The sequence below is a fragment of the Acanthochromis polyacanthus genome, chromosome 15 (genome assembly GCF_021347895.1).
Source record: "Acanthochromis polyacanthus isolate Apoly-LR-REF ecotype Palm Island chromosome 15, KAUST_Apoly_ChrSc, whole genome shotgun sequence".
Taxonomy (NCBI): domain Eukaryota; kingdom Metazoa; phylum Chordata; class Actinopteri; family Pomacentridae; genus Acanthochromis; species Acanthochromis polyacanthus.
The window spans coordinates 15571218-16147933 of NC_067127.1; the positions used below are offsets into that span (position 1 = coordinate 15571218).

A 576716-nucleotide genomic window follows, 5' to 3' on the forward strand; every position below is an offset into this window, starting at 1 on the left:
AGCAGTGGCGGGTTTTATCCAGGCCTCTGATGGAACGTGTTGGGAGTGAGTCTCAAAGGAGACCGACACAATGGTGACCTGAATGTCACTGGCATCTTTCAGCTGCGCTCATTTGTGAGTGTCTGTCTGCCAGCCAGAGAAAAGTCTCTGCCCTCTAGAAGAATGAGTTTGTCACACAGTGTCATTTTTAAATTGGGCTCCATTTCTCCCTGCCCACCCCTGCTCAGTTTTGGACCTCACATGAGCTTCATTAGCATTTGCAGGAACTGCGAGACATTTACCACCATGGATTGTGACAGATTTCACAAGCTCAATTTTACTGTTGCCCTGGGGGGGAAGAGGCAGTGCTCACCATCTGTTGATTGTGAATATACCCAGCGCTTCCATAAGAGGCTGCCTTTCTGCCATAGCAAACAGTCCAATGACAATTCTAGTATACACACAAGAACTGGAAATACACTTGAATTAGGATTTGATTTACCTGGAAACTGAGGCAAAAGAGACTAAAAGCTTTTCTTGAATATGCCAACATACATTATAAACTTATTTCACGTCAAAGTTAGTTTGAAAGTTTGTATTTTAAAATATTGTCAGTATCACACTTTTATCTTCAGAATAACTTCAGTGTTTATTCTGCTGCCTTGACTTTTGGGTTAAAAAGTTTTTTTTTACTCCGCGTCAGTGCTTTATCTGATAATAATATAAGTCTGGAAAACTGGCAGGCGAGTGAAAACATTTGATTTCTGTAAAATGCCTGCGTGTATAGTGGCAGTATTGAAGGCGTTCTGCTGTAGACTGATTATAGGGGGAAACATCACAATCTGCTGGATACATAAATGACCAAGCTTGGGCATCACTGTACTGATTATGGATGAACGGCAGAGATAGTTTTGAGCTCGTCTGATTTGGTGACGTGAAGATCTTTGAATCATTTCTTGAATGAATCCAGAGAGATGGAAAACAGCGCAGAAATGTATAGGAGTTTGGGAAGGGAATAAAGAAAGAGGAAAGAATTGAGATAATTGAGAACTGTTCTTTATACGTGAGCTCTGACTAAGTTTGGTTAAGATATTCAGCCGTGTTTTACTTTGCTTGGGGGTCCAGCTCTGTTGGAAAGCCACCTCAGTTCGTTTTAAAAACTCACATAAAAAGATTGTTTCCGTGACACCCACCACTAATTAGCTTTTAACTTAAGGATTTGCCTGTGTGGCTGCTTTTTTCTGTATTTCTTTTATTCATAAATTGAATGTTCAGTGTACAAGCTAACACCTTGAAAAAAAAAAAAGCAGCCCTGTTCATACTTTTGCTGCTGGCACTGCAGTCTTTTGAGACCTGAAATATTTCTGATTATGTTCTAACAAAAGGAGATAGAGGTGCCATGCAGCAGGTCGCACAGACGAGGAACTGCTCGGAGAGGCTGTGCTTTTACATAATTTTCTTAAGACTCACATAAAAGTTGGAGAAAGAGATGGAACTTCAAATATTCATGAGGAGTGCTTAAGTTAAAAGCTTTGCACACATTCCACAAAATAAACTTGTAAAGGAGTTAAAGACGGCACATTCTGTAAATAAGAGACATAAAATGTTTTGGTTCACTGAATTATATGGGTTTAAAATGATCATAAAATGCATTGAATTGTTAATGCGTTCCATTTCTTTTTGCAGGATTTGCCTTTTTTGTGGTCGGTACCAGCCGTAATGTGCTTTGTAGTTGTGTGCCCTTCAGTAAAGCTTGATCCCCTGACAGAGGTTTATCGGTCTCCAGTCAAAAAAGTCAGCTCATTGTAAACATGCTGAAGGATTAGTGAACGATAAGAATGGCTGACAGTCGGATGGTGCAGCTATTTGTATATGCACATCATGTCAGCATCTTTCATTTAGAAAGATAGCAGGCTTCTATTGTAGCAGCAGCTGGGTTTCAAATTCTCACTTCATTATGAAGCAAATGATTGTGCCGTTGCCATGTTAATGCCGATTCAATCTGGGCTCCAGTCAGTGGAGCACACTTAGATTAGTAAATTGTCCATAAGAATAGTCTGAGGTGTCCTTTTTGTCGCTTCCATTTAGAGGCTTCTTCAACTCTCATGGGTTCAATTGTTACATCTGATGGTGGGAGCTTGTAGTTAGTACAGGGCATGCTCACAGTATGTGGTGATGTCATATCAAGTACCATTTGGCTTTTTGATCCTCACGTTCGGCTGGTTCAGTTCCAAATGTACACTGAGAAACTACATTCTTCATGTAATAATGAGAGATTCACTAATTTGATTTACAAAACTGTACTGATCTGATCTTAAAGTCACAAAGTGGCTGACTTACTGCTGATGGAAAGGAAAGGGCAATGAGGAATCACAGCAGATTTTTGCTAAATTATGTACATGAATTGCATTTTTTCACTAGTATAGTAGAAAGAAGTATTATTTCTGAATCAGTAACCAACCAGCAAACTACAAGCACACTGTCATGGGTTATACTGGCCTATAATTGAAACAAATATTAAGGTCATAAATTGGCAAAGGAGATGGGTAAGCTACTTAACTGAGAATCCACCTTAATTAGATGTAATGTATCCAAATTCAATACACTATATAAAAAATACTCATTCTAATTTAGCTTGACAAAATTTCTCTTGATGCTGATTCTTTGCTCTAGCATCAACCTCCATCACTGTTCAGGTAAGCTTTTGTACCAAAACAGAATCGGAGTGACTTCTGAAGGCCTCAAATCCAAGAGACTAAAGCAATCATTTAGAATTGCAATTGATCAACACCTCCATCAAAGCTGTGCTGAGATAGCATTGTCATTTGTGCAGTACGACTGGGAACAAATCTAACTCACTGCAGCTGTAAAAGTAAATGATTATCACCTTGCGGTGCAACAAATTAGCGCATTCTGAAACAATCGTTTGCACTAACTGAAGCTGGCACTGGCAGATGAAGTGCCATGGCGGTGATGACTGCTGTCACCAACGCTTTCTTTCCTCTGGGGTTTGACAAACATGATATTTACGACAAGCCCTCTGACAAACAGGACAAGGCTGTTTTCCAAACCTGCTGCATTTTACTTTTATGGGAAGGAGGTGAGAGCGGTGACAGAAGGAGTGGGTCCAGACTGCTGATGCTGGCGTTGTGAGCTCCTTCTCCACACCTACTATTTCGAGGCTTCCAGCTTCCAGTATGCTGCCATTAATCAAGCTCCAGAAGTTAAGTGTTACTGGAGGCATTGCTGTGTTATAAATTGCTTGGGAAAGGCATAATTAGTTCGCAACAAATCTATTTTACAGTCATACTGTATTCAGATGGGGCTGCATTTTCCTCCAAATGTTTTTCTGCAGGGATAATGATCACTGCTTTGGACCTGAAGTATTGCTGGCTCACCTGATGATGGCGAGGGCAAAGAAATCTACTTCTGGACAAAGAGAACAGCACATGGTTGACCATCCTGCATCTCTTTGGCTGCCTCGTGTGTTCAAACGAGCGCATCGTGTAGAACAGGAAGGACGTTCACACCCAGTGAATCCCACTTGGCAGGATGCTGTAGGGAAGCATGTCCCAGCTCTCTGCAGTGTCATAAAGTCACATTCAATTGACTCTTAGCCAACAAAAGCAATTTTCTCTGGGTCACAGAGACAGAGTTTCTTGATAACCTTCTGATTCCTTTTTCTAACTTGACAAGCTATGCCCAGCTTTTTGTAAAGTTTTAGTATTTCCATGTAGGTTCACTGAGGTCTGTGTTCCACATTTCATCCGAGTTGTCTGTTCAGCCTGCAGCAAAAAGAGGAAGCGTTCGCTCATTATTCCCCATGTCTTTAGCCCATCCCCAGGACCTTAACCCAGACAGTGACTATTTCCATGTAATTGGTGCTGATGTTGCTGCTGTTGCCATTTAGTATTTTTGATACGGCACCACTTTCTGAATGGGGAGGAACAGGGGTGCAAAGTGTCCCTCACTACAGGCGGCAAATTACTCCTCAGAACTCCACTAACACCCCTGTACAGCACAGAGCTGCCGTAAAGGCAAAACAATTTGTCCAACATGAATAGGCTCCCCGGAGACTGTCTTAAGTGTTAAATGACCTGGGTGAACCCAATACTAATCCACGGCTGGGAATTATTCAGGCTTGGATGGCTAACACTTATACCCTCTGCGCAGCCATTTGAAGGCTGTTTATGCAAATTCAAGGTGATCTGATTTTTCTCATGGCTTAGTTTACTGTCTCCCTCAGCCCCCTGGAGATTCCTTGCAGTCACTCCTATTGCTCTAACTCCTCTCTGCCTAACCACACATATCACTTGGAGTGGGTGTGAGAAATACATTGAGAAGAAAGGTGCATATAATTAAGCTTCTCGAGTCGTAGTTTAAAATTTTCAGATTTATTGACATTTTAAAAATCCCAACGAAAATGTCAAACTGCTGCAGGATACAGACATAACAAGAAAGTCCGAGGACTGTTTTGCGTATTCCCTTAGTGTGTATTTTACACACACACACAAAAAGTGCTGACAGATTTGTGCACAGAGGCATCAAACCTGAGACCTTAAGCTATAAGAAAATATTAAGAATACAGATGTTTTTTTTTTTTTTGTCTTGCTGACAGCTATAAAGCTTCTTTGAGGGAATGCGGTATACTATGTGTTGAGCATCATGCATACAGTAGGGGGCAGCAGTGAGCCATGAGTGTCATCTTTGACTTGCTACCTTTCCTTCCTTCCTTCCTTCCTTCCTTCCTTCTTTCCTCTCTTCTCTCATAAACAGGATTGTGGTCTGCCCTCCAGACATCTGCTTGGTTGTAAAGGGAACAAATAAATAAAAACAAAGGCCTATGAATGACGCTCCAAGAATTTATGTTCCATGCACACATATATTCCCTTTCAATATTATAATCCTTATTGGTACATTTATTGTTTGTGTCAGCGTTTATGCTTTAAGTGTAGCTGTGTTGTTGTGTTATGTATTTGTAAAAACGAAGAGAGGAAGGGAAAGGAGAGGAACTCGGGGAAAGTTGGTGCCGAGTGAGGATGGAGTGAAGTTAGGAAAGAAACTGCGGCGTGACAGCCAGTCACTGTACAATACAGAGAACAGATCATTAATTAATGCTGCCGAGAGTGTGAAGTGAATCGATTCGCCCCCTGAGCACGACACGCACTAGCACCCCCATCTAACAGGCATGGTGGGGGGTAGCAGGGGTAGAGGAGGTGGTGATGGTGAGGGAATCCACACTCCCCTTGTCAGTTCACCTCCATTTTAATCACGTCTAATTGTTTCCAATGGCACGCGGTAAATAACCTGCATACAGAAGTGCATTACATTCATACACGCCGGTTCTTCTCATCAGATCCCTTTCTAGTTTTTCATGTGTGTTTTGTTTCGCCTCATTCTTTCACTGCCTCAGCCGGGGGCCTTGATTAAAGTAGTTGTTTCTCGAGTGTTGTGCTTCTGTTTTTGTGCATTCACTGAGCCTGTGTTATCAGGGCAGGGGTTTGTGTGTGTGTTCCTGTCAGGGGGTGACAGCTGGCTCTTTCTGCCCCCTGTCACAAAGAGGCTGTGACGACTGGAGTGTGACCAGCCTCTCGCCCGCCTGCCCGCTTTACACCCCCCTCCTCCACCCCTGCAGCCTGGCCTGCCCTGCTACTTTGCTTGGGGCCTCCTCTCTCTCCCTCTCTTTAGATCCACACTGCATATGGGTCTGGTCAGCCATGGAAACCTGCTCAGCCCAATTAGAAGCAGCCGCCAGCTGGGCTTCCCCTCCATTCTTCCATCCCTCCTCTCTGGCCCTGCCACGTCCCCTCTCTGTTCCTCTCCAGCGGCTTCACGCTCCAGCATCCCACAATCAGAGCCTCTCTCATGCCTGTAATCATGCTAAGCTGATGGGCACACTGTCCGTGGCTCGTGGATGGAAAGCAGCGATTTGTGACGCATCTCCTCTCCGTGGACGCCACGCACATCCACGACCGTTCCCATCCACACATAGCAAGACGGACAGATGCACACATGCACGCCATGGCGAGGCGTCCACAGTCTCCCCTGCCAGATGCCATGTTTTGTGTCTGGCCTCACCAGCTGCTTTGGAGCGAATGGTCGGAGAAAATAAAGCAGTGTGTTATTGAGTTCATATCTCAGTGGCTTGACATAAGTGAGGATGGCTCTGCTCAACTCTCACTCCCTCAAAGCACATTTCTAGCTTTTATAGACAGGCAGCTGAAACAATTAGGTATCACTCAAAGTGTTTGAAGCTATCAGGGCCTCACTAGTAACTCTGTAACAGGGGTGTTGACTATTTCAATATGTATTGCTTGCATTATTGAAATCGTTTTGCATTCTGGCTTCATAGTCACTCGCTTAGCATTTATAATCACTCATGGGATGTGATGTGAAAAAAGTCTTTTAGTAAATAGTGACAGTGCAAAGTCATTTTGAGTTTTCAGCAAGTAAAAAAAAATAGTGATTTGAAGTAATTTTCTCTCTCTAATGGGTTTTAGTTAATTTCATCTGACTCACCTGCAGTTCAGGGACTTGCGTAGACATAAGCTTTTATAATATGCAAAGCAGAGTTACTCGTGAGAATTTCCATATCATATGAAAAGGAAGGTACTTGCTTACAAACAGAATGTCAAAGCCCGCCCCAGACGTTTGACTCCACGTTATTACTGCTGAAACAAACAGAATCATTATGGATACCAGATAGAAACAGGTTGTAATTGTGGCAGATAATCATTTTGAAGGTAAATGCACTGTAGCTTCAATTATTACACATGAAGCTGGTCGCTAGTCAGGCCAAACACATTCTACACACACACACACACACACAACCATTATCTTCTCTTGTGCCAGCATATTTCTTTTATATCTACAATAGCAGCACATTTTCTAACTTACTTGTTCCACTTAGAAAAGTTTTGATTCACTATTATGCTATGAGAGGCTCTAAACTGTGTGGACTTTGTAAAGGTTACTCCTCAAAATGGCTTCACTTTTCTATCTTTGCTATTTCTCTGCTGCCTTCCCTCATATTTCACTTTGTGGTCATCAATCACTGATATAGGCCTGATTGCACATGAAGTGGCTCAATCCCATTTTGAGGTGTGACAGGGGCCTATTTTGCGCTGGTGGCAGTGATGGCTGCGTGTCAGAGCTCGTGACAGGATGCTCTCCGCCCCCGTCTCCTGAGGTTTGGGAGTTTGAGGGGCCCCGGCCCCTTTTGTCCTCCCTTTTGTAGATGGTCTCCGACACGGCTTGTTTTAGGCAGAGGCAAAGGCAGTAATTGATTTCTCTCTCGTCTCTGATTCCGGCAGTAGCTCTCGGGCGCTGGCTGCATCTCTCCTCCGAGAAACAGATGAATAAAAAGACAGAGCGTGAAGTTTATAGCCAGCAGTCACAGCGCTGACAGATGGTCAAACCTCACGTTATCAGGCCCTGATAGAAGTCCGGAATGTGGTGGTTAGCTTCTGAATTGGCTTCTGAAAGGATCGGTCATATATATTAGAGCAGAGAGTATTGAGCCGTGAAGAGCTAGAAAGATGGGAGATATCGAGGTGCACAGATGCTGAAGGTGAGAGGGACCCAAGCTTATATCTGACAGGCTACATTAATAGATTGGTGAACTGATAGATGCACAACGGAACGGTGCGATGAATAAACCGATTCAGCACCAGAAATTGAATTTCATTCCTTTTTGCGAGGGAAAGTGGGTAAAGTTGTTGCTGTGTTGTAATGTGTTTGAGATTCATCTGAGTGCATTGCACAGAAATGCTTTTTTTTTTTTTTAACTCTGGCACATGAACCATGGTGTTATTGCTTGTTGACTGGCTCAGTCTAATGATTATAAGCTGAAGGAATATGAATGCAAGCCTTTGCAAAGATAATATCCACAGAGTCAGCAGAGCATTCATCATAACTGTAACCTTGTGTCTTCCTGTTAGCAAGACTGACTTAATCAATTGCAAAAGTTGTCAGCTGTGACAAGAAGCGTTTAGCCTGGTGACGAGAGAGACGGGTGGCATGGACTGTCTGCACACACTCTAGCCTCCCTCCATTAATGTCAGTGTCTGTTCCAATCCAGACAGCTCAACGCAGACATGCTCCAAAACTTTGTTAGCCAAGGTTGTTGCATCTTTTATTTATTCTCTGGACTCGAGAATAAATGAGCCAATTAACAGTGAATGAGAAAACCTCCCTGTATGTTGCAGCGTGAGGTGTTTTATGAGTTGATGCATGCAGAGAAACTGTGACATTCTGTGGCAGAGAAGTCTAAAAAGTGTCATTTGGCATAATTTTATTCATCTCTATCAGCTCATTTGAATTGTTAGCACCTCTCCAGCAGGCAACTTGACAATGACGCTAAATGAATCATATTTATTAATGGAGTTCATAATGCTATGTATTATCAAAATGAATCAACACCAGTGTTAAGCGCTCTGAATTGTTTCCCCATTACTGTCATAGTAAACACGAGTTAAAATTCTCAGTTTTAATGAATTGTGAAGAATACATTATGAGTTATTCAGCTTAATGAGAAAGAGGGTCATAAAGAGGACAAAGCAGAGGACTAATGGCAGTTAAAAAAGGAAGGGAACACTGACAAATCTCCTGACTTGTTGTCTTTTACCCTCCGCCCTACCCAGCAGTACCTTGGAGGGATGACTAGCAGCTCTATGTGTAACCGAGCACTCTTCACCGCAGAATGATTGGTTGTGAAATGGCACATTTAAATTGCATGCTGTGCTGTAGTGATTTTTCTGCCTACCTTGATGCCTATTTTGTTATGGAAATTCATGACACATTAACATAACCAGCAGGAGTTCGGAACAGAAAATAATGAATCCTGGTGAGAAGAAACGGCGGCCTCCACCCTTATCTGTGAATTAATAAATACTCATACAGTATGGAAGGGTTGCACCATGTACATATGCTCACCACACTGGATGGCCTTCTCATTGTTAACTTCCCTGAGAACTGAGTGTAATGGCAGCCATGCGAAAGAAAAAGGTGGTTTGCAGGCAGTGAATTCTAAAAGGAACATGTCACCTTAACCACCTAATGGTGTGATATCTCTATTCTGCCTTTCATACCAGGCAAATTGGCACATAGTTTAAAGCAAAAGGAGCACCTGTATCTCCCAGGGTTATTTGGAGAACACTGGCTCACCTGTAAAATGTTAGCACTGCATCATTACAGCTGTTTTTCTTTCTTTTTTTGTCTCATGCTATAAAATATGTGATTTTTACATCAACCCATTAGAACTTAACCTTTTCATGCATTTTCTCACCTAAAGGACCTGAGATAAATCGGACACAGTGATCCGAGTGACCCGTTCACTTCTGCCCTTTCTTTAGCCGAACTCCATTCACCTGATTTTAAATGCGTTCACGGCCTTACTTACAACAGGCTGTTGCTACGGCAACACTTCTCAGATGCACTGGAGATGCCCCAAAGGCTCCGTCAGCGCTGACAGGCAGGATGTTGCAATGCAAAATCAATCAAGCTTATCTGTTTTTTTCAGGAAGATGTGCTCTCAAATTCGTTGGGAAAATGATTAAATAAATGTAACCCTTTGTCAACAATAACAACAACAAGGACAGCAAACCTTCCAGTGGGTTTTACACAGCACGACATCCAGGAATCTATGTTGACTGTTGAATTTCAGGAGAATTTTTGGGAACAGTAATGAGTGATGGTGACCAAGAAATTTCCTCTGTTGGTTAAAATAATCACACAAGCAAAGGCTGCTGCCAGAATTAATTTGAATAGCTCTTATGACAGGGACTCTTCTTGTTCATTAGTGTTGAGTTGCCTGTCTGCAACAAAGCATCTCCTATTCACGTCAAAACTTTGAGACTAATTTCACCTCGTCACTCCGCTGAGAGCCGTGCAGCACAGAATACTGCATTAATGCAGAATGCACAACCCCGACGATTCTGCAAGCACAAATATCAGTCATGCAATCTATTAAATGCTCTTTATACAGCACTTTTCAAACAAATCAAATGCAGTTCGAAGTGCTTCACAAGCGATTCACAAAGTATAGGATGGTAAAAAATAGATTCACAGACTGCTAAAATAAAACAGTGGAATAAGACAAAGTATTTGATGGGTAGTTTAGATCAGTGGTTCTCAACCCTGTTCCTCAGGACCCCATGTCCTGCATGTTTTAGATGCTTCCTGCTCCAACACACCTGATTCAAATGATCAGCTCGTTATCAAGCCTCTGCAGAAGCCTGATAACGAGCTGATCATTTGAGTCAGGTGTGTTGGAGCAGGAAGCATCTAAAACATGCAGGACATGGGGTCCTGAGGAACAGGGTTGAGAACCACTGGTTTAGATGATAAAAGATGAATAAAAAGGTAGGAGAATCAATAAAGATAAAATTGCAAAATAAATGTGCACTGCAACAAATTTTCCTGAAAGATGACAGCGGATTACTGGCAGCTGTGATCATCAGTATTCTAGTGTATTTTTTTGTTAGTAATTTACTTAAACAGTTAATCACTATAATTGATGACATCGTTTTAGAACAGAATGAGGCTTAATGTTGAACACTGTATCTACATTTTCCGATAATGTACTGTATTTATATTGTATTGGCACAATAATTGACATTAACTATAGTTAATTGCTCATTCCATTTTCTGCTATTAAAATGTATAAACCACAAAATACAATATGTCCTCTAATCTTTACTATCTGGAAATGAGCTCTATTAACTCTGTTTAACATATCAAACAATGAAGGATAAAACACAAGGCAAGTTACATTTTTTTATGGATCGGTAAGATTTATTCAAAGACAATGTATGACTGATTGTAGTCCAGGAAATGTTTTTCAGAAACCAAGTAAAAATTATTTGAAAAATGAAATAAAAGTAAAAGTGACCTATCTCAAGGCTTCCGTGTAAAGTTAGCTGCTAAATCCAGCTGCTACAATAAAACATGCTTTGTGAACACTTGTCGGAAAACTTACTGCTGAATTCACACAGTCAGTTTTTATAGTAGTCAGCTGTTAATGATCCATTTTTTTGTTTTTGTCTTCAAGAAAGTGTCAGATTTTCAATTCTAACTGTATTTTGGAAAAATAGGGAACTCCTGTATTTTTACATTTATTCCCATAAATGTGCATTACGTAGAATAATATTAAAAATGATTAAAACAGAATAAGCATAAATATTAAAACCATATGTTATAAAACACCTAATAAAAGCCAGCCTGAATAGATGGATTCTGTGTTTTCATCTCCTCTCACATAGTCTGAAAAGCTGCTGCAGTGGCTCAGAGTGTTAAAAGCAGCATCACCAAAAAAAAGATCTTTGTTCTGCTGTGTGGAACGGCTAAAAAGAGGAACTGGAGGATCAGAAGGGTATTCCTGGTTTGTAGACCAATAACATTTCACAGAGGTAGTTTGGTTCAGGGGCATGCAGTGCTTTACAAATTTATTAAAGAATTTTAACTAGCTGCCTCTCTCTTGAATTTAAAGCTTTTACTGAAGTCCAAAAACGACTAAATGTGTAATGACTGCACGAGACCATGAATCACTGATGCTCCCAATCCCATCCATAGTTTAAGTGGTGATCAGATTGATACAGTCTGGCATTATAAATATATAGGAAATTTGATTTGCAGATAGTCCTGCTAAACCCATGTACATCATAGATAGATAGATAGATAGATAGATAGATAGATAGATAGATAGATAGATAGATAGATAGATAGATAGATAGATAGATAGATAGATAGATAGGTAGGTAGGTAGATGTAAGTCAAGAAATGAAAGATTCAGTTTGATTCTTCTACTGCAACAGAGCCTGTGTCTCCTAAGAAAGCAGCAAACATCATTATACAACCCAGCACAGTGTCCACTCTGGGTTATGGAGATGTGCTGGATACTCATGCTGCCATCAGCACCCTTCAACCTGTGGATGCCCTCTACTACAGCAGCCTGCGCTTCATTACTGCAGACTCCCTCCACTGTGAGTTTCTGTCGACTCCACTGGCAGCTAGAAGGCATCAGCATACTAATAACTTCATTTATACCTCGTTGCTTTCTAAACTGTTAAGATATCGAACATTTTAGCTGAGCTCAGAGCTCATCATCATGATGGCAGATCAGGGCAGATCCAAAATAAATTTTAGTGGGGGCCACCGAAAAATTGTAAGAAAAAATGAAAGCTGCTACCAACCTCTTGCTTCTACAAAGTATTTTTCATGTTTTTTTTTTTTTTTTGGCTCTTTAACCCATTGGGAAAGCTGTATATGACCTTTTCATTTTGAACTGTTAACATTCAAATTATGATGGACTTGTTTCCTTGTTTATGTGAATTACAACATCATCAGCTGCAGTATCTGCCTGTTATGTAAAACTAATAAGCTCAACGACAGAATCCTGAGGGCAGTTAAGTGACAAATATTGTGCAAGAACAGCACTATATATACAACCCTGTCAATTTCCACTTCTTAGAATGTTTACTGACAATTATCACACCTAAAATAAGAAATAATATTCTGTACTTTTAGCAACTAGTTCTCAACTGTAAACCAGAAACATCATAGGGTTCTGTATGCTAATCAGTCTAAATCAAAATGAGTACTACCCAATACACAGTAAATAACAACAATCTGTACCCTTGATCTGTAGTAAAATAATCTTAAATGTTCTGTGAAGCAATGTAAATTTTAAAATAAAATACAGTAAGTAGCACTCTATACATTTAATACTAAACCTGGGAATAATAATAAACAGAAAAAATACTCTATATTCTTAAATCAAATACAATAAAATACAAGAAGCAACACTCTGTACATTTAACAATAAACCTGAGAACAATAATAAACCGTAGCAATATTCCATATTCTTCAGTCATTTATTAGTGCACAGCTCAGCAAACATCATGGTGTTCTGCATAGAAATCACAAAAAGCTGCTCTCAATAATCTTTCACAGTGAGCAGATGTTCTTGTGTTGCAGGTCCATGGTCCAGATGTGGCCATCGAACAGGCTGGGGGGTCTGGCACCGTGTACTTCTTAGAGCACCTCCTCTTTTTACATTCTTCATATGGGATAGAACTAAAGTAACGTTGGTTTAGCACGTCCATCAAAGGCCTGTAGGTGTGAAGCAGGAAAACCTCCACAATGAGGATGTGAGTCTCCTTCTCCTCCTTGTGGTCGGACTTCGGGGCAATCTCTGTGTCCAGGGTGTTATTAACGCCATGAGACTTCTCAAACTTCACCAGGTTCTCCAGCCACGCGTAGATCTGACTCATCATGGCGTCCATGTCCAGAGCAGTGATGACATCGTACTGCTTAAAGCCATCTTCACCAACTTCAATCTGATCTTGGGGCTTGAAGAAGTCATCCTGATGGACCATGCAGCAGTTGGGCAGGTTCTTGATCAGGCGGTTGGTGAGGGTGGTTTTCCCTCCATTGGTTACGCCGCCGATGCCGATGATGTACTTCATGTTCTCGGACTGGTCAAAGCTCGGAAAAAGGGTCAAAAGTGTCAAAAGCGTCAACAAAAACCAGGTCAGGAGTTATTAGACGTGGAAGAAAGCTGAAAAAGAGAAGGTTGCAGCAGGAAACGTCAACTACTGCAGTCCTCCATGGGACTTGAGTTTAGTGAGTAAGGTAAGAGCAGAAAGGGAGCTGCCACTCGGACGCGGTTCTTCCACCGAGAGAGGACCTCTTTCTGCTGTTGCTGCTACACATGCTGCCCTAGTTGGGATTTTAGGTGGAATATTCCTTTAAACCAGCCCCTCAGGTCTCTTTGAGGATTTTGGATGGAATACTTGGTTAAACCAACATTTTAGATGCATGTCCAGGGATTTTTGGTGGAATATTCTTTTAAGGTGGATGTGGGGAAGGTAGGGGACACCCTGGACAGGTCGCCAGTCTGTCATAGGGCTACATATACCGACAAACAATCACACTCACATTCACACCTACGGGCAATTTAGAGTAACCAATTAACCTCAGCATATTTTTGGACTATGGGAGGAAGCCGGACGGTATTTAACTGTCATTGTGAATTTTGTAACTACAGCACCAGTTTTTTTTTTTTTACTTACTTGGGTAAAACAACTGCAGTAATTTTTGTTCATTGCTCAGGAAATGAGGTCTGACGACTGCTCAGATTTAGGTGAGAACAAAAAGCAGATGCCCACATCAGAGCAGGACTGTAGAAATACCGACAAGATGTGCCTGTAGTGGTCGTGTGTTTTGTGTCACATTAGAGTTATCTGGATTCAACCTCTAAGTTCTGTAAGACCCACTAGAGAGTGAAGCCTTGTATTACTGAATAAAATGATACAGCTCCATATTTTCGCTGCCGTTCACTGATCACAGGTGAAACCCCTCAGTCAAACTGCTCTCCTGCACTACCTGCTGCTGATGACTGGATGAGTGGAAGAGGAGTGGTGTTGCTGCTGCCCTTTTTCAGATATGAATGCGCATAAATCAGAGCTTTGGGGGCAGAGATTCGGAGTTTGGACAGCTCTTCCTGTGAGAATAAATTTTGTTAAAATTCAGGCACCCCCCAGCTGATGTGGTTCCATGTGTTTCAGCATGGAGGCAGCCAACATGGCTGACACTGTGGAAATGTACTTATTTTCTTTATGCTTGGATAGATACGTTTCATCACAGGAGTGCAAAGGGAGGCATTAAAGAGTTTTTTTTCTCTCCTGAATAATTGATAAACGTTTCTCAAGTGGTACCTTACCTAAACTGCTGGCATATTTTTCAATAATATATCATCACAGTGTGGCAGAGGGCCAGAAAGAACCGCTGGGAAGGTATAGTTTTCAGACTTGAAATGTAACACACGATTAAGCACCCATTAGCTAAATGCAGATAGTCTTTTGGGGGGGGGGCTAAAGCCTACTGCGGCAGACGCTGGGCCAGAAGTGTGGTACACAACGGACGGGATCATACCAGTTCACTGCAGGGCAAACACAAAGAGACTGACAACGACTCACATGTACGCTCACAACTCTGCAAATCTGTCTCCACAAAATGATGTTTCTATATAACTAAACTGCATTCTCACTAAAATTTCGCCAGAAATTGTAATTGTTCAAATCACAAACAAATTGTAAATCAAGTCGTCTTTCCCATGTATTTTAGTATATATAGCATGCAATCATGCACTGTAAAGCATCATAAGTGAAATATACTCATTTGTTTGTTTACTTAATGCTAATGTATATCATTTCTGATCTTTAAATGTGTATTTTTTTAACTTTCAAAGCATGAGTTCTCATGCCTTGTGACATTCTGACTTAAAATGATGAGTTGAACAAATGAACAGTTGAGAGTTCACTCAACTCATTCAATTAAGCTTAAAGCAAAACTAGTACATAAACAGACTTCCCCAGATTTATTGCTACACAGCTTCCCAGAGACTCTTCTTTCAGAGATGGTGGAAACTTGCCATGTGTCTTTGTTAAATTAAGTTGCGGTTGTGTCTTTTCATAATAAAGGCTAGTATTGAATTCAGTCTCTGCACTATAGACTTACAATTTATCTCAATGTAACTGGGAGCAGCCTCACAGACTGTCTTTGTACTGACCCTGGTAAAGAAAAATGACCTGAACGGCCGAGGCTGTAAGTTCTCAAAGTTAAACAAATAAAAAAATTCTTTAAACTTCGGAAATGTAAAATGAAAGCAAGCCTGTCTGTCTGACTAGTTGACTCAACCTAATATTATACGATTATTGAACTTCTTGTCTCAAATTTAGTTAATTAACCTCAGGTAGTTTTACACTTTCACAAGTTATCAGACAGCTTAAACCTGATTTTACAACTTAAGTGCAATTCATTCATATTTTTAAAGTAGAAGTAGAAATTAAATTTCTAAGCTAAAATGACTTAAAATAATTCAGTGTGGGTTGGGACTCTTCACCATGGCAACCAAGAAAATGGAGGAAAAGCTTTAAATATGTAGTCAAAAGGTATATTTTGAGGTAAACAGTGCTATTTTTGGAAACCTAACCAGCTAATTTTGGTACCTAAACCTCACCAAGCTCCTACTTGTTGTGTTTACCAATTGTGTTAGTGATATTTTACTGAAACTTAACCAAAATATTCTGGTGTCTAAACCTCACCAAAGAGTAAATGATGCTTGAAAACTAGAATAAAGTCTTAGTATAATGTTCACACCCTGATCTTCTATGTAGTCTAAATGTTGTCTTGTAACAACTTTTGCCTCCATCTTCCCCTTCTACCTCATTATGCTCTTTGAAATTGAAAGTCTTTCTTGCGGTGTCATAGGCGAGGAAATATGTTTGTTCCAAACCTAAATTACTTTTCTTTCAAAACTTTAATGAGAAACCAATATCGTTGTTTAAGGACATCATTTTGTGGAGACGGAGTTGAATTTAGAAGCAGTAATTAACCCACCATGCATGTCTTTGGACTGTGGGAAGAAGCCAGAGGACTTTTAGAAAACAAACACAAAGAGAACATCCAAACTCCTCGTAGAAAGGCAACAACCAACCAGTAGCTTCAAATCTAAACTTTAGAATTCTGAGGCGACACAATTAGAAAGTTTGGATCAAGCATCAGTTGACGATACACCTCAGTAAAGGGTCAGTATTTGCATTTCCACCTGATAAGTTACAGTGCTGAATAACACCAATTACATAAATACCTATTCCTTTTAGTATTTTTTAAAAACTATTTGCATGTATAAATGACATCTGGCTTTATGCAGATGGGGAAATTGAAAAACACTTTTACATTTGACTCCAGCTTCCCCACTGCTCTGCTATTTGAAAGAATTTTAAAATCCTGTTTAGCATTTGCGGTTAGTTGACTTCATATTAGACGACCACAGCGAAAAGCAGCAGGGCTCCGTGAGCAACTCCGCTCTCTCCTCACCTTCACTTGCGACTTGTTGATCTTTAAATGCTGATTCATTCCAGCAGTCCCCGGAACCTCAAGATCCAGGTGACATTTTGCTTTGATGAGCTTCGAAAACATCTGCATAATCAAGCTGCTCACAGAGTTACAGCTAAATAAGGCTAATGCATTTATTAATGTCCAGTTTAATCACTGAGCATTTTAGAGCTGGAGCTTTTCATTTTCCTTCATTAGGCTTTCTGGATGTTTTTCTCCTGTTGAAAAGACAACATGGAAACATTCTAATGACTTCTGAAGTAAATTTGCAAACAAGGGGAGCAACATTCATCTTTGCTCTCCCAACTGCTCACTGTTTATCGGTGCTCTATACAGAAATGTTATCATTTAAATCTCATCTCAATTATATCCCTCCCAAAAAGGGCATCTTGCACACAAACAAATTGCTTGCATTTATATAGATGAAATCCAAATGGAAGGCTGTTTCCGTACATAAAAGCTTTGACCTATTGGATAATGAGGACAATTCACAGTAGCCAGTTTAACTGAGGTTTATTAACAGACATTGCTGATGGGTCTCCAGTCAAACACAAGGCTTTATACTGGTCCCGGCTGATTTTTGCCAGTCTTAGTGGGAAACAGGTAGAGCCATAAAGCAGCAAAATAAGTTTACTGCAACACATATTAGTTTCATAACCCATTGAATTTTCCTATTTTACACTTAACTTAGCAATGTTTTGTTTGGAAACAGCAGCGAAATTAATTCAGGTGTGGATGCCGCTCTTGTGAATTATCACCGAGTTGTTATTCTGAGCAAGTTGATGGGGGGAAAAAAATCATCAGCGTAATGATCTTCTCAGCCCTAATTTACTGTTCAGCAAAAGAGTTTATTGTATGTTCAGAACACAGCAGTTTCATCTGTGTTATAACTACAATAATGACGAGAATTTGCCATATCACCTGAATAAACATATTATCAAGTTGATAATTAGAGCAACAACAGAGAGCGGGAGAGATGGAATTAGTTTATTAATCCTCTTTCTCTTTTGTTCTCTTGTCATGAGGGGCCATCAGCATGAGACAAACATGCTTTTTTAGTCCGACAGCAAATGTAATCTGCATAACCGTCTTGTGCTGGTGGAATTTAATCGACGTATTCTCACTTGTTCAAAGCAAACTAGCGACGCTGCAAGTCAATTTCCTTTCAACATTTCAGTGGCTCTCGCTGCCTTTGAAGACAGGCATCCATAATGAATGGCATCAATTTTCATCCCAATTAGAGTGTTTATCTCGGCTTAGTTCACCTATAGTGTTGCCTTTGCCTCTTGTGGGGGCGATGAATTTTCATGAAGGACAAACACTGTACTTCAGATAAAAACAGCTTATCTAGCGCTGGGATTTAAAGCTTTAGAGCTGGAATTATTTTTCTCCAATTTGTGCTGTGCTAACAGACAGTGTGGTGCATGGGCTGCTGTGGAAGGAAGTGGGTGGAGTTAGCAGGAGGATAATAGTGGGGGGAAAAGGAGCTGAAAAAAAGGCGAGGGAACAAGGTAATGCATGTTTATATAAGAAGAGGTCCTCTGAGCTTTCATTTAGAAAATGGAATAAAGGGAGCGCGTCACATCAGTCCACAGCTGCTTGACAAGACTTGTCAGATGCAGATGAAAACACATCTCATACATGTGTCAGTCAAACGTCCTGTCATGTATTTACAGTTTACTCTAATGTGAAGATACAGATACAGTACCTGCCAGGATATTAGGGGGCAATTTCAACCTCACAGCTCTGATGAAAAAGCAGAAAATCCAACACTGTTACATGTTAAAATAGGACAGCAGCCTGTTTTTTTTTAGCGTTTAAGTGTTTTGTATGCCAAGGAGCTGGTGCATAGCAGCAAGCCTGTGCAATGAAGCCATTTCCCCCGACATTACCTACCACTCAAGTTCAGGGAACCCTCGGCTCTGACATGCAACATTTAAATGAAGCCATTAAAATTTAAACAGACTCCATTCCAGGGACAATCAGTCCTGACATCTGCTTGGCATGCGACAAGTTAATGGAACGCAAACATGGTAGCTGAAGCGATGGGAAACTTGTTTTTCTTTGGCTTTTCACATCAACAGATGAGAAACCTGTTGTTGATGCTATTTTTTTTGTGAATACGTTTTTCAAAAATGATAAGGCTTGAAAATAAACAACTGTTTCAGCAGAATGATATTTAAAACATTTTGTTGCCATTTTTGATGGATGCTGCTCAGCTGAAAAAGCTGATGATATTGTGACATTTGTTTCTATTGTAAAGAGAAGTCTTGGGGCATCAAGAGGCCTGTACTGTGAAGCAGGATTTGGCATTTTCAGGGTTAGGACAGTAATTAATTTCTTACCAGGTTACATCTTCATGGTAACCTATGCTGTATATCTAACCTCCTCCTATGCAGGTTATATTCAATATAAAAGATAAAAGCAATGCAGACTGACCAAGGTTTCTCCGAAAATGACGTCGTCATTCGTAGAAGCTGAGCTTGGTGCACAAATGAGTGATCTTTTAGGAGGGAAAGAGTTTTTAGAAACCGTCTGAACCATTTTCCGTACTTGATGAGCATAAATATGACAGATATAGATTCTCTATGGATTTCTGCTGAATGCAAGAAATGTAAAGCCATTCCATTCTTCTATAGGCCTCTGTACAGGAAAAATAATCCCAAATCAGAGACTGATTAAAGCTCTAAAGCCTTGTACTTGTTATAAGATTTGCAGTAAGCCTACTTACTGGTTTGAATGGTGTTTTTAAATCTGATTTTTAATGTGCTTTCAAGACCATTTAACACCTTCAGGGCTGCAGCTGGAAAAAATAAGGCTAAAATTATCTTACTTGCCATAAGAATAACCTTCGTCTAAGCAGCACATTCATTGGAATAGACAACCGTATGCTAATTATAGTAGTCAGATCTACTCCTGCCTTAATGATGGGGCAGTGGTATTAATACGCCTGCTAACTTACACATTTTCCTGTTTTTTTAATTTAACCCCCCTCCTTCTTGCTTTAGCTGCAGAAGCTGTATTGCTTTTAGTCTGTATTATATTTATATATTCCCTATATTGGTTTAGGGTTGTAGTTTGTTGCAGCTCTAAACTTGTTGGCTGCGAACACACTCATAGGTAGACTTAAATTAGATTAACTCTGGACTGACTCAGTAACCATCTTAGTGTGACTGTGGTTCTTCAAATGTGTTAAGCCCAATAACAAAGCTAAATGTCTTGGGTATGTTAAACTTGTTTTGTGGGACTGGTCTTTAGTAGTCTTAGGGTGAAGACAAGAACCCAACCAATTTATCGGATTGCCTATTTTAACAGCTGATCTAGGCCTATCGCAGATAGATGGAAATCAGCATTTAAAAAAAAAAAAAAAAAGTTGCCATCTGGATTCAACTAAACAAATAGTTAAGAACCTTCCATTGGATAATTACTGCAGTGATGAATATGTTTCAGCTGGAAATATATATTATATTTACAGACCATATTTACTGTATATATGCTGTAACAAATACATAAAATTGATATAAAATTTTAATCAGAATTGGAGCCAAAAATGTTATATTGGTTGCATCCTAATAAATGCATCATGGAAGCTGCAGGAATCAGGTTTTGACAAAGAAAAAGAATGAATGCAGCAAAAATAACAACTCAGAAGATATTTACAATTGAAATCAAGACTCTTCACACACTTTCATGCACCAGCTGTGTTTATAATTATACAAACACAGCTGGATGAAAATTTCAAACTAATAGCAAACTAGTGCAATGTGCTCTGAGTGAGAGAGTTGCTATTATTTTTAATTCTAGTTCAGGAGTTAGTTGACCTCACTCTGATGAAGTTTTCTCACCTCCTGCTCGCTGCAGCAGTCTGCGCTGCCCTCATCTCTGCAGAAGTCATCTCATCTAAATTGTGTGTCTTGCCTCGTTTTCATTCCGTTTTCCGCATGGATTACAGTGTAAATTAGCAAAGCAAACTCTTTTTGATGAATGTCCATTTCAGTTTGGGAGAGGAACATGCAAGGATTTGTGTCCTTGTGGGATTTTGGCAGTTGCCTAGCAAAGCAGCTGTAATTACATCCTACATATTGCCCAGCTTGTAGCGTCAATATTTACAACAGATGTGCTCCTTTACTGGATGTAAAGACCAAAAAAACCTGCACTTTGAACAGTTTTAACAGGATTTGGCTCGTCTCCAGTTGTCGTTTTCCATTTTTATTCTGTTTGTTGGTTGTCGAATGTGAAGGCAAACTGAGTTTTTGTGTTTTAGCACTGCCACCAGGGAAACCAGAGTCATCACTTTTCAAGTTGTGTACAGTAGCTGTAATGAGTGATAGTTGAAATATATACAGTGGTTTTGTGACATGCAGCAGTTCAACCCATGAAGTGTGACTTTACGGATTATGAACACAAGCAAACATTTACCAAAGATCTGAAAAGCAGTTAAGGAAGCGTTTTCGTTTCAGATAAGAGAGGTGATTTATTAGAGAGGTTCTGCTCTGGAGAGCCGCTGAGTCTTTGATAACAAACTTGTGAGGTCTCCAGCCATTAGTGGGTGTCTCAGAGGGGGAGGAGGGCTGTGGGGTTAGAGGGTCTGCTAGATATCTTGTCTCATTTGATACAAGAGAGAGCCTGAGGGCCAGAGAGTGAGCATGCTGGAGATCACAGGACAGACTAATTGTTTCTGTATACCCAGAGACACACGACTGATCGCTCTGTTACAGTTGTTCAATTTCACACATAACTGAGGGGAAATCGACTGCACTGGCTGCTATTAGAATGAAATAAAACATTAGCTGCAGTGATAACAAAAGTAAAAACAACACACACACAACATTAAAAGCTGACACATGGCTTCCGCCTTAAACTTTATTAGTTGTTTCTGTTATAGTTTAGCAAAGCAAACATCAAAGTATGAAGGCATCGTTTCATAGAACTGTAATTCATCTGATCTTTAGTATGGCACCACTGAAAATAATTAATGATTCATACCGACATTTAAAAGAAACCCAAACCATTTTTTTAAAAGTTAACTGAGGAAAAACTAAGAAATGATTAACAACAGGTATTAGCCATTACATGGTGTACTTAAAAATACAAATCATCTGCGAGCAATGCACAACCAAGAATTCCTACTTGGACCACCTCCTCAGGTCTGTGACTGTGATTTTGTAGTTTGATATGAAATAAGGCAGATTCCTTTAATACAATTATAGACAATCTGGTAAGGAGACAAGCGAAAGCGAAGAGGACTGTAATTCCTGTTTATGTCTGTGAAGTTCAAAGCAATTTTCCTGCATGCACTGGAAATGCCAAAGAAAACAATGGGGGGAAAAAAGAACTAATTGATTTGTTAAAAGACACTCACATCTTGGTTTGTGGTCACGGGCGTTGATGAACAGTTTCCTGGTAAAACGAGTTAAGCTGCAGTTATGGCAGTGGCGGAGATGAGAGGATATCAGTGATGTTCGCAGATGAAAGGCCTGGGAGTGGCACATCGCCTAACAGACCACACTCTGAATCAAGGTATTGGCTGATTTGACTAAATAATGGAGCTCGAGCTGCAACCGTGTGTGAGGAGACATGGCAGGTGTCAGTGTGTCACACCCCAAAGAGTCTTACAAATGCAGGGTGTTATGTCAGATATCCCATTGTTTAATGTTGCTATGACTGTTATTAGTGTCGTTGTTTGAGTTGCACAAACTAAAGGATGGTTGATGTTAAGCATCATCCAGCCTGGAGTGTCAACATGCAGGAGCTGTGGCGGTTGTCCTCTGACAGCTTCACCATGCTCTCACAGTGGGTTTATCAAATAAAGAGACTTGAACCTGGTTTATCTCATTGCACCCAGCTGGCAAAATGATGTATGACTCTAACACACAGTGAGGTATGGCTCATCTTTTCTGGTTGATATGTTCAAGTCCTATAGTTAGGTTTTGTACATACATACATATACATACAGTACATACATACTTCAGGGATGAATTGTTTCTTAACAAAGAGGGAGGGAGGCTAAGTAGAGTTGGGAATGTGAGCATCTTGAGTGAGTAACTGGTTGTCCTGGGCCAGTGTCAGAGCCCATACTGACATGGGCCAGTCTGACACCAGAGTGGTTGGCCTTCGCACAGTTTGCTGGCTGTCAGATGAGGTTGATTGTCTTCCCCTCAGCTGGTCATTCTTTCTTCTCAACAGTGTCTGGATAGAAAACAGATGTGAGACATGAGAATACTGTCGCACAAAACAGCATTTTTTTTTCTCCACATGACAGGGTGTCTTTACACAGCTTGAAATTTGTGTCTGCAGTAGTGCACATGCTCTGTAGTGCTCCAAATGTCCACCAAGCGAACTCCAAGTTGACTAGACAGTGGTATAAAAACAAATATGCAAAGCTCGAGGTTGCAGTCGAATACTCTTTCATTTAGGAGAAGGAAGATTTCTAACTGGGCAAACTGACTTGCAAGTATCTAGGTGACAGCCATGAAAACAGCTGGACAAAATCTAATAAAATACTAACAAAGCTTCTTCCTTGCCTCCTTTCTTATTTGCTTTAGCACAGGACACACTGATCCATCCTTTAAGGAGAGAAAATAGATGATGTGCCACAATTCATAAGGCAGCAACATTCAAAGCGATGCACCATCAATGGCAGACTCACAACAAGAACATGGGTCATTGCATAATTACACAGCATTCTATAAATGCAGTTGGATTCTTTCAGCACCATGGCTGTCTTTTTCTAAGCCCTTAGAGATTGTCCTTCACATCTTTTCATGACCTGCTGGTTAAAAGTCATTGCACCAACAAAAATGAGAGGGATGAGGGTGTGCTGCTTTTTTTTTTTTTTTTTTTTTTTTAGTATTTTCTGACATTTTATAAATGAATCATGAATTGGCTGACTAAGTAATTCCAAGATTAATCAACAATACCATATTCTTCTCTAAAGCCTTACCAGTAGCAATGGTTAAATGTAAAATGATTACTGGCTCTGGAAAAGGCCACCAGGACATTAAATTATAGATTGTCTTGTGTACAGTAGCATGCGGGTAGCACTATTTGCTATTTATCAGTAATGCTTTTTTGGTGGATACCAACACCACATACTGGGAACTGAATGTCATGAGACATGATGGGCTGGTTATTTGCCAAAAGTGTCATCTCCTACGAAGGATCCTGTGCAAGCATACATACACCATTGAAACCACAGACAGGTGAAGTGAAGCAGTGGTCTCCTGCAGCAGGACAATGTGCCTCACTACTCCACAAAAAACAGCTCAGGAATGGGTCAAGGAACATGACCAAGAGCCCAAGTCCTTGAATCCTTAGATTACTGGTCTGATTGAGCATTTGTGAGATGCACCAGAACAAGTACAATCCACTGAAGACAACCCACAAGATTCAAAAGATTCTTTGCTAACGTCTCAATGCCGGACACCACAGGACACCTCCAAAGGTCCTGTCTTTAAACCCTGATGGGACAAAGCAGTTTTAGCGGCACAAGAGGGACCTACATGATATTAGTTAGGTGGTTTTAATGATGTGGCTGCTTGGAGAAAATTAAATGAAATCTATACTGCCCATATGTAAATGCCAATAAAAACCAACGATGTGCAACAAATCAAATTTGGTCTAAATTCAATCTGTGATATTCAAGACTGTGTTCGACAGACAGGTGGATAAACAGAAACTAAGGCTGAGCCGATTTCTCGGTTCTCGTTTCAGTGTGAATAGCAACATGAAGATAAAACGACCGATCGACTTTGTTCAGAAAACAGGGCAGTTTTTTGTGTGATTCTCCAATATCATATGTTTTGATACTGTACTCTGTCTAATTTTAACAGCACACTATGTGCTAAGCACCTCTCTTATACACCATCCCACCCTGATCCACACGGTTGTTTGACAACAAGCTTTTTCTTCTTTGGCACTTTTCTTTGGCATTGTTTAAGCTCTCTCCTTTCAACACCAACCCGTTTGTCTTTGCCAAGTTATTTCATATGCTGCTAGCCTGTCCTATTTATTCAACCCTGACAATCTGTTCATAGCAGTTGCTTAATGAATTTTTTCTACCTGGAAACTCTACGATGCCCAAATCTGAATCCCATTTTTTGGCTCAACAACTCCACAGGCACAAAACAAGTGCCGTGATAGAAATTCAGCGCACTCTCCATAGATGTCTACATTCCAATTACATGCCATCTTATTACCCTAAATCTCAAAGGAGCCCTGAGAATAACAACAGTGTGGTATCCTTATCACATATGATTTATTGGCATGATTATTGCCCCTACAGTCTGTGTTGGCTGGTGGCTGTGTTAAAATAATACACATTGCACACTTGATTTATTAAATGTCTGATAGTTGAGTTTGCAGGTAATTCATCACACTCAATCTCCAAAGACGCGCTGACACACGTATATACCAAAATATCAGGGTTATAGTTGCAGACCTAAAATGGGTAGAGAGGGTTTACAAATGCATTTGGCCCTCCAGGAGCACGTACAAACTGCCTGCCTGCCGCCTCCCCCTATAGAGACAAGGAGATGCAGACAGACAAGGGGGGGGGAAACGGAGACAAGGAGGGTGAAACTGGGTAACACTTGGCTGCACAGCGCTGAGGATTCTCTGAAAGAAGTGAATTTTAATTCAGCAGCTGTGGCCACTAATAAGAACCTACTCATAAATAGAGATGCGTGTGAGATAAGTGGGTGAGTGCTTCCTCCGTGCCCTTACCTTTGGACTGAATGCTGTCAGTTAGAACTGAATCAGGTTCCTCTGAGCTCTCGACATGATCTTTCATCTCCTCTAGACAAGAGAAGAAAAGTAGAGAAGAGAAAGGAAGAGGGGAAATAAGATTGTAAGAGGCAATGGGAATGTGTTGTCCCTCATCCTGCGCAGAAAACGTCACTTTAAACAACCTCTTCTTTGCCAAGCTTTCGAGTCAAGCTGAGCAGGTTTTTAGCTACAATACAGACAACAAGCACTGTCTGAGAGCAGGATTTAAGCTGATGGGAGCATCTCAGTATCTAATAGTAGTCTTTCTGTTAAAACTTTAAGAATATACATTGCAGTACTGACTTCTGAAGCTGACTAGAGCTGCATACCTCTGAAATTTAAGTGCATCTAATATTTAAGCAGAACACTCTGTGACATGCTATGAATGTAGCTGAGTGAGCTGCACAGGCAGAGAAGGATGAGTTGGATGAATGATGATGAAGAAATGGAGGGAGGATGTGTGTAACTGACAGCAGGGTGGAGTGTGTTTAGCAGCAGGACTTCAGTGATGCGTTACAGCCCCCAGAAAGAGTAGTTCATGGGGAGAAACATGATCTTCACTCACCTCCATTGCTGGTGCCAGTGTCGTTGACCTCAGAGTCATCTGTAATGAGGAGCACATATAGACAGACATGTTACTCACCAAGATGTGGATGATAAAAGGCTTAGGTATTAGTGAAAGTAATCATTCTGCTTCTTCTTCAAAGTTAACTCTTAGCAGTAGTAGCAGTCGCAGTGATGAAATGACTTTACGCTCCAAAACGCAGATCATCCTCAGACCAGTCAGAGAATTTCAGAGCAGCTTCATATTCATGGCCTTAAATTTCCATTTGTCCTGATGCTTAATCTCGCATGCCTAGAATTTCAGCACCTTCCTAAAGAGTTGTACTTCGAAAAAGAAAAGAAAAAGAAGAACAAAACAAGTGCGAGAAGGGAGAGAGATGCATGCAAAATTAATTACAGACTGTCATCCCCGTAAGGCAGCCTGAGACCCCCCCTCCCCCACACATCCTTCCCCCCTACTCACATCCTTCTCCCTCTTTATCCCCCTTGTTACCTCTGTAGTCACACAACTCCTTCTTCGTCACTCCCCGAGCAAACCTTCACACTTCCCACTTTGCAGCAACAATCATCCAAACAAAGCACACCATGAAAATAACTGCACTCCCCAGGCAGTCCCGTGATAATGTAAACAAATACAACTGCTTTGGCGTGATAGAAGAGCGCATAGGATCCAAAGCGGTGCCAATGTTCCGTGTGTTTACAGCAACAAGTCTGCGGTCAAGGTTGTGCAATCTCTTAGAGGAGAGCCGGTTCCTCAGTTGTAACTGCGAGTTTGAATACACGTGTCAGGTTTGCCAAGGCTCTGAAACAACGTATGAAAGCTTGTGCACCCTGTAATACCTTTGCTTCTCTGCTAATTTGACCTGGAGGTTGCCGACTATGAAGGACATGTATTACACTATTTTTTCGGAATAAAAGTGATTTAATCTGTTGCAACGTTTTGGAATGAATTTCTCTGCTCGTAGACACCGCTGGGACTCAACGACTGCTAAAAAGCAGGAAGGATGAAGCAACAGTCACACCCCACTTTTAAATTTTGATCTGAAGCATGGGACTGTCCAGCGGGCAAACAACACTATGTTTCTTTTAATATTTATAGCTAGGATCTTATTTTCATAGTTTTGGTAAAATATATGGTTACAGTTATATCACAAATAACAGCACTGTACTCGGCAACATGACAACAAACCTACCGCATACTACACTTGGTTAACCTGAGCATGCTAACAGCTTTGTTTACCTCCAAATTAGAACTGATTTAAATAACTTTGCTTGACTCGTCGAGCATCTGTGTTTTTTGTCTCACTGTTAAAGCAATGCCATTGTGTTCTCAGGTCACTTCAAATACAGTGTTACCATCACCAACAAAAATAGCCACAAGAAAATGAACCAAGAATTAAAATCCCTTAATTATGCATTAATGTCTTCTTATACATGAATCAAAGAAGCAGATTTACCTCCAGACTCACCATAACAGAATAAATTGACAGGAAGCATGTGCATACACACTGTATCACATCTGTACATGAAGAAGCCTTATGGCATCTATAGTAATGTCATGAATTATGCAAACACATGAAAAGATACGCCATTCATTAACACGTTTCCCCATAATCACTTTATGCATATTAAAGCTAATGGCGGGAAACGTGAGATGTGCCTGATGTCGGACCAGAGCCTCCACAATATAAGCTAACGTAGTATCGGTGTGGAGCAGCAGGAGCTCACTGAAGCTCTGGCCTCATTCCAGATGCTCCTTTCTTCCTCTCTCCCAGGTAATAACAACAGTCTTTGTGCTAAGGTAGCATCGTCTTCATCTAATACCCAGCACTGATTAAAACAAAGCAAAAAGTACAGAATTTCAATGGACTGTGGGTCCAGCCGCCCTCTGCCTGCCCGAAACTCAGGGGAAACAGCAATGCTAGTTTGTCTCGCTCTCTAATTTGACTCCTGTGAGCTGACAGTGGAGGGACTATCATTTAGGGGAGGATCTGAGTGTGCTGTGGTAAACACATAAACAAGATGGGGGGGGGGGACTGAGAGGAAAACGGGCCTCTGTCAAGGTTCTGGTGAAGGAGAGGCACAGTCCACAGAGGGCAGATAAGAAAAAGTGAAGAAAAACCGTGATTGAATTGACTCCCTCAGCAGGAAACTGGACAGCTTTAACCAATGCTTCTTAAAGCTGGGACCGAGGAACTGAGCGGTCCTTCACCGTGTCTCCTAGTCTGCATTCTGGTATGTTACTTGCCAGTGCGCATGGTGACAGAATATACATATTAGCAAATGCAATAGAATGAGACCAGGGCAACATACTAGCTACTATATGCATAAATACAACTTAATATGTCTATATATCTATCTATATTTTAGGGGGCAGTGGTCTTCCCCAGCAGCATATTGTGCCCTGACACACAGCCAGACTGCTCAGAAACTGTCAGAGCTACATGGCAAAAAACCCAGGGCCTGGCCTACAAATTTTACACTTCCCAATCCAATCACATGTCCGCATGTACTGGAACAGGCCTGATCCACGAAGATCCCACCCGTACCCCCAGGACTCAAATGATCTGCTGCCAATATCCCAGTGTCAGACACCACAGGACTCCCCCAGAGGTTCCATGTCCATTTGGTGGCACGGAGGGACCGACACAATATTAGGAAGATGGTTTTAATATTGCGGTTGATCGATGTATACACACACACATACGCTTGCATAAACTCAGCAAAGGTGAATGGTAATGAGACTTTCAAAGGAATATTTGATCTGATTCCACATATTTGAACCGTAACCAATTTATCTTTCATTATCTGTCATGATACCATCGGGTTTTGGCGAAGAGAAAGAGAGAGAGATCAAGACAGATTAATTTTCGAGTGAGCAGAGGTCACCCAAAAGATCAAAAACATCTAAAATCTTTGCCAAGCATTTTTTGTCACTTCAGCCTTTCAGAAGTTCAGTAAAAACATCCTGAGGAGAAATCTCACTGAAACAGAGGATGAAAAAATGCGCATGTGCCCACATTTTCACACTTAAGAGACGGCAGAGGAAGGAAGAGAGTTGGGCATAAGTCACCCTTGAATGCAGACAAGCAGAAAATTACATCCCCCCACCTTGCATTCATTTATTAGACAAGAGGTAGTTAGCGTTTTGTTGGTCAGCATTAGTGTGCTGCAACACAATATTCAGACATGATAGAAAGTGAGTTTGAACTGGACAGCGACGCTAAGGTAAAGTTTCAAGGCATCGCATGAATAAATGACACATGTCCCATTAGCTGTTCCTTTCCCTCATTAGTTCTCATCATCGTCCAAATGCGTTTTGTCATGATCTCCAGCAGTTCTGCTTTCACTTCACTTTTAATGGTCTTGTCATTCCAGCTCAGTCAGCCCACAAGGGAGGCAGTCCCTGTGGGTCACCCACACAGCAACATGGGAACCGTCTCTGCTTAATGTTCCAGACAGGAGCCTTGGGCAGAACAGGAGGTTCCCTTTGTCTCCCAGCCACAGGACATCTCACTGTCTTTTATTCCACTTCTCTTCCTGAGCAGTGGAAGTACAAAAAAAAAAAAAAAAAAAAATCGATGGAGGTGTGGAGGTGTCTGTTCCCTACAGTGTCAGTTCCCCAGGAGAATTTCCTCTGTTCATTTGATCCCCAAACCGTAGCGTGGCAGACTGGACTGTTGAGTCCAAACAGGTCTTAGAAGGTTTGATCCCAGACAGATCACACAGGTGTCCAGCTGCTCCCACTCGAACAATGAACATAACCTATCACAACCTCAGTCTGCTGAAAACCATCAGCACCCTATTTTTTTCAATAGTTATCTTCTTTATAGGACCTTCTGTTAAAGGTCTACTAGAGGACACCAAAATCAAATACACTTCAGTGGAAAAACTCGCGAAATGAATGTCTTTCACTGAGGGCATAAAGAATTTCTATTTTGCTTGGATTTATTTTTTGTTTTTGTGTTGCTTTCATGAAGCCGTTGAAGAGCTACTGCTTGTTCAGTAGCATTTCACCTTTAGAGAATAAGGTTTAAAAATGTCAAGGTCTGTAGCAGTGTTTAGCAAATACCCATTCCTTTCAGGAGATGAGAGGAAGATTAAAGTCAGAATGCAAACTGGGTGGTCTATGAGGGCCTAGTCTGTACTGGCCCATGTATATTAAACAAGTATCAAAGAGCCTCTCATTGAACTTTGCTTGCACTAATAGCTTTGGGTCTGATATGTCTACTGCAAAGATAATTAAAGACATCTTTGCTACAGCAAAACAAGAGCGGGTGGACCTCAACAAGTACCCAACCAAAAGAACTAATGAGCTGGTAAATGTGGAAAGCAGCCTATTTTCATATGTTAATGTTAAGTTTGTAGAGCAGGCTTGTGGAAATAGCTTAGCCGCATGAGCTGCCACTCTCAAAACAGTAAAAAAAAGAGAATTTTGTGAGGAAGAGGGGGGGTCAGCATTTGATAGCTGGAGTTTTCTTTCTACGAGATGGAACGCTGTCTGACAATCTGAACCAATTAAAGAGCACTGAGCTGTGACCTGCGGGTTAGAGAGATGAAAACAAGCCTGTTCAGTAAACACTGTGACCGCCCCTCTCTACTTCTATCCTCCCGAAAAGCCAAGAGTCTTCATTAATATTCTGGCTTTCTTCTCCCTAAGAAAAGGCCAAGGGGTTGTGGACACTAAGCAGCATTGTGCTCCCCTGTGGGTTTGGGTAACCTTGCGGTGGTGGTTGTGGCGGGGCAGCTCTGAGTTGGGTCAGGGTCCTCTAAACAGACTGAAAAGGCCCAAGCTCATTACACAGGCTAGGGCCATGCTTGACAAGACGAGAAAACACAAAGTACTCTGAATGAGTGAAAAGAGAACAGGACACCATCTGCTTTGGGGTTAAGCTACTACTCACAGAAAACTGAAGATGATTAGAAGGCACTGAGCGATGGCAGCATAAAATGGAGGTAAAGCTTGACAGCATATGCTGCAAAAAAAATGAAGGGAAAATGACCACTGGCTAACCTTTTGATAAGGCACAGAGTTGGGGAAAAATGAGGAAAGCCTGTAAAATGTTGTCTTCACGGGCAATTTCTCCCACTCTTAATCTCTCTTTTTAGTCTTTTTCTACCCCATACTTTGGCCAAGGTAGTGTGAGACAGTCACTGTGGTCTGTCAGAAGACAAAAGAGGAGATTAAAAAAAAAAGAGGCAGAACCATGAGATACACAGAGATGAAAGGCGCAAGTGAATAACTGATTAAGTGAAGAAGTGAGAGAGGAGAGACAACACAAAAATAGACATGGAAGGGAAAAATGCAAAAGAGGCCTCCCCCTGTGTGACCTACATACCTGCTAAACCTGCTGTCAGTGGTGGCCTGCTCCTCTCTCATCACTCACTGAATTACTTTACATAATCTTTAGACTCTCTGTGCGCTGCTAGAGGGCCTGCTGCATGAAGCTGCCCGCTGCTGTTTTCAATACCTATTGTGGTTTACTATATCAAGGCACAGACAGCCTTGCAGAGGAGCAGTGAATCTGGCGCTTGGCGTTCTGGCTGACCCCCGTGATACATTAAAATGAGACGCACTACAACTGAAGGAGGTGTAGAAGCAGCGTGTTTGTAGAGGAGGAGCTTGGATGTTTGAGAGGTGCCGAGAACATTGCTCAGGACGGCGCTGCTGTTATGCATTGATTTGCAGTTATTAAGCGATGCCTCTTTTGGGCAGTGCAAGGTTTTCCACAGTAGATCATGGATTGGATTGATCAATGTAATCACAGTGCTTGTCTAGACTGCAATGAAACCAGGAGCAGTTGTTTATCATTGAAAGGTCAGCAAGGGAGCAGCTTGATTGGTTGGTTTCAGCAGAAGCATCATGTACAAGTGACTGATAGAGATAGAGTTATGGAGAATGAAGATGTTGCATCAGACTTTATGCATTATTTCCATGGTTTCACCTTTTAGCTGATCCATCCATACATCCATCCATCCAATAATATAATATGTGATCAATTAACGTATCCATAATAACTGAATACAGTTTTTGATTAATGGGTTAACTGTCTGGTCTGTAAATTAACAGTAAAGGCAGCTAGTGCAAAACCCAAAGATATTTTATGATTGTATAATATACGATTGCCAATACAGTAGATCGATATCATGGTAAATATATAACATCAAATAATGTAGAGAGGCAACTAATGACTAGTCTTATGGTTAATAAATTTGTCAGATATTTTTTTCAGTTCATTATTTGGCCAATAAGAACTGTAGAAACTGTGAAGGGTGTTGTACTGCTGTGGCCTAGTTGGTTAAAATGTGTGTTCAGTAAACAGGAGATCAGGGGTTGCAGTCTACATAACTTCTATGTCTAAACTATCCCCTTTGCTGTTGTAATAATGCAATTTTCCCTACTGTGGGATTAATAAAGGCTTATCATATTGTATTGAGTCACCGTACGTTCTGAGCTCAAGCGGATGCCATGAAATGTCTTGTTTTGACTAAAAAAAGCACCCCCAAAACCCCAATTCCATCTACTACACACACACACACACACACACACACACACACACACACACACACACACACACACACACACACACACACACACACACACACACACACACACACATATATACACACACACACACTTTTTTTTTTTTTTTTTTTTAGAATTTTCATACTTGAAAAGCTGGAGTCAGAAAAACAATTTGTCAGTAATATTTTGTCTAATCAATTCATCAACTAAACATTGCAGCTCCATTTTCATCATGCATGGTGTCTTATTGCCTCATTACATTCTGAGTGAATTTGTAAGATAAGAGAAAATGGTCAATATCTGAGAAATACTAGGGAGTCAGGTGCCCACTGACATTTACAATCCTGAGGGTTAAACACTTAAAATCACAACTGTCAGGTGTGAGTCTCAGAGAATTGTTTTCAGTTTCTTGCCTTGGTTTACTTCCGTTTCTTACTGAAGTAGTTCTACCATCAAATCTTCCTCAGTACCTCCAGGAGACAGGCAACCCATGCAGAGATCACTCATCACACAGACAGTGCCTATTCTTTCCATGTGTGTTTCTACAGAACTTATGTGTGTGTGTCACTGTGACTAAAATATGTTCCAGACTTTTCAAAAACACATTTGTTGCATCTGTGCCGCCTGACAAATTCTCTCTCTGCTCAGAGTTGATTCATTTGCCATTTTTGTGAAGCAAACAGTGGGTGGAGACAGGATAAGAGAAGTGATCAAAAGAGGAGCTTCAAAGCAGAACAAAAAAAAACGGTGTCCCCTGTAGCCTGTTAGATGAATCCCTGTCTCTTTGAAGCAGGCTACTGGGCCAGAGGTGACCAACATAATGGACACTGTGCGCATCGGCCTACTCTCCATCTTCAGCTGACCAGAGTCACATGTTTCTCATCAAGAGGAAGACATTACAAAATGATGGAGGGTGCCATCTGGTTCAAGATATTAATCATGCAAGAGTGTTTAAACAAACAAAAGAACTGCCTACATTTCCGCTGTCAGATACTGGAGTCAGTAACTTTGTGAGTCATCATGGCAACAACAAGCCCGTCCCATCCATGTTCATCCCTTTTTAGTGCCCAGTGAAAACAGCTGTTTCTGCTACCTGCAGTTTTCCCCCTATTTGGTTGTGCTGTGTTCACTTTCCAACATAAGTGCTGACATTGTCTTGTTTTTTGCGTGTGGTTTGTTTATTTCCTTGTGTGTTCTCTTCAGTCCATTGAGCTCTCAGTGTGACAGTAAGATGGTTGCTTCCTCAGTGTTGACCACAAAGGGAGAAAGGAGTTACTTTGTGCAGTTCCAAAGCTGAAACTGCAGGGCTAACTAATTTAAGCCAGTTGAATATGAATACTAATGGTCATTTTAAATTTTCATTTATTTTATACTTGAGAGTCCTACAATGGAGCAATGCTGAAATTTGTCTTATTTGTTTTTTTGTTTTTTTTTAGCTGACAAAAAGGTTCATGCATTCCTTTTATTTTTCCTGCTGTATTAAAAAAGTATAACAAAATGTGACCCCAAAACCATGACACAGTGAATTTTGTGCACATCCACACTGCTAAGTCCAAGAGACTAACAGACTCTGAAAAATATTCCTTATTTCGCCAAAGAAAGAAGCTTGTTTGGTACCAAGTGACCTTAATTTAACAAAGCAAGTCAAAAGAAGGAGTCAAATGGAGTTTAAGAAAGAGGAGGAAAGCCAAATGGAATTTAGCAATAAAAGCTACATTAACAAGGATAATGATAAGACTGTGGGTATCCGCTCATGGCACTGAGGCACAAAGCCTCAGTGTGGCAGTGACTGGTGTAGCTGCTGTTACAGAACTTTCACAGTCAGAAGAAGCAATAAAATACAAGCATAGCCTAATGTCTTCAACCAGTGGCAGCCTGCTCCCTCAAGAGCTACACAGTGCTACAACATACAATGTTATGTCAAAAGTTAATTGTGTGCTGACAACTCTTAGCCACAGGAAAGACCGCATTGCTCTCCAGAATTAGATTTACATCACCAGTATCCCATTGCTCACAAAAGACCAAGACAAAAGGGCACAAAACAGCCAATTAAGTATAGCTTGAAATCATTTTTGCTATTGCAGACAAGGGAACATAAATGCAAAGTGCACTTATGCAACAACAAATTCTGAGTTGAATATACCAATGACTTCTGGGATAAATTATTCAAGCTGCAAAAAAGGAAGAGGGACAAAAAAAATCCCTTTTGATTTGCAAAGGATTACTGAGAAATTCCACTCTTTGTACTTGATGTTTTAAGATAAAAAAGCAGCCATACAGAGTGACTGTGCTGTGATACTTTTGCGTATACCTACACATTGTCAGTGGCAAGTGTTCTGGCTTTCAGAAAAGCCATTTGTGTGGGCTTGCTGTTCTGTTACACTCAAGTTGTTACTCGGAGGAAGTAAAATACATAGAAATCAATAATATCCCCCAAATAACCCTCACAAACAAGAGAATAACGTCAATTCTCAAGACAGTTGTTAGAAGGGGATTTTTGAAGCATTTTTTTTATTGTTTGTGGATCCTACAGGGAAGAGAGGTGAACGCATGATGTGTGTATGGTTGGGAACCATATGGCACTTGTGGATGCAGCTGGGTTTTCTGCTCAGAAACTCCCATACAGCGAGCTGTGAGCGGCTGTGGCAAAGCTACAGTGCTAAATAAAGCGGTCACGGCGATGTATGTGCAGCATGTCATGACCAACAGGGTACATCAAAAAGCACTTGGGAGCCAGAAATTTAAAAAAAACGAAGGCAATCAAGTCAAACCAAACAAAGGAAAATTCAGGGAGTGAAGATGGAGTGGAGTTTAGTTGAGTTGTTGTGATGTTTCTAACACCACAGGTCTGAGGAGAGGAAAGGAAACAAAGAAAAATCAAGGGAAAGAGGAGCAGGGGGGGGATGTCAGCTCTGCGCTCATGTAATAGTGCCTTGTCTCTGCTGTGTTGAGACTGAGATTTTTGTGATGGCCTGCTGGGTCTGTCTCTTCATCTCCCCTGCAGGGTCCCTCCTGCCTGGCTTTAGTATGCCATTATAGTCTGTCCCGTACTCGTCTGTCTGCTGTGCATCCAGCCATCTCTCTAAAGTATTCTCAGTAACATTCTTCCATAGTCAAGGAATTGCTTTCACCCAATGGTCAGCCTCTACTAAAGTCCAGCTTTATCAAAGGCAAGAAAATATAAGGAGCACTTCCACACTGAAGCTTCTGGTTTTGTTTTTAGGCAAGAATTGAGCGAACTCAAAGTAACACTGCTGGTCACACTTAAAACGGCTGTAAAATAGGAAATATTATCACAGAATAGTCACAAACCTCAGTCAGATGTGTGTCTATGCATTGTAGAAAATGCAAATGCTTTACAGGGGAAACTTGCTTAAAAGTTGATGGGGAAGAAAGATGAGCTGCTGTTTACTCAGTGGCATTGAGTCTGTGCAGCCATTAAATCTTACCTTTGGAGCTCAGACAATAGCTATCGACTCCTGTAGGAGAATCACACTCCATGAAGGAAAAACAATTTCTGTTCACAACTCAGATTTATTTATTCCTTGCTTTAGGCAAAGACAGTCTTATTTTAATTTATGGGTGTTCCATGGGCTCACTGAAGCGGGTGCCCACTCACACAAGTCACCAACACAAGACTTGCTGAGCAGATATTCCAAACACAATAACAATATAGCTCCCATTTTCATTTTAAAGTATGTTATGAATATTCATAAATATAGGCTGCTTCAATTCAGGGAGCCTTGTAACATCCTCACTATCAGCCAGAGAATCTTATTGCCATTGCAGAGGGTTATCTAACACACACAATTCGTATAGTGGAGCTTGCAGCCGGATTTAAAGTAGAAAATCTCCCCTCTGCCTTCCTCCTTACATGCCTTTATTTAACGAGGATTTTCTAGAGAGCAAAACCCACAGATTATATTGGATATATATTGTTTGGATTAAGGCTTTTGGTTGCTTGCAATATCAAACAAAAAACATCTATGGAGTTAAGAAGCGCAGGACTAAATGCATATTTACATGAGCAGACCTGCAAAGTAAACAACAGATGGTAATTTGAACTGATAAGACATTTGCAAGTGACCTGTTCAGTAGATCCTAGATCTTTAAGGGAGTGTGTGTGGAGTGAATAAATTATTACACTAACAAGTTATAATGATGGTGGCAGTGAAAATGAATAAAACACAAAGCTGTTTTATTTAGCTTGGTATTATTTAGTGTGACAGAGCTGCAACTGAGATACTTAGCTGTGATACACACTTTCATATGTGCCATACCGAGCTATGTGAGAGCAGCAGGGTGTCAACAGACTGACAAATGGGAGCATGTGGATATAAACGTGCAAACGCAAAGCAAGGCTGCTGTTTCAGGAAATGGTAGAGGCATATCTGTCTTTACACATCCTGCAACGTGTAATCACTACTGTGTACAGTGTGACCTGTTCATCATGAGGTTAATCAGTGAGGTCTCCTGCTTGGATAACGTTCAAATAACGACAACGTACCAAACTGGTAATTTTCAAATACAATACATCCACAACAGCAGGTGGTGTCTACCAGATTTGATGTCAGCTAAAGTCCTGTGAATCAATTAACATGACTAAACAATTAATCGATCATCTAGAAAACAGTCCCCAACAAGAGCCAAGAATTTCTCTCTGAATTGCTCTTCCTTGAACTTCTATTTAGGAGGATCAGATTTATGTTTCATTTTGGCCACCGTTAACAAGTTGGCAATGATGGCTCATTTCTAAAATGGTGATGTCTGAGATGACTCTGTCACCTTGACACAGGAGAGGAAATATAATCAGAGATGTATTTTTAAATGAGTGAATCCTTTCCTGGGGAAACTAAGCAACATAAACGATGCAATATTTGTCCATTGATCTATAAGATTTTGTTTTAGGTGCATGCATTTGTTTCATAAATGCCTTTATGTCATGATTTCTCATTAATTGTGCCCGTAAATAGCTTGACTGTGAAATAAAACAATGTCAGTAACATTAAAAAAATGGTGTAAGATAAAACCTGGAGGCTTACAATGACACCAAACACACATATTCATCCTCTGACTCACATGTGTGTGCACTTAGATAACAACCTCACAGTCCTCTGTGCTCAAATTGTTTGCTTCATTATTCAATCCACCTATCATTATGAGCCATTTTATTACTCCTTTCAATGAAGCACCTCTATGGCCATGAGCAGGCGGCCTGATTACAGTTATTATTTTTAATAAAAGGTATTGGCTCTGAAATCATTTGGTCTTGTCCTGTGAATAGCTAGTTACGCATGGCTAAGCCAGGGTGCGTTGGCCTGCATGAGATTCAATATCTGAGACAGTTTGGGTCTGCACTCTGTCTAAGGCTCTGCTCCTCTACACAAAATGCAATCTGCCTGCAATCAGGAGTGACACCACTGTTTACAGCCTGACTCTGCCACCACACAGCACACGGTCCATGGTGTGACCGAGACAGTGACAGACAGTGTGGCAGCTCTGGCAAAACACACAGGCTGGAGAGAAGCTTTCCAGGGAAGGAAAGCCTGTAGTGCTTGGAGGATATATTCAAACGGCTTTTCACAGAGGATGGAGAAGGGTATCTCAGATGGATCTATCTGGAATGTCCACTCTCACCCTAAATTAATTGAATGTCAGTCAAAGAGAAAGTGAAATGGAGGTAGGAGAAGGACTCAGACCTTTGTGTTAGTAAAGTGGTGAGAGAGAGGTGGCTAGGGGTTCACAATTCTACCCTTAAATTCTCCGGAGAGTACACTTAATAAGTGAGAAGCCACTGAAAAATGGGGATAAATAAAGACAGACATCCAACGTGGTCAGAAACATAAAGTGGGGCTACACCGAAAGAGATGTCACAACACAATGGTTTGTTCCTTAGAGCTCGTGAAACAAGTCATTGGTTTCATTGGGGTCACTCTCTCTCGACCTTGCTATGTGAAGTGCCTTGAGATGACTTGTGTTGTGAAGTGGCACCGCATAAATAAAACAAAACTGAGCTGAAGTGAAAATTAATTAAGGCCAGATGTATGGAAATCTAGCTTGAAGAGATTTGATTTGACCACATTGAAACGGACTACCTTATTAGATAGATTCTTCTTGGAAATAACATTTTTTTTTCCATTTAAGTCCTTTAGGGAGTTTGATATTGTTGGTTGTTTGCATTAAGAAAATTCTTAATGCAAACAACCAACAATATCAAACTCCCTTTCTCAACACTTTACGACACTTCGACCCTGTCTGTATCACTGTGCCCCTAGCCATTTGTTCCTACAGGAAAGTAAAATCCTTTATAACAGGTCACAAATATATAGTTAAAAAATGACAAGTAATTCTGTAAAGCAGCTAAATACTCTAGCTTTCAATACATTTTACTGAGCAGGCGTATATAGCGAATTTATTGAGGATTATTATCATCAGTAGATTAAGACATATTTGTTGCTCCAGTGAGTATTTACAACAGCAGGGTGGTGGATGTGGGAATAACTCTAAACAAATAGTTCCTGTGTTAATATAAGTCAGTGCAATGGCTTGGCTCATTGCTATCATTGCAATATCCTGTATCAGTTGTGTGCTAGCAACTCATTATGCTAAGCTATCTATTGTACAAATCTGATGCATCAAAGAGCAGTTCCACACCAGACTTCAACAGGAATAACATCAGAGCAACACCAGCCTGTTTGGGTGAAATGGCACAAGTCTCCTACAGTTTGTCATAGATTTATATAAGAATTATTAGACTGCGTGCAGTACGTCTGAAATAACTAAGACAGAAATATCTCACCTTCAACAAGCAAAGCAAACAAAATCTACAGAGAAAAGAACAATGCCTTCTTCGCTTAGCTACAATGGAAATTAATTTTAGAATCTGAAATGATTTGCCGTTCTCAGCATCTCCATCATAGCTTTATAAGATGTGTGAAGCCGCCTGAGGCTCCCGGTAAACCCTTGTTCCTCATGTACAGAGCGATGCTACATGGGTGATGAAGTAGATCTCAGATAGGCAGAGATGGATCCCAAAGGAAAACTAGTGTTACTAATACCAGACAACAAAAACAACGCCGGCCGTACTAATTCAATACACATGTATACAAATACATCAAACTGAACAAGAAAATCACATTGATAGAAAGTCAGTCATTCAGACCCTCAATCATCTTTAATCAAATCACATCCAATCAGATCCGAGCAAATCGAATCTTACCTTCCATCTCCACAGTGGACTTTGCTGTGTCGTCATCTTCCATCTTTGCAGGAGGCTGCTCCTCATCTGCTGGAAAAAGAAGCAAAGTTGGGATGTTTGTTTCACTACATTTGCACTGCATCAGTGTCTTTGTTGACAAGTGACTGCCACAATATTCCTGCAAAAAGAGCATGACCTCCCTCTTCATCAGTCAAATCAGCTTTGTTAAAATGTACATGTGCTATGGACTGTGAGGCTCCAGAGATAGAATACTGTGTCCATGTCCAATCTGTAATGCTGCCCACAGTCTGAGCCCCAAGTTTGCCACACTTGGATCAGCTTATTCTTTGCCGGTGGATAACATTTACATAATACAAAGAGAACTAGAAATAATAATAACAAGAAAAAAACAGAGCAGGACATCCTTACAGTGTTTCATCTTCCAGCCATGTGCTGTAATTTTAGACTGCGGGCAAATCAAGGAATGTAAACATCTGTGTTTCTATTTTGCTATGCTGCCATTATTTCAGTTGGACAGACTTATTCATACCTGTCTGCCTCTGTGCCCTGTGGATATTTGGCCATGTACAGTGAGAGAATAAAATGAAACACAAGGAAAGAACACAATCACCGGAATCATTTTCAGTTCTGTAACGATTTTTGTGTCTGACAGCCTGCATTGCTCAGAGGTTTTGATGCAAAAAGATAACAAAAACACACCGCCAAACTGCCCCTATGTACATACCTTTGTCTTCATCTTTCTCGTTGTTAATGCCTTTTTCCTCACTGTTGTCTTTATTGTTGTCACTGCCTGTATCTTCACCTTTGTCTTGGTTTTCATTTTCATCTTCACACTGTTCTTGAGTCGGCTCCTCGTTGGCTATATTTTCGTCTGAAGGCACACAAAATAAAAGGGAATACATTTTGAAGAATTAAATTAGGCATAGGGAGTCAAAGCCTTCACATTAAATCCTGTAACACGTGGCAGAAAACAAGCCCATACTTCATTACTGCTGACAGAACAGGTTGCTCTTTTTCAGTTTGAATGGAGGTTGACAGAAAAGAAGGAAAAATTGTCAGAAACTTTAAAAAAAGGAGCAAAATTTCATGAAGAAAATGCATGCTTTATGCTGTATAAGCTAGTTCAAATGTAAGTCTGCTTGACAATAATTGTTATAATCGTTGGGGGTATAAAGGTCTCACTAGGTGGTGCTTGGCTTTTGGTACAGAGTGGTTACCAAACTTCGAAAGGGATGTCAGTCTCATTGATAAAATATATATAGCATTCATAGTTTGAGAACAAAATATAAGGACAAAAGAAGGTACATAGTGCAAAATGTGAAGGAAATGAGTACTTGCTGTAGATAAACAGGCTAATATTGGTTCATGCACAAAAATTACATTTTACAAAATAACCAAGAGCAAATAATTGAACAACATATTGATCAGTGGCATCTGGTTTTCCTTTGCAATACAAACACACAATCAAGAATGATGTAAGTGCTGCGTTTTTGGCTGAATTATCCTGCAGGTGCTGTTTTAAACTGTATATCCTTGTTCTTCCTAGCCCTAACTCTCTGTTTATGTCTCATGAGAAAGTAATTACATATCTCAGGTCTTGGATAGCATCCCAGGGCAGCATTTGCCATAACTCACTCATAGAATATCTACAAAATTCATGTTCAGAGAGGCTCTATCTGTCAAATTGTTGTGAATGGGATGGGATTTGAATAAAACAAAAACAGAGGAGAGGAGAGGCGAGGCGCTGCTCGCTGCCAGTATGCAAATGCAGAATCTTAATTATACAGCAGCAGCACAGAGGATATTCAGAAAAGAGAAATGGTTGTGGCTCAGCGTTAATGGTCGCCCCTTTGTACCCCCCCCCCCCCACACACACACACGCACGCACGCACACACCCTCAGTTCACTAAAGGCACTCACTTCGCTGTCAGCACCACAAAATGCATCAGAGTTTTGGGATCTGTTATACAGAAGCATTTACAGTTTTGTATACTAGTTATTCCTCTGCTGCTAACAAGACTGCTCAGGATGGATCTCTAATCAAACTCTGAAGTGAAAACCAGACCAAGTAGCTGCACGTCGGTCAGCTCCAACATTTCCCATCTGCTCTAGAGATAAGAGCGAGACCACTGTGTGCTTCTTCCTTCTCAGTCAGTGATGGGTAGGGTGGTGGCAATCTACACAGTGACAACATGTAATCACACACCCGCTCATGCTGCAGCCTTGACTTGTGACTGTACCTGGGTTTTGACTTGCCATCTCCACATCTTCATTTACCCCAGCATCTGGAAACAGAAGAGGAATTTAAAAGAGTGGAAAACATTTGAGTTCAGTGCTAGTGCCCGGAGTTGAATGGAGTTGGCTTTCGATATCACCTCAAACAGCCTTTCATTCCATCTCTTTGTGTAGCATTGTCTTTGTACTGCACTATGAGAGCAATGGAACCACAAAGACATGCATAAATTAAGTGACAAAAAAGAAGGGAAAAAGAATGTCACTTCTAAAGCCATACATAATTGAGGGATTTCTTTGTTCCAAGCGTGTGTGATAAGAGAACTTTTTTTTTTTGTTAGACTGGTGGCACACAGGATGGAAAGACAGAACCGAAGCGAATAGAAAATTCAATTTTTGATGACAAATGACATCAAGAAGCAATGGTTGAGCTGAGAGGCTTGGAACATAGAGGTACAATACCGTTGTCAGGTTCCTCTTCATCACCCGTTTCCTCTTTACCTGGAGAGGGAGGGAGGAGAATCATCAGCTAAATACAAACATGCATTTGAATAATGCCAGTCATTAATTTAAAAAAAACAAAGCAAACACCCATGATCACTGATCAACTGTTCATCTTCCCCAGGCAAATGAGAGAACAGGCATCACATTTTAAAACAACTTTATGTCTAGCTCCTGCTTCAGTTCACTTTCATTTACTCAATTTTAATTTCTCTCTCTCTCTCATATATATATATATATATATATATATATATACACACACACACACACGTTCATACTATATATAAAAAATACATACATTGATACTTATACTTTAACACAGATCATCATCAGGGGTCATGAGGGCATTTTCAGAATCTCAGCGGTCTAATGTATGCTCGAAAAGCAGAATTTAACGTTGAAATTAATTTGATAAAACTAATCCTTCCGTCATATCTGTTAATCCCACCCTCCTCAGCCCCTTTCTTGCTTTCACACATTCTTATACACACAGGCACACACATAAACCAATGACATTTGGGACAAATTGAGTAAATGAAAGCCATGACACCAATAAGAGAACATGCTTTACAATGGCTATTGTGCAGCTTCTATAATTGCTTTTTTAACAAGCTGCAGAGAGAAACCATTTTTTCATATCATGCAATTTTGCCCTGCACTCAGAACAATAAAAATGCCAGCCTCTATTAAAAGGGAAAAAGGCCAGTTCTACCAGTGCTGCATGTTTGTCTCAAGTACCTCTGTCCATCACGCAGAATACTGGTGACACACAGTAGATGGCAACCCTTTCTATTAATGATGACTGGCATTTGGAGATACAGTCACAGACAGAGGGGGGCTGAAAAGAATACCTCATTGGGGAAAAACAGCTTAAGAGGAATGCTCCACTAGCCTTGAGGTCACACAAAACCTTTCTTCTGTGTTTAAAAAATCATGCATGGCTATTGTATCTGTCTAAAGTGATGCCAAACAACAATATATCAGATATGACAAAAGACTGAATGTAATTTCCTCTTTGTTATTTGATCATTTGTATTTGGCTTATTCAATGAAACAGTATTCACTTTGTGATAAAGGATGCTGTGGCACAGACAGTGAATAAACCCACAATACACACACCAACCCAAAACAGAAGCATCAGAGTTGGGCAGATGTGATTTATAACGTCTCCAAGTTTAGATCAATTAGAGCAACGTCTCTCCGGAAAGTAAAAGCCCAACTAGCAGATCCCGGCTGCTGCTCAGTCATGTGCTACAAACAGCAGGTGGCAGCATTGTCACGGCTTTCTTACACAATATTCATTCTCTGAAACTGTCATCACTGAGAATCAGGGTCTGACATACTTCACACAGAAGGGTCCAGCAAACACCTCAAGACTTTTAGTGTCACTACTCCCATGAATTTCACTTGGAGAAATATGGTGGGAAAAAGGAAATTGCAGGCACTCGCCTGCCCTCGTGTTGACTGAGCAACAGCACCGTGGTGTTTTTCTGAATAAAATGCTTGTCTCACACACACTTATATGATTTATTTATGTCAACATCAGATTCAGGGGTACAGTATTACAAGGACATAAACAATTTAGAAGCTGATATGCAACCATCCTGGTGTGTCCTAGTTGCATGACTGTTGAGTAAACATCAACTGCAGATGATACTTTCTTGGAAGTAAAAGTAGCATTTCATATTCAGAAACGCATACACCCACACAGACACGCACATACTCACGCGCACACACACACGCACACAAGGCGTTATCTCTCCCCCAGCCCTGTCTGCTATTCCTTTTATTAAAGCCAACTGGAGCAAAGGACAGAAAAAGATAAAAAAGAAAAAAGAAAAAAGAGGGGAACCTGAAAAATTCATGAGACATGTGTAAAGGAAAAAGGGCTGTGAGATGACCAACAGCAATCATTCAAAGACCTTTTGCATGTGAAATGTGCGCAACCAAAGTGCAAGTGCGTTTATGAGCAATGCTTGACAGGCTGCCGCGGTGTAAAAGATGGCATCCCGCTGAGAGGCTCACTGTCTGTCCACACATAGCGTTATTAATCTGCATGTCCATCCACGCTCCATGCCATCTCTCACCGTCTCCCGCTCTCTTCCTCGGGCTTTTCCCAGAAAGCTCAAGCATGCCAGGCAAACAGACCCAGCCAGGCATTGATTTCTGGCTTAATGTTCACATTTTACTGTGCCCTGTGACATCCACTAATCTCCCTAATACCAATCTGATATCAAATAATAGACACTGTGGGACTGCTTGCCAACTCAGGTGTGCTCTGAAGAGGTTATATTCCACCTTGGACCTCAGTGCCAGCGCTCGCCTCAGTATCTCACCCGCCCTTCCCCTCGCTCTCTTTTTCTTTGTATAGCTTGGAGCATTTGCATGCTGTGCTTCTGTTTCATGTGGATTACATCACAGCACAGCTCATCACACACACAAACACACATAGAGTTAATCTGTGACCCTATTTTTCAAATACACTTAGTTTATTTGTAGATGATGAGGGAACATGTGTTGACTGCTTTTCAACAGGAAATGTTGTTTATCAAATGTAAACAACTCTCCTGTTCATCATCAGACCTGTTGGTCCAAAATAATATAATATAATATAATATAATATAATATAATATAATATAATATAATATAATATAATATAATATAATATAATATAATATAAGAAGCACTTTAAAATTGCCTTGTTTTGTGAATGGGAAACATTTATCAGACATTTATCAGACAGCAAGTGCATAGAAAATCTCACATCAAGAAAAAGCATAGTGAAACATTTAAAAAACAGAATAAAACAAGTGTCACATAAAAATAATATTTTGATGTTGTCTGATGTTCAAAAGAAGATAAAGAAGCTGCTGTGTTGTTTGAATTTTTAGTTGTACCACATAATATGTGCTCTGTTATACAGCAGGGTGTTTGTGCTAATTGTGTGCTTTTTACAGTTTTCTTACTTCAGTACACTGAGGATGAAGCAGCCTTTTACTTGTGGGATGACAAAACAACTGTAAGTGTTGCAGTTATTATATGTGAGGCAGAGGAGCCCTATAATTACCTTCAGTCCACTAACCAGTGTATTTGTCATGAAAAATCAGTGGAGAAGACCTTAATGCTTTCTCTTCATTGGTACTGTGGCTAAAAGCCCCTGATGCCTGACCCATGGACTGGGGAGAGTAAATCCCCTGAGGAGTATGATGGATGTGATAGATCACACTGAGGCATATTGACAGACACACTTCACCAGTTCTGCTGCAGACTGTAATTTATTCCAAAATGTGCTTCACACATTGACTATATCAAATAGAAAGACCAAGATGGAATATAGTGTGTTTTTGCAGAAAGAAGATCTTACATCGATGTTCAGAGGTGGTATGAGACTCTCAAGCGCCTTGTAATGTCTGTCTCACATAGCTGGCAGTGTTTTTGCAGCTCGCTTTTCCTCTGCTCTGTGCTATCTTGACATCTGAGTGTTTTCTATGATTAATCCTTCCTATGTGCTACATCGAACCAGACCTAACCTTTACAGTGCAAGCAGCACAAAATCATTTCATTCCCTTCCTGTGAGAGAGGTTGTCTCAAGGACTGACTGTTCCCATGCTAGAAAGCTGTGCCAAGGCCTTTTGTGAATGGATTAGTTACTATTAAGCTGTGGGGCCTGATAAATTAGGATTTATAAAGATTATTACAAAATACTTATGCCCTTCTAATGCTGGTGATTGAATTTGTGAATCATACTGAATTACTGTTGTGGATTATGGAAAGGTATGTTGAATAGGCAGAAGAAATGACTTATTGCGCTTTGTTTGACAGCACAGAATGTATTGACGCCCTTGAAGTGACTGCGCTATCTAGTCCAGCCTCTCACAATCAGTAAGAGGAACTGTTTCCCTAAAGAAAACAAGCATGACTGCTATCTTCAAAAATTCCCCGCAACCTTAAGGCTTGAAGACAAATTGATGGTGTACAATTTTAATTGCCTACTAACACCCTCCAGTGTAAGAATCTAATTATCTTTGGTCCATCGTATCGGAGAAGCCTATAATTGTTTCAATATTACACATCCAAAGGGGCTGAAACTGCAGAATAGCCAGATAATGGCTTCTTAAACAAGTTTGCCTCTAAGAAAACATTCTTTTAAAAAAGACCAAGCTTCATCTTGTATTCATTTCCCCAAAGAGGAACTTGGCATCAGAGAGCAAGAGATTACTGACCAAGAAAACACTTCATTACTTCATACCCACAAAACAATTTTTTCTGTAAACACATGTCAATGCAAAATGTTGCCTCTCCCGCTAATGCTGCTTGGCATTTTGAAAAGAAGCAGTCATAATTAGAATACAAGAAACACTGCATGCATGCAGAGACGCACAGTCAGACACAGACACACCTCTGTTGCGGTCGTCTTTTTCTTCCTTGGTTGTGGATTTCGTAGATGACGGTGTGTTATCTGTAAACAAATAAAAATAAACAGTAAATCAGTGATGTGAGACTGATGCTGGGGGATGCAAAGGGCATACCATGTTGTCAATGCAAACTGTTAAATGAGCTGTTGTGAGTAAAGATTACTTTTGATAAATCCATCCTAGCAGTGATGATTTCAACATTCTGTCTCGGCTGACTACTCTACAGAAGCCTGTGGGAGAGCTCTATGGCTCTTATGCCGTTTTGTTTTATACCTGCCCGACAAAAAAATGACTCCAGTGGGAGAGAAGGGAAGAATGTGAGGGTTTGAGACCAATTCCAGACCACAGTCTGGGACAAAAGCACCATTCCATGTGGGAATGGCAGCCATTCGAACCTTTGAATGGAGTCCAGGCTGACTGATTCAAACTCTGGCACATGGAGCAGAATAAAAGGCCAGTCCTTGGCACTGGCGCAGAAAACCATCAAACAGGGCCAAACTGGACTAGGGTAGGGCTGGCATGATGATACAACAGAGCTAGGAATTATCAGGGGTTGTTTCAGTTGGCTAGATGTGGTCTGATGCTATGCTATTATACAGTATGCAGTGAAAAAGCTGTTGAGCAACACAATAGAAAACAATAGCAGTTGGTCTGACCTAACTCTCCAACGCAGTGCCTCTCAGCCAAATCTTTATGATGTAGCCATTACGTGCACATTGTTTCACTCTGGAATATCACATTTTACAGTGCACTTATAAAACAGCCCTTTTATGTTCACCCAAAATGGAATCTCATTGAAAACACAGATGCGTGTAATTGGCAAATCATGGAGGTGACTTTGGGAGGAAAAACATTTTGATAGCACCCTGGATTCTACATCTACTGTAATCGGAACGCTTCCTTCGACAGACAGTAAAACTAACATTGTTCTCTGCTCAGTTGGTTGCATGTGTACTATGACCGTATCAGACGACCTAGCAGTTTGACGTGGAAACTCTGTGTGCGAGTTCTTTGGTAGTAAAAAAAAAAAAAATTCATGTTCCAAGACCTACTGTACAATGGCTAAAACTGCCACAGGCAGGACATTTTATGAAACTTTTCTTAAAAGCAGAATATTTTGTCCGCCAGTGAGGACAAAAAAAATGCTGCTAAACTCTTTTGGATCTATTGTTTCGGCTATTCGAACAATATCCACAGTTCCATGAGTCTTTCTTTTCGTGCCATTGCTTATTCAGGACATCAGTGAACAGACAAATGTCAATAGTTTATCTTGATAAGCAGTATGTGGGAGTTTCAGGCCGTGTGCCAAGATGGTGTGGTGATAAAAGCATTATGCACCGACAGTTGTGTTTGTGTTATCGCCTGGCGCACACTGCGGAGGGATGTTGCTCTGCTGTTTCTTTGTCACTTGCTTTAGGTGGTTTGAAGGCATTGTGCCCGTAAGCCGGATGAAAAGAATGGTGTTGGGAATTAGCTGCAGATATAAGCTCTTGTAACGTAATGTACCTGACATGAAGTATTTTTAACTGCAATGAGTCAGGCCTGGGATTCAACTTGTCACCAAACGAATAAACATTCAATTTCATGTGCTGCATAAAACCTCGCAAATCACTGTCATGAGCGGAAGCTACACCATTCACTCACCCTCTGTGTGCTTTAATGGAGGTGTTAAGGTGAAAAGGCAACCATGAAATATTCTGTCACTCACCTCCCTTCAGCTGCTCCTCTGTAACCTCCATGTCATTGTCTGGCAAAGAGGGAAAACGACAGTGTGTCAAAAAATGCTGTTTTATAATGTAAAATACAACGAGTCATCACACCTTGATCATAATGTTAGAGCACTGTGTTTTGATGCTGCTCTGGCTGCCTAAACCAAACAATGGAACCAGAAATTGCAGTTTCCTCAGAATGTGACTGAAATATGATCACATTCGCATGTCCAAAAGCTTGCTGAAAGCTGAGGCTCTTTCACCTCCTCCTTCCTCATCACACCAGCTGCCATGCTCTGAAATTTTACCAACAACCCTTAACAACCTCCCTCAATTCCCCCACCAGACGGCCTTGGATCTAGAGAGTTATTACACCAAATGACTGAGTATGTGGGTTTGTATTTAGGGGGGGTCACATTCATGAGACATTCTTTTTCAATTAAATCTATACCGGTAGTCTCAGCATAAATGACACAAAAACTCCAATTTCCTCAAATTACAAAGACTGCAGGCTGCCATGGACAACTGCGCCTTAAAAAAAAACAACCCTTTGATTTTCTCCTCTTTTCTCTTCTTTAAGTCTATTGTGCAAAACAGACTGAATGAACGAGAGGTGTTTCTGGGTGGATGAGTTGAGTTGCACAGTGGGAGAGGAGAAGAAGGCTTCGGATGGTGCTTTAGGAGGAACTGCAGAGGGAGACATGGGGAGAGAGGAACTGTGGATGCCTGCTCACAGCTCCTGGATCCACATACAAACACAGACTCATACACACTGAGATCTAGCCTCAAGATGATTCAAATGCTTTGTGTCATGCCAGTATAGATACTTTTTTTATGTGCACAGTTCGTAGTGTGGAATACACAGTGTTTGCAAGGGCACAGATATGACTGTATACGTGTGTATGGCTGTGCATGGGTCTGTGAAATGATTGCACCGTGGTTAACAAGCAAAAGCAAGTGTTAGCTTTGATGAAAGGCTGTTGTCATCTATTCTGTAGAAGTGTAACCATCAGAGCTCCCTGTGGATCCAGCGACAGGCTTTTCTTTTGTATAACACTGAATAAAAGGGTACAGTGCATTAATCTAACCCTGCTTGGGGAAACAAAGGAAGGCCCACTGATACAGTCCAACAACAGAGCAAGAATGGAAACATGGAGTGTCTGTGCTACTGCCACATACTGTTAGATTATTATCACGGCTCCAAACTGTGACTCCTTCAAGAATAACAGTATATGACAACTTCGCATTGCTCCTGTTTTCTTTCTAGGACATAGGTGGAGGTTACACTTACAATGGATTCATATATGACGGCATAACATGAAAACTCATGAGAAACTATCAGCTGTTCAACAGTTTGGGAAATAAGCTCATTCATGTATCCAAGAACTAGAAAGCAGGATTTAATTCTGCTCTTATATCATAGCGTTAAATAGAAAACTACTGCCAGGAGATGTCAAGGATAACATAAAGACGGGAAAAATGGAGCTACCAAGTTCTTACCGAAGGTAAAAACATCCACATAATTCCACTGATGTAAAATTCACTAGTTAAGCCTCACGGTCACAACAAGACTTAAACCAACCAAAACTCCCTGTTACATTTTGGTTTTTGTATAAATAGAAACAGTAATAAAAAAACTGATGACTTTTTAGAAAGTCCTTTTTATAAACTCCTAAAAAACAGCCCTTCATGCTTAAAAATAACTTAAATGTAACGCTACACTGTTAATTGCTTTAAAATGTGGCGACCTATGAAGTCACCGCTCTCCCAACTCATCAGTGCTGAAACACACCAGCTCACCAATAACTCTGCGTAAATGCAATATTTCACACTACAAAATAGCAAATTGTAATACTGGAGTTACTGTGTCATGCATATTTGAAAAGGAATCTGATTCTACAGAAGACTAATGATATGGAAGTTGACAGGATTGGTTCCTTATGCTCATGATGTATGAAACCTCGGAGGATCGGATCCGTATTCTTGAGTCTTTGGCACGCGGCAGTTTCAAAGGGAAAATACTCAGCTGTGGTGTCTTCTAACATGTAAAACACACCATACGGATTTGTTGACAATTTAAAATAAACTTTTGACAGAGCCTGGCTGTTTGTTACTGCATCATGCTAAGCAAAGCTAACCGTCTTCTGGCTCCAGCTTAATCTTTTAAGAGACAGACACGAGAGTGATATCGATCCTCTCATCTAAGTCTTGGAAAGTAGTATTGACCTTTTGATTAAGTTCTTGACAAGAAAGTGAAAGAGCTATTTCTTTAGGTTACATTTTTGCTACTGGAATAGCTTGTTAGAAATGTTAGGACACAGTCAGATTTGAATTTCAAACTGAACTGTACTAAAGCCAAGCAAGTTTCGACCTTCTAAATTATTAAAAGTAACCATGTCTAGCCAAAACCGAACATGGTGATAAGCAGGTCGTCGGGATATGTATTTGCACATTTTGTACGTGTCTGATTTATGCACAGACGTGAATATTTTCACATATGATGAGCTAAAGCGGAATCCTCATATCTGCCAAAGCTGACTGAGAGACTCTGTGTGCTTTTTCTGACAATCACATCACTAACACACCATGGTCTCCTCATTTCCCTGCCCCAAGGGATAGCCTTGTGAAACCAACACAGACTTCATTTTCACCCCTCACAGGGTTCCCGTAGCCCTTCACATCCTCTGTCAACAAATTACATGTGTGTGATAAAAGCCTTTGCATACCACAGCTTCCACTTCTTCCAAAGCGGTGGCTGTGGGGGTTGAGGGGATGCTTTTGTAATGGACATTTTGGGGGTAGGCGTGTGTGTGTGGGTTGAGGGGCTGGGAGTATGGAGTGTATTAAGTGCCATGTAAATAAATGTCAATTGGAAAGTCAGTGAAACAGTTGGAGAGAATGCAGCAGCCTCTGCAGATCTGTGGGCTGTGTTAATATTGTCAGCACCGTGGCTGATTGAGGAGAAGAGGAGATGGAGCCCAGCTTGTGGGCAGCCACCCGGATCATATTAGTGGAGGAGTGTACCCAGAATCAATTTCAACATGCTTTTACTCTCTACAACCACAGCTGCCTGACTGCTTCCATGCTCGCAAATAATACGTGCCAAGGCAAGCATGGGGTCAATCACGGCAATCGGAATATGTAATAGAATCATGTTATATGATTAATTGCATTGATTGAGCTCTTGTGTTAATCAATTAATGGTTATATTTTATTTCTCTAAAAATACAACCGCGTACAAACCCTGCTGGTCCTCTAAACCAGACAGCAAGACTGTCCCAGCGCTTTTGAGATGTGTACAGTGTGGGGCTTTTCAAATAATGAATAGGTCATTATATCAGTGGTTATTAGCTCAGTTGTCGAAGTGGGTAATGGATGGAAAATGGTGTTACAGAGGCATAAGCTAGTTGCTGTGTGCATTAGCTTGTTTGCTTATTTGCATATTTCAGTATTTGTGTATTAGAGAGGCCTCTTTGACAGAACTTATGGCTCTAAATACATGAAGTGCTCCTTGAGCTGGTGCTCCATAAAAGACCTTTGTCTGTTTGTGAGAGCGCCATCGTAACTCAGCTAAAAGCTCCTCCACTGGTAAGTTTTCTCAAACATTGGGCACACACCAGTGCAAAGCAAAATCTGGAGTCATTTGTTCTAGTCAAAATTCGATAGCTGACGTGGTGCAGCTTCCTGTTTTATATGTATACGCATGTGTGCCGTGGTTGATGTCCCTATATGCAGGTGTGTGTGAGTATTTTTGTCAGCACAGGCTATTTTTCAGTTCCCTCCTTCTGCAGAGAAGTAACCATATTTTGGCTCTCCCGTAGTGACAGCTTGTGGAAATGCACATTGTAATAAAGCAATTTCCTGTATGCAAATGTCCTGTTTACACATTCCTGCTCCAGTCATTGTCACTTGACAGATTGCTTGAATATGAGGAAAGCAGCTATACGATGAAAAATGAGAGTAGTAAGACTTCAATAAAAAATCTATTGTACCTGCTCTAAGCTGTAGACATGCTTGAAACTGATGTCAGAGGAAAGATCCAGAGTTTCACATGACCACACACACATACAAATTACAGAAAGTTCAAGACTAATATCCACAGCAGCTTTATAGCAGCATCCTGATAAAGAAGGCGACGCAGAAGCTCCTCTTTGGTAAAATGAGGAAGAATGATAGAAAGTGGACGAATGAGGTAATGGGAATGTGGCTTGGAAACAAGGAGAGGCACAAGTGAAAATAACTGAGGAGAGGGAGAGAGAAAAGGGAGGGGATATGTAACAGAGGCTTATTGAATGTGAGAGGATGTTGCAGGAGACAGAATGGTCTCAAGGCTCTGTGTGATGCATTCAGTGTTACCGCAAGATCTACCCGACTGTCTATCTCTAGCAGTGAAGATGATGAGATGTTCTGAAAGTGCTGGAGCACACCTGCAGAGCTAATTCACAGCCTCTGATTCACTACTGCCATTCTGTGCAGGCTAAATGCAAGTCTTTTCACACTACGGGGTTGTGCATTACCTACATGGTGCAATCATACCAATCAGCATTTCTTTCTTTACAGCGCACCTTTCCACTACTGTTTGAAATCCATCTATGTAGTTTATGCAGCCTGGCTAGATAAAACACTCCCTTTCATAAGTGTGTAGTCTACATTCACACTATAAGTAATCATGTCTTCTTTCAGTTTTTCCTTATGGAACAACTTAAAGAGCTTTTGTTTGTTTTCAGAGAGAATGTGGAAAATACTTTGAATGTGAAAGACGAGAACAGGTGTAGGTGAGCATGGTGGGAAGATGCCTGCCTCAGACCAGACACGACCCTGAATGGGAATGTCACATGTATTTAGACATTTGGTCAATAAGAGAATTAATATCCCTTCAAGCCCACACATACACAGCACAGCAATAGAGGTGGGCCTGACCTCAGGGGTCAAAGAACATGTCACAAGCCAGACACTGATGAGAAAAGCACTGGCATCATGGCGCATGCAAGAGTAGCTTTCTGAAAACCACCCAACATTTAATCAAAACTGACCTCTGCCTCCCTCATTACTAGCTCATTGCATCTTTGTAAACAATAGCTTTTAGAAGAATTATCTTCCAATAATGTAACTCTCAGAACTTTTCTGATTGCCCTTTGTGACACAGACACATACACACTCACAGCCTGTCATTTTGTTTTTTCCCTGTTCCCAGTCATGGAGCGATACAGGGTATTTATCCACTGACAGCACTTTTAAATGGCGAGAGTGATAACTGGAGAACAACAGCTCCAGATTCTCATCTCAAAGCACTAATATGATGAGACGGGTGCTGGGTGCATGGGGGCAGGCAGTATAATTAAGGTCTCTCCTCAGAATGTAATCTTTCAAGGAAGAGCCTGGGCGGGGAGCAGGAGAGATGACGGGAGTGCAGGGAGAACAAAACACTCTCCATCTGGGAGCAGCGAGATGAAGGCCTGAGAGCCGGTATTCCATTGGGGAGGTGAGGAGGGAAAAGTGAGGTAAATGGGAGGTAATGCTAGGCTGGCGAAGCCAGCCAGCCTCTTTCAGCTCCCCAGCTATTCAACTCAATCCTCTATGGAGCCCCCATCAGAGCTGGTGACTGCTCCTGGTCCCCGAAAAAAGATGATGGCATGAAAGGGGGGAGGGAATTGAAAGAGGGACAGAAAAGAGAGTGGGAGTAGAAGATAATGGATGTTTGTTTATTTCACACACAGAATTGAGGAGCAGTAACCAAGGATGATTAGTGGTTGCTATGCATCCCTGAATTTTTTTAGTTCTTGCAGCAGACATTCACTATCGTGGGCTATTGTTTCAGTTAATCAAATCTGACATTAAAGTTTCCTATGAATATCAAGAATTATGAACTTTCTGATACTTTCTGATACACAAGTATTTCAGTACTATGAAGGCAACATGTACAGAACCTGACACTTGTTTTACACACTGTCAGCATAAATTCTCACTGTTAATCTTCCCAGTGGTTCTGTGGGTGAATTAAATTTGTTTACACTGGAAGGTGTCATCCAAGCCTGACACATCCGTATATTACTGCTTCCAGCAACAAAGTATCTCTTGCTGCAGATGTTTTCTAGAATACATGGGGTAGCAAAGCTATCTAGCTGTATACAGATGGTCAGCTAGGTAAGTAGTCACATTAACTATGACATAAATCTTGGAAAGGAGGTATTGCAAAAGTCAGTGTGATAATCATTGATCAATTCAACTCAAAACAGCAACAGGAAGCAGAACAAATGCAGTGAATAGTAGTGATTGCTGTCCAGTCAGTTTGCAGTAAACACACATACCTTGAAACATGACAGCCATTTTCTTCTTGTAGATGGCAAAATCAGTCTCGAGGAAGACACAGAAAATGACCCGTGTGATCTGCACAGGAAGAAAAGAGATGGAAAAGCAATTAGTGAGAATGCTTACTGCAAAAAGGTCCCTTTTGTGAATTACATGGCAGAAAAAATGAGCACATGGTGGTGCAGTAGTTGGCGCTGTCACTCCACAGCAACAGGGTTTTGTGTTGGAGCCTGCTGGTCGACTAAGACCTTTCTATGTGGGGCTTGCATGTTTTTATGGGTCTTATGTAAGGATTTTTTTTTAGTGTGCGTTGGTCATTTAGTGTTAGCCTTGTGATGAACTTGTGACCTATCCAGGTACATGCTGCCTCTCACCTAATGTCAGCAATGCCCAGCCCCACAAAATCATTAATAAGATAAGGAAGGTCCAACTAAGGCAGGAAAACAAACTGGACAAATTTAGATCTGATGATAGCACCCAGAGAGAACTTTAAGAAAATATTACAGCACATTACAACACAACAGACATTATGAAATGGGTGCTTTAGTTAAAGCATGCACTTCTGTGTTAAATAAAATGAAAGGACAAAACTAAAGATAAGCAATGGAAAACTTGAAAATTACAAAAGAAAGTGGAAAATTCTTATTTTTACAAAAATAATTATTCTTATCCTACTATTAAAGATTCTAACACTAAATCAACGTTGAATACAACACAATATGAATACATTTGATATTGAAATCTGAAATGTCATAAAGACACAATTGTTGAAGTCAAAAACCTTTAATACAAAACAATAAAATGACTTGTTTACTGTTTCAATGTCAATACAGAGAATGGAATTTGAACACAGTACTGTGAGGATGCTTCCTAAAATAAAGCCAATAACAGTTTCATTGACCAATGAACTTGACAAAAATATTATCAAATCAATATTTGCAGCACCAGCTCTCCTACACTTCTACACTGCACAGTTTGTCAAGTTATTTGTCAGGCAGGTTATTCCAAGTATCTTGGAGAACTTGCCAGAGGATTTAGGCTGTTTCAGTTGCTTCTGTCTCTTTATGTTGTTCATATCAGGGCTCTCTTAAGCCACACCATCTGCTGCAGAACTTGTGTTCCTCTCACTAAAGATAGTTGTCTATAATTTGGCTGAATGTTTGGGGTTGTTGTCAAGTTGCAGAATGACTTTGGAATCAATCAGTTGTCTCCCTCATGAAGTTGCATGATGGATAAGAGTCTAAACATGTACAATGCCAAAAACATTTTCACTGTGTACTTTTGTTTTTGAAGTAAGACAGTCATAAAATGATTGGAAAGAGGTCACTGTTAGTCAATTGTGAATAAGAGGACTACCTTTGGTTCAATTAAACATTGATATAAAGCCATCCACTTACCCTACCAAACTTGCCAGACTGTGATAATGTGTCTAAAAAGAGCCACACACAGAACTCATGCAGGACCGCAGAGAAAGAGGTCACCTCTTCCCATTTCACCCTTCTCCAGTGGAGTCTTAGATGTGCAGGCATCAGTCACAGTCACAGAGATGCATTACACACCACAGCAGCAGATAATCGCTTGACTGAATAATGGCAATTTTACACAACAGCCATAATGGCAGCTACCCGCCTGCCATTCTCCTCCATGCGGGACGGTGATGTTCTGGGGGAATAAAGGGAGCTCATAGCTTTAGCCCCTATTCCTAACTCTGGCCAACACAAGAATCCGATTCAAAGAGGCACCCTTCTGGTGCTCATACAGACATACATCTATTAATAGTTTATGATCAGTGCTTTGGAGTAAATGTTAGGCGCTGTATCCAGGAAAGCAACATTTTATTTTGCTCAATGTCTTGGGGGGGGCATGTTCATAAAATGTAGACACCCTGTCAACCCCTCAACCCTGACAGAAAGTAAAAGAAAGCCTTAAGTCCCCTTTGAAGTCATGGGCTTGCTGACAAACAGAAAAAGCGATAATACGCCAAGATAGTGCGTACCACTGGGTGTTGGAAGACCACAGGACAGCGGCTCCCCAGGAATTTCCATCACTCTTTTGTGGCACGCCATTCTAAAACTGACTGCCCACTGTGAAACAGGATGAATCACGAATTCATTCTTTGCATCACACAGAAAAGCACATTTGCACACACACAGATACCACCGATAATGATTGTCCTATGCTGTATTTATTGTGGTAAAGCAAGGGGAAATAATCCTCCCGAAGCGCCATTCGGCTAAAACCAAAAAAATACATATAAAATTTTAGTAACCATGTCATGTATGCTCTTCCCAGTTCTCTCTCCCTCAATCTCTTTGTCTAGTTTCTGTTACACCATGTCCACATTCTGCACAAGGCTCAGGCAAGTTCTTTTATTCCTCAGATCAGAAACACATTGTATGGTCTTTGACAGATATCAGCCAGACCAGGATGCCAAATGAAACCAGCAACACCAGAGAAGAACATTGACATTCTGCCTGTATCTAAACAAACAGTGTTGGCCAAGAATTCGCAATAGTGTAAAACGAATCAAATCCAACAGAGAAGGTGATCTGTGCCTTTTGCTTTGTAGAACTAAATTCCACCACACTTTAAAACGACAATCCTTTCAAAGCCAACCTGAGACAGCTTATCTCCTGTATGCACACATACCATACTGTTTAGTCATAGGAAAAAAAGTTGAAAAGTTGGAAAGGATATTCCCAAATACCAGGGTGAATTAAGATCATATGCACCAGATGTTATTATTTTTACTTTTAAAGATTATTTTTGTGAGAATTTTATGTTTTTATTAGACAGTAACTGGAAAAATGGAGAGTGGAATGATCTGCAGGAAATAGTCAGACGAGCTAAGAATCAAATTGCGGTTCAGGGCATTTGCACCCATGTGTGATGTGCCCCAGTGCCTGGTATGTTTAATCATATACACGTTAAAACTCATCATTCACATCATATGAATTAGCAACCACACACACACAGAAATGATGATGCACATAATGGCATAACACTATGAGTGTTATTATTTTGCATGGTGGAAAACATACATTGGTACAACAGGAAAAAAAACAGACTCTTCTGGCCAATTAGAGTGAAAGTGAGCATGATTTAAATGAGCACTGAAGAGCAGAAAATGTTACTAAATACTTCATTTTAGATTTTCAATTTTAGATTTTGGGCCCAATATTTTCTTCCGAGGCTGGGAGGTGTGTGTGTGTGTGTGTGTGTGTGTGTGTGCGCTGAGTGTGCACCCTGCAGTTGCCAAGGTTGAAAAAGTTAATGGAAGACTAATTAGAAAGCTGGGATCACTGCATGCTAACCTGCCCAGTCATTACTCATCCCTGATTGGAGGGCCTCTGTCAAAGGGTGAGCATAAAATGATTGGGTGCCCTGGTTGCATAGATGAGGGATGGCTGTATTGACAGAAATATATTCTGGACAGTAAGATACAGGACTGTCTAGGGGGGCTGACCTCTCGCTCTCTGAGCTGTACTTAGTGGAGATCCAACCAGCAAAGGAAAACCTAAGAACTCGATGGACTTTCATAATAAAAAGAACCTAAAATGTACAAACGGCATCATTTGGACATTATGCAAGAGCTAAACATGATGATTTTCAGAAGACACTTTGCAATCTTTTAATTTAATTTAGAAGAAATCAAAATTAGATTTTGAAAAACTTTTTAATCATTTTCACATCCCTGATGAGTTCAACAAAATATATGAAAATATGGGAAGAAGTTGAGACACTGTTGTGTTGCAATATGGTGATGATGGCACATTATAATTTCTATGACACAAGAAAATACATTATTTACAGTGAAGACACTTTTTGTCAACACTAATGCTGGACTGTGAAATACATATTTCATTACATAAAGATCTCATTTAAATTATTTTATATAAATCACCTGCAGAACACGTTGTTCGTCTCGGCTAATCAATTCAAAAGCGATGGCTGCTGTAGTTGTGTTCTGAATATATGATAAGATGAGACTAATTAAAATGATAATGTGCATGACACATAAAATGCAGAGAAACAAGATTTGGGAGTGGGCCGCTCTGTCAGTCTGTAGCAGATGCATGTGTCACCGTGCTAATGAGCAACATGAAACAATATGAAGTTCTCCTTTATTCACATCTCCTGTTTCATGGAAATCTGTATATGATTTTTAATCTGTGTGTATCTGTGGCTCATCATTCTGGTGCAGGGCTCACCAGGTGCCCCAGACTCCTACTGGCTGGCTAACAGATGAGCTGTCATAGCTGGCCACCCATGCCCATAATTACATTGGGGGCAGTGCCAGCAGAATCTGACGTGCAGACTCCAAACACGTACTTTTGCTACTTGCATTTCCTTCTTGATTCTGTCACAAACAATAATAGGGACAGGTTGCCCTAGCATGTCTGCTCCAGCTGGAGCCCGAACCCAAGGGAGATCTGTGTCCTGTGCTGCCTCGTTACCAAGGCACTGTCTGATGTAGAGTCCTGAATGGTTGCATCCAGATGGACAACAGTGACAGGAGTCTGATAGACTGCACTATTATCAGCTGAAATAATTCTTTCATTCACTTTAGTTGTTCATGTTCTAGTAGGCTGTAGTAAGTGAACACCTGCAGGCACTTGATGGAAAACACATCACAATGTCTACACATAATGATCTGTATATATCATAAATAGAGAGTAAATATGTGTATACTATGTCTGTTTTGTTTATGATTCACTCATCTCTGACATGACATATGTCACATATGAGTATTGTGTCTGTGATCGTACATTGTTAGTACATGTCATTGTTCAAAAGAGATTGAATAATTCCAGCAAATTATTCCTGAGACAGAAATATCTCCCCATAAAACACAGCCTTCTAGCTGCATCATCAAAGCCATAATCAGTGAGCACTCGTCTCCTTTGTTGTCAAAAGCGCTGGATTGGATAGAGGGTTCACTCTGTGGCAGGTGGACCATATCCAAGCTTTATTACTGACGTAATTACACACAGCTGCGCCCTCCTTACCAATAGCACACAGAGCCTGCAGCTTGGAATAGTGCAGGAAAACGCAGCTTGGGTCTGACATCTATAGTCAGAGCTGTGTAAACAGCTCAGCCACATATAAACATTCCTGGATCCTTCATGACCGTGAAAGCACAACTCCTCAGCTCACCTTCTGCTGCTTAAAATCTGCTCGTCATTGTGACATCCCTCGTGTCTTCTCCTTTTACCAAAAGTAGAGATTAGGTTGGTGGCAGGGCTGACAGCCAGGCACTGGCACTGGCTCAGGTGAAGCTGTGAGCGGCCCTCCATTTGACTTTGATTGACCTCTCCAACGAATGCTCCGGCTCCACCTGCAGCAAGCTGGTGAATTATCATTTCAAAGAAGTGCCCAGAAAAGGTTATCCCTTTGAACAAAACGCCTCTATCCATACATCAAAGGACGAGCCTGACATTGGGCTTTGAGAAGGCCTGGTTACGACCAAAGCTCGGAAGAAATGCTGACCTAAAATTCTTACTTCTCAAAGCCCGTCGACATTAGATGCCCACTATATCACGATAAGGGCAATAGCTTCATATTGAAATACAGACCACAGATTTTGATAAATGCTTATGTACACAATTATGCATGAGGGCTCAGCACAGTGTGACTAAACAGAAGTGATAACATTCTGGTAAGCTGCCTGGCTATTTCATCAGTGTAAAACATCACCACGCTGCTTCTCAGGCCGTATGCAGAGCAGAATATAAAACATTTTGACAGGAAAATGCTGTCTTGCTAGATTTGGAAAATTCCATAAGATAATATATCAGCAATTTGTATGTTAATTCAACAAATGCTGCATGTGCCTCACATATTTTACACATTAGAGCTGAACAAATAGTTCCTACTGTATATTCAGGCTTCACTACTGCATGGCGCTGTAGACGAAAATTGGAGTACAGCATGCTTGAGGCATCTCGCATTTTAGCTCACATTTTCAAAAATTGTTCTCTCAAACCGAAAGAGACAGCATTTGACTTTCACAGGCTTTGAGCCGTTCCTGCCAACTCCTGCTGCCAGCAGCAGAAGCGCTGTGCTATCTGATTTTTTTTTATTTAAAGGGCACACACAATTTCAGTAGGAAAACCTCACAATTCACCCTGTGTATTTTATTTTATATTACTTTAATATATAGTCTTTCAGGAAGCGAAGGGCAGGCTCTATGGATTTTAAATTTCTCAATATGTTTTGTCAATAAGAACAACAAACACAACAGCTAAGATGTTCTAAAGTGGCTGTTTAAGTTCAACTTTGTCTGATGTGAAGAAAAAAAAGTCAATAATTCAGACAGGAACACTGAGTGACATTGCCTTGCTCCAACTAAATGTTTAGTAGTATGAAACCAGTGGCAGTAATGAAAATCCTTCCTGACCAACAAGAGGACTTGTAATTACCTTGGAGAGAATCTAAGGAAAAGTCAATCCCACCAGAGCTTTCCAGTTCACAATACTGCAACATAGCTTTGGCATGTGAGTGATGGTGTAATGGGCTCCACTGATAAATTTGTCAATTAATATGGATGGTCAAATAATTATAATGATGGAATACTTATATTGAGTCTATAGGGAATAGAGGGAGTGTGAAGGAGAAGGATTGGGTCATTTTCTAATCATAAAGATGAGAGGTAGTGCAGCTGCGGATGAGGTCAGAGGGGAATGATGAAGGAAGGACTAATATGAGGCCTGTATCTATGATCCATGGCTGCATTGTAATGATCTGACCTCTGGACAGCCACCAGCCTATAACAACCTCTGCTGATGAGGCATGAGTGTCTAAAAGAAGGTGGAGAGAGTGCTACCGTGAAAACTTGATAAAATGTACAAGAAATTTATGAGGTCCAACTTAGAGCTGAAGTTAAAAAAAAAAAGATTCAGTCTATTTTTCGCCTTGTGTTGAGTCAGAAAAAAACTCTTCTTTTTTTATGTCTCTGCGAGTATTTCAAAACCACAAATGAATTGAATGCAGAGCTTAATAAACACATCCTTCAACATCTCAATTAGTAGATGTCTGTAGCGTGAAAAACAAATTCTTTAAAAAGTCCACAAATATCAGAGCTCAGTTTCTACAGAAATGAAGTGTTTTATTTAATGCTGCTGCTTGTTTGAATAGACATCCAGTACCTGAGGTTTGCTGCTGTCAACTTTTAGCTCCCTTCAAACTGCATGAAGAGACAAGAGAAAGTCACTGAAGTTTGTCTGGCTCTTGTTAAAGGTATTCTGCGGAGTTTTCAACTCGCATAATTCTGTTTACGTTCAACTTTTCTCATCAAAAATGCATTGTTTGTCTCCACAAGGGGAGAGCATGTTGAATGCATTTCCTCCCTCATGAGTCTGTCATTTGAATGTTCTGAAGGTCCTTTTCTGTTCTTTTATTGGTTCGTTGACAAGTTTTACTGCCCACTAACTGTTACTATACATTATGTGCACGTCACCACATGCAAGCAACGTGGTGGCCCCCTCATCAACACGTTGCTCCAAGTGCTACTGGTGGTCTAGACCTTTACACACTCAAAGTAGAACTTTTCAGAAACTGAAAACAGTTTTGAAAAGTAAATGTATCTTGTATTTTAAAAATAAACTCTTGTCAGAGCCGTAGGCATACATACATATATACCACTGCCTCACAATATTTTTTCACTTGCTCGTATCTCTTCTTTATGTGAGTTCAACCTTCCCGATGAGCTCCTTTAAAGCAGTGACTAACCTTTCACATTTTTGCTGTGCTTCAAATTCCCATATTGATCACCAACTGGCAATATTAGATGTTAAATTGAATGACTGCTTGAGTCAGGATCGAGTCTTCCCATCAGCTCTCCAGGATCATGCAGGGGTCATGTTGCTTAGTTGTCAAATCCACTAATATTTTCATTTCCCCTTTACTATTTAGTCAATACATGCTCATGCTCTGGGAAGAGGCCAGTAACAGCCAACTCAGTCCTCTCTGAGGGAGGTTGCTGTGTGCGGCCAAGTACAGACATCCTGTAAACCTGTTACCCAGCTCATGTTGATGAAGCCATAATACAGTGTGTTTCTTGTCGGATAGAGGCAGTTTTCACACAACAAGGGCAAAGCATTGTAGGTCCAGAAGCAGTGGCTATAGGGAAAACACAGTGTTAAACAAATGAAATCCACTGATGCGCACTAAGAAAAACAACAAAATCTCCTTTCTGTTACTCAGATAAATCATTTTGGATACCATTCCTCAAGTGTATGCAGGGTTTGCAGTAGTCAGTGTGTGGCTCCGAGTGATTGTTTGGCATGTCCGGCTTCTCCTTTTCAGCTGCATGTTTGCCCTGTCTGGGCCTGACTAGTTCTAGGGGGGTTTCCTTGGAGGAAATATGTGGTGTGATCCAGCCAGGTCCTCTCCACTTTGAGTACTATACAAAAGCTGCCAGATGAATGGGAATCCAATCACAGCTCCCCAAGGCAAAATTCCCTGAACTGCATACAAGTTTGGATTTGGCTGCCATGAACTTTACATAAAGACCACGGGGGCCACAATGAGGCACGGAGGACGCACTGGCAATCTGTAATTTATCTAACAAACCTATCTCCATTTCTTCAGGAGAACGGATGTACTAAAGGCACTAACAGACTGTGCCTTCATTCTGTGCATCCTTGTTAACCATCCTCTGTAGCCTTGTAAAACAGTCAGTGCTTGAACATGATGATGCAGATGAGAGAGTGTGTGGGCTGTACTATCCTTCGCTACATGGAAATGCTAATAATTTTTTCAGTCCTCTAAGGTTTTACCCACACGTGAAGTTTTTTTTTTTTTCCTGTGGCTCTTAATGCCACGAGGTCAAAAGGAACACTCATTAGAAAGCACTCGGCTTCACACACACTTTCTTCCAGTCAAAGCTATTACCCCCGTGTTACTTTCATAACAGAGTCCATACAAGATGCCAACACAATGTTCAGGCAGAAATATGAATATTATTTTCATTTTGTTCCTACATATCCAGTGTCTGCATTAGAGCTGGCTGAACTCTCAAAGAAAAGGTTCATTAAAGCACTTTTTGCTCTAACATCCATCCAACGACACAGTCTGAGTAGTACTCAATACTCGGTTATTTAATCTCAACTTTGGAAATGGGCTTATTTTTTTTCCGTCTGCCATTTGTCACCCAATTAGAGCCAAGCTTAAAATCTAAACTCTCTCATTATATTCTTCAAATCATCCTATGATGTTGTCTCACAGGGTATGACAAAAAAGGATGAAGAAATACCTGTGATATTTAAAGGAAAAATGTAAATGAACACGTGCTGCGATGAAAAACGGATCCTTTTCACATTTAAATGCCACAATAGCCACTGTGAGGGAGATTTATACACTGCTGAACAGAACATGGGATGAGTGTAACGGAAATTTAAAAAAAAACTGAGAGCAGTACCATATGGCCGTGTGGGCGACATCAAACGGGAAAGAAAAGTCTGAGAGCAGAGGTGCTGTTTGACATAACATACAAAGTGGAATGAAGATCTGATCTGGACTTTGTCAGATGCATGGAGCAAATTTACAACCTCTCATTCAACGTGAATTTGTGGAGAGCATATTTCGATACAGTGACAGCCTGGCAGAAGGTGAAATGCTTATTGAGGGGGCAGTAGATCAGGATTACCACAAAAGTAGAGAAAATGGTTAAACATTACGAGACACATAAATCACTAATGAATAGAGACAACATGAGAGAATATTTGCTGGAGAGTTGAGCATGTTAAAAGGCAGTTAACACTACTCAGCTGGAAAGTAAATGCAGCAAAGTAATGTCAAAGTAGACACATATGTTGATGTTTGGTTGTAAATAAGATCCAGTTCTCACAGAAAGAGCAGTCACAGTCTGTGATTAAACTAAAAATTTCTGGTTTTGCTTTCCTCTGCGTTGCTGTAATTGGCAGCAGCAGACTGATAGGAGGTGCCTGAAGGTGTTTGCTCGAGAGATGGGAGGCTGATTAGATATTGTACATGTAAGTGGCTCACAAGGTTTATAGCAGGTTAATCAACTAAAGCAGAGTTAAACCAAGGAGATTTGTGCAAATGACTGTCACCCACTGATGCCGTTCTGTTTTCGATGAAAAACAGCTGTGTTATAGTGGATCTAGTCACTCAAAGGCCCAGTTACGGGCTGTTATATTATGACACAATGGTTACCTTTACAGCTGGCCTTAACACGCACATCCCACATCTGGATATCTGGACTCCATTAATAGTAAATCTGAGATAAAAACGAGTCTATCGTAGCATAAACCATGAAATCTGATATATCTTTTCCTCACATAAATTGCTAAAGGCAGATTACATCTTAGCACTGCAGTATGTCTGAACATTAGCCTCAGTTATTGTTTAAGAAGTGCCCTGCTTTAACAATGTATTTTGATTGTCTGAAGACAAGAAACCTCTGTGAGGGAAGATAATGTGGATTTAAGTAACTGAACAAATGAACACATATGACATTTTGTCCTTATATCAGTCGGTCAGTTTCTGTCTGACTTGCTTGATTTACATGGGAAAGAATAACTGCACTTGAGTTTTTGACATTTATTGTTATGTGTGGTTGCAATGTGCGACTAGCTCAGGAACACACATCTCATTCTGAATCTGATTTGCAGCTTCCTTGCTCAATACAATTATTCTCTGATTGCAATTTTGGTGCCAATACAGGTGCAACAAAGATCAAAAATGTAACTTGGGGAAGTTCATCTAGATCAGAATTAGGTTTTGTAGGAAGAAGACTTCTAATTATTTGAGCCCTGTTAAGCAAGCAGTTTCATTATGAGAGAACCATTTGTTAAAAGTTCAGAGTGCTGTCAAGCTGTATTCCTAACAACTCATAAAAGAAGATGAAAAGCTTTTAAAAGCTGCTGAGAACAATGTGAACAAAACATTAATAAGAACAAAACATCCTGTTGAACTACCTAACCTTAAATTCAGAGGACTTTAAGACAAAATGCAATAAAAAGGCAGTCTTAAAACTAATTTTTGAATAAATCTGGAGAGGTTTTGTCATCATCTACAGCCTCACAGAGTCACAACAGTGCAGTAGGAGGAGGGAGAAAAGGTAATTCTCCCCCGTCTCCCGGATTTGCATGATTTCCCTTAGAGAGTAATATATCTATATTAGCGTCAGTGTCCTTATGCACGTTTGCATGCTGTGCAGCACCTCAGGGCTGACCAACATATTTTTAACACACAAGACCACTTAGGAAAAAGACAAGGTTCTTTTTGCATTTGTGTGAATGAATATATCTGATCCCATGTTTACAAATATAGACTATATAATAATGTATATATATATATATATATATATATATATATATATATATATACATACATATATAAATAGCACCTTTGGTTACCGAATAATAATAGACAGTGTACATATAACACCTAAATACTGTATGTAAATGTGCATCCAGGTTTGTGATACTAATTCAACAGAAAAAAATGCGACACAATTCAGTCTGACTGATCAGAGCGTTTGTAAATGCTGATTGTTACTAAAATAGGTAGCACTGTGCCTTTCAAACACCAATCCACAACAAATGCAGCAGTCAAAAGACCCCTTGAGTAATAATAAAATTGCTAAAGTGGGTCTAATTAGCATGGTTCATGGAAGAAAGCTCTGTGCTCAACTCTTGAATATAAATCAAACCATTTCACTTGTTGGCTGATCAAATAAAAGCCTCTAAAATGTAAATAAATCCAATGACTTCTTGACTTAAGTGGGATACCTGTGGGCTAATATGAAATAAATAAACAGTGAAATGTGAGCAGCTGTATATCCGCACTGACAATATTAATCAGTACTGTTAGACTCAACATCTTTTTGCCATGTTGGGAGTTAAAAGAGGTCATGCTAAAGAGACATGATTGCCTTACACTGTGAATTCAATTACAGCAAGGTACTTTTTATCTAAAGAGAAAGAGCTGTGGAGCAGAAGATGTTTTATTTCTTTGTAGCAAACAATTTAGCTCAAGGCATTGAGCTAGTCTGTGTCACGCATGATGGACGTTCACACAACATGGCTCAACTGACTAGTGTTTCCCACCTTCCTAACTCTCCTCCAGCTTTTTCCAACTATCCCAGGGAAGTCTCTAATCGATAGAGTGCCTGTTTTTGGTCTTGCTGTCGCTTAGAAAATCAATGACCTCCCCATTTCTAGTTAACTGTTTTCCACACTGTCTCTTGTAATCTTCCCTGAACTTGAGTGGAACCGAAGCGAGAGCTAGTTGTCTTGGGGCCTCATACCTCAGTTACTATCCACAAGAGATGGGCGACACTCTGTTAATGCAACAACTGTGCAACTGTGTATCATAGGGCACAGAGTGCTGCTATAATTAATTATGCTAATCCAACATCACTTTATATGTGCACTTAGAAAAAGACAAACAAGGATAAGTAGGAGAAGAAAACACACTGCAGAAAGGGTATGATGAATGAGCAGACTCACTAAGTGACTAATACCAGGGGATAACAGAGAGTATTTCCCTCCTATTGCTAATACTTTAATAAACAAGGACGTCCACTGCTTCCAAAGTAATACATCCAGTCTAGGTGCTAATTAATGTTCCTGATAAATACAGACCGTTAAGGAAGTGTCGAGGGACTAATTAGATCAATGCAAGAAGACTCACTAAGCATGCAGTGATATCACATGGGACTACGGAGTAAAGAGGGAGAGCACCCACTCTGTCATGTGGCTAAGACCCAGCTGGTTCAGTCTGAAGGAAATCCTCCCTGCTCCATCAAGAGGAAACCAGGGGCTAACATAATACCTCGAGATCCAGAGGTAACAACCAGCGGATAAACTAGGAACAAAATAATGAAATGTGATTCGTCCTTTCGTGGCAAATGGCCACTTAAAACAGCATCTGAGCTGTAAAGACCGGCAGGGACAAAGCCGTTGAGGGAGGGAACAAAAAATGTCAGGACGGTGTGTTGGGAGAGACCAGCCTCCAGTAAGCCCGTCTTAACCACACCTCTAACCAGGTCCAGGTGGACTCTCTCACTTTCTCATCATCGCCAATATCCTCAGAAGTGGGTCATCCCAGTACCACAGAGGGTAAAAACTCTTGAGATACTGAATGTAAGGCAATCGGCAAAGTGGCTGCTTTGTTTCATGATGTAAAACGGCATTGGCAAAGACTGCTAAAGCGAATCTTTATACTCCAGACATCTCGAGGAGGACATGAAGGAATAAATCCCACACTGACCCTGTGACCTCTGGAAGCACACTCCTATATTGCCATTCTGCATGCCTGTGCTTTGACCTTTTCAAATCCCTCTTTAAAGGTTGCGTGTTCCTGTGTCTGTGGGCTGCGCGGGCTCTGCAGGGAAGTCGGCCGAATGAGCGCACGTTGCCTCTCCACGGAGTGACCTACAAAGCTATTGTATTAAAAGAACCATATTTATCACCGCTCTCCACACCACTCTGTTCTACCTGCTGCACGGAGAACACAACCCTTCCTCAAACTCAAGTGCTCCTCCACTCAGCACTTTGAAAAGCTTTTTAGGCACGATTGGTTAGAGGGATCTCGGAAAGGGAAGCGTATCGCTTGGCTGCACTGAGAGGTGAAAATGGTATTCAGGAGCCACTGAAAGTTTAATCAGTCTGTGATATGTCTGCGCTTGGACGTATGAAACGCAAGGCTGGGCGAAGGCCAAGACTGGTCACTGATTACAATGGGGCCGAGTCAGTTTATTTGAACTCTCACTGGTCCCTCATACTTAAATTAATAATTATCTCTGATATTAAGGAATATAACTCTAGATTCTCTGCTGCCAGCATATATCTACTGGGTGTATTCTATTATGACAGACATACTACATCAAAATTGTGTGATCTAGTACAAATACCACCTCTTTACTCTAGAAATACATGTGCTAAAGACGTACTGATGGAGTGTTGACAGCAAGGTTGTTCAAGCCAGACAGAAAATGTAGGTATAAAATGCTGTTACCATGAGTGTCTAAACTGAGAGCTTGATATTTAAGCCTCCAGTTTGCTTAAATAATGCTAAGAAAATGGCAGATGATAAATGGCTCCAGAAAAGGATGGAAATCAGAGACAACAATGAATTAGGAAACAAGAGGACTAGAACAGTGTTAAACTGTAATTGAGTATATTTACTTCAATACTGCTCTTAATATGTATCTTAAATGGTTCTTCAGAAGGCTCTCTCTATGGGATAGTCCTTCATGTGCTTTATGTGGCCCTTTCAAATAGTAAAGGCTCTTCACAGTAATTGGAGTTATTTGGTTTGGTGCTTAAAATGAAAATCAACTAACAATTATTACCTCCGCCAGGAGGTTATGTAATCACCGGAGTTTGTTTGTCTGTCCGTCTGTGACCTTAATCAATTATCAAGTCCTATTATCATAATAGAACCAAGCGGATCCACAAAGAACTAGCTTGAAAATGGTTCTGTAAAGTCCTTATTTCTGACAAAATGCTTAGGATTGTCATTTATGCTGCTTGAAAGCCATTTTTAATGGTTATTTAAGGCACCGTTGCATGTTGTTTAAAGAGCCCTTTAACTAAAAGGCCCTTCGTGGAACTAAAAATATTATAAGTCATCGGTTCAAAGAATCTTTTTTGTTTTCAGTTAGCGTTTTTATTTTTGTTTAAATTTAATCCTTTACTCGTGTCTTTTCTTTTCCTGATGCTTTATGCTTCTACTTCAGTAAAGCATTCTACATTTAACTTCAATACAGTTATCTAACACTGAGTTATTAGCTACTCCAGCAATTAAGATTTTTGCAAACAAAACATATGGAGAGCTTATAAATTCAGATTTTTTGTTGTTAAACAGCTTCAACAGCTTATATAAGTACGGCTGGAACAATTAGTTAATTTACGAGTTAGTTGACGGACAGAAAATTAATTTGCATCCGTTTTGCAAATTGCCATCTTTTGTGGAATATTATTTCTTGGTTCCAGCTTCACAAATGTGTAATTTTAATGTATTTCTAATAATTCTGAAGTTTGAATTGTTGGTTGGACAAAACAAGCATTGTGAAAGTGTCACACTGGGCTCTTAATTTTGATGACAAAGCAAACAATTAATCAAATAATGAAGAAATTAATTTAGATTACTCCAACTGCAACTATGGAGATAATCAGTAGTTACAGTTGGATACAAAAAAAAAGCTCAAAATGAGCTCAACTCAAGTACAGTAACTACAATGGTAAAATTCTGTTTTTATATTGATGCATGAAAAACAACAATCTACTGACAGAAAATATAATAGTACAACAGCCACAGGGTACATTTTTATGCCCTGAATACTTTTCATACATTTCAAAATGCAGGACTTGAACAGAGTATTTTTACAGTACAGTATCAGTACTTTCACTTAGGTAAAGGATCTGAATACTTTCACCCTAACTGGACTAAATTATCTCTCTCATGTGTCTGGTGATCATTCCAAGTAGCACCTCTACTGTCAGCCCCCCAGGCCAATTTCCTGGTGTGCTGTGAAAAATGGTTGCCTGCCAGTTTTGGTTCCACTGCAACAGAGCCTGTGTCCACTTTCCTACATCCCTTCAAAAAACAGAAATCTACATAATCAAATCACACAAAATAACCGTTTTTATGCTAAAGTTGACCACAGAAACGCTATACCACATTCGGCGGTTCCGATTTAGCAACAAAACAAAACAATTAGCTGGAAACAGTCTGTACCAAAAGTAAAAAAAAGCCCAAGGCAAACAGAGCCACCAGTTCCCTATAATTCCTCCAATAATCTAATTAAGATACTTACTGGAAACATGGCAAGCTAATGAGAGGGCTATGACACATTTGTACTCCACACACTCTCTCGCTTTATCTTCGTGTGCTGGGGAAATGGAATTATTTCCACAAATGCATCTCCAGTCTGATACCCTTTCTCTCCTGGAATGGTTTTGTTTTGCTCGCCCTATCTCGTCTGCTCATCTCCACTTCAATCTTATTGTTAATTCTTGCAAGACGGAGACACAATGTAATTCCGTTTTAATGATTAAAAATAGAGGTTTCTAGAAAACTTAAGTAGGTTAAATAAACAGTGGAACTCTGACAGCCAAAAAGTAACGGCAGCATAGTTCTTTATCAGATATATATAGCTCAGAGTAACAGTGGTGTTCTGTGATATGCATCTCTCCACAGGGATGTGGTTGTGGCTCTGTACTGACATAGAGTGCATCAACGTCCTACTGCTTTACAAACTAAACGTACAGAGGTGCATGTTGACAATCGTGCACTCACAGTGGAAACATGCTGTCCTGTGTGCTGAAACTAAATCTTTAATTCATGTGCAGTCTCTGTGTTGGGTTGTCGCTTTGTTTTGGCCGATGGCCAGAGCTTTTGATATGGAGGTGCGAGATGGTCGGGTGGGGTAAAATACATTAAAAAAATCAGTGCAGATGGCAGGATGTGAGAGTTTCAACTACAGACTTTACATCCTGCTTTGGGGTGCCCCAGGTCGGCAGGGTCAACAGACAGATTTGCCGCTGCAGCCCATGCTGCGCACACAGGAAGAGAGCAGGTCACTCTTTTATCACTAAGACATATTGAAAAAGCAGCTGAGAAGAGATCACAGCAGCACAGGGGGAACGCAGACCCGAGAGGTATATCTCTCCTGCTTTCACTTACCCAGATAAGGCGCCAAGTCTGACAGCACTTTCATTTCTGCCACTTGCTTATTTCATTTGATTGAGCTTTAATGGCTTTTTGTGGATAACATCCCTTTGTTTTTCCACTGTATTTTTTCTAATTATGATTCACCATGACATATTGAAATCCTCTTGTTTTTGTAGTGCGAGTCTATTGAAAAATGAAACTGAGTTTTTGTGAACAAGAGGGCAGTCATCAGGAAGGAATTTAATTTCTCATTGATCTTCAAAACTACAATCACAATGTCTTATTCTTCCTCTGTGCTGCTCAGCAGAGATTCAGCAATCTTTGTTTCACATGCTTACAAGTAAAACTGCTAACAAAACAAAGAAAGCTGACAAAGAAGTGGGTGAGGTGGTGCAATAGCAGGGCAAAAGTGACCTCTAACATGTTATATATAACACACATTGTGGGGAGCTGCATGAGTTGTCTGAACATTGAGGGAGAAAGAATCCTATGTTATTACCTTGAGAATGCATTAGTATTGAGGCAGTACATAGAATGATAACACAAATTTACATTTTTTTGCTCATTGAAATTCATCTTTCCTCAATGGTATGCTATAATTGGCGTGGTTTAGTAATTGTGGCAACTGTATGAATATGAATGAACAAAACTACCATAGGATATACTATATTTCAAATCAGCAGACACATCTATCTTTCAGCACACCCCAATTAAATCTGACATTCTGTATAAGGCAGCTTTAAGCAGTCAGTGTGTGTTTATGAATATGTATTCCTTTACGGTGTCAATTAGGCATTGGATAAACGTCCATGATATGCTTTTCACGAGCTTAAGTGTAGTCAAACTAATTCTAATTAGCTGGTTTATATGAGAGGCTCAGATTCAGCATAAAGGGCTGTTGATGTCCCATCGGCACAAGGCCAGAGCCCATATGTGAGACTGTGTATGTTTTGTGGAATAATAAATCGTCTCACATGTTTTACACTTTGGAGTTGTTCAGCTTTAGCGCTTAGCGGACTGGCTTGCCAACATTCCCGAGAGAAAAATCACACATCTGTAACACATTTAGAAAGTCGATGGTTGATGTACTTTGGACAGTGTCGTTAAAACATCCCAGGTTATGGCCTGTTATAAGAATGCCCAGCTATCCAGGTGTCAGGAGACATTTACTGGACTCCCAGAGGCTTTGTGAGGGAAAAGAGGATTTGGAAGTTTCATGAAGAGACAAAAAAATTGGGCATGAAAACCTCTCCACCTAAAACTGCAGGAAAGCTTCCAGAATAAGGATTAGGGTTCAACTTCCATCTGTGTGACGGACAGACGAGTACTTAGCACAGAATTATAATCCGTTAAAAGCTAATAAAAGCACCATCATGCTGTTTCAGCATGAGGTGAGCCAGGCTGGGGCTGATGCTGGCTCTTTCCCTCTGATTGGCTGTTGGCTGATGAGAGGTAGACATCATATCTACAGCACCAGTCCCCACAACAGCCTCAGGCTTAAGGAGTCAGAGGTCAGACCCGGGATCACATCAATCACACATCCACTGTGAATCCTACATGGTCTAATTTGGTAACTAATTTATCTGGGATGGGCTGCAACCTCATATCAGTTCATGGATGTTACACGGGTCTTTATTGCTCTGTTGAGGAGAGAGCAACTCCCATGTGTCTGCTTCTGCAACTCACTGCAGTGGGCACAAGATCAAAATGGTACTTCTTTTTGAAGTTTCTCGACAATCTGAAGGAAAAAAAAACCCTAACAAGCTGAAATTCCAACCATATGCGCAGAGCACTGATAAATAAAACTGTCAGTGCTTGTCTGAATTTGGGCATGTGCTGCTGCAGGACAACCAGAAGTGTCACCACTTTCATCTGCTTGGACATGAGTACATCAGGGAACTCATTAGGAACTAGTCTTTCAAATCAAAAACTTCCAGTTATCCAGTCAGGAAAACATCTGTATGATACCTATCCCTGAGCACCACCGCTGCCCCACCCCAAAACCCAGGTTAGTAGGTTAATTAGTATCCATGACAGTCATCTCACATGTGTGACGTAGTGACATCTGACATAATGTCTGACTATAATGATCTATATTTTCCTGCTCTTTACGGAAATTAACTAAACTTTCTGCCTGCATAATTCAAAAGAGAATAGCAAAAACAGTACTGAGGAGAAATGTTTTCTCTTAGATCACTGTATGTGTCTCTACAGCCTTTAGCAGAGACGAATTGAGGCTGCATTGGGAACAAAACTACAAAACATCTCCACAACCATGAATAATGCTGAAAGGTAAAAGGAAATGAGACATCTTATCGCTGTACTCCAGTGAAGGCGAAGAGAGGGCTACAATGAGTCAAAGGTTTGAGATGCATTTAGAACGTGCCAAATATAAATTTGTTTTATTATCAGTTTTTGTCTGAAGCTATATAAACCTATCACAAATGTTATGCCTTTATCTCTACTGTTTGGATGTACATGTGAGCTCAGAGGATGAAAATATTTATTCTCTTGCAAGCAATGGATAATAGGTTATACCCTTGAACCAATGGGCATTCAGGAGGAGTACAAAAGAACACACTGGAGATGAATCAGTACTGATGATAGCATGGGCTGGATGCAGTGAATCAGCCTGGGTCCAGGCTTTGTGACCTGTCACATTCAGACATAAACCAGTGACTCCAAAGATTAAGGGGAGATTCTGGCTCTGCCTCTGCTTTCGGCCTGTAACTAAAAAGTTGTCCTTCAGATCCCTCTTGAATGCCACGAATCACAAACTGGTTCCTTGAGAGATGGCCGCGAGCGCAGTCCTTAGAAGTGGATTGTGGGGGAAACCTGACGTAAATATGTGCAGCTGGCAGCTCATGTGGTTTTGTTCATTTCGGCTTGACTCGCAAGACCTGTGCTGAGAGGTACAGTATGGATTTCTATGAAAATAACCGAGCCAAACAGTTTTTTTGAACCGAGTTTGAAAATTAACCTCTTGAAAAGTGCCTTCGCCATATGAAAAGCCATTAAACGGTCTCTATATGAACTCTCATAAGTGCTCTTGCACAAAATGAAGTGACAGAAAAGGCGCAGTGTGTCACCACATAAAATTCGAATAATTACTACCAATGTTTGCTTTCTGAATGTAGTAGTCCATCCTGTGATGGGCTATACTGCATGTGCAAATCTACCACATAAAGACTCCGAGTGTCATTCTCGACATCCCACTGTCAACATTTATTGTAGAGTATAAAAGACTGTTGCAATAGAAAAGAATAAATGCCTTTTTCTTCATGGAACCTGAATCCATGGTCTCTCCAGGTTAAAGAAACTGTGCCATTTTAAAAATAACAAATACAGACACGGGGCCTACAGGGACTCAAAGCTTTTACTGTAAACTGTAACAGCCATTACAGGGATATCACACTGCTGAAAGATACTTTCAAATAAGATATGAGACATGGTTTCTCAAGTGTGTTACCTCATAACCTTTCAATTATATATCCTCATAACATTTCGACTTTTATTGTCAGATACGATGTTGATAAATGTCACAAACTGCAGTGAACATAATGGCTGCAGTCGCTCAGGCTCTGCCGAAACAACAGAACACCCCAGCAAGATGAGTGTGTGTCAGAGCAGCAGTGAACTGAAACACTGCTACATGCATTTTACAATCCCCAGTTTAAATCCACATTTCTTTTAATTACCACAAGTCTGTTTCCCTCAATATAAATTATGCATAGGGCAAATGCTGTCTAGTTCACACTAGTTTGACTCCTTAAATGCCTGTTTTCCATCAGATTCCAGTCTGGGATAGTGGGTGTGGAGATGAACTCTAATGAGAAAGACACTCTTACAGCCAGGCTATTCCATCCACTTTATGCTTTTGAAATTACATTAACCTTTTTAGACACAATTTTCTGAGGATTTTGAAGGCGGCTAAGTATTGCATCACTAATTGACTGCTTAGCAGAGGAAATGTGGTGGAAAATGACAAGATTATTAGATACAGAGTGAGAATGTAATGGAGTGCCAAAGAAAGGGCTCGCTGATAACACCTTCAAAAATGCCAACAAGTAACAGGAAAGCTGCACTTGAAGGCCTCCTGCAGGAGGGGAAAAAACAAACTTTTCATGAACATATGTTCACAGACACTCAGACAAGGGCAAAGTTACAAACGCACACCAACACAAGCTAAGTCTCGTTTTGCATTAAAATGTGAACAACGATGGTATCTGAGAGACTCAGCAGAATCTGCACTCGCACAGGCCCTTTATGTTGCTCCTACCTTAAACATGTTTAATTCAATAAAAGCTTGATACTATTTTAATAAGAGGAAAGGCTTGCGGCTTAAATAACTTTGTTTTTCTTCCACAGAGCACCCCATATCACATTTCTCAATTTCAGGCTTTTCTCTCCCCACTGTGCCCTGCAGGAACACTTGTATGTTTCAGCCAGTGTTCAGTAGGCTGCATGGGTTCACCCCTCTAACTCTTACCACATGTGAACTGACTGGAGCCGAGCCGCACGCCAGATAAAGCTTCTGAAAAACACTGCTGAGCTTATCTCCCCTGTTCAATTTTCTCAATTATTACTAAATAAAAGATCAATCCATAAAGAATTACTGACATGCTGTATGACGGACTTGACACAGTACACTCTCAAGACTTTGAAGCAAAATTTAAATGAATTTAGATCAAGTATTGATAACAATTAGGTTTGGGGGAATTGAGGTGACTGATATACAGAGGGCATGTGAAAGTATCGCAGTAGATGTAGGAAAGATGTTTTCATCTTCTCTCACAAAGGAACCCATGAAAATCTGCTGCACTGTGTGACTCCTGTCAGACAGACGCAAGATCTAGACACTTAATATGAATTATTTACGAATAAATTAATTGTTTTTGTCTGAGAGAGAAGCTGTGCTAAACTGCTGCACATTCAGTGCTATACTTTTCTATTTTTGTTTGCTATAAATCAAACATAATGTGAGAAAGATTTACTGGTCATGTTCTGGCTCAAAGGCCCTTCTGCTCGCTTTATATTCACTAAATCCAGCCTTATTTCTTCTCATATAACATTAGAGAGGCTGCCCAAATATTGCACAATAAAACAACGACAAATGAGTGTAATTACAAGTGCTCACAACTCCAGGCTTACTGTTTTACATGGTACACTGCACAAAAACAGGGAGCAACGGTTATTACACAGTATAAACACTGCTGCAAGTGTACAGTGGTTTGAACATAAAAAGGAAGCACTAATTCTGAAATGGGCCATGAAATACTGTAGATTATTGCTGGTCACAGAGAGGAGTTAATCGGCTCGCCAAATGAATGATGAAGAGAGCTGAAGAGAGGACACCCCCTCGCTCTTCCCATTATCCGGTGACGTGCAGAGAGGCTACCTGGTGTGAACACACAGACTTCATGCCTGAGCAGTGGGCAGCGGCTCACGCTGGGCGCCCTGCACACATCAGATAATTGGTAGAGCACCGCCACATGAAGCTGTGTGCCAAGGGGACGGCGTGCAGAGAAAAACACACAACTTCAGCAGATGGTTTGTCTGATGAACAAACAACATGCGGGCAGAGATGGAACAGTTAGAAAGAATCGAGTTTCCTCACAATATAAGAAAAGCGGTAGTCAGAGAGGAAGAGTAAATATGTTTTTTTTTGCGTGTACACATCCTGACTGACATGCAATACATCAAAAGTGGAAAGATCTAACGCTGACTGACAGCAGATTCGTTCATTATCACACAGCACTGGTTTCTATCAGTATTGCCGAACAATCCCAGGTGTCAGAAAATCAAAAGACAGTTGAGCAGGCATGCAGGGAAGTGAAATTCAAATATGTCACAGTAATAACAAAACACTATATATTGGGCTTTTGACGATACAATAAACAAGCACACTGAGCAAAACAGAGTGTGGAGACTGCAATCATAGCAAAAAGGATATCATTACAGTCTTTCAGTCGCTTTATTTCTCAGTATGGGTCAGAAGAAACAAACTAACAGAGCTGAATCAATGTGACAGGGTTAATGACTGTTTCTCTCTCCTAAACTCTGGCTGTGGAGCAGCTGGGCCTCGGGGACCCCAGGTGACAGTTAGACTTTCTGTCATATCCGCCCAGTCACACACCATTTCTTCACCTCACTTCACGGCCACGACGCCATGACGCCTCCTCCCCTGACACCAGCGCTCAACCACAGCGGCTCGACTCCTCACCTGGAGGCCTCGCAGGACCTCAGCATGCCTAAATCAAAAGCTGCTTGATTTTTCACACCCACATCACTTTGTTGATGGATAAGCAATCAGGCCTGGCTAAACTAGCACTCACAATTTCTTGGTTTGTTTAATCCTAATTACGTGCCAGATGGGTGAGGCTTGACGCGCAGCACGATAATACGAAAAGCACACGGGAAACTTTGGACTCATAATTCTCGTGTGTATTTGAAAGATAATTTAGGATTTCTTTGGCTTTCTAAACTGTACATGCACGTATTCAAGCGGTAAAACTGAACAAAGTCATTCATTCATATGTATTTGAATTTTTATTCTTTCTGTTCCATTTAAAAAAAACTCATGTAATATTATTACACACCTTTCCTACAATGTTGCATTTTTATTCTTGAAAATCATCACAGCATTTAAATAGTCTTACTGATTTCAATTATAGTCGTGAATTACTCTGTTTAACTAGTTGAAATGCAAAAATTGTGCTTATTTCTTACGATGAATTTTATTCCACACTATCTTTAAAGCACATCTATTTGAGTATGCCACCTCTGCGTTTCACTGCACACCATGAAAATGCGATTATGTGACTCATTGTTGAATCCTGAATCTTTCAAGTCATCATAGCATCTGAATATTCTCACTGTTTTCAATATAGGGCATGCTGTACAATTATGTGTTTAAGTAGATGAAATGCATAAGCTACGTTTAGGAGGTTTTAATGTTCATTTCATTTTACATTTTTGACAGCATATCAGAAGAAATATCTGTGGCTATAGCTGGAGAGAAATTAAGGATTATGTTCAAACGTATTCCACAATAGTGAAAAAAAAAATACATGAGTAATTCTGGCCCCACATACGAATACATGAATATTCAGCTCGAAAGGAAAAGTGTCTTGTAATGCCAATTTTTAAATCAGCATTTTTAAAATCCTTGTTATCTTACTTGGAAATGTTCCTCTACAAACTGTCACTCTGTGTGTGTTCATAAAATCGTGATGAAATACAGGAAGGCTTGAGACGGTGTGTCCGTGTGCTTTCGAGCGGTTCTTGATGTATGTGCATGACATGAGGAACAAAGCGTAAGTTGGTTAGTGAGTGAATCGGCTCCATGTGAGGGTGTTTGAGCACATTTTGGAAAAGTTGCTGATTTAGTGCAAAAGGCCATCTGTGCCATTTTCACTGACCTTCATGGCGATGTGTGAGTGTGACACCAAGTGTTTCCCCCTGTAGGATCATTGTGCTTTTATATAGTGTGTGTGTGTGTGTGTGTCTGTGTCTGTGTCTGTGTGTATATATTTGTATGTGAGAGACACAAAGGATCAACACACTGTCATGTGAGGCTTTGAGTGTACACAATTCACAGTGATACGTTTCATTGTAGATTTCTGGATTTTCTGTTTGTAGGCTGTGATCTTCACTCTGCTTTGTACAAGAGGCCAATAGCCACCACAAATAAACTGACTATATGTTGAAATTTACTGTTGAGTGGACCACATACAAGAAATGCTCCTAAGGATGGTTTCCTTCCTCCTAGGAAATGGTCTAGTGTCCCCCTCACAGGGAGTACGACCTCCTGATTTACTCCTTTTTGCCCTGGTCACAGCACTTTGTCAATACAGCTTCCACTATTCAGGAACACATCAACTCCCAAGGACAGTCCACAGGCCTGGTTGGTCAGCCTGAACAAAATCCAAACAAATAACCTTCCCCGCTGTCACCGATTTACAACTCTCTGACAGGACTGCCGCCAGAGGATGACAACAGTAGGGATAAATCATCCCTACCTTTTCCTCCTCACCTTTGAATTGGAGAAGCGGTGGGGAAAACGTCATTTCACAGAGTGGCAACAAGAAGAAATCAGCCAGAATTTTCCTTAAAATGTTGAACACCTGCCAGTCGGAGATGTTGTCCTGGTAATACCGCGGGAGAGACTAAACATAAGACATTAGTAGGCAGAGCAACTCTTGCAGATGTGACCAAGTTGTCCCACTTTCTACCACATGCTCCACAGAGTTTGTTCTGCCTGAGGAGCCTGTTTCTCTTTGCTGCTTCCCTTCTGAGGGTGAGGGCAGCGCCGCCCACTAGTATGGGTCGTCCAGGAGATGACGGGCAGAGTGGTTCCCAGCTGGACTCCTGCTGCTGAAGGGGCTGTCATCATTGCCATGTTGCCCTGGGCACCAAGTTGGTCCCTTGATCACTGTGGTAAAAGCTCATCTGTAGCTGTACTGGGGCCAAAGAGGCTACTGAAGCCTAACTGCTAACATGGAAACAGGCCAAAGAAGACTGAGTTTAAGTGGCATAAGCCAGTAAGAAAAAGAGATATTTATACATCTGTGTCTCATACCCTGCATAACGTTCACAGTATATTACTCTAAATGGGTGCCTGCAGCATATATCACGTATTAAAAGAATCAGCATATGCCATCTATTGGTACATAGGCAGACCTACAAACTCTACAGTCATGAAAAAGATGTCTGGAGGTATTGTTAAATGTAATACACATGAGAGGCCTTTAGAAGCATTTAGGAGTTAGAATACAATGAAAAAACATCTTATTTTGATAAACAAATTGATTTTATTACATTTCAGTTAGTTTAACCATTATATTCAGTCAACTACAATAATTTAATTTTCTAAATTATACTTGTTTAAAATTGTATACTAAGGATTCATGTTAAAAGAAGAATAAAAATGTAGGGTCTGTACTGTTAAAGAAGTCAAACACAGAACACCCACTGCAGGACACCTCAATTACAACTGAGACATTTCTAATTTTACAACGGATAATCTGTTTTTTCCACTGTTACTACTGTGGTTACATTCTGTGTTCACTCCTATTTGAAACAGTGCATGCATGCCAGGTGTGACTGTGTTCACAGATGCAAATTGGAGCGTACTGCTGCCAGCCCATGATTGGTTAACCAGCTGCCAGCCTGCAGGTGATTGGCCCCCGGACTGATGACGGCCGAATAAACTGAGGGCCAAGATGGCGCCACTGTGGCACGGTGGGGAATCTGGCCATCTGCCCTATCTCCCAACTGGCCTCAGTGGCATCCTGGCTTTGTACCTGCAGCTCTGTCAGATGATGGATTTTTGGTTACTTAGAGGAGTTTGTAGGGGTAGACAGACATTTTTGTTTAACTGTTTTCTCCTATTTTAGTTGTTAGGATAGTATGCTATTGTAGTTGATTTGTTACATTTAGTTGGGTTGTCTTTGTTCTCTTTCTGCTACAGTTGATTTGAATTGGTGTGTGCGAAACCAATGAGTAAATGCACCTTGTGTACACTTTATGCAGTGGACAGCGTTTATTTTGCAGGGTTTTCTTATATTTCTCATAATACACTCAAGCAGGACCATTTTAAATGACATCATTTCCAACTATGTCTAACTCTGGCAGCTGGGCGCAGTGAGATTAGGGCAGGTTATGTCCTTCAGTGACAATACCTGCTCCATTCACAGCATAAACCAAAAGTTATAGTAAAAACTGCATCAGTTGGTTACTTTATAGTTCAGTAATGCAAATAATTGACAGCTAGGGCAAACAGGACCAGCACCATCCAGTGCATTTGTAGACAGAAGTGTAGAGAATGTGGACTTGTAATCACAGCATTGCATATTTCACACGATTTTTCTCTTAAAGTTTAGAACCTGGTCATAATGCTGGTTTTTCACTTCTAAACCTGACCTGCCTGAACCCATGACATTTTCTATAAAGCTTACCTGAACTCACCTGAGCCTGCTTGATCACAGGATCCGCAGGTTATGGGTTATCCCACACAGCTCTACTGCTTAGGATGCAGGTAATCAAACTTGACTCACAGCAAACTCTTGCACGGCACGAACAATCATTTCTCGCATAATTCACCTCAGCCTAAGCAAACAAAAGGCCACACACAACTTCTAAACAACACCAGTCCAAACACGACAAGAGTAACAATGTATGTTAATGTTTGCTATGAAAATAAAAGCTTAGTACTGACCACACAAAGATGAAGGAGTCTATGGGCAAAACCCTACCATGCAATTATTAAAAACTCTATGGTGATTGTCAGACGAAGGCGCTTATTTTGCAGGTATAATAGCGCTGTAAGTTACATAGAGAAATACTGAAATATAAATAGTGCCACATTACGAAACAAATCACTAAAATATTTCTTGAAGGATTTTATTAGGACTGAAAAACAGCTTAATGGATATTTAGAAAAAAATGGCAAAATTGAACAACATACACACATCTATGCTCTGTGTGCTTCCTAGAATATTAGCTTGAACTGGAGACATTGCTTGCTTGTAAATGTCTTGTAACCGTGGAGAGTTGGAAAATGGCTGCCCTGGGTCAACTCCAGTGACAGTGAAATACAGCGAGAGTTACATAACAGTTTTCTGTGAGCATCTTATTCTTCTCATTGTTTCTAATATTTTTATATTTTATATAACCAGAATGAACTCTAAGCAATGATTCTATTATGCTTTTGGCAGTAAAACTAGCTTTGTTTTATAATGTAGTTGGAGTTGGTAGTTGAGGTTGAGATTACAAGGGATCATTTCTTTGTAGTGGAACACTGGGTTTTGTTGTCTCTAGTGATCCATACTCTTTTCCTCCTAAAAACAATTTGCGTAACAACTTACTCTTGGAAAGATGGTGGGAAAAAAAATTCCTTAGATGCCTCCACCAGTGACATTTTCTGGTCAAGGGAAACTCAGCAATCTTCAACACTTTACCAGCCATTTAAGACAGAATTCATCCCAATGTGTTGGGTTTATCTGCTTTTCGCTGTATTTCTCCAAAATGCCATCAAGGGCCATTTGTATTGGTGCATGTTTTCTGGCTGTTAAAATTTCCTGTCCATCTAGATGGAAAAAGAAAAAAACAACTGTATCCTGTCAGCTACTGTAGATGAGATTTGTCTGTTCTATATCAGACTTTCTGTAGCTATAAAAGGGGGCAGGAGAAGATGTCGTCTGTCACTATCTCTGATATTGCTGTGATTAAGTAGTTCTTGTGGCTCTGATACAGTTATCAGCAGTAATGCTGGAAGCTGGCTGAACAGGCACTCCAGCTCAGGGAGGAGTGTACTGGTTGATGGAGTAGCTCGGCTCTTGAGGCTCTTGAATTGACATTACATTACCACCCAGTGCCAGGGCACAGAGTGGCAAACAGGAAAACAACAACAGAGCAAAATTAGTCGCTTTGGTCAAGTCGCAGTGAGCGAAAGGCGAAACTTTGGGAATAAAATGACATTCACGGGAAAAAGCATTTGCTGTGATGAAGGCAGGGGATGATATTTCAAAGCACATTCGTCACTCTTGACATTCAACTGAGTGACTGAATTTTATATGCATTCCATTTTGCCCAGTTTCCCACTTGATTAAATAAACTGAAGGTGGAATGAAAATCAGGCTCTATCTTTTTGTCAAAGCAGTTGTGTAAAAATGAAATAATTGTGAGGACATGTCTACAGGCATGCTCTGTGTAATTTCAAAGAGAACTAAATGCATAATCTCATAAAAGCATGTATAAGAGATGCAGCAATGAAATGTAGTGTATGCTGTTTTCTCAAACAGGGCTTAACACACTTCATGACTTGGCAGGAAAACATGACTGGAAATCCAATTCTTCACACAGTATGCTGTCGCGCTCACTTCAAATTGGTGTATTTTTAATCACTGATGTACAAATACTGCATTCACAACTGCTATCGAGGGATCTTGACTAACAGCAAACACTGTGTTGGGGCAAACAGTGCTGATTTTAGATGTCGACAAAAGTCTGTGAGTAGTGTGTGTTTAGCATGCTGATTTTTAGTTTCTGCACTCAACAGCAGTATGACTGTGAGGGTGGTTTGAAAGAAGCTCAGAGGCTGGATGAGGTGAGTAGGATGTGCACTGTTTAGAGAGCAAGAAGCTTTTACCCAGCACTTGGTCTGGTGAGAAATTTGTTTAGTTTGTAATTTTTGTTTTGCATTTCCAGCTGTATTCTCCATACTAACAGCATTCAGCGAGCATTATACTGCACTCTGTCCTAGAATTTGCACAAGTAACAGTAAAGGACAAGACAAGAGCAGTCCTGTAGGTTCTGCTGTCAAGCCAGCCATCTTCTCTTTATCACAAGCTCACCTGTGTCTTGGACAGTTTAATCCATCCAGCTCTGTGTGGCTTTCCACAGTGACATTCGATTAGCGGCCCAATTAGAAACAGCATCGCTTTAAGGGATTTTTCTCTCTTCCCCTCCTCAATGTCACAGTGAGAGACCAAGACATAGACTGAGGAAGTTCAAGGCTAGTGAAAAGGCAGTAAGTAACAATGAGGCCAAAGTGAAATTGGGTCAACAGTAGATTAATACAGTGGTGTCCTCATTAAGAATCTATCATGTCGCGTTTTCATGTAAACCTGGAAAAATATTTTCAGAAAGCTAAGACATACCAATATTCCACAGTAGCCCTGCTCACGAATGAATCCAAAATACATGGCAGGAACATTAAGGTGTATGTAGGAGACAAAAAAGAGAGAGAGTGATACTGCAGTGTATAAAACCCATAGAGAAACACACTAGTGAGGGTCTTGGGTCTTTTGCCTACAATGGACATCCGCATTGCAATGACCCAACCTGGACCTCTGAGGAGTATCATTTCAATCTTCCAAAACATGTTGTACTCTCTGGTTTATATCTTATCTTCAGGCATAATGACCTCAAACAAACCTCAGAGCTTCGTAACAACTACTTGAAGACCAAAGAAGTCCTTCCTTCACTGTCCCCTGACCTCACTGCATTTGAACATTTATGGAGACACTCGAAGACTCCGAAGGCCAAACATTCCTGACATAAGAATATTGGAACATTGACGTATAAAAAAAAAAACAAAAAACACAAGGGTTATCAGGTTTCTGACAAACTAGTGGAGTCCATGGAGCTTTCAGTCATGCTGTCATTAAAGCAACAGTATTTTTTTTCCAACCTGAAGGCTAGTTTAGGAGAAAATTGGCAAATGAAGCATTGGCAGATGTTCAGTCCTTGGAGAGTCTATGCAGAGATGCCTCCACTCAAACACAGAAGAAGCCGATAACACATTATTGATGAAAGACATCTGCCTTCACCCGTTTCTTCTGACAGTTGTATAGATTTTCTTCAATGAGGGGTTAATGCTTATGCTGGCTGGATCCTCGCCTTTTAACAATGCAATTAGTAAAACAAAGGTAGCAACAAATCACTTTCACTGGCACTAATAGATTTCTAGTCATTGTAATTATGATTGTCAATTGTGAGTTACATCAAGGAGGGCACTCCGCTTTGGCTCCGGTATTAATTTACCGGTAGTCACTTTGAGTGGGGAAACATGGTGATGGAAAAAAAGGACCAACCTGAGATCACTCTTTTGTATGCACACAACCACGCAAACACACACATCCTTGCACACACATACACACCTCCTGATTGGTTCAGTTTCTCACCAAATTTGCAGGGATGTGATTTGGCATATGTTCCTGCTATGGCCAGGCGTGTGAACAGGTGGAGCAAAGGATGGTGTGAATAGCTACATACATAGCATAGAGACAGCACCTTCTGTCACAATCTTGGGTCTGACTTGGGACTGATCAGCCACAGGGCCACCGCTGACTTCAAGGGTCATGTTGCTGAGAAGCTGGGATTGGTTAATCACACTGCTTTCAGTGACAGATTGAGCTCCAAGGGTTCCATCTTCCGTCACTGCTTTGTCTTTGAGCACTGCTGAGCACTGAGAGCTGGTAATATCATGCTAATGCAGTGATTCAAGTGGAAAAGAAAGGTTGGTAAATGCATTTCCTTTCCTTTGATTGTTTTCTTTTGGAAGAAAGACATAAGTAACAAAACAACTGCCCTTTGCAGTTTAACTTTGTTTTTACTTTTAAATGGGCTCTAAATGAGCAGGTGGATGATGTGAAAAAACAGAAATGAAAGCAGTGCTGAGGGCAGGAGAGCCATGAGTACTCTCTCTCCCACAACCAGCCTTTCAGTGACACGGTGAAGGAGTTGTAGGAAGCAGAGGAACTGATCTTTTCCTTCAGTAGCCATCTCTAATTGTCTAGCAGACCGGAGAAGGCCTTGGTGGAGGCTCTGCATGGGGAGCCTCCTGTGCACCGTGGGAGAGCACCTTGGGCCTTCATGGAGTGACAAGAGCTAACACACACTTATGCAGCATGCTCTGAATAATGCAAATCATGTCAGCCCTCACACAGCTCCACCTAACAAGACTCTGGTGGTTTCACACAGCATCGTCTGTAACAGTGACAAATCCCAGCGTGATGCAAATTAAAACAGTGTATGAGATTATTTTCACGATAGTGTCCCACCTCCACGGAATTATTAACCAATAAATTTAGCTTAAGAGAAATGGCTCCAAGCTACTACACTGATATTCTTGGTGAGACACCTGTTAATAGGATTGCTAGTCTAATAGCCAACATTACCACGCATTTTTGGATATTCCATCAGACATATGTGACATCCTCATTTGAGTTCACAAACACAGACACACACGCTTAAGCCCATGCACACATATTTCATGCATTTTTCGGCTGGTCCCAGAGTCCCACCAGCAAGTCCAGCACAATGTCTGTGGTCTTGGTCACTCCTGAGGTCTGGGCCCCCAGTCCTCATTCATCACAGCTGCTTCTGTCTGCAGCTCTGGATCACAGCAGGGCTTTTTTTTCCTGCAGACTCTGCATTTAAAGTTGCCCACAGGGAGGGGAGGCAGTGATGGACGCACCAGTCAGGGCATCTGTAGCAAACACACTGCAAGCCATCCAGTCAGAGTTAGTCTCCCTGACAGCACAACTCTGACGAACGCATAATGCACATCTGGCTAGAGTCAGCGACAGAGAGAGCAGTGCCAGTGGGGCCAGTCGCACTCTTACCCTGACATTGATATAAGTTTTCCACAAAGTGTGTTCCTGCTAGGAAAAAAGATTGGCTTGGCCAAAGACTGTCAAGTAAATATCGAGGATTTAATCTTGTTCAGCTACCTTTAAAACAACACCTTGCCATAAATTCTTAGCGATGACAGATATGTCCAAAAATATTCTATTATACTCCTGAGTGTGAGGCTGGCTTGTTTCAAAAACATACACGCCGGTTGTGGGTGATAGGTAAACATAACAAGATGATGTATTGTGTTGGACAGTAATTCTAGTTCCTCTCCATCTCCCCTTGGGGCAAATGGGAAGTCTCAGCCTCACTGCTGTGACTCACCCAAGGCCATTTTTACACCTCGACACCTTGGCCTGATGAGACAATCCATGCATGATAATTAGGTGTGACTCAACAAGCTGCAGGGACACTGCTAAGTAAGCGTGGTGCTTTCGCATGCATGTTGGTGTGTCTGTGTTGATGTGTCTGTCATTACTCAATTCCCATTTAGCTGGTCGCCAATATCTTTGACCCCTGAAATAGCCATAGCAATGACAAACTGGGTGGTGCTGGTGTTATTAAAGTATGAAAAAGGCAGTGTTCGAATCTAATTATTGGTCTAATGCATTAGATGTGATCACACAGGCTCTTCAGTGATGAGGAAATCATCTCCCGTAAGACTCCACACTGATAATTACAATAACATTAACCTTTGCCTTGTTAATTCAGGCCCTCATAGTAATTCATCTCAGGTCACGGACCTCTTAAAACATTTCTTCACCCGAGTTTTGCATGGTGGCGAAAACATTGATGTGCTCGGGACAGAAATGAAGCTGGAACAGGCGTGCACTGCTCCTTTAAACTGAATAAATGAAGAGTGCTGTATTTGCTGTCTGCTGGAGCATAATTCCTTGTTGCCCTGTCAACTGCGGATGAGTGCATGTGCTCGCACGTGTGAAAAGAGTTTTGAGTTAGGACAGGTTTCAAACCGACACAATAATTAGAATACCTCAATGGCAAGGAAAATGACTCATTAATCCATTCAAGTCTCGCACTTAATGACTGTCTTTCCGCACTCATGTTGTGTTATTTTGATGCCTCTAATGATGTGTGTGTTGTGAGCAGAGAGAATTTGCCACTTTCAAACACACACACAGAGACAAACACTGCCTCCTGCGCCTTCTCCCTTGCCACACAATCAATCTCAAACGAGCTGCAATAACAACTACCAAAAATTAATATGGATACCACAGACAGTAAACACTTGATAAGGGAGACACACAAGTATATACACACAAACGCGCACACCAGGGGAGATACAGATCTCACAATAGACTCTGTGAACACTGGAGGTTTCAAAGGTTCCAGGTTTCATGAGCAGAAAAATCAATTGCTTTTCTCTTCATTACAAGGTTAACTTTCACACAAAAATATGACAGTATCAAATTAGAGTTTTAAAAATTTCAGAAGTATGCCGCCTGTGTTTGTAGCTTTGCTATAAAATGTCTAACACCAACCTGTTGGTCAGCGTACATTGATTTTCACACATGGAAGCTGAAAATGAGGCTGTTGCTTCAAATGGTGTCAAGTACCCTAACTGAAAAGGCCTATAATTTCATATGAGAAAAATACACTGAAATAAGCTGGCATTTGAAAGCTGGAACATATAGCATGGCAAAGTGTCTTATTATCCATTAGACAGGCAGGAAATTCTAGGCTTGAAACAGTGGGAAAAAGATGCACTTGTCAAAATAATCAGTCACATTTGGGATTGACACAACGGCACGATTTGGCATGTGGGGTTATTACTTGCCAATCACACTTGGCTGCTTGGCGGGTTTCGTTCATTCTTCACTGCACTGCACAATCTTCCATCTCGAAACCCATGATGTGAGCTCTGCTGCCAACCCGAATACATTTGGTCTTTCAAGAAATATCATCATTTTGATATCATCACAGTAGCATTTCTTGTCCGTTCACACGTGTTCCTGCTGTATTTGAGCCCTAATATGTCAGTGTCTGAAAGATGGCTAAAGCTGATGAACAGTTTATCTTGCATGTTATCCAGTGGCAAGAAATGAAAAAGTTCAGAGCTGTGACTGAGATGTTTTTCGTTTCTTAAAGATACAGTACATAAGTATTGTTTTGGTTTGGAATATGCACACATAGTTTGTCTTACTTTTATTTATAAATATTCTTTGGAACTGATAAATTCAATCCACAATTTTGTCCCGCAGGTCACAGACATGTGAAGCTCAGCTGATGAGGTAAATTTATTGTAATTACTACAGACAAAAGAGGGACCAAAACATAGTTAACACTAATAATATTTACCATTATTGAGCTGTGGCTTGGTAAACAGGGAAACCCCTTGAAACTCCCAGAAAATTACTGACGTGATGCATAACAGAATACTATTTAATATGGAAATGGACGGAAAAAACAGAGCATTAACATAAAAAAGTAATCACATTAACATTTGAAATTCACATTAAGTCTTAATCAGTGATGATTGTTTGATCTCTTGATAATAAGGTAAATGGATTCTGAGTGCATTTGTGTATGTGGGCATATGCATATTTTATTACTTTGTGTTTGTATCAAAAATTAAAAAAAATGATGCATCCTTGGATATTAAGACTTGATATGCATATAGCACAATATGCCCTCTGACTTTCCCTGATTTGCATCTAGATAGCTTTAATTATGAATAAAAGTCAAGTTACCCGATTGGATGGGATAGTGGAGAATCGATTGGGAAGCGTGCATAATGACAAAGGGCACAGCACCGCTTTCTATCAGCTTGAAGACCATGTCAGGGGCAAAGCAAATAAGCACTCCAGTCCACCACACGCCGGAACACTGTATGCACGATTATTTTTAAACATTTGTAGCAATTTAAGGCCTTGTCGAATGTAGATCATCAGAAATAATTTTTGAATCAACAAATAAATTCTCCGGTTTAATGCGGTCTCAAGTCATTTTACTCATGAAAAATAAGGAAAATAATCAATTCCTGCCTTAAAATAGTTCAAATGTCACTCTATACTGCTATGACCTATGCTGATAAAAACTGTAAAACTACTCTACATGACACATTGGTAAGTTGCAAAACTGGAGTAATTCAGCCATACATGTTTGATCCTGACCAATAACACAGAAAGTTCCAAATTGCAAGTTGAACAGACTGATTTCCTAAATTTGTTACATTTGAATCCTCCAGTAGTCAAATCTGTCATTAGTACATTGCAGTTTCAAGGTAGAAATAATGAGTCGTGGTGTTGACTACTTATTTTGATCATAGTATGTCTTCTAGCAAATAAAAAAAGGTAGGTATAGAAATAAAAATAAGGTAAAGAAAATACTTGATTTTCCCTGGAGGTTTTTTTTTAATGCACTATTAGTTGGAAAAAATATTATTGAAGTACAATATACAGATTGAATGTAGTTAAAAATCCTGTTGTATTGCAGTAATGCACATTTCTTAGGTTTCACAGCCTTTCAAAAGGTGCTTAGCTATTTACCACTTTTATCACTTTGTGTATCAATTCAACAAGACTGAGACTGTTTTGTGCACATACACAATTGAAGACATTTTTGTTGGAGAGTTACCATAGCTTATATTGTTACACAGACTTCACATTGTGAATGCAAGCAGATGTGCATTGCGTTATCAAAAATAGCTTCTGCAAGTTCAAGAGGTGAGAACACTGACTTAAGTCACCACCTGGACTGTGTCATATTATAAAAGCACACAGCCTTTATGTTCATAAAACACCTACTTAATTATTGAGCCTTAAAACATAAGCGAGCAGCTGTGTGTCCCTGATTGTGCTGGAAGAGCCGTTTGAATCACCCAAAGTCTTTTGAAGTTTGCCATACTTATCTATACAAATCAGAGCAGAGAATCAAACATGTTCAATGTACACTGAAACAACAACAAACAAAAATTTCCCACACAGGCCGTCCGGTGAGACAAGAGTTGAATGAATAAAACAAAGAGTATGTTTAGCCTCTGTAGTGCAGATGGCGGGCTGTAGTGTGCTGGCCCACACAGCAGCACACAACTCCACATACAAACAGAGGTCGGCTTGCTGAGAGTGACTAGTACAGTCAACTGAAAAGATAGAGTCGGACATCACTGCTGAACACACACTGCAAAAACTCAAAATCTTACCAAGTCTATTTGTCTTATTTTTAGTCGAAATGTCTCATCCCACTAGCCTAGCCGCGCTAGACCCAGGTCTAAAGACACAAGGGTCTAGGAACTCTCGACAGGGAGGGAGGCGGGCTCAAAGGTTGTCTTTCAAATCACTCTGCAGCAATTGGGTAGGTATACAACCAATCAGCGCAACGAATAGGCTGACGTAGTTCGTAGAGGATGTGGTAGTTCGGTGAAGCCTTATTTATACAGTCAATGGGTGAAGCTCAAGTATATTACAGACAAGTTAACAGAAAGATTATTCAGAGTCGGTGCTAATGGAGCTCAACAACTGTTGTCGTTTTTGTTGTCGACCCTGGCAGAGAATTAAATTCGTTGCCGTGGGTTGTCTAGCACGGCTAGGCTATCATCCCACTTGATTTAAGATAAATTCTCTAAACTAGTGATATTTCAGCAAGATGGAAGGACTTGTTTTAAGACAATGCATCTTAAATATCTTGTTCAGTCAATCTTGAAATTATCTTGTTTTGAGTTGAATTTTACAAGAAAACTCAAAATAAGTTAAACCCTGGTGTCGTCCTTCAGGGCAAAATTGACCCGTTTTAAAGTTTGAATGTAGAAAAAAAAATAATGTTCACATTGAAACTTCTGATGTTCACAATTTCAACATTTTTGGGAAATTTTTGAACATTTTTTGGTGGAAAAAAGAAATGTTAAAAATGTTTTTATGTGAATGTTCTTAAAGAAAATATTAGAAGTTTCATTGATATATATGTAAACACTAGATATTTTGGGAAGATTTTTACTCATTTTTTGAAAATATTTACAAGAATTTTCTTGCCAAATTTGGAGGATTTTTTTTTAAATAAAACTTTTGAAGGAAACTTTTAAGGAATTATTGGAGTTTTCTTCCTGAAGGTTTTGTAAATTTTCAGAAATTTGGGGATTTTTTTTGCTGATGTTTTGGATTTTTTTCAGACAAAGAAACAATAATTTTTGGTGCCTGTAAATGAAGACAGCAGGAGTGTTAACACATTGCAAATTAGGTGGTTACATGAAAGCAAAAATGTGTTTTTAAGTGAAAAACTGCAATTTTTTTGCATGTCTGGCTTATTTTAAGACACCTGACTTGACAATCCTGGTAAAATAAAGCTTAAAATAAGTTTTCCCAGCTAATTTTAAGATCTTATTATTCAAAAATCATATCTTATTTCAAGAAATCTTACCAAGCTGTTTTTCACTTATTTCAGGGTAAAAGTTCCTTGAAATAATTCTTTTTTCTTGTTTTGAGAGGGGTATTTTTTCCAGTGCAACCCTGAATTCAGCACGTTATCAGTGAATAAATGCCTGCATCGTCAGCACTCATAGTACAGACCTCTTCTTCATTTCTCCTAATAAAGTATTACAACACTTTCATCTTACTGTCATTCAATAAAAACAGCCAGTCCTTTATCTTCCTGTACCTTCATGGTATCCATCTAATCATATCTATATGACACACTATTCTTATCAACTCTGTTACACTGAAGTCGACATTCAGCTGGAGTTTCTCTCAGAGATGATTCATAACACCATCTCCAGAACTGACAATCTTCTAGTAACAACATTATAATGATGCAAACAGCTTGACACAGACGACTCCGAGGTTATACCTCCTCTCACAGGCAAGAGAAAGTTTATAGAGTTTTCTTAACGCTGTATTTATTTTTCTGTCGTGGCTGCAGGCTTTTTGACCTCCCGGGCACGCTGGGCATCTCTCATGTGATATTTCTCCATTTCTAACAGCATCAATGCAAGGGCCTGATTGTACTTTGATTGTTTCCAGCCCACTTCACGAGCATATGGTGTGCCTGCCAGTCCTGGTGGACTGAATCAGGACATAATGGGTTCATTAAAAATCGCCAAGACTGCTGGCATTGGGAGGAATGATTAGTGAGATAAGCAGGGGATATGAACTTAATGGAACAAGAGGTGGCTCACCAAGATGAAAAGCCTTTTCCACATCACTGCCATTTTCCCTCCAATTCAGCAAATCACTTAATTGAAATTCTTTTAATTTTCTTTTTAATTTTCTCCTCAAAATCCCTCCTGGAACTGCAACCCCAAGACGAAGAGTAGGCTGAGGTATAGCTGCGAGGCGAAATGTATTACTCTTAAGTCATTCAGTGTGTCTGCTTTTGTGACACGATTATTGGTGGACTATGAAGCAGTTTTAACAAATCATATAGTGTGTTTGAAATATTAGACTTTGAAACCCGTATCAGGAGGTAATTACTGTTTTAACAAGCGTACAAATTATTTATTGTGACAGGAAAGTACCAACAAAATAAATTATTGCAATTTTACTGTTTGTGTCCTTGCTGTAAAGTCGAGCATTGGAAGAAAACAAAATTAAAAAGCATATTTTTGAATCAGTTTGAAATATCCCCTGCTGGTCCACAGAGCCTTTACTAAATTCAAGGGCACAGACTGAAACATTAGTTCCCAGTAGCTGAACACTCATAATACAACCATAAAATTCCGACATCAAACATGTCAAGAACCTGCTAAGAGCCAGATTTCATGGCAATAGAGACGGGGAAATCGGAGGTTGGCTGCTGCCAGTCAAAAATGGGTGTGAGGGCTTTGTAGTGTGATACCCTGTCAAGAGCTGAGCAGTCTCTGTGGTTTGTAGCACGGGTCTTCAGAGAGGCTGCACAGAGGATGAGAGACATAAATAAGTCTCCTCTGTCAGGCGAAACCACAAAGCTGTCAGCTGCAGCCCTCTCAGGCCTACAATACAAGGCCCAGCATGCACTCAGAGAAAGAAATACACAATTTGTTTGCATGACTCAAACTGATGCTGCGCTTGCTTGGACCAATTTAGAATCGACTCCTATTGCAAAAGGATGAATCAATGAACGCCATGTAATGTAATACAGCAGGATCCTGCTCTGTTGTGTGTGAACACGCATACGCACACAAACATGCACATAAATATGCATACTGTACATGCAGACACAGGCCATACTTCAGCCCAGAATTGACAGGCATCCTTGTTAGCTGCATTATAAAGACATCATTTCCCTGATAAAGCTATACTATGAACACTCTGTCAGCAGCATGTTTAGACAACAGTACATCTAAAGTCTCAGTAATGATGTGACAGGCTAAATGTGGTTCTGGTACAAGCCCTGGCTGGCTGATGAAGGGACCGAGGATGAATTGGGTCTTATCAGGTCATGTTGAGAAACCTCAAATGGCAAAAAAGCTCAAAGCCTTCCAGAGATCTTTCTCAATCTCTCTGTCAGATGGGGGATACAAAGTGCCAGTGCTAAAGCTACCTGGTGCTCATACTTTAATGTCATTCCGTTTGTCTTGAAAGCGGCAGACACAAAGTGGGTAATTATTTTGCAGTTTGTAGCATTTTTTTTTTTAAACAAGGCTTCTGTAAATTGTTTCTCTACAGTCTGGAGCCAGCGTTATATAAACGGTGAGTTATGAAAACATCCGAGGATATCAGATGCAAAGTGGATATGTCAGAGATGGAGAGAACTCTTCAAAACACAGTGTTTGGAGAGCGAAGCGAGTTCAAGTGTACTCTGCATGTTCTGAAGGTCATCGCTCAGACAGTCTGTCTATCTTCATTACATCCAGGCTTGTTTTATGATATACAGGACAGCATATCAGACCTAGAGCTTGGCTGTGGATGTGAGAGGCTAGCTGACAGCTTATTTAATAACTGTTAGGCTTTGAAGTACAGCACAGGCAGCATTCAGACTCCCCGCCTGAAGCTAACCCAAGCTAAACCTCCTACACTGTTTCATCAGTTTGCATCAAGAAGCCATTAGATGCTCACAAAACACAGCACAGGTGTTGACAGGAGTCTTCACTACACTTCAGTAACAATATTAGACATGGACATATGGCTGATTACACCTCAGACTCTACAGAAAGTCAGTCACAACATAATGCAGCAATGATAACAGCAGGTGTAAATTATCAACAGACTAAATGCTGAAAGTTTTTTTTACCTGCTGACTATGGGTAATACAGGCATTTCTAATTAATATTAATTTAAATCTGCATTATAATTTATATTATTATCTATATACCCAATATAGCATATGATCCAATTTGGCTCCATTTATTTGAACTGCCTTTGTTACGATGGAGCTGTTTTTTCTAAAGCTTGTTATTCTGCTCGAAGCACAGTATTAGTTCATTTTCCAACAGCTCAACAACTCAGCAAAACAAATGATCACAGAATATGTTTCCTACCTTGCTCCTTGGGCTACTCTTTAACAGAGATGAAAAGCACTTTTAAAAACACTCTTTAAAGAAGTAGTATTTATGGCGATGGTCATAATTAAAAATAAAATCATACAGCACTGCTGATACAAAGTATCTTTAGGAAATCTAACGGGACTTATGTAAATGGTTTCAAACATCATTAAAAGCTTCACCAGTGAAATTAATGGAATATATTTACTTCAGAGACAGCATTTTTCACAAAGGTTGTGATTTCTCATAAAGGGAGTAATCACATAAATGTCTTTAATGCAGCTGAGTGGAATTAAACTAATTTACATTTTATTTTTGTGACATTTCAAAAGCTGATGACAATTTGAAAAAAAGTGGCTTTGTGCCATTTTGCATTAATGCCTCCTAGCAACGAGGAAAAGGCAATTGACATTCAACTTATGACATGAACTTTCTGGGTTTTACGAGTAAGGACAAATATCCGACAGAAAACTCTGGCATGAAAGTGCTGAAAAATCCCAGAGCCAGACAGACATATGAGATAATCAATAGAGTTCCCATTGGAGAATGAATGTCTGCAGTATAACCTCATTCTTTGAGAAAATCTTGTCTGCTCAGTTTGAGGTTTGCCCTCTTCAGATGAGAAAGCAGAATTACTGCGCATCAAAGGCAGAAAGTAGTACCAGATTTGCCAGAATACTTTAGCTCTGTATCCTTCAGATTAGATTTGATGTCCATCAAAGCTCTTATGAAAAACTCTATCTGTGGTGTTCACATTACAGAGTGAGAGTGCTTTTTATCCCTTAACTGTGAACAAATCTAATCCGATGACTTCATGAAGGGGTACATTTTCATTTTAGCAGTCAGGAGAGACTGTTAACAGTGATTAAAAAACAGGTGCAAATCCCATTGGTTTATTCCAGTTGTAGAAACACGCTCACACTGGACACCAGATTTATAAAATGCCGAAGCTCAAAGATGGAACCGGGGGAAAAGATTGAAGGAGCCTCTGATAAGCAGCTCAACAGTATGTTTTCATATACTTAACTCTACCCCACTCCAGTCCAACTTTTGTTCAGCCGAGAGGAAGTAATAAAAGCAGAAGACAAGTAAAAACCTCATAGCAGCACTGCTTTAGCTATGCTGGTTGAGCAGGGACAGACTTTGGTGTACTGTCAAAGTTCAGCACATAAATAGTAATTCAGTGCTCCAGGCGAGGAGAACACGGGAGTGTACTGGGGACCACTCTACAGGACGACAGCTTCTTAACGGGCTCCTCTGAATAAAAAATAGGAAACACAGAATACAGAGTGATAGGAAAAGCTGGGTGCATCAGCTGTTCTCTTTAATATAACTGGGATAAGGAGGGAAAAACCTTTGTCGGCCTATTAAATCTGAAAGAGGACTTTAGGCAGTTACAAATCGAAGAACCTTGCGCCCTGAACGGCAGTGTGCCTGCATCGAGAAAGCAGGTGAGAGTATAGTTTTTATGCAGGCCTTTTTATTGATTTAAAATTGAAATGCAGTTTATTACCCCATTAAGATGCTTCATACTGAAACCTAGACTTAACAGCGATAATACAATATAGCTATAGCTTACAGTTACTTCAAGAAATGAAAGGAGCAGCTTTATACTCTTCAATACATTTCTAATATTGTAATACTCAAATTTGGTTCGGTTCACACTGATTAGGTCGCAGCGTGGGGAAACACAACAATATAGAATCAACCAGTGCAAACAACTGAAGTATACAACATTACTGAGGAGCAGAGAGGCAATATCAGAGATTGCCCTGAGAGAGTGTAATGGAAAAGGACTTGTTCTGTCACAGCCTCTCATGGTGATAGAATGCCACATGCTCCCTCCTGACAGTGTGATATTGGCTTGGCACGAGCTTGATGAATGTATCAGCCATAAGTCAGACAAACCCCTTCCCTTCGTGAAACAGCACCTTCTAAGATGTTTATGCCAGGGTACAGAGACAGACAATGTGTAATAGGAATGGGACCTTTGTCTGAAATAGGGTTATGGAAAGTGGGCAGGCCCAATTCCAATCCAAGCTATTATTCCAAATGGAATGTTATTACTCTTTGAGGCTAGATGCATGGCTGCTTGGAAATGAGACGGGCATTTGGCTGGGGTGACTTTGCAGTACCCCTCGCGAAAATGAACGGCAACTTGCCGGCGCTTGGTAGTGGCAGAAGGTGAAGGAAAAGAAAAGGAGGGGAAGGATGGGTGAAGAGAGAATGAGGGGCAACCTTTCCCTGGGCAGGTGATGACCCAGCCCAGACCACCTGGCTTCCTGCCAGGGTCAAGCAATTAAAGCTGCCCTCCTCTGATTACTTTAGACAGCCTGAGGATACAGCGGGCCAGCAGATACTGTGCAGTCCGGGAACGTTGCACAAGGTAAAGAGGAGACAGCTCTGACGAAGGTTCAAGCTTGGGTCGCATTGTTAACATACACAGCCCTTATAAACATCACAAAAAATAAGCCGCTTTGCTTAATTATTTCTGCATTTGCATAGTAATGTGGCATAAACAGACTTGGTTGTCTCGAGGCCTTGTCACCCCTGCCCACAGCTTCACCAAATCTCCCTTCCTGCGCTTAATGTTACAATTCACAGTGATGAAAGGTTCTAAACACATTTAGTACAGCTTACGTTGGGCTGTAAGGATCTGGTTGGCTTTTTTGCAGTTTCCTTTAGCACCTCAGATAAGGTGTGAAGTTAGGACAAAAAGAACAGCCAGTAGAGGTGCTACACATTGAATCTATTTCTATCCAAATTCTGGTTCTACAGCCTTCACACAGCTTGTGTCTCCTGCTCTCTCCATCACCCCCTGCACCATCCTTTACCACGTAGCTGACCTCAGTGCCCAGACTTATCTCTGCAACCCTGTTGAGTTACAACATGTACCACACCTACTGTGCGAGCCTTGCTGGCTGAGCCCCACAGAGACAGATGCCCTTGTCAATCAGCACAGTGAAGATCATAAGTAATGTAAAAGGTAACAGTCAAACAATGACATAATTTAGAGACCTAATATTCAGACGGGAGGTGAAGGCTTTGGTTTACCATAATTATACGTAGTAATTATGGACACTGACCTGAAGCTTTTATCATCTCTCCTCTGCAGCTCAACAGAAAGCTCAGTCAGAAAAGGTAAACTGCATGGGGATTAGCTCCTCACAACTCAGCATGACTCAAACTAAACCACCGGTTCAACCTTTAACACGATTTTGAAAAGCATTCACACCCTTTTCCGGTTCACAGAATCAATGGAGTCTTACTGGAAATATGAACATTTAAGTCTCATCTTGAGCAGCCTTCTGCAAACTGTTGGTTTTTACAGGATTTTAATATCGGGTATTGAATGGAATATCAGAGAAACACAAGTGACTAACATTGAGACAAAATTTCTGTGTGGCCAACCTGATAATTCTCATCCATGTTCAAAACTCATGCAGATTTAAAACTCAAGGACTTGACGGGAACATGTGTGACATGACATATGCAAACATTAGACCATCTTTCACCCCTTTAACTATGGCAGCCCTTACTTCTGAATACAACCTTGGGCAAAAAAGTCCCCGGATCAAGTAATTTATGCTTAGAAATAAAACATTGACTTTCAAATGCTCCACCGCCTGAAGCCAGGCTTTGAGGCTGATTTGATCCCCCTTTGAGATGGTGAGAGATATGGCCCATTCCCCCTAATCACATGCCAGAGACTGTGCAATCACATAGCAACAGCCAAAGTAATCACTGCGGTGGTCTCCACCTTTCTCCCTGAACTGAGCCTCAACCCTACAACATCGGTAACGCTGGGAAGTTCTGCATATGTGCTCCTCATACAGAAACAGACACACAACAGTTGTGCTGTGCAGTATTCAAATTGAAAGCATGTTTGTTGATGGGCTGGTGGATAATAACCAACTGTGAATGACGGAAGAGCAGTGACCTCATGTAGCTACAAATATTTCAAGAAGGTTGAACATTTTTTGGATTTCTACCTTTCAGTGAGTGAACACTAAACTTGAAAACTTGAAATGTTAAATGGTGGATGCAACCAATCGTCTGCTTCATTTTTGAGATATTTTTTCAAGCAGCAAATAAAATGACTTGTGTTCTGTTTGTGGAACATCACACACTGGTAGGGACACACGAAAGTATGTGAATCTGATGAGTACAGATACTTAAACTGCAGCAAACTCCTTGACAGGCTTGTTCACTACACAACAATCATCCTCCTCTATCTGGTGATTTAGTAATCATGCTGCATACTGTGTAAATGGAAGGTGTGTCTAACCTGTGCTGCAACAAAATTTGCTTAATAACTATTTGTCCTGCAGATGCCAGAACATTTTCAACTGTTGTTGTGGCTTCTTGCAGAATATCAAAGACAAAATGTTATTACACTACAATACTGAGATATACAGTCTACCATTAATTTCAAACCTTCAAGTTTGTTAAATTATTTATCATTATTAAAAAGTTTTTCCAGTTGAAACATTAATAACTAAATTTTAATTTGTTTGATAAAGGATTTTTTTATATTATATTTTTATATGTAACTTAGAGGAGTCTGATTGGATACTGGTTTGCAGATAAAATACAATGTGATTGGGAAAACCAAATTATTATTATTTTACAAGCGATACACTTGACTACTTCACTGTACATATCCACTTCACAAACAAGTGTGTACAGTTTTCTTTTGCAGTACCAGTAAGTACTTCATTACAGTGGCAATGCTAACCAAGGTTATTTGTGTGTCCCAGACTTTATGGCTTAATATCAGCACAAGTGAAAAAGAGGACAGTGCAGTGGTCATAATGTTCTTCATCTGTTTCTGCAGGACATAGATAGACTACATAATTAATGTCTGTGATGAGTGTTCTTGTGACAGCACAGCGGAGGTTTTTTTTTGTATGTGTGTGTGTGTGTTGTCTGAACTTGTGACAGTCCGAACACGAGCTTGCTGGGTCGTGTACTTACAAGAGCATACACCAAACAGCGTGAACACACACACATACACACACACTGACAAAACATCTCCGCAGTAAAGGTCTCCATGCTTCAGCGTGGGGTACCGCAGTGTAAAATTGTGTTCAAACAGAGTGAATGAGCTAGCTGGAGTTTGATGAGTCTCCTGTCCTCTTCTAAACCAATAGCTCGACCCACTCTTGCTTTATCACGGTGTGCCAGCCTACTGCTATCTGTGCTACACTAAATCAATTAGCATGTCATTAAGATAGCTTGTTCCAGCACAGTAAGCATGGAGTGGGACTACAGTATCTACAGGAACAGAGAGAGCTGAACTCAGAGGGCATCATATCTTTGTGTCCATGTGTCAGAATGCGGTGGGCTGTGTTTATTGGTGGGCTCCGGGCATGTGTACAAGAGTACCTGCGTATGAGAGACAGCAGTTCCTTACAACTATACAACTAAACATCAAGGTCTTTCTCACCATGAATAAAGTGTTTAACATTGCTCTAAACTAATGCCAGAAATTTGTATTACCCAACAAAGTGTTTGGTATTTGTCAGCTAGTTCTGTAATCCTCAATAACACCCATAGCGATTACATTCAAAGCTTTATTTTAGTGCTCTACCTTGTTATCACAAACAACTTTTCAATTACCCCCCGAGAACGATGTAATCAATTCTGCGAGAAGAGTTTTATTTATTCTGTTATTAATTCTTTTCATTCTAAGTAACAGAACATGAACAGAGCATTCAATATTAATCTTCCTCAGAGCAGAAGACTCACAGACAGCTTAAATCAGAGAATAAGGTGATCATTCGACAATTACCAGGAGTAAAGCAACACCTTGGTCTTTGGACATAGATAGAGACGATAGGCTTAATCCCCATTCGAGCAGAAAGGATTTCTCTCTGAAGGCAAGAGCTCAATCGGACCATTCAGATAAACACTGAAAATACTGTAGCATTTGATGCTTGTGATAAACTTTTCTTTATCTGTGACAGCATGAGCACTTAATCAAAACTGCTTTTCCCTCCAAGGATAACATAACAGAGCTAAAAGTTGCACGCTTAAGAAACCACTTTCACTAGTGTCAATTCAAGAACTGGATCAATCATCTTAAATCTATTTAAACATTGAAACTAGTAGTATTTAACTACACCAACCTGAGGTCAAGGGAATCAAAGAGCACACATCATATTATCCAGAGTGAGCCAGATAATAAAATCGTCACATCATAAAAGCCATAAAAACCCCATTCTACTGCCTTGGGCCAAATGGCTGCCACTAATGTATTAGACTACATGGCATGAATTAGCACTGGTGCCAGAAAAGTAATTCTCTGGGCGAGAAAACTAAGAAGGCATTCATACACTCTCTCTAAAGCACCTCCACTGCCAAATATGCAGGTGTTTGACTGAAAGGCTGAAGAGAGAATACAATTCTCTTAGGTCAAATTATGCATCTAGATCCACATAAGACAGTATAGGATGTGGATGCAGAGTCGAGTGTTTAGTCATACTCTAGTCTCCTGATCGGTCCATGTCTTCCTCATGCTCTCAGTCACAGCAAACAATTCAAAAGGGCTAGACACTGACTTCAAAAGACCAGTTCTGGCTTTGAACACCATGCCAGTTGCACAAACCATCAGTGGCACATCACCATCCTTAAGGCATGCGCACAGCAAATTTGTGCCCCTCTTGACTACAGATGCAACACTTGGCAAAGACTTTCCACTGGATACTAGACAATAAAAACACCATGAAGAGGCAATGCAGCAAGAGAGAGCTGAAGTACTGCCCCACTTAGTGGTAGATTCTGTTCCAGTAGCTTTTAGTTCTCAAAGTATTTTCCTGTGGAGGGCTTCTTTCATCACTCTCAGTCGAACTCACTGGAGGTTTCAGTCCATAGCCTCATTTCATTTGAAACCTGCCACTGTACGGATTTAGTTGAGGTAAACTACACACGTTTTGGTCGGCTTGATTTTTAAAATCTCTATATACTATTTGTAAGAGAGGAAATATACACCAATCACTCAACAATAAAACCATTGACATTTAAAGTTAATAACATTCATCAACTCATCAAACAGCAGTGACTTCTAAAAGTTGATGTGTGAGAATTAGTATAAGTAGACAAGTGTAAGGACTTGAGTGACTTTGACAAGGGTCAAATTATGATGCATAGAAGACTGGGGCAGAGCATCTCCAAAACAGGAGGTCTTTTGGATTGTTCTCAGTGGTTAGTAGACAGGCGAGCAGCTACTAAAAGTTGTCAAAGGAAGGACAACAAGTGAACACATGACAGGGTCATGGGTGTCCGAGGCTCAGTGATTTGCATTTGGAGTGGAGGCTACCCGTGTAGTCCTACTGTTGCAGAAATTACAAAAAAAAACAAAAAAACGCAAAGATGGTTTTGATAGAAAGGTTTCACAAAACACAGTGCAGCTTGTTGTGTATGGGACTGTGAAGCTGCAGATGTCAGTAGGATGCCCTGTGGGAAGAAGGGTAGTTGGCAGAGGTAGTGTGATGCTCTGGGTGATGTTCTGCTGGGACACCTGTCCTTCGGTGCTGGAATTCATATGAATGTTACTTTGACACGTACCATCAACCAAGCATTGTTGCAGACCACGTACACACCGTCACGCCTGCAGTATTCCCTGATGACAGTGGTCTCCTCCAGCAGCATAATGCCCCCTACCATTAGAGGGGGGCTATAATTCTAAAAAATGACGGGAATGAATTCAAATTAACCACATATCCATAAAAACTACATTTTTCAAAATTATTTTGCATTTAGAGTTGGCTTCCCTTGGCTACTGGCACATATGTGAAAACCGCAGATTCGCGCATTTTTGCCTTAATAACACACTGGGAGTTTATCATCAAGGTCATGTAGACCATTATGTGGCCAAACTGAATACATGCATTCAATTACTTATTTGACTGGTGAAGGTCTACAAGATTTAAAGGAAAACTTACCACTTGATTGACCATTAACAATACCAGGTTACCGTTTGACCTTTCCCAAAACCACAATTCTCCAAGTATAATGTTTGCATTGATGTAAGTCACATATGACTGTGTTTAACCACATTTTCTTAACATTTTGTCGATACAATGAACAAGTTGCCATATTTTTTTTGTCTCCAGGCAGGTCACACTGTGAACATCATATTAGCTTTGCAGCATCATTGATATTGACATTAACCACGTTGACATACCAAAAGAAGCAGTCACTTAGGGTAGGGTAATTCAACCTGAAATCTTTACTCTTTACACTTTTTTGAAAAGGTGATTTGCATTATTTCATATCATTCCTTCTTTGAGATTTTTGTTAGATTTTCAAGTAATTTAATACCATGGAGAGTAAAAGCACCAGAAAAGATCTGAGAAGCAGAGGCAATGTCGATGACACTAATATTTCAGAAGTTTTTCCGCTGGTTGAAAAGTTTAAAAAGGAGAAGTTGCCTACGTACAAGGAAGTCATAGGGTTAGTGAGGAACAAGGCTCAGAAAAAACATATGATGAAGCTATTTCTGATGTATCCTCTATTCTCTTGGAACACTGGGTTTCGAGAAACATATATACAGTTTCCAGGCCAATGATCAAAACGAAACTGAAGGCAGAAGTCACAGAGTTTCGTAACATCAGCAAAACTCACAAAAGCAAGCAGGGTGAGACATGGAAGAAGCGCTTTCAGAATCTTAAGGCCAAACAAGACAAATTCTTTGATATATTCTGTGAAAATGAGCATCAGAGGGCTAAACTTGAGGAGAAATATGGAATCCCAATGCTTGAAGAAGACTATCAGTACCTCCAGTCAATGAGAACTGATGGCTCAGCAAGATGTCAGGCAAAGGTTGACAAAAAATGGCATAATCAGCAAGAAAAGAAAAAAGAAAGTGAGGCTCTTTATGTTAAACGGCAGTATGGTGAGAAGTCCTTTGCTGCTGTATCCTCTTCAGAAATTACACTGACTGATGAATCAAGTGAAGAGGATGCATCCACAATAGACCCTGCAGATCCTGAGTATAACCCTGACAGTCCTAAGAAGGAAGCTAATCTGCTGCATGTTGAGAACAGAAAATTCAGTATTTTGAATAGACTGAAGGACCAAGGCGGACCATTCACGGCAGCTGAACATGTTGATGAGTATCTTCAGAATACAGCAGATGACCTAAAGAGGAAGACCAAGAGAATGAAAGATGAAGTTACATATGCCAGAGATACCTCAGTATCACTACCCACAACAAGCCCTGTCTTCAGGATGTTCAACACTGAAGGTCGAAAGTGGAAGATGTTGACTCCTGAACAGTTTGGTGACAATCTTAAGGTTCTATTAGGCAAGACCAAGGACAGATCTACAGTGACACTGTCAGACTTTTGTTTGTCCCTGGAGCAACTTCCCTCTTGTTCGATCAAATAGCTGAATGAGAATAGCCTTACATGTGTCAGACATACAAGGATGCATATTGAATATTTCTGCAAAATAACGATGTAGTCATGTATTTCATAAAATGCCAGTAGCCACAAGAAGCCAAATCACAGAGAGTAATAACATTTAGATAGCTTCTTTATGTACAATAAAGGTTTATTTAAACTCATTCCAGGGTGTTTTTCCTCCAAAAAGGCATTTATAGCCCCCCTCTACTACCATACTGTAAAAACTGTTCAGAATGGTTTGAGGAACAGGACAAAGAGTTCACAACGTTGACTTGGCCTTCAAATTCAGCAGATTTGAATCCCATCGAGCATCTGCAGGATGATCTGGAATAATAAGTTTGATCCATGGAGGCCCCACCTTGCAACTACAGGAAGGATCTAACTGCTAAAGTCTTGCTGCCTGATGCCACAGGGTGCCTTCAGAGGTCTGCAGAGTCCAGGCTTTGACAAGGTAGAGCTGTTTTAGCGGCATGACAAGAGCTAGTGATTAGGCTGGTCATTTTTATGTTATGGTTAATCAATGTATAAATGTACAAAAGAAAGGAAATTAAATCTGTACAAGAAAATAACACTACTAATAGGGAAATAAATGAAAGGAATGAAGAAACTTCTGGTCATTAACAGACTGAGTAACAGTCACCAGGACCAAGTTATTATCTATAAGCAACATAGAATGTAGATTAATACAATGTTGAATACAATAAAAAGAAACTGGTATCTCTTTAGATAATGGTTTATTTTATAGCAAAAAATTCAAATGTGAATATTTTCTTGTTCAACTATAAATCTTTAAATGCTGGTCTACAAAAGCAGGACTTTGAATATGTCAGCTTCAGGAAATTGTGACTGGAATTTTGTTGTACTTTTTTTTGTTACAGAAAATAACTGATTGATTGACTTATTGATGATTAGGTCCAATAATAAAATACACATGTTGAACTGTTTAAAGTAGTTTGTCCTTTGTACCGCTACAGGTCCCAGATTTAATGTATGTTTTTCTGAGCTCAAAGGTCTGATGATTCTAAGTACCTTACATGTAGGTGAGTGCAATGCAACACACAAAAAGGAATTGTCAATATGCACCATGGAAAATTATTTGCTATGAAATTAACCCTCATCAGTACACCTGAAAAAAAACCTATTAATCCGTACACTTGGGTTCCAGCTGGACCCCGGTAGTATTTCATCTGTTCCGCGTTTCTGTACCTGTCCATATCCTCTCAATATATATTTTCCTAAAACATGTGTCGTCTCTAGATACAAATATGAAAGAAACAATGAAATTACTATTGATGATTACTGATGTGTATTGCTTACAATATTAGTATAATAATTCCTGAATTGAAATGAAACAGTGCAACTGAGACTGAAAAATCCAACTTACAAATAAAACAATTTGACAAGTTATATACACCTGCAGTTTGCATGGACCTCAGGTGTCCTGATGAGGATTAAATTGCTATCAAAATAAATCTGCACATGTTTTACACTTTAAACATGTTGTACACAAATAAAAAATAAAATAACAGTTTTACCTTCATTCTAATGATAAAGTGTTCCAATTTTGCTGTTCATTACAGAATGATGTGTCACTTTAACATGCATCCTGCTTCAGCCTTTTTGAAAGACCAATAAAATAAACCTTGCACTGAAATGACACTGTCTGGATGAAACTAATGGAACAGGCTTAAAAAGGGGGCGGTCTTTTTGCAACCTCTCAAGCAATTCATCATAATTTCAACCACCATGTATAGTAGGGGATAAACAAGCAGCACATATGTGGTCACAGTGCACAAAAATGAAATCCACATTTTCTGAAGAGGAACCACACAATAAAGTCATTGTAACGGTAGCCATCCATCTTATTCAGCTGAATGACAATAAATGCCTCAATGCTGTCATGTTATAGCTCCATCTGCCAAAATGCAGACAGCCTCCTAAACTGATATCCACTCACATAGAAAAACACAATCATACAAAGCATACAAAAATGGCATTTATTCCTAATAGTCACTTGACATTTGTCACAAACTCTCCAGCATTGGCTTGGGATGGAATTTATTATCAGGTGTCTTAAATGACAAATGCTACTAAGGTAAACAGATCATTGACAGAAAAGGAAACGGGATGTAAACACCTGTTTGGGGAGCATCATTGGCACAGTGGAGTGCTTAATGCTAAAGCCCAAACCAGAGTGATGTTGAAAGGTGAAATCTCTACACATCAATTTTGTCCTGAGCAGCCCAGTGCAGCAGAGCTTATTACAGACTCTCAATCTGTCTCAAGTGCTCAGACTGTGTCAGTAATGCTGGGCTGCTGGGCCCTCGAAACGCTTCATTAAAAAGCTTGGCCATCCAGAGCACATCCGTGGCAGCCAAATAAAGTGTCAGACCACATTTTTCATCTGCAGATTAAACCTATGTAAGCCTGAATTAAACCAAATTAGATCTGAAAATGAGAAATAAACCAAAGCCAGATGAGCGGAGAGCCATGTGTGCCGTGAGCAGGAGGAAACTGCTCCAGTGCCATATGGAGAACTGGTTGTGTTGTGTTGTCACTGCCTCCGTATCTGCAACCCCTTATGCATTTTTGAAGAGATTAGAGCCTTCTGGTCTGTTGTTTATACATACCCACATATTCTATTTCATTTATTCGTGAGGAGGATACACGGAAGCAGAGGCTGACCTCCCTTATTCTTTCATCTATTGTGATCTGAAGGATCATTCATGCACTCTAGTCTCTCTAGATTAAAGGATCTGTTCTTCCTGACCATAGCAAGGCTGTTTATTCTTCCACAATGGAAGTCTAGGTGCTTTTAAGAGTGAATTTCATGCTGGCATTGGGGCCCTTTGTGTGCTGGCGAGTGTATCAGGGCTACACTGTGCTGGCCTGGGAGATAAACTTACTGCTAATCAATCACACACCAACGTGTTTTTTCCGTTCTCTCGTCCTGTATTGCACACACGTTACACACACAAAGCATTTTGCTATTGGATGTAAGAGTATCCTCTGACCTCAGACCCTCTTGTGTGCACATTTCAATCAGCGGGCAATTACAGACAAACGGCTGTGCGGGGGACTACACCTTGATAGATTCAAATGTATCTCAAATGGATAACACACGTACACATACAGAGCCAGACGTGCACAGACGATGCTATCATGTGTGTTTGTGGAGAGGGTTGCAATGGGGGGACTGTGGCCTGTACTCCGACACCCTCCATATGTTAGATCCTCAGCCAGCCCATTGTGCTAACATCCAGCCATAATAGCACAATATCTTCCCCAAAGCAGGGTCCTTACCATGGCCTTCAAATGACTCGTCTCTATGGACGCCCACAACACAGGCTCCTTGGGGCTGAATGCACAGAGCTGAAGGTGAGTGAGCAGAGCAATCTAACCCTATTGTTCCGTGCATGACAAACTGGGCTTCAAACCTCTCATTCTCAGTGCATCTTTGCAAAGCTGTGCTCAATCTGTGTTATGTGCAACTGTAGAAAGGCAGATCTTTTGAAATACCACATGCTGCATCTCATCACCTTGTGATTGTCTTTGGAGAGTGAGAAAATGAAAAAACTCCAATGTGAAGGAAAAGAAACAACTTGAACAATACTGTACACTTAGGGCTTCTATTCAGAAAGTCTTTATAAATTCTTAGGCTCTGTGCAGTAAACAACTGTCGGCTTATAATTTTTTCATGGGTTGACATAGAAAAACACAGTCATGTCAGCTATCAATCATGTTGACAGTGTCAATCGAATAAAACTGCAATGATAAATTATATTTTGAAACATATCTGACAAAGCCAGGAGTATTCATTTTAACATTTAATGTGCGAAAAATGCTAACAGAGCAAACACTGGAGGCATCGTGCCGTTCCTCCAGGCATTATTAAATTCCATTAGACGCTTGTTTGAATTCTACTTGAATTTTCTGTTCAATCTGGTTAAAGCTAAACTGACATAATTACTTAAAAGGGATATTTTAACATCATGTATTAAAATCTGTTTTGGGATGCACCAAGAGAAACAAAGCACTAAGCAATGGCTAATGAACTGAAGATTGGAGGGAAGACCTCCTGCTCCAGTGTATGTTATCCTGTGGTTTGACTGGAACACTTTCCAATGTAACAAAAATACTGCTGTGCTTCTGGGTAGAATGTATCACTTTATTCTCTCTGATCTTGTTAAAAGCTTATCACTCTTGGTTTAGTTAGAGTTGATGATCCATTGCTTGTGCTGGTGGAGCTTTGCCAAACAGTGTTCGGGGAAGCCTCCACAGATGTCTGCCCCTCTCCATGAATTGTAAAATTTTTCACTTGATCCCCCCACACCAGATATGTTTATCATTCGATGCATCACAAAATAATGCGTTCAGAGCGACAGTGCAGTCTCTGCACAGCAACAGCAACCTCAGATGTTGAACCACACAGCTACAAAAGTCAGCCTAGCACATTAGCTTGTTATTTACAGACGGCAATAAGCTATATGAAACCTTCTCCATGCCAGAGAGTTGATGGATTCCCCAGCTACATGCTACAGGGATCATCGGGCAGAGAACAAGCGCTGCAAACATAGCACATTAATAGCAAAGTAATCTAACTGTATCATTTGGCTGCCTGTTCGCAACATCCATAACACCCAGCTGAGGGACGCTGTAGCACATCAAGCTGTGAGCTTTATAAAACACCTCAATCCACAGTGACAGATAAAAACAGCACACAGTAAACACAGATGACCTTCGAAGGCTACCATCACTTACTGACGCAAAAACTGATAAATGTTCTGTAACGCCTTAAACAGCCTCCTGACAACCAGACAAAATTCTATCATCGTGAGCCGAAAAAAAAGTCATGATGGATAGAACAGTGCTGCTATAAAAGCCTCATGTAACTAACTCATAATTGCTTGCTTTACAGTTTGTTCAAGCTTTAATTTAGTCATCACAACAGTTTGTCATGGAGTTTGACCCTCTTAATTAGTGGTAACACACTACAAGATAATACCATATAAAGGTGTTGACACAGTGGGTGAAGAACAAACAATTTCCCAACTTTGACAGCTTCAGAGTTGCTCGATAATCAGTTCTAATCTGACTTCAAGGCGATGCAGCACAGAAACTAGTAGGAAACGATAGCTCTGTCAACTAGCACATCAGGGTTTGTTTTTCTCACTGTCTGCAGAAAAGTGATCTCTGTGCTGAAGATCTGCAGAATGTAGCTCTTCAAAGAAAGTGGTTTTGAAATGAAAATATTCACATTAATGTCAGTTTCCTCTAGTTGAGTCTAAAATATTGTGTTTTCCAGTGGTCACTTCAAATGATGATTATTTTACCTAATAGATAAAATTGAAGATGATCATCTGGCTGTTAGATTACGTCCTTGTGGTTGTCGGATAAAATGATTATGTTTGTGTGTGTTTTCCACCAAATATGCTGTGGTAAACCGGCAGTTTTGATCATGAATGACTGGATAGTTAAGACTTCAGTCCTTGGAAGTCATAATTATAATTTATCTAATACAAAAAACAATTTTAGATAATTTCATCTTACGTGTTTATGTTCTTCTGGGTTTAATAGCTCTCACCAGAATAGACCAATTAAACAGTCAACAGACCATTTAAGGCCTGATTAGTGTCCGACTGCTTTATAATTTGATATGCATGCAGACCACAAACTAAATGGTTGATCAAGCAAGGCAGGTGGATAAGATGTCTGTCTGATGGTGAGATGCATGACAATTAGGGTTTTGTGCTTCTGCTGTGGTCTAATCATCTCTGCTCAAAGCAAATCAACAAAAGCACAAAATAGATTGTGCCTTCACACATGGATAAGTGGTTTCAGATTGACAGCTTTCTGTTTTGAACATGCATTATGCTGGCATGTCCTACCTTATCAGGATTCTCTTCGATCCAGCTTTTTACCGTGTTCAGAGCAATGTCAGCTGCAGGCTCATTGGGAAAGCCTAGAGAGAAAGAACACGGTCAATACCACTTGTATCCAACATGCAAATGCCAGAGGGAGACAAAAACAGACAAGCAAACAGACAGACTAACTGATATCTCCACAGGTAACAGCATTTCTACTAAATCAATGGAAAGCTGCTTGTCTCTGGTAGATGAGACCAGCTGTCTGATAAACTGCCGTAGACGTGTGTTGCCAGATGCATAGTAATGTGAAAACACAAAGAGACATATTTCAGGGGCAAGTGTGTATACATGGTACATATATATGTTTTTGTGTAAATATGCACTACTGTTCAAAAGTTTGGAGTCACTTAGAAATGTCCTTTTTAAAAAAAAAAAAAAGAAAAGGAGTTGCAGCAATGACTGTTCTCGCTGGAAATTGCTGATCTTCAATGGAATATCTACATAGGGGTACAGAGACCCATTTCCAGCAACCATCACCCGTGTTCTAATGCTGCATTGTGCTAGCTAATCATGTTGAAACGCACACACACGTACACACACACATATATTTGTACATATATGCAAACACACACACACACACACACACACATTTGTACATATTATACACACACACACACATATATATTTGTACATATACGCACACACACTCACATCTGTTTCACACCTTAACTCATTACCACCTCAAGCAGAAATGCTTAATGTTTTGTTTTTATTAGGAAACTACACTTAGATGTGTGATTATTCACACTAACCTACTGCATTTTATCAGCTTGCCAGATTGAATTTGCAGTGAAGTTAAAATAGCAAAAAATCAGTCTGACAAACCACCATACAAGTCACAGCAGTGATGCCAGCACTGGAACCCTAACAATGTGTTAAACACAATGTACTGATGGAAAATGAAAAACTGTGATTTGATTAACTTTTTAATGAGGCCAGCTAAGAGACAGTCTTGCCAGACGTTAGATTGCAGATGTTTCCCTTCTCCTGCTATCTACATGTTACAGTTTGAAATACCCTTCACAAAATTTTAAATTTTGTAAGACATTTTTTACCCAGTGAATTAGCCATTTCAGTTAAATTAATACTCTGTTCCAACAAACATTCCTCCCTGCCGCTATTTTGAAGTAACACAGTTGCTACATCCTTTACTTGATTTCATTGGTTTCTGGATTGGTTTAAAGAAAAACAAACAAGCCAGAGATTTTTTCCCTCTGTTGCATAATAATTATAAAGCACAGATAGACCATTTAGTGCTGTAGAATAATCTGGTTATGCAAAACTATCTCAGGAAAATCTCTGCTGGATGCTGATCTCATAATCATTTGCTTCCACTGTAGAGAACTTTCCATGACCAAAAAAGACACTTACAGTGACTGACTGACTTTTGAGGCCAGCCTAACTAACAGCTGAAGAGTATGCCATGAGCAAAAGCGCTGACAACCTGTTACAGAGTTGCATTTCAGCTCTCTTCATTTCAAAGTAATTATAGTTTGGTTTTCGGTGGCTTTCACAATACTTGACACAAACACTTTACTCTGAAGCCTCTGCACAAGCCCTCAAGGTAGTTAGAAGTCGCCCTGCGAGTTCAACCTTAACGCCGTGTGCCCTATGCAAAGTGAAGAGCAGAAGCCAACAAACAAACATGGCCTATTTTCTCAGTCACGATGACCCAGTTCAGGATTTAAAACTAGACTCTCATCCATTTTCTAACCCCTGACCTCCACAAGGGACCACAGGTTGCGGCAGACAGTCTCTTCTTCTAACCACAGAGGTCAAGACCTCAATTTCAACACACATCTACCGATACAAGGGCCACGCCACAATTGCAACCTGTTGGTTATTGCATGGGTCACATTTTCAAATATTTTCCTTTCCTGGGTCATTGCCACAGCTATAACATTCTATGACCTATGAAACAGCCTTACAAGTACCGCAACGACCTCTATCCTTTAAATCGGATGTAAAGAAAAATGAAAAGCCACGCAGCTTTAAACCTACATTTCCTGAATTCTTTCATCTCTCACTCAGACCACCTGCTGTCAAAGCCTCGCTATAACTATGCTCTAAATGCTCCACAGCCACCTGCCTTGACAGTCAAGATATACTGTATCTAGTGTTATGCCCCTCACATTCACCTATCTGACTACAGTTGATGTCTCTCTCTTTCTGTTTTTCTTCTCCTCCCCTTTCTCAGCTTGACAGGGGTTATAGTGAGGAGAGAAGAGAGGCTGAGGTGCTGCTGAGCCCTGGCTGAGCTCCTGTTCAAGCTCAGGGTGAAGCAAGATGTGAGCTGCATACCAGCCAGCAGTGGCAGTCTGTCTGCTCCTATGCCTGAGTTAGACAGCGTCTGCAGACAGTGTTCACGGCTCCTGTCCTTCAGAAGCTGTCCCATTAGCTGTGTGCTCAGAATCTAATCCAGAATGCCAAATTGCTCTGCAGGTCACCTGATTCCTCCGGTCTCCCAAGCACACTTAACCTTTACAATGATATCACTTTTTCTGCTGATGTTTCCTTTTTGAATAGCTGTTTCCACACCTATGCAGGTGTATCGACACTCCGACTCGCACATCAAGTAACATAGGCAAACAGATGTGCAGAAGACGAGAAAGCTGAGGAAAACAGATCCCATGAGATTGGACCTGCTGTTTAGAAGGAGCACACATGAAGAGAGTGGCAGAGAAGTAAGCGCACAAACAAATGAAACAAGTAAATTGTTAGAGATATGAGGACCTGCCTCTGTGCCCTCAGAGAAACATCAGATTTCCAGCTAAAAACAGGTTTATGTCATAATAGAAAATTCTGGTCACCATAAGTGAGTGGATAGCACTGAGTACATTTAATCTATTCAGAGTGAAGTTCCTACAAATGCCCTATTGATTTGAGAGCTAGACCTATTAATCATAGCAGAGCTGAAAAAGGAGAAAGAGAGAGAGAGAGAGAGAGGTGAAAAGAGGTGATCTAGAGACGGAAGAAAAGGTAACAGGAAAATAGAATGATAGACAAACAATGCTGGAAAAGAGTTGACAGAGTCAGACGGAAAGCTGGAAAAAGGTGTTAGAGCAGTTGGGGGCAGCTTGGCAGAAGAACCCTGCTTGACAGTAACATCAATGGCACAAGGTCAACAGCAGCGGTTTGAGTGCATCAGCAGCTCTCTCACATCATTTGTCTCCTCCACAGTATCCACCACTTTTAACTTTCCTCACCTCCTCCCTCTTCGCCTCTCTGCCCCTGTCAGCTTGCCCCAGTATGTTTATATTGTGAACAGATATAATAAAACACTCCCCGCCCTCAGTTCCACCACCCCGCTTGGCTCCCAGAGCTGTTGACACAATCCACTTTCTAAATGATGTTCAGAACAGGATTGAGTGAGTTGACTCTTTTATATGCTCAAGTACACACAAAATGAAGAAGTTCAGTGTTTTATTTCAAAATCTTCTCAAAACCGCCTTCTTATTCTTTGCCATTACAATGATTTTCCATGTGTGGAGGGTTCGGTAAAAGCCAATCCGTCAGCTCGTGGGGAGCTGGCATCAGGCACAGTGATGGTGGGCCCTCCAGGGTCCCTGCACTGCTTGGCTCGGCGCTCTCTGGGAATATGGCCGGCTCAGAGAGATTTGTCTTAGTGAGCTGCACTGATGGGATATGTGCAGCGCAGCGCCACTGATGAGGGCTCAGGTGGTGCAGTGTTATTTCTGCTGAAGGCTCCTCTACTTCATCACCAGGCAGAGCATCCAGAGGGGAGGAGGGTGGGTGGGGGAACTACGGCACATGCCATACGGACAAAGGTGTACAGTGGCACAATCATTACATAACATTTGCATAGCACAGCCAACAATGTTGACGTCAATAACAGGTACAGGTTCAGTACCCACAACAAACTGGAAATGGGGTCGGAGAGAAGCAAGTTAGATAATCAGTGAATCCGACCGCAGAGGACTGCAAGGCACGTCTTTTCAGCTAGTGTCCATTCAATCATTTCATCCCTTTGACTAATTTTAAGCCAAATTAAAAAGCATCATTAAATTATATGAGAGAGATGACTTGATTTAATTTCCTTTAAAAGATACATTTTCATCCATGTCCAGTGAGCTACGCCAAAGGAAAGATTCATCTTGAAACAGAATTCACATATTTTATTCCTATGATCTTGGGCATGTAGGCCGTTGTTAATATGAAGAAAAAAGGACCCGCTCTAATCTCTGATGCAACCAAGAGACAGGGTCTCTGCCCATCTATTAGTCGTATGCAAAACCACCTTTATTAACACTTGCACCAGACTCCAGGTGACTAGAAAGATGGTTTTATGTCTTTTATACAAAACTGAAAATCAGAGAAAAGCCACTGTGTTGGATATCAAAGCTCTAAGTTACTCGTTCTTAATGAAAAACGTTTGCATTCTACACCACAGACAACTCTGCCTTGACTCTGTGAAAGTTCGAGGGAGAAGTTCATGTTCAAAAATATCCACTGAACTGTAACATAGGGAAAAAAATATAAATGTGTACTCTGCCTTAGGGGAAATTTTGGCTTCAAGAACAAGCGAGCCCATTGCTCTGACTTTTGCCAGCATGGCAGCTCTTTCATATCCTAAATTTATTTTAACTTAACTTTCAGAGTCAACTTTCACAAAAAAAAACAAAAAAAACTTGTGTAGCTAAGGTGTTTTTCTGTGGTAGAAAGAAGCTGCATAACCTGAGAAAGTGAGCAAAAGGATGTCAACAAGTCGAATACATGCCTGTGCTGTGATACATTCTCATTCTTTATTTGCAAATATATGGGTAGGCTGTAGGCACATACTGCAGACACCAGTTTTATTTCTCCTGAGTGGGCTTATACTGCGAGGAGAACACCACAGCCTGCTGTTATTTCAGGCCTTTGTAATTTCCAGTCCTCCTTTTTCTTCCCGTTTGTGCACACAGTCTACAGATTTTCTGTGAGGGTATGTGGCCTGAGATTGATAAGCATATATGACTGAATTCTTCAAAAATATACAGCACAGCTTTTCTACCCTTGAGGCAGAAATTATGTTGTTAGCCCTATTCTCTTTCTCCACAGTTGTAGTTGGTCAGATTCATATCTCAGCACTCACTGTTCATTTTGATGAGCTGTGTACCTTGAAGCAGCACATAGCCTGAGGCTGTGGTAAGTGGCACTGGTGAATTCACTACAGGCGTTGAAATGGCAGTAAACATACTATCTGCCTGAGGAAAAAAAAAACAAATTGAAAAATATTCTAATGTTGACAATGCTAATGTGTACCTGCTTTTGAAAGGTCAACAACGATTTAGTTTCACAAGTTTTCCGATGCATCCTGCTTTTTCATAGCCATTGTTTACAATTTATTTCAAGTATTTTATAGGAAATTCTTCATTTGAAGCTTTTTTGTTGTTGTTTTTAAATAAAAATATCACCAGGGCATCAATCTTCACTCTGTTTTCACAGACAGACAGGGTGGAATCATTTAAGCACAATATAATGAAATGTAGATTAGATGGTTGTGGTTAAATTGGGCAGCAGGAGGAAACCATTAAGTGCAGCACAGTCGAGGGCTGCTCTAGTTGAGGGCAGAAGTGCTGTGTGTTCATCTGTAAAGCGAAGGGGAAACAGGGTTGTCACCCCATCAGGGCCCAGAGGAGAGGTGAGGTGACCCGGGGTGGAGGACAGAGTAGCGCCCCAGGACTCTAGACGCCAAAGCATGGGTGTCAAATGGCCCGGAGCTGCTCCTACACCAACGCTGGGAACACGACAGCAGGGCTGTGACCATGACCGACTTTGCAGCCCACAGAAGGAGACAGAGACAAAGAGGGATGGGAGGGTGCTATGTGAGGAAGAGAGGCTGAAAAAGAGGTGAGAAGACAGAGAGCAGTCTCCATGGCACAACAGATGATGACCTTCCTTGGAAACATTCCATATAGGTGATACCATGCTTTGTCCTACATGCTAAAATTAACACCTGACATTTTCCCTTATAAAAACATTCTGAGGAGTGTATGATATGCAAAACTTTAATGCTCAACCAAGTTTTGCAAAGGCCTAAATCTATTGTCCTGTGGGTGGGAAGTATTTTTACATTTGGCTTATCATCCATGAAAATGGTAGCGCACGGCTAGTGTTGAGTACAATGCACGCTGTGTGACTCAGTTAAATGGGCTATGAAGCTCCTGTTCCCTCTGAGCACACACTCTGCTGCCCACTGGTACAGCATATTGCTCCTATGTACCTTGAAATACCTAACCCAGCTGCACTGAGCTCCATGTAGTAAACCCTAGGTTTTAAGAGAAGGGGGGAACTCGCCCTGGCCATCTCTGGCAAGCTAGCAGCAAGTCATCGCTGTTGAGAGATAAGGTGCCATGAACGTCTCCAACCTTCTTAATCCCAACAGGGATGAAGAGAGCCAGCGCAAGATGCTGGTGAGAGGAAAAAAATCTTAGCGGCTTGACACCTTTGATCTGGACAGTACAGCAGAATGGCAGCGTGGACATACCAGTAGAGCTTGGGTGGATTACATCCGCATATCTCCCACAGCCACCAGTCAGTGCTAAAACTCCTTTGTCAACAATCCTCAGATCTGTCACAGAGACAGATGAGCCAAAGGTGGAGGGTTAGCAGTAAACAGGGAGTTATTTGTCCAGAGAGGAGCAGCAGCTTGGCTGTGTTGAGCACCTCTGATTGTTTTGATAGGATTATAAATGCATGTGTGTGATGGCATCTGTCAGGCAAATAGTAGCTGTAATGTTCATGTCCTTGCTTTCATATTGTGCCAGCGAGCCCTCTGCTCCATGCACAGATTGATCTTAGCAGATGTCTTCTAATCTGTGCACCCCTTTACAAGGCTGTTGGAAAGTGCACTTTTAGCATCGGGTAAGATGTGATCATCACAAGGCTAAATTGTCCACAATGCATTTTAAAATGGGATTTTGATGTATATGGCTTTGCTTATGTGTTTACCTACAAGAAATATGTCTGAGGGAGAAAAAGGGACAACAAGAGACAAGTGAATGTATGAGAAGAGAAAGGGAAGGGGTACAAAAAGAGCAAATGACCTCTCTAAGTTGAGGCAGTTGGACTCTTGGCACTGATCCTATGAGACATTGAGAGGTGTCTCCTCCTTGGAAGGAATAATCCATTTAAACCCGGGTAGCATGGCTGTGATTGATGTGCAAACAGGAGCAGCACTTAATAACCTCTATCATGCTGGGTGACCTCGTGGCCCACGGTGGGCACCAGTTTGTTTATGGGTGGTACCTCCGACACACAATCGGTGCAGAAATTCTGTTGTGGCTAATGGGCCGGACTGAGGGATTGGACTGTCAGCGCAGTGTGAGCCCTCATTTTTCTTTCCAAGCGTCTAAGGTACCCCCTGCGCACCCCTACTACACCCAACCTCCCTGTTCTGCCATCATCTGTCAGTGGTGACTGAGTCTTCTGGAATATGGAGGCGTGAGAGTGAGTGTCAATTAGCATTAGCTTTCCTGACAAATCTGTTTTTCTCTGCACAAAAGCATTGGATAACTTGTTCCTGATTCCTCTCTGTCACAATGTTGGGGCCACAGGATTTGTTTTCTTGCAGCAATTCAAGTGTGGAAATGGGTCAAGCACATGTGCATACATACAGCAGTTGACAGCATGACCATGTACACATATACAAAGCGATAGCTATCGCAATGTGTATTCTACAGAGACAGAGAGAGATAAAAGAAAAGAACACACACAGGCAGACAGAAAGAAACAGGAAGATGTGACTTTCACACTAAATGGCTTAAATGCTGAAATGGAAGCTGACCTTAAAGGTTATCTAAAATGTACATAAAATGTCAAAACTCTTGACAAGAGAGCAAGGCCCCTTTCAGAATATGGCAGTACTCAGGGGGCGCAGGGAGGAGTCATAGAGAACAACATCACAGCATCATACTGTACTGTAGCTCCTTTGAAAGTCCCTCCTCTATTTGCCCTCTGCTGTGTGAAGATCTTTAGTCTTAATCAGCTGTATTGTTCTGTGGAGATGCAGTTATGGGAAGCGCTAAGCTGTTTATTTATTGAACAGGCTGTTTAATTCTTCCCCTCCACTGCATGCTTGGCTCTGCACAGACTATCCCTTTGATGTGAGGGGGCTCTAGTGGAGCGGTATGACGGGCTCCCATCGGCAATGCAGCACACAGTACCACAGTGAGTGGCAATAAGTTGTGTCCTCGTCAGCAGCAGCAGCAGCAGCAGCAGCGTACAGTACAAACGTGCATGAATTCAGGTTGCCTTTGTGTCAAAACAATCGAGCTTTTCCATTCCATAAATCCATTTTTGGAAAAATAGACCTGGGTGTAGCCAATAGCGGATTTTTTTTTTTTTTTTGTGAAATTTCTTTAATTCAGCTTGTAAAAATGTCAAGTAACTGGAAATAACTCTTTTAAAAGCAACACTTTGGAATTTTGCTCCATCCATCATTTGGTTTAATTAAGGGAATCTGTTGCAACACTCGAGTGAGATTACATCTATTGGCCCTCTCATCATTAACACTTCAGTAATAGCCATTTTTAGATGCGTGCATAGGTGGCAGAAAACAGACAATATTGCATAGATAGACGGTGAGAGGATGATGAGGAGCTGTTGTGCAATAAAGTGTGTGAATTGCAAAAGTGATGGGTGGAAAATGTCCAATATCCCACAAGGGAAATGTTCTATCCAGTGCACAGTACATAATTGTAAACATCTTGTGATTTATAAGCAGACTTTACTACACACACTGGTAGTAAAGTGTGTGTAGAAGTATATGCAAAACTGTGTATCAGGGTGCTTTGCCTCTTGGATTATGTCATATCTAAGCATGTGTCTATCTCTGTGCAGGGAGCTCTCAGCAGGGTTAACCTGCCAGAGTCTGTCAGGCTCTATAATCAGTGCTTTGAGTGTAGTATTTCATCGTGTGACTTAGTGACAGCTGCCAGTTAGTTATAGTCTCGGGTTGATAAAGGAGGAAGAGTGATGGCTTTGGTTGGAAAATTGCATCACATTGTTGCGACTTTTCAAAGAGAAAAACAGTCACACAAGGGCATACGGTAGTGAGTGTGTGTGTGAGCAATGAGGTTCTTTTGATGTTCCCCAGTGGCTGATAGATGTGTTATTTTTTCCATTCTGTATAGACTGTTACAAATCAAAAAACAACAAAAAAATAAAATGTAATCTATATATAACGGACCATACACTATATGAAATTGTACACCACACATCTGGCATATAGCTGATTTCATATATGGTATCAGTATTGAAGTTTACAAACAAGTTTAGGAGATTGCATGTTCCTATTCAAGGTCTGGGGTTATGTTATCAATCAATACCTTCTTTCACTAGATAGCCTTCCTATACTTCATCCTAGAGGGAAGAAAAGTGCAAGATTGCTTTTCCAGAATATGTCTACAGGTTTCTTCATATTGTGTTGTTCAGTGAAACACGTTCACACACTCTCTTTTACACTCTACACTTTCTAAGAAGGCACATATTTGAGTGCTAAAGCTATCTGTGGTTGAAACGCACAGCAAACCACCAATCAGATGCTCAACTGTCACTGATTTTCACCTATAATTTATAAATACATTTAGGTTTTTCTTCGTAATGGGCAGTGAGCGTGTAGTTGCATCAGTGACAGTAGATGTGGCGGTATTTTCCAGCAACAAGGAGCAACGCAACTCACTTAGGAAAAGCTGTGTGCCATGTGTGACACTTATAAAAACCAAATAAGAATCTGTGGGTTGCTGACACTTCACTTACAGTTTGCAAATCAGCTCCAAATGTCTGCATTTAAAAAGCCCAGCATCAGGTCTTAATAAGTGTATTCAAATAGCTCGGCTGTCACCACGCTCATTTACACCATCAATGTTAGAAAGTACTTTGCTAAATGAAAAACAGGCAGTGATGTAAAATTTTGCAGCCACGAAATTAAGTTGCAGGAGGCTTGGAACAAAACCGCAACACATTACAGAGGTGTCTATCAGGATATCATAAATACAATGTGTGAGGCCAACCTTAAGTAAAACAGTATCTTAAGAACAGAAAATACAGCTTTGGCTCTGGAAGATTCAATCCTTTGGTTTTGTATTCCTTTGCCTTTGAAGCCATAAAGATTTGGTGCTTAAGAAATCAGTTTTAAATTTGTTTTATACTGGGCACAGGAGCATTGTCATTTTTGTGCATGCATACATATTGAAACATCTTGAGGGAACAGTGTTTGCACTACTGGCACCACCAGGTCTTGTAAAATGGTCTTAATTTTGACTGATATGATTCTAGAGAGTGATCAGAAGCACCTAACATCTCTCATGAAGGGACTGTCTAAACAACTACAGATCCATGATAATGAATTATTGGCTTATACAGGCTTTTAATGGCAAAGCACTGTGGTGCCCAAAACAAGCATACAGGTCATTTGAAATTATGCACAAGTTTATCAGGGCTGTGACTGCTTTTATAAAGCTACACTGCTGCTGACTAATAGTCAGTTAGAGACAATAGAAATTAGCATGTTAATTAATCCTTACACATTTGGCCCCTGCTGCAATTATTAGAGTTGCATGCAAATTCAGAGAATTGCACAAACTAGATGGAGCATGCTGAGAAAAAGAAACACTTCTCATTCGAGGCAGTTCAGATGTTCTGTACACTCTGGGAAACTACAGATTTTCCTGCATCTAACATTTGCCTTCAAATCTACAAAACCTAATTATATCAACAACTTTGGCATCTGACTTTGTTTAAGTGTAATGAGCACGCTTGGTTTCTACCAGCGATGCCTTGCAGCATATTCAGCTTGGTCCGTTGAGGGCAAAGAGGCAACGTTCAGGGTTTAAATTTTGTTCACCTACGAGGTTATGTCTCGGTGCAACATATATAAAATGAACTTCTTGGTATGTTGAGTATTTTTATCTTTGTATATAATTTCTACCCTTGTTTCACAATTTCAAATAATACATCCACTCCAAAGATGCCTGCATTATGAACCAAGGAATGTGTGGAGATGCAAAACATGTAGTTAGGATAAAAAGCAAAAAAAAAAAAAAAAAAAAATACAAAGAGAAAGAGAATAAAAAAAGACAGGAGAAACAAAACTTACCATAGATGCCTGTGGATATACATGGGAAGGCCTGTGGGGAAAAAGAGAAACAACAATCAAAGCCTGATGAGACAATAGAAAAGTAACTCCTGTTGGAATGTGTAAAGTGTGCCAGTGAGTTTTTCTTTTCATTAAAAAACCCCCAACACATTCTACATGAATTTCTATTTAACAAACTGTAATTAGAAAAAAATCTTGAGCTGAAAAATGTAAACATCATCAACTAATACTGAGCGATTGCATAACATCTTCATTTAACTGCATCCACTGGAGGACACCTATTGTTTACCTTGGTTTGTTTGTTGTTTACATCTACCGCTTCACTTGTTCATTCCCAAGAGGAGCAATTTACAGCACCATTTGCCCAAATCCTTGCAATGCTAATGTGGACTCGTATTGTGAGCCATAATCGAGCGCTCATGCACAATACATAAAAACAAATACACACTTATAGAGTGCACTGTTCTTCCAAAAACAGACCTATTAAATTCACCCCGGACTTGAACACTCCTATTTACACACATGCTTATTGGATTATCATCATCACACTGCTGTGTTAAAGACATTGCTGGACAAAATTCCTGCATGGGCTGCTGCACCAGTGAACTAGACTGCCTATTAGTGCTTGATGTCCATAACAGCAGTGGTGTGCTTATGTTGCCTGAGGGAAAGGTGGATTGGACTCATGAATTAATAACCTCCATCAGATGAATATCTAAATGAGGCCGACTGATGGAGTCTGTTGCCAGACATACGCACACATTCTGTTCCACTGATGTGTGTGGAACTTACTCGCTGCCAGTCCACACATCACATTTTGTGCCAGCCTGCTGATCTGTCTTTAATTTAAGGCGTTTAGATGGCAAGATAAGGTAGCTAAACAGATAGATGGGCAGATTTTATCCTGTGTGAAGTTGATGCAAACTGCCAACAGTGACTCAGCTGTGTTTCAGCAACAATGAGGACATCACAGCAAGAGGTTTTTCAGTGCATGATGATAAAACTAACCACAAAATCACAGTCATTGCTGCCACATTTAGATCAATAGCAGTAATCAATAAAATCCCACCTAAGACCGAAGCAAAGGAACACACAAAAACAGAACAGACAAGCAGAGGATCAGAAAAAAAGTTAAATATACATATTTCCATGAGGTAAAGAATTTTAAAAAAACAACAACATATATTTATGAATGTCATTTCCAAAAAGATTATAAAAAGTAACCACCTTGTAATAGTTCTTGCTTTGTAGCACTTTGCAGCAGACATATTATTCAAACATGGCTTTATAGCTGAAAATAGTTCCATTATTCTTTACTTCTGTGAGCTAATATATTATGATACATAGGCCTCGCTGTAAGCCTCCCTATTTCACATTCATCTTTTTAAGTATATTAATAAACAGTAAAGAGAAGAGGATTTTTTTCAAAGGTCCCACTTGTCCTCAAAACAAGCTGAATATGTGCTTTAGTCCCTGCATTCATCAAAAGGCGTGGCCACAACATTAATATAATAATGTTGACAAATGAAAAAAAAAAGGAAAACGTTTCCACTCGCAGCTCAGGTAACTGGATGAATATAGAACAACAAAACACCAGAAAGATTCATCAAAGAATAACAGCCATATGTCAAATTCTCCCACTGCCAAAACTAAACCCAACAGTTTGTTTTTCCACACAATGACCCTGTCAAGTTGTATTTAGAAACATGCTGTTGCTAGCAAGCATGCCAAGATCACTTCATTTAGAAAACCACAATTAATAGATCTGAAAGAGAATGGCAGCAAATACACGTCTCTGTGTGTGACGATTACATAAACACACAGTCGGGGCTCTAATCTTTGAGCCTTTTCAACTAAGAGGAAGCATAATTCACATAGAAAATAACTAATTAAAAAACAGTTCAAATATGCATCATTTCTTTCTTTAAAGCATCACAACCTCTGACCCTTGCTTTGAAATGCAGCAGTCCGTTTGTCCTTGATTTAAGTGAAGGGGAATGAGTCTCCGTTTGCATTCTTATTTACCAGTTTTCAGGTTCCGCCTGTCAAGGTAAATCTTTGTTCTGAGGGGTGATTTAAATCTTTTACCGTAGCTTTGACCTTTCCAGATGACTGTCTGGGTCTGACACAAACCACAGATGATGAGGCGTGGAAAAGCATGGCCGTTTTTAGCCCTGTGCCAAGCTCAGATCATGGCATATACAGGGTCATATTGAGATTAGAGGTGCAAAATAGTAAAATACTATATAAATGAATCATATTGGAAAAACATGTACTTTAAATAAGTGTGTATAAAAAGGTGTATTTATTAGAAGCATCCCGGCATTTTGATCAATGAAAATTCTAATCTGAAAAATGATGCCAGTTATACATTTGGCAAGAGTTCATATAAATAAGAATCAATGTTATTACGGCAGGATGAATAAATTTTAAGCATCGTAAGCATGAGGATAAAGTCAAACTAATTTAGTCTTCAGATAAGATGAGCAATATTTTCTAACAATGTCTTCAGCCAACCGCAGCTGCCAAACTGATCTCCAGCCAGAAGCCTTGTTATCGTCTCTCAGCTGAAAGGCCACAATGTCAGTTCACTTCAACTTGAACTTCTGCTCTGACGGAAACTAAATCTGAACACATCACAGGCTGTGGCAATGACAAACCATCAGCATAATCAATTAAAATCCTTTTTATTAGTTCCCTGGCTGATACATTAAAGAGTATTGATCTTGCTTGTGTGAAAATGCATCAGGTAATCACTTAATGGGTTGCTGTCAAGATCTGACACTGCTCTGACACGTGCACTTAGTTTTTTTTTAAAGGACATTTATTGCGAAAAGTGAAGGGAAGCAGACATTACTGGGCATAAGTTTTAGGCATTTCGGATTCTTATCCATCACTCGGTACTATCAGGGAGGCGTCCAATCCAAGTCCAAGGCAGTCTCAAGACCATTCGGCTACCTGACAGCGAACCCAAACATGCAGTCAGAGGCACAAAGAACTATCTTTGGTGACAGGAAGAACAAGGAGCCCTGCAACAGATGGCGTTGCCCCCATGGAGCCATCACTGAGTCAGTCTAGGATTATGTGACGAGACAGAAGCAAGCAAAGCAGCCTGAATCCACAGAAGAACTGTGGAAAGTTCTCCAAGATGCTTTGGAACAACCTACCTGTCAAGTAGCGAGAAAAACTGTATGTCAAGTAGCTAGTAAACTGTATGCAAGCATTCTGAGTAAAATATGAGCTGCTAAAAGCACAGGGAGGTCAAGTCAGGTATTGATTGATTTAGATTTAATTTGGAAACTATCTGTAACTTTCCCAGTGTATAGGTGGGAAAGGGGAGATCTACTCTACCTGTTCATTGCACTGATTCTTGCATTTCTTTTTACATTCCACATGCAGAGCAGATGAGTGTCAGTCTGCTGCTATATCACATATAGCTGTGGTGTTTTTACAGATGTAAAACAAATAACGGCAGGTGTCATATGATTTTTGAGGCCAGAATATAAGCAAAGAACAAACTGAACGCGAGTACGCTGTAAGAATAGTAAAGCATAACCTATTTTGCTTCTCCTTTCCTATCAACGCTGGGCCACCAGTGATGCTATACTGCACACACACCTTTGCATCTGCTTACGTTGTATGAGGTCTAGTGTTAATTAGGACAGTCAGCGGTGTATATGCAGTCATGACCTACGATTCCTTGTTTAGGTTATTATTTCTATCTCTGGCTGCTCATTAGAAGTGAGTCAGCATGTGCGCCTGCAGACCGGCACGAGGCTACGCCTGACATGTTGGCTTGTTGCTGATTTTCTTTGCTTAGAAAGTGTTCAGAAATTGGTCACCAGGGAAATTATTCTGTTGCTGGGGCTCCTCCCTAATCTATCACATCACGATAAAGTGGAGCACCTTTCCTCTCAGCATCTCTACACAGTTATTCACCTCACAATGCATTAGACACAGCACTGAGCGGCTACAGTTTTTATTGTTTGGATAAATTACACTTGTGGTACATTAATGATGGTGTTAATTATAAATCATATGTACTTAATGTAATATTTGCAGGATTCGGATTTTAATTTTTAAAACTGACACCGCAGCTTATTAAAACAATGATTTATTAAGTGCTAAATGTGACTAGAGTTTACAAAAGACAGTGCTCATAAAACTAAGTCACTGTTATTCCACTGCGAGCATGATCGCCTGCAGCTTTCAGTCATTTGTTAAGCAGCAGGAAGTGGCACAGTAAAGATGGCTCAACCTGTGGCAAAATGCGGCTGTCCTGCAGTAGCTACCACGTTCCCATGCTGCAGGCACTGCAGAGTAGCCGACAGCAGACAGGTTAAGGGACAGAAAGCCTTACATGGGCACAGTGACTGCAGGATCCTGCCGGGGGAGTACCTCGTCTTGGCTGGCTGAGTAAATAGCACTGGACCCAGGGTGCTGCCCCCGTAGGTTGAAGCCTCCTAGCCTGTTTGCAGATGGAAGCTATGCTTATAAATCACAGCAGCATGGGGAGACCTTGTGCAAATATGACCACAAGTATGTTATTATTCACAAGTGTTGCCACTGTGTGGGCTCACATCAAACGATCTGTACATGTACATCTCTGTTGACTGCTGTAATTCTTTGAGCATGTGGGTCATGCAGGCTCTCTTGAAATCAGCTGCCTGCTGTTGCCGGGAAGTACACGTCATGGTTACAGATCAGGATATTCAAATATGACACATTAACACCATTTTATTCTGCATAAGACCACAGTCCATATTCTAATGTGAGCACTGATTGTTTGAGTGTCATTATGCTAAATGGAGGATGGAGAAATGCAGAGGGTAGGAAACCTGGCACCTAATGGCCCGAGTCCCACCATCCGTTTTCATATCTACCGTGATTAAGTATTACTATTATCACAATAATATCTGTCCATTAAGGACTCAGCATCACTGACTGCGCAGGGAGTAACTCACTGGCCATGATACCCGGCTTAAAACAGCTTATGTAGTTTAAGCTGTTTGCATGCACCTTTGCTGCTCTAAGATGGAGAATCGTTGTCATTATGAATAAACAGAATATCCCTGTCCTCCTTTACAGTCCCGCCAGCAATAAAATATGAAATGTGCTGCCACAAAGTATTTTTTTCTCCCTATGCAACAGTAGGTAATGTCTAATAAAAAGGAGAAAAATGACAATACAGACTACAGAAATTGCAAGTAATGTTTATCACAATGTTTTTATTGATATCAACATGTATCCATTTTGCTATGCAAGCGCGAATCTGTAGAGGCAAAGGAAACAAACAGTGAAGCACCAAAGTACAGCCTAATCCTGGTCTTTTGTGTACAGTTATTGTAACCTAAGCATAATCTTAAATATGCCTGCTTAAATCAAATGTATGAAGTAAACAGGGTCTGAATTCCTTCTGTCACTGACAACGGCAGTGGGTACGAAAGACACATAACATATGTAAAAAAAAAAAAGCTTGACTGGTATTTCAAATATAGTTGATTGTGTGTGTGTTTTTATTTCTAAATCTAAGCACTCTCTGCCATCTTCATTTTCCTCTGTTACAGTGTAATGTTAAAAGCTGTAGGTTATTTGGGCAAGCAGAATGTACTCCAGACATAAGGGAGATGGTGGGCATAAAGGGCTTCGAAAATTCACAAGTGAGCCCTTAAGATTTTGTAAAGCTACAGTGGGACAATCTTGAGCCGTTGCTGACTTTACTAAACACAAATTTGCAAGTCCACAAGGGCACACAATGAGACTGGATCAACGATAGATAGTAGCTGGACATAATTAATTCTCTTTGGATATAATGAACCCCTGGGTTCTCTATGATTGCTGTCATCAGTTCCTTAGCGCTGATCCCATCTGCAAGTGCAATGGATGCAGTGCCACAGGGGAAGAAAGGCAAGCTGCAGCATGTCCGTCTGCCAAACGACAATGACAGTGGTGAGATGAATGGGCAGAAAAAAGGTGTAAATGCTGCAGCCTGTGGATAGCGCAGAGCAGTGGAGCAAATACAAGCAGATATTGAACTGATGGCTGCTTGACTCATTGGTCCATGACCAGCGGTACGGCTGATCAAGGACAGTTCACCCTGAAGCCCAAAGCTACACTGCACAGGTGCGCTAAAAAGGTTTTTTAATTTGGTAATGCGTTGAGAATTACAAAGCAACTTTTAAAAAATGTATAGTGACAACTTAATAATATTCAGAAATATAAACAAACAATTTCTAAACGGTCCACTTCTACTAGGAATTTATTCTTTTTTATGATGCATATCACTGTGACTTCCTACAGAGACCCACTGGTGACACTGACTCTGTCAATGTTAAGAGAAACATTTAGAGAATCACAAAAGCGACATTCTTTGAACTGAGAGCAAACGCAAGCAGACGGCTGCTCACATTTATGCATGAAGACTTCTGCTCGATATCAGCTGGAGTTGTATCACTGACCAATGAGTAACATACAAAGACAAAAGAACGAACTTCACTACAGTGAGACAAACTGACTGACCTCTACATGGCCCACACATGATTGACAGAATCCAAATGAGTAGGTGCAGAACATGTCAGGTAAACTCAATAACAAAATATATTCCTGCTACCACAACACACTGTACCACTCATTTGTACAGCTGGAGGCAGACTTCTTGTCCAATATTTTTCTGTTTTTGTAAATGTATCTTATTGATTACATTAGCATGCGTGTAGTGGATGAAATCAAAACTCCTCTGCAGGCTGATGTGGAATTCTGTTGAGTGGAAAGAGCCTCAGAGTGACAGTTGGAGTAAAAGACCTGTGGCTTTGTTGTCTGATCAAGAACCATCACGAAATACAGTAAATTCTTAAAGAGCTGCTGGGGCCTATGTTTACTGAAATGACAACCAAGACTCAGGCTGTTATTAGAAGTGGAGCAGATGTCCCCTGCTTTATATTCTGTGACATTTTTGTCAAAAACCTCCCTTGTTTTGATCTGTCTCTGTCTCTTTTGATTCACACATCAATCAATAACAGTATTTTTTTGCTAAAAACAGCAAGAAAGTGTAAAGTAATGCACAGTTCTTGTTGTGCTAGTGAAAATAATGCTGAAAAATAGCATATTATATTGAGCTAACCACATGAGCCACTACAGTATCAGTATTCATATCAACTCTAGCAAACCACAGCCTCTGGTATTATTTGAATACGGGTTTTTATTTGACAGTTTACGATATTCCTTTAAAGCCTTGAACTTTACTTTGATTACAGTCCTCATTGTGACATCATTGTAATGATCCTATGATTTTTTTTAGCGGATTTATCACAAGAGCCATGACATTATAAACTGTAGGAGGCATTTTGATTGAATCCTGAGATGGAAGCAAAGAATGCAGTAAATCAAAGAACATGTATCTGTGGCAATTCTGCACAAAATGTTTGATTTGAATATTTGAACCTCAACACTCAGCAATGTAGAAGACATCCTTCAGTGTGCCTTAGGTTGCCTAAAGCCTGTGATTATTCCAATGAGTGCTTAAGGAATGTGGAGCCTGTGTGCATGGTGTGTAGCATTAGAAATCATTTGCATACTGGGGGCCTAAATTACAGGTGGTCATAAAGAACATGATCAAAGCATAGAATAGGAGGATTCTGTCTGAATCTATCAAGCCGTTGTTTCGCAGGGTATCTTAAAGTGAGAAAGCTTCTGAAATGCTGAAGATAAAACAGAGCAAAAGAGACAAGCTGAGCCATATATCCCTCTATGGAAGGTAAAAAGCAGGGCGTAAGTGGATTTTCAAATATCCATACCCCATGTCAAACTGTCTCAGTAGAGATTAGCAGCATATGGAGCTGGAAGGTTAGAATTATCAGTAATCCAAAAATATAGCTCATGATTTGTACCATGAGAAGCAAAGACTCCAAAGTGGCTGATCTAAACGAACAGTAAAATAATAATTAGGGAATATTTTTCAAGAGACATTACTTTAATTCCTATTCATAAATCAACTTCAATGGCACATTTAATCAGAGAACGGGAAAAAGAGGTTTCTGGTCTTGCAATGTGAAAGCCAGCCTATGGTACCCTTCCAACGTAAGGCCACTAATTAAACATTTTTTACTTTCAAGGCGCCCTTCAACATTTCAAAAGCACTATATCAAAGAGGCTTCAAAGTCAAAACCCCACTCTGAATTTTGAGTTGACAGAACAGCAAACGTATGAAGACAAGTCACTTGCTGTATGCCCCCTGTCTTTGTGACAGAACCAGTGTGAGACTAAAATCATGTCTGCTGCATAATGCATACTAATGACTGCCAGTGCAAAGCATGGCACGGCCAAATTCAGGCTGTGGTGCAGCTTCACTAGCATCCCTAAAATAACCACGTTAATTTGAACAGAGTTAGTAAGCAAACACCCTATGCATCTAAAGGGAAAACAATCCTTGATGATTTAAATCGACCTTTATGTTGTTGCCATGCATCATTTAAAGTATTAAAGGTTTATCATGGAGCTACAGTGTGTGGTAAGCAGCATGCTAATGGTGTGGCACTATGTGTACTAGGCTGAGAGCTATTGTGCTTTGGTTTAAATACAGAAAGGGCAATGACATGTGGTCAGCAGGGTGGCTGGGATTAATATAGTGGATGTGAAAACAGACATTATCTCCATCTGAAAAACAGCGAGGGAATCCGTCATCGGAGGATATGCCTCGCTGACATCAGGAGTTTAGGTACAAACACACAAATCCCAACAGATAACTCCTTCCAGGCTTGAGGCTATTCCCACAGTTTCAACTGTATATAGCATTTTAAGAATGACTGATTGTACAGCGACGAAGTCATATTTTGTCAACAAAAACAACTGCTCAAAAGATGGAAACACAGATAGATGTTTCATCCTTGTAGATATTTTCCTGTAGATAAAATGCTAAATTTGTTTATGCAAAATGATCTTGAGGAAATATTCAAAGTTACAAACTTAACAGCTAATTAAGAGACTCTATGATTTATTTGTCTTGGGCTACTCTATTTAGTGTCTAATTATATAAAATGGAAAAGCTAAGTAAAATATTACCCAGATGAATATAGATGGGGGATCTGCATAGAGTCATAACAGATGATAAAATAGGCCATAACCACATTCCCCAAAGCAATACATACAGAGTAAAAACTAACATTCGTTAGGAGATCCAACCTCATTAACTGCAAATCGAATGGAGCGCTCCGTGCTGGCGTAGCGGTGACCCCTTGGAAGCATGGTAAGTACATAATTATTATTGAATCATTGGGACACATTTTCCAATTAGAAGAGTGAATGTTTGTCTTTTTCCTGTATACTGTAAGGCAAAACATACAGTACACCACTGGGCAAGTCTGTTGCTTGTGATTTCTTCATCGGCCTTGTGTTTTAGAAATAATTACTCTAAGACTTGAAGCCAGGGATGTTTTTTGTCAGCAGGGAATATAAAGGACTTAATGAACTGTCTTTGTTAACAGAGGCTCAGGGTGCTCCGTGATTGCCTGCATCACACTCTGTTCTGCAACACTTGATGATCGCTTTCCTATTTGCGCAACTACATAGCCTGCGTGAACTCCGGTGATGCAATGTTGTGGGGGAATAAAAGGCAGGCTGCAGCATGTTTGTGAGCCAAGGTAGACTGGAGTGAGATGAATGGGCATGAGAAAAAATGCAGCAAGGCAGACAGATACGTATACCCTGGATAATTGGAAGGATTTTTTTAACTTCTGTTGGAGGCCAGCTATTTCCCTTCGCTGCCAGTGTTTGTGCTTGGGTAGGCTAAACACGTGACTGATCTACCTCTGTACAGAATGTGCAGGGATGAAATTGATATTGATCTTCTTCTGTAGTGCTCGATAAATCAGCAAAAAAAATCCCAAAATGTCAAAGTTTACTTTATAATATGAATAAATCGTTCTATAGATTTTAGATATTACAATGTGTTGAAATATGTAGGGGCTTGAATTTTCAGAGTACAGCACAAAAATTGTAGATTTTGGTTTATACTTGATCACATGGTGAATGTTAAATTTAATTAGCTCCTTTGGGACCTAATTTCTAAACTGTATACAGATTTCCATATCATAAAGCAGCCACATGCAGTTAAGGAATCTATGAATATGTCAGTGCTTTGATTCAAATAAAACCTGTATCCATGTAGTCCAAGGAAAAACCAGGCCCCAGCAGCCTGTGTTCACTTTAAAGCTCCCCACAACATAAAGCCATAAATCTAAGCTTGCCCAGAGGTAAGAGCAACCACCACTAATTAACAGTAGCGGGATGAGGGGTCAAGGCCTGTGTCGTATTAGCGTGAGAAAACACTATTTTTCAATTTACAGTATATACTGGTCTGGTGCGCTTTAAGTAATAAAGCTTGCACCATCATGGGCATGAATACAAATGCATTTTCTCCACTGTACACTAAAGAATGCATGTGTCTAAAATATGTTTATTCCAGCTGACTTTCAAATGAGATGACTAAATTGTCCTTATAGAACTGCCACTTTAGATATGATGGTTGCCTCAGGGAATGTCTATGAAACAAGATCGCTGATCCAAACTAAAGTTCAATTTAGGCACACGGCACAGAATCAGTTTTCAATGAATACGTCGAGCCCTAAAAAGGACTTTGGTCCAAGGACACAGTAAGCTCAGAGGAGGTCAGCTCTCCCTCTGTGCAGACCTGTGGGCCGTACGCTCACACTTTGATCTGAGCTCTGATGATGGTGTGGCAGGCACAGACTCAGGAGTGGAAGGATTAGGGACAGGAGGGACACGCAGAGTGACAGCTTCCTTTGTATTCGCTTTATCCTCATTTTGGGCATAACGGCAGACAGCATGCAAACCAATGGCTTCTCTAAGGTGTTTCTTTTTTTGGCAATAAAATCCTCAACTCTTAAAAGAGAGATCAAAGGCAAAGTAGGCTCATTGATAACTGTATAATTGCTCACTTTGAGAGAACAGGCGTTGTGCTGAGATGGGTGCGTGGTTCAAACTGCAAGCTATTAGTCATGCTGTCAGCTCATTTCCATATGTGTTTTATTGTCTCATGAGCAAAGGCTACTGCACCTACTCACATTTATTGCACTCATGGTAGATCTAATGATATTCACACCTACGGCAAAAAACAAAGGGCCTTGTATCTCATTGTCTTTATATAAAAAGGCTCTTGAAAGGTGACAAGAATACACATTTCAGTTTTATGTGTCTTCTTTTTTGATGAGCCTTTTGCGCGACGCTAGTCTGGAAACATATGAAGCTACATAAAAGCACAGCTGTCTCAGAAGTGATTACTATTACGCACTGAATATGAACTCCAAAATGTTTCTTTATATTTAAGATGACATGGATTATTGCAAGAAAAAAGACTTGTTTACAAATAGCGTGCCCATGTGGATTTTTTTCCCAGTCGCAGCAGTGTTGACATGTACTGGGCTTTAGCAACTTTGTAGTCCGTTATTAAACTAATAAATGAAATTAAACTGCATTTGTTTGAAATGCTTGGTTACCTATGGTTGAGAAATTTTAATCTGCATATGGCAGAGGAGTTAGCTGTGTGGGCTTTTGCCTTTAATTCGTCACTGTCAATGTTAGCTTTAAGCCCCACAATCCAATGGTAGCATAATGTAACACCATCTTATATTATCCATCGTCCAGTGTTGCTTTTTGTTGTGTGTTGATAGTGTTAGCAAAATATAAATAAAATAACATCCAACCATACCAGGTTTCCTATTTCACACTCTCCTTGAAATTAAATTGAAATTCCCAATTGATGCCACAGAAGATATACTACTGTACTGTTCGCTGCTAAATTTCTGGTACAAAACATATCAGTATTACTATTTGTTTTCAGTACAGAATTTTGCATTAGCAGGTGAGGGATTTCACTATATAAATATTCAAATTTCCGGGACTACAGCATCTCTAAGGTGGTGATCTTGCCCTCTAACACTTTGCTCCTAATCTACCCTGTTACCCAGGACACACACACACACACTGGGAGATCGGATATAAACACCGCATGAAAGTGATTGCTGGGGGATGAGCTGAGGTGAGAGAGACTTCCAGGGACTCATCCAACTGTCCCCACATTTTCACTCATCTGAAAACACACACACGCCAAGCCCAGCAGCAGCCACCTGAACATCGCAGAGTCTTCTTGCCAACCACCAGGGAAGCACATAATATACGCGCCTTGTCACGTTGCAAACTTCCTTTATTCATGGCAGGTACAGGGATATTGGGGATCAACAGATGTGAAAGCATTGGTAGCAGTGCTCCCGAAGGCTTGTTGCCATCTTCAAGTAGTCCTGTCACTTTTACACTACGGTGCAGAATGGATATAAAGTATGAGGCTATAAAAGCAGTGTTTTGAAACATCGGGGCGTTAGTGGATTTATTGAGTGTAAAAGCCTTGTAAAGGATTGCCTGTTCAAAGTATCTACCTTTAAATCCCAAAAGGGATTTATTTCACCAAGCATCCAGGCCTAATCAAAATCTCCCCTGAGACACTTGCTGGTTACAAGTCAGATTCCTTCGAACAAGGACGGGATTGCACAGAAAATATACACTGACATACATTCGGCATCGCAAATATACAGAGAGATAGGGAGGAGTGAGGGTCTATTGTGTGAGTGCATGAGGCGGTGGTCATCATTAAGGTGCTTAATAGACCATGTCGCCTGTAGGACCTGACGGGCACGCTGGGCAGAGTGGAGGATCCAGAGTGAGGGTCACCTTCATGTAGAGACAGCTCTGTCATACCGGGGCCATGAAGGGAGCCACTCTGCCACAGTGGCCCTGGCCCAGACAATACATGTCTATGGTCACCCATGCAGAACAACAAATCCCCCACCTTCACATACTCTAACGAAAAATAACAACACTGTACGGACGAGACTAGAATGTGCTTCCAAGTCACTGCACGAAGTAGAAAACATGAACCAGATAGCATCTATGATCTATTATCTCAGTACAATTATCAATAATGCCAAGAATATGATGGATCGTACCCTACATCATTATCTTACTATACTGACAGTCAATAGAAATTTTGAGGTAGAAATGTACGCAGAATTCTACTTGTAGGGGGGGGTTGTAATTATTCATTGTGTATTTACTGATGATCTAGTGCCCTGGTAGTTGAGATAATGATGAGTTGTCATTTTGTCATGATTCATTGCACATGGGTTGGTCACTTTGCAAAAGTGAACCAAATACACACCAAGCAATACTCAGTATCTGCACAATTTGAGAATGGGTTTTGAAGGCCTATATAAAGGCCCAAAAAAGGCCACCATTGTTAGTCCAGTGAACAGCATCATGCCGCGTCTATCACATGAACAACGTCTCCGGGCACTGGGTATGGTGGAGGCCGGTTTGAGCTACAGTGATGTATCCAGGCGTATGGGCTGTTCCCAACCCACAATCAGAAGCCTGGTCCAAAGCATGCGCCCACAGATTGCTGCCTGCATCGAAGCAAATGGAGGCCATACTCGGTATTGACTGTTGTGACTTTGTGTTTGGCAGGTGCCGTTTTCTTTTGTGAAACTCTTTATTTTGAAATCATTCTTGAAACTTTAGATTTTTGTTTCTGTATGCCAATATGCTAAACAAATGATTCATATGAAGAAAATCCAGTTTCGGGCTTCAAAATAAAAATTATGTTGAAAAATATGGTCTCAAAGTTTTTAATGACTGTCAGCATACATTTCTACATGTACCTTTCCACCCAACAAACATAGAAGCAGTAACCAAAAACAGCAGTCTATTTTTACTTACTTGCACACTTCCACAGAGAAAATTTGAACAATTAGTGAAAATGATGGAAAACCACTGTAAATTTACGCTGGAGAAAGCAGAACTAACGAAAAGAGCTGTGCATGGCCTTCCTTCCACTATGTGTTCATATGAGATTTTTAAGCTAAATGCAGTGAAATGCCAGAGCTGAATTGGGAAAGTGGTGCTATCTCAGTCTGAGCGCAGGTGCATCATAAAATGAGAAGGGATGAGGAGGGACAAAAGCCCACCAACATCCCAAACGACAGAAAGAGGGGACATGCCACTCAAGGTCATGGTGAAATGCAGCAGCTTTGGCACTGTGGATTGATTGGGAGTACAAGGAGCAGCTGGCTGAAAGGAAAACCAGAAGGTGACTGAAGGAATTGCCATGAGGCTATCTGTGAATTATGACACCATTCAGCCAGCTCTATCTCCCATTCAGACCAAGTGCTGCTTTGAGGTGCTGCTGTCACATGCCGTTTGCCTGTAGAGTGATATCTGATTTCCATGTAAGCTAATACTTAGCTGTCATCGTATACAATCTGGTCAGAAACTAGATTTGTGGCTGCGGTTTGATTTGAACTATATGGATACTTTTCCCCCCCACAAATGGCCAGAGGATAATACAGCTAATTACAGTTTTCTAAATGTGGAGTTCATCATGAATATTGATAAAGAATTAATTAGTTGCTAAAACGGGAAAAACCATTTTCTCTGCACCAAATACATCACATGTTTTGGAGCAAAAATGTACTGCATCACTTCATAGGAAGGACGATTCATATTCTGCTACAGTGAATAACATAACCAAACAACTCTGGTTAATTCTTATTTTTGTCAAAAGGAAAAAAAAATAGACTGGAGCCCGTTGTGGGATCACTATAATTTACCTTAATCAATAATTAAATACGAGCACAAAACAGCTCAGACGAGCTTGATTGGTACTTAGTGTGGACCATGATTACACCTGTGTAAGAGACCATCATGTAGGTCATCATTATTATGTCTGACCGAGCTCTGTGCCAAAAACACATACACATTTCCTTTTGACTCAGCCTCCTATTGGAAATCCAAGGACTCAAGCAGGACAGGACTCAGGTGGGAAGCTAATAATTTCTTATTGAGGAATCTGAAGCCATGACGGTCCTGATTAAGCCGAAGCGATCTGCTGTATATTTTTAGCTCGAATCGCTTCTCTCCAATTTCATAATAGGGCCTCTTCAATGCATCGCTGAGTAGAAAATACTGTAGTGCGCTCATTCTTTTAATTGCTCAATGACTTTGCTGTGCTGACTCTAGATGAAAAGAAAACTTCCTGTAAGGGAAATTGTCAGATGAAGTGCTTTCTCAATATCCCAATTGATTGCCGTCCTTTGTGTTCACTGCTCTGCAGATCAAAAAGTGCATTCCATCCACTACGTCTTCCTCCGTGCAACAAATACTGCACGTGCATAAAATCACACAAGAACACAACAGCCTGACAGGCATAATGTGGTTGTAATGAGCTGCATTTCAGAGACACGTCGGTCTTTTACCCCTGAGAAATTTAATCTTTTGTGACATTTGCTTTGCGGCATTTCTAGACACACCTAAAAATGATTTTATTATGTTGTTCCATGTTCACCTATTCATGCTCTTTGCTCTCCTATGAGGAGGCTAAGACCTTAACGATAGAGAGCCTGAGATTTTTATTCCATGCATATCATCATTACCAGAGGTTTATGGATGTGACATTAGATATTAAGCTGAGTGAGATTTGGAGGTTATCTGGCATTCCAAGCTGTGAGCAAAAAGTCAAACCATGAAACAGGATTCACCCCTGTATTCGCTCTGGCAGGCACTTCATTCAGCGTGTGGCATGGTGACTAAATCTTTGGAGTTTCTAGATTCATCTGCATGTGAAATGAAAAAGGTGGGTATAAGTATACTAATAGCTGATTTAAATTTAAATCTGTTCTGTGGTTCTGACAGTTGCGGCATCATTCATAAAAGGCAAGTGTGACATTTACGATATTAAGGTCACTGGTTGACAATGAAAGAAATGTTTAATCTTCTAAATTACTCCATGAAATGATTACTTCAGTAGGCCTGCTTCATAATGATTTAATGCTAACATGTCGTATAATTTTTAATTAACTTGGAAGAGGAGAGAATGTGGAAGGTGGGAGTGTAACTCAAGGACTAGCCACACATTTAAAATCAGGTGTCCAATATTCAGCTGCTAAATGCTTTCTCTATCACAAATGAAATCACAAAAATAATAATAAAATACTTGCCCTCATAGAAATGGCCTGTCGCAGATCGTTCAGGAAAATGTTAAGTGCTGGGTCAACGACAAGACCAGTTTCTTTTTTTTTTTCCTTCAGATATTACTAACCAGCAAGATAATATTGGAAAGCAAATTTGAATTCTCCATTCAAACATAAATGTCACTGCCAAGAGACAGGTTAAAAAAAAAAAAACATTTGCTGGAGCAGAAAAAAGTATTTCACACCTCTTTGGCAATCTCCAGGATCAAAGCAATACAATTCTGCAGTGTTAGACCCAATATATCTCTCTCATAAACCTGTGCATGGTGCAGCATTGCCTCCTGAATTGCTGAGTAGGACCAAATTGAGCCAGTTTAACATTGCGAGTCAATCAGCTCAGGCCAGGCACAGTGCATCAGCCCTCGTTAGCTGTGACCTTGAGAGATAATAATGGCACTAAACTGGATATATGTGTGGGGTAATAGCGCTGTGATTAACAAAATATGTAGGGAAGCATAAACATTGGCATGTCTGCCCATGCACACAATCATTCACCAGTGGGAAGGCTGCTGCGGGTTTGATAATAAAACAACGAGTGGAGCAAGATGTGTAAATTGTGTACATTTGTGAATAAGTCTTAGCAAATTTGCATTCAGTCTCATAGCTCTACCGACGTTCTCATAAATATGCATAACTATAGGCTGGCCAATTGGTCAGCACAACATATACTGCTAAAACTGTCGTCAAATCTAACAATGCTGATCATAAAATGTGCCAAGCAGATGGGGAGTATATGCATTCTGGATGCAAGAGCTACAAACATTCCCAGAGCTGCCAATACCTGTCAGCTCTCTGCCTTAAGCTTTCTCTTTGATAAAACACATGGGGACCAATGCATTAACAAAACACAGGGAAGAGTTGTGCTCAGTATGTTTTAGGGTTTAAGGTATAAGTATATTTTAAGGTTAGAAAAAGGTTTACTAGGACAAATCTGAAAAAAAAAACACATGCAGCGAGAAATTGTAAATAATCTCAGAGCAGAGACGAAAAATAGCTTTGTGGTGTTGACATTCAAGTCCCAGTATGTTACTCAAGAAGATGTAAGTTAGAAAAAAGCAAAGAAAAAAGGAGACAAATTAGGTTAGAAAGAACAAAGTATTATACACAAGTTTAAAAAGATTGAAAGGCACCATCTCTATTCCAAAGAGGAACTAAAAGAATCAAAGGGGTGGCTTTGTTATCCTTCTTCTTTCTTAGTTTTTTTTAACACCAAATATTTTTTTTCATTGACAAAGAAATGTGTGAAACAACTATTGGTATTGGTAGTGTGTAGCACTTAATATCTAAAATGAAAAGCTCATAGAGTTGTTGCCTTGCATGCTGATTAGGAAAAAAGTGGAGCCTTTGGACACAGTGGTACAGTTAGCAAACCCTTTAGCACTCTGACAGAACACTATTTTGTAAAACATGGTAATGCAATACACTCTGCTGTATCCTCAGGTTAGGTACAATACACACTATGACTACATATTCAGTGCAAAAGATACAAATAACCAGATAAATAACTGCTGAGTGGAATCCATCTTAATCGGAGATGCTATCTGATTTCTTTCCTTGAAAACAAGTCATGTGTAGCAAGAAAGAATGTCCCCCATGTGGCAAACCACGATGAAGAGACCTTGTACTCCGACCAAACACATCTGTAAGACCGGGGACTATGATTGAAGGATAATTGGGTGCAAGCTTGTTGAAATGGAACCCTGTGATAGACCAGGAAATTCCAGTTTCATGGACACAGCCCTGGCAAGGTCGACACTGGGTTCAACAACTAGTTTCATAAAAGCCACAAATGAAAAGCCAACGAGAGACAGCTCTGAGGCCAAGTAACTAGATTCAACAAAAGAGAGAAACCGGGATTCACACCTGTGCTGGAGCTAATAACACGATTATTGCAGACAGATCACAATGACTGCTTGCTGTCTCGTATTGTAGAAGATGCATTATAAAAGAGAAGGTACTTTCAGTGCCTTACCAGGTTGAATAAAGGTAATAATTATTTTCTTGATGGTAAACGTCTTAAGCAATAAGAGGAACACGCAGATTCAGCTTTCTCATCATATTAACTCAGTAATAATTAAAATATCCATCTCTGAGTGTTAAATTGAAAATGTTACCATGCATATCACAATTGCAGAATGATGTGTAGCAAAGATTTCTGGACCAGTGGAGGTCGAAGATGAGCTGATGATTTGTATGTGATGAGACACAAAGGGTTTCCCCTGGTTATTCATTTATCTGCTCTGTTTGGATAGTCTCACCCACTGGCATAATCTGAAAAGGACCACAAGGATGACCGGACTAACCAGAAAAACATGACATGTTACCTTAGGGATATTGCTGTATTGGTAATGAGATGACTGGGAGTATGATAGCTAACACACACACACACACACACACACACACACACACACACACACACACACACACACACACACACACACACACACACACACACACACACACACACACACACACACACACACACACACACACACACACACACACACACACACACACACACTCTTGGCTGGACTGATTCTGCATGGCAATTAACCATAATGATGTAAACATGGACTCATTCCACTGACTTTGCTGCCGATGAACAGCAATCTGTTACAGTATCTATGAGATTGCTCAATTGAAGAGCAACTGTCAGGGTAAGAGAGAAGCTTCATTTGCATGTACAATAATATATTGCACATCCTCCTTCCATGCTCAGTTCCTTTGATCAAAGTAGATGCGTTTATCAGGTGCTGGAGGAAATGTTTGGTGACACTTGTGTTTCAGACTCAAGCACAACTCTAAACAGATGGGAGCCCACTAGAGGAAAAACAGGCTTTCAACAAGGGCCAGATAATATTTCTTGAAGTTTTGTACGTATCAGTTTACTTGAGGAGACTTCAAAGCAAACAAAATGCCACCGTCCACGCACTGTCTGTTGTTGAGTTTTTCTCTTGTCAGAAACAATGTGATTCAAAAGTCGCCTCCCTCAGGCAAATAACTTGGGACTTAATTTGAAAATCAGCATTTTTCTAAATGACTCATTCCAACACTGCACTTTAGCTGAATGAAATGTTTCTAATCAGAATTAATTGTCACTAACTATTCTTTCCCTGGGTTGGTCCCTGAGCTCGTCGCCTGTTTAAATCCTCTGCATTCACAGCGAGTCAAATCAGAGGTAAGAACTGAGTCACTTTTTCATTCCCGTTGTGAAGCGGGGACAAAGACAGACAGAAATGCCTTTTGTTCTCCTGCATTGCCCGCATTCTTCAGGTATGTTTAATTAATGCATGCTTATTGTGGTGTTCTTGTCTCTTGGCGTCTGGCAGGAACGACATCTGTTTAATCAACAACTTCCACTGACAGTACCTCAGTTGGGTGCAAGCTGTCGCTTCTATTCTCAGATGGTACCGCAGAGGGATATGAGGCTCATAGAAATTCAGGAGACTCCTCACAGCCAGGTACAGCAGTAGAGTGAAAGATGAAGTGAAACCTAGTTTGAGTGCGGAGCCAGTCTTATACTGCTTGACTGTGCTTTAGTACCTAAATTATTTGAAGAGCCTTTATTATTGTCAGTGCACACAGAGTGGAGCTTCTGTCATTTTCTACATAGAACAGACAGAGATGGATGCTTGGTAGACAGAGCAGCCTTTTCAGGAGACAGACTACAGTCTTTCAGATGATTGCTATAGGCTTCCTGTGCTTGTAATCAAGACACTAGCATGTTCACATCAGCCCACTCCACATAGACACTTTGGAGATTACCTCCTCAATCCCCATCAACTGTGATTACTCCTCTCAAGGTGTGTAGAAACGTCACATTTTACATATCCTAATATTTCATCTCACATAAAACTGTAGTTTCCGTGGAGTGACGAGAATGACAAGGTAAAACGATGTGGCAGGACTCTCCCTTTTCACCTACACCTACAGATCCTCCTCTTGCTGTGGTTGCCTCCTTCTGAATTAGGTCGCTGAGGTAATTGGGGTTCCACTGGTCATTAACTTAGACTGGGTGGCAGACCACCACAACCACTATCAGTATAATTGGATCTAATTGGCCCTGCGTTGCCAATGATTTGGATCAGACAAATAGAAATGACTAATTTAAGTGGCGGCGTGACCTTTTGAAAGCTTCAGTCTAATTAACCTTTGTCGATGCATGCAGGTATTGTACTGTATGTGGAAAAGGGCCATGAGCAATCATTGGTCACAGAGAGGCCTGAAGTCTAATCACACATTGCAGCTAATTGGTGGATGACATCCTGTGAAATCCTTTGCAACATGCAGATTGTTTTTGTCTTCACTCTTAAGTGTTCTGCACTAGACGTGACATATGGCAAACATCTCAGCATTATATTGTATATTATTTTAAAGCTGTCTTTCAAACAACAAGTTAGTCATCAGCAAAGTTTAGTTTAACGTGAACCATTTGAAGAGCATCAAGCATCAGTTGTTGCTGTCCGCTGCAAAGCTTTTTGTTCACACGGTGATTTTTCCCCATCTGTCTAACAACCTGGTTACAAGCAGGTGTGACGACACTCAAATCTGTGTACGCAGTCTGTGAACAAATCCTTAAAGGGATAGTTGAGTTTTTTTGGGGGGGCTTGTATGAACAGGACTACAAAATCTGCTAGAGGTAAACGGGTGCTGCAGTTTAGAAAGCCAGCCTTTAGTCAATCTACTTTCTCAGGTAAAAATTAGAAATTCGAACAGACATTAGAGACTCAGGAAGCTTTGCAGTGCTGCAGACCAGGCTCCAGATTTTGCTAAAGGCAGCACAGAAGTGTCACCGCCAATGTCTGCTTTGTGTTTTTTACACTCTGATTCCATTTTTTCACCTCACACTACATATTGTGTTGTTTTATTTAGCGTAATTGTTGTGTGGCTGTTTCTGTCTACCTGCACAGGGACAAAAGATGTAAAATAACTACTACCTAACTCTGGTGCAATTACTTTTAATTGTGCCCTGTCCCTGCAAAGATAAACAGTAAAATAAATAAACAATGCTGGAGATCTTCGGTTAGACTAACACTTTGACCAACACAGCTAGAACACTTACAAAACAACATGAGGAACCAAAGGAAATACAAAAAGGAAACCATGATGTCCAGGCAGATCCGAATAAAAAATCTCAACTGGAAAAGCTAAATTAAAACAAAAACAAAAAAACTACCTGCTGATGTAGAAAATCGCAATCATAAAAATGATTGCAAATATTTTCAGTTTACATGTGATGCAAAAAAAGCTAAGTTATAGTATCATCTCTTGTTTTCACAGCTTTAAGCCTTAATAGTCCTCTAGGAAGTATGGGGCTTTATCTTTATAAAGCACAGACGCATGTTGCAAAGCGTAGTAGTCAAAGATTTATGGAAGCACAGCACAGACTGATAAAAACAAGTTTTTGGTAGAGTCTTGGAAGTAGATAAACAAAAATACTTGATCTGTGGGGAGAACATTACCGTAAACTCTGACGAAATGCAACACTGACTGATATGGCTACAAAAACCAACTGCACAGTACAAGCAGATCAGCAGTAAACCTCTCTTTCTCTTATCCCAATTAATGGCACAGTTTACTTTGCTATGATCACAAGCCAAGTGTGTGCACAATCAAGTCCCCGTACTTCTCTCAGCCATTAAATAATTAAATCCAGAGTTGCTTGCACTCCCGGACAATAATTTACGAGAAACGGGAGAGAAGCAGATAGAGGAAAAGTTTGTGCACGATCTGTTCGGTGCGCAAATGAAAATTAATTAATCACTTGGGGAGTCGGCGCACCAAAATGGAATAGGACGGAGTACAAAGTCATTAAGTTTGATATGGTAGTATTTGGAAACATAAATAATGACAAAGACCCACCAGTGCACTTAAATACAGCAGTAAAAAACACATTTTCAAATATCACAAGTGACCTACATTAATAAAAATGGAACAGTAAAAGTTATTTACAACATGTTTTATATTATGCTTGAGAACAGAGGAGATGCTTTTAAAATTGGCGGTCAAAAAAGATGTACGAGGAAGTTAAAATCAAGTTGCCAGCCAAACCCCAGAGTCTTGCTTATTATAAAGACACCTTAGGGCCTTGGTCCCTTTTGCCTTTGATACAGTGCTTGTTTGCCCCTGTCATGTCAAACACATTATCTAGTAGGGGCTATCAGCTGTCATCTTTAGGCACGATGTACATGCTGATCTGTGTCACTATGAGATATTGTTTGTGGGAATGCATTTGGGGAGCGCTGTTGGGCAAAATGAATGAAAGCTAATGCTCCTAGCAGCCTTGGAATAAGCCCACAGAGAAGGGTGGCTAATCCTATCATTCTACACCATTCATCTGCAATCCACTTGGCTTTCAGCATTTTTCTCAACGGGCAATTTGTGGCTTCCCTGCTGGATCTCCTCGAAGCCAGTGTGTTATGACTACAAAACACTTCCAGGGCCGCCTGGGAGTCAGAGAGGAGGCCACTAAATACAGTCTGTGACCCTGTCACTGTCCACACTGGCAACTGCCAACATGCTGTGTGCTGCCAGAAATAGCTTAATGACAAATACTTTCAGAAAGCATCACATTGTGGCCCGTCAAAGTCAAATTACAAACCAAAAAGAGGCTCAGTTGGCCACAAGCTCATTAGTCAACAAGTAAAATGCTCACTCTATCTTAAATATCTTTGAGAGAACAATCCTAGTTTTGATGTCTCAACAGAACAATTCCCTAACAGTCCAAATGAAACAATAATGAGGCTTTAAGTAAACATGGCTATTTTTTTCCTCCAAAGGTCACAATATAAGGGCTGCTTAATTCACTCTGTAAAATGTAACAAAGTCTAAGGCTGAATGGCTTCCAGATGGTGGCGTCCCCCTCCACACAGTCTGTCTCTTTCTGCCCGACAGATGCTGTGTTTGCTTCCAGGGAAGAATCTGAGCAGCCTTCCATGACTAACCAAGACAGGGGACCTGCATTAACCGTCTCTTCAGTGCCATGTACAGTATGGCTCTGTGGAGAGGAGGTCCCCCAGGGTCCGACTGTACACTGATACAGTACACACATACTCCAGTTACTTAAAAAAAATGCACATACACACAGGTAAATGATTTCTCTTTTACCTGAGAATAGAAGCTGATCTCTAACCCTTCAGTTAGACGATAATGTGATTGGTAGAGATCAATTAACGGTTAAAAATCTGCACATCTAATGCATACATTGCAACAAAAATCTACACAACCAAATTGGAGAACATTTTATTTTTGTTTTCTTCTAGAAATCGATGCAAAAAAAAAAAAGTAGTACTGCTAAGACACGAGTTTCCTATTTAATATGTCTCGGCTCAAGCAACTATTGACTGCCTGCTCGGGCATCTTCACTCTTATTGACCTGCTAGATAGCATTATTATTACAACTTCATCTAGAATCAATCTACCAAAAATCCATATTTCTAGCTATAATTTCTCTTTGGCTCTTCACCTGAGCCTACTCTGGAAGCAAACAACACACTGTAGTGTAACAAGCACTGAGCAGAGGAGGGGGCTGTTTGACAATGTGCTGCTCATAAGCCCAGAGCTGCAACCCTACTCACAGGCTGCACAGCTCCCATGGCTCCCCTGTGTGATGTTGCAGAGCCCAGCCGGCAGTGCTGGCATCCTGGCTGTGGGCTGTGGTCAGTCAGAGCCCAGGGAGCTGTGACAGCCTGCTGCTCTTTCAGCCGCAGCAAAAAAAGAGGGGAAAAAGGCACTGAAGCATAAGAGTCCTCTCGGCAGTAAAGAAAAGAGCAAAGACTGTTGCAACAGCACGGGCACTTTCACATGTGCCCCAGGAAGATGCACGAAAAAGACATGGTATACGTATGCACATCGGCACGAATAGACGCTATCACTGTCCAGCATGCATTGCAGCCAAATGATTTGGAAAACACAATTCAACAGCCCATCCAGAGATCTGATACTCATCCAGAGACTAAGTCAGAGTGAGGGTGTTAAAGTGTGTACCATTCCAGAAAGCTTTCAGTTCCAGTGTGTGGGTTAAACGGCAGGTATCTTGGCTCAGGTTTACTGTAATTTTTCATTTGAAGGCCATCCCTAAGTAAGTCCTAGTAGTGCATCCTACACTTACAGTTTGCCCTGTGGACCGGGTATAAATAAAATGGGCACATCTACTGTTACATTTCAGCAAATATTAGGTCGATAAAGTACCCAGCATGAGTTAAAACCCTTGAGACTTAAAAAAAACTACTAAAATACAGAGTAAAGGTGTTTTCTCCCCTTATTCCACTATTAATTCCTAACACTGTAAGCATTACTAAATAATTAAGTCATTTTTTGGACAGTCAAAACAGTACATTAAGTCAAATTCACTCAATTATCTCTCAGTGCTAAAAAAAAAGCCAAATGTGAGTAATTTTTATTCATAGTAACTAAACATATTAATAACGGTAAGAATACTACCTAGAAACAACCCGTTAAACGAGTCAGGAATTGCCTGAGGTTACCTAAAAGTCACACTTTCGATCTTCTACATCCCAGTAGAGCTGTAAATCAGTGCAACATCACTCAGGGACAGGAAAAACTCCAGTATCTAATGTCTGACTTTTGGGAATACTAGTAAATGTTCAGTCATAAACACTGAGCTGCCCTAAGGAAAATGAAATGCATTTTCAGTCCTGAAATTCAGTGGTACAGCGTAGGGCAAACTTCTCTGTCTTGACATGCTATACATGCACACAAAGATTTTGATATGACGACTGCGGTACCCACAATGTTTTGTAGCCTAAAGGGTGGCTTTGAGCTCTAAGAAACAGGGATTAACTACCAATCTCTACTTCTTTTTAATCTTTCATGCTCAAGTTTATTTAGTGTTAGGCTTTGTTTTGACTCCTATTCCTCAGTAATGCCCTGGAATCCCCATTAGGGAGCCAGCCGTCTAGGATTCCCAATTGTAGCCCCCCTCCTGTACCCGCTTTGTAGACACACTTGGCGGGGTGCCTGTCTTCAGTGGGGTCGCTAGTTTCTCTTACACCGCAAAGCTCGTAGTGGAACCCTTTCAGATGAGTCAAAATGGGCTTAGTGCTGATCAGTTAACCAAAAACTTGGACTCACTGTGCACGGCACCACAGAACTGCAAGACTGTCTTTTAACAAAGAATTAGCACAGAACCCTTAGAGCTTCTCTGTAAGTATGTCTTGCATATCAAGGCAGGCTAAAGTAAAACTAAATCAAGGCCACATCCTTGCTGGAAGAAAGAAACAGCTATTTCCTTTTTGGTTTTGGTTAAAAAAAAAAGGCTTGCTGTTGTCCTTGCAGCAAGGAGAGACGAAATGGACTGCAGCTAAGATAATGTAATGACTAGGCTCATCCTACAAGGCCAGTCAATCACAGAGCACCACTGTTTTCATGGAAGGCCTGCTCAACACAGAGCAGCTGTATAAATACATTAGACCAAATCCAGCCTGCTCCCAGTAAAAAGAGAAACCCTGTTTCTTAAAAATATATGGATTATTGGATAAATAAATCAAGACATAGGGCTAAACTAAATAAATCTCTGGAATGTGCCAGTAACAAAGCCAGGATTGGGTCATTTGTGGATGAAAACACACAAGTTGGTGGTGTGTTCCTGCACAGAGGCCTGAGGGCTCAGTGCTTCAGTGTAGGTGCTTCCTCTGATCAGGAGGCCTTGAGCAGAACAGACTAAATTATTCTATTGTGTAATATTCTAATGTAATGTCATGCTTGTGGCTCATCATATCTTCGATGATGTAACTGTTATTAAGGAAGTTTCAAGATGAGTAGGCATGCTGCTGATTTTGATACAACTTCGAAACACCGTAACCACTTCAGACATTCGGCTTCACAAGTCATTTAATTGCTACCTAGATGTGTCTGTTGCACTCACAATAAGTCATCAGCAGAGCAGGAATTTGTTACAATTATCTTTAATGAAACTGGCACTCAACTATGTCTCCTCTCTCTGTTGGTAAGTACTTCCATTGATTGGCCTCTGATGAGGCTGCAGGTCAATAAGTTGGCACAGAAAATGTGATTTGTGGCTATTCGGTGTGATACTAATTTGTTTACCCTCTGTGGGCAGGGCAAATCCATATATCACATGGACCAGCCTGAAACATAAGTTGCACGGCTGGCTAGAAGCTAAGATAGTGTGTGAATGATCAGCTGCCAGCTGTGGATTGTGTGGGCATTGTTTCATCTAAAGCCCCCTACAGCCACATTCACTGAACCTCTTGTTTTTCCAGCATTTTAATAACCCGTTAAGCTTCAGTGTTCCGCCCGCGGAACACTTTGAGATCTGCATAAGCATTTCCTTAAATGTCTGAAGCTGCAAACGCGATTATACAAACACTATACACCGATGGAAAGCTTAGATTCTCATGAATCTGCCTGTATAAACCACTTTCAGATGTGATTATCACAGCGGGTAATATAAACACATTTGTCCGACAAACAACGAATATCCATCAGTTCTCTGTACACGGCTTTAACGTACACAGCGCGACTCACATTTGAGGGTTCATTATTACACACAGATGAAAATATTCCACAAAAAACGGCCATAATCCAACCTTGGACATCCAGACGAAACAAGCCAGTAAAATATTTTGTCCAGAACATGTCTTAAAGTCGGTATATAATCCACGAATAGGTCGTTTTCGAGGAAATGCACCTCGCGATGTGCGTCCAATATTCCCTGTATTTCTCGTCATATTTTTATTTACAAATAAAATATTAGCGATTTTTTGTACTGAAAATGGCTGGAATTGACTGCACCTTATAGGGCTATAGAAGAAAAATTCCTCTTGAAGAGGTGGCACAGACAAATGCTTGAATCAAAACATTGAAAAACTAGTCTTTGGAGCAAGACATTTAATTTCTTGGGGGGAGAAAAAAAATCACAAATCTATGTCAAATCCTTTGGAGAATTTAGGAAAGGGCAGTTTTCTAACCTGAAAGTGGCTTCTCAAACAAAAGAATAACAGCACAATAATTCACAGTTGCAATGCAGAGAGGTGTACACAAAGGCTTGCCTTTCATTTAATCGCGAGCCAAAGTGGTCTACATGAAAAGCCTTCATTTGACAAACATGAAACATTACCATTTTGTTGTGTTCTCTGTTGCTTTTGTTTAAATAAAGAAGATTAAGGCTTTTCAGAACTGTATCTAAAATGAAAGATGCTAAATCCTTTTGTTGCTGTACCTTTTCCAAATTTCCAAAATTTTCAAACAGCTTCTCTCACTGAAGGCTTTCTCACTGTCAAACAAAAAATACCAAAGCCCATAATTTCTGTCTTTCAAACTGCACAGAACAGAGAGAACTTTCTCCTCAGATGACAGAGCCAGGTACTGTACTGTACTCACCACAGTGCTCAAGCCATTCTCCTTCATCAGCCTGAGGGAGTTCTGGTAGCAGGAGGTGAGGTCATTGGTCTCGGTAGGGCCCACATGACCTCTGGCCACCGGGCCCACGGTGTGGATCACATCTGTCGAAACGGGACAAAACACAAAGCTCATTTAAGCACGGCCTACTTTTCGCAAGGATAAATGCTTTGCACTGATTGCATTAGTGATAAGCATAGCGCTGTAAACTTTTTTGCTTTCTGCCACAAGCAGTGGAGCACAAGTTTTTTTTTTTTTTTTAAATCTGCAACACCATCATCAAATACAAAAACGGTTAGAGTTTGTCCTCACAACGAGACAATGAGGATGACAAGAGTAACCCACTGCCTGAAATGAATGCATTTATTCAGTAAATGAAACGGCAGCTTAGATAGAAAATCAATTACAAGATTCTTTTATGCCATCTACTCAAATATTCATATCTCTCCCTGTACTCTCTTTCCCTTCGCATAGTAATGTCTTTACCTGTCAATCACTGGTCTCCTCGTCTGGCCTGGCCAGACTGAGGAATGCAACGTCTTAATTGAATCACAGGAGTGATGACAGGAAAATAAGAGAATCAAAGCAATGACAGAAACATTATCTTGAGCATTCTGCCCGGTTACCCTTCCCCTTCTCAGTGTAGGACAGGGCAGGTCAACATCAATATACAAGCAGTAACTCTGCATCTGCTGTGACGCATTCCACAGAGGTTCACCACAGATGTTGTGTTTAATAAGTACAAGGATTTCAATGACAAAGGGAAAAAAAAAGCAATCTCACTAAACACAACTTCTCTTTGTATAGAAAATGTACATGATAATTCCTCAAAAAGGTCATCAGGCTTGGGGTGCACTATTCTGCAATGGTGAACTGTAATTTCTTGAAGCCATGATTCATGAATATTTTCTGTATATTTGAAAGCAGACTGTCTCGGAGTACTTACAAAATAGTCATTTTTCTTCATCCAGCAGTAACTGCTTGGTAAACCTTAACACACGTTGCATTAAATTTAGATCAACTACGACCCCTACATTTGCAATTTAATGCATCAAGTCCCCATTTCAGTGCAGTGAAATATTAAAATCTGTTCAAGAATTGAGAATTCAGACCTGGTTCAGGTGAGGACATGGAGGAAAAACAGCAGACTATGTTTTAAAATCCCCAGTGCTCCTATATGTCGCTTTTATATCCCACAGCTTACTTAAAATAAAAAACATTTAGCCTCACTTTCCCACTGAATAAATGTAAGCTTTATTACTACTTCACTTGACCATTAATCACGTATAGATTAAATTTAGTTCTCATTTGTGCGTCTAGTTGCTTAATAGGTCAGCATGATAAAATGCAGAGGCTGCTATAATCAAGTGGCTCTCGCTGGTGCTGCTGAAGGGGAAAGATTTTAGGTTTGAGGGAGTTGAGGGGAAACAAAGGTCTGGGTGATCCCCAGCTAAACTGATGCTGGGTTGTAATGAGAATGGAGCTGTCTGAAGAATTGTCTTTTTCCAGCATAGCGGGCTGAAAATTGCACGGCACAAAGCGGTTATAAGGGGACACGTGGCAAGTTGTTTTTCGTGCATAATTCATGAAATTCTTCACTACAAGAACGGCAACATGCCAATTAGAGTGCGAGTAAGCGCCAAATACCCGACTACTGGTGAATTCATGAAAATTTAAACAGTTCTTATCTCACCAGTACGGATGTCTCCACTCGTATCCTCAACACTTCCACATCAAATAAATATTTATATAGCTGTGTTTCTGTAAGGTGAAAGACACATTTCACTTTGTAACTAAGGAGGGATATTACAGGAGGAGCGGTTTTTGCAGTAGAGATCCAGAACACCCCTGCAGGTGCTTGAGTATCTCAGTAAACTTAAACACAAATGACCTCTCCAGCCTTGGTTGAGCAGGAATAGAGATATTTGTTTTGCTCTGAGGGAAAATTGCAATCATTACTTAGATCCATCAAAATGCACACACTGACAGAACTGACAGACACACTAAAACGCAGTTCTCAATAATTGAGTCTGGACAATAATAACAATATTATTATTATTAATAACAACAACAACAACAACAGGCATAGCGCTCTACCTGTGGACAGTTTAATCTTAAATATTCTGTTGCCAAAAAAGATAGGACTCCCTGTAAGCTTATGAAAATGCTTTTTTTTTTTAAATTAAGTGTTTTAAAACTGGAGAACCAATTAATTATGACAACAGTGTTTTCAGTACCTAAATTACACAAAGATGCTCTTTGCAACAGTTTGAAAAGCTCTGACAGATAATTATTAACATTCATCATCATTGTTCTTTGTCTCCTGGTGAAAGTCTCAGCTTTTATTGCTTATTATTAGCTGACACGCACATTGCCGCGCATCAGTGTTTTTCCTTGGTGAGAACTTCACAACTGCAAATGTATACTACGGTCTCTGTGCAACTTTTGTACAGGACTTCAATAAATCTCTATCTTAGCGGGGTTGAAAAGATTATTAGCGGTCCTCCATCACCTCAGGGGGTTGGGATGGATTGCAGTAATGATAACGGATGCAGAAATCATCAAGAGACATTCCCCGAATGAAATACATTAAAGGATTGCTCTTATTTAGCATGTTTAAAGGAAATTAATCAGAAAAGTTTAAATTCTTCAAACCAACAATACTCTGTAGTCCTGAGCTTTAAAAAAATGCTTTAAAATATGCCAGTGACTTTGTGAAAAAAAAATCCTTTCATTTCAGAATAAACCTGTAAAGACACAGAACAAACTACTCGGGTTAAAGAACGAGAAGCAGGCAGCACTGCTCTGCTCTGAGCATGCAAAGTAAGTCATTAAGGAATTTAACAGAACTCTTCTTTATCGCACGTAGCACAAAATCCTCGCTTCACACACCTTCAAGACCCTTGCCCTGCCAATTTCACCAGTAGTTAATGAGCTTCCATTCCCAGCAATGCTTTCTTTTTAAAGGACAAATATGGATTGGATTTGTTCACTGTGGTCTCTGCTTGGAAGCACACGGTCAATAACAAAGTTTAACCAACCAAGACTGATGATGTCATTCAAACTGCACGTTCATTCTCAATGAAAATATACAAGTTCCAACATATATATATATAAGCAAACAATAATCCCAAGTGTTTGTTGTTCATCATAAAGCTTAAGGATGATTAAGATGCTAAAGTCTAAGGACCAAAATAAAATAACTACAGCGACTGGTACTATTTTTTGAGCTGTAATCATGCTCTAAAAGTTCTCTAAATTATTGTTGTGTGCCTCACATCATGAATAAGACATGAACAATTTATTTGAAGCTTTATCCTTTTTGTTACTATGACTACTCAGTCTAGAAAGGTTGGCTACAAATTGCCTGCATATTAACTTTGGTCTGGTTTGGTTTAACTTGGTTAGTTGAGTAAATGTGTCTCAGTGTATGTGTTACACTGCCTGTTCTACCTCTAATGTAACCCGTTCCCACATCAGTTCTTGGAAGTCCATCCATCCATCCATCCATTCTCTATACACCGCTTTATCCTCACTAGGGTCGTGGGGGGTGCTGGAGCCTATCCCAGCTGACTCGGGCGAAGGCAGGGGACACCCTGGACAGGTCGCCAGTCTGTCACAGGGTTACATATACAGACAGACAATCACACTCGCATTCACACCTACGGGCAATTTAGAGTAATCAATTAACCTCAACATATTTTTGGACTGTGGGAGGAAGCCGGAGTGCCCGGAGAAAACCCACACATGCACAAGGAGAACATGCAAACTCCATGCAGAAAGATCCCAGGCCGGGATTTGTACCGGGGATCCAGGGTTCTCGCCAGCGCATTTCAGCGTAACGAGCCGTTACGTTGTCAGTTTAAAAGATTACGCTGTGATTAGGGCCGCTACGCTGTTATTTTGACAGATAACGCCATGTGCGCTTGTTTTTATCGACTGGGTGCCTATCTAGGTTAATTTATGTCTCCCCACCTCAGCTGTACTTTCCTGTTGATTGACCCGTTCCCGTCTAAAATTAAGAGTTGTTTCCAATCTCGGGGTTACAATTAGCATGTCTCGGTTGTTTCCGTGATGCCATGTATGGTGAATAGTGACCTAAATCATGTGCATACGTGTGCGCATGCGCGTGCGGGAGGACCTGCCGTTACGCTGTAAAAAAAATCCTGGTGAGAACCCTGGGATCTTCTTGCTGCAAGGCGAAAGTGCTAACCACTACTCCACTGTGCAGCCCCTTCTTGGAAGTCAATTTAGAAAAAAAAAAAAGAAAAAAGTTAAACAAAACTGTAAAATGAGGAAACACGTAGCAAGCTGGAGACTCAATATGAAACTGTTGTTTTCGCCCTTTTTGTATGGAACTACTGTGCCAAGAAATTATTTGGTTCCATTTACTCAAATTCTATTCAAGCAAAAACAGCTGCTGTTGGTGTTTCTGCTGTTGTTTGGGCTCAATCAACCATTAAAAACATCACAACAAAAAGCACTGTTAAATGTAACCATATTATACACTTTTTTTTAAAGCATACAGCCCTTGTCTGAATACCCTCAGGACCAGAGTGTGTGACTTATATTTTCCTTTGATGGGGAGTGTCATGTTTCTGAAACAGAAAGACACCCTGGAGAATAGAGCAGCGAGTATAAAGGTAAAGATGCTCATAAATGTTTACTCATTGGACAGTGAGTGCAATAGTAACAAGACATTGGACATGCTAGACTGTTCACAGACTGTTGCTATCCAAACCCTAAAACAGCAAACTACTGATCCACTGTTATACATTTCAAGAAGTAATCATAGCCACTGGTGACAGCAAGTGTGAATTCATGGCAATATTTAACATCACTGCAGTTTCATACATTATGCCCACTGTTTTGACCGGAATTTTCTGAAAAAGTGTGAAAAAATGAATGAGTACAGTGTAGAGAATTGCATAGTTGATGTCTGCTATTTAATTGATAGAGCTAATCCAGTTCACAGTCCTGAATTACAGTAGAAAGATCCCTAGAGCCAGCTTGCTTTCTACTAAATCTGGACGGACTAAAGCATGTGTAAACTGATTTTTATTGGATCTGTGAAGCCTCATTGGTGAATCAGGAGCCAACCGTTTCAGTGAAGATGCACCAAAGCAAGCAGATCTGTTGCTCCGGAAAAACAATTAGTGATAATTTGCACCCGCCCTGCTTTTAAAGTAATGCTGCTGATTTGTTCAGGCTGGAGTTGAAGACAGCATGTTCACAACCATGTTCCAGAATGACACACAGTATAGAAATAAATTATATATAATATCATAGGAACCGTTCAAAGGAAAGTGTAGTGCAGTCTATATTTTCATAATGTAGTCGTTCACATTTCAAATGTCAAATATATACTTTGACATTTTCCTGCAAGTTTCACAGTGTACATTGCAGCCAATTGTGTAGGGAAATATTAATACAAAATGGAGACTGAACATGGACACATTTTTTCATGGTAAGATTCTCAGAGCAGGAGCAACAACGTACAGAAAAAAAAAAATCCCGATCAAGACATCCTTTGTGGTGAGTGATTTCCAGGCTGGACGTGATGGACCGGACACAAGCTGACCCTTTAACACACCAACTGTAGAGCATGTGTGAGAACATCTTAGACAAGCCTACTAAAATATTCCTCTGCTCTGGGAGAGCTGAGGAATAACTACCAAGGGGACATGCTCACTTCAAAGATGCCACTTTCTTAGCAACTAAAAAATCTTTTGAAATATCTAGACTTCATTTAGAAGAGAAGCGCTGTGGTATTTCAGAGACTAGGGACTAGCACTTCACAGTCTAATCAATCTTTCATTTTTACTTGTCTGTACTGACTTTGAGACTGTGCTACCGTTGCTCATAATAACAATTCCAAAAAGCTGAAAAGACCGAGCACGTTTACTGTAGTATAACTACTCCTGAATGATCCCATTCTTGATGAAAATCCAAGTAGAAGAATATCAATATCAACACTGATGGCACCATATATGTGGATATGGGAGCGTGATTTGTATCTATTGTAATTCACAAGCAGCAGACCATAATCACACCACTTTGTGCTGCCCATGGCAATTATCTTTCACACTTAAGAATCAACAAAGAACATAATGACTTTGAGTCTATTACGAAATTCAGCCAAACCTGAATTTCGATTCAGTCACAATTTTTAGGGATTGAGCCAAATCTTGCATAGAGAGTTAACTGCAGTCGTACTACTTTGCATGAGGCTTGTTCCATGACTGATGCTGAAAACCAGCAACTGCATTTTAAGGATCTTGATTCCACTGTGTTGGTTTAACTTTTTTTTTTTTAAAGTCGAGAGGTTGCTCAATCTTTAGTGCAAATGAGTATAATTCCAGTTATAATGCCAAATCCTTCAATTTACTCATTTACATTAAAACATTTAATTGCAGCTGGTTCTGGTATCAAATTCTGGGATTTCTTCTTCTTAGGAGAAATCGAGTAGAAGATGCTTCGTGCAACCACTGCCGGAGTCCTTTTATAAGACTTGACTGAGAAAAAGTTTACAGTAATGCTTCAGAGCAAATTGAAGAAAACGATCAATAAAGTAACAAGGAAATCTCTTGTTCGGGTGCCATTAATATTGAATTTTTGTGTGTGTGCATTTCCCCCCCAAAAAACATAAACAAAACCAGAAAAAGGAAGCAGAAGAAGACATACTGGCTCTGCAATGAGCTATACAGGGAAGAAATACGTTGTTGTTCTCTACAGTTTGAAATCCGTGAAGAATACTTCACTTCAGGCCTTACCGTAATCAGTCAAAACATTTGCTTTCCCTTTAAAAAATGGAATGTGTGATTCTGGAGACAGATTTGAGATACTCATCTGGTTAAAATATTTAAATAGCTGCCAGATTTAGTGTCCCTTTGGCTCAAACTGCCCCCTTTCCCCCTGTTCATTGCAGGGACACTCTGAAATCAAGCTATGTGGTTTGAGACAAGCCTCTTTGTTTTCCATTTACATTTAGAAGCAGAGTAGTGGTCATTATATTAATAGCAGTAGTAGCAGTAGTAGTAAGCAAACTCGTATGGATGCTGCGTACAACAGTGAGCTCTATAATTTCACACTCATTGCAAACCCATCAAAATAAAACATCAATCCTTTAACTTTCTTGCTTGTTCTTTCATGCTTGTTTTAATTAAAGACTGCTTTCACATGACAGCAAATAAGTGCCAGTCATTGTTAACAGAGACAACTCATCTATCTTTTGTCAATCACAAAGCCGTCTTTGCGGAGCGCTCAATAGCCCATGAAAGAAAAAAAAAACTGAGAGGTAGCATCTCACTTGAAAGGCTTCTCTAGCATTTCCCATTCCTCCACGTCTCCACGTAACACACTGTCAGCCTGACAGAGTGCTACATGTATAGGCATGTTAGCAGGCTACTGTAGTGTATTTAAAAAGATATATGTGAGGTTGTGCTTGAGTGTTACACAAAGAGATAAAAAATGCGTGTGAAATTCACTACTCATCAGAATCACCTATAATACAGTAGAAGACATCAAAGAGGCGCATAGGCTAGGACTTACAGCTGAACTGGAGTGCTGGGGGGAATGTCTGGGTCTTCGCTGGAGGAGTGTGGGTGTTAACAGTTTGTGTATGTTTGGGGAGGGGTTGTGCACCTGACAGGGTCAAACTCTGCAAGTTAACACGCCTTCCTGAGGGCTCAGTGGTAATAGATTTCAACAATAATGAGGTGAGTGTATATTTGTATTTCTCATCTCCAGCATACCTCTGAGTGCAGTGTTTATAAGTGCTGAGGCAAACAGCAATCATTCAGATAGTACTTGTCCAGAAAAACATAAACTCACTCCTTCGTAGAACAGCATATACTGTATACAGTAGATTGTTGGCCATTGCCACTCACACTCTATTTCCATAATACCCACAAGAGTGCCCACATTTTCAGAAATTAAGTGTATTTTGGCATGATTGCTCGCCTAGACCCTCTCAGCATGCACACAGCTGTTCCCATGTTGGTCGCTAAGGATTACTAAATGAAGTGTGTACACCCACTCGGACATGGAACTGGTGTTGTCATGGTGACAGAGAGTGCAGAGTGATCCCCTAACACTCGCTGGAGCTCCACTATAAAAAGAGGGGGCTTTTTGCAGACCTGGAATCATGTGCGGCATACTGAGCAGATACAGTTGTTAGTGCATTAATATTCCCTTCTTTAAAAATGGATTAGGGGTGTCTTAGTGATTATTCATACGCTTGGCTTTCAAAGAGCTTTTCCATTGTGAGTGTCACTGAGGTTCTGTCACACTTAAACAGGCTAAGGGGTAAAGAGCAAGAAGGGGAGCAGCTCCAAAAGGATGATGACAGACCGTCATGCACACATGCAATATCAAAGGAATGTTTTTCCTCTACGTGACCAATAATTATTTAATGCAAGGGCTCAGGCAGAACAAAAATAGCTAAAATTTCACTGACATGTTTCATGCAGAGGTCTTGCTGTACATAAAATGGGTTATTTTTGTGATGCTGAGGCCCCACTGGTGACATTTTTTCGCTGTGAGAGTAGGTGACCCTTTGAGTGACATTTTCATGAAGCTTTGATCACCACTTGTCAATCATAACAGCCGCCACTAACTTACAATGAAATGTTTCAATCTTCCAGAGTCTCTCTGCAGACATGCACATCCACACATCCACACGAGCGTAAAGTACAGTACAACACAGCCTACACTGCCTTCAAATGTCAAGAAGCTCTTCGAGTAAAAGAAAAGACCACTTAAATGGAAAGCCATCTCTCAGCCTGCTGGCACACACTTTTACTGCTTTACTGTACTGAAAAGAAGGTGAGGTGTGTGTGTGTGTGTGTGTGTGTGTGTGTGTGTGTGTGTGTGTGTGTGTGTGTGTGTGTGTGTGTGTGTGAGTATGCATTGGCCACATACTGAAGGACACAGGGGCTGCGATGATTGTTTTGCTGTACACATGCTGTAGGAACTGCCCTGCTACTGTCTACAGGGACGATGAGCCCAGAGTAAAGACAGAGGGAGAAAGTCACTGAGCAGCACTGCCAGCTGTTTCCACCGCTCTGGGCTTTCTATAACATTCCCCTAAGCTTGAATGAGCTGCCAGGTGACACTGCTCTCGACAGCTTGCTGCTTGCTCTTCTTCCAGTTTTCCAAAGCATTATCTAAATGTTAATAGGAGAGCAGTTTTGCCATGTGTGAGACCAGACTGGGGATGTACTAGACAAGGCATGCTCCTACGATTTGGAGGGCTACACTGAGAAAATGCAGCTTGATATGCAGCCATGTACACAGAGATGTTCAAACATAATTTGAGTCTCAAAAATAAGAGAAAAATATAGAGATGCATTCTTCGTTTCAAAGAAAAAAAAACACACAAAACACATTATTTATACACTCATTTTGCCTATTGTGAGGATAGAATGATGCATATTATGTCAATTAATCAAAGCTTTTGTTGATTGAATTGGGCAAAGAAATCTGTAGTATACCATTTTATGCATGTCGTTACATCAACTATAGAATCTCAGTTACAGTTCAGCATGTCTCACTTTGTTTAAAGTGTCTCTGAAGGTGGTAAATGCATGTATGGTGCATTGAAACCCAGAACCAGCATGCAGTGACACTGTTGTGTCTCAGAAGAAGCTGCCCCGCTGAGTAACATTTACTCCATCCATGTTGTGAGGAAAATATCACTTGATTTTCCTATATCACACAGACCTGCTTAGAAACACCTTTGAAAGATGCTGTTAATGAATCAAATGGGGCTGTAAAGTGCAGGCAGGCTGCCCAAATTTGGATTCAACAGACAGACGTAATCTATACAATCCCCTGCAGCAGGGACCTACAATATTTATTGTTCACTTGGTGGTTCCCTTGCTGCAAGGTGCCCTGCTACAGCAGAGCATTAAAGGCAACCTGCTTTTAAAGCAGAGTTTGTTTTGTATTAAACAAAACCACATACAGCTACAGCGCAGCCTTTCATCTTTGCTGCTGAACACTACACTGTGATGTTGTTACCTTATTTCAGCTGCATCCCATATTTTCTCTGATTACGGCACCAAACAGCCGGGGCAGTACATCATAATTCTACGGGGGTCTGTGCAAGCAGGTCCTTGAGCTGGTGAGTCGAGCTTCATGAATCTTTAAATGTCAGTAAGATTTACAAACAGACACACACACATACACACAGACACACACACACAGATATAGATACACACAGTTGTGGAAGCGCAGCTGCAGGAAGAGTGAGAGTGATGTGGCCTTCACAGATGCTATTACCCGTCATTTCAATTAAGACATGTGTGCCCAGTATGGATTTGATGGAGAAAGACGCCGCTGGTGGAGAGAGCGCTCTCATTCTGGCAACATGTGCCACACGCTCTCCAAATTATCCTAATGACAGTAATTACAAAGTCACATTCAAGTCTGTGTGTTGGGTAAGTAAGGGTTTGGAAATGGGAGTAAATATTATTCTGCAGCACAACACACACGTCACCCTCAACAACAGACGTGGTACCAGTGAACAATCAAGCTGCAAGTTCAGGTATTTGTTTGGTATTTAGAGTGTTGCTCTAATTTTGAATTCTCCAGTTCCCGTGTGCTAATTCACATTTATTTTCCCCATGAACCAGTGTATAACATAAATATGAATGTGTATATGTGTAAAATGTCTCAGTAAAAGCTGAAGTCATGTATGATGAATGCAGGGTAATAAAGTCTCTTTCCTTTTTAGTGTTTTGACACCAACTTCACACACGTTCAAACCAGAAAACATCTCCAGGACATTGTACCAGTGAAACTGCACTAATGTTTTTCTATGACAAATGAGTTTTATAAAAATCTGTTTTTGCTGGTTTTCTAACAAGCAATGAAAGGCTTAAGTTATCTTATGGGGCATCATTCTGTGCCATAAAGCTGAAAAGGAGCACCATTTATTTATGTGCGCCTGAATGCTTGTCTAGTTGGTTTGAAAACAACTAAAAATGACCCAGTGCATTTTGCTAATGACAAGATTGTTTGTTTGGGCATATAAAAAAATAAATGGAGCTGAAAATTAAAATGGTCCACCAGCCTCTGTTGTTTTTGTTGTGCTTTCAACTTTGTCAGCTTTAATGCTTCGATTTGCTTCTTAAAAACTCCCAATAAAGTGTGTTGTTTTATATTACAGCCCAAAGCAAATAAATATTTTTGATAATCAGATGATAACTTTTGACCCTCTGCTTTTTCAAATGAATGATGAACTCCACAATCTTGGCAAATGTAGACCTAAGTGCGGTCCTGAAGCATCAAGAAGGAGGATAGTTTTTTATTTATTTGTTGTTGTTTTTTTGCGTTCTCTTATTTTCGGAGTTCAAAGTAATATGATAATGCCACAAGGCCTTTGAAAATCTTGTTATTACATATCAAAAAATTGTCAGACAGTTGCTAACATGCTGACATTCACAAGGCTGCAATAAGGAGAAACTGCAGGGGGCTGCAACATCTCATGCTGAAAGAGCTGCTCTTTCCCCGGAGCCGGATTGAGGCCTGTCTCCATGTGAATGTGAAATGGTTGTTTAATCTGTCCATGTTCTCAGAGGTATTTCTGCATCTTCTCTGTATAAATAGCCACACGTTCCCTACTTATTAGGTTGTTGTGATTCAACAGAGAAAGAAGAAGGGCTGAGCAGAAGAACTTGCTGGTCTGCTGGAGTAAGTGCATTTTGTCAAGTGTGTCCTTTCCACAATTTAAAAAGAAAGAAAGTACAGGTAAGATCAGACAAAATGGAAGAAGTGGGCAGTGACCTTTGGGGGAAAGTTTTGAGTAACATCGAGGTCAGCCCCTTTCTTACTTCCTGCACTATAGGCTTCTCTCAGTCAAAGGCTCCACCAAATAGACAGCCCACTTATCAACCCCTTTCACATCCGGGGTGCCACTCATTACTCATGTATTCATAGCCTTTGCAGTTTAATTACAAGACTAATCACAACAAACTATCTCCTTCACTACTGAACCAGCAGCCTGAGTAATGTGGGCCTGAGGGATTCGCTGCAGCTAATCAGTTCAACGTTTGCTGTTTTCTCCAAGATTACCACCGCAGCTACACGGTATTCGATTCTGTGTATTATCTAATTTTGATTAACAATGTCATGACACATTAAGAAAAGCAAAACCATTCGTGCATTTTCTCTGTGTTGTAAGTAGAAAGAAAGTCTGAACAAGTTGCTGCTGGTTTAATTGTCAACATTCATTTTCGTAATGTAAGAACATTTTCAGGAAATAGTAAAAAGCCTGAAGAATGCAAACATGGCGAGACAACATAAAAACTCTACACCAGGGGGGTCAAACATGCGGCCCACGGGCCAAAACCGGCCCTCCTGATGGTTCAGTCCGGCCCTCAAAGTGTAAAAATTCCAGAGAAGACCTTAACTGTAGATTGTAAATTAGTAAAAGTATAAATTTAAAATCATTTCTAGACCATGACAAGTTGTTTTGATCATAAAGTAAAATACTAGTTTGCTCATTGTTCTTTTGTCATTTTGTGCCTCATTTTTGTAACATTTTGTCTTGTTTTTGTTGTTTTGTTTCTTGTTTTTGTCGTTTTGTGTTTCCTTTTTGTATCGCTTGCGTTTGTCTATTGTCATTTTGTGTCTTACTTTGTTGTTTTGTGTATCGTTTTTGCGGTTTTGTGTTTTTTTTTGTCATTTTTGTCTCTGTCATTTCAGCATTATTTATCTGATTTGTGTTGTTTTGATCAAAGTAAAATAATGGATCATTCAGTTCCAGATAGCTGTGACTAAATGTTTTGTTCCTTTGTAGACACTCTATGATCTGGATGCTGTAATGTGTAAATGATAAACTGAGGCATAATGTTGTTGAAATTTAACTTATTTTTCTTCAGAAATTTCAGGTTGTTCATAATGTTTTGTAAAAAGATCATTTGTTAAATATGAACATTTTCAGAATGTACTTTTTGGTACCAAAAACAGGAAAATTTTTTAGTTATGGCTATTTATAAGTTACTATGCTCCATTAAGCCCGCTTGAGATCAAATTGGGCTGAATGCGGCCCTGAATTAAAACGAGTTTGACATCCCTGCTCTACACTGACATGAGATCCTCTTGAAGGAGATTGGCTCAGCTAACCAGTAAGCCAACATGCCAGTCCACCACAACAACAGCATTCAGAAAAAAAAACCTCACATCGTTTTCTGCATCAACCTGCAGAAACTTTGCTTGTTCAGACTATGACCTCCCAGAAATGGCAGCCAGCCAGCGGGTCCCAAAAGTAGGCTCCTCCATGCACTCCCACCCAGTCGGTTGACCTACGACAGCATCAAAACTTGCCCATCACTGTGATGCAACACTGACAACTTCTGCGAGAGAACCCCACTGAAATAAATAGAGGTCATTCCCAGACTTGTCACTTCTCTGAACCCTCCTCAGCTCCCCCACTCCAAACACCCACAGAGACATTTTCAGGGCCCCATGTGGAAGATGCAGAACTGTGACCAAACTCCTCCAGGGAGCAGCTACCTAGCAGTGGTACACCTGCCACATAATATTTCAAAGGACAGAGAACACACATACGCAGCGTACTGAACGCCTTGCTGTGAAACAAAACCGAAAGCTATAAGAAACATGCTGTTATGGGAATACATTACTCATAGTGTAACACATGGCCACGTACTGCAGCGTAGATCAAACATGTTGGAATACAGTTGAAGCTACCACACAGTAAGCACACGTGCACTGGTGGTTTGGATAGATGGTACAGTAAAACCTCATTAGGTGCCAGGTTGGAGCCTGGCCAGGCGCTGTTTCTTTTTCATTTCTCCTTCCTCTTTGTGCTTTTCTGTTTGCTTGTATCAATCTCTCCTTCTCTCTTGCCTCCAATTCTTCCCAAATCGCCCTGTCTGTCTCTCAGCAGTGTTGCAAATGAAATATGTCGAACTGCTGAATTTAGCAAAGGTTTATGTCGAGAAAACGCAAGGTCATGCGTAGCATCAGTGGGCTCCCCACCTGCTTTACTGCAATCCATTTGCTGTGTGTATTTATCACGGATGCAGCCATTTCTGCACTGAGGGCTGTGCCACACTGTGCATACGCTCACTATTTTACCCCCGACAGAAATGCCTCACCAGGGAGAAGCCTTTAGTAGAGCACATATAAACTCTCGCCTTTTAGTGGCATGGGAAATGCTGAAATGCATACATTTATGGGGCCTCTTTCTGAGCGCTATACTAAACTCAAGAGTTTGACCTTGCCACAGCTTTGCACAGGCTTTATTTGAAATCGCTGAACTGACTGTTTTAAACAATGGATAATTAATGGTCTTTATCCCATTCCTAGGAGTGCTTTAGATATCTGGTCATGTCAACACACACAGTGGATGAGCAAATGCAAAAAAAATGCAGCTTTTATACAATACAAAAAGGGAGTTTGGGTGGAAGGTTTAGATGTAGAAGTGATACATTCACTTGAGTAGTCTCGTCTTTGGTTAAAAGAAATGGAGCAGCAACTTGTTGGACTTCCATGCGCTCCAGTCTGCGACCATTAGATAAGAAAAGCAAACAGGAGATAACAGAGTGGTGCTCGATCTCTCAGCAAGCCTGCATCAATGCTGCTAATGCATTGTGCACTTTAAGCTCACTTTAAGGTGAGCTTTGATGACACAGGCAGCTGGGTGATGTTTCCATATGTTCAACAAACATGAGAGGCCCCATATAGCTGGGTCACACACAAGTATTCTGAGCACTGTTGGCCTCAGTGCGGCAGCATGATGGACGGGAGCATATCCCAGTTTCCTCCCCCAGTCCCCATAATTCATAGCAGTCCTGCCTTTTGCACAACCGTCTGTTGTTCTTCAGAGTATTTTGGCAATCAGAGCCACATGCGGCAAGAGCATTTATCTTACTTTCACAAAAATGTGTACTTAATGAGATAATTTGGGCTACTATGGTAGATTGGCAGGACAGAAAAGTTTCAATGTGTGGTCCAGGTCCAGCTCAGGAGTATGGGAACTACTTGCGCAATAAATGGTACAAGCTGCCTGCTTTAACTGATGCATTCACTAGATATGAAGAGAAATCCATGCTAGATACAAGACACAGACTAAGGGGATGTTTTTACCTCCAAGTTTCACAAGGTGAGCTGTGCAATCAGTCATCAGTTTCACCCCAGCTAAGAGGAATCATTTAGCCCACAGCCTTTTTGCACACAAGCAGGTCTCCCTCTCTGCCAGATCCAGCAGATGCCTACTACTGCCATATTGACCTTTAAAATATGCCTCACCATCTGATTTCCTTTTTAAGCCCAACATAAGAAGTTACCAAAAGAGAGAGGTAGGGAGAAATGAAAAAGGGAGAAAAACTGAGATGCATAAAAATCACAAAATAATCTGGATTCTGCAGTTAGGCATGACAGCTGCTGCTCTTCTCATCCAAAGAGAATCAATTCAGATTCATGTTATCCAAAACTTTTCCTTCCAAATAATACCATAGCAGTTTCTAAAAACCTTTTTCTTCCAGGTATCTGAGAACAGTCGAACAAACACTGTTTTCCATTTAAGTATGTCTGGACAGTCAGACCGCGTGCAACAGAAGCCTTGTAAAAGCTGAGAGGATTCTTTTTTAGTAGAGAGGCAAAAAATAAAAACAACCTCTTAAATCCACCCCACAGCAGCTAAAAACACACAGACACATCAGCCAGATAGCACTTCTTCAAAGTAAACCCGCTCAGGATATGAAATGAAATGATGAAGAGCAGGTGAAAAACATTGCACACATCAGTGCTGCCGCTCAGGCAGAGCTGAAAATAGTTCTCCACACCTGACTGAGGAGACAGAGAGAGTCTAAAGGATGGACAGCGATTCAAGGTTGCTGTCGGTGTGCCTGTACACTTCAGGATAAATGATAGAAACAGATGAATTTTACACTCCAAAGCCCCACAGCTGACAATTATATAACTCAGTAAGGTGAGGCTAAGATGATGCAAGTAGTAAGGTAAGCACACATTTATAACTTCATTAAACTATAAGAGTTACTGGCAGCTAAAATTGTCTGAGGGAATTCTAGAGCAGAGGCAACTGAAGTTCTCTCTGTCTATAAGATATATTTTGGGTTTCCACTGCCCACCACTCATTGCCTTGCTCTACCATGTTATATTCATCTGGAATAGCACAAATTAAACATTCTTGTTTCTATGAATGATGATGATACACTGTGACAAGCATTAAAGGGTAGCTCAGTGTTTTTCTTTACTCTGCCTTCAAAGAAATGCAGATTCTGTCGAAAAGACCCAGCCCACATATTTCACTGGAATACTGTAGAGGGTGGCCTGAGGCACCTTGACAGGAAGACATACTATGAGCAACACAGTATTGCCTTTCAAAATAAAAAAATGCACAAATAATAAAGATAAATCTGCAGGTTTGAGGCAGCCGTCTTTGTTCAGTAGTGAAGCAGCTGCAAAGTCAAGAGCTATTTCCTATTTCTTTAGATGCAGTTATGTATTTCAAGCATCACACCAATAATAAAGCAGATGTGTCAATCAAGACAATATTACAGGAGAGTGTCTACCTGCTTAACATTAACTGCAATGATATACCCTTCACTGATTACCATGTTGTCATAGAAACAGTGGCCACAGCAATCAGTCTGTCAACGTATGGCCGAGAATGGGATTCGTATCTCATGTAGGTTGGAAAACAATACAGCGTAATCATTCATTTAGAACTCTATGTAGCTGCAAAGATGCAATTGTGTATGCATAATTGTGCACATTGTACATTAATATGAGTTGTATGGTATGTTTACTTGCAGGCTGAGCAAGAGCATAATTTGTATTGTTATGCAGCATTTTATAAAGTATACAATAACAAATGAGGAACTACGGCCCTATGAGAATCTAATCTTATTGGTTGTTTACAAAGTGCTGCTCCTCTGAGACTTTTGATCAAAGACTACTTCTTCTGCACTGGCAGTGACATGTGTAAACAGTGAGGGCTGCAGTGTGTGTGTGTGTGTGTGTGTGTGTGTGTGTGTGTGTGTGTGTGTGTGTGTGTGTGTGTGTGTGTGTGTGTGTGTGTGTGCGTGCGCGGATGTTTGTGCATGTGCCTTTCTGGAAAATAAAAGACTGGAGGCAGGGGCCTCCTCCCATGTTGAGACTTGGATGAAAATTTTCTGTGAATACAGCAAAAACCGCGTGACAGCGTGCTTAATTATTTTTGGCTGTAGCAGGTCCTTCCTCAGCCTGGTGGTGCCCAGCGGTGTCTGCCTCTCAGGGGGCAGAGACGTGCCGCCATCTGGGGGTGTGTCTACATCGGCCTTGTTAGCACAAACCTAACTACAGACTTGTGAAATTACCTCTGAGACATCTTCAAAATACACACAGATTTGTGGCTATGGTAAATACATTGCCCTTATTGCAGTTCTCATAAATAAACAGGTAACATACCATTTTCACCTTGCAGTATTTGCAGTGGAGAAGAAAATGGAAAGGTAACCTCAGTGGACATGAAAATGAAATATGAGAGTGTGAAATGGGGGTAAATGCGCTTGCTAGTGTTTTCTTTAAGCATCTGCTAAGGTGGGGTGTGACATTGCTGAGGTAGGCTACTGGAAGGGCACAATGTCTCCCGGATGACTTAAGGAAGAAGTTTCTCTCACTTGCCCATTGCTCTCCACGCATTTGGAAAAGACCAGTGGGGAATAATATATTTCTGCACACCTCCAAAAATGTATCTCAGGACAAAAAAATGTTTGTTTTCTTAAGTCTGCCTGTACTGGAAGTTTGAGTCTCAAATGAGCAAAAGAGAAAACAAGAGGTTACTTTAGGTTTTCTTGCCATACAATAAGCAACCCCCTTCCTCTGCCTCTACCCTCCCACTGTGCTAAGAGAAGAAGCAGGTTGCCTGATGATGTCAGGCACCCAACACTGACCTGGGAAATAAATCCTTTAACAGGTGGCCAGCATAGAGGGGAAGGGCTAAATCAGCAGCACACCTTCCTGCAGCCGGCAAGGCTAGCTGTTTTATGTGCCTTAATTACAGAGTCCTCCAAAACCATCACCTCCATCCCGTCTTCCCCTGCAACCCACTGCCCTTCATTCACCCTCTGACTCCAAGGAACAACACACAGACACAAACGTAATCAAGCACACGCAAGCTTTCCACCATCTATGCAATCTTTTCCCTTCAAATGTCAGGCGTTGGGTTAACACACTGTAACATGGAGATATGAAAGAGCTGCTGGCAGCTACAGGGAATATGCAACAAACTGAGATTTCACAGCTAAGAGAATGGCATGTTGTGACATCTATTCCTATGTGCCTCTGTTCATTGATAATTTTTGGAATGATACTACCAGTTTTTGGCCCTTGACACCGCAACGAGATCAGCCATGTGTAGTTTTGTCAGTCTCTGTAGCTAAGCAACTGAGCATTACAGTGAAAGAGACCAGCGCTTGCGGCGGTTGCTAGGGAACTGCTAGAGAGTGTTACCACTTGTGAACGGCGCTTCGATAGATCAGCCTCTAATGGTTCAGGTCTGATGGAGCTTCACCTAGAAGGAGATGAGGGATTGGCAAGTAGGCAGCATCCTCCATCTCACCAGCTATACCATATGTCACAGCCGACAAGTCTCCAGACTCCCACGCATCAGCACACATAACAACCAGATGAAAATAATGGCAGGTTTTTCCTCAGTAGGAAACCATTTGCATAGAAGTAGAGACTGAATAATTGAGAGGTGTGGGAGAGAGCAGGGTGGCTCAATTGGGAAGAAGGGATGTATGCCTGCCAGCCAAATCCATTAGCCAGGCCTTGCTTGGCTGAGGCAGGCAGCTGATGGGAAGGCTCTGTTATCGGACACTAAAGGACACTAGGGCTGGCCATCACCACGCCTGCCCTCTCTACTCTTTGCCGCAGGGGGAGAAAGAGAGAAAGGAAGACAGAGAGGGGAAGGAAATGAGGCAAAATGACACAGACAAAACGAGAAATTGAGGGAGAGACCAATGAGGTTCAATAACAGAAAGACTGAGGAGGTGTTGCCCTATTACAGCTTTATAATTGGCCTGCAAGGACGGTCAAATGAGAGGCTACTTATCGCACATTGCAGTTGCACAAGAATACTTGTCCATCTCTATAGCCAAAGCCCATTTAAAAGAGCATTAGGACAAATGAGGCGTTGAAAAAGAGGACACCATCTCTCTATTTAAGCTGGGATTTAAAAAAAAAGAAGTGTTAGACAATTGTATCTCATGAAAAAAGTAGATTTGTTGGATCCTTCTGGGAGTCTGGTTGTCCCACAGAATATCTCCATAGGACCAGCCCAGAGTTACCTTCACAGAGAACTTATCTGCAGCACCAAATCTGCTACAGTACAAACAATCAAGTCTAAAGGTAAAGGATCTTTTTTAAATTATTTTGGGATATATAAACAAAATTAATTTGATGTATCGTTCATTAAACAGCAGTCAAGCAATTATCAAATTTCATTTGCAGCAGTGAAGGTAAACACAGCACAAGGTAAAACGTACATAATTAATTTGTGGTGGCAGCATTAAAAGTTTACTTGGAACTTGTGTTAAAATAATTAATCTAAACGGGGTATAAGATTTAGTGAAGATTATGTTCTCATGATGATACATTTTCAGCTTGCATAAAGCATTCTTTTACATTCAAACATTATCTTTTTAATGGTTGTTTCTATATATGGGTGACAATACGGACAAGAACGTTAGTAGCACAACTTATTCTTATTATTCAAGGTGAGAAGAAGATGGACAAAAAACAAACTGTCTACTGCAGCATGCACAAGTAGGTATTTTTTGCAAGAACATTATTTATAACAACTGTATAAATCCACTGTACAATAAAAGATCTGCCGCCAAAATCTTCCTTTGTCGTCCTTCACTTTGTAGTGGTCAGAAGTCAGCTGTAAAAATGTCTAACTAGAGGCTATTAAAATTTTGATGGTCTAGTTTCAAACCAGGAACAAGGCCTAGAAAAAGTTAACAGCCAATATTTGACTACAGAGAATGGAGCAACTTCCAAAGAATCCCCACTAATTCTAACATCTCTTTTCATTTCTTTCCTCACATTTGCCATTTCAGTGTGTCTCCGTTAGCAGTTTACACTTAGTATCTCCGCGTGAAAGAAAAACACATTGCTGCAGTGATGCATTGCCAGTCAGATTTATGCAGCACAGTCTGGTGATCCTGGAGAGGGAGACATCCAAACAAAGAGAAGGAGAGGAGCACTATCCGAAGACTGAAGCAGCTTGTACTGAATCCAGTACAGCATAGCAAAGTCCTGGCTTTGAGTAAACACAGACGGAGACAACTCAAAATAATGAGCCTCAAACAATATTCACTGACCAGTCATTTCAATATAATGAATTTATTTAGGGGCCCTGGTTTATTCTTTGCTACTGCTACAAAATGAAATTAAAGAAAACAAAAACAGAAACCATTCATATTCTGCAACAGCCACAAGGTTGGTGTATAAAAGATGTCTCGCCATCTGCCTTTTGAGCAGAACAACGGGAGGGCAAAAGAGAGAGACAGCGCCATAGAACACAGCAAACAATTGTCATTTGAGCCCCGAGTTTCAATGCCCCTTATCATGACAGAAGTACACGATAGCTTACAAACGGAGAATAAGAGGGGACAGCCACAGGGTCTGCTTTAAGAGGATACAGCTGCATGTGTTTACAAAGCTCACATCTCCCACACCTCTCTCTCTCCAACTCCTCTCTCAGACACACACTGAAAATCAAGCATGAACAGATATGCACAATTAAATTAGCTCCGAGCTCTGTTTAACCGCATCTGCCAAACAAACGACATAAAAAGGCACGACCCATAAAATTTCAACTTTCGGTTTTCCTGTCCTCATAAGTTCACTGAATGCAAAATTAGGTTGAAGGACATGCTACCCTTTAATGTTAAGAACAGAAGCATGTGAGTGTTAATAGAGGGTATTCGTCATTGGTAAATCATTCACTGTGAATACTCGCATAATCTTTCGGTGCAATTTGGTGGATGGCTTCAGCTAATGTGCTTTACTACACTAAGTGCGCAAATGCTTACCATGAATGGGAGCCATCAGGAATCAAACTGATAAGTCTTAGTGCCAACACTGAGCTCTACCCATTCAGCTGCAGCACACATGAAAAACATGCAGCCACTTACACCACAGAAAGTCTGAAATTAAAAGTTGTGTGTCTCTGAACAAACCCTGTAAGATTTGAAAAAAAAAAAGCTGCAATTTCAGCCTTTTTGAATGCTTTAACACCATTTTGCTGCTCTCAGAACAAGCAGGTCTGGAAATCTCAGTCCACATTAAAATAGGCCTTTTGCAAGAATAAATAGCAGCTATCACATACTAGTGGCACTGCATTTCAATGAGCTTGTTATAGTGCTACAGGAAGTGCATCCTTGCAATGAGTCAAAGCCTCATTTGCATGTTTTCATATTTAATTCTGGACAGCAGAGGCAGGTCTTGATTCGGCCTAATGTGACGCCTGACATTGCCTGAGCCCTGTAATTATTTTCCTGACCTGCCCAACAATCATCTTTCCTCCAGTTAATTGCTAACATAAACAAATCCTCAGGTGGTCCAAGTTTGCAGGGAGTGTTTTTCATGCGTAGCAGCAGTCTCACGGCAGCGACGACAACTGTCAAATTCTCCTGCGACTCATCACAAATCGTTCCATCGCTGCTTTATGAAGGGCTAAATTATAGTTCCTCCCAAACAGAATGATTGAAAGACTGATTGATGATTGTTAGAAATTTCATGGCAAATGTATAATGCATCCCAGGCATAAATGTAAAAAAGTGTTCAGAAAAAGAAAAAAAAAAACTATTAAGTTCAGAATGAATAATTAATATAATTCGAACTCGCATTATTAAGCTTACTCAGCTATGAAAGCCATTGTTGCTGACTGTCCAATATTTCAAAAGGCTTAGGAAAGAGGTAAATGTCTTTTTTTCCTTGGATATGGCGCTATGTTCTGCTCAGATATCAGCACAGTGGCACTTTTATTGTGGTTCTTTTGTGTCTTGTCTGTGTGTGCTTAATGTGTGGTGTGTTGTCGCTGTGAGTGAATATTTAATGAAGCCATGGCAAGCTCTCAACTGCTGTTCATCTGGGCAAGGAGTCAGCGGAAAAACTCTCTCTCTGGTTCTGCCATCTGTTGGAATCAATAAGGGGGCTTGAAACCCCCAGCCTCCATTCAGGGCTGCAGCATGTTGACGATTAAAGGTAACCCCTCTCTCTGTTCCTGCAAGTCCTGCTCACCACCAGCAAGGTTAAATGGCAGGTGCTGAAAGAAGTATATTATACCCTGCACAGTAATGCTAATCCCTCAATTAAATTACAGCTCCTAAGCAGACAGGCCTTTCCTGGCGCTGCAGCTCCGAAAGCAAAGCCCTGTGACATGTTTGAGCACTACAGTCCGCACTTCATGCTGCGGCTTTGGATGGATTTATGGAGGGAATGATACTCTGCAGAAAGACAACAGTACACAATGTGTTTGTGCAGCGTAACTAGACATTAAAAGCTTTGGGATGTGTTTGTTTAGCATGGCAGAAGCATTATGAAGCCTTCAAACAACAGGAACACTCAAAAATCCTCTTTGTCCTGTTTGCTTTCGTCTGATGTTTACAGTATGCGGCTGTCATGACTGCTCAGTACCAATATGTGTCTGCAGCAGATGGGAAAAGACTGAAGCAATGTCCCTCTTCTTCAGCCCAGAGGGGTGCTCCTCCTCTAATGGGGAAAAATAAGGTTGTTTAATTGTAGTTTATTTCGGAGCCTGATTGCTTTTATTGAGCTCCATTATTCTTGTTAATGAGCCTGTAATGCGAATGCTGATAATGTGAGAGCAAGTCTTTTTCTCGCAATGTGAGATCCTAACATTTTCTGGCCACTAAATCCTTGACTAGTTTTGTTCCAAGCCGGGCATCTGTTTGCTGCTCCCTGCATCGTTGTCATTGACCTAGCAATCAGTCAGGAGTGAAACTTTATGTGCCACGGTTAACATTTCTTACCTGGAAACTGCCCCAGATGGAATGGAAAGCACAGAAGTGCTCTGGAAGGAAGGCATAAAGATAAATTATACTGGACACTCTCAAAAGATGTGTCACAGAAATTCACATGAATATACTTTATAGCGAAGGATGTTTACTTCTCTGGGAGAGCTTATTGAGGAATGTTGGGATGGATATTTATTCAAGAGGCTATTTTTTTCAGTGGTTTTCTCCCAGATACACAAAAACTGTGCACAGAAACATTAATATCATGAACAATCTCTTGTGGAAGAGAGGAACAACATTTTGACTGCTATTTAGTATTGGGAAACTAGACTGACATTAAATTGGGCTATGCAGTGACAAGTGTGCTAAAATGTCATTGGCATTTGGAACAGGGAGAAAGCATTAGCATTACACAAAGAGTGCATTATGAGTGAATAATGCACTGTGCTACCAGTTTGGACATGCAGCAAAGTGAATGTCAAAACTCATTGGAACCCACATTCTTCAGCTCATAGTGCTGCAGATCATGCTTAAACAAGGGTACAAGGAATCCTATCTTCTACCCATTCCTTCATTATGATAACCACAGAAACAGCACCAGAGGAGGGAGACGCCGGTGCCAGGAATGTAGATATAGATGGTAGCAGATAGTCAGCATGACAGCGACTCACTCACCACGGGTCACAGAAGGACTGGAGCCTTTGTCAACATGTGAAAGGCAGGAGAACATCCTGAACGCCACGTGGCAAGCTCACAGACAAAATGTACACCCAACTCTGGATACTTTGCAGTTTTCAATTCACCTGACCCAAATGTCTGAGGATTATGAGATAAAGGCGCTCAAAATGAAAAATAAAAAATCCACATCAAAAGGACACTGATGTCTGAAGTTCCAAAGCGGGGACCTTGCAGCTGTGATTGCCAATAGACACAGAAACCCTGATACACATCACACAAGGTCTGATGTTTACATCATCCCTACTGCCAAAAAATCAAAATCTTTACAACTAAACTGCATTTTCAATCATGTTTTGAGGAAGCTTAGTTTTTTCTGGATTAGGGTTTTTTGGTGGCATATATACAGTATTTTTCAACTGCTGGTCTCTTTTAGCCAACTAAGCATATATAACATGGGATGGGACTTAATATCCAACCTTCTATGCTACCTTTCTGTACGACTAAACTGCATTGTAATTTATGTTTTTAAAGAAATGTATTTTCTTAAGACATGGACTTAGTAGGAGACGTTTGGAGGCAGAAGTCAGCAACAGGATTTTCACCAACAATTCGCTTCCTGTATGGGATTACATTCTGACACTTAGATTTTATTTTCATTTACTAAGTGGTTATGTTTAGAAAAATAGCCTTTTCACAACATATATGAAGCATCTCTATCTTTTTCTGGGTTTTCAGAGAGATGACTTCTGCCCCACCTATGTAAAATTGGTTTAAAAGGAGTAACAGGAAAGCACTTGAAATGTATTACCTCAAATTACATGAAAACCTAACTGAAAATGTAGTTTAGTTGTAATGGAATATATTTTTCTCACAAACTCCAGTAGGCAAAGGAATGTGCCCGTCTTCAGAGAAAAGTGCTTTGAGGATAACTAATGACTGCAAATCTATAGAACAATAATAACAGTTGGCAGCATTTGATCCTTGTAACACTTGTCTGAGAACAAAGTTACACTTATTCATGCAGCTCAGAGATGCAACGTTTGCCACACTATCTCACACTAAACACAGCTATGTGCTTGGTGGAATTCAGGGCAAAACAGTGGATCATATCATTGGACAGTTACTTAGGAAAACTGCCAACTGATAATGGCTCTGTAATGTAATGACAGCCCTATCAGGGCAGTTATTTCACAGACTCATGAGAACACAGTTTGCTTCAAAAAAGACCCAATTCCATTCTCTGAATAAGCCATTAAACAGGCTTCAGGCTGTCAGACCTATCAAGCTTAAATCCACAAAATTATAATGATTAACTTGTCCTTGTAAAATACCACAGAACACGTAGGGCTAATACTACACTGATGCATTTAAAGTGAAGGAAGATAAATGAAAGACAGAGAATAACAAACTAAAATAATTACTAAACTATTTTAAATCTTACCACTTCCTCTCACGCACACCAAATCTTTTTATGTAGTTTCTGATCAGCTATTACTACTACCAAGAGTGCACAATAACACCCTTACAGACACACTCTGAGCCTGCAAAAAGGAGGCACTTTCCTTTGTGCGGAGGCCTCTATGACTTCTGAGAAAATGTAATAGCTGATATTATCTCACATTGCCTCAGTAGCAAGAAATAATGGGGTCCTCTCCATTAAAGCCCATATCGACATGCTACCGCATTTCTTGTTAATGTATGTTTTAGAAACACATGAGAGGACAAAAAGTAATCAGTGCCACCGTATGGAAAAGTTCTAAATTTGAGCCGTTTTTGTTTTTTTTCTTCTTCGGATGTTGCGTCTGCTTTGTTATCTGCTCTTCCTGTGAACTAGACTGTATTCATTTTCACAGAGGGGTTATCAGGGATGACATGCTGTGTACTTGTGTTGACAGAACAGGGGGTTGTTGCTCTGCATGAGGCCAGCTGGGTACGGCCATGCCCAGGCTGACTGCTTCTAGGCCCAGGAGAGGAAAAAAAAACTTTTCTTTTGCTCTTTCTCGTCCGTTTCTTCGCTCCCCGTTTCTCGACTGTACATGTTTAATGAGCTGGCATCTTTTCTTTCAGTTTCTATCGGCCCCCTGCACTCCATCATTTTTCCTCCATGCCCGCACTCACTTTCTCCCTTTCTCTTTTTCTTCTTCATCCAATGCTCGTCCTGTTGGCATGCACAAAGCTCCAGAAGGGATTGAGGAACAGTACCATCCTTTGCTACCAAGAAACGCACACAGTACTTCATATTCTTGGTGCTAACATTCCCTGTCCCATATTCTGTGCCAAGGGGTTGAGGTATGCAAGAAGAAAAAGAAGAAAAAACCCACATCTGAGCAGAACTCACAATGGAGAGAATAAAAGCTTAAGAAATTTGACGATAATCATAAAAACTGGCATATCTTGGATTTCAATTAAAGTACAATAATAGTCCTAATCTGAACCTACCATCACTTTTTGTAGCATAAAAACCAAAATTAATACTTTGTGTTGGAGAATTGTAAGACGGATGGAGAGAAAGGCATTAAATAAGAAAAGCCTATCTCTCCTGGACGATTGGGCTTTTCCATTTCGCTACTTGCTGTCAAAAGCAACACTCCATAAAACAGGACAAATGAGATTCCATGAATAGATGAATGGTTTCTTCATACATGTTCAATCTAAATCTATCATTAATGAGTTAATTTGTCAGGGGGATAGGATAAAGCTTCATCACACTGACCACAATGACTCCATTTCTTTGACAGGGAGAGAGGACTTCGGGGACGGCTGGCTCACTGCCACTTCATGAGTCTAAGAAGGTTCAGCATCTTCAGCGTCTAAGAACCGCATATGTAGCACTTTGGAGAGACATGCTGACACGAGAACTGCAAACCTTATGCAGTAATTAACAACATCCTTCTTCCTCTGCACTGACAAAAAGCAGAGATGTCCAGGTCACATGACACCCTCATTCCTGACCTCAGTGAAATGACGGCCTGTGTGCCATAATATGCCAACTACAATCAGCTCTACAGGTAATTAAATCAAAATATCAAATGATTCACTCATATAAGTCATATCTAAATTTGCTAAAGAGCACTTTTAATGAATAAGTTTCTTGAAAAGATCATAGCATATGACTTAAAATGCACAATATCGCATAGTATGTTACCTGGAGGAGGCCAATGTGTTCCAACAGGCTGCTGCTGTCTGAGAAGGCCTTGGACAGTGATTTATGGGTCAGCGGAGCATGTGTTAATGGACTGGGCCTATGGAACATATCCATCCCAGGTATGAAGGCCCATAGCGGGGATGGATATGCTCCATGGCACCATCTCAGCGCAGCACAACACATTATGACAGTGACTGACAGCATTTCGGATGTATACAAACACCGGGCCTAATGTCAGCCTCTGTTAAAGAATGAATAGGCCACTGGTGACGCACTCCACAAACAGACACATTACTACAGCACAGCAGGACAATAGGGATCACGACAGGTGAGAAAGGTTACAAACAGCATGTGTGTTTGTACCGTTTTGTTCCAAAAACAGACACAGCAACTGTGACAAAATGATTAATCGTGCAACATTTAAACTTTCACTTAAAAAAGCTAGCAGGAGGCTTGATAAATATTAATATAATTTTGAGTCAAATACAGAAGGTATAGACTGATTGCTTCACGCGATGCTACACCCCTGCTAACCCCCTAACCACCTACTGGCTGGAATAAATCTGGGGAGCTGCAAAAACGGGGAGGAATGAAAAGCCAAAAAATGTAAAGGGCAGCAGAAGTGAGCAGTATGAGACAGTGGCTAGTTAATGATCCAAAGATGCTAAAATAACTGCCAGTAAGTGTCACTAGCAAAGCAAAACACATTGACTATGTAGAATATGAATGATTTGAAATGGAGGTTGGCTTCCTGACGAAATCAGGAGGAATTTAAAGGGTATTCAAACATTGGTTGGAAGGTTTGCAAAGATATTTAGTATGCCATCATTTGCACAGCTCTGACAGCTTAGCAGTGTTGTGCGTGTTCTTTCCATCCAGATGCACAGATAAAGATCCAGAGATTTATGTGATTGCTACTTGACTGCTATAATCTCATATGCAGATGGGTTATTATGGAAAAAAAATGCAAGGTATTAGGAGATTAGTTTGGTTCTAAAAAAGAATACGAAAATGAACACTTATTAATGAGGCAGCATGAGTGCAATTATTATACTCAGTACAAAGAACATTCATTAATTTTCACTCTTTCACTTATGCTGTTTAAACTCATGATCAACTGCCTTCACTTTTACATTATGTATGATCAACTTCAATGCCTAAAATGGGAAAATCTTGAAACGGAGTTGATTTAGAAATTTGAAACAGAATTTATTTTGACTCTCTAACTCAGTGAAAATGAGCAAAGCTGGACCTGAAATTATGACACTGTTTGTGCCCGCTGTGTTGGTGGTTGCTGTGCAACTGTTTTTTTCACAAATACAAAAAAAGTTACATCTTTTTGGTCACCTTGTCCTGCAGCTCTCTTCTAGTCAGAAAGTTTCTGGCATAATCATTGTTGCTCAATAATTAACATAAATAATGTTAGAATAAAACACAGTACACAATGACAATAAATATGCAGCTAAAGCAGACGGGTGAAGATGTTTTAAAAGACTTAAAGTTAGGATTCTTTTTCTATTAAATCAGAGCCAAGAATGGAAGACAAAACAAACACACAAAGAAAAAGAACTTAATTGCAAGTAATTACTCCCTTTTAAATACCACATAAATTGCACAGTGTGGAATTCCAAAGGGAGTCTGAAATCATTTAGCTATCAGTTTAACAAGCAAATAACATGCCTCTGTGGAAAACAAAATGAGAATGAACTCTGCGAGAAGATATTTGAATTCATCACACCCCCACTGTAGTGCACTGCAACGTCCTCAACGCTTTATTACCGACTTAGCTGCAAACTCTCTCAAACTGTGCAACAGCCGAATAATTACTATGTTTTATCAAGGCATAAACAGGTTTGAAGAAAGTTGAGCACCAGACTGCAATGGCTCAGCAGCACTGGCCATGTGTGTCTGACAGAATGCTTCCGTTAATCTGAATCTTGTAAACACCGTTAAAACATCAGGGCTCATAAAACATTTTTATGAAGTAAAGAGGCAACTTTACGGGTTTTGTGCAATGGCTCCTAAAATGTACGCTGTTCCTGTTGCTGCATTCTGGATCAGAACAAGTGACAGAAAAAGACTGAATCCACCTTCAGTCGTGACTGTGTAAAGGAGCTCTGTATCTCAAAACCGGCCCGGACATCTTGACACTAAATATCCATAAGGTTTAGATGCTGTTCACTGTGAACCAGTTTTACACAGCATCTCCACACACTACATTTTCTATATATCTCCACAAGAGTATGCCAGGTAGTGCAGAGGGTCACTGTTTACACTTAACCAGTGCTGTTACAGGCACTCTGAAGGAGTTCAATATCCATTCCAGATCCATTTGGCCATTTGGCGACTGTCCTTTACTGCATATTTCCTTCCTCCCTTTCCCCTATACAGTAGCATCCTAATCAGATTGGTCAAAAATGGCCCCAATTTCAGGGACTATATAAATAAATAAAGCGGAGAAAATCACTTATACTGTATTTTTGAGCCAACATTCATCATTGTCAGCAGGCATATACAGTTCATATGCCCCTAACACGTCCCATTTCCCCACCAGCAGCCATCTCGCGTTTGATAGTACAGCACACTTGCTCATTTATAGAAGAGCCTGTCAGTTTTGTGCTATTTACTAATGTAAATGTCCCCTGGATGAAGTCATTCCCAGGCATACCCTTGCTGTGACAGGAAAACAGGCAAGCGCAGTCATTTTGAGTCATATTTGTGTCCATGCTGCATAGATTTGAATACTTACTCTGCAAAAGTTGTTGAAGGTTATAGTGACCTCCAGACAATGTATGTTAGAGTGCTTTCCTTTCCTCATGAGGAAAAAACACTGTCACAAAGTTCAAGAGGAGCAGGCAATGGCAGACTAAATGGCAGATAAGTTGGCAGAAATCCAAGAAGCCCAAAGTCTCTTTAAAGAGTATGAAACAGTCAGTGTAAAGTCTAGCATTTCATTCATTCCTAATCTAATAAGCCGAGTTGGAGGAAATATTGTGTTGCCTTATGGGTTTCAGACTCTGCAGACTGGAAATTGTACTATATACACAAACTATAAAAAACATTAGCTCAACAACAGCAGTCTAATGGTTTACATACATAAACTGAGCACCTATCCAGCAGCATAAAGCACGCAGAGGAAGAAGTGACTGTTGATGTGAGTAGCTGAGGTTACCACCCAAATCCCCACAGAGAGGTCTTTCCTTTTGTTTACAGTGAAATTCTCTAAAAGCCATCATATCTTCTGGGCTCCTATTGAGTTACAGCACAAATGAATTACTGGTCATTTAGTGTGGCAAACAGCAGCATCTTTTAAAGCTGGGGGGATCTCAGGACTGAGCCGGAGAGAAATGCCACTGCTGAGATCCATTTCCAGCTACGTAGGAGGGGAACTAAACAGTCTTCTTCCCCTCTCTACAGCTCTTTCAATTTATCCTCTGTTTGAATGTTCACTGTGGCCTGCCCACTTGTTTCTGAAGCTGATAATCGGCTCAGGAAAATTAGCTTATCTACATTTAGCATTCAGGAAGACAGAGGAGTCTAGTAAACATAAATAAATAAAATCCTCCGCTGTACAATAGTGTGTTCGTTTGTTTGTGTTTATGTGTCAGAGAAACACAGAGATAGCATAGTTTTCTGTGCATATATTATAGCAAATAGGAAGGGGAGAGGCTCCAAAGGCATTTTTTTTTAATGTTCAGGATTTATAAATTGCATGACTGACATTCATTCATCTGTATGTGGAAAGAGCAATGTCCCAAGGGCAGGAAAGCCCTGTTTGGTTTCAAGTGATCAGTGAGCGACGGCTGTTTATTCTGGCAGTACTTCAACATCAGTACGCCTCCCTGTCAGTCAAAGTTCTGACGCCATGAAGGAAAGATCAGCTCTCTGTCGGGCCTCTGCAGGTAAATTACCGAGAGGGCAGGGAGCTACCTGACCGTACACAAACTCATAAAAGCCTCTTGTTAGTGACCTATGCAGTTAAAGCTGCAAGCACTATTTAGGAAACATGTTTCCTTCAGTTTGATTGGCAGGGTGCGAGAGGACGCCACAGGCACATATTGTACAGTACAATGAATCCCATTTCAACATTACAGCTTTCAGCATCTGGTTTCAACCTGTGGCAGAAAACTCTTTGAGCCACACTTGCACTGTTCTGTATAATGCGTGGGAGGCATAGCGTCATACCTTATTTGAGTTTATAGAGCTCATCCATTAGTTTTTCCACCCGGAGAGCAGGGAGCTCACATGCCTTCATGCAAAGTTTTTCACTAGAAAGCGGGTGTCACATCACATTCAGGATGAACGAGCATTTGACAAAGAGGCCGGTGGTGCCGGCATAAGGAAAGGCAACACCGTAGACACTGTAACCTCCCCGGGCCAAATCACCATCACATACAGAGACAGACCCAAGCTGTCAAAACTAATAAGATGCTTTCATGACAACAAACAATATCAGGCCAGCCCTCTTTTTAAAAAGGCTACAAAGCTGACAGATAGGGGAGAATGGCAAAATGAAGGATTTCCATGTTCGCTGTTATCTTAATTTTTACAGGCAGCTCTGTAGTGACATAGAGTGGTTAAAATTATGTTGACCATACCTATCAAGTATCTACTACATAAATCCCTCATGATGGCTAATGCACAAAATCCATTTAGGCAATTTCCACACCAGGCTGATGATTTCCACTGACATAATAACAGCCAATAATCCCTGATGAGCTCTTAAACAAACACAGTTTTATGTTGCCAGGCAAATTGCCACCTCTGCAAAGGGCTAACTGACATCACTAAGCAGAGTCACTAAGTGTTTGACTGAAATTAATTCTGCCTTGGTAGGTACAGTAGGAGTCATTAATGCACTTAACTTTCACCCTGGACCTCGTATCTGCAACGTCCCCCTAAAAAGGACTGCCCCAGTGAGGTCAAGACACTACAAAATAACAGCTCCACTGGTGTTTTATGAATCCTGCTGAGAAGTGCCATTAAATTGTAGTTGACAGCAGGTAAGTGTAAGAGGTGAGCCTTGAGGGGCTATTACCTCACCTGTGGGTGATATCTCAATAAGAAGCTTGTCCTACACAATAGGAAAGGTTACATTAGAGACCTATACAGCTTTTTGAAATGTACTAAGACTTGTGAAGTGCAGATCATTTTCATTTCAAGAGAGATCAAGGTAAGAGCACATCTTCAAATGTTTAATATAGAAATTAGTTTAAACAATTTTCTTAACTGATAGTCAGCAGCCATATCAAACAGGAATCAATTAATCTAAAACAAAATGAACTCAGTGGAAACCATTCCATGTCAAGGTAACACTGCGCTGAATGTAGTTAAATGATATAAGCTGCTTTACTAGCATAGACAATGAGTTCTTAATGATGCTATCGTAGTAGACGTCAGCTCACCAACAACCCATGAGTGCTGGCTGGGAACCATTAAGCGTCACAGGACGCTTTCTCATGGTGGCACTTTACTATCTACACTCACAGAATGCTCTTTGCCTGTCAACATTTTCCTGTACTCTGAATGACTACCTCCTAAGGTCGCTACAGCGTTAACCACTAAGAAGCCCCACCTGGAGGTACAACCAGGTACTACAGCTAATGCACCGCATTTTCTGGCATGCATGCTCTTTGTTATCGGTTAACATAATCTCATTCAGTTCAATCCATTATGAAGGGCAAATAATCAATTATACGCTGTGAGCTTTCCAATAGCTCCAGATTAAACAATTACACACACACATCTTCAGGACAGAACCATCTTATATCCCCTTATGGTACTATTTGATTTGTGGGAATACGTTTGTGGTAAAATGGCTCAAACATCCAGTCAGTTTAAAATATACAGTATGGGAACCCATCAAAAGTTGGAAACTGTGAGTTGACATTTTACCAAATCTATTTTATTTGCATTTTGTCCTCGTGTTTTTTTCCTCTGGAAAATGCCATTCACAGTGCTTTTTTGATTGAAAAATATGTCTTCACTAGCAGTAAATGTGCATATCTTCTACTGATTAAATTGCCTTGCAGTGCATTGTGTCCAAATCACAAGTTTGTCTCACAAGGACTCTGGGTTCTGGGATCATTTTTGCTTGAATCGTTGTACCTTCACATTCTAATACCACTCAAAAAAGTGAGATTTTTCAGATAAAACATTTTGAAGAGCTGCATTGTACACTGAACCATTGCACTTTTTAAAATAATCTATTCAGGAGGGTTTTTGAGCACAATCCAGTCTAACAATAGTTTTACAGTATAATACCTAATCAATAGCTACATTCATGATAGAAAACGGTGTACTCAGAACAGAGAAAAACAGAGATTGCATTACATGTTATTCCATTCATGACTGCGAATCAATAGATGTGTAATGGTTACACTCAGATTGGTGCAGTTTTTTTTTATTTACAAGTCCTTTGAATTGACAGAAATGTGTTTCAAGCAAAGCAGATGACAGTATGAAGACGGGGGAAGAGCTCCTGACAGTGTTAAGGCGAGGTTGATCTGTGTAAAGACTGACATGAGGCACTGAAGCTCCAGACTTGGCTGATTTGATCCTTCACCTTGGACCAAAGCTTTAGACCCCAGTATGGTTGCTTAAATCCTGACTCAGTCGTCTGTTTCAGCATTTTTTCCCTCTATGACACAGGCGTGCCTGAATGCCTGCATAATCAGTCTTCAAATCTGATGACGATAACAGGAGTTAAAGAATGTATTGTGAATGGAAAAAAGCACAAAAACCATCTGACCTGCCTGCATGTGCTAGAACTCCAAAGACTTCTTGTCCAATCACATTGTCCAGCCTTTCCTGTGTTTGAGATGAGACACCACAGAAACACTTCCTGCCATACTTGGAATGTAACATTTATATATAGAATTTATAAGTATCCATGTTTTCTACTTAAGAGATTGTGTGGAATTTCTTTAAAGCAGAACAGGAACTGGTATTACAAATAAAAGCGTGAGTCTATTCACATTTAATTTAAAAGAACAATTTAAGCAATTTGAGGTTATTTGCCTGCACGCACCAATTACAGCAAGATGTGTGTTATGCATCATAGAATGAAAACCCATTACAGGTATGAAAAAAAATGCAGTTCAAAATAGAGCCACTTTAAACGAGTAAAACGTTGATTTCCTTATTGAAGTGAGCACTTGGGCAGTTAGGACACATTTGACAGTCATTTGTTACCTCAGCCGTTACCAAGCAGACAATAAAATCCACCACAAGCTGCTGTGTGGGGTTTGCGTTTTAAAGACACACTAGAGCCTCTTTTTTTAAACCACTGCAATTTATAGGCTCCTCACAGAAATGGGGATGGACAAACTGATGTCAATCCCTATAACAGCAGATAGTGATGCTTCAAAAGCTGGAGAGAACATATGATATAGATACTGTCTAATATATGCAGCAAAGACAGCTGGGGCACATTTTGGCCAAAAAAAAAAACAAAAAAACCACATCAAAGTCATCTTCTAGTCTGCATGCTGTACAAGAATAAAAGTGGGAACCAGATGAGTCCCAAAAGGGAAAAAATCCTGTCCCTTGTTGGATTCTTAACATTCCAGAAACTATCTCTAATTAGTCACAAGGCTGCTCCCAGAGAGCTGATGAGAAATATTTGCATTTGATTATTTTGGCATGAAAATTAGTGGCAGGAAGAGGAAAAGAGAAGCCTCTTGGGCAGGACTTTTTCAAGACATCACTAAGAGTCCTCTTATTCTTCCTGTCATCATTTTTATTGTTTTTGGAATGAATCCTGGTTTCTCAGGCCAAACTAGCACAACACCTTCCAGTGAATAGAAAGTGCAGATGTGAGTCCTGACTAAGGAATTTTTGACACCCCTTCTTCTAAATCCAAAAGTTATGAGAAGGAAAAAAAACAAGATTATATTGTCTGCATCCCTTTAAAACCACTCTAAGACGCTGTCGGATTGAATATCATTAAACCTTTTTATTTCTTTTCATTTCACTTTTCCACTGTCGACAGCTAGTTGTCATAAACCGCCACCAAACCCCCATGAGGCCCCCTAGTGCAGTCAGACGAAGTACAAAGCAATAATATCTGCTGATTAAAGCTCTAATGCATTCTGCTGCATGGGGCTGGGCCCTGCATCATTAATGAAGAGCAGATATTATATCCTGTTTACAGGGAGCAGGCAGGCAGCTCATATTAAGCATTAGCGCTCCCTTTGCACTACTTCCACCCACACACTGATAGGGCAGCGTGCCACTGGCTCAGGATCGACCTGCAGACTTTAGCTAACAGCAGGCTGTGGAAGGTGGACCAAGAATGACGCATACTAAGAAGGCTGTATTCCAGAGGCGGCATCATGGCATCAGTGTGTAAATGCTGCCAGGCAATATTTCTGTGTCTGTGTGTGCATATGTCTATATATTTTTTGTATTGACAGTTAGAGGGGTCACCCAGAAGGTTATGTAGTTTAGCTGAGGTCTGGAGTCCCCTCTTGTCTTATTTCCTTCATCATTTGCGTCTCAGTTCCTCTTTTTCCCACTTTCTCTGTCTCTCTTGGCATTGGCCCAGTGGCTGTAGGGCCAAGTGGTCAGTCTCTGAGGAGGGACACCCGCTTGCATGATGTTTGGGACAAACACTGCAACAGCGTTTCCTCTGCTCTACCCATCTGTTGGTTTTGGCCCACTCCTCTGGACACAGCACAGATCTGGCCAGGGCTTTAGCAACATGCTTGTGCAGCGGCCAGACCACTTTACACAGGACTTTTCTGTAAGTACGGTCGGTACAGTGGAACAGTTAAAACACTGAGAAAAGGTCATTCCCACAATATTTACAACCATTACCTCTATTTTTGACATTTCCCCAGAGAGCCGCGCATCCTGATGCTCATTGGCAATAACATGAATGAGGACAAATGTACAAGTAAGGACATTTAGTTTGAAGTATACATAGAATGGGAAAAAAAAGGCTAATAATCTATAAATGCTAGTGTAAGCTCTTGCACAATCCTTTGTATCACTGTTATTAGTCCCATTGGCAATCATTTTGAGAACTGGGAGCACCATTGTGTTGGTAACTGATTATATACAGTGAGTTAATCATTATTGGATACTCTAATTGGGTTATCTTCCAAGAACACAAAAGGACTATTATTCATCAGGAGCACTCCCATGTAAACACTGTTTATTTTTCTCTGATTTGCGCTTCCCCTAAGCCTTTCTTACCTCCTGAGCCACGACACTGTCACATCAACATAGTCAAAGTCAAGCAAACAGTGACAATGAAATCATGAGACAAATCATTTGAGTCATCTGCATATAAAACAGCAGCAAGCCCAAGAGCACTCTGTGCTATGACAATCTAATTACAAACTTCACCGGAGCAGAAAGAGGAGAGGGGAGAGGAGGAGAGGAGATTTCAAACAGCATACCCTCCCACCTCCATGCAATTGCATTACTTTAAATGCCTGGCCTTTAATTTATCTGTATCTCCTAGTGCAGGTAATTTTGAGTGCAGAGAAGGGAATCATATAGACACTCAATCGATCAAAAGGAGCCACAAGGAGGCAACAGGAGTGATTGCTTCATCCTACTAAAGACAGCTAGAGGATATCAGTTGTTCCTCAACCTACCTTCATTTAAAATGAAAATCATAGGGATAGCAAAGAAACAGTGCACCTAAAGGCAGTTTAGAACAGACAGAGCTGATTAGGTCAGATGAATGACCCATGTGAATAAGAAAAGAACAGACAGGGAATTGGAAAAAAAAAAGTAGAGAAAAGAGGAAGCCAAAACAGATGGATTTTAGGGAATGTGTGAACCATATTGATATAAGAGCAGAAACTGAGGATTTTAGCTTTTCAATTTTTACTATACAGGTCATTTCCAGGACACGGTCAGATAAGTGCACTGAATGATGATCCACATTCCTGCCACAATTTGCTCCAAAACCCTCTGAAAATTGGCACCAGATGCCCGAGGGAGAAAATACAAATCCCCAAATTAGCTATTTAAGTACCATCTACTCCTCAGTCCCTCATCTAGCCTCAGAGTCCACTGCGATAAGCATTAAATTCATAACAGATGGAAAAGTGCTCACATGCTTTACCATTTATTTCCAATAGTTTCATGTTACCTGAAACTAAATTTGGTTGTAAATAGTCACTTAGTTTCTGTGGGCACTGATTTCTGTCTCACACTGGCAACAATATTCAACAGAAAGAAAAAGAATAAGATCTGGTTTGGGAAATTATTAAGCAATTATTAAGCAACTTAAAAGTTGTTAAATGAAGAAGGACAGAGAGATTACAAAATGTTATTTTTTGTAAAAGCCATTGCTGAGGTCGTTGAATCTTACCTGGCTTTGAAGATATTACACCCACCGACCATGCTTGTTACTGTAGTAGCAGATTAAACTCAGAAGCCTTCTCATTTACTGTTATGTGTGGTTTTTTAATTTCCTGCTGTAAATTAATCTAAAGAAAGACAAATCTAGTGTTGAATCAACTGTACAAGAAGGGGAATTGCATGATTTTTGTTTAACACATAGGAACAGAAACCATACCAAGTGGACAGTGTAAGCTACCCCTCAGCTCTGGCTGAGGGCAAGCTTTGTTTTCCCTAGGATGTAGTTGTACGCTTTGGAATGGATTAGGACAACGTGATTCAAGCTCTACAGTAGAGCTCTGAGGCATCTTTTCTCAAGAGTGTGGTCCCACAGCTGAGGAGAGGTAGATACTGTTGCCCGTGATAAAGCATGGTTGGTGGGCACACATTGTGAACTGGATTAGGCCTTCTGGCCACAAGGATATTCTCTGGAGGTCAGGATGAGAGAATCATTGCCACAGAAATATGAGTCTAAACTGTGAAACACCGATACTGGATGTTTTACACCTTCCAAAGAAATTTCTGAAGGTGGTGATAAGAAAGTTAATCAGTGATGATTTCAAATCAGGATGCTGCCTGCTTTTTAGGCTTTGAAACAGATGTAAGCGCCTCAACCACCAATTAACACAGATGCTCTATTTTAAAGTCTTGACTTTGTCAAACAGTATAGGTGACTGTTCACAGCTACTGGTATTTGCATCTGTTTAATGACAACATGCTAAAACAGATCAGATTGAAGCATTTTTGTTACACTTATTGTGTATGGATAAAAAGAAAAATTGCGATGGAAACCTCCCCTCGAGAATCTGGTTCGTGGTGACATAAAAACATCACATCATTTCTGCAGATTTGTCAAGCCGAACATGCATGCTGCAACCCTTCATTTACTTTTGCCATTTATTTAGATCTGTTGGTTGAGAAGGCCACTCAACTCATTGTCATGGTAAATAAACTGGTTGTTGTGTGTATGAGGCATTATCATAATGCAAGTAGCCATAAGAGAATGGGTAACTGTGACCATGTGGTGGATACACATGGTCAGCAACACATAGGTTTTCAGACTATCATTTGATCTGTATAGAACAATTAAACCATCAGTAGCACTTTGGATCCATGGATCCATGCTGATGATGCTAAATTCTGTCTCTACTAACTTTGATCCTCAGTAGAATGGAGATTCATCAGAGCAGGGCCGCATTACTCCAGTCTTCTATTGCCCAGTTTTGGGGAGTCTGAGCCCACTTCAGTCTCAGATCTGTTTCTTGGCTAACATGAGTGGAACCCAACATGGTCCTTTGCTGTTGTTAGCCATCCACCTAAGTTTGGACGTGTTGGGCTTTCTGAGATGTTTTCTGCTCAGCACAGTTGTAAAGAGGGGTTATTTCAGTTACTCTAGCCTTTTCTGGTCAGCTCCAACCAGTCTGGACAATCTCCTCTGACCTCTCTCATCAATAAAGCATTTCTGTCCAGAGAAATGCCACTCACTGAATGTTTTTTTTTGTTTTTTTGCCCCCAGAAACGCTGTTTGTGTGTGAAAATCCCGGAGGATCCGTAGTTTCAGAAAATACTCAGACCGGGCCTGCCAGGCACCAACATTCATGCTTCTGCCCATTTCAATGAGTTCATACTTTTCTATATTTCAAAGTTTGATGGGAACATTAACTGTATCATAACCTTTATCTGTATGATTATAAGATCATTAGTGTTTATTATCTTTCTATGCATTTATGCAATTTAGTTCATTTTATATATATTTTCTATTATTGCCTTATCTTGGCATTCTGAATTTTTGACTTGTCCTTCCTCCAGTGTTGCCTCACTACATTTATTGTATGATATTGTTTCCTCAGCCCTTGTTTTTATTGAGTCCCTTTGTTTTATTTGTTTGTTCTGAGAAACAAACTATGTGAGGGTATAAAGTCATGTGCTGTTTGGGCTGTATGGAGGGAAAAGTTTATTGTTAATAGATCCATGCAGAGCAACTGCCATAACAGGACTTAACCAAGCACTGCAGGACAATACAAAAGTGTGCTGCTGCTGTTTCCACTTACTGTACAGTGGAAAAGCTGACTACTTAACACTATTCATCTGGTAAGTCCCACACAATTGCTATCTTAATTGGATATCAAGCGCTTGATAGATCATCCATTTAATAATGTGAGGGACGTTGATAAGAGATGAACTTGCCTGGCATTAAAATAGTGAAATGACGATAGGACACGTAGAGACATTCACTTCACATAATTCATTCAAGAATACTATTAACAGGATTTTTTTAAAAGCTAAAATGTCAAAGAAAATCAAAAAAACAAATTTTACACTCAATCAATGGCTCTTCCCTTTATCGTGTCAGTCAAACGGAAAAAGCAGCACATGTGCTACCAGTGGTTGGGCTAAATCTGTTCTTTCTAATGACCATGCAGGCAGCAGCTCAAGAGATGCAAGCCCTGTCCGTTCCTGGGAGAGATAGCGAAACGCCAGAGGTAATTAACAGCAGCGGAGGTGCTGAAGGGCTGCATGACATCCAGAACCAGATAGTATGTTCCTCTCCTCTGTCTTTTGTTAATTAGTAGCATTAAACTAATCCTAGCCTCATCCTTTCTTTTCCACCATCAAAGTCCACCAGGCTAATGCAGCGGCACAGTGAAGCAGAGCAGACTAAAATGTGGAACCGTAACAATACCAATTTGCCACAGCTCTGAACACTGCAGCATTTCCTAAATATATGTGTTTGCGCTCGTCTCCTTTTTTTGTGGCTGATGCTTTGATAGTGTCCTATGTGTGAGCCTGAGTGCTGCAGGGTAGAGGTTTGGAGTGAAATAAAAGAGATCATAGGGAGCTGGAGCTTGCTACATAGGTGTGTCTGTATCAGCAGCGGTGTTGTTATACCCCTGCCTGTGGCGCGATGCTGAAGACTGCAATGTGATTTATTAGCCTGCACAGATAGAGGCAAGAGAGCATGGGAATAACAGATGCCACTAATGTAGAATATAGCTGTCTAATAATAGCCTTCAAAGACCTCCTGAAACACCGTTCACAAACGAACGTCTTTAATAAACCTGTACATCTGAAGCAATTACTACCACTTTACATCAAAATTAGATGCAGCATACAAAAGGTGCTAAACATCATTTAGTTTGTAATTACTTATCTCTCATAATGATGCTGCAAAGGTAAACATTTAAAATCTCACTTCAGCCTCACCCTGTCAGTCATGCCAACAGTCAGTGAAGTCAGGCATGAATCGGAAAATTTTGATTCTGTTGCAATCAAATCATTGTGCGAGTTTGTTCCTGTAAGAAATAATTTGAAGTCTAGGCATCTCTGGCAAGTATAGAAGTATGCAGCCTGTCCACAGCCCCAGCATCGCCTTCAGAATCTATCAATGTATGCAGGAACCATGACCCTTTACTCCCCGACCAGTTAAATTATTTACAGTTGCTCTGCCCCTGACAAACCTCATACTGTCCTCTCCTCCCGACACAAAGGTATTCAGCCACTCAGCTGAATATAAACCACCACAGTGTCCATGCTAGTATGCTAGCTGTAGAGTATCATTCAGACACGCACAATTTTATTGACAGTAACTAAATTCTAAATCAAAGTGCATACTTGCTGCTGGTCCAAATCCATATATATATTTTTTTCCACTAGCAGATGAGAGAGACGAGAGTGGTTTCGGGATGAAAAGTGAACTTGCGCTGACCACAAAGAGAGTGAACTTGCACTTGCCTCAACAAAGATAAAGGATGGTTGAAAAAACAGGGGAAATCACTCCCTTATCTTTTCCCAACCTCTGTGTTTTATGCTTTGAATCCGACTTCAAAGCAATGTGGGGCTGAAAGTCACCCTGTTGAGTGGGTGGGAAGGCTTTTACTTTCTTTGTTGGTAACACTGCAGTACACTGCACACCTGTTAGAACGAGACAAAAATGCTAATCAGAGAGAGCAGTTTGGTTTGCAATATGTAATTTAACAAACTGGCAGGAGCACAAATATGTGTAAATATGAGCAAAACACCGTAGAATTAAATGGATGATGTGACATTCCCTGGATGTTGACAGCAGCATGTATGTAGAGCCTAATGTACCTGTCAAAGTGTCATTGTTCTTGTCATGCATCATACTTACAGTGTTGAAGACTTTTCAGAGCACTGCATTTCTTTATTACATCTGAAAACTAATCAATCCCTATTTGACACAAACGTCATTGATGATCTGTTACTGATCCAGAAGCTGTGACTACCCAAACAAGACTTATTTTTCCAAAAAGAATAAGGAAAAAAAACAGCTACTTTATCAACCAAAGCTCTTCTGACACTGCACTTTACAGACACGCATGAGTTTGGGTGTTTCATGTCACTGTCAAACCACAATGTTTTCTTTATTGATTTCGCTGTCTGATCTCATCACAGCCAGAAACGACGGGAGCAGGGGACACATTAAAAAGAAAACATCAGAAAAAGTAATGTAATACTGGAAGTGTTGAGGCTCAACAGAAGCAATTCTGTTAGTGTCTAGAGTTGGATGATTGCTTTATAAAGCTCTCTTATCCATGGCAGGTCTGTCAGTATGTTAATGAAAGTGCTCCAGCAGTTGGAGGCTGGTGGCTGGGCATCTGGCTGGGAAGCAGCTTCCCTTGGGGACTCACATCCCTCTATCAGGAGATGTGTGTGGAGGACTGGGAGGGGGGCCTGTTTGTGAGCTCCAGTGGGTGCCAGAAAGATCACAGTGACCTGCTTTGAGGAGACAATGCCACTGACAGAGCTCCTGAAGCCAAATAAGACTCTTCAATCAGCGGACTGCTGGCGATGTCATTACTATCACCAGTCTTCCATTTTCTCAAAAGAAAAACCACATCAAAAGTGCATCTTGTATGTGCCTCGCAGGAAGCATAGGAGTCCTCTGATGAAACACACTCTGTTAGGCAGACTGACTGCAGACTACGAGTGAAATTGACCTTGGGAAGAAAATGAAGGATTTCTACATGATCCTTCATGATTAAAGAAAAACAAGGCGAATGCAAATGCTTCTGTCGAGCTGAAATATAGTGATGGAGCTACATTTAGAAATCCAAATTTTTACCAAACATGTTTTTTTGTCTGTGTCTCCTGCTTGCTTGTTATCTGTTTAGTCTGAAATAAAAGGGTGAATTTGATTGTGCAAAAGTTGTGTAGAAATGAAATAGGTTTACAACATACAGCAAGAGTTTATTTAGGATTTAGGATATTCAGCTAATAGTTTTCTTTTCTTGTCTTCCATGTCTTATTATTCTGTCTATCAGCTTTTAAATATAAGAATTCAGACTATCTTAAAAAAAAAACATCAGAATTGAAATTTTTCTTGACATAAGAGAGTGAGTTAACTTTACTATTATATAAGCAAATGAGAGCTGGTATCATAAATAAAATTTATATATACATTCAAAAAATAGTGCTTTCTTTAACAAGAATAAACAATATAAGAAGCCTTGGGACAGTTCAGCGATTCAAATATTAAATAAAACGTTATATCTGGACTACAAGGCTCAATTATTTCACACAGGTTTTTGAGAAAACTTACAGTAATTGAAAGCTTTTGATCCGACAGCCAAACCGCAAACTCACGAATGACAGTAAGTATGCAGTGCTGTAAGCAAGATCTGCATTTGCATTTAGGAAATATTCTAAATTCAGTACAGTACAAAAAGGAAGTAAAACAAAGCATTTGCTAAGTTGTTTTTCTCTACTATATATTCTTCCTGCACACAAGTTGGCATTTTATGTGGCTGCGAGCTTCTTCCCCATCTTACTCCACTCTATCAAGAAATATGATTAATATGTTGGGCCAGAACCAAGGTCCATAGCACAGGCAGATAATTGAGTTCTAATCTTCACACTGTGGTGATATCATTAACCAACTCACCCCTACAGCTCCATAAAGAGGCAGAAACCAATTGACAGTTCGGTGGGCATAGGTGCAAAAGCCACATTAAAATGAGACCTGGGAAAAGCAGGTTTCATAAGGCTATGGCTGAATCGATAAAGGCTATTAGGTCAACTCCTAAGGCACATCTGACAGAATTCAGGTCCAGGATGGACTAAAAAGGGTAAAAAATGTCAAGTTAATTATTCAGAGTTCAACTTTGGATTAAATAATAGACATCTATATTATTTGTTGTTGCATTGCCACAGTGCTACCTATTTATTGCAAAAAAAGTCTCTCCTCATTCTCTTTGTCTATAGAAATAATATGCTAAGAGCCCATTGAGACCATGTAAATGTGTACATAGTGCTGTTAAATTGTAATATTTTTTATGCAAGCTGGGTAGAACAACAGTGGGGAAAAGATGTTATATAGACACAATAGGGTTTTTTTTAGAAGGGCCATCCTCTCATAGCTCAAAATATTTCCTTTTTTCATTTCCATCATGTGCATTTTAGACACAATATTCTATTCTGTAACACTGCTCATCGTTTACACTATTTATAAATCCTGTCTAATAATGTATTCTGATCACATGTGCTCCTACAATCAGCTGTCTCATCTCACACCTCATTCCTTGGTGTCTCATCATCATCAGGTGATTTGTTTCACCAAGGGGTATGAGATTGACAACTTCCGTAATGTGTTGACAGCACTGGCAAACCACATAATAGGCAGCCAGCACTGAAACATCTTCAGTGACAATCACTAAGACTTCTGATGCATCATGCACTTTATTCATTAATTTTTCTATCCTACAGCACAGAAAAAACGCATTTAGATAGTCAAGACAACACAATACCACAATAGATAATGTCTAAGCATGCGAGATGTTGTGATATTTAACGACTGAATATAGCACATGGGCTAATTTTACATGGCTCGCAAACTCATAAAACATCTTTAAATATTTTTTTATTTTAAAGACAGATTTAAATCTAATCTGTAATCCCAACCAGTCCTCAGGCAACTTATTGTGCCTTAGGCTACTTAAAGAATGCCTCAGGATCAAGTGAACACACAAGCAGACACTTCCAGCATCAAAAAACTAGATTAGAGGATTACAAAACATGTTTTAAATTCAGCTGAACGTGCTTTGCCCTTGGTTTAAGACATTAAGTTGACACATGGTGCTCATAAACATTCATGCCGTTAGGTTGCTTCTAAACGGGGCCAGGTGTTCATTGTGAAACTTGTCAAACTACCTTTTAAACAGAACAGGAACTTCAATTAAGTGTCCACACCACTTAATGAAGTGCTGATGTGAAACAGAACAGTGTCCAGAAACATAATGAAGTCATTAATGCTAATTTATACAAGTCTAACATTTGAGCCCTTTGTTTTATTTGTGAGAAGCCAGAAACATCCTATGGGTTCATTATGATCTGGAGAGCTTCCGCTAGTTGTGTGTTGGACATGGGGGGTCAGGACAGGCATGCAATCAGCCAAGTGCCTCATCTAGCGTATGCAGAGCCCTTCCCTGTTCTATGCTAATGTCATCTCGGTGGGCAGAAATGAGAAAAGTAGTGATGCAAGATAATTACCAGGGCACACCCAGGACAGGTGGTGGCTAAACTGTGGTGGATTTAGCATTTTGAATTCCTCATTCTCATTAGGCCTGTACTATTCCTCAGTCAGGAAGCCAAACTTTGTGGCAGTAGGCACTAAATCTTCCCAGAGAGCCTCAGAGGTATGGCAGATCCCAAATGCCTTCAGAACATGCTAATGGTCGCGGCTATAACAAAGGAGTCACAAACAAACCTGGTGTTTACCAGCAGTCAAGGTCAGCTTGCAGGTTATCAGTAGTTCTCAATGGCAGACTCATTTCTCAGTGCTATCCCTGTACACAGTTTCAAAAAGGTCAGTCATTAACGCATGCCATAAGAACAGAACAGCTCTGAAGTGTCCTTTCTTCTGTTGGGTAAAGACCTATTTATGTCACATGCAGCAGTGAAGGTCCTAAAAGGTAAAGCACACCAATGAAAGCGCCACTATTTAAGTAGCTTCTTAGGGGGTTTAATTTTGCACTGTCCAAGTTGAACCAGGCTGGCATGATGCGGCTTCATGATTCATGACCCAGCTAATGTTTTGTCAAAGCGCTAATTGTCGCTTATCACTGGAACGACGTGGGAACAATGGGTGGCCATTGCGCCAAGGCAGAAACACTCCCTTTGGGTCGAGGTTTAGTTTCTATAATGATTCACTATTAGCTGCCTGACTATACCATTGAGTTATACTGTTTAGCTCAATAGGAACTGTCTGGGGCTGCAGGCAAAATGGTCTGTCACGGGTAGAGAGCGCTTTCGTTTCTGCCTTGAAACAAATGGAATTCACACTCCACCTGCGGGGATGTTGGTGAAAGGTGTGAATGGGCATTGAAGAACAGCCAAGGACAGGACGAGAAACTATGGAGCGAGCCAATTAGACGTGGCTCTGCAGGGAAGCTCGCACTCTCTCCTTTGCACGAGAAATGCAATATTGACACCACATGGCATTCCATATTGTAGGCTATATTCAAAATAGCATTCCTATACCATCAAAGAAAATGATACGCCTGCAGAGTCGGGGAAAAAACGAAGCAGTGAGCTTTTAATGATGGACACAGAACTGTCAGTGGCTGAGGCGAACTGAGGTGAAAAGCAGGAGCAGCAGATCATTTTCTCACCATTATGCATTACCAGCAGCAGTGGACATTTGTTTCTGGTGCCAAGCAAGTCCTTTTGTGAGAACACAGTCCTAACATCCAGAGCCAATATAAAGACTACAGTGCAGTAGGCAAAACAGCTTTTGTAAGGTTTTAATCATAATAATACTTGCATGCCTGCCATTCTCTAAATCCCAGCTTGTCCCTTTTGGGTGACAGAAAAAATTGAACTCTTTCCAGTTTGCAATGAGAATTAAACAAAATAATTTCAACATTGCTGACGTGCCTTACTCTGACCATCAAATGCCATTAAATATAATTGAATGTGGGCTACAGAGAGGCAAACCAATGCAAGAGAAGAAGCGAAAAGGAAAGGGACGACTGAAGAGGTAGGCAGGAGAAAATTCATGTCACAGAGCAAATGCAATGGATGAATTTAAGCTGTCAAGAAATGGAGGTATTGTCAGCTAAGATGGTTAAAAGCCAGACACTCTCAAAATCCTGACACTAAGATGCTGTCAAGCAGCCTGCTGGAATAAGAGTGACAGTGATGTGAAACAAAGAATTCTCGCCTGCTCTTGCCTGTTAAGTAGTACAAACCCTCCGTAGAGGAAAGCAGTACTTCATTCAGCCATGGGAACATAAATATAATTAGCATGACAACATTGTGGAACTTCAGAATGCTCAAAATGTAGGTACAAAACTATCTGCATGATGCCATTTTAAGATCTGAACAGAAGAAAAAAAACACAAAAAAAAGAGCACATGAAAACACCTAACCTATATGCACTATATAGGAAAAATCTAAACCTCATTAAGGCTGGTGAAATCAGAAAAAAAAATTCCATCATATACAGTATCAATGCAGTCTGTCTCTTGGCAACAGCAGATTAAAATGTTTCGTGTTACTGCCAGCATTCCATATGCTAAATCTAAGAATCAAACTTGTATTATTCTTGTTGCAAGAAAAAGAAAGTCAGTTGTTATATTTTGTATTTTCTAGCATTTAATTAAGACATATTGTGTGAAATATAAAACAAAACAAAAACATGTCAGTTTGAGCTGATTATATTGTGATTAAGCTCCTTTTGTTTAACTGTGCTGTAAAATATGTCATCTTCACGACTCTGAATGGATGCTTTTGTAAATAGCTGAAAACAGACAAAAAATAAAGAATGGTCATACAAAGCACTGGAGGTGCTGGAGAAAAAGGCCTCTGTTCATTCAATATATACATTGATGTTTTAAAGAACAGAAACAAGAAAACTTGCTCAAGGCAATAAAACTGAGTTCTATCCATTGCAAGGTAAATAAAAAAGATATTGAGCTGGAGCTTGGAAATTCAATGTGCTCCTGCAATCTGGAATAATTTGCAGAACAATCTAAAACTTGACCCATTTCTGTCCTTTGGGCAATTCATAATTTGATCTTATTTTACTTCAGCTGCCTTTGTTTTTGCTGATTCATTTGGTTTTAAAGCTTAAATCCTGTAATTAACATTTTCATTATTTTACTGTCTTTTGCCTTTTAATATTCTATTGCTGTCAAAGTTTCTTATTTGTGTGCTGACATCTTTAATTTACTTACTCAACTACATTGTAAGTGTGGCCTTCATACCTCAGTGTATTCTGAGTTTAAATAGAAGAATGAATATTAATAATAGCCATGATCATTAGAGGATTCTAATGCGCGATTTCTAGTATTGCGTTAGTGTTGCAATATGCATCGCCTGACTTCCTAAACACTGCAGCACTCCAAGTTTCTAATGCAATGGAATGATTCAGTTTAATCCTATATGGTGAATATTTAAAATTTATTTAAGTAATGTTTACGAGCTGGTAGTTTGAATAATGAACTGCTATATGTGGTAAATAGTGGAAGCCTTTGGATGCAGCTCAGGATTTAGATTTTATTCATCATCTTCTACTCACATTTTGTTTTGCTTGATGGAACGCATGCATCATTACTGCAGCCTCCATGTTGACCTGTATATAGTATCCAAGGCTCTGTACACAGACTTCAGAGACAACTGGGTTGACACTCCAGGGCCTTTCCACTGTCACTGTGCTGCTACACAGAGATGTGTATGTGACTTGTAGGGTAGGTTTGATACTGCTGGCTACAAATCCCCCCCCTCTCATCATTAGGCCTCGCTGTCTGCTTCCCCTTTGGGCCCCAGGATCCTGACTGGGCTCCTCTGTGACAAACTCAAATCTGAGGGACAGTCGGGGTATTGCTTCAGGACACAGAAAACAGGTCACAGGAAGAGGCAAACGACAACACCGTCATGTACTTGACACATCGCTAAGCAGTAAAACCTACACAAATGCACTCAAAAAAAAGGGGGGGGGGGGGGGGGGGGGGTTTACACCAAATGAAGCAGAACTCAGACAACATGCTGCACATACAGCATATCAAATCACCTCTTTCCAATACAGCTAGAAGCACGACAGAGTGACGGGCTCATACAGCAACGATCCAGCCGGGAGGAAAGTCTTCTTTCAGGGCACATTGAGTCTTGTTGCTGTGCTGAATTAGGACATTAAGAAATAACTGTGTTGCTGTGTGCAGATGTGAAGAGTCCTGTGTTGTTTCTTTCTTCTGGTAATTGCACAGCTTGAGTCCTCTTGCCCTCCCCCCTCTCCAGGATTATTGTTGAATACACACTCAATCCCCTCTCTGCCCATGTATCTTGTTGCGTGTTACGTCCAATTGCAAATGGAATTACCCAGCTCTTTCATTGTGTGCACAGCTTTTCTTTTCTCCACATGCCTAAACCATATGCTGGTCCAACAGAGAGCATTAAAAAGTGTACCCCCTGGTCCAATAAAGTCCTTGGCCCAGAGGGCACTTAAGTATATTTACCTTTAATCATGTCTAAGTAAAGAGAACGCTCACATGTGAATTACTGATAACAAAGCTTCCTTGTTGAGTAAGTGGAAGACTCAACAATAATAGGCACATCAAAGAAACTGGTTCAGCTCTATCGATATAAACACTTCAAAACAGTGCCATTAATGTAATCTGTTTTCACTAGACAGTATCTACTTATATTCCATTTCCGCCCTCATATTTAACATTTGAACGCTCTGACTTACACATGACATGGAGAAGGGATTCAGGTCCCAGCAGACGTTCAGCTACAGCAAAACGGTTACACCATATCCGGAACCCAAGAGGAAAACCACAAAGGGGACACATTCAAATTATTTCTGTGCTAAACCAACTTTATACGGTCGATGCATGACATTGCTGTTGATTTGATTTTGCTCAGCCATGTCCAAATATGCTCTATGGCTATGACTCGGGAAGGACCTTTAGCAATATATTCAAGGTCCACCGTGTTTTCATTAACATGTGACTCCTTATGGAATCCAATGGTCAATAAAACAAAATGAATGACTTTAAGCCAGCACCCCTCTACTCATTACAGAGGCCACCAAGATGGATTTGACATTTCCAATACGCTGAGTGATTCCAGAAAAAGATTGCATTGATTGAGGCCAGGACACTCCACTGAGACAAAATATTAATTTTTCTAATAGCATTGTGTTTTTGCAAGAGAAGCTGCAAGCAGGTGGAAAGAAAAGAAAGCCCACATACGCATATGAATAAGCTCAATATTACTGCTTCAATTTGTCAACATAAGGTGTTGGAAACACTATTTTTGCTTTATACTACAAAGATAATACATATTACACAGGCAAATAGAGAAAATGACCATCTTATTCTTTCTCAGCGCAGACATACCTAATAACACATTACATCACATATCTGCAACTACAAATTAACAAAATGATAACCCTCTCAAGCTGTAGTCCAAAAGCCACAATTGCCCAGCTGGCACTCAGAGTCAATATCTACACATGATGAACGCGATTTGTGAGAGACCTCATAAATCTTAGGCAGTCCTCTGCAAAAGGCAAGAATGCAGTCATTCAAAGGTTGGATTCCACACTGTGGATCTCTCCTTTGCTAAGCAACACATAAAAACGTCAGCGACACATAAATGGTATTACAGTTAAAAACAGCTATTTGCATGGTTAGCCTGACTAGGAGATTAAATAATAACAAGCTTTTCCATTAAAGCCAGCCATATAAATTGACAGAGCATTAGCTCATACTGACAAGTCTATCCTCCTTTGTCTGACAGCAGTCAATCACCCGCATTCAACCCTTTTACTTAAGAGCATTTTCGGCTTTCCTCAAAGGGCCTCTGCAACTGTCACATGGCTACAATGCTGCTTCAAAGATGCTCTTGGTGTCCACATTGATGCTTCTTTTAAGCAAAGGCAGTTGGTCTCCATCAGTCACACATATGTTGTTTGTAATGACGTCTTTGTAATGCTGGTTAGTGCTGAGTGCCGTGGTCAGCAGGGTCCCACAGGGTTAGCAATGGGAGGTCGATTGTTTCCTGTTCTGTCTAAACTGAGCCAGAGGAAAGTGGGATGTACAAATTAGCGAATCAATAGAAAACATGACCACAGCTGAGCTGATAACACAATAGGTTATCCTTCATCTTCATTGTTTAGCAGGATACAAGTGAAAGTAATATTAACTAAACTTTTTCAACTTCCAACTGCTGTTCTTTTTGCCATTCTGTCATCTGTCGTATTCAGCAAAAAAAAAGAAATCCACAGATTTAAAGTCACAATGCAGAGGAGGGACATTATGTGGAAGACCACATGCAGTATAATGAATACAGTTGGAGTCACCATAGGAGGTATAGCTAAGGATATGTAGCATGACCAAATGGCCTGACTCACCGCTGATTGATACGAGGAAGGAGAGAATGATAAGCCACAGAGAGACAGCAGCTGAGGAAGATGTCCTCTGTCATCAGTTACACTAGATTAAGAACTTTCACGCCAATGTAGCAACAAAGAGCAATCTGTGGATCTTCATGGCACTGCTCCACTATATTGTAGTGAAAGCCCATCTGTTCCAGGGGGCTCACTACTGCTATACATCACTACTTTCCAAGAGCATCACAGTGGGATCAGCACTAGGGTTAAATGGAGAGCATGAAACCAATGCTGCTGCTCTAAAAAACTAAATGATAAGGTCAGCTACCATTCTGAGTTCATTTCTGGTTGTTACACAAAATAAGGTAATATGCACTGACTGACAAACAGAAATAGGAAAAAAAAAAAAAATTCCATCTCTGAAATAAGCAATTACAGCCATGAAAGAAATGTCCATATCAGGGATTGTGCTGTGAATACACTGCTAACCATGGACAGCAACAACTATAACTCATTAGATTTTAACATTTTAGATGTATCTAAATTAGTAATTTTACTAAATACAACATGATGCATCATATTGCAGTAGAAGGGTTAGAAATGTGTGAACACGTTCCTAAAATGATCACAGTTCTGACCTTAACATGTACAAAAACACAATAATACAAATACTGCATGTACTTGTTCCTACAGCACAAATCTGTAGAAACAAAGCAGCATTGGTTAAAATTCATTACATTTCTAGGGCATTTTTTCATAGTATTTTGTCTCAGCTAGCTGACTATGCTGAGGAACAGGAAATATAGAAAAGTGAGAGCAGAATGACATATGCCAAAAGTTCATGGCCTGATTTGAACTCTTCAACTCACAGTTCCATGGTATACACCTCCAGCCGCAAAGCAAACGCTATGTCCCAGATTCATAACATATGACAGATGGAGTAAATCATTCTTTAATACACATATAAAAATATTAAATTACACATATTCTAGCTCCGCTCCATAATGAGAGTATTTCCAAAGTTTTATCGCCAAAGTCAGACAACACTGAAAAATAGCTCTTTTCTAACATATTTTCAATCAAATCCTGGCATGAAAAATTATAGAGTTGTTGCTTTTTTTTTTTTTACCAAAAGAGAATGAGCAACAATGAAATAAGCACACATAAGCAATATGAAATCATGGCCTATTAGTGCAAATTGTAGTGATTTGTCAGGAATGCAACAATCAAGCAGATTCAGTGTATTCCTACATACTTAACTGCTCATTTTCTGTTACAATCGCAATTAAGCGTACAAATGGGAAAAAATGTAGGCAGCTAAAATTTATTTATTTAAGATGCAAATTTGCACTTCAAATGCTGCAAACTTTACGGACCGGGCTACACTCACAATGATGTCCATCAGTGGTACACGTGCAACAGATCAGATGGAGGGTTTTTCTAGCTGCTGGTCACAGTGGACAAAACATAAGACTCATGCTGCTGGATGTAAATGACGTCTGTGAAAACACTGACTGTGGGAGGTTAGAAGAAGTGCATCTTACTGCTGATGTAATGGCGCTGTAACTGCAATTGCTTTGATAACAGAGCAAAATTCCTCCTGGCAACATATACACAATGCAGGTGAGTCAGTGTGAACAGAAAACATGCACAGAAGGCTATTTTTTATCATTGACAAAAGCTGTCATTTGTGGATTCACAGAAGGTTATATCTACAAATGATGTCTGCAAATCTATCAAACCAGAACTTAGTTTGAGAGACAGAGTTGACAAAGTATTGATTAGTTCACCTTGGTAACGCTTTGAATGCAATTTTGAAGAAAAAAGGAAAGGAAAAAAGGAGGATGTGTGTATTTGGGTTCAAAGCCTCATGGGTCTGTGTTGTGTTTATAACGTTGGACAAGGAAATGCAATTAAGTTGGCCAAGACAGTGCATTAGCTGTCCACTATATTTCTGTGTAGACATGTGAATTCAGCAAGAACTGAATATTGTTTCTGAGTTTATAGCAACCAAGTCACAACAAAGAAGTGATTGAGCTTTTCCTATTCATAACACGAGTATGCATTATTCATACGTACACTTTTAAAATTTCAAGTGCAAAATCATTATTATAGTGCTATTCAAACCTTTGAATGACAAAGTTAAAACTGCAATTAGAGAAATTTTAGCTTTTACCTACATAATCATTTTTATTTCATGAGCTACTAATTGACTCCCTCATATTGTCTGTCTTCCGGCATGCTAATCCTTAGGAGAGATGAGCACAGATGCATGAATCACCACGGTCTGCTATTGATCCTTGCTTCTCATTGAAAAAGAACTTAATGAACATTCACCAAAGCGTCACACAATGCATCAGCGTGTTCCAGCAGATAAGTGTTCTTGTGGATTGACAAGAGGAAAAATAGGAGGCAGGTGGACACCAGAGTCCAGTCGGGGCGGGATTCATAGATTTATCGATCCCATCTTCAGATAAGAGATGCGAGAATAATGATGCTCTGAACGCTTGAGCTGGGATGGCCCAAATCCTGAGAGGCAGCAAGAGGAGGGAGTTCGGGACCGAGCTAGAAGTTGAAAAGCCAATTTGTGGACTCATCTCCTGATGCCAGGACGTCATTTGTATCGAACGCTGTTGACGTCCACTGAGACCCTATACAGGCTCTCAAAGAATGACTGCATCTTGTGCGGAGATATGTAAAGCCCTCTGCACAATGCAAGCATTCATTACCAAGTGAAAGGGGAACTTAAATTGATGACCTTTACAACCACACAAGTGCAACTTCCCCAAGGAATACCTAAAAATAAAGATAGAATGAAAAAATAAGCATCTTTACCTAACTACTTCACAGCACTTGGCTCTCCCCAGTTCCAGCCCTAAAGGCCAGGAGAGTTATCCTCTGTTCCCTCTAAAGTACACTTTGTCCCAGTTTCCTCACCAGATGGGCACACTTTTTAACTACTGAGGCTTCTTTACAATGATTATCATGGGCACAGCAAAAATGAGTGCAAAGGAAGTTTGCTGTATCCTCTCTCTCTCTCTCCCTCTCTTTGTAAATTTCAAAAGGTGGGAAACAGAGATTAGAGGATATGGGTGGCTTCCACTATTACCTGATGACAGTAGTTATTAGGTCAAGATAAAAGATGGTGGCTACATCAAGTCAAACACTTTTTTTTAAGTTCAAAGGGATCTTGATATGGTTGTAATGAGAGCTTTTCAGATCCCACATCTAGCTCACAGTATAAAGCTTCATTGGTCACGATGAACCAACTGATTCGTCAAACGGTTGGCATTGATCTCCTCATTCTGTAATGCTTGTGAAGGTGACATTCACCAGTGGTCAGTCATATTTCACCAAAAAAGGACATGTGTCATTAACTAAAACAACATGATTAGAATGCTGCAATAATCCATCCTATACTGTGCACATTTGCAAAGAATCTATATCTCATTTGCTGTGATGTGCCCTTTGTCTTTGTGTGCGGCGGAGTCGTCCAAAGGTCATCTGGTGCAAAGCAGAGGGAACATAAGGAAATCATCAATGGTGATCAATAAAGTGTAACTCCTGTGGGTGGATTGGTTGTCATATTCAAATAGCAGTAATCAAATCAAACAGTCAGGCATTTATCCTCTGAAACCTTCACGGTGCCTATTTGTAGACTCCGACTGTTCTTGTCAATGTGTCTTTGCAGAGTCACTGAGGAGGATTTTTGTACATTCACTGGCATATCAAAAACTGCTACTCAGAACCCGTAATATCTGCTTTTGTTTCACACTTATTTTTCAATTACTTCACGTCTAGAGCGTGCAGCTAAATAAAACAACAAATGCATCTCTTTCTGAATGATTATGAAAAAGTGTGCAGAAACAGACAATTAATATCCTTCAGGAAATGAGGACTTTTGTGGGTGTGAGTCTGCATTCAAAGTTCACTGACTGGCCTTCTTGCAGAGCCTGCTGGTAAGGGCTCATCACTTTTCAATTACCAAGGGGTATTACTTTGCATTGGATCGTTTTATTCTTGTGATGTGCCTGCCTGTGTGCAAAGCCTTTTCTTTAAAGAGAACAAGCTAGGCGACAGAATTTGAAGACATGCTTGAAATGGGCTAACCACAGTAGAGCGGCACACACAGCCGCTCTATGTGGAGTACGCAGGGGGGCGATATCTAAGCTCAACAGTAAACACCGGCATCTCCGCACTAAACCGTCAACATCTTCTCTGGTAGGGCAGATCAAAGGCGCATGCACTCGCAAACTCTTATCGACACACAAAAGCACTAGTGCTGCACTGTGGAGAACTAGGCTGTTAAGGGGATTGCTGCTTTTCAGAAGCAAGTGTTTTGAGAGAGGAAAAGAAATCCAAATAATTTTCAATACAAACATGTGGCTGTTTGAGATATCAGAAGGCGAGAAACGGCTCGCATTACGTTTGCCTTCCCTCTCCTCATGAACGCACAAAGGTGAAAGGATACTTTGCTTCCTCGACCAAACTCCACCGTTGAGCACCTGAACTGAGTGAATGCTGACAGCTGATGTTAGCATATAAACAACGCGGACGCTACGCTCTGATTTCCTATGAAACTACAGAAACGCTCTGGTTTGTGTACACTGTAAGTACTACACAATCAAATTTAGCTGCAAGCAATGAGCGAATGACATGACAGTTTGAACTGCCCACGTTAAAAGAGAACAAAAGACTGCTTGGATTGTTTTCCTGCTTGGACAAGATGTTACAGGACAAGTTTAGGATCTACTAGCTCAGAGGATTGCAGGTAAACAGGCATCAATACTAAAACATTATTGCTGATATTTGCCCATGTTTATGGTCACCAAAAAACAATATTTTTGAATAATTGCAACAAAGCGGCTACATGAATTTTGTGAACTTGATACAATTTCAGCTCCCATCATTTGGATCTTTCAAGATACTGTATGTCCCGACATAACAGTGACTTTGACATGGTCAACACATGAAATATATTCCAATATGCATATTTCTGTTTATTGCAACAAACCCTAGTAGTCAAATGATTTTGTCAATCAGTTTTTTATTTTGGACAACCTCAGAAAGAGGTGCAGCTGAATTTGGTGTTTCTACATGATGCCAAGATATTGTATAATTTAACTTCATGGTTGGCGACTTTGCCTCCAATTCACTGGACTGTAATGGTCAAGCGGATTTCAAAATTATTAACAACTTGCAAAATTTTTTGAGGCTTCATCTGGAGATCATCTGACTAATTTTGGTGAAGCTGGGGAAAATTTGTGAACCCTTAGTTAAAATCAACATGCTGGTTCGACCAATTAGGCAGACATCACAATTTGACTTGGTCGAAGAACCTCCGACGGTTTTAGCAGAAATAAACATTATTTGTTGAAGGCAAACATATCGAGAGTTATGAGACAAAATGCATTTTTGCGTACCATAGCAGACTGTAGTGGTAATTTTTTTTTTTGCTTACCAGTATTTGGGGCTCAAATTTGTGTAGCAAGTCCCATTTTTTAGGATCAAGATTTTTCAAAAATTAAAGAAAAAATCCAGATGAGAATTTTTGTGAGGCTTGGTCCGAGAATACAGTGAAAGACTGGAAAAAAACTGAAGACATTTTTGGTATAATATAATAATATAAATTTCCAATATGGTGGAAATTTATATCATAGGGTGCTTTGAACTCATCTCGATACAAGGAAGAGAATTAGGCATAAGGTTCAAACAATGCATGCACTGTCTACTTTGACATATTGATGGTGTTTGAGTGCTCAAAGGAGAGGGATGATACTTGAGAAGATGTGGGGACTGTCTTCAAGCACTGTGCCAGTTTTGGCAATGGCAGAAGTAAGGATAAGAAGTAGATGCATAATAAAGGTACAAACACAATTTGTGTTCATGCAGCTTCACAGCTTGTCCTCCCCAAAAAAATCACTGTGATATTAACGTTCCTTCAAATGTCCTCCAGTGGAAATTTTGTCTAAGCACAGGCATTAGTGTAACACCAAATTACAAGAACAAATACATAAATTTCCCACTTTTCAGCAGCTGAAGAATTAGGCTCTTTTCTTTTAACAGTCTCAGAGAGAGTCCAAGTATCCATTTTGTTATTAACTCTGGAGACTGCTGCTTTTGGCACACAGAGCCTTCATCTGGATAGTGTCACCCCAAGGATCCCATTCCTATTTTAATTGACTGTCACTCATAGCATGCGGTCAACAGTAACACTTGGATTTTGCAGATTCTTTTATAATATTCTTGACAACAAATCAATAAACACGAGCCTGAGCAGTAGGAGATATTTCCTGTCATTAACTGCAGCTGTCAATCTGTCTCTTTTTAGAAATCGGCCGTGTGCATGATTCATCCCGCTGGCAGTGACAATAAGGCACAGTTCATTGTAGGATCTTCAGTCTAAATCAATCAACATGCAATAAATAAAAATACATTTAGGGTTACTAAAACAGGTCAAAATTAGTTTATGTCACATATTTTATTCGATGAAACATATTTTCATTCTACTTCACAGACTGTTATGAAGAACCGTCACAATGCTATAAAAGCTAAAATCTTCTGGACTTGTCTAGCTGAAGTATCAATGAAAATAAAATTTGCATTCAACATAAAAATAGCCTCTGGGGCACAAGTAATCAGAAAACTGACGTTGTTCAGGAACAATTACACCTGAAACTCAAGAATAGACAGAAATAACTCTCCTTGCCTGATATTCTGCTATAATAGGTTTCAAACACTAAAATCTGCCAAGCGTTGCATCAGGTTAGATGCCAAGAAGCCTCCCAGCACACAGACATGTACACAACTACACACTCCACTGTCACAGATTCAGCACATTGTCTTAATATCTGTTTTCCTCCACAGTGTGATGGACAAGAACCACTCAGATGATCAAATAAATACCTTCTGGCTGTTTTCCTCTAATGACAAGCTGTTACTAATGCTAACTATGGTTCCTCCCTTTTTGTGCAAAGCTGCTGTGTGCAAAGCAGTAGCAGTATAAAGAAAATGTCCACAGGCACCCTATGTCAGCCGGCTGACCTACTTTATTCTCTTTAAGGTCTCGCAGCTCCCTCAAGAAGCGCTCCACAACAAAGACACCATTTTGTCTTCATTAGATCGAGAAAATGTCATCGCATTGAGTTTGCCTGCAAATTATATTAGCGTTGTTTACAATGTATTTACGGCCTTAACTCCAATTCAACTACAGAAATAAACAAATCAGGAGTGATGAAACAAGCTTTAAGTAAGAAGAATTACCATCTCTGAAACAAAGGTGATGTTGGGCACAGGACATTCTAGACATCTAATTGGAATAGTCTGCTACTAACAAAGAAGGTGAGCCCTATGAGATGTTTCCACTGACACTCTGTATCCCTCTGTTGGTCCCCATCCCCATTAACATTCACACCGTGCAGCTGCAGCTTTTAATCATTAATACTTTTCAAATTAAATACAATTACAAACCATGATCAATGATGGAGTTTTAATTACTGCTAATAACTGACCATCTGCCTGAGGGGCAAGGGGTAGGAAGGAGGTAACAAGATGCCCCCGAACAGTGCACCCAAAATGTTAAGCAGAGCCATGAAATGCCTGCGTTAATTAAAAAGTCACATTAAACTGACCCACCCTTGCCATGGGGCTAAAGCAGTGTTAGAATGGTAATCCTGAGCCATAGACTGAAGAACATCCCTGAGCCCTAGTGATTACCAATGCCAAGACTACATATAAAGTCCTCTATAAACAATACTAGGTGATTTATTCTGTTTTGTTAATACAGGCAATGAATGTTTTATTTGTATATACGTTTTATCTGTTTGTCTTTTTCATGGTTGCTCTGTGGTCAAAGTATCACATATCACTGTGAAAGAACTTCTGACAAACACGCCAAAGCTAGTCTTGCTCTGATGACATTGCTTCTGCACTCTGACCTCTCTGAGGGCTGCTGTCATTTTTCTGTAAAGTTAGCATCTTCTATAGTTGTCTGGGAAATGTTACAGCATGTATTTGTCTGCGGCTGAAAGCTGTGTAGTGCCACCCCCCTGGATATTTGATGTGCAAGTCTGTGTTCTGTATACCTACAGTCTGTCAAGCTTAGGCTCACATAAAAAAATACTGGCATAAATAGTTGAGATTCATCAAAAAAGCAAATGAAAACTTCATAAAATTGATCTTTGGATTGACCACCCTTTGCCTCAAAACAGTGCCAAGTGTTAAACTGTCAGAAAAATGATTTCTCTCAATTGTTCTTAGCAGGGCTCTCCAGTTCTTCAAAAGTGCCATCACCAACTGAAGGGATGCCTTTCCACTGTACTTTTTTCTACTAAAGGCTTTTGATTTTGATTGTCGGATGGCAGCTTAGTGTAGCCTGGGTGAAAATAGGGCACCTAACTATATTAATGTCTTAAAAAGTTAAAAATCATCATGTAAAAACCTGTTAAGCTAAATGCAATTGAGGTAGCCAAGACATTAAAACGGTTGATGTCTGTGAAGGTTCTCAGTCATCCAGGTCATCTTAAGGTGAAGGGTTTAGTTCAGGCAACTGGACTTATTCTTGTGATCTTGAAGATGTTTCGCCTCTCATCCGAGAGGCTTCTTCAGTTCTAAAACTAGTTTGGAGAGTCCCAGGTATTTAACCATTAGAGGTGGGGCTCAGGCTGATGGCTATTGATTAATCTTAAGATTATTTTCTCAGTTTAATCATTTGGTCTATGCTGTGAGAAAAGTTGTTTTGTTTTTTGTTTTTAAAAAAAAAAAAAAAAAACAACAGTTTTTAGCAGTAATATTTTGCACCATTTCATAGTTTCTACATCTGTTGTTAAATGACAGAGAATAACGGAAAAAAAATTTCACATTAACCCTACAAAAACAGGCTAAAACTATGAATGACGTCCACATCTAATATCTGTATTTCTTTACAAATTTTATTTTGTTCTTTTACAATGTTAGAATGTAAAATTACACAATTTTGTTACTGTATTTAAATCTATATAATGAAAAGTGTCATTATTTCACACAGAATTGCTGTTATTTTAGGATTTTTGCAGTTTTAGAATGCTACACTATTCTGGTTTTTAATGTATTTTCTCTAATACACTTGCTGCCAGATTTTCTTCGTTTTTATAGATTTTTTGAACATCAGAAAACGGTGAGAAAAGCCCATCACAATTTCCCAAATCCCAAGCTGGCGTCTAGTAATATTTTATTCTGTCTGACCAACAGATCAGAATGAAAACTATTAAATGTAATATACTAAAACAGACCCAGCGATGCCCTGAAATCTTACATTGGATCTATTTTGCTTAAAAATGACTTACATAATCAAACCCTAATATCAAAACAGAAAAAGGGCTGTCCACAAAGAAGTGAAACACTATTTCTGGTGTCTAAAAGAGACATTTTTTGATGGTTCTTTGAGGTATTTTAAAGAACCAGTTGGAGAAATGGCCCCTCTATGGCATCACTGCAAAGAACCAGTTTTGGTTTCTGTTAGCAACTTTATTTTTGTCAGCGCAGGTACACTAGTGCACAGTTTTGGACAGTGCTTGGCAGGTAGGTTGTTCAGCATCTGGGAGAATTTGTCACAGTTCTGCTGTGAATTTAGGCTGTCTCAGTTCCTTGTGTCTCTTTATATAACACCAGACTGACTTCATGACGTTAAGGGGGCTACACCGTCATCCACATTGCTGAAGATGGCTGCACACGGAGTCGTATGAATTTGTGTTGCCGAGGCATTACACTCGATTGTAAACCAGAGTGTAATTGAAAGCAAACCTCTCTTTCGGCTTCCGCCGTCATCAAGGCCACATGCTAAGTGGGAGACTGTTGGGCTAAATCTGTAGCTGTGTGCTATAATTACTTTGTCTAAACACTACTGCAACAACCACAACAACCATCTGCACAAACACTTTGGACCAGTTCACAAGGCCAGAGCCGAGGGAGTCATAATGATGTTGTTTACTTCAACTCTTTCTCTGACTGTTGCTCATTTATGCTTCTTTCCCAGTCCTCCTTGCATACACAGTCATTCCCTTTTACATTTTCCCCTTTTATTTTCAAACATTCAAGTGGAAGACAGCGACTACGGCTCCATCAAGATAGCAGGGGGCTGAAGCAGCAGGGGACATGCTAGAGGGTACGTTGCTGAAACATGTCTTAACGACTGAGGCCAGATTGGGCTCGGGGGTGGGGGTGGGGGGTGGGTGGCTGCTCTTTGAAAGCCTCCACAGTGTCTGGAGATGTGGTCCTCACAGCTGTGGAGCTTGTTATCTACGGAAAAAGCACAACTCAGATGGGGCTACACTGGCTTTCTCTACACCCACGCACACTTCTGCTTGAATGGGCTCTGTTCATCCTCCCTTGTCACTTACACTAGAAAAATGGGGATTAATCCACATTAAAAATAAGGCTCTAATTCTCTAAATAAGGCTTTAATTCAGAAGGTGCCAAATTAACATCACCTTTGATTTCATTTTTTTAAAATTCAATAATTTGAATGATTTTAATTATTTGATCACGAGTGAAAGCTTGAAATGTTTGCTTGATATTAGTAGCTATTCTTTTGAACTCATTCAACTCCAACTGCTTTAAAGGGCTTTAAAGTATAATGATTCCACGGTAATGAATTACAGATGACACTGGTAAACACCATGAATTTTGTGTGACTTACTCTGTCAGGTTATTTGCACTCGCAGCCCGAGTGCATTCAAATATGCCAGGAAAATGGTTTTGCGATGATGATGATGCTGATGAGGATAATAAATTCTCGAGTGAATATGCAGGCCGTGGCATTTAGTGTGCCGCGTACTATTTTTTCCAAATTTATCTTGCGCTTACATATTTGGGGATGCTACTTTTCATTCTTCATTCTTCTGTACAAAGGATTGAAAATGAATGACGGCGATGATCATGTGATAGTGCTGACCTGGCACAAATGACGGCGTATGTCAGCGTCAGCAATTTTGACAATTCTTTCACAGATAATTGTCTTTCTGTCCATCAAACAAATGACTGTCGCAGACTAGGAAATCTAGGACACCTCCTGAGGCACGAATCCTCTCGCACACAATACGCAGACATTTATCCCTTCGCCACCTTCACATTGAAATATGGCTTCAGAGACAAATATACACACCTGGAGGTCCCATTCATGACTTACAAAATCACACATCGCTGAGGTGATATTTTTAGACCCCTGCTCCTCTGCTTGGCCATACACAGGGATTTCTGAGTGATTGCCTATCTAAATAATGCAAAATGTATTCTCCTGTGCACCCGAGAGGCCCCAGATGCAAAATGACTTGGATGACAGGGAACAGCTGATAAGATGTTTTGCCACAAAAGTCTTTTCTTGTCCCCCCCCCCCCCCCCCCCCCCCCCCCCATTGTGTCTTAGTGGTCTCTGAGTGAGGTACTCAGATCTATGCTTTCCCTAGAAACAGAAGAGAAAAAAGCTGCCTATTGAATATTCAGCCAACAGCCAGGGTGTGGAACTAATACTCCGCTTTTCTCTATTTGTTGTATTACATTCCTGTAACTTTTTCCAATCTCTGGGTAGCAAAAATGTCTCAAGGAAAAATACAAACTCTTCACAAGAAATTAAAAGAGGAGGTCTATGTTAACATAATTCTAAACTGTGTTTACTTTAAGTATATTTTAATTAATAGACACAAAAAAGCTGATTTGGATTCACAACACAGCCATTTAAAAATAAAAAAAATCCTTTATTATCCATGTGAGGGACAAACGCATCAGAAAAAGCAAGTTAAGGCTTTAAAAAAAGAGGATTAAAAAGCTTTATCTATACAGGCGGTAAACAGGCTGGAGATTGGTAACACTGCCAGTAAAATAAAAATAAAAAAGCAGCGCTCTGAATCCAAATCCTCATTTGTTTGTTTTGAATAATGAAAAGATCCTGACTGTAGCTGTTGCATGAATCAAAGAGAAGATTTCCATTTGTGATTAAAAGCAGGATATTATGCATGCTTCGAATTTCTGAATAACTTTCGAAGGACATGAGATTATGGAGATGCAACAATGAAAGTGCTTTGTTTCTGAATGGAGCTTTTATCAAAGATGATCCTCTTATTACAATGCACAGGTATTTGACTGCTGCATGACATTTAGCCCCAAGATTTAAACTACTGCAAGGATCAAAACAAAAATGATTGATTTTATCATTTACATGGGATATTGAATTGCACAGTGGTGATGACTTGATACACACAGTATATTTCGTTGACTGGCATTTTATTCTACTCTAGAATGTAGTGGTTGTGAGTCTCAGTTGGATACTATAGTTTGCACTATATGACATGTATACTTCTGTTCAGTATGTATTTCAATTTATATTACTGGCATACAGAGGATGTTGTAGGATGAAGCTGTATTGAGAGACATCTGAGTGGCACTCTGAAATAAGCTGCAAGCTGACAGCAGTTAATGAATCTTTAATGTTTCTGCTTAGTTGTCAGAGAAAAACAAAATGGCTTCACTTATACTCCTGATGCTAAAGCTGGAATACCGAGTGCCTCTCTCTGCAGGACGCTGTGCCGAGGGTGCCAAAAAATGATGTCCAAGCTAACCATCTTGCTCTATTCACACTGAGTCCAAGCTACCAACTGCAGACTTGCCTGAAATTCCTGCAGGACACTGAGAGCACACAACCAATATGCCTTCTGGCTGAACTGGTTTGCTTCACTGCTCAAGTCCTTATTAATAATTACGTGATGACAGCGCTGAGCAGAAAATGAAAGTTTGCTGGATAGAGTTCCGGCTTAAATTGCACTAAGTTAAATAAACCACAACAAGAAATTACTTTCATGGCATAACCTCTATTAGCATTTACATAATTTCACAGGTCACATGCAAAGTAAACAGGGAGGTAGAAGCGAGTATAGTAACACAATCAGGACTGCAGATTACGTGCTTTCAACAGAAATGTAGCTCAAAGGAAAACCTGAGCATTCTTCTGATATTTTCCCCAGAGGGGCCAGGCCTGGTTTGCAGGAGGAACATTTCACCAGGGACTCGGGGAAGGATTAGGTTCGGCCATGAGGGGAAGTGAAGTGAGACTCTGTCTCTGAGCTGCCACAAACAATGTAGTGTGACATGACAGACTTGATGCTATGCACGCCTAACCTGAGTGTCCATTACGTCCACACACAAGGTTGTCAGGAAATATAGTATCTAAAAACAAACCATTTCATGACTGGCTGAAAAACTTATCATATTTCCAAACTATGCATATGATTAGATACATACTGTTTTACAGGCTTTAAAGCAGCTTAAACCACGTGCATGTATCAAGTAAAGACATAGAAACATTTGTCTATTTTGCATATAAAGAGACGTTTTGAAAGGTATGCAAATGCACTCAAGTGACATATGTCATTTACAATTTCCACTCACAATGACTTAATGCAGCCTTCCTCTATATTATATTTTTGCATTCCTGAAAGCAGCACATTAGTCTCTCTCTCTTGGGAGGAACTGTTGATGGTAAAGTGAATATATCTGTGCAACTCTGATTTTCATGCATACTTTGATAGGGGATTATGTAGCAGGAAATGCTCCAGAAATGTTGGAATAATGAATTTCAATGAAATGTGCATAGAATAAAACAAAGGTGAAAAAAAAGTAGAAATTCTTCATTATTAAGTGAAACCATAAAGTGGTTGCATTAAAGATTCCTTCATAGAGAGTTACGTAGCTGGATTGATGTGCTCTTAAAGTGTTGGTTCAATTAAGTTTGTTTTTCAGTCATTAGCACAGTGTAAAGACTGATCACATCAGCTTACAGGCGTGTTGTGATTACAGTTTACTGCAATTATTGAAAACATGGAGCTGAATTCAACAAACTGGAAACAGCGTAGACAACAGTCGTGTGACACAAAAATACAACTATCTTGTTCATACCATAGACTGTATATATAATGGACGTAGCATCTGGCTCCAGAATTGAAGCCAACCCGGAAGTCTCAAAAACTTGCAATATCACGCCGTCCGCTAGGGTTGGCTCCAAAAAGCTTTTTTCTCCATAGACCCCAATTCATTTTGGGAAAAAATAAAATTTGATAGACTGATGTTCTGCAGCTCAGGATTTTTTCCCCGTTAGTTTTCATGTTCAAAATGAGAGATCAGGTGGCCGATCTTAAAATAAATCAATACTGAATTTTAAATAAATCGTTAAAGTTGGTGGAGCCAGGGGGCGTGGCTATACTTGATAGACAGCAACAGAAGCCTCTGCGGTAAAATGTGGGCAGGATAAGAGAGTCCTCAGCCAATCCTGCCCCTAGTTGCTCTCCGGTCCAGTCTGTTTGATGACGCTTTTTACATCACTGGCTCCAAAAAATCCAAAACGGCGACCAGGAAATAGCAAAATCTGGGCTTCATTTTCTCGGCGTTAAAACCAACGGGTGACGTCACGGTTAGTTTACGCCTGGTTCATACCTTAACATTCTGTGGTAGTAATTATTGCTTTTACACTCCCTTCCAATTTACTGCTTATTCAAATTGCATTATAATTTGTATACAGCATGTGCACACCTTCTTTTGCTCTTCTAGGTGTTAAAACCGTAGAGATTTCAACCAACTCCATTTAAAGAACATCACTGACTTCACTTCATTTTTTAAGTATAATTTAGCAACAATTTCTCTAAAGAAAAACAATCCAACAATGAATTTGTTATCTGTATTGTCGTACCCTGATATTGTGTTATATACTCTTCTACATTAATGCTATATAGTGAAGCTGCTAATTATCTTCTGCAGCCACAGCAACATGTCAGACTTCCTGATGTTTCCATGTAACACACAATGGATGTGTCTGCACACAGCAGTAATGCTAGATCATTTATTTATGTGTGTTTCTTCTCCATCAGCTCAGAGCTTTGATCAATACCGTGGATAATGCCATGTGAACTGCTGGGTTGCAAATAAGAGTATAATTATAAAAAAGCACTCAAAGCTCTTTTGTTTCATTACCTTTTACTTAAGAAAAAGAAGCGAAGGTGCTTATTTTTGGTTTCTGGCCAAGTGGCTAGAGTGTAAACAGGATAATCCATTGTGAGGCACGTGTTTAGGGATTAAATAATACACTCAAAGATGCAATACCGTGGAACACCTTCACACTGGGTGTTTTTTTGCCTCTGCATTCAATGTAAACCTTGCTGTGGATTATCCCTTTCTGAAAGCAGTGATGCACATCCAAACTTAAGTCTGACCATGACCAACAGACAAATGATGTAAAAAATCCAATGTATTGCTACAGTGTCTGGATTGGAACTGCAAAATATCTCGTTCCAGCATCGACAGTGTGACGTATGCATAGTCATATCGCAAGAAATGCAATGAGAAGTAAAGCGAAATAACTAATGCGTCATGCAACTCCTCTTTTGCAGCTTGATACAAAAGATAAGGTTTATTTTTTACTTTCTTTACAATAAATTTGTTCACAGTCAGGCTCCACATGTACACATAAAAATGTGTGATGAACAGGACAGAAAAACTGAAAAGGGAGATGTGGTTAAAAAGAAAAGAAATGCAGCATGAAAATGTTTTAACTACAGAAATGATGAAGTTGACCAAAAACAGGTACTCTGTCTGCAGTGTTTTGTAATTGCTGCTGCTAACATGAGGCAAAATCAGTTCCGAATGCCATTCAAAGCAAAAAAAAAAAAAAAGTTAAAAAATACATATTTGATGTCCTTGCTACCAAATAAGAGCTTTTTTTTTTTTTTTTTTTTTTAAAAGCTTTCTAAGAAACAATTTTTTGGATACGCTCCTCTCCAAAATCATCCACAATATATTCTAGAATGACCAAAATTTCTCAAAATAGAGTTATTGAAGTCATCTGGTTAAAATTCCAACCAGTGATTTAAGCCTTTACATGCATGCCAGCCAGAGAGACGGGAACTAAGGACAAACTGAAAATGTCAAAGGGAGGTTTGTGCATGTTATGTCTATGGAACACGGTGAATCTCTCCGATAGCCCGGCAAACACAACATGCTAATGCCCCAAGCATACAGAGAGGGACACGTGTGTCGGAGAATAAAAAATCTGGGAGCTACAATGTAAAACAACACAACTGCACGTGGTTATGGGCATGCTAACAATGGAGAGACATGAAAGATAAAGCACAAAGTGATTAAAATTCTGTGGAAATATAAATATCAAAAGCTGAGCTGTCAGAACAGGCTGCGGCTGCCTACTGACGAAAAAAAAAGTAAGGCCATGCTGGCAATAGTTGACAACCCTGGTAGAGCTTCACATTTGGACGTGTGGAAAAGGAGGCAGTGTGTGTGTGTGTGTGTGTGTGTGTGTGTGTGTGTGTGTGTGTGTGTGTGTGTGTGTGTGTGTGTAGTGGGGGTGCTTTGTGCTGTCAAAGCTGTGGAAGCCTGGAATGAAAAAAGCATATAACCACTGCCAGCAGATAATGTCACTCAGTCTTTGTGTTTAGGAACGGGTGTTTCTGTGCTGGATAAAATATATGAATGTGGTGGATAAAACCGCTGCAGTGTTGAGTAAAGGAACACTGTCCACCACTGCCCATTATGTGTCCTTTACATAATGAACAGAAACAATGCAACCAGTCACTGCTGTGCACTGTCCATTAGATGTATGTTTAGCAGAGAAAACATTGCTTTCTCTCATCGTTCCTTTAATTTATATACTTCAAAGAGCTACCTATAGTACCCATCATGAAGCCCCTCTTAATGCATCCACAATACTGTGCATTAGAAAATATGGTGATCAGGATGTCTCACTGACCAGCTTCAACTGAAAATGTATTATCAGAGATATAATTTTACAGCAAGACCCAGGTCAGTCCACATTTCTAAGCTTTGATTCAGTCTTGGTTTTATTTGACACAGAGGACAATATAATACCAAAGAAAGTTCAAAGGAAAACATCTACATGAAGAAGAATTTATAGCAGCTACTTCCTAGCAGAAAGGTAATGACCCAAACCTTATTGTATTCAAAGTCACAGCTAGAGAAGCGAATCGTGGAAATAAGCAACATACAGCAGATGTTCTTCCATATGCTGATGAAACCGTTTAAACCAGTGACACTTGATGTTTGCTACAAATTCAACTTAGTACATTAGCAATTTGAATAACAGATAAACATTAGATCATTTGAAGTATATTACATTAAATTACTATTCTATGGCCAGCCAAACAAAATTCAAAGTATTAAATGCAGCGCATGAGCTGTAGTCTGAATGTTGTTGGAATCATGTAAGTGAGTCCTGCTGCTTCTCAACGTTAGCAGCTGCTGACAAACATTCAGCTTCTGGCATGTGTTAGCGTTTGAGAATCCTAGCTTAGTCTCATATAGCTAGCTAAACCAAACCGCCACTTGACAGCTGTTTTACAACTTCATGTTGCAGATTTCATCAACACGACTACTACAGTTAGGAACTGGACAGCAGGGAGGTGCAACAACATCTCATTAAACAGTAAGAGGTACCACAGCAAATCTAAAATACATTTTCAGACAATGACTGTCCACTGTTCTCTGCCTTGTTGGTTAACGTATTGTTATCAATTAATATTCTCAGTTATTAATTGCAATTATTCATTTAGCAATTAATCATTAACATCCTTTGTCACAACCATCTGGTACTGAAACATTTGATTTATTTAATTTCAATTGAACATAGTCTGTGCACAACCCTACTCACACTGAATATGACGTGGGTAACGCATGGCACAGAAAACACCAAGCTGTTGTCCAGAGAATTTTAGGATATTCAACAAACCTACAAAACTACACGCACATATAAATGAATAAAGATAAGATATGCTTTAATTAAAATAAAAAAAAAGATCTTCCACTGAACTGAAATGACACAATAGGTGATATTTCTGCTAACACTCAGTGGTGGAAGTCATTTTTAAAGTTGGTTTAAAGTTTTTTGGTTCATTTCTTGATTTAAAGTTTGCTTCCATTTTAATTAAAGTACAAAAAACAACAACAATACAGAACTTAAATTTCTGGAGTAGGATCTAATAAGTTTCATGCTTCGAAGACAGAAGGTGTTAGCATATGAAAGTTAGTTAACTGAGACTGTGATGCTTTATACACATCAGCAACAGTTTGATGCTCTAAAAATACAATATATAACTCTAACAGCATAACTTCATTTCACGCAGCCAATGTGCAATCAACTACTTTAAAGCAATAAAAAAATAAGTATTAATTGGAAACATACTTTGAATATAAATTAACCTCCAGAATGGACCTATTAGTGTAATGGGGAAGCATTATTATTCTAATATTCTATTTTTTTACAGTCGCAATGGTCATCTCTGCGGTGGACCGTGTCAGCTACATAAATAGACACATGACAGCATTCATTCATTAACCATCCTGCAGCGTACCACGTGCCCTGGCCCTCTATTTATCATAAATGCTATGTGTGTATGTGGGTGAACACCACCGACACACTAGGGTGCCAAATGAAAAAGCAATCGTGCAGGTGCTACCCTAAATGCAACTTTCCATGTATTTAACTGCAAGGATCGCTCACAGAGAGGATTCCCATCACCCAAGTAAAACAGAAAACGAGTGCTGAGAACGTAATTGAGCTGCCATGTACGCTTATCATCACTGTCAAAACACAAACAGGTGCCCCAAGTACCAAAGAGATGGCCATTTCTTCCCTTCTTTATGAAAATTAATCGTTTCACAGCCATAGTAAATGACATGCCACATTTGTTTATGGGCTTAGAGTGAATTGATAGTGAAGAAAACAGGTACAGAGAGGAGGGAGGGAAGCTGCTGACCCCTGCTAGTTGCACACTGCATTTGCATTCATTAGCTCAATCAGGGAGCCTTCCGAACGCTCTCCATCATAAATGATAGATGACTGAGGTGGCTGAATAGCCACTGAGATCACTGAGATTCACAGAATAGATATATTTTACTGATATAAATTATTCATGTGACTTTCACGCTGGAAAAACAACATTTGATTGGTTCTTAAGGAGTAGCTGGGATAAAGATTATGCAAATGTTGATCACCCATAATTGAGCATAATTGCATTGCATATGTTTGTGAAGCTCTTAACAGTCATTACTTCCCCCTCAAAATTTGTTCAGGCACACAAGAGGGGTGACTCATTCACAGGCACCTGTTCGAGTGACAAGAGAGAGGAGTAGCGTAAATGGAGGGGATGACTTCTTTGTCCAGGTCTCTCCTGGAAGTAGTTGCCAGGTTAAACTCGATGAAGGGAAAAAAAAATACAGCAGAGAGAGGATGTGAAATGTTATTGTAGAGTTTTGGTGGGTTTGTGGGGAAACAATAGGGATCATGAATGTTTCAGAAGACTGTAATTGGTGCTCTTTGATGTGCTGTCGTTGCTCTGTCCTCTCTGTCGACTGTCAGCCCCTTGCCCAAGGCTCTCTGACAGAAGTGGGCTCCAGTCAGGCTGTGAAGTTCAACACAGGCACAACAGTGTGACAGCAACTCAATTACTATGATACCAGCCATAATCAACAGGGCTGCAGGGAATATCGGCATCTGTTCAGCAAAGGCGGACAAGGCATTCCTGTCAATGCAGAATATCCCAAACAGGTTAGAGTGATAACACCACATGTTTGAGCTATATGGCTCATTCAGAATGGTTTAAGAGGCAGGAACTACACATAACTGGATGATATTATTGTAAAGAAATATACAAGAATGTTGCTGAAATGTCACACTTATGGAAAAATTGACTATGGATGGTTATTGTTCGCTCACCGACCAGAGAAGCACGCTCGACCAAGAAGAACACAACAATGATACCACCAGTCTCTTACTTGCTTCGGCCTCACTGCCTCAGTTACAGTGTAATCAATAGTCTTAATATAGAACTAAACAATGACAATAAGCCTGGGCTGTTGAATCCCACAGCACAAAGGGAGAGACATGGCCTGAGGTGCCAAAACACTGAATAAAAACACAGCACCAATCAATCTCTGTGCTTCCAATTCAGACGTGGCTGGCTATCCCTACTGGACTAATGCTTGTATATGTGAGCACAAGAATGAGATAAGAGCTTACAAGGTCATATATTTAACATTTAGCAAAGTCACATACTTTATGTTTCAGCTAGACACACAAGTAAAATGAGAACATAAGCTTCATATGGTTAATTCTTATGTACAAAAAAGAAATAAAAATCAAATCATTGAGTTTTCCACACAATGGAACATTTCTCCTATTGAAAATGCTAATAAGCCATTCTTTGAAGTGTCCTTATTTGCATTACAAACACTGCATCCAAACTCTCAGGAAAAAGAGTGAGGAAGCAAAAGAGAAGCCCAGCGTTCTGTTCATCATCTATCAGAGATGTTCAGCCGTCTCAAGCAGTGTTTGCCAAGGACTGCGACGCAAGATACCTGTTATAAAAACGCTGCACTACAGTAAGCTTTCACCTTTCCATTCAGTGCCACATTCAGCGCCGGTTCTGATCATGAGAAGACACATCCCCTTAAGAATATGTTTCTGTGGTTCTACAAAAGATAAGAGCAATCCCAACAGAGCAACCATACATATTCAAAAAAAAAAAAGAAATCCTTGTTCTGCTGGCTTTGGTGAGCCGTGTAGTGCATCCATGAGATGTCTCAACCTCACAGAATCATGGGGAGTTCACAAAACAATCACTGTTTTACAATATGTTTAGCGCACTGTGAACAAGAATGTCTTCAGAATCATAGAAACAAGGCAAGGTAGGTTGAAAAAGAGGGGTCCCAAGATAAAATGAATTGAAACTGCTGCCTAACTAGGCTATCTACAAGCCTGAGGAGATGTATGATTTTATCATTAGGGTATGCTGGATACATCTGATATACATAGCCCGTCTGCTGTGATGTAGCAGTGCTTTTGTAGTGAGAAATGTGAGATAGAAAAAAAAAAAAAAAGAATAAAAGAAATGCAGGTTTCATGCCACAGCGGGTCTGTGATGAAAAGCCTTTTAAAATCAAATACATGCTCATGCTATGTTCCCTTGAATGGACGAGGCATAATCAAAACACCTCTTTCAAACAAACTGACAAGGCTTGCAGACGCACTGCTGCTTTACTAACTTTTGAGCAAAACAAATTGTCGATCAAAAAATCATCATAAATAGGAAAACAGCAAAAATATGGCATATAATTCATGCAATCCCATTATGAGATGTCTAATCAGAAAAAAAAGTATGATGTAGCATAACATTTACAGCCCATTGCCTGCTTAGATGAATGATGGACCAGATGCATGGAAAATTAGAGGAATAGAGTGATTTTTCTGTAATACCGTGTGGATTTGTGCAACAGCGTGTAATAATGTTATGAGGGAGCAGCACATTCAAAGTACAATGTCTTCTTTTTGCCAAAACATTTCAGCCAAAATTAATGTGTGAGATTTGAATGCAACACATTTTGATGATTCTTTTTCTTTCCAGCATCCATCCTCTGTACCACAGACAACCTGTTAAGTATTTACAATGGCGCAGCTGTTTTTGTTGAATGGGGAAAAGATTCTGAGTTATCATGTCCTTATGAAAGAGTTCCACTCACTTTCTGGAGTGTTCAGCCATAAAACTGAAAAATGATCGGGCTGGAGGGGCTCACATTCTCGTCTAATCAGAGATGAAGACATAACATGTTTTAGGCTGTGCGGAGAGGTCAACTCCGACCACCTGTCACAGTCAAGCAAGTGGCTAATGAAAGTTCAAATAAATTCACCTTATCTGTCTGCAAAAGGATCCACATAAAAATCAGACAGGTAACTGAGATGTGATGTTAGCATTTAAAAATATGCTTAAGGACAAATAGAATAAAGATTCCCTTGCAGAATAATAAATGCTCGGTGTCGGCTTCACAATGACAGAAGCTGTCAGATCATTGTGACACAGAAGCACCCTTAAAATTGTCAGAAGTACACTTGTATTCTTGAAGACACATTCAGTGGAGTCATACTTGTTTGGATGTTGAATGGCCTTTTTTTTTAAAATTTTTTTATACAGGCTTTCTCTAAAGTGCTCGTACTGAGGACTTTCTCATGCATTGATAATCCAATGGCCCTTCAATGATTCAGTGAGCAGTGTGGGGAGAGGCATCCAAGAGCTCAAGTTCTCTGGGCCTTTTAAAAATTTCAGTAAAACTAAAACAGGATTTGGAGCAGCAAGAGGCCTGTTCAGACGCTTACATTCTTCACCTCATCAACATGATCTCTCCTCAAGTGTCACCGTTTGTGACCCCAATCAAGTTACCGGAGAGGGAGCAAAACACAGACCTCATGGTGGGAGATGTCCGTTTACCTACTGCTGAGTATGTGTACAGTATCAGACATGCAGTAATTATAAGAAAAAGTCAGGATTGTTGGTTGAAAAGATGGTTACATAACATTTTTCAAGAGATAAAAATCAAGAGATAATTTAATAAATCATGATCCACAGTGCTTCCTGACAGCCACAGACATCCAGTGTGGTTCATCTTTTGATCATTCTGTCAACTCTTTCAAACTTGCTGTGCTTGATTGATAGACCATGTAACTGCAGTGGACATATCAGGGTTCAAATACTTCTTCATCGCTTAATTTAGTACCAAATGCCGCCTTTGAAAGAAAAAAAAACACTGGTGCTGATTAAAGGGCTCCTGATAAATGAACTTCAATTAATTGGCGGTTTTATGAGATTGCCTATTTTTCTAAATGGGGTAAGTTTCATATGGTTTCAGATGCCAGGACTGTTTCTGTAATGTAATTGAGTGGCAATAGTTTGAGAGTATTTTCCTTTCCTTTGAGTGGGACAGATTGTCCTGAGACACATTATTGTTCACAGAGAAGCCACCCGCTTTTGCAAGGGAAAAAAGCACAAAAAAATGAAAACTGATCAGAAGGGTTCCATTGTAGGACATTTTGTATTCCGCTGCTAAAATAATGGAAGCAGAGGACCAATTAATCAGGCACTTGTTTACCATTCTCAAGGCTCTCCGTGTTCATTAGTCTGCCGAAGCTGCGCTCTATGGGGCTGGAGACATCCACAGGAGAGGAGATCCATCTACACGCCGCGGGTGACATCCAGAGATTTACGAGCCAGTGCGTGCCACACGCCACATTTCCCATCCCCATAAGACAATAAACACTTCATTATGATTTCAAATTGCTCCTTTTGTTTCTGGTAACGAACAGCAGCGGCGGCATTACTTAAAAGCAAACTGAGCCTCTGTAACGCCCTCAACACCACTGTCCAGGCACCAGATACGAGATCTCTAACTATGATGGACAGGATGTATATTCATGACGAACTTCACATGAACAGCTGGCGGGAAAATCCAGCAAAGCAGCAGAATGCATGATTTATGGAAGAAATCAGTACACATGGCACTATTCAAGCATTGTTCAGTTCTGTGAATAAGACATGAACCATAATAACTATTAAAACATGTAGAGTGAATAAAAAGAATATTCATGAAGTGACCAAAAATGCGGAGGGAAAAACATCAGATCTTTAGAAATCGAAACAATTGCAGGGAGAAGCATGTAATGAATAAAGAGCGCAATGAATCGTGCAGGGCTTAAATGGATGTTCCTTTTCTTGAGAGCAGACGAGAAAATGCTCTTTTCTTGTCAGCAGGCCAGCTGCATTGATGATCATTTTCCACAGCCCATTTCCCCACTTAGTCATCTGAACAGCACAAAAGAGCAGCAGAAGGTGTGAATTATCAAAGAGGAGTAAAGAAGTGCGGTGAGACAGGGACAGTCAGAACAGCTAGCCCGTACTTAACTAAGGCTTCCTGTTTGTCTTGCAGAACAGAACATTTTCCTCCGACTAAATAGAGTTCAGTATGGGCTAAAGTCTGTGTGTGAATAATGAATAATTCAGGTTGGAGGTGAGTGGGATCAGTTCCTAGTATGCAGGGGAGATTAGCCACTGGTGGCCCCTGACAGATGGAGGCCTTACAGCCCGACGCAGCACAGGCCCGAGAGAATATCAGGTGTCACCTCATTACACACTTCACAGACTTTTTTAACTTCCAATGTTTCCCTCTCTGATTGGGATAACCAGGGCGAGTCCAGCACAACTTATAAACATTGCTCTTGCAGAACATATCATAGAAAAAATGCTTTGGTTGAATATACTAGTATTGTTAAATCTTTTTTTTTTTTTTCAAGAAACACATTCACATTTTCCTTTTATTTGAAAAGTTTTGGTAATTTAGTTTCCCTACAAAGGTACAGTACATCTAACAAAAAGTAAAGCCAATATATAAATATGGATTTTTATTGGTCTAACGTTCTTTTGATCATCTGCTCCATTTTCATGAGCTGCAGTGAATACAGAAGTAGTGAGAAGGGCTTGACTTTTTTATCTGTTGTTAAATGGGACGCTTTTTTAACTAAAAACAGTGGGTGGAAATAAAAAGGGAGCAATTTACTCAACAGCAACGAGTGGCCAATGTAGAAAATATAATATTTAGAGAGAAAACCAAGGTCTCTGTTTCTCATCAACTCACATCCCATGGTCAGCTGGACTGATGACATGCTCATCGGTAAATCATATTTTCATGTTCACAGTGATAAGAACATGGACAATAAACATTGTTAAAGCCTGCCTGAAATGCGATTAACAAGACAAATCCTTTAGTTTGTGCGTGCCATGCAAGCGTGGGAACATTTAACCAATCATGATAAAGTATTGTTCTGTTTGGGTATTTGTGTGCAATTTGTTCAGTGTAAGCATGTTCAAAATAATTTATCTGATTTCTTTATTCAGTGTGCACAGGCTGCTTAGTGTTTGAGGTCTATGTTAGCAGAAACACAAGGAACTGGTAGCCAATATACACACTTAAGTATTTGTTTAAAGCAATTAATACAACCACTGCAGTTCTCACACCATGGTGATTCCTGCCTGGCTTTTTGTTTTTAATATTTATTTATCCATTCATCATCTACATTGTCCTGGATAAAGACGAAGAGTAGAGCCTATTTCATCAAACTCTGGGCAAAAGGCTGGTTACACCCTGGACAGGTCACCGGTTCATTACAGGAGACCATGCATGCTCATAGTCTTTATCAAATATGAACTGGTTAAATGTATATTAAATAGTACTGAGCTTGTAAACTGTCTTTCTGAGCCTAAAATCCTTTTTAGTGCATAGTTCGAACAAGATTTGTTTTTACCTGGTAATACACTAAGAAAGAACAAAATGAAATGGATTTATAGATTGTCACAGATTAGTTTGGGAAAAGTAACTAACATTATACAGAAATCATTTCATTCCTGTATATATTGTACATATTGTTATAATTATCATTACTGTACATATGGTTAATGCTGCTTTGAAAGACATTGCTGTTGTAACACTGGAAATTTCCCCTGATGTGGGGAATAATAAAGGATTCTCTTATCTTATGTCTTATTATGAAATGCATAATTTTTTTCAAATCACAGCCAGGTGATCCTCTATTTTGCCATCATTACCATTTATGCAATCAGAATTTTACAGCTCAGTTCTATGCAAATGTAAATGATGAGCTGTACATTGACATTGTGGATGTGTATTGGAGCAAAGCTAAGACAAAGCTTTACTGCTGTACTGTCAACACTTTTAGCAGGACGACAAAAGCCAGACAATAAAACCCAGACAAAGCATTGGGATTTAACTACAACATTGCAGGCCTTTTTTGTCTGCAGACTACTATGTCTGCTTTGGTATTGAAATATTTATTCGAAAGCTACACTGAGGCACAACTTGAATAAAAACTTTTGTACATTTTTATTTGGACGTCTACTGGAGTTTCGGATTCTCAGAAACAGACAAAGGTAACAGCCTCTGACATTTTCATTTTTATGTCAGGTTTTAAAAAAATCAAAAGCAGTGCCAGTCAGTCTTTATTCTTGCCTGGTAATTGATGCCATAAATTGGTAACGGACCAATTAAATGTCACTTGTGCTTCCACATTAATTGTTTCTGTGAGACAAGAACTACAGAGTGATCCACAGCTAAAGTGATGGGCTGCTTGTATTAAACCAAGAGACTGGATGTGCTACAAGTGAGAATTACCTCGCCTTGGCAGAATAACATCTCCTGGTGAGACACCCTGGGGGGGCTCCAGCTAAAGTGAAAAGGACATTCTGCTTTTTGTTTTCATCTTATCAGTAGAAATGGGACATATCTCAAGCGCACATAAAATGCATTAGGATAGAAAAATGTCTGATCTGGCAGAAAACTGAATCCAATCCTTTGATTGTGGTTTAGTAACACCCCTTCAAACTTTCAGTGGTCATTATGGGGCCAGCTTTAACGACACTGATAATAAGATGACAGAAAGCAAACCCATTTATTTCCAAGGTCAAACAGACAGAGAAAAAAAAAAACAAAGCTATATCTCCATGTTCAAAGATACACAACATGTGTGCATACACTTGTGCATAGTCACATTATTTTGTGGCCACACTATGTATGCAATGAAAAGTTTCCATAGTGTGTAATTTCATAACGTTAACTTGCAATGGAAGAAATATTGCACCTCCCCAGCATCAGGACTACTTCAGATTGTATTTCAGGTTTCCATCAAGTGCTGGCAGGTCTACAGTCTGGCTGTGACATGGAAAGACAATGCTGATGTGAAATCAGGTCACGTGTGCAGCCTCACCTCCACATGAAGTAGTAATACCCTCAGAAGCTGTGGTAGGTAACAGTACTAGAACACACTGAAAACAAAAAGGCATAGAGGACACCTAAAGTGATATGGTGGGTATCAAAATGTGATTCAAATTAGCACAGTATGGTGTATTATACTTTACATCTGACATAAACACGTCTTCACATTCAGAAAAAGAAGGAGAGAACAGGGAGCAAGCAAAGGAAAACTCCATACACAGAAAACTAGAATTTCGATTACCTCTTATGCACATTATAGAGATGAAATAAGACCAGCTATAGCATCAATAGACTTCTTAGTATGTGACAAATATTGTCAAATCATCTGCTTAGTTGCACAAACACAGTGAGAGCTGCTTTTCTTTCCCAGTTCCACTGGAAACAAGCTACTTCAACAACTTATCAGGCCACCAACGGTGCTTAATTGCACCAGGTTTTTCCATTCCGGCTTCTGTTTGTGTTTTATTTCTCCCAACTTTTCTAATGGCAAGTGAAACAGCCCAAATCAATGTACCATCTAACATGGTTTTAAGTTGGTTGATAAAACAACAACAAAAAAAAGTGGTGGGTTTGATGTTTTGCTGGGTGTGTTAGGGTTAGAAAGAAAGAGACATTAAAGGAAAAAGTTTGATCGTAATAGGACTGATGTTAAGAATTAGCTTGGTTTAAATAATTAAAGGGTACAACAAGGACAGAAGACCTCAAATGCACTCTGAAATTCATTAAGCATTCTGCAATAAATGTGGCATTCATCAGAGCCATATTATAAAACTAATAGAAATCCTTTCATGAGTCTTATCTTAAGGAAGCCAGTGAAAGATACACATGAGGAAAGGGAAGGAAAAAAAATGGCGTTTATCACCAGGCATTTGCAATTCTCTCTGGGGACCTTCTGATGAACTGTAACTGACCTCAAAACAATGACAGCGGGGAGGCAGGAAACAATATGGCTCCCGTGTTTACCTGTCTGTCGGGGTTTTTTTTGCCGTGTCAAGCAATCAGCTACAACCAGAGGCCTGACTGACAAAAGCCCTGCAGGGTGGAGGGGAGAGGAGGGCAGGGCTGAGCGATGGATGCCCTATCCATCATGGCGGCCCTTGCTGGTGGGCTAAGGAGCCGACATGTGGTAGTGAGGGAGAGGTGGTCAGCAAGAAGTCAGCACTCTTTGACTACTCCAGATCCATCATCCCGACAAGAACAGCCCAGAATCTGTCTATGCGGTGACAGCAGGCAGAATGGCTTCTTCCACTCCGGGCAAAGAGCAATGTGCTGACCAGGAGAAAAAAGGTTGTAAAGTGGCCAGTCAAGATGATAACATTTAGAGGATTTGGGGGAATCAACACTATCACAAAGAGGGTTTTGGAGCAACACAGAAAGAGGACGGCGGCTTAGGAGATATGGGTCAAAGAACCTAAATAGTAAACCACAAAAAGCGATTATGTTGTTGTGCAGAAATGGGAAAACCACAAATGAAAAAATAAATAACTTAAATTAGAGGTGTTGATTCAGTTAAAGCAATTCTAATTACAGTTTACAGTATAGGACATGTTATAGAATCAAATAATGCAACACTCCAATAACAGAAAGTGAAGAAGTAAAACAAAACAACAAAAACAAAAAAACAGTACAATATAGGTTAAGAGAACCGTGTCGGTCTACAGATGTACTCACTGCGGAAAGTTGGAAAAGAGAGGCAGAGGAAACGTGGGAGATAAGGTTCACATGCATGAGAGAGTTCACAGTGGGTATCAACCTCCTGCAGATCTGAAGAATTAGAGTCACAGCGAAAAATCAGCAGGAACTCGAATGCTGATCTCACTGTATAATACATTACCGCAGTAAAAGAAAAAAAAAAGTTTGTTGTTGCCAATTCAGGTGGAGTGTCACAACTCCAGTCACACTGTTGTCATACTACAGATCAGCACAGAAACAGTCCAACAGCCCAAGGTGCCATTTTACAAACCCACTGCAGTGGTGGAGCTAAAAAACCTCTTAGGACACTTAACAGTTGTTAAAAGTTGTTAGCCATCTTTATATCCTTATTTGTCAGGTGCACTGTCTTGTCATCAGCTATTTTCAGAGTAATCTGCAAGTGTCGAATCTCTGCATCTCTGCCCTACAGCGCTTTGGAAGAGCACTCCGTCTTTTAAACTGCGCTGCCTTTCGGGCTGTGGAGGTGGATATGTTCCCCAACATGCAGGGAATGCTAAACACACCAAGACTCTAAGGTCAAGTTGCACAGAACATCCATTAGGACATGAGCTAGTTAAACCCTGACACTCCAGTCCTCAGCCATGAACTCCTCTAGAGGGTGCTTGTGCTCAGACTAGTTTAGGACAGCTCCACACATTGTTCGGGTGAGAACCTGGGAAGGGAAAAATAGCTATATTGGATCTGAGTTTTATAGGAGCAGTCACATAAAGCAAACATAGTTGGGTTCTTTTTATTATCCAACCCAAGTGATACAAATAATCTATTACTGAGATGACTGTGTTGCTAAAAATGTCACCGTCTAAGACTAACACTGGAGTCGGCTCATTACTGAGCAAGCTGCTTGCACAGACAGGTATTGTATTGGCAATCCTCTTCTGCACAAGAACAGAGACCATAGAGAATACAAACCTAATTGCATCACTCCAACATGACAAGAGGCAGATATAGAAGCCTGCAGTCACACAGCTCATCACAGGAGAAAGGGACATGACGCAAGGGGATCTAGCATTCACGAACAGGGATTACCTTATGTTCTGTCACTATGGAGTGATAGCAGGAGAGATGTGCTTTCATTTGGCAGCGCGGTGAGCAGGCGAGGATGAGACAGCCACTGGGATGCAGCTTGTGTTTTGCAGACACAGATACAGGTCGTACACTGCACACTTTGACAAAATGAATCACAAAAAAAACACACCCCCAAACACACCTGTATCCAATACAGAACAATATGGCTCGATGCCAGGTTCACAAATTCAGCGTAAATAATGCATGTTGTTTCACACACCCACATGCACACAGCACATACAAAGTGCACTAAGCCTGAGAACAAAAAACACAAAGAAGAGGAAGCTTCTGGAAAAGCTATTTGATGAAAGCGGGTGAGAGCAGGCTGAGGGAATGTCACGTGAAAATGTTAGTCATGTCGTCCTGTTTAATTTTCACATGAATCACACTGGGAAACACACAGTGGAGCTGGGTGCATGTGAATGTGTGTGTGTTTTTTTCCAAGCGTGTGTAATCTGAGCCACAGTATTAGTCTAATCTAAATCAGCAGATCCAATCATGCTGCAGGTATCATTTAGCAATGAGGGCATTGTGTCTTTCCAATGTGCAATCTTTGTTGATTGAAGCACTATAATAAGCAGGTACCAAGTTGCTCACATATCCTTCAAACCAACTCCCAATACTGTTTCAAGTAAAAAGCCACAGATAAGCTGGGGCTGTTTTTTACTCCTGAACAAAAGATTAGTTGCTTTGCACAACAGAGATGAGTCACATCAGGCGATCATTAACAATTAAGGCAGAGACGGTCTCTGCCGGTCGTTTCTGACAGAACAACGCAGAATAACTTTACTTCTTGTTAACACATCACAGTGTCTGGCAGTTGCGCTGGATTCACAGAAAGGGGTTTTCATTGCATCCCGCTTTAATATTATTTGCGTTGTGAAAGCATACATGGGCATCAGGACAAAAGAGCAGAGAAAGTGCAATATTTCTACATAAATTCCCAGATTTTAGACTGAAGTGTTAGTGAACTACACTAACATATTTCAAAAGGAAAGAAAACTAATTTAAAAAAAGAAAGGCAATTTCAACTTGGTGGTAAACTTAGCTGGTCCATTAGTAAATAAACAATTACTTAGCTAAATACACCAGTTGCTGCAGCAGAGATAACTAAATTATGGTTAAGTTTCAATAAAATCTGTGTTTTGTTTGGGACTGAGCTCTGTGTCATTTTTTTCCCGTTGGTACAAACTGCTGGGTCACATGTTAATTTCCTGGATAGGAGCTGCCAAAATGGAGATTAGCACAAAGCATACAGTACTTTATAGTATTAGTTCATAACATGGAGTTAGTTATTGTCTTCTTAAGCAAGAATTGTAGCCTTTTGTTCTCTTTTTTAATAAGCGACTTACACAAAGAAGAAAACCTCAGGCGAAACCTGAAAATAAATGAGCTGGCGCCCACTAATTGAGCAGTAATCATGATGTGCCGTTTGTTTCTGTTGAGGAAACATCATTTGCTGATAAACATTTTTCTAATCACAGCTGCTGCAGGCACTGCTTCCCTGTTTAGTGCCAAGGTGACCTGAACAAAACACGAAATAATGTGACATGAAATAGGGACACTGCCAGGAGCAAAATGGCCTGTCACGCTTCCTCAATATGAGGAAACGATGAGTGCTATTTTGCAAATAAATCTCACACCACTACTATTAAAAAGGTGGAAAACAATCAATAGCTTTCCCACAATGCATTTGCGTCATTGCTAACTAGAAACTTGTCTGTGAATAGATGACCGAGCAGATGCAAACTGTTTCCCGTTGTGGTGATTATGAGGTGAGCACATCTCATAAAACTTGTCTTGACAACCTAATTGATCACAGCAGGGAGCATAATAAATGCTTTACACAAACTGAGAAGTATATCAAGGGACCTTTGCATCATAGCTTAATTTAATTACAAAGCGTAATCAAATTAGACCTGAAAAGTAACTCGTCTTATTACAATCTCTCACCTCTTACTTTTGGCCATGCAAGTTTTCTAATGAAGTTACACTTTTCAAAGAGTCCCTGTGGGTCAAAATAAACTCGACTCCTCAAAAAGCAAGCTGAGTTTACCAATTAAGTGTAAAACAGATTGCCAAACTGGCAAAGGTAGTAACAATTACAGACAGCTTTTTGTTTTTCCTACATTTAGTACTTCACAGAGCGCTCTGCTGCGCAGGGTCTCAGTGCAACCAGTCCACAGTCAGATCTAGTGCTGCACGACACACTGATACTAGAAACATTTTGTAAAACCCTTTAGTTGAAAATCACACTATTCCCAATTTTATTAGTATCGATACTTAGTAAACATAAGTAAACAAGTAAACATATTATCCATAAAACAGAAAATGGCTTTATGTCACTTACAGCTGACAGTCAGGGTGAGATCACGGACACCACAAGGCCTGTTTATAAAAGATGTCTTACTTGCACAGACTGAGGAAGATAACATCTCACCCTGTGAAAGCATTTTGCCAACCAAAATTCTGACTTGTTCAAGAGTCAAAGAGCAAAAGGTTAGCAAACGGGATAATTACCTCATGTCCTTTCCCTTAACTGTAAGTCAAACGAGCGTGATTTCCTTTATGACAAAAAAAAAAAGTGGATGAAGCTGTTAAGGGCAAGGACAACTGTTGAATTTGGCTTTATCAGTTTAACTAATTTAGCAATGTGGCAATCATCTCTATATTTACATTGGTAATATTACTAAAACTACTGCAAGCTGCTAAAAAAACTTTCCACACTCTCATTTTCTGTGGTTCCGGTATCAGTAGTAAGGAGTTTAAGCATCAAATCTAGGAGCTGAAGTCATAATTTTGGTTATTGTGAAAAAACCAGTCAGCTGCATTCACCTGCTGTGTGTACAAAATCGACTAACGCGTACGAACCAAATCAAAAGCTGGTTAGAACGGTCTGATTGCAGCTTGCAGCGTGATTGAGGGACTGAAGTTATTTATCACAGGAGGAATGGGGTTCAACAGCAAATACACAACTGATTCAAGCTGCCAATATCCAGCTTTATGACAATATTTTACCAGACATTATATGCACAGGCTAAAATTTACCGTTACGTCGCAGTTTGTCCTCTATGTGTGCGCTAATAAACACAAAATGCCTGTCGTGAGCCTGAGGAGCAGAGCTAATAGTAACCAAGCCAGCTGGAAAGTTGACTTTTATTCGTCGTTTGCTTTGACTTAACCACCACAGTGATAAAATAGACAGTGGGAGAGCAGACAATTACTAAATATAGTTTCCAAAACAACTTCACATTAGAATGAGTTGTAGTCAGTGAGCTGTTGCTGCCAGTGCCCCTGATGATGAAGGCGTTCTGAGGACATCGTTGTAAACATACTGTTCTGCAACAGAGAAGAAGTCCGAGACAAAAAATGAGGGCGACTTCAATCTTCGAGTATGGAGACGCCTAGAAAAACGAAGAGGAGACATGCACACATACAGACAGACTCCGTCCTTTATGGTTTATTCATTGTGAGCAAAAAGGAGATTATTGGACAGATTTCTGTCAATATAAGCAAGAAGAAAAGCCAATCAGAACTCAGTCATCAGGCTTCTCAGTGATCTGGGCCTTCATTCCCAGGCTCTGTGCAGCCGTTGGTAGAAACCAAATGAGAAATGTTATTAAGTGGGTCTCATCATGAAGTGATGCCATTCTCTCTCTCTCTCTCTCTCTGTTCCATTCACACAAGCTCGGCACCCACAGACACACACACACACACTGCCAGACATCCATAGACTTTACTGCCCCTAACAGGATGCACTTCGACAGACAGTAATGAAAGTGTCTCATCCGCAATTCCAATCAAAAACTCATCAATCACAACTTGCATCTAAAAAAGCCTCACGCGCTCCCCGGCTCTTGGTTAGAAAGGTGGAGGGACGGAGCAAATCTGAGATAAATTTAATCATGTGTTATCAAAAACAAACAGGCTGCCAGGATAAAGACAGAGCTCCACAGAACAACTGCACTTTACTCAACCTTATCACTGGAATGAAGCTGTTTAGGTGAGAGCAGATCATTGGATGAAGAGGTCTTAAATGAAATGATCACATGAATCCCATATTTCTGTATTTCGATTGAAGAAAAAGCTTTCAGTTCAAGTTTATTTTCAGTGTTAAAGTGCGGAACAAAGTGATAAAAAGTGCACTGATGAAATTCACTCATAAAGACCAACACTGTGCAGGGAAGAAAGAAAACACAAGAAGCTCATGCCAAAACAAACAAACAAAATTAAATTAACCCACATTAAAGTGACAAGCTAAGGCTGCAGTATTAAATTTAGAAAACTAAACATGCAAACAGTACAGAGGAAAAAGAAAACACATGAGCTTGGATGCTCTCAGTAGAGTCTCCAGTTGGCCTCTCACAAGTCATTCCCCAGCTAATGACTAATTGTACTGATCTATCAAAATAAAAGCCAAAACAAGAATAAGTGTAATAAATGTGACATAAATAGCCCAATTAAAGGCAGCAATATTATGTGTGTTGCTCTTAAACATTCTGTCTTGATTTTACAAGAAACAAATGTGAGACATATGCTGCCACAAAGAAAGTTGTGCATACTGACAGCAGTTCGCTTTTCACTTTACACCAGCATGAAGAAGGCACTCATGTACAACTAGAAAAGTATTTACTGGCACCTTAACTATGAATCGCAAATTGTACAGACAGATTCCAGACGATGCTGTGTGAATGATGTAGATTTATCTGGAAGAAGGCCAGAATATTTAGTTGTTGAGAAAGCAGTTCTCCCTGATCAGAGCTACTTTTGCTCAAAGTGGCTATTACACCAATTACCATCTGAAAAGCTGCGATCTGAAGGAGATTGGAGGCAAACCCAAGCAAAGGTCTGCAATAATGGTTTAGACAAGAGCACTGTATGACTCTCTTTCTGCCTCTCTTATTCTCAACTTGTGAAAACACCTATCTTGGACAGCATTTTCTCCATTTCGACTTCTCCTCTTTTATAAAATAAGTTTTAAAAAAACAAGACAACAGTAAAAGGGGAATTGAAAAGACCACTCACCCACTCACACTGTGCAGTAGAGAGAGGATAATGTGTTTTGCTTTGAAACCTCAGAAGCGAGAAACAAACATAATCCATAAGTAACACCATTATTCCACGCTGTACCCTAGAAGTCTGAAGCCAAGTAACGTCTACAGAGAGTGAAGAATTATTACACAAGAACCCCTGCTGGTGAAGATCAAAGTTCGTCCGCTAAATCTGGGGCAATACCGGACACATCCGGAATCATTATTAATCAGACCACTAAAGTTTGAGGTGCTCGTTCTTTTCAGTGTGATTAGACACATTTTTGAGTTTGAGAATGTTTCTGTATGGCAATGCATAGACTGATAATAGGAAATTCAATGAAATGTATTGTAGCACTGAGAGAAGAAACAGCAGTTTTACAGTGGAAGAGCCACATTTTCCAAGACTGTACAGTGCACATCAGGTCAGGTGCATGTTCATTGTTTTCTCCAGCCTTTACCTGGCTGTGCCCTGGGGATTAGTCCCCACGGGGTTAGACTGTCGAGGCAGAGCTCTGCTGTAACATCCTGAGGTGTCTGAGGGAGAACGTTTGTCACCAACAGCCTGAACTGTGGCTTGATGGCATGTGAGTGCGGCAATGTGCTGAGCGCCCGGTCACACTGTGGTGATTACGCACAGGGCTTTTTGGCGAAAGTAACACAATTGTTGTTCTCTGCGACTTCTACCTTCTCCCCAAATTAAAATTTAACTTGAAAGGTTGCTATTTAACACATTTTAGGAACTTTGGCGCCGAGTGCAAATGATGCCTGACATGTTCGCATAACAGGGCTTTCAGGGAGTTTTACAAGTGTTGCAGAAACACTGTGAGCTCTGCACATGGAGACTACTTCGACAGGCACAGTGGTCAAATTTAAATCAGTTATGATTACTTGGAGAACTGAATTACAAATCGTAAAGATAGACAAACACTCTGATCTGTAGGTTTTTTGAACAGTGATTCTGAAGCTCAGTGTGGAGCCATCTTAGCAATGCTCAACTTCTTATAACTTAAGGCTAATATAAAAATGATCAAAGACCCATAGTCTTGAGGGTAGTTGAAGTTGGCCATGCAAATATATCTGGGCCAGGAGCCAATCATGGGACCTACCTGTAGCCACGCCTTTAATTATGCATAACTTCAAGCTACAATACAATTTAAACAAGTGAGTTCTCCAGTGATTCATTCCCTCTGCAGTTGTCATCAACAGGTAAACTAGTGATAGAGACTGAAATCTTTTTTGTACCGGGCTGTAAACATGTTTTTTTTTCTGCTATAAAAAAATATGCATTTTAACATCAGGGTCAATGGGGATTGACCCCCTTTTGGAGCCAGCCTCAAGTGGACGTTTGAGGAATTGCAGGTATTGGGACCGACATGATGGCTTCATTTTCCAGCCTTGGAGGTTGTCACTTGTCAAATGTGCAAAAGTTTAAACAAGTCTAAGACCCACGCAGTCAAAGCCGAACAACAGATCGCCCTTGACAGATGCAGGATGCCTTCCTCCTCCTCAAGTGTTTTTGATTGAGTGCCTTTTATTTTGTGATTTATCTTCTGATGGGAAATAAACGCGCTAAAATTCTTTGGATAAATGCTTATATATTGTATTGTATTTGTATTTATTATTTCATTTCAGGCAAGTATATACAATAGAATTGCATTTTATGCATACAGATATAGTTATTTCCATACAGCAGCTACAAAGCTACAGTAGGTATTACATACAGTAGGATCTGATGCCTGAAAGGGAGTGGGAGGAAGAAAACTTATTTAATCCCACCCCCGTCCCCTTTACTTAAATTCTAATTTTTCACTTCCTATAAATAAAGACAAGGAATTCAAAATAAACTAGTTATCTATAAACATAAGTTATTCATTAAATAGGCAATGCATGACAAGTATTGAAACTTAGTGAGATTAACCATAGATAATAGCAACAACAGTTAAATAGCAACAACAGTTTCATACCAACGATGGTAAGGAATTATACATACCAAAAGGTATGGCACAGGATTTAGAGTAGTAATTGTATGAATAATGCATACATAAGCATACATACATGCATACATCTACATATCCATATATACACACATGTATGTCAACAATGGACAATATACCAACGACAGTAAGGAAACAACAAGACACACTTGATAATACAGGTAAAGAATCAAGACCCTTTTTCAATATACTGTGACCAGACTTTATGTTTATATTGTCGTTTAAAACTATGAATACCTTGGCATTGCTTGTACTGAATTTCCAGGCTATTCCACAGCTTCACTCCACATACAGACACACAAAACCGTTTACGAGTGTTTTTAGCATTTGGTATGATAAAGTTTCCAAATCCTCTTAAATTATGAGCTGCTTCTTTTATTCGGAAAAACTGTTGTACGTTTTGTGGCAAAAAAATTGTTGAATGCTTTGTATAAGATTAATAATGTATTGTATATTACAAGATCTTTAAATTTTAGCAACTTTGATTGGATAAAAAGGTTGTGGGTATGTTCAAGAAAACCAGCCTTATGAATGATCCGTACAGCTCTTTTCTGTAATATGACTAAAGGATGTATTGTGCACTGGTAAGTGTTCCCCCACACCTCCACACAATATGTGAGGTATGGGAGTACAAGAGCGCAATACAGGGTACGTAGAGCATTCGCATCAAGACATCGTTTCACTTTATTTATTATATAGAGGCATTTGGAAATTTTTGTTTTTATTTGTCGGATGTGAGCTTTCCAAGATAGCTTGTTATCAATTATAACACCGAGGAATTTATTTTCACAAACATATTCGATCTCAATACCATCAATATTTATCCGCAACTCTGAGTTTGCTGAAAGGTTTCCGAAGGTCATCACTTTAGTTTTATTTACATTTAGAGATAATTTATTTATATTCATCCATCTTTTAATTTCATTGAGTTCCCTATTCAAAGTACGGACTAGCTCATTATAATCATTACTGCTATAGAATATGTTTGTGTCGTCAGCAAAAAGAATTAGTTTTAGTGATTGAGAAACATTGAAGATATCATTTATATACAAGTTGAACAGTTTTGGTCCTAAAACGGACCCCTGGGGGACACCGCAAACAATGTCAAGGTGTTCAGATTGACACTGTCCGATTTTTACGTATTGTACCCTTCCTATTAAGTAACTTTTAATCCAGTGCCCGGCTACACCTCGGATTCCATATAATTCCAGTTTCTTTGATAGGATATCATGATTGATTGTATCAAAAGCTTTCTTGAGGTCGATAAAGACTCCAACTGCAATTTTTTTCTGATCTAGTGCATTGGTTATTTCTTCAGTGGCTTCTATCAGTGCCATTGTAGTGGTTCTGTTGGTTCTAAAACCATACTGACCTTCATTTATTAATTTATGTTTATTAAGGAACACTTCAAGGTGAGATGCAAAGAGTTTTTCAAGGATTTTTGAAAATTGTGGTAAAATGGAGATGGGCCTGTAATTTGTGTAGCTGTGTTCGTCATCATTTTTAAATATCGGGACTACTTTTGCAATTTTCATTTTGTCCGGAAAACAGCCCAACTGAAAAGATAAATTATAAATATAAGTCAACGGTTTTGCGATATTCAGAATTACTTTTTTCACTAAAAACATGTCAATGTTGTCACAATCAGTTGAAAACTTACTTTTGCATTTTAGGACAATATTTATCACTTCCTGCTCATCTGTTGCTGAGAAAAATAATGACAACGGATTGTGTTTTATAAGGTTAGATTCAATGGTACCATGGTTTTGGATTCTGGCAGCCAACTCAGGGCCGAAATTCACAAAAAATTTATTGAAACCATTTGCAATATTTGCCATATTGCGAGTTTCACCGTTTTTAATCAACAAAGTAATCTGGATATGTTGACTTAGAAGAGTCTTTTTTAATTAAGCTATTGAGAACATTCCAGGTTTCTTTCATATTGCTTCTATTTTAATTTAATTTTTTCTTGTAATATAATTCTTTGCTTTTTCTTATAATGTCAGTTAATTTATTCCTGTACATCTTATATTTGTGTTCCGCTTCATTCGTTTTTGATTTAATAAATAGTTTATATAGATTATTTTTCTTTTTACAAGCATTAATTATTCCTTTTGTAAGCCAAGGTCTTTGATTATATTTTGCTCTTATGCAAAATTCTTTTTTTGGGCAGTATTTATCATACAAAGAAAGAAATATGTCTAAAAATTTACCGTATGCACTGTCCACATGCTGTTCATTGTAGACTGCGCTCCAGTCCTGATGTGCTAGACTACCGTTAAGGTTATTGATCGAGTCCTCACTTCTCGTTCGTTTAGCAATGATTTCCGTAGGATGGTTTATGTTGATAAATTCACAGGCGTACAGAGTAAAAACTGGTAAGTGATCAGAAATAAACAGGCCACTAGTTGTATTATTTGGTAATATATTGGTGAAGATATTGTCAATAATTGTGGCACTCTGAGATGTTATTCTACTTGTTTTAGTTATTGTTGGATGTAAAGACAAACTGTACATGGTGTCCATGAAGTTCTCAACATTAGTTTGTTTAGTTGGATTTAAAAGGTCTATGTTGAAATCTCCGCAAATGAACAGTGTTTTTTATAGGCTACAGCTTATCCTTTATTGTGAGGATGATTGATTGTGTCCATTGCAAAGAAAGTTAAAATCATTGTTACACTAAATGCTTTGTTTCTGTGCTTTATTTAATCAGAATTATCTTGTTTCTAAATTGTAATTTATTCAATGATAAACAATTTAATCCTACAAATCCAGAAATAATCCCTGTTTTTTAAATTTGTTTTTTATAACTACATCCAATATTTTGAGTTAAAATACACAAGACACAATATCATCTATATTTCATTGAATTTTTTTCCTCACACATCAGTTTTCAGGGGTTTCCATAATGTAGGCCTATTAAGGCTGCAAGGTTTAAGTCACGTTTCTCTGTTAAACCCTTGAACCACAAGAATGCAGAAATTCCATTACAGAAGATGTTAAAGCAGGAGGACAGTGGGAGGAGAGGGATGACATCTGGTACTACCACTCGTGAGAGATAAGGTCAGCGGCAGAAATACCCGCACAGAGTCTCTCGGGATGACCAGAGAAACATTCAAATCCTCAAATCTCAAATAAACACCTCTCTAGGGGAGTGTGTATATTTTCCTTTTTTCCATCTCATTGCATTTAGTACGCCTCCACCCATGGTTATTATTCACTGCTCATTATCACTGCTCTGATTAATAAGAGCAATTTCAGGGTCCCCTGGTATTAGAGGGGGAAGAAAAGAGTGGTGTGTTTTCTGTTATAAACACACAGCGAGTGTGCTACTTAGAATAGAAAAAAGGAGGGAAACCAGCAGGTGATATTTGCCTAAGCTCCTTATCCAAGCGCCTACAGCTTAAGAGGGCAAGGATTTCACAATAATTTCTCAATAAATAAAATATATCTCAGTGGTCAGGGGTTGCTCAAGACCAACTTGTACAACTGTAGCAATACAGTCAACCAGATATTTTGCTCAGGTACAAGATGCTTCTCAGGATGGCCACATTTAGTTACATGGCTCAAGAGTATCTTTTTTTTTTTTTTGGACCACTTTTGGAGATGCAGGAACAAAAATGTATAAATAGATGCACCACTGTGCTAATCAGCTAAGTAAACAGAAACAAGAGTCCATCATTACTTTAAGAACTGAAGGTCAGTCAGTGCAAAAAATTACAAAAATTTTGAATGCATCCCCAAGCGCTATGACCAAACTGGCTCACATGAGGACTGGCCAAAAAAGGAAGACCAAGAGTCACCTCTGCTGCTGAGGATAAGTTCATCTGAGTCACCATACATATATATATATATATATATATATATATACATACACACACATATATATAAACTTTAGGTTTTCAAATATTAACTACTAGAGGGGAAAGACATAGCGTTCCCGTTTGTGAGAAAGTGGGTATAAGAGGGTGAGAAAGGCAGTGCGACTGTGCAGCTACAATCTCTCAACAATCAGGTTCTAACAACATAACAGCACCCACTATGCTCTGCAGGCAGACCTGTTATCATTGATGGTCAGTGTGGTCAATGCACTCTAACACTGTCACCTTCACATAGTCTTGTGGCGGCAATAAAAAGAGCTGTCGAAAGCTCCCAAAGCTGCCAAAGCAACCCCAAAATTCTGATGAGCGGGCCAGTTCAGGTCAGCAGTCAGCAGCAGATGATGCCACAATTTTTTTCTTTTAAAAAGCTGAAAGCTATTCTTCCCAACAGGAGTGGCAAACATGGTTTATGCGGCTGTGGGCTACATACTGCTGTAAATGTGCTCAAATAGTCGTGTGGAGAGTGATTTTCTGATCTGACCAACACAAAGTATGAATCAAGGCACAGCACTAGCTCTGGTCACCAAAAGACACACAAAAGACTGCAGAAGTTGTGATCTTATTCCAAAGCCTCTGATCAGTAATACAGAGGAAAAAAACGATGTGTTGCACTGATTGTTTACTTAAATTGTGTTCCTTAATCCAAGTTGGTGCACTGGAGCCTTGCTTGGCTTTAATTTCTGTCTTACACTAGCTTTTAATAAAAAATATCCACCGGTTTCTTGATGAAGATCTTAGTTCTTTTGTCTCATGGGCTATTTTCTTGTACCTCAGTGCAGACCATTGGTTAAAATGGCATGAATTAAAGAAGCCGAGGCACATAAGATATCCAGAGACAAAGATCAAGTGAAATAGTGATGAAAGCATCACGGAGATGCAGAACTCCTCTACATGCCCCTCACAGACCTTTGTGTTTCAAAGACACTGAAGCAATTCGTTTTCTCCACAGCCTCATTCTCATAGCTTGATGTAGCGACAAAAGCAGCAATGCTCATGCTGCCCTTGTTTAAGGGAGCATTTGATTTTTCTTATAGGCATTTGTGAGGTGTAAAAAGAAAACTTGCTGTGAAGTCACCTTCAAAGAAATGCCCCAGTGCCAAGGAATTACAAAGCTAAAATAGTTTCTCGGGGAGGAGGCAGCGATTCTATTATTCTTTAAAATGCAGCGCAATGGCTTTTATGAGAGTGTGGAAAAGCCATTTGAGAAGCAGGTCAGGGGAGTGAGCGGCTTGGCCCTGAGCACATTGTGTCTTATCCCTCTCCATTTCCACCACCTTGTCCCTGAATAATGGGCAGACCTCGTCACTGCCCCCGGAGGCTAATGGCTTCTCATGGAGGAGAAATCAACACAGAATACCTCCATGGGTAATCCGCCTCTTTAACCAGCAACGTGCCAGGTGTCCAGTCTGTGTTCAAAATAGCATCAAGAAATATACAATTCCACCCCTGTGGGATATTACCCAGTGCCCTAACACGCTATGTGAATGCTGCTGATGAAAATGGACAATCGTCTAGTATGAATATAGCTAAATGGAGGGGTAGCTTCTCCTACTGAAGAAGGTAGCCTCCTGAGTTGAAATTTTTGATCGGATATTTGGCAGGAAGTGAAACATGAAGTTTTACATGAAGACAAATGAGGACAGACAGCTGACTGAAAACTCAGTATTGTGAAAAATACGCAGCTGGCTGAATAGATTGTTTTCCATTTGACCCTTTTGCAATATCGTAAAGTCGCTTGTTAATTAAGAACGAGTGCTGCATCATGACATCATTCGGTTTTGGCTGCACTCATTGGTCAGCTGTAATCAGCACTATAGTTTTTGACAATGGAGGTGGAAGAAAAGTCCGACTTCAGTTTAAAAATTTCCAAAGAGCCAAAGCTTCAGAAGTCTGGAAGTACTTCAAATGATCACAGAACAAATAAGTGGTTTAAGCGTAAACTGTGCAGAGCTTCAGCAGCATATCACAGCAGTGCACGATGGACAAGCACCTAAAGAAAAAGCATACAGGAGCTATTCAGCATGGAAGCACTTCACAACTGTTTGCTTCTCTCTGACACTCATGTGCTCATGTATGCATCCTTAATACAACTGGTTTCATTTACATATTTTTCTGTTTCTGTTGTCAGACAACAAAGTATGGAATAGTTACATCCAACCTGCTGCTCTGCACTGCTACAATCCTGATTTTATAACCGCAAAGTCATGCAATAAATTCAGGAGAAAAGGACTTACTTTAGCTGCTCCGTGCTTGGAAAATATCCATCGTGACAATGCTACACTTTTTTTTAATACCAAACTTTTTCATTTTGTTAAGGGGTTACATAGAAACTTTGACTTTTTGCTGTTTTTGCACTACTGACAGAAACTATTTATCTTTATCATGTTAGAGGAGCGAGTTAAATCCTGCAGTTTTTCATTTGAAGAGGTTAACCAGTGTTTATTCATTATATTGATGTATCTGTAAAACAGTGGATAGACAACCCGGTCTCACGGGGATTCGTGAAACTGTCACGTAAGTTTTAGTTTCGGTTTCGTGTGCACCAACACGATTTCGTCATGTTTTTCGTGCCGCTCACCACGAAATGTTTTTCGCTGTGGTAATCACATCTGAAAGTGGTTTATACCGGCGGATTCATGACGATCTAAGCTGTCCATCGGCGTATACTGCTTGTGTGATTGCGTTTGCGGCCGCCGGACATTCTTGAAATTCCTATGCAAATTGGTAAGTGTACCACCGGCTTATGGTTAGGATTATGGTTAGGGTTATGGTTAGGGTTATGTTTAGGGACGATGTCATGCAAAATATAGCGTTGGATTCGCCACGGTTTTACATTAAAAATATAATATACACATTCTTTTGAAATACGTTCTGAGTGGCACGAAAAGTCCGCCGTTTAAAATACATTGGTGCGCATTTCGTGGTGAGCGGCACGAAAAACATGACGAAATCGTGTTGGTGCGCACGAAACCGAAACTAAAACTTACGTGACAGTTTCACGAATCCCCGTGAGATCGGGCTGGGATAGATTGATCAATAAAAAAATAGTTATTACGAGCAGCTTTAAAGAACATAGATCTGAAGCACTCATACTTAGACACATGTTAGAACCTCTAGGAAATGCAGTAGAATATAGAAAAGCACATGGGCCCCACATCTATATTGTGTAGTTAATATACAGACAGATATGTATCAGTGCGGAAACTCACAAATAACTATAACTAATAATAACAAGACTGCTTCAGGCGGATTCCAGATGATGAAATATTGAATGACTTTATACAACTTTAGGTGAAACTTGTTGGTGGAATTATGTCTGAATGTGTGTGTACCTGCCAAGGCAGCATAATTATTCCGACAACAGCTTCTCTTCAAATTTATAATTTAACATTTAAACTACAATGATTTTGTTAAGGCCACAGCAACCACTTGAGGTAAAATATTTAATTTCAGGGATTAATGAAAGGTCAACACCATCTCATTAACAGTTGATAAATATCAAATGCAATCAACACAGAAGAAACAGACACACACCTCCAGTGCTCTTCTGTGACTGAACACAGACTTTGCTGCACAAATTTCACATTATTCCACATGGAGCGACGCTTTGACAGCATATACTGAGATACTGGCATCATAGTTTCACAAGCTACGAGTATCATTTAAAAGATAAAGAGCATACAAGATAGAACAACTGGAATAATTAGTAGTAATATGTACTGCATGTACTAATATGTAACTGCAGTGATCAGTCTGACCAGCTAAAGTGGAGAATTGGAGGAAGTCACAGATCAGACAGTATCCCATTAATTTCACTTCAAAAGTGCTTCAAATGTGTAATCTAGCCATCCACGATGTGTCAGTCCAGATAAAGCAATCTGTTATTACATGAAGGAAACCTTTTTTGTTGTCTGTGACAGATGAAGAAGTTCTACCTTGAGTCGATGCGACATTAGAAAGAGAAAGCAAATTGTAAAGGGTCAAAGAGCATCCGTTCCTTGGCATGAATGGCGAGTTGACTCTTTTAATGAATAAATGAACGGGGTCTGGTCAAAAGAATATATTATTCACACTTCAAACTCCAATTCTGCTTACAAATGTTTCACTAATGGAGGTAATTGAAAAACAATACATCAGTGATGAGCCTTTGAAAGAGGAGAAGTTAAAAAAATTGTAATCCAAAAGCACACACACATACACACACCATCTAAATGAATAAACCCTTAGAACAACATTCATCCTGGGGCAATGATAAACTAAGGGTAAAATGGATGTGTTGAGTCGGAGACACTAAACAGCTAATTTTGTTGTCACCTAAACACACACCCACTGATATTGGCTGATATGTGGGTGGCCACTCCATCTCTCCAGGGGCATATAATCCTATAGCTGAGGTCAATTTCACACTCTTGCCTGCTCTAATGTCGGCTAACACATACAAATATACACGCGTGTGTGTGTGTGTGTGTGTGTGTGTGTGTGTGTGTGTGTGTGTGTGTGTGTGTGTGTGTGTGTGTGTGTGTGTGTGTGTGTGTGTGTGTGTGTGTGTGTGTGTGTGCGCACGCATGGAGGGAGCGCACACCCACATAGCACGCTCACTGGCTTGAGGCAAAACAGGTGGGTTTAATGCCAGAATCTCATCTTTCACAAAGACCGCACAAGGAGTCTGGCAGTGATATTGCTTTCATATAATTCTATCGATAACACAATAAAAGTGAACGGAAATGAAATAAAAGTTCTAGAGAAGTGCTTTGACCAGCAATAATGTTGATCTCCATTCACTAGGTTTACTAAAGGAGGTAATGTTGTCACTGCTAAATACGTGACAAGCTGTGGACCAGTGGGACTATTTCACCTTGGAAAGATTTCTCCACAGCGGCTGCTGGCCAGCATGTCCACCTGGATGATATTACAAGTAAAATCTTTTTAAAATAGCCATACTGGGAATCGATTTGTGCTTTTATTTTCTCTTACTTTAAGTGAGACACTTTAAGTACTCATTAAAAACGTATCTGAAATTAGTCTTGCTGGGTGGAAAAACATTGACGCGTTCGCGGCAGGCACTATCCTGGCACAGTGCTTACAGCAACATTAATACATCAAAATACCTGATGAGCAACATACAAAGACTGCTACAGTTTTCTCTGTGTTTTTAAGGTCTCAATTACTTTTCTCGTTAAATCAGGATCATTATAATGCATTACTGAGGCACCAGAATTGTAGAAACAACTCGAATATTTTACCACCTGATTCGTTGCATTTACTTCATACTGAGGTGCCTGGAAATTAACAATTTGGACTGTACATACACACAATACTCCAACGCTATTACATGCAGTGTACATATGTTTATATGAATTATTTCTTCTCTTAGGCAAAAAAAAAAAAAAAAAAAAGGTAAGATCTGTCCGAATGAGGTACATAATGGGGCCCTGGTGCATTTCACATCAGTAGAGTCATTGAAATGACATGGCTTGTCAGAGACTAGACATCATCTTACATCAAAGTGTCTGGTTGCTAAGGAACCATCTGTTTCATAATGTACTCGGCTGAATTGGAATTATAAAGCTGCCTGAATCTGGGCACTCAGCTTTAAATATTTCAGGTGTGAATCAAAAATAATGCATTGATGTTTTGTCAAGTGCAACAATTAAATTAAAACAAGAAAATTGATTGTGAGCGTGCAACTGTGATAGATTTTTTTTTAAAATTAATTTTCTTAATAATAAGTGATTAAATAATCAATGTCTTTTTATTTTCTGGTACTTTCCATACAGCAGATGCTTCATGTGGAATGGTTTACTGAGAGGAACAATCTCAGCTGCTGTTGTTCATCCAAATGATGCACGTTAAGCTTTGCTAGTGTTGGCTGTACAAACTTTATACAAGTGTGTTTACATTTCAGTTCTATGTACAATGCAAACATGTATTGTACACGTTCAAGTGACAAGAGACAATGAAGTGTTGAATTTCAATGAGCATTGCAGGAGGAGGTACAGTAATCATACACTGACACTTAGAGCCCAGCTATTATGAAGGTTCTCCTCTGGATCAGACAAAACGCTGAAACATTAGGTGTCCTACATTTCCTCTGTCTCGGAGTCCGTCCAAGTAGCTATACACAATGAGGCTGCTGTTTATTTCTCAAGACATCGATATAAATACCTCTAGGACCTTCTTCAAGCACAAATGTCTGACCATCCCCTCAGATCTTTTCATGTGATCTCCTCCTCATCCCACACACCACAATCAGAACCACAGGCACTCCACTCACCAGCTGCTTCTTTGCTCCTTTCCAATCTGCATTTAGCCATTGTGCTTTTATAATCTTTTCTTACTCGAGAGTATTGACATGCCTTGACTGTATCTTTCATCCCACTACCTGCCCAGAATCTGTACTTTCAGATTTTCTGTGAAGGGGAAATAGCAGTGATGGCAACAAGTAGCAGTAAAATTCTACTGCTGATTGTATCTTGGAGTAGAATCATTTAGAGAATGAGACAGAATTCACTTAGGACACGTCATAATGTGAGGCAATATGAAAACAACAACTATGACTGGCTTTAATTATGGTGTAGGCCAATAAGAAATAAGGCAAAGAGACCAACAAACATATTTGCTGTTGCATGAGATTTTACAGGATTTAAAAGGTTAGCTAGTAAAAAAAAAAAAACACGATTTTAACCTTTAAAGGATATTGTGTGTTGGTTTGTCAATCATTATGAAAATGGCTGATTACATCTTCACTCACGTGTGCAAAGATACACAACTTAATGTATCTGTCATCCTGTTGCATGGACAGTAATGCTAGTGTACCACGAAGCTTTAATACACTGTTCAATTCGAATCATGGTAGTGGGTTTGATTTAATTTATCCTGATAATCATGCAAACATTTTGGTTTTTGTTTACTGTTCCCATGAACTTACATGCCATTTTGAAGACTTAATAATTACTGTGTATCGTTTAGTGAAATTTCAATTTTCTGCAACTCTTCCCCGGTTACTGGTCTGCTGAAAATGCTAATGAAGTCATTACTTGCAGTCCGGCAGAAACAATGTTTCAGGGATGATGAATTCAACAATGTCTTTTCTTGTAGTGAGACTTGAGATGACTTCTGAAGCCCAGAAACACTGCCAAGGGTCAAGTGTTCATCGAAGTTCAAATTTACCATTTCATTTCACACAGCAGAGCGAGCAGCTGAAAAGTCCCAGGGCTTTGTCTGAATCAGGGGTTGTAAAAGTTTTTGTGCTTGGTTTTAATTGCAGCTTTTGAAAGACAGTCTGGCAGTTATTGGCTTATAGTAATTTCCAATACAATTCTCACAGCTTTGTTTCAAGAGTTTTTTTTTTTTTTTTTTTTTTTAACATTCAATTGATCTCTGAATAGCATTCATTTCAATTTCATCTCATTCTCTCATGGCATTAAATCATTCGCTCCTCTCATTCTAAATGAATTCCATTATATATCCACCCACGCATCATGAGAACATTCAAAGTAAGATGTATACAGTCTGAGATGTTTTCATGTCACTTGCATTTTCAAATTCTATATACTTTCAGTCTGAGTGTCAGAATAAAGTAACCTTTCAGAGTAACTAACACTGTATGTGAATCATTTCACAATTACGCTAAATTGATCAGACATTTATGAGATTCTGAAATGCTCACCATGTGTTTGTTACAAGCCTAAAATAAATAAATAAACACGGAAGTCACGATAAGATTGGCAGAAGTGGTAACCGGAGATGAAAAGGTGCTATAACCCCCCATCATGACATCCTACTACGATCAAACAGAATTCTGAAGTAGCAAAAGCTTTGTCCTCACACTGTTTGCATTTAACCTTCAAGTTTCTAACCTGCTTTTTACAAAACGGGTTGATCACCCCACTATTTCATCACTGTTACCCCAGAAAACACACAAGTCATATTCGTCACTCAATATGCGTGTGTGTGTGTTTCTGTGGTGAGAAAGGGGAGCTGAGGAGGAGTATCCAATGACAGATTTGTGACCACACTACAGCTGCTGAACAACCGTCACCATCACACAAGCACACCAACAGGACTCCAACCAGAAGACACTGATGAAAGGCAAAATAAAAATATGGAAAGGGAATCTTTGCTTGCTGTATATTCTACCAACCTTCAAAAACTATCCACTCAACCTAAGGCTATCATAGTTATACAGCCCTCTGCAGTTCACTTTAGTTTTTCAGAATCTTTACACTCACTCTTGATTTGTTCCCAGCACATCAAAAATGGTGGGAAAATATAGTATATTCAAGTACAGAATGTGTAAAATATATATTTTGTGCATTTTTCCTATTGTCAGTAGTGAGAAAATAAAGATAAGACAGGGAGGTGGTAGCACAGTAGTGGCAGTGTCTCTGTCTAAGGTCTTTTGGACTTTGGAGCTTAGAGAACCATTACCCAGTCCTTGTCCATCCTCTGAGGCTCTGAGAGTTGACCAGGCACACTGGGGTGACAGAATCAGGGGAAAAATGAGAAAAATAATTGGAAGGTCAGATTTGATAATGGCCACTCCAGTAAAAAACAAGCTCTTAATTGGTATAAGGGCTGTGTGGTGAGTTTTCAAGGTAAAATGTAAAAGCACTCATTATCCTTTCCTTCTCGCAGAGGCTGACACAAGCCATGAGCCGTGACACAAGGCTTTCTGGCTTTTTGTCGGACCTGAGCTCCACTCTAACGAGTCACCGAACAACAAGCATGTTGCACAGGTATATCTGAGGTGAGAAGTAAAGCTGTCTTTGAGAATGGAAGGTGTCAAAGTAATTACATCTCCTTTTTTTATGTTCTGTTTTTGTTTCTTTTGCTTTGTAAGTAACAAGTTGAAATGTCACCTTCTTGAGTTAACTTTTCTCTTCTGTTCAAGTCATCAGGTTGCAGCGTGAGTACATGGCTCTATAGGAGGATTGAGAACATGAAGCTCTCTTTCTCTCTGACTGTGAATCCCACTAAAGCCCTAGAATCACCTGTGAGAGCTGGGGAACTTTGGGAGCCATAGTGAGTGTTGCGCAGCAGAATGAGTGTCACCCTGCAGGACGAGTCCTTTCATCAAGCTTCCCTCTTACCCTGACCCTGCCATCTGGGAAAACAGATGATACTAATGAGGGATGGCTTCTTGTCTCCTGGCACCAAACGCACACACTGCTTCCATTGTGCTACACTGTCCCTGCTGCCCCCCGGGAGTCACAGACACTGCTCATTACGCAAACACACTCACAGTGATGGACAAAGACAGGTAAGCACTGACAAGGGACTGTTTAACGGCGCAGTAATAGTAGTCGGTGCTTCATTGTGAACCAAGAGGCATCCAAAAACTTCCAACAAGTTATATTGCCCACAATGGCGGGGAAGACTTTTCTGCTTTTTTGTAAATCATATTCAAAGAAAAAAAACTTGACAGTGATGGTCAACAGGTGTTGGGTAGGCAGTGGGGGGTTACTTGGCTTTGGATTGTTTCTGTAGAAACTGGAAAGGAGCGACCTCTCTGAGGTGCGAGGGTCAGACAAGGCTAATTAGTCTGCAGCGGCCCCTCAAATTTCTGCCCCGGGATATTAATGAAGTGATCCATAGGAAAGCAGCTGCTCGCCACACAACCCCACCGCGCTCCCCTTCCCCACCTCAACATCTCACCGCAACCTCCATTCCCCTCCTAGCCCTCCTGCTGCTCTGCAACTCTACCTAGGAAGGGCAACGCTGTGCCAGGGAGGAAGCCCATACTACTCCCCCTGAGAGCGTGACAGCTCCCGATCGATGGTCCTGGAGCAGAAGGTGGATGAGCCGAGGGGTGGGGTGTGCAGCTGTGCGTGTGTCGCTATGCCAGGAGAGGGTGACAACAGCCTGGCTTTGTGTCCTACATCAACAGAAAAATAATGTTTCCACTAGAGTGAGCACAATGGTTTGAGAAATGGTTGTCTTGTCTCCATATCTTATCTATTTCTGCCTTCCTATGGTGTGTCTGGGCTTTCCTGTCAGGAGTAACTAGTGAGGTAAAGCTTATTAGAGTCTTCAATCTACTCAAAAGCTTCCGTCACAGGCAGGATGTTTTCCTGTCTTTTCTTCCATGTACACTTATTCCATGCAGTAAATGTCACACATAGTAACATGTGTGCCTTTCACATATGAAAAATCTGGCTAGAGACCAAATATCACAGAGAATGTTTGGAGACAAAAAGCAATATAAAAAATATGCCCCACTTTACAATTCATACAACATGCTGCCTCAAATTCAAAAGTGACAAACCTTTTGAGACAGAATAAACAGACTGACAGTGAGTTTAATTTTGAAAAATTCACACCTATCAGCTCTTGCTCGCATCAACCCCCCATATATCAGTGAGTGAGAATCAGAAGACAAGGCTCTGATCTGAGCATCCCACAGAACAACGTGAAAAGAGGAGAAAAGGATTCTTTCATTTTTCATGAAGTACGTGCAATGTGGAAAATGTCTGCAATTAAAAGTTACTTTTTAAGCTTTCTGAACCCAACTTGCTAGAATGAACACAAATAAAATATGGCCATACTTTTTTTTTACCTTTCATTCAGAATTTTTAAAAATGCTGACTTTTTGGTTGAAGCAGCCATTTCTAGCCCATCTCAGCATGGCACTCTTTCACTCTGGATCCTCTCTGTTAGCAGATTGAAGTGGTTCTTGGATAGTGCAATACAACACTTTTGCCCAGAGTTGAGCCTCTCAGGCAGCACTTCCTCACAGGCTCTAAGCTGCCTCAACAAGCCAAGAGCTTTGGAGTCAGAGTTTATGGAGAGGTTTAATTCAGGGCAATAAGGTCTCTAACATGCCAGTAGAATGGCAGCCACAAAGACCCAATAGGCAAAATGGGCAGTTGGCATGACACACACTACTAACATCTTATCCATTTTAACATTAATGCATTGCATTAGTGCAATTTATTTGCCTTATTATTATTATTATTATTATTATATTTTGTCTTAACTGCTGCTATGGAAAATAGAAATTGACTATTTTTTGACAGTTCACAATTCTTGCATGTTTCAAACCACCAGGAGCGATTTAATATAGGACAAAACATGAATTTGAATCCTTTATTTTCATAATCACTGATGTCTGTTGATGTCGGCACACAAGAAAAATTGAATTTTTCCACTTAAACATATGTCCTTGAATGAAGTACAGGGGGGTTAATATCCCCTCTATGGAGTTTTACCCTACAGGCAAATGCAGAGAGAGCATTCAGCTCTCTCAGGCTGAGGTCTTCAGAGATGCATTTAGCAGAGTGAAATCTCAGTCTTCTTACGGCTCTGACAGCTTATTCTGCGCACATCCAGTGTGACTGCAGGGGGACAAGAGACAGAGCTGAAGGCCAGTAGGCCACTGTGCATGAGAACACCTCAGCAATTGAAGGTGAGTTGTTGTGAGGGGTCACTGTATGAATACTGAATGAGTCACATGGGTCCACAAGCACTGAATCAATGAGTCTTTCCCGATCGTAATGATGGAAATAAAAAATGGATAAGCAAAGAGACCTATAATTCAGCTGGGAAAAACGACAACCTTAAAATTCAAAAGCTGTGAAAAAATGTTTTAAAAGTAGTACAGATGGTGTTGGCACTCTTGGGCGCTCATGCAGACAGCATAAACATGAATTTTTCCTACGTCTCATGTGTCATAACAAAACGTCTTGTCAGTAGACAGTGGTGGATAAGGCTGCTACTGTGAGCAATATGAGATTCCTTTGATGATCTGCTGAGCTCCAATCTGTGGGTAAACAATTGCCACTGGCATCTAGTAATGACACATTTTACAGATGTCATGTACTGCCTGCCCAGAAGCACCTCTATTACAGCTGGGTGTCAAAAATGTGACCCCTTCTCTCTTTCATCTTCACACCTCTTAATGAACACACACACACACACACACTTTCCCCGACCCTTTTCCTCTTGATTGACTTTTACCTTTACTCTGCCTCTGTACTCAAGCGTGATGGAAGCAGTGGTCAAATCCCCGATGGCAGAGTTAACCCTTAGCTGGCTCTGATTCCCTAGTAAACAATGCTGTGTCCGTGATTCATGAGTAATTGAACACTATTGATTTGAGGGTGTGGGGGTGACAATAATGAGGTCACATATTAGGCGACAGCAAACACAAGCTGTGAAGATCGGGCACCTCTCAATGACACACACACACACGTAAACACACACACACTCAAGAAGAAATCTTTTCGGCTACATGCTCCATGATAGCACAGCTATCCACTGTCTTTGGCAGCACTTGCTTTTGCTCTCCTTATCTGCCTTGCTGTCAATACAGACAACCCTCTGCTCCACTGGGGGCATGAGGCGGTATTGACATTCAGCTCAAACCCACAGCTCTGAGTGGAGTCCAGGGTGTTGCACATGAATTATGCATGCCTTGACGCCAGGGTGCTGAGCAACACCAGTGCCATCATAATTGAAACAATTGAAAAGACAATACCAGATGGGTCAATAATTAGACAGCAGGAGGGGGAAACTTGATCCGGACGCTCCCCTGCTTGCCCTGCCAACCTAACCACCACGCACATGGAGGGGACCTTTACAGACACGTCCTGGTCCCCTTCGGTGCACAGCCACGTGCTGTGTGACATGCTGAACAGTGTGTGTAAGTCTGTGCTTATTTGGAAAGGATATTGCAAACTTTCACAGGGAGATCACTTCTCAGCCAATGCTGCAGTAGCAGTGGCTCATTCCCAATTAAAAATTCAACATGTTATGTTTGGACTTTTAAAAGTTTTCTAGAAGTGCTGGATAAGTAAACTTTGTGGATCAGTAGCGACTGCCAGAAACAGTGCTTGTGTATTGTTTGTCAAAACACTGTCGCCTTGGATTAGCTCTCTGACGTTATTCATTGGTGTCTCTTGGTGTGTGGAAAACAGAGGCCGGTGACTGATCCTTCCCTCCAGCTCTGCACTTTCATAAATCCATACTGAGGGCTCCCAGCAGATCCATTACCCTCACTGGTCTCCTGGCCAGAGCAACAATTCAAGGTGATCACCATAAAACTACTTGCCACAAAGCCATTTCTCACCTTGCAATGCCTTTAAAACAACCTGGGAAACAGAGGCTGTGTGATACACCTCAGGCCAACATATGTCATGAACACTTATAAGAAAACATGCCCTGCTTTACTGCGGTCAATAGTCAGTTCAAAGTTGTTAAAAAATAAAACTTAGATATATGCAGTTACATGTTTAATTGCTGTAGGCAGAGAAGAAATTTTCTCTATTTTCCTAATTTTCCCTCGACTGTTTTTAAGTGTGATTAAACAGCTTACATAATGCCACGATCTGTTAGATTTTATAACCAGCAATATTCATTTATTTTAAATACTTAATGTGAAAATGTGATATTACACATTTACACATTTTAGTCATAACCCTTCATCATGTGTCATTATTTTTCCCGTGCTGTGTTCTGTTAAGGTGCCGAGCTAAATCACCATAGGGAAGAAATGCTTAATTTCGCTGAAAACCGAGCTACTTCAAGACCAAAGGCTGTCCAGATGTAAAACTATTTTTATTTTATTTTAGTGCAGTGTGAACACAGGGTCAGGGAAATAAAAAAAAAATAAGAAATTCAAACAGCCTCGGGCCATAAAATCTACACACAGGTATACAAACTTTAATTTCCTGGGAACATATTGATTGAGAGAACACTTAAACCGGCAGAAATCTGGGAAGCCCCCAACACCATAATGTTATCAGAAAGAAGTTTTATTTTCCTTTTTATGGAGTCTCATTTCCGTATTTTTCAAAAGTGGTGCCCCTGAAGGAACACATAGGCTCCTGTGTATTGGTCCTGTTCCCCATTAGGGTTTATAGAGAGCCATATGCACTTTTATGGGAAGGTTAATGGTTTCTAAGGACCGCAGCGCAGTTCTAAATCCACAGCATTAAACCCATGAATAGCAACCAGGGATATACATACAGGACACGTGACTATATTTAAGAATGAAGTGGCATGTACAGCTCTCATGTCCCCATCCTCTCGTATCTTCAGCAGAAGCATGTAAAGTGAAGGAAAAAGACGACAAAACCTGTCAGCGTTTACAATCTTAAAAGCCTAATGAGCGGAAGTAACCATAGCTATTTTGTGAAAAGAACATCAAAGACCAGGGAGCAACTATTTAGGCAGGCTGTATTCATGCATAATTAGCTGTGAAAATGGCACTACAGGAGTCTGCTGCTCCGTGTTCTTAATTAGTTTTTATCCTTAGTCTTGGATGAGAGGTAAACAAAGCCATCAGATTAAAACTTTGCTTTTCTTCTCCAGACAACAGCGCTGTCAACAGTGCAGACATGCAAGTGTTACCCATAAACTGTGCACTATTGTCCCTGAGGAATGAGTGGCAGTGTTCTGTATTGGTCTTAGTCACAGTAGCAAGAAGCCTGAAGGCCTGCTTAACTCCACAATGCTGTTGTTTCAGCAAGACAGTCAATCTTTAAAATAGAGCATATAATTAATTTTGAATACAGACAGCTAGATATAGAGGGGGCTCAGTGTTCGATAAAAAACAAAACAAAAAACAAAAGGCTAAAAAGAAAATGTATTTCTTTTTTTAGGCACTGAGTGGCTGCCTCACTCTGCATCCACCTTCACTGAATATGCTGCACTTTGCTACCACTTTGGTTTAAATGTCAGCCTCTGGTGTGTCGTCACATCACGCATCAGAAGCCGCTTCTGAGAGACTTCTCTTTTGATCGATTTAAGATCAATTTGCTGTGGGACTCCTGTGAGACTATAAATAGCAGCAAAATGTCATGTGTCAAATAATATATTTTAAGGTCAAAGTGCACAGATTTTTTTTTTTTACACCGTTTGACAACCAACTCCACACACAACAGAATATCATTTGGTGACATGTACAATAAACAGACAAGTAAGTATTTTGCATCTGTTCAGGCTGGGAAATTATAATTTAACCATATTTATTTTGTCATTTCACTTTGGCAAGCTTATATACTATTCCCCACTTGGTTATCATAGATTGACACAAATACATGCAATTGTCAGTAGAATGGGGCACCTCTGTTCAGAGAAGACGATTCCACAAAATCCTTCCCTTGATGATGCAAACATGAGTGGTAACCAGAAAGACACATTTCAGTCATCCCCTGAACAAAAGTAAAAGCGGTGAGAACTCTGATTTTCTCAGACACTAATTAAAGGATGGACAGACTGCTGGTATATTTTTCTGCTTTTTTTTTTTTCTCAAACTTGGATTACAGAAATCAAATGTGGCTTTACTTTTAAGATTTCAGGACAGTGAAGGTAAAAATCACATGAAAAATCAGTAAACTGGCCCTTTAGTCTGATGAGGTAACACGACACAGTAGCTGAAACTATTTTTGAATTTTGTGCTACTGTGCTATGAGCAAATACATTCAGCAGTAAAGCAAATTTTCAAAACGCCGCAGACTTTGGCAGCTTTTGCACCTCAGTCATGCTTCTGCTCTCCGTGTGTGTAAATGTGCCGTCAGAGGGTGACGAGCCCTTTATACCGACAGCCTTCATTAAGCCAGGCTTACTTGTGGACAGATGGGAGCTGCGTGTGATGGGGAGGCAGGACTGCATTAGAGCTGCTGCCACATTCCACTTCAAACCTGACCTTCCAGTGGTCCCACTTCATCTGCCACCCACAAGCCCCCTCCTGATGCATCACTGTCATCCTGGGGCTCCGGCTCGCCATGATGCCCCCCTATCTCCGTGAAACAACCGGCCCACCGCACAGGATGTGGCTGCTCCTGCACACCATTACTCTAAAGGCCTCTCACCTCCTATCTTCGACCATTTTTTTGGGAGAGACCACCAAACTTTCTTTCTGCTAGTGTTTACCCAATCAGTCACGATGCCCCTCTCCCCACTTCTAGTTTCCTGGTGATGAATGACCGTTGGCCGTCTCACTGACAGCTAGGCAGCTGATGCCACATAATTACAGTATCACCGTTTAGGCAAAATTACCAAATTACTTCAGTCCTCAAGAGGCCTAGAAGACTGACAGGCTAGCCAACAAAGGAAACACAAATATCTGAAAAGCGAGGGACACAGAAGAGCACTTGGGCTGTTACAGATGAGCAGTGAAATTAGGTTTGTTCTGTTTCTTAAGAGTGCACCCATTACATCCAAAAAGAAGCCAGAGAACGAGTTGATTAGTCTGGAGAAGAAGACAGTTTTTCGCTCATAAATAATTCTTGAAAACAGCTGGACTCTCCTTGATATCTGATCATTAATTCATCTCGGAATTCTGGAGAGTATAATCACAAACAGCTTAAAATTTCACCCTAACAGCAAGGTCTGACCATTATCTTTTATGTATCAAAGGTTTATTATTATTCTAAAAAGAAAAAGGTTTCTTGAAAAATGCTTCACCTTTCCTTGATTTAATTCTTTCTTTGATTCACAATTTTAATAATAAAGATTAAAGATTACAATTCCCTTCAGCCACTATTACAACTAAAAGTAAAACTTTTATATTTACAACTATACCTACTTAATACCACAATAAATGACAGGCTGAGTGACTGAGGGACCAGACAACAACACTGAAACAGTCAAGCCTGTCTGAGAAGCCATGTGTTAGGACCCCATCTGGTAAATGGAGTGTGCATGAAGAGATGAAGTGACATTTATGATGTGAGCGCTAACAGTGAGCAGGAAAGAAGATGTTGACTTAGCACTGTGTGTGTGGTTGGGACTGTGGTGGCCACCAGGGTTGAATTAAGCCCCACCAATTTATCTGCTACAACAAAGGATCTCTGTCACTCTAGCCTTGAATCCAAAATGAAAAAAACAACTTGTAGCAGTCACACCGCGTCTATTTGATCCATTATACTGAGATGAAGTACAGTCTGTTCAGCCGTCTGCCAATTTCGCCATTGCATTTGTGAGAAGCAAGGCTAACAATGTTAAGATTACTTGCTAACTGCTGTTGTATAAAAATCTCACAAAATGTGTTTTTTATGCTTTATCTTTGAAAGATCAGTGCTTCTGTTGGCTGAGAAAATACAATGATCCCTTTAACATAAACTAATGTGCATAATGCACATTCCTGCACACTGAAAGTTGTTCCACTACATTTTTTGATTTATAAACCCTTGACTACACCTGCTGCTCATTTGACTTTTAACTGCTTCTTCTTTGTCTTATAACACTTTCTACCTACTGACTGGCAACAGGATTTCACAATCTATACGTTACTGTTTTGCACTACAACACAAGTTAAATTCACTGTATGTGAAAACCTACTTGGCAATAAAACCTTTCTGATTGTGATTCACTAATGCTGCAGAACACATTAAACGCATTAACACAATGAACTCCAGGCCTGAAGCAAAACAACATCTTGAACAAAGCAGCTTCTTAACCAGACTAAATCCTCTCTTGTAAACAGCAAGTTGTACCCAAATTAGCAAATTATGGGCTGTCCGATGGCCTTCTGAAAGTGTCAGCCCCACTGCATGTGACTGGGCAGAGACTACTTTGATAAACATGCTTGGCAGAATGATAATGTTCTAGGGGGTAATTTAATCAGAATGAGCTGTACGTCACTTACTAATAGTGGGTACTTTGCTGTGATTTATCTGTGTTTGCTGAGTGGAAAGAGACGGAACAGACGGCCTGGTCGCCCAGATTAAATAGGGCATGGGAAAGATTCCTCACACTATCAGGGAGAAAAATTTATCACAGGCAGATGATTAGTATTATTAGCACAGGTGCAGTTACAGTAAACACCAGAGACTCCCATTTTGTACTGAACGGGAACAGCAGATAAAGAAGGAGGTGAACTGAACTGGGGTCCGTCTCCCAAAGGTGTTTTGTCTAACTATGGTCCTCCAAGTTTCACTAGAGTTTGCAGCAATAATACTGTTTCTGAAAAATCCGATGCAAACATTCAAAGCTGCTGTCCCAACATTTGTTACCACAACAGCTGTGATTCTGCTCATTTGTGCCTGTGTGTAGCTGTCATGCTTATAAAATTAGCACTGCCGCTGAGTTATTCAACCTCGTCATCAGGCTGATGTCACTTTACTGTGGGAATATTTGAGAAATAGGGAAAGCAGAAGAATTTTTTATTTTTTTTAAAAAAGCACTTGTCCTGGTAATTACTCCTTTAGTTCACGAGTTATTACAACAAAGAATTATGATACTGAGATAACTCTAATATTTGACAGTCTGCTGCTCAACAAAATTAGAAAAATGAAGCAGAAAAAATGTGATGATATAAAGCCTGGTGATAGCTTTATGCATCACTTCCTATGAGGGGACTTGAATTGATTGATTACACCGATAACCTTCTTTTAAGCCAAGTAAGACCTGCAAATGTAACCCAGAGACTACTTTTGCAAAAACAAAGCTATAAAAAATGTAGCATTCATATACTGTCACATAAATATACACAATTTAAACCTGTTTAAATTAGAGCATATAGTATGGACAAGATATACGATATGCAACCTAAACATCTACTCTGTCCAACTGACTGCTGGAACTGCTTTGCTGCAAACTACAGCAGAACCAGTTTACAGTCTCATATGCATGTCTAGGCTGAGATTTCTAAGGTTCTTGAAGAGAACACATCCTTGGTTGCAATAACATCATTACTACAGACACAGTATGGATTCAATGGAGGCAAGAGGCCACAAGGAAGAAAATACATAAATAAATGGCAGAACTGTGTGTTGTATCCAGCAAAGTGCACACTGGAGAAGTGTGGAGAAGTAGCCGGTCATTGTCGATACAGAACAGCAGCTGAATGAACTAAACCAGTTAGCATCCAGTCGTAGATAAGAGAGCAATCAAAGGTCTGGCAGCGTCTCAATGCTGCATGGATAAGGTTGTGTCTCCACACTATCACAGCGGGACGGCTGGATGCAACACTCCAAAGGCTGAAATCTAAAACCTTACAACTGATAACTTTGAATAGTGGCTCCATTTAAATCCCAGTGAAGAGAGTTGCTGATCAAAAATTATCTCTGCTCAATGAGATTAGACACATTTCAGAGATAAAAAACACAGTATTCATACAGTACATGCTTGTGCCATACAAATTAAAGTAATTTGCCTCATACATGTAAGGTTGAAACTCAAGAAACTAATTTTCACACTTAATTAACAGAGATTCAAACAGAACAAGGTCACTGTTATGACAGCAACACGATGAAACAAAATGCTGGCCCTTCTTTCTAGTATCCAAATAAGATTCATTATTTAAAGCATATATTTAGAGCTCAAGGAGAGAAGAAAAACAATAAACAGCGCAAATGTTTTGAACTGTCAATCTGAAGTAGTCCCAGGGAGGAAAACAAAACTGGGTAAAAGATTTCAGATGGAATTGAGGAGTGAAAACACCCAATCTCTAGCTTGAAGTTCCTACGGGACATTAACTTTCTCGAGCAGGCCTCTAGTTTGAACCCTAAATACCTTTTAGGTCCGCTGTGACAGCTCGGGCTAAAATGGGCAAGTGCAGATTAACCTGCGAGGTCTTTGCTAAACGTAGTTAGTGTGGATTTGTGGACCAGCATAATAATGATAAGACTGATCAGACTTCTCTTATGCAGAGCTCAGTCATTGCACGTCAGCTGTGGCACAACAGACATTAGAACTCAAACACAAATCAGTCATTTACATTTTACTTGTGGGAAAACAAATGATTGTTGCGTTTAAAGGTCATTTTTCCTGAATGTATTCCAATTTTGCTTGCTGAACTTTTGTCAGCAGGCTATTTAAGTCATTCTGTATTAACGGGGAGTTATTTATTGGTGATTTTTTTATTTAAAAAAACAAAGTTCAGTGTAAGATCACAGCCGTGTCATGGATTGTGTTGATTCTTTCTCCTTCTTTCTGGGAAAATGCTTGATGTCGTGACGTCATCTATGAACTGTGAACATCCTTTGTGTCCACCATTCTTTTTAGTTCAATGTCCTCTAAAGCCTGGGCTCAAAATAAACATGAGATATAAGACCATATAGACAGCATCTCCTGCTCTTGGAAAAAGCACCTGAGCTGGCAAAGGCATCACACTGTGCAATTGCAGCAACCAGTCAATGAAAACAGTCATTCATTGTAGCTCATCAGGTGGGACTTATAATGATGTCGTTTTGGACCACTGCATATCTTCTTAAGATGCAGCACTATCTTCATGCTTTACAAGCTGTAAAGAAATGGTCTATAAGTAAAATAATACCAACATATGTGCCAAGAATAAGATCAGAGACACAATTTAAAGAACAGCAGCAGCCGAAGAGGGATATATAACTGCAGGTGAGCAAGTCCCATCTAAATTTACCATTTGGTCACTTTGTAGGGATAGCACACATCCTCCAGTAGTATAGTCATAAATATGTGACTAAGCTTGTTACACTTGATATCGTATTTTCATTTGATCATTAATCTATGAACAGATGAGTAACTTGTCTAACATGAGGGCAAATAGACAATTTCCTTGTCAGATTGATGTAGCGGACATTTTTTTTCTTTTTTTTTGGAGTCTTTCCGCTATGGTAGGTGGGTAATTACTGTCATTGATTAATAATCCTGGGCCAGCCCCATAATAATCAGTCCCACATGTGCTTGGCCCTCTTAAAGGAAAGGCTCATTTGCCACTGGGATTCACAGCCTAAACTGCTTAGTGGGATGTAATGGAGAGCAATTTTCTTGTCTTGAGAGAAGAAGAAAAAAAAATAAAAAGGCTGAGATGGGGTGGGTTAGCCCGGTCATTTTCCATTGCCTCAGCACATCAAATCTCCAAACAAGGACAACTCTGATTTCAGATCAACTGCTTTCCCCTCTGTGGGTAGTAAGTAGTTTTCCAGGACACAAGGAAGCATTTTATTGCTTTACCAATTATTTGGAGTATTAGAGTTAAATTGTAGTTTCTCAATTTCTTCCAAAAATAACTAATTTGACCAGCTTACTCCTTGTTGACTATAATACAATGCAATTCATGGATGATATTTCATAAATAACACTTAAGACCAGAAAAACGCTCTAAGATCAAGAGAAAGGGCTAAGTTCATAGTCTGAGGGGTAGCTTATTTCTACGCATTGTTGGCAAAGTCAGAGGATGACTTCTGGAGATACAGTACAAAGCCGAGTCTAAATCCCTAAAAACTTAATTAAAAGCAAAGTGATTTACAGTTTGTTCGGCATCGTTCTGGGTTTAGACTTACTTATTTCCAATTATGTGTAGTGGAATGGATTCCAGACAGGGGGGTCCCCAAAGAAGAGCGCAATCCTCTGAGAGATTTATGTGTTTATGGGAAATTATGAAAAGCAGCCTAATGCTCAGGCAAAACTAGGAAGAAAATGCCTACGCTGGAAATAGTGGGCTTTGCCAAGATGTAAACGGTTAACGGTCCATCTGTCTGTGTTCTTCTCACTCTTGGAAGAGTAGATGAGCCACCATCTGCAGATATGCGTCAGCAGAAGCAGTTTTGCATGCAATGAAAATGTGAGTGTGTAGAGGCTTGCAAACCCATATGCAATCAATTTTGTAAAAACAAAATATCGTCTATGTTGTTGGCAGCGTACAAATGTATTTACAAAGTGAAAGTTACACTAATTATGTGGAAAAAATCAGTGTGTGTGTTCACTTGTGCTGGCTGGAAATGTAGTCCTGGCTGGTCCACATGGTATTTGCCATTTCACTGTCTGATTATATTGTTTGACAGTATAAAAGTCTTGTCTTTGACAGCCTACAGAAATGTCTATGTGAAAGTGCTAACGTCACCAAATGTGCCCACTAATAGTTTTTCAGTAGTCTGACTCTTGACACATGAGATAATGAGATGTAAAATGTAACTCAAACAATTCTCAGTGTAGCTCTTCATTTACATTGTGATTTTAACAGCTCTGCTCTTGTCAGAGTATAAAATTTTAAATAATGGTCTATCTGTCCCTGAATGGCAAACAATGTTTATCACATAAGACAATTAAACTTAATTTTCCAAACCTTTTTCTTAATTTATTATAAATCATTTGATTTTTGGTATACTGCACAGAAAATGAAAAATAAAATTCAAGAACTTTTACTTGGAGTTCATGATTCATTATCTCTACTTGCTGAAGTTAATATTTCATGACACAAATATTAAAATGTTAATCATTTCAATCCTTTATCTGCAGCCACGGTAGGGGCCATTAACATGATATGAACTTTCAATTAATCTAATGCACACTGTTTTTTCACTGTAAGCTTTTATCCTTTCTTGCTACGCCTACATGTGACATCCAAGAATTTAGGGAAATTCAAAAATGTGAAAATTGTCTGTTATCTTGTTTGTTTACTTTGTTGGTGAGGGGGTGGACAGACTATTATTTGCGATTTTCATGCACTGAATAGATAGTTGTTTGCAGTCACGGCAGCTTTATAATGTGTGTGTGTGTAGGTGGAACAAATAAGTCAGAGACAGAAATTAATGCAAAAATAACAAAATCCTGACGGTGGATAGACTTTGGGAACAAGTGAGATCTCTTGTCAGAGCTGAGCGCTCACAAGGAAAAAGTCAAGCGGCTGTCAGTTTGAGAGCGCAGACGAGAGACAACGCAGATGATGACAGTGATCAGAGTTGGAAGATGATACTGGCTGGGAGTAAAGATATCTCTATGAAGCACATCACGTTCAAAAATGAGCTGACTGTTCCTGGTAAAGAAGTACACAATCTATAACGACTTATCAGCATTGAGAAGGAGGTTCGCCCAGAGATAATTACAATAACAGTGCCCAATGGCAGCGTGATTGCTCCCAGGTGACATTGCAGGTTATTAAATTGTCATGGTGCACCCTGTTTTGGAGCTGCACACACTTGAACTGGCTGCCCACAAGACTGACTCACAGTTTATCTGCTCCATTTGTTTGACATCTTTACGACATACCGTATTAACACAACCTAATTTCATCGGAGCCTCAATGTCTTCTCTTGGCTGTCTCACGGAAATCCTTCAGGGTTAGGTTAGGACTGCTGGGACGTTTGTCTCGACCGAATTACACCAAGTGACATTTCTTCCATCCTATCATGTTTTCCATTTCAAGTTTGCAAGGGAAGAAGATTGTGACAAAGTTTAAAAAGTGACACGTGTATTAGGGACAATTACAAAAAGAGATTAGCTTGGAAATGTGTACTATAAAAGTTGTTCACTTCTGTGATGAGGTGACACATACACAAACACGCAGAACAAATTTTCATAGACTTGATTACAAACACACACATCAAGTTCATGATAGAGATTAAAAAAAAACAAAGAAAACAGTACAGTGCCACTTCTGATCATTTATCGCGTGGCAGTAAGAGCCATGTGATCCGTTAACAAAATAAATCAGGGATGAAAAATCAATCAAATTAAGCAACTAATAGCTCCCTTAATGTCTTTGTGTGCAGATGACACTCCCATCCAGCCGTACAAGAAGCACCAATCATATTAATTATCTCCCAAATAACATCTCCCTATTTATTACAAATGATTTTTTAAAACTAATAAATTATGATAGAAATGTTTTTATTTTGGACTTTAAAAGCATCCCACTCTATTCGTAGATTGGACGCTAACGACCCCAATCATTATATGCAGATCTACAAGTGTGTATTCAGGGGAAGTGAAGTGTGAGCAAGTGTGTAGATTTGGAGTTTCACTGGAAAAATGTGAACGCAGAGACTATGACCTCAGTTCAAAATATGATACATAGGCACATATGTATCCTTTGTCATATCCAGAACTATGCAAAAACAAAACATTTTTCAGTCATTACCACTGATTTTCTGCATTACTGCACTGCCACAGCAGTCCGCCAGCTGGGTCAGGAGCCTTGGCTTTTAAAAACTGAAGCTATTTTATAAAAACAATATAGATTAATGCAAGGTAGTACAATGTTAAAACACACTAATGTTTACCACTAAATCTTAATGTTTGCTAACTGTCAGGTGAGCTCTCAATGGCAGCAGTTTTGATTAGAGAATATTCCTGCAATGTGTGCACTGGTGCAGGAACAAACAAAAAAAAGTGATATTAATTACTGGTACTCACATCTTGCAGGGAGATCGTAGCCGGAGGTGATCTTGGCTTTGCCAGTTTCACAGCCATTTAGTGACTGACACTCATCATACAGACAGGACCCAGCCGCTTTGTGTATGCAGCCATCAACTGAAAAACACACACATATACAAAGAGAGGTGAGGCTTACCTGAGGCGAAACATGCAAAACAACCTACCAGTTGGGAAAATTAGCAGTTTGTGTGCTTTATCATGTGAAAACAAACAACCAACAACAAGCTGTAAATGATGTTCGAGGGGTTGATTCTGGTTACCGAACGTCTTCAAATTATCCCCCAGCTCTGTGTCTCCTCTCTGTGGGGACACTGGGTCTGCTATAGTGTGCTGTGCCTGTTGCTGGTAAATATTGACAAGCTCAGAAATGAAATTAGCTGGGCTAGGATCTAATAACGCCTCCGCACACAGTGAAAATGAGACTGTTCTTCCTGTAATCCCTCTCCTCTGTCAACAGCAATATACAGTCAGATCATTAACTGTATTTTCTGCCCTGTGGTGGGAATCTGTCCGGTTCTCCGTGGTGAGCCTGTTATGATGTGGATCTGTGTTCTGATTCTGTCGCGCTCCCTGTTGATGTGTGTGTCCTGGTTTTATGGAGACCCCGGCCCCCCGCCCCCCTAAGGTTTTAATTTTACCAGGTTAAGGCCACGATACACTTGATTGATGGCACGTCTTACACAAGAAGGCAGAGAGATAGAAATCCACATTATCCGTCTCTGAAAGCCTGACATCCTTCCAAGAGCATGTTATCAATCACACTGAAACATCATAAAATCCTCCTCAAGTTGTCCTGTAAAAATCCTCACAAGCCATTAGAGGATAAGGGAGCCGGGAGGAGGAACAGTAGCAGTTGGACAAACAGACTTTTTTTTTTTTTTTAGATTTGTCTTTGACCAATAGGTGAGACGAGCCTGCGAGACTAACTTTATCTATTAAAGCTGAAATGGTTAAGATAGCCTGAAGGAAAACCAGTGTTTACATATTCTTCTGATATTCTGATAAAATACAAAATGTGACTCTTATCACAATCTTCATCGGAAATGTAATAATTATTCACATATAGAGACGGGGAAAAAAGTGTAAAAAAGGCAGCAGATTAGTTATACACTATCTTCAAAAATGTGTTTTGCGTCACATCGTCAACACAGACAAAAGGTCTTTTGATGAGGGATGGTCCTTTTCTGAGCTCCTTTCAGTTTCTCAGGGATGAGTCAACGACAACAGCTGGGAGGAAGATTTTCAGGCTCTATCAATCATCTTTAATGGACTGAGGGACAGGCAGTTGACAGAGACGAATCCTGATGGCTTTTCAAAAAAGTAACATGAGTCTGACAGTGATGTGGATATGAGGAGGGATCGCTGTGGTGACAATGAAAGCTACTTAACACAACAGAGAGCGGATGTAGTGCCGGCTGTAGGCTTGGCATTTTTATACTATCCACTGTGCAAACAAGATTGTCCATGATCATCAGCCACACTTATTTGCATCACAATTGCTTCTTAGCATCTCTCAGCTATGAAATGCTAAATGAAAAAAGGCCAAACTGTCTGTGTGTGTGCTACTGGATAAATCATCTAAATGCAGCAGTTTTTTCTTCACAATGTGTTATGAACCATAAAATAAGAATACCGCAGGACTAAACGAAAGTGTGTACAAAGTCCTATAATTAATCCATGGTGTAAACTGTGAGGTGTTTTGTATAGATATTTAATGTAATATTTTGGGGAAGAGTACTACATTGGGTTGACTGGCTCTATGACAATTTAACCTCTAAACCAGACCAAGACCATTTCAAATGTACAAAAACTGGTACATTGAAGACTCACATGACTTCTACAACACAGATGGAAACTTTTACTATTTTAAAGGGGCTAATTACTGAGAGGTCCTTAGGAATTTTATTGGTTGATTGTTGACTCATTCGCTTGCAAAGTGTGCCAACTGGAGTGAGTGTTTTGACAAAGCTGGCATTCAGATGCACTAATGACGAGCACGTACAATGTAAAATAATCTGTTACTTCGAAAAAACACCCTGCTACAATCTGAGATCAGGCAGGACAGAGAGTTCAAGAGCAGGAAAATATCCTCAATGCTTCTCAGGAACAGGTGCAAAGTAAACTATGTTTTTTATGGTCATATAAAGCCAGCCAGGTTAGCAAAATGTAATACTGTTCTAGAGTTGACAGCGTTCCCATAGGAGTCCATCCTCTGCAGACACTCCTCTCACCATGACCGAGCAGGGCTGATCTCTTACCTATAAGCACCTTAGGAACCTAGCGAGCAATGCATATGGGGTTCTGTCTTTTTTATCTCAAGAGCTGAGGAATGAGATTGTAGATAATAGTTGCGGCTTCCATTTCATTTCTCCTGTTCGTGGTTGCGTAAGCTACTTTTTCTGATGCTACCGAGTGTGACACTATGCATCCAGTGCCAGCGAGGCCCTAAAAGCCTGGAAATTTGTTCACAGTGCCTGGAAATAGAGAAGATGCTGAACTGATCTGGCTGATTGCCAGAATCTTGGATGGTAAAGCTACAGATTGAATTTAACTTCTTTACTTAGACCACTTCACAGAATGGAAGCAGATGCATTGTGGGTAATATGCATATATATTTCTGTATGTCTGAGAAAAGAGATAATACAGAGGAGTAGGAAAGAAAAAAGACAGAGGGAGGTTTCAAAATGTTCTTTGTAATTTCAAATTCAATTGCAGAGCGAATTGTGGGGCAATCAAAACTTGACTGTGAATACATTTTTCTGAGTCCATTATTTAGGCAACTAAAAGCAGATCTGAGTTCCCATAAGTGGAAATATGACCCACATGCAATTTGGCCATCAATTTATTTTCTCATTTAAGTGGGATCTCAGCATTATTCCCTGGAGATTTCTACATTATGGATGCCTGCAACATCACAAAGGCAGCCTCAGATTCTCATTAACTAAGAATGGCATTTACATTCACTTCAGAAAGGAGGACAAGTCAGTTCACTCTCCCGTTGTTCACAATGAAACATTAAGGCTTTGATAACCACAAACAAACATTGTTCTTTCACTTTTTCTTTGGAAGGTTTGTTAGTCATTTGTGATTATATGAATAATTTCATTAAACAGGTAAACAGTATTCACCTGCCGTGTTGCAACTACACAGTCAAGCCTCAGTGGAAGCCAGTTCAATGAGTTTAATGGAGTTTTGTCATCATTCATAGCCCCATGTGTTCAAGTAGTCTCATAAGGTCTCCTGAAAAACAACATTATGCCTGTGTCCCTGTTTCATTATACTTAGATGAAGTAATCATATTCAAATGCTGAAATAAAGGAAAAAAAAATCACATCATCCAGATGATGCACCTGCATCACAGCACTAAAAGGCGATCAAAGCGACCCCTCACTCTCTTGTCCAAGCTTTCAGGATGAATCACATGTCAAGCAGACGGCCAAAGACGAACATGTGCTCCACTATGAGATGCGCAATCGGTGGTGCAGACTGCTATATTTCAACTCCTATTAAGACTTCTTTATAGAGGACATTTCATTTAACAGGCTTAATATTCAGGCGGCAGCATCTGCTTCTGTCAACCCCACTACTGGGCTTCCTCAGCCTCTGCTGAAAAATATAACAGTTAATACCTCATCTATCTCTCCTCGCAGCCTGCCACTGCTTTAGGCTGGGCCTATGTGGGACAAAACATTTATTCATCTTCTCTGAGTGCCTTGCTCAGAGAAAGCTTCCCAGAGCAGCCACTCCAGCAAGTCCGCACAGCTAATGAAGATAACTTTGAGCAGTGGCTGGACGGCATCCCTCTGAACTCATAATGGGAACAAGGAGAGAGCAAGAGACAGAGGGAGAGACATATTGAGGGAGACAAAGGAGATGAGTGTGTGCGTGTATGAGTGTGTGTGTCAGTCTAGAGCAGTTTGAATTAGTTACTCAGCTGTAACCTTGGCTCCTGCCATTGTTGAAGACACCTCTGCCTCGTCCTCTCAAGGCTCCGTTCCCACATGCATTAAGGGACTCAGCAAAGCTCTGCTTACTCTCCCCGGGCTTCTCCCAGGCAGCCCGAAAACCAAGGGCTTTCAATCGCTCCCTCAGACACAATGAATACCTGCTCTGCTCTCATTACAATACCCTGCTTTTCAGAAATAGTGTCAGCAGCAATTTTCTCTCCTAATTATTTTCCACTCCTCTGAGGGTTAGGTTCAGGACTGGAGCCAGAGGAGGCAGCACAGGGTGTGCAGGAGGGAGGGGTGTGAGCTGGATTCTACCTGGCATGATACAGAGAAGTCTGAATATCAGTCCATAATCTAACAGAGGGGAATAGTCATACATATAATAGTTGACCTAAACGTTAACCTATGTGACTGTGTGGCCAATGACAACTCTTCATGGGGACAGGTCACACAATGGCAGCCAAAACATTTATCAATTCCCTCTCACACTCAGAGTTGCTGTTTCCACAAGAAACCAAACATATTCTTGAAACTATTGAGCCATATATCGCCTCTCACCTATTTTTTTGTAGTATCCATGGCAACAACATATTTCCTCTCTCCTTAGAGCACTTTCAGAGCTGAACACCGATCAAAGCCCCACCACAATTCCACCTCTGTGATTTACGACACCATTTTCTACTCAACTAATTCCACTGAAGGAGATAATGACATGGATTAGTTGCTAATCAAGTGCCAATCAGAGATCTGGCTGTACTAAATGTCAGGTGGAATATGTTCAAGCCATTGTGGTTACTCCCTTATGATGCTGGATTATGTGTCCTAATCACAGTAATTTTGGATGCAACAGGAGCCAGAGCTCACTCTCCACTGTAACCAAGTTCCCAGGAAAGGGATAATAATCTCCATTTTACCTATAATACCCAGGTAAACAGGGGATTTGGGCTAATAGTGTGCCAGGCAGATAGTCACAGATGTTACTCTCGGATGGGATATAAAATACCTCAGGCTTACTTGACTCACAATTCCCCTGACACGGCAATGTAAGCAGGAGCCAGAGTGAATGACACAAGAGGTAGGACACTGGAAACCTTTCTCTAATTACTGTTAACATTTAGCCAGAGTTGAAGTACATTTCAGCAAAAATTAGATGCATTTTATTCGAAATAGTGTAACTTAAATATTAGGTTGCAGTTTCAGCATTAACTATTATAACATGCCGTGGGTCATATTAAAAAACAAAGCAGTTTGAGGCTAATTTAGGAGTTTGACCATGAGCAGGCATAAAGTAGTGAAAAAGAAGCCTTCACGGAGTTCTCTTTAGCAAGGCAATGCATGTTTAGCTGTTCAGTGAAGCAGTATAGTAGCAAACTGTAGAGCTGAGGGTGTGTTAATGTGCTTCACACTGAGCAGCAAGCAGATCTAGCCTGAAGAAAGAAAGTGTTCTTGAAATGAAAATGAAAATACAGAACTATTTCATGACAAGCTTTCAAAAGTGACAGCAATTAACGTACCTATAATAAACACTGCAATGTTCCCAGTACAGACCGATATTGTAGCAATACCACAATTCATGGCCAGCTTCATGTCACAACCTGTTCTTTTTCCAGTCTTACTATTAATGCTTCTTATAGCATACTGTATGTATATTAGACTAACACAGACAGATTTACAGTAATTGGATAAAAGCGGAGCTTCTGGCAACATTCACAGCACTTTTCCACCTTCTGCTGACACTGTAATTCTTGGATTTCATTCAGTGTAGCACAACACAGACACACTTGTTAGTTTGAAAATGATTTACAAGATACTTGTTTTTGAAATATTTCTACCATTCATAAGGATAATGGTCAGTGAAGCTATATTAATGTAGTCTATTCCTGACTGGAGAACTCTACTCAAAACTGCTTTTAAAAACAAATGTGGATCTGAGGAGCGGGAGCTGGTCGTGTTAGAGAACACAATCTTCACACTGTTATTCCAGGGCTGTATAGGAATGCCAGGTTAGGTTACCACAGATCATGTGACACTGTCGTCGGAAATCTGGGAGTCTGACAGCTGCGGACGACTCGGTGCCAAACCCCAGCCGTGCTGAACTCCCTGGGACAATGGTGACGGCCACGGCCCTCACATTTAAAGATGTTGTTTTAACTCCTCTGCCTTGATTGTCAGACACTCTCCGTCTCAGCAAGCGGAGTCGCTCTGTCCCCAATACGCTGAAATACGGCATCTGCATTCTGTACATGGCACAACTGCTGCTTATTCTTCTTAACTCAGACAGGTTGGGGACACTTTATTTGCGTAGTTCAATGCAAGGAGTCTCTAGTAGTATAGCTGTCAAATATTTTTTTTTTCTATTCTATTTAATAAACTTGACCCTATTTTGAATCATAAATCCACTCCTTAAATGAGCTCACACATCAACTATCTACAGACACAGTAATGAGTATCACTTTAAACTCTGCAGACATTTGAGTGACAATTGTATTGAGCTGATAGGACATGCAGTATCAACAAAGGATTATTCAAATTAGGTGTAACAATCTGCCCAGTGTGGTTTCCAGGTCTCTTTTGTAGTTTGAATTCCTCGGTTATAATTATTTGCATTTCCTCACAGCACAAGTAAACTGTTAGACATCCACATGGAAACGCATGCATGACGTTCTCTGCAATAAACTTAAGAGATATTGATGCTTAGTGAAAACGACTGGCTCAATATCTGTGGTCACAGACATGGCCAGCAAAAGGGTGCCGGCAAATCATCAAAGTACCGTCTTTCAGGATATCATACACGTCATTTGGAGTCAGAGTAGGCAATCGCAAATCCCAAATTGTGAACACATCTGCTTACACAGTGGCATCCTGATTGACAGAACTCCATAATTTGTGTTATCCACTCCCGTCTAAGAATCAAAACATTTTATTTCTGGGTGTAAGGTGCACTAATAATCACAGGTAAACAAAACTTCCTTTTACAGCTTTCTCTTCCTCCTTCAATATCACACTCATTTTTCACCTTTGACTCCACATCCACTCTCTTATTACAAGCAAGCGCTCTGTCAGTATAGCTATTATCTCCTTGTCTCCTAGGTTAGATTACCTTTGGCACCTAAGCTTTACTATTACTGCTGCAGAGAAGAGATGGAGTGATGGAGAGTGTCGGTGGACTGTGTGATACGAGAATCTCAGATCTTTCTCATCAAAAAAAAAAAACAAATTTTAGGTGTCATGTGTCTGTATAAGTTGCATGTCTGTGTTTATTTGCTTGGTAAGTAACCTTAGTCATGAAAGCTGATGTAAATGTGGCATTATATCACAAACGATTCATTTGTTATGCCCACTTTACCCTGTAGAGATTGCAAGGAGCTGGAGCCAGCTGACTGACACCTATAACAAATTTACTAGTCAGTTTACTATGCATGTTTTGGTCTTTGGAAGAAATCTGTAGCACCTAGACAGGAACAGTGTGAACATGAGAAATCTCAGAACACCAACATGCCAGATTATTACACCACAATGTAAGTAGTTCATCTATTCATGACTTGCACGTCATAACTGTCTGTAGGTTCAAATGTTCATACAAGCAAACACGTTTCCAGTGGTTCTTTTGGGTTCCTGGGAGGAATCAAAGCATTTCTGCACAATTTGAAACACCATTTACAAGAACAACATGACATGCATCTAATTCCTCGCTGTAAGGGATTCTGGCATCAAAGAGTTCTCATAGCGGGTGCTTTCCAAAGCTGTACATCTGTGGTACAAAGGTAGTCACCACGTAACCCACCATCAGGAAGCATCCCTTGTCAATAAGCTTGCCACTGATCTCAGGGGGTAGGCGCAAACTCAGCTCACAGAAAAGACAAAATAAAATATGCTTTTTCGTATTCAAGCATATTCCCACTGCTGACCATTAAGGGCTCCCTTGGACCACATCAAGAGTCAAAACCAGATGTGAATTATTGATTATATACAACATATTCTTACTTAGCATTAATGGGAACCTACAAGTACCATCACTACAGTGTCAGCAAGTCTTCAGTGTTTTCATTGAGTTTTCAGAATTATATTAAAGATATGAACCTGTATCAGTCACTAAACACACGGCCAGTTCTCCTTACACAAAGGACTATCTGGAATCAATAGAACACACACACATATTTTCCTCCAGACATAATTAAATGTCGCCTCCTTTAGAAATTGCCCTCTTTGAAAAGTTAGGCTAATAAGGGACACACTGATGTTGAGAAAACATGGCTAGAAAACACAGCCCCTGTGCAGGTCCTGGCCAATTTCATCATAAATTACTTCCCTGCACAAAGTTCATCTTTTGAGTTACCCAAGAGACCCTGCCGCATGAAGGTAAATGATGGCTTTTCTAAGAACAACCTGGCTAGAGGTGAGAGTTGGAACAGGAGCACTTTGTTCAACGTATACAGTGCTGTGAGAAGCAACAGCAGCAGACAGGACTAGACAAATGCATGTAATTATTGAGCAATCTGAATCGCAAGCTTTAAGTCTGGTGAGGATGGAAAACAAGCATGGCTGCTGCTTCAGATTCTTGGATCTTCAGGCCAAACTCTCTAGCAAGTCTGTAATTGCGGAAATGAAGAAAGATGGAGCCATTCAAGGAAAGGCCACTGCTTTGAATTAAAATGCATGAACAGCTGTTGCTATTATGCATGGTTCTCTGGGTTTGCTGGTGCAAGGCACTTCTTCAGCAAAGCCTACAGTCATGTACAATACATTAACATTTGTAAAGTCGCACATGAGGCAATGCCACAACCACAGAGAGCTATGGAATCGAAAGGTCATCAGTTTTGTAAGCGCTGATCATTAACTGTGCTTTATTTTACCTGCAAAAACATAAGGTGTGGATATTCCAAATTCCTGTTCAAGTACCTAATAAATTCCTGTTCAAGCACCTAATAAAAGGCTATGAAAACAGACTACTGACAGGGAATATCAAGGTTTATATAAGGAAATGGGATATGAAATCTATTTATTTTTACTTTGGCTTTCAATGATTTATGCTCTTGGCTTCTTCACCCTAAAGATTAGTCAAAATTGCCTACAGCATTAAAATCTAAGTTTATAATAGCTGCTCTCCTCACTCCAGTGTATCAACAACTTACTTTCTTACCATAAACAGTGGATGTTAGCAAATTAGATTTCATGTAATGTGCATCACAATCAGTAGGCTTGGACAATGCTACCACAGCTCTAAAGACAAAGCTTTACTATTTCGTATATGATCATTATTGATTATTAACTATTTTTATGATTCCCAGGATAAATTATTAGATTTCCCGATGTCACAGTAACAGAAGGCATATCTGTTAGGTTCTTGCTGAACTGTGAACTGCCTTTGGTAGTAGCCAACATACAGACAGGTGACAAATGAAAGGAAAGATCTGAACCCTTGACCCCTACTATGAGGGGATCCCAGGGCTCTGTTATCCTGTGGGGGGGGGGGGGGGGGGGGGGGGGCATTTTGCTGGTAAATGAGTCCACTTTTCCCTTAAGCAGGAAGGGTCACTGCAAATCAATACAAAGTTGCTCTGAGCGATTACTTTATACTTTGATGAAGACATTTCTATCTTGATGGGGGTGGTCTCTTCCAGGATAATGTCCTCGTCCGTGAGGCCACAAGGGTTCACTGAATGGTTTGATGAGTATGAAAATGATGCGAGTCATATTACTAACTCCACAGTCACTGGATCTTAACTTGGTTTAACACCTATGGGAGATGTTGGATAGATGCGTTAGACGAAGGTCATAACACCAGAATGAGGGAATATCTTTTGGAAAGGTGGTGTTTATCCCTCCTGTAGACTTCCACAGACTTGGAGAATCAAAGACAAAGTGCATTGAAGTGCACTGTTCTGGTTGCATGTGTTGGCCGTACTAAGACTGTTGTTGCTGTGGGGTTTTTTTGCTTCAATTGTAGTCTGTGGGGAGTAACTATGTAACTGCGTTTATGTCCATTTTCAGTGAATATAACAAAAAAATTGAAAAGTTGGAAAACAAACCTTAAACTATTTCAAAAAAAGACAATGCTTGCGCAATGGACTTCAACTGAATGAATCATATTGTACATGAAGCACGTGGAATTATTGTCTATTCAAATTTTTGCTCCACCGAAAAGAGGAAAATACAAGCAGACAAAAACACCAGACCAGTGTGGAGCACTGAGGGAACTGTAATTACCTCAAACTATTACTTAAAATTTAAAGGTTTTTATTATTATTCAAATTTTAACATTTAAGGTTTGACAGGTTCCGTATTAATTAACATCATTTTGTTTAGTTTATTCTTCTGCAACAGTCTGATGGGAAAATTATAGCTTTTCATGCCTTTGCACCGATTCCAAATATTCACAGGGTGGACAGAAACGTGCATCAATTTACAATGTGTTTTGTCTCTAAACACTTGGTTCAAGTTAATGCTACATTTGATGGAAATCTAAAATTTTGCTACCGCTACAGTGGAGGTGATTTTATTCTCCTATCACCTCTTGCTGCAGCTCAAACCAGTCTGACAGAAAATGTACACCTGTTTATGTCAGCGTGATGGGTCAGTTGGCTGCCTTCACTGAATTCCTCAACTGATGAGATACGTGAAGCTCAAGAATTTATTGTGACAAGACGCAGCAAAGCCAGGGTGATATAACTGTGTGTGATAAGAGCTCATGCCAGAGCTATCTTAATTGGAGAGGAGTGCAATTTGATTTCATGCTCCTGCCAAGTTATACAACTCAGCCTTATCAAGGATATTCATTTTACAGATGAAAAACAGACACTTTGAATACATAAAATAACACAAAAGAATAAAAGTAATAAAAAAAGTACTAAATTTGATACACTGTGTGCTCACCACAACAGATTAACAGTATGCCTTTTCGCATTTATTTAGTTGTTCTGCATAGCCCTGAACTTAAATATCGTTTCATCTGCAAAGCAAGTGGAGAACAAGTTGGACATGTTTTACAAACGCTAAATTAATGTGGGTATTTCATCATTAGCACTGTGATCCGTGATGTCTGCCTGAAGAGAAAGAAAGCCCAAAAGAATTAAGGTTAAGACTCAAAATCAATGTAAGAGATAAGTGTTTTTATTTCTTGAAAGAAAAAGGTCTCAAGATTATGGGATGATTATCCATTTCCATTATGGTGAAACTGTAAACAAGATTATTACAAGGAAAATGAAAAAAGAGATTGCTGGTGGATATAAAATGATTATTTGTCTTTCCATGAGCTTCAAGTAAAGGTATACAGGAGTGGGAGGATTTGTGCTCTTCGCAGAATTACATGTTGACTTCAAGGGTAAGTCTACAACGACTGTAATTAAAGTTTAATTTAAAACATTAACTTCTCAAGCGTTACTCAACAATTAAACTAATTGCTTGGCCATTAAAGGCTAAAACTAAATGTGAGACTCTTTCAAAAAGACAATGAAAGCCCTTGTCAAAAAGACCCCCAGTGGGCTGGGTGCTATAAAATCATTACCTCCTGTAAGTCAAAGTAAGCAAACAAAAGGGAAACAGGCCACAGGGCCGCAAGCATGTGATAGCCAGTGTGGATTCCTCTCCAGTGATTTATCTGACGGGGCCCTGACAACTTTCTTGCAGATCCCAAAGTGTGCTTCTATTAATTGAGCCTGTGTCAGCGCAGGGGAGATTAACGTCCGCAGCTGCCTACTGAAACGTCTTCCCTTGGCCCAGCTGTGAGACACAAATCAAAGGCCTCGGCAACTGAGAACGAGCCGGCAACAGACAGAGGCCCACCTCCATACAAACACAAAGTTCAGCACTAATGTCCTGCCATACGATTAATAGTTTGGTAAATATTCCTGGTTATAACGCCTCAGAGTGGTTGTTTTCATTCATTTTTATACATTAGTACAGTGCAGAAATTTTTATACATTTTGACACTTAACTCATGATTCAGATTAATCTGAGTGATACAAGAAAATATTGCTTTGCTTCAACAACCACACTTCAGTCGCACAGCTCTCTTTCCCTACGGGTCTAAATACATCAATTTTTGGCACAACCTATTCATCGACTTTACTTACAAACATGCCTGTGATTTGCCTCTTGACTCCCTGTTCCTTCATAAATGATCTTGCTGAGCTTCTCTTCCCGGGCTCTGCTGCAGTAAAAAGCCTTGAGCAGACCTCTGGGTTCTCTCGCAGCTCCCACAGATCCTTAGTTAAGGCTCGTCATACTAACATTGCCTCGACTTGTAAAAACCCTGTGTGGTCTTATGATTTAACTAGTGGCCATGGCCTGGCTCCATCATGTGAGGCATCTCGCTGGCCAGAGCCAAGGATTAACAGAAATGGGGCTTTTATAATTATACCGTCATGATTCCAGGCCTATCTGCTGGTCCTTTTAATTAAGCAGATAATTTTTCTCAGGGGAAGACCAGCTTTAACATACTTACCGGCTATTTCAAAAGTGGCCTTTTCTCAGAACCGTGGCACAAAATCTTCGGAATCAAAAGTATTATTTTTGTTATGACTTCATAAATAAAATCATATTTGCGAATACGCCAGCACTGCGTGTGATAGAACAAAACGGTGGGGGTATGCTAATGAGACTGCTGAAGCGTTTTCCTGCCCCCTCACCCCACAACCACAGTGATGACTGTAAAAGCTGCCTATCACTGAAGGATGGAGATGAATCTTAGAGGGTAATAGGGTCTCTGTCACTCGCACTTTTGTGAGTGACAGTGACAAGTCTAATAATGAGAGGGATGCCTGGTCACCCTTCCATTCAACCATTTCACTGAAGAGACCCATCACTGCTATCCGGTGGGCAGTCACGCACCCATGCGGCACCCACCTTACTCTAGAGAGGTTTTATAATTCAAATGGAACACTATAATGGCCTCTACAGTGACAGCATTCAGATAGCTGCTTGTTCACAGCTTGGCTTACTGCCCATTAAGCTTAACCCACCCACCCCCCACATAAAAGCGAACCAAAATGTTTTTTTTTTTGTTGTTGTTTTTTTTAAATGATGTACACCAGGAGGAACAGAAACAGCAGTGATTATGGTCATTAAGGGAAAAAAATAAATTCATTTTTTGGCCAAACATTTGTTAAAAAAAAAAGAGCCTCATGAGTCGACTGAATTTCTTTTTTTCCGCCACTCAGCTTGAGTATCAATCTCGAAAAAAGCTGAAATGATAAAATATATAGCATTCAGTGTCAAGACATAATGGTTTCAGGGGTGCAGAAGAGTTATCGCTGTGTTTACATATTATACACTTTCGTGAGAAAATGCTATCATACACCACTTTCTTTATCACAAACTGGCAGAGGTGGATATCAGTTATTAAGGCTATGATGGAAGCCATTGACCTTCCAGAAATGATATGTGGACTTACAATACAGTGTGCTCTGTCACCTCGGAGAGCATTAGTTATCAATTCTGAGTTTAAATCTCTCGGGTCAGCATTTATGTCATCGAAGCGGTGAAGCAAAAGTGATGGATGTAAAAAGAATAGCGGGCTACATTCTTTGTTTTGAGCTAATCTGATGATTTCCTTACAGCCCTTAAGCAGGTTATGATCCATTTTTCATGTCTTATACAAAGACAGGATATAGTAAATCCATTTATTGCATAATTGCTGATGCCATTAAAGAAGGGATTAAGATATTATTAAAATCTGATTATTTTTATACCAAGGCTGACTGTACTTCAAAAATAAGACACATGGGGAGAAAAGAGACGATTTACCTCACAGTGAGTATAGACATGACGCTACACTGCATAGTTTTTCCTGTAAACGGTATAATTCAATGAGCTATGTGCTTAGTAGGAAAGCTACGAAAGTGAACTGTTTTCTAGTCACGGTGGTGTAATCCAACCACAAGTCAGACTTTAAGACTACAGATGTATGTCTGGGGGACATGAAAGATGGGTTTGGCGCTGTTTAGACCTGGCATTGAAACAATCTGTATCCAAATGCACTGTCTGGACACTGATCAACTCCCGAGCACCTCTGTGCATTAACATCTGATATTTTGCATCTGCTGCTGTTGCAATGTGATCTGATGCTCTAATTGGGCTTGACAATGTTAAAATTTGGGCAATCAGAGAGACTGGGCAACATTTCCAGATTAAGTCAGCACCGGGAGGCTAGACAAGATAATGTCCAAAATATACATAATTTTAAAACAAATAAAGCTTTTAATTCTATTTTACATTTTAGGATATAACAGAAAAACAACAATCAGAGCTAACAGGAAAAAAAAGAGCACTGAATTTCATCTGTATAGAGTAGCTGAGTGAATGGCAAACTTCAGAGTGAGTCATGGTGTTTTAATCTTTTTTGGAATATTGTTTAGACACATAGTATACTGAACAAAGATGACAAACTGCTACTCATCTCCATTTGTAATTTTCAAAAGTAAGCAGACCATGGTAATGTGCTCAGCTAAAATACATTGTCGTAAACACACAACAGTGAATTCCAAGTATAGCATAGTGTTCATTTTTCTTAATGCAAAGGCACTGAACCTTTCCGGTGCGCGACGCTGGTATTAGACCATTACAACGGTGGATTTAATTGACAGAGAAAGGGGAAACACAAAGCTGGCCGGCACAGAGACCTGGCACAGACTTGGTAAACACCAATCAGCCTGAAAGTGCCAGTGCAGCTCAGACAGAGACCACAGGTTTGGCTCTTTCCTCCCCGTCTATGGATTATGAGAAGAAAATGTACTGCATTTCTTCATGTATTTTTTCAATTTATTCAGCTGATATTTCAACATAGGGAAAGTCTGAAACCAGCACTACATTGAAATGGTACACTATTCAAGGCAAATGTTGCAAACTGTAAACAGCCTTGGTTTATGGAACTATTGTGCAGACAACATAGGCACTTGGAGTGGATACCTTAGGCTGAGAGGTGAAGTTCTAGTGACATTGTGGGTTGTATTCATTATACAACATGAATAATGACTTCTGGATGGGCACAGATTTCCTTTGATTATGCATCATGAGCTGTCTCAGTGTCACACTTCAACGGGGCCTCAGATTCCATTGATGTTAGCTGCAAAGAGAACAGGAGCCCAACAATAGCACTTTGCAGCAGCACCAGGATGTTATTACTACCTCTTTGCTGTTACACTCTGGAAATCTCAATCCATTCAAGGCCGCGCACATATCAAACTTACCACACTTTCATTCAGAGATTAGTTAGAAAATCAACCTCAATTTTACACCGTTTTTGCTAATATTAGCAATTTTCACTATTTAGATTATATAAATATGTATTCTGTACATCAACTAAGAGCAGTGGAAAACAGAAAAAGTCTCTTGCAGTTGCATGCAACAGAGATTCAACATTTTTAAAGAAAACCACTAGAGCTGTTGATATGGTAGCAACACGTCCTGTTTTCTAGTGTTGTTGATTTGTACATACATTGATACATTAGGACATCTATCATCACAGCCTGATATATGGTTTCATTTATACTGAAAAAAAAATCTTGGCACACAAACAATCTCAAGAGGTCATTGCAATCATTCCTGTCCTTACTCCTTTACGTCAACACTATTATATTATAGATCTATTCAATACATCCCCTCATACTCTCTATGAGGCTTACCAAGGTCCATTCCATACATATCAAACTGAAAAAGGTACAGATGTGAATAAAATAGAACATTTTCACATGCTGTTATCGGTTTTTATTCAACCATGGAGACAGGTATATTCATACCTAGTTGTAGCAACGGTAGAACTGAACAGTACTAGTAGTTGGAGTAAAACAAGCTGTATTATGAGGTTGAAACCAAAAATAATGAGGTCTGCTATATAACTTGCATTTACAAGGAAAGGTAAGTGCTGCTAAAGGGTTCCTGTGGAAACTAAAAGCCAGACAGAACAGAAGAAATGTCACTTAATGGTCAGCAGGCCATTTATTAGTGAGATGCTGTGACTGATGTATTTCATTTAAGGCTGGCTGAAATGTTTGTCTGGTAGCCAGGTGTACTGGCACCCCCATATTAATGAAAGGGTGAGAAGCATGCTGGGCCTCTAGCCAGGGATTATGCTGGGTTTAAGACAGCAACAGCCTGGAAAGCTAGCCAGGTTCTCTCCAAGTCTATGCAATCTGCAATGCAAATCAATCAATAGTGTGTGGCCAATGCGTCAGCACTGGAGGACAGCCTGACTGTTAGGAGTCAGTGTTAAAATCATCTTTTATTTCCGAGTAGCCATCCATCTCTGTCAGGTGCCATGGCCATCTCAGCGTCGTCACTAATTAGACTGGGATCCTGGGAGCAGGCAGCATGTTGGAAGAAAGACAGGAACGCCAAAATACCAGCTTATCTCAATCAGAGAATAGGAGAAAGATGCAAATCAGTGCTGCTTTTGAGGAAGTTTTTCGTACAACAGATGGTTGAAAGCTGAATATGGTATGAATTGGGCAGCCAATATCATTAATATGCAGGTAGTGCTTCAACTATGCATTTAATGATAAGTATTTCCCTGCTAATGGGTAAAAAAAAAAAGTTGGGCAAATTTTATTTTCTGTTTTTTTTTTTTTTTTTTTTTTTTTTTTTTGGGGGGGGTACAGGCCCCGAACCATTCTCCAGTTATTTTTCATTTCATGAGCTTAGAACGGGTCTGGTCCCACCACACTGTTTCCCATTGACATTCAGTACCCGTAATGTCAAAATTTACTGTTCGTCTTCTTCAGAAGTAGTGCCCAATTTCTTTGTTCTTGAGAATCATAAAACATTGAATAGCTGATCAAAACCATTAACTGATGACTCTGCATTGAATCTAAACACACGATATGAAGGACATTTCTATACTCCTAAAAGCTGGGAATCACTGGTGATAGCGCTGGATACACTTCTAGCTGAACTCTCCATTTCCATCTTTTGTTTTTCTTCATGATAAGTGATATAATCAAAGGGTGCTTTCTGTGAATTCTTCAGCGTGAACACATTAGAATCACAAATATACATAGCAATTTTCGTTTCGTCCTGTTAAACCAGTTCCTACTGAAGCTACCTTTGACAGACAGCACAGCTTGCATAGCTTTTGTAACCAGCTAATTGAGGAATTTTCACCTCCTCTTCCCAGCAGATCACTTCACATCCTGTGATATTTTTAGAGTGACTTGCACATACAGCATGTCTAAAACCGACCTACAGATTTCCAGTGATATTTAGGACAGAGGACAGAGAACCATTCAAAACCTCCAGCTTGTATTTCTTGAAGTGATTCATGAATCTTGAGGTGTGCTTTGGACCACTGTAGAGATCAGCCTTCTTTCAGTATCAGTTTCTGACTGACTGCAATGCATTTGCATTCAAATGGAATCATTTGGCAAGGTGTGTTCATCAGACACTGCTACCTTTTCTTTTTTTTTGACAACAACCTTGGTGATTTTGGCACAAGAGCTCAATTTAAACTTCATTTGTCCACATCGCTTGTTTCCAAGATGAATGCTGTGGCTTATCCAGATCTGGCATCCAGACATTTGTGAGGAGGTGGCATCTCATGATGTCCCTTCCATATAAACTGTGCTAGACATATGCACTGTAGAGTAGAACAAAGCATCAACACTCCTTTTTCAGAAAAACTTTGCTGCAGCTCCTTTCTGTAGTCAAACACTGATCTTCCTCTGCCTGTCTACCCAGCAGATCTTGTTTTGACTCATACAGTGCCCTTACTGGCAATTTCTTAATCACATTTCAGTCAGTGGAAATTGCAAGCTGGAGGTGCTCTGATATCTTTTTATTACCTCCCTCTGCTTTGTGGATATCAATTAGCTTCATTTTAGATCCTTAGTCAGTGGTTTAGAGGAACTCATAGTTGTTAAGAGGTACCCCAAGATTTAAGGAGAATTTATCTAATGTAGTTCTGAAACTGTCATCTGCTGACAGTTTTTACAGACGATTCTTGACCTGCTTTACATATCCTAATGAGTCAATTAAGGCCTAATGAGTTAATGAAGTTCAAGTGTTTTATAAGCAGAAGGGTGCCCCAACTTCTGTAAATGCCCCAATTAGAGTTTAATTTACTTTATTTTAAATTCATGAAATAAAAAGTAACTGATAAAATAAAGAACAAAATGTGAAAATGTGTAACCTACCCAAACCTTTGAATATAGCTGTGTTGAATAAAGCTTCTACTTGTAAAACACTCAAACGTCATACCTATTAAATTTAAAAATGAATGCAATCAGCTAAAATGACAAGATAACTTTCCAATGAAAAGATTTTGTGAATTTGCTGGTGCTGATTTTGGAGTCCTCCACATTTTTAAAATATCATTTGAACTTTGATAATGTTCACTTAAACTGTGCAAAACTTATTGTATATTAGGCTACTCAGCTTACTTGCTAAAAATACTGACTACCATCTTAGCAATACAGCTGTGAAGTGTATTTCATGATGATACATGACATAATATTAAAAGTAAATATCTAGCCAGAGAAGCAAATGCTTGACTCCAGCTTTTGGCTCCTCAAGACTGAACAATCTTGACATTTTAACTTCTCAGAAAGATTAAATAAATCAGTGTATATGTTAGTTTTCATTTAGCGTTATGTTCTAACCTCTCTTAATCATCCCATGCATACTATTAGGACTATAATAGAATCTATAATAACAGTATGTGTGTCTGCTACTCAAATCATAGGCAAAGCATCCCAACAGCTTGAACCACAGAGTCGTATTTTCATCCACAGAAATGATGTGCATATCCTTCATCATCTCAGCAGAGCAAAAAATGTGCCAGGCGTCCTGGTTACAGGCTAAATTGTAATCATCTCTATTTCCACTCACATTGCGTTTACTAAAACCAGGTATGGGGCAAGCGATTCATTTCTCTCAGATCATTTCTGCCAAAGATTGGCAGAGGGGAAATGGAGGAATGAAGCAAAGCAGATGATCAAATCCGAGGGGGATTTTTGTCGTTTCCCTAAATAGTGGGTTTAACGGGGTCTTGTTACCATGGTTGCAGTGTAGCGGGTAAAAGTGTAAATTCCTTCATTGATCACCTGGCTCTACTTTCATCATATCTCCTGGTTAAGGTGAAATGTGTTATTGGATTGTAGCCTCACAACAAGCTAGATAAAAAGTTCAGGAAAAATGGTGACAGAGGGTGAAAGTCTCCACTTCCAGTGTGCTTTTGAGGACTAAAATATCTCATTCAGTGAAACAAAGCAAACACAGGAGGAGACAACAACAAAGAAAAAAAGGAAAAAACATTTAGTAACCTATTTATTAAATAACTGTAATATTGGAGTGTATTTGTGACAGGACTGGAGGGCAGGCGTAATGAATGGGTTCTCTGAAGTCATTTAGAACAGATAAAAACTAGTTTCGTTTAATTAGATTTTCAAACGGGTGGGAGTGTTGTCCCAGTTCTGAGACAGAACAGTCTTTGTGAAGTTGCATTTAAAAGCTTGGGTGCACAGGCTACTCTAAAACACATGATAACTGTGCATTTTAATGAGCTTCAGAAGTGAGAGGCAAAACAAGCTGATCCTATCAGCCTGAACAACAGAGATACATAGGTCACATCCTTTGTAATGTCATGCTGTAACCACTACACCCGATTTAACTGCGTAGTAAATGGATAAATGGTTGCCACTTATGTAGCACTTTTGCGATACTCGAAGCTCTTTACGATGTTTCTCATTCACACACACAGTCACAAAGCAGTAGTGGCAAAGGTGCCATGCAAGGTGCTTGCTTGCCATCATGAACAACTTCAGCTTCAGTGGCTTTAGCATGTGGAGGTGCCGGGTATCAAACCGTCAACCCTGTGAGCAGTGGATAACCTGTTGTACCACCTGAAATATAACCACCCAAAATCCCTGGCCCAGAAGTCAAGCTTACTGAATCAAATAGCTTCATGGAATATATTTTCTACTGTCAAAAACACAACAGAGTTTCTCACCTTAACCCTGTATTTAACTTATTGAGAAACAAGTCAATATAGAAAATCCGTTTTCACATTTTTACTACTCATCTTATTACATCTACTCTACACACTATTCTTTATGACATTCATTTGAGAAATAAAAAAAAAGCTAATACATTTGGGGGATTGGCAGTGATGCACTCCAGTTTCAAGCCATTTTTTTCAAAAAATGATTGAACACGCACAAAAAAATACAGACTATGTTTTTGGTTGGGAAAAAATAGTCTCAATATGTGAGCCAGTGTAGAGTACAATAACAGGCTGTACCTCCCCCATGGCCTGTAAATCGAGTGGATGATTGGAAATCACTCCAAAGTAATGCCAGAGAACCCTTCACCTGCAATGAAGAAAGCATCACAGCCAGAGTATGGGATGTAATAGTAAAGGTGCACAGAAATAGTGAGTGTGTTCTCATAGTTTTCGAAGCCCACCTAATTGAGAGTGCAGTTGTTTTTTTTTTTCAAATTCCCCATGTTACAAGTCTTCCCATCAGAGCAGACAACAGAATGACTGTCGCTTGAGATGAGAAAACAACCATGTCATTGTGTGGCGCTCAGAGGACACTTAGTTGAACTACATGCCAATCAATGAGCACAATTAATGTTCCAATGAACACCAGGCACTGATTCAGCCGCTGATGCTTTAATTGGATAGAACTTAAGCGGGAGAAAGGACGACCCTTTCAACGACCCTTATCAATGGAGCCGTGCCTGGAGCGTAACCTTATGAATGACCCTGGTGTCAGAGGTTGATGAGGACAACCCTGCTTAACCCTTGGACACATCAGTCCGTGAGGCCATTTAGCATCATTTGAAATCATGTGTCAAAAGACTGCTAGCATCTGGTAGGCTTTTTCTCAATACAATTAGAATTGGGGAAAAAAATTGCTGTGACAAGGAGATTTGTGGTTGGTTGGCACAAGGGCATAGTGGGAAAGCTAAAGTCTGGTGGCCTAAAAGCAAAATGTTCTCCGATTCTTCATTCACATAAGTTAAATGAGTATTCTGAGACCACAGAAAGATGATGGATGAAAAAAAGTCCAAGCATATCAAAGTACTCTATGTTATAGCAAAGAAAAAGAATTTTATAAAATCTTCCATAATTTTGGATGTTTAAAGATGGATATTTAAATGAGTGAAAACAATATAATTAACTATGAACAATGTTGAAAAATGCTAATAAACTCATGGTTAGGTGTAAAGTTGTGCAGAAATGTTACTAGTTGGGTCTTATTATATAATCTTAGGTTAAAAAAAATCTTTTAAAAAAATTCTAAATTCCACTATAAACTAAGAAAACTACTAATAAGAAAAAAAAATAAGAATCTGGTAGCACTTGCAGCCACGCAAACACTGAAAAAAAAAACTTAACCCATCATGCATTGTCACTGTTTACTGATATTATTCACTGGAAAAACAGTCACTTAATATTTTTTATCTAAAAATCTGTAGATTTTTTTATTGCAGATATCTCTCATTTAACAAACTACTCTGTGTAAACTTACAAAGATAAACACTCTTTTTCTGTTCTCACTATTGCATTTAATTTTGTAAATATTTTACAGTTTTATTCCTAAATTTAACAGCTTCATCCAGTTTTGTCCTTTCAATGTGGAAAAAATAAAAATAATCTAAATTCTTTGGTTATTCACAGTTTCCATTTTATTTGGTGTTTTCCTATATTTTGTTTTGATTGGTTTTTAAATTAGTCATGTAAATTTGCATTTTATTTCTGCAATGATATTAATATTATCCTTCAAAATACAAAACAAAAAAATCTTCTTCCTCCTCATTCTTCTTCTTCCAACTTCTTTTTTTGTTTTTCTAACAGCAAACATTGGCAGTTTTGGTGAAGAAAAATGACTGACACAACTTAAGTCCTTTATTGAAGTTAATTTATGGTTGTTTTAATAAGCAAATAAACAATACTGTTATGGACAACACTTAGGGGTTTACCTGGCTGAGAGCTGGCCTTCAGGTAGTGACTACATTCAACACTAAGCTTGATCAGTTAGTGTGCAGTAAATAGTCTGTGTTGTCTCATTTGACAGAAATCTTTGTATTTTCCTGTGATTTGTTGCAATTTTATAAGAAAAAGTACATATTTCACTTGAGTAAATCAAACCCAAAATAACTAAATTTCTTATAAGAATACATTCTTAGTTTTTGTCATTTGGGCGGCAATGACTTCTATTTTGTGCTGACTAGTTTTAGCCTGCAATTAAAACCTCTTTTGAGGGTGCCACTAACTTCTTGTTATTTATATAGGATACAGTACCTCATAAACTGCCATCAAAGGGTTATGTTATCACTTCATCAAGAACTAAACTAAAACTGAAGGTCAGATCCAGCGTAGCCTACCAGAGATAATACATTTTAAAACATAAAGCACAAAATTTTATTTCTTTATAGAGTACAGCGACCAGGCAAACAAAATCAAAGCCAGTCAGCCCCAAGTCTGAGGTATTGTTTCATTCGACTGACTCTGCTAATGAATCAGGAAGGTAAGTCAGTAATCTTCTATGACCTAGCCAAATGCAATAAGAGGTCGTTGGGTTTTCACAGCAAGAGAGGGAGTAATTACACACGCAAATTCAGACTGGCCTCGAAAAGTTTTGACTTGACTTAGCAGGTGCTAATGGGATGCTTGAGAGCTTAGGTTTTGTGAAATGGAAGCGACTACCTCAGACAGTGAGCTGACCAGAGAAAAGAAAAGACATCCAGACTTGCCCTGAGCTGACAATCAACAACAGACTGGTCACTCAACTCGCTCAACAAAACGCTACGCTACAAGTAAATTGGAAAATACATACATTTTTTCTGTCAGAAAGGTAGAAAAATGTTTAACTGACAAGGAGACAAAGCTTGTCTGGCAAGTGCCATCCTCCTCTGACAATGACAGAAGAAAGCTGCATTCCTTTTGTGCAACAGTTATAATTTCAGAATTGTTAATTACTATCCTGAGATCTGAAAGCGATGCCGACATGCCGGTGCTATCTAATGATTTCTTTCAGTCACACAGTATGTCAATGTCACAAGTAATTCTCAGAGTGTCATTGTACCAGTTTAACAGAACAGGATAAAAATAAATGTTGTAGATACCATTATGCAATGGACACAAAGGAATTAATCATTTTTGGTATCACAACTTCTACCCTGTAGCTGGTGTGAGTGTGTTGATATGTGCAGATACAACATTCTTTGCAGTATTTTGATTATTCAATCAACCGTGAGCGGCAGTGGCTCAGGATGTTGGTCTGTGTGTTTGAAACATGTTGTCATCCTGAAGCTATTCTATATCAAAACCGTTGAACAGGCCCAGACAGAGTGAAGAATGGTATTTCTAGATTGTAAAATAATGAGTGCTGTAATATATGCTTGTCGCAGATCGTTTGCAAATGTTGCAAGAAAAGGAGAAAAAGTCTCACTCTAACAAGCTGTTGCTGTGGCCATTATGCATTGAGTATGCCATGTGTTCCTCTAACAGAAGAAACCTGAGTGCTCAGATGAGGGAACAAATTGCCTGTATCAATATGCATCGAGTACAGCGAAAAGGAGAATGGCAATGTTAATTATTTACTAAGGAAAATTTTGCCCTGTTGCTTTCACTGACGGGTCAGACTTTAAATGCTGAGACACTTAACATATGCTGCTGAAAAAACCATTAGCGCCTCATCCCTGCTGCTCAATTAAAAACTCAGTGTGACAACATTCTCGCGAAAAAGAGGGCATGTTACTTTTGGACAGGACATTTCAGAGATGTCTTTGTATGATACATCCTCACTTAGCTAGACAAGTAAAGCCAGAAGCTTCTACACTTTGGTGAAACATGTACTTAACACTGGCACAAACAGTGAGCAAATAAAATTCAATGCTTGTGATTTATTAGGGGTTTAAAAGCAGAGGCAAGCACATCTTCTGGCATGGCAGGCAGTCATCTCAAGGTTAGAGAAGCAGCATTGTGACTGTAAGGTCACAATCCACATTCCACAACTGACTGGAAAAATGCAAATGAAATATGTCTGCTCTCTGTAAATAATTACTGTAAAGTTGCCTTTGAGTAAGGCTTTTACCCAAATGGATTTATAAGGCAGAAGTAGTGCATTGTATTGATTTGTTTCTTTTGGGTGGATACAACAACTATATTGGAGATTCCTGGTTTGTATTTGTTTAGGCGAGCAGCTTAAGTGCAAATCAAGAAACTAGGGCTGGGACTTTAACACGTTAATTTTGATTGACTATTTACAGAAAAAATAAAGCTTTAAAGAAATCATGCATTCAATTGCATCTTTCTCATCTAATTTCTAAATGTATTAATTTCTGGCACACCTGTAACACACTCCAGCTCAGTAGGTGGCGGTAATGTGCCTGAAGTCTGTATACTAGCCAAGAAGATGATGTACAGGATGCATTGAGTGACGTCCACGACAAGAAAATTTGGTGAACTGTGATGGAAGACAAGACCACATTGAACTTGTTGGGCAGAAAGTTTGTCTTTACAAAAAAGTTCCCGATGGCAGCTTGGATAAAAGCGTGACTGTGTGCAAATTGTGCAACAAAGAATTTTCTGATCACTGCAGCACTTCAAGCTGACAGTATTACCTTAATGCAAATTATGTTGCTGTTAACACCAGAGCTAACATGAACTATGACGGTCCGGGTACAGGTAGCCATCCCACAATCAACTACTTTTCAAGACACTGAAAGTGCTTGAGTTCATAAAAAGTCTTAAGACGTTGAATATAATCACTATAATTGCACTTTGAGTTTGCAGTAATCTGTACATGTAGTAGCCAGATAAAAAATGCACAAGTAAATATAAATGAGACAAACATTTTTGTTGTTTAAGTTCACGTATGTCTATTCATCGATTCAGTCGTCAACCAAAATTTACTTGAATTGAAAAACTTTGCTTATTGTGTCAAATACTGCTATTTGACGAAAATGTGATTATTACGACAAATTAATTACAAAGTCTCTAATTAATTAGATTCATGTTTTTAATCACGACCAACCACTACAAGAAACACACTGTTGATGTGAAGACAGCTTTACTGAAACACATTATTCACTCTCAGCAGGAAACTACAAGAAATGAAAAAGCTTGAAAGTTAAACGTTTACTGTGGATAACACTTCCATTGCTTTCACACTGCTACAAGTTGTGGATTTTTATAGCTGAGTTAATACTAAGAGGCAGAATGAGTTCATATTTTTGCTCCACAAATAGAAAAATTTGGTTGTGCTAGCTAACGTACAGCATGAAATTGTTACCTCCTGAATGGGGTTGGTTGAAGAAAAAAAAACAGCGATATGTATTGGCAATTGACACTTCAACAACAGCAATAAGAAAATTGTTTGATAGCTTCACTTAAATGTACGAATCCGCAAAACAGCCGCATTAACAAACTCCAAGCATGTTCTCTCTCTGGTTCATAACAGTCTGTCAAGCCTTGATAATGAAATCTTTTTGCTCTCCATCACACTCCCAGTTTCAGTGCAGGTATCCTGAGGCAAGCTAGTCTGAAGCTGCTTGGGCCTCTTGTCACCCCCGTCCACCCCCACACACATCCCGTGGTGGCAGCTGCAGCCGGGGGGGAATAAATGGCTGCCCTTGTGAAATGGGATTCACAGTAAAAAAAAAAAAAACACAGCCACCTCCCCCTAAGTGACGCACTCCCACCAGTCAGATTTCTAGGACTGACAGACTGTATGCCTGGCTATGTGTGGCTGTCTGTGCAGGGTTCCTGTCCTGTGATACCTGAGCAGCCACGTAGAACCTTAACCTCAGCAGCACCTTCACCCTGGTCGACCTCTGGTTTCTATTTGGATTCTTTATTGAATTCTTCATTCTAATTCATTGTTATTTCTGTGTCTGAATATATTTATGTGTTGTTTTAACATTACCAGTATTCCTTGTGCACCTTGACAAATAGGGTAAAGTGTTCACATTCAAAGTAAGCCTTTTTTTTCCTGGTATTTATCGAGAACAGCTCATTATACAACATCAATAACCACCGATATCAACTGAAATGAAAGAATGTAGTGTTTAAGTTGTACCACACTGCCCTATTTCTGAATAATGGGCAATAAGTGCAACCACCATAGCCGACTTGCCTCCAGTTTCAACTATCTGGTTTCTGCATTGCTTCCTGTCACATAATCAGAACTGCACAGTTGTTATTTATGTGTTTAAATTGCTAATTCAACTAAGTTCAATCTTTCTTTAAGGATGCAGCTCACGGGAGTGCATATAATAATATAATGCAAAGGGCCATTAAACGTTACCAGTCTTATCCTAAAGCTAAATTTCATGGCAGATTTTTCAGTCTAGGTTCAAAACATTTCATCTGGTAGGCTTTCACAGGCAGTTCTGACTGGCTGACAGCCCAAAAAAGAGCAATGAAAGAACATAGTATAGTCTCTAATAGACAATATTCTTGATTGTTTTGAAAAAGTTCTCTGAATGCCAAGTAACAAAGGGAGCAGGTCATTAAAAATGTGAAAAACAAGACACTAATTTGAATAGATTCTAAAATCCTCAAAGCTTAAGAAGCATCCTACTGTGTGGACATGGAACAGGGTTTTTTTAAAAATATTTTTTTCTAAAGTATTTAGAATGTATTTACTTATTTTGTCCAATTCTTTCCTACTTTGGTGTAACCCAGTATTTGTGGCCAAACTTGCTCCAATAAATAGCATCCTCTGCCTTGCAGGGGAGGAGAAATCATTTATTTTATAGATTTTCTGCTTTACCATCAAGGATTACCCTCTTAACCTTAGCCTCTTGCTTCCTTATTGGCTTAGCTATTGATTGCCCTCCATCCACTCCTCAACCTTCAAGGTGACCCATAACTAATAAACACTCTGGAAAAGTGTGCCATGCCGCAACCTAAAAATATGATTTGTTTGCTTCTTCTGTTTGGTCTACAGCATGTCCCCTTATGTCCATGCTACAGATCAGTCGCTGAGCAGACGGGAAATCTTTTATTTACGATTTCAAAGCTTGTCTGATATAAGCAAATAACTGTGGTCAACATGAGTGACTGGTAGTCCTTAGTGGGTTTTAAGATGCTGTGGTCCAAAAATGGCTACATTGGAATGAGGTTTCTGAGTATAAACAGCAAATTTTAATATAAAATAATTCTGGATAGCGTAGCTGGTTAAAATGATATTTTGCTGCATTTCCCTCCCTTTGCTTCCTAAGAGGGTCGCACTGAGGACTGTGATGAAGAGGGAACATCTGTCTCTAAAGTGTTTCTCCATTATCCACCCATTGTGAAGGATCAGCACCTGAGCAAACAAAGAGCTTCCATTATGCCATATTCAACAAAATCTCAACAGCACCTTTGCAAGCTGAGAGTGTGAGAAAAGGGTGAAAGAAGAAAGGAAAATATTGTATAGGATCTCTAAATGTCTCAGTCTAGTGTGCTTCTTAAACAAAATTAACAATGACCACTAGTTACAAGAAACCTTTGCTCACCATCATTCCAGCTAAAATGTCTCCCTACTAAATGGCTCTTTTTGGTGAGAGTAAAGGAAGACATGGATGTTTGTGTTGTTTTGTACAACTCCACAGATAACCCCTTTTTAAATGGAGCACTTGACCTGCTTCCACACATTGGAGTGTCCTTTCCAGGGTAATGGTATTTTGCATAATGCCATTACTAAGCTGAAAGCATGAAATCACTCTGCTTCAGTCTGGTTTTGAACAGCCAGGGAAAAAAAGTGTGTGGATGTGTGTATAAGAGCACAAGGATGGATAGGGGGATGGGTGTTGGGTAGGCATGCAACCTATTAAAAACAGATTCTCCGATTTCATCTCCTCTGTTTACGCAGATTAGTTAATGAGCAAAAGGGGGGAACAGTGTGTTGTAGTTCAGGTATTGCCTGTCCTAAGTGAAATGAACCCACGTGTCATCACCAGGTGATCGCTGGAAGGCTCTAAGAATATCATCCAGGGTAGCTGATCTGGGTCTAGGTGTTGGATGAAGACTAAACCTCAGCTGTCAGTGAAAAGAGTGATTCCAGAGTGTCCTATCTTACTCAAAACACACCACAGGGAGCATGGGAGAAGACCCTGACCTCACCCCTCTCTAGTCCTCTGTGGGACCTCTAAGGCCAGCTGCAACATTGATCTTCCCAGCTAAAATTTCAAGGGCTGAAAAACAATCTCCCTGTTGGCAAATGGATGGCATAGCAGCCTAGTTCTGGGGTCGTCAGTTCAGCAGGAGCCTAAAGGGTAGATGGGTGTTGATAGGCAGGAATGCTGGACTAGCAAAGCAGACAGAGATGTGTCCAGCAGGCCTTCTATAAAGAGATCAGATGGCTGTGTCACTGACCAGGTGAAGAGGTCATTATCACTCTCACGCCCTCCAACAGGCTTTACAAACATATATATAGTAACTTGAGGCAAGAGTGATTAAACATTTAACAGCTATTGTACAACATTTCAAATCCAACACGTTCCGACAAACTTATTACTTCTGGGTTGCATTCTGTTGGCCAGGAGGTGAGAAACAGGGATATAAAGGATAGCACATCACATCTTACAGCAGGGAACATCAGTTACTGCACTGAAATTCCCATTTCAGTTTTGTTAAATTATTTCTTCCCGATACATTTTTTAGAAATTCTTTCCAGATTAAAAACTTCAGTGCAGCACTCACCAATAACAGACTGAGGGAGAAATTAAATTCGTGCCTCAGTAATGTTTTCCATTTCCTGATTATTTCGCTCAGATTTTTACTTCTCTCCCTTCCTGTTCTGGTTAAAAGTCCTGTCAAAATGATTACCCTGTCATTCACTGAGTAGCTAGAATTTTTTACATAACATCTCTGCACCCTCAGTAGCCAAGTTTCATCAGCTATCACAAAGCTGAGGTCTTGTCCTTGACCATTGTTTTTGTCACCCAGTCTCAGCCTTCAGTCCTGTCATTTAGGTTCATGAGGGAAACAAAACACAGCCACATTCCCTGTATGTTTTCTCATGCTTTGTCAATAAAGTGGATTCTGACAGAATACAAAGATGTAGCCATGACACTAGACAATGTATCAAATTTGAATGTTGCTGCTGCTGCTGATGTTCTAGCTCCTAATTCTAAAACATGGAGGCTTCACACATTGCACATCTTCAGTCTGGCAGTACAAAAAGACCTATACAACCACCACAGTTTCAAGGTTGGCTCTCCAAGATTAGTGTCACCAATTTAGTGTTCAACAAAATGTGAATCACAGTCCCTCCCTTCTATGCTGAAGTTGTGGCATCGAATAATGACCATAAAAAGTGTTTTTGCAGAACACTATGATGTCCTTTGCCCACAAAATTTCAATCAGTTTGTTCTCATGTTTAAAGTAATGTTTCTACCAAATTTAAACACATTTCTTCAAAGCTTTCCTGAGATACTAACTTAGAAAAAATATGATGGATTGACAGACAACCTGAAAACTTTAAAGAGAGTCTAATGTTAGCAGATGATGTGGAAAAATTCAGCGAAGACAGGTCGCAAGACATGGGTGGTTTTGGAATGGTTTCAATTTCCAAAATCAGAAGATATCCAGGCGACTTGTGCCCATGACGATGGGAATACACAGCAAACCTTCTCTGCCATGTCAAAAGGTTACACTCCGATCCAAATGAAAGCCAACCATGAAGCCAAAATCTGTGGTCCCAATTGCCAATATGAAAACCCAAGCAACCCCTTTAGTGTTAACATTCAAGTCCTAGCAGTAATTGCTTTTCAGTAATTACTGAGTCTTTCTGATAAGAAGGACAAATAGTTCTTTGTCACATTTCGATCAGTCACAAATACTTTTCATTTATTTATGTGGCACATAAAAGTTAATACAACTGGTGGTACCTTTGTGCAATAGCCAATATGTGTCAGATAATATGTTGTTTTGATGCAGTCATGCTATGTTGATATTGAAGAATATCAAGTTATTGATTGAATAACAGCCCTGACAGAATGCCTTTGTGTTTTTTACATGCTAATTTACTGCCATGGCTCACTATTAATCTTATCAGCGAGGGTGCTGCAGTATGTGGTGATAAACTAGTATAATAACCAAGTTTTAAGAAACAGTAAGATTTTAGAGGGGAACTGAGGATCAGGGGGTTAAGATTCTGTATGCATGCTGTTTTCCTGTGCACCAGAGGAAATGTGGTGGTCTGTACCCTGCACAGGCTAAGAGTGGCACTTATAGCAACAATAACTGCAGTTCTCCATTTCAAATTTGAAAGGAAAATGTGGAGCAGAATACAAAATAAAACAAAAAGCAACACCTATGTATAATTCTGTATGTATTGTGGCTTTTTATGGCTGTTTTTTTCCATTACTTGTCATTTTATGCTGCGGCACATTTCTCTCTGAAGTGTCCCTTGTTGTCTCCAAGACCATCAGCCACAGGACTACCTGCAGGACTTTACTCTATGTTCAGGTCCTAATATACCTGCATTGGTCAGCACAGTCATGCATTAACATAAACTCATGCAGGTAGTTATGTAGCACCAGTATCCCCTTTTGTCCTAAATCCAGGCAATTTATTAAGCGTCAGCAATATCCTCAAAAAGTATGATTTTAAAGTTTCTAACAAATATGTATACAAACAGAATGCAGGTGATAAGAAAAACTGAGATAAAATACACCGTTTTATTCAAATAATTTCAGAGCAGGTTAGACTAGTGCAAGTCTGAAAAGCACTAAAATCGCATTTGTGCTGTCTGTCAGTACAACAGAAGTGCACAGGTCTGAAGCCCTGCCAGCTGCAGTAGTCTGCAGCTGTGGGTGAACCTGGGGTTAATGCATACGTATAAGTGGCTTTGTGTGTATTGGGACGATGTATTATGCAAAACAACAATCCATTATTCAACTGTGAAGAGTCTCTCACTTATCTTACATAGTGTTGTGATTTTTGCAAACTACTCACTGACCACAGCCAAATGCGAAGAGAAAAACTGATGATCAGGCTGGCATTCCAGTCACAATGTGAAGAATAAACAATGCAAAAAGCGGGCCAAGGAGATTCATTATTTTTTTGGCTGCTAAGAATATTCGAGGTGTTACTATTCCTTTACTTTTTTAACATTTTTCATAGCTAACCATTCCTCACTCCTCTCTCCCGAATGCCATCTCCTTCCATTCTATTTCTCTTTGCACTCGCTGAAAGATAGATCTATAGAGTGAGCGAGGTCTTGTCTGAAGCTTATCGGCTGTCTCAACGCAGCAGAGAGAAATTCCTTGCTATTTGTTGAATACAAGTGTGATGGTGTGTGTTAGTGGCTCATCTGTGGCTGCACTTCCTCACCTGGCACTCATGTGATTAGATTTCATATCCCAGCCTACAGCAGATAAACTCTATCTCCATCAGCCAGGCCCCTCAACATCAATCTGCCTTGCTGATGGCCCGTTTTGGGGCGACAGTCTCATAACGCATTCCTACTACCCTGTTTATGCATAATAATAAAAACACCGATGTCCCATGAAGCATTAGATTGAAGCATTTAGATATAAAAATAACATTTCATTGTAATAAGTTGCGTTTCTGTTTCCCAAGGGAAGTAATCACTTCCTCTTAAAAGCGGAGCACCCTGTTGTGTTATCCTAATACCAGCATTTACGGCTGCCTGCCTCCAGGTGTGAGCCATGTCGAAAGGCCGGACGCTGCATGGAGCACATGTGGCTGGACAGAGGTGTATATAGGAGAAGGAAGTGGGGGGGAAGAGCAGAGGAGGACAGAGCAGGCCTGTTTATTTATTGTTCTCCTCTGGTTTAACGGCTCATGACCGGCTAGCTTTATTAAACTGGGCTTTGAGCACACACACAGCAGCACTAAAACTTCCTGATGGCTGAGCGGGGATCAATTCAAGCTGCCGCCTGCAGGAATTACTGCAAAGTAATGGTACTATCACACAGGTAGGTCTCGCCTGCGTTAGGGGTTAAATAGATCATTTAAATTCTTTAATCAACTTCAGTATTAGCTGCATGAGAGAAGTGTGGCTCCTAACAGATATATGCAGGTGCAGACATTTTCAAGAACATCAAATATTAAGCTAGTGCAAAGCTGTCACCAAAATGGCTACTGAGAAAAAGACTAAATATACACAGTCAATTATAAAAACACTGATAAAATACTGAAGATGAATCTGTTGAGGCCACAACAGTTAAACTTAAATGATATGCCCATAAAAGTCGAAAATGATTCAGCACTTTTATGACACATGTTCTCCATCTCGTGTGATTCTACATTTTTTTTAGTATGTCACCACTTGACACTAGAAATCCCTACATGACAAATACATACCACTTAAACTGCACAATGCAATATCATGCAATATAAAATACCTCCAATAAATACTGCATTTGTGAATCAAAGAATCTAAAGATGATGCATGACATTGCATTTTACTGAAAGGCTTTTGTAAACTTTAGTTGCATAGATGGAAGGACGGTAGAAATGCCAACAATATAATGTAATGCAATACAGCATAAACACAAGCTGCAACCTCTAAATTACCAGAGAGATGAATCATCACCTTTATGACAGACAATTGGGTAGACAAAATTGGATCAGATTTATTATTCATTATAGGGTTATTGCCTTGGATTGCATGCTATTTGACATATTTTTCTGTTATTGTCTAGCCGCTGTAACAATTATGTTTCAGGCCTACTGTCATCAACCACTAGCAACCACCTTTGTAAATCAATTGTAACTGTTATTATCAATAATTGATACATGATTACTGCCAAACAAGATACAAAGGGTATCTAAAATGTTTACAAACACCGCAGCAATTTTCCTAGCAGGGGTTTTCCATATTCAAATGCAAAGATTTGAAAGCAGAGGAAATCTGATTCCATTGAAAGCAGGGAATTATCCGCTTGCTACCCTGCATATAGATGTGCTGACTATGTGTTGTGTACACTCTCAAACCACTCCCCCGTTTGCTTGTTGACACCATGGTCCCCTTGACCCCCCGCCGCCTCTGTAAATTGTGTTTCACGGCTTGAAGGTTACAGAGAAAGGCTTGTGTTTGCCGAGGAGGCCAGATTAGAGCTCATCATTGATGGTGTGTAAGATCCCTGCACTGACCCTAAGGGCAAAAAGCCAAGCTGCTTTCACACTGCAGTACACGGGCACCCAAATGAGCCTACTGCGGCCTATTGTCACTACTCACCCAAAAGAAAAGACAGCAAATTGCCATGTCGGGAACTTTGGCCCTGAATCCAATATAATACACAGCCTTTGTCCATCTTCCTGCCTGTTAATATAAAAGGGATTCGCAAGGGGTATTGGGTGCAGCTAAAATTCTCACTACAAAACAACAAGAACATGATGTGGGAGTTTGTGTGGGTGTCTACTTCAAAAGATTCCATTTGCAACAGTTTGAACTGCAAGAGATTTGCATTTGACGCAAATGCATACATCTTTTAACTGGAGCACGTTACAGGAGAAAAGCACGAGTGTGCCCGCCTATAGATGTCCAAGAATATAAACAGATGGGCACAAACAGTCAATACAAAATATTTGAAATACTTCAGTCTTTAAAAAAAAGTGAACAGAAGCCTGAAAAGAGAGCTAAAAATGTTTTGTTTTGGCATGACACTATGTGCCGTGATGAGCAGCATACCAAAGCTGAAGAGCAAATAACAAAATCCTACTAAATCTCAAACCCATCTTCTCATTTTTGCAGAACATCGTTACGTGCAACTTCCATATCATTATTTCCTATAACCATCCTATTTGGGCTCCCAGGCTTTCACTTCACAGACCCAAACAAAAGTTAGAATTTTGATCATTTGCTTCTTACTTTACTGAGGAAGCTGGTGGAGGTCAGCAATTTAAATACCTACCAGATGACATGCATCATTAAGGTGGATTTCCAATTCTGCTCAGTAGCCAGTCATGCAAAGATAATTAGGCATTTTTGTCTCCATGGCGCTGACTGACACTAAGATTAACAAGCTTTTGGAGCACAGATGACTGGAGGTGAGGGTTTGTCATTATTGCCCAAATGATGAACAAGGTTCTGTCGGGTTCGATAGAATTTCAGCAGTGTCCTTCCTCAAAGCAAGCCCCACTACGTTTCACACTACTTCCATTAAGTGTAGACCTTAAGCACATTTCCATATGCACTGAATAAAAAAAAATGTTAAGAATTTATATCTAAATACTTGGAGCACCTCCGGTGATCAATAAAAATTCACAGGCTAATCCTGTCTAACACCCACGCCTCTGTATGCTCTGAGAGTGAAATAAGCCTTGCAAATAGGAAAGAGTATTGAGTTAGAATTAATGCGATTTTAGTGCACACATTGTTTTTCCATCAGATCTATTGGCATACTCACAAAAACTCTCTGCATGTTTCTAATCAGCATGGTAGCCATCTTAAATGGCAGCAATAAAAGCACAGAGATCTTGCAGGAATGTAAAAGGCTCCAGTAAAATAAAACGCATGATTTAATGACCATCTGTTGGGTGCCAGCGCAGACCTTGCTGCGACATGCTTTGTGAATGATCAAAGGCAGTGTCCGCATCGAGAGCGATTCACCTCAGGAGGCACACCGGGGAATTAACAAGCCACCCAGCACAGATCCATTTTCCATGCAGTTGGGCTCTTTTGATTCCTTAACTGGTCTGCTTCTGTCTCACACGTACGAAGAGAGAGAGTGAAACAATGTAATATACACAACAGTCTACCCCTACAAAATGTGAAGCTCCTAACTAAACAGCAACACACTTAAAAGTTTGAGATGCATTTGCAAAGCAGCCCAGTGGAACTATTCAAAAGAGCTGTGTATTATTAAGATTTTTTTTTTCCTATCAGAGTAGCCCTGCCATCGGCTGCTTATGTTTATAGCCTTCCTGCGTTGCTCTAAGAGTCCATTTTGGTGTTGAGGGACGGATGCCAAATGACCAATCAGCACTTAAAAGAAGCATGCACACACAGAGAGGCATGCTGATGTCCTCAGACAGACATTCCAAAACACTCGGCTCTTATCTCATCAAGGCTCAGTAAATAAAACATTTAACAGCTGAGGCAGAGTCAGGATAGCAGAGAGAGTGTGGGTTCCCAGCCTGGTCCAGGAATAACACACAGGATACATGGAAACAGGGACATCCAAAGATACGTCAGACAACTTATATTAACATTCATGAGTTAATATGATGATTCTCAGGGGGGATGGCAAAACAGAACTATTTCACTAGCGTTGCTCAGGCTCAAAAAATGTACCATAAGGCATGACAAATCTCAGGTGGGCTACAAAGAAACGACAACATAACCACACAAATGTTCTCAAACACTGCAGTGCTAGAATAATTAACATACACATCTCTGGGCTGACATTTTCATTGCTGCTTTGTTTGGCTCTCTTTACCTTCTGTCTTCCTGTCTTGTCTTTTATCTTTCTTTAATTATTCTTCCTTTTTTACTGCCCGCCTGTCTGTCAGTAAGGCAGTGTGCAGTATTTAACATGCTGAGGGGACACATGTCCACCCCAAACGCCACAGAACAAATTCGCTACTTTGTTTGCGTTCACAGCTCATTTGGCCCAATCCATGTTTTGGCATTCTGTTATTGTCACGCTTGGTGAGGTTTTCTCCGCTGCCCACCAAGGGGGAGAAACACGTTCCAGGGGCTGTCAGCTGAGGCTCGCATTCACACTCCATCCCGCAGTATTTCCTCCAGGCTTACTTTTTTTTATGTAGAACACAGTGTGTGAAAACAGCTACTGTGGAATAGCATTTGTGCCGAATCTTTGGGGCATTGCCACTGCATTTTGAAGGAACCAATATAAAATTTTGAGTGTGGAAGTGATCTTGGGAGGTGAGGTTGTTGTAGAAGTGATATCAAGGTCAGGTGTTTCCTTTTTTTTGTTGCTTGTTTTGTTTAAATATTTCCCACATCTTGACCTTTCAAGGGGGTCAAATACACACACTTAAGACACAATCAGCACTACAGCTGTGTGTGCTTTGTCGTGCCTCCAACACTGAGACGCCCACGTGTACACAGTCTCTCAATTTTAGATGAGCCCTCCCTCGACACTCCTCAAGACTGTGAATGATTGAGGACCCTTGAGAAAGTGTCAGCGTGGTGTTGATCACTCGAGCAGCGATGGAGGTTGAGGGGAAGGGACATGGTCTTGTTTGCAATTTCACAGGTGGAGCTGGCTGGTGGTGGGAATGTCCCAGCTGGTCTCAAAGGTCTAATCTCCCCGAGCTAGCAGCAGTCCATCCACCCGCCGACTGTAAACACAATGGCTCCCTATGGTACTGAGCTGATTGCTGTTTCATCAGGGCCAGGACTAGAGTCAGTGGAGAGGGGCTCTGTCTCTCCCTGTTTGATGAACTTGTTTATTTTCCCTGCGCTTGGGAGGCCCAGAACAAACTGATTGGCAAGCAGCGTGTTTATCAGAGACTTAGAAAGCATTCCTGATGACACTGGACAGTCAGAGCTACACCAAAGCCACAGCAAAAAGCTTAATTAGAGCTTTCTGAAAATAATGTCTTGATACCACCCCCTATAATGCCCATGCCCATTATTACTGCTAAGTATGCTCCTCCATCAATTATGGCATGTGCTAATGCGAGTCTCACAGTAGAGGGCCAACATGTTTCAGTGGGCTCAAATAGCTTTGCTGCACTCTCCCACTCAGAAATTAATCTTCTTCCCAGCAGACACCTCTGCACATGCTCAATACGGAAAGGAACAAATATGCAAGTATTAATTGGCTTGTGCATACTGAAAACTCAATTCTTATCTGAAAGCTAACCTCTTAAAGGTTTGTTTATATACATGGCATGTGTAGTTCACTGTTTTAACCAAATTTGGCATTATTTTTCACCCTCCAAACATACTTGTTACTTAACTGCTGAGCTCAAGTAGTCAATCAACAAAACGCTCTGTGTGCTATATTTGATAAAGTGGAGTGTTTCATGAAGAGAGGACCTATTTTTCTGACTTTTTTTCAGTTTTGCCTGCTGCTTTCTTCTGTAGTGAAATATATATAAATAGGCAAAGGGAAATGAGAAGACATTACGTAAACTGTCTTCCTCTCACTACCACCCACTACATCTGACATCTGTTCTCCACCTCCACCACACCTTTTACTCTACGTATCCTTCTGTCATTCTTCATACCACCTTCCTCTTCTCTCCTTGTTCCTCACCGTTCCTCCTTCTTCCATACTCACTCTCCTCTCCACCTTTTACGTGAGATTCTGCGGCTCTCCTCAGAGATCTGTCAGCACACACATACTGCAGCTGCAATGTGCGGGTGATAATGAAGTGTCTGGGAAAAGAGGATTAGGTGGAGTGGCGGGCATCATCCCTGTGGTATAAACGCTCATCTCTCCCTTAGGAAGGACACATAGAGCGTCTTTCACCTCAGTCCAACTGCCTGCCTCGGTGTCACTCTCAGCTAGCATACTGGGAAGGCTGCTGTGGCCCTCAGGAGGCAACAGTGAGGGGGCTACCACAACGACGGGCCCTGCTCCTAGGGGATGCTTGGCGTTTCATCCACTGACACCCATCTGAGAAGAGCATAACAGGCACCAGAAAAGTGAAGATCTTCACCAGGGGAACAGGATGATGTGGAGAGAAATATATAGAGGGTGAGTGAGAGAGACAGCGGAAGAGAGAGGGGAAGAGAGACTCCTCCTCTTCCCTGTGGTCTGACAAAAAGATGACAGCTTTCCTCTGGAGCTTGCTCTGCCCTCCCTGGGCTGAAACCTTCCTTGTAGGCAAGTGGCCTGTCAGACACTGCTAACTAGGCTGCCCCATGAGAGATGCAGAAAGCTCGACAGTTTGTTACTGGTTGGCAAAAGGCCGTCGTCGCAGGTCAGTGTCTGCGCAGAAAGTGTCGGTGAAGTGCGACTAATCAGCCACCAACCATCACTTTAGAGATGCTCACGTGAACATGCTCCTTCCTCTACTCCCACAGCTAGTTCAAAGACCCACTATCAGTGCACAGTCGCACACAAGCCTCACATCTAAATACCACCTCGGCTCTACTGTAAACTTTAGGCACCTAATGGCAGTTAAGGTGCGGTGTGTTGTCTACACGTGGTTTTGTGATGAATAGTTAGTGGGTATGGACTCTTCAAGCAATGTAAATCCTCAGGCATCTTCAGTATGTACAGGTCCATAAGCTAGCTGTAAAAATCCATGTAAAGCAGTAATAAAGATGCATTTTGAGTTTGTAACTCTGATCTGATAAAGAGCTAAGTGGGATAGAAATGTCATTATATAAAAGAAAAAAATGTGGCAAGTGTGTTACTGACCATCACATTTTTTGGATAGCCCTACTTCTAAGTGATCGCCATACAACTACATGCACCTTCTAATGTGTTTGTGACACCTCAAAACTATGAGTTATAATCTGCTCAGCCAAATTTGAATGATTAAAAAACAATCAGCACTCTTTGGCACGTTTGCTGAAGGCCCTGAAACCAAAGCAATTGTGACAAAGTTGTAGCTTCTCGCAAATGTCAAATACCACTATGATGTCACGTGACATGACTTGTTTGTGGTTTGAAAACAAACAGACATTAAAGTCTGGTTGGTGCTCACCTTTTCAAGCTGTTTTAGTTCAGTTGTTTGGGCCACACTAGGGTTCAATTTAAAATTTCTGGAAACAGCTTTCACATCAGCCCAAATGAACTGCACTAACCAAGGAAATAAACCTTAGTTCATTTTAACTGACCCAAACAGGACCGCTACTACAGTGCTGTCAGTTGTTTTTGTGTGCGTTTTTATTACTCTATTAAAACTACTCATTAATATGGCATGAAGCTTCAGTAATTTCAACGATACACATCGCAACACAAAAATTAGCCAAATGTGGTGGTTGGCAAAATGAATTTATTGATGGCAAAATGACTATTTGGTATTGCCAATGATGGTACCAGCTGCTGACAGGACATCTCATCATTCTTAGAAATTTAAAATAGAAAGCCCAGCTGTTCAGTAAATTGAGGCATTCGTGGAAGATGCAGAGCTAACTAGCAAACCAAAGGCTGCAGTAACTCGTGGTCAAGTTGGCCAACCATGAATGCAAATGCGCTCATGTTTATCTAATGGTATAGTGATGGGGGAGTGGTCATGCTATACACAGCTTCTTCAATTTCTAATTTTCCAAAAACAATCCTGAACACAACAATGATTAAAAATAGCTTTGCAGGATGGTGTTATATTTTCCATTTGGCAAGCATCCGCTGGAATGCTCCAAGTCCGCAAATGTGCATGCATACAAAATTTGTGTCCCGATAGAGTGTCCGTGTGCCAACTACACGACAAGGGCAGCAGTGCACATGCTCAGCAGTATTGTGCATGCACAGAATACGTAGACGCTGACCCACTGCGTATGTGTGGAACAAGTGCTCTATGTGGGCACCCAGCAGACTAGAAAGTAGCATAAAAACAGCAACTGCACATCTCTGGTGTCTGCAACTGTGTGTGTTTGAGAATTATCAACTCCACTGTTCAGTACTACATAGCTTCACATGTCTATACCAATTATTCTCTATTGTCTATAATTGAAACAATTTTTGGAACACATATGGAATTTTTCTTTACACAGACTAAAATAGCAGAATCGTAAATGGTACATTTACATCTCACAATCCAGCTGTAATTTACTAATCTCAGTGATTAAGCAAAACACAGTCAACCGCACAAATTTAGTATTAATAGTCCGTGTAGCTTCCCTTTCACCAGTGTGTGGTCTCATGATCACACCTGAAAATGAAACCAAAAGAGCAACAAACCACGCTGTATCAGCCTCGTACAATTACAAAAGACAAAACTATTATTTGCTCTGAAGTAAACGGCTGCTAGGATGAGGTTATTCCACCTGACCGGGGGGCTGTTCATTGATTTAATGGCTCTGCTGTTTGGCAATGTCCTACTAATTTCTTTCATGGATTTCCACTGGGTCCTCAGCTACTTTCATCACTGTTAGCAGGCGGCTGTGGTTCAGGTGGTAGACCAGGCTGTCCACAAATCACAAGGTTGGCGCTTTGATCCCCGCCCTGCTTCCCGAAGGGCAGCCAAGCACCTTACACAGCAGCTCTGCTAGCACTGGTGAAAACATTGTAAAGCTTTTAAAGTACCACCAAGGTAGACAAGCCCTATATAATTTACATATAAAGAGTAGACGGCATGGAGGCTATCCCTGTGCTAAGGAATTCATTTCTATTAAACTTCAAAGAAAAGTCATTAGACTGTAGGTTTGATACAGAACCCCTCATAACTGAGCTTCAGGGTTCAATTCAGGTTGTACATTAAAAAAAAAATGATTTTTTTAAAGTGGTGGAATGCATGTTTCTTTCTTCCTATTTGCCTTTTGTTCCACCTGTCTGTCATTGAAGGGCCCTGTCTTCCTAATATGTACTTTGCAAAAATTTCTAAAGCATGCAATCTGTGTAAACAATTTCAAAATAACAGGGTTCCATATGATTGGTATATTGGCATATACTTCCATCTCTGAATAATTTGGGAGCATGTGCCTAAGCTCTTAGAGCCTCGTGTGATGTCCTTGTAATAGCCTTGCTGTGATTGGTGAGACCATGGGATGGGGTAGTGCCCTGCTAAGAACTGTCCCCGTCTGTCAGATCTCATCACTCCATCGTGCATTGCTGGGGGCAGCAGGACCAAAACTGACCACTGAGTCAACTGACAAGACAGCTCAGCATCCAGTTATCCCAGAATAAGAATCACACACACAGGCACACTCACTTTAAAATTCAGACAGCCACACAGACATGTTGTCTTGGGAGCAAATGCGTGCACAGTCATGTTCACATTCACACACACTGTCACGAGAACGCACTGTCAGAGGGATACATACATACACGTAATAGACACAGACACATGCATGCAAAAGAAAATAGACAGCGCATTGAAGTGTGTGCAGGATCCACCCCCAAAACAACCACAATAAAGTCTGTGCGGGATACAAATGTGCTCTGACACTGGGGTTGGTAATGTATTGAGTTGTCTAAAATCTTAACAACTGACCCAGAAACGCTGTGCACAAGAGGGGTTTGGGGTAAGGGAGGAGGTCATGTGTGATGTAATGTGGAAGAGAACTAAATTGACATTTTCTTGCCCACTTCTCAAGCCCCGTAGTGGTATTCTCACTTTGCGTTCAATGAGGGGTGACAGAGTAAGGTGAGCAATTCTTAAACTGAGTGAATGTTCTTTGTTGTACAAAAGCAAGTGAATTGCTAAGTGGCTGAAATGTACATTCTGTAGGACGGAAAAATATCATTCTTCTTTTTAGAGAGAGCAATAGAGAGGGGACAAAACAGACAGAGAGAGAGAGGCTACAGAGGTCAAACACAAAGTAAAACAAGCAGCTGCAATATGTTTACAGCAGTAACCCTGAGGGAAGGAGAGGACCCAACTGCAATATCACATATATTTATTTTCAACTAAATGATTCAGAGAATTTAAGTTGGCCTACTGCATGCTTTTGTTGTTTCCCTGCAGACACAAAAATATGTGCAAAAGTGCAAAAAAGCATATGCAAAAAAATGTATATATACCAGACCTTTAAAAACAATCAGAACTTTTTTATAATGTATATTTGTTTTATAATAATTTAAAGGCTTCATATTTTACCAAGACTGTAATATAAAATGTAGCAGCATGCAGTGACTGGTATAGCCAGCATTTCAAACCGATAAGGCTCCAGGCTTTCTCAGTCCCTTGGTTCAATGTACGACAGGAGAGATTCAAGAGGAGTGCAGCCTTCCACCTGAAATGACCCCTCAGTGACAAGAGCTATGTGAGATTCTCTTTCAGTCTGAAAATGGTCCTGAAAATAGGTGGTTAGGGTAGTGAGAATCTCTAGTGCAATTCTCCATCACAGAGCTACAACCCCATTTTTCCCTGAGTTTCTCAGATTTTTATATCCACTGGAAGCCAACACCAGCATGTTTTAGTACTCCTTAAGGAGAGAAGAAAAAGAAAAGAATCTGTAGCATGCCCTTTGTAGTCAACTTGTGTTTTTTTTACTTAGTCTAAAACACTAATTAATTCCAGTACTTAAATAACAGTGGTCAGAAAAATCTGTTTTAGACATACAGGAAATGAAAGCTATCAAGTGTAATTAACAAGACTTTAAATAGAATATGCATTAGACAAAAACTCTCTGAAAGTTCTACATTATATATACATACCGCTGGGGCGGCTTCCACAAAACTGTCAGTTTGATAGAAAAGTGCAACTGTGTGTCAAAGGGGAAATTTCTCTTTGAGTGAAATGTCTCTGTGTGGTCTTGGTTGGGTCCACAAAGCTCGCTACACCACAGTCAGAGTGCTCCATACGGTTTGATATGCTGATATGTGTACCGTTTAAAGTTAGACCCTCTCCCTCACCAGCACCGCAGTGCCAGAGATCAAGTGATGCCGTCAACTAGCTAATGACATGACTGCCGCAGGCAACGGCCGGCAGCTTGATTTATACATAGGGACAGAGATGAATGATTCATAGGGTAAGAGAAAGATATCAGGACAAGTGGAAGCTATATGCTGCTCTTGCTCACTTGTATTCACGCACACACATCTCTTCATAAACTCCTTGGAACACTCCCTTATGTCTCATAAGCTTAGCATTACTCAACTGACCAGTCTCGTTACCACTACTCATAATGGTTCTGCAACTTTTTCCCTTCCCTCCTTTTGTCTCTACATTTTTATAACTGTTCCTCACACTGTCCTTCTTTCCCTCTAGGATTCATTGACTCCCTGTCCATTTCTTCTTCCCTACCCATTATAATGCAACGCTAATCCTAAATATGGAACCCACTGTTGTAGGATAAAATGAATGGCCCAATCATTCTGCATCAATTAGTCCATCCATCACTGCTGATTGGAGGAGGGGGAGGATGGGGGGGGGGGGGGGGGGTGTTCCTGGTGACTGTTCTCTGTGGGGGCAGGAGGGAGGCAGAGATGGCACGAGAGCGAGCGTTCGCACAGAAATGCAATTTTCATCACTATTTGGGAACCGCAAACTGCAGTCCACCAGATGACCTTGTCCTGTTAATTTCAGCTGAATGTCCTCTAAATTACGTCATCTCAGTAATAATTGGGTGCAACGATCTGACAGCACGGGGACACTTTTGAGATGATAATTTTTCAGTGATGGTCACTTTTCATCATCTCCTTGTAAAACACAGAATGAAGATTTTTCATACAAAGAAGCAGATCAACTTGGCAGTGAGGCACATTAATTGTTGTGGCTTTCTCGCATGTTATCCTGTCAGTATAATGGGATACATATTTAATAAAGGCATAGCAACACTTGTGCACGAGCATATGCTGCAGTGTTAATGTACAAGTGCACTTAAAAGTTCGCCTCACGTGGGATTTGTAGAGTTAAGTTGCTGTATAATTTCACTAAGTAAGTGCAATTTTCAAAATGACTTCTCTGCTTATGCAAGAATGAGGCCAATTCAAATAGAACTTTTTTTTAATGTTCATTATTTAAATGAATATCATTGGCCCAAACCAATGTAAGAGGGTACTCCCTTATTTTGAGGTTGCTATGAAAAGCAAGCGTGAATGCAAAGTCCTGCACAACCCTACTGAAATTACAGCTAAATACGCTTACATATAAAAATACTATTTTGAACCACATAGAGAGAGATTAAACATATGGGTTGATGTTGTGTGTTTACCTCATAAACAGTTCCTAACAGCAGGGCTAATTCCAAAGAGGGGGACAGACACACATTTATTTGAGTCCTGTCCCAACCACACTTAAAAAAGCACAGGGAACATTAGAGCACAAATACGAGGCAGGCCTAGATCAGAGTGTAACTAACTCCCCTCTAAATATGAGGAGATAAGTAAATCCCCGGGGTACCCTGCTGACTGCAGAATCTTTGCATTCAATTTATCATTCTACATTATTTAGGCTACTCCATGGGGAAATACACTATCTCTGTCATAAGTTATGCTAATGGCTGTTACTACCATCTGTGAACTGGGGACCATCAGTCAAGCGTAGTGTGCAATCTATGAGCTATGAGAATAATATGTCATCTTTGAGCGAGCAGTTTGGGGGCTTAAAGGAAGCTGGGATGGCTGTGGAGGGGACATAAGGCCATCCAGCCTAAACTGTCACATAGCACTATCCTATATCTCGACCTACACCCCTCCCCCAGCACAGAGCGCCGTGCCCCGGTCCCCTCCAATCCACTCAATAAACAGGCCTTGGGCAGGACCCAGACAGAGGATAATGGTTCACCTGGAGGTGACAAGAAAAGAAAACAGAGCTCTTTGCATAACAAATGGAGATAGAGATAAGCCTAGTGAAGCACTTAGGAGTCCTGATAAAGGATTATCCAAACATGTCTGAAACTGAATACACTGTCTTTTTTAAGGCATGCTGGAGTATTCTGTGGTAGTAGGAGTCAGTCCTGGACGTCTGGTCTGATAAATTCACGATAAACACATATTTTCACATCACACTCAAAGGTCAAAGCCAGGAGTCTATTACATTTCTTCTGTTAAGTAGATTTGTAATATACAGGCATTATACAAGCATGTGCACATCATCTTCTCAGAACAGCCACTAAGCACTGCCTTGTCATGTCACTGCGATTCTATATCCCATGACATCTTTAGCTGCAGAGGAGGCAAAGAACCACATGAGCACCACTGCAGTTGGGCACAATGACAGCAAGCATAATTAATCTCGTATATTCAAATGTGTTGGTACTCGCCATGACTCACACCGCTGTTTAGGAAACTTACGAGGGAGGAGTGCTAAGGGCCCCCAGCGCTGTAGCCTATGTTATGTAAGCAATGACAAAGGCTGGTGATTTCAGTGAGCGTTAGCAGCCCGTGGCTAAATTAGCCCAAGTCAGGACACACAAAAACAACCATGCATGCGCCCCCGCTGCTTGACTGGAGCAGAGAAAGGAGGCCCAACCTGAGAAGAACGATTTGTTTGGGTGGTCTAGTTAAAGCCTAGTGCTAAATGGGCAACGGTTCTGGTAAGAATTCTAATGAGCCAATTCCCCTCCTGGATGGAGACATCAAAGGCAAGTGGAGCTCCCTCTCTCTGGCTACACAGGGCTTCATGGTATCATTACATGGCTCAGAGTGCGCTTGAATGCTTGTGTGTGTTAGTGAGTGCGAGAGAAAGAGACAAATAGGGGGAAAGGAGGGACAGACAACAGGATGTTTACATTAGGTCTATTCTTTTGGGACTGTGCCAGCATCCAGCCATGCTGTGACACACATCACACGAGCAACCCGGTACCATTCATAATTACCCTCTATTCACAGAGGCCTCATTTAGCGTGCTATTATCAGAGATCATTGTTATTTTCCTCTATGTATGTTTGGAATCCCAGTGAGACCAACATGTCTAACGCAGATAACAGGACTATTTTGGTTAACCCATTTGTGTACATAATACTGAGGACACACAACCCAGAGAGAATTCCCATCAGTGATTTCTAAGGATTTAATAGAGCATCAGGGCATAAGAATCATTGCTTACGAGTTATTTTTTTCTAAGCATAAATAATGCTAGAAATATAAAAATGTGTTTTCAGGGTGCAGAAAAAAAAAATCTCGCCCAGGCTTTATTTTTACTTATTTCAATCCTTTTGTACACTGCTCTGGCTGCCAACCAACAAAAAAATCAGCAAAAAAAATGTCCTGCCTATTTTGCTGAGACCACGTAGTACTCTTGAATTAATGATCCGATATATATAGATATATGTAGAGAGAGAGAGAGAGAGAGAGACAGAGAGGTAAAATGTTTGTCTACAAAGACACGTAAACATAGGGGACAAACAAAAACCTCACAGGCCATGCAAGGCTAGAAACAGTCCTAAAAGTGTGGAGGCGGTGAAATAACTTCGATAAAGTAAAGACTTTGTCCAGTTTTCACATACTGGCAGGAGGCCCACTTCCAGAAGTGTGAGAACCAAGCATGGCTCAGGTGTGTGAGGCCAGCAAGATGGATCATCCTGTTGTGAAGCTGCCCCTCTACAGAGCCCCGAGAAGACAGCTGGAAGATAAGGAGGGCCCTATATGAGAGCACATCTCCTCTTTACATCGATCCTTACCGCCACCGAGGCAGGAGGTCTTCACATGTCAAGCCGCAGATAGAGGTAGAGAGGGTGGGCAGGGTGACAATGCAGAGAACAGTTTTGCAGGTTTAGCGGCCACCTTCGAGTGATAAAGACACTAGAAGATAAAACCCCTCTTGGCCTCACGCAGATAAAAGACCAACGGCGTAGAGCTTTGTTTTAGGGGGAAAATAACATTTTTAGCTTTGTGGTAGATAACAGTAATCTCCAGTTATAATCATCATTCTTTACCATGGACCAAAAAATAAACACAACCTTCACAAAAGCTGCACGTATGAGAAATTTTAAAATAACACACTTGTGACTTGACTTGTTGTGGTCATTATTAATGCGAGAAATGTGAGCCTTAGCATTTTGGAGTTAATTGACCTTATATCTTGTGCCAGAAACTTGGCAGGAATAGCATCGCTGGAAGTCAATTAAGAATGAAAAGAGGCTTTGCTCTCAAAAAAATGGCACCAGCTACAATTAGAATTCCTCTGGAGTTAATAAGCACAGCTGCAGGTCACAATCAACTGAAATGTTTTCTTGCAAAGTGAGACGTTAATTGACACATAAGATCGCATGCTTCATTGTTGACGGCCACAAATTCAACTTGATTCTTGTTGGTGCTGTGTCGAAACACAGCAATCTGTTATTAGTTGAAGAGGCGACTGGATCAATCAACAAGGCTAAGATTTGGAGAACCGTATCAAGGTGATTTGCCACAAAATAACAATAATGAAAATATAATAGCAAAGAAAATTGCTTCTTGTGTTTCTCTGTACAGTGCAAATCAATTCTAAGGGTGGACTGCAAGAGAGACAGACAGCAATCAGGAGGACAGTATATTCAGCTTTACCGGGCCTCACTTGGTTATAGAGACGCATGTTTGTAACCTCTGATCTCAATCACAGAAATTCTTAAAATGGTTGTGTGCTGAGAACCTCTCCATGTCACTGATGGATTGAGATTCCACACTGCGAGCTTGCAGTCTTAACCATGTATCAGACAAGATAAGGGGCCACTCCAGACTGCATGATTGGATGTGAATAAGGTTTCAACAGCCCCGTGCGCACTCTAATGGTGCACTGAGCAGTTAACTATGCTGTGGCTTTGATGTTGCTTTATGCCCATCCGTTGCCTGACAGGCGGTAAATCTCTATAAATAAATAAATAAATAACACAGAAGTGTCATCTTGCAAGGTGCAGGAATTCTGTCAGAAATATGTTGTTTACTACTAAATCAATTTCTAAAATTTATTTGCAGGAGTACCATCTAATTTGGTGGGAACACTTGACATGTGTGTTAAAAGTGTAACATTTGAAAGTTTCTCCCCTGCTGATGGTTTAACTCTTAAAAACGTATCTGAGCAGCAAAGTTTTACATTTCAAAGTTTTTTTCCCATGAAAATAATCCTTTCCTGTCTGAAAATGACTTGGATGCATCTCTACGTAGTCCTTGCCTCTTTTCACACACACACCTCCAACTAATGGTAGCTTGAGCACACCAGCTCACCTACAACTCTTCTCAAACACTGTAAAACTACTTTAGCCAATGGCAAGTTGTAATATTGGGGTAATTCAGCCAAATGTGTTTAAAAAGAATTTTTTTTGTAGAAAAGAATGATGATTCAGAGAGCCACACTGCACAAAGTAAAAGGAATAGTTTGTTGGGTTTGTTACACACGAAACCTCGAAAGAATCGGAATCTGTGTTTTTGAGATGGACATCAGGACATTGCAGCTTCAACATTAAACGCCTCAGTCATGCTGCTTATTTCAATCATGGCTTGTCTTTCAGCATATAAAACACACCATTTCGAAATAAATAAAAACATTTTTTACAGGAAGAGATCATTAACCCATCTATCTACTACAGTTTAATGATTACAAAGAAACAGAATATGGCTAAATAAAATCAGGTCATACAGTTGATAAATGGACACTCAGCTATGAGTGAAGACGGATGCTCATAGCTGCATTATATACAGCTTTAAAAATGTCAATTACGATGACTCATTCATTGTGATCTTCAACATGTACTCAGGGAGAACATTTTTGTAAAGTTATAGATTAGATTAGATAGATATATTAGACAGACACATGTACCAAGTTCTACTGTCTTGGTTGGGATAACACTGTACAACTGAAGGCTGTCAGGAGACACATTTAAAGTGACAGCCAACACAGATGGATAAACAGATAAGGCTGGAGCAGTGACCTTGTTTCATTGTCATTATCAAAATCCCCCTTGGGACTAAAAATTAACATCTCACATGTAACTGGGAGCATTTTACCCCCGTTTCATCTTATTGTGCTACCAAATGATTATTTCAATCATGTCACTGCAAAAGTCAGAATTCAGGAAAAATAGGAACAGTGGGATGGGGCAGTAGCATTCTACGGGATTTCTGTACCCATTATCCCCACACCACAGTCGACTGCCTCAGATTTCCTCTGTTGCTTTGATGATAATGTTCTTCGGCAGGCCACTAAAGTAATGGCCATCTCTCTGTGTGGCACAGTGCAAGGTTGCCCTGCACTCCGTTCTAATGTTTTGGATTTAAATTTAGCCACATTTAACGCAGACACTTGAAAAGAAACAGGCACAGAAGTGTGCCACAAACTAAAGAATATACGTGTAGATGCAAGATCTTACACTACAATGAAAAACTAAAGCTTTCACTTACCTCCCCCACCTCCCAGAAGACTGGAGTTTGCTGAAAAGAGAGACAAAATGAGTCAGTTAAGTGGAAAAAGATATTAATCATTCAATAGAGTCAATAACATTTGGTTATTTTTAGTTTGGATTCTGCAACAGTGTAACATCTCATAAATACATCTGTAAGTTTGATTATCTAAATGATTGATGATAATTCCTTAAATGTGTCATTTATATCATCTATCAAATTCCACAAAAAAGAGTAGTATTGTTTGGGGAAGGATGAAGAAGGGTCTGAAATTGGCTTGAACGATAACACAGTTATGTTACAGGTTCTCGTATCACTTTCTCAGTTAAAGCTGTAATCACACCTTTGAATGGCTGTCTACAAGATTTAGCATTTTGATGGGAGGCTCCAACAATATCACACTCATCTGCTGAGAACAAACAACATGAATGACATCCAATAGTTTATCACATCCCCAACAGACAAGTGATCAATGTGCGACGCAGTGTTTTTCTTTACATATTAAATTAGCAGGTTGGCAACAATTGAGTCATTCAGTCAGCAGCTAATGTGACTGTGAGGTTTGCTTCTCACAAGTCAGAGACTGTTGATATGTAAAACACCCTCAAAGAAAAGCCCAGCTCACTGAAGTGTGCCGTCAGCTTTAAGACACCAATAGTATGACCTCGCCCTGTGTTCACGAATGACTGAATCCCCGACATTATCTGTAGTTTACTGGTTCAACTGAAGGTAACTGTCAGAGTGATATCTAACTGGAGAGTGTATCATTAAAAATGAACCCATTTTCATTTTGCTCTGTCAGTTACAGACAGCCACTGCACTTGAGAGAAGAAAGATTAGAGGGGATTTAAAGTACATCTGTTAATTTGCGTGTTACTGAAGGAAGGTAGCCTGCGTGTTTGAAGTGTAGTTCATACAGCGGGCAGTGAGAAGACTCATACACTGCAACCTGCCTTTAATGATCCTCAGTTTCTGCTACAGAATCGGCTATCATTAGCAGTCAACACTACCCCATTAAAAGCTTATTATTTCTCAAAAACGTTTTTGTGCACAAGCAACAGATAATGAACATGTGATATCAGGGAGCGTGCTCCACTCACAGCAAAGTTCTGTGGATTTTTTTGTTTTTTTCTCCCCTGATAATGTGTAAAAAGTGACTTCTGGAGTTCACTCAGTTTCCACATGTTTCTGTGAAACCATTATGGCTTTGTATTGTTCTCACTTGAGCACCACACATATGAGTGGGCACGACAAAGAAAACTCTCCCACTGCAGAATGTGTTTCATCAAAGGGCTTTTGTTAAATATATGTGTGTGTGCGTCTGTGTACACATACAGTATGAGCACAACATACACAAACAAAAAACAGCAACTCAAACAGGGATGTACTGACAATCCACTGTCATGTTTACAATAGCTCCTCTCTAGGTTTTTCTGTGATGAAAAAGACACTTGTGCTCTTCCAGCCTTTGTTTAGCTCTGGAATCTGTCAGCTATCAACAGAAAGCACACAACTCAAATGTGCATCATTTCCAGAACATCCTTTTACAACCAGGCTGGGAGATTTTCTCTTTATATCTTAAAAGTCCGGTTAAATTTAGAGAAATTTTAAGGTTTTATTACAAGAGATACCATTGATTTTACGGTAAATACCTCAAAATACGTAATTTGAGAAATGTTCTATAACTTTTATTATGATGTAAATTTGTTAAGCTTTATGACATTTGTCTATTATTGCCACAATGAAAGTGATAGTTTCAGTGCCAGTTCAGAGCAAGCTAATAGTATGCTAGTTTTCAGCAAAGTCTATCATCATTGTCTAGTCTCCTGGGGAGTCTTCCTATTCCTGAGCTATTAAAACACTGGGGTTTAATTACCTGACATTATGGAAATGCATGCCTGAGGGGGGCGCTTCATTTACTCCACACCTAATCAGAGATTGGAGATGTGGTTGCTAATCAGTCTGACAACTCTCCTGCATGTGTATGTGTCGGTGAGGTGGAAGAGTGGTAGAGGGGAAAAAGGGGGTATGCTGGGGGTGGAGATGTTAGATGCTTTCTAACCTCATGTGACTTGGTGTGTTTATGGCAATGGTCCACTGGGAGCTGAGGAGCATTCTCGTCTTCCGAGTGGGTTTGATAAATATGGAAGCAGGGAAAGGTAAAAGTCTTGCTTTATGCCTTTTCATTTCCCCTCTCCCTGCATCCTCTGCTTTAATGATCAGAATGTCATGAAACATGCTTTGGCAGTTTTTCTTAAAGAACGATGTGCGGCTTTTGCACACAAAATATCTGCAACCCACAGAGTAAGTGAACTCAGCCTGCATACATATCACATAAAAATTCCAAAAATGAACGCTTTAACAATGCATCTTCAAGCTGCTACAGAAGTTAACCTACAGCAGAATAGAAAGCCTTGGAAGCAAAGGCTATGAGTTTGTGCCTTATTCAGTATGACTTGCTTGAGAAGTGCTTCAATTATCCTGAGTGAAAATCAAAACAGAAATCCATATTTGGCCACATCCAACCCATGATGCATATTTTATAGTGTGTGTATTAATTATAAACTAGCTCTCCTTGCTGTTTTGCCTGCCCTGGGCTCAGTCTGGCTATCTAGTAGAGGATCAACACATTTCTGCCTTTAGGGAAGCAGTGGGGGAGCCAACAATTAGTATTATCAGAAGACCATTATCTGTTTCTTCTTTGCTCTCTGAGCATCTACATTCAGAGTTGTCTCTTTAAATGTATGTTTAATGGGTTTTTGACTTTGCCGTCCTCTGTTAAACATCTGCCAGTGTGTGCCCGAAGAAAGCTTCATAAATCACTTATTTCAAAGACAACAGACTACATCTTTAACTTCAAAGCTATTGAAAGGATCCTATTATATTAGACAAACTACAGCAGTGAGTGGGAGTTTTGAACAAGAATATTTATTGCAGCAGTAAAGGTAAGCCTTGAAGGTTTGCAATGACCCAGTTAATGAGAAGAAAGAGTAAAGCCAAAAGAGCAGGCTGTAACTTGGGAGTTTGTCAAGAGTGCTGGAGTGTCATCCCAGTAGTAACCACAACATGGGCCATAAATCTCAGTGGAAAGGCTCCCCAGACTGCCTGGAGATGGTAGGTCATTAGGAACTGCTGGTCCGTGCCATTAGCCTGGCCCATCAAACACATGCCTGAACTGTCGCTGTGGGAACACCCACTTCCTGTCTGCCCTTTGAACCCTTAACCCCCACCACGACCTCGTATACCCTTCAGCCAATGAAAATGCAGCACTGCAGCCGCTGTGTATTTTCACAGCAAGAAAATATTGATAACAGAACCCTCACCAGAGATGTGTGACAGGCACAGTTTATGAATTGCGGCACTGCACCAAGAAGCCAGCACAGATGCAAACACAGTGAAAAGGAATGGTGAAACCACTCTCTCATCTCAGTGTGTCAAGATGTTTGCAGAGCATTTATAAAAAATGGCTTGTGTGCACTTCGGTGTGTGTGTTCTGTGTGCGCGGGGGGCACTGAGGCATGGATCTGGGTTGCATGTTTGGTGTCGTCAGCAAAGCCCTAGATCATGCAGTTAAATGGAAAGTGCTAGAGCATAACCACAAAACCTCAAAGCAGTAAACAGATCCAGTGTCTACCTTTTGGTCTCTGCCACCTTAACTGAACCCTTTAAATATGCTCTATCAAATGCACACTCACCTCACCCTTAGCAGCTTCTCAAATGCTTCTCAGTAAGCTGGGAGGTTAATAGTGTACTCTGCTGTGACTCCGGGATAAAAGGTGGGGTACAGAAACTAATAAAAAAGTTTTATGGTTCAGGTTGTCTGCTCTGTTGCTGAGTCAAAAAAAAAATCTTGGTGCAATTTTTCAAAGCACCCGAGCCGCTACTGCAATGTAACGCTACAGCCCATCTGCAAATCTTACAGGCACTTTAGGAGGAGTTGCAGTAAATACATCTCAATTAAATTAACTGTGATAGGAATGTTTTAATGGACAATGTGTGTTGTTTCATATTACTTACTGCTTCTTTTGATGCGCATCAGAATTCCACATGGAACAAATGTGATTGTACACGCAGAAACTGTCCCAAATAAATGTATGAACTAGGTCAGTAAAGCTGAAGAAGAATCAGTTCTTTTCTTCTATTATTCTGCTTTAATGAGAAGTCATATTTACAGCGAATTTGACAGGCACAAATTATCATCTAATAACAATGAACTGAAGAAAAGAGGTCTTTAAATAATGGAGAAAAAAATAGTTCAGAGAGATAAAAGTTGATCATGTGTCGACTTGGTTGACACTACGATAGTCATTAGATGTTCCTCTTCGTAGCATCCTGATGTCTAACGTCAGCTCCAAACGTTGAAGTTCAAAGAGTCAGTGGAGTGAAGGACTTTGGCAAATTCTTTTTTAGTGGAATAATGTGCTGCTCCACACACAGACACTTTTCCACTCCACCAGCCTTCCTAACAAGCTCTGATACTATCTGCCTGTACATACACACACGCATGTTTGTACACATACAAACCAACACAACCAAACCCGACTGGAAATATCCAAGCTTGGACTTGATATCTACAGCCCCCCATCTCACTTCTGTGGAGCTCTGTGTAAAACTGAGGCAATTCCAGCCTTTAATGATGGGAGCTGTTTTGTTTTCAGTAGCTGCTGAAATTCACACAAATGGAAATAAAACATAAATGAGCCACCAGTTGTGGGATGAGAGAAGAGAGACAACAGTGGTATTTCTTATTTGTGGCACATTAAAAATGCATGCTACACCACACATGCTGCCTCGCCTGATAATACTGGTTGGCATTTTTGTTCTTTATAGCTTCTAGTGGTCCCCGAGGAGTGTGACTGAGCCAGACAAACTTGTGGCAGAGGTGGTGCGATCCCAGCAGCACATTTACACACAAAATGGCTTCGTGTGGAAGAAAACGCATGAAAGTCAGAATGCTGCAGCTGTGGCTAAAACTAATAAGCAAGGCTACACTAAGCATGAGAATGAAATACGGGGAAATAATGTCATTACTCTCAGAGTACTTAATACTGAAATGTCAAAGCATTTATAGGATTTTTAACTACGTGTCATTGACTTAAGCTGTAGGTTTTAGCGATAAAAGGGGTTCAAAGATCAGCAGCCTAACATGGATGCTGATATGGAGCATGTGCAAAAATTCAGAGAAAACGCAAATGCCTAAAAATATTAAGGCAGAATTTGGTATTGACTGAATTATGCCAAATACAATTAAAAAATAGTAAAGAGAATAAGTGCTATATTTGGCTTTAAAATGTACAAAGTGCACAGTTTTGGCAGCTGGACTTTCACTCCTGCTGCAGCTGTCTTGTTCACAACCACCGAAAACACTACCACTCCAACATCTGATTGATTTGGGTTGTCACATTTCAGTTCAGCTAAAAAGTCTACAACAGACAGGTGACAAATTAAAGGAAATACCAACAGTTTTCAATTTGTTATCAAGAAGTTAAGACCACTGGAATTGAATGTTCCTTGGCATTGATTGTCAAAGTCTCTGGAGCTCTACTGGAGGAATCAACATCATTTTACCTAAATATATTTCCACAGTTGGTGTTTTGATGATGGCGATGCAGAGTGCTGTCTGACAGGTTGGTCTGAAATCTGCCACTGGGTGGAGATTTGGGTACTACAAAGGTGATAGTATGTGATTTGCTTCATTTTCATACTCATCTTCACAGCATTCAGTGACCTCTTGTACCCTATTATTAGAGGAATTGTCATCCTGGAGGAGACCAGTCCCATAAGAATAGAACTGTTTCATCCCAGGATAAAGGAGATCAATAAAAACAACTTGTACTCATTTGCAGTGATCTTTCACTTCCCAGGGACAAGTGGACCTCAAATCTTGTAAGGAAACACAGTCACCAGATCCTTTGTCAAGGATTTTTAAAATATATTTTAATTTTAATCTATATGCGTGAAAAGAAAAATCAAGTCTTTACAAAATGCATGACTACAATTTGAATTCATCCTTCCTTCTTGTTTGCATAAAATTTTTATTTATGTCTACAATTTGTTAACATTTAAGAGGACCGTGTTGCTGAACATATTTGCCATTTATTGAGTTGTTCTGCTGAATTAATTTGAGGCAAGTATCAAGCAGCAGGTCTCACTTCTCATGTGTATTAATGCTCCGTCAACGTTCAGCTCCAATTAAAGTTCCATTAAGTTACGTAACATCCTGAATTTCCTAGCTGTTCTGTAGTACTTTAAGTTCAACCTGTTAAAAGCTCACTTCGGTTAAATAAATGTCTGTGACTGTGGGATTCCTAGTTTACCTTCACTGCTGCATACAGTGGTTCACATTTTACTGTCCAAACCGCAGCTTTTTCTTGTTCAATAAAGCAGCATTTGACTTGTGAGTGTCACTAGCTTTAGAAGACATGTGTTGCTTAAAAAAAAAAGTGAATCCTACTGTAGGATAGATTTTTACGTTGAAATACTCATTACAATATCAGGGGGCCATGTTGGTTGCTTCTTAATCCTATTCATATTCTCAACAGTACAAGTCAAAAAGTGCTGATAGTTGAAATTATGTTGTTTTTGCAGCTTCTTTCAAGAGCTACAGCACTAGCGTTATGATGTCTGAATGTATCAATGTGACAACAGGCTGGTGTCACAGTGATTAATCCCTTTCCTCCACAGTCTTGTCACCATCATAACAAAGCAACAATACCAGATGCCAAAGCCAGCCCACACGTCTATTGTTATAATTACCTGACCTTCAAATCCACATTAATGAGCCCAGGATGATCCCATTCTCTTTCATCATTTGGCTTCCAAGCCCTCCTTTTATCTAACAAGGTCACCTTTCAGAACACTGCTTCTCCCTGAAATACACATCCCCCTCATAAATATACATCTACCTGCATCTGCTCAACCCCCAATCCTAAGAAGGGAGCTTGGAGAAATTACAAGAAAATGAAGCTGTAGGTGGGCTGTGCAAAGCGCAAATTTGTATTTCCTCTGAAGTTGACACCAAGGGAAAGTCAATGCCACCGAAGTTAGACACAGAAAACAACTTTCTACCGACTGAAGTGTTACTTAATAATTGTTTTCAACACTAAACACACAGCCTATTAGCATGAATGAGAAAGATTCGCTGCATGGTCTCTTAAAGCGTGATGCAGGGGGGGGGGGCATCGTGAGAGCAGGGTTCATTAGATGAGCTGTTTCAATCCGTTCCCACTATTTTAATCTGCACGTGTTTGTTTCAATGAGAAATAAATGTTTGTGGTTTACAAAAAACACCAACACAGTCTAAGAATAATAACACATTCAATTATTATTTTTTTCTATCATATTGCAGCCACATTTTGCAGGAACTGAATTTGTAGAGTTCGGGAAAAGTGAAACTGAGTTCCATAGAGTTTTATTTTAATATTGAAGGACTCCTGAGAACCCTGCAAGGAAATCTATCAACTTCAAACATAATGTGTAGGGGGGAGGCCAAGTGCCACAAATATTAGCATAAATGCTCAAATTAAAGTACAAGTAAATGCTTACAGTGGCATAAACTCAAATTTATAAATCACAGCACACCTCATTGCTCATGGGCCTCACATGAAGCAATTACAGCATGTGTCGGTGTATGAATACTGAAAAAAAAAACGTGAAGGAATTGGTATTAAACATTAAACTTTGTTCCTTGGACAAAGTGCAACATATAAAATGTTAGATAAAATAGTAAGATATTTCAGTTGACATTCACCAACCCTGTGCATGTGTGCCAACTTTGAAGAAGCACCATCATTTTCTGCCTGTGATTAAATAGGTTATCAGCAGACTTCACAGGACCCAGTGTCACTGCATAGCTCCAGCTGGATTTGGGCCAGCAGCTGCATATTATAGATTTAACCCGTCATATTTCAGGATTTTTCAGCTTCACGTTAATGCGGCTTCTTCCTCACTGGTGATCGGGTCTGTTAGTACGGTAAAGACTCGCGGGCTCCTCAGGGCCTTCACAGTCCACTAACCCAAGCCAGGTATCCGCCAGGAAGCCAGACAGTTCCCCTTACTATATCCAAAATAACATGGCTGGGATGTCTCCAGACGGAAGAGCCAGGACAGCATTAAATTGGAGATCCTCAGCTACTGAAGTGTGGTCTCTGAATCGACTTCCTTTTTACATATCACTGCTTTCTCTTTGCAGAAAATAGAAGTCTGGAAATAAGGGTCTTGCCCTTGATAGCCTGTCTAAGGTATATACACTGAGAATTAGAGTCTATAGCGCTTAAGTGCAGAACATTGCATTAAGGAAGAGTGCATTGTCTTTTTTAACACTAAATGTATTTTAACTTCTCTTACTTCCTTAGCAAAATGCACTTAACAGGCACTCAAGAGAATCCATTCCCACCATCGTCTATTTGATCACAGTGTTGTAAGTGTTGAGGTGATGTGTGAAGTCAGCCCTGGATGTAGACGCACTCTGTTAATGTCACAGACACTCATTTCCCTGGAGCACCAACTAAAGTCAGACTCCATCTCCTTTTCTCCTTATTGAACACTGAGGCTGAAATTACTTGTGTGTTAAAGACAGTCTATCAAAAATGGTGTAAATTTTTATAATCGTATAGTTTGAATGCACATTTATCTCCGTAGAACATGGCTTTGTTAGTGGACACAGGGACAAAAGTATAAAATGATACAGAAAGTTGTAAAGTTTAAAATTGTTTTATCTTTCCAAATACACAACATTTAAGTTACTGAACACCTAAATGAACACAGTAGTCCAGTCTGCTAATGTGCATGATGAAAGCTGAAAAAAGCCAATCTGTCTTGGATGTGAGATGATCTCATAAATAATCAAACATGTATTAACATTAAAACTGTTATTTGTAATGGTTTGATCATAATGGGGGCTATTTACTCACAGACTCTAATTTTTCCTCCGACTTTGTAATGGAGATAAAGCAGTTTTTGCACCTCAAAGATAATGTCGCACATTGTGCCAGCCCAAATCATAGTTACCCTGAATCACAGGCCAGATTTTTAGGCTACAAGTTAGAATTGTTAAGGTTATAACCAGTAAACATTAAATCTTCAAAAGGAAAATACTGAACTGACAGTTGGGTACTGATCACATTAATAAGCTAATCTATTATCTACAGTGTAAAAAAAAAAATTTAATTTAATGGATTTTTTTTCTTTTTATTTCACAGATTATATATTTTTGACATTACAAAAGTCAAAATATAATTGTATATATGCCAATATCAGTAAAAAAATGTAAAAAAAAAAAAGTAATATGCATGATCTATTGTAAAATTAGTCTAAAATGTATTTTATTAGAGAAGTTGCAGTATTTTAGTATAGTATTACTATTAGCATTAGTATATTTTCACTGGCATACAGTTACACACATACGTAGGGATCGACGGCTTTATCAGTCACACAAATTATTCAAGCCAATTAAATGGCATTTTGAACTAACCAGCATCAGTTGATGACGGGTAACAAGGGCTTCGTTGTGGCCTGACGAGCTTTGCAGCTAATGGGTTTTCCATTCTGCCCTTTCAACTGAGTAAGTCTCGCCTCCACTGCTATAAAAGACTGCATTTATTAAATGTATCATTAGTGCTAAAGGAAGCACAGATAAACCAAACATGTGGCGCACTGACCAGGACAGAGAAGGAGAAGCAGAAGGAGAGACATTGTTAACTGCTGAGCAGACATGAGATAGAATGTTAAGTTAAAGCGTCATCCTTCTTAATACACAGTCTATGTTATGAGCAGTTATTTCTTTAGTTGATTTTTTTTAAGTGTCGTGCAGACAGAGTGCAGATCTACAGGACAAGAACAGACACTGCAGGCAAAAACAATGTTAAATAAATCATCATTTAAATTAATTTTAGGTCTACTTATTATAATTGCATCAGAAAAACGAAAAACAACAACAGCAATGAGACGCTATAAGCATTGTATATCAGCCATTGTCCACCCCTGCTCTCTGAACCCATATTGGTCAACCACTAATAAGAAGATATCAGGGTAGTTCCAGCCAACAATTCCTACTGTCCAAAATGTCATTAATAAATGGCAGGTAAGAGGATAAATGGAACTGTCTAAGTCAAGACAAGACCGGGAAGACCAAAAAGGTTCAGATAAAACAGCATATCAGCTGAGCAGAGAGGAAAGGAGCTGCAGGAAGGCTTAGCTAACGTAATGGTTGTGCACCACTACACAGTGCAGTGTTGTTTCCCCATGTAAAAAAAACTAAAATTTAAAACTTATGATACAGTTAAAAACAGAATTAAAAAATACGTCATACGAAAATCTTCATTAATTCCACTTGGATATAAGCTTCTGACTTGGGGGGGAGCACATTTGATTAAAAGAGCGCCTTACCTGCTGTTAGGGATGGGGGCGGATATATATTGCTTTGAGGCTGTGTGGCAGTCAGTGTCAGAGGAAACACTTTATGGATTGAGTAAAGAGGGAAATCCACTAAATATCAGCAAATTCAACAAAACAAATACCTAAGAGTCAGCCAAGGATGTGAAACTGAAAAGTGGCTTGTTCAACAGAACAATGATCTAAAGTATAACCCCAAATACTTCATAAAACGCAAATTAAAGCTCTTTAAATCACTGTCACACACTAAAAAAAAATAACTGTTGGCAGATTCTAAACATGCTGTGCATGCAACAAAGCCTAAAAATATCTCAGAACTTGAAGACATCTGTAAGGAGGAGAGACTGAAACTTCCTAAGTCAGGGAACACAAAAAGCCTTAGCTGACAAAGCTGCACACATTCCACAGTTAACCAGAAATGAAAAAAGTCACAGCGCATCAACGTTTAAAGAAAGGCCTTTTTTTTAAAATTGGAACATTTTCTGTAGGAGGGTTTGTATTCATTTAGATTTGTTCCAAAAATCAAAAAAATACTCAGTTTCCTCAGGGGTGTACAATCTCAAGTACAGCTGTAAATACCTCACAGAGCCAGCCTTTTGAACAACACTGGAAGTGGCTCAGATAGAGAAATGTCAGGGTATTACAACAATGGTGTAATGTTATTTCAAGCTTCTCTTCTTTGCATCACATATGGATCACACGATGGTCACTTCAGTGCATCTTCAAATAATAATCTGTTTCTGTCCTTTTCTTCATTTTTTTCCCACAAACACAGCCACAGAAAGTCTCAATGGATTATTTCCTGCTCACTGCCATCTGTGGCCTTCTACGACAACAAAACAAAAAGACAACCTTTTTTCAATTCAGTCAGTATTAAAAGCACGCCGTATAAAAGAGTAAAACAGAGCGCTGAGACTCTGAGAATTATACAAGCAGACAGGCAGGTTTTCCTTCTGGCAGGGTCACCAAGAATATCTGAGCTTGAATAAAACATAGAATTGCCAGCATGAAGAGCAGAAAAATCATGTGGGTGTTTTCCAACAACTTCGCTCTTAAGCAGTACGATTCTGGGTGCTCTGCTCCGAGAGTCATTTGTTTACGTCAACTGAATTAATACGATCCATCAGTCTGCTCAAATCAACTTTGCAGTCCTCCTCACTCGTCTAAGAGCATCCTGCCAGACTGACGTTTATCCTATATTAGAACCTCTCTCTGCTCCATCAACCCGTCTGCAGTCATCCTTTGACGACCTTTTAATGATATTTAAACAGAGGACACAGTTTGGCTTAATGGAACCTCTCGAACTCATCAGAGGATATTAGCCGCAGAATAATGTGAAGTCTCCTTTTATCCACGTGTGCCTCTGCAATTGAAATTATCCACTGTACGTACTCACCACACTCCTCAATCACCTATGTTTGGAAAAACTAGGCATGACAAGGAAATTGCTAATTGCATATCATTTCACTTGATAAAGGCAGTAGCCCTTTCACACGCATATTGCATTTCACTTGAGAACATCAGGCCTGTATCTGTTTTTGTATCACAGAGCCTCCCGCTTACACAGGAGAATAGGACACATAATCAACCACATCAAACTAAATAATTGACAGACGTGTTGCAGGCTGAGACTCTGAAACTGTTATCTTGGGGATACTTAACTAGGGGAATAGATTGACAATGGTTATATCTCTCTAAATGATATTGCCGTCCTCTTGCTGAACTTTGCAGTGCTGCTTAATTGCAGCCGTTAATTGGCTTGCCTCCAAGCTCTTTACTTCATTGCTGAACCCGAACACATACCCACTGTAGCTTTCTTAACACTGGGTTATGCGTTAAAGACAAGATTTACACAAGACGTAAATTAACAATTGTGCGGAAAATGACTCAAAGCGTCCCTCTCAGATAGCACCAGTTCAACAGTTTATATCTACTACTGGCTAACAGCAATAAGCAAACCATGCGCTTCTTGCGGCCCAGCCATGATACTTTTACATGAGACTGTCAGCTTTAGTGTTCCTGTGTTAGACTCTTGACAAAAGGAGGTGGGGCAGCGAAGAGAGAGCTGCTTCACTTCGGCAGCTCAAAAACACCAATCAAACGCTAAATCACACCAGCACACTAGTTACATTGTGAGAGACCTGTCACTTCTGGAGAGCCAATTTATGATTCTTTTACACAAGCTGAGGAAAATGGAGTTTTTCGTTGCACACACACAGACTAACTGTGAGGCTGATTATAGGACTGACTGTTAAAAGAGAAGAAAACGCAGTGGGAGGAACCCCTCCAAGATTTATTTAACTGACTTTTCTTCATAATTATTTTCCTTGCACTTGACTGGACATTTCCGTGAGACACAGATCCCAAGATAAAAAAATATAAATCCCCCTCTCTCACCCTCACAGTAGGCTCACTGAAATCTCTGCCAGGTGGGAGTCCAGACATTAAGGAAAACCTGAATCTGACCTGAAAAAGAAGCTGATATGAAAAAGGATAAAATGACAGCACCAGACAGTCTGTTAGAGCATTCTGCATAAAATCAAAAAGGACGTGGTAAAATAAAAGCTGCAGAGATGCACACCAGAGAATATAACAGACTGTGCCGAGTCATTTTCTCTGTAGCTTACAAGGTGGGAAAAAAGTAAACTTGTAGCGCGTAATTTTCTTATCCAGTGCAACACACCAGACTTATTTTAACAGTAGATGATAACAAGAGAAGTGGCATTTCACAAGCAGGCAGAACTTCAAGACAGACGGCGTGAGTCGAAGGATACGATTATGTAATCTGCAGACTAACCGAATGATCGGCCGTGAGACATGTCAGGTGCAGGCAATGCTGCCAATCACGATATCTGAGATGAATCATGCTAGTAATTACTGCAGCACTCTACCATTTCCCAATATCTGATACGGCCGAAGGAGTTTGCCACTAAATCAGCCAGCTGTCCCTAAGACTGCTCCTATGGAAGCTGTTGCAGTGGCAGCCTTAATAAGGTGCGTCTCTACAAAGAAATGAGCTTTGGAAAATTCATCAAAACAATAATGTCAGAGGGCAGACAGACTTTGCGTGTAACTACACACTCTGCACAAGTCAACAAGACCTTTTCTCTGTAGGGCCCGTTCAAAATTACCTATAGCTACACAGGCCGCTTCTAGTGAGAGGAGTCAGCAGTAACCTTGCATCTCAAGGACACATCATTTGAAATGCATTGGGTGCCACCGCACTGTGATATATCCTTTTTTCCAGAATTAACCTTACCTAGTCTTTCCTGTCACCAACCAATCAGGGACTATGAGTAGGGACAGCTCCCATGTCCTGACACACAAACACAGACCACTCCTCGCTCTGCCTTTTGGATCTTTACAAGCTCCCAGGGCAAGAGGTAAATATGACAAATTGCCTGAAAGATCTCTCAGGTCGGTCGGCCACATGTTTGACAAATACAATCTAATTGTAAAACATTTTTTTTGAAAAATCTTTTTGGAAACGTGAAGGATGGAAATGTCTGTGTGACCTCTATTAGTGGCAGAGATCTATCTGTATTCCAAGGTTACCTCAGCCGTGAGGCAGTCCGGTCGGTGAGCAAAAGAGCTCCTGTCTATGTGTGTCCTAATAGTAAATGTGAGTGCACTATGGAGAAGAGAGAAAACTGAAGCCACAGATGGCTAAAAGCATACATGATTAAAATGCAATTCAGTTAGGAAGGTGAGACAGATGAATGGCCTAAATGGAATCGGCAGCTGCACAGGTAGACTGACTGACTAAAATGGTGAGCATCAGGGGGTTTTGATTTGTTTCACAGTTGCCACCACTTAAAAATCTGAGAAAAAGTTAAGCAGATGATTTAACCAACGATTGCTGTGCATGGATTTCACACCGCACATAAAATATTCACTCACAAACCACAAAATATTAACTATCTCAGGTACAATTTTTAAGAGCAAATTTGTTCAATCTGTCCTGTTCAATGACAGAGGCATCCCTGTACACCATGATTACCGTCTCACTCCTAAATTCAGATTTGGGATCAGATTAGCGTCTCTCAGCTTTCTCCCTGAATACACTGAAAGAATGTGACACTGTCTGGATTAAGGAACCACTTCAAGGAAGAGGGAATTTGTGATCATTAATGGAAGTTCTAATTACTGAGGAGCCATCAGTAAAGGGCTAGTGCTAGCTCTCGCTGCGTTCATCATTTATGAAGCTGGGCTACAGTTTCAAACCTCCAAAGCGTTTAATTGGCTTATCTCTCCTTCTGCTACACAAAAGCACAAAAGAAACATAGCTTGAGTCTCATTCAGAGGAACACTGGCTGACAACCCTGCACAAGTCTGTGTCACACATCAAAGTCACACGCTTTACTCATCAACAAGACCAGATAGTTCACATTATATATTTTTTTTTTTTGACTGAAAAAAAAACAAATCCATAAAACATAAGATGGAAGACAGCAAAAAATGTTAATTAGTTTCAGACCATTTTGATTTAATTCTCACCACTGTGGTTCATATGACGTCTTCCTGCCAATTCTCCAACATTCCTGGGCTGCTTCAGTAGAGTACTGATAACAGTGTCCAGAATGTCTGTCAGCCTGTCTGATTAAATAAACCCTTCACTGGTGTGGCAAACAGGCATCATTTTAGCCATTGCAGGAACTGCCTGTTCAGTCTTATTTATGAGTAATACAAGGGAAGTGGATGCCTCCTGCCCAGTGCCGCAGTGTGCTAAAAAGGATGTGGTTTAATCTTCACTTCCATCTTTAATGAGATCTGAGGCAGGATGAAGCAGGATCCTGTGGTAGCTGCTAAAACACAATGCAGGCCAACAAAGCTGCACACAGCTACGCAATAGATGCTGTGTGATACACAGAAACCATTAGGACTGTAACAAATTATTTTTGTGGTTAGCTGTGTCAGTCCCTCAGACAAAGCTGCATGAGACAGCATAAGATAGAGCACTAACTCAAGTAACACCAGACTGCAGACAGGGGAAGTGGACGCTCAAGATCACCACCAGTAGTGCAGGATTAACCTCTTCAAGCACCCTGTGCTTAAATGAAATGGATCGGCCCAAATTCATTGCCCTCTGGTCAGTGTCCCCTGTTGTGTTAGCATGTCTGTTAGGTTGGCCAGCATGTGTGTATACTCTTCTCTGGTAAGTGAAACAGGACCTTGAAACACACCGTTGATTGATGGGTCTTGAAATCCTCACATTTTTCCCCTTCATCTAACAGGGAGAGCAAACTTTCACTCTATAACCTCAGTGGATGCGGTGTATGTTGTAGTTACAAAGCCTGCCCCCTTTCCCTGCAGACATTGAGGTTTAAAAACATACTCTTCGGTGGCCTACTCACGGCGCACTGATACTCTGTTAAGACCTCTCTTGGCTGTTCCTCCCCCCTTCTAGCTCAAAGAGAGGGAGCATTCATTCCTCAATTTGGCCTAATCAAGTTTGAATTGAATTAGCAGTTGTATGTCAATCTTTTCTAGCACTCTGGTTGCAGATATGTAATCTCCAGTGGTGTCTCCTGGGCATATTTAACTCATACATAAATACAAGGATTGTCTCCTGCATACATGATATGTCACTGCTGGCCAGACAGCAGGTATTGGTTACAGCCACCCAGTCTAGACTGGCGGCATTCTAGCTTTGAGAAAAATGATATGTATTTATGTATTTTGCTTTTAAGGGTAACATTTTATAGCAGGAAAAATAAGGAAGTACAGATCTGATTCCAATAAGTTTTTTTAAACTAACATATGTGTATTCCTCCTGCCAACATATACACACAAAAGGAGCTAATAAACTAAGACTCACTGCAAAACCTTCACATACAGCTAGTTGGTCTGTGAGGGCCAATACTCCGTATGGGAGGCTGATTAAGCAGGCGGCTAAGTTAAAGCTAGCAGCCCAGAGGACATAAAAAAAAGAGGAAGGGGTCCCACTGTGGGAGCCCATTGGCCCACAGTGTCTCCTGTTCGACTAATGTAATCTATGATCTCTCCCATCCCAATTAAAAGACGAAATGGCCTCAGAACAGCTGTAAAGGGAGGCCTCACAGGAGTGCACTAACCGCTGTTAATGTCAGAAGTCTCATTTAAAGAGCAGCATCTGTTTAGGCTCCATGCAGGCCTCATGCCTCTGAGCCTGCTAACAGCACATACAACCCTGCCCATCTGGAGCGTTATAGCAACACTCTGTCCTCCGACTCGCACAGCCAATGCTTGTATTGTTTTGCACAAGTCGTTAGACCCTTTTAACTTTAAATGTTTATTAAACTTTGTTTAAGGTCAACGGGACTATTTATCAGGTTACACTTTATTGAACTCAATGCTAAAGGTTCCTCACTGAAATGTACGATACACCACTTTTAGTGTCAGACTGGAATTAGCGATATTTAACTGTAAAACCCCAGGAGGTGCTCAGGCTCAGTAAACATCAATAACTGGGGAGAAAAACAAAATGAACAGTCCCTGTTCTCAAGCATTAAATTAAAGTGCTGTTAGCAGCAATTATAAACATGTCGCATTTGAAACATTTTATTGTCTAAATCACAGTGAAGCCTGACTGAATAAGATGATTGCAGTGTTTTTAAAGCTTTAGTGGGTAATGACAGACAGTATGTTGCATATCATTATTGATTTCCACATGTAAATAAAGCATGCTGAGGTTATGAAAATGCTGAATTCACCTATAGAGTAGACATTTTAATACAAACTGATGATATGTGCAGGAACGACCAAACAGAAAGCTCAAATTAATTGTGTTCGTGAGCTTGTGTGATTCCCAAAGCCATTAAAATGCACTCAGCTATGATTTGATTTTGCTTGATTCTACTTCTCAGAAGCTTCCCTCAGATCGCTCTACAGTCAGTCCAACAGAAACACTCCACTGTTCGTTCTGATTCAAGGAACAGGAAACAGCAGTGCATGCAGCCAGGAAATGGGCTGCCAAGAGAGAACAGGAGGTCCAGTAAAAAGAAAAAAAAAAAGAAAAAAAAAAGAAGAAATGACAGTTATTTGTTTAGGATGACAGCGGAAGGATGTTCACTTCAACAAATCTGATCAGATAATTCCATAGTCCAGCAGTTTTCAATGGCAAGTGTCCTATGGATGTTTATCACTCCTGTCAAAATGAGTCATGACTACTGATTATGTCATGTCTCAATTAGGCTGCTTCCTAAGTGTCAAGCATTTTTGTGTCAGATGCTAGAATCTTAGAAAGTTACAATTTCTGACTTTATGTATACATGTTATTCATATATGATGGTGAAAAAAAATCTTGATTGAGTTGATTTACTCTGACAGATGCAGAGAAAATTAACTTTTTAAGAACTTACTTTGCAGCCTTTAGTTTGGGAACAAATACTGCCTGCATATTGTTCTTTCAAGACACTCCCAATTCCTTCTCTACCTCCCAAAAAACTCCTTCTCACAAACATTTCCAACCACTCTTTGATGGAGTGTGGTGCTACGAGTTAGCATCTGGCGCGCCAACACACAATTTCAACTCAGCTGAGAACACAATATGCTTTCCAGGAAAAAAAGAAAACGAGCAATATTGTTGTTGTCACCTTTTGGAGGGTAATATATTACATATTCTGAGACGAACTGTCCCTAAATTATTTTCCATACTGGTGTCATTCTTTGTGCCAAACCAAGGCAAATATAAAGCAATTGTGAACCAAAATCCAAATCTGTGTACTCTAACAGGTAAGATTGGGGATTTATAATGGAAAAACAGGCTGTCAATGGTCTGAAATTGCCACAATATGGACTAACAGCCACTAAAAGCTACTGAATTGTCTGCATTGTCCCAGTGTACCACTGCCTGCAACTGGTTAGCTTTTTCATTAAACTAGTTGCCTTTTTTAAATGTGGGTTTGAGTTGCATAAATTCCACTTAACTGCTTTTATATCATTTCCATATTGAGAAAACAGAACAGCTGGGACGCTGAAATGAATCATTTTCAGATGCTTTAAAAGAATCAGATCCTCCATCAGCTCCCGGAATAAACAAGGATCTACAAAGCATGCTATTTTTTTCAATTTCATTAGCAAAGTAGCAACAGCAGTAATTCAAGTGTGCTGTACAAAATCTTTTTGTCCATAGATGCCTGTACTTCAAATAAGTGAGGAAAGACAATCAAACGTGTGGGCCTGATTTATCACGGCTGCACACGTGCACTGACTCATCAGAAAACAACAGCAGAAAGCAGCTGGTCAGTATGCACTCTAAGCAGCTTTCCTGTAGCCCAGATTAGGAAAGACGTATTGGTAATCAAATTTATCATGCACCCAAAAACTGCAATATCCATTTTTCCCTAGGTACGGCCAACATGCGAAAACATGCAGTTAAAAACAGTTTTGATGCAATAAAATATTATATACCAAGATAGGCCTTATTGAGGTGGAAAAAGTAAAGAGATGAGTGCAGCACTGCAGTGTTCTGAATAGCATCTCTACAATCACATATATAGTAACAACATGGCAAACATGCAGAAGCTAAAATGTATTCCTGTTAATGGGTCACAATTTTTGACAGTAGCTTACTTTAAATAACACTGAAAGCTAAATCGTTAACATCTCATGGTTATTATCACGGTGAAATGTAACATATATTGCATTACTGCAATTTTGGAGGAAAGAAAATTACTCAAGCGCAGCTGAAACCAAGGCAATAATCATTGTATGTAGAGACAAATTAATCATTCATGTCAGCATATATCTGTGAAACAGTTTCATAGATTAGGAAATTTGTGCTCATTGACAGAGTAAATAAATGAAAAACGGAAGCAAAGATCAAGAATATACTGTGAAGAGCAAATTCTATACTCACACACAAAAGAAATGCAAGTTTCTTTTACCCGATGAAAAATTTAATTTGGTTTTCCAAAACAGAAATGCATTTGGTGCTTTGTGGTGCATGGTGTGTGCTTAACATTTTCTGTTGCGTTTTGTAAGGTTGGTGTGAAAACCGAAAAACGAATCGTTGCAATACACCAATGCATTGATGATGTGGACATGATTCACACTTTGCACGTGCAATTGAATATGCACGATTTATCGACACCTTCAGTGGGTATAAATTTCATTCAAGATCATAGGCATTTCACTTGCTGTTTAACTATGCCACGCTTAAACCAAATTGAGAGGAACCAAGCCATCGGACGTCTGCAAGCTGGAGAGTCTGTCCACTTCGGGGAAGGTCATCGGTGCTCTGTGTGGTGTTGTATCGACGCTGGAGACGGTAAATGGTGGTGATGTTGACATTAAAGTGACGGGCAATGTCTCGGACAGACTCTCCAGCTTGCAGACGTCCGATGGCTTGGTTCCTCTCAATTTGGTTTAAGCGTGGCATAGTTATACAGCAAGTGAAATGCCTATGATCTTGAATGAAATTTATACCCACTGAAGGTGTCGATAAATTGTGCATATTCAATTGCACGTGCAAAGTGTGAATCATGTCCACATCATCAATGCATTGGTGTATTGCAACGATTCGTTTTTTCGTTTTCACACCAACCTTACAAAACGCAACAGAAAATGTTAAGAACACACCATGCACCACAAAGTACCAAATGCATTTTTGTTTTGGGAAACCAAATTTAATTTTTCATCGGGTAAAAGAAACTTGCATTTCTTTTGCATGTGAGTATAGAATTTTCATGGTTTGTTGTCTTCCAAAGTGACTCCAACACATTTGGCAAAGAACCAAAGGTCTCTACACCAAAGCAAGCTCACATCTCTGCACAGCATTGTCCGGTTTCTAACAATCTCTATCTTGGCCTCATGCAGGGCATAGGTTAACATTATGCATTAGTTTCTCAACAAAGCAAGAGAAAAAAGCCTCAACCCAACCATGTGATGCAGTGTTATTTACGTAAGGCATTCTATCATAAGGAGGTGTCACAAATACTTTGTAGAGTAATTTTACACTAAATCCTTCATTTCTAGTTAAAGTCTAGTGCTGCATCAAACAGTTTACACGTGAAAACCACTGTTACATACATGGTAATGGTGTTAAAACAGAAGTCAGACTTGTGGGTTTCTTTTCTAACAGTTCGACATCAAAATCAAAATAACGCATGTTCCTTTGTGCCATATGTTATGCTGTTTTGAGTTTAGCTTATGAATTTAAATAACTCACACTATGCCCTTCACTTTTGAAAAATAATTATGCCTTGCCTAATTAATGACTGTACAAGCCATCAGCTTCCATGTGTACCCTATTCTGTGTCATCTCGCAACTTCTACCAGAGTATTTTTGGCAGGACAAGCTCAATTATTTCCTTTGAGATTAATTGCCTCCTAAAATCAATGACAGAATTTTGACAAAGTGGGGCGACATCGGAGGTATTTTCACTCTCCTTCCTGTTCCCCTTGTCTGGCGACACCGGGTTCAGCTTTTGAAATACACACTCACTCAAGAGTTTTTTAGAAGAGGAGGACAGTTTGTGCCTAAAAGCATCACAAGTACAGATGAGCACAAGAAGTGCCTGTCTGTAGTCATCTCAGGGAAGAAAACTTCTGTTTTGCTGGCCTTTTTTATTTTTTTTTGCCTTTATTCAGACTCTGTGCAGTGTACATAAACTGGAAATGTGGGGAAAGGAAATTATTTGCAGCAAAAGTCGGCCAGGATTTTAATCAGTGACTCACCTGCTAAAGGGATTTTATTCTGTGTGGTATGCACCCGAACCACTCAGCCATTAGGCTGCCCCAATGACGGAAACTGAATTATATTATTGTCCCTCTATGGGATACCGTTCTGTAAATTTTCAGAGCTGGGCCTTCCCGGATCCTCAGTGCAAAGCAGAAAGAAAATTGAGTGCAGTGTGGTTGTTTATTTTATGTCATGTCTTTATTACATAAAGGCTGAAGAGTTGTAACTCTGGCAATAAAAAAAATAAAAAAAAACTCTAGACAATCTTGAATAAGCACTCCACAGCACATTTTTGTATGCATAAAAAACACATTTGTTATTTGTATGGCAAACTCCAGTGATGTAAAATCTATCAACTTTGTTATAGCAGCAACAGTGTGGTTTTTAGCAGTATTTCCATATGCAGATGGTTCCATTTAGATGGAAGTGATACCATGGGGCCAACATTTCCTATGCAGTGATAAACATATCAGCTTTTGGATAAACAGTTGATTGCATTCTGTCTCCTGTTCCTCTCAGATGAAAGTAGTCTGGTGGATATTGGATGGGATGTGGCACAACACGTGATTTAATATGACGGCAAGCATTGCAATCTGATACAAAGCAACGCACGTGCAGAAATAAGGTTTGTGCAATAGATGTAGAAGAATTACAAAACCTAAATATTATATATAGTAAAATATGTATAACGTTTAACATCTGTTTGTATACTCTATCACTTTAGATTCACCTAATGATTTAACTAAATGAAATGTAAAAATGAGAGTCCTAATCAATCTAAATTGGGCTTTATGTTGACTAATTTCCGATCTAGTGATAATGCACTTGGCACATCTCAAGCGCATTTAAAAGGTGCCAATTACTTTTCAAAATTACCACTTAATGACTAAATAACTTCTACCACATTCTTATGATTATTTGTGTGGCAAACAGCAGTGCAGTCACCCACCTGCATGCTCCATGTCCTTGTTTCCCAGGTGATTACATCACATAAATAATGCTTCAGGCCAGATTGTGAATAGCACAACAGGACATTTGTTCCGCCTCTAAAATGAGCAGGCTATTTACAGCTAAGCTCACTGTAAAAGCGTCATCTCTACTGTTTTGAGTCTTTAGCAGATTAGAAAATGTGTATAGAGACACACGTAGCTCATGAAAATTACAGGTGATGTTAAAATAAGAACTTTAGCAAACAGTAGGAATTTCTCCTGCTGCAGTCCAGTGTGCAACACTAGATTTCACACAGATTTTACTGAAAAAAACAAACAGCTCAGAAGAAAAAAGAACAAATTTGTACAAACCAGACACACAATAGAAACGGTTAATAAATTAATGTCTTCTTTGGTTGATCAAAAAGAATTTGTCTCGTGAACCCTCTCAGCTGGACTTTTAGGAGTGTCACTTTGCAAACTCCCAAGGGGAAGAAAAGAAATTTCAAAAATACTTTGAGAGGAAGGGAACGTGAATGTGCAGGTTCCGAGCGGCTTAATCCAGCACTAAACAGGCAGGTGTAGAAGGACAGCATGCCTGGCTGCAGCTCTAATCGTCCTGAAAGTACATCTATGTGTTGCTGTTAAATCCAATTTCTATTTAGCATTAATGCCCTCTGAGAGCTCCTGCCTTTCTGCTGTAAAGAACACCAGAGACACAGACAAATAGATATAAAGCTATAACGCTGGTTTGTTTCATCAGAACATTACATTAGAACTGTTCAGTTGAAATTTCATGGTTATCACTAATATTGTGCAACCTGCTACACTGTGAATAGTAGTGACTGTTTCTCAAAAAACGCTTAAAAAATGCATGCATAGAGAAAAAAAATTCTTTCCCCAAGAGTTACGCATGCTCTCTTTCTTTCTGCAACAATGAAGACATGACAACTTTCTATTGCTGTTTTAAAAACTATTTAACAGCAGTGTAATACTGTAACTTGAAGAAACAGGCTGGGAGGACAGAAATATGAAGGTTTTATTTCTTTCTTAATAACAGTGCGGCTGCTGTAGATGTAGGAAATTGTGTAGACACATGCATGGCCTGTCTCATCACCATGTTTCATGGGTCTTTGCTCAAGAGGATTAAAAACTCCTTACGATGCTGGTATTAGAGTTTTACAGTCCACTAGCCAAAGAGGTAATGCTCTTGGAAATGGTGACTGTTTCCTTAAAAAAAGAGCAACAGGGGCTTCACAGGGGGCTAAGGAGAGGATAGGACTGACCCCCAGCTAATGATGCTATGCAAGCGCAAGAGAAGACCTGATGGCTGACTGAGCCAGAGCTGGAGTGGGAAAAGGGGGATTAGACCTTTGCACCGGGGAAATTCAACTTTGTGGGCTGAGGCAAAAGGAGTTAGAACAGTCACCCATGCTGCTCCAACCCTGCTTTGTCCTTAGAGACAATAGGCTTAGCTACTCTGATCCAAAGCTCTCTGGTTATGATCACAACCCATTACTGATGCATTACTATTGCACTTAAGATCGCAATTTACTGATTGCCATCGGTTTCAGATGTTGGGACAGCATCTTGAGTCGTCCATTTTACAGAGATTTGGTGTGATGTGATTGGTGTGGGGGTCTCGACTGAAAAGCACATGCTGCTTCTGATCCACACCGATGAAAAATGCATACAGTGAAATGAAGTGAGGAGGGAAATAAATCAAGGTGGCTGAGGCCACTTTGTGTGAGGAATGAAGAGAGATTGCGCAGCATTCCAACTGCTTCGGCTGCTGCTTTAAATGAAACACTCAGCTTAAACGCTCTGTCATGGAACTTAATGCAAATCTCAGTGCTGCCCTATGACCTGCTGACAATTGTGGGGCAGTTACGTGGAGAGCGCTCCCAGAGATTCTCCCCCGGACTCCAATTAGAGGGGCTTCACATTACTATACACAACGGGCTAAATACAGGCCAAGCATCTTAAGCTGCTCTGCATGGGCTGCATAGCCTGCTGGTGCCGTGGCAAATACAGTGAGAACAGTGATTAAGTGTTTCAAAAATGGGCCTCCTGAAAATGGTGTTATTTGAAACACTTTGCTATTAACACAGCCAGGGTAAACACAGACAAAAGTAACAGTAATTGTCAAAGAAGACACGGAGAACACTGTTTATTGGATGTGTGATTGTTTGAGTATGTAGACTGGAGGACATTACACTTCAAAGTTTAAAGCTAAGGTGTTAATAAGTAAACAGGTATTTTTTTTTTCTCAGAGAAAGTGCTATCTTAACTGACCACTGTTCCATAAGAGGCGTAAAATTTGTCAGGTGCTCTCCATTCTAATAAAGAGGATGCGGCAGTTACAATAAAATGCAGCCTATTCTACACATAATCCTGAGGCAGAGTGTGAGGCATACTGTATGCGCAAGCACTAAAGCTGTACCACTACAAAGATAAAGGACTGCATTTACTCCTTCTAGTAAATACAAGCCAGGTTGCCTACAAATTAAGGTTGCTGGTTTCTGAAGATTAATAAGTGAACTGACAGTAGAGAAAAGCCTCAGAGTTACCGCAAGTCCCACAAAGCTTTCAGAATTTTATTGTTAGTCCAAAGGATCAATTCTTCAACTTTGGCACCAATTTCACAGTGAATCCTTTATTTTTCCTTTCAGTCTGACAACAACTGCATACAACAGGCGATGACTAAAATTATTATCTTTGCCAGAACAAATTAAAACCTAAATCAACAAGAAATTACCATAAGAGGCCAGTGAGGTCGGCAGTAATGAAGTACAAGGAGTGGAGTTTCTTATTTAATTTCTCCACATACCTCCTTGTGAAGTAGACAGTTGTGCTCTAGTCACTTAAACAAACAGAACACTTCATCTGAAAGGTCACAGGTGCTTATCAGACTGGGAGAGCTTCTTGCTCTGTTGCTAAGAAAATGCTGCAAGAGGCAGTGCAAACGAGAGCGACAATATGAAGGATGGGCAGTGACAGCGAGGCTACATACAGCAAGACATACATAAAGATTTCACTTACAGCTTGCCAAAGCACTTATCACCTGTCACTCTGACCGAGCATCTGCTTGCCAATCCATTTGAGTGCTAAGGTAGGTTGTTTCCCCCTCCCCCCCAATCTCATCAGAGATGCATTGAAATTCAATCGCTTGTATGGACTCAATGGGTTTGAGGAGAATTACCTGCGCAGAAGAGCTGGAGGCAGCTGGAGAGAGCTATCGTCTGATCATTCCAGCTTTTCCTGCTTCTTTTTTTTTTCCCCCCACACTTCAACTAAATTAGTAATTACAGTTACACAGCCAATCTCACCATGGCCACCACAAACCAAAGACACACCTGCAGAAGCGCCAAAAACGCTGACAAACTAATGAGAAAAACTGTCTCATCTACAATTTCCATGTGAAACCTGGTGGAATTAAAGCAGACAATTAAAAGTGTAAAATTTAAACACCAAATGGTCTCAGGATAGTTAGAGACTGTATATCACAGAACTGAACATGAAGTATCTAAGAACAAACGCTCATCCTAGTGTTCGTTGATTTAGGGCGTTTGAAAAAAAAACAGGGCATCTTAAGGATCAATAGCATGTCATCAAATCTGAATCGACTACTGAATCTAATGGTTTACAAAACCCTTACTGAATCCATTTTCCATTTTTTATCTAACAAAGTTACAAATAACTTCAAGTTAAAGCAGAAACCTCTACAACTGATCACATTTTTTGCCAGCTAAGGATCAACAAACACTATGAATCTGACAGCTAGCCTGAGAAATGATTCTACGTGCTGCATAGAGTGTAGAATGCTGACAAGTGTAAAATGACATGTCTTACCAACATTCATGAGTTTGTTGATTTCAAATTATTTCATTTGAGGTTTATTTTGTTACACTCAGTATCATAGAGACTCTGGCTCTGCAGTTGATGCTTTTATTAATGTGTGATAAAATGCCTAATCAAGGATGTGCTGTTTTAATAAAGGTGCAGGACTTTATATTGCAGTGGAAAAATGAGCCCACAGTGAGTAAAAATGTGACGGGAGCCAAAATCATTCAGAAACTGCATGGGTTCAGAGGGTTAATCTTAGTTAGTCCATTTTTCGGTGGATAAGTGGATCCACTTAGCTTCCTCCTAATAAGACAGTACATAATAAATTATTTTTTAAATACACGTCATGAAATCCATCAGTAGTTTTAGCTTTATTTACTAATGGCCACTAAATATGGAACTGCATATGAAAAACCAGTTGTAGTTACTGAATTGGTATGAGAAAGAGGGAAGCAGGCAACCGCATTCAGGCCAAATGTTACTTATGGAGCATGGAAGCTGGATATAGAGTGCATTAGTACTTACATGATATGTGCATGCAAGAGGGAGCTTAAAAGCCCTTATATGATTTCACTGAAGTGGTAACACTGATGGACAGCTGTGGTGAGCTGGAAAACTATGATCCTGAAGGAGAAGTCTCCACAGTCGTTCTCTTACAGGCTGCATGCATAGATTTTAAAGCTTATATTGCAGCTGAACTGTTTATCCCTATGATCAACAGTCAATGTCAGCATGGCAGGAGCTACAACAGTTCGCTGTTCATGCTTCAGAGCAAATTTCTACATTTTCTCACATACAGTTGCTTTGGTGGAGCTTTATAAAAAAGTTAACATGGATCATGGCTAGAAGGACAACTCAAAAATGTCACAGTCATAATGTACAAATCATAAAAATGAAATTAAGATGTAATTTTCTCTTCTTTAATTACCTATTTTACAAAAAATTCTGGAATGAAAACTTATAACATTTTTCATAGTGTGCACAGTTGTTACGAATACTGGAAAAATGGCACCTTCAAAAATGTTCTTTTTATAGAGACTGTTTTTGTTGACACATTAAAATATCAAAATTCCAATGAAATATCAAAATTTAACTACACTAAAATTATTTTTGTTTTTACAGTTCCCAGCTCTGGTAAATGGTGTAATTTCTATGATTTCTAATAAAATACCATACAATGAGCACGAGTTCAACAGGTTAAACTTATTTTATTTTAAAAAAGTAACCAAACGAAACTTGAGCCACAGAATCACAGCAAGAAAGGAAAATCACCCTTTTAAATCTTTTGCTGTTATTTGTATTCAACCTTGTGCACGATGTAGTAGTTCATGTAATACATTCAATTCAGGTTTCAGCTGTGAAGTGGAAAGGTCCTTGCAATCAAACTGCTGGCATGACTTTCAATTAAACAAACTCAAGGTCTTTCTCAAACATGATGCAGGTATGTGCTATAAAACTATCCCTGGTTATACACAGTGAAGTGCTTGTTTCAGGTGATTGCGAGCTCAAAAATGTTCTTTTCTGTATAGTTGGGGGAATAGATGAGACAGTAAACTGTCATCTGTTCATGTCAAACGGTCCACACCCCAAAATTTCAGCACTCATTCTGATCGATTGAACATGTGAGTGGAAATCTTCCTATGCTGACTCCCAAAGTAGTAATAAACAGAACTCAGTTCATGTTCACAGTCCATGTCCATTTTTGGGTACATCAGGGCCTTTAAAACGACAGTTTGTTCCCTTAACAGATCCCCATTTCGAGCTAATACCTCATTTGGCAGCTGGAGCTCATGGTCGCTAGAAACACACCACCGTGTACATGACTGAGATAGCCTTCTGGCAAAGGCTAAATAGACAAGCCAGTGGGGCCCTAAATTCATAGAGCAGCCTGATATGTATTCCAGCAGGCACCATTCAAATGACCAAAGGCATCATGGCTTACAAATAAGTAGCTGCATTTCTAAGCAAACAGTTTGGCAATTGCTTACTGGGTAAACTATAAATATGACTGACTTTTCTCTGGCCCCACAACACAGCTGACCATCATATTGGTTTTCAGACAGCAACCAAACACACATGACATCAGACTGTGCTAGAGGGCTTTGATGCATTTCATCCTCAGCACTTTATGTCTCAGGTATATTGTTAGACTGTGGACTTTTGCCAGGCCGGCGTGGCCTTCTGAGGCTACAAGTCCATGATGTTTGGGGTGATTCAGCCCGTTCACCATGGAAACATAGCCGAATGAACAAAGGACGAGAGTTTGCTAAACATGGAAGGGCAAGGTCAGCTGACCATGTGATGTGGGTGGCAGCAGCAGCAGACTCAGGGGCAGAGGACTGGAGCGCCAAACTCGATGCATGAAACAAATAAAAGATCTTCTTTGACTTGATAACCTTATGTTGCTGTGACTGAATTTGAGCTGTGGAGCCACTGGGAGAAAACTTTCTTTTGTTGTAGTTTACAGACATCATGAGCACAGCATCTATCAGACCGTATGTGGTGTAAACTGATGCTTGACACTTGTACCCCCACAGTCATACACAAGACTCACACTGACAAAAACAGAAATAAACAGTGGCTCAGGTAAACTGACGGCTGGATATGTGAGAAGCCTCAAACGCCTGTCAGGCTATGAGAAAATCACACAGTCAGTCTCTACGGAGGATTCGATGTCACTGCATTCAGACGAGCCAGGCAGGGGTTCAGCAGCCTTAGCCCCAATTACAACCCAGCAGATGACTACACATCATACATAACGCTGTTACGCCACAGTGAGGGGGGGTGAGTGAATACTCTTCTATTACTTCTGACACTTTCTTCAGATCTGATGAATGATGTGACTGATCTCCGCCAGCCCGCTCAAAGATCTGGTGACAGAAAAGAACTGTGCCTCTCTGCACCACAAAAGAACAGGAATCTCCTGCTGGCACGGGAAACAACAGTGAAAGCAGTCCGACTATGCAACTGTAACTCACTTATGCCAGGCATTAATTACTGGCACAATATAGTCTGAGATTATACGGAGTAAGATTAAGAAAAAAAAAGTGCAGCCACGTTCACACAGAATCAATCTGAACAATAGATCAGGGGATCAGTAATGGGCTGCTGAGTCTTTACAGCTAACACAGAAGTGAGTACGCTCCTGTGGATAAACAGCAAGGAGGAAGAAGAGGCTATCTCCAGGGAATGCAAGATAATTCCCAATTGAGCCCATCAGCTCCCACACACAAACACACAAGAGACAAGAGCGAGGATGTTCATTAGGAGGATACTGAACTCTAATTAAGGTGGAAGAACATATGCAGGTGTGTGTTACACCTGGTTTCAGAAACTCGCGCTTCTCCATGTTGTAGCCACACCGGGATGTTATCACTCTCTCTTTCTGTAGTTACGATGTCAAGTCTCGACCTACACCCCTACTGCTACCAGCCCGACTGCCTGCATTCCACTGCCCCTCCTGCGGCAGCTTTGTGGCACCGGTGCAGGGGTGAAATTTGGTGGCTGAGAAGCCATCCGCACAGACAGCAATCCACACCAGAAGGAGACACTCCTACTGCTTGACTGGCTGATAAATTCCTGTCGGCTGGCTCCAACTCTTCAGCACACACGGAAAAAAATGTACGAGGCAGACTTACGTGTCCAATGGAGAAACACAGCTGTTTTTCTTTTAGCGAAAGAAAGACATTACCTGTTCTCTAGTATTTTACTCCAGACTCAACTTAATAAGCAGAAACATCTAGTCGCTATATTCTGGCCTGAGGATACACTACTGGGGACAACTCTTCTTTCACATTATGAACAGCTGTTAATACACTCCAACTTTAAAGCTCATGGTCATTTTTACAAGAACTGCCCTGGAAACCCATAATACAGCTGCTGTGGCTTTGACTCCACTTAGGGGCATCACCTGTTGCTATGAAGTCAAATCGAAGTCGGTCCATGTGTCACTATGTGTGTGTGTGCGCTTTACTGTGAGCTAGTGAGAGAATGTGTTTTCAGTTGCTGGCGTTTGTTTGAACAGAGCCACGATGAAAGCCTAGACAAACACGGGGGAATGTCAGCCGAGGCCTAAAGTCAACACACAGAGCTGCGACTTTGACAGGGACCCTTGTGAGAGAGGCCACGCCCTCTGACACGGCACCGGACTGTCTCCACACCTCTCTGGACTGTCTCAGCACAGGCACAGCTCTGCTATCTGATACAGTATAAATCATGAGTGAGGAAGACAAAAAAAACGAGCTAATGAAGAAACACCACCAGGCTGCTAGACTGGAGAGTCCACTCAGCATACACAATTAAAAAAAGCCTGGGGTAAACACGGCCCAAAGACACTACTGAACATGTAGACATCAAAATATATCCATTTCTATACTATGATGCTGTGCTAGTATGAAAAATACTACACACAGCTGTGGTAATATTCCTCCCATTTTAAGTGGACTAACTGATGCAGACAAAATATTCAAGTCAAGTTCTGCATACTCACTTTGAATATATTGTTGAGATTACAGCCTCGTATTTTTGGTCTGGTAATGTACTGTGAAGGCTGCACAAGGGCAAATGGTAAAGCAGGCTGGGCAAACATCTAGCCCTATTCAAGTCAGAGCTGAAGCTTCGCTGTTTTTTTCTCTTTGTCCATTTTTGTGTGGGAAGCCAGTAGAGCAAGCCTGAGTCCCTATTGACTCAATGTGCCGAGACGTTTTCCCTTTTACCGTTGCTAAAGTAGGCATGAGCGCTAATCCTAAGGGGTTAAATGGAGCCTCCTCTGGGGTTTCCCGATCCTGAGAGTCCTGGGGGCGGCTGCTGTTGCTGCAACGCACGCTGAACTTTAATGAATTTGGCAGAATTTTGGCTCAACTTTAACAAACTACTCAAAGGAATTCAAGCTCAAAACGCAGCGGTGCAACACTAAAACAGTGGTAAAAAACAATTCATATGGGATTTGTAGCTGCTTACATTCAAAGCTTCCCATGGCAGATACTCAGGTGATAGGCACGAGTAAGAGAAATGCTGCTGATAATGATAATGAAATTTTAATGATCACAGAAGGGAAATTGGGTCACCAGTGCAGCAAAGAGAAAAGTTATGGATGAAAACATTTTTTAAAAAACAGAGAATTAAAAGTAAGAAGATTCATAAGTGTTATATGAGAACATAGTTGGCACACTGGAGTAGATAAGAATAATAATTTAGAAACAGCGTTGTTGGTTCGAAGCTGCAACACAACCAAAGAATATATCAAATACCTTTGTTTGCAGTTGTTCTTAATATTAGTCACAGTAAACAAATGACTATGGAAAACCTGGTAAAGAGATGTGAAAATGCATTATAAGTTCACTTGATCATAACAGATTGTGTGGAAATGTGAACAGTAAACTGCTTAAATGAGTACAGGAAGAATAGCTTTTTAAAATGATGCAGTCACAGTGATGAATGTTTCTAAATAGGAAATGCTGGCATTTTCCACATTAACAGTGACCTTTACAAAAAGACGAATGCATTTTTAAGAGCATATTACAACGTTATGCAAAAACTCGATGCAGGCAGCCACGATTCAATCAACAAAAAGACTGTTCACCAATAACACCCATCAGAGAAATGGACTATTTCCATTTCAAACCGCAGCCATTTTCACACCAACACTGAGACAGCATCAGTGACTGCCAAAGTCTGGCAGCTGCAGCCCCCACTGTTTTTTCCAATCACTGCGTATAAATTCACATCTCTGTTATTGCCTGTGTGCGACTGATGTTGGCTATAATGACACCACTTCTATTTACCCAACACGCCAACCCATCTCCTCTATCCGAGATTTGCTGGTCGACTTCCTCTAACTTTTACTGGTTGTCTTTGATGGGTCAGCTTAAAGGAGTTCTTACTGGCCTGTGAAATGTCACAGCTTCGTCTTTATTGTTCGTTGTTTGAAATTGGAGCATAGAAAAGTACATTGCAAGGCTATGATCTGTAGGAAGAAAAGCACTGTTCCTTGGCACAGAGCGTTTATCTTAAAATATACCTTTTATACTTCTGTCTCGATGTTAGTACAGACATACATCAAAGATTCAAAGAGAATTTCAACATGGGCAAACAAATCCCTGTACTCACAAGCAACTAAACTGCCTAAAAGTGATTTTTTGCTAAATGATACAAAGAAGCAGAAAAAATATATCCATAAACAACCTTCACATCAATGATCTGCTCTTTTGTTATGTTGTGTAACAGGTGCAAATCAGTTCTGAAATGAGGAAAACTGTTATGAAACCCCTCCATACCTTTTCTCATTTGTATAACAGAAACTAAAAGAAAGCGAGTGAGATTTCTTGTTTTGCAATACAGACAGTGGAAAAATTAAATAGAACCAGCGCTGTAATTAATTCTACACACATTTAGATGAGGAGCACGTCACCATCCAAGTTGAATGTCCCATTCCCCCGGCAATGAAATCCTCCCACACTTCATTCCCAGCTCCACCAATGAAATACACACCTAATATACACCTCTTACTGCTGAAGGTTAATCTCAAAAACACCCCAGCAACAGAGAGGGATAAAGAGGGTCTACTCCAGTTACTTCCAGCTATACCTAAAATGTGTCATTCACAACTCCACCACAAGCACCTTACACTCTTGCACTAATAAGTGGGTGGCTAGTCGACAAATAATTCTTTCAGGAAAGTCATAAATGTCTCCTCATCTCAACCGGTCCTTTTATTCCCTCATCACCACTTTCTATAAGCTTCCTTTGAATATGGCTCCTGGCTGCAGAGGAATAAGACATCCGATATCCACTCGGGATGAGTGGAGAAGCACTGGTGTCAGACAGCGTAGACGCCTCCTTTAAGTTGAGGCAGTTGGAGGTGCGACCTGAAAACACCTTCAGGTGGCATTTAAGGCCAGTTAAGTAGCTCCACCGCCTCCAGCTTTTGCAATATCTTAAAGTGGTTCGCCTTCAGAAAGTCACAGAATGTCAACAAAACTCTTCCCAGCTTTGACAGATAACAATATAATGATGCAGGCTGGATTATTTCATTCCAAACAACCATGCACAAGAGAGGAACTGGAGAATAAGAATGTATTTTAAGCAGGTGATTGAAGCATCAGCTCCAAGTTGAGAGCACCGCTGCTACCAAGTTTACTCTAAAGCGCATGAGCATATAAAAATCTTTCCTTGCTTTTGTAGTTTCCGAGCAGTTATTCACTGTGTTCAACGGTGGCAAAAACAAAGAGCTGAGAAATTATTTAAAAAGGGTAATTTTTAGATATGCCTCATGAGAGTAAACAGTGATCCAGATCACAGAGAAACAAAGTCAGAGTCCGTGTTTGGCACAGATAAATGAACACTTTGATCACAATGATGGCAGCTCTGTGAGACGAGACCTCCGTTCTTTAGTATTACCCCCTCTCTTTACCCAAAACGCTGTTGCCTAAGAACCATATTTCCTGTATGTGTTCCAATCAACAGGGTCAGAGCATGAGATATTGTTTAATCTCTCTTATCTTATCTAGGGCAGCAAACACTTGGTTTGTTTCGTTAGATAACACTAATTCCGACTTCCTCCTCTTATAACTCTAAACCCTATCTGACCTTTTCAAAAGATGCCTAAACTGCTAACCTCAAAGGACTAAATTCACCCATATACTGAAGGAATGTGCTGCGGAGGTAAAGAATTGACAGGATGCATGTTTTTTCTAAGGTTCTGGCAGCATTTACACAAGCATGGAGAGTCCATTGAAAAGAAAAATGTTACCATTTAACTTGCGGCTGGTGAAAAGATGCTAAGTTGGCTGATTACAGATTTAGTGCAGAAATAGTAAACCAGCTACAAAGCAAGAGAAAAGTGCTTCAATTAGCCACATTGAAGATGTATGCTGGACTGTGAAAACACTGTATGGTAATTATATCTTTTATCTCTTTTATTGTGCTGATTAGTGCAGTGGGGGGAGAGCGCTCTATCTAATCTGATCACAGAGCTTTGTGTTTTGGGGTCATTAACCTATGGGAGGTCCAAAGGTTGACAAGTCAGCTCCTACCCCCCTTTATCTTCTTTGTGGAACTCGCTCATCCCTGAGGTTCTCTGTCTCTGCAGACAACACAACAGCAACCACGAAAACAACCAAAGAAAACAAAAGACGAGGGGAAAAACAGCCGATCGAGCTATTTGCATGACTTGTCATTCTTCCGCAAACACATGGTCCAAATGACTACTGACCGAGGCCCCTGGGCTTGCCAAAGCAGCAGGATGTCAGGCCTTTTAGTCTCTGTTGTTGTTGTTGGTTCTTTTCTTTCTCTGGCCTGCATCCTGGTCCCAAGAGATGAAGGGGTCAGCCTATCCCTCAACATCTGGGATCTGCATCAGAAAAGACTAGCGCCTTACTGCATGGCCTAGTAGCAATTATACCCATGGCAAGGCTTGTTTCATGTAACTGACTTCTATATTCATATGTATAAAGATCTAACAAGCTCTATCAGTCAAAGCTTTCTCTTACCAACCAGTTTGGGCACTACCACGATGGATTCATTTACATTTACACAAACCCACACTAATGAAATCCAACATCTGTCTATATTTACTCATTCATTGATTTATATTTTTGCCATAAACTCTCTCCATCTCTGTCATGCAGATTACATCCTCTTCAAATCAAGAATCTGAATACTCTAACATACCCAACAGCACCTCTCATCCACATATCACAGTTAAACTGTTGTGATACTGAAAAGCTGCCTGTCAGGAGGGCAAAGAAGAGATGAAAAGCCCACAGCAAATATCACTGCTGATTGCCTGTAGAGGATGAATATGCAAATAAGGCAGAAGGTAAATGAAAAACAAAGCGGGGGTTTTGGCAGCAGCCTTTTACATGTTCCCGTTAATTTGGCACTGGTTAAGAACACGGAAAGTCTACCGATAATGAATTCCAGTCAGAGCAAGGAAGGAGGTTTAAGGGAAAAATCAGTCTCAATTTTTCCCTGTGAGCCCCTGAGCAGTTTCGGGGTCCATTGTATTACACACAAACTTTTTAGTGAATGCTAAGGTTAAGTGACAAATAAATCGAAAAACTGAGGACGTAAAATAATATCCACAGCACCTAGCTCACATAGCACCAGTCTGACTGGGTCTGCGTGTTCTGGAAGACCGTCTAGAAAGTAGGGCACCACAGCCTGATAACTACAGGCCCCATCTATTGACCACACCATGAGCGAAAAAGTAAATCAATTATCTGGCCCAAAGCTGGTCGAATGAGAGACAGAAACTGGGCTCAGGACAGTCTGATAAAGAACAAAACCAAGTGCACTCTTAATAACAGCTGTTGCCACCAGACCAAAAAGCACTTTGGCCAGCGCTAGGCAAAATCAAGAGGCACAACAAAGTAAGAAACAATCTGTGTGTTGTCTAAACACTGAGAAACTAGCCAGACAGACTAGTGCACGTCCTTGGGAAAGGAGAGCACCTATATCCTTGAACAAAAGATGAACAGGGCAACAGATTTTCCCCCATCTTGAGATAACAGAAACCCAACACCCTCGTCCTCCAGTGGGGCTCTTTGTACGTATAAGAGAGGGTCAATCAGCAGCCGCTGACAGATGTGTCTGCAGTCGATTTAGGAGAGGAAGCCATGTTGAGGTCAGGCACAGGTTTCCCTGCTTTGTCCCTCTGGAAGGAAGACAAGGATCAGGTCAGGATGTCCGAGACTGGCCTCTTCTCACCTCACGGTTTCTGGCAGACAACACCTGGACTAATATAGGCTAGTTAAGCTTCTTAACAAACTTGCAGTGGAAACTTCACAACACAGTAGAAATATGAATTCATATTGATGTGCCTCTGAACGAACAGTATACACGCAGACAGTTTATATTTGTCTGGGAATCCCTTTGTGTTTCAAACAAAAGTGAGAGCCACTCCAGCTGGAAAGCAAACAAATCTGAAAAACTCCACTGGAGGTCTAAGTAGTTTTGGCAGATGCTCCAGGCTTAAGTGTCTGTTCAATTAGGCACTCCAGTTAAGATGGCAATCATGGTTTAACTGTGTGCTGATGTGTTGAGGCTTCTGTCCTGGCAAAATAACTGGGCATGAGATGTCAGCGATGGTCAGACACTTAGACACTCACTCTTGTGTTGTACGCCCCCATTCTAATGAGGCCATAACAATTAGTAGGAGTAGAGGTCCACATGAGCTCATGAAGAGACCAAAGCACAGAAATAAAAGGGACTGTAAATTGGTCTGTTAATTGAGTTTTGGTGTTGTTTGCATCTCAGGAATTCACATCCAAGAGCAGTATTTTATTTTAGCATACAAAATCATTTCATGTAAATTGGGGGCAGCTGCAGAATATCACAAAAAATAAATTGATTTTTTTGCTTGTCATTAATTACTACAAAGCAATGGCTTTCCTTAGGCGAACAAAAGCATGGGAAATTTCACATTTTGGTATCCCCAGACCAAGTGAATGGCACGTCTCTAAAAAAAAACCTGTTTGTTTACTGAAAATGAATGCAGACGCTCGAGCATTCAAAGCTGAATAGCATAATAGGCCTGAGGTAATTAACAAAAAGTGGTATTGACAGTAGTGAATGACATGTAAGAGAGCGGTCGCCGCTTTACGCCGACAGCTGCACACATCACACGGATCCAATCATTGACCCAATGGCATCAACAGGAAGCTGATATTCAGCAACAGATGAGCAGAGCTGCTCCACTGCAGCTCAATGCACCGGGTTGTGGTGTCTGCCTTGTCAGGTAGCCAGAGGGGGAAACACTGGAGATGACGCAGGGCAGGAGAGAGTGTTGGCTGGGTCAGCCCTGCTGTACAGCCCTTTGACTAACGGGCTGACTCACTGATGCTTTGGGCCTAGATGGAAGCAACTCCACTGTTTGGCTTCATTTAAACCAAAGTGAGTCAAACAGAAAGCAAGAGGGGCAAGAGTCAGTTCAGGTATGTCAGATCCGCTACATGTCCATCTTGTATCCACTCACAGACACGCATGCATGAATTCTGTATGTATGCATACAGATTCAAAGCCAGACACACACAGAGAGACCCACATATTAGGAATATATCTGAATTCTTGTTATAAATTATTCTGGTTCACTGCGACAACATCATCTAATATTCATAAGCTGTCAAACTTAAAAAAGCGTGTCTGGTATGTGCTTCAACACAGAAAAAAGCAAAGTGTTTATTAGCATTTTAGATATAATTTTCTCCTCTCGTTGGACAAACAGTTTAGATTTAGAACTGTGAAACATTGGATTTCTACTTGTGCTTCAGAAAAGGAAAAAAAACGTGTACAGTCAGTGTAGATAAAACACCAGCAAAATGGATAATTGACAATTATGAAACAGGGGCCTCAAATGCCCCAAAAATAATTATACATTATCCTGACACACCTGAGACAAATGATAAGTGAACAAGGACGCAAAAAACAAAGCCTGAGTGTGTATCTCATTTTTACCAACGTGCACACACATACTGTAATTTCCACTATTTCTTTTCACTCCCTCTGTCTTTTTCTGCCAGCCAGCATCGCTTTCCAACCAGCGACTACTCCTCATCTTGAGTGCACACATCTGACAAGGATGTGAGTGCCTTTCCCCTTTCCTCCACTCCCCTAGTGTATCCAAGCAACACTGCATCCTGCACTCTGCATCTCCAAACAGAGAGAGGGAGAGAGAGAGAGGACGAGAGCAGAGGAGGTATGAAGAGGAAGAAGAGAGAGCCAGACGAGAGAGAGGCTCCTCCTCCAGATGACATCAGTGCTCTATTGAAAGCAAAGCTAGAGGCAAAACACAACTCCACATTTGTATTGAGATCTACCCGTGCACCTATGTCCTCGCACAGCCTACAGATTGTGTGTGTGTGTGTATGAGGGGGGCACCAGTAAACATAGCAGTGCTGCTACTGATAAACTCCAAATAGACCTAGCCTTGTGAGTGAGAGGAGTTTTGTGGTTTTTTGGGGGGATCTGAATTTAAATCTTCATAGCCTGGATTTGGATTATTTTTTTTTTCCCACTTGTGAATTTAAGAGGATACCTGTTACTTTCCCATTTTTTGGGTTGTTTATAGAGGTAAGTACTTTTTTTTGCTGGTACAGTCCTGTTGGGAATGCATCCTTTTCGTCTTTTGGATCTTCTTTCTTGGCAGAAGGAATTGAAAGTAATGCGGAATCCTCAGGAGTTGCTTGTACCTAATTAGTTGCCCTCTTTCCCCCATCTTTCGTTTTTTAATGCTCCAAAATATCAGCTTTCATTTTAAGTGATAGCCTCAAAGAAAAGAGATATGGGCTCATATTTTTTCAAAACAACCGTGAGTGCACTTTCCATCCAAATAACCAAATTGTGCGCTCACACACTGCACATCATTCTGCTCAGCTTGAGATAGAGAGAAAAAATCCGATCAAATTATTCCTCTATCTGAAGGCACTTTGGCTCGGCTGCGTCCCTCTTATTTCACCACAAACACCAGGACTGCTGTTTTTTCTTCTTTAGACGCGCAAAAATCTCTTCTTCCTCGCATTCAGTCTGAAAAACGCGGAGAGAGCAGCGAAATCTTCTCGCTTCATTATTTCAGCTTTTCATACCCCCCCCCTCCCCCCTCCTTAAAATCGGTGTGAAAATAAGAAGTGGTGAATACGCAAACTTGACGGGATTAGCGGGGCTGTCTGATTCAGCGTCGGTGGCGCAGCACGGAGAAGACACCCCGGTGTGTTGCTGGAAAATGCAGCGCAGATCCCGCCGAGTTTAGATACGGAGGACAGAAAAGTCCGCTAAATGCGTCTCACTGTCTGGACGGATCTCTTCATATATAGATAGGCTATATGCGAGTCTACTGAAAATTTACTGTGCAACTATGAAAGTCGTTCACCCTGACACATCCCCTCCCCAAAAGCATCTTACGTGGAGGGAGTCGGGCGCAGTCATTAGGAACCAGTGAAAATTTAAAAAAAATACATAAAAATTTAATAAAAATTAAAACAAAAAACGCACGATCCATTAAAGTTGCAACACATATGTCATTTAACACATACTGTCGCTACATCAGTGCAAATATGTGCCTTTTCTCTGCACTTGCAGCTCTGTGCCTAAAAACAAGCATGCAGATAGAAACGCGCTTTACAGTAAGATGGAAGGACTGACAGCAAGACTCTTCAGTCTAAATGTCAATCTGTAATGCTAATGCATCCCTCTCTCTCTCTCCATTCAAACTGATATTTATCCCATTAGAGCAATGCAATAAAGTGGACGCCTTCTTGGCAACACCAGGGCAGGGACAGTTGTTAATCCAATTTAACACAGCCTTTTATCTTCACCAGAGGATAAGGTCATCCAGGCTTTAAGCAATGACTGTACATACATATGTATCTATATATAGGCTGCAGCATCATTTCTCTGGATGCAAACTTGACTTAAATATTGTTGAGTAACGCAATAGTAGCTCACTGTTGTTCATTGTTCGAGAGACAATAAAAATAAATCAGCTGTTAAACATGGCAGACATGAGGACAGACCCAATTGTCTTCACTGATAACTGCCTGAGGCAAAAGTCCCCAGTCAATTGCTTTCAGAGGGAATACACATTGCAGATTAACAACTAACCAGGTCACTACAAATGGAATTTTCTATGGCCAGAAAATTTAAAGCCTAAAATACGTATTACTAGGTTTGGGGATGGGGAGGGGGAAGTAATACAAGACTTTCATAACTACCAAGGCAATCTAAGGAGGCCCTAATTCAAGTCTTTTCATTATTTATCAAGCTGCATATTTTACCATCCATCCCCAGCTTCAAGAGACAAACGGTTTCTGAAAGTAAAAGTACAAACAGGGCTGAAAAGCTGAAATACGTAGGAATAAACTTGGCAATATGACTCAAAAATAACCGTGGATGTTGAGTAGGGAGGTTAAGAAATCCCTCTGTTTCGGGTAAGTGTCTGGCCTACACTGAGATGGGCTCCAGCAGCTTAATACGAGTATTCAGTGTTTTGGTGTTTGCTTGTCACATACAGATACACACATACATTTTATCTTGCAGTGCCTACCACCCCATGTGGGGAAAAACAACTGCAGCTGCTACAGATCTCTCCTTTCAGGCTATTACAAAAGAGAGACCCCCGCCTGTCCCAGGCCTCTGTATGCTCTTAATGGGCCAGCAAGAATATCATCTGTTCAGCCCGGCGAAAGACAGCACCAGGAGGCCACATACAAAATCCGTAGAACGAGCAGAGATTTTTCCCCATTTTTCTGTTTGGCTGAAACGTGTTCAGTGTTCCTGTGAATTCAGATGTGACCATGAATGTTCCATTGTGTCTCGGCAGCACAGTAGGCCGCTGCCAGGTGTCTTAACATACAACTTAGTAAAATGTTAATCAGCGACAGACACAAGGTTTTGCATCATACAAAAACTCAGCTCTATTTCAGATCAGAAAATCATGAATTTAAATAGAAAAAAATACTACTTTGCTCTCATATCAGGTGAAGTTCAATTGTCTTTAACCAAAGCAAGTACATTTATTTTCATGATCATACAGCCGTAAACAATGAATGTTTTCCGGTTCGATTGCTAGCCAAAAACCTATCAACTTGCCAATCAATGTCGCTCACACACATTTGAGACTAAAATCTGAACAAATTATAACCCACAATAACTATATTGTGCACCATCAATCATAATTCAAAATTATATTTTGAATTAGAATGAATAATCAACAGCAGATACAAACAACATTGATTTCCCAATGGAGAGCTCTACTGTGGTTCAAAATTAATTTCAGGGCTCATGAATAATTTAACAGTCAGCCATTGCTACTTCTGCAGCTCTTTCCGCCCTAAATGCAGCCCATGTAATATTATTCTGCATTTTACTGAACTAAAAGTCATTATAATCTGCAATACTTTTGACAGGCATGAAATTGTTTCTATTTAAGTTTTTTTTTTTTTTCCAAAGCCTTTCTTGTGCAGCGTATGACTAGGGGGCACAAAGTCTTGGGCTCTGTTATTGCCGACTAATGTGCATTTATGCGTGTTCAGCTCACAATGGCTATCAGTGTCCAGCTTTGTGAGAGCCTCCTACGCTCCCCACTAAAAGGTAACTAGCTGTACACACACTCACAATTTTACCAGGATGCTCAATTTAACTTTGCCCGTTCAGATTAAATGAAGCAGAATCCACTTTGACTGCTAGAGAAATCCCCTGTCCTGCCGGCGGAGCTTATTAGAACGATGGAGAAAGACATCCATCACTAAAAATGTTTAACTCAGCGTCTATCTATTGCCCTCTAAATGATTGTGTGCACATCAATATAGCATGTGTGTGTGTGTGTGTGTGTGTGTGTGTGTGTGTGTGTGTGTGTGTGTGTGTGTGTGTGTGTGTGTGTGTGAGTGAGTGTATATATTTCTGTAGGTATGTATTATTAGTACTAGAAAAAGCCTGCATAATGCATTGTATTAGAGGAATTTTTAAATCGTCTGAATAAAAGTTCTTAAAACCGAAACCCCCTCTGTGAGGCTACACGGTCCACATGCTTGCCTTGTAGCAAACAATGGAGAGGGGCCACTCTCCTGAAATCCGATGAGCGTGGAAAAAGAAAAGGGGGAGAAAACCATCAAGCATCTAGGCCTAACTGTGCTCCTTGTAAAAGAAGCATGATGTGCTATATGTTTGAAGCAGACATCTGATCAATCACACACAGTATAACATCACACACCCAGGGCCCATGACAGATTATGCTACAGCATGTTCCTAAATGAATAACCAGGCCCCTCGCTCCGTCTACCAGACACTAAATCAGATTCTGTTATCTCAGGTAGCAAAGCTGTGGCGGCCGAAAAAGGCAAAGTAACTGCAAATGTTGAGCCATATCATATACTGGACTACAGAAGACAAAGAAAAGGAGCGCTACCTGGACTCGGCAGAGTTAGTTTGAGGTGCTCTTTGGAAGGGGATTCAAAAAATCCTTGAAACAAAAAGAGGAGACTCCAAGGCACTCTCAAAGGTCTGTTTTTCCAGGTGCAGATGGGTCTTTCTGCGTTGATAAGACGGAAATTCAGAGTTTTTTTTTTTTCTTTTATGTAATGCAAAGATTTCAAGGATTCAAATCAAGACTACATACTGAAAAAATATTCAGAGGATGAAAAACCTTTAGGTGTAAAGGGCTATTTAAAATTGAAATAGCTGGACTAAGTGCTGCATTAAAAGTTCATTCCAGCAGACAGACATCACATATCCTTCTATCATCCCGCCATTTTCTGAAACTCCATTACTAAATTTAATCTTTTTTTCCCCTTGTCAGACTCCTTTATTCCACAAGTTAGTAGAGGTCACATCTGGTGCTTTTTTGCCCAGACTCTAATCTACTACTAATGTAATACTGGACTAAGGGCCCGTGTTTAGATGGAAAAGAAGGAAGGGGGTGTTATTATGAGACAGCATCTCAGGAGGTGTAATCGAGTTACAAGCCTCTCAATTCCTTAATCTTCTCCTTGTCATGGGTTACAACTGTTAAATGGCCGGGCCTCTTGTTCCTAATTTACCTTTGAATGTTTTACAGCACACAGTGCCACAGGTCACATGGATGGCTACCTATCGGGACACAAAGCTATTGTGTTGTGAAAGAAACATAACATTTTCTTTGGCAAAGGAAATTCTATTTTTACAAACAGAAACAGCATTCATAGAATGTAAAGAGAGGATGGGTGGGGATAGGGGGTCACAGAGGAGCTGGGAGTGACAGGGATGGATGCAGCCATTCTCTTCTTCATATGAAATTCAAATGTGCTCTCATTTGTCATGAGAGCTTTTTAACAATGTGGATCTGTTTTTCCTCTCATGTATAGAATCTGGACTAGCCTCGTTTTCAAACTGGCACAGACTGCATTTTTTAATCGCAGCACTAGTTCTCTTGTAAAACACCAAAAGCTCAGCTATGCAGTGAACTGGACCGAGAAGGGCATAAGGGGCTCCACCCTCAGACGTTGTCGAGTTGGGGTCTAGATCACTGTTGTCTTTTGTATGCACAGGCATTCTTTCTTGTATCACCATAGAAAAGAAATTTGGTCTGTTAGAGTAACTGGCTGTAAAAGGTCAACAGGCTAAATCAAAGCACAGAAGTAAGGCTATATTTAAGTACAAACTCACAATGTAAGGCAGGTCAGAGATCAGTATCAAACACATTTCTATGTAGGATTAGTACTACCCAATATCAACATCTATTTCACTCGAGGTGTCACATTAAAAATCTATAACTCAAACGAGAACTTTCTTAAAGCTGTTGTACCCATAATTTCTCTTGGAATTACATGCAAAATATACATTTTTAAAATCAATACTGAATCATTACTCTCTCGTCACCTGTTTGTCAAAGCATTTTTTTTCTAAACAACCAACGTGGGCACTAAATTTGTTCCTCTATTCTATTATTTTTCAGAGCACCACTCCAGGTGTGAGGAGGCCACAGTATGACTCAAGCTGCACATGTGTGAGAGAAGCTGGGCTTGGAAGGATAAGCAACTCACCCTGTTTTTCTCCTTAGAGGAGAGGAGAACATTGGTTATCTGCTTCAGGAAAAGGGACCAGAGCCCTGGATTAATGCGTGTACAGGCTCAACAAGAGAGCAGAGGATTCTGGGTTACCTGAAGACGTGGAGTACACAAGTGAACGGGCCTGGATTGAGCCTGTGGCAGAGGGGATTGGCATGGCTCAGACCAGCTTTGTGTCAACTCATCATGCCTGTCGGGCCTGATTGCAGAAAGGAGCCTTTGCTAAAGCTCGCTCTGTCCAACACACGGATCCCTATACAACACCCAAAAAATCTAATTTGGGGTTATGGCTGTTGAGCTTGACAATTGCACTGGCCATTAGGATTTTTAATATTACCTGAGAGTGCATGCTTTGTCATTGAGAGGGGATGCTTTTTGTACAGGCTTATCTGCCATGGTAAAGGCATTGAAAGCATGAGCCTTTGACAACACAGTGGAGGTCATCGTCCAAACAAGGATCCACTCAGCAAACACTGACCAGGTCAGGATATCACAAGAAACCCCTTGGACAAACTTTTCCTTTCAATAAGGATAAGAGAAAATTCAAGAGGAAATCTTGATTGGATTTTTGGTGGCTGGAAAGGATTAACCACATTGAATAAATCAGGTATGACAAATACAGATGGCCTTGCTTTTTTCCACTTCACTGACTAGACCACAATTTTCTAATGAGATGTAGAGAAAGAGAGGTCATGGCAGGAATGCATAATTAAAGCTATAATTCAGTATTAGCCTAATTAAAAAGGAACCACACATCAGTGGCAAAAACAGACACAAAGACAAACAAAAGCTTTTGCTGTTTTTTCCCCCTTTCATTTCAAGGCTATCTGCTGTAAGTGTATGAATTGTGACATTAAATATCTTGTTTAAAAATATAAAGTTTCAATTGTTTTTAACATGCCACATTTATAGCAAAAATTCAGCAGCATAGTGCAGTACAAAGATAACTGAAACTTACAAACTTATCGTGTAGTTTCAGACAACTGATTACAAAAACATGTTCTTCCTGGCTCTTAAAGTGCTATGAAATTTAATCAAATCTTTATTCTATGAGATATTTATTTCTTTATCTTGTAAGAGCTCAGTTAAACCCGAGAATTTGAATGGAAAAAGACATGGGTAATGATCTAACAGGATTTAAAGTATGTCGGTTTCACAACAGTCCATCAACAATGCCTGACTTTGTTCACCCTTCTGGACTGTAGTGATGAAAGACAGCCTTGAGGTAGAGAAACGTGTCAAACAACTAGGAAATGTATTACATTTCACAAGTCAGGGCCAAAATGTCGAGGCACAGAGTTTTAATTCACAGAGCTAAGAAGGTGCAACATTTCTTATCAAAGAGACAACAACAAAAGCAGCCCCATTTCTAATGCAGTGCAGTTAAACTTTTAATTCCAGGACATCTGTATTCTAGTGCATATAGGGATGTAAAGCTAGCTCTGAAACAGTTTATTGTGCAAACAAAAGATACTTTTTCACTGTCTGGTAATCCTAATGATCAGTTCATATCAATTTAATGGGAAGAATTCAAACAGATTCTTTCAGCAGTTATTTAATCTAGAAAGTGCTGCAGGCAGCTTTTCAAACACCCAGCAATTATGAGAACAGGAATTTGGCTCCGCTGTAAAGGGCTTGTGCATTAAATGTACACTTGTGTCTTTTCCCCAGGGGTTCTTGAGTGATTAGACTGCCAGGCAACACACCTTCAAGATGGTGCGTCAATGCAAGACCTTTATTCTCTTCCTAATCAGGATCGGTCTGCTGCTGGGTCTTGCTAACCCCTTGGTGACCTCTGCCTCATGTCCTTCAGCCTGCCGCTGCGATGGGACCTTCATCTACTGTAATGACCGTGGCCTGACTTCCATCCCTACCGGTATGCCCCAGGATGCAACAGTGCTCTTTCTGCAAAACAATCGTATTAAGAGTTCGGGCATTCCTGCAGAGCTGCGCAGACTCTCAAATGTGGAGAAGATCTACCTTTACTGCAACAATCTGGATGAGTTCCCTACTAACCTTCCTCTAGGACTAAAAGAGCTCCACCTTCAAGAGAACAACGTTCGGATGATAACCCATGCGTCTCTAGCCCAAATTCCCTACATCGAGGAACTGCACCTGGATGATAACTCAGTATCAGCAGTCAGCATAGAGGAGGGAGCCTTCAGGGACAGTAATCACCTCAGACTGCTTTTTCTCTCCAGAAACCACCTAAGTACCATCCCTTCAGGGCTGCCCATGAGCATTGAGGAGCTGCGCTTTGATGACAACCGCATATCCTCCATCTCAGAGCAATCGCTGCAAGATCTCATCAACCTGAAGCGTCTAATCCTTGATGGTAACCTTCTCAACAACCGTGGGATTGGGGAGATGGCTTTCATCAACCTGATCAACCTGACTGAGCTCTCACTAGTGAGGAACTCCCTGACTTCGCCGCCAGCCAACCTGCCAGGCACCAGCTTGGAGAAGCTGCAGCTACAAGAGAATCACATTAACCGGGTCCCACCTGGGGCTTTTGCCTTCCTTAGGCAGCTGTACCGCCTAGACCTGTCTGGTAACAACCTGAGCAGCCTCCCGCAGGGTGTATTTGAAGATCTGGACAATCTCACACAGCTCCTGCTACGCAACAACCCCTGGCAATGCACTTGCAGGATGAAATGGGTGCGTGACTGGCTGCGGTCATTGCCATCTAAGGTGAATGTACGTGGCTTCATGTGCCAGGGTCCCGATAAGGTCAAAGGAATGGCAATTAAAGACTTAACTACCGACATGTTTGACTGCACAGATTCAGAACTCCCTACTTATGAGACAAGCACAGTCTCCAACACTTTGCGCCCCTCACAGCCCCAGTGGCCCTTATTTGTGACTAAAAGGCCTATAGTGAGTAAGAATTACCACAGCACTACCACTTCTTCAGGCAGAAAGATCATCACCATCAGTGTGAAGTCAAGTAGTGCAGATACAATACACATATCGTGGAGGGTGTCACAACCCATGACTGCTCTACGGCTCAGCTGGCTAAAGCTGGGACACAGCCCTGCCTTTGGCTCCATCACTGAGACCATTGTGCAAGGGGAAAAGACGGAGTATCTGCTCACTGCACTGGAGCCTGAGTCTTCCTATAGAATATGCATGGTTCCCATGGAGACCAGCAACATTTACCTGTCAGACGAGACCCCTGTTTGCATCGAGACGGAGACTGGTTCTCACAAATCCTACAACCCGACCACAACTTTAAATAGAGAGCAGGAGAAAGAGCCTTACAAAAATTCCAGTCTGCCTTTGGCTGCTATCATTGGAGGGGCTGTGGCTCTTTTGGCAATAATCATGTTGGCACTGGTGTGTTGGTATGTCCACAGGAATGGTTCACTTTTTTCCAGGAACTGCACCTATAACAAAGGCCGTCGGAGAAAGGATGACTATGCTGAGGCTGGCACTAAAAAGGACAACTCCATCCTAGAAATACGAGAAACTTCTTTTCAAATGATACCTATAAATCACCTGCCTGTGTCCAAGGAGGAGTTTGTGATACACACAATTTTCCCACCTAATGGCCTGAGTTTATACAAAAGTCCACATACCGAGAACAGTATTAACAACAGAAGCTACAGAGACAGTGGAATACCAGATTCTGACCATTCCCATTCATGATATTGCGCACTGACATTCATGATGAGTGTGACTTAAACAGAGTGGCAAGACTTTTACAAAACACTGGATCTATAAGACTAAAGAAGCAATGTTCTGTACATTTGCCATATAATTTATATTTAAGGACATTTTATGAAGATGGAGAACGTTCCGGTTGCAGGCCATCACTGAACCATCAGTGGGTATTGTAACTAACTGCAATTCTATATTTTAGGGATTTGTAGTAATTTGTACTGTATTTCCTTTGCTTAAGGTTATCGACCAACAAAAGAAACTCTGTGTTCTACTAAGATATGATGACTTGTCAACTGTGAAAGTGGGTTTTCATTGCTGTGTTGAACAATCAGACTTTAGAAAACCTTGTAGTATAAGCACAGGTCATTCTTTTAACTTTGTGGCTGTCAGAAAAACAAAAAGGCAAAAAAATGACATGACGTAAACTAAGGCACAGCTGATCAAGTAATTCACAAAGCAGGCATGTTGCCCTCGAAAAGAATGAGCAGGCAATAGCTGTCTCCACATACAACGGACCAAGAATCTTACTTTAGTATTCACCTGGTGTGGAGAATGAATAACTAAAGATGAGGTGCCATGCCTTTTATCTCTGCTTTGTTAAATGTATTATTTTGTTCTGTTTGCAAGAAGAAACACAGCAAAGCGACCCAAGCAGGGTTCCAATGTTTCTGATAGGATTGTAGGCCACAGCACAGGGCAGAAAAAGCACACCGACCTTAAGGGGCTCTCTGCTCCTCAGAACAAGTAGACAGGACCGACTGACACAGAGGACCCCCACTATCTCTATTTGTACAAGCCAACAATGGCCAAATGACAATGGCGGCATTCTTTAGTACCATGTACCATACGTCATTCTAGTCACCAGGCCAAAAAGACTTAACATGTTGGCTTTCTTTAGAATTACCACCGTGTCAGCAACTCCTTGTTATGAGTATTATTTTGTATTATTTTCCAAATGAACACTTTTATGTTGCCACAATTTGAAGTTAACTGTTCTTTACAATTGAAAACCAAAGTGCATTGTATGCCCTTTGGCCAGTCTTGTATGTGCCTTGATCCAATGCTTATTGTATTTAGCTTTTTAAGAAACCAGTGACTTTTTTTCATACACACTTGAATATGAAAATATTGGTCATATTACAGAATAAAAGTCGACAAAAACAACGTTCCTCTCTCTTACCTTGGGTATAACAAACTGCACTCAAAATATTTCTATTGTTCTGTTCACTTAATTCTATCTCACTATGCTTTGTTGTGATTGCTCTATTTTTTCATTCTCACGAGAATTCCATCGAAGTGGAATAGACTAAAAATGGTGACTCCATGGGACCCAGTTTTATACATTTACATCTCAAATTACCAACTTCGAATACAATCTAGAAATGAAGAAGAAAAACATAACCTACTGCATTTTTATCCTTCATAAAAATCTGAATTCTGAGGCCTTATTTCGTACCCTTAAGACTACATATCCCCTTCCAAGACATAGTGAACTCTTTAACAGTAACCCAGATACTCTTGAGTTTTCCACTCCATGGGCAGTGTGCAGAGCAACATCTGCTTGAGGCTGCTGTTGTTCTTTCGTGCGGTGAAGTCATGTGTGACTTATCCGATTGGCCATAGAGAGAAATATCACAGTAGAGCAGAAACTGGGCTATAGAGACATGGACTCTAGAGTTTGATGAACCTCGCAGGCACCAGGGCAACAGAAAACTAATAACGAGCCACCATATGGAGGGTGGTACAGGCGGACCTTGCTGGTGATGCCCATCTCTGCAGAGGACAGAGTATATATACACTCCTCTGGGCTCCATGCAGCACACTTAATGACATGGTTGCAGCTCACCCCAGCAAGGGCCCATGAAAACTTACACAGGAAAAAGCAGCAATAGAGACTCATTTTATAAAGCAAGCAAAACAGAACATCTTGTGAAAACTTAAGCGAAGTTAATGCATTTCAGATTATACTCTCTAGTTTCTGGCACTGACCGTTCTCCTACACAAAAGCACATAAGTATTCAATATGTATCAAAAAAAAAAATCTCATACCCACATTCACACACCCACAAGCTCTTAACACTGTGAAAGCTTTAATTACAGTAAGGGGAGCCGCTAAAAGCTGCATAAGTGATCCAAACCTTAAGTATACAGTAACTCTGCCCTGTACACTAAATATATATCACATTAACTGTGAATTAAAGTAAACAAACTGTCTACTTTGAATTACGAATAGGTAAGTTTCCCACATGGAATGCTGTCAGTGAATTATCTTGTGTTTTTCTGTTCAGCTTCAGACCTTACCTTAATTGACTAAAAAAAATCTTAGGGTCAGAAGTGCGTAAAAAGTGTGACTTCCTACAACATAAAAGAAAATAAGGTGGCAACAAGTATGTTTTTTGAAGTAAATTACAGTGAACCTAACGATAATAAATTGCCCATTTCTATTATTGCCGAAGCTTGAAACTACGGTAAGCAGAGATCCTCAAGCTGCGCTTCACAAGCCTCAGCTTCCCACTGATGAATAGGCAGCCTTTGCAGATTGTTGAGAAATTGGAAATTTGCTCTTTTGCTTAAGCAGAGTGACCAAATTTCTAATAATTGCAAGGAACCTTTAAATGTTTAAGGTGCTTTTTGAGCCAGAAAGACTCCAATTTAGTGTCAGTGAGATTATTGCAATTCCTTTATGCAGCAATCTTAAGATTTATTGATGGCTTTCGGGACTGAGTAAATTACTCTCATTGGTCTGCATGATTGACGTACAATGACCACTTTAAAGCTCTGAGAATGAGCAAGCTGCTCTCACATATTCTCTCACCTGTGTGATAAATTACAGTTTCGTTAAATGGGTAAAGGAGCATTGCTATTGTTGTGACTTTCACTGAAAAGAATACATAAAACAGAGTAGCTTTGTGCTGACCCAAGTATGAGACAAAATTGATGAACCCAACTACCGACAACCCTGTGTGACCTCACTTATCACTAATGACCCTTGACCCATCTTGTCCCTTTAAAACAATTACTTAATCACTCTAAAGTTCTCACTGAGGTCAGACAAGTCTTTAAACAACACAAGCTACCCGATACATTTGTCTCCTCTGTGACACACACAGAGCCTAATTATGTTTTTTCTTTATTGAAACCCAGCGATTAAAACTAATGGGGGCAGCTGCACTGTCTGCCCCAGGCTGCCGTTATTCCCATTGTAATGTACTGGTCAGGCAGCCGGTCACATTTGCATTCCTATAGACGTTTGCATCAAAGCACCCCTGGATGACCTCACCATCGCCAGTAGCTGGGCATGTTTTTTTCACCGTCAGCACCATCAGTAGGATTCAAAAAGTACAGCCCACGTGACCCTATGACTGATTAGAGGTCACTGAGGTCAGGTCAGACTCAGTTCAAGGATCTCAAAAGATGAAAAATTTGATGCTATCAGTACCCACAAAACGTAGCCAGGGAGATTTTTAGGCAACCTGTCCACCATAAGGACGATGTGTTCAGGAAAGGACCCCCTGGCATTTATTACAAGGCATTCTTACCAGAGATGTTAGAAATTATGGACAAGAACAATGAAGAAAAGGTTAGATGTCGAGTTCATGGCTTAATTGCTTTCAGAACTGTACAAAGCCACATGGCATCCAAGTATGCCAATGAGCTGATACAAAGAGGATCAGATTTCAGTTTTTGATATATGATTTTCAAACTGAGATGGTCTATCAACTGGACTGAGTATAGTTAGGCTCAGACACCTTGATAAAACATAGACCTATCTGCCGTATGGAATTATTCAAGTAAACAGGCAAACATGGTTACAATTAATTCCATTGTGTTTTGTAGTTTTTTATAAACTTGTAAAAGCTGTAAACGTATGTGGACATTGGCCATTCCTCGAGCCCCTCACAACTAGATAGCCCTTCCCAGCTTGATAAGCCCGGTAAGAATTTTTCTCAACTGCTATGTTTTAACTAAATGAATCTGTAGTGGTCTAACTTAAACTTTGTATAACCCTGCCACTCGCTGCCCGCTGGTTCCCATGAGCTCTGTAGAATGAGCAGCAGCCTCTCAGTCCACCAGGTTTATTTGATTGGTGGAGATGCTTCAGGACACTCTAAAATATCTCAACTATGAGGAAAGCACATCAAATATTTTGTTGGTGGCTTGCAAAGAGTGAACACAAGAATCCTCCTGCACTCCCAGCATCTGAAGAACTGAGGATACAATAAAGGATTTTTAATGGCTAGGTCACCATGAAAATCTAAAAATCATTAGCACACTGTGTAGCTACTGTGTCTAACTCTGAGCTATTGAGGACACTGTAATGCTGAGAGATATTCAGAGATTGCAGAAATCTTCACATCAGTTTAAAGCTAATAAACAAGGGCTGTGTGTGTCAATGTGTTTCATGATGCCTGTTGTGCTTCATCTTCAGCTGCTGCTTACATCTGTTGGTTTCTCTCCTGGTCTCTCTGCTCACATGTCCTGTGTAATATAACCACAGCACTGCCAGACAAACTCTTCAAACATGCATTAAAACAGTGGTTGTGCTGTGAATTTCAGCAGTATTTCCATATAAAATGATCATCAGGGAAAAAGTTAGCCGTGATAGGAAGCATTCATCTCACACACTCGTTCTATTCTATGTTCATTCTAAGTGTTTTCCTTCACACTGTCAATCAAAGATGTAGAATTACAGCAGCCCAGCTGTATTTAAGCTACAGACACTGAAAGAGCCTGTTAAGAACAGGAATAAAACCGGAGGTTACGCAGTCATTGCAAAATAAATCATCTTTGCAATGCTTTGAGCTGTAATTCAAAAAGAAACATTATAGAGATATGTGAGATTTTCATTAATTTGCTGAAATATGAGACGTATAAATATCCTGTCATAAACAGTCAAAAGGGAGGTCCTGTAAAACCCTGCCATGTTTAACTTTTTTCCTTAAAAGGCCCCTGGACTATACAGACTTGTAATAGTACGTTTTACCGACAGTGAGACGAGTATATCACAAACAACCACACTCTCAAAACAAACATAAAAGGGGCGCTTGCGGTTGCCTCTCCCTCACATAATGTTGGACACAGGTTGCACATCAAACACACCCATAATTTAATGGCTTCATAAATGGTGAGCAGTGCTGAGGTCAGAAGCCAAGCCAAGGCCTCAGGGCCTCCCACAAAGTCTGTTACTCGTGCCAATGTGTTCATCTGTTTGAGATATAAAAACAAAAAGAAAACTGACTGTTGTGAATGTCCTGATCTAAAGTACTTGCTCTTTATATTTATCCTCAGTGGTATGATTCATCCACTTGCATGTTAATCTCTTCGTCTTTTTACATTTATCATTGAAATGCTTGTGATGCCTCGGTGTGGTAATGTGAATACATGCAAATGAGTGTGTACGAGGAAGTACAGAAGGGGGGAGAATTCTAAAGACGGCTCAACAAACATAAGACTCCTGCATGCTGTAAAGAACAAAAGCAGGTCTTAAACAAAGGGTCAGGATGTTTTTGATTTTCAAGTCATCTTCATCATTCATTCATGATTGTATCTGACAGTGAGAGGCTCATGCTTACCCATGCGAATATGAGAGTGGGCTTTGTCTATATGTGTAATTATGAATGTTACAGTAGTTGTCATTACTTGTGCTTTCATGTGAACCAGTGCACATTCTTCACGCAACTAATTAACACAAACAAACATACTGATAGATATGCACACAAGCAAAACACCTTAAAGCTATCACTTCCCTTGCTCCCAGCTGTCCCAGGACTGTCATATGACTTCATTGTGCTCAGTCACAAACACTATCTGTTATGGCAGTAAAAGAGTAGAGGGGTGAAAACTGTGTGCGATGAGAGACGTGTCAGTGTGAGTGATGTGGTCCTATATGGGGTGTTATCCTCTCCTCTCCATCTTTGACCAGTTCTCCCCAGCCTCCAGGCCAGGACCCTTTCCATCTCTTCACATTACTCAGTGACCTGAAACCACGAGGCCAAAAACTTAACCAGCTCCTCCGTCTTCTTAATGAATCCAATTTTTTGCCTGAGAGCACAGGGCGTGCACATATATCCATCGCAACTCTAAATTATCTGACATTAATACAAATTAACAAGAGGCGCCACTATCAAGACTGTGCCACCTCAAAATAGTAGACAATGACAGCGCTTCTATATCGTAAGAGGACAGCAACTAATTGAGCACCCTAAAATACAGAGTCAATAACCGCATCTAAAATAGGTTATAACCAAAACAATGGCAAAGGGTCTGATTGGTGTTGATGCCATTACGCTATGAATTATACACAATATGTTATGAAAATATCCATATAATTGACTCTGTTCTATGGCAGCCATTAATTCCTGTCCTCCATTAAGTGGTTTAAATGATCTTGTAAGAGGCCATACATCTCCTGATGCCCTTTATGAGATCAACACCACGTCCCCCTTAGAACTTAATCGACCCTCAGTCTCATTTGTCCACAAAGTCTGATGCGAGGGAATAATTATTTAATTCCTAAAGGCTGTGAGGGGTCCAACTTGTCCATTACCCCCAGCAGGTTTGCAGCTCTGCAGCTCTGCAGTGGGAGGCCCAGGCTTCTCTTCGATCCATTCTCTTTCTCTCATTTATGTTAAGCCAGCTTTGAATGTCAGTACAGTATTTGCATGCCAATGTGGCTCTGTCTGCAGCTCATTATTTTCAGACGTTGACAGCCTAATCGCATGCAAGTTTAGCCCACTTTGCTAACCTAATGCCTGCTACAGCCAAGTCATACTGAATAGCAGGCAAAGGTTTGCGTCTGCAGCATTCGTTTGCTGCCGTCTCATTCATTTTGGCTCTCAGGGGTGAAACGCAGAAAAAGCATCAACCTAGCATAATCAGTTCATCTGTAATGACAGGAAGCGTTCCGTGCTGGCCATCAAACAGCACTGTCTTAACCAAGTCTACTAAATAATATTGATGTAACAAGAAGGCCAATATAAATTATATCAACGGTATGCTGAGGCCTCGATTCTCTCACTCATATGTCTGACTTTGTTCTAAGACGTTTCGGGGATGAAGACTGAGCAGGGCAGAACTCTAGCTCAGCAGGTCTGAAATTACCCTTTTGACAGTCTGACCTTCAGGCGAGCGCTCAGTCCATCTCTCCAGAGAAGTCTCTTCTACCCCTCATTCACCGAGACAGCCGCTCCTCTATACCTCAGCCACAGCTAGCACGTAGACATTTTCTCAAGGGTAGCAATGTTTTGGTATTTCTCCAAGAGGTGGAGAATTTGGCGGTGTCAGCACCTTTTAGGATTGTAAATACAACTTGTCACAATTCATCAGGGCACCAGAAAGAGAACGCAGACACTTCAAGGCCTCATTATTTCACTGTCCTCAAGCAACTCGACATACGATCACTGCAGTGCAGCAAGAGGGTAACATCCCTGACCCAGTCTACGCCAACCACCAGAAAGGGTTATTAACATTTCATGTGGACTTGGTCTCACATAGTTTCACTCACAGCTTCCAAACTCTTAGAGACAGAGCTGGTGGAGCCGACACTGGAGAGCTGAAACCCGCGAATGCAGTTAGCAGGCTATCTCCCACTTTCAGAAGTGTGGAAAAGTGACAGCAGTGTCATCCTGTAACTATACAAGTTATGCACATTACGCTGCAGTGGGTTGAAAGACTGCAGTCAGAAAAAAATGCACCCCACCACACCGCCTGAACACACACAGCCAAACACAGAGAGGAAAGTTAAGAGGGAAAAGTTTTGGGGAGAAACCACCAATGGACAAGACAGGGTGGTGGGATGTGGGATTAATTAAAAGCTGCTGTCACTGTGGTGTTCTGGTGACACACAGCCACGCGATTACTGAGATCTCTGTGTGAGAGGAATCTGCTCCCACAACTCATTTCCTCCCCATTGAGGGGGAAGCAAAATGGGACCGTCTGTTGTAGAAATACCAAGGAGGAGAGAATCATTTTTCATTCAGAGGAATTTAAGAATCCAAAATGAAAAAAAAAAGGCAAGGGGTGGGAGCAGAAGGATGAGGTGAAATTCTTTTGTTTTTGAAATAAAAGTCTGCCGAATCTCTTTCAATCAACTGATACTCTGGGGTTATGGGACAGAGAGGTCAAAGGATGTAAGCCCCTGTAATCCTAAGCTTGCCGCTGCTTAAAACCTGCTCAACTTAACAGGGTGATGTGTGCTATGACACTCACGCAGCTTAAAGTAACATCTGGCAATGGTACTATATCTAACTTTGCACTTAGTTCTTGGCATGCTCAGTAATCCTTTTGTTGAAAGTGATATGCTGACAAAACTATCAAATCCAGAAATACAACTCTGTAAGGCAGCTTTTAATCTAGTGATGCAGTAATTATTCAGCAAGTTTTAATGTAAATTTTAAAAAAAGTACAAAAAAACATTTTCTCATTCCTCTCTTCTTTACAATTAAAAAAGTTATATCCTTGGGTTTTGGACAACTGGTCAAAAAATATGCAGTTTGAAGACATTACTTTGGTCATTGGGAAGTTTTTGGTTTATTCAAAAAATATTAAACAGATTGATTAAAATTAGTAATGATAATTAATGCTAGTTCCACCTTACAGGCTGAATGTTACGTAGTGATGTTGCGCAAGTCCATACAGTTTGAATAAGCGGAAGGAAACGGAGGGATGGGTCGACCAGTTGTGATCAGTAAGAATAAGTTAGAGACAACAGCTGGTCCCATTTGGAGTCCAGGTTCCAGAATGTAAAATACCTGGAATCATTTGTTGTTGTTTTGTACCTCCCATTAATATTGTATTGTAAAATAATAGTGTTAAAACATGCTGGTAACATTATCAAGTTTCTCATTGAAAGACTGCATTAACAGTTGCATTCAGTGGCTAAAACAGCCAGCATCACAGAGGGTAGTTTTTATCAGCCATAGCTAATTAATGCTAATTTTGCAACAGCAACACTGAAACTCTTGTTTGTTGGCTAATGTCCTCTCTCCCAGCAGCTGACTGCACTCTGCCAGAGATTGTTTGTGAGGGAAATGACACATCACTCTATAAAGTCACTCTAAATCCATGAGTGAAATGTGTTGTTGTTGTTAAAAAGTGTGGAGGCTTTTCTCAAGCCTAGCAACACTGAATACAGGAGAATCCACCAGTTAAACATTTTATACATATAGAATCAATATTTTGAGCTCATTAACTTAATGTTTCAGGAGTCCACATTATTTGGATCAACGAGTTAAAGGTAAAAAGTCAGTGTGTTACAGTTATCAAATTAATAAGTCAAGACTGACCCCATAGGTCACTTATGGAAGCCGCTCAGTTCTGACCGCAGCCTCGAGTGGCCACAGTAATTATGTCAAGAGGAAAATAGAAAGTGAGGCAGTTATAGAGCAGACCACAGAAGTCTGCAGTTTATTTACTGTTTCAAAGTACAAATCCACATTTCTTTAGAATAATGCTATCCCGTCACTTAACTACATACAACAAAAATCCTCTTTTATTAATCGAAACCCTGAACATTTCCTAAAATAACCAAGCTGTCTTTTTGCTTAAACTCAACCAAACAGAAGTGAAAAATGTTAAAAGCTGATATTCCTCAAGATTTTAACAAAAATCAAAAAGAATTCTGATTTCTTTGAGTGAATTTAACATTTGATTCTGACTTAATCAGCTGTATCCTAACAAAGGTAGTGTGAATCACCTGTGTCTGTATATCATCATATTGCCACTGCTAACAACTGGCAATACACAATCTAATCTGTAAATGTTGCAGCTCTCACAATTTCACAATGTATTCATAAAACAGTAAGTTAATCTGCAAGACATTCCTCCCTCCTGAGGGAGAAAGGAGTCCAAATGGACGACTTTAAATTAAAAAACAGAAGAACACAGAGGTTGATCGAAGAAACAATCAGCATGTGTGTCAAACATCTAGTGATCTGATCACAAGTCAGAACCTAGCCTCAACGCAAGGGATTATTTTTTGTCTGAGTTTGTTTCTGTCTTTTTTATTTTTAAAATAATGAAGACAAAAAAATAAAATGTAATGGCTGCAAATTAAAACTAAACACAAAGTAGCCTGTAGAAGCATAAATAATATTTCTCTAAACTTGAACATGTGTGTAGATTTAACAACACACAGTCTACATTTTGAACTGTGAAGAGGAGCGTTCTGTCTGTCTGACTTCCTCTCACTGTGCAGTCAATCTGCTTCAACACAAACACACAACTACTAAAAAAAGGCCAGAGGCAGCATCCTGTTGTCATTATACTGTTAAAATCAGAAAGTCACTCTTCCAAAATAAATTCAGGGTAGATAAGCTCTGGATGCTGATCTGCTGCATGCACAGAAGGATTCACAGTAACCAGGTTGCTAGAGTTCAAGTATACATTTTCCTTGATTACACATGTAAACTGATTTCTCTGGGAAACCTCATTATTTGAGTAAATGTGGACGCACCGAAAATGTTGTTCAGCTGGTGCTGGGCCTGTCTTTCAAAATGATCCACCAAATGTGCCGTTCCAAAAAGGAAACACTGCAGTACTGAAAAATACATGATATCTCAGTAGAAACATTTGTATCAGCACAGGATCATTATGTATATAGAGTTTGTTTGCTTATGTTTATACCCAAAAAATGCACTTTACGTACTCTTTACCAACAGGCAGAGTGAGCAGTCGGCTCACATCTGTACATGTCAGGCTGTAGCAGTTATATCTTTACTTTCTGAGGATTTAATTGCAGATTTCGAGACTTCATTTATGGCCAGGTTGAAAAGTGAAATTAAAATATCTTGGGAAATTTTGAAAGACATCTCATTTATGCTTTGTGCTGTGAGAATGAGACACAGCAAAGAGGTTCACGTGCTAAAGGTTGCACCCCAGCCACAAATGTCATTAGCAACTATTCTTATTAAAGGTGATAGCTCTGGTGAAAACAGGATCCCGTAGACGAGGAAGATAGCATTGGGGCTTATTATTCACACTTCACTGTTCCTGTAGAAGACAGATATATCTGAAAACACTGCAGAGGTTTTGAAAAAATAAAGCATTTACACTGACGTGTTCTCAGTTTGGTAACTGAATGATACCCACTTTTTCCTACTAGCATGGCTGCTCCCCGTAGTACCTAATAAAGCAAAAATCCTGAGCACCTCACAAATTAAAGCTCTTCAGGAGTGAGATGAAAATTTAATATAACCAGAAGCTTTCAGGCTACTAATTATTCATCTCCTTTAATATGCAGACATTTCATTTAAACAAAAACTTAAGCAGAAGAGGAAAGTTCCCACTTTCAGAAAACACTGCTGGGAATGCTGGCAGGGCCATTCCTCTTTTTCTAATTATGCTGGATTATTATTAGCTAGAGACACAACTGACAAAGAAGACATACATAGATGGAAACAGTGTGCTAATGAAATGAAACGATGCCAGGAAGTGCAGGCTGAGCAAATGATGTTATTATAAAGGCACTCTACTGTATGTGATGCAGAGGCCAACCGAAAGCTTAGCGCTTTGCTGGAAAATACAATAATGGAGACGAGAAAAAAAGAGCACATTTTCTCTTTAATATGATTGTGTTTAGTTTGTTGCAGACGTACCAAGTATACATACATCTGTCTACCACATATTGCGTGCTGCAACCCAGCAGCATGCAGCCAAATGTTCCCAGACTGGTGCTAATGTGACAAGGGTGATGGCTTTTGTGTAGAGTCACCAGAAGTTTTCAATGCCACCACGAGCTCGATCATTAATCACCCAGTGCATACATGACATGAGGGCAGGGTCGCAATGGCGGGGGGCTGAGCCCTGTAGCATGGACTCTTGCCCCAGGAGCCCCAATGGACTTGAATGAAGAGGTCCCATACATTCATAGTTACCAGGTCACTAATCAAATTATGGTGATAGCCAGGGAAAGCGCACAGGACAACAGAATTCATTTAGTATTCTCACCTCTATTGTCTCTCTGCCAGCACATCACTGGGCTCTGGGATAAATAAGTAACCTCCTTTTCTACTCAATTTATTTGAATCCCTCCAAATGAATAGTGTGTCTTGTGAGAGAGGCGTGGATTAAACACAACAATGAGAGGCAGTAATTTGGAACTTCTGACATCACGGTTGTCCCTGAAAGGAAAACTATGCAAATGCAAGTCATCAGCATGAGCCAGATGGTCATAGTTTTGGGCAAATTCACTTAGACAAGCATAAGCAATGCCTCACATTATAAATACACCCAATGCATTATAGGACATCATATGTGCAAAGGCTTGCTGAGGGGAGATCTGTCCATCCATCAGCGGAAGTGATCATTTGGTTATACAAAATGTCCCCTGAGGTGACTGAACACAACAATCTGGCACCAAGTCGGATTGGACTTAATGTGTGTGTGGGCTCTTACACATGTGCACTGTATGTCATTCATGCATATACCACAGCCCCAAAGGGATCAAGTGCCTTTGCTGTGTAGCATTTTAATTAATCCTGTCATGACAGAGTGGATCTGGCAGGTTATGTATGTCTTAGGGGCTGGGGTGAGAGGGGAGTGAGGAGAGAGGGACATGACAGTGGGGTTAATGCCAAACCCACCCAAAGGCACAACACAGCGAGCAGCAGGTTCACTCTTAGACAGGTGCTCCTTCTGGGGTCACTCGCCAACTCCCTAACCACACAAAGCCACCGTCTGTCACCACAAATCTGACCCTCATGGCCAGAAACAGAGAAACACATGGCCTCAGTTGACTTTGGTAAATGTTATGAATTTTTAATGACTGCAATGAAAATACAATATTTACTTATGTCGAGCCTTTTCTATTACAGGGTATAAATGTAGCAAGGTGGCGATTTGCTTGCCTGCTCATTTCCCTGACTTCTGGTCTTGTCCTGAGGTGCAGTTAATTCGAGCAGCTTTAATGCGAATTTGACAGAGCGTAGAAGATGTATTATCACAATTGGTTTCTTTGCTTTGTGAAATTTGTCATTTCAATGACCATTAGAGCTCACATTTCACACAAAATGTGATTTGAATATAAAGTCGGTCATACATTCACACCATTTGCGGAAATCCTTGAGAAATATAAATCTTTTTTTGCGGATGATTAATTGATACTTTTAATGTAGAGGCCATTGTTTCATGCCTTGGAGTAGGCCAGAGTGGGTGGCTGCACACACTGGTGGTGAAACTCAATATGGGCCCCCTTGTACATGCTTAAGGCCAGAATACCAAACACTGTGAAGGTGAACAGCGTGAAAACGTCCCAATGAGAAAATTGTATTTTAGAGTCAAAATGAGAATCGCTCCACTCTAGAAATTTATCTTGGTGTGTAAAAATGACAGATTGGAAAACTTCAAATTACACACAGACAAATGCAATGTCAGGTCAACAGGAGCTGGATCTTCTATGTTGACCAGTATACAAAAGAACCCATACACAACAATGTAAACATAACTTTAACCCTGTGATGTACAACACGGGTCAAAAAATACCCATATTCCATTGAATATGGGTCACTTTTGACCCATGTGGCTCATCAAAGGGTTAAGAAGTGTTTTATGTTGTGCCTTCTCTTTCCATTAGAAGCATGTTACTGAAAGCTTTAGTAGACCGTGTGCTCAAACGTATATCTGCTCCTCCAACCCTCAGGGATACAGTCTGTGTCTTTCATTCTCTGATTAAAAACATCTACAGGTCATGTGCTATAAGACCAGCAGTTATGAGACAAAGATCCATTATTATTGGACAGCTTATGGCAACATTGCTTGAGAGTGCCAATCACAAGAACAGACAGACTATCAAATATCCAACCAGCAAAAATGGTCTCATTGGATGCCTGTCATTTAACAGACAATTAGTAGGTTTTATAGCAGATTGCGGAGGCTGCTGAAGAGAAGCAAGGTTCATCACTTAGCTGTTGTGAAATAAGAGAGACACAGTCAAGAGACATCTTTTGTTGGGAGGCTCAAGTGCCTGAATATACAATACAGTCAGAGTGCTCCTTTCACACTACCAGCACATGATCATTGTGGTATTATGAACTACAAAAGCAGTAGAGGAAGAGAGAAACCAAGAAGATGGACAGTGAGGAGATTAGACAAGAAAAGAAATAACTGTCAGAAAGGTGAAAAAAAGAGTGAAGGACCATCAACTTCACAAAAAGACTGTGTAAAATCAAAGAGGCTCTGATAGCATCTGTAACATACGCTGTTGAATAAAATTACTTGAGTATATCATATTTCAGGCCTGCAATGGTATTTTTCATAGAATCAATGAAGATTTTTTTTTTATTTTACCATGTAAATACCAACAAGATACTGTGTGTCAAACTATGAAAACTTTCTTTTACAGAACATAATACAGAAAAGAATGCTTGAGGTAATTTAGAAACTGTTTCAACACAGTTTGTCCAAAAGACCAGCATCGATTTCAGTGGTTGCAATCCTCTCGTGACTCTCTGCAGCACATGTAGCAGGGTATGCATCACGGCTGAGTAGAATGTGGTGTGAAGTCAAGCTTTGTCTTCAAAGGGATTTGCTAAATAGTTTGTAAAATACATTGCTGGAAGCTTAATGAAGACACTTTCTCATATAGTATATGTATTTATGTAAGCAGTATCCGCTAATATCAATTTTAGAATTGTTACTCCATAAAAATCCAGTATCAACTACGCTCTAAAAATGATGTCAAACTGTAGGTAAATCACAGCTACCTAGCAAGTTGTTAAATTTTCATCTGGCATTGACTTTATAAATTCCATTCAGTCATAAAGAATTACCACTTAAGTGATGTCAGAAACCACTGAAAAGCTTCCCATTGTCTTTGGTTTCTTCCTTGATGAAAACTGAGTGTTATTAGTACTGATATAGGCATGCAAACAGCATACTACATACCAATGGGGGAAAACACAGTTGAAAAAACTACATGTATTGAGGTGAAGATTATTTAAAAGACAGCTTTACTTTACAACCATGCACACATGACTCTACCAGTCAAGCAGACACACCATGCACAACCCACTGGGACATTTGTGTGTGTGCGCTCGCTTTCACTCGCACACACTCAGCGCGGGTGAGAGGACGGCAAAAGATTTCACCAGATGTGGAAGTCACCACACAAGTAACAGCAGGAACAATAGAAACACTATTGCAAACAAAGACTTCAATTAGTACCAATATAAACCTGTGAAAACACACATGGTGATGTACTCAGAAAGTCGAGCGGAAAACATCAGGAAATGAAAGAAGGGCAACAAGACCACATGTCCCTAGTGATGGTCATTCTGGCTTCATGCTCCAGGCATGTAGACTTCAAATGTTAAGCCGCCAATGTATTAAACTCAAGGGGGTTATTTTTCCACTAGGAGATCTTTTTAATGGCAAGTTTCCTCTTTTATCCCTCTATTATTCTTCTACTATATGTTATGACCTATTCAGAAAGCTGCTGAGATCAACTTTTGCTGGAGACTGAATGGAAGTCAAAGCTAAAAGAGAAGGCTGACCTTGTTTCTGTGTATGACTTTGTGCTTTATGAATGAACTTACTCATTATGCTCTCACCGACTGATTCACGATTCGTCATAATAATTCCAGCATAATGAAACATATAATTACTGCTACACTATTTGCCATTAAGGTGACTGTGTGTTCTTTGGAAATGTGGAGCACCAACGGCACCGAGTAGTTCAGTTCTTGTAGTAATATCAATGTGAAATGGAAAAAGAAAAAAAAAGGAACTTTATGGGCTGAGACTGCCTTAAAGTCAAAACTCAAACAACTGAGATCTCCTCAGCTCATCTGCACTACACAGTGGATTTTTCCCAGTGGCCAAGATACCAGGCGTTTGTGGACTGCTGCTGCTGGTGAAGATAGAGGGCAATTCCCTTGTCAGAACACTCCTGCATTTCAAGGTAATACATTTTTTAAAATTTTGATATTGCCTTTTTCTGTACTGGCTTTAGGAGGTGTGATTGTTGATGAGATAGCAGATATTAGGTATATATACTTTTTCCAATTACGACCAAACATCTATGAATACTGTTTTTGCAAAATTTGTACTGCTATTAAAAGAGTAAAAGCTTCAGGTAAATGGTGGATGTTAGAAAGCATACATATAAATAAATGAACAACAGCTCATTCTGATTACAATACTGTGTTGTAAGTGCAATATAAAGATGCTGTTTCTAATAATCAACAAATAAGCCCAGTATTTGTTAATAAGAAGCAGTATCTAAAAATGTCTAGTTTATACTGAAAAACAACTGTATATTCAGAAAACACTGTTCCTGATCTAAAATGAGACCATCCCTGGTGATTTCTACTACACCTTGGATAGATGCATATTCTTTATGTAAATTCATCACATAAATCGGTGCAAGGCCAAGAAGTGCTTTTTAATTTATTCAGCAGGCGATAGATTGAATTCTCTAAATGACGTATTTCTCAAAGCCTTTTAAATTACAATATGTTGGCAGCAGTTCTAAAAATATCCCATGTATTATTCTATATGTGCATTTTGATTCCTACCATAATTTGGATTATTTCACGAAGGTTTGTGTCAACAGGGAAAAGGTCAAATCCATGTCAGAAACTGCACCACAACACTAGTGATGACTGAAATTACACACTGGCACGTGAACAGCATCACACAAACAGGGTTTTTTTATTGATATGAAGCTGAAAAGTCAAAAGTATCAGTAAATAAAACATTAACAATCTGGCTTTTACTAAATCTGACAATTAGGACACTAAAAAGGAAAATAAAGGCGTAACTAGTAATTGTATGACAATCAATGTAGTGTATTGCATGAGGCAATCAGTACTCAACCCACATTAGATTTCTGGTGATGTTTTATGCAAATTTCATTATCCATTCTTTATTTTTATGTTATTAATTTTATGACCTAGGATTTTGATGGTATTCAAAAAATGAGAGCGAGACTGTGTCCAAATGAATTTGCTAATGTTCTGATTGCAAGATAATGCACCTGATGAGCCCATTTCACGGACTGGCTTCATTTTAGCCGATGAGCTTCATTAGTCTCAGCCTCCAAACTGGCACTCAAACTGCATGGCCAAATGGTTATCAAGTGCTAAGAGCCATGGCGGGACCTGTACCACACACAATAAACCTGCTCTGATATTAATTAACATCCGTTGTTCTCAGATTTTATTGGGTGATGCCTTTTTAATTGACACTTGCTACGACTGGCAAATTCAAAAGGTACACTTCACTGTAAGAGGACAAAAAAGACAAATTAAAGTCAATTAGTTTGAGGCAGACTGAAGGAGGAGATTGCTGTGCAGATGAGAGGAACATTCAGGCCACAGGAGCTCTGGCTCAGACGGAAATCCAGGCTACGGGGAGACCCAGTGTCTGCCAATGTGAGATAAGGGCAGCGCACAGACTATGGCGCACTGCCTTGTACTGTTGCTTTAGAAAATGGAGTGGAGAGAAATGGCCGGGGTCAGGCCTGCAACAGGATCAGTTTTAAGAAAGCTCCATTCCCGCAGAGGCCCTCTGATATGTGTAGAACAGGCAACTTTTGTTCTTTATTTACATTCTTGTTGGATTGGCTGGGATGAATTATGGAGTCGATTCTGGTTTGTAAAAGGGTTGATGAGGAGGTGGGCCAAAATGCAAGTGAAACCCCAGAAGCCTTGTGCCCCAGAAGCGGTGGTTTGTTAGAGTGTTCTCCTGAAAGAGGCAAGAAGTCCCTGCCAACATGGAAAAACCAGGGTGAGAGTGTGCCTGGCCTCAGCAAGAGTATCAAGGCCAGCTGGAGAGAGGAGGAAGAGCAAAGCTTTACAGGTGTTCTTCCAAACACTGTGGCTCCTTATATATGAAACATTTCAGTGCATGAGAATAGCATGGATGCAGTACTAGGCATATAGTGTTCGGGTTAATATCGCACTGAAAAAGCTGTTTGAAGAAACACATCGAAGAGACAGTGCCAATTTCTCAAGATGAAATCTCTGGCATGACAACCTTGTCCTTAAAGGGCTCTTTGATTTGATTAAAAACCCTTGAATAATCTCTTCAACTAAAGAGTGTATTACTCTTTTGAAAGCAATACTATCAGCCTAAGACATAATATCCACAGTAGTAAAGTCAACACTCAGTTGCTTTGCAAATCAAACTCACAGTGAAAAAAAGGATCTAAGCTTAGAGTGACAAGTTGCCAGGAAGATGAAGATTTCAAAAATTCTTTACATGGATAAAATCCAAGCAAGAAACTGGCAGTAAGATTTGCAACAAGACAAAAAATTGTAAAATACCAGTTAAATGACTCATCTATCATCCGAGGATTATGAGAATGAGCAAGAATGTCTCGTACTGACGCCTGTTAAATTCAAATATTTTGGCCTGCTGGCAAATGCACAGAAAAAAAAAAAACACTGTGATACTGCTTCCATTAGGGATATATTATGAAAACTATGAATGAATATGGACAAGAGCACACATTTCAGTGCAGAACAGAGGGACAAGTTGTTTTTAATACATTGTCATAGCAGGGTATTTGCATAAACTAGTGTGTCAAGTTAAATCAGCAAAATATGCAAAAATGCTTGACAAGTAAAATTAAAATCCTCCCTTATGCCTGTGGCACCTGGCCTTAATCAATTACCATCGTAATGAAAACTACACTGCAGAGGCTCTATACTGTTTCAAGTGAAGGATGAAAATTCAATACTTTGGCTTTGTTCGGCTTCGTCTCCAATTCAGAGACGATTAAAATCATCTGGCATGACTTCAGTCAGTGTAGTGGAGTCAAATGAGCAAACTTTTGACAATAAGCATTCATTAAAAACAGTGACTGTAACGACTTAATAAGCTATGTAGAAATATCATCGACGGGGGAGATGATGCTGTGTTAACCTTGGTAGGGTTTTTTATACATGGCAACTGCAGCACCTATCTTGTGCTGAAATGGGCTCTTATTATCCATTCTCACTCACTAAACTCACTTCCCTTTGTGACAAAAAAAATATTCACAAGTTGACTATTTAACTGCAGTTCCAATTTTTACCATCTCCTGGGTCATACCACTACTTGTAATGATGTGGTTTTGTTTTCCACTCAAAACCATTATCAATCTCATATTAGCAGCCAAGTACTAAAGGGAAGCAATATCTGGGGAGCAACTGTGTTACTACAGTTTGTCTAATACATTTTTCTTTTACTGTGAGAGACAATTGTGTTTTCATATCTCCAAAGACTGTTAGGTAATTCATTCATGATGCTGCCATTACTTACCATCTTTAAGCTTAATTAAATCCTTTCATTTATTTAGAACGTCAGATTTGCCTAATAACAATTTGCTTGATGATACAATGAGCATAATGAACACAATGGAGTGTGAGCATGTGTCAAATCATTCCTGCATCATCAGTTGAATGTAAGCATGTGAAGCAAGACTGATGTAGTCTGACTGATGAGCGTGTGAGCACATCAGAAGCTGACAACAGCTGTTTGGATTTAGACCGTCACAGATAACAGTTTCTGACACATCTCATTACTTTTACCGAAAGCTAACCGGGGAAATTTTACTTCAGATATAACAAAATAAAAATAATATGTGCTACTGTGGCTCTGAGGGTAGTTATCTCACTATCTAAGATAGTGTTCTATCAGCATTAAATGAAAAAAAAAAAAGTTGAACAGTTCTCCTTTAAATAAACATATGTAAAAGACAAACAAAATTTTGTGTTGGAATTTGTATTATTCAAAACTTTGACATGAAGATTTAAATTTTTACTGTAAATCGGCTCCAGATGTTTGTTGTCAAGCTCATTGATTGCTTATAATCAGTGCTGTCCTTGGAGGAAAAACAAGAAACAAAAAACATACTGATCGATGCTTAATCTATAACTATAGCAGTTCATTTGAGGTAGTACAGTAGTGTTTATGGGTGAATACAAGTATAACATGGTCACAGATATCCAGATGTTTACACCTCAGTTAGTGTGTTGGCTTGCTAATATTTGCTAACTGAGCCTAATGAGAACACTATTAGTTTTAAATATATCTGATCTAAATCTAAAGAGACAGATGAAAATTATTTTTACCACATGACAATAGCTTTACATGAAAAGTAAAAGGATCATTATTAATAGTAAATTACTTAGGAATCAAAGCAATAGCTGCAAAAGTAATTCAGTCTGGGTCAAAGTGGGGGCATACCAAATCCGAACTCCCATCCCCAGAGTCGCTCGGCAACATAGTTATGTGACATTTTGTTCTTGGAGCAGCATTTTTAAACAAAGACCTGAATGGCAAATGTACAAACTAACAATGTAAACATACCAGGATATCCTCTTGAGTACCATAACATTGTGTGTGCTATTAAAATGCACATAAAAACAGATACCTCAATATTTTGAGGGTATATTAAAAGGCTGGTGTCATATGCAGGGAACCAACAAAAAGGGAAGCCCTGAGGACCAGGACTCAGAGCACAAGAGGAGAAGACACTCCTGATCTGTTCCATACAGTCATTAACCTTTCTCCAGCAGGGAGGGCCACGTGCTTTCGTCTTTCATTCTATTCACACACTTCATTAACAAGCTCCCTTTCATCGACTAATTCCCGTTTCAAATTCACTCTTTGTTAATTAGAAGCAGGTTTAACCTCACAAAGAGCTTCTATTGTGTTTACTTTTTAATAATATTGCCCCATGTAAATGAATTAGACCAAAAACACAGTGTCCACAGTAGGCACTTCAAAAATGCATTGGCAAGTAATTGAGTGTGGATGCAAACGCATTTGTGCTTTTTCAGTATAAAAGCCGGTGTCTTGCCTCGGATTTCTCTTCTGTTGGTGTTCCTAATTAACTCCTATTTTCAGGGGGGATTTAAAATAGGCCAATGAAGAGACTTGCTAAAGGGAGAGTTGTAACGGCCTCCTCATCCAGTAAATTAACCTTGGCTGCCTTTTGCACCCTAAATGTAACAGGTTTCTAATCAATGTTGGCTCTAGAACACATTCGCAAGCTCATAGAAGAATGATGCTCAACATGAGGTGTGCACTGATAACAAAGTAGCTGAATGCTCATCCTCAAACCGCAGGACACTTTTCTTAAAAATCAGCAGTATATAGACTTTCTGGTGACGAAAAACAATGTTCAAACCACAGCTGGCACGTAGCCTATATCAGAGAAAGTGAACAAAGATGTAATAAAGAGAACAGCAACAATGTACCTTTGGCCAATGAATCCCACTCAGTGGACAAAGCCCATTTATCTACAGGTATTCATCATCAGCCGGGGTTCTTTTCCAACAGCTGCAGCTCTCCTTGACCACCTTCATCTCTCTCTGCAGTGTCCATTTCCTCCCCCACAACACAAACTTAACGCACAGTCATGCACGCAAAAAAACTTACATGCTACTTGTATCCTCCTCAGAGGAGATGAGTGCAGTCTTGCACATCCGTAAGAACAGAATAAAAAGGATTGAACCTTTAAAAAGATCTGCCTTAACTTTGAGGGTGTAAACATTACAGAGATCCAGCAACAGGGATTTTACATCCTCCCACCTCTAATCACCGAGGTGTAAACAATCAAGACAATTAATGTCCATTACAGAGAATCTCTTATTTTGTAGTAACTAAGGCTTACAGATGCATTGAAAGCTACAGCTGTGAACTTGTTGATTTCTACTGCTGTTCACCATCATTACCTTTCATAGGAAAAGGGAACGTGTTCCTGTTTCCCCCCAAAGACTATGAAATGGCCCTTCACATCATAACAATGGGGAGATACGGCCTTCCCTTTCAAACACATATTCAAACACAGTGGTCGAAATCTCCATATTAAAACACTATCCTTTTATGCAATAGCTTGAATGAGTCAGTCTCATTTCAATGAGAGGAAGAAGGGAAGAGAATATGAGCCATTTCCTAATTGGCAGGGTTTGACTTTCAGCAGTTACACCAGGTGAGAACAGTCAGTGCTGAGACACATAAGTAGGATTATCAAGGAAGACGGCATCAGTCTGGTGTGTGTGTGTGCGTGTGCGTGTGCGTGTGCGTGTGCGTGCGTGTGTGTGTGTGTGTGTGTGTGCGTGCGTGCGTGCGTGTGTAAATTATGTATGTATCTGCACATACAAACAAGACAGTGTTATTAGAGAAAATGAAAACGAAGTCTTGCAGATATACATTGCATTGCAAGCAAGCGAAATAAGTTTAGAGACTGCATACAGTAAGCTGAGAAGCGTGCAGCCAGACAAACATTTCCCAATTACCTTCCATGCAGGGTTTTCATTAAGTACTTCCACATAACAGTCTGACTGGCTGCTCTTTGTCTCCACAGCCGTCTAGAGCTAATCAAATTCACAAGCCGTCTCAGAAGCCATCTCAGCCTCCCATTATCATTAATCTGGATGGCCATCTCATCGGCACCGTGGTTAACGAACAATGTTAGGGCTAGAAATTCAATTTTCTGCAGTTAGCAATTGAATTGGTGATCAATTGTAGCATCTCAGAGATGAAGGATTGTCAAAGCGAGGTCCTCCATTGTTCCATTATCGAAACGCACAGATGAGCTCCTGAATCCCATTAATAAAGCGTCAGTACAGCAGCTGTGCATCACAGACCGGCCAAGAGTGAAGATGGCCTTCTCTTATTTCCACTGCGGAAGAAAGGATGGGAGTGACAAACTGAAACTATTTCTACAAGATGAAATGTAGCATTTGGTGCTGCCTACAGTATGTACTCACCACGAGACCAACAGCACAAATATTAACAGAAAATATATTATGTGGGGAATAAGTGATATAGAAATATGAAATCTTGTGCAGTGGGACTGAAGGAGATATAGGAGTTATGGTTATTGTGATGATATGAGGTATTATCAGCGTAAGAGGGAACATGACACAGAACATGTAATGAGGGTAGCACAGTTACTTAGAAGCAGCAGGGCTAGTAAGATCAAGGCTGCATTGTTTGCACCATAGTGTCAGAAATTAAACATTTCCCATATTATCACTATCAACCTTGAAACAATAATCCATGTAACCTGGGCATTTGTTTCATCATAATCCTGTTTACACATGCCAAAAACAACAGACACAGCACAAAGGATGCATGCGAGACATGACAGACAATGAGATGAAAAGGACGAGAAATGGCAGAGAGGAGCGATAACAGAAAGGTGCATGTATGTGGATTCGTTTGAAATTTGCCAAAAGCATCGACAACATATAAGAGTCCTGGGTTGTAGTAAAAAGTAAAGAAACAAGTATACTTTCCCCAAAGAGCAATTGCTAATGCAATTCAATTTATTACTCTTAAAGAGGAGAAATACATTATACACACAATGTTTTACTTTGAACAGCTTGGCAGCATTGTTTATCACAAAATTATACAAAAGTGTAAAAAAAAATACAGCGTTTAAAAACTTGCAATCGTCGTCGTGAGTCTGACAACATCCAGTAAGTGGGTCTGGACTTGTGAGCAGAGGGAATAGAATAGATGTGTGTTCGAGGAGCACCAACCTTTTTCTCAATGCAGCAGAAGCTACACTGACTGCAATGGGGTCTATTGAGACAGAGTGCCTGCCAGAGGAGCATAAGACTAATAGTGTGCTGCCATTTCTGCTTATATTGTTACACTTGCCCCAAAGGATAGCTATAGTGCTATGAAATTACACCACAAGATGTGCTGTTTCGACATTTTGGCACAGTATGCAGCACAAACTGATAACAGCAACAAGTAGCATGCTGGCTGGATGTACTGTAGAGCTAAATTACAAATAGAGTAACTTCATTTTATACCGCGTGTTTAGATATATTTTGTTAGTCAATGAGAGTGATTTGTGTTTTCATTAACGAAAACTGCAATGACAAAAAATGTATGTATATATTATACACAAATAATAACCTACATAGTAACTTTAACAAAAGTGAAATCAGGTTAAACTCACTTTGCATGCTTTGATAGTCATAAAAATGACCACAAAATGCACTAAGTTGGGAGTGTTGTCAGTCTTAAAAAGAAACAACACATCTTAGAATGTGAGCATTGTTAACTCCTTGATTTTTGTAAAATTATGATTAGCGTTGACTGATAGTGACAAACAAATACTGACAAAGATGTATAAGGGATAAACAAGATTTCAGAGGCAACATGATTTCATCATGACAAAGAAAAAAAGAGACGAGGGACACCGAGCCATGAAATTCAGCAACACAATGTTCCCAACACTGGTTTCCCTATCCTAGCCAGTGACCCCCCATACCCTCAGCCCTGCTTTCCATTCAACCCCTCAACTGTCCTAAAGAGGAGGGGGAGGGTAGATATGAAAGCGCTTATTTGTTGGCCTTTGTGCAATGAACTGCTCTGTCTGTGCGCGTGCTGGAGTTGCTCACCAGCTCACCCGCATACTTGTGGTTGTTAACACTCGTATCTTAGTAACAGCACAAGGCAAGCAACATTTGTGGAGGGTCTTACTGTAGATAAAACTGGGGACAACAGATTGGACGAATCGAGTCTGCAGCCTATTCCAGAGAAAATAAAGTGTAACAGAGCACCGGGGAAAATATGAGATTTTGCCAAGTTTGTGCAAAGAAGGATACGTTTCAGGTTAGAACAAAAAACAATGGTGCGAACAAAAAGGTGTACCTTCCTGCTTTATTTCTAGATGCATTTTACATGAAGAGAGAATGGTTGCACCACCTGGGTATGCATTTGCGTCAGCGTACCCTTTATTGTGCACGTTCAGTGACTGTCTCGTGCAGTTCCACCCATTTCCCGGGCTTTTGTTTTGGCAGAGTTTGCCACTGAAGATATAAAAAGGTATGAATAAATATGAAAAGCAGATGTGGCTGCTAACAAAATGGGATCCTTTACTCCTGCAAGTGCTTCCTTTTTTTCAGATCCAGACAACTACATACAAGATAAAGGTTCCTGAGGAAAATAAGATAACGTAATCGATAAATCAAAGGAAAAGTCAGGATGTGCAATTTTGAACTTCAAAAGCTTCATTTACCTCACCCTTTTTTGTGCACAGACGGAAAAAATCTGTAACATTTTAATTCAAGGGAAGCAAAAAATATGGCAAATCATCCATCTAACATATTTCATTGTAGGATTTTATCTAATTTACCGGGGACTGCACTAATATGAACTATAAAGTTAAACTAGATATCATTTAATTAAGAATCTGAACAGGAGTCACAGTTGAGGAGTTAGGTTCAGTGAATAAGAGGCGAGGGAAGCTGATGTCATTAGGATATGAGGGGGATGTGAGCAGAGGCAGCAGCTACACAGGACAGTGGCGTCCCTTCTCCTACTCTGCTGGACATAGACTAAGACCCCCTTCGAGGATGCTGTGAACTGATCCTGATTATCCCAGTGGGTCTAATCCTCAGGGGCCAGCACCGCTTGGCCATTTCCCCCCCAAAAAGACTCACTTCAGTGGGCAGAGAATCCCAGACACTGTGCCCCTAAACTGTGAAAACTCTCCTCACAATGGGGACTGAGAAGAGAAAGACACCCCAAATCCACCCTGTTCCCTCATCCCCCCCAACACTCCCCATCGTCACACTTGGGAAAGCAAAGGAGCAAAGCTTCATCCTAGGAATCCTGCTCAATATCCTGGGATTAGCTGCAGACCCTCTCAGCGCCCCTTCTCTCCCTCCTGCTAAGGCTAATTCAGATTGAACTCGTCTGGCCGGGCCCATTGTAAAAGTCCCACCACAGAAGAGAAACAATCAAATATACTAAACTTTAATCTCTCATGAGCTCATATCTCAGTCTCCCCTGCCTGCACTCAAATCCCATTGGGGGAGAGAGCCTGAGAGTTTGTTAAATACAAAAGACCACATCCAGGTATCAACCCACAGTCAGATATCAGGAAACACACAGAATCTGATGCAGCAGAATTTTTCAGGGGAATCGATGAGAAAATCCAACCTCAGATGTGTCCTTCTGAGTTGCATTGCTAAGCAATTGCACCTAAAATCTGTTCATAGCCAGTTGTTTAAGCATTTGTTTCACATTTGAGACTCACACACACTTCATTCAAAAGAGTTTCAAGTAATTAACAGCGAACATAATACACATTCAGGTGTTTGTAGAGTGTCTTGAGCAAAATAGTTCCTGGATGTGGTCTTTGAAGAGAGCGATGCAGCATCTGTGGAAGCCATGGGATGTGGGTCCAGCTGTAAAAATATGAGTGCGCCTGCCACCCATGCTGCAAGCGATTGTGTGTCTGTGAGACTCCTGTTGTTACTCTGTCCATATCCTGTCACTACCCCCTGCTTTCTACTTCTGCATATAGATATACATACACTCTGTGAGGTCTGACTCCCCAAGACCAGAATCCTCTCTTGAGCTCATCTGAACACTCAGTGCTTTCCAACAGACACTCAGAGGTAGTTAACATCAAATTACATTCACTCCGTTTCATGTGCTTTAGTAACTTTTTGGACTTTTTGCTGTTATTTGAAGAATGGTTTTTGAAGAATCACTATATTTCCTGTGTTACAATTCGATTCATTCAGCATGTTATTTTTAGTTGAGCAACCGAGAGGAAAATAAAACATACTGGATCAATAAATTAATGAAGCATGGTTTAAATTTGACATACAAAAGGAAAGATGTCAGCAATTTGTTGAGAGATACATTTAGCATGGTGAAACATCTTTCTAGAAAAAAATGTGCAGAGCAGAGTGAAAATGCTGAGTTTGTAGAGGCTGTAAATGTGTAAATAGCTAAATATTTACAGCAGGATAATGCACATTCTGTTAAAGAGTGGTCTGCTGATGGTACTAAGGCGTTATTCTGCTACTTGTTTTCTTTCTGCTCCCTTTCATTTTAGTTGTAGAATGTTTGTATTTTCATAAAAACTTTATTTTACAAATGAATGAAATAAAGAATAAAATGAAATGAAATGAAAAATACTTCCTTATGACTGTTCACAACAGCATGATAGCTGAAACTACAGTATGCTTGATTTAGATGAGCAGAGCGCTCACAGTCTCACTGTTTTCTTTTTCCGCTGTTTGGTTTGGCTTTCAAACAGCCCTAGCAGCTAATACTAACAGACCGCAGCGCAGAGTGCAGTGAGCTCTAGCTGTGAACGCTGGTCTGAGGTCAGTACATCAGAGGACCACACTGACACTGAATTGATAGAAAGCAGCAAGTGTGTCTGCTATGGTAATGACAATAGGTTTATTACTATATACACACAGCATGTTACGTTTCAAAACAGCTACTGCTTCAGCTTTCTGTGGGAATGTAAAATGTAAATGTTGTAGCAAACAGAGTGCATCTTTGCATCTGTATTAACTGACATCATTCATGTAGCCTGATGAGGGGAGATAGAAACAGAGAGCAAATTACACACATGAAAAGACAGAGGACTTTAATTTTCAGTGAGCTTAGCTAATACAATGTTTCAACCACAGATGGTCTTCTTTGCGTAAAAGTGAAGAAGCAAACACACTTGTATTTCATAGACAGCTTATGATAAATTCTCACCTCATTATCTCTTATAATTAGGCTTTTTCCTCAGAAATGTCAGACTAACTCTTGGCCATATATTATTATTTAGTTCTGACAATATAGAAACATACCTCTTACAACAGCTAAAAACTATGTAAGCTTTAAGTCTGTATCACGCTGCTGTGCATTACATGGCACATCCCAAAACATCACACCGTTTTATAATTTGTTGTGCATTATCCAGGTGGTTGAAGTGGATATCTCTAATTTGATTCTCACTTGTGGACCTATTTTTAGTAGGATTGGAGAGAGTTTTGACCACTTCACTGATATGGAATTATGTTGCATTTGAGGACACTAATAACTTCTCAATATTCTTTATATTTCCTTTTTGACATTATAGGCATTGTGGTTTGGGCTGATACGGAGAAAATATCTTATTTCCATATTGTGAGATGTGATTTGCGGCACATATTTTGAAAAGCAAAGCTTCAGTTCAATCTTCACAGTATAATAAAAAGCATATGAGCATTACCAAATAAGATACTATCAAAAGCGACAAATACTGGGTGCCTGTAGTGATAATTTTCAGGGAGTAAAAATGTCAGATAATGATACACTACTAGTCAAAAATTTTAGAACTCCCCAATTTTTCCAATTTTTTATTGAAATTCAAATAGTTCAAGTCCACTGAATAGCTTGAAATGGTACAAAGGTAAGTGGTGAGCGGCCATAGGATTTTTTTTGTTTGTTTGGGTTTTTTTTAAGGTAAGGCTACCAAAGACTGAATTATACAAAAAAAAAAAAAAAAAGTATTTTTCAGTGAACAAGAAATGGGTTAACATTTTAAAGCTGTTCTGCAGTAATGGAGGTTGATCCCAACTTTTCATTATATTTTACAAAGCCCTCTGTCTGCATAAAAGTAGTGTTGGAACACACTGCAGCACCATACCCTTGAGAGCATTATTTGAACAGTACTGTACTGCAGAAAGCAGTGTGTTGCTATAAAAATGGCGCGGTAAAGGCTATTAACAATAGAAGAGCAATAGCGCATCATAACACTTAAAATGTAGGTCTTTCCTACAGAGAAATTGTGAAGAAAGTCAAGGTGTCAGTGAGTATAGTTTTCTTCACCATCAAAGTACTCAGAAACTGGAGGAAACTCTGACAGGAGGAGGTCTGAAAGACCCAAAGCCACAACATATTGTTCAGCCCTAATTTGAATGCATACATGAATTGCTAATTTAATTTCAGATCATAATGTAATATAAAACTGGAGACAACAAGCAAAGTGTAATTAAAATGAAGTGTAATCGAAATGAATTACATGTCATCATGGAATATACCAGTGATGGAATATTAATGTGGGATATTTGTAATCACACCTACAGGAAGGTACAGACTGGTGATATTATCCTGGTGTGTATGTAGCAGATTATCTCATCAGGAGATCATGAGGCAATAATTCATGACAAACTGAACATAAATATAGGTAAATGTGCGGTTCTTTATCTAAAGAGGACCGCTATGGTTGAGATAATGTTAGTGAAATCTGCACTGAATAAAAGAAGAAGAAAACAGACATAGCATGCCTATAAAATTTCATGACTAAAGATACTCAACACTTAAGTCTTTTTTATTCCATACTTTTGTCCTCCAACTCAAGTAGTTATTTTGATGACTCTTTCCATTTCTACCCCAAGTACTTGTTATTGAACAGCAACTATAATCTTACATGAGTGCTGGCTACTCTACCCACCTACACTTCTTCTCTCTCCTGACAAAGATATAATGGATGTTTTATTTATTTTTTTGGTGATCCTTGCTTCACCCATTGAAAAGGTGCTACCAGAACCCCAAAGAGACTAAAAAAACTGATAGCTCCTCCACAGAAATCACATTACCCTTTATGCTCTATCAAGTTTTATTTGCCTCAAAGGATGCCTCTTTGCAAGGTATCCTCCTTTTGAAATTACATTAGACACATTCAACAGAGGTGAGAACATCTAAACATCTATTAAGTCCAAAAGGCTTTACAAAGCAAGTGGCAACAGAAAAAAAAACAAAACAAAAGTCATCGACTGCCGATTAAAATCTTATTAAAACAGACTTCGCGGTAATTATCCATCGAGATTAAGTTAAGTTGTATAGGCTTGGCTGTCAGATCAGCTCCATTGTGCGTGTAGATCAGACTGATATGCACTGTACTGAAGGGAATCAGAGGTAGTCTGTGAGGTTGCTTGTGGTAATGACCTGACCATCTATTGTTCCATAAAAGGTCTGTCGACTTTAGCCACTTTGAGGCATACACAAAGCACAGCTCTTAATTGGGGTTTTCCCAGGCAAGTGGCCAGCAGACATTCTCAGTCTAATGTGGCACCTGTGAAAACTGTTTACACATATTGGCTTGCATCCTGTTTTGCTGTTTGCTTGCCAGTCTCTTTCCTGTTATGGTGGTAAGACTGCAATGCAGCCATGGCTTATCTTCATATACGAAAACTTTAAAAAAAAATTCAAGTTCACACACAATCTGCTACTCATAAGATAAATCTGTAGACATGACAAGTGAAGGAGGAAAGGCAAAAGACAGTTTAGCAGAATAAAGGAAGCAGAGGTACAGGTCTCTGATACGACTCTCAGAGGGAGTGGATTTTTGTACAGTGGCATGTATGCAAATCTGGCCATTGGGAATACGCTCTGGGTCTACCGCGCCCTATTCTGATGATGCAGTTCGAGGCAGCGGAGGAAGAAATTGAGTTTAGTCAGACAGAGAAGCTGAGTTAACATGTGGCCTGAAGGAAAAGAAGGAGTCACCTCGGTCTCGTGGGTAGAGAGGCAAAGCCCTCCAGAACCGCGGTTAAGGCATACAGCTCTTCGGAGACAGGGTGTGGAGCTCAGTGGATTGGACCTTAATGACATTCAAATATATAGTCTATCGGGCTCGGAGGAGGTAGGAGAAATGTGGGATCTAAAGCTTGAAATACCGAAACTCTGCAGGTCAAAGCATTTAAACGTAGCAATTTCTATTTCTGGTGATAGCCACCTTTCTAATGAGAGCCCAAAACAGATTTCTTCCACTTCTACCTTCCCTGATGGATGGCTATCCTTGGAGGCCTTTATCTGCTGAACCTTACTTTAATAGCTGCCAAAGGCAGACTGTCAGCTTCCTCTGACCTGAATCTGAGGACTTCATGAGAGCAAGCAACCAGAGAAGAGAAGAGGTGGTGGGTGAAAAATCCAGACGAAAGACAGCCAGGGAGGGGGAGGGAGGATGTCGAGCAGAGAGGCTGAGAACTTCACTTCACTGTAAGTGTCTGAAATCTCCCCTTGGGCATGGAGTTTTAACTGAGGACTGGCACATGGTAATATGCAGCATTCAGCTCTACACTCTATCCATTTCCTTTCCTTGATTCATTACTACGTCACCTTGACATACAGAATAGGTAAGAGCTTCTCTGCCACCGATACCAAATTTGAAAACAAGATGTGAAAATCTGAGATATGACAGCTTTATGGGACAGGTGCAGAAAAACTTGACAGCCTTTCATATTCTAAATAAGTTAATATGGGTCGTAACTGCCAGACTAAAGCCTTCAAGCTGATTGCTACATCCACCTCCTTTTTAATTTCAACAGAATTATATTCGGCTATGTTTGAACAACAACAGTACCTTGCACTGAATAATCGATTAAATATATGATTTTTCCATTAAGGGTAGTTAAAAATGTGTCACTAAATTAATAGTAAATATATTAGATTCATTCTGACAAATATTACCTGCCCCAAAAAACAACATGTCGCCGACAGCTTGTGGATCTAATCAGTAATGAGGAGGCAGCCAGTTTTGATTGGAGTGCAGTCTTCTCAGCTGAGTAATACTGCTTTGGTTGATATCATTTACTTGTGTCGCTCTACCTCTGATGAATGAGTGGACACCAACTGTCACTGTCTGAATGTAAATTATTTGCCAAGTAATTAGTCACACAGCTCTAACTCAGTTCAGTACATCACAGCAGATAAAATCCTGCCACTGACACCTTACAGGTGGCTTTAAGATGTGTTTTGCTTGTTAGGCAAACAAAAGCAGGCATAAGGTGAGAAAGACAGCAAAACTCGACTGCTTCACATAAATAGACAAATGGTTTGGAGCAAAATTACTCATGTTCATCAAAAGCTTGTTTGATGTTCTTGACTGCTGGTTCTATGAAGAAGCACAAAATGGAACATTACATTTGCCTGATAACAGAATCATCAAAAGCACATCACACTGAATGGTAGCAGTCTCCTTACTCAGGTGTTAACATATTGTGAAAGCCCTAATGTGAGATCTGAGCAACAAATTGTGCAATCTGTATTTGGTGTCCAGTATTTTACACCAGCAGGTCAAGGAAGCATTCTGACATTATTGTTAAATGATCCTGAATGTTCGATCTAAAAATAAATAAGCAGTCTATACATAAATGGACAGCTTTTCTACAGTTTAACTGCCAGAGACAGAGGGCTGCGCTTTTGTGTTTCCTGTTTGTCTGGTCCTTGTTTCTGCAAACATAAGCCTTTCCTGTGTCTCCAGATCCTGTAGAGAGAGGAATGTGCATCCAACACTGTTGTGGAAATAGAATGGTTTGGACAGAGGATGTATTATGATCAGAGTGCAAAATACCCTGTGACAATCATGGGGGTCCCAGTGCTGTAAGCAATGCTTCCAAAGCAGAACCAGCAGAGTCTACATCTGCCCCTGGAACCAAGCAGTTACACTACAGCACTGTTGCACTGTTTTATACTAGTGGACTTCTTTCTTTCTTCTGTAATACACGGACTGTTTAGGCACTTGAAAAGAAATCTTTCCCCAAGATAAATTAGGGACTTTTATTTTGTATGTGAATTAGTTTACATTTTTTTGGTGTTTTAAAATATGCAGAGAAGCACCATAGAGATCAAATGCATTAAGCCATTACCATATATTTCCATATTGTAGAAATCTGAGCTGTTTGCTACATTTTTGCTAGATAACACAGCTAGGCACATCTGTTGCACTGTATATTATATCATAAACCTGTGGCATTTTAATATTTGTGCACACATAATTTAAAGTTTGGTTTTTATCTTTCGTCTCTTGCATTATAATGTGTTTGCTATTTAGGCCAGCTGCCAGGTAAACTAAGAATACATGTAAAAGATTTTTTCTTTTCAGCTCATGCAAAATAATTCATAAAAAATGTTTACCAGACAGGCTTTGATTTAACTGAATGATCCGATTTCTGTCCAGGTGCCCATGACGTTGAAACACCATGGTGAATCCAGGTGACAACAAGAGGCACAGGATCAACATCCTCAATCAGTGTCCATGTAAATCAACAACAACAAAAAAAAACAGCTGTCTTGTCACACTTCATTCAATAAGGTATTGTTTTCCTTCAACTGGGCCATTCCCACTGCTCTTTTATGAGAAATATTGACTTTGTGCATCTACATTATTTTTCATAACGGCCCCATCCATCTCTATTCTTCTGCCAGGCGTGTCTCTGATTGACTCTCACAAAACCAGCTAACTTCTAGTTTCTCAGAACACGAAACACTAAACAGCCAGGCTTCCCTCTTTTTACATCAAACCAGGTATGATGTATCTTCTGTTTGTTATTCCAACCCTGTGGCAGGTCACTACTGTGGATACCTTGGGCTTTATCTGCTGCCACACTTTCCCCATCAAAGCTGCTCTCTCTTTGGGGTGGGCCCTGTTGTGGCACCGAAATTCATGTGTGGTTCGTTTCTGGTCCGACATCGTGAACGCATGTCACATTTGGCCAGATAGTATTACAGGTACTTCATACACTCAGCTTTAAGAAAAATGTTTCACAGTTAATGCCCTGTAAATTACATTAAAATCGCCTTTGTTGCGCAGACCAATAGGAAATATATAGGCACTTTTCTGAGACACCGAAGAAACAGGATCCCATGTGTCAATTTGGGATTCTTGAAAAACACAGGTGAGAAGTGGAAAAACAGCAGACAAGTGAGGCACTACTTTCCCTGTTTTCACAGATGGTAGAGCAGTTTATTTAAGAGTAGCACTGGCCAATAAACATGTTTAATTGGTGACATTAGGATATTTTTGTGCTCTCGAATCTGTTTCTACTAGAGGCTGTAAGAATTATGGTAGAATTTAAACTTATGGCCGGTGGACTATCCAACTGATATTTTCTCTGTAAACCCACACACCACTAATGAAAAAAGCACATACTGGTACATTTAGCCATGCCACAACACAGTGTGTCAGGCAAAAAAGATTCTTTCCAAGGTTGATCTCTGACCTGCTGCATTCTACCATACCTTCACTTCTTCTCTTGGTAGAGAATATATGTTTTTTTCCTGTGGCCTTGCAGCTGTCTGTATGCACAAGAAGAAACTCTGAGGTTGACATAAATCTCAAAGACCCAGACTCTCAGCATTGAAAAGATAATTCAAAAATATATCTTGTGTTATGAGCTGTAGTTTGAGAGGATAGCTTTGCAAGTTAGGAATCAAGTAAAATAAATGAGACTGCAGAATCCTCGGAATCAGTCTAAAGTCGATTTATTGCAATTAATTAAAGACACTGTCGAATGTAAATCAAGATTTTTATCTTGTTAGTAAGTCCATATGGTGTTGTTTATGTGCCAGAACAGAAATAATGAGTGAAATAAGCTGTCAACACCATGGCTGTGCATTTCCACCTTGAAACTGCGGTGCATCGCTGACTGTCAGAAATTCTGACTCAAACAGTTTCGTACATAACAAACCTAAGGAGCTACTCCCATCAACTTCCAGGGTGGGATTTTTTGTATCACCGTCCTCCTCCAAGATTACACGTTGGTTCTACCATGACTGAATTACTTTAATATTACAACTTTCCATTGGGCTGTATAGCTTAGTTTTACTGTGGTGTAGCAGAGTTGAGCTGGTGTGCCTGAGCTGCAAAGGAATGACAGGGAACAATTTGCATATCTCCACACATACCAAAGGAGGAAAAAGCCAAGAGCTACATCTAGACCATTTAATGGCATGAAGAGGTTATTCTCATGAGAAATGGTCTAAGCATGCTATTTTAATGAACAGCAATGAGGTTTTTTGTGTTTAACTGATGTCAGGGGAGGGATTATAATATAGGTGCAGCACTGTTGTGGTTGTGCTATGGGTGTTGAATGTTGCAAAGCTTATACAGAGCTACACTGTCTTCATTCTAAGAGGCAAATTCAAAGGCAGAAGTGCTTTGCTAAAGCAGGCTCACAAAAACCATCCACATTTCTCAGCTTCTCAGAAAGCTTTCTTATCATATTGTAGTTGATGTCTTCCAAAACCTCAGCCACTCCTTCCACAAAGATTAAGGGAGGATCGGCTCGTCTTTTGTGTCATGTTACTTAAAGGCTACATTGGTGCTGGCTGCCTGCCTCGGCTCAACTCAGAAACTCCACAGACAAACACACCAAGACTGTGGTTCCACTTTATGGTCTGTGTGACGGCAGAGAACCAAAACAACTCTGGCCATTTTCGCTATGAACAAAAGTCCAGAGATTGTGAAAACCAAAAGATCTCTTTGCCGGAAAGCATGTGATTAATTCATGGCCTTTAGATTCACCCTTTCAGATGTTGGATCATGTGAAGCAGAGCATTAACATCACATGTGCAGGTGCTTTTATGGGCCCCCATCCATTACTCCTGATTTACATTCCTTAGCTAGGATCGCGCTGTAACCAGAACCATGCTGTTGCCTGTTCATCATGAGAAGCCAGTATGTGTGGGAAGGGGTTAATCAATATACAGCAGACAGGTCCTGCATGTTTGTATCAGGCCATTTACCACTATGATGACATTTCCCTCCACCCTTTTTTTTTTTTTTTTGATGTCGAATCCTTTGATAAAACATAAGTAGTTTTGCAGCTGAGCACTAAAATGGATAAAGTGGAAACACAGCAACTGAATAAAATATGACTAACAGAGGGGGAGAAGAATTCATATTTTAACACCCAGTCTGTGCAGAATTCTTACAGGACTTCCACTTGAAACTTGTCTGCACTTTCCTAAATTTCTACTGCATGGGTAAGCTGATATTTTGAGCTTGTATGAGGTCCATTTATGCATGTTTACTTATAAGAAACACTGGGGAGTAGGTGTTTTTGTGAGCAGAGTGTGGGTGGGGAAGCATCAAAAAGGCCAAATGAAGCACTTCCAGTACCACTGAGAGATTAGATGGCAGACTCTAGCTTCAAGATATCACTATTGATTTCCCTTTCTTTCTCCCATTTCTCACTCTGAGGAAAAATAACTTCATTACGGTTCTAACTGACTCATCGCTGCACAGAGAGAAAGAAGCCATATATTTTCAAGACAACCCATCTGAGAAATGCATTTTCTCATGACATACAGCACATTGTCTAGCTAATAACCGCAACAAAGCTATTTGTTTCATGGCTGGCTGAAGGCCTATGCATGTCTACACGTGGTCCACTAAAAGCACCGTTTTAAAAATATTCTTTAAAGGAGATATGTTCAGATTTCATATCTAATACATGATACGTCCCTCTAGTTCATTATTGCTGTTTTTATCACTTTTGAAAATATTAAATAGGATGAAAAGAAAAATACACTTTCAATCCTCACAGTTGTATTCAAATTTGCCTTCGGCTGTGGGGAGAAATTAACTTTGTGTTTTTACTCCTCCATTTTTCATGCTATAACCTTGGACTTAAATTTCTTATCGGGCCAAGCAAAATTTAATTAGAGCTCGCTCCTTCAAACCTGAAATTCATGGCTGATTACTTGGTCTCCCACTTGGTCCATTTGTCTTGAACCATCTTAGATATCTATGCCTAGTAAGCACCAGATAACAAAGGACAGGGCCCAGCGAAAGCAGGGTAGTTCTGCACCAACACTCACAACTACATCCAGATTTAATATTTCATAGAAGGGAGTTCATGATTAATGGAGGCATTTGGAGGAGTCATAAAGAGGGAAATTTAAATTGTGTTCTAGAACAGAATCACCTTCTCAGACAAGCCTCTTCCATCCCACTATTATATAAGCTTTACATAACACGAGCAAAGGACTGTTTTGAGATTTTCTTTCTTGAGCATTCTGACAAATCAAATGTGGCAGGTTGGGGAAAAAATTAGGAAAAACTGTCATATAACTCACAGTTACTCTGTCTTGTAACTGAATTTTTCAAATTTTCCTATCCAGACAATGTGAAGCAGGCAAAGGGCATAAACTTGACAAATAGGATAATCAAAGGTGACATTTATATTTACAAACCTCTAAATAATTGTCAGCAGAAAACAAATGAGCTTGTTTGTGCATAAAGCAATGTATCGGTCTTCCCTGATGACAATTAATATTTTCGTTATGTTGAGTTCACATTATACCCACACATTTATCTTTAATATCAAGAAGTTCAGTTAAATGTTTTTGAATTTAAGCATGTCAGAAGCTGCAGGTTGTTTTTTTTATGCAGCTTATTTACATTAGTATGTAAAATGTTTTGGCTTTTGCCATTATAAACACTAGGTCAGTAACTGAAAAATGGGAATTCATTTGGTTAGAAAAACACATCAGTTATTACCTGAGAATTCTGAGTTTGGGCCAAATATGCACAAGAAAGAAACTAATGATACCTTATGGTGTAAAACCTGTCGGTTGCATTTTAACAGCAGCTGTTATACTCCTCTGCACAAAATGTCAGAGCTCTCGGACTAAAGAGCGGTAGACTGTAGTGAATATGTGGTAGTGCTCTACCTGCTGATTGAAGCTGATGTTAGCATGGAGTCAGGTAATAGGATCAGACTGCCCAGGCGTCAGAGAGTGCCTGCAATTTTCCTCCAGGGATTGTCAACAGAAGGCCTCCCACAATTATAGTGCCGAGAGGCAGAAGAGACAAGATGCATTTGTGTCTCATTAACACCTGCAGTCTCCCACCTTTATTACCAAATGTGCTTTAAAACATTGTCTACCAAGGTACCCGTTCTTGAAAAAAATTAAAATCAGTGACTGTGGATTTCAATCTGTTCGTGCTGTGCTGAAGATTGTAACCCATAACAGTGCGAGTGCTAATGTAACTGATGCGATAAAGTACTGTCAGGCGTAATCTCCTAATCATTCACTTTAAAGAAAGTGTTCTGCAAAGACCAAATTATTTTTGCAACATGCAGTACATGTGGCTTGATGTAAAACATTTAAACAAATAATGTGGTTGCACAGGTCATTTGTGAAGTTTAATATTCATACAGAATAATATTTAACATTTTAGCACTCAGCCATTTTAATAAAAAATTCAATTACAAATTTTAAAAGTGATCAATTGCATAACAAGTTTAAAATGATAAATTCACCCAATTCTGGCACTAATATAGTAAAAGCAGTGTGTAATGGGTGCAATGCTGAAATCAAACCATTTAATGAGGGGAAAAAAAGGCAACTGGAAAATCACAAGCTCTGTGTTTCAGCTGTTTTAGATGAATATATCATAAGCAATTAAAATTAATTATCAATTAAAGCAAATGAGGGTGCTTTAATAAGACGGTCACTGGATTGTGCCTGCTGGTATTTTAAGACGTTCCCTTCTCTGCAGTTTGTCATTTAGCTGTGGTTGCTTCACTGCATGCTAAAATATCACACATTGCTATTAGTCTTGGTGTGATGCCGAGACGAGAAAAGTAATGTCAGAAATAGCTAAAACTGTAATCACATGACTACTTGCTTATCAACCTCACTAGCACCGTGGCAAATATTATTGAACTGTGCATTTGGTTGCAATCCCCCTTCTGCTTCTGCTGGATTTGGCAGTTTCTCTCCCACACAGACACACAAACACTTGCACTCCACATGGACTCCACTAATATCCTCTCTCGCATCTCTGATGTTTCTATACCATAAGCCCCAGAAGTTATTTTACTTTCATCTCTGGCATCTCCTTGAACTGAACAGTCTACTGCTCTGCAAAGAAACATATTTTCAGTTTTGAAATATTAAACTGAGCGGCGATGCCAGAAGCCTGTTCTGTTTGAGTATCAACAAAAACATTTGACAGTAAATACGCTGTTAACATCCAAATTTTAAATTGAGAACAAAACAATAAAAATAATGCAAGCAAAAAATACAAATTCAATAGTGGGCCAGCACGAAACTGACACATGAAATCTAATGTTAAAGGGCCAGATTTGTTGCAACCACAATCAAACGCTCATTCATGGATAGTACTTTGCTAAATGAATTTGAAAACGTATCAAATGCAGACAGTTCAATGTTATCAACAAACCACAATAATGACATGTTTGGCGTGTCCAAGGCTGTTGGATTTTCATTGTGTAATATAAAAAGAGGAACACGTAGACAGTAAAAGGGTCGATAATTATTTCACTCACTATTTTGGCAATAGTTTTTGTACTACAAAGTGGGAGCTGAATGGCCCAGACAGTAATACTGCACTCTATGTGATGCTCTGACTCCTGAGCGAGGCAATTTGACAATGGAATCATTTGATAAGCAGCATGCAGTTTGCTTGTGATGGGACACCTTTAACTAAATCAGGTTGTAATATATCACATCATGTTTCATCACTTCTCTCCAAGCAATAGCTGAATTGAATCTCACTGAGTCTTTACAACTTTGCTTCTCAGGCATCTATTAGAGAATACGTCCTGAGACGCAAACGGTGTCAATCTAATTACATGTAATATACAACAGAATTCATGTAGTCACGAGACCAACCAAAGCAGTTAACCACCTCCTGTGCTATTAATACCTGCATGCTGGCATTTGGAGCATATTCAGTGTCATGTCATTGGCAGACACAGGGCTTACAGGTTCAGTCAGCACTCTGCTATTGAATTAACCCGTGGTTCAATAAAGCAATGTTATTTCCCCTCAAATAGTTATTACGAGATTGTCTCTCAAATAGAGATAGAGTCCCAGCTAATATAAAAGGCCTTTTAGTAAGCTAGATGGTTTGTAATGAAAACCTTGTGGGGCTGCATCCGTCAGGCAGGTCAATAAGGCCTGTCTCAAGCCATTACCCAATAAGAGTAAGATGTGTCAGGGTTCAATGTGGCTGGCTCAGACTTTATCCATTGTGTCTTGAACAGAAAAAAGTCATGGATAAGAATAAGAGATTACATTCTATATGAAAAACAAGCCATTAGCTAATGTGACGATAACTGAAACCTTTTGTAACTAAAAATCTAAAGAAATGTTAATTTCTATCTCACGAATTAATGCCATAGCCCTGAATGTTTCTAAAGCATTATGATCATGAACATAAAAAAGCTTGAAGTCCAACAACATGCTCCACAAAATGTTACAGCCTGATTTCATCTTCGGATTCTCTTCTTGCAAAAACTTGTCCCACTTTGCTGTATCACTACCGTCATTTCTGTAATTCAGCAGTACAGGAGTAATATATTTACAAGAAACGCTTAAGAAGAAAGTCCTTTTTTTATACCTGCTTTCTTATTATTAGAGTATATTCTTTGAAAAGGAAATCCAGTTTTAAATCTCACATGCATCTGTAAGCAGTGGTGGCACATCCAAAATGCCCTTGATGCTTGTGAAACATTTCCAGTCAAGCAAAATCTAACAAACTGTGTTGGATTCCCCTGCTGATGCCAAAACAGAGGAAATTCAATTCTTCCTCAAAGATTAAACAAAGAAACAAACGATGCCAGAGCGAACAACAAAGCAGTTACAGCAACTACCGACTAAGTGCTCCTGGAACCCGGCAGTGCGTTTTGCACTGTACAGCTACATAATTGTAGCTGGCACACCGTCCAATGCCACTACAAGGATGGTTACCGTTTAATCTGGCCCCAAACTCACAAAACCATTAATTCTTCTGCTGTTTATTCAACCAGTGTATCAAGTCTCTCTAGCGGTTCAACAATCAACAAATGTCCCTTCAATTTAAATCAGGTCCCAAAATTTACATTTAAAAAAAAAATCTGTCACTGAAGTAACAGATTAAAGATCAGAATTCTCTACGCATGTAAATATACCTATTAGGGATTAGAACAGTTTCTGGGGAGACTCAAGTAAGCAGAAAATGAGCAGTCTCATCTCCACCTGCTGCAGATCTTATAATCAGGGAGTAATCAGTGTAAACGCTGCATCGACCTCCCCCACCCTGCTGTCGCTATACGGTCATACCATTCATTTGACTACTAAAGGACACATGTGAGGAGCTGCTGGTAATGGTAAAACCAAACTACACTCTGTGTAAATGTATTAGTATCGTCTTTTATTGCATGAATTTTTTTTTTTTAGCTGTAAGTGTTTATTCAGGTTGTTACTGTCCAACAAAAAAATTAAATAGTGATTTTCAAAATCGCATTTCTGCAGCTTGTAGAGACTTGCTGTCTTTTTAAGCAATGCAAAAACTTGCTAATATGAACTCAGGTCTCCACTCACCATCCAACTGTGCAGAATTTTATAAAGAATATGAAAAAATATCTAATTAGCGCTCACCATTAAGAAAGTAAATGAGTGGCTAAACTAAGTATCCAAGAATAGATCCTCAGAATTAAAGGGGAAATAACTTTCTACTGATGGGCAATGCTTCATACTATATTGGGCGACAGAGGGTTAGATGGCAAGCTTCTTAGAGGCAGTATGCAATGAAAAAGGCTGAGATAAGCAAGATGGAGGAGGCTAAAGATGTGAGCACAATAGCTTAAAGTTCAGCAGCATCTGTTTCTTTGTCTAATGAGTCACTAGTCTGCATGGTACCTGCAACCCACACACTGCAATTTTAACATTTCCAGCATTTTTTCAAATGAAAGATTGAAGGGGATAACGAGAATTTGCAGTCATAATCAGTTTCTTATGAGAGCTTAGCCTGGGAATACAGAACATACTAAATTAACCAAATAATGAGTGAAACTAGGGAAAAATAAAAGAATTAGCATTAGAACCGCACAACTCTTCCAGAACGAAACCAGGATTTTACCTTGACTTAAAGACAAAAGAAACCTGTATAAAAAAAAAACTTCCCAATAAACGACAATAGAAAGATTTCATTCTCTTAATACAATTAAAAAATCTGAAATTAAAAGATGAAAAAAATAAAGAATTTTGTTCCAATATACAGGCACCATGGAGAAAGAAGCACAAGAAAGAGAGAGACTGTAAATGCACTCCTAAGAGAAGGAGGCAAATTAACGTGTTACAAAATGAATGCAAATATATGCAGATTCCTTCTATCAGCCTGTACTCTGTTTTTTTTTCTTAAACCTTTGGTCTTTTAAAACTGCAGGCGGACAAACAGCAAGCTGTTTAAAATTCATGAAACATTTATTTAATTCATCGGGCAAAGACCTTTCCTGACAACCTTTTACTTCTCCCACTCAAGCTCTGCCAGTCTGACATCCGTCAGGACCACATAGGACAATGATGTATGTTCCATGACAGATTACTCTCTGGCATCATTCTCATCACTCTCTTGGGCCTGTTTTGATCAGGGAGATAAGCATTAGCATCACACATCACACACACTTCCCACTGACACTACTGACATACGTGTTGGACAAATTGTGACAGACCACAGGCACAAACGAAGACAGCAGCAAACATAGGTATACCTGCACATACAAATAAAAACAAATCATGCACAGGGACATTTATTGTGACTAATCTAAATCTACAATCTGACACATAAGATAAGACTGCTGCTGCAAACCGCTTGTAGACTTCTCAAACATAAAAAGGGGAAATTCAGTAGTTGCCTTGTTTAAAAAGCTGGCTCTTGGCCAAAAGGTAACTTCTTTGAATGGATGTATAAATTGGGGCAAGGATCACCATTATTGTTCACTTAAAAACTGCTCAGTGGCCAACCTACAGTGTGTTTTTTACTTTACGGCTTGCAGGTGTGCATGTGTCCAACTGTGTGAGAGCAGAGAGGGGAGCTGCTAAAAAGAGCTCAGTAAAACCTGTTAAATAAAAGCAATTATTAGGATTACAATTTGTTGACTTAAAACACATGCAGATATAAAGGTCTTACATGCTGTATACTACAAGATACTCGATACTGCTGGAGGTCAAAAAAAAAAAAAGCTTTTCTGAATGTCCACTGTTGCCCGTTTCCTTGAGTTTGAGGCCACGACCCTATCATTCCACATGCTCAAGGGTCCAGCCAGTAATCATGGTTATTGGCAAACTAAAGGTTCAATTGGGCTTCATGGCCTCTCTGACAAATCCTCCGATTCTTCTACTCATCTCCCTTTCTTCCCTGTGCAGCAGCACGACTCAGACTCAGTCCATTGCTTTCACAGCCCATCTCATTCCCAGCTACTGGTTGAGCCTAAGCCCAGCTGTCCATTGAGTTTTTCTGCTGTGTGAATGACAAGGAGATGCAGTTAGAGGCACTGAACCACTGAATGTGAAGGAGCTTCTTCAAAATCCTCCAGGTTCTTTGCTTCGAGCCCAGGCTGTGTAAAAGTCCATCCACGCCCTCCATGACTTCCCCCCTTCCTTGAGGACTATCCCCATAACCAGTTCCCATTCTGGCTCTATGAGCTGCTCACCCTTCCATGCTTCCCTCTTCTATAAAAGGGGAGATGCTTTCCCACAATTCACTCAAGATGTGGTCAGTGCTTTCTACTTCCACAAGATTATGGGTGCTATTTGATGAGGGTACAAGGCATCCTCACACTTATTTTGATGGATTTAGTTAAGATGCTGCTGCCTGGCCATATGGTTCTGGGAACAAAGAGATGTGGAAGTAAATACCGAGATTAACTTGAAACAGAAAAGTATTTACACCAACATACAACTCGTCAACAGTTTGACCCTAATGTCACTAGCTTTCTGTAAAACACAAATACCACTTAGGGTACCTGAGGAAATAAAGAGGGTATTTAACCCAGAGAGTTGAGCAGATTTCAGCCATCTGTTATGAAGAGCTTAACCTCAGACAGTCCTTCAATGTCTGGATGTTTGGTGACAAGAAGAAAACCAAACAAGTGTGCTCACTCTGGGAACAATGACGCATGTCTTGCTCTTGTTCCAATCTTTGCTTAGTGCATTCACTAGAGATGAGCCATATGTCTCAAAATTCCTGTGTCGCTTTGTAGCGAATAGTGGTGAACAAGCCATCTGGGATAGTGGGAGTTTCCCTGGTGAGTTAGTCAACCTCTAGGGCTTCCAGTGAGCTGAGAAAAACATGAAAACATTTTGGAACGTGGTTTTTAAAACCTGCATTAGCCTGAGCAAGCTAGCGCTACATAGGTGTATGCATTGCAGGGCTATTAATTGCATATCATGTTAGAACTTTGCTTTGGTACAGTCTGGCTTTTGAGCAAAATGTGTATGACACAAAAGTCACAAAAATGTACATATGTGCAGGCTACATATGTCTTATTCTTTCAAAAAATCCTCAACTTGATTAAATTTTTTGAAAAAGGCTATTTCCTGAAGTCTTTTTAAGAGCCCATCTGGGTCATATTTCCAAGGCTGTTTTTTAATATCCTTGTCGCACTGTTGCTGATAATGGGGAAGATGAACAGAGGAAAGTAATGTCAGTGTTTCTTTATACTCTCACACCTTCCCATAATACCCATCCTGAAACTGAAAATTCTTTGCTGCTACACAATATATAAAAATGAAATCATTTATCTTTCTTGCTTTTCTGCCATCTCATACCAACAACCACACAACAGAAACACACATCCATGTTTTAAGGTTGCATTTTGTAGAATAGTGCCTTGGTTTAGGGACTGTTGACAGGTGTCAGAGGGATTGTGTGCCATGAATGGCAAATGTCATGGTGAAGCGAGGGATTACACTGTATTACTTTCTGAATAATTCTTTAGAGCCAATAGCTGTCTAGTGAAGGAGTGGTAATCTGCTGAGGCCAAACCCCATCTGGACTGACAACAGCTTAGTTCCGCAGAGTTCAGACCCTGTGCTGCCCGAAAGGAAAACTTGGCCCACCATGTCACAGTCCATCAGAGACCTGAAATTTGGCTATCCACCCCTGCTAATGAAACCTGCTTCCTATCCACGCCACACCACCTCTGGCCCACGACCAAAGAAGACAGCCATGTTCATTATAGGCCAATTTACGCACCCCAATGTCAAGACCTGCCATGCAAAAAGACAGCTGAGGCTACCTCTCAAAGATGGGGCGCCAGCTATTTTTCCTCAATTTCAGAGCTGTCCAGAGCCTCTGGGACATAATAGCCATGTGTTTGATGTACTGTGCCACTTTTCTCTTCACCGCTACAGACAAAAGAAAAGAAATAACATCTTTTTTTTTTTTTTTTTGTCTGGCTCTTATTTATTCCACTTGAACTGTATTACATCAATATTGCAATATAGATATGTTTGTTAGCTCTATAGTTTGCAGCTGTGACTATGACCAATGCTATCTCATAATACTGTGCGGCTCATAATTCTGGCAAACAAGACATTTGAGCTTATGTTGCTGCCTTTTTTTTATTTACATTTTTGTCACACAAGAGAAGAGTGGCAGCTAAATGCCAAAAATGTAAATGCTCATTATGCTTCTGATCCTACATACAGTACACTGATCCTCAGTGTTAAATGCCAACCAAATGTGAATGTCTTTCTATTCTTTGACACACTGTCTATTTATCAAGCTCTCCAGAGAACAAATTGGTCACATAATGACAGTTATCTATTTAGCAGACATAGCTAGATTAAAGCAAACTGATTATGTAATTAGCCAGATAGTATAAAAGGATGTTTTATTGATCAAAGAGTCAGAGCAGACTGATAAATGGAAACTAAATTGGCAGGTTTGGAACATGGAATATTGACTGTGGTCAAATGGTTCATTGATTATTTGATTATAGCTCTGTGTTGTGATTAGCTGATAAGCAGGGTGGATATTGGACACAATCTGTGAGCTTGGCTGACTGACTAGAAGACAGTAAATTCATCAGATTAGGAGAATGACTAAACGGCGATGAAAACGAACTCTTTAATCTTATCACGAGCCACAAGCTGACAATCTTAGGGATTTATTATCAAATTATTTAAACCTTTTTATACATTATTCAAAAATATGAATCTCACACTGCAACTGAGAATGACTGCAGTAAGAACAATATCTCTGCAAGGAGCTCTCAGTGGTTTGTAATGAGGTTGCCTGGGTCTGAGGCATCTCTTCTGTCCACGCTCTCGATGCATGTTGACAGCCACAATATGAGTTGTAATAGCTAAGCATTCAGGGATCAAATTAATTCACCCTTCATGAAAACTTTATGAATACACTCTGAGGGACTGAATATAAATGTGCACATTCTGTACAGGCAGTGCGCAGTGTAGGCAGACAGAAGCATCAGAGTGCAAATGTTGTTCGATAATGTTTGCATTATTTTTACATATTGGCCTGCCATTAACATGATTATACTATCTGCATTACCAAAGGAGAAAACTACATTTTTTAAATTATAATTCAGTATAAGAACATGAAAGTGAGTTGTTTAGTCGTTACAAGAAAGACAGTAAAATGTGTCTGTCCATGGGAGGTAATGTAGACATGCTATCTGTAGTAAAATAAATGGCAAATTTCATTTTGCTTGACTACCCAAACACAACAAAGTGACTTTAGCACAAAGGACAAACCACTGTCCCTGTTGAAATAAACCATTTCTCCATGTAGTTATCACTCTATTGTCATCAAAAGATTTTCACTATTCGCACATATTCTTCTTAGTCATATATAATAATAATCCAACTAAAGTAATTTCTTCAGAGTGGCACCACAGGGGGAAAATCCTGGTAAATATGCAATTTAATTGAAGCCTTAGTGGATACATTTGCATGCACGGCAGAGTTTCCTTAATATTTAGGATGCTCACGAATTCCAACCATCATGTTCTGTTTATAACAACCCAGTTAAGATCATACCCCAGTTGCTAGAAGCCTGATTACAAGAGCGGGGGTATTATCTAGTATACTGAGGCATGTAAACACTTTAGTCCAATTACTGTTGTGTTTTATGACCACCGCAATGTGATTTCCGTGGCAATATTCTGCTAACTTTGTTTGCTCATCTACAGGAACACAGAAAAATTGCACATTTCAATCCTTAATAAGTGTCTAAAATATTGTGTCCAGCAAAAGATAGCCATCATATGTTCCACAGATTGTTTTGTAGAATACACAGGACTTCATCAAATCTATTTTGGGACTCTATAGGAAACATGCACAAATCCATTGCTTTTTATGTTAAGAAGAGATTGAAAGAGCTAGGCATTATACTAAAAATGCAAAACAGCTTCAAAGAGAAGCACAATGGATTGAGCACGGGGGGCAGTTTGTAATTTCTCTCTGTTGTTGAATTACTAGGTGGAGAAAAGAGGAAAATGGCTTATGGAGCATTAACCTCTTCATTCACAATCATCCTGCTGCCTCTCGCTGGTTATCTCTCTCTCTCTGGGTCTTGTATTACACACCGCTTAATGGCACCAAACAGACCACCGCTCCCTGGAGGCGTCCTCTGTCAGCCAAGCGCCTGATGGTATTTTTTCACAACACCTCTCTGAATCCTAAGAGACGGGTAAAGAAGGACCTTGATGATATCACTGATATTAAGTTTCAGAGAAGTCATCGCTCACCGAGTGAGGGGCTGAGGATGGAGGTGGGTGAAGAGAGGGCGACTGGGCTGATAAGGATCTCTTTGTCTCAAAGTGATGACCTGCACTGCTGGGTCAACATCCTGGGGAGCCAACTGGTGTGAGGTATTTTTCAACCTTGGAAAGGTGTTGAGACGCTGAAGGGTGGTGTGGAGAGAGCTATTGAGTTACTCAGACGGGGAGAGTTGGGGTGCATGTTTGCTTGATGGCCGGAGGCATTTATAAGGCAGTAATAGGCCAACAGCTCTCGTCTTTCTCCCATCAGTGCCGGGTCTGTATCACAAGTGTGTGACACCTGCCCTCTCACACCTGACTCTAGGGCAGCAGTCAAGAACTGATGTTGAGCAAAACCTCAGTCTTCACACGCAACAATACCCGTGGCATAAGGAGAGAGATGCTGAGCTGAGCTAAAAGGTTGACAATTAATAACAAAAAAAAACGTCAAAACAAAGGAAGGATGTAGCAGCTAAAGGCTTCCAAGTAGATCCAAGTCTACAAATCCATATACCTACACAGGTATATACAAGTAATACCTGTATAAGGCTTGCTGTTGGGTTGCGACACATGCTGGAACGCAGTAATATCATCAAACTGATTACTGCTTTTATTGCACCGGAATCTGAAAATATAGGAATTATAATGACTCCACCTGCATGGTCATCAATTTCAAGTTACTGTAATAACCCCTCTTTGCCAAAGTCGTTCCAGCCGCTGTCTCCTAGCAGCCAACTAATTGAGAAAACTGATGAGCTCCGTTAGCTTCCAAGTAAGCCCTTTTGTTCTACCTGCTTGCTAATTCCTTGCAAGTCTCCATCTTTGTCCACTTAAAGCTAATTCAGCAGTTCTCAGGCATATGAGCTCCTGATGACCTCCCAGAGGTAGGGAGAAAAATGAAGTGAAACCTTGTGATTCAGCTGGGAACTTGTGGTCATGTATCTTGTAACCTTTGGGTACTTTCCACATTGTTTTTGAGACAGGGTCAGGCACGACGTGAGGTTAAACCTCCGTATTGAATTTAAAAGATTCTTTAGGAGTCTACTATGCTTTAATCATTTTTTTTCAAATTTTACTCATGAATTTATGTGGTATATCATGTTTTTGTAAAGAACAGACTGTCTTCTTTGTGAAACACGTCACTTTAAGAAGCAGTTTTTGCAAGGTGTAATGTAGTTTGAGTTTTTCTATCCTCAGAAGAAAACAACTCAGGGAAAAAATCTACATATCTGTCATGAGAACAGTCAAATTAAAAGATTACTCAATTACTGATGCAAAACTCTGTGCATTTTCAAATTTAATATAGAGACAACTTTCAGCATCTCCCTAAAAAAATCTATGTCAATCAAAGTCAAGTGAGGACTGACAGGATTGGAAACAATATTAACAGAAAGGTGCCGAGACTCCCCATCATGAACCCATAAATAGCACATGAAACCAGCAAATATTTAATGTTCTGTGGGCAATGGCATAGTAAGTCACCACCAGTAGGTATTTACTTGATCTTTTTACAGTAGTGCTCTCACTTTAATTGCTGTCTGAATATTAAAGGACCGGAACATCCCTAATCCGCTCTGATCAATCACATATTGGCTAATGAAATAAAAGCTCCAACATTCTCAAGCATTGTTGCCATCTCCTTTTGGGCTGTAAAAGTAAGTTGGTGAAATGTGCAATGATAAACACTCATAAAGGCCTGTCTCATTTTACTGAGAGGCCATTATGTAGTATGCTGAGAGGTGCTTTCATTCTCTGACAGTTAGTGAGATTCTTCTCATCTATAAAACATGCAGGTTACGCTGAGAGGTAGCTGTAAACTGCCAGTTTGCTCATTTAGTAATGTCTGGGGAGTGTAGCTATCAGGTATTCATCTTCCGCCTCCTGGCCTCTTGCTGTGGCCCTGACTGGGAGGACACTACCTCACAGTCATAAATGTACAAATGAAGGGGTAAAATCTCCTGTCGCTCCACCACTACCCCAACAAATGGTTTTATTAGCACTGCCTCTACTGAATATGCTTTATGTCAAATGCTTTTTGCTTCCTGTGCTCTGGAAGATTAAATAATCATGTCACATTTGTCAAAAACTGTCAGATTTGCCACTTCGCTGCAGTCTCCAGAAGCATATGCTTGCATATTAAATTATTTGGGCCTAAGGGCTGGTTACATAGAAGGCTGGTGACATTGGTACTAAAAAAAACTGTGATAAAACACAAAATCTTCATCCAATCTTCATTTGTAACATCCAATGTGTTCTTAGTTAGGCTAACTGTTAATGAATTCAAAGCTAACTTTGCTCTCTTCAGGTTGTCTGCCTCTCCTACGGGGCCCTTGGGACACATAGCCACAGACCCAGAAAAGTTTGCTAATTGAAAAAGTATAGAGCGTCAAATATACAACTATCTATCTTGCCTTTGTGCAATAACAATGCAATCAAATGGTAAGTGAACGGAAGAGTATGTTTACCGCTAATTGCAATTGAGTGCATTTCCTTAATGAAGCCCAGACTTGACCCTGATGTTTCCCTGTGCACAAAACACTGTGTGGGCATGTGTGAACGTCTGCTTCTTGGCAGTTGTGAATGTAAGATTCCAATACGTTCCTTTGTTTTGATAATTAACATAACTTTTACCTAACAAAGTTATTTTTACAAATGCTTTGCCAAGCAGGGAGAAAATGAGTCGTCCAAAGAATGCAGACAGGAATCGTGTGTTCGCCCATGCACCATTTGGCAGTATAAAGCACAGCCCCATTGTCTTTTATGATGAATAATCTGCGAACACATAGTTTTTCAAGACCTCCCTCTCAACTCTTTGGGTGCAGAAACCCAAGAACAAGCCTAAAATGTGTACTCACTATGTACCCATATACCCTCCTATTTCCTAACACCCTACCATGAAAGAACAATGACAGGAGACAAGGCTCTTAAGTACATTTTTACAGAGGAGAGGAGCAAAACAGGTAAGAAGGGATGAAAGCTAAAACAACTCCATCTATATATGAAACACTGCTTTTCCTCTGAAAATGCTCCCTTTAAGAAAACAAACCAATAGGGAAATATACAAATCAATAATGTAGTTGAAAAAGTTTGTTAAAGTTTTGATGAGAAACATTTTAATTGAAAATCACAATATATTATAAGACTATCATAAAAGATAGCAACTCGCAAATTCTATAGGACTTTACTTATCATCATGGGAGCCTCTAGGAAAAGCAGGGTATGATGTGGGGGTGGAGTTTTGAGTCTAGCAACATTCCTGTACTCAGCATAACCAACAACATCAGATGACTTCTTTCACCATAACTCATTCTGTTGCTGCCTGCAGCTCCACAGCTCTGGGTCAGATGAGAAGGAGCAGGCTAATGTTAGACAGTGTGTGTTGTAGATGGCACAGCACAAAGGTCTGTCTGACCGTAACTGACAGAAAAACCATGGATAAATGAGAGCTATCAACTAAAATTGGATTGCTCTACAGCTTGTTTTTAATGGCATACAAGATAATTGCCCTCACAATGCCAGAGTAATGGAGCAGATTCAGGCATTAACAACATCGGTAATGCTGTCAATACAGTCAACGCTGTTGTCTGGGGCTTCAAGGAATTTCAATAGGAACTCACAAGGCAAAGTTGTACAGAAGTAAAAAACAATTGCTCATCACTGTCCGTGTTCTGGTGATATTCACTTCTCCTAAATGATTGCTGGAAATTTAATACGGGAGCATATGAGAGTATCATCTTCCAAATTGCAGATTCAAAATATTTCTAAAGATGGTTAAATTTAATAGACTGCACCAGGCATTTTTGGTTTCAGCCGCAAAACAGGAAGGAAACCGTCACAAAAAAAAGAAAGTGTTAGCATCTAAATATGTTGACATACCACAGCAGACGGTTGTGATTGAGACGCCAGCTGGTGTTTAGAGTGAAAGCCTAAACCTAGTTTACCATAATGAAGCTCTCAGAGGGAGGCAATGCACTCCTCATGCCATTTTGCTATACTTGGCTTCTTAACACATCCAAACCTGAAACATACACACATGGATTTTTGGGACAAATACAAGATATCCCTAGTTGCTACTACAAAGTGGCACTGAGTGTATTTGCACAGCTTGAGAGAGCTCTGCTAAACAAATGACAGAAGATTCCATGCCAACTTGCATGTGTCTTAAAAAAAAAAATCTTCATTTTACGGTGCCAAATTGTGTAAGGGTGGGTAAACAAAGTTTTGCCCTTTCTCTGTTGGATGTAGTTTGCTTGTTTATAGCTTATATCTTAAGGAGAGAAAGTCTGTTCCAAGACTGTTGAAATTTTTATTTTTTTTTTAAATACTTCAATTAAAGTGTGCTTATTAGTGCTAACAGCAAGCATTAGAGAATCTGTTCCAAAATGATGGTGCCCTGTTCCTCTCCGCCCTTAATGACTGCATCCCACAGCTCTAACATTGTCATACATTTGAACCCTGGCTGTAATGATTTGCCACAAAGGGACAGTGGATTTTACTTGTTCTTTGGAATCACATCAGTCGTCTACCAGCTGACACTCTCAACTTGCCTCTCAGCTGCGACTGTTGCATTTAAGCCACTTCAGGTCAACTTAGATGGAGTTTAAGACTCCCAAGGCCGTGCTCTCATCTGAGGGATAGCTCACCAATTAGCCAAACCTACAGACGGGTGACTAATAAAAGAAAAAACTTGAGACTTGACCTAAAGTAAGTGGATTTGGTGACTCTGTTATGCTGTGTGGAATGTTTTGCCGTCATGTGTTGGGTCCACTTGTTCCCTTAGAGGAAAGAGTCACTGCAAATCAATACAAAGTTGTTCTGAGTGATCACATCTGTCCTATGATGAAATGTTTTTATCCTGACGGAAGTGGTCTCTTTCAGGATAAAAATACCCCCATTCACAGGGCAGGAAGGGTCACTGAAAGGATTGATGAGTATGAAAATGACATGAATCATATGCTGTGGCATCAATCTCAATCCAGCTGAGCACCTATGGGAGCTTCTGGATCGACATTTTGGATGCTGCTCTTCACCATCATCAAAAAAAAAAAAAAAAAAAAAAAAAAACAAATATGGGGACATCTTTTGGAAAAATGCTGCTCCATCCATTCAGCATTGTTCCAGAGAATCAATGTCAAGCTCTTCTGGCAGCACATGGTGGCTCCACAGCTCCCCTTAAATTCGTCCTCCATTGGTAGGTATCTAAAGAATTTACAACATCACCAAAATATCTAAAAGTTGTTGTGTCCCTGGACACAAAATCCACATCTCTGCTTTTCCATACAGTCAACTCCCAGAACTGAATGTCAGAAGAGTCAGAAAGTCTGTCTAAAGGCTATCAGCCACCTCGGACATGCTGTAAAATCTTGTTTCTTCATATACATGCAGTGGGTGAAAATAAAGCTACAGTTTATTATTGGTAAAAAAATAACAATAATTAAAACGGTAGGGTTTGTTGACACTTTACATGTTATTCTCTCATTACTTTTTTTCTTTATGTTGACAGTTACCTCTTTTTGAAAGGCTTGGCCTCTTTGAGTAGAACCGTGTCTGCTCTTAATGCAACTCAAAAACTTGGTGCCAGTTAACACACAATAATATGGGATGTTTTGTTACATCGGACACATTTGACCTCAGTTTAGATTAGCTTTCCACACATACTGCTTACAAATATCACTGAAACTTCATGCACACCAAGAACACCACCTGGCCTTCTGCGTCTCCGCCCATTCTGCTGGCCTGCACTGACATGCTTCTCCATTAGTTCCAGCAGCTGAGGCAGCATTAACTAGCAAACAGACTTGTCTTCAAAATGGAAATCACTGTGCACCTCTTTTCAAGGAGTGGTGAGATGACTATTAGTGAGCTTAACTAAAACTACAGTTCGTAGTAAATTATATTGTAAAAGCGCGGTGAAGTAATCGGTTTTTGCTCTGCATACATGAAAACGATATTCCAAGGCTATCAATATACTCCCCCAAGCAAAAACACAAGGTTTTTAAGGTCATAGCGGAATGATATTTTGAAGTGAATGTCTTGACTGATTAAATACCCATGTCCTAACTTACAGTTATAAATGCAGAAAGAGCTGAGTAGCAGCAATAACTGCATCCTGTTGTCCCTGTCCAAAAATCAGAATTAGCTATGTTCACTCTAAAATCTTTCATTCAAAAATTACACTGCTGGCTGGTGAATAAGTATGTATACACTGTATTCAGACAACCCTTCTTCCCAATTTGTTCCATAATTTTGTACAAGAGTCCAAACATAACCCCTCTGAACCCTCCAACTCTCTTGAGCTTGTCGTCTATCCCAGACAAAAACAATAAAGTCACAATTAAACAGGCAGACAAACAAGGAAGCTCATTAAAGCAGTAAACATTTTTGTTGGATAAACACTACTGAGGAGGCAATAGCCTGTTACATGATGCTGAACGTTATAATAATAATAATAACAATACTGCTTTGTCATTTTCTTTTTAAGCTCGACAACAGAGCTGAATTGTTTTTCTGATGAAAGTCAATCACTCATCACTCAAGAGGAGGAGGAAGGACGAGGAAATTGTCTTAAAATGCAAACAGTGTAATTTTTTAAGTAGCAGGTTTGATACCAAGTTGTAAAAGCTAGAAATACGAGAAGCTGATGGAATGATCATAGAGGCATTTCTCAAAAACCTTACCTACCTGCAGATATGTTCCTGAATATGTCTGCATAAATAATGCAAATGTTTCTGTCAGGCTGTGAACGACAAATATATTACTCCTATATAGTCATTGCTTTACAATACTGTATCTGAACATTTGTGCTTTTGCCTTGCATTGCCATTTTGGATGTATTTTGAACTGATATCACTTAACTGAACGGGGTAATTAAAGGAGTAATTGAGTGTACTATTAAAAAGTTTTCTAACCCTTTGGCAATGCAGCATGAAACTGTTCCATCTTTTCCACTACTTGTCAAGACGCCCGCGCTGACATGATAAAGTTACCTGTATCAGCTGTAATGTGATGTGTTTCATCAACAACATGTCGCAGCCCCTTGGGGACTGCAGTGGCTGCAGGATGGCCATGTGGTGCTTGATTATCCAGAGAACATGAGAAATTAAATCTGCTGAGAGTACACAACATCCTCCTCTGAGTCTGCTGTCTGTCAGAACTTCCTCCTTTCTCTCTTCTTCCCTGTTCTTTCCTCCTCACCTGGCAGCTTTTCATTATATCTATAAATACACAGTGTATTCACCTTGTCTTCATGTTTGTCAAAGTGGCAAAGCCCATTTTAAAAAAAAACTAAACTCATGACTGTGATAAACACAAGATCTTCTCATTTACTCAACTTTTCCCTCTTCCACATTCATCCACACCAAATTACATGCTTACAGATCAATCAACACCTGCTCATGGCAGGAGAGGCAAGGAAAAGGCGATGAAGGATTGTTTCCTGAGCGTTTGTATCAAAGAGAGGACTGTGGAAGCTGCTTAGAAGCTGACTATTTGTAACAGCCTGAGTTTCAGCCACTTGAGATATAATTAGCTCTTCATCATCATACTGAAACAACACAATAACGCTGTAACCTAGATATAGATATAGTACAGGGAGATTTCACGGATATGCAGACGAGGCAACGCGCCCTTTTTTCATCTTGTATGAATCTATTCTAAGTTTTATGCATTTATGTCCTCTATCTCTCTACCTATCTGTCTTCTGTTCAACCTAAAGATTTATTTGTGGTTCTCACCATAATGTATTGCAGTACATATTGTGTTGTTGTTGTCCAGCGGGGTATCAGTCATGAAAGAAACCCTGCTTAAATAAACTGCATAAACAAAAATTAGTATAATGGAACTGAACTGGAGCCTTAGTTTTGTGTTAAAGGTGTTTCTCGCCATGTGTCCACACACAGCAGACAAAAACCTTAATACCACCCACAGTACTGGGAATTCAGTGGCATCACAGTGTAGTCTTCGCTTTATTGGGAACCTTTAATCTGCTTTGTTTGCGCATGGAGGGGGGCGAAGATTGTATTAAAGAGATAAAATAGTTTCCATAGCCAGCTGAAGCATCAAAGGCCAGCCAAATTGCAACTCTTACTTGAGTGGGTTTCACTAAAGTCACTTATTTGTCCATTTCATCATGCTAATGGCAGAAGCCATCATCCCATTATAGCTCCACAGCTGAGCGAGGTTAAACAAATGCAGTTTGTTCGAGGTCACGCTGCCTCCAAGTCGGGTCCCACTGCTCTCCCCCTGTACATCACAACAAATCATCAGCTTGTCTATAACTACTCTATATATGCAACCCTGTGAACCCTGCTGCATTAACCACCTCTTCACTCAGTGGCACTTAAGACATCAGCATTGTCTTTTCAGTCTCCTCTTGTTTTCCTTTAATCGAAAAATTCTTTGCCATGCATCACTTTGTTATGGAAATAAAATCCAATCTAATGTCCTGGTCAACCTAAAATCACTTCTACTCTGAGGACTTGTATCACAGTACAACATTTCAAGCATCTGACTCAAAATTTTCAATATACAAGGCACTGTTACCATAATAACCATCTTAAATGACCAACTGCAGAAATAAAACCCTGCAGTAAACAGTACTTTCTCAAAACACAGTCTGCAATAAACACAGTTGAGATCATTTTGTCATAAATGAGTCCAAATGGGTTCCGATTCTAGAAAACTGATGGAGTTCATTAGCGCTCACTGTTTGCAGCATAGTTTCATCGAACACTGACTTGGAAGCTGTGAGGCCCTTCAAAAAAGAAAAATAACTCAATCACACCTAATGAAATCATATCTGGTGGACATTTCACACAAAGCTCACCGTTCATCATAGCCAACAGAACCTCGTCTCGTTTCTATTGCCAGTCCGCTGAACAAAGATCTTTGTGTATAATGAGTCCACATTCTCTAAGCCCGACAGTAACCACACAATCACTTGTGTCAACAGAAGGGAAATCCATTTCATCAGGATGTCCAGTCAGTGCTTCATTATCATACGCAAGGACAACAACTGTGCAGCCACGCAGCTCCTGACAGCTGCTCCGGATTGCTGGAGTTCAGTGCGTTTGCCATGAATACATTTAATTCTGTCTGTACAATAGATAAAGCACATTCAATCAAAGTCACAGGTCAGTTCATCATGTTCACTATGACAAATACTCAGATGAGGTTTTAACACTTTAAGGCACTGCTGAGTTAAAGTTATGGTAAAGACAATATAAAATGCTGTGACATGATAATTTTCTATTTCTGTTATGGTCAATTCCTGCCACAAATGTGGAGTTTAATAAGATATATCAGTTGAAGACCTACTCAGTTCCTACATACATAAATGTGTGCAAAGAAAAGGCCCTGAATGTCAGCACATTTTATAGGGATGGAGTAATTTCTGCTACCAAGCATTCAGCAATGTTATTTATGGTCAGGGTCTTCACAGTTGAGAGCTTCTTGTCACTGTCCTTTCATCTTAAAATTATTATATTAATGCAAGGTTTCAAAAGTCACGTTGCGCTAAATGTATACTTTACTCATTTTAGTGTAATAAAGGCTGCTGCTGTTACAAACCAGGTTCACTACAGAAGATAGAAAAGGTCTCCTTCATAGCACCTTGGGTGATTTTCTAGGATAATGTTTGTATTTTCTGGTTCAGTACTGCTAGTGCTGCTATAAAACATAATTTAGGTATCAACAGTCTAAAAATAAACTCTAAAAAATATAAATTCTTCCAACATAATGGGCTTCATATTGTCAGACTGCTGTCAGCAGTCTGATATATTATATCATGCAGCAGTCACCCACAGAATATCCAGCTTAATGTTTGCTCTAATGTCCTATTATAAGTAACTACTCACTGTAACTTTTAGGAGGCAAAAAAATAAGGATAAAGTCATGTTTTAAAAAAATGCAGCCACTATGTAACCGCAAAAAGAATATAAATACAAACCTATAATATAAATAAATATTTTTGGCAATCCATTATCTATACAATTAACTTGTAAAATAAATGTCAATATTCATTTAGATACGTAGTAGTAGTTTCTGTAAAATTAAGGTAAAGAAATACCCATACACAAAATATACATTTCTGAAAACTTAACACAAATAAGCTAAACCAACAAAATTCCTTCCAGTAGTGGCAGATATACTAGCAGCGGTTGACACATCTGCTGATAACAAAAATTGGGACCGATACAAAACAGTGGGCTGCTAAATTTCTCTGTTTATTTTAAATAATGGAGAAAATGTAGTGTTGCTAAATAAACATTTGACTTAATCCAGTTTCAAAAGAGACAAATGTTGAATCTGAGAAAATAAATACTCAGATCACAATGATTCTTGAGAGTTAGCCACAGCAACATAAGAAAGTTGAGCATTATCATACACTGCTGAAATGTTTAGTATAAGATTGAGTACTTGCAGCTAACTCAATCAAAAATGAAAGGAGAGACAAATATGTTGTTTTCTTAAGAGTGAAATTGCATCTCCTCTTAGTGTTTACTCCCTGCTGTAACAGCTTAGTTAGAAGCAATCCTTCGCCTTAGAAGAACTTACAAATAAGCCTCTGGAAATGTACAAGTGCCATATTCCTCTGAGAATTACTCAAGTAAAACTTTTAAAACTCCTAGTGAAACAACAGTTATTTCAAAATGCATTCAAAAATGGCCAGCTGAGAGCTACTTTTATGAATACGGCCCTTGGTGCCACAGAGAAACTTGCACATGCTCACAAATATTGAATGAACTGCCGAGGGTTATAGGATTGTATTCTCATTTACTCAGCTACTCAGAAAGCATCACAGTCTTTCATTTCAGTTGCTTTGAGGCCCTCTTCTACGGAGTGATATTTCTGTTTAGCTCACAGAGAAACGGTGAGGACATAATTATACATCCCCATAAAGTGCTGATGTTCTCGGTGGAATTTTGACAGAGTCTTAGTCACAGTAACGCTGCATTGGATTGTTTTATTGCTGCTATGACATGACTACATATGCAGTATAGCGTGAATATATCTGAACCGCTGCCTCTCCTCTTAGGAAACTGGAACTGCAAAGCTGAAGCATGAAATCATCAAATGCAGTGTCTGGTGAAAGAAAATCACATCCCTCGCTAAAATGCGTGCTTTATATTCCTTTACTTACTGGTGACATTATGTTGCTCATTACCTGGGCCATTACCATTACCTAGCCATAATACATAGAAAGCCATTATAGAAAACTTGCCACTGCAAGCGTGTAACCAAGTAGCTCATCAGTATTTCTGCTAAGGTGCACACTTTTCTGGGCTTGCTGTACATGGCTTGCATTTGTTTGTTTCTGCAAGGGCTTACAGCATTTCCAGGAGTAGAGATTAACTGAGAAACTGAGAGGAGGGAACTGAGGTGAACATTATGAGAACAGAAGCAGGGAGAATGAATTGATGCTCAAAGAGGGACATTGTCAAAACCAGTGAATCGCCTGCTGATGACAATGCAGCGCACAATGTCTGGGGATTGTGCCGGGAAACAGTCAGGGGTTGATTTCTCCAGCCTTCTCCTTTCACCCCTTGCTTCACTCTACCAATAAAGAGCTAGTCTCACCCAACATCTCTCCACATTCTCTTATAGATAAAAGAGCTCACTTCATCTTTTGTTCATACAACTACACACTCGCTTTATCTCCACATGTCTGCAGGAGCCAAAGAAGTGTATAATACAGACACACTTTCACTTCTTCAGTGGACCTATAGCATAACAGCCCTAACTTTGTGGTGAGTGCTGAATTCGGCTTCAGCATCTCCTGTTTTTGCAAAGTGTTTCATTTTGTTCCAAAAATATGTTTTGGTTTCCAAAAAACAGTGGATGATTTTCTAGGCTACTGGAGAAGCAGATGTTGAAAATCTATAAGATGCCTTGGAATTTCCAGTTGTTACCAAAAAACATTTCTTAAGAAACATGTGTGAAGGGGTAGCAGAAAAAGGGAATTTATCCATCTGAAATGCAGAACCACCTCAGTCATCCCACTGCTCAAACCAACTCTGCTGGCAGAGATGTCAGATATGTAAATGGAGCCACAGTGCCCCCTACAGGTTAACAGATACATCAGCTTCAAGAGCACTGAATCCATTCTTCTGGTTTTTCTGCCTGCAATGTTGCCTGTTAAATGGAAGATTTACCTGCTTTATACTGCTTAAAAATATTCAGTCACTTTTGAAATTCATACACTTACCACACACACACACACACCCTCACACACACAGGCCTTCTCATAATGCATGCGTAGGGGTACGACGTGAGTCATTTTGTAACTGCCATCTCTAAGTACCCACTCAAAAACCAATACGTTAGTTTTTTTCTAATACTTTTTAGGAATGGCTTTCTTTAAACCACTAGGATGATTTTTTCTTCATTGAATAAAACTAATGCCTTTGTTTATTTTTTATTTTTTAAATTGCCTGTCTTCTGGTCTGTGCTCTATAAATGACCTCTACGGGTATTACCATTTTCAAAGACCCTCAACTTGTGTGGGACAAAAGAAATGAGAAACAGAAGGTGGTGAGAGACAATTTCCTCATGTTCCCATCTGAATAGAGTCTCAATTACTCACAGGCCTGATGGATGAGGTGTGGCGTGTGTGCAGCATAAGGCAAGGTGTTTTGAAATGTTTGTTTCAGGACAGGGAGGGGCCGGAGGAACAGAGGCGATGGGGCAGGAAGAAAAACAGGGATGCAAACAGCGATGTTCTGACCTTGACAACGATGACTTAAGTTCTGTGTCCACCAGGGAGACAAGTGAGGACCTGACCTGAATGACGGGTCTCTTCATGAGCGCTGGCAACTGTCTCCGAAGACACAGACTCAGTTTCACGGCCTTCGCTTTAAGTAGGTGTGTGGTATTCATGTGTCCAGGTGCGCGTGTTTGTGTTAGAGGGAGAGAAGATGTGGGCTGGGTCCCAAAGTGCATGACTGGGTACTAAGGGTAGGATCATTCTCTCAAACACTCAATGCAGTCATAGACCATTAGCAGCCCAAGCAATTGTAAACATTTCTCTAAGTGCCAGACGGACACACACTGACAGCACAGATTCCCATGATTACTTTCCATTAGCAACACCTCATGAAAAATTATTTCTATTTGGCCATGTTGGCACTACGCAGGCCACCGAGATTCGGTAAACAGCGCTGATGTTGACCAAACACCGAGGCCGACTGCAGGGCTCACTGGATACTGGGGAGAAATCAAACTGAAATTGGAGCAAGAGGAAGCTCACCAGCTGGTTTGTCACCTCAGTTCACATTTACAAAGTGATGGCAGGGAAAACCCTGTCCTTGTGCTGTACCTCTCTCAGAGGTGATACGATTAACTGGACCTTTTAGTGCAAGACCCACTGCAACCCACTCACCAGAGTCATTTCACTGTTCAACAGAGCAGCAAGTTCTCTCAGCCAGGGACATTGATTTTCATTCTTGGTGTGACAGTGCAACAATCACAAGTTTGTTCAAGAAGTTACCAGTTTTCCGCCATGGTTTATAATGTAGTTTATATGTGTACATATGTACTTGGAATGCTTGTGATGTGGGAACATAAATATACCATATTGTGGGGAATAGCTTCACTTTTGGGGACAAAAATGAAATCCCCATACGATAAATAATTACATTTCATTATGATATTAGTTTTAGGTGTAGGTTAATGTTAGGGTACAATTTCAGATAGGCAAATTGTATTGATGGTTAGGGTTAATGTAAGGCAATGTAAAGTCCTCTGAAGGGATGGAAACACAGCCCTATGTGTCTGTTTGTGTGTGTACTTGCCCAGATATACAACTGGCCCCAGAATGAAAGAAAGAACAAAGAGAGAGTGAGAGACCCTGAATTGCAGTCATATTGCTAGGAGCGTGGCTGCATCACTCAGCCAGGTTATGGCACAGAGTGTGAATCTGCAGAGAGACAGATAGGCCCATCGAGCCAGACTCTCTAGGGGCCGAGTGTGTTGTGCAGCACATCCATGGCCTGACAGAAAATCTAATGAAGAGTCTAAGCTGACAAGATCCCTAAACAGTGGGAAGCAAAACCAGATGCCATAGTCTTTATCACTCATTCAGGGCAATGGAAGAGTAAAAAGTGCATTGGAAATTTGACACAGTTCTTTGGTATGCCATGCCTAAATCAGGTGTTGGTGTGTATGAGCTTATTGGTAAGACAAACTATTCAGCCAAAGGAAAAAAAAGAGTCCCCCATTTCAACAGTAATGTAATGTCCCTGCCAAATTTTAAACAGACACAATAAAATAAGGATTTTGGCAGCAAATCAATTTCACAATGCAGAAAAGTAGACTATGTTGTCATATATTACAACTAGACCTTTAAAAGCGCCCTAACATTGGGAAGAACAACAATGAAAAGTCTGTCATTTTGGAGTCTGTCTTTAGACTGAGAGCTCAGCAATAGAATAAAAATGCCACATCTACTTTTCATGCTGGAAAGCCTTCTGCTTTGTAGGCTAAAATATTACCAGAGCACTCAGAGTCATTCCGTAATAAATAAGGCAGTGCTCTCCATTAAAGCTTGTGACTCAGAGAAGCACATAATATTCTCTGGACATTACATACCATTATCCTACACCGTTGTTGTGCTACCACAACCACTGAGGGTTTTCAGTAAGTGGGGAAGGATGAACCCAAGCCACCATGTACTTTCCTCACTCTTAAATAACTAACTTTCAGAGAAATTTGCTTGTAGCTGTGGTTTTCATAATGCATGAATAACGTTAGAAGGGTCAAATATTGCAAATTTTATCAGTTTTCATTTCTCATGCTGCTCTTCCAAATTTGATGTCAAATGCATTAAAACAAAATCCATGTCATGTTCTACTATCATTTGCAGTAATAACTTACAACAATGATAAGCCCACAAAAGATTTTTTTTTAAAAAACAAAAAAACAAAAATAGTCGCACCTTTACATGTTACTTTGCTCTGACCACAGAATAAAGTTAAAGTCTATTCAGTATTGACCAGACCTGGACATGTAGGGTTGTGTACTATACATTATGCTTGAATGGCCATGAAGGTAAACAATGCTGCCTTTGTGCCAAGCTACCCTGCAGGCAAACACTGTTTGAATGGACTGCATATCAGAAAACATATAAAAGTCAATCTCCAGTGGATCATGGTATTCTGCCCTCTGAGGGTCACTGCTCTCATCAAACCTGTGATGACTGCAGTACAAGTGGCTCCATACGACTGAATACCAATTGAATTTCTTGAACTCATCTCAACCCCTTCAGGTTCTTTATAGCATTCATAACCAGATTCCCAGTGCACACTAAATTGGCTTGTGTAAAAAATGATCTAATACAGAAAGATGGGAAAGGTTTGCAGCAGGTAATGGATTAGGAGTCAACCCGTGTGCATAATTACCACAGCCATCATGATAAGAGTAGTCCTCTCCACTTTGCACTGCTATCTTCACAACCTAATTCTGATTTGAGATGAATGGTGGCACTCACATGAACTCCATGCACAAAGACAAGTAGAAGACTGGAAGACATCACTTTGTGTTTGCCATGTAAAAGCAACAGTAATGATATACATTAAATTAAAACCATGTCCAAGTATCCTTTCAACATTAAGTCAACCCCGTAATTTTCTATGAAACAAACCTGATTAACAGTAATAGTCTTCTTTTGCTTTCATTGTCCAACATAAATCCAAAGATGTATGCCAAAGACATGTTCTACTAGTGGATGAATTAGCAATCAGAGAAATTGCTGGGTGTTTGTCATAATGACTGAATAATGAAGAATCCTCACTGACATACTGAACATACTACAGTTTTTATCCAAAAGAGAAAAATATAATTTGTACTTGTCTGAGCAGGAATTCCACATTTAGGGAATCAATACCCAGGACAAAAGAGTCTAATCTTTGGTTATGCTTCTCACTGTTGTCTTCAGTTACTATCACAGGGATCTTCAATCTTAGAATAAGCTTTTTTTAAATAAAAGGTAGCAAAAGTAATCAAAAGTGTTCCATCTCCGAATGCAACAACATGAGCTTGAAAAAAGGCCTGGGTGATAAAAATGACAATCATATGTATCGATGATAACAGCTGATAAGCAACAAGAAAAATGTTTGATGGAAAGTTAAGTAGTTTCACTGAAATCCATCAGATGCAGACTGTAAAAGACTTTAAAGTTTGGTTGCATTAAAAAAAAACTCCAAGCGTCCTCCTCCCTGGCTTGTAAACAGCCTGTCATACATTGATAGTGGAGCCCTTTCGCACTCTATTCACTCTCCCTGTGGCTTTCATACTAGCCTTCTGAGGCATACTCATCTGCACCTGCCCTGGCCTCTAGTTGCCTCAATCCACACCTGCAGATCCCCCTGTGGAGGCTGCAGCTAGCAATGACCAGTGGTTGTCCTTGCAAGATGTGCTTCGCAGTCTAAAAACAGCCAATACCCTGTGAACCCACCACCACCTCCATCTAAGCAAAGCACCCACTGCAACCTGCTCCGAGGGTTGATAGACTTGATTCTGGGGTACAGCAGCCCCATCCAGTCATACCTGGTCCAGGCCAGCCTCTTCATTCCTTTAAACCAATTTGGTTTAACTTATGTGTGCAACTGTATGTATTTGTGTGTTTTTCATTGATGTGTATACATTCTTACCCATGTATCTTGATAAATAGGCTAAAATGGTTCTATTATAATTGTAACATTATCTTCTGGTCATTGGGGGGGGACTATAATTATCAATAGACTAACATAAAACATTTAATTGTGTTTAACCTTTAAGCCGTATCACCAAGTCCTACTTTGACATGAATAAAAGAAAGAAAAAAGGATGCTTACAGATAAAAATAAAATGAAAATAGGATGGTCAAGGCAAAGGCTACAGGACTATCTTCAAAAAGAAGCTTAAGGTCCAGAGCCTATACAAAGCTGCAACACATCATGCTTTTTGAATTAAAGTGGGCTCAATGGAAGAAATTTTTGCCAGGCAAAAAAAAAAAAAAATGTTAAAACTCCAGAGTTTGCTAAAATGCACAATGAGAGGCCATGGATAAGGAAATAAGCTCTTTGGACATATGGACCATGTTATTTCCGAAAACAAAAAGGTAAAGCACTGTTTCATCGTTCAAAGGAGAAATATTCTCAGAAAATTAAAACAATAGAGCTTTTTTTGTAAGTTACTTTAGTTTATATTCACATTAGAGCAAACTGAGCTTGTAAGAAGATCATCCCCAGAGTAAAATATGAAGGAGGCTCAAGTTATGTTACAAGGTTGCTCAGAAAATTCAGCAAAAAATGATCAAGGCAGTGCTGCAAATCACTCAGTGTCAGTGATCTCTGATATTATGTGCAGGCCAACAGTCACGGATCCTGCAACAGGATAATGGCCCAAAACATGCATATAAAAAAACTCTAGAATTTGTTTGCAGTAATTGTCTCGACATAGTGTGCTACAAAATATTTTTCTAAATGCTGCTTCCATGTTCATATCATTTAAAATAATATGCTACACCAAAAATCAAAGCAATGTGTTCTATGGAAATAGAGAATAGAGAATAGTGGATGCCGCTTAATTTTGGAACTCCCTATTTATTTTTTTTAAGAGAGAAATGTGATTTTTCTTCTTTAAGTAGAACGGTACCAATAATTTTGCCTGCGTCAGTGTGCATCCCTGTTAATTTCATTATTTAAAAACAGAAAGAGGAGGGTAGAGTAAGAATGAGTACGAGTCTACCAACATTTTATGCAGCATGGTGACAGTAAAACAGAGGCTCATTCTATACAGGAGGCTGACTCAGGCCTTCTGCTGAGACTGGATGATGCACCACAAGCCACCTCATCATGATATGGCTCTCCTGCCCTCTAACCCTGCAGTTTACCGAGTGTCACCACAGCCCCTCTCCTGCTCTCTCCAGGCTCTCACTCAGGTGACAGTTTGAGCACCTCCTGTGAAACCTCCAGCCAAACAGAATTAAAGAAGAATTAAAAACTCAATGAGCCCAATAATTAAATTTTAATGGAGGACATAAAGCAACCTGACACCCTCTTAAAGCTATAGGCAGAAACCATAACAGCAGTGCCAAGCTGGATGTTTCTCCGTTGCAACACATATTGCTGCTGTCATGACAAAACATTGCTGCACAAATTTTCAAGTGTTGGTGGCATATTGCAAATGGAATGGAAATTTATTCAAAAAGTTATGCGATTATAAAAAACATGTCAGCTTCAAACAAGCTAATCACACTGCAATGTTTCTTATTTTCACAAGAGCTGACATTTTGAAGTTGCTGTTCATTTCAATGAGCTGCACGAGGAGTGTTAATGCTGTCTTAAGGATAGGAGGGTAAAAGTTAAGCTGTGCCATAATAAATTATGAGCTGTGGCTCAATACATAATGACAGAAATGTCAATATTCCATCCCACATTGCAGTCTGGTGCAACAATACATCAGTATAGTAAATCACCACATTCAACCACAGGACCATTATTTCACCAACAACCAGTTTCTGCAGTCATGATTCAGTTCACATCTAAACTGAACACACAGAGCAGCATAATAACTAGCTTAAATATATTAATAATTGAAAACATATTACTTCACAACAACCTTAAAAATTAACCATAATTTGCACAATTAATATCCTTTCAATTCATGTTTGACTTGTGAGAAAAAGACATTCTGACAGTTTATCAAGCTTTAGACTAAGCTAACTAACTCCACAGTGCTCCAAAAGTCCCACAATTCAGACACTGCAGCCAAGCCTAAATGAAAAACAGCATGAGAAAATGGAAGTACTGCAGGCAATAGATTGGAAGCAGTGAATAGATGAAAGGCAAAGAGTTGAACTGGCTATCCAAAGATCTTATCAATCTATGTTGCCCAATACCCACAATGTTTGCGCAGAACTATGTTACTCAAATTGGACAAAAGCCACAAAAGCCAGTGCATGTCCAGTCTATTTAACTAAGAAATAGTTTGCAGGGACTATGTACGTAAAATAATGTTATACTGTAGACTCTTTTGTTACCAGTGACAAAGACATGGTGTGGAACATTTCATTCACATTAAAATTTACATTCACAACATGCTACAGTGCAGCACTGGCACAGGCGGTAAACAAAACTGGACAGGAAAGTCTGCCATTCTATGTTCTTATCAGTCCTACCACCTGTGCAAAGACAAGTGCAGAATGCTCTATGAATAGAGTAGCAGTGGGAGATTTGAGACCATCTAAAAATTATAAAAGGCTTCAGCAGTGCCTTCAACCTTTCAGACCCTCTGACAGGCTGCTAAACAGAATGAATTGCCTCCTGGCCAGCATGTAGCTCAATCAGAGCCTGGATGTCTGGCAGCATTAACTGATGAAGTAAACTGCCTGCGCTACAATAGCCTTCAACAGTTTAAAACAAAACCCTGCAATGTTCCCTCCCAAACCTTATTTCAATTCTCATGTGCCCTATTTCTCCCACCACAAAAACAGTCACTTTATATACTACCTTAACCTTGCTTTTGTGAGCTACGTAAAGGACTTTGACTTTAAACAATAGGGGTAAAAGTGAAAATAAAGAAGTTTCCTTGCCTGCCTTTATAACAGGAATGTATACTATAAGGCTAGTATGTGGTCTCACTGGTTCTTACAGGAAATAAAACAACTTCTAACTTAATTTTCACCTATAGAGAGCTTATATATATATTTAAAATCATATAGCAAAGCAATTCAGAAAATGAATAATAAAACTGAAAAATATCCTAAGATACAGCATGCACAATAAAGTACAAAATGCACTTCTTTAAAAATATATAGTAAAGTGAAAAATGCACCACAAAGTGTCAAATGCTTATATTATAATCTACAGTGAATGATGAAATCCAAGTTCTGTAAGCAACATTGCAACATGTGCAAGTAATGCAATGAGCGCAACAGCAGCAGAAAAACAGATCACTGCAGAAACAACAGAGACGCTGCAAATCAATTCAGACATAAAGCAGTTAGCAAAAACTCAAACGGCAACAACAAAATACTCAAACTGTATAATAACCACTGAGTGCTACATTTGTAAAGGTCAAAATCCTGATAAAGCAAAACAACTGCTGTGACATTTAGGTGCGTGTCAGGTGTGCTATCTTTGTCTTCTACATGAGGCTGATGATTCAGAATGCCGTGTCACCCTATCCTCATCAGGATCAGTATTTACATAATAGATTAAATTCATTAGCCCTATCCAACAGAGCAGTCTGTTTTTCACATCTATTAATCTTGCATAAATTACGGAGCATTAATTTCACACAAGATGCACACTGCTTAGTAGACTGTAATGCGTATATGTACGTGTTTGAAAATACTGCGTGAAGACAGAAAAGTTCTAAAACACATTTGCAGGCATCCATTGGAGACCGTGATTATATACTGCTGCTACATTGCTATGCTGTGGAACTAGTAACTTCATGGGTGCAAAACTGTCTCATGGATCAGCTGTATGGCGCAACAGGTAAAGCAATCCTTTAGCATCACATATCTAACTACATGTGTAGGTTGTGAGCAGACTGCAGAAAATTACATAACAGTGGTGCAACCCTGAAAAAAGCATTTCTGCTAACCCTCGCTGCTTCTCTGTCCTCTCTTTTACTCACAGTAACAGATATATACCAAGTTTTTCCTCAACAAAAGCACTGGATAACCACTGAAGCACGCATAATATTATTAGGCAATGTGATGAATCGCATCAGAAGTTTTTTGGTGATGAACCTTTTGTTTCACTGGCATAAGGTAGGACTAAAAGTTGAAACTGCATTTTATATAATACTGTATTTTAGCCTATGGGCAGTCATATCAATGAGATCTGATGTCCTGTTTAACAGGTTTGTGTCAGTTATACTCATATCTTGTGTAAGTCCTCAAGTACCGGCATTTCCTGAATCTTAACAGCAGAGGGCAGCCAAGGACAATTTATTAGTGAGCAGTCTGCAAGCATTAAACATTATCCCACAGTTCACAAACGTTGAAAGAGAGTTCTTACCAGCATTGACTATGGCATCCACCTCCAAGACGGTAATATCTCCTTTGTAAAGAGATACTTTGTCACTCAGCCCTCCTCCACCTGTCAGCTCCTTTCCTTCTTCGTTGTCATTGGCTGCAATAAAAAAAAAAAGACAACTTGTTGCATTGATTCAAGAAAGAACGCAAACATAAAGCAGCATTGCTGAATGAATATACACATTATGTTTATTTGAATTGTCACACCAGGTAATAGTTGATTGTCAGATGTGCTTACAAGGAATAAATCTTTAGTTAAATGTGGCGATGATATTATGATGGTTATATAAAAAGAATCACATTATCCATTATTCCAGTGCATTCTACAAATCAATACTATATCAAGATATTTAAAATACAACAAAATTAGAAAGAAATGTGTTTGTTGTACTTCCCAGAAAGTGTTCTACATAAATACTGTGAATATTAATTCATATTTTGGTCATTCTTAAACAGTCATTGGTAAAATATATATATATGTACACACACACGCACATTTGTTTCTTTCATATATTAAAAAATAATTCTGTGTGATGTGATGTGTGGTAACATTTTTACGAACTACTAAGTACCATGGATAAAAAGCCAGGTAGGTTGAGTCATGGCTATTTTTTGTACTTGACAGTGACAGTCTCTAATGAATATGCATCAGCTGTACATGATAAGGGGAAATTATCAAATTTTACAGAGAGATCAAACTTTTTGAAGTCAAACTGCAGTGTAAAAAAATCTATTTATAATCAATTAAAACATGTGACAGAGCATTAGCACTTAAGATACCATCAAAAGCATGACTGTCACGCTAACAGTCACAAGGAGGACGGCAGGAATTTGTAAAATCATTGACACAACAGTTTAAATGCTGGTTTGGATGCGTAGCATAACCAATCTGTGTATTTTCCCAAATGAATTGTGTTACAATTTTGATGTGCAATTCATTTATGAATTAAAAAATTACTTCAGCCGTACAACGAATGTATGCACGTCACTCAGCTCTCTCCATAAAGCTGTAATTCTACCTCACATCACTGAACATAAACTGTAGTTTGTTGGTTTATATCAAAACGGTAATGTGCAATATGCTTTAAAGCTCTTCTGAGCTTCTTGCCTTGCAAAAAAAGATGTAATTCCCTCATTCTTCAACACATGACTTACATGTAGCATTAAGTATTTGTCAACATTCTCACATTAAATGTTAAGCTGACAACTAATAATAGAGTTTCACTGAATGCAGGCTCTTTAAGAGACACGCTAACCTAATGGATAACCATATAGTTAACCATATAACTAACACATTCACAGTTCAGTTACCAATGTGAGGATTCATGTTATGTAATGCAAGACCAAAATGAAAAATATCAGGCTTGGGTGAACTTTCTTGACTTTTTTGTTACATGAGACCCTTTAAACCAACAATTGTCTGCAATTTAGCTTTTGATAATGCAAAGCTGAGGGTATGTTGTCTCACAAATGAGAAATCAATATTGGCACAGTGGACATGAAATTTTAACTCTCTTTTTTTCCAGTTTTAGCAAAAAAATCTTCTTCAAATCATTTAAATCACATTTATTCAAATCGTGCTTTTCAAAATTAACTATCACAATGTTGATTAATGCATTAGCCAAAATAAATCTAACATGATATTTCTTTTTGTTAATCAAATATACTACAACATAGTTGTAATCTCAGATAAATACTACAAGTATTGTCAAAGTAACTGCATATAGGCAGATGCTGTGCAGTGCTTTTCACAGAAAAACTGTCTTAACCTAAAATCGGATAGTAAGTGTCCAGAGTAAAATTCATCTAATATAGCAATGGCCCTAATTATTGCTTGAGGGATTGTACACATAATGGAATTTTGTATTTTTTTCTGCAGAAAAACTTCAAAAAAAGACTTTCAGAAGCAAGGTTGGGCTTGTTATGCATCTCTTTTGACACTACAAATGTCTGTTTACTTCACTTTATACATTCTTAAAAATATTATACTTTACACACTATATTGCCAAAAGTATTCACTCACTTGCCTTGACTCGCATATGAATGTAAGTGACATCCCATTCCTAATCCATGGGGTTCAATATGACGTCGGTCCACCTTTGCAGCTATAACAGCTTCAACTCTCCTGGGAAGGCTGTCTACAAGGTTTAGGAGTGTGTTTATGGGACTTTTTGACCATTCTTCCAGAAACACATTTGTGAGGTCACACACTGATGTTGGACCAGAAGGCCTGGCTCTCAGTCTCCGTTCCAATTCATCCCAAAGGTGTTCTACTGGGTTGAGATCAGGACTCTGTACAGGCCAGTCAAATTCATCCACACCACACTCTGTCATCCATGTCTTTATGGACCTTGCTTTGTGCACAGTCATGGTGGAAGAGGAAGGGGCCAGCTCCAAACTGTTCCCACAAAGTTGGGAGCATGAAATTGTCCAAAATGTCTTGGTGTGCTGAAGCATTCAGAGTTCCTTTCACTGGAACTAAGGGGCCAAGCCCAGCTCCTGAAAAACAACCCCACACCTTAATCCGCCCTCCACCAAACTTTACACTTGGCACAATGCAGTCCGACAAGTATCGTTCTCCTGGCAACCACCAAACCCAGACTGGTCCATCAGATTGCCAGATGGAGAAGCACGATTCATCACTCCAGAGAACGCATCTCCACTGCTCTAGAGTCCAGCGGCGGCGTGCTTTACACCACTGCATCCGACGCTTTGCATTGCACTTGGTGAAGTATGGCTTGGATGCAGCTGCTCGGACATGGAAACCCATTCCATGAAGCTCTCTGCTGAAGCACTGTTCTTGAGCTAATCTGAAGGCCCCATTTAGTTTGAAGGTTTGTGGCGATTGACTCTGCAGACCTCTTGGCACTATGCGCCTCAGCATCCGCTGACCCCGCTCTGTCAGTTTTCGTGGCCGACCACTTGGTGGCTGAGTTGCTGTCGTTCCCACACGCTTCCACTTTCTTCTAATACAGCTGACAGTTGACTGTGGAATATTTAGGAGCGAGGAAATGTCACGACTGGATTTGTTGCACAGGTGGCATCCTATCACAGTTCCACGGTAGAATTCACTAAGCTCCTGAGAGCGACCCATTTTTTTCCACAAATGTTTGTCAAAGCAGTCTGCATGCCTCGGTGCTTGATTTTATACACCTGTGGCCATGGAAGTGATTGGAACACCTGCTTCTGATTACTTGAGTGAGCAAATACTTTTGGCAATATAGTGTATCCTATATTGTATAACTACACAGACATTTACAACATGGAGAATTGCATTACACCGCAAAATACACCTTTTATCTTAAAATGTTGGTGAACGGGTTGCATTAAAATTCTGCTGTGTTATACAAATACAACCTGTGCTACCAACACCTAATGTTATCTTGATTAAATACTGCATGTCGTGTGAACACTTGTGGTAGTTTGGGTGCTGTCAGTTTGTTAATTTACTGAGCTGTGGAGGTTGTGGTTTGAGCTAGCAAATCTACTTCAGCTTAATTAAAATGGTCTGCAATGTTGAGGTCTGTCTTGTTTGTTTAATTTAAAATCATAAATTTGCTCCTTTGATGGTTGAGCTTAGAGTTTTAACTGTTCAAACTGAGAAAATCAGAGTCACTTCAAAGACATCATGTTAATCTGCTCCAAGTGACTTACGTTATAAAATAAACAAAACAATGAAAACCCTGTTGACCATTATGAAGGTTTATATTGAATTTATTCCCTACCCTATTCTTAATATAAAGGGGTTGGGGATACGTTTTTAAATAAACTTTCATCATGGTGATTGTTTTCATCATTATTAAAAGAAAGAACTATTACTTAATTTACCACATGTATAAAAGAAACAGACATCCTGTCTTTTTCTTCAGACTATATAAAAAAATGCATTGGTGTGTTTTTACTTCCAAAGAGTACACACTGGAAAGTTTTGTCTTTAGAGGCTAATTTCAATAAGTTCAGTTGACTTTAGTGATTAATTTATTGAACTCAACATTTCAAGTCAAAAGACCTTAGGTCAGAACAGCTTATGCTGAGAAGTTCTAAAGTGGTCTGGAAATTGAAATCAATTAATTTTAAATTGAATAAACTTAAAACTAGAATACTTTTATATTTCTGTTAACGAAAACAGATTATTTGATTCTGCTAAATATCTGTATATTTTACTGTGTACTTGAAATAGTTAACTTAATGGATGGATAACGCTGCTGTGTCGTTCTGTAGCTCCTTTCCTCTGTGTTTCACTGCCTTATTTCCAGTGCAGCTGGGGGAATAACCTCTTGTCTATTTATGAAAGATCTGAAATCAGCTTTCAGCGTCTTCAGCTTTTCTGGCACAAAACATTGCTGCAATCTGGCTGAACCGTGTAAAAACTAACGTAATGTGGAAGTGTTTTGCAAGACACTCGGCATTTCAAACACAAAGCTGTCTCTCTTACATCTATTTTCCTCTCTCCAAGTTGGAATCTTGTCCAAAGATATGAAGTCTTGACGACGATACTCCTTGCGCCTTTCCTCTCGATCTATACGGAGCAGCCTCTCTGTGGAGGAAACAAACAACGTGTTTTACAGAAAAATAAAGCCAGTTCTACTTAAGAATAAAAGATAAAAGAAAGAGGAAAATGAACAGAGCACTGGCACAAGTGTAACATTTATTTTCAGGAAAAATATTTCCATTAAAGCCCCGTTAACTAAATAGTCTGTTTTCTTCTTCTGTTATTTTAAAACCAAAGTGTGTCCTCCCTTTACTTTAACCGACTTCCACCCATATCAGAGGGTCAGTTGCTGGTCTTGTCCTGATTAAGTTTCAGTTTAGAATGAGACCCCGCCTTTTCATCAACGGCTATGTCCCGCTGCTCATTTCTCCTAATCCATCCCTCTCCTGGCTTTTTACAATTACTCTATGAAAATGTGATCCTTAATAATGTGATTCTGAATACTGTGATCCTGCTTCGTGCAATATAATCCTCTTTTGGCTGGATAGGTCAAAGTGTAGGATCTGCAATGAAGAACTACCCCTGGAGCTGGTAGGGATTCAGTATGGGTACCTCCCTCAGGTTACCCCTCTTATTCAGCAGTTCTCAGCATTATGGCAAGGACACACAAAACAGTGCAGATGCTGGTTTCAATCAGGAACCTCATCACCAGTTGATTAGCTCTTCACTTTTTTAGCTGTGGTTGGTAAATCTTCAAACTGGCTGTCGTGGAAACTGCATGGCTCTCTGCTGAACTTGTCCTTCCTTGTTATAGCTTTATTTGAAATCACTGATACTGCACTTTGAGACTGAGGGATAGACTGATGAACCAAGCCGATATTATGCTTTTTTTCCCCCTGATTATTGGTATCACTGAATTATTGACAAATTACTGATAGATTAAATGTTCTCCTTCAAGACTGATGTAGCCACCTCTCTGTGTGTAGTCACTCTGGCTTCGGAAATGTCTCTCAAGCAGAGACTAGAAAATCTGTACAAGAAAAACAAACTGCAGCCAAATTAGTTACTCTCACAATGGCTGAGGCTATGCTAACAGCTAGCAGCTAAGTTAAAAAGCAGCCATAAATTACACTGTGTTGAAAACAATAATTTATAATGCTTTAAGATATAAACCTTAGCGGGCAATCAAAGTGATAGAACAGTGTAAGACTAGGAAAATAGAGATGAACAGCAGACATCAGTGCAGAAGATGAACTGATCAATCTCAGTCGATCACACATAAGCAGAGGAGAGTGTCCTAATTTAGTCACTACAATCTCTATTTTTCATATTCAGTCATAGTCACCCTTATTAATGAAGAAGCGTAGTTATGAATCACAGGTTGCCTGCTATCCTGTGCTGTTAAAACTTTACATTTAATGTATATCAGCTCCAAATAAGCCTTTCTTGATATCCAATAATCAGTTCTTTATCAGTCCCAAAAACCCATATCAATCGATCCCTACTTTGTACACTACATGGAGGACTGACTTTGTTGACACTATCTACATTTAAGCTCCTCTGCTAGTTACATAATCTGTGTTTCCAAAGTTTAACTTCTTTTTATCATTAGTTTGTTTGGTCTTAAAACTCCAACAAAGTTGTCTGACATCACACAGCTGACGCTTAACCTCTGTATTATCCTGTCGCTCTTTAGTGTTCACAGCATTGTGTCCTCATGTTCATCTCCACAGACTGCAAAAGAGCCTCAACTTTCTACTGTTTTTTTTCCACTTCAGACAGCACTGGGCTGTTCTGCAAAAGAAGCTTCATCCTAATTATGTGCTTCACTGTGAAATCAGCGCCAGAAAATACCCCAGTGCCCAAAGTGCAGTGTGGACTTCAAACACATTCCCTCTGAAAAACTGTTTAAATAAAGTGGATGTGATATGACACAGAACAGCAACAACACCCTACATCGCAAGAACTCTGTACTATTTTATAACTATGAGTTATGAAAGTTTCCTCTTACACAAATGAAAGCCTAAAATATTGGAGCAGTGAGGCCTGACTTTATTTTGGTAAGAAATAGAAGGTTCTTGGTGACCCAGTAGTGGAGCGGTGCCGGTACATTAACACCAGGGCACAAATTCCCTCAGCAGAGTCCCTGGTTTGATTCCCTACTAACTGGACCATTTCTCATCCCCCTAAAACCCCATGTTTTCACTCTCTCTCTCCACTTTCAATTAAAGGCATAAACTCCCCAAATATATCTTGCAAAAAAAAGAAGTATAAGGTTCCTTAGGTCATATTTTGGCAACATCTCACTGTAAGTCTGGCTTGCATTAATAGGTATTACTGCAGGGTGGGATATCCATCGTATCCCTTATGTATTTTCTCTCCCTCTTGCCCATTTCTGTTCCTCCCAAATGCTATTATTCTACATGGATGAATAAACAGACAGCTCTGAGGTTGAACACAGCAAAGCTCTCTGGACCAGCGGGTTTTATTAGTCTGCTGAGCTTTTAGGAGCTGAAGAATCACAAACCTTAGCGGAGCTGCCACAAGAACACAATTAGCTCTCAATATATTGTGTGAACCCACCCACAGGTTTCATATTAATTTCACATACTTGATGAGCCCCAGAAGGGAGGACTGGCCACTCTGCTGCAGACAAACTTGAACAAAATTCTAGTGATAAACTGAAAGAATATGCATCTCATGTTACGTTGTTTATTTAATGACTAATATCCCTGTTTCCTTAAGTAGTTGAGAAAGTTTCCCAACTTCACAAAAGTCTGCATCCTCGAAAGATTCTGCATGTTTTCACCCATTGTATGAATTAGGCACATTCTTCCAAAGAAACCACAGTTGTCAACATGACTTACCCTAATGCATCTTTTCTGTTAGTACATATTACATTTTCATGCTGCCTACAGACTAGCCTTGGGCCAAACCACCACTTAAAAAAACATCCACTTTAAATTCCCTAAGTTTCAGAGTTTCTTCCCATTTTGACTTACCTTGATCCACTCTTAAAGCAATTTGGGCATGAGGATACGTTCAGAATATGAAACCTGACTTACTTTGATGTTCATTCTGCGCTGCTACCTGCTCGAACTGGGAATGACTGGCTTTGACTAATTATTACCTTTGCTGGGAGAATTTGAATAACCATTATTAAATAGTTTGCATACTTAAAAAAAAGACCTGAGTCACAAGGCTCCACGAGAGGATACCGACTCATTTGCCCATTAAAATTATTAACCACCAATATATGGACACTGGCTGCAAACAATCCTAGTTGCATTTGTCAAATGTAGTAAACACAAGGAAAATGTGGCAAATTGTCTCAAATTCATATAATGTGATTATTGAATCACATATACACGCCTGCTCCTGTTACAAAGTATTGTATGTACACATAGATAAGCTCACAGGTGTAAGTAATGTTTGCTGGTTTACTGTACATGCTCATTTAGTATTAGTATTAGTATTAGCATAAATAGAAGAAATGGGACGCAGCCATCACTCATTAGCGTGATTAATTACACCTGTGCTGTAACTGCTATGTTAACTGAAAAGCAGGAAAAAGCTCTATTGTAAGAAGAAGTGAATAAATTAATAATAACCAAACTATTGACGGGGTTAACATGTCTTTCTTTTCCCTAATTTAGAAGGCAGCAGCTCTGTCTTTTCTGTCTCTAAAACTGAGAGCACTTTAAGTCAAAATGTAACTGTAACTGTGTATTCTAACCATAGAAACTGTTGAGTTAGCCTCCAACACACGACGATAAATCACGCTTTACATTAGCCGCACGGGTCCTTTGTTTATATGACTATTGTTTGGGCTACAGGAGCTTTTAGTTGAAGGGAACAGCTGAGTTGGTGCAGCACACAGGTGGAAGACAGGCTGTTTTACTTAGTGCTACTCCGGCAGGTAAATAAGGACGAGGGCAAAACGAGTGAGCGCCCAACATGTTAGCTAATAAGCAGGCAAGACGCACTGTGTGAACAGTGCTGCTGCGAATGTCAAACATACATTACGGCTGCCAAAACAGAGGCGCAACATCATTGTAACATCTGTGCAGTCACGGTGCGAGGGTTAGCGAATAGCTTGGATGGTAAGTAGTAGTGCAGAAAGACGGAGAGGAGCAGAAAGAGTGTCTGTCAATCTCGTGGCATGCTCAGAATTCATGCTGTCTGCCACGGAGATGATGATAGCCTGATTCCCCCCAAAAAAATAAGCCTTACCTTTCTCAGTCTTCCAGTCCTTTTTCTTTTTGCTCATGCTGCCGGAATGATTTGACTTCGAATGGTTGTTTTTTGACTGTGGCAACCCCAGGCTCACAGTGAATAGAGTCCCGGGAAAAAGCTGAAATCTAAAGTGAAACAGCCTCTGGACGGTTGTCTCACCTGTGAAGCTGTCAAATTTCTATGGACCTCAGTCGGCTCAACCTACCGTGATTGCGCCGTAGATTATGTGTACGGATCCCGCGCAGGTGACTGGCTGGCGGGAACAAGGAAGTGGGTGTGCGATTGGTCGGATTGATGAGTCAATCAGATAAGGCTCGTTCAGTGAGGAGGCAGGGTTGGTTGTTAGCGGCGGCTCTTTCTGCTGCCGTGTGGGGTGGTGGGCTCCTCACACCGGGCCACTCTCAGAGGCTGCAGCCTGCACACAGTGGAATCACTTCCAGCCCTTGTGAGTTAAAAAGCTAAATACTTGGGACTATTTTTCTCTGCTTGTTGCACAATGTTTGGATCCCTTTGCAGAGATAAGTGTTGAAATCAGTGTATACAATTATATAACCTGTTTGTACTATACACTGTAAATAATAACAATAATAATAATAATGTTGTTTTTTCTATTGTTTTATGATTTCTAATTGCATTTTATTGTGTTTTACAAATGCATGGGAATATCAATAAAATTACAACAAAATAGACTACATGTTTAATGCAAAATAATATTTAAAACCTGTAACTGTGAATAACTATAGCAAACAAATTTTTTGTTTTAATTGAAAATTTTCTCATAAAAAACTTCAAAAACACGGTCTATCTAGCCCTACATATTTGTTGTATTAGTTTCTTTTTTACTTAAAAACAACAACAAAAACAATAATAGTAATAATGAGATGTTACAATTGTTGTTGTTGTTGTTGTTGTTGTTGTTGTTGTAGGTAGTTCATTGCATTTTTACACCTGTCAACATTCTTCAATAAATAGTAGAAAATCTAAAAAAAATTCTAGAAAATATGTCTTAGTTATGGAAAATTACCTTTGGATTCATTCCATTGTATTTTCCCCTTTCTTTCTTTTGTTTGTTTTCTTTTTACAGTGTAAGCTGGTAATATAAAGCACCTCTTTATAACTTACTGATATAAGTGCCATCATTGTAATTATCCCTTTATTCAAAGCCTTCATATTTAAAACAGCTGCAAGCTAAGATGATACACATTCCAGGTCAAATTATGTTCCCATTCGAGTACAATCTGTGGAACTGTCACATTTAAAGAACATTGTGAGCATTTTTCATCACTTTATTACTTTGCAACTGCTTTGCTTTGTTACACTTGCTTTTTAACTGACTTTTATATGTCCGTTTTTTCAAATTCCTCATACGTGAAAACCTACTTTAAAACAGATTTTTACTCTGCCACAGAGATGCACTTAATCTTTTGTGAAGATGTAGTTGGATCCATACATAATACCATATATTTTAGACTGGTAAGTGGTGCCCCAATTTTGTGTTTTTCTCCACATCAAAATATCCAATATGAATTGAGGCACAAAAAAAGGCACAAACTGGCGCTTACTGATTCGCAAAAATGGAAGAAATGAAGTGCTTGATGCTCAAAAATTTTCTAGTGCAGGACTCTGAGACACTTCTAAAGTTCAATTGAAAGCTATGACTGTGGCAGCGCCTGTTTTTTTTTTAACCCTTTTATAACTGATCATAAAAATAACTAATCATAAAATCTCCCTTCTATAAAAAAAAAAAAAAACTTGATATACTTGATGAGACCATGGTCATGGATCTTAACAACACAGGGAAAGTTGTGATAATAACTTGGTTGTTTGATATGTTAACTATTTACAAAAATGGATAGAGATGCATGGTAACCTGCCTTTGCACATAGCAGAAGACAGTATCTCACAGGAAAGACCAGATCAGACCAGTAAGTCCGGCTGTCATATGTGCGAGGCTGGTTCCAGAGACCACCGTCTGTCATCTGTTGTGTTAGCCCGCTCTGGTCCAGACCCATCTGTTCTTGAAACCGCTGACATTATCTGGGAGTGGAAAATTTCTTTTATCCAAGCTGTACACTGAACCCTATCCAGGTTTTTGAAATTGAAATCTAGTTTACTGAGAAAAAGATAAAAGCCACTTCTTTTGACAGAAAATATTTGAGTTTCTATTAACATTAAACTGTGTATTTAGTTGGAAGCCATGCTCTTGGTTAATATAAATTCTATCTTAAACTTACATTACAATGTGTTCACTAATTGCAGTCAAATTAAAGATCTTTGTCACACTGAGCTGCTGTGCTGTGCAGGAAATTAAAGTAATCAGACAAGTAATCAGCTTTTTCATCTGGCATAGAAATTTATCATTTGTCACTATAATATCTTAATTCATCTCCACAATATCTACCTATTACGAATTTACAAAATAGTGGAACATTGTCTCAGTGTCTGGGACATTTGTGGAACTTTTCTAGACAAAACTCATCACACAACATGCAAGTAGGAAACTAAAGTATCTTCCTTTGCCCTATATTTAGACAAAGATGAGATCTGAATTAAGTGGCAGCTGTTGTTTTTTATTTGTACTGTTCATGCCAAAACACTAGATGTCGCTCTTACTACATTTTAAAGCAGCTGTGTAAAATGAGCACCATTCCAGACTTGAAGCTGAAGACTAATATTGTCTGTCTTTCATCAGAAGGCCTCAATTTTGCTGAAAAAAAATCCAAAATATGTAATTCGGACCTCTAACCTTTTATTTTGACCCTTCGGTATACCATCATATGTTTTCTATTAGGATTTAAAAGACTTTTTTTCACACATCTGCACTTTTAAACTATATAGAAATATGCACTTACAGCCAGCTCATGCCGTCTGATCAGAATTCTTCTCGCTCTCTCATTTCCCTGTTAGTATTGTTGCACTTGGCATGGTGGAGCAGTTCATCCGGTTTTCATATTTAATGATGCTTAGAGTTTTGTGACATCGTGTCACTCCAAGCACTGTTTTGATCTCACATCTCCAGTTTCGATTACTATCACAGTCATTTTTCTATTGGCTTCATCCCCAATTACAATCACCTAACTATAACACTGTGTCAACTGAACATTTAATAGTTTTTCCCTGTTTCAGCTGAGTGTGATTTAGAATAATTTCATGCAGTATTGGTTGCATACTGTGTGTAATTCTTGTGGTTCGGCCATTTTTCGACATGCGTGATGTAGACAACATGATCTCTGGTGAGCAGCAAAAACAATAAAACTTGGCTGGCTGGCCTCTTGATTATGCAGGGCAATCTGTATATTCCAAACAGAGGAGGATCTATTTGTGTAAGTTTGCGTAGGCTATTGTTATTGTCATGGTTACGGCAAAAGGAGATTAAGCGGATGGCTGTAGCTACAAGTCTCTGCATCGTCTAATCTGTTGTTGGCTCAACATGTATGTCTTTCACATCCTGCTCATGATAAAAGCAGCGTAATGCAATTATCTAGAGAAATGTACAAATTAAGGTAAGCCCAGAGGCTATGGGAAATGTAATTATGCAATTGTTATTTATATGTGTTCTTATGTTAATAAATGTGTGCCCTTTGATGGACTTTTAGTGACACTGATTTGTTTTCTCTCAAGGTATTGTATCACCATGTCTGTTCTCAGTGAGTGGCTAATAATAAAATCTCATTGTTTTGTACAATAATTGGTACTTTTACAGTTATAACTGCATCTAACCAAGTAGACAAATACTTCATGTCTGGAAAAAAAAAAAAAAACCCTGGACTTAAGCCATCAATATGCAACCAGCCCCTGAGGCTTTTTGAAGACATCTTAATTCATTTAATGTTTACATAATTTTTCATGTCTTGCCAAAGACAATAAAAGGATTACAAGACAAGTCTCTTACTGAAAGCCTCAGAAAAGGTTTCACAGTGTTTGTTCAGAGTGTGCATGCACGTAAATGTAGTCATATCACTCTTCTTCACATAAATCTGTGAGCGTATTCTCTGAAATGCTTCTAATGTACCGTCATTAGAGATAAAAATGGCTCTGTTCTTTGATCCTAGCGTGCTGCCTTTGCCTACCCTGAACATGAAAACGTTACATAGAGTTGTGGTTTGTGGGTTGCTTTTTTCAAACCTTTTCAATCAAACATTTGTCTGCCCATATTATCCATTGTGTCCTGTCACATATTATGCTCATCTGTTCTACAGATGGGGCCCAGCGCGTCGCTATTCCATCAAAAAGAACCAAAAACTTTCATGAAGTCACTATGGAGAGCCTAGATTATTTCTGCATGGACTTAATCTGACACAGAGCTGCAGTCATTAGGCTTGTTTACTTTGTACTTTGCAGAACTTTTAAAGGTAAAACAGAAAAAAATGAGTTTTATTTAATAATCATTCATTTTACATTTATTAACTAACTTGGGTGTCTTTTGCAAAAAATACCAAATAAGTTTTAGGGGTGATCCTAATGTGTTCTGACTCATCTGGAAAGGAACCAAAGAAAAGATTTTCATATTACACGTAATGTTGGACCAACAAAACTCCAGGAACCTTATAAAATTAAACAGCTGATGGACACTACACTCAGTGTGATGGGTAAATATTAAGAAATACTTGCACGAAAGTGTGTTTGAGACATTTGTTATAACTTTTTGCAGCATGTTATTGGCACTGTCATTTATTTTTTCATCATTTTCTGTTTATTGTCCTGTCCCAGTAACCAGAAAAGAACACACAATGTTGAAATGCTGACAACCAATGTTAACTCATACCTGCTGCTAAATGAAGAACACTCATTTCATACCATTTCTGAAGATTCATTTATAAAACAGCTCTACTGTGTGCAGCAGTACATCAGCTTTTGGTCGTATAAGCTTCTGTCCTGCATTCAGAATTGAGATTTTGAATTTCCTTCAGTATTTCCAGTTACTTTGGCAACAGTTTAATGTGTCCTACTGTATGTCTTATTTATGTCTTTGGCACCTGTTTTATTCATGATTAGCAATTCAACCATAAGAGCAATTTGTCATGACAGGCTCTGTGATATGCTCATGTGGATATAGTGGTTAACTGAGTGGTACTTTATTTAGTCTCCATCCTCAAAATGGGTTTGAGGTTGGATTAAAAAAGCATCGCACTGTGAGTATTCTTTTCCTGCAAGATTCTTGTGGGTTGTAGCTTTGGCAAAATGTGTTGCAACAACTCCCTCTGTTTATTTTACTTTATTTAATAAAGGCCTCATCCAGCATGTCTCTTCACACCAGAGCGTGCTTGCTCTCTGCCTGCTCAAAGCAGCAGGAATTCTTTCTTGATCGCTGGCTGAACTCAAGTTGAATAGATTTAGTGTGGATAGATGTTCAGATGTTCAAAGCATATACATAAAATTGTTCCAAACTCTTCTGACTTCTATGTATCAGTGCAGGATTACTCATCGAAATAAGCATCTAGCGTGCCCTGTCAGACGTCAGCAGAATATTTAAGAAGAGATGGAATTTCAGGGCAAAAATTCAATCACAGAATCTGTCTTTCTCTCTTTCAACACTGCAGAAGCCTTGCTTTTTAATGTTTCCGACCACCTATCCATGTCAAACTGCATTATTATACAATATAATGTGATATATTGCACAGCAGCACAATGCAGCATAATAACCTTTGATTCAGCAGCGACGGATAATATTTTTCCAAGGAATTCATTCCAGTTAAAGTGCTAAGGTATCAGTTTTTCCAGGTTATGATGGGACAATTTTACAGCTACATCGCAGCTCTCTTCGGCTCAGAAATAACCTGTACAAGTGTGAACTTGTGTCAAGATGAAGAAGTGGCGAAGGCGTCAAATGAATCACGTCTGCAGCCTGTGTGGTCATAACAGAAAGCACATCTAGTGAAACTGAATAAAGTGGCAGTTTCCCTCTGCACAGCATTAACTACAGCTAGGAGAAGTTTCCACAGAGATATGAAGGCATGCGATACTAAAGCCACCCCCTAAAGGCTGCTTGGCTCCTCTTCGGCACTCTGCACCCTGGCCCCAGCCCTCCTTCCATTAATTGGTCAACAGCACTCTTTCATCTCTGTTGACTCGATCCAAAGCAAACAACATTACACTGCACATTATGATTAAAGAACGTTCTTCTATTAGTCCGTCCATAAGACCTCTGCTTGGGCCATAAACATAAAAGTGATGAAGGTCTTGTGTTACATTTTGATGATCACAGGTTATGAGTTTAATTTATTTTATAGCAGTTTGTTGCATTTAGTCGGAATATTTCTCAATGTAGCTCAGCATAGATCAGCCATAACTCAGTTTTTAAAATAATTAAAATGGATTTTTTATTGCAGTCTCCAAGGTAAGAAATATGATCAAATAAAAGTGTAGTACTGAAAGTCAGTGAAAGATATTCATATTTTTCAGACGGCATTTTTCATATCTTAGAAAAACTTAATGAGGAAGTTGCTTTGGACAGAGACAAATGCAGCATCCGTGACTACAATTAGCTCTTAAACTTTACAAGCCAGTCATTGCCATGCAGTTAGAACTCTCCGGACCTTTCCCTCTTTCAGCTTCCCTTGCATGACACATGATATTTTATCATTACAATCTAATAAAATGAAGCAAACTGCAACATAAAGTCTTCAATATTGTTGGACATATCCAAAGATTATTGGATATGCTATTTTTCAGACGGTATTTTTCATATCTTAGAAAAACTTAATGAGGAAGCAATAATCTTTGGATATGTCCAACAATATTGAAGACTTTATGTTGCAGTTTGCTTCATTTTATTAGATTGTAATGATAAAAAATCATGTGTCACGCAAGGAAAGCTGAAGAGGGAAAGGTCCGGAGAGTTCTAACTGCATGGCGATGACTGGCTTGTAAAGTTTAAGAGCTAATTGTAGTCACGGATGCTGCATTTGTCTCTGTCCAAAGCAACACTGAGTCATTCTTCACAATGAGGCAAGAAATGAATGTTTTTTTTTTTTTCTGCAGGGTCTGATTATCAGCTGGCTGACAGGCTCAGCTCACATTTTTGAAAATGGCCATATCTTGGGAATAGCACATCCCAGTCTTTTCTCTACCTCCCCAGTATTCTTGAGAAAGATTACTGTGGACTTGATTTGCAGCTGTGAGGGAATAAACTTGTATATAAAATATCTCTTGGCCTCGGAATAAAAGTTTTCAGCAGTTTAGTGTGTCACAAAACTTGCAGTTTATCCATGAAGCAAAATACAAAGTAAGAAAAACATTGTCCTCATGTCAGAAGCAGCAAGCTTGCCAGCAATGAAGGGTAAGAAACACAATAGAAGTGAGACACAGTATGGCCAAGTCCAGTACAGCCCAACATCACAAATCATTAACTTGCCTCAAGGGCCTTAGGATCTGTACGAAAAACAAGAATCTATGGCTCTTGATTCAGATGGGGAAAAACTCAAAACATGAGAAAAACTTTTTGTGGGGAAAAATGTAAGAAACTTCAGGAAGAGCAACTGAGGAGAGATTACTTTTCTAGGATGGACATGCAATAGATGTTGTGTGTATAGAAAAGTAACAGAACAACAGAGCAGATTTAAAACACAGGCAAATTAAATGACAAACTTATAGATAATAGCTTTTGGAAGAATATAATCTGCACGGACGTCAAACAAAGTCCAAGTGTCACCAAACACATAGGACCTGATCTCTTCACCACCACGAAGACCTGGAAAGAGGACAGAATACGCAGACACACATTCTAAAGACTTACAGGAAAAGGGAAAGCAGACAGAAAGAAAGAGGAAAGTCAGTCCCCAAGAGAATGAAGATTCAGTTCATCCAGACTGAGGCACCAACAAGAGGCAGAGAGCAGGCTGATGGTCCAACACAAAGAAACCTGAGTGGAAAGAAAAGAGAGAGAGGATGCCAGCCAACAGCTTGAACCAGGAGTGATGCAGTCTTGGTGTGCATCTACGACTGTGAACGTCCTTATGAGAGAGCTTTTCTTTTTGCTAAAAAATTGTCAATGTTTTTTGGTGCTGCCACATCAGAATCCAAGACAAACAGCTTGTTCTGTTGTAATCATTTTTCAGCAATAATCAAAGTCATAAAGTGGGAAATCAGTTGTAAAAATATTATGGGGACATGAGCCTCGGTTTCCTTATTGTCTACAGTCAATGGTCTGCGGACATGATATAGGTGTAATTATTAATATTAATGATCATTGTACTCAATCTGAGGATATTATGTATGTTGGCTCACTGGAAGTGCCACAGGAACAAATAAATGCTGAGCTTTCATTGAGAAAATGAGGTATACCAACTCAATTCATGTTATAACAAGACAGCCAGCCAACTGTGAAAATGTAAGTTGTGCAAATGTTATCACAGTCCTTCAGTCATGAGAAAGTAAATATGTTAAACTAATATCTATCACAGAATTTCCACACAAATCAGTGCAGCTTGTCTCAATTGACAAATCAAACTCACAAAGTAATGTAGTATTATGACTGACAAGCATAATAATACCGTAAGCTGTATTTACCAAAGTTTCTCCTTAAATGTAGTTCATTATATTTGCAATTTAAATTCTAAAAACACAGGCCTTTCTTTTTGCTAAACTCCAACTGCTTGGAAGGTGAGATACATGCTTTCTGAATGTTGTCTATTATAGTGATGTCAGTACAGGTACCTAAATAATAGAAAGTGAAAACTGTTCATAACATACTCTGCAAATAATCCAGGGAAACATTTTGTCCTGAGTTAATAAAATAAATGAAAAACAAATATATGCATTTCTTAAAGGGGAATTTCATTTTTTTCAACCTGGGGTTTGTTTTCATATGTCATTTCATACATGTGAGTGATGGAGAAATGAATTTCCGACATAGCTCCAGTATTTAGCCATAAAGCACCATAAACACATACTGTATCCATTCACCTCCAACAAAATATGGAGTTTTTAAATAATAATTAGACTACTGTGCCCACATTTTTCTCTTCCTTTGCAGTTCCTTGTAGAGCCGTACTGTTTCCTTATTAAGATTGAAATTGACAACTGTATCCCTGTTCATTAAGCAGCAAGATGACTGTGTTCTTATTATCTAACAATTCTCTTTTCTTAGGCATTCACAAGTAATAATAATTCAGTTTGGATTGTCTATTATCTATTATTACATACAATGCACACACACACACACACACACACACACACACACACACACACACACACACACACACACACACACACACACACACACACACACACAGTGTATTCCTATCCTTGTGGGGACAACGTTTTTTGCACTTTTACTTTTTTCAGTAACAACAACATGGCCAAGAAAACACTGTTTTCACACACACACAAAAGAAAATGAAGAAAAGGTGGTGACTCAGAATATGTTTTGGCTATCAAGTCTGCATGAAAAAATCCTGAAATTTTCATAGCTTTATTAATTAAATATTAATTCATTACATAAAGCATTTAATTGATTAATTTAATTCGAGCTCAACAGTCAATTAACTGGCTTTGGCTATAGTGTAAAATCATGACAGAGGCTGTTTATCAAAATCTCATCTGAAATAATACAAAGGTAAAATTATTTTTAAATTTGTTTTTGTCTATGCATTTATGATGACACATTTTAATCTCGTCTTCATTTTTTAGATTTATAAAGTTTTGCATTTACCCCATCCTCTTTCTTTCTTTCTTTCTTTCTTTCTTTCTTTCTTTCTTTCTTTCTTTCTTTCTTTCTTTCTTACAGCATCAGTAACCGTACTCTTCTCTTTTTTCTCCAATATTATTTCGGGCTTTTTCGTCCACGTGCATCAATGTTTGCACTGCACGCGCTTCCTTAGCAACGTGTATCTGAACCAGGAAGTACTTGTGTCAGCTTTAGCTAACTTGCTATGGCTAGCATAGAGGAATGAAAGTGTGTGACAACAAAGTTTGTCCTAGTTACATTTATGAGCTCAGCTAGTGTTCATATTTATTAGACACATGTCGGGTAACGTCGTGCTTAGCGGGCACTGCTGTCGCTGATAGGAGAGGAGGGAAAACTGTAAGTTGGGACTGTTTTGTTGGTGTGTTAGCCAGCTGGTGGCTAACAAGCTAACGAAAACACAAGGCTGCTAGCTTGACTAGAAATAACTTACCTGTTCTCATGTGCCTGTCATGTACTTTTTATTCATCAAACAGACACGTAACGTTAAGTGAATAGCGCCAGTTTGATAACGCGAAGTTAAAATTGACGTCTGTGATGGTATATTAACAAGAGCAGTCGTTTGGAAAGTTGCTGATAACGTAAACTTACGTTAACGATATTGATAATGTCATTATGTTATGTGCAACCTTTGATCTTTGATTATGGCTCAGGACGATGAATATCATGTCTTTGATAGCTGCAAGGTAAATGTTAAGTGCATTTTTTTATTCGAGTTAGTGCTTGAATTCTCTTTAACTCTGATCACTGAGAAAGTTGATTTCTTATTAATGCATGTATTGCAAGAACTCGGAATGTGCATATACATTGTCGCTGAAACTGTAGTGTTGGTACAATAATAGTGCCATTTGTCTAAGTGGTTCGTAACTGAGAGCCTCTCTGCGTATTGTCCATCACTAACGTTAAAATCTTTTGCTATGTATTACTCCTGAATGTTAATGTTTGTATCCCCTTTCCTGTCACAGGTGTGCCATCAAAATGATTATTATACCACTGTCTGATAGGCAATGATAGGCTTGTCAAGTTATGCAGGGGTTATGGAAAGTCTAATGAATTCTGCTGAAGAGCAGCAACCCTCCTCTCCCCTGACCAACTCTTGGTCCAAAATACAGGAATCAAGCAAGAATCAGAAGCCAAAAGGTGTGGGCGGATTTGTTTTAGTGCATGCAGGTAAGAACACATCATAATTAACAAACAGAATTAGGGAAACACAGTTTATAGTATTTATTGCTGGAATTAGTGCGTCCATGGTGCACTGTAACATTACTTATCCATATACAAATTGAACAAAATATAAGCACAGCATGCAAACACTGTTCTTTTTTGGGATTTAAAGTAACAGTTAGAAATCTCTATTGTTTTGATTGGTAAAGTGTTAAATTAAGCCAACTGTGCTCCAAATATTTTTGAGCTGTTCAACTGGCGACAAGTCCTCCACTATTAAGGTAATCCACACTCAGGTGTCAGGTGCGGCTTTAAAATACGATGACCAGATGGCATGACCAGTACACAGACCCTCCTTTGAACGGTGATTAGAAAAGGCTACCTTTAAATGCAGATTTATTCAAATGACACAATGCCACAGATGAAAGAGAAAGATGAGAACAGTCCATTTGCATGCTGAATGCCTGTATGTCATTTAGGGGCACTTGAATGTCCGCAGCGCCACCATTTGTTGTTTAAAAAATCGCGTCAGACTGCTCTGGATGGACATATCCCACAAAATGTCGGCCAGCTTCATTGAGCCCTTCTAGAGGAATGGGACAACATTCTGAAATCCAATAACAAAAACCTAATTAATTCTATGTGTCACAGATGTGTGGCACAACGTAACGCAAATGGTGGAAATACTTGTTACTGACTTGTGATTTCTGATGTATGCTTCCACTTTTGATCTGGTCGGAATCATTTCCAGTGCTGTGTGTGCTTTGTTGTTTCATAATGTCCATCAGATGTAGAGATGTTGTGAGTTGGAGCAACAAATACTCTTTCCCTTATATTAAAAAGAATGGAAAGAATGTAATAAAATATCATATGCTGTGTTTATATTTTAGTTCAATATATTTTCCTTCTTTGAGAAAGTCAACTCTCTCTTTATGAATGGTCAAGCCTTTTTTCTGTTTTTTCCTTTTAGGAGCTGGATACCATTCAGAATCTAAGGCCAAGGAGTACAAGCATGTGTGCAAAAGAGCCTGCCAGCGAGTAAGTTTACTTTATAAGCATTGTCATAGCAAACTGCATGCATATATTGCCTGTAAAAAGTTTTCAACCCCCTTGGAAATTTTCCCCTTTTGTTTTTTTGCAACATCGAATTGTGTCGATTTAATTTGGATTTCCGTAAAGAGTTTATTTTCTTTTCAAGTCCCTTAATGTGAAAGTGAAAACAGATTTCTGCAATGTAAAGTTAAAAATGCTGAATATAAAATAGAAGACTGCATAATTATTCACCCCCGTGAAGTCAGCGTTTAGTAGATGCCAGTCACTGGTGAATCAGTACTATTTGCTGTAACGATGCTTCATCGACAGAAGAACACTAAGAAACTCAGTAAAAAGGTTTTTGAAAAGCATAAGTCAGGCGATGGGGACAATAAAACTTTCCAAGTCAGTGAATATCCCTTGAAGTAAAATTAAATCCGTCATTAAAAATATGGCAGACGTGAAAATCTGCCTCGAGCTGGCCATCCTAAAACCTGAGTGGCTGCTTGTTTAGGTGACCAGTGAGGGAAACCAGCAAGACACCTATGAGGCTTCAGCAGCTGAGATTGGAGAGACTGTGCATACAGCAACTGCTGATTGTTCTTCTCCAGCTTTATGGGAGAGTTGTATAGAGAAAGCCACTGTTGAAAAAAAGCTCAGATAGAGGAGAATGATTATTTTTTTTTGATCTGATGAGACAAAAATTTAGCTTTTTGGCCATCAGACACTATGTTTGGCAGGCAGCAAACACTGCGCAACCAGGCAAACACACAATCCCTACTTTGAAGTATGGTGGTATCAGCATCATGATTTGGAGGTGCTTCTGAGCAGCAGGCTCTGGATGGCTTGTAAAGTGAATGCAGCAAAGTATAGAGAAATCATGGAGGACAAGCTGATGCAGTCTGCAAGAAAACTGCAACTTGGGAAAAAACTTATTTTCCAGCAAGACAATGCGCCTAAGCAATTGAGAATCTGTGGTTAGACTTGCAAAGGGCTGTTCACTCACGATTCCTGACACAGGCTCAATGCTGGAAGTGCGACCAAAGATGCATCTAGTAAATAATGACTTGAAGGGGCTGAATACTTATGCAATCACCTATTTTAACTTGTATGTCTTTAATCAAACCCTGTGACAGACTGGCGACCTGTCCAGGGTGTCCCTGCCTTCGCCCGAGTCAGTTGGGATAGACTCCAGTACCCCCCGCGACCCTAGTGAGGATAAAGCAGTGTAAAGAGAATGGATGGATGGATGTCTTTAATCAATTGACACTTATTTGTAGAAACCTGTATTCATTTTACCACGAAAGCCATATTGAATCCTTGGATCTTCAAGGGAGGTGAAGACTTTCTATAACGGTTGTATTTGTGAAAACAAGCAACATAACTTTGCACTGTCAACATCATCAGTCTTATTTTTTATGTAATGACAGTAAATATATTTTTTCAATCTAAATAATTTGGCATTTGATAGTATTTACTCTGCTAAATAATTTTTGAATGCAAAACAACAGCAGATTGACAGTGTTCACAAAGTAGCATTTCAGGGCTTTTTTCAACAATGTAGAGGCTAAACTTACAAAAACTATGTTGGTGCTGAGAAGATCCTAGGCCTAAATATTCTGTTGAGATCCCTGTAGAAACCAGACAATACATGTTATTTTCATTTGTGTAAATATTTAATAAGTATGCTTTCATCCATACATGCAGTCGACTGATTTAGTCAATCTACTGGTTTGCAGTTTAGTTGCTCTGACTTGTTTATAATTGTGGTAACTAAAAACGGCCAAATATTGTATGTGCAAGTCATATAAGCAAACATCCCTCACTACATTTCTACAGATGATGATGTTATATCCAGGGTCTTCAAAAAGTGTTAAGGCTGCCTATTTTTTAATATTAAACTGTCTTATTTAATACACATAATGTTTTACAAACTCGCATCTTTTTTGGAATAATCCTTATCTTCAAAAATAAAGATATTGGGGATTTTCTTGATGTTTGTTAATTTTGGATCAGGTTGGGTGGGGAACATCTGTGAACAGCTGTGATTCTGTATATTTTCAGTGGGATTCCAATTTGTTTTTGGCTGTACCATTCAAGCGCTTTAAAGTTGTTGTTTTGAAGTTGTTCCAGTTTTCATTTGGCAGCATTAAGACCATTTGTTCATGGAAGAGAAGTCTTTGTTTTTTAGCATTTTAACTCCGGTTCCTTTCAAGAATGTACTTATGCTTTGTTTTCATTCATTGCTCCTTCCATCCTTACCAAAACTTAAAACAACCCCAAAGCACTGCCATTACTATTACTTACAATAAGTACAGTGTTAGATGGGTAATGAGGTGTGCTAGTTTCCACAGGATGCAGTACTTTGCATTACAGATAAATAGTTCATTTTTTAAATGGGCCTTTTGCTCGCTTGCCAACAATCATTTCTGTCAATGTTAAAACTGTTTTGCTTCCTGTGTTCTTTTTCTCACATACGCAGGGAGGCACCATGTTATATGACATGAATGATTCTGTAAAAAAAATGGAAATCAGGATTTATCTGATTGAATATATATTTTGTATGATGAAATAGAAAAATATGATGCACCATGTATGGAGTAGAAATAACTGCTTATACTTTAGAGCTACAACTAATAATGAATTCTATTGTTATTTTGTCTATTGATTAATGTGGTATTTTGTATGTAAAATGAAAATAGAGAAAAATCAGTGTTTCTGGAAGTCCAAATGTTGTATTTTGTCCCCAGCCCAAAGATATTCGCTTTACTGTTTACTATGAGTAAAGAAAACAGATCATATTCATTTTAAACAAGCTAGAATCTGAGAATCTAGATATTCTAGGCCTAAAAGCTACTCAAACCGATATCCACTGACTGTCTTTTGCTTCTTTTTTTCCAGGCTGTGGACCAGCTCAAAGCTGGGGCACTTGCAGTGGAAGCAGTGGCTGCAGCACTGGTTGAACTTGAGGTTGGTGATTATGATCCTGGGTTTATAATATAGAGTCACCATTTATTAACTCAGTATTTAGTAACACCTCATCTACATCATGCAAAACAGGCTCAGATGGGACTTTAAAAGACAGCATCCAAAAAACCTTCAGTGAGGATAAAAAATGTTCTTCAGCATGTGTTCGTGTTTGTCCAAGACAGCTTCATTCTGCTCCAGCTTCTGATGCATGTGCGCACATCCTGCTGGATGATCATAGAGGGATTTTCCTCAGTACCGGGTTGGAATAAAGATTCGGATTAACTTATCTGTGCAGTTTCAAAAGATACAGAGCAAAGCAGATGGCAAGCACTGGCATTTTTAAGGTAGATATAACATATACACTACCGTTGAAAAGTATAGGGTCACCCAGACAATTTCATGTTTTCTATGAAAACTCACACTTTTGTTCATGTGGTAACATAATTGCACAAGGGTTTTCTAATCATCAGTTAGCCTTTCAACATGATTAGCTAGCACAATGTAGCATTAGAACACAGGAGTGATGGTTGCTGGAAATGGGCCTAAATTCCATTAATAATCAGCCGTTTCCAGCTAGAATAGTCATTTACCACATTAACAATGTCTAGACTGTATTTCTGATTGATTTAATGTTATCTTCATTAAACAAAACTGCTTTTCTTTCAAAAATAAGGATTTTTCTAAGTGACCCCATACCTTTATATGTTAGTGTACATATAGTACATTTAATGCCTACAACCCCGAGCAAAAATTATGGAATCATCACTTTTGGAGGATGTTCATTCAATTGTTTAATTTTGTAGAATAAAAGCAAATCACAGACATGTCACAAAGCTTTTTATTTAAAATGCCAGCCGTCTGACCTTAAGAAACATTTTTAAAAAATAAAAACATTGTTTTCAGTCAGTAGTCAGTCACAACTGCTTTTTTTTAGATCAAGCAGAGGAAAAAATATTAAACAACTGAACGAAAATCCTCTAAGGATGGTGATTCTATAATTTTTTGCCAGGGGTTGTATAAAGAGCTCTCACCCCCCTTAGAAGTTTTCTTCTTTTGATGCTTTTCAGCATTAAGTTGTGGTTAATTTAATCTGGCTTTCTGACAAAAATGTACAAAAAAGATGTCAAATTCATGCCAAAGAAAAAACAGATTTCTACAGAGTAATATCAATTAATTCAAAATATAAAATGTGAAATACATGACTCGGGTAGTATTTACCCCCTTTAAATTGAATATATCGAAATCTTATTCCACTTTTGCTGTGACCCATATGTGAAGATACTATTTAGCAGCTACATTTCTTAGAAAGAAACCCATTAGCAACTAAACATAGAGAGAAATCTCTTATGTACTCTGTAATTGTTTTACAGAAAGTCACTCCTAAGCACCAATTTTGGTTCAGAATATTGCAAAATGTTAGTATATCTTTATATCTTGTCTTTTCTCTGTTCCTCGTCCTGTATTCAAATTTGGTTGGTCATTATTTTCTTTAGTAGAGTTATTTAAAAGTAGTTTTTAAAGCAAAAAAACATGCACATTCATTTGGGTTGTTACATAAGATACGGCAAGCTAGTGACCCTTTTTTGCCATGGTTCAGCTGAAAGAGAATGGCTTGTCCTCACCATATTAAAATGGACAGTATGACTCATCACAGATATTGTTTTATCCCAGAGTCTGTATGTTTTAATTGTTCTCAGGACTCTCCATTTACAAATGCTGGCATGGGCTCCAACCTTAATTTGTCGGGGGAAATTGAATGTGATGCCAGTATCATGGATGGAAAGTCACTGCATTTTGGTGCCGTAGGAGCCATTAGTGGTGAGTTACTGCACATGTGTTGATACTTCTGTAATACTGTGATGTTGCCGTGGCCCTGAAGTTCAGTCACCTGGACCAAAGAGTCAAGCCTTTATCACTTATATGTTTTACCTACTTACTTTCTCAGAACGACTGCCATCGTAAATCCCTATGCTGTGGGACCACCCAATTTTTCCTGGGAGGACGACCAAAAAGTGCTGTTAATATGAACAGCTCAGTATACTTGCAGAGTGTTTTCCTTTAAGACTTTCAAAAAAAGAGTTTATTTATTTATTTGTTTTATTTGCAAGAGTTCATAATTTATTCCAAACAACAGCCAGAAGGTGAAAGCGGGCATTTACCATGTAGTCCAAAAGACAACAGATTGTTTTTGTTACCACATCTGCATGATGTTAACCATATAATTTGGACACGATGAATGAAAGTTGTTTGGCTTCGATATAAAATGTGTACCTGCCAACCTGTGCTTTTCATAAGCTCTCAGAATACTGCAAGATATGTTTAAATAGTCAGCCCACTGTTCTTAGCTGTGCCTCTACAACAATGGCAGAAAAATGGGCAATGTCTATGAAAATAAACAAAATAAAGTTTGATAAACACAATGTCAACACAGATTTTACAAGTAATCAAAGCTGTGTGCTGTTCAGCTGTCCTATGGAACTTGACTGGCAGCAGAAAAAATGTTTTGAAGACTCCTCTTTTTTAATTCCATTATTTCTCCATTATGTGCTATGTTTTTGCGTAATCTAAGTACGAGTTCAGTATCTTGATTTGTTTCCGCTGAAATACCATCATTTTACCTGAACTGCCAGCTCTGTGATAATTCTGACTTTTCCTGCAGGTATTAAGAACCCAGTCTTAGTTGCAAACCGTCTACTGAGTGAAGCACAGAAAGGGAAACTATCAGCTGGCAGAATACCACCCTGGTGATTATCATGGTTAATAATTAATGTTGCGTTAATACGACTATTTCGACTTGTTAATTTTTTTTCTTTTGTCAGCTTTTTAGTGGGGCGAGGAGCACATGACTGGGCAGTCAGCCATGGGATACCACCATGCCCTTCAGAAAAAATGGCCACCAGTGAGTACTCTTGCACTGATTCACAAATATCCATTATCTAACAAATTTGTTTTCTGTAGTTGCAAAACTGACCTCAGATACTTAGAAAAAACATTTTGAAGACCTACATTGATTTATGTGGATGCAGTAGAACAAGAATATGTTGTTGTACCCAGAGTTCAGTTTGTCTGCATACAAGAGGAACAAGCGAAAGATGGAGCTGGCGGAGAAGATGGACACAGGACAAAATCAGACAAAGAAAAGACGACAATCAAGTGAAAATGTGAGTTCAGTGTTTTCAGTTGAAATATAAATGCTAATTTTATTGGAAAGAAGTGTATTCTTCCTCAGCTGAGAATGGATCCCTTCCTGTTGATGTAGAGGTAGTGTTCCTCAGTGAACAAATCCTGGTCTTTCTTCATCCCACAGCTGCTACAAAGGTGCTGAGATATGATAAGGGGTATCATTTGTGCTTAACAAAGTCCTCAGAAAACTAGAAGTTTCAGAAATCTGTTGTTGATGAAACATTGAGATCCATACAGCCTAAACTACAATTAAATTCACAAGTTTATACCATTTAATAACCAATAACAAAGTGATAATGTGCCTACATGTAACATGACCCACCACCCTCCTGTCCCATTGGCTGTCACAAAGATCAGCGTTTCCCTCAGAACCTTAGAACTATCGACAGCACAGAACACGAAATGCTAAACAGCACTTAGGAAATGTTTTTCTCGCTGTTAGTTGTGACATCACTTACACAAACTGCCTAGTTACTGTCCAAAGCAAGAAGAGAACATACAGTACCATTCAGAAGTTTGGAGTCACTTAGAAATGTTCTTATATTTGAAAGAAAAGCTTTTTTCCCAATTAACATAACATTAAATCAATCAGTAATACAGTCAAGACATTATTGATGGGGTGAATGACTATTGTCGCTGGATACAGCTGATTTTTAGTGGAATATCTACATAGGGGTACAGAGGAACATTTCCAGCAACCATCACTCCTGTGTTCTAATGCTACATTGTGTTAGCTAATGGTGCTGAAAGACTAATTGATGATTAGAAAATCCTTGTGCAATTATGTTAGCACATGAATAAAAGTGTGAGTTTTCATGGAAAACATGAAATTGTCTGCGTGACCTCAAACTTTTGAACAGTAGAGTAGGTATCCTAACTTAAAATACAACCCCTGATCTCGGTACAATAATAAAAGCAGAATAAGACACCTGGTTGTATTAAGTTGGCAGGTTTTGCTACTCACTGATCTAGCAGAAACAATGCCAAGAATATTTGTTTTGAACCCTCTCGGTAACTCTCTGCATTGAGTGAATTCTTGTCTGAGCTTTACTTGTGTTGATTTTACCTCAGTTTCTATCCATCTCTCTTTTCGTTTTCTTTACATCTTGTGGCAACAGGGCTGTTTTTCTTGCGCTAGGAAGGGTTTCTACAGTTATTCTTGTTCTGTAAATCAAAACTTCTTTGTCCCAAATGATTTTGGACACAATAGCAGATGGGATTGTTTGGGGACAGCGAGCCGTACAGGAAACCAATCTAAATGCTGATGCTGTCATAATTCTTTGGCTGTTACATAGTGCAAATGGCATTTCATTCATATCAATTCTATTCAAAATGCATGCGACTGCATCACTTGGTCTACTGAGGCTATCAGTAGTGATGAAATTTGCATGGTCCATAAATCAGGTTTTCATGCGTGAAGCTTTGTATGCAGATTCTAAACCAGCAGTCATGCATGATAATATATGATGTCAAACTGAATTCAAAAGGCTGAATATTACAAGTGCAATTTGGTGTTCTTTCTTTTATTTGCTGGTTGTCCTACAAGGAAGCACTTGTCGGAGACTTCACAACCAGGACATCAAGACAAATTCTGATAGATACAATTTCACGTTCTCACCGAGTTATCAAAGGAAATGGCATTACTGAGTTGTACGGACAGTTCCAAGAAAGGATTAGGGTGTTGACAAGAGTTAGTGCAGAGTTTCATTGCCCTGAGCAGCACGACTAGAAAGTGGCCTCATGACATTCTGAGCTGAAAGCATTTGAGAGCAAACTCATTCTGCTTTAAACTCACCGGAGCAGCACAGAATAGAGTGGGAAAGTTTATCTTGGTTCATATGTGAATTCTGTTAAATGGAGTGAAACGCGTAAATGACCACAGCCCGATATGCTTCATTAGACTGGTTTTTGAATCGTATTATGGTTTATGTAGTTCAGTTACATCAATCCTCAATATTAATGATATATACATTAAAAGAAAGACTAACAACTGAGATGGTCTGTTTGTTGATTTAGGTGATGTATGATTCAAAGATTGATTTTAGTGTCAAATGGCTAATTCACTTAAAGACAGTTAAAAGATTGAGTTGTCCTCTGTTTTCATTTGTCTCTTACAAGTTTACTCAAAAATGCCTGACCTATTTAAGATTAATACATGGCTCTTTGGTGCATTTGAACTTCCACTTAGTTGGAAACCGACACTCTAACAGTGGCTATTCGCAGGCATGCCATGTTCACAATTTTACTGTATTTTACTTTGCCTTTCATTTTTCCTCAGCTGCTGACATGTACAGCCAGTTCATAGGAAATAACCTCATTTTGTATCAAGGGAGAATATTAGAGACGAGGTTCACCACAAAATGTTATTGCAGCCTGGTTTTAATTTTCATACACGGTGTTCTTTTTATGCCCCTGTCTTTTTGCCAAGCAATAAAATCTTTCCATTCTTTATTTTAGCGCAATATAAGCACCTGTCTCCTGATGGTGTAGTCAGAGTGGTGTTCAGAGAAATCTAAAGCATATTAATACAATTCAAAAGATATCCTTGAGTTTTACAGTCATTATTTCCTGTAGATTTTTCATTTGAAGACGCTGATAAAGTATGACAGGATGGGCTTTGTAGCATCTCAGAATAGCTGGCTCGGGTTCTTTTTGGCCTCAGAGGCCTGGAGACTGGGCTGATTTAGGGGAGCACAAGACAGATGAGAAACACTGTTGCATTGTTTTTTTTGTTTGTTTTTTTTACTTTGCCTTTTTAGTCCAAGGTTTAATCAAGATCTTCAGTTTCTGCTAGAAGTGGAGTCCTGATGGTGTATCATAATGCCAATTTTCACATTTACCCCGTAGAACTCTATTTATCATGCAGTCTGACTCATGATGGTTCACAAACAAATCACTTCCAACAAAAACTGCAATCAGAGAAGGAAGCAGCTGATTGAAATTACAGCAGCACTTTTTTTTATGAAATATGAAGGGCACAGAAGAGTGATTCATAAATTCATGCAGTGCTGTCTTCATTTTGGCAACATTTTTAGTCAAAGATGACATCTGTGGTTGAAAATGTGAATGCTTATATTCCTCCTCTGTGTTGCCTGAAAATTTTACTTAAAAAATGTCAGTTGAAGATGTTCATTAATGTATGTTGTTTTCGGTTCATGTGACTCTTTTCCTTACTGCGATGTAGGAAAATGGCTCAGGGTGCCTCGACACAGTCGGAGCTGTTGTGGTCGACCTGGAAGGGAATGTAGCAGCAGCAGTGTCCAGCGGAGGTCTGGCTATGAAACATCCAGGCAGGGTTGGCCAGGTACTGAGGTCCTCTTCTCCCTTTTCTCTGTCCAAGTTTTTATTCACTTCTTTAAATGATACATTTGTATGTAACTCCATGAAAGATTAATCATGTTTTTGGTTCGAGATGACTTCAACTGTAGACATGTCTTTTGTTGTATTTCTCTAAAGGCCATACATGCGCTTTCTGTGAAATTCTAATGATATGCTGCTTGCAGTAACTGCAGCTAGTGCTCTTTTCCTTGCTTAAAGTATCTGAAATCTAAGGAGAAAGATCTATTATCAAATTATTGGACCTGTTGTTTGAGGATAATTTGATATGACTTGTGAAAAAATAAGTACAAATGATTTATATTGAGTCATTTGGAGATCTTTTGAAGTCCTTTTGCAGACCTACATCCACCCACAAGATTTTTTCCAAGACCTCAGAGATCTCTTTAGATCTTGGCATGATGACACCCAACTCACTTCAGTAGCAAAGAGAACACCAGGCCTTCAATGCCAGAGGTTTAAATAAGACACCTTCCAGCTGTCACTCTCTGTAGCCTTGATTGTACCCCCTTGTGGATGCAGACAGCTGTGCACATGGCAGATGCTTAGTTGTTGTTTAGGGCTACTTTCTGGTGTCTTTGTAGTCCACTAGTAGGCCTCCATTCCATAGTTGTGCAGTAGGTTGACATCTATGTATTTACTTGTACTTGTGGATGCAGAAAGCAGCAATGGCCTCTGGAAGATCTAATCACTGGTGCAAAATCTGAAACTACTCATTCTAATTTTACGGATTTAAAAGTGTGTACTTACTGTTTCTGTGCGGATTGAAATGCTGACAATTTCAGGTAGCAGTACATACCAAATGCCTATTCAGCAACATACAGGAAACACTTCAGAAAGTTAGTGAATAACTGCTGACAGCAATGGAACGTCCAACAGCTCAGGACCAAAGCACAGCAAAAGAAAGCCGTTGTGCATTGGATGTATTATTATTTCCCTACCTACTGAAGCAGATTGAGGAAATCCACTGATAGTGAAATTGGCAAACTCACAGTGAAAATACACACATTTGTCAGTCATTCCAGATACAGCTCATATGTTTACAAACATAAAAGCTGCTTGAGATGTGTGTGATTTCATTTGCTGTTGATGGAGCTAGTGAGAAAAATAATAGAGTCGGAATGTAATGACTGATTTGTTTTTTGAGACAGGCGAGTGAAAGATGTCCGAATGTCAGAATCACTTTGCATTGTGGATTTCCTTTTTGTGTTATCAAATAGCCAGTCAGAAATGCAACACTAGCAAGTGGAAAGATTGAGGCTGGAAACAGTTAATTTCTTGCCAACAAATTAGCCACTAACAACTTAGAAGGAGATAATTTGCCAGGGTTCTGTGCTTTGAGAATTTTGATAGTTAAATGGATCAATGGGCCTTTAGAAAGACTGAACGCAGCAGATTGGAGTTTTCAGCCAGCAGCTGTACCAAAGAAGCCTCCCCCAGCTTTGTGTTCCCCATCCCTTGTGTTTCTCTTTGCTGTCGCTACTATTTGATGTAATTAATAGAACTAATCTAAACTCAGATATTGTAAAGTAACGACTCAACCTGCTACAGATTCATTTAATTATATACTGGGGCTCTGTTTTGTGGTGTTAACGCAGAATCTGGTGAAACAGTTTTATGCAGAAAGTCTTTTACTTTGAGTCATGAGTTTCTATTAAAAGCAGCTTAACTGGGAGAACAACAACAACATGGGGCTAAAGTGAGTGAATGAATCAGTAGGATTTACTGCCTTCACCTAATCATCACTCCTGATGTTAGGAAAACTGAAACTCTGAGCAACAGAGCTGTTAGTATGGCCTGCTGTTCTGGAGTGGTTTAAGATGTAGAAATATAAATTGGCTTACCTCAGCCAGTACTGTAAATCCATCACTGTATGATACTTACAGCAAAAACAAAAGAAAAAGCCTTTTTCAGTTTCTTTTTCTGTTTTCTCAGGCTGCTCATTATGGATGTGGCTGCTGGGCTGAAAATGCTTGTAATATGAACCCTTACTCTACAGCAGTGAGTACCTCAGGTATACCAGCACCATCTCTACAACTGACTTTGCTGTTGTGTATGTGTGTATGTTTGTGTAACGTTTCCTCTTGCTGTTACCGTTTACCACCAGCCCGCCTTTTGTTTTTGTGATGATATGAATCAGCACCAGTGAGTCAGGTTTCAAAAAGCCCGATAATACTTTCCAATGACCTCCAACCGTTCCTGCTGAGTGATTCTCATCAGTCACTTCCTCAACTGATTGAGTCATCATACTCTACTCTTTGTTAGTCAGCTGCATGCCAGGTGCATTGCAAAGCTCTGTGGATTTGCAGTGACATGGGACACCTGTTGTAGATATGATAGAAGGAGAGCTGCTGGGAGTGCAGCATAAAAATGGCAAATTTGCAAAGTGCAGTCATCTAGATTTAAATAATATCTTTGTGCATATAAATGACTGATGTTACACCTGTCAATTACATCAGCTATAAGATGCTTCTTTAAAGTCCAAACAGTATTTTTATATCTTAAGTATTTTGTGTTATGGTAACAATTTAAAAAAAATGCATACACACATGCTTGGAGATCAAGTAGCTGGCCATCATCAATTCTGGATAAATGTATGTTTTAAGAGGTTTTAAAATAATGCAGTTTATTACTGTTAAGATTTGACAAACTGTTAAATGTTGTTCATACTTTGTCACAGAAAATCAGAGGTAATAAGGCAATAAGCTTTTTATTATTCCACAATTCTCTGGTACAACAAAGGCACTAAACTGATGAAAAATAAGAGAAAGTGCCCTTCAACTTCATCTGCAAAAATTACCTAAAATGTCTGGATGAACTCACAGCTACAGCAGATAATGAAGCTCATTGTGAGGATATTTTGCAGCTATAAGTGAATATCTCATGAATATAAGAGCATCATGACAGAAAAGCAGCTCTTCAGAGCAGCTGTTTTTATTAATGAAACACAGATCTTCCATAGGGCTAAAGATGGTGACATGTACACTTGACATAGTATTATTTCAGATGGCAGAAATTGACTTAATAGAGTGATTGTCAGCATTGTCTTAAACCTCTAACACTATCCGTAAGCCCTGGCTCTTTCGGCCTTAAACTAATAAAGCCATTAGGACAAAGACATCCTTTCCTTTCAGGGTCAATCTGCCAAGTTGAAAACAAGTTGCATTCTTCTTGAACATATCTATACAACATATACAGCCATGCCTTGATGTTTCCAGAAATGAGAATATGTGCCTGTTTTAGCTGAAGGCAACATTGCTGATTGTGAGCTGTCTGGTTTTGAATGCGGGGCTATATTAGCCCACTTCTTTAAGATGCGTAGACATCTGCGACATGGCTTCTGGGGAACATTAAAAACCTTTTGATGTGGATGTGTAGCCTAATGCATTTCAGTGCAGATGAGCTGATTCGATGGGACAGGCTGAAGCTTGAGTTGTATGTACTTGGACGACTAAGCGTTTTGCACATTTTTACACTGCGCTAAAGCTCACTTGAATATATGATCCGCAACAATTGCTGAGACATTTAGTGTGGTGCAACAATAAAATCAGTTATGCAAACCATTTATTTAACATTGCTTAGGAGTTTTTACTGATATCATAACCGTAGTTCTCAAAGGCCCAGTATGATATCTGCTCTTTAGAAAGACCCACAATGTAAACCTCTGTCTGGCAGTTCTGTCGGCCTCTGGTACATTTCACTGCAACAAAAAATGACAACAAACCGCCTTAATGTAGCATTACTTTTATGGCCACAACATTAAAACCACCTGTCAGATATTTTGTAGGTCCCCCATGTGCCGCCAAACAGATCTGACCCATCGAGGCATGGATTCCACAAGACCTCTGAACATGTCCTCTGGTATTAAGCACTAAGTTGAAAGGTAGGGCCTCTATGGATTAGACTCTTTTTCTCCCAGCACTTCTCACAGATGCTTGATGGGATTGAGATCTAGAGAATTTGGAGTCCAAGTGAGCAACTTTAACTCTCGATCATGTTCCTGAATTCATGCTTAAACATTCTTATCCTTGTGAAAGAGGCCTCTTCCATCAGGGAATATTGTTCCTATGACGAGGTACATGAATACCTTCACCCAAGATTTCCCAGCAGAAAATTGCTCTTGAAGTCAACCTGTGCCCACCAGCTTACTTTCTTCCCATAATTCTGCTGCAGCCTTCTGCCACCTTCTGCCGTTGCTCTGTCATCCAGTTCTGATGCTTGCATACCCACTGTAGGTGCTTTCAGTGGGTGGCAGGGGTCTGGAATTTGAGCTTTTTTTTTTTTTTTTTTTGTGGTTTGCGCTACAGTAGCTTTTCTGAGGGATTGGACAACATGTGCCAGCTCTCGCTCCCCACGCTAATCAATGTGCTGTTGATGCTCATGACCCTGTTGTCACTTCATTGATTGGCCTTCTTTGGACCATTGCACACTGGGATTATCCCATGAGACCTGTCACTTTGGAGATTCTCTGACCCAGTTATTGCAGTCATAATGGGACCTTGTCGGCGTCACTTAGATACTTGTACTTACCCCTGTACCCTGCCTTCAGCACATCACCTTCAAAACTGGCTGGTCACTTGCTTCCTAATAAATCTTGCCTCTTTACAAGTGCCATTGTAATGAGATCATCAGTACTGTTCACTACACCTGTCAGTGGTTTTAATGTTGTTGCTGTTAAATGCGTTCTCGTGGTTTTGTAACTGCAATTTTGTTTGGTTCATTTTTATCTATGACCAAGCACGATGCCAGTTTTGGTATTGAAGGTGTGTGTTGTCAGCAACTTAAAGGTGATAGAGCCGGACGTAATTCAGTGGGTCCATCTTGTATTTGTTGCATTAACCAAGCAATATAAGACTATTCTCTTCGTAATCATTTACGTTTATCGATTATCTAAGTAGATGTAGTGTAGATGTTTTCTTTCTATGTGTTTTACCTCTTCCTGGACTCCTGTATTGTGGCTTTGCCTCGATGTTACTTAAAAACAGCCAGCCTTATGGGTTCGGAGAGCATAATGTGTGTTCCAGTACAACACCTGTTTTTAATTTCCTAACATGAAAGGCGTTCCCCCTAAAGGAAACAGAAAAACAATAATTTTCATCCCGACCCTAAATGTCACTTGTTCTGCCTTTCACCTCACCAACACTTTGCTCATCCACACACCCTCCCTCTCCTTCCATTCTCATCAGTTTTGTAATATGCGGGACGATGTTTTACTGCTTCATCTGACCTTTGCTTTGCTGTGGCCAGTGAGAGAACAACTCACAAATTCACTGTTTACCCTTGCTTCCGTTGGTTTCTGCATACCATGCCTATGTTTGTTGACCTCTTTCTTTTGCATTTTTGTTTTGGTGAATTGCTGCTTTAGTCTGGGCTTCTCACTGCAGTTCCAGTTCAAGTGTATTTGTGCTGCCATCATATTCAGTTCCTTTTGGACAGAGGGATTTATGGTAAACACAGTACAAAAGGGACAGTACTTGGCCGGTCAAACTTGCAGCTTTCCTTAAAAAAAGAACTTCAAGTTGCTCCAGGCGTTTGGTCTCCACAGTTACCAACCTGCATTCAGTTCTGTTTTAGTTACCTGATTTTTTATGGGGCCTTCATTTGTGTTTACAGAAACAATGAGGCTATATTCCTCAGCCTTTATGGGTTTTCACAGGAGTTCTTGCCAGATGTGTTTTGTTTTCAATTTCTTGTCTTTTTTCCCCCTTCATATGGGCAAACCGAACATTTTAGAAAGACTGCATGGTAAACATGCAGCCTGCATTCAGTATCTGACTTTTCCTTAGAAACAGCAAGATGTTGGCATTTGATGTTAGACCTTGAAGCAATAAGTGGCATATTATCTTAGATATGAAAAAGCACACCTGCTATGGTTTGACTTGGAACTGGTAGAAGATAAGGTGAGATATTGTGCAGGCTTCTCATGTTTTTTTATGGTTCCTAGTTTACCTTAATGCTCAAAAAATACTTTCTCTCTTTGGACTATATACCACATGCTGCATAAATGGACTCTATCAGTGAGATTCAGGTGCTAAATAGAGTCAGCTGGAGACTACTTGACATAATTTAGGGGATTAGGTTTTAGTATAGATAAAATCACACATCTTGACACACACATTCTATACAGCAATTTTCATCTGTTCGGCATACAAACAGGTAAAATTATAAGTCAAACATTTACCATACAGTCACTACTACTGTTTGATGTCTTGACTCTCCTGTTGGACGGCAGTCGAATACAAATTGTCTCTTCTTGTTTACCCTTCACATTTAAATAAATCATGTTTTGACTTAGTCATTTGATCCTAACAGGGAAAATCCTGTTTCTAAAAATACATTTTATGGTGACATGTAAATCTAAAACCTATTAACATTAGAAATGATGCGTAAATGTGTCGTGGTGATACATGTTGCAAGTATGCATGCACACCCTGCAGTTACACAGAGAGCCAGCTATAGCACACAGTTTACAGAAGTGGAATTAATACTTGGTGGTTTGCTGTTTCAAATTCCCAGACCAGCTGGGATCGGGGCAGGGAAAACTAAAACACAAACCCTCCCTCCACAATTACTGTCAGTGTGCCCTTGAGCAAGGCAGCTGTACTTGGCAGTCCCTAGGTGCTGTCAGTGTTACCTGAAATAATAAAGCTTAATTACATTTAGAAGAACATGCCAGAATGACTGCAGTAGCACTTTTTTATGAGCTGAAAAACCAAATCCTTTAATTTCACAATATTTTCCATTACGTAACTTAATAAACAGATGTATTAGAAAAATGTGATCTCTTTGAAAGGTTTTCAATATCAAAGCATAGTAAGTGGTAACCAGGAAGTGTTTGTACATTTTAATCTCTTCAATATTCACTTAAACATCAAAATGTGATTACCACACACAACTAGTGTTTTGAAAGTCTGATGTTTCTGTGTCCTGTCCAGAGTGTTTGGGCTACGTGTGCTACAATCTCTAAAAGTTAACTCAGTTGTCGTGTGTCTTTTGTCAGGCTGTGGAGAGCATCTGATTCGCACCATGTTGGCACGTGAGTGCTCTGCTGCAATGCAGTCTGAAGATGCCCACCAAGCACTGCTGGAGGCTATGCAAAACAAGTTCATCAGTGAGTCGCCCACATGTAGTCTGATTACCACTCCTTTCCATACACACACAGATTTGTCAGCCAAGAGCGTGTTTGTGAAAAACACATTGAGAGAATTAAACAAACAGATGTTGCATAACATAAGGAATGAGCAAACAACTGGAAACGCTGGAAATAACAGAATCAGAAGAGGCGGCTTTTGATTTATGGCTCCTTCTCACTGTTTAAACAGGACCTTCAGATGTTCCACACATTATAGCTGACAGCCACAGATAATTTTGGAAGACATAATTGTTTTTGTTGAGAGTTTATGTGAAGATGTAATTTTTTGCCATATTCTCAGAAGTGGTCAGTTTTAGAAAGTCTAGTTAACTGAGTTTGCTGCGCCTGGGAATGACCACTGGGACAGTTCAGTGCAGAGGAAGAAAGGACATGTGGAAACATGTGGTGGTTTCTCCCTTGTTCTGGCCTCCTTTAGAAGTCTGTCCCAGTTTGGCTTTGTCATGGATATCTGTAACACCGAGGACGGACTGAATGAAGTCAGTCTGAAGTTAAAACTTCTGTTGTTTCTTTTACAATGCACATGAAGTTACACAAAGAGCCATAAATTCTGCCGTTGCAGAACCAATGATGAAGTTGAGTGAGAGATTTCCACTCTTGTAGTGGCTTCCAAGATATGTCAGGTTCTCTGAAGAGATTGTCTTTAACCACCAAACCAACATCAGATATCCTCAGATGTTATTGTGTAATGCAGTAACTCTAATCATATAGTTACATCTTCAAAACAGAGACACACAAATACTCAGATTCTCCACAATAGTTCCATTTTTTTATTGCTGTTGACAAAATAATTACAGCAGAATCAAACTGATCTCTTATTTACAACATGAAAAGATGTTACGAGTTATTATGGAACGTTTATCAAAAAAATTCTATTAAAATGTAGAACAAATACCAGGCTTTTATGTGAATGTTGTTCAGGCTACACACAAAAAAGTGTTTATAGTGTGAAGGAAACATTACAACATGGAACCAAAATCTGTGTGAAATGCAACAAAAGAACAATGGTATGCAGACACAATATTTTCATCAAATGCGCCACTTGGACTTGTTTTCCTTTTGCTTGTTGCTGTTTTCAGACAGTTCAAGACATGCTATAGCTGTTTATAGTTTGTTCTTTTCCAAACTGAGCCCTTTTTTCTTTTATTGCACCACACTAATCACCCAATCCATGTTTTTTTTCTGTATAAACAACACCTCATTCAAGTTTGTCTCTTCTGAAATTTAGTCAGGAAGCAAGAGAGGTTCTCATTCCACACAGTGATTTTTCTGTTTTGTTGTTTGAAAGGATGCTATTTAGTCTGATATTTTGTTCTTCGAATGGAATATTATGTTACAGTAGTGCATGCAGTGTGGTGAGTTCAAAAAATAAACTACCTGTCATTCACCTATTATTATCATACCCACACAAAAGTGGTGAAATATTTGCATTTAACAGTTTGCCAAATAAATAAATGCATCAAGGCAGAATAATTGCTTTCAGGTGTTTAACTTGACTACAAAAACAACTTGAATAGAAAGATTTTTTTTTTCTCGTAAACCACCTCAATTTTAAAGGCTTGAGTTTTGTCTCAGTTTTTTATTTTTAATTTACTATTTTTCAGTTTGTTATCAGAACACCCATGTAATATCCTGTGTGTGTTATAGTGGGGAACTTTAAGTATAAGATATTTTATTGAATAACAAGAAATTTCTTTTCCGTGTTTATGCCACATTTAGCCATCACAAGTGTTCTGCTTTCTTCTTTCTGTGCCCAGGCTCACCCTTTCTGACCAGTGAAGATCGTGTTCTGGGTGGGGTAATTGTCTTGCGGTGCTGCAGATGTGTGGAAGCTCAGCCATCTCAAAATATTCAGGGTATCTTGGGTAAGACGTTAATAATTTCAAGTCTGATCACGCTCAGCGCTCCACGCCACAGATAATCGTAGGCAAAGATTTGGCTGTGAATATGTATAAATCTATCCTTAGATAAATGGGAAGAGGGGGAGGAGGCACTGTGACTTTCCTGGCAGGTGGTCTGTGTTTTAACTTGCACAATCAGGCTCTGGTTTCACACCCTTCATCTCAGATTCAAACAGAGACCTCCCACTATGGAATCAACCACTAATCTTTAGACAAGCGGAGGCCTTCTGGATACTGCCCAGTTTGGCTGATTGTATTGACAGATCTGGTTTCTTTACCTGGAGCTTATGAGAATGCTCCTTCTTTTTGCAAAGCTACTTTTCACGGAATTTGACTGAGTTCTGTGTGAGGCTTGGGCCACAGGACTTACTACGGGATTTGAATGTTGTCTTTGCTCTTTGTGCAAATTCTGACATACTACACAATAAATCAAATCCTCACTTCAACAGAGAAGGGCAGCAGAAAGTAGAGTTTGATGAGGAAGTAAACAGAATGGCAAATGACTGGTGAGTTTGTATTGTGCATTATGTCACCATGACAAATGACCTGTTCTGAAGTGACTGTTATATGGGAGGAATGAGCCAGTTTAAAGCTTTATATGGACTGTTTGGACTACCTCAGATTGCTGCGGACTGTTGATTTACAAGAATAAGCACCATGTCAACCACATCCTTACGATGCTGTAATTGGGTTTCCACTTCAGCTCTCAGGTTCTACCTTCCTCTGTAGTTATGTCACAAACTGCCAGTCTTATATTTTCATGATAATGGGCATGCTCAAAGTTTACTACATTGAGTCACCTGCCAAATGTTCTCCTCTGGCAGATGGCTACCAATTTCTGTCTACTTTGTGAAACTGAGCTTTTAAGTTAGTAAAATAGTCCTTTCTCTCCGCTAATCCTAGCCCGCCCTGCTTTGTATTTTAAAATATTCAGTATACATATCTGTGTTAATGCATTTTCTCTTTTTAACTCTGTTTTAACCTTTATATCCGTGTTCTTTCACAGTGGAGTTCCTATGGAGTCACACCACAGAGAGCATGTGTGTTGGCTACATGTCAGCCCAAGACAGCAAAGCAAAGGTGAGCATACCAATTAGCCAAATAATCAAAATGTTTTGCAGTGAATTTTAAATACACTTCTTTGTTCTTACGTCTTCCTTGCTCCTAGTTTGTCCTGTGTGATACATATGCATCACTGGAAGTGGCTTGAAAGTAGATGCTTCTTTCATAATTTATGAGAACTCATTTATCTCCTCTTTAGACTTTGAGTGATCATTTTGGAAGACTGTTTTGCATCAAATTTTGAAGGATGAATAATGTTACAGAATCAAAAAATTGCTCTGTTTTCTTATTATGTTTAATGTAGTAGATTTGTAAGCTGTGAATGAATATATCACAAGAAAGGTGTTTCAGCCAGAAACCTGTCCTGTGACAATTCCCTCAGACAAAATTACAGGTAAAATAATTTGTGCATTGTATGTTGGTCAGTTCATCTGTCCTGGGTAATGAATATCATTTTTTTCCATCAATATTAAAATTGAGATATGCCGTTGATCTATGCAAATGAATATATCATGTACCAAATGCATTTAAAAAGGCTTTTAAAAATGCATGCAACAGCCCTGATGTTTTCAGGTTATCCATCCATCCATCCATCCATCCATCCATCCATCCATCCATCCATCCATCCATCCATCCATCCATCCATCCATCCATCCATCCATCCATCCATCCATCCATCCATCCAAGTCTTTAGCATAAGATATCTTAGCAAACCGCCATGGGAACTTTTTTATATTTGGCAGGATGAACTGATTAGCATTTTATGGCCAAAGGACAAGCCCACTGTGACACAAAGACTAATTATGACAAAATTTCACACAAATGTCTAATAGAATTAAAATTCAGAAGTTACAACATTTTATATCCAAAAGGTCAAAGGTCACATTCACTGTGACATTATAGTATTCTTGAAAAGCACTTTTCTGGTCATTATTCAACATCACAATTCAGAAGGAGGCAGTCAACAGAAGGGGCATTGTGACCGTATTTCACATTATGTCGGAACTTGAATTTGTGTGCCTAATCTTGGACACCCACCATGAAGCTGTAATGATTGCATGAATCATTACTGATTTCTTTGGCTCATGTATCACTGTCACTCTGTATGAGGACAGTGCACTGTTGTTCAAGTTTGGTTCGGATTTCAAAGTGTTTGCCCTCCGTCCCTTGTCCCTGCCCCCTCACCCATCCTTTCTTCTCTCATGGTCTGACTCTCTCATCACACCCTCTCTTTGGCCACTACCTGGTCCTAAAGTACCATAAAGTTTACTGAGAGTCAAGCACCAATGGGGATATCAGTATCAATCTGCATATTTGTCAGATGTGCTCTTTGTGTAGGGCTTTGCGGTGGAATGTGAGCATGCAAGCTTTCCTGTCATGCCAGTGCCAATGTGAGCAGAACACAGTGAACTATGTACTTTGACCAAACTCTTGTGTGTAAGTTTTTTATTTAGTTTGCATTCTTGCATAGTGTATGTTTAACTAGCAGCTTAGCAGGTGTTAACATAGGCTAGCAATACTTGCATATGTACAATAAACTATTGTTTATGTACTTTCTGAATATCATAGTGCATTTATTGTACCTCACTGTAGATATAAAACAGTATTTATAACTGATGTATCAAAAAGTACAGTCCTACAGCAGTATCTATGTTCTCATAATAAAAATAAATGATAGTTACACATATGAAGAATTTAATAACATGCTGTGACTAGTGAAGCAGAGGATGGTGTGATATTAAGTAGATAAGAGGGAGAGTTTGGTGGCCAAGACGACGAGACAGTATGGACTCGAAGTCAAGTCAAAAACATGAAAGAGTCATATTTTGTGCTCTTCCACTACTCTACAAAATTCATTTTTCCCACAGTGGTTCAAGCTGCTCCATCCATGGTCTTGGAAATGTTGCAGAGAACTTGGAATCTATAGCCCTAGCTACTACTTAAAATCTAAACTCCAGAAACTTCCGGATCTGGACACCTCAGGAGCATAAAATACCTTTAAAATCTAGCGTGGTGGACTGGTCTCCCAGCATCACTTCATTGAGAAAAGCTTTCAAAAGGTTCTGTATAAAATCAATATGCTCAGTGGGTGCAGATCCCGGAATATCATCTGTCAGTAGTGGTTTCTGCGTCTCTTGGGGGAGGGTATCCACTTCCTCTTGAGGGGCCATTGGTGACACAGTGATATTGGAGAGTGCAGCCAAGAACACAGCTGCTCCACCAAACCTTACACCACTCTATCAGAGACTTGAGTAGCTAGTTGTGAGAGTGAAGCTGTGAAGCTCTGATATGCCTCTTTGCTTTGCCATCTGCATACCAGAGCAGCTGGCTGTTCTATCCTTCATGCCCCCAGACTTGGTACAAAACAAGGTTTCACTCATTGGTCCCCAGCTGGGCCCAGAGCTGGCCACTGAGGGGATTCCATAACGCCCAGAATCTGTTTTTTTTCTGCATTCTGGTGAAGTTCAAAGAGCTTGAGATGGGAATTCTAATGTGGCCAGGCTCCAGCTATGATGTCTGCTGTGGTCTGTATGCCATGGAGGTCCAGGAGGTGGCAAGGTGTCCAAGGCCTTGATGGTAAAGCTGTGGGGAACGTCTGCTGCATAGGCTGTTTGGGAAAAAGGTCTGCAGTGGACTTCAGTCCTCCTGTGAAGCAAAAGTCTTTATCTTGCTATCTTGAACTACAACACTGGGAGCAGAACAAATAGTGATGAACACGTTCTTTCAGCAACGACTTCATCGGCTGTGCTATCATAAATCCTTTTTAAAGAATACCGAATAAGGACTAGCGTTTCCATTGCTTTTTGCCTGAAGTAATTATTCAGATTTAAGTATGTGTGCACCACATCATGGCAACGTCACTTCCCAAAGGCAGTGGCCTCCCCTGTCAAGACAGTGTGCTCCACTGTATTGCAAAATCTGCTCACATACAGCATACATACAACATGACGAAGAAGCCAAGGTGTCAACCTGACCTACAGTTTCTCCACATCCCAGTCTGGATGAGCAGTCATGCCGGATCCACACAGCACCCAATCCGCAATCCTATATTACCCGAAGGATTTGCTGCCAACATCCTGGTGCCAAACAACACAGGATCCCCCTCCAAGATGCACCATGTCCATGACCTGACAGGTCAGAGCTGTTCTGATGCATGAAAATCACCTATACATTACTGAGCAGGTGGTTTTATTGCTTTGACTGATTGGTGTAGAGCCAGAGCCATCTACAGCCTCAGCTGCTATTCTACAGACATTCCTCCCATTCCTTTTAGCTGGGCATTTCTAACCAGCCAGAGTCCATCTTCCACTGCTTTTTTGTGATAAGAACATGAAAGGGCTGATACACGGTAGCTGGAGTATTTAGGATAGAGGTCATACTGGAGTGCTGCTATATCTGCTTTCCTTCTCTGTTTGGTGTTCCAATTCAAACATTTTTAATGATAAAATTTTCTGAATTAGTTTGAAAAGTTGGATTTTGGACCAAATATTAGACACTGCTCTTGTCAGATTTTCTTGCTTTTCAATTAGATGTTGTTTCTGAAGAAAGTCTAGTCTGTGTCCCAGTCCTTCTTAGATTAGACTGTACAATAGCAGCAGTACTGCAGAGAGCAAGCATCTGGTTTTATTCAGACGCTCACCTGTGTTTGCACTGGATAGACATCAAAACATCGAGCTATGTTTTACACAGCTACACAGAGCTGCATGGACAAGCCAGTTGCGGCACTTCTGAAACAGTTAGACTATTGTTTTATGATTGTCGCGATTCCACAGATGAAAGAAAAATGTAGGATCCCCAACACCACTGCCATGGCTCAGTTTCCTCCTCCTGGACATCATTACCACTATAAAGATTTTTCTGCTCAAATTGCATAAGGCCAGAGAAAATCAAATGGCATGCAATTCAGGCCTCCTGGTTATTTTCAGCTTTGAGTATTACACGACGTGTCTTTTTTTTATGGTACTTTTTACGGTACATGTTGTTTTTATTATCCATCTTGCCAGGAGAATAAATAGCATATGATTGTTTTTTTATTGTATTTTAAAAGAGAAGAATGTAAAAACCACAATACAAAAACAACAGCATAGTCCACATGCTAAATTTACCCTTTGGTCTACACTGTGGTGTTAATGTGTGGCTTCTCTAGCCCCTAAACACATTCATATCACCAAAGAATGTTGTTTTTCTCCGACAGATACAATGGAACTGTGTTTTCATGTTATATTTTGACTCATTTGTAGCTCTGTCATGTGGTCACTTCAGTCACTGGGTAACGAGCTGACAACAGCCTCACTGTAGGTTTGCATGTCTCCGTATTTTTTTTTCTGTCTATCTAGCCCAACTATCACATCTCTCTATATTTCTTTGCTCTTCTTTTAACTCCACTGACTTCATAATTAGTTTATGCTGCTTCTGTATACATAGATTCCACAACAAGGACTCAAGGAGGTGCTGAGATGGACACCATGCCCACCATGTTATAAACAGTATAAATCCATTTTGAAGGGCTCAGATCGTGCTTGGGATTTCAGTTGCAGTGTTCACACTTTGCAGCCAAAATAACTAACCACTTACACTGTGTAGCATTAGTACATAACTAATTATTCCGACCTTAATATAATTCCTATGCACATTTTCCTACTCTGTATAGACTTGAATGCTTTTTGGATTTAACCATTTTCAGGTGCTATGAATTTGTGTAATGAGGGAGGATATGGCCTTACGTGGTCAACACCTCATAGTAAACTGTATAAAATTATTGTGAAGCAAAAATGGTTCAATGCCTTTCAGACAAATGCAGCACTCTTAAAGTAGCTAAACTCCTGAGGTGTGACTGCCAGATAATTAAGATTTTGTTGCAAAAAGCGCACATTCACTGCAAAGAATGCGAAAAAATTATACAGTTGTGCTCATAAGTTTATATACCCTGGCAGAATTTGTAAAATGTGCTCCATTCTTTAATGAAAACACGAATGATCAGAGCAAATACAATGCTGCCAATAAATAGCTTTGTCTGAACACCAGCCCTAAATGAAAGAAAAATGTTTCCATTAACAAACATATTTGCTAAAAATAAAGGACAATATTTCACAAATTTGGCCAGGGTATGTAAACTTATGAGCACAACTGTACATGAAGCTGCCAAGAGCATATTTTTCTCCAAGGCCACCATATTTAAGATCTGCCATCTACCTGGAGTGTCCAGAAGTACAAGGGGTGAAGTGCTCCGAAACATGTGAAGGTAACGAGGATGGAAACATGGTCACCTCTGAAGGAGATTCACAAATTGAAATGTCACAACTGGCCAAGACAACCTTTTCAACAATTTTATGGACAAATGAAATGATCTTGACTCTTGATGGACCAGATGGATGGACCTATGGCTGGATCACTGATGGACACCATTTCAAATCAGTCTAATCAGGAGGAGTACTGCTATGGGCTGCTGTCATTAAGGATGAGCTGTTTGGACCTTTTCATACTGAAGGTGGACTAAAAAGTCAACTTCCAAACCTACCGCCAGTTTCTGGAAGATGCTTTCTACAGTTCTACAGGAGGAAGTCTGCAAATTTGAAAAGGCCTTTTTGCAGGACAATGCATTCACATGCATCCAAGTACTCTACTGCTTGGTTCACCAGCAAAACTCCTGAAAGATGTCTGATGAACCTGACCTGACTGAAAATCTCCTGACATCATGTGGGCCCTTCTCAAATGGGAGATTTACAGTGAGGGAAGACAGTCCATCTCTTTGAACAACATTTGGGAAACTGTGGTTGGTGCCTTTAGCAAAAGTCCATGACTCCATGGATGAAAGGCTCATGACAGCTATTGAAAAGAAGGGTGATTATATTGGTCTCAGAATATTTTTGATAAACCCAAAATGTTGTCATTTTGTGTGACTTGTTGGAATTCTTCAAAGCATTGCATTTTATTAAAAGCAAATCTTCAGGAATGAAGCTTAACAATTGTGCATACAGAATGTTGGGCTACAACATCAACAAGGTTTCAGTCTATTGTCTTTTGTATTGCTTAAGGCACTGAGCAGAATAATGGAGATATGAGCTAGCACCATAGCTTATAAACGACTTGGAATGTTCTGAGCACTGTGCTGGTGTAATTACTTGTTTGCTTATGATAGCTTTTCACTCTTCCTTCTGACTCATGCTGTCGAGCTTGAAACAAAATGAAGATCTCAACATATGGCGCAAAGGTTGAATGTAGGAGTCAGTTATTGCACAGTGGCGTCAATGTCAGATGCAGTTTTCTTGTGACATACATGAAGTCACACGGCGAGCAGGTAATTGTGCTCAGTTGTGTATTTTCTTGCGTATCTTCAGTGTGGTAAGGATTTAAAAGAACATTGCAAAGCTCTTTCCTTCTGGCATTCAAACATCAAAAGGGAAACATTTAGCATGTCACCATTAGCTGATTATGACTCAGCTATGGACAGTTTAAACGAGGCCTTTTCTTAACCTCATCCTCAGAAGATGAAGGGAAGAAGATGGGCCCAGAAACATGTACTGGAGGCATAATAGCCCCTGAGAGTATTGCCATGTGTGCATGGCCTTGTCTGGCTGTTGTCCCATTGTAGTGACAGTTGCCCTCAGGGTGCTAGGGGCCGTAGTCTAAGCCCACATAAAAAAAACGACCAGCAGACTCCTGCAACTGGAGGAGTGATGTCAGGAAAAGTCAGTGGCCTGGTAGATAAGTGGATGTACTCTTCCCCCCTCAAGGCTGCAGTCTGTGTTACCCTCTGTGGAGCGAGAGAGAGGAAGGAAGGTGACAGCCATTATTGGCACAGGGCGAGCTGGTCACCTTTGATCTCCCAGTGGAAGTATCACTCCAGTCTTCACAGCTGTGTTTGTCCCTTCCCTCCTCCTCTTACTGCTTTCTGTCTCTGCTCAAACACAAAACACTATCAGTCTATTCTCTTTCTCCATCCACTTTTCGGTCTACAAACACAGACTTGGCACCTTTGGACTTCAGGGGTCCAAGCTCATGATGCAACAGTTGTGTATGTTCTTCATTTATTCATGGCTTTCTAAAAACATGTCTTCTAACCAACCAAAGAGTTCAAAATTAAATTGTGGTTTTGGAGCTTGGGTGCCCTCATGACCTCCAGGAGCTCTGCAGGGTCAGGCCTAATGGACCCTGGTGCCATCTACCAATTAGTGCTAGGAGACATCAACCAGTGATAAAACCTAAAAGGATACTGTGGGGAAGAACAGCCAGGATGAACTACAGTTCAGTACCGGACTCAGTTAGGGGTTCCATACTTGAAAAGATTGTTCTCAACTGTACTTGGTTCCTGACAAATTACCTCAGAGCTTGAGTAGATGGAACTCTGGAGAAGGCAAAAAAAAAAAAAAGAAAATGGTGCACCTACTGACGCAATCTCACCAACTGCTACAACTCCCAAGAAAATTAAGTCCGCAGTGTGACCGTCCAGGAAAATAAGCAAGCTTTGAATGTAATAGTTAGTAGACAAGACTTTGAGTTGCTACAGCCTGGAGAGCAGGGCCAAGACAAGGTGCAAAAGTCTACTTTTCTGAAAAGGCGTTTAGGAAATTGTTGCCCATTGACGCTGAAAAATTACTGCCTTTCCCATCTTTAGTGGAGAAGCTTTAGTGGATCAGTGTATTGTTTACTTTCAGACTGTTAATGCAGAGGACTAATTTATTGTTTAGTTGTTAGGATACCTTTTCAGAGATCCAAATTCATTCATTATAGTGCTATCATAAAGCATTGTGCAGTATATTTGTTCAGCCTTACAGCAAGTAGATGTATTTCTCAAACTGGACTTTGTAGACATGTGTTACACATTTCATATCTACTCTCGTAATCAAGGCTTTAGGTTGTATCTTGCTTACCCGTAGAAATGCATATACACCATGTTGCCCTTTTATCCATTTCGCTATTTCCAGTGTAATGCCCATTAATGATACTTAATAATCTCGTAAAATTTGCTCAACTTACAATCTGAAAATCTGAACTTTTACAAGAATCCATACACTGTAAAAACTAAAAATCTTACCAAGTCAATTTGTCTTATTTTCAGTCAAAATGTCTCATCCCACTTGATTTAAGATAAATTCACTTAGGTGACATTTCAGCAAGATGGAGGGACTTGTTTTAAGACAATGCATCTTACGTGTCTTGTTAAGTCAAACAGTCTTGAAATGATCTTCTTTTGAGTTGAATTTTACAAGAAAACTCAAAATAAATTTAATACATCTCAAATTATGAAGTTACATAAAAGCAAAAATCTATTTTTGAGTGAAAAACTACAATTTTTTTTAGCATGTGTGACGTATTTTAAGACACCTAAGCTTGACAATCCTGGTAAAATATAGCTTAAAAAAAACTTTGCCCAGCTAATTTTGAGATCTTAATATTCTACATATCAAACCTATTTCAAGATATCCCAAGCCATTTTTCACTTGTTCTTTTGGCAGATTTTTTCACTTGTTTCAAGGTAAAAATTTCTTGAAATACTTTTTTTTGAGAGGGGCATTTTTTTTCCCGTGTAAGATCAAAACTAAGTCTTTTTATCAGTTAATTTGCATTATTGCACTTATGTGTACAGTTTATCTCTGCTTGGATGTCTTCCTCATTGTGTGTGTTCTTTTGTTGCCTGCAGACACATATATCCAGATTACCACCGGGGACTGTTCCTGGTCAGTCTTTGGCCATCGAGGGAGGGGTGTGTCGGCTGATGGGTGTGGTGGATTGAACCGTGTTCTCCCGTCTTCTGGGCTTCTTCAGCAATATTCCAATTCAGACTCCACACATGTGCACACACTGGCACTTAGACTCACACATGCACAGCACCCCTCACCTCCTCACAGCCTTTGTGATGCCAGGAGTAATAAGCTTTCACTGTTTTAACAGGTGTCCAGGAAGGAGGGAGTGTTAGCTTCTACTTAGTGCACTTACAGGACTTCCCTTTGCCACTGTCTGCCTCCAGCATGTACACTATGCCAACTTTACCCCCGAGCTCTCCAGTGTCACCTGGATTAGACTTGATGCACCATTGCCTTGATGCACCATTTTTTCTTTGTTACTCTTTTCCAACTAAAAGTGGCGTCCTTCCTTTTTGTACATAAGCTCTAATTTAGGGAAACAGGGTGGATGTTCATGTTATTTTGTATTACTGAACAGATGTGACTATTTTCAAACTTTTAGGAATTTCAAATGCAAGACCTTATTTTGTTCCTAAAATACTTTTCGATTTAAAAAAAAAAGATGTCATATTGCACCTTGTGGAATGCCTGCTACTCAAGGTTATTGTTTTAAATGAAGAATGTATAGCTGTGAGAGTTGAATAGTGACGAGAAAAAGCAATTTGCAGCGTTAACAACTTCCCCATACTCGCTCACACATGCTGTTTTTAATCCTCCAGCTTACTGTACAATGTAGCATAATGTGCATCTTAGGTCATGATGAATTTTATAACCATTTCACTCCTAGAATGCTTTGCTTTTTGTTTTCAAATGTGAATACATAGCTACTGCATGTACAAAATATACAGTAAGCCATTTTCTTTTTTTCTGAGTTGATCAAGAAGGAGGAAGCTATGCACTTCCAGAGTGATGCTTATACATATATATAGTGCTCAGGTAGCAGCATTTGACCCTACCGCCAAACACGACTGTTAGTCATCATTTAAAAATCACAATTTATATTTGTACAGTCCCATTGACAGAGACGTGTATTTTCTTGCAAAAAGTACAGCTAAAAACTAATGTATGCATCGAAGCCCATGAAATGGTGCTGTTGAGAATTGTACTTGAAATGAGTAATTGTCTGAACTGATGCTTCTGTTGGTCCCAATGAAACCACAATAGAGTTTGTTTATTGTTTACTTGAAAATGCAACGAATATAAAATGGTATAAGCTATAGAGATCATATGTGCACCGCTCTCTACAGTGCTCAGAAAGTCAATAAAATCTATGTTGCTACAGTTCTGCATCTGTCTTTAGTCTTTTCAACGCCATAACACGAGACTCCCAACTGTACGTTTGTTGCTATTTGGAGAGCAGTTTGTGTGAACCCTAACAGACGGAATAAATATAATCTGAAGCGTGGACTGCCAAAAATGTATAGTCTGGGAATAAATTACATGCTGGACAGTAAGTGGAACAGAAAAGGAATTCTGCAGAAGGACTTTTGAGCATGCTAAAATAACACCAGGGAGTGAAGTCTGCTGAGGGAAGTTTCTCAGAAGGCCCTTTTCTTCTAAGTAGTGTTGGTGTTCTTCCTCATAAATAAACTTTTAAAGGCTCTGATTAGAGAGTGAGGTTGTTTGTATCACTTGTATCATGCTGTAGGGCAAGACTTTATCCAGTGGCCTGGATTGTGGCCATTGTAGTGTCTGAGAGGAATGTGCAATAGAGCTGGTCAAGAATATAAATATATTCAGTGTTTGGAGGGAGAAATGCCTCCCTGTCAGTGCACCACGCCCGCCTGTGGGATAGAACTCCATATTGATAATATCCAGCCAGTCTGACTCTCAGGTGTAACATGTCACAGTTGTTTTGCGCATCACTAATGCACAAAAATGTATTTGACAGGTCAGGAGGAGTATGGCAGGTTTGGTCGGGGAGCTGCTGTGCATGTTTGTTTTCGTTCCACTGCCACCTGACCCCGGTGTGATCCCATCCCAAGGCAATTGTACGTTACCTTGCCCCTCACCCACACTCACACCATTCTCCATTAGCTTGATTATGTGTTATTACAGAGCGCCCTCTTTTCATCAGAGCTAATCTGTGTTGCTGGGAGACCCTGTGCCCCATTCAGCGTCGAGCCTTCCCCTTTCAAACATCATCCCTCTCTGTCCTGGATCCCCTTTGCTTTGAAAAAGGATCCTGGGTCTTTAAAAAGTGGACAGGGTCCTGAGCCATTCAAGGTATATCCAATGCCTCGCGCTCAGCAAGGCTCTTAAATGCAAAACAGACGGTGGAGCAAATAAAGATCAAAGGCAGCAGCCTTGCCTGTCTGGCCTGCTGTCCTCACATGCCAAGCGGTGCTGTCACAGTGAGTCACGGCCATGCAGCTTCCGTGCTCATGCTGGCTTCCCTCCCTCACCACCTCCCACCAACCCCCTCCACGCTGCTCCCTGCCACTTTGTGCCAGCTTCTAACATCAACACTCGCAGGGTTAAAGCCAGGCAGTGCCTTTATCAGACCAGGCTGGCATTTCATCACTTTATTCACTGAGACTTCTCAGGGAGAAGTGCAGAATTACACACAGTTTGTCTTTGCTTTATTTCTTGCAATGAATTCAGTGATATTTTATGCAGTATAGGGACTCAAAATTAATGCTGTTTTTGTGTAATGATCTGTTTGATTCAAAATTAGGTCTGTTTTCCACTCACTTCTCTAGGCTGTAAAACAAAAATCTGTAAAATAATGGTGAACATCTGCCAGCAAAGAAGCCAGAAAACGTATGGTAAAAATGGCAGGATAATGTTGATTTAAATGCAGTAAAATGGTGTAATTATATGGGCACCTGTAAAGTAAAAATACAGATTTTTGATGTGGACATATACAGTTTTAGCATGTTTTTTAAAATTATTTATTTTTCCATTGAACATCTAGGATAATGCTCTTTTTTCTGGGATTTTACATTTTTTTGGTCTGTATATTAACAAAATGGTGAAAATCTGTCAAATGCCAATCAAAAATATATATTTTTGCATTTCACATCAATCCTTAACTCTCCTGTTGTCCTCATTTACGGGCACCAAAGAATACAGTTTTCTTGTCTGAAAAAAATCGAAAAATTCAGCAAAAAAATTCCCCAGCGAATTTTGCTGGATTTTGGTTAAATTTTTTGTGAATGTTCTCAAGAAACATTTTAAGCATTTCTTTTTTCCGACAAAACATGTGCAAAGATTTGTCAAAAAATGTAGAAAATGTGGACATCAGAACTTTAACTGTAATTTTTTTTTCACGTTTTCAAACTTTAAAATGGGTCAATTTTGACCCACAGGACGACACGAGGATTCATATGCAGTTTTTTTTTTCAAAAAATTGCAAGTATCTGTAAAATAATGATATTTTGGTTATTTAAATAAATTTCATAAAAATTGTGCAACTTTACCGTCAAATGTTGCAAATGAATACAAAATTTTGAAAAATAATGATTTTTTTTTTTTACCTGGATGTTATTTACAGTTTTGGCCTGTTTTTTCAAAGTTTTTATAGCTATTGTATACAATCTAACAATACAGGCACAATCTGTAAAGTTATAAAATAGCAGTATGTTGGGTTAACAATTTTACAGTTAAAAACCTGTAAACAAATAAAAAAGAAACATTAATTTTTCACAATGTGTATAAAACATGTAGTGGTCCATTAGTCTTAAATTTTGCTCAATTCAGGCAATACTAAATTCTCCTAGAAGATGATAAAGTACATTTTTGTTTAACGTCTATGCGTGTGAATTTATAAGCAGGTGCATGTTATTTTTGAAAACATGAGCCAGAGGCAGGTGCTACTCAAGCCAATGCGCCCATCTAACAAGATGATGTTCAGGGTGATATTTTGTGTCCAAGTGAAGTGGAGCATTCATCTATGTGCTTTGTCACTGCTCTGCCAGAGATGGTTAGGCCGCAGTTTGCCGCCGCATCTCAACAATGTCATAGCAGCAGGGGTTAAGTAAGGCACCGTGCCCTCTCAGATGTTCCACATCTACTTGACCTGTTTGTTCAGCTGTACGCCCAGGCAACCCCCCTCCCAGATGACCCACTCCTCCCCTGAGTGGCCGTGCCAAAGACGTGAGCCTATGGCAGGCGGAGCGCCAGGGGCCCGTCCCCCCTCTGTTTTGTCAGTATGGCACCGAGGGGTGAAGGTTGGGGGTGGGGTGGGGAGCGGCTGGGTGCTAGATAAGTAAACTCTCAGTCCAGGTCAGCTATTCGAGATTAGAAGACGAAAGAAAAACCTTTTAATTAGCTTTCCCGTGCAGTTAGGGCCCTGCGGTATTGCGGCCCAGACACTTCCTGCATTGTGCTACACCACCCTAAAAGCAGCAGAGCGAGTGAAAGAAAGTGAGGGAGCAGGAGGCTAAAAATGGCTCTGCCACATCTGCACCGCACCACAAAACAAAGACATGTCTGATTGCCACCACGCACCCTTTTTATTTACCTACTGGAACGCTGTGCAGCGAGCTCCAGCATGTACAACAAACCACCTGAACTTAACAATTTCTAGTAAAATAAGCAGCAGGACACCTCGGCTTTCTGTTTATTTATTACCGCTTTAGCACATCCAAGTTTCCACTGCTTTATTCTTCTTTTGTATTCCCACAGTTAGCTCCTGTGTTGAGAGCTACTGAGAAATCCCAGAACCGGCCCTGTCAAACTCACTCTAAAACAGTTCTAAGTGCGTCGGACATAATTTCCTTCTTATAACAAAAATAGAGGCAAAATACCAACAATCATATCTTGGTGATGCTTAATGAGCCCTTTCAGATCCTTGACAATATACCACTAATATGGTGCTTTGCATCCTTTGAAATATACCAGAGACCTGGAAATAGTAACACAAATGGAGGCCTCACTGACAGTTGAGTTTCCTCTGCCCTAACTGGCCTACAGTGTGTGTGCCATCCTATACGTTTTCACATGCTCTAATTGTTGCGTTCCTACCATACACTGTATATACAGTCTATGGTTCCTACCAGCGCCTTGGCACTGGAATCGCAGAGCAAATCGTGCAAGTGTTTGTATGGGGGAGGGGAGGCAAAATGAGAGATGAAAAGTGAGGAGGGTGTACGAGTAATTGCCTGCTCTTGAGACACGTGGAGCCTGTCTGGAGAAGAGATACTGGGTCAGGGTTTGGGTTCGGGGGGGTTAGCATTGGAGGTATGTCATCAATTTGAGCTCGGCCCTAATGTTTCAAAATAAAGGCGCACACCTCGCTTTGATCTTCATGGCCTGCTCTGCAGACGCTCCGCTAAGATAACCATCCATGCCGGTTACTGTAATCTTAGCCTTAGAGCGTGCTTTAGCTCAGGAGAGGGCCTCAAAAAGGGAGGTTTACACATTGTTGCTCTGATAGCACACAAGAAGAAGTAGAGGGAGTGCATCTACATTGGAAAAAAATGTGCATGTGTGATATACAGTCATTATTCGAGGGTGGGTTGTTGATAAAAGGCCGCGTTTGGGATAAATGGGTCGAAAGACGCATGAGTTGGAATTTTGTATGAATAGGGAAACAACTGGGTGGTTACGAGCAGTGCCTCGGGGGTGTGGAACGTGCTGGGGCCTGCTGCATTATAAAGACAAGCCCTGCACCCGGCCAGCTGTGCCGTACACAAGACTGCAGGAATGAGGGCACCATGAATGGCTTTCTCTTTGTGACAATGACTGCAGCACTCAGAGGAGAGGGAATGGTCAGAGGTCCCTGCTGTGGACATGCAGCAATGAGTGTGTGCATATGTGTGTGTGTGTGTGTGTGTGTGTGTGTGTGTGTGTGTGTGTGTGTGTGTGTGTGTGTGTGTGTGTGTGTGTGTGTGTGGGCGCATGTGTACACTGAGAAATTACTCAGGAATGTGAGGATGCATGCCAAAGACAAAGAATTTGAGTCGCATTCAAGGGAACCTTACTCTCCTCGCCCTCTGTAGAAATATCACAATCCCATCAAAAGGCCGGGCCTGACAGCCACACTGGATGGAACTAATGGAAGTCTTGTGCACTGGCTTAAGTCTGTTGGAGGAGTTCAATTGATGAGACGCTTTTTCTTTTCCCGCAGATGAATTTTCCTCCGACAGCAGGAGAGAATAGCAGCGAAAGTTTGAAGTGAAGATCACACACACACACACACACACACACACACACACACACACACACACACACACACACACAGAGATTTGTTTTTTCCCCCATCTAACACATTAAACTGACTTTTTAAAAAATTTATTTATAGATTTATATCTCAAAAATCTTTCCGTACAGTTGAATTCACACATTCTTTACGCTCTATTACAGTTTAATCCTAGCTTGAGCCATGCACATCGATGGCAACGTGCGAACCAGAGAGGAATCTCAAGTTAGCATTCAGCCACATGTGAATCAGTAACCACAGTCATAGACACCCAACTCAGACACAGCTACAACTTAATAAATACTTTACAAAAATAATGCAGTTTTTTTTTTACAATGAAGATCTGCCTCGGTAACACAAGGGACGCATTTAAATTACAGGGGTAAATTAATGTTGTTTTTTTTTAAATGTGCATGCTAAATAAACATACTCACAAGCTTAAATGAAAACCTGGATATTGTGAATGACAAAATGAAGGATAACCCCCCCCCCTTCCCCGACAAATTCCTGAGGGATCTCTTTATTCTATTACCATAGGCCTCTCCGTTTCAACAAACATAAAGAATCTATGGAGACGAACACCTAAACAGACACTTAACAATAATCATTTTCCCTTTTATCAAATATTAAGTCAGTTTTCCCTTTAGTGATCAAATCTGAGTTACAATTAGTAGCAAAATTACTGGCATATTTCATAAAAAATTTAGAAAGACAAAGTTTCGTGTCTGGTTTCGATAAGAGAAAGTTCCTTGTGAGCAAGTAAGAAGGGTTTTGACTCCGTTGGATTTTCATTTCTCTTGGTTCCAAAGAGCCACAAGTCTTTCCTCAGAGCCTAAAGGTTCTTGTGTTATTTGACCTAAAACCGAATTAAAAATGGTTTCAGCGCCATTTTTGAGGTTTAGCTGAATACTTAAGCAGTGTTTTTTCTCTTTCCTTTTCTCTCTACAGAGCAGGCTAGAATTCCCTCGCTTCTTCAAACTGTTTGTAGTAGTCCTCATCCTGAGGGTTGTCTGGACACTTCTGCCCATTGTTGGGCGGCCTGGCCTGGTTGTAGCGGCTCCAGTCTCCTTTGCAGATGATCCAGGGTAGGATGTCAACCTTGTAGTGCAGGTCGGCTGAGAACTCTGTGCTGATGAGGTTGGGTGTGCCAGCGCCTTTGCCGCGAGTGATGAGCTTCATGTTGTCGTCGTAGCAGCAGTGCTGCGCCGCCAGCGTGGTGGATTCAAGGGTCAGCATTGAGCGGATGCAGTAGCGGGCTGTGGGCTTATAGATCTCCAGCTTCTCCTTAGGCCCGCTGGCGTCTTTCCAGCGAAAGTCTCGGCGTGTGGGGGCGTCGTGTACATCTGCCGTGCTGTATGCCACCTCGGTTGGGTAAGAGCAGGGACAGCTGGGAAGATCATTTGCCACTTTGGTCATGTACTTCTTCAGGAAATCGCTCTTGCAGTTCATCCAGCGCTCGCAGCTGTCCGTGTCTGGAAGAAATGAAGGCACTATTAAATGCAACATCTCCTATGGAGCACTAGAAGATGAAACTAAAAGTGTGAGAAGGTGTAATATTTAACATGGAGGTGAGGTTATTAGGACCAGACAGACAAAGACAGAGTGAGCAGCGGCATACTGTGCTCTTCCTGCCCTGCTGCACATTCTCTGCACAGTAATGGAGCACAGCGCGAGCATGAGGAATGCTAAGTGTGTGCAGGAGCGCTGCTGCCAGATGGATGAACTGCCTTTGATAGTGTAAGAGCATCTGAATGAGGGATAGTCTGGAGTAAGACAAGAGCAGACAAAGTCTTACCAACACCAAAGAGCTCTGTGGCATTGAACTCATCTGTTCCAGCTAACAGGCTCACTTCAGTAGCTGCTGTCTTGAAGGCATCTTCAATACCTTTGGAAAGATGAATGCACAGTGAAAGGTGGATCAAAGGATGAAAGAGTAGTAAATCAGCACATGGACAAAAAATATATCCTTATGTAGGCATTGTTTCTGTGATCTAAAGATGAGATGTTACCTGGACAGTTGGGCATATCACAGGTTCTTGACTCTGTGGCTGTACAAGCATAACCACAAGACCTGGTTCTCTTCTGGTTGCCATTTCCACAAGTGACGCTGCATGCTGACCAGTTACTCCAGTCACCCTCTCCGTCCATATAGTCTTAGATCAGAGACAAACAAAGAGAGATTCTCAGCTTTGATGCAGGCCACATGCTGAACTTACTCAGGCCCGTTAGCAGGCCTCACTAATAATAAGTGGGGTTAGGACATGAAAAGGGAAGTAGGGGAGCTCACGTTGACTTTGCTGCTCAGCCTGCCTGCAGACACGCTATGCTGTACATGCTAACGCAAAATTGCTGAAGGGAAAAGTATGTGAGTTCAGTTAGTGAAGGAACTGGAAAGCATTTTGCTAACAAATCTACAGGGGATCCAGGAGGCAATTTACAAAAACAAATGTTCTGTGCTGGCGGAGCATCCCAGACACAGTGGCACTGGACGCCGTTCAGCTGCTATAGCTGTGATTCATCGGTTTGAAAATGGGAAGTGAAATGGCAAGAAATCCTCTTTAGCTCCAATTATCATTGAGAGCATCACTGTAATGTGTATACATGGAAACAGTTACAGGAGGCTCTACAGCCACCTCACTCCACCGCCGCCACCATCGCTGGCCGTACCGCACGCATGCACACACATCTTGAAAGCAGCACTCCATCAATGAGAAAAATTAATGTGGGCATTCTGGGATGGAAGCATTTCTGGCTGGGCTCCAAACCTTCCTATACACCCCCCGTTGCCATCTGCCCCTCATTACGAGCATTTTGTATGAATACAGGCCAGATAGCCATCTAGCCCCCCCTCCTCTAAAGCATATTGCGGAACTGGTGGCAGCTCAGCCTAAACTCCGAATTTATCAAAACCTGATAATAACCTCTGCTCAGACCACAGCTAAATGTGCTCTGAATGGCCGGTGATGGATGACCTCTCACTGCCTGTCCACAATTACGATTATTAAGTTTAAAACCAAGACAGTAATGATGACAAAATATGTCCTTGTCCATTAGTGTGGTATGAAATGAAGGAAGAATGAGAGCTCACCACAGCGATAAGCCAGAAACATTACGCATAGTTCTACAAAAAACATTATAAAATCCTTGTCCTAACCACTGTAGTGCAAGTGGATAAAATGACATTTTCCACAGCACACACATTCCTGTTCGACCATGTTGGTTTGGGCATGCTGCAACACGGGCCGGACACATGCTGTACGACAGTTAGCGTAAATTCTTTCACGGCAGATTTATCTGCGGGGTTACTTTTGGAGAGTGTTGTGAGAATGGTGTGGAAGTCTAACAGTGCTGCTGGCCCCATTCCTGTTACTAAACTTTGATGTAGCAAGGCGTTTAAACTGTGTCACGTAGCTAGCTCCACAACACAGTGGAATCCATCTCATAAAAGAGTGTTAAAGGCTTCAATCAGGGGCTCCCAAAGGCTTGCCTGGGATGACTGCACTTATTATGGTGACAGCTTAAATCAGCAAATCTGCAAATTACAGATTCCACATCAGACTATGGCCATCTGTGGAAACGCTGGGGACCGGCGCTCAAATAAGAGCCTATGGACGTGGCTAAATATTCTGCAGTGTGCACTCATTTCCTCCCAAACTCCTGCCCTCCCTGCTGTCATTCTCACCATATTCAGTCTGAGCTTTGCTCCCCCTCCTGTCCCAGTCTGCTGGTGGACGGAGGAAGTTGCTGTCCTCGGTGTTGCTCCCGTAGGAGCGATCGTGCTCCTCCGTTTGGTGAGTGGTGGAAGAGGAGGAGGATGAAGAAGTGTGAGGCCACCAGTTTCTCCAGTTAGGTGAAGCCCAGCTGGGTTTGCTCTCCTTACGGAGGCCTTTTTCGGGCTCGTGCCCCTCCAGTCCATCCACCACTTCTATGGTCACCTGCATTAAAGAGGAAAGGTCAATTGAGAGTTGATATCTTCAAAGGAGTACAGATTTTCGATCGAGTGCAGCAAGGTACCACTTTCTGATACCCCTACTCACAATATTACGCCCTCCCTCTTTTTTTGGCCCTAACACATGTGCCTCCCAGATGAGGGGGGAACACCACCCCTGCCCCACAGTCACCCTCCCACCTCTCGGGCTCTCTCCACCTAAACACAAAGTTCAAAGGGCTACTCAGCCTCCTCTAGACCATGAAAGCCAGATGAATCCCAGGATCAAAGACGCCCCCCCCCCTCCCCCTCTTCCTCCCTCCTTCCTCCTACAGCCTCACGCCCTTGCTCAATTGGTCGCTCTGCTCTCTTCCCACATCTTGAGATGTTAATACACTTTGTTCATGCTCGAAGTTAGCAGTGATGCCCTCAGAAATGGAAAGACCCCCCTCGCTGGATTAGACAGGAGAATGATTTAAAACATGGCAGCGGTTACTCAACCATCTGCATCACTGAGGGACTTATGGGTGAGGGCTCGCCACACATTTACATAAGCTGCCGTCTGTCTTCGTGCACGTGGGTTAGTAGTGAGGCGCTGCTGGTTAGTGTCTTCCTTTTCACATGTCATTATGATTGACGTGAGGCTTCAGCGTCTATCTTAAGCTTTACTACGAGCCAGGAAGTGTGTGAAAGGGAAGAGGGACGGGAGGAGAAAAAGGGTGTAGTGATGTGCACCAAACTATTCTCCGTCCTCCTGTTTGCTCTTCCTGTCCTATGTGCTTGAGTAGCCATGTCTTCAGTGAGTGAACGCATCAAAGTACACTGGCAGGTGCACTGACACACATCATCACCTGTATGTTGGGATTCTGTCCATTGATGTCAGCTTTGGAGAGGTCGGGAAAATTGTGCAGATCTAGGAGGAAAGCTCCGGGGCCATCCTTGTGTACACTGCTGCCTTGTGCCCAGGGGAGGGTTGCAGGCCGATGGGCCAAGCGGTGTTCTGGACCGGACCTCCGGTCTTCAGGAGTCAGCTGGGAGGAGGAGCTACTTTTTACATTTATGTTGTTCTGTGGAGGAGAGAGAGGACAGTAATGTTAATTTACTGTTAGTTTGTGCATTCATGTGCATAGTGCATGATTGGATATAAATCCCTTCTGTGAAAACGTTAAAACTGAGAGACCCTCTGAGTCCTCTGGCATCCCCAGAGTCTGCACACTCAGCAACATTAGATTGATCTGTCATGTTGACAGAAGTTCATGTGGCCGTGACCTCCGTCGTAAATCCTGAGGACAGTGGACTCTTTACTACTTGAAGCCCAGAAAGAAGGACTGCTGAAATAGTGAGACAAACATCATGCTGTGTTTTGTGCCTTTGCATGCTTTCACCAAAATATAATCTGTCTAAAACCTGCACTCAGAGCCAGTATCACATCAAGACTGTATATTTTTTCCATTTTTAACTGGCAGAGTATGCTGCTGCTGCTTTACCATAGTAATATGATGTGGCCATATATAGCATGTTCCGGTGCTGACTGGGAGAAAACCGCTATGTAAGGCTGTTGGTTTTCCTGCACTGGGGCTATCCAGAGAAACCTAAGCAAACACTGCAAAGTAATTACATCTGCTTTCTTGTAGACAGAAAAACATTTGGTCTTCAGACAGGGGTGTTGTAAATTCATCCCAAAAGGACAGTTGAGGCATATGTCCCCTGTCAGGTATGCACAGAAGGAACAATTATTCCTCAATTGGACAAACAGCCATAAGTAGTCAGCAATCATCCATTGTGGGGTGGCAGAAAATAAGATCAAAGAGAGCCATCAATCATGTTCCCTGTTTTCTTTTTTCATGTCCCATTTCTTTCTCCCTAGTGTTTTTGTGGCCGAGCTGAGGCCTGAGAATATGGCAGCAGAGCTGTACGGTTGCGGTGGCCAGTCACAGACAAAGTGTTAGCTCAGCCACATTGTGGTGGGTATAAAAGCCCCCAGTGGAGCTGTTTGTGTCCAGCCAAGGTGCACTTGAGGGCAATATAGGATGCTGTAAATGGAGCCACACAGCAAGGGAGGAAGGATTATAAATGTACATGTAACTTGTATTAAACCACAGAGGGACAGTGGCTGCACAGAAAGACCTCCATATCCATTTAGCATTACTCCTCTGGATTCGCAACCAGAGACCAGATGGAGTTAATATGATAACGACATGGATTTCATAGAATTTCAAAACTTTCTCATGATGTTTTTTTACTGTGAGCTTTTGCCATAATTACAGTGATTATACACATGATTTTCAGACAGAGGAGTTCTGAAATGTTGCCTGTAGCCGCTAAATAAGAAGAGGAAGAGGTTTTTTTTTTTTTTATAGCATAGATAAGAGGATCAGTTGCTTTATATGAGAATTTACGTTCAGAATCATAAAATTTGAGGGTGAAAATATTCTGAAAAAGCAGATTGGAGCTGAAGCCACAAGTGTCTCAGTTCCACAACCAAACAATTATGGCTGAGAGCTCTGCGCAGAAAAACATCATTTCAGCAGCACAGTTGGTGCCTCAGCCATCGACCCTTTACGTGAACATCACAGGACCCTGTTTGGTTCTACCACACGTACTTGGACTTTGAGATGCCCATGTGATAACCCTGCTTTTCAAGTTCCCAGTCTTCAGATTTCACTTCAGTGGCTGTAATTGAGCTCCGCTGGGGGAGCGACCTCAACAGCACACTCACAAGTTTGATCACAATGCAAATACAAACATGCAACACAGTAAACAGTTGTGGTTGGGATCATCAGCGTGGTTTAGATTCTTATGGATTTTATTAGCTTTTCACTGCAGACTGAATCAATTTCTCTTGAACGACTACAAATACTAACTTAAATCTGCTGTCTGAGAACACATTTCACGCCAGCATAAGACCGTGAGGTGTTTTCAATTACACTTGTTTAAGGAAATTCAACCAGAGTTGGGAGGAACACACAAAAAAAATCTGCTATTGAGTTATGACTGCCTCCATGAGTTTAAGATGCTGCAGTAAATATTTCAGAATACACAAACTGTGAAGTCAGTCACAGTGTTTGCAGGCAAATTAATCCTCCATTATCCAGCCTAATCCTATCTGAATCTTCTGTAGTGTCATATTCTGCTGTATTACACATGGCTGGCAGATTTTTTTAATCCTGACACAAATTTGGTTTATTTAAAGTCAAAGTCTTTAAAGTCTTCTGATTAATCCCAGAACAACTCTCTCTCTCAGTGTGGGAGCCTGCTGAGCTGAAGCCTGCAAGTAAACATGAAGAGTTTGTCAGTTTATGGGCAAATATTGGTAGCTTAGCAGCACTAATGTGATTTGATTTATGTGCAAGACATGTATTATGTCGCTTAGGAAACAAATAAAATTAATAGGAAATTAACATGAATCAAACTGAGAGCCTTCCGTAAACAACTGGAACCATCTAAACCAATCAGGCGTCCTTTCATTGAGTTTCAGGATGACATTAGTTTCAAAGCGGTTTATATCACGTCACTGAACATTAAGGCTGAACAATACACAGTAAAATCATGTTGTGATTATTTTAACAGCTATTGAGATTGCAATGTGAATCATGTATCAGAAGGAATTATGATTTAATTTCTTTCCACTGAAAAATAGAAAAAAGGATGATGTAATTTTTACTGCATGTACAACAGAAGATGGCAAACGTCCCACATGTGGATGCAGAACTGCACAAGCAATAAAATAAAAAATGAGCCTGTAATAAATCATAAATGTCTGACGGAAAAAACATACATAACTGACTGGATACACATTCTTAATTTCAAATCAGATGCAACAGCTTTAGCTGATCAATAATATGACAAAACAAATATGAAAAAATACCACAATGGACTGAGTTTTAATCTGCTAAGGCGCGGCTAGTTGATTTGGATTTGGATATCGCACCCGGGCATATTGGGATTATGACAATATTTTGATTAATTGTTCTGCTCCACTGAACAATGAAGGATATTTTGTCCGGTGCGTATTTTTTAAGCAGTGTTCCATGTAACAGCTGCTATCTGTAAAAAGTTACACAGCTTACAAACTGAGCAATGGCTCATAACAACCTGTTGCAATTAGTGAAGAAGTAATGCAAGGAAAAACACACATAAAATATGGACACGAGTTAAATATTTTCCTATCTTTGGACTGTGAATTCAAACCAAAATTCCTGCATTTCCAAGTAACTTAAGCTCATGTATTAGCCAGTATTACCCCCACAGACCTAAGAACCAATACCACGTCTCTAAAGTATTAAACATTTTCATTTATATCCTTTGAATAGTCAAAGTAAAGACAATAAATGTCAGTGGATGGCTTAGTGTCTCCCTTTTTTGGTGCCGACTGAGCAGATGGTGATTTTCTATCAGTAAGCACATCAGAGTCTTATCTTACCCAGTATATAATCTTAAATATGTTACTGTGATTAAAGCCTTGAACTTGTATGTAAATAGGAAATGTCTGAGATTGTCCGACTGAAGGCGTCCCGTCCCTCAGCCAAAAAAGACATCTAAGCTGCTTTTTCCTGCAAGCACTGACATTTCCCTAAATCTGTATTTCCATCTGGGAACTCAGCAGTGTGAAGGACAAGCCATGAAATTTTATACGTCCAAAGTTGGAGACTTTTATCTGCTTTTTGTCTTAATCAGAATCTAAGCAGAATGTTTGCAGAAAATCAGAAGGGGTTGAAAATTACAATCAGACATCTTAAAGGGCTGGCAGTGGTGTATTAGTAGTGCAAAGTCTGTCAGTTCCATATAATGTCAACATAAACACCTCTCTCTGCCTTTTTCCAAATCACTCTCAGTGGAGTTTGAAACTCAAGCTAATGAGAAAAATATGTTGTTTTCTGAATTTTTTCCTCCTCTTATACAAGCCAGGCTGCAGCGGCGCACAGGAGAAACTCATTTAAATGTTCAAAAATCGGCAGCGTTCCTCTTTGATGGCGGGCTGCTTTACAGTCCCTATCACTCATCTGAGAACCTCCTCAACAAGAAACATGCTTTAATTTGGAGATCAAAAGTGACACACCAGTCCTCAGTTCATCTGGGGCCTCCCAGGATGTCACCCCCCTCCTCCCCTCCAACTCCCAAAAGCCATGAATGAATACTTGCACACACACAAGCCACCCCCTCGCCCTCCTCACAGTATCTCTTCTTCTTCTTTTCCCGCTTCCCCGTTTTCCACTTTGTGAGGAGCTGCTTAAAGGGGCATGACTCTATTTTCAATTGGGAGCAATTCAGGGGTCCTTCCCCCGGGGAGGCTGGCAGGAAATGAAGGCAGTCCACATTGTGCCAGATGCTTTTCAGCGCTACACTTATGTAGGTGGAGGAGAAAATCATCCTTCCCCTGTCAGACGCCTCGGACGAGTAAATGTTTATTTGCCCGATGAAGCCGGGAAGATGCAAGGAGCTCTTGGAAAGAAAAGATGCAAATAAGCTCAAGAGTAGAAAATTCATTATTTAGTACAGTTTAATGTGTAATAACGTACTAAATGTGCAGTGCCACGGTGGCCTTCCGGGGGCCGAGATGTTAATGTGTCGTGGACCAGAGGGTTTCCTGTCCCCACTTCAGGTGCACGGAGCTGCATCCTGTCATTTGTGTTCCTGTGAATGGCATTTTAAATATGACACCTTGGGATGACAATACACCCCCTGGGCCGTGACAAGCAAGGCTGAAAGATGACATCACCGTCTTCAATGGAGGGTTAGCGAAGCATATCTGCACATAGCCTGAGCATTCATGAGCAAAAAGAAGTAGAAGAAAAAGAAACATTCATGGCAGAATCTCTGTGTAGATTTGGACTAATGAGAAAAGGAATGCTGAAGCTGGGATGGCTGGTGTGCGTTTAGGTATTCTGACTTTGATTCCTCAGGAGAAACTCCCTGCTGCTCCTCATCCTGCTCATCCAAACCAACATTTGGCTGTGTGACAAATATTCGATAAATTCCTGGAATATTTCCTGCAGCTTTGCATGGCCTAATATCCAACAAAACACAGGCTTGCTGTTGCATATACGCAGCGATGGCAGTGATAGTGGAGATAAGGAAAAAATGCCCTTTTACCAGGCTCTGGTGAAGTGAAAATTCTTTCCATTCATTTCCCCAGAGCCCTAATAAAAGCATTTATAAAAGGACCACCATACCAGTGGGCATAAATACGCATTTATCATGAGAAGAAGAAGAAAGTATTTCAGTAGCATGCTAAAAATACATCAAAAAGCAGCTGAAGGATGCTTAACACCCTCTAAAAAAGCCTGTTGATCCCAGGCCCATCTTAACCCTCGGGTCAGGATTTGGGGCTCTGCTGGAGTCTGTGTGCTTTATACTGATGTTAAAATGGGCAGTTAAACCATTAAAGCTGTCTTAAGTGGTGTCATGTTGACAAATGTCTCCCTTGTGAAAGTTTGTTGAGGCATGTTCTAAAGTGGACCTGGAAGGCCTCATTAAAAAATGGAGTCAAAAGAGGGAGTAGTTTTTTATTTTTTTGTTTCGTGAACATTATTGTATCCGGTCAGGTTGTGTGAGTACAATTCAGGATCATATAAAAAGTGTGATCAGAAACAGGTTGATGCCCAACACTCCCTCCTGGCAGGACTGGGGCACCTTCAGGGGTTCATCTCTGACCTTCTGCCTTATCAAATGAACGCCTGGCTGACAGTGATGAGCCCCTGATGACAGCGATGTGCCTGCAGCCAGCATTTAACCCCCAACAATAGGGAGGTGTGTCTGGTGTTGGGGGGGCTGATCTCTGACCCTGCCTCTTCTTCTGGCTCCCCACCACTCCCAAGGGACACCCATTGGGAGACTGCATCCCTGTGTGTCTACAAAGGAAATCTCCCCCAGGGGATGAGGGCTTCATTTCACCTGAGCTTTTTAATCACCAGATCTTAGATATGACATCAGGTTTCCCCTCCAACAAGTCCCCCCGACTCACCTCTCTAAGTGTGGCGTCCTGATCCAGGCTCAGAGTTACATTTCCTTGAGGCAGCGGGTTGCTGCGCAGCACCGTGATGTGCAGGGTGAGCAGAAGGAGTCCCAGGAGCAGCAGCAGTTCCGCCGCAAGACGCACCATCCTCTTGACGCGGCCGCTCTTGGGAGCCTGCGGTGTGGCCGGAGCTCCGACTCCGCCTCCTCCCGGTGCAGAGACTCCAATCTCCGGATCCGCCGGGGACGAGGAGCCGCAACACCACTTCGGAGCCACTTCGGGAATCAGAATTGCAAAAAAAAAGAATGGAAACGAATCGGAGGAGTGGAAGTAGAGTAATCTAAGAAACTCTTGTAGTTTAATTTGGATCCGGTTGTTTTGTCCTAATATTTAAAAAAAGCCCTCCTTTACTTATTGTTCATACAGTTTGCTTTCAGCCAAGTGTGAGCTTCTTTACGCAGATGTGCCAATAAACACAGCGGAGTGGATCCTGCGGGGCTGATCCAGCGCGCAGCATTAACACTTTCCGCTCTTGTTGCGTCCTCCTCAGATCTCCAAAGCTCAGGAAACTTGCAGCCCTGTTGCCCCGTGGTGTCCCCGCCACATTCCCAGCCTCATGCCACACTTTTCTTCACTTCCACTCCTTCAGCTTGTCCTGTTTTGTCCGCATTCTGCGTGTATCCAGCGCATTTTCCGGTTGAGACCTTTGGAGAGAAAAGTAGTACAGGTAGTTGGAGTGAGAAAAAAAAACACACACACACAGAGATCTTCCCAGTTTCAAGACTTCACGGCGGAGTTGAGTCTGCTTCAAAAATCATCCATTGCTGAGGACTGTGGGCCCACAGAAACGCAGAGTCGCGCTGGTGCGTCTCCAACAAGTCCTGAAAGAGGAACCTGGTCAAACCAAACCAAACTACGGCTTCACTGGGACACACGCTGTTCTTGTTGTGCGCTCTTGAGGTGGTTTTATACCAAACGCCCCTGTGCAGCCGCCCTCCCCCTGATTAACTCTTTCGTCCCTCTTCGCCAAACTGAAGCCCTGGTGGATTTAACATCACATATCCTTAATGAAGACGCAGAAAGTAGTATCAAATTTGGTTTTAATAAGTGGTTTCTCGTCACAAGATTATAAAATAGCACAAAATATAACTTTATAAACTGTTATAGGACATTTCATGAAATATACTCATTTTGATGTGCATTCCAAATAACTTTTTAGCCACAGAATTTTCTTTTGGAAGCAAAGAATCTCCATAAATGCCCAATAAGGAGTCCCTGATCAGCTTAACTACCCTTGGTGGTCCCCGGAGGCGCACCAGACGCACAGGCGCGTCGCAGCGCAGAGGAAGACACCCGAAGGCGCTTCACAGGAGGTCTGCCTCTCATGTTGACATGTGTACAGCAGCAGCCTCGTCAGTGCGCCAGTGAAACGGAAGGTGCTGTAACACTTCACTTAAGCAAGACAAATGGTGCGTAATGTGATTAGCCCCTGAGAGGCTTTTTATTGTCCGCTTCAAAGCCCGAGGCCGCTGCGTCAAAATTATGCACCGAGCAGGGCTGCTGCTGCTGCTGCTGCTTCAGCATGGGTGCCACTTCAGTGATCCTCCGGGCCACGCATTCCCAATCATCTGTCACCTTTGAAGTCAATGCGCTCACACGTGGAACAATGATGCTACTGATGATAACTAACAAGATCATGTTACCTGGAAGTGTCACAGATTATTTGTCGGTCTCATAACAGCAAAGTGTGAAATCTCTCCAGGTTTAGCTGAGGGCAGAATTCAATCCACAGCATACAAACATAGTCACATCACTGGGATATTACTTTGTGTGCTCCCACAATTCTAGTTTCTATGTTAGTTGGTTTCAAAAATGTTCAATCCACTCACAAAAGGAATCACTCATCTCATTTCACAGGCCTGACTGTCACTGTAAAATTAGCCTCCTGCATCCTAGAAGAGATTCTGAGGCCTTGAATTTACCTCGACCGATGTAACTTCGCTGTCTATCGGCCAGAAAACAGTGGCAGCTTATTTTCATTCTAAAGTAGGCCAGTGACCAAGATAGCACTAAGCAGGATGGATGTTACTCAATAAAATATTGAATCCAGCCAAAAATACCCCTAAATCTCAAGCACAGCAGTCTCACAAACATCCAATGAGGCTGATTAAATGTCTGAATCGGGCCAGAAATACACAATAAATCTTCCATGTCATCTTCTTTTCAAATGAAATACACCACCAGCAGCTTGGCCTACTTCATTATGCCCCCAGTTAACAAGTGGTTCCCCATATACAGCCTTACTTCTAGCTGTCCAAACCATGTACATCTGTCCCCTGCCTGCCTCTCTTCAAACCTCCCTCTCCAGAATAGAAAAAATCTCTGTCTAAATGGAAAACAGAGAGCAGCGAGAATGGCTTGCCTGCTTTGGACACAGTGGTGGACATCAAAGGCGTAGCAGAGGATCCCCCTTCAGAATAGCAGCTACATGCCATTCCAATAAGTGCAGTGTATTTGGATCTGCAGTTCAAAAGAGGCTGGTGCAGGCAGGCAGGTCTCTGGGGCCTTGCCACCAGTAGTCTGGGCGGCACAGATGTTTTGAATGCCAGCGCCGACCATTTGCCACTTCTGCTGAAGCTGAAGGCAGTTAGAAGTGACTGGAAGGAAGCCTGGCAGGACTCGTGCTTCCCACCTTGCCTGACAGTCGGTGTGTATTACCCAACGCCAGGGGTGGACTGGGGCAAAAAATCAGCTCTGGCATTTTTGGCCCAGACTGGTCCACAACATTATCAGTTGACTGAATCAAGCACTAATTTTTAAATGACAAAAAACTGACAGAGAGGTCGGATTTTCAAAACAAAAGGACTGAAAAGTTGTAAGAAAAAATGAAAGCTGTATATGACCTTATCATGACCTTTTCATTTTGGACTGTTAACATTCAAATTATGATGGACTTGTTTCCTTGTTTATGTGAATTACAACATCATTAGCTGCAGCATCTGCCTGTTAAGTAAAACTAATAAGCTCAACGACAGAATCCTCAGGGCAGTTAAGTTCAGTGAGTAAGGTAAGAGCAGAAAGGGAGCTACCACTCAGACACAGTTCTTCCACCGAGAGAGGACCTCTTTCGATTGTCGCTGTTACACATACTGCCCTAGTTGAGGTTTTAGGTGGAATATTCCTTTTAACCAGCCCCTCAGGTCCTTTGAGGATTTTGGATGAAATACTCGGTTAAACCAACATTTTAGGTGCATGTCCAGGGATTTTTGGTGGAATGTTCCTTTAAGGTGGATGCGTGAGGACCTTGTAGGTGGAATACTTCCTGAAACCAACCTTTTAGGTCAACATTTAAAGACTTAAGGTGGAATATTCCTTTAAACCAACCTAACTGCCATGTTTTGATCATTATCAAGTGAGAAACCTCAATCCAGGCTCCTCATAATGACGTTTGAGATTTCTGCTGCTGTTATTTGTTTAGTCCAGACTAAATGACAGAAATCCACAACTGCAATTTTATTTCAGGACTCGGTTATTAAAGGTCAAAACAATCCATGTGACTCTAAAAACTCAACAACTTTACAAACTCTAAGATTAAACTCTCCAAAAAGCTCCAAAATAAGTTTGAGTGCATGAGTGCTTTAATTATTCTTCATCTACTTCCTGAAAAGTTTGGTCAATAAAAAAAAGACAAAAACTAATATTTTCAACTGAACTACCGGGCTTTGCAAAAGTTCTGTTACACTCGGTTTCATGATCTTTAGAGACATTTACATTTCGGAGTGAAAACTTCCATTAAACAAACTGAAAGTTCTACCTTATAGGCAGGTGTCATTAATACAAATTTGTTCTCCGGTGAAGTTGTATCAAGATGGAAGTCAAAAGAGTTGAGATATCTGCTCTCCTTTGTGCTGGCCACAACAAGTCTGACAGAGCCAAGCAGCTGAACATCAGCCGTCGCGGAGAGGCTCAAGAATGGTGAAGACCTGAAAGACTCTGTGGACGGTCATCCGGCTTTGCCTCACTGGCCTGTTTGAAATGGACACCGCTGCAGTGTAATGATACTATAACAAAGTCCTTATGTTGATGACAACTGCGTCTTTGAAAATAAAATAGATAAAGGAAAAGATTCACAGGAATGTTTGAATGTAAATGGACAGGACAGATGATAATATGCAAATTTACTGCTGACAACCACTTCACTTTCTAAAAAAAAATGCAATTATACAATCCAAACTAGACACATTTAACCCTCTTGTTGTCCTGCGGGTCAAAATTGACCCGTTTTGAAGTTTGAAAATGTGGAGAAAAAAAAACTTTCACAGTATATTTTCACATTTTTGGAAATCTTTGAACATTTTTTTGGTAGAAAAAAAGAAATGTTAAAAATGTTTCTTGAGAACATTCACAAAAAAATCAACCAAAATCCAGCAAATTTCAACCAAAATCCAGCAAATTTCACTGGATTTTGGTAGATTTTTTTTTTGTGAACGTTCTTAAAGAAAATATTAGAAGTTTTACTGATATATATATATATATATATATATATATATATATATCAGTAAAACTTCTAATATACTTCTAAAAATATCTAAAATGATTACACACACATACACACACACACACACACACACACACACACACACACACATATATATATATATATATATATATATATAAAATCATTTTAGATATTTTTAGTTTTTTTGGAAGAGTTTTACTCATTTTTTGAAAATATTTACAAGAATTTTCATGCCACATTTGGGGGATTTTTTTTAAAAAAAAATAGAACTTTTAAGGGAAACTTTTAAGGAATTGTTGGAATTTTCTTCCTGAAGATTTTTGCAAATTTTGGGACTTTTTTTTCTTAATTTTTGGATTTTTTTCAGACAAGGAAACAATATTTTTGGGGTTTAAAAACCTGCCTGCACCTTTTTGAAGTTTAGCGTTACATTAGGCTTCTGCCATACAAATCTCCATATGATCAGTCTTCCCACATGTTAAATCTGAATACTAAAGCAAAAAGCCTCCATCATGCTGTACAACCTTAATTCTTTCTCAAAATTCACTGTGAAATATGAGATTCATAGAACAAGCATTGTCCCTGCTGTTCAACCCTGCAAAAATGTTGCCGTTAAGTCTCAGCAAGTTGGAGTTTGCCTTTCTGAATAATCACAGTGGAGCTTAGTATTTGAACACTGCGTGTCTGTGATGCACTGAGAATGAATTCAAGCTTTGGAGTTTCTCTTTACGCACATCTGTCTTCAGCTGTGAGCCTGTGATGAATTTCACAATGTTCACATGAAGACTAAGGGTGAAAGTCAATAAGAATTAATAACAGACATCCGGAGAACGTTAGTGCACCCCAATGCAACATTTGAGGCCACCTTTCCCCATCTCCTACAGATCTTTATGGAATAGTACATTGGTATGACATCACAGATTGGAGGATTAAAGTAACTGTTTTCTATTGTTTCTGGAGCCAGATGTGAAATATTCACGAACAAAACAAAGTGATCCAGTATAGAGAACAGATTTCAAGAGTTTTCTCCTTTAGGGGAAAATGAGCTTTTTCTTTACTGTGTGTATATTTGCAGTTCATCTACTCTTTCCCCAGAGATGCATATTGTAGTTTTACACCATCTTGTAAAATGCGATCACTCTGTTGTTTATGCAGAGAAAAACACAAACATGGCAACGTCCTGAGGAAAAACAAGTGTCGACTAGACCCAATCCGACACACTGTGAAAACACATTTATCATCCATCTATAATCCTTCCTGTGTTAATCAAATGATTACCCCATACCACGAGAATTTGGAGTTGAGCACTAATTGCTAGGTAAGGTTGCTGTTGGCTCAGGTGCTGCATACTCTGCATGCTTACCTTCGCAACTGTTACGCAGTTTGTGTGGGAAAGAGAACAGCAGGTCTTTAAAACATCAACAATTAAGCTGTTAAGACTTGGTGAATATGAGCAGTCTCACCACAAAACAAGCCATAACACCTTTTTTATTCTGCACGCGGGCTGTTGAGATTTAACTGCATGTCAAAGAAGTAATTGCTGCATGATCTATTATTTACAGGAAGGCTATCATTTACTGTGGAGATGAAAGTGGTGTCAAACCGAGGAAATTTTTGGAAAAACAGTTCACTGCAGAACACCAAGTCTTTGTCGATTTTTGCTTGATCTGTTCAGTTGTGAGTTGTGTAAATAATCACGCATCAGGAAATTAGCACAGGTACAAAGGGAAGGCTCAGGACTTTTAGGAACATTTCATTTGGATAATTAATCAACCTCTAGAAGCCATGCATAGTGATTGTGTTTAAAAAGAATTTAAATTAAAACTACAATACAAACACATTTGACAAAACTTTTAATTAAGTAAACAGAACTCTTTACATTATATTCTCAGCAACTGTTTATTATTCTCTGATAATTACCAGCATTTTTAATTAATGGTAGCTGGTATTAATTCATGTGAAGCAAAAAAAATGCTTCCATAATAAGTTCTTAATGTCTAAATATAGACAAAAATTTGAATAAATGTGATCTAAAATTTCAAACCCGTCGTCAAATGTGACTCCAGAGGAGCCTAACGTCTAACCAGAACTGACAATGTGTCAATGCATAAAAAATAAAATACTTTTTTACATCATGTGTGAGTTTGAGAGCAGTCCAGCAATGCTTGTACAATAATGTTACATATAATAAATGCCATAAGGAATAATATTTCAAGAGTTCATACAGTTTATCTTTCTTTCTTTCTTTCAAGTTTATTTGAAAAAGGACAGCGTGCAGTTACATTAAAAAGATGGCTGCACCAGATTTAGCATCATGCTAATTTCCATCTGTAGTCCTTGTCTTTTAAAGAAGGACAAATTCTGTTGAATCATAAAGTGGTAGAAAATATATAAAAAGCAGCTGCCAAACATTTGGCCCCTCTTCTGCTGTGAGATATGGGTGTTACCCTGGAGTTGTGTGTTTATGAGTGCGGTGGGGTGGACGCTTAGTTTTGACACTGTGAAGTTAAGGTGTCAGGGGTCATATCAGCTGTCCAGCTCAAAGTCTGTCTCATCGCAGAGGTCAGGCCGAGAGCAATATTTCCGCCGTGAGAACTTCAGACAGAGAGCGTCTCCCACCTCGTTCATGTGGTGCAGCACCTGAGGAGAGCGGGAAGTCTCAGAACATGTATGTATGTTTCGGTCAGGTGAAGAAAAATAGAGAGGAATTTCATGTGGGCCAGTTCCTCTGTGTGTCTACCTGGTTCAGCATGTCTCTGGTGTGAGCTGCAGACAGACAAAAGCGAGCTCTGGCCTCAGTAATCGGTGTGGCTGGAAAGCCGACCACCACCACACCGATTTTTCTCTCCAGCATTTCCCGAGCAAAAGCCCTGATCAGCAGCAAAAAAAGAAACAGTGATCAGTTTTAACAAACTGTAGAGCACACAAACTTCATTCCACCTGACCCTGACAGATGAAGTTACATTTAAAATATGCAAATTCACTGCTGACAACCATTTTACTTTCTAAAAATAATGCAATTATACAATCCAAACTAGACACATGTAATCCTCGTGTCGTCCTGCGGGTCAAAATTGACCCGTTTTGAAGTTTGAAGATGTGGGAAAAAGAATATATTTTCGCAGTGAAACTTCTGATGTCCATATTTTCAACATTTTTGGAAATCTCTGAACAGTTTATGGTGGAAAAAAGAAATGCTAAAAATATTTCTCAAGAACATTCACAAAAAAAATCAACCATAATCCAGCAAATTTCGCTGGACTATGGATTCTTTAAAAAATATTACAAGTTTTACTGATATATATGTAATAGCTTTAGATATTTTTTGGAAGATTTTTTACTCATTTTTTGAAAATATTTACAAGAATTTTCTTGCCACATTTGTTGTTTTTTTTTAAATGAAACTTTTAAGGGAAACTTTTGAGGAATTATTGGAATTTTCTTCCTGAAGGTTTTGCAAATTTTCGGGATTTTTTTTTGCTGGATTTTTAATTTTTTTTTTTTTTTCAGATAAGAAAACAATATTTTTTGGTGCCTGTAAATGAGGACAACAGGAGGGTTAAAAATCTGTCTGCACTTTTTTTCAAATTCAAGTGACTCATACAATCATCTGCATTATACTAATTGTAAGGCCAGAATTAAAATCTCTAACATCAAATCCTCAAAACCAACGCTATACATGTTACTCTACGATTTTTTCTCCTCCTTTTTAACGTGAACCTTTAAGACAACGTGCTGCGCGTGCATTTTCATGTTGCAATGTGTCCTGTATAAGCATCTGTATCGAGTCTAACTGATGACAGGGCTTAATATAGAAATGGGCATCAAGAGTTACCTACAAAATACAAAACTATGCAACACATTTTTGAGGTATAAAGTCTCCAAAATGAGCAAAAAAGCCACATTAGAATGAGGAGTATTTGCAAGTCACACGGAATGTTGCTCCATCTAAATCCTTAATTATGCAGTGGGAATGTGTGGTCGGAAAGACTTGATAATTTCTGCAAAGCACCGTAAATTAAAAAGAGCACATAGCTAACACTTTTGATGGCCTAGAAGCAACATATCTTCATTTCATGACTTTAGATTAATGACGTCAAACAGGAAACGGCTCAATTTGTGGCAAAGTAGACAGTTTGAAGAGGTCCAACATTAAAATGTGTTTTTAAAATGGCCTAAGGAATTTGACAAAACAAACATCTACAGTGTTGTGTATTATTAGTTGAATACTGAGCGACAGCAAAAACAATGCATTCACATAATTGTTAAGAAATATTCAGTGTAGTGATGAGACAAATTTGTTTTTCCAAATAATATTTGGTTCAAGTGAAATTACAACTTTTATGATCATCAATGATAAGAGAGAGTTAGGGTTAGATGTAAAATCAGCTACATTATAGTGCTTTGTGACAATTACTGGACTGATCTGGCTTTTCATGGATATTAATGATGGCTGGCATTGAAAGACACTTTATACCCATTTGATTATATACCTGAGTGACTCAAACAATCCAGGGTTATACCTAATCAATACCTGATGTTACCCCTTAAGTGGTTACAGGCTGCATGACTCCACATTACTGATTCATGGAAACTTTGGAAAAAGTAACGTGGCTGCCATCCAAATCACTTATAGATGATAAGAGATGATACAAGGTGAGCTGACCAGAAATTGTTTGTGACAACAAAGGAAGGTCCTATTTACAGTTTCAAAATTGGCCGAAGCACAATGAATACAGAGATCATTTCACTCTACTCTAAAAGAGACAAGTGTGTTTGCTGCGAGTTGAAGTGTACTTACACCACTTTGCCTGGCATATAGAGCAGGACTGGAACCACAGGTGAGTCATCATTGCCGTAGATGATGAAGCCCATCTCCTTCAGCCTGGCCCTGAAGTATCTGGTGTTCTCTGCCAGTTGGCGGATCCGTCTAATGCCTTCAATTAAAACAAGGACACCACCAGATGTACATGAGCAAAACACCAACTCGCTGCTTTTCCCCCCACATTTCCGCTGTCCCTTGCAGGGAGGGACATCACCTGTCAGCAGTAGCTAATGTAGTGTGAGTTCTTAGCAGCGCCATCTCTTTGTGAGTCCTGCACCTCCATCTGGGCCGTTCTAGCCTCCACTATGAAGTTGCTCGTGATTACATCTCAGCTGCAGCAGCAGATGGTTCAGTTTTGTCCGCCTGACGGTATGGTATACACACTCTCATGTTGCCAGAATGGGGGCTCACAAATTGGATATGATGGATTTCGCACAAAATTAGTGACTGTGGACTACCACTGGACCCTGGCCATAACCGAAACTGAATACAAATAAAGCTTAAGTATCACATGTATTTCAGATAAATATATTAGAAAACAAATCAAAGGCAGCAGAGGAGGCCTGCTCTGCTGACCCCCACCCCCTGTGTTCTCAAACAATGCGAATCGCTGGGGAGCCTGCTTGCTCCACGGCTGCAGCAGAGCCTGGCATGGCCCAGCCTTGGAACACAGCTCTGTTTCCCTCTGATTACCTGGGAACAGATTGGCAGTTCTTTCAAAGGGATGTAAGAGAGCACTTTAAATCCCCTTATCTCAGCAGAGAGAGAGAGAGAGAGGGGGGAAAACATAACATTCGGACATCTGCCAAAAAGCACAGACCCCATTTTGTAAATTGTTCCTCTCTGCTAAGATAGAGGGCATGGAGGTCAAAAACCTGCCGCCAGACACAGAAATCATTTGAGTGGGCGAGAACGTGTAGATGCTGCTGTCTGTCAGAGTTGTGTGAAATTCAACATCAAACAGAAAGATGAAGAAGACACAGGGAGACTGAGAGAAAGAACTAGGCAGACATGCAAAGAGCATGCTATGTTTCTTGTCGCAGTGATATTTTATCGTGTTCTCATGGACACTGGAGCTGATGTTTAAAAAGACTGCATTGTTTGTTGTGTTCCTCCCCCCACTATAAGACAGGTCAAGACTGATTTTTCCACAACAGCTCTTGCGCTGGGCTACGTCAGATGCAAAGCATGTCTGGTTCAGAGCCAGATGAAAAACTTACTCATCTCTGCATGAAACTGCAATATACCTCAACCATAACACACCAGGCCTTGGTCCTTGTAGTGATTAACCCATTACAGCGCTCCATGCAGACACGTTTATGTCTGTACGCCACACAGTTTACATAGCTTATTCTGCATCCTTTAAGTCTTGTAAATGTGGCAGTGTGCGACTCTAATCTGTAATCTCTCATTTATTTCCCATTAATTCCACCAGTACTGCTTGTATTTCCAGAAGTACAACCACACTGACTCGAGAAGAATTGCTGTGGCGCTTTTGCGACTTGTCTAGTAACCACTGCTTCCCTGCCCTGGTGTCTGATGCCATTAAAGCAGCAACTTTTCAGAGGAACAGCGTTGCTCGCAACACACACATGAAAATGATTTCCTCCACGTTAGAGTCACGTGTGCTCAGGGACTGCACGTCTCCCCTCTCCTTACCACTGCAGACCCCTGTAATTGCTTCCACATTTTCTGACCAAGCAGCTGTTTGTATTTCCCTGCAGGTCTTATTCCTAATGCTAACATTGGTAGTGTCCTCTGGATTTGGTTTGCAGTTGTTTCCATAAAAATTATATAAAGGTGTAAAATTTTTATAAGCCAGACATAATATTTGTCTGCGTAAAGAGCGTTTGACGAGTACATAGATAAAAAAGACTGAGAGTCAGGGTGACATTCACTGGAAGGAACTACAATGGGCTCAGATGCTTACCCTCTGTGCTCCCGTCTTTTCCCATAATGCACTTCATGGCACGTATGATCTGCTCGGTGACAGGAGGGGACATGGCTGAGGAGTATACTGCACTGTGAGAGTGACAACGCAGGTAGTCCACCAGGTCCTGTAATATCAGACACAGCGTCACACAGACAGTCAGCAGAGATACAGTCTGCCTACAATCTATTTTTACTAAAACGCTGCAGATTGCATACGAGTTTACAGAAATAAATGATTACAGATCTCCTGTTTAACACGAGCGTGACCCTGCAGTTTTATTGCAGCACCACTAGAGAGAGCTCATGTATAGCCAACACCTGAGAAGCAATTAATACACCTCAAATCAATTCTTCATCCCGGCTGACTGTAAAATAGCTCTGGATCATTTCCTGCCCTCCAATCCCCACTGAAGGAACCAGTCCACTAATTTGAGAAAGAACCGGCATCAGAATGAGCCAGAATGAAGACTGCCGTCATGCTTACTATTCTGAAACATCAGCATTAGATGACTTCTGCTGGTGGTTGACAAGAGAAGAACAGGATTTCAGGAAACTGATCTGGTCGTGGGTCCCCTTAGCACATGTGTGTAAGAGGTCTGAGGTTGGGAGCGGGCCTGGAGCCGTGATGGGGCTGCTACTCGGTGGCTGTGTGGTGGCGAGCGGGTGCAGGGTGATGACACATAGCCGGAGATGCTGTCTGGACACCATTTGCACTCCACCACCATCTGTCCCCACTGGGCGGCGGCTGCGGCTTCCTCGAACACATGAGGGGAAGGGATTTTAGGGGAAATGCTCAAACGTAGGATAAGAACCCTGAAACAACCTGACATCTGTTTCCATTTAAGGCGGGAGATTTTCACAGCTTTATGGCCCCGCAGGATTTTGGTGCGACCAAGATAAACCAGTTAAGAGAACATGTCCGAAATCCATCTCATGCCTCTGGCACAGAGTGACAGCTCAGAGTGTTTCCTCAGCCACACGGCGGCTACAATACTGATGTGGCGATACATGTCCACAAAGCCACAGAGTAGGAGTAGTGCCAGACCAGCATGCACACTTGCACATACTTTAAGGTATGTGACTGCAGTGCAATTTAAGTTTTGAGTAAAGGGTTAATGAATGAAGCCTTCTACTGGCATGGTTGAAGTGAATTAGAAGGAGCTTGGAGTGTATTTATTGGGGTATTTATTTTTGGTACTCTCATAAAATAGCTATAACATGACTGTTTTCCAGAACACATCTGCAGAGTCTTTTGTTGGTCAACCTGAATCCACTTAATGCAGGATTTGGGGGATTTCACCACAACAACAAATACGTCAAATCTAAAGGTTCTCTCTCTTTTCTTGCCTTTTTCTATCAGGAGTTTACTACAGCCAGCTGTCAAACCAAGCACAGCGTTCATACTTCAAACATTATCATGCTTGTTAAAAGTCATCCTGTTAAATCTGGAGCGCAGTTCCGATGCCTGCCACAAGAAGGGACTGGCACGCTGCCAGCTTTACCTTCTTATTATGGCAGAGTAGGGCTGAGCCAACATAAGGCAAAGGAAGGAAGGGTCCCTCTGAATATCTAATTCAAACAACATGGCCGTTTCCTCTGTTGCTTTCTAATCAACTGCCACAAAACCGGTGTGGTTATGTACTAAAGTGTACTTTTTAATGGAGTAAAAAGGAATTACAAAGGCCCAGAGTTACAGCCCGAGGAACATTTGTTGGACATATGAGCGTTATGAGAGAGGTGGGATGTGATGGAGTGTGTATGACTGACTCCCATTCATCCATAAATACAGACCTGGTCAGAGAAGATTACAAATATTTTGCAATATTTGAAAGTACTCTGCATGATGTGTTTTTACCCCGCTGTGGAGCCAAATGGGTTAATTTTGCTATGCAGACAATGCTTGCCAGGTTATTAAAACCATGTCAGGAAAGCATCAAAAAGTCAGCTCAGTTGTTTGATTTTCTGTACTGGTAACTTACCCAAGGCTATTGGAATTGTTTCAGTGTGATTAATCCCACTTCATGAAATTTATCTTGAGCCAATGCGAGTCCATAGGATCATTTTTTTTTATGGCAACCAGACTAGTTTCTGCTTGACTGGAGAATCAAGAAGTCCACAGCAGTGTTAACAGTTCACTATTTTACAGGAATGAACTGGAGATACGAAGTTAAAATAAAAACAGTGAAGACACGTTATTACTTTTTAAGCAGGGCAGGGTTGTTTCGGGGTTATTTCTTTTTAAAAAAAAGCTCACAAAAAGATGACACTGTTTTTAATGCGTCAGTCTCTCTTCATTGTTGCATTGAGTAGGACACTCCATTTATCTATTAGGGCTGTAGATTCCAGGTTGACTGGTTGGGCCATGTGCCTTATCAGTCCCAATTTCTATTGGTGAGACAATCACTGGTGGTACGTACTGAGAAACGTACTACAGCAATATTCCCCAGATTTTATCCAATATTTTAGAGCCCTGCACAGAAATGGACGGCAAGGATGCAGGCCAAGAAAAATTCCAATTCTACAGAAAAAACAACTTCAAGCCAGACTGAAGTAAGCTAAGGACAATCTGGAGAAAGGTTATGAATACTGGAAGCATGCCCTTTGGTCAGATGAGACCAAACTAGAGCTCTATGGCCACAGAGACATTGCTTATGTTTGGAGAAAGAAAGGAGAGGAACACCGTCTGTCCCCACAGTTAAATGATGGGAGAATTATGCTGTGGGAATGTGCTTCAGTGTGTCTATAACTGGGAATCTTGTCAAGGTTGAAGGAATAATGAAGAAAGAAGGATATATGAAGATTTTGAAAGAAAACCTCAAGCAGTCAGCTGCAAAACTGGGTCTGGATCATCACTTTGTGTTGCTCCTGGTGGAGAATTACCTCCGAAAGAATAAAGTGAACGTTACAGACTGATCTGCACAATTGAGATGATCTTTGGTAGACTCCAGCCTCAGTATCCACTGTTACAGTGAAGCTACTTGGTCAGAATGGCCAAGAGTCTGGGGTGTACTTTATATTCAGTCACCTTGTTGAATCGTGCGATTAAAAAAAACCTTGCCTTGCTTTTCTCTCTTTCTTCAGTCTATACGGCCAACAATCAGCAACACCACCGAAGTGAATGTGGGTAAGTATTCTTAACTTTATAATAGGAAAATAGGGGATTTTAGATATTTGGATATACTGATAAAGACAAACCTGTAATATAAATATATAAATATTGTTACTAGTGATAAAAAAAAAAAAAGCAAAGCAAGCTGCAACCATAAGTCCAAAAATCCACAGGAACCTTTTTCCCTGCGATATAGCCTCCAGCAGCCCCAAAGCTCTTTGTGAAGGTCCCCATCATCACATCCACATCAGCTGGGTTCACATTAAACAGCTCAGTCACGCCCCGCCCTGATCGTCCCACGGCCCCGATGCTGTGGGCTTCATCCAGGTACAGATACGCTTTGTACTTCTTCTTCAGAGCGATGATATCAGGGAGTCGCACCACCGAGCCCTCCATGCTAACGACAGAATCACACAAACAAAGAATACAGTTACAATAGGATCAACGTGGACACACATTTCACCAATGATAAACCAAACTCTCAGAGTGATTAACAGGAAAAGAATCTGACCCTGAACTAACTTTATCCACTGCAGAGCATCTCTCCATCTGTAAATGCATATTACATAATTTGACATGCTACAGTCTTCCAGGAATCTTTCTGCTGGCCTCTTTCACTTTACTCCCACCTCTCTCCCATCCCTTCCTCCCCTCTGATGCAAACCTTTTAAGGCTACAAATAGACAGCATGAGCGATTATATGGCTGGGGAATGGAGCAATCCCAGACCTGCTATGCTTACTATGGCTGAGAACCTCTGCAGCCCAAATGACATAAGACAGGGTTTCACCAGGACCGATGTGGACATCAAAGGCAGGCCCAAGATATAGCTAAAGCATGCTTACTCTTTATCCAAGCCGTTTGATGTTACTGGGAGGTGATAGATGGAGCATTAGCTCTTTCACTGCTGTACTGAAAGGCGGCATTTCGCTCTCAAGTCTGAGGTTGACATTAGACATTATTCCCTATTAAAGACAGTCTGATGAATTGCAATTAAGCTGTCTCTAAGAGTACCAGAATTGTTGTGGAAGTAATCACTATGTTTATGTCAAGTGATGGTCATGTTTATGGTTTTCCTATTTCTTGATGGAAAAAAGTCCTAAAACTATTGAATAAAATTCATAGTGTCATATTCAGAAGGATTTAAATGTAAGTGGAATTGAGGGCAAAAAGGGGGAAGAAAGGAGAAAAGAAAATGGCCGTGATAAACAGTTGGAGCTGGGGGTGCAGCCAAGTCAATCTCTGTGGCTCCATTTGGCCTTGATTTGGAGCTAATGAGCAGATGGAGAGGGTCACTACGACTCAGGATAGCTCACTGCCGGGAGACACACACAATACCTTTCTCCTCTCTCCAGTAATCAAACGGTACCCAACCATTGGCATGGGCACACACACACACGCACACGCACACATGCACACACACACACACAATCTATTATTCAGAGGCAGAAAGGGACGCAATTGAAAAAGAGAACATTACAGGCACTGCTGAGCACAGATTCACCTCAGGTTACAAATAAAGATTCCTAACCAAGTTTCGCTGTGTAAAATTCAGCTAAAGACCACCTGGTAATCCATACTTACACAGACTGATACTAGAGCTTGACTGACCCAAGATACACACGTGGACAAAATTGTTGGTACCCCTCAGTTAAAGAAGGAAAAACCCACAATTCTCACTGAAATCACTTGAAACTCACAAAAGTAACAATAAATAAAAAAATTTTGAAAATTAAATAATCAAAATCAGCCATCACTTTTGAATTGTTAACATAATTATTTAAAAAAACAAACTAATGAAATAGGGCTGGACAAAAATGATGGTACCCATAACTTAATATTTTGTTGCACAACCTTTTGAGGCAATCACTGCAATTAAACGATTTCTGTATTTGTCAATGAGCGTTCTGCAGCTGTCAACAGGTATTTTGGCCCACTCCTCATGAGCAAACAGCTCCAGTTGTCTCAGGTTTGATGGGTGTCTTCTCCAAATGGCATGTTTCAGCTCCTTCCACATATGTTCAATGGGATTCAGATCTGGGCTCATAGAAGGCCACTTTAGAATAGTCCAACGCTTTTCTCTCAGCCATTCTTGGGTGTTTTTGGCTGTGTGTTTTGGATCGTTGTCCTGTTGGAAGACCCATGACCTGCGACTGAGACCAAGCTTTCTGACACTAGGCAGCACATTTCTCTCCAGAATGCCTTGATAGTCTTCAGATTTCATCGTACCTTGCACACTTTCAAGACACCCTGTGCCAGATGCAGCAAAGCAGCCCCAAAACATTACTGAGCCTCCTCCATGTAGGGACAGTGTTCTTTTCTTCGTATGCTTGGTTTTTGAGTCTATGAACATAGAGTTGATGTGCCTTACCAAAAAGCTCCAGTTTGGTCTCATCTGTCCAAAGGACATTCTCCCAGAAGCTTTGTGGCTTGTCAACATGCATTTTTGCAAATTCCAGTCTCGCTTTTTTATGAGTTTTTTTCAGCAGTGGTGTCCTCCTTGGTCGTCTCCCATGAAGTCCACTTTGGCTCAAACAACGACGAATGGTGCGATCTGACACTGATGTACCTTGGCCTTGGAGTTCACCTTTAATTTCTTTGGAGGTTGCTCTGGGCTCTTTGGATACAATTCGAACGATCCGTCTCTTCAATTTGTCATCAATTTTCCTCTTGCGGCCACGTCCAGGGAGGTTGGCTACTGTCCCGTGGGTCTTAAACTTCTGAATAATATGAGCCACTGTTGTCACAGGAACTTCAAGCTGTTTAGAGATGGTCTTATAGCCTTTACCTTTAAGATGTTTGTCTATAATTTTTTTTCAGATGTCCTGGGACAATTCTCTCCTTCGCTCTCTGTTGTCCATGTTCAGTGTGGTACACACCTTTTCACCAAACAGCAGGGTGACTACTTGTCTCCCTTTAAATAGGCAGACTGACTGATTATGAGTTTGGAAACACCTGTGATGTCAATTAAATGACACACCTGAGTTAATCATGTCACTCTGGTCAAATAGTTTTCAATCTTTTATAGAGGTACCATCATTTTTGTCCAGGCCTGTTTCATTAGTTTGTTTTTTTAAATAATTATGTTAATCAACAATTCAAAAGTGATGGCTGATTTTGATTATTTAATTTTCAATAAATTTTTATTTATTGTTACTTTTGTGAGTTTCAAGTGATTTCAGTGAGAATTGTGGGTTTTTCCTTCTTTAACTGAGGGGTACCAACAATTTTGTCCACGTGTGTATGTGCCTGTGAGAGTGACTATACTAATGTGTGGGCCGTATAACAACAGCTGACCTGTAGATGCCTTCCACCATGATTAAGATCTTTTCCAGGGCCTGTGGGTCCGAGGCTGCCCGGAGCAAACTGCCTCTTTTAGCATCTTCTCTAGACTGTGCATATCTGACACAAATAGACACGTACACAAACACATACACACAGAGGAGAATGAGAGGGGTGGGGTGGGGGGGAGTGGAACAGTTTATATGTAGAAAAAATACTGCACAATAGACTGCAACAACAATCAAATCATAGCTTGCAGGGAACACCAACTCAAACAAACAGTACGCAAAGTAATGATTTCCAAAGGGCAAAGCAGTCTACAAAGTACACAAAGCACTGCTTTATTTGCCAGAAACACCTTCTACAAACAACATACAGGAAATACGATTGCAATGTCTGCATCACAGAGGATTACTAATTGAGCACAAAAATGGGTTTGACCAAAGACCTGTTCGGTGCAAACTGCATGGTTGAATTCTGGAATAATTTTTACAGTGACATGTAGAGTTTCTAAGAGGTAACGGTAAGATTATTTATGATCCTCTGTGGCACACCAGCAGATGGCAGTATTGAATAGCTACAGCTAATAAGGAGTATTATTGGAAGTATGACTGCAATCCAACCATTTCTTGCTGAGCAGCAAGGAAGCCTGTCATAGCTAATAATCTATCATAGATGATTGATATCACTGCCTCAGCACAAAAACAGGTTTACTTAAGAGGCAGCAGATGTTGTGCTGCTAAAATTCCTTCCTGAAGCTTACTAGAACAGAATACATTTAATGTTACTAAGGAAGACTGAGGACAGCAGAGAGTGGAAGAGAAATCCACTGAGGCTTGCTGTGCGCATATTCAAGAATGAGAAAAAGATTATTTCACAGTTAAGCACTGATTGAAGATAGGCACGGCCTGACATTGGCTGTATGCCCACCATATGAGGATGGTTATCTCTGCTCCTACATGATACACGTGCACACAGTTGTGAATGTCCATAAAATATCACTGTACTATCTTATCTTTGCTCTGACCTTCAGGGTGCAGAAACGCTACTAGCTTAAAAACAACAAATTAATAAATAGATTTATTTTTTTGAAAGAAAAAGAATGAACACCTTAATGTTGATAATCCTTTTTGACCATCTGTAATATTTATGACATCCAAGTGACACTATGCTAGACTACACAAACCAGTCCAGCTACTCTCTGGTCTGAAATGCCATCTCTGTTAAAGATAAACCTCATAAGACATTCCACATGTCCCAAACAAGTGATGACCTTAGACTGCACTTGAACTAACAGCTACTACAAAAAAGATCACGTCGTCTTTCTTTTTTTTTCATTATTTGTTATTATGTCTGAGTTAACTGGTATAACCCTCTTAGTAAATATTCTGCTAATAAAAGAGTGTCTGCTGCAGGAGCTTTAGAGGCAGGGAGGGGTCAGCAGCTCAGGTGCCTGAGGGCTCTTTGCCTTTCGACAGGCCTCTGGGATCTGCTTGGAGGACCCATAACTGACTCTGCTTGTACCTGTCAGGACACATTTGCCGCCACAGAACTGGCTGGTTTGTGCTGTCTCCCGAAAGAAGAGAGATGTTTCTAACGCAAGCACAATTGAGCTGTATCAGCCATACTTAATCGTTTCCCCTTATATCGATTTACAGTATGTAATTTGACAATATAATACAGGACAGAGAGTTATAGTAAGATGACCCTTTCATATAAATAATATTCTGTTTTGTATTTCTGCTGTAAATGTATAACACACAGTCATGACTGTAAACTGAACCCATTTCTTTAAAGCTTTTACACTTGCTGCTCTAAACACAGAATGTTAAGTAGGTCTTTCCCAAGGCAAATCCTGTACTGCACAAAAAGTAAAGTGCTTCCTGCAGCAGCAACAGTTTAGTATGAAGACAAGTAAACTAGATAGTGTAAGCAGTACTGGCTGCAAACAGAAACAGAATCTTCACCAACAGACAATCTCCCCACAAAAACAAAAAAGACACAATGCTTGCTGCTCTGGACGGTACAGCAAACAGACAATGACTCTTAAAAACCAAAGATGTTGGTAAACTCAAACAATATAGACCTCATTGGCTATAACTTAGACACACGTTATGCCATTTTTGACGCAAGGGGTTTATCAATCAAAGCAATAACAAAAGATGATGACTTTGTGAAGTTATTAACAGGATATTTAGTCATGTTTATTCATGTTTTGTCATCATATTTCAGTGAAATAGCTGCAAATAATAGCAGGTCATGTAACTGCTGTGTTGTGAATTCAGCAGTGGGGTACAGTGATGTTATCCATGGTCAAATTAATCATACTAAAATAATAGTGTCTACTTTTTCTTACTTCCACACTCTCTGATATACTCTCTGGTGTTCATCGTATTTCCCCATGTGATACAACACCAAAGACAGGCAATCAAAATAAATTTCATTACATTGAATAAAATTTTGGTTTGAACATTGTTGAAAAACACAAGTCAGTGGTCTAGTTGTTTTAAAGAATTTGAAAGCAAAGATGTTGCAGATAATACCTTTAAAAATTAATTGTGTTCATGTCAGGTTAAAACACTGATTTTCAGATAAGAAAGTTGATGGACTTACTGTTGTGTTTGAAAACTCGAATAGTTGCTCCTGACAGTCTGGCCCCCAAAATCAGAGATGTGTGATTGAGCTCATCGCTTAGTATTAAACAACCCTGGAAATCAGTAAAGAGAGAAGGCTTCATTTAAAATTCACCAAGAAAGCTTTTTGGTTCCACCATAATAACTGAATTCTCTGCTTCTGCAATCGTGAAATCCAAAATTCCTTAGGAACTCTTCTAAATTCCTGTGTAAATATATTACCCTGACTACTTAATAGTAAGCTCTGTTACTGACAAGATTTCAACATTTGCATAGACAGGGAATAATGGCATTCTGGGTATAGTTGTCTATGCAGAGTTAGAGAGCCAATTAGACTGTCTCTTGGGTACAGAAGAAATTAATTAGCTTGTAAATGGTAAACATAATCATCAGTTTAGGGATGGAAATCATGGCATTGTGTGCTACCCATCTATATGATTGCATCAGTTTTTCAAGAGATTGCTTGTTTTTATGTTTGCAGAATATGTTTAGTTGTTTAGCATAGTGTCCTTGTGGAATGTGCAGTATATAAAACAGGATTCACCTGGCTAATTACACACCAGCTCAGTCCGACTGCCCTGCCCCCATCCATGCTTCAATTATTATCACCTATGTCTAGGTTTTGTTTGTATGAAAATTTAGATGCTCTGTACATGTTTTTTACTTCTTTGATGTCTGATGAAGTTTTGACCCACAGACATATTACAATTTGCAGAAAAGAAAGCACAGTACTTCATATTCCACAGAAATCAGCATGCAAATTAATTCAGCTGTTCCACGAAATTCTCTCCAGTACATTAGCATATATAATGCTGAAGCTCTAAGCATCTGACTGCATTAGTCTGAATGGAGTCTTGTACTGGGTATGTTGACACCGTCTCAGTGACAGATACGCTCGGTTTGGCCTGGGGTCCAGCTGGCCTGGTCCCTGGTCTACCAGCAGCTGTCACTCTAATGTTGTTGTGCCTGCACAGCAAGGCCTGTCCTGGCACAGCCTGTCCCTGGAGGACAGAGTTGGCAGTCAGGGTTGACCCCCCAGCCTCTGCCGGGTTACTGAGGGGGCTGCAGCCTAAGGGGCTACTACACCTCTTGAGCTGCATAAACGACCCTGTTCTCATCACTTCAACAGTCAACCTCCTCTTCCTCCTGTCCAGTCAAATCACAGATATCTGTGCTGTGTGTTGCCCCTGGTAACCCACGGCCCGCTGCATGAGCCAGGCTGGTGTGCCGAGGGGCCTGAGTATGGGTAATCACACCCTTGAGTAGTGCTCTTAACAAAACCTGCCCTTCCTCGTCTATGTGTCTGAATGAAGCCATGTATGCCCAAAGCCTCATCCTTCTGGCTACTGTAACGTTTAATTATGATTTTAATTAAGAGGGGTGGGTCGGGAGTTGTACGCAGTTGACTTTAGATGACTGTTATTCATTAATTTAGGCCATATGCAAGAAAGGAAAAAAAAAGTCAAACTAATTAGATTAATATCTGCTGCACTGTGATATTACACCATATACAGTAGGGTTTCCAATATACTGTGTGGAATTTAGTGAGTAAAATCACATACCTTGCCAACAAGTGCTGGAATGTTCATTGAGTTGGTGGCGAAACCCATCCCGTAAGTCATAGAGGCCTCTACTCCAAGGAAATTGGCCACAAGTTCTTCTAGCTCCTCGTGGATGCTCAGGTTACCTACAAGACAGAAATCAACAAAAGAATAACTCACGCTGACAAGATCACTGTACCTGTTGGTATATCTGGTAGGCCTTTAGTCCCGAGGTTTTGCTGGTCTTTGCCATCCAATCACAAATTTTGACAGAGATAAATGTGTCCTGATAAAACCAAGAGACCCAAAGGCAAAGGCCTGGATCAGCATCCGTGCCTCTCGCTTTCTGGGGATTTGAGGAGCTTTATAAAGATTCAAGATGTGGCAAATTGTATTTTAGTTCAGCTACCCTCCTTATCCCTGGTAATATCAAGGCAGGCCTTGCAAAGTCTGAAATGTTTCTGCAGTACATTTTGCAACTGAAACAGTTGGTTATAACCCAAAGTGACAGGTGGGAACCAGAATTCATTCAGAAAATTGATCAGATTGTAAACTAGCACCTAACATGGTGTTTTTTCTATTTTGTGCAATAAAAGTCCCTTTTCAGGGATACCTTTCATGTATCTGCCCTTGTGGTTCGCTGATAAACAGAAGAATTACTGTTGTAATTGGGAGCTACAGGGAGAGCGGTAGGCAGTAAAAGGTTTATATCCACTGTATTTTATTCTGCTGGCTCTCAGCAAAGTTATATATGATACGTATGGTAGAAATATACCATAACCTGTAACACATTTCAACACTCTCTATGCTTACTATAAGGCTATGAAACTGGTGTCTACACGACTGAGTTAAAAGTTACTCTATAAATGATTTCAGTGCATGCTTTAATCATACAGTATATCACTTCATGCATTTTTATAAAAACGGAGCATTCATTGCATATACATGGGCTACTAATCACTGTAGTCATAATCAATAACAATCGGTAACCACAGAGGGCAGGTATTAAAAGTTCAAACAGACTGTATGTTTCAGGAAGGACTGGAAAATGGGTATTGAATGATGTGTATAAAACTATAATGCAGTGAAGCAGCTCTGTCTTTATGGTAATTCACGTTCGGTGCTTTCCATCAGGCCTTGCGCCAAGTCAAATCGATTCATACATTTCCTCGACCACTCAGGCTCACAGCCCCGGCTGGCATGTGCAGCTTTTCTTTTCTTTTTTTTTTTTTTAAATCAGACTGTATTGGCATTTTCTCTTTTTATTGGACATTTTACTTAGCCATGACTTTAAAGGCATGCCCTGCCTCCTTATTGAAATGTTCACCTCAGAAGGCTGCTTTAGGTCTGAATATACTTCAGAAAAAACAGAGTGAATAGACCTTGCTCATTTAGCTTACTTGACTTAGCAGAAATACAGGAGCACCCACGTCTTGTTAAGCTTGGTCACCTGTCCTATGAGTTACCAAGGTCACCCTGCTGTAACCACAATCATCAAAGTCTGCTGATGGGAAAGCTGAACAGCAATTGCCAAGTGTTATTGCAGAGAGACAATAACATCTGACTGTAAACCTCCAAGCTAAATCTGTCTCTTTTACAGAAAACATGTGACTGAGACTTAGTTTCAAAGCCTTTACAGCCAGTAGAGGAAAGAGCCAGTATAAAAGAGTTAATCATTTGTATCACTAACCTCAACTGGAGTCACAATAGACAAGTGCAGCAACTGACTAAGTCTCAACATGTAAAGATGCAAAACAGCCATATTGTATTTGTGTATTAATATTTTTACAACAATGCGCTTCTTGTAATTTGTCATTCTTTTGAATGCTTGACATCATTATCTAATTTACTGTATGTTAATGATTGCAGGAGAAATGGGAACATTGAGCTGTTCATTAATACAAATCCATGAATGTTTGACATGCCTGTTTATTCAGAGGGCGTGTTTCCACTGCACTTTGTATCTTTTGCACGCCTATTTGACAAAAAAAAAAAAAAACAAGCATCTCAAATTGCCCTGCATGTATACTTAAACTTCTCTACACTTTTAGTGTAGATACAATGTATCCAATTTATACTGTATGTAGTTGTGGGGAAATGATTTGTAATTTTTTTTATTCATACCTTTTGGGCTGAACTCAACCGAACTTGGCATTACATACAAACAATATGTTGAATTGCATTTTCTAAAAGAATGGAAAGGGAGATATGTTTGTTTGTTTGTTTTTAAAAATGGGACAGTTCATATTAATGTACATATGTAATAAAACATTTTTAAAAAAAGAACCAGTCTTTAAAAGATATTTGATTCAATCTAACAGTATGCCGTTTTTGTGATTTTTATTAAAATAAACTGAGTGCTGGTAAACTCAATAAAAATGGATCCAGGAAAATTTGATTTGGAAGATTTTCTGTAGATCGCCAATACAAAAACCCTGTGGTGATGATACCATCACTACTACTACAGAGACATTAGGATCTTTAATAATTTATGCTTAATAAGGTCTCATGGGAGAAATGCTTGTTATTCAGTAACTCGTTCAGTGAGCCAGCTGAAACACACATTAGAAACCCAGGGTAAAACAGTCCCATTTCGAAAGAGAAATAAACATATAAATAAATAAAATAAATGAATAATGGATGGTGTGGAGGTTTGTGTGTGTATGTGGGTGGGGTATGGTGCGCAAGTCATACTTGCACTCTGACAAAAATACCAATAACTAGCAATCACATGCTCTTTAATTCCTGCGGTTTTCTCTGTTCTTGTCCAACTGCTGATATCACGGGTCTCTACACAGTGACTCAACTTGCTCTGAGTTTGTATGTCAGCTCATCTTCTGCTAGCCTGCTCTCAGAAGATATACAGCACCCTGGTGTCAGCAGCGCCACAAACTGAACATCACCAGCAGAGAGAAAACTAGTTTTCTCGGGTAAATTTAACTAAGTGTGGCCTGTTCAACAAGCTCCATAATGCTCCATAATGTTGACATATTTTGACGAGTAATCATTAGATTTCCCTGCTGCAATGCTGCTTTGCCAGAACACAAGATCCCGGCCCACATAGCCACTTAAACACCATCAGAAGCTGAACTGAAGTTCAAAGGATGAAACACCATTCAAAATTCATCAGAAGCCACAGATTTCACTTTCAGATCCTTGCTGTTCTAACGCTTCCATCACATACATGTAAATTTCGTTTGCATCCTGCTGTACAGTCGTGCTCGAGCGCCACTCTTTGTGTTTGGTTTCTGTCTGTTTTTGGATTTTTCCCTGTCTCCTTTTGAAATTTTTGTCTGTCCTTTATATGTTTTAGACTTTGTCTTGTTCCAGGTTTTTGCATTTTGCATGCTCACTCTAGGATAAGTTTGCCATGCTGATTTCTCACCTCTGCATGGATATTGACTGTGTCAGTAAAGACTCTGATTTTGAAATTTAATCAATTTTTCTGACTGAGCCGACTTCCTGGTTTGAAGACTGTGAAACATGTTTTATTCCTGGGTTTTTTTATTTACATTCCACTATCATAGAGCATCTCCTGCCCCTCAGTGTGAACCAATATGTTGTGATGTCAACTTATGCCCAGATGGTACATAATTTAACAAAACTTGAATAATTCATGTAACATTGCAGTCACAGAGATAATTAAATAAGTGGGCAGTAAAATTTACAAGAAATATAATAAAAAAACGCTAAAATAATACCAAAATAAATATAATAGATCATGACATTTGTGATTAAGGAGATGGAATTCTTTTTTCCAATTTGGTACTCAGCCTATTCAGTGTCATCAGGGTCTGACAGAGATCTTTGTAATAAAGGCACATATGAGACATTTTGAGCATTTTACACTAACAGCTCAATAATTTGACTTATAAAGCTGACATTGTTTGCTAAAGATAAAATGAATGCCCTTGTTGAAACTTGCTCAAAAAAGTGACGCACAGCTTCTTTGATCTGTAAAAGTGAACACTGACCACAAAACTCACCAATTTCCTGCCTTGTGCTGCAAACGCTAGCACCGTACTGATTCACTTTATCAGCCACAGTTTTCAGGAAGTCAGCGTTGTTTTCCGCAAAGCCGAGGTAGTTGTAAGAGCCCATGTTAATGACATTGTGTAATGTCCTGCCAGTAAACCTGTAAACACATTTCCGATAGAAATCAATTAGCTTCATTTTTGTCTGCACATACACACAAATTTTCACACACACAAAGTAATCGACATTTGATTAAATATTCTGTTTGTTAATCAAAAACATGGTACTTCATCCATACTGTTCTGTTTGTGAGGAGAGTAACTATAACGTGTATTTAGGGTAAGCAGCAGTGATGGCATACAGAAGCAGCTTGTGTTATGTCAGTTTCATCTTTTTTAAGTACTTCATCAAATATCTACATGCCACGTTTAGCCATAATCAAGAGATTATACTGCAATGCAATAAATGAAGTACACATGGAACAGTGAGTAAACTGGGAAACCATGGAAAGTCTGAATCAAATAACATCTGGCAAGAAAGCAAGTTCAGGTTAATGTCACACAACTTCACATGGTCAGTCAAAAGTGCACATCCACATTGTACATCATCAAAGTCTAAAGGAAAAGTATTTGAAGAGAGTTTCTCCATTTCATCAACTGACCTAATTCTTCTCTTAACTCGTGCAAACCAGGAAACCCCTACATACCGCATCTACATACCGCATCTACATGTCTCTTTGCCCATTTTCCACACTTCACCAGAAAAGACAAGCTCACTGTCCCATTTCTACGTTTCAAGTCACATTAACCCTCTTTAAACTTGTAATCCACGCTTACCTCTTTACTGATTCTTAATATCACATTCCTTCCCTGTGGCTCTGTTCGTATTCTTTTTCATAATATATTCCCTGGCTGTGCTGTGCAGCACAGAGGAATATTAACTGCAGCCCAGAAACCCAGGAATGACATATCTTTGCTGGTGACAAATACCCATGTTTGGGTACGCCAAATAAATCTTGGTTGTCTAGCGTGTAGCCCCAGAAGAGAGATGATTGTGTTCTGAAACACTTGCTGGCCTGTTCTAAGCTGGAAAAGCATTTGTACATTCGTAAATTGAGTGGGATACACTGACAAGCCAGAACATTATGCCCGACATGCTGTTGGCCGTATTCTGCCAAAAAGCTCCGACCCACTGAGGAATGGATTCTACAAGATCTCTGGAGGTTCCCTGTGATATTTGGTGCCAGGACTCAGCACATCCTTGAAGTCCTTCTGTGAGTTTGAGCTACCACGGGTCAGATTTGTTCCAGCAAATACCTCCAATACCCAGTGGTAGGTATCCCACATGGTGTAATGGTGGAGATACTCTGACCCAGTTGTCTGACAATAACAATGAGGTCCTTGTCAAACTCACTCAGATCTTTACACCTTTCCATTCCTCCCACATCCAACACTATAATGAAAGCCCACTGTTCACTTACCATCTAATTTAACAGACCTTGATATGTGCCGTTGCTATGAGTCAGTGTTATTCATTTATGTAAAGCACCATAATGTTTTGGCTCATTAGTGTGTCTTCTTATAATCTGCTTCAGTATTTCTACAATGGATAATTACTTTACAGTACCTAAACGTCCAGTTGTAGTCATCAGACACTCTCTCCATCAGGTCAAAGACAGGTCCTGGCAGACTGCATACAGGCCGGTTCCAGTTGTCTCGTACCCTCATGTACAGGTTACGAGTGTAAAAGTTCTCAAAATCTTGATAAAGTGGGACAAAATCCTGAGGATGAGGACAATTTTCACTTTAAGTCAGTATATTCTGTAAAGTAAGAGGTGTTTTTTTTCATTCAATGATTCAGTATTAACCAAAAAAATAGATCTTTTAGTGATGATTCAAGCCACATTTTCAGTTGTTACATTGATAAGAGAATTGGATCTAGTCTTTAAATGTCTGTGATGTTTTCATACTGTTTCAAGACAATCCTAACACTGACACACTTACAAAGGTGCAGTTATACGGGAGTGCATGGCCACCGTTTTTCTCCAAGAAAGGAAATATTCATATCTCACATAATACAAGTGAAATTTCTTAACATCTTTTAAGCGTTTTAAGACCCAATCATCACATAAGTCCTGCATCAGAGCCAGAAAAAACAATCAATTGTTCACAGCTTTATTGACATTTAGAGCGTACTGATTGATTCATTCTCAACTCATGTACTGAGTCGCATGCAAGAAAATGTTCCACTTTGCAAGTTGCTGGTTGCTGTTGCTACCCTTTCGCACAGGGAATTAAACAATTTTCTCGCACTACCTGATGTTAAATAATAAACATAAAAGGCAGAACAACATCCTTTCATTCTGTTTTCGCTCTTCTAACAGTCTCTGTACTGGTTATGCATTTGAAAAGAAACATTACAAAACCACCCTGTTGAACTTGAATAGCTTGTGCTGCAGCTCAATGCCTGTAGGACATAAAAGCTTGCTTAGCTACGGTTTTATAGTCTCACCTACAAGATTAGCTTGATCTCTGTCTGCACTGCAACTTTTATTTATTTTTTGTATATAGCTTCATTTACAAGTAAGTAAATGGAATCATATAAAACACAAGCTACTTCTGTTCTTTCACTTACATTGCTATACGCCATACTAGTTACAACCTACTATATTCATGGTATCATTTAATAGATGTTTGAATAATAACCTCAAACTAATGCTGCGATTCATGAACTCGACCCAACATCTGATCATGTGATAAATTATATTTAAGTAATGTGCGTTAACGTGCCAATATAGGAACAGTGTTTTCATAACTTTAAAAACAAGCCACAGCTTAAGCAAACATATACAAATGTGGTATAGGTGCTCTCTGGCATTTAAGCAAATACCACTACAACTCTATCCACCGATGATGCTTACCGGAGTTATTTTCAGTTTTGCCTCATTGACCCTTCTCTGGACGTCTGATATAGTGAAGCTCTCCTTTCCTTTATTTCATACTGCAAATGACTGTTGTCAAACACAGGCACAAACTGCCAGGTTATTTCCTCTAGACACAGTTTCACTCTCTCTGTCTACAGACATACTGCCTCACAAAAATAACAACAAAAACATGGTCACACATCAGTATTTTTCAAACCTATACCCTTTTCAATGGGACCTGGACAAAAATTAATCTGACAACTCCAAGCACATGCAATTTTTGGATTTATATCAAGTCTATAGTAACACAAAGGCTCTAATGTGGCATTGCTCAGGAAAATCTGAAGCACAACAAAGAAAAAGCTTGCATCCTCTGAGATTTAATTAGATCTTCAACAGATATTCTCTGTAGCGTCCTGGCTCACCCATAGCAACATTTTAGTGCAGAGGAGCACAAGCGAAGAAAGCAGAGGGAGAGCTTAAGGAAAAACTGAAATAATTAGAGGAAAACAAATTGCACTGACACCGAGTGCATGTCTGGGTGCATGTGCATGTCTACAGGATGTGTGTAATCCTTCAATTTGCCCGTGTTTGCATGTTTTACCTACCTTCTGCTCCTCTCTTTCCTGGGCAAGGTGGCACTTCTCTAAGCCCACAGCTCTGAGGAAGTCTCTGAAGTAGCCAAACAACGTGACAATGCCAAAGCCCAGGTATGTCATAACAGCCACATACATGGGCGCCTGTTCAAAGGACTCCTGCATGTGCTTCCTGGAGGCGACACCAGTCCCTGGGCCATTTTTCTGTACAGTTGGAGGCACACATAAGCTGTCTTCAATGCAGACCAGACAACAGAACACAATGCTGTATGAATAAAAGTGGCTCGGTTTCAAATGAAGGTTTGTAGTTCACACTCCAATTAGCCTGAATAAAAAGGAGTCAGACAGTGGCTTACTAATCACCAACACATATTATTCAACACTGTAGCAAGAAGAGGACTATCCACAGCAATGCTACATTAAATAAGGGTCATTTTCTGCATGAACATACTAATTTTGTACATATAAACCAGCAGAATTTATATTTATTTTCCGGTAAAGAGGCAGTTCGGGCTGACAAGCCAAGGCCCATTATCTTTAGACTTTGGCTATCTCTCCAAAACTAACTATCAGTTCTATGACCATGTATGTCACTGACATAATGGCAATGCATAAACCAATGAAAATATCTTCCATTACTCTGAAACATAAAAAAACAACAACTAACAAACAAAGAGGAAAAACGTGACATTTTGGTACTTCCTCTGACAGTGCTAAGAAGATATCACTTACGGTCGCCATGTTGTTTGCTTTAGCTATTGCACCTTAAATATCCAGAAAAAATGTTTTTACAAAGTACGCATATTATTACTTTTTATATTTTTTTCAGAAAAGTTTTTGAGGACTGTAAAATGACTGAAAAAAAATCTTCAAGCAGTGGTAAGTGATGTTGAGAAAAGCTGCAACCCTGTCCTCCAATTGAAGTGAATTGTTAATATTCTATGTCTGGGATGAAAATATTTGCTAAATTGAACTGAATTGTAAAGGCATGTACTGAAAAACGGTGAAGAGCTAAAGTGAAACAGAAGTAGTGTTAGCTAGTTTATATTGTAGCTAGCTACTAATAGGAGAGTCCTACACTGCACATAGAAGACCCTAAGAAAAAGCAGAACTGCACCTTTTTGACTGTAGTATTTAGCCTGAAGGGAAAGAAAACCTGCTTTGGCAAAAGAAAAGCATTTCAGGGCGGGGTCAGCATTGCTGTTGTAATCCTGTCCCTTGACAAAAAAGAGCAACATCATTTTGTTTCCTGTTAATAACAACAAATTTGTGTTGAGGATAGGAAGTCACGAAACAATTGATTTATGTACAACTGCTATTAGAGATTTAAAGCACAGTGTCAGTGTCAGTTATTGCATCTCTGGGTGTAGGCCAGGGTCTTGTAGTGATGTTTTTTTTCTAGTTTAGTATAAATGCAGTAGGTGAATCCGGGTCTTCTGAGGTGAAGAGCCTCAAGGAAGACAACATGTCCACTCCCTGAAGCAGTCAAATAAGTACCTGGCCACACCTTGAATCTGACGCACGGAACAATTTGAAGCACAAATTTCATTTACTTTTACATAAATCTCAACCCTGCAGCCGCTGTCAGGCATACCTCTCTCTTGCTGTGATAGCCATTCCTGTCGATATCTTCCCGTTTCAGTCCGTTCTGGGTGAGCAGTGGCTTCAGGTTGCCGTCAGCAGCACTTCTTGCCATATTCCTTCCAGCACCGCGGCGGCTGTCTCTCTTCTGTTTGACTGTCAGGTAGAACCGGTGTGCCTCACTCAACTTCCAAAGGTGACTTCCTCCTTCTGCTGTGTCGGTTCAGCCTCCTTTCAAATGTTATTTGAACTTCGCGTGTATCCAACGCCTCTGCAACAAAACAAGAAGTAGCACTTCTGTTAGCTCACTGTTTCGATATCCTGTAAATGTGCCAGCTTCTGCTTTATTCCAAAATGACACTTTCGAGCGTTGAGTCCCACTTCACATTTCACAATAAGCCTCTAGTTGTTCTTAGTTTGAGTGTTAGAATATTTTTTCTTTAAAAGTAAGGAATTAGTATCTTAATGTGACACCTTTGCCAAACAAAATTTTATAAGAAAACCTTTTTCTAGTACTGGAAAGCAAAGTACGTTTACTCAGATCAGTTTACACACAAAACATATGATGACTTAATGGATTATGATGCATTGTTGCACAACCACAGAGCAATATAACATGTAGCTTAAATTAGCTCAATCTATTTACAAGTGAATGCATCACTGTTACCATACAAATACAGATAGCTTTTTCACAACAGGTGCGTTCAGTTTAATATCAGTGCTTTGAATATTCCCATTTAATGCCACTTGTTACATTGCATTATGCATTTTATGTTCCATAAAATGCATAATGATTTTATGGTTTATGGTGCATTGTTTTACAACTACATAACAAGATAACACGTAGCTCAAATTAGCTCAGTAGCATTCAGTTGCTTTTCATAAGGTGCTTTTTGCTAATTAAACTTGCACTTTGCAACCTTTGGAAACAGTACCTTTATAGTTATGTGTAGTATCTTTACAGTGAAATGCTTGAACTAAATAATCATCAAAAAAATCGCCTTCACATTTGTGTATCTATTGTTTTTTTTCCAGGCAATTCAATAACACGTGGTGTCATATCGTAGAAGAGCTATAACTTTTATCTTATCGGGTGTGGTCAGAACAATTGTGTAGTAGCGCACACAAACAAAATGTATCACTTGCATTTGGCCTATAATACTATTAGTCCTCACAGTCACATTGCACACCTTACAGGCTGTTTAAGCATGTGCACTCACACTGAGATTACTCAGTTTAGACCACAATTCATTCTGACTTTATACATCAAATCTGACATGAAACTGCTGAAGACTGAGCTACAGTATATAATTATGTACAGTAAAAAGTTAAACTTCTCTTAATGCATTCACAGGTCAGACAGCAGCTACATGTGGAGCTGAATGGGTGCCTCAGTCTGACTCAAGGACTCATCAAGAAGACAGATGCTTACTAACACAGGGATTTGAACTCATCCTTGCTTTGCTGGACTGCTGTGCTGCCCTAAATGTGCAGTAAGTAAAAAGAAAATGTTATTTTCCATATGCAACTGAGTAGACTGTGTTTCAGGTCACAGGTTTAAGCAGTAGTTTCTAACAGTCCTGCTCACCCTAATAATACGCATTATACCCCCCGCAGCTACTCTCGCAGGGATGTTCCGGTTTGAGAGCAGGAAAGTGTGCTATAATTTGTAGCTACTGCAGTTAGTCTCTCTAGTTGATAATTTACGGAAGTGTCATAAATCCAACATACTGTTATTGGCATAGGTCAAATCAAAGTAGCCTTATACACTCACTTTAGTATGCAGGCTGCTGACAGTTGGGTGTCTGCCTGCATTTTGAGGTTTTCCCTCTTGGGCAAACACAAAGAGATTGTTTGTTAGTAAAAGGTCAACGCCTACTCAGTAGTCTTGTGGTACAATTAGATTGTGGGTTTACAGTAAATTGGAATATGCATGGTACTGTAATAGTGTGTTCAAAGGTTTTTCTTGACATAGACCTGTTACTTTCGGAGAGATTGTCTTGTTGGGCGTTTGCAAGTAGAATATGAGACGCAGGCAGTCGAAGTGATAGTCAAAGAGAAATTTGTAATTTGTAATGCAAGTGCAGATCTGAACATCATGCTGTGAGATTAGGAAATGTTGTGGATGACCGAATCTGCTATACAATTAGCTTCTTTCTTTTTTTTGGCCTGCTCTGCTTTTGTGGGTTGGGACATTTCATTGTAGAACTACATTATGGGGCATTTGGCACCATGTCTGGTATCTTCCATCTCCATTGTCTTCATTTTCGCACAAATCATTCATCGCTATAGGTATGAGACTATCCTACACAACCTTTCACCATTTGACAGACATCATTTCTGCCTGTTCCAGCCCACCACAATATCGGAAATTGTGCTGCCTCTTTGACATATGTCTAAAGTTCTTAAATCTTAATTTAATTTGCAGAGCTGGTAGAATCAGATCTTCTCTGAATGCTCTGTGTGATGTTTTGGCTGAAAACACTAAGGCCCTGTGGGATGTCACTTGTCAGCCGCCATCATTTCAGAACTTCCTTTTCTTGACATCAGCTGATGAGGGCTGGTGTTGTCTAATAACTGAAGACTGTTGTCAGGGAGGGAGGGGGAAGGCAGGCTGACACTTGCATGAGGGTAAACTAGGAATGCTGTCAGAGGAGTGCTGGAAGATTGTGAGGATTGCAATTTCAATGAAGCTGAGAGAAAAGGACATGCAATGAATCCGGATCAGTCGGCCTGCATCGAACTGTTACAGAGAGATTGATTGAATGGAGGGTAGCATCTAGCAGTCTTAGTAAATTAAAGGTATCCGCAGCTCTCACCTCCCCTTAGCTTAGCTGTGAGTCTTGAATGGAGCCGTCACAGTGGCTGGTGCCTCCTTGTCGTCACTACAGGGCTGCTTTATACCAGCGGGACCAGATGTAACCTACATCTGTCAGGCTTCATTAGCTGCGTCAATCTGCATGGCACTGTTCATTTTGGGTTTGCAAATGTTGTTTTTATTATTAAATCTTTAATTATTTTTACACATTTAAGCAATTAGGATTTAGAATTGCAAGATTCCACCTCAGAGTGTTCAGTTGAATTTCATCTTGCACTTGATAAACTGTCATTCTGTGTTTAACTAAAGTTGATCTGTCTGCAAGGAGAATCACAAAATTAGGCTAATTTCCACAGGGAAATTCTCCATTTTACGCTTCGACAAGCATCTTTCATGTTTTGCAATTTAACTGAAGATCGGACTTCATTCCTGTACGTATCTGTGTAATATTGATTGGTGTTTTGATTTTATGACAAGATTGATCGTTATGTTTCCCGCCCTGGCTTCTCTGCATATAAGATTATTCAAAGTCATTTTTCCATTTAAGGTGTGATGGAAAAAAATATTTTGAAGCCTCAATGAAAGAGATTTTCCTATCATGAATACAGATGAATGGTGAGGCGGTGTATAACTGGAGTACGCTACCCACAGTGCCCAGTGGGACATTTCTGTCTAAGCTGCTTTCATGTGAATGTCATATATGAAGGGCTTTCCTTAAATACACCAAGAATACTAATCCATTTTAGATCTGCCTGACTGTTTTTAATAGACCTACTTTCACAATGTTAGCTTAAGTAGTTGTTGTTTTTCTTCATGAATTCATGTGCCTCGTGAGTTTATTTCTGTGTTTGCCTGTCGGTTCGAGAGAACAAACTTATATGTGCACATAAAACACAACAGAGACCACAGTTCTCACACAATAAAAGGTTTTGTTAAGTAGCCCACATCAGATATGTCCTGCCACCTTGTGGAAACACAGGGGACGGCACCTCACCCTACAGCCACAGACACACTCACAGACAGCCCCATCCCCACTGCCCACCCCCACCCATGTTTTCCCTATAATGAAGAAGAATGAGCAAATATGTTTGCATCAGCAGATGGAGAGGTCTTCAGTGACATGTAGTATTTGCTTACAGTAATGCCTAAGCAGGGCCCATCCAGGATTTGGATGGTTGTTTATGGATGAACTCATGTCATGCTGTGCTGTTGGAGGCCAGTTGTAATGCAGAGCTATATTTAAACTCCCCCTGGGGTGCCATTAAATCATGTAATTTCTTCGTCAGGCCTGGCTGACCTCATTTTAATACTCACATCAGACAGCACCAAGAAGAAGAAAAAAACATTAAAAAGAGGAATATTGAATTTCTATCTACTCTGTTATCTTTAAATTGAAACACTGTTGCAGACATTCTGATTGTGTGAGACTTGCAAAGAGAGAAAGCTCAAATTCTGTAGATTTGAATGTTGGAACGGCAGCAGAAGTGTGATCGGTGGTGGCTGCTAAAAAATATTTCCCCTTGGAGCTGTGCCATATACAACCACCCTCAGTAACTTTCCCAATATGATTTAAAGCAATCGAGCAAATAAATGCAGTCCGTTTATCAAAGTGCTGTACTATTTTTTTTTCATTACTTGATGCCAACAACAACAACAAAGCAAAAAGTTATGGCAGTTTTCCGTCCACACATAGCACAAACACTCATTTTTACACACATGAATAAACTAGAGTGCTACACTGACCGTTCGATAGAAACAAACATGAAGTTACAGCAACATTTCCCTTGTCCAGCAATAATGATTTCTATTTCGTATATTACAGAAGTTGTTGACTATTTTGCATTATTTAAATAGTTTATGCTCAAAGGTTATTAAAAACAATTAAATAAAGCTTTTGGCCAGCCGTCCCTGAGCGTGATAGTATATATTGTGTTGTGTGTTTGTTTGTGTCGGCTGCCAGGAGGGAGAGATCAAAAACCATCAGTCCATTTGAACCACCATGAGAAATAAATGATAAAAATTTGATAAATAAAATGACTGCATTTTTGCTTTTGCTTTGAAGAATAAGAATACAAAATGTGTTTTTCACCGAGCAATAAAGGGATATAAAACTTTAATTGTGTTTTTTTGGGTAACAAGGGAACAGACTAAAACAAGACTTGGCACTGGAATGTTGCAGACCCATAAATTCAATTAAGCTTTCGGTTTTTTAGCAGTTAAGTGAATTTGTATTTGACAGTATGGGCTATTAATGCTGTGCACTGCACAAATGTCCTCGATTAGCCCTGCGTGACAGTTTAGACTCTGGTCTGTTAGCTCCTGCAACTGCAGTACTCCTAACCTTGAGTGGGTGTTTGGATCCACAGGGGATGGAAGATTCCCCTGTTCTCTTCAGATGCAAGCGGGAGAACGGGGAAAAGACAGACAGAGACAGATATTTATAGAGAGAGTGGGAGAAAGTGAGATTGTGGCTTGAAAGGTTAAAGTAAAATGGAGCAGCAGAATGACAGAGTAGGAGAATGACAGAGTTGTCGGGTGAAACAGGGAGGTGGTGGAGAATAGAGATGAAGCAGGAAGATTTAGGAATGGATGATGCTGCAGATATCACCACAGGCAGTGTGGACCCTGCTGTAAATTTGTGTCTCTCTAGGTCAGGTTGGCACTTTCTTGTCTGTGTTGACCCTAATTAAGTCCTGCAGATATTGAATGAGTCACTGAAGGGCTAGAGGAAATATCTTTTTAGGATAGGTCCTGTGTTTATATGCCCGTTGTTTCCCTTCTGCCTCATCTGCTCCCCACTCTATAAACATTACTTTACTGTGATGATCCTAAAAGCAAATTATTAACACCATGAGGGAATTTGAAATATTTATATGCTGCATAGTAATATAGGTAGCTGAGTTTATTAGTATAGCCAGTTAAAGTGAATTAGGGGTTTTCTGAAGTGTTATTAATGTTGAATAGCTCATACATTAGTCAAAATTTGAATTCAGAGTCTTAATATTCACATCTAGGTAGAATTATGTCACTAAGCAGACAGCTAAACCAGTAAATCGTCTCCTCTGAAGTAAAATTTGCCCAAATCTGTAACTCCTTTTTCTGGTCTGACAGCTGCGGCAACCATTTGTTCCAGGCACCCAGGAATCTATTGGCCTTATGACACTGAATCTCTGCATGGCTCCAGACTCCCAGCGAGCCTACCCCCGTAGCTGTAATTACTGTTTCCCATCTACTGGGATTGTCCCGACCTGGCCCACTGAGACTCTGCACTAAATCTTCGTGATGTTGTCAGCCAACCATCCAGATAGGTAGCTGGACAGGCAAAAAAAGGCAGGGCCTCCTGGAAGTGAGTCCCACTCCGTGGTAATTTGTATGGGCCATCGCAGGCCAATTTTAATGGATGGTCTCCCCTCCCACACAGGGCTTTCTGAAGTCATTGTCACACTGGGCAAATGTGTCCAGGAGGATAGATGAGAGTTTGCTATGTTCAGGATAGGGCGGAGAAAATGTTGTCTTCTCTGATGAGACACACAGTGGCACAGACAGCCATTTTCCTGCTGTAAAAAGAAGGAAGGAGTTTATAGGAGCTGTGCTGTCAGGAAAAGGAATAAATGAGGATATGTGGAGGGAGGCGTTAGTTACAGCTCAGATGTACTTGTCGGTGTTGTTTGTGAGTGCAGGCAGTGTATGTTACAGTTAGTTTGATCAATGATTCTTTTGCGGGAAGAGCATTCTTAATACAGCAACACAACTCATGTTTTTTCAGAAATAATAATTCATAGACAATTCTGGCAACAGTATGAGCAAGGGAGCATAGACCAATGTCCAAGATCAATAGATATCTTTGTGCTTATTTTCAATAACAAGTGTTCAGTCTGGTTTTGATGTAGAAGGCTGCCTGACTGAGAGAACCACTGAAATGTTTCGGGCTTGGTGCTTCCTTTATGCTGAGAATGTCTTTTTATGAGACATGAATGGGTCTGAAATGTAAAACACTTCATTGAGCTTTGTTGCAGGCTTATAGGGTCTGATGATAAAAAGGTGCTGATTGTTTTGGTGCTGCACAGTGGAGTAGTGGTTAGCACTTTCGCCTTGCAGCAAGAAGATCCCCGGTTCCAATCGCGGCCTGGGATCTTTCTGCATGGAGTTTGCATGTTCTCCCTGTGCATGCATGGGTTTTCTCCGGGCACTCTGGCTTCCTCCCACAGTCCAAAAATATGCTGAGGTTAATTGATGACTCTAAATTGCCCGTAGGTGTGAATGTGAGTGTGATTGTTAGTCTGTATATGTAGCCCTGCGACAGGCTGGCGACCTGTCCAGGGTGTTCCCTGCCTTTGCCCTAGTCAGCTGGGATAGGCTCCAGCTGACTCCAGTGAGAATAAAGCGGTGTATGGAGAATGGATGGATGGATGATTGCTTCAGTCCCTAGTATGAAATATTGATTTGTTTATAAGTTGTCCAAAAATAAATTAAACACTTGTCAGATCAATGCGTGGCTTTTTAAACGAAAAATAAATATTCAGACTTTTTCTGTGGAACAAGTTGGAAGAGAGCCGTTCGTTTTGCAACACTCCGCTATTGTGTGTGTGTTGATTAAAACATGATTCCACCGTGACACATACTGTATGTATACACAGTGTACACAACATGCTGAAGTATAAAACAATGATGAAGTATGTATAGTAGAATTCATTATGTACAGTTATTCACAGCTGTGCATGTCAGCGTGCAACTCTGCAAGATAAGTGGGACCGGTTGTGCTTGGAGCTGGTCTGCCATGCAATCAAAGTGAAAGAGAAATAAAAAGAGCAAGAGAGGCAGATAGCTGAAGGGTTTTTTTTTTTAAAGCCTGCTTAGTCGAGCACAGTTATTATGAGAGTATCAATCCACATTACGACGCACTGCTGTTCCACTCATTTACAACACTGCCTGTCCATGAGAGTATCACAGTTACTGTATTTTAAAGTCACATTCAGTATTTGTTATTCTTCCAGCTTCAGCTGGAGATGAATGTTAATAAGCCTTATAAGCCATGCAGAGCTTTGACTCCTTGTCACTGCACTGCAGGTTTTATCCGGGCTTGTGTGAGGCAACCCATGGTGAGAGCTTGACACTCATGTCTCTTATTTTCCTAAAAGTGGGTGCAAATGCAATGTTTAATGCAAACTGGATGCACAAGCTTGCAACCAAGTAATTACTGCAACCTTTGAAATGTGAAGAGGAGGCTCGAGAAGGATGATTATTAGAAGGAGTGAGACAGTATCAGCAGGTGGAATTCTGGCAGGCTTCAGTAAAGGGCAATCACATCAGCTTTTTTTTTTTGGCTTAGCATACACATGGAACCAAGCACCTCTGTGTTTTTTTGATGCACCCGATCATCTGTGAACCTTTCACTGTCTTCAGTTCTCTGTAATCCCAGGACTCTCACTTTGGAAAAGTCCCCGAGAAAAATGGGTCGATAGAGGAAACTCCCAGAGCAAAGAAAGAAGTTAATGGTTCACTTCCACTGCATGAAAAAGAGATCAATAAAACAAATGGATGCATTTAACGTAACGTTTCTCAGGTATGTAACATGTCCTTTAAATAAACAGTGCCATTAATGTTTTAAACTAAGTCTAGCAGTTTGAATTGTTAAAAAAGTTCTGTCATGCTTTGAATTTTAACCACATCATGAAAAATCATAATGTTCAACTCCCCTGGACACATCACTTGACTATTTTACAGTGGTTCATGCCACAGAACAAACTCACACCATTAAGTGACACTGAGGAAAATCTTGCCTCTAAATTGCTGCTAAAAGCTGAAGTGTTAAAATTTCACAATTTTGTTCAGTAACAGTCCAATTTGTGCTAAGAGCTGAGGAATTATGTTGCTGCAGTGTCGCTGCTCATGTTGCCATCACCTTGAGTGTCCACCAGAGTGCTACACACATATTCTGTGCTTAAGGTGGCTGATGAATGCACATGATTGCACACCAATACTTCTTGTGCTAATGTATGCTATTGTCATGCCATACTGTTAAGATTTTCAGTCTGTGAAGTTCCACAGCTCTTTGCAATATGTTTCTGCGCCCATTCACACTCACACCAGCGGTGGCAGAGCTGTCATGCAAGGTGATAACGTTTCATTGAGAGCAACTTGGGGTTTAAGGTCATGTCCAGGGACGCTGCGGCACATGAACTGATCCACCAACACTGTGATTAGTGGACAGGCTCTACTACATGAGCCATGGCCTCTCCATAGACCTTAATAATCTTATTTTATTTGAGGGAGAGCAAGAAAAATAAAAATGAGCACCTCTTTAGACTATCTCTAGGGTCTATCTCTTTCTTAATTTAGCAAAAACATTTCTTAATAATGTAATGACTAAAAAAAAAACACTTTTTTTTTAATATTGTGAAGTGCTTTTTGGATCTGGCATGTGGGTGATTTTTACACTCCACATTTTGTCTCCACTGTGTCTCAGTTTGCAGATGAAAAAGGGAAGAGACATTGAGAATGATGCTGGCTGGCTGTGACACTGGTGGCAACAGGCCTGTGAGTCTGAAGGCGAAGGGGGAGGAGAGCTGCATGCAGGCAGAAGCAGAGAAAAAAGGAGAGGTGAGTGACTGACGGGCATGTGTCAACCCTCCTTCTATACTAAATGTTGAAGGGGGACAAGGGTGGCTCGTTAATTGGGGCGAGATGTAAAAGTCCCTGTCACTCATCATCATTCTCACTAATATGTTTGGAGGCAAAAGCCAGATGAAGCATAGAGCTGACTGATTAGTCACTGGAGTGGCGGGCTGCTGAGTGAAGGATGCATTCCCACTCAAAACATCTTTCCTGGACATAGCTCTTGTACCAGTAAGATTGCACCACACTGTGCTGCTGAATAGAAAGCTGTCTGCTTTAATTATTGAGCATCTGTACATTTAATTTGCAAGGCAATTTCAGAGAGCAGCCCTGTGAGACCAAGCTTTGTACTGATTTTTTTTCTCTTTTCCACAAACCATGCAACAGTGAATCACTTGCGTAATTTTAGCAATGCCACGGATTGTCATGGTGATCATAATAGAGAGCAGGGTCTTGGCCTTTCAGTATCCGTAATTTTTTTTCTCCCTGACCTTCATTTGTTCCCTTCGTTCACAACCTCTCATGTGGTGTCCTGAGGGAAATAATGGCAATGAGAAGGAGAGAGGAATGCAAGTCTCTGGAATTGACTGTGAAATTAACAGGAGACACGTTATTCTAGCATGCTGCTTAACCAGTGTGAAAAACAGATTGTGACAGCGATAACAAAACTGGTCATGATACAAAAAAATTCTCTTGTTGCTGCTGCATTCACAATAATTTTTGTTTTTTATAGCTTACCTGACCATTCCAGTGAAATAACAGTGCAGTTTCAGCAGTTGTAGTAGCATGAAAGGGATTAGTTTGATTACAAGATAATTTAATGTTACATAACAGGTTCTTTTTGTTTTATTTTCTCCTCACACAAATTGAACACCGCTTTCAAATAGCTGAGTTTAAACTGTTATAATTAAGCTTAATTTAGCATATAATTAGATTAATATGGCACCAAATATTCCTAATTGTTTTAAATGGCTGCTTAATACTAGTAGTTGGCAGTGTTGCTTCTCAGTAATTCCTGCTCTTGAATCTAACAGTCCAAACAAAGCTGACCAGTTATATAGTCTAATTAGAGTGGCTTTTAAGATCTCATTTCCATAACCCTCTAACTGGGAAAACAACAGCAATTATGGCAGTCGTATTAGCATGAAATGACACCCCTGAACTGCAGTCATGCAGCAGGTGGGTAATTGGCCCTGAGCTGTACAGTGGGCACACTGTGGGACTGTCCTTGTCTCTTGATGGGGACACCAGCCGTTCCACAGGGCGGTCTTATCAGCTCACCGCCCTCTAAACCACATGCAGCATTTTATAATTAACCAAGTGAGACGAGCAGGGTCAGAGAGAGACATGCCACTGTTCTGTACTGTAACTAGCTGTGCTGAAGGTGCCATTATACCGTACTGTAAATGTGTCGCTTCTCTTTAGCCTGTTTGCTCTTGCTCTCAATACATCAGATGTACAGTGTGTAGATTATTTGCATGCAGAGAGTGTGTTAGTGGGAGACAGAGGGTTTTATTGCTGAGAGTGAAACTGGACTCCAGAGGCCTCCATGGTGTTAATTGAGGTGTAATGTGATTTGTTTTGCTGGCCCTTCCAGCAGCCCTTCCCAGTCCATTGAATCAGATCCCCTGTGATTACTCTCTAATGGCCTCAGTTAGGTCTGTGTGCTTTAAACAACCCACTCTGCTAAAGATAAAATGATAAGGTTAATGCTGCAATGACACTATGCAAAGTTAATAACCATTTAAACAGGGTGTCTTTACAGCACCACTGCAGTGTACTTGAGAGAACACAAAAACTGTTTTCAGCCCGATGCAAAGCCAAAGGGCTGATGCTAGCGCAATAATATTTGCATCTGGTAAACATGCATATTTTATGCTCACATTATCACAGAACAAATATCCCACTCAGTATTGCAGGTGAAGCTATGTCAGCAAAGGAGCAACCAATAAAAATCTGTAGTTAGAATAAGTACAGAAAGCTTTTCTTGTACGACATGCACTATAAAAGTCCTCTCTTTCAGTTCATTAAATGCCTGAAGCCATTATTCACTATCATTCACCGAACATAATTACACACTTCAGCAATGTGACTTCGAAGAGTCTGTTAATATCAGAAATACTTCATCCCAATATAATGTGTCTTTAGGGCACTCAAAGAATTAAACTGTCAACTTACATGTGTCCTTTTAAATGTAATAACAAGGTCACTCAAAGAAATCCTCAGACCTCATTGTAATCATTTGACTAATTTTATATCTATTTTTGAGTAATTCACATCTACCGGCTGTTTAACTCAGCGTAGCAAGAAAAAACTACTCACAGAAATGTCTGTCACTTATTTCTTTTCATTGTGAATACTGAATATTCTACTGAGGTGATTACTGTGTGATTTTATCTAAAAAGATATGTTAATAATGTCACGACAAATGCACATGTTTCAAACCAGCGTGTACAACTGCCAGTATCTCCAAAGCTCTGCTTATTGTAAGATTAAAAAAAAGATCCAAAAAAGTAAAATAATAGTGTTTTGTCTGAACTTCCCCTTTAATGGTACAATCAGTGACCTCATCATTCAAAGATGCAGGTGTTGGATTTAAGTGATACTTTGGCTGTGTCACATAATTTTCTTCAGTACCGTATTCAGCAGAGACAACACACAACAATAGGATTTTCTTTTTCTGTTACAGAAGGTAGCAGCTGCCAGGTGCACGTCTGTTGAGAATGTATTTATTTATTGTAGGTAGGCATTTTGATGTGTGGCGCTGTAGCCGATTAAACTGATCATTCTTGAGTGACCTTTCTGCATTGGTGCCACCGCATTGCAGTTCATGAATGTTTAATGGAAGCGATGGTTGTTTGGGCCGACCAAGCTGGGTTTGCTGCTTGACAGAAACATACTAACTCAAAGGTAGAGAGGAGGTTAAAAACAGTGTGTGCTACAAACGGGATGCCAGACACAACTTCTGCCAGGGAAAAAAACTCTTAGACTTGTGAAAATCACGTCTGTGTAGAGGCCACTTCAATATGCTATAATGGCTGGTGTTATAGTAGAGCGTTCGGTATTCTTGACTGTCGAGTGGGTTACCAGGAGCCATGATTACAGATCTGTTCTCATCTGCTTGCCATTGTGTGTGTGTTTTTACCACCCTGTACAAACTTGGAGGATGGGTGTGGATAAAAGTCAGGCCAGGAGAAGACCAGGTGTTCCTCATTGAACGCTCACAGCTTTTAAGACCTGGCTTTTGTTGCTGCTGCCATCTGTTAGATTTTGTGTATACTAAACATATATTTAGCTTTTTTTTGGAAGCTTGGAATGTAGAAAAAAAACATTTTGAGTTCAACTTTACCTTTTGGAAAATCCTCAATTGCCTCGTTTTTCTGTTTAAATACAGTTGATATTAATCTACAGACGTGCTCCCAGCCAGTTACCACAATTAAGGACAAATGATTGCTACAACTGTGGTTAAAAACTGCATTTTTTTTGAGTACGTGACTTCTTAGATTTAATAAAGAAAGAACCAAATGATATCAAAAGACAGCCAGGATAGCCGTATTGAACAAAGAACTCATACACATCTATGTAGGCAACTTTGCTTCCCATGTACATTTGAATAAGTGCAAACTTTGCAGATAATGCATTAATGAAATGAACACGATATGCTTTAATGATGATGACAATGCTAATTTTATTTTATATGTTAATAAAATTAACTTGAAATACTGCAGATTTTTTGGAAATTGGCCAATGGAATGGCGACTAAAATGCCTACTACATGTGTCTCCATTGATTCAGAAGAGGAAATCCATGCATATCCTCAAAGGACTGAAAGACATCACTAAGTTCATAAAGTTAACACAAATATATAATGAAACTATGGAACAGTTCAAACATACTCACAGGTGATACTAAGGAATGTTGATTAGAGGTGCATGTTTGGAAGATATGAAATCATGATTTCAACTTACAGAGCATGGAAAACCCCAGAGTCAGTCTCCCAGAGGCGTAGCAGTGTCCGGCAGACGAAGTCACACTCAGTTAAACTGTTGCCTTTCAGTTGTGTAGCGGTAATAGGGCTAGTAAGACTGACTTTGTTCCTGTCCAAATCACAGGCAGCAAAAAGTGACAAGATCAGATAGATCACAATTCCCAGGATGGAGCTCACAGCTGCAGTGTTGTCAGTAAGAGTGGATATCAAGTCAGAGCTACAAATGGAACTTGAAAATTTAGCCTTTTGGATGGACAGTCAAAAATATATCTGCAGTTTAAACTCATAGTTCCATTTGTGTGTCCCCATGCACATGACTGTGATCTGGGAGAATGCTAGCATCTTGCAATGGTTCTTTGTAGACACAATGTTAGTCCCAGATGATGATGTGTCCATATGTGCCAAGAAAGTTGTTGAGTGTAAGCAATAAATATAAGGTCCAAAGATTCTCATAAAAGATTAAGACGAATAGCTGGCAAACCCATTGATTTCCAGTTCAATATGGTGAATAACTAAGAGTTTAAAAGAAAAATCGTCACTTAAGGAGCCAATGTCCTAGACATACAAAACCCAACAGACCAGCTGCTGTCACACACTTCACAGACTGGCTAAGACACAAGAAGGCAGTGGCAAAAATGAAAAGAAATGACACTGAATAAATTGGTGTGAACTCACATTCCCAGAGCAAAAAAGTTACTTTAAAAGTTAAGGTATTCAAATCCACACTGAGAGGTCAGAACATCACTGTAGATGACATGGAAATGGCAGAGAGTAGAATTAGCCAGAGTCAGAAGGTCACCACAGTATTGGATGAGAGATGAATGCAATTATACACACAGACACACACATAGTCCCACTCTCACTTTGTCACTCTTGAAGTCACATATTTTGATCACAGGTTTTATCTCTTTGTATTGAATCTCTGGCCTTGTACAGCGTTTACATATTCTTCACCCCATATTATATTAACTAAACTAATCAGATATCACTCAAGAGTATCAGATTGATATCAAGAATGACAAATACAAAATGACATCAACAGTTTTAGAGACTTGGCTACCATCTCCTTTGAAGTAGTCTTCTTGTGCAGCAACACACTACTCACAGTGCTCCTGCCATGAGTGGACTGTTCTCTGAAAGTCTCGTAATGTGAGCCATTACCCCTCCACTGCATCAGAATGACCCTCCAACTTGAGTTTCATTTTGGGGAAGAGAAAGAAGTTGCAGCGAGACAATTTGGCATGTAAGGTGGGTGGAGAGCAACGATTGTGTTAAGCATGGCCAAAAAACTTTTTTAACATGTCATGAGATGGTGCGTATTGTTACAATGACATGGACAGCAGTTCGGGTCATCGTGCCAAAAGTTTTCTGACAATGTTGCATTAAAATTTGGCGCCAACTATCTGACCCTGGGGGTCATTCATGTTGTAAATGCAGATAAATAATGAACAAATCAACCAGTATGCTCCTGTTTCTGCTGCTGAACTGATGCACTTTCTTCAATCTTGGACACTGCAAGTTGTTTGATGTCCATCTTGCCACCAGTGATGATTTTTTTATATTAAAGTTTGGGTCATGAATTTCATGTTTGAGCGCATGTGAGGTCTGTGGTGAGATTAAGCAGGAGCATTACTTCCAGAGAACTTACCAGGCATGTGCAGGAGCTCTGAAGTGGTGTGTCACTGAACAAGAAGCCTACTGCTAGGGGAATAGCAGCCATATTTAAATCACATATGGTTTTTGCTTTTCATAGGCACAGTCATGGAACTTTTTGATTGTACCTTGTAACAAGCTCACACGGAGTGAAGAAGAGTGGATGAGGACTAGGTAGAGAATGAGCGAGAGACTTGGTAAAGCGAACAGGAACAGCAGGCTGTGGTGAGGAGTTGTCGCGAACATCTCTCCTTTACACTCAAACCCACGGCCTACACCTTTTCTGTCTCCAGCTTTTTCACATATATCACCACATACTCGCAAGTCACCAAGCACAGTGAAAATCAGTGCGGTGCTGAAAGAAGACAATAGCAAGGAGAAGTTGGCACAGAGATAATAAAAGAAGATTGGGAAAATAATTGGGTTTTAGAGGGAGCTGAGATTGTGTATGAAATAGCAAGAAAATGTGTGGTGGAAAGGTGCTGGTTTGGCTGTTGGATAGCAATGTCTTTTAACAATTACTGAATTGATTAAAAAAACAAAACAGCATATCCCTAAAACAGCCCCTCCACTGGTTTGCTGATGCCATGTTTGACTATAAAGGAACAAACAACATCAAATCAAATCAAAGTCCTGTACTCTCTGTTTGCAAGATAAACACAATCAACTTCTCATTTCTGTCTGACAGCATCCCACTCTTGGAGCTTTATGGAGGAGACAGCACAAAGAGAATACTAGTCAAGTGTGTCAGGAAGTGTGAGTGTGTGTGACAGAAAAAGACAGAAACTAAGGCTACCTTCAACCTCCCAGTGAAGGGAAACTTTTACTTTGTCGAAGTCTTACCTTCTTACATTTTACTGCCAAGGTGGCATGATGAGATAAAACCTTCAGCTCTGAGCTGAAATCTGAAGGAGAGAACAAGCAGATGAGTCAGCTGCACTAACAGGGTGGACGGGATATGAATATAATTTCAATAAAAACTCTCTATTTTAGGACTCCTACATATTCAGTGATTTCAACCATGGTTGTCCAGTTTGACGACTGTAGCATAATATATATCTAATTAAAGAAAGAAAAATAATAAAGAAAGGATTGGGTTTTTGAAGGTCAGATGCAACTTCTTTGTGTTATTTCTGTTTTTGATTATATATCTTAAGCACAAAATGACGCACAGCAGCCATTGTTTAGAATTATTATTTATACTGTGGATACAAAATGTATAAGCTCTTAAAGCACCTCAATGACACCTTGCTACTTAAAGATTCAAGCGTCACCTTCAGGTGTCTTTTTAAATTTCCATTGGTTCTAAGTTAAGAGAAGCACTGAAGAGGGAAATAGATGATAGAGCCCTTTCTGTCTGTGCTGGGGCTGTGATGCAGAGAGCAGGTCTCATTGATAATGCATCAGCAGAGGAAATCCATCAGGACCACATCCATTTAATGCATGAAGCAGACATTTATGCATAAACGTGTGCATGGCCTCTCGCTCTGAACCTGTGGCCAGACTAAGTGGGGCTGTCCTCTGCGGTTGTCACTGAGTACAGTCAGTCTCATGGACGTAGCGGCTCCCCTAGACATCAGTCCTGCTCATTTCCAGACAATAGGATGAAACATTCATGAGGCGTCGTTTTGACAATGGTGGATTCAACATTGTTTGGTTTATGGTGGCCTCCCCACCTCTTTTTCTTCTCCCCACTCCGCCCCGCTACACGAACATCATATCTGTTGGCCCACTTGATGGGGCTTTCAGGTGAAAACATAAACTCGGTGTGGAGTGATTACTGAATGTGCTCCTGCAGAGGAAGGACTGGCATTTCTCTCTCTTTGTTGTGCATCTGACCTTTGAAAATATCACAGATTAAATCTTTAATTATTTATGAAGACTGGTGGTGGTGGTGAGAGAAGGGGATGTTGCCACATGTGATGGGGCATTCTTACTTTAAGAGAAAAGAAGGACTTTCTAGCTGCTGCTGTCCTGATCCAGCTCATCCACCTAGAAACACGTGCTGAGACATTCAGACATTTTTGTTTTCTTTAATTTGCACTTTACATGTGCGGTCTTTATTTTCAGTTATTATGATGTGGGTTTTAAATTTTACTTCTAACATGGGATTCAAGTAGAGACCTCTTCCTAACGTGTTTCACACTGTTTTGGTGAACTTCAAAACAGCAGGCTTCAGATCTCTCTAACTCCTCCGTCACTTACCCTCATGCAGTAAACATTCCTGACACATTCATTTGAAAATAATCAAATAATAATAATGCAAAAAAATAATAAACAAACAACAGAGAAAACAACGATGCTATATGGAAAAAAAGTATTTCCCTGGAGAGTAGTTTAACCAGTGTTTGATATGCAAATTCTCTTTTTCATCGGAACCGCCAGTAAATGTCAGTAAGGGACACTGGGGAGGGGCTGAACATCTCAATTAAAGAGCGCTAACATGCATCATTCCAAACAACCCAAGAAATGAAAGGCATCATTTAGATTGATCTACAGCATCAGTGAGAATAAATCAGAGCAGCAACCTAATAATGCAGCACTCTGGGGTGCGCCTGAAAATTGCAGATAGGAATTCACAACAGTATCTGCATAATGATGTTCCAGTTGATGAAGTTGGGAATCAGTATTTGGAAAATGGCCACCGTCACTGTGATGCTAAGTGCTAAGGTGTTTCTCTGAGAAAACTTCTATATAAACTTCTATAACGGCTGAATTATGTTTGTAGTTTTTTTTTTATTTATTTTTTGGACCAAACTATGGTTGAAGGCATTAAAACAATTTGTCTGCATATCCAATTAACTTTCTCTGGTGTTCATGCCAGTTAAGCAATTTCAAGGAGTTCGTAAATGTATTCTTTGGCATACTCTTTCTGTACTATATATCGAGAAGGCACTTAAAGTTGGCTCTTGGCTTATTTTGGTATGCAACATTTTCCAAACATTTAGAGCTGCTGGGTGTGGGTATATTGTCTGAAATACCTGAAACTAATTTCCTAATGGCCCTGATTATCTTTGGATTTCTAACAGGAGAGAACAGCTTGTTTTAGAGGTGACTTTTAACAAACTGCACCACAGATTCTGTGGGCTCGTTGAAAACTCTTTTTATAAGACACTGGAAAATTACTTTGTGAAAACAGTAAAAATGTCGTATAACTATATAACCTGACAGACCACAACGTTAAAACCACCTGCCTCATATTGTGTAGGTTCCCCATGTGCTTTCAGAACAGCTCTGAATCATTGGGCCGTGGACATGGGACCTCTGGGGGGTCCTGTGTTATCCGGCCCAGAATGTTGACAGCGAATCCTTTGGGATCTCTGGTTGTGTGGTGGAGACTCTGTGGACTAGGTATGTTCCAATGCATACCATGAAGCCTCGATTGAATTAGGATCTGAGGAGTTTGAAGGCCAAATCAGTGCCTCTTTGTCATGTTCCTCGAGGTGTCCCTGAGCAGTTTTTGCTGTGTGGCAAAGTGCTTTGTACTTCTGGGGGATGCTGCTGCTGCTTGCATACAGTGCTGTTGCCGTGGGGGATGGGATGTACTTGGTCTGGAATAGTCAGATCTACCACATGTAGACTTGTGGTAAAATCATCCCCTTATCCATTGCACATTTTATGTGGCAAATTTTGATGAAGACTCATGCAATAGAGCAGGTCTGCTTGGTTCTTTGGGTAAGTTAGACATTTTAATGGCAGCGCTGGCCTCCCTGCATCAAAATCTTCCACTTAAACAATTCCCTCCGTTACTATTTTGCAGGGGCACTGTCGCTACATCCTGGGCTTAGCACCGCACAAGAGGATTGTGAATGTTTTGACCCAAGCTGAATCATGCGGTCAGACCATTCTACAGCTTTGAAAAAATGCTGTTAGATAGGTCTGGCTACTAGGACTGGAACAGTGTTTATAAGTGATTGTTACATGTCAAAGCAGCATCTACAAGAATGCCAGAATCCAAGCCTTTCCAGCAAAATATTACATCATAATGAGGTGATCAATGTTACACATTTGATTTGTCAGTAGTTTTAAGGTTTTGATTGATCTTTGTATGATAGTTTTCATGTGTTTCAAAGTGAAAGCACAACCTCAGCAACAAAGTGAATCTTTTGACGTGGTCTTCTCACACAAGGCGCAGGCCCAGTCCAGGATAACGTGTCTCGCTTCCCTAAAGGACAGATGTTTGAGTTATTACTCTTGTGTCTAAAAATTGCTCACTTGCAAGTTGGGGGATGTTCTTTAAAAATCACTCAAGTGAACTTAAACACATTGACTTTCATTAATCAGAATGTGACTTTACTACCCAGTATAAGCAATGTGCTTGGATTTATCTTGCTGACATCCGTGTTGGAACACAGCTATAACTTACAAAGTCTAATAAAAAAATGGGTGTTGCTATTGTGTAGCAGCGACAGGACCACACATTTATCTCAAGAGGACAGTGTGAGTGCGAATAGACGATAATACATGTATACGGCTGGTTCAGAAAGGCAGCATGAAACGGGCCTCAGTGCATTGTAATGAGAGTATGTATCACATCTGTATTTACAAATTCATCATGGAGCTACCACAGGTTGAGAAATATTAAGCCGACTGTGTACAAGAGTATCAGGAGTTACATTAACAGCCCCCACTGAGAATGACCTAATTAGCTGACCAAGGAGGGGTTGAAATGTTGGGAAGTCGCAGCATGAGAGGTCGTACCACTGATGTCACCTCTGGTTACTCTGTGTGCCTTTTTATTAAGAAAGCGCCCATGTGGAAGGAGCTGTTTGAGGCTTTTATGAGCGTTGGGAAACATTTAGATTGTAGAAATAACACCAAACTGCACCTTGTCTGGTTTTGCCTCCATAGGCAATATTTTCAGATTTCTTTGTAGCAATTAGGAGATGCTTGATGTATTCCTGTCAGTAGGCACTCTGTTTTGCACTGGATATATTGAACATTGTGCTATCGAGCTGCTCCCTTTCCAGGTAGCATTTTGATCTGATTTTTTCGCTTGGTCAGGATGTTCTGTTACACATTATAATGCTGTTGGGGTGCATGGCCCGCCGGTTCTCCTCACAAAATCATCTGGTACAGTCTTTGCTTGTTACACTGCTCAACATTTTCTCCAGCATCTTGCACAAATGCAAATGCAAGATGCTGAAGATTAAAAGAATTACTTGGAATGTGAAAAAAAGGCTGCATTTAAGGCTTCAGATGACCCAGTTTCCAGGCATCCATGCAGTGGCTTAGTCGCTGTGGATGCTTCTAAATGTAGTATTTGTGGATTCACTATGCAGTGTGTGTGTGTGTGTACTTGTGTTTGTGTGCATGTTCACAAATATGTGTGTGTGTGTTGTCTGCACATGCACGCATACATGCAAATTCTTTTTTTGTGTTTGTGTTCTTCCTATGCGGCTTCTTTCACTTGTGTCTGTGTTTTACTCATCCTCAGATCCCATAAAAAAACAGTGACCTAGATATAATTAACCCCCTCAAACCAGCAGAAAAAAAACATGTATTTAAAAGGAGCACAACACCCATCAGTCTGCTCTGCATGTCAGCGTCGTGCTCCTCCCCATGTTAAAGTCGGGTTCCTAATAGAGGGAGATATCATGGACTCCCTGCAGCATGGCGGCACATGGGGCAAACACTCAGAGAAATGTAGAAGACAGGTGATGGAATGAATAAGCTTGTCTCCAGGCGGTCGACTGGCTGACAGGTATTTCACATGAAACACGCGAATTCGAGAAAATGGGAGCCTCTGTGATTGTTGAAATGAGTATCACTTATTGAACAGCAGAGAAACAAGAACACAGAGAATGTCTTGAACCGTGGCTTTTGTTTCTGTGGCGGCGTGACACGGAGACGCATGAGAGGGAATCAAATTTAATTTATTCTCGCTCAGATAGCCACTTGTAAGACATTATAAGGTGCAATTTTCCATTGGCTAAACAGCTCCCCTCATCTCTTTTGAGATGAATGAGCACACACATCACACACCACTTTTAAGAATATTCACTAATGCGTAAGAGTGTGCGATTACACTTTCTGTTTAATCTAATAATCTGGTTTAATTTGTTCATTTGCTCATGCATATCAACATGGGAATACAGAATGTGCACCAAGCATTTTCTTCAAAACGGCAGGGTGGCTTATGGGTGATGTAGTTAGATAATAGGCCAACATTAGCCCACGTATTGTGTCTGATTTCATCAGTCATATTTAGTTTTCATGTTCTCATGAGATGAATTTCTTCTGACGACCCTCTTAGAAGATCAAGGTCCTCTTAGTAGCTCATGCATGAGTCTGATTGCATAAATTATGAGTTAGCTCAACTGTTGCTCACATGCTCACAGTATGTCATAAAGCGGCTGCTTATTCAAGAAAATGGAAAATGAATTCAAGGATATGAAATTAGGATTCATATGATTTCAAGCAGAGAAGTAATGCTGCTTTGAAAAGAAAATTACCAACTGCACACAATGATTAGTAAACTTATGAAGGTTGAATTCACCTTATTTTAAGCAGCACTCTCAGTTGCTATTCTGTGTCTCAAGTTCTCACTAAGTTTTGCACAACAAGGTTAAAACGAACAAGGCCTGGGGGGGGCTGATTAGCTTAATTTAAGAATATTCCTATTTCAGTAGTGGGAGGGAAAGTACACTGACACAACAACACAGGTCTAGTACGTTTAATTTCAACAATAGAAATTACAGCTGTAACCACAACTTCAGGAACTCCTTGGCAAAGTACACATTTATAAAGAAACAACAACCCAAACAGCAAACCCACCTGAAAAATTAGCCTTTCTCCATGAACCTTTAATCCATGAATCCGAAAAACAGAAAAAATGATGCGGTAATTAGGCCTGTGTCTTCATTTGGGCATCCTACTAAGCGTGTCCATTTGTCAGATAACCACTGCTTGCAGAGCTTTTTGTTGGAAGTTAACATTTTTCTATTCTTCATTTAAGAATTATCACTCGCTCATCGTTGCAGATCATTTCAAGTTCTGAGATTTTTTTTTAGTCTGTTTAACATGTACACCATGTTCTAATATCTACCCACGTTCAAGTCAAGGGACCATAAGGACCATTGAAAAAGCTTCCGTTCACATTTAGCAGTTCATCATGGATTTTGAGGCCTTTACATGTTCTCATTGTGCCTGTGTGTTTTTCTCTGTCTGCTCCAACTTCCTCCCACAGTTCAAGGACATGAATAGTAGGTTAATTAGTGATTCTAAATTGGCTCTAGGTGTGAGTGCAAATGTGCATTGTTGTCCGTCTCTTTGTGTTAACCCTGTGATGAACAGGTGACCTGTCCAGGGTGTATACTGCCTCATTCTCAATGTCAGCTGGGATATGCTTCAGGCCCCATGACCCTCTACAGCATAAAGTGGGTGCAGCTTACAGATGCATTGGATTGGATTGTTGTCCTGTTGTAGAGCCAGCTTCATTTCAGTTGCAGTTACTTAATTGCCTGCCTGGAATTCGTGAACATTTACTGAAATCTATCCTTCCCTGTATCAGTGCATTGTTTGATGCAAAACAACCCAAAAGCAACATTTTTCCACCCTAATGCTTAACAGGAAGTCAGATGTCCTTTTTTTAAAATCAAATTCTGCTTCTTTTATTCTCTAAACCTCTTTGTTCATTGTGGCCAAAGACCTCAAGTTCAGCTTCATTTTTCCACAGTGCTTCTTTCTAAAATTATCTTGTCTCATATCAGCCCGGTCTCACGGGGATTCGTGAAACTGTCACGTCAGTTTTTGTTTCGGTTTCGTGCGCACCAACACGATGTCGTCATGTTTTTCGTGCCGCTCACCACGAGCGAAACCGCTGTGGTAATCACATCTGAAAGTGGTTTATACCGGCGGATTCATGACGATCTAAGCTGTCCATCGGCGTTTGCGGCCGCCGCTGCGGCCGCCGGACATTCTTTAAATTCCTATGCAAATTCGGCGGATTCATGACGATTTAAGCTGTCCATCGGCGTTTGCGGCCGCCGCCGCGGCCGCCAGACATCCGGCCGCAGTGGCGGCCGCAAACGCCGATGGACAGCTTAAATCGTCATGAATCCGCCGGTATAAACCACTTTCAGATGTGATTACCACAGCGGGTTTCGCTCGTGGTGAGCGGCACGAAAAACATGACGACATCGTGTTGGTGCGCACGAAACCGAAACAAAAACTGACGTGACAGTTTCACGAATCCCCGTGAGACCGTGTTGCTCATATATTGCTTTGTTAACTTTACATCTTAACTTTTGTGATGAGGTTGCGCTTAAGGTTTCCTTCTAATAACTAGATCCTCTTTGTGCATTAACGATGCACAGTGGGGCCGTGGCCCACCACTCCTGTGTCAGCTAAACCTTCCTGTAGCACGTTTACAGTTTATATGAGGATTTTCCTTTGCATTTCTGTATAGCTGACATGCAGTCTTACTAGTTTTTGGGGTTTTTTGTCTTCCAGATCTTGTGTCCACAGTCTTCTTTAATTGTAATTTCCTAATCACATTTCAGTCAGTGGAAATCACAAACTGGAAGGGCTTTGATATCTTTTTATAGCCTTTCTCTAATTTTTAGGCATCAATTAGCTTCATTTTCTGATTCTCCGTCAGCTCATTATGAAGAATCCATGATTACCTCCGCCAGGAGGTTATGTAATCACCGGAGTTTGTCTGTTTGTCTGTTTGTCTGTTAACAGCATAACTCAAAAAGTCATGGACGGATTTTCACCAAATTTTTTACAGAATGTCCGGAAGAGCAAAAGTAACAATCGATTAGATTTTGGAGGTGATCCGGATCACCGTCTGGGTCCAGGATTTTTTTGAAGGACTAAAACAGCTGTTTTTGTACATTTTTTTGTCCATGTGCAGCCTGTGACATGATGTGACGTGACGCATAGCATGGTGTGCAAAAAAACAGCAAAACAATGGCTGTTGTTTCTGATAGATGTCTGTGTTATAAATTCATTCTGTAGCTGGTATTTCTTCAAACCAGCTTTAACAAAGTCAATAATAGCTTTAGCTTTTTGGCATAGATGTTGCACAAAATAGTGACTAACTCTTATATTGATGCCTTACAAGATAGCAGTATTCCTGCTTTTTTTCCTGCACAATGCGGCAATGCTGATGTGCTGTTTCCTCACCCTCCCTCTGGGAGGTGTGAACCAAGGGAAGAGAAGGGTAGAGACAGGCGAAAGAGGAGGCGGAGAACACTCAACGCAGTAAACTTCAAGTACAATGCACTCATCTTCTTGTTCAGGAGAGCTGAGTTTCCAGTTTTTGTCGAGGAAATGAAGCCTCAATAATCCAATACCTGTGATACACCGTATAGTATATCAAGTAAGTTGGTGAGATGATGGGTTCTTGCTGAAGTGCACACTAAGACTACAGAAGAATCTCCACACAGACTCATTAAACTTGCTTATTTTGCTTGATCAATCAAAGCAAGCTCACTTGTAGATTAAGAAGCAAGAGAACAAACTGTGATTCCAAGGTTATTGTATGATGTAGTTAAGATAAACATCAGAGCTCTGAGTCTGTTAGATTTTGTGGAGAGTAAGAAGAAAAGCACTGCATCCCAGAATATCTAGAATTACCATTAAATAATTGAATGTAGTTATGATAAAATATCTTTTCTTAGTTCTCGACAGAATGGCAACTATTGAGAATCCTACTGGCACACACCTACCCTGGGGCTTGGGGATTACATGTGCTGCGTTCATGTTAAAGCCTCTAAACCCTCGCCTCCGCAGAGCTGATCTGACTGCACAATCATCCCCCTCACTCTCAGCTTTACTGCCGGCCATGAGGCCTCCATACTCCCAGGATGCCAGCTGCTTACTTCCAGATCAGCAGGGCTCTGCAGTGCCCGCGAAGGTCGGACCATGAGTAAATTTGTCAGCTTGCCTCCGTGTACACTGGATCACCTGGGAGTTGACACTCTAGCTCACCATCAGTTCATGGAGTTGGGCGTTCTGTTCTTGTTCAGCCTATTTTTATGTATCTGTTTATTTTTGGAGGAAAACAGAACTGTTGAAGTTATTGTTTTGCTTATTGCACTTGAACTCCTCGAAAATTTGACACGTGTGCAGACCTACATTTATTTTGTAGTGCAATTGCACGTGTCTGCACAAAACACACACACACACACACACACACACACACACACACACACACACACACACACACACACACACACACACACACACACACACACACACACACACTCTGACACCCACACTGAACTGCACATACACAAACACTCAATACAGCTGCCAATTTTAAGGAGGGAATTGAGGACCTAGAGCCAAGAAACACCATGCCGAGCAGAGCATATTCAGTTAGCCCCTGGCGGTTCTTCACCCTTACCTATCGTCATTGCATCACATTTCAATATTTCACAGGTGTGTGCCGCCAACGCACTGCTGACACATCAAAGGGCTGCGGCAAATCCACACTCCTCCTCGGAACTTCACAGCAATGTCGCTGCCGTTCTGGAGCAGGCCAGACAGGCGCAGGGAGAGGCCAGGCATGACTAAAGACCTTAGCAGACATATTAAAAAATGGATTCTCTATTTCCCACTTCGATGAGCTAAAGTTATCAGGCCGGCCTGTGGCTAGAGGCTTCCTGGTCCAGTGTGACACGGTTAGCTCTGAGGGTTAAGGAGAGAGATGATCTGGATCATAAGATGTGCATGACAAGTAATTATTTTCTTTAAAGTGCTTTACTTTTTCAGACTCCTGCTTTTTGGCGTAAAGTTGCTTTTCTATGAAAGGTATCTTAACCAAGTCTGTTATCTGTAAAGTTTGTACCCAGGTTAACCAGGCCAGGTTGGTATGCAATACTCAGTCCATCTATTCAACATATTAATGACTATATCATCATTTCTTACAATTAAGGGCTGCAAATACAGAGGGAGAGAAACAATAATGATATCCCCTCAGTATGTCTTCCATTACTCCTGCACTGGTCGAGGCAATAGGGGAAACAGTGGTTCTTCTTATGGATATATCAGATGCAGCTATGCAAGAGCAGCATTAGCACAGAGCGAGTTAAAGTTAAAACTGTATTCTCATTTGTTGCCGCTGGCTTTGCCTCCTTACCTCTACAATATCTCTTCCCCTCTCTCTTCTTTTTTACTCTTGGCTAAATGAGTTAGGGCTTTAAATTGAATTTCATCTTGATGTATTTCTTCCAGAGGGCTTGCTAATTAAGAATTTAATTATGGCTGAGAGCAATACACAGGCAACAAAGCCCCTCATGTTTAAAACATACTTGGACTCACCATCTCTTACTGTCTCACCCCCCTCTGTCTGACTTTCTCTGCTCCTTTCCATAAGCGTGTTATTTTTATAAGTTTTGAGGTGAACTGAAGGTAAGACATATGCTAAGATGCTAATCAAAAAGGACTATACCAGAAATTCTCAAGAGTGTGAATGCAGCGCATGCAGGATCAAAGAGATGCAGGAGATGTGAATGCTTGTTGATGTTATTAAAATTACAGGCCTGTTTGCTTAGAAGAAAAACTTTCAGTGCTTAGATGGCCAAAAAATAACAATAATTAAAAATGCTTGTCACATTTGAAAAAGTTTTATTATTCTGTATAACTGTGCTTCTTTTTTGTGCGTCTTATTCTAAAATCATGATTATGTGTCTTCTGTCTGTAAATACTTTGAATGTCATGTGTCTGGAGGATCGTTCCCCTGCCTGGGAAGTCTCCACTTTGTAGGCCGTTCCTGCTAACATGCTGCACCTTTTCTCCCTCTCTCCTTTATGCAGTGCCTATCTCCTCTCTCGGTGGGCCAACAACCCTCCACCCGTTATTTGTCACAAGCAGATGTTTCAGAGAACCATGACCTCCAAGTGTGGTTGCTGGGGAATGGGAGCTTGGCGCCAGTTCTGATTGGAAACCTGCAGAGCAGAGAGGGCATGGTCAAGGTGAGTAATACTAGCTCCTCTCGGGTCCTGAGGTCAGCTAATCTCCCATGGCAATCAGGGAGGCAATAGCAGGAGTGAGAGGTCCCTGCATGGGGCTGTCTAGACCCTGACATAGTAGTGATGGAGCCAGACTGGGACCGACTTTCAGGGACAGTATTTAATGTCTACTCTCCAACTATCTCATCTACACACTTAAGGGACGTGATGTTGGGCCCACAGAATAGCATAACATGTGGCTCCAGAAATCTGAATGTGGTCAAAATACACAGATTCTGATTATTATGGCTCTAGCCTGTATAGTTACCTTAACCTGTTCTACAGAGTCTACATTCTTTGAAATACAGACAACTGCAGGCAAGTAACAACATTCTAATGTCCAAAGCAGGCTGTTTTTTGTTTGCATGCAGGTAAAGTTAATGAGCAACAGGAAGTGACAAGAATGGGACTTAAAATATGCAGATAGAATATGCTTGTGGAGACAAGGATCAAATTTATAAATCTCTTTTGCACCTCCTTGGAAATGCTGGCTTCAATGAGATACAGCAGATACAGATGGGTGAAAAATTAGAGAAAAATAAACATAAAATGAAAGTAAGGTACATGCTGCCAGAGCAGTTTTAGTGCTCGCTGGCATAGTTCCTGCAAGTTTTAGGCTTTTGATGATGATGGAGAGGTCTTTGTTATATCAATCTGCTTCCAGTGAATGGTTGCTTGCACTGTCGATGGAATGATCCGGTTCTCTGACTCTCTGACTAATTTATACTGATGTTTTAATTTTAAAGACCAACTCCGCTGACGATCAAGTCTTTTTTTGACTTTGTTAATATGTCCACTGAGGTTTTTTTTATTTATAGTGGAAGACATATCATGATCAAGTTAGGCAGTCAACACCATGGCTGAGCATTTTCACTTTGAAACTGCAGTTTCAAAGGCACAAAGTAGGACCACTTTGATTTCATATGTAACATATGTAAGTTACTAATACTGCTGACTTGCAGGTTGGGACTTTCTGGATCAGTGTTTGAACATGTACAATTGTACTTCAGAAAGTGCTTATGGATTGTTTTGGAACAAGAGCATGTCAGCTCAAGCTTTGCTCTCCTTTTTTGTTTGATTGTTTCTTTTAGTTGTTGCAATTCTGATGCCGAGTAGTCCCCATTAATGGTTTGACCCTTTTGCAGCAAGTTAATCATGAGCAATCCCTCGATGCCCACATATACCGCTTGCTTAAACTTTTTAGAAGGCAGAAAACTGGTGTGTTTGCATTGTTTGCTGTGTGATAAGGCTTGATAATATACAGTCATGTTGTGCTCCTTCTTTCTTGGTGAGGCAGAGAAACCGTATGACTGAATCACCCCAATATTACAACTTGAAATTGTGTAGTGTAGAGTAGTTGTGCAGTGTTTGAGCAGAGCACGAGGTGAGCTGGTGTGCTTGAGCTGCTGTGAGTTGAGAGGAGTGAGTGGAGAGAGGGTTGTACACCGTATAGAGCTGTACATTCAAAAGCACACAAGGGTGCAGAGGTAGAGCCAAGTCATTTTAATGCAGAAAATTACACATTCAGAAAAACATTCTGAATATGTAATTTTCGATGCACAAAGATGAGTTTTTTGGGATTTAATCAAAGGCGAAAGGGGAGATTTTCATTTGCACATCTATAAATCAGGTTTGTTTTCCTGCAGAAGCTAATCTGACTGCAGGCTTGAGGCTGTAGAACAGTGTATTCTTGTTTGCGTCATGTCTTGTACAATGTGCATATACATTCCATGATCACCATACAGCACAAATCTCATTTCTGCTAGCAGCTGAAGTGGGTGTTCACAATTGCTGGCAGTATCGTTTTCCTAAAGGCAACAATACGCCAATAAAAAAAGAAGACCGCAAGCCACCGTTGACAGTGCTGAGTTGAGAAGATTCAAAAACAAAGGCTTTTTGCTTTATGAGGTTGTAAATGTTTTCAATATGTTTGTTAAGCTTTAAAGACGTATGCATGTGTATTTGTGAAAAATGTTAAATGTGAACAAAACCATGGCTGTTTGGAATGAAAACTCCACATGGTACCTTCAAAATTGCAAGCAGTCTGTCATTTTTTTCTCCCTCATGCCCTTTCTGTCTCTTTCTCTGTCTCTCTCTCACACAAAGACACCTGCTAATTTGGCTGTGGCTAGCCAACTCTCAGAGGATTTTTGCTGTCACCTCACACCTTGCAGGTCATGTGTTATTACAGTCCATTGTTGCCTTCGCACCGCCACAAGTGAAATGATTTCCCAGCAGCCTGTTGCGTATAATTTCACTTTAACTTTCAGAGTGGCACAAAGAGAAAGGAAGAGTATGTACAAGTATTCTGGGCCAAATAACCAACGTCGTATTGGTATGGCTCTTTGGCTGTCGACTTATTATGTGCTCTATGATTATCAGAGCTATGTGGTGCACCTTTAAAATAGTGTCTAAAAATAATTTTAATTTAAAAGTTCTGAAACCTACAGGAATAACTGAATTGGGGATACATGAATAATGAGATCACACATGCTAAATATTCAGAGATCCCAATAGGTAGCTCAGAAACTAATGAATTTCCATGGTTACATAGTGGAAACAAATGAGACCAAGTAGTTCTAATTAGTGGATTCTGTATTAGACACAAAGGACTGCAGCAATGTGTTAAGCAGATTTTCTGTTATTAGGTGTAAATGTAATTCAGACAGAGTGTAGATGCATGCTAATGGATGATGACTGTGAGTGTAAAATAAATTCCAAATGCTCACTTAACCTTGGTCTTTATCAGCCATTCATAGTCTGCATTCAAATTCATTATCAGTCATTTAAAATATTTGACACAGTGCATCAGCTCTGCCAACAAATCAGTTAAAGAGTCAACCATGTGGCAAAAACATATACTGTAAGCTGCTAGAATGACTCACTGGTAACAATATTATACTTACAGATCTGTTTTGCAGCTCATATAATTTTTATTTCCATAGTATGTCCTAATTTTTAGTCATAGGTAGCTATATTTGAGCCATAATATATTAAATAATTCTCTGCATTACACAGCTTTTGCATCACCTTTGCAGTAATAATAGTCACAGTGAGGACACCTGAGAACTGGCTGCTTATGATAAGATGCAGGAAGGATGAAAGACAAATTTAAAGAAACACATGTCTATCCTAATATATGTTTTAAGTTTTGTCTTAAAACAGAGCTCAATAAAAATACGATGATGATGAATTAGACTCTTGTACACATTCCAAACATTCGTGGTACTTGGTGAACAACTTTAACGTGATTAAACTAGAGCTACCAGCTCTTACTGTCTACATATGCAAATTTCTGCCACTTCTGTGCTTAAAGCACTATCATCTGCATTCTCAAAGAGGCAAGAGGGAATGCCGTGTGACAAATGCCCCTAATTTTATGATGTACATACTGTAATTTATTAAAGGATGCATTTGCTAAGTAATATTCTAACTTTAGTAATGAAGATGATAAAGAACACTCATCCCTTTCTCTTTGAATTACTGCACATGCATAGACTGCGGCTGGATAATTAACATGTTCTGAAATTGGTAATTAATAGAAAGGTTGGCATGCACATAGTTCTGTGATTTAATCTATTAAGCCTTGGATTTCAGAGTTAAATCACTCTGCCGTGAAACCACTTTGAATTTTAATTTGTTCTTTCACAAGCTGTTGTTAGCGTTTACGTCTTCCCTTCTCGCTCGCTTTGTCTCTCCTACTTTGGTTAGGGTTTTAATGAAGATTTGAGGCTGGAGCTGATGACGAGTCTATTTCCCCGGACTTTATTCAGCTGTTTCTCCATCTGGCGTTCTTGCACCTGGGGTAAGCCTTCCTCTACAAACTGCTTTTGCCCGCCTTTCCAATGTCTCCCTCTCTAAACCAGTTTTTGTAGGCTTTCTTCCCTTGTATTTTGCTTTACCACTGTGTTCTAGTTCCCAACCCTCTGGTGTGTGTTTTAACCAAGATATTAACATATTAAAAGAAATATTACAAATGAATACTATGAAATGCTTCACACACACACACACACACACAGATGATAATAAAAAAACAACAGAAAACATGATCTCCCCTGGAAACATGAGCTCCAATTGCTGACATGTAAAACAAATCTTTAGCTACAGTATATATTCTTATGCATTCATTTTACGTTTTGCTACCCTAAAACTGTTCCAAATAATTTTTTTTTTTTTTTTTTTTTTAGAATTTTTGAATTTACCAACATAAATCTGAGCACTGCACGCTAATCTGGCAACTCGCAAAGTGAACAGCCTGAGAGGCCAGATTTGCTAACACAGTGTAGCACAGAGCTCCTCAGCTCTAATGAACACTACAGATGTGTCAAGCAGGGGAGGAGGGGTATGCCAAGGGCAATGTAAACAGCAGCCAATTACCTGCCTGGATGATGATTCTTTATTCCTGCTTAGTGCATACACGTGAAGAGCCCAGCGCATCTGCTGCAAGGCCTAGCACCAGTGTGCTGCACACACTAATATCGACCACAGACCAGCCATTAGGCACGCCGCTATCAAAGCATGCTTTCTTTCATTGTTACTACTTTCATATTGCATTATTCAGTTGTTTTCAACAGAAGTGAGGAGTCAGAAAGGAAGAAGAAGAGAAAAAGAAAGAGGGAGAGAGAGGGAAAAGAGAAAGACTTGCCATCTGGATGTTTCCTGATCTCAGCCTCAGGCAAGATTGGCCAATATGAAGGGCTGCCCTGCTGTAGTCTACATTCTGTGTGCTTTGGTTTAGTTCTTTTGTGTAAAAGTTACATAACAGATTCTCTGAAAATACTTGTCGCCCAGTCATCTACTCTGATGTATTGACACTTTATTAGGAGAATCCCCTTCTCATGAACATAGCTGGGAACAGTAAACACTTGTGCCCAAAGTCATGCTCCCTGTAACTCACATTGCACAAGCTGACATTGCTTGTTTTGATGGCGTACACCTTTTTCTACATCTTTTAGCTCTCACAACTCAGTTTCATCACTAAGGTCCGTGAATTCATTTCTTGAAAATAGAAGGTAAATTGATGTCTTCTCACTGAGGATAAATAAAGTTTATGTTTTTAAAAAAAAGGAATAATCATGCATCTAATGATAAGTTTTTCTTTCCATTTAGACGCATAATTCATTCATTCGACAGTTAATAAATTCAGGTCCCAACGTTTTGATTCCCCTGCAGGGCGATGCAATATGTTCGATGGGAAGATGTTTCAGCAGAACTGATGTCAGCTCAGTGCCACACTGAAGTTGTTGTGTAATACTATATATATAGCATCATAAACAGGACATGTCTATACATCTAGCCTCAGGGGCTTCTCTTTATCTCTATTTTCCACTCAAAATAGCTCCTTAGATATGCATGTATGGAATGAAAAAAGCTGAATAAACATTGGACTTTGATCACATCAGATAAATAAGCAGCAGTGACTGAATGCAAACCATTTGCACAGGATGCCTGTTTTCCTGCCCGTCTTCATGTAGCTATCTAGCTGTATCGCAGTTAAAAATGGCTGAAAGGCAGTATAAGTTTCATTTGGTGTGGTCAGACAGTAATGCGTGACGACAGGTCTTCAGTAAAAGTAGCTCATTATACTGTCGTATAAAATAGAAGAAATCAATTTTAGTGATGCCTGGCTTCCCCCCAAATAGGATACAATGCTCTAGCAGTTTGCTCGCTTTCATGTTCACAGTGCAGGAGATTTAAAAATAGAGTATGTGACTGTTTCTGTAAAGTGATATTGCTGATGAATGCTCCTGAATTGAGTAAATAAGAGCATCCTTATCATACTGGATAGGGTGTTTGCAGAGATCCATCTGTTTGAATCCAGCAAGTTGTTAAGGTGATATTCCTTCCTGCAAACGAAAGTGCAGCTAGAGCGCGCGTTGTTGAGTGATATACTGTGTGACAGCTACAATATCACTGACAGAAAGAACATGCCTCTTTATATTCCATAGTCATTTTTCACTGTGGAATGTGGCAATTCTGATATGATGTAAGCCTGTTTTGTGCTCCTGGGCAGATCATAGAACACTATTGTCTCAAGGGTTTCTCAGAGCAGTCACACTTTATGATGCAGAAACCCTAAATCTCATTACCTGTAAGTGCTGTAATGCTGACACACAAGTCGACAGTGCTTTTGTTGTGTGTGAAGCCCAACGTGCCCGGAGCTAAAGTGGACTGACTTTCTTCTACTGGGACAAAAGCCAGCGCCCATCCGAGCCTCCCAGGGGTTTAAATTAGTTACACCCCTGCCTCTCTGTGGCCTCTGAAGCCCCCTCATTTCTACTGCATAGGGTTACACTGCGTCTCCAGTGGCAGGGCTTACTTTAAGCCCAACCCACATACTGTACCAAGACATGAGCTATCTTTGAAAATAACCTTGAGAAAGTAGGGCTGAAGGGGAGGGTTTTGGTACACTTGATTTGTCTCCTCTATAATAAGACTACATGATTTGGCCTCTCCAGAGAGCCCATCACTGCACAGTTGAAGCTGAATGCTGCCCCCCTAAAACTGTTGCAAGATCAACAATGCATTTAATGGTTTGACTTAAAGCGGTGCAGTTATATAAGCAAATGAAAATGTGTGGGTGACGAAGAAATAGTACATAACCAGGCTTGTTATTAAGCAGATAAATGTGCCTTAACTTAATATTGTACAGAGTTTAAACTGCCTTCAAGAGGAGGAAACTGTTCTTTCGTGGATTTTTTGTATATAGCTAAATCACTGCTCAAACTCACACCTGCCTGACAGAAAAAATAATTTCTCCCGAGATTGTAGACTGTGTAACAGATAGTTAATGTATCTGTTACACTTGACTGTATGTGCTATGCACATGCATGTTTATATATGGTTCATACTCATCCCTATGAATACTAATGCCCCTATCCCCCTATCCACATGCTTTCTTCTGTCTATCAGTGCTGCCCTGTGGCCAGCACTACTGTCAGCTCTGTGACGCCTGCCATGAAATATTCACTATACCATGAGTCATGTTCAGGCTGCAGGGAGAAGTGTGCCTGACTATCCTGTTCCCACATCAGACCTGGCTAAGAAAAGTCGCTGTTCACTTTGATCCTCTGCTGGGTCTCCTGACTAAAAGCTGTCTCTTCCCATGCCAAGCCATTTCCATATACACTGCTCCCTTCTCTGTCGTACTACGCTGGCATCATCCTTCTGTCTTACTTCAACATCGACTAGTTCCTGAGTTAGATAACCACCAAGTGGATGAAGAAAAGTATATTGGGTATAGATAAATACAGAGGGGAAGATAAGAAAGGTAGAATCAGAGACTGAAGCATCTTTACTCTTGTGGAAGTAGCAGTGTACTAGCCCTGATATCTTGTTTGTGTCATCTTGCTGTCGCTGTGAGCGTTTGCTAAAGAGGTGCTGAAGAAGCTGCTCGTGATTAGCGGTAGAGTATGTACAATATGTGAGAGGCATGACGTTGGTTCAGGGTCTCAGCTGTAAACAGACCATAAATTAACAGAAACAAAGAATATCATCCCCCTCAGCAGTGGTGATTAATCTCACTTTAGGCTTTTAACTCTGGAGTCGGGTAGAGGCGTGTTCTTAAGTCTGCCAGCATTTGCTTGGCCATTTATTCATTAGAGAGCCCTAAAGAACATCCATGTACGCCTCAATTGCTTGTGGAAAAAAATGTCTCTTACGTTTTGCTGCTTGTTAAATCAAGAACCAAATGGTATTTGACTTGCATTGCATATTTGACATTGACAGGGGAACCACTGTACAGACAAACGCAAGCCGTTTTGATGGGCAGTGTAGATTTTCTTATCAGCAGTGGTCTGTAAGTGCCACTCATAAATTCTTGATATTCTCTGCTGAACATTTAGTGCAGTTGTCGCAAAAGGCATCTGCTCTGACTGCTGAGGGTAAAAAATATTTTGTCCTTGGAGAATTAGACTTTGCACACCTGCTATTGCACCCATCACGTCCAAACCATGCCGTTTCTCAAACAGAAGTGTTCATAAAGAGACGTTGCTCAAAGCCTGCTGTCATGAAAGCAAGATTTGATATTTTCCCACCTTGGATCAATGTGGTGCTTAGTCCGTATGACCTGCTTAGAGTATTAAAGGGGTCACCGTTCATCTCTCAGAACTGAAACTTTTTAGTGTGTTGTACTCTAAAAACAGTGTGGGAAGAAAGTCCTGCAAGGACACACAGGACATCCTGGAGGCACCACTGTGCATTTGTTGTCCGCAGCAGTAGACTAATGAGATACATTAAAGCTGGATTCATGTGTCCTACAGTGTCTTATATACCATGTCCTATAGCATGTCCTCTACCTTGTCAGTCCTCATTGGTGAACTGGTTAAGGCCCCTAAATTGATCAATAGAATTACAGATTCTGTCTGAGGACAAGCAGCTGTGTAAGTGTTTGTATTCTCTCACTTTTACACCACTAATCTCTTGGTCTGTTGTTGTTTCTGTATATGTTGAGTGCCATGAAACATTTCTTTTGTAAGAAAGTACCAGTAAATTCTTTATTTTAAACCCTAGGTCCCTCTGAAGCAGACAATCTTTTAGTCTTTTCTTTTTTCTTTTTCCTTTTTTTTTGAAAATGACAAGAACTGCCTTAAATGGCAAAACTTTTAAAGAAAATTGTGCCCTTGCTTTTTTACTCACTAAACCTCTTCTGGACAGGTGACTCTGCAAGTAAGTGGCTGATATTGACTTTGGAAAAAGAAATGTCACAGAATACTGACAGACGATGCTCTGCATACTTGTGACAAGCAAAAAGACAATGTGGCTATGAGCAGAGAGGGTGCTTATTGAACCTGGCACTCATCTCACCAGAGAATTGAGATGTTAGTGCATGCTGTTAACAGACCTCCTAATCAATGATGGACAAACACCAAGAAATCTCAGCAGGAACTTTGCTCTGCTTCACTAAAATGACCCAGCAAGGACATCCTGTGATCTCTGTCTGAACAGAAACAAGATACCACCAACATTTTAAAGCACATCGATCCCTTAAAAGCAAAAGTTCTCCTGTGCCATCCAAGAGACAAGTTAAAATCATTTCCCAGCATGACAGTACAATTAAACTCTCCAGTGGCAGCGAGTATGACTTGGTCTTTTTAAACAAATCCCAAAATTGTTTGAGTAATTTAATAGTACATAATTACGTAGGTGTCCTTATGTTTGAATTGCCTTGATGAGTGTAATTTAGAGCGTTTTAGCATCAAGAGGCTGCAGTGTTGTTCTTTTAACACCTGCTGCCTCTGGGAGAAACAGGAAGCCCTTTCTGGAAAAAATGTCAACTATCAGAGCAAATTAACTAGCCTGACAAGTCTTATGGTAATCAGCACTGAATGGAGATTGGGTAGCACTTAAGGCCAATCAAAGAGACAGGCAGTCAGAAATTAAAAGACCTTTAAGTTTGAGTCATTAGTAGGACTCATAGCCACTGCAGAGCGGGTAGGAGAGACATTTAATTTCTACCAGTGAGTTACAGTTTGTATGGGAAGTGTTGTAAAGAATTTGTTGGTCAGGTTTCCTGCTGAACAGTTTAAGTACTTTTAATCAATGTGTGATGAAAAACTAATTGTTACATCGTAATAAATAAATGAATCCATTTTATCACATAATTACAAATGCCTAGAGAGTTCAGCACACTGAAACTTAAGAGACACACGCTAATAGGCAAAACACAAGCAAATTAGGAAAACATCTTCATTAATTTGACGACACGGGAGCAGTAAATACACAACACAACCAAATACAATAAGATGCCGCAAATTGCTCAAACAAAAATGGGTCTCTTCCAGAGTACACACAAAAAAGTGACCACTGGAACATGCTTGTTGATTTGTGACTTTTAATGTTACCTATCAGTGGTGCTGGAAAATGAGACAAATTTCAAGTGCTTCTGGTTTATTTGTGATTGCATAATTCAGATGTTACTGCAGATATCTGCTGGTAACCCATCTTCAACCTTTTTTCCTAGTGCAAATAAATTGATAAAATACACAGAATTAATCGTGAATAATTGTGATATCATTTTTTTTAGCTGGTATGTCACCAAATAATGTTCAAGGACATATAAATTCCAGATTGTTTAAACCTGAGATAACAGCTTGACAGTTGCATGATTAAGCGAGGGATGCTGGGAAATTGAGTTCTAAAAGGATAATGGCCCGGTCACACCGCCCAAACTTTGCTGGAGCGTTCCTTGAACAGTAGGGAGGGGGGCTGAATTTCGACAACGCTCGTCACTGCGCACAAAATGGGAAAAAAAAAATCGAAAACACGGCGTTGGCTTAGCGGTGTACCGCTGAAGCCGGCATTGCTTTAGCGTTGGTTTAGCGGTGACGCAAGCGTTGGTATAGCGGCGTTCTGCATTCAGCTCCACCATCAGCTTGTCATACAGTCCATCTTCAGGCCTTCTCAGTATCCACTGTCTGACCCACACAACTCCTTCTCTCCTTCTTCTCTCTCTTCTCCTTCTGTCAACAGCTTGTTGCAATCTGAGGAGTTTCTGATTCTGCTGCTGGACTAGTGCACCAATCATAGCAAGTCTCTCAGCATCCATGGTGATACAGTTTTACTGTAACTTTGAGCAAATTCAATATAGATAAGGTCTGAACTCAACGGCAGCTCGATTCCAAATGAGCTCCTGGTCCATTTCTCCCCGTATTTATAGCCAAATTCTGGTCCCGCTCCGACACCTCTATACCAACGCCAAACCAAAGTTCATCGCCGCCATGGATCGCTGCTTCAACGCCTGACACCGTTCCAGCAACCCCGTGTCCGCTCGTAAAACGCTTACAACCGCTCCACCAAAGTTTGTGCAACGTTTAATCGCCGCCCGGGCAACGCTGGTGAAGCAGCGGTCAGCGGTGCCAAACTTTGACTGGGCGTTGGTGGAGCGGGGGTGAACTTTGCAGGGGCGGAAAATTGCACCCTCCTCACCGCTCGCAATATTTTGTGCAGCTCAAAACTTTCGGAGCGGTAGGAGGGCCCCTCCAGAAACATCAGCGGTGGCCGAGCGTATACGGTGTTGCTTTAACGGGGGCCAACTTCTGTTAAACGGTGGTGAACGGTTACGAGCGGTGATGAATTTTTTTCACCGTTCAAGGAACGCTCCAGCAAAGTTTGGGCGGTGTGACCGGGCCTTAAAATGGAGTAGATAGATAGATAGATACTTTATTATTCCCATGGGAAATTCAAGTGTTCAGCAGCTTACATACAACAACATAAAATAACAAGGTTTGTAACATTAACATTAAAGATTAGTATATACTCTGAAAAACATTAAAGGTCAGTGTATACTCTGAAATTCTAAAACTTGGGATGCACAATTTTGCTGATATCTGATATGGCAATATAATACAACTCAAATTGACACACTGATGATGCTAATACCAAAATGTGAATATGTTTTTCATGATATTGAAATTTATATATGAACATGATATTTCTATGACGGCCCACTGACAGATGTAGACTCACAGTACAATGGTTTTCAAATTTAACAATCACAGTGTAAAATAAGAAAGCTTCTCCAACTAACATGCAAAACCCTCAGACCTAGGCAAAACTATGAACCTTAGCGTGTTTTCTGCCTGTCAGTGTTCATTTTGGGTCATTGCCAATCTTGTAATTTAAAGCTTTTATCAGCTGATACCAATGATAATACAGAAAGGACTGTGTATGACAGTCTACAACCACACATAAGTTAAACCTGCCCACCACACACTATTCACCCTGCAATGGCAAGGTAGTCCAACCATTAAAAAGTCAGTGGTACACAGACAGCTATTTTCTCTGAATTGAAATCCCAAAAACCTTCATTTTTTTAAAATGTTAAACCCCATAAGTAAAGTAATTTAGATAATGTTTTTCATCCTTCAAGTGGACATTAGTTGCTTCAAGAGCAGTCCACAGTCGAGGGGCTTTTGCTGGTGAACGGCTGGTGTTAGATTCCTGTAGAGTGTGACGTAAGAAAGCCGGTGCCTCTGAGCATGGCTTGGTTGGTGGCTTACTGACTGTTTTTGGAGACGGAGGTGGTGATTGTGCAACAGAGGGTTGCAGATGGAGGCTTGGCATGAAGAGCAAGCTGGTGAGTATATGACCGAAGGAGACTTGGACCGCAGGCACAAAGAAATTGCTGGTTAGACAAGAATTGGCTGACAATGCTACCATGGGAGCAGGCAGTACAATCTGGCGAGGGGTGCAGTGATGAGCTGGGGTCTATTACCTTTGAGGTTCTAATGGTGACTTTAAACTCCATAGCCACCTAACGTAACACAAGCATGATTTTACAAAATTCGTTCTGTGTATTTTGTCAGATTATTTGACCTTTGACTTAACAGCAAGCAAAAGGCTTAGGCCTGGTTAACAGAAAAAAACTACAGTAATGTCTGAGTCTTGTTATCACGATATTGAAATAGAAACATAATCCATGCAGTTTAGTTCATTTTCCAACACCACTAATGAATATTTGCCTTCAAAAATGTCAAAAGTCACAAAACAACAACCATGTCCCAGCCTGGTTGATTTTGTGTGTGTGTTCTGGAGACGGATCCGTTGTTGTCTGTGGTACTTGCATCGCATTTCTGCATTTGTGTTTTTGTAGCTCATGCGTTTTCAATTAATGAAGATGTTTTGTTTATGTACTTGTGCTTTGTCTATTTGCATGTGTTTCATTAAGTTGCAGTGCATTGAGCTCGATCACTCACTGGACATAATAATTACTTATTTGCAATTGATGCACCTTATCAAAATAACAGATGACGTATATGTCTGTAGAGGTATACATAAGGCAGTCAAAGAGTCAAATAAAACTTCTTGCACTCGTTTATAATACAAGGAGAAATCATAAACAATTAATACCAGGCCAGCTTTAACTGAAATATACATAATCTGGTCTGACTCACCAGATATGGACAGCTCCTCTCAGTCATGAATTATTTTTTTTACCTTACACTTTCCTCTGTGATCTTCATGTGTTACTATTTCAAATGTCAGTGCCTGTGGGTTTTTAGGCTATAAATTTTTGCTTGAATATACCAAATTCACATTTTATATGATCTGTAAAATACAAATAGATACAGGGATAGAAATTCTGAATGAATATATTCTGTAGGGAGTTAGAGTAGGGATGTACAGCGGTAGAACAACGCGCCGCTTACAATTCCTCATCATCTAAGTGGCATGAAAAACACAGCAGATCTACTGACATACTCGAAATGCAATTTGCATTGATTTTTATGCCAGCATAATATAATGAAAATAAAGTAGGAGCGGTTACACAGAGAAACAACTGTAGAGGAAAGATTTGAATGAATGTTGTCATTTCATTACCTCGAAGATGTTTTTATTCTTTACTGTATTTTTACCTCTTCACAGTTAAATCTTGAAAACATTCCCAGGATATTACTCATTAAATGAAAACCGTGGCAAATGTATGGTTTTGTGTTTTTTTTTTTCTTTCTTTTTTTCCAACTAAAGCATGCAGCCTCAGCAGAGCACCACAGCTGCTGTGATCAAGGTCAGCTCTCATCCTCCAGACCTGATTTTCCTTGTCGGTATTCCAAGCACCTAAGAAGATGCTGGCAACGGTTTTTACTTGGTGGATACCTCCCCAACCCAATAGGGCACATGGATGAGACGCACTCTGAATAGTCGATTCTTCCAACCTGTGGTCAGCATTCCACATGCGTCCCTCGGAGCTAAACGCTCTTCCTCTGCTCTCCTTTTAAGCCCCCTGACAGGAAGGATGCGATATTGCACCTGGCCTCTTTCACAGCTCCCTCTCCCTTCCCCTCTGCCTTGTCGCGAAACCGTTCCACCACTCTACACTAATTGTTCATTCCTTCTCTCCCTTTTATTCCGCTCTGACACCTCCTCCCTGCAGATCTGCATTTGCTCGTGCCTTGTAAAAAAAGAGGACAACACATTATTCAAACTGTTAAAGAGATGAGTCCATAAGCAAGAACAGCTCAGCGTCCCAGGATACATAAAGTGAAACCTGCTCTAAACCCATTCGGATCTGGGCAGAGTTTCAGTGCAGCAGACTTTTCCTAATCTGTGTTGTTTAATGAAGCCCAATCAGTGGGAACAACCTGGCAAAAGATCTCACTCAAACCTCCTCTTCTTATATAATGACTCCCTGTGGGACTTCCAGGTCCAGGCCTGATGCACCTCTGGGTCCAGCTTCCAGTTAGTTTTTTTTTTTTTTTTTTAATACGAATCCTGGACTCAAGTGTTAATTGGCAATCTGGACTCATTAAGTTGCACAGAATCTGAAAGCAACACACGTGTGTAACAAATTACACAAAATTTAAAATTTCATTTATTTTCAGGACGTTTGAGAGGTGGTTTAAAAGTTGTCTGTAAAGGTGCAGCAATGTGAATAGAACACCACAACCAAGGCGATATACTCAATAATTAGACAAAATGTAATTATTTAAATAAATACAAAACAGATCAGTCACATGGAAAAGTAGGTAACAAACCCCTACGCTGAATCAACACTTCCAGTCGAGGCATCAGTGATTAGACCCTTCATGCAGAGTGACAGCAGGAACCTGTCTCATTTAAACCCCTGACCTTTAGGGTCTGCTGTCCTCTTTGCTATCAAAGTGTGTGGTGTCATCAGATCAAGATCTAAAGAGCTGTCTAAGGCCTTCAGAGAAAAAAGGTTGTAGTTGCGTTTGAGTTCAAAAAGATGTCCAACTGATCTAAAATAAATCATTCCACTGCATAGCAAATCATCTGCACGTGTTGTACGTTTGAAATGACTGCCAATTTGCCCACAACTGGCCACTCCAGTGAATTCAGCCCAAGAGCAGATCACCTGATCAAAAATAAGTCTCCAGGAATCGCAAAAATTTCATCACAGGATCAGCAGGTAACTCTTCTGGTGTCGAGGTGCTTGGACCTACAATCAGAATGAGATTACACTTATTTGACCTGCATGGGAGGTTTGCCAGGAATAAGCCTTTGCTGTTCAAAGAGAACATTAGAGCAAACCCACAGTTTGCCAGTGAACATAGAGGCAAAGACCTTTGAAAAGCCTTTTGGAATAATGTGCTCTGGACCGACAAATCAAAAACGAAATTGTTTGGCTTCAATAACAACAGACTTGTTCAGTGCAGACCAAAGTCGACCTTTCAGGTGAAGAACTTCATACCGACTGTGAAGAAAGTGGTGGAAATGTTGTGGTTTGGAATTTGCTTTGCTGCCTGAGGGACTGGGCAGCGTCCACTCACTGATTTAACTGTGAATTCTGCATCACAACAGAGAGAGCTTGAAAATAATGTGTCTGAAAGTTGAAGTTGGACCAGAAGTGAACCTTTCATCAGGATGACGATCTTAAACACACTAATAAATCCACGAATGAATGGCTCTAAAATAGGAAATGGAGGATTATGGAATGGCCCAGTCAAGAAAACAGCCTAGATTTGAATCCTTTTGAAGTGTTGTGTGGGGATTTGAAATTTGCATTGCATGCCAAAAAAAACAAAAAAACAAACTTCGAACATCTTCCAACTCAAGGAAATTTGCATGGAAGAGTGGTCAAAAATTTCAGCAAACTGATGCCAGAAAATGGTGGCCAATTATGCAAACTACCTACAAGAAGTTATTTCTGCTAAAGGGGGTGATACTAGCTTTGACGCCGGAGTGCACTTAGTTGCTCCACAGAAAAATCTATTCAGATTTTTATTGAATAAATAATTGAAAAGCCGTTTTCATTGTGGCTGTGGTCAAGGATACCACCTATATTTATAGGCACTGCTTGTAAGATAATAAAATGTTTTCTTGTCCAAATATGTTTAAAAAAAAGTGCAACGATTTCCATGGAATCTCTTTATTTTTCACATAACTGCAGAGTTTAGTCTATTTCAATTTCTCACCATGCTGAATGGATCTTATCTACTGCACTTATTGCAGCAGATTGTTCTTCTAGTGCCAATTTACTGTAAGAAATGTGTTCTGTGCATTGCATTGTGAGAGCGTATGACAACAGAATCCTCATTTCACGATATTGTATATTGATTATCAAAACTAAATGGATATAATTTACTGTGATATGAGTAGTGATTTTGCAGTACTTGTTGTTGCTGGAATCAAACATTCTTGTAATCTCAGTGTGCTGAGTTTCTGAGGCATGACATTTAAGACCAATATGAATATTTCACCCAGGACATTTTGAGAAACATTTGATTGTTGACACGGAACAGTCAGCTTTCATCTGTGCCATCCCAATCATCAGAACCATCAGGAAAATGCTTTCCCCCACGAATATGAGTTGAGAAGATTCATTGAGAAAGTTTTGGCTCAGGCGTAGACTCCATGGGCAGCATGACGGAGGCTGGCAGAGCGCTCTGCTGGACGCCGTCTGAGCCTGTCCCAGTGAGGAGTCCTGAGCCCTCTGGTGGTGGGAGGAGTTGGGTTGACAGGTGCCTGTGAAATGAACAAGCAGGGACTGCGTTTGAATAAAATGAGGCATAGTAGAAAGTGGAAATGCAGGCAGGAGGGAATAAATGGGAGAAGTAGAGGGCAGAATGACAGAGGAGGTGGAGCACAAGCTGAAGGTGTTAATATTCAGTTTGCAGTGCAGTTCATTCAAAAATACATCCTTCAGCAATTACAAACTTGTATAGAACACTACAAAGACTTTTGTATGTGACTGTATTAAACTAATATGATTAGTGACCCTGGAGCAGAGTTGCTCAGTGTGTTTCTACTTTCATCTGCCATTGGAGTTTATGCCACTTCTACAGCAGTGTGGTAGAAAGCTTTTGAACTTGGCACACTAGTTGCAGACAGTCACCTGATTCTTTTTACCAAATGTTATGTCTGCGTGTTGAACACACAACACCAACTGGATTGACATTGGATGTGCACTTTGCATGTACCTTATTGTTTAGCTAACTGATTTTCAAAAACATGCTACTACTGAATACCGTGGATCGAGCTGAAAGCAACATAAACTTTATCCTTTACTGTACGTCCCCCTTAAAAAAAACAAAAATGTTTCAAAGACCAGAAATTTTTTTACCAGTTCTCACCAAAATTGGCAATTTTCCATGCCAAACTTGCCAAAAATGTTTCATGTGGATTTTTGGATGGAAGCTAACGGCAAAGCTGCAAAATGGTGAAAAAAATCTTTATAGCAGCAATGCTTTGATCTGTCAAAACCAAACTGGCATTTGATCCCATTTTGAGAAAGTACAAAAAATAGCCACTAGGGGGTGTTGCAAAAAAAGTGCATTTTGACCAATAACTGTTGATATTTTAGCCTTTAACAAATATTTTTTGTGTCACAAGTCAAAACGTATCAACTTATCATGTCATCCTATCTGATGAGACATCAAACTTGGATTTTATCATAAGGTTTAAGGCCACATTTTTTTTCCAAACTCCACCAAAGTTAGCAGGGATAGTCATCAGACCAAGCCTCAAATAAGCACATCATTCATCTGTTAGCCAGTGACGATGAGGCCGCCAAACAAGAAATAAGGTCATATTTTAACAATGGTTTCACTGACACTGTTTGGCGTATGGTGTAAGTTGCCATGACGACTGTCCCTGCTGAATTGCTTGGCCCCCTCATTGCTGCTTAAGACTATATTTCGATTTGTTCTCAGTCAGTTATGCTATACATAGTTCTCAAAGTCTGAGGATATAATAGGAAATGTTTTTTTCAGCTTGTATTGTAGCGCTAAAAGAGCACCGGCATTGTTCAAGTGCTGTGCGACTCCAGTTTCCTATTTTAATACACAACCTTTGTGATAACAGACAGGACAAGGGGGTCTAATGCTTGAATGCAGCAGATGGACTATTAATTCTGTTTCCTACTTCACAATATGTATCATACTTGCTCTTATTCTTTTTTTGCTCATATTTATTTTAGGATTTCTTTTCGGTCAGTACTGATTTAAGCTGTTGCTTTCAACAACTCTGCCATCACTTAAACCGGACACATGAGTAGAATTGTCAATTAAGCAAGTAAACAGCAGCCAACATTAATGCCGCAATTTTCAGATGATTTCTTAGGTTAAATAAAAAGAAAAAATTAGTATCTGTATTTGTCGTCCGTGATCCTCCTGTCACATACGGCAGTGATTAGGGATTCATTATAACGTGGCCTGTCAGTGCTCAGCCTGTGTACATACGTGCAGCGGATCAATGGTGATTCTCCAGCATGCAGCCTGGCCTTGTCGTGTGGCGAGGGAGTGTGCAGGGAAGGAGCGGACAGATTAAAGCAGCTTTGTCTGTGCGTAAGTGGATTATCAGCAGGTAGAGTGCTCCCTGTGTTTCTGCAGCAATTGTGTTAGTGCACTTCCTGCCTGGCCACAGAGAAGACCATCTGCCATTTAGCTCTGATGGATGGTCCCATGCAAACGTCAGTCTCCTCTACGCACAACACCTGCTGAATCCTGATCAGACGGTTGCTCATATTAGCAAAGCCCGTCATTTTGTCACGATAGCATCCGCGCGTTGCTGCTGAGGTTCAAAGAGGAACAGCCATGAGCACACACTCCAAAGTGTAAAACAAGGTAAACAGATCTGGGTGCTTAATCAGTGTGGCATTGTTCCAACACATACTAAACCAGGGAGACATTTAAACAAGCCTCATTTGGGCAGCATTATGCCCATTGCTCATTATATTGTTGAACAGACTGTAATATTTTGACTGGCATCAAATAGACATAGCTGTGCCAATTTCTAACAGGATTGTGTGTTTTGAAGCAGAAGCTCACCCAGTGACAAAGTACAGTATGTCTACTTCTTGCACATGAGAGAGGAACTGAGTGTCACACCAGAAAAGAAAACCAGAGGGAGAAAAAGGAGAATGAATATGAGCTGCTACATATCGAGAGACACCTCACTGTAAAGTTAAAATATCACATTGTACGAAGGATATCAAAGACAGACTGTTAACCCGTGGATCAGACCAGTGCATCACTCACACATTGGACAGCAGAAAATTCAGAAGAGGAAAAGATAACAGCCTTTCATGTGACAAGTTGGGAGACATAAATGAAAAAGGAAAAAATATCCATACGTAATATTAGAGGAGAGAAAATCTGTGTGCAAAAAAAGCTGAATCCTTTGATGACAAAAAGATACCTCAGGTTGTCAAGTGACCACCGACTATTGCTGGATGTGCAAAATAGAAACATTGAATTTGCAATGGAAATTTCACACTTTTAAACTTGTGTACTTTGGTAGATCTGAATTTTGAAATGTGACATTAGGTCCCACATGACAGCTTATTTACCATTTGAATATAAAAATAAATCTACTGTATACAGCTGGCATATTTTGCTTTTGAGGGGTTACTTGTAAATGGAAGAATCTACAAATACGAGCAGTAGCAGTGCAGATTTTGATGTGATATGTTAAAGCCATGTTGTCTGCCTGCTCGCAGACAGCATGGCAGGTCCTGACTCTCAGATACTGTATATGTGTGTGTTAATAGATAACAGTGAAAGGTTTAAGGTAGCATCTGAATCAGTGTCACCAAGACACACTGGTCTGTCCTCTGTTATTGCCATTTCTACCATTATTACTTTGATTACCATCACCTGGTTGACTTCATATATAATGCATTTCCAATTCATCTTTTTCTTTAAGGGTAGTGTTTTTCTTTATCTCAAAAATTCTCAAATCCCCTGCTCCATTAAGACATTTACGCACTCAACAGCAGCTACGGTGAGTCCGTGTCAGTCACAGGACAAAAACAGGTTTTGTTGCAGTGTCAGGACTATTGACCCTCTCAGTGTGACAGGCATGCTCTCAGCCTGGTCAGATCCCCTGATAGCCACCAAAAGGCACCAAGAAGAAAGACCCTGTCTTCTCCTGACAAACATCTCCCACCACTCATCACTTTATCTCATCAAGCCTGACACGAAATAAATTAGAACACAGCAAACGCAGGGAAAACACAAGCCGTGTCCTCAGTGACATTGGCTGACAATCTTGTTTTGCCATGAATGCATCCATAATTTCATGCATGTGCATTTTAAGATTGATTACAGTTTGATGCACGGCTTGGATGCGGCAATGTAATGCCGGTGCCTTTCAAATGATCAAAAATGAAATTCCATCATGTTGATGTGGCACAAATGTAATTGCCACTGAAATGTTGATGTGCACAGATAGTCTTATTAAATGGAAATATAAATGCTGAGTAATGGATTATTAAAAAATATTGCAAATCCTACTGTCATGAGCAGTGCATTTTAGTATTTTTTGTAATTAAGTGTCAGATTTATAAAAATATTTAGAGTTTAGGAGAATTAAAAGTGAAAACAAACATTATTAGCAATCACAGAGCCTAATGGCCCGTAATTTTAGCAGGTATATAATTGCAGTAAAAAAAAAAATCAATAAATAAAATGAAGAAACAGTAGTTCTTTATTCAGATTTGTGCTTTAGTGTATCTGTATGTCCTCCTGTATACATGTATGGCCCCTTTAATCATCACGCAAACTATTTTGAACTGCTTTTGAGTGAAGTCAGCTGTACAAATGCATTCAAATTCATATATTAGCATATGATCAAAATATACATTACAAAATACCATTACTTTAGGTACAGTATTCCTGCAGTTGCGTCCTGGTTTACTAAATGTGTTATGTACTAACATGACTAACAGGGTACCTGTCATTCAAAGCAGCGTTTATATTGACAGGTGGCAGTATGCTTGTACAGAGGTGGGGTGTTTAATGAGATGTGCATTTGCAAAATCAAGTGTGATATTGACTCATTTTTGCTGCTTAGGTCTGTTAGAGTGCCGGCAGGTACGTAGTGGTGGGCGTTTTTCCGCCCTCTGGTCTTAAGGGGTAGCAGTGAGCATCATTATAGCTTGGTGCTCCAGAATAAGACAAAAACAACAACAACAACAACTTATACACAAGAAAAGACTTTAATGATGAGGGCTAACTGGCTGATGTAGCAAATGTACAGCACATTCCCTGAAGTCATCGATGGGGGAATCCGTGGGAGAGCAGCGCTGAATGTTTCTCAAGGCTATTATGTATACGTGTGGGATGTGCAGTACACTTATTGTTTATTTTTAATTTAATTACTGCTTTACAGTTACTGATTTGCACTTTAAATGTCTGCCTGGACTGTGACGAGTATTATGATGGCTGCTACATAAGATCTCAATCCTGGATGCTTTTGTTTAGTTATCGTGTATTTTCATGTCTCTGTATGTTCTGTACTGCACAACTAAATGTCTCTTGAAAGACTTTAAAACTTTCTTAGTCTTTAAGTGTCATAGTGTTTGTAGTAAATGCAAAAATGGCAACTAAATTTAATTTGCAGCACAGATGAAAAATGAAATACTAAAAATGAAAAGACTAAGGAAAAAAAATGACATAAAGTGCCTTAGTGGAGTGTTAGACCACTATCTGCCGCCAGAACAATTTCAATATATCTTGGCATTGGTTCTCCAACTCTATAAAACTCTACTGGAAGGTTGGAGCACCATTACTACAAAAGATATTTCCTCATTGGGTTGTTAGGATAATGGTGGTTAAAAGCACCGTCTAACTCAAATTTCCCATAGGTGTTTAATTGCAATTGATCTAGTGAGTACAAATGCTATTGCACATGATTCATAGCATCATTTTAGTTCTCATCAAAGCAATTGTGCCTAATGCATAGTGGGGGGGGGGGCATTGTCATTCAAGAAGGGACCACTCCCATCAGGATAGAGCTGTTGCATAGGAATAAAAGTGATTACTCAGAACAACTTCATATTGATTTGCAGCGACCCTTCCTTAAGGGAACAAGTGGGCCCAAGCTATGCCTGCTAAATGTTCCTCACTGCATCACCTCTCACTGTAGGTTCTCATGGTTTACACCACATGTGCAACCCCCTACTTCTTTGCTTTTCTGTTTTTCCCTTACATATCCTACTAATGCACAGTTATCACATTCATTGCATGTGTGCTATCAACCACAACATATGCACCTATTTACTGATACTTTCCAACAAATCTAAATGCAGATGAAAGTTTAGGCAATGTTCCTATTAAAACACTGATTTGTTTGTGACTGAAGCTCCTGCTGTCCGTGCCCCAGCAATTTTAAATATTTTCATCATGCCATTTTTCTACAAACATCAGGATAAGCAGGTCCTGCTTAGCATTTTGTGATTGGATAGCAACCTAATCTGCAGAGCATGTCTGAAAGCTCCTGAGTTCCTCTGCTCATTTATTCAGATTTCCGTTTAATTTGTCACCCATCTGGAAGTGCCAGTTTTATTGCCTCCATTAAGTGAAATTCTTGATCACATTTGCACTAGGGGTTCCTGAAAAATGGCTAAACAACCTCTCCTTTTTTCTGCGTGGGTGCCCTTGCTACAATCAGACATAACAGATTCAGGCATTTCCAGTTGATTAACATTAGCAGACAAAAAAATTTAATTAGGAATTGTCATCAGTGAAATAGATCATGTTGAGCGCAACATTTATAGCAACAGCAATGCCTTTCCCTACACTCCTCTTCACCACATCTCTTCCACTTATACAGGTTTAGGGTTGATTGATTATTTGCTTTTGATATATAACCAGTCAAATAAAGCTGCAGGCTGAACACTCAGCCAGACAGTAACCGTGCAAAGGGGCTGCTGTATCTGAGCCATAGAAGCACATTTATATTTCAGTTGTAAACAGATAAGACAAAGTAGAGAATCATACAATTAGGAAAAACAGCAAATATTCAATCCAGTAGTAAAGCAGATCTATAAGGGGTTGACTTCTAGCCTGTCGGCCCCTAGTTAGCTCAATCTGTCTCAAAGGAATACTACATCATGTTTTAATAGGTACACATGCCTAAAGTGATTTCAAGGTGCTGAACACATCCGTCATGAGTGAGAACATCTGCTCACAAAATCAATTGGATTCAGAGACAAAGTTGCAAAGAAACTCCAGTCCAGGACAGAAGGTGAAAGGGCAGACCCCCCTGTGCTAACTGCAACTCTTTAACTTTCTCATTTTCCGCATTCAGTCTGTGAGAGGAATGCGTTTTCTACGGTCCAGACACTCACAGAAGTCTTTTATCCACGAGTACAGAAATACCTAGATGATAATTTTAGCCTTCTTAGCAACAGCAAGTTCTTTCCATCATCCAGTACATGTTAAAGGGAGGAAGCTGTTTCGATGGGAGTGTGTAGCAATAAGCAGTACCATGAATCAAAGGAAATATGACAGGCAGTGCAACAGCTTATGGTGTATTATGGCATTCAGATGAGAGGGCAGTCAGCAACATCAGCAAAAGCACACTTCTTTGTGTGCCCAAGATTATGTTGCTACTTGCCAAATTAGCGCTTATTTCCAATCATTCCCATCCCATCATCCAGAGCAAAGCAGTTGTTAACAAGACAACTTTGGACGCAGTAATAATTTCTAAATATGTACCTAGTGTGTAACTCCTATGTTCAGTCAGTCCTGGAGGGGCAGCCTCCTATCTCACCAGACTGATACAGATGTCAAGTCCAAGCCTGTTTGCAGCAAGTGTCACACCATGCCCGCCTCTCAATAATAACCTTAAATCTGCACTGTAGGCCTCCATTTACTGCTTCCTGCCTCAGGCACTTATATTCTCAAATACAAAGCAAAGCAACCACCGTGGTCATCTCGGTTTTCCACCACCTGCAGTGCCTTTTACTGCCCTTCCCATGAGCGCCAGGCCGCTGATGTAACTAGAATACACGCCCACTCGTTTAACTGCAGACAGGTGGAATGGTTTCTCCCTGCAGCACTGCTGTAGAGGAGGCGAAAAATATCGCTTCACTTTGGTGCTCCAGGATTCTCTGATTTCAAATCATCACAGAGAATCATTGCAACTTTTCAAGCCAGTATTTAATCTCTGAATGCTTGCTTAACCCTGAGAGTTTTTGCTGAATGGTAACAGTCACACCCAGCCGGCATCTGAAACCAAAAGGGTCTGGCTGTCTGTCAAATAAAGCCCCCCCTTCCCTCATCTGCCTTCCTCTCCCTCCCCTTCCATCCCTATTTGACCCACTGCTGCTTTCATCTTCCTCCTCTGAGTACAAAGTGAATGCTGTGCTGCTGCTGGGACCCAGCCAGTCAAGGAAGGAGTCTACCACTCCGACACTGACTACAAACTATAAAATCCCCCCACCCAGCCGTAGCTCTCTCTCTCTCATTTGCTCTTCTTTCTTTCTCTGTCTCTCTTTCCCCAAGCTCATAAATGCCCAGGCTTCCATTTTAGAGAAAATACATTTTGCCGTAACTGCTGTGCTTTTCGTTTTCTTGGCTGCAGGATTACAGGTTATATCCAGGCCTTCAGATATACACTGGCAGACCAGTGTCCCACTGACCCTCCAAAGCCTGCAATTTAGCACAGTTATTTATGGAGCGAGGAGAACACCTCCTCCCCTCCTGCTTCTCTCTGCTTTCATGATGCTGGACAGCTGCAAAGGCCGTTCACACTTGTGCCTCAGCCCTTCCCTGCTTGGTGAGCATGGCACTTTCTCTGTGAATCACAATCCTATTACCCCTCTACGGCCTCATGGCGGGGTGATAAGAGCCGCCCTGCGCGGTGCAAGAGTGGTAGTGCTGAGTCTCCTTTAGCTGCGGTAGGTGACTTTACCATGGGAAGAATGCTGCACAGAACTTTCATTGGGAATTAGCTTTTGCAAAAATGTCTGGGTGTTTCTTAAAGATGAATTTGAATGAAATAAAAACTGAATATGTCTGTCTGTAGTACAGGAGACACCAAAAATAGACATTAAGGTAGAAATAGGATAGCAGTTTGGAAAGAAATCTGAATATATTGAAAAAAGGAGAGTTTGGTTTAAACACACAGAGGAATCTAAATGTATGTAACCACTGATAAAGATGATTTATTAAATTTTAATGCAATATTTTTCAGTACAAGTGATATCAGCTTTTC

General features: G+C 40.1%; 5 protein-coding genes and 1 pseudogene across 8 annotated transcripts; 2 read left to right on the plus strand and 4 right to left on the minus strand.

Annotated features, from left to right (window-relative positions):
- Positions 1–12909: 12909 nt before the first annotated feature.
- On the minus strand, positions 12910–13502 carry LOC127537519 (nicotinamide riboside kinase 2-like; annotated as a pseudogene).
- Positions 13503–21708: 8206 nt separating this feature from the next.
- macrod2 (mono-ADP ribosylhydrolase 2) lies at positions 21709–436881 on the minus strand. 2 transcript variants are annotated; one of them, XM_022198433.2, is made up of 18 exons: positions 436664–436881; positions 432434–432535; positions 427982–428095; positions 312905–312934; positions 264183–264299; positions 149208–149329; positions 121753–121783; positions 110616–110689; positions 55119–55197; positions 48810–48848; positions 47086–47145; positions 42648–42686; positions 42194–42238; positions 40678–40824; positions 39954–40019; positions 26210–26248; positions 25603–25674; positions 21709–23067 (listed from the first exon to the last, which is right to left on the minus strand). In XM_022198433.2, exons 1-18 carry the CDS (start codon positions 436698–436700, stop codon positions 23045–23047), a joined length of 1236 nt encoding a protein of 411 aa, XP_022054125.1. In that variant the 5' UTR covers positions 436701–436881; the 3' UTR covers positions 21709–23044. The 2 variants fall into 2 exon arrangements, with proteins under 2 accessions (XP_022054125.1, XP_022054124.1); XM_022198432.2 differs by having other exon boundaries at positions 39954–40022.
- Positions 350511–361095, plus strand: flrt3 (fibronectin leucine rich transmembrane 3). Its single transcript, XM_022198431.2, has 3 exons — positions 350511–350803; positions 356157–356875; positions 357940–361095. Exon 3 carries the CDS (start codon positions 357982–357984, stop codon positions 359914–359916), a length of 1935 nt encoding a protein of 644 aa, XP_022054123.1. The 5' UTR covers positions 350511–350803; positions 356157–356875; positions 357940–357981; the 3' UTR covers positions 359917–361095.
- Positions 436882–446496: 9615 nt separating the features above from the next.
- Positions 446497–478114, plus strand: tasp1 (taspase, threonine aspartase, 1). 3 transcript variants are annotated; one of them, XM_022198428.2, is made up of 14 exons: positions 446497–446690; positions 447317–447521; positions 448486–448553; positions 451449–451517; positions 453215–453335; positions 454177–454261; positions 454337–454416; positions 454572–454678; positions 457885–458004; positions 459972–460050; positions 465037–465147; positions 466944–467051; positions 468094–468167; positions 476791–478114. In XM_022198428.2, the coding sequence occupies exons 2-14, from the start codon at positions 447359–447361 to the stop codon at positions 476881–476883; spliced, it is 1278 nt and encodes a 425-aa protein (XP_022054120.1). In that variant the 5' UTR covers positions 446497–446690; positions 447317–447358; the 3' UTR covers positions 476884–478114. The 3 variants fall into 3 exon arrangements, with proteins under 3 accessions (XP_022054120.1, XP_051815944.1, XP_022054122.1); XM_022198430.2 differs by having other exon boundaries at positions 446630–446690; positions 447464–447521; XM_051959984.1 differs by lacking the exon at positions 465037–465147.
- Positions 478115–483054: 4940 nt separating this feature from the next.
- Positions 483055–494816, minus strand: ism1 (isthmin 1). Its single transcript, XM_022191299.2, has 6 exons — positions 493871–494816; positions 487758–487973; positions 486661–486913; positions 484988–485131; positions 484774–484863; positions 483055–484450 (listed from the first exon to the last, which is right to left on the minus strand). The coding sequence occupies exons 1-6, from the start codon at positions 494006–494008 to the stop codon at positions 483933–483935; spliced, it is 1359 nt and encodes a 452-aa protein (XP_022046991.1). The 5' UTR covers positions 494009–494816; the 3' UTR covers positions 483055–483932.
- Positions 494817–500216: 5400 nt separating this feature from the next.
- sptlc3 (serine palmitoyltransferase, long chain base subunit 3) lies at positions 500217–525062 on the minus strand. Its single transcript, XM_022191298.2, is given in 13 exon segments — positions 500217–501020; positions 501121–501250; positions 503182–503317; positions 505136–505262; positions 508424–508643; positions 511543–511576; positions 511579–511647; positions 514141–514234; positions 515723–515847; positions 519688–519836; positions 521303–521457; positions 523208–523399; positions 524790–525062. Coding segments are annotated over 13 exon segments (1647 nt in total). The 5' UTR covers positions 524892–525062; the 3' UTR covers positions 500217–500906.
- Positions 525063–576716: the final 51654 nt, after the last annotated feature.

Bases quoted from the DNA above. Each gene is read 5' to 3' on its own strand.
- flrt3 (XM_022198431.2), top strand. From the start codon at position 357,982: ATGGTGCGTCAATGCAAGACCTTTATTCTCTTCCTAATCAGGATCGGT.
- macrod2 (XM_022198432.2), bottom strand. From the start codon at position 436,700: ATGAGCAAAAAGAAAAAGGACTGGAAGACTGAGAAAG. The intron at 48,849-55,118 runs GTATGTGTGTTT...CCTCTTTGCCAG, and splicing joins AATGGCTGTCATGTTTCAAG to ACAATGACATGGAGGTTACA. The intron at 42,239-42,647 runs GTATTGTACCTC...TTCTGTTTCCAG, and splicing joins TGAAGAGGAACCTGACAACG to ATGCTGGGGTAAATGAAGAT.
- ism1 (XM_022191299.2), bottom strand. From the start codon at position 494,008: ATGGTGCGTCTTGCGGCGGAACTGCTGCTGCTCCTGGGACTCCTTCTG. The intron at 484,864-484,987 runs GTAACATCTCAT...ATCTTTCCAAAG, and splicing joins TGATATGCCCAACTGTCCAG to GTATTGAAGATGCCTTCAAG. The intron at 484,451-484,773 runs GTAAGACTTTGT...CATTTCTTCCAG, and splicing joins CACAGAGCTCTTTGGTGTTG to ACACGGACAGCTGCGAGCGC.
- tasp1 (XM_022198428.2), top strand. From the start codon at position 447,359: ATGATAGGCTTGTCAAGTTATGCAGGGGTTATGGAAAGTCTAATGAAT. The intron at 451,518-453,214 runs GTTGGTGATTAT...AATTGTTCTCAG, and splicing joins CAGCACTGGTTGAACTTGAG to GACTCTCCATTTACAAATGC. The intron at 454,679-457,884 runs GTGAGTTCAGTG...ACTGCGATGTAG, and splicing joins GACGACAATCAAGTGAAAAT to GAAAATGGCTCAGGGTGCCT.